General features: G+C 39.3%; 21 protein-coding genes, 1 long non-coding RNA gene and 1 other non-coding gene across 24 annotated transcripts; 10 read left to right on the top strand and 13 right to left on the bottom strand.

Moving 5' to 3' along the window:
* Positions 1-15182: 15182 nt before the first annotated feature.
* Positions 15183-15803, bottom strand: LOC134657266 (uncharacterized). Its single transcript, XM_063512844.1, has one exon. It carries the CDS (start codon positions 15801-15803, stop codon positions 15291-15293), a length of 513 nt encoding a protein of 170 aa, XP_063368914.1. The 3' UTR covers positions 15183-15290.
* A 62-nt stretch (positions 15804-15865) lies between these two features.
* On the bottom strand, positions 15866-17046 carry LOC134657254 (uncharacterized). Its single transcript, XM_063512831.1, has one exon. It carries the CDS (start codon positions 16835-16837, stop codon positions 15866-15868), a length of 972 nt encoding a protein of 323 aa, XP_063368901.1. The 5' UTR covers positions 16838-17046.
* Positions 17047-45257: 28211 nt separating this feature from the next.
* On the bottom strand, positions 45258-47617 carry LOC134656807 (protein dopey homolog PFC0245c-like). The gene is made up of 2 exons (XM_063512330.1): positions 47414-47617; positions 45258-47221 (listed from the first exon to the last, which is right to left on the bottom strand). Exon 2 carries the CDS (start codon positions 47215-47217, stop codon positions 45259-45261), a length of 1959 nt encoding a protein of 652 aa, XP_063368400.1. The 5' UTR covers positions 47218-47221; positions 47414-47617; the 3' UTR covers position 45258.
* Positions 47618-51344: 3727 nt separating this feature from the next.
* On the bottom strand, positions 51345-76291 carry LOC134657256 (alpha-tocopherol transfer protein-like). 2 transcript variants are annotated; one of them, XM_063512833.1, is made up of 6 exons: positions 75884-76291; positions 73877-74001; positions 66277-66373; positions 65514-65534; positions 55616-55757; positions 51345-51593 (listed from the first exon to the last, which is right to left on the bottom strand). In XM_063512833.1, the coding sequence occupies exons 1-6, from the start codon at positions 76174-76176 to the stop codon at positions 51345-51347; spliced, it is 927 nt and encodes a 308-aa protein (XP_063368903.1). In that variant the 5' UTR covers positions 76177-76291. The 2 variants fall into 2 exon arrangements, with proteins under 2 accessions (XP_063368903.1, XP_063368904.1); XM_063512834.1 differs by lacking the exon at positions 65514-65534.
* A 243-nt stretch (positions 76292-76534) lies between these two features.
* On the top strand, positions 76535-88829 carry LOC134657231 (protein I'm not dead yet-like). Its single transcript, XM_063512800.1, has 15 exons — positions 76535-76600; positions 77112-77240; positions 77817-77944; positions 79780-79894; positions 80617-80684; positions 80776-80840; positions 81315-81375; positions 83175-83297; positions 83696-83807; positions 84464-84555; positions 85269-85366; positions 86590-86688; positions 87244-87437; positions 87978-88115; positions 88715-88829. Exons 1-15 carry the CDS (start codon positions 76553-76555, stop codon positions 88802-88804), a joined length of 1560 nt encoding a protein of 519 aa, XP_063368870.1. The 5' UTR covers positions 76535-76552; the 3' UTR covers positions 88805-88829.
* Positions 88830-92278: 3449 nt separating this feature from the next.
* LOC134657272 (zinc finger CCHC domain-containing protein 24-like) lies at positions 92279-106685 on the bottom strand. Its single transcript, XM_063512852.1, has 4 exons — positions 106605-106685; positions 105341-105387; positions 104991-105090; positions 92279-92398 (listed from the first exon to the last, which is right to left on the bottom strand). The coding sequence occupies exons 1-4, from the start codon at positions 106623-106625 to the stop codon at positions 92279-92281; spliced, it is 288 nt and encodes a 95-aa protein (XP_063368922.1). The 5' UTR covers positions 106626-106685.
* Positions 99783-104176, bottom strand: LOC134656739 (eukaryotic translation initiation factor 3 subunit A-like). The gene is made up of 4 exons (XM_063512254.1): positions 104053-104176; positions 102422-102526; positions 101737-101866; positions 99783-100135 (listed from the first exon to the last, which is right to left on the bottom strand). Exons 1-4 carry the CDS (start codon positions 104146-104148, stop codon positions 99798-99800), a joined length of 669 nt encoding a protein of 222 aa, XP_063368324.1. The 5' UTR covers positions 104149-104176; the 3' UTR covers positions 99783-99797.
* Positions 106686-108987: 2302 nt separating the features above from the next.
* On the top strand, positions 108988-109853 carry LOC134656782 (uncharacterized). The gene is made up of 2 exons (XM_063512306.1): positions 108988-109090; positions 109622-109853. The coding sequence occupies exons 1-2, from the start codon at positions 109018-109020 to the stop codon at positions 109819-109821; spliced, it is 273 nt and encodes a 90-aa protein (XP_063368376.1). The 5' UTR covers positions 108988-109017; the 3' UTR covers positions 109822-109853.
* Positions 109854-123924: 14071 nt separating this feature from the next.
* Positions 123925-202831, bottom strand: LOC134657283 (protein I'm not dead yet). The gene is made up of 14 exons (XM_063512866.1): positions 202613-202831; positions 158986-159127; positions 142653-142800; positions 141482-141747; positions 140248-140448; positions 137734-137859; positions 136776-136901; positions 135196-135307; positions 134324-134415; positions 133470-133570; positions 131941-132033; positions 131243-131436; positions 125611-125748; positions 123925-124236 (listed from the first exon to the last, which is right to left on the bottom strand). Exons 2-14 carry the CDS (start codon positions 159048-159050, stop codon positions 123949-123951), a joined length of 1950 nt encoding a protein of 649 aa, XP_063368936.1. The 5' UTR covers positions 159051-159127; positions 202613-202831; the 3' UTR covers positions 123925-123948.
* LOC134657239 (uncharacterized) lies at positions 129264-130552 on the bottom strand. Its single transcript, XM_063512811.1, has one exon. The coding sequence runs from the start codon at positions 130520-130522 to the stop codon at positions 129275-129277; it is 1248 nt and encodes a 415-aa protein (XP_063368881.1). The 5' UTR covers positions 130523-130552; the 3' UTR covers positions 129264-129274.
* On the top strand, positions 161247-240256 carry LOC134657288 (GPI transamidase component PIG-S). Its single transcript, XM_063512871.1, has 11 exons — positions 161247-161400; positions 219063-219153; positions 221546-221685; positions 222125-222337; positions 225149-225340; positions 227667-227767; positions 230784-230958; positions 232923-233098; positions 234427-234568; positions 239126-239330; positions 240068-240256. Exons 1-11 carry the CDS (start codon positions 161370-161372, stop codon positions 240180-240182), a joined length of 1581 nt encoding a protein of 526 aa, XP_063368941.1. The 5' UTR covers positions 161247-161369; the 3' UTR covers positions 240183-240256.
* Positions 240257-242620: 2364 nt separating this feature from the next.
* LOC134656723 (uncharacterized) lies at positions 242621-244652 on the bottom strand. Its single transcript, XM_063512233.1, has 2 exons — positions 244184-244652; positions 242621-243370 (listed from the first exon to the last, which is right to left on the bottom strand). Exons 1-2 carry the CDS (start codon positions 244587-244589, stop codon positions 242730-242732), a joined length of 1047 nt encoding a protein of 348 aa, XP_063368303.1. The 5' UTR covers positions 244590-244652; the 3' UTR covers positions 242621-242729.
* A 500-nt stretch (positions 244653-245152) lies between these two features.
* On the top strand, positions 245153-313014 carry LOC134657101 (ataxin-2-like protein). Its single transcript, XM_063512654.1, has 21 exons — positions 245153-245710; positions 266884-267037; positions 278347-278527; positions 280012-280159; positions 280984-281079; positions 282239-282460; positions 283743-283842; positions 285086-285183; positions 285610-285754; positions 286497-286568; positions 287665-287751; positions 289222-289344; positions 291018-291223; positions 291261-291776; positions 291913-292107; positions 293043-293160; positions 295421-295507; positions 309913-310009; positions 310635-310774; positions 311906-312187; positions 312882-313014. Exons 1-21 carry the CDS (start codon positions 245673-245675, stop codon positions 313005-313007), a joined length of 3231 nt encoding a protein of 1076 aa, XP_063368724.1. The 5' UTR covers positions 245153-245672; the 3' UTR covers positions 313008-313014.
* Positions 294471-294715, top strand: LOC134656827 (uncharacterized). The gene is made up of 2 exons (XR_010097562.1): positions 294471-294527; positions 294562-294715. It is a non-coding gene; the product is annotated as an uncharacterized LOC134656827 (long non-coding RNA).
* Positions 298036-302785, bottom strand: LOC134656781 (uncharacterized). The gene is made up of 2 exons (XM_063512305.1): positions 302081-302785; positions 298036-301598 (listed from the first exon to the last, which is right to left on the bottom strand). The coding sequence occupies exons 1-2, from the start codon at positions 302101-302103 to the stop codon at positions 299183-299185; spliced, it is 2439 nt and encodes an 812-aa protein (XP_063368375.1). The 5' UTR covers positions 302104-302785; the 3' UTR covers positions 298036-299182.
* Positions 304331-304414, top strand: Trnal-cag (transfer RNA leucine (anticodon CAG)). Its single transcript has one exon. It is a non-coding gene; the product is annotated as a tRNA-Leu (tRNA).
* On the bottom strand, positions 306845-307906 carry LOC134656750 (retinol dehydrogenase 12-like). Its single transcript, XM_063512266.1, has one exon. The coding sequence runs from the start codon at positions 307788-307790 to the stop codon at positions 306855-306857; it is 936 nt and encodes a 311-aa protein (XP_063368336.1). The 5' UTR covers positions 307791-307906; the 3' UTR covers positions 306845-306854.
* Positions 313015-327437: 14423 nt separating the features above from the next.
* Positions 327438-342377, bottom strand: LOC134657284 (vacuolar protein sorting-associated protein 45). Its single transcript, XM_063512867.1, has 9 exons — positions 342179-342377; positions 341485-341683; positions 340262-340411; positions 339002-339261; positions 337187-337321; positions 333906-334046; positions 331226-331363; positions 329143-329400; positions 327438-327776 (listed from the first exon to the last, which is right to left on the bottom strand). The coding sequence occupies exons 1-9, from the start codon at positions 342269-342271 to the stop codon at positions 327438-327440; spliced, it is 1713 nt and encodes a 570-aa protein (XP_063368937.1). The 5' UTR covers positions 342272-342377.
* A 266-nt stretch (positions 342378-342643) lies between these two features.
* On the top strand, positions 342644-356786 carry LOC134656831 (malate dehydrogenase, mitochondrial). Its single transcript, XM_063512358.1, has 6 exons — positions 342644-342835; positions 342983-343193; positions 348603-348799; positions 353009-353248; positions 354331-354423; positions 356545-356786. Exons 1-6 carry the CDS (start codon positions 342758-342760, stop codon positions 356752-356754), a joined length of 1029 nt encoding a protein of 342 aa, XP_063368428.1. The 5' UTR covers positions 342644-342757; the 3' UTR covers positions 356755-356786.
* Positions 356787-363859: 7073 nt separating this feature from the next.
* Positions 363860-466235, bottom strand: LOC134657100 (uncharacterized). Its single transcript, XM_063512653.1, has 31 exons — positions 465929-466235; positions 433686-433847; positions 420672-420867; positions 416549-416668; positions 415356-415523; positions 414439-414606; positions 413676-413801; positions 412978-413185; positions 410766-410928; positions 409438-409586; positions 407142-407256; positions 399591-399750; positions 398096-398291; positions 383126-383345; positions 382456-382574; positions 381704-381989; positions 380844-380997; positions 379872-380060; positions 378890-379138; positions 377236-377622; positions 376640-376817; positions 375728-375836; positions 373675-373771; positions 371771-371853; positions 371250-371358; positions 370854-371134; positions 369187-369316; positions 368249-368409; positions 366665-366790; positions 365250-365545; positions 363860-363972 (listed from the first exon to the last, which is right to left on the bottom strand). Exons 1-31 carry the CDS (start codon positions 465973-465975, stop codon positions 363860-363862), a joined length of 5265 nt encoding a protein of 1754 aa, XP_063368723.1. The 5' UTR covers positions 465976-466235.
* Positions 466236-495982: 29747 nt separating this feature from the next.
* On the top strand, positions 495983-504408 carry LOC134657099 (uncharacterized). Its single transcript, XM_063512652.1, has 4 exons — positions 495983-496532; positions 501901-502054; positions 503683-503935; positions 504319-504408. Exons 1-4 carry the CDS (start codon positions 496352-496354, stop codon positions 504406-504408), a joined length of 678 nt encoding a protein of 225 aa, XP_063368722.1. The 5' UTR covers positions 495983-496351.
* Positions 504409-505432: 1024 nt separating this feature from the next.
* Positions 505433-507228, top strand: LOC134657202 (uncharacterized). The gene is made up of 2 exons (XM_063512756.1): positions 505433-505694; positions 506684-507228. The coding sequence occupies exons 1-2, from the start codon at positions 505514-505516 to the stop codon at positions 507226-507228; spliced, it is 726 nt and encodes a 241-aa protein (XP_063368826.1). The 5' UTR covers positions 505433-505513.
* A 5418-nt stretch (positions 507229-512646) lies between these two features.
* Positions 512647-514296, top strand: LOC134657098 (uncharacterized). Its single transcript, XM_063512651.1, has 2 exons — positions 512647-512819; positions 513423-514296. The coding sequence occupies exons 1-2, from the start codon at positions 512737-512739 to the stop codon at positions 514294-514296; spliced, it is 957 nt and encodes a 318-aa protein (XP_063368721.1). The 5' UTR covers positions 512647-512736.
* The last annotated feature ends 13811 nt before the right edge of the window (positions 514297-528107 follow it).

The following is a 528107-nucleotide window of genomic DNA, read 5'->3' as shown; positions in this document are numbered from 1 at the left end:
GTGATAATGGAGTGTTGTTCTTTATTCAATTTATTTGGGAAGGTTATGTTATAACCCTCTTGTTAACCCTTCAGTTTAGGGGGAAAGAAAGTGTTAACTAGTCTAAGTCATTTAGAGTAATGGAAGTGTACTCCGTTGCAAATAATGCCAAAAAGTTTGTTGATACCAGTGGTATTACGTTGTTTTGTATATTCATCATGTTATAATGCTAATTCAATATCACAAAATATATTATGTGTTCTCTGTCATACATGTTATCGTATATATACATGTTATCCTCATAATATGGTACCTATGTCTTGTATTTCCATGTTTTTCGCTGGACATGAATCAGGGGGTCGTGGCATGTATAATTTTCAATTATTTGAAACGGAGTATACTTCATAAATAGCCTTCTTCAAACGTAATTCAGCATACATGTTGCTGAAAGCGTCACTTTTAATTTTTTTTTTTTTAGAAAAAATGATCGATCCTTATTTATAGCTGGTCAACCAAATCTTGTCAGTAAAAAAAGGCGCGAAATTCAAATTTTATATGGCACGATATCCCTTCGCGCCTACATTTTTCAAATTTGCCGCCTTTTTCTACTGTCAAGATCTGGTTGACCAAGTATATGTTACAATTAAAAAGTAAATAAAAGTATAACTTTTCACCGTGTATTGTGAAAATAGGTTTAGGTTTGAAAATTCAAATCCATTTTTAATTTTTTTCCTGATATCGTACTGTTTATTGAAGCATTAATTATCAAAGTTGTAAATAAGTGTCAATTTGTTAGTTTTACAGTAATCTGTTCATTTGTGGACTGAAACTGTCATGTATATGAGTATATTATATATTTAAGGGTATTTGTCGAGTGATTGTATATCTGAAATACTCAGAAATGTAACACCAATATGTAGATCGAATACTGAAGTTAAGCTAGGTACCAAAGTTTTATATTTTCGGCCGATAGGTAATATATGAGTATATTGACTATGTTAGAAAGCCAATGCTTGATAGAGAGGGAAGTTACATAAAATAAAAATTCACCTATTTTATTTATTTTGTTTTATTCCGAAAAATTACGCCTTGATATGATGATGATTGACTTTAACAATTATACAATTCCCAAAGTTATATTAATATATCATAATAATGAGATAGAAAGATTAAGTTTGAATGATTAATAGAACTTACTTTTACATACTTATGTGAAGTTCTGTCATAATTATCACTTCGTATAATCATCCGAAGAGATTAGTAACTTTATATACAGGATGCTTCCTGTAACAGGAGCAATAAATTAAACTGTAGGCTGTACTCCTTAAACTGATCAACATTTGTTCAGCAACTTTTGAAAATAACTCATGTTTTGATTTTTATTACACTTTAAAGTTTATCTAAGACGCAATGCATTGCAAATTTTGTTGTTTAAATCGTGACAAGCAACGTCAAACACACTGATGTCAGCGATGTCAGCATACATTGAAGGCAATATTTATTTTGTATGAAAAAGAGGAAGTCTAAAGGATTCATAATTTTTAAAAGTTGCTGAGCAAATGTTGGTCAGTTTGAGGAATACAGCCTTTAGTTTAATTTATTGCTCCTGTTATAGGAAGCACCCTGTATGTTACGAATCTTGAGAATTAACACGACTATAATATATGTCATCGAAACATATTAACTACGCATAATTTAAAAATTTAAAAATCATTTTAATTTTAGACGTAAAGTACAAGACTAATTCGTCTTTCGATTTCGGTAGCTATAGATGGTCAAGCAAATCTTGTCAGTAGAAAAAGGCGCGAAATTCAAATTTTCTATGGGATGATATCTCTTCGCACCTACATTTTTCAAATTTGCCGCCTTTTTCTACTGACAAGATCTGCTTGACCATCTATATTACACAAACAAAGAAATAGACAAATAATGGTAAACAAACTTTTCATCTTTCTAAGGCTAAACAAAAGGAAGGAATAGAAAAATTAGCACGCCCTTGTTAAGCTTCGGTGCCGAAAACCCGACTATCAGATATTTTATGATTTCGTTCCCAGGCCGGACGACCCGATAGTCGGGATCGTGGTATAATATATAGCTTTATATGACGAATTTTTTGTGGCCTGGCGCGGATGTGTTGTTTGGCTGGGAGGCAATGAATGTGTTAATAGCATCGTTTGTAGACGTTTAGTTCTGCTCGATACAAAATTAATTCAACATTGAATGACAAAATAATGAACTGCCATGCCAGTAGGTTTTTGGTTACATAATAAATTACCCGTAACTAAGCTGTTTTTACCCGTGACCTTGAACTATTAGATTAGGCACGTCAATCAGCTAAATAATTTATTTGGCAACGAGCATTTGTTTAGGAACCTGTTATTTACCGTGGCTATGTGTAATCACAGAATAAATAATAGTACTAGGTACAGAAGACTCACTCTAACAAAACGCGTCTGTTACGAATTACGATCAGCACAGATATGGCCGCTAGGTGGCGACAGCGCCACGCCACCAAAATTGGTGTGGAATGGATGTACTTTTAGCTACCTGTAGCAAAGCGACGAAATCGCGGAGTGAGCCACACCTGGTATAATTTATTGTAGTATGAATAGGGGTTATTTTGTCTTTGGGTGGTCAATTTGATCTAGCTAATTTATATATTTATCTTTAATAAGTTTTTGGCAAAAAAATACCTTTTTAGTACAAGCTTTTATCGCTGAATCAACTTTTCTTTCCACAGGCAACTAAATACTCATCGAGATCATTCTAAAAACCCCAAACACAATTAGGTTGTGTTGTTTTGTACTGAGACTGATTGAAATAGTATAACATGTTCGTGCGTTTCCGTGAAAATACGATGGCAAACAATTACGCACTACCATACGCACTATTTACATATGGGGTCGATTCTATTTTAATATTTGATATACCTTTGAACTGGTTTTGATACGACTTTGACGATCGTCTTGGAGAGTTGCGCATCTCACGCACGTCTTTAACTTCATTTCGCATGCTCTAACCAGCGCATATTATCAAAATAAGATCAAAACTGTAATAAACTGTTAAATCTGAATCGGATTCTAGATATGTATACTTACATATGGCCTAGTGGGCCCACAGGAAATCAAATAGCCGGGCTAGAAGCAGGTAATACTGATAGTCCATTACCAGTGTATACAATACCATTATCATTCCAGGGTGCGGCGGCCAATTCAGCTTGCTATATGGAGAACCATACATATATATATTTATACAACATACACGTACCTACAGGTATATGGGACTCAGTAGTATAGCTAAAGGTAAATGGGTAGACTCTGTGCGGAAAGAGAAGAGTCGTGAAATGTAGGGGAGCCCATACATTCTACAACTCTTCTCTTTCCGCACAGAGTCTACCCATTTACCTTTAGCTATACTACTGAGTCCCATATACCTGTAGGTACGTGTATGTTGTATTAATATATATATGTATGGTACTCTTCTCTTTCCGCACAGACTCTAAAAGTAAAAGGATGGGTGATTTGTTTCAAGACATCTACAATTAAATTGATTCGATTGTGTTATGAAAATTAGTCATCCAATTATATTATAGATAATTTTCTTTACTAGTTAAAGGAATCGATAAAGTTATGGACGAATTCAAGTTTTTTTCTATACTTTATGTACCTACTAATTTAGTTAAAGAATGGGGAAATTGAAGGACGCTTAAAATAGTTATTTTCGATACAAGTGCGAAAAAGAGGAAATTTTTAAATTTTTAAATCAACACGAGTTGCGAATTACCTATTCACACGTGTATCGTACAACGTTTTACAGTACATATGGCACTTTAAAGTTTCGACATACGCACGAAAAGTGCTATTTTACGCACTAGTGCGGAAAAGTAGCCCCATATGTACTGTAAAATATATTACCATCCGTCTCAGTGAAACGATAGTAAAATAGAAGTAGTATAGGTACTTGTAAAGTAAAAAATAGGCTGTGACAGACGGACAGACAGACGCACGAGTGATCCTATAAGGGTTCAGTTTTTTTGCTTTTGAGGTACGGAACCCTAAATAGGGTAAAAAAACTTCATCATGCCAGTACTAAGAAACATTGTTTATTTCACAGAACATATAATATTGTCGTCAGCTATTTTAAACTTTCGCAGTCTTTTTTCATCAAATATATATTTTATTTGTACAAAACACAATAGGAATGTATTTATTTTATATTATTAAAAAGAAGAAGATTATTATAATATTAGAAAATGCACTTATTATTAAAATATTGTATTCCTCTTGTAGGGTTTATGATTTTAATTCTTATAATATAAAAAATAACGTCAACATAAATACAACTAAAATTTATAAACATAACGAGTTTACAATAATATTGCTTACAAAATAATATCTAAAGTATGATTATTATTTTTAATTGATTAACAAATAACAAAGTTACAATAAAACTAATACAATAGCTTATTCAGAATAGTGCCATCAAATAATTAAATAATTAACAGTAGTAAACGTTATAACAAAATGTTTACTTTTTATATTCAACAACAAGGAATTAATTTCATCATGGTTATTAAATTGTTCCAAAATTATACCATGCATTAATTTTGTACAGATAACGAGTGTAAGTAAAGAAAACTTTTGTGTTACGTTAAAATAAAAGTACTTAAATATAATAGGTTGGTTTAAAAAACCGTACAAAAAAACTTAGATTAGATTAGTTGTACTGCTTGTTAGCAATTGAGTAGGTAAGTGGACTATTTTTACGAGGTACACAAAGGAGTTAATTGAATTTTTGACGAAATATTTTTTATGTTTCTTAATTTTTAGGACGTAGTAATTTCTAGTATGTAACGTAAAAAAATTAATGAACACAATGTTCTTACACTTCAAAAGGGGCCAAAATTTCTAAAGCAAAATAAAGAAATATGTGATATGAAAAAATATACAGTGATTGTATGTATGTTAGTTTAAGTAGGTAATATAACAAACGTAATCTAGTTAATCTTTAACTTGCAAACATTTATATGACATTTATTCCCAGTTTCTAAAGTGAAATTCGTCCTTTTCCTTACATTTCCTATTTTTACAATGGCTCTAACATTTTATAAACAAAATAGCTGACTAAACATTGAACCGCTTATAAAATTAAAGTAATGTTTAAAAATAAAATCTAAATTGCTATTGTTATAAAAAGCTATCTATACAATAATATTACGAAGCTCATGTTTCATATATTTTATACATAAAATGGTTTATTTAGTATCTACGTCACAACAGCACATTTTTATATAACCTTTGGATGTACAAATATATAAAAAGTGCATAAAATGTTCCAAAACGTGTCTCAACAATCCATTGTTCCGCCTACTTATCTACTTTTATCAATACATTTTACACAAAAGTAGTCAAATAAACGATGAAAGTAATCAGCACCGCAGGACCTGAACTTTTCCCCTCTGGGGGCCTAGCTAAGTTGACAATCATTGATAGAAACGGCGATCGAAACTTAAATAAGGTCACACAGTCACTTGTTTTTTGGTAGCATTTATCATCCCGATACATTTTTTTCTTTTTGCGGTTGTCAATGTACGATTGTCATCTTGACTAGCCCCCCTGTGGTTTCCCTGGTTTTCGTTTGACGTAAGACAATCGTACGAGGAGGCATCTCCAGAGACAAACGTGCATGGTCTCCGTACAATCGTACTTCAGCCATATTCTGATTAGGTACTTAAAAAATATTTTCAAAATAACTACTTTCATGTAAAATGGTGTCCATACATTTATAGAAGTATTGACGGAGAACATTAACCTAAACTACTTTGACTGAGATAAAAAGGTACATACCTAAAACTTTAATTCGCCTATTACAATTTAAATTACTCTTTTGTGTTACGCAACTTAGTCATATTATAATTTTCGTTACAGAATTTGTTTGACGAATTAAAATCTTAAATATAACATTTTTAACCTCACCCAATTGGCGAATGTTCTACGTAAATTATTTACCAAAATGCAAGGACACTAAATTAATCAGCAAATTAATAAAAATGTCATCTACTTAAGCTCACTATTCGATTTTTCGAAGCATCACTTTCCTAAAGGAATTGTATAACCGTACCAAATTCTGGATATATACATAACAGCTTTATATAGGTATGTATACTACATCAAAAACGTTCAAAAATGTGTTTTTAATCATTTGGTAATCGGAGGTGCATTTAATGTAAGTATTTAAGTATAATAATAGTTTTTTTTAAGTTAAACAACCAGAATGACGGAATGCGTTTTCAATATGCTCGTAGTGTGCTGTTGGAAAGTTTTCCCAAATTTGCGAAATTTCCACATCGAATCTTCGGTATCTTCTCATAATTTTGTATGGGAAATGAGACTTACATCTGACTTCTGTTTTGTTTTATTCGTTTCCTCAAAGGTTAACTGGAAGAGATCCTATACAGGGATAAGTTCGCCTTTGTTGTATTTAATTTACTCTGTAACTATGTTTCTCGTGTTTCTGTTTCCATGTGCAATAAAGTATATACATACATACATACATTTCAAAAATTTCTATTCTGTTTATTTCTTGTAATTTTTTAGTGAAATTTTCCAAATTTCCGGAAACTTTCCGCAACATGCACATTCTGTAATCAGAATCAATACAATCAGCAGCAAAGGTATTTTCGGGCATCAAAATTATAACCCTTATTAACTTAGCAATAAAGGTGAATGTAGAATGTTTTACACCAATCATCTTAGCCTCATCTGCTGCCGTACCAATCTTATTTAATACCTATTATGTAATCGTGGAACCCTAAAGTAACATTACTAATTATTTACAAACAAGATACCTATATACCCTTGAGGCATTGTACCAAGGATGCTGGCGACATTTCCTCGCTGTATCGCAATGCTGATACGTTGTGCGAGGTAGCCGCCAGCTCTTCGGTCGCCAGTTACGTCAACCAGACGCTTCGCGATTTCTGCGAACAACTTATGCGCGCTGGGACCCCATGGACCTAGAGTTTCAACTCCAAATGGTACAAAATGGTACTCTTTACCGAGGCTCTTATATTTGTCGAGTTTTAAAATTACCAATTAAATATTTCCAACGATGATCTAACCACGTTTGGTATGAGATCGCCCTTGAGCGATGTTTACTCGTAGTTTCTATTTGTAATGCTTTATTTCATCTATCCTTAGTAGGCCCTGCATTTAAAACTATATTTAGTAAGGACATTCATTTAGCCACAAATTTCAGATTTTAATTGATCCTTTGTGTAACGAAAGTTACCCAAAGAAATTGGTGGAATTATTATTATTTTGTTTCTCCATTTTGGATATCGCGGGCCTATAAATCCCGATCATTTGATAGGCTTGCGTGGGGATATACATCCAACACGTAGAGGTCCTTTGGAGAGCTTAAATGTCATGTCATTACATAAAATAAAAAACAATTGTAGACAGTTTAACGATTAATTAAGGTCTGACGAACTCATGGGTCTGATTAAGGCTTGCCTTTAAGTGTGTGTAGGTGCGTATTTAATATTATGTAAAAAGGTCTAATCTAAGTTATCTAAGCCCGTTTCTACACTTGTAAGTTTTACTTACGTAAGTAGGGACAAAGCTATTTGTTAGAATGAGATAACGATATTCATCTCTCATTCTCTAGTATAGCTGTGTCCCTACTTACGTAAGTAAAACTTACAAGTGTAGAAACGGGCTAAGGTATAAAATCCCAAAAAAGTCGTTTGATCTTATGTTTTCTTTATATCTTTTGAGACGTTTCTAGTTTTTGTTAGTTTTGAATAATATTTATCTCCCTTTGAAAAAGGTTTTCTTAATTAAGAGCGCTCCCACAAGGAAAGTCGAAATAATGCAAAATTGATGATATTCCTCGATGACATTCAGTACTTTACGCTCATTATTAGAAATAATGAGTACTTGTTCCAGTAAAAGCGTCTTCTTATCTTTAGGAATTACTTTGTAAATATTAGAAAAAGGACTTATTAAATTAGTAATGATTTTTTTTCTGATGGTCGTTTCCGAAAAACCACGTCTAGTACTGAATTGTCAGCTCGTATTTGTAAATGTTGAGAAGTTTACTCTGGTAAAGCTGGCTATTTTGTATTACTAATACCCTGTACTTTAGGAATTACTTTTGACATTTTTCCTAAATACCTTTTAGAAAGAGAAAATCGAAGAAAAACAAACTCAATTTTCTCTCCGAAACAAGTGTCAATTCCTACGAAATTCTACTTAATATCGAAGTAATTTTCATACTCAAGCAATCTGCAGCGTTTGCTTATACTGTTGGTATACATTAGTGTTTATGAAATTCTACTATAATTTTTTGGCAATTTTTTGAAAACGACTCTAATATTACCGATGACGCGCGGTCGTGAGCTCAGTGCCGCGGCAGAGCTTGTAGAGGTAGGACGTGTGTCGGTCGGCTCCGCACGTTTACAACGGCGTCGACGAGGTTTATTATCGTTGTGTGCGGCAGGCGCCGTGTAAAATGCTATACTGTGTGCGTGACGCTGCGTGTAAACGGCGACTGAGAAACTTTGATCCTACTACTGTGTATTTGGTTTTATATAGTATAGTAATGCAACCGGACCGCATTAAAAATATTTGTAATGACCTGATATTTTATAGGTACTAAATGAAAAAAATGGCTGAATTCAAATGTTTTTGATGACATCTCAGAATATACATATATAGGTCCACATCCACAGTATAGGAGTCTGATGATGGAGCTGGAAGGTGGTCAACGGTACCAGTCAACCACGCAACTAAACCACTTCGTGTTTGGGCTCGTTTGATTCCTCTCAACGAGATCTTTGACACAAGATATAACTCAGGGTCTGATGATGGAGCTGGAAGGTGGTCAACGGTACCAGTCAACCACGCAACTAAACCACTTCGTGTTTGGGCTCGTTTGATTCCTTTCAACGAGATCTTTGACACAAGATAGAACTCAGGGTCTGATGATGGAGCTGGAAGGTGGTCAACGGTACCAGTCAACCACGCAACTAAACCACTTCGTGTTTGGGCTCGTTTGATTCGTCTCAACAAGATCTTTGACACAAGATAGTACTGAGGGTCTGATGATGGAGCTGGAAGGTGGTCACCGGTACCAGTCAACCACGCAACTAAACCACTTCATGTTTGGGCTCGTTTGATTACTCTCAACGAGATCTTTGACACAAGATAGGACTCAGGGTCTGATGATGGAGCTGGAAGGTGGTCACCGGTACCAGTCAACCACGCAACTAAACCACTTCGTGTTTGGGCTCGTTTGATTCCTCTCAACGAGATCTTTGACACAAGATAAAACTCAGGGTCTGATGATGGAGCTGGAAGGTGGTCAACGGTACCAGTCAACCACGCAACTAAACCACTACGTGTTTGGGCTCGTTTGATTCCTCTCAACGAGATCTTTGACACAAGATAGAACTCAGGGTCTGATTATGGAGCTGCAAGGTGGTCAACGGTACCAGTCAACCACGCAACTAAACCACTTCGTGTTTGGGCTCGTTTGATTACTCTCAACGAGATCTTTGACACAAGATAGAACTCAGGGTCTGATGATGGAGCTTGAAGTTGGTGACCGGTACCAGTCAACCATGTAACTAAACCACTTCGTGTTTGGGCTCGTTCGATTCGTCTCAGCAAGATCTTTGACACAAGATAGTAGTGAGGGTCTGATGATGGAGCTGGAAGGTGGTCACTTGTACCAGTCAACCATGCAACTAAGCCACTACGTGTTTGGGCTCGTTTGATTTGTCTCAACAAGATCTTTGACACAACATAGTACTCACAGGGTCTGATGATGCAGCTGGAAGGTGGTCATCCCAGACACGAAGTGGTTTAGTTGCATGGTTGACTGGTACCGGTGACCACCATTCAGCTCCATGGCATCAGACCCTCAGTACTATCTTGTGTCAAAGATCTTGTTGAGACGAATCAAACGAGCCCAAACACGAAGTGGTTTAGTTGCATGGTTGACTGGTACCGGTGACCACCTTCCAGCTCCATTATCAGACCCTGAGTACTATCTTGTATCAAAAATTTTGTTGAGACGAATCAAACGAGCTCAAACACGAAATGGTTTAGTTGCATGGTTGACTGGTACCGGTGACCACCTTCCAGCATCATCATCAGACCTTGAGTCCTATCTTGTGTCAAAGATCTTGTTGAAATGAATAAAACGAGCCCAAACACGAAGTGGTTTAGTTGCATGGTTTACTGGTATCGGTGACCACCTTCCAGCTCCATCATCAGACCCTGAGTATCACCTAGTGTCCAAGATCTTGTTGAGACGAATCAAACGAGCTCAAACACGAAGTGGTTTAGGGGTCATCCATTAATTACGTCACACGTTTAGGGGAAGGGAGGGGATCAAGAAAATGTGACATGTTGTGACATGGGGGAGGGGGGAGTCACAAACATTGTGATGTCACTTTAGCCTCATCAGTAACCGAAAATTAATTTATATTTTTTTATTCGTTGTACAGTTCAATAATGAGATTTTGGATGTAACTTTCGTTGTGTTATAAAATTACTAATATTTATATGTCGGAGCGAGACACCAGAACGACATATTGCAGTGTTACAGTTCATAGCTTTAAACGCCTGTATAAAGTCGATTAGCAATGTTTGGCTACGTATTATTTGCTTGTAACGAAATAATAAAGTTGCGTAGTGAATAACGCCACCATCTATTGGCGTATTGTTGAACTAAAATGACAGGTAGAAGGCTTTGGAACGTCAAGATGTGTATCTTGAGTGAACGTAGGCACGAGCAGGCAATTTTGTCGTTATGTTGGTAGACTGGTCAGGCAGGTTTACCAACTTGAATTGGAGGCGGGAGCGGTTGGCTCCGCCCCTGGAACTGGCTTCCTTCTTCTTGATCGGACCGCGCTAGAGATCGGACGTTAGCCAAGCTCGTGCCTAATTCGCTACGTTCCTGAAGGCTTATACCTGAAGGATTATTCTGAAAGCTTATAGATTCTCACGTTCTTTAACCGTTTAGCTAAGTGTTTTATTCCAAGTGTTATTTTGATTTCTTATGTGCCATTATAAGCTTACTTTTGTAAAATAAAGAAACTATGTGTTGTTTTGAAAAGATGTGTCCCGCCGAGTTTGTTGCCGGGTTAAATCTTCTCGGGTCAGAGGTGTAGGGTTGGAGCCGGTGTAGTTTGACTTAAATAAAGATATGAACGATTTCATGTGATCTTTTTATTTTTATTGAATCCGATTCCATCGTAAGATCGTTTAGTTATTTTGATTATTTAGTACTGAAATATAGTAGACACTAGTATGGTTAACGAATCCGAATGTTTATTTCATGCACCGGTAGCATACCTACTATTTTGGCTGTGAAGTAATACATCGAGGTACCATGCCCACCACCCGCTATCAATAGCCCCACACAATTAGCCCCCCTCTCCCTCTTCGACATATATATCAAAAATATTTTTTTATTAAAAAAATTATGCCGAGTTAATATTGTCGATTTCGTTGAAAACAAAATTGCCTAAAATGTGACGTCACACCAGGGGGGTGGGGTTTGCAAAATGTGACCAAGTGTAACAAGGACGGGAGGGGTAAAAAAACCTAGAAATTCGTGTGACGTAATTAATGGATGATCCCTTAGTTGCATGGTTGACTGGTACCGGTGCCCACCTTCCAGCTCCATCAGCAGACCCTGAGTCATATCTTGTGCCAAAGATCTTGTTGAAATGAATAAAACGAGCCCAAAGGTTTAGTTGCATGGTTTACTGGTACCGGTGACCACCTTCCAGCTCCATCATCAGACCCTGAGTATCACCTAGTGTCCAAGATCTTGTTGAGACGAATAAAACGAGCTCAAACACGAAGTGGTTTAGGTGCATGGTTGACTGGTACCGGTGCCCACCTTCCAGCTCCATCATCAGACCCTGAGTCATATCTTGTGTCAAAGATCTTGTTGAAATGAATTAAACGAGCCCAAACACGAAGTGGTTTAGTTGCATGGTTGACTGGTACCGGTGACTACCTTCCAGCTCCATCATCAGACCCTGAGTATCACCTAGTGCCAAAGATCTTCTTGAGACGAATCAAACGAGCCTAATCATGTTACTACATGGTTGATTGGTATCCGTGACCACCTTCATCATCATCATCAGGCTTCATCATCAGATGCTTAGTACCAGCTCGTTTCTAAACCCTCGTTGATACAAATTAAAGGTTTTATTATATAGCTAAAATAGTTTCACTATACAACCTATACCATATGCAATGGCGAAAAATGAAAATAAGCGAGTACCTAAGTAAGTACTTACGTATAATTTCTTTTTAGTAATAATGACCTACATAAGTATGTATATTTGCACTGGATTTAGTATTTTCGTACCAAATAACATTTTTAGGACTTTGATATTAAAGTACAGTTAGTGTTGTTATGGTTGATTTCAATATGCTTCACGATCGGATCAAGAATGTTTAATCCATCATTGTTAGTGCGACCGAGGGAAAATGCGGTGGAACGGATCGGCGTACTGAGCTCGCGGGGCCTGCCGCAGCGCGTAAAATACCTAAACTCGCTCATCCCCGAAAGGTAATAGCACTCTTAAGTACTTATATAGTTTTCTTACAGATTTTCTGTAACAATAGCTACCTACGCTACGAGTGCTACGCCGTAAGTCGTAGCAGGGTTTTTGCCGCTACGACAAACTCTTCCGTTTGCTAAAAGTATTGACGCAAATAAAAAAAGTGATTCGGGGTGATTCAAGTTAGTAAAAAATACGTAACATTCTCGTACATACTAAATTGAAATTAAATATCTTGACTTTAGAGAACGAGATTAAGAGAAAAAGATTTTTCTAACAGTACTGTAAATACAGTTGTTAGTGTTTTTTGTAGCGCTGATATTTCTTTAAAGTTTTCCTACTGCAATAATACGTAGTACACTGTTAATGTTTATTTTATTTTCTTTTTCACAAAATTTATTTTCTGTAACCTTTTTTTATGTCAGGGTACATGGTAAGTTCTAGAATATTCTACATTATGAAATCCTTAATTGAAACGATTTATGTAACAAAGGAATGTGAAACAAGCGAAAGAAGTATATTTGAAGTAATTTGCATTCTGCAATACCCCTAATAAACCAAAACAAACCTCGCAAATGAAGTGTTAACGTCGAACCCACTTCCCATCGCGTGTCAAGGGCAATATTTCACCTTCCACCCTTAATTATTAAACCGCTAAAGTGTCTTTCGCTAAACTGAAAATAAGCAGTAAAAAATAGACTTTTGCCAATTGATTTGTAACCTTATTGAACGAGGACACAGTAAGTTTTTGCGTGAATAGAAATATGATTTTATTTTATTATTGCTCGGCCTGCATTTACACAGCAATAACAGGTAAAAAGAGACCTTACTGTTTTATTCATATTAAGGTCTTTATTTGTCAATAATTTACAAAAAAAATAGGTAGGTACATGAGTGTCATGGGTAATGTGTATAACACAATGGAGTCCATGAAATAGTTGACAAATGAGTCTTTATACTAAGATCCTATCACTCAAGTCAAGGATAACCTTCGTTCACGTTTTCAAGCAGTTCTTTATTTCCAAATAACAAAACTTCCCATGCAAATGTTTTTTGTGTTGTCTCCGCCAGATTTTTACTAACGAAGTATTTGCGTGTCCACGTCCTTGATGTCATCGAGATTCATGTGTGGACATGTGACAGTTGCGTGTTGGCGACGTGACACGACACGACATGTCAAGTTTTTGCATTTTGCGCATTGCGTGCGCCACGCATGCACATGTCATTGCTGAATTTGCTGATGTTGATGTACTTACGTAAGTAGTTTAGCACATTTTTTGTTTTGTTTTTCAGCAAAAATGTCAAGGAGTGCTGTAATGTCATGTAAATAACTAAATTTACATTTTAGTTACGTTTTTAAATAGTGTGACAAAATGTTGAAATAGGTATGAATTAAATTTTGAGGCAGACTTGAATATTGCTGAGTACTTGTTGCTAGAATGAACGCAGTATAAATTCAAGTACATTATTACGAAGAATTTGCATTGTATATTCTATAAAATAATGAGGTTCTTAACTTCTTATTTTACCGTACTTCAATAGCTTATGGTCGCTCGCATAAAATAAGCTTTTTAGGGTTCCGTACCCAAAGAGTAAAAACGGGACCCTATTACTAAGACTCCGCTGTCCGTCCGTCCGTCCGTCCGTCCGTCTGTCACCAGGCTGTATCTCACGAACCGTGATAGCTAGACAGTTGAAATTTTCACAGATGATGTATTTCTGTTGCCGCTATAACAACAAATACTAAAAACAGAATAAAATAAAGATTTAAGTGGGGCTCCCATACAACAAACGTGATTTTTGACCGAAGTTAAGCAACGTCGGGCGAGGTCAGTACTTGGATGGGTGACCGTTTTTTGCTTGTTTTTTGTTGATGGTGCGGAACCCTTCGTGCGGGAGTCCGACTCGCACTTGGCCGGTTTTTTTTTTTCAAGTCGATGTTTTGCCGAAGGAAAATGTAGTGCATTAAGCATTCTTTGCAAGGTGAAAAACATTAAGTTTTAAGTAGTTAGGTTCGTTCTTACTTGTTTATGACGAATACTGCAGGTAAGTAATGTTACTTTAAGTTTCAACAGAAATTTCCCTTGTGCAATATTTTCTTAGAAAACAAACTTCGCGAAGCACTTCCGACTGCAAACTTTCGTCATACAGTTCACATAGTTTTATGTTTGCTTTCTAGGCTAAATATTAAAAATTCAGTCCATTATAAGCAAAATAAACATGTTTAAGAATGAATTTTAAAAGAATGCACGTAGTTAAGGAGTTAAAAGTCGTTAGTCGTCTTTAATTTACTTCAATTAGAGGGTCATTCTCTGAGAATATGTATGCGGTCGCGTCTAATTGCCACGACTCTTTTCATATATTTTGTATGGGTGGCGGCCATTAGAACGCCGACATATTTTTTTGGAATAGTCCTAAATCGTGTAACGATAGTTACCCGTATAAAGTATGACTTATTTTCGTTACATAATTGATTTTTTTATTTTTTTTACAGTCAAAGTGAATCGTAACTGTATACATTCTTATGAAAATCATCCTTGAACAACAATCCTAACGATTCCAAGCGGGATCACAATAAACCAACATAAATAATTAGGAACATTTAATACAAAATAAAAATCTTACAAAGTACCCTATCAACATTAGTAACCCCAATTGTTACAAAAGCGTTCTATCAGTCCGTGGCACCAATGTTCACTAATCTACGATCACTATGGTGCTATATCTCGTCAGAGTCCGACCTTATAGAGTCATAATTGGATGTTTTACTTTTTAGCATCCTTAGAAAGGAGCCAACGGCGAAAATTGTCCTCCTGTGCCTGTGGAAGATGCCCTGGTACAGCGCTTCTCTCAGCGCCTTCCGGTCATCTGACATCGACGGCTGACTGGTCAACGTTATGTCAGAATGCGCCACTATCGACTTCTGATGCCGGAGACTTCCGTGTTTCTTCTCTAAACTCTTCTGATTCGGTAAACTCATCGTCGACTCTAAAGAAGAGTTCTTCGTCTTTCGAAGATTTAGAATCTTCTTACCTGAAGACTGAGTCTCAGACGTCGAGCGCTGAGGCGCGAGTTTAGATCTGTGTAGGGGATTATTCGAACCTTCTGGATGCACCATGATTTCCACAGACTTCTGGCTGACGGCACTCGATCGCGTCAGCGTTTTTTGCGGGCCCGTCGACTCGGGCTTCGGCACGTCTTTGATCGGTTGCTCGGACTCTATCGCAATCATGATTAATAGAAACGCGCGGCGAGCGCGAGCGTCGGCAACGATTTAATCAAGCGGGGCTAAGGTCACATCGGCGGGCGCGTCTCATCAATGCAATCAATTGAGGGCACGGCCAGATGGATGACGACGTCCTTATTATTCGGCAGCTCGCTTCTACCACCGTCTGAACAACTGCTGAAGGTTATCGTCGGAACATTCGCATCGCTCAGCTTCACGCCGTTCAAGTTCTGTGCGAGACAGTCGACGGAGTCGCGATTCTCCTGTTGGTCATCGGGCGCGCTCATGCTCGGTGCGAGCCATTCCTCCTCGTCGTCGGTCCCGGGCCGGTCTACGTCCGGCGACGGATCGGTCTCGTGTGGTACTGGCGAGCAAGCTTCTCCAGTCACGCGAAGGTCGATAAGACCGGCCAAGTTAACATTGAAGTTTCCGCGCTTCCCACGCGGCTCCTCCTGGATTTCCTCTGTGATGAATTCGTCAGTCGCTGTTTCGATCTCCTTCTTTAAGGTGTGATCGTCCTCGTAGAACTCTTGCAAGTCGTTAAGGTTGTCTAAGTTCCCTAAGCTTTCGTTGTCGGCGGCGAGAGTCTGCCGGTAGTGGTCGATGAGCGGCTGGAGGGACTCCTCGTGCTGCCTGAAGAGGTAGTGGTAGGCCTGGCTCACGGCGCGGAGGGAGTAGGAGGAGCGCGGCCGGTGGGCTGAGGCAGGCGTCGGCGCGGCGACACTGCGCCACACGTGTCCGCGGCGCTCACACAATATTGCATTAGAATTAAGAATCCTTTCAAAGTCCGACACTTGTTCGGCTTCGCTGATCTGCACCAGCAGCTTGTTCTCCGTCTCTTTCCCGCCGGTCGTTTGACACAGCCTCTTCTCGCCGACCTGTTTAGGGGGATTAGAAGACTTAGTTTTGTTGTGACTATCGATTCTGTTTTGCGTGGAGGTTGAATGGGTGTCGGCGTATTTCATCGGTATAGAGAGGGTTTGGATTGAGATCGCGCACGGGATTTTTTCGATGGTTTTCCGTTTTTGTTGTTTGACCATGACTTTGGTTGGTTTTGGTTTCTTTTTGTCGACGGATGGGGGTCGATGTGTAAAGAATTGTTTGTCAGACCTGAGTCTAGTGTCCGCACTGCGAACGGTGCGTGCATAGTTGGACCTCGGGCGTTCAGCTAGGCTGACGCTCTGGGCTCGGAAGAGTACTTCAGGCCTGTCTTTAGCAGCCAGTTTGAGTTAGGTTAGGGCTGGTGAAAGCAAGCGCGCTCTCGGAGCGACTTCGGCGGACTGTTGTACCGTACTCGTATCGGTAAAAAGTTAATTTATCGTTGTGGCATGTTGAGACGCCACCGCGAGCCTAACATCGTATGGGTTGTGGAGTGGGGGTGTAGTTAAGCTCTTGTACAATACTGGGGGGTTACTCGATCGATTCCAGACCGCCTAAATAAAGATGCGCATAAAATTTGCTAAATGTCCTTGGTTGCACGTGAGGATGACAATGCTATGAATTTTTCAGCGAATATTAGACAGTACCGCCGGTACCTTGACATAAAACTTTACTTTTTATTGGTATAAGTTTTAGTTGATCACGCTATAAGTACATAAGTATAACATGAATTCATCGATCCAACTACTATGCTCGTGTTTATTTGCCCTTCAAAAGTTTTTGGTGAATTTTATCCTCAAAAAAGTTTTTTTAACATAATTAACTTTTTTTATCGAAGCTACCTACGATCCAATGCTGTCAGCTACCAAAATAATATTTGAAATTATGACAAACGACATTGAAACTCCAGAAACTCCGAAACTTATCATCATGGTAAGACATCATGGTAAGGCCCCAGTTCAAAGTAGGTACGGTTAGTACGGTTAAATATTACTGAATGCATTAAAAGCATTGACGTATAATATCTAAGGACGGGCTAATGGGGCACTAAAAATGGTAGGTACTAGGTCAGCGGTGTTACTCACGAATCCCAGCCAATCGTGCAGTCTAACGCGACTAGTTGCGACCAATAGCGCGCGTAATGCGAACTCGTCAACCAATCGCGCGCGTGATGCGAACTCATCAACCAATCGCGTTGTAGCGTTTCACACCGCTGTACTGGCCCCTGTCATGCCTCATTATTATTGCCCGTTATGCCAGTCCCTAGATATCTATGTCAATGATTAAAAGTAGGTGCGAAGTGCGAACTACGCAAACCGCTCATTTACGATTCCATTTCTCAAACTACAGCCCATTTCATGCTTTGTGAATACTGTAACTTCTCAAACGTCGTATCTCACCTAGTCAACACGCTCAAAATTTAACTTTATACTATAGGTATTAGAACTGAAATTCAAAGGTTTTGTGATGGGGGATACGAAGGTGTGACGCTTGGCTTGTTGTGCGTGTTCAAGCTCTGAACTTTAATTTTGTTGTTTATTTGATTTTAATTTGTTGTGTTGGTTCATGGTTGTAGTTCACAACTTTATGACCGACAAAAGTACATATTTACATGACACTAAATGTTATATATTAATAGGGTGGATTTTGAAATGACATAATAATCAAGTCACTTGCTTTGATTGATTTTATAAAACCCGAAATAAAGACAACACTACTTAATAGCGTTTCAGTGCACGCTAAAGTCTAATTAATCAATGTCTAGAATATTGAAACTTTCTCGAAAATAGATAATTCATTACATTGACTTTATAAAGCTTTTTATAAAGTTAGTGTCAATTAACTTACCTACTTAACTTTCTTTCGAAAGTTTACAGAAAATATCGCTCTCTAGTTGTCTGCTTATTTTGATCTGCGTACTATTATATTTTCTCTTTCTTATTAAGGTGTGTATTTTTATTGAATTTATGTTTTGTTAAGGTGATAACTAAATATACACTGATACTTTCGACTGTTTGTCTATAATGTAAACAAGTCAAGGCGACGCTGTTCACGGCATATTGCCAATCTTTTTACACCCTATGGGTCAACTACACGCAGAAGGCTTACAGGCTTTTCTAAAATAAATATTGAAAACCCGATTCTCACAGATCCTGGTGTTTTTGGGTTCTTTCAACTCAGAATTACTAGCATATTCAATCCTGATGATAAAAAAACTTGTCCCAAAAATTTGTATGAAAATTGTACATTCCACTACGTCACGTCCATACAAGTGAAAATTTTTCTCATAATAAAACGTGACGTAATGGAATGGACATTTTGGGACATCTTTTTTTAATGGAAGGGTGGAGAATGCTGTCGATTCTGAGTAGAATGAGCCCAAGAATGTCCAGATTTGAAAGAATCAGGTTTTCGGTATTTATTTTAGAAAACGCCCTACAACGCTCTACGCGTGCAATATAACAATGCCTACAGGGTTCTGATGGGGTTGCCTCGTTTCTGTAGCGCCTCGGGGATGTTTGCCGATGCCGGAATAGATGGATTCCATGCCATCATGCGAAAGAGGTGTGCTTCAACCCTGAGCAGGATACGGGACAGCCCCAATAGAACCCTGGGCATTGTATCAGAGGCGTGGGACGGCCCCCTAATGAGGGACTGGCTTTTTTTGCATGCGCCGGTTCCCTATATACCGGGTCATAGGTTAAGCTAATTTTGTTTTATTTTGTTATTTTATTTTTTAGATTTATATAATATTAACCCTAACTTTAAGTTTAGTACTAATGATACTAACCCCGATGGACTCATATCATATCCAAATCAAAACTTAAAAAATATAAACATTGGAATACTGCTCTAGATAGATGGACAACGGAAGCTTAAAATAGAGTCAAATTTTCACAATCTAAAAGTGACGAAGTTCTCCATTAGTGGACCCCGAATCACACACGCAAATACAAATTTTTAATAATTAAAAACAATTTTTTTTCCAGAGTTGTGTCTCAATTATTTCATTATTATTTCTAGGCCACCTTACATTTAAACAGTAGCTAAGCCTTAGATCCTTACAATTAGCCTTATACCTAATTGGATTACAATTACTTCGTAATCTGTAATAATCTACAGATTATTCACACTGAAATCCTTGTGGTGTCGTGCCTAATTAGGAAATATTGTAGCTACTAGCTAATAGTGAATGAAACTTGATATTGGAAAGCTTTAGGTAATCTGTGAGTACTTAAATTGATTTAGGTTACCTTTTCTAAGCTACATATGACTCAGGATCCTTGTATATGGTATACATCACTACATCTTATACAAATCAAAGTCCCCGCCGCGTCTGTCTGTCTGTATGTTGCCGATAAACTCAAAAACTACTGAACGGATTTTCATGTGGTTTTCAACTATCAATAGAGTGATTCTTGAGGATGGTTGGTGTATAATTTGTTAAGCCAGGGCGGGTCGCTAGTGTATATATGTCAAATGGTTGAAAAAACATCACGTATGATTAGGTGCCCAAAAAAAGAGTCAAACGATTGTAATGTTGTTTACTTTAAAATAATAACTCAGCTAAGGAGCTAGATTTGGCTAGATGTTGTTTTATCGCATTTGTGTAAAACTTATTTTAAAATTAATACAGACTCAGTGTTAAAAGAAACCAATGTTTTATTGCTAAACATTACAATAACAAAAACTAGTCACATTTTAATGACTAATCTTCGTTACACAACAATACATTGAATGAAATTATTGTGGTTAAAAACTTTCATTCATAATCTTTAAAATCATCTTAAATTACGATTATGTATGTGTAAAGCTTTTAAGTAGGTAGGTATATAACTTCTGACTTATAATAATATATTTATGATTTATTACCTTCCTATTTTCGTTAAACGAAAGTTACCGTAACATAAGTCACTCATAAGTATTATTTCATATCCATAACATTGAAGCTCGTTAGCATCAAATATTCATAGTTATAATTTCGTTCCACACACACACACACACATACAACACATAGCTACGTCGTATGTACATGTATGTTGAGTTATGATTGTTATGAAGCCGATAACTATTGATTGGCCCTAGTTTGAAATATTAATAGTGTCCGACCGAAGATTCGGTTTCGGTTTCGGTCAGTTTCGGCCATAAAATCATGTTTCGGCTGTAGTTTCGGTTTCGAGCAAAAAACGGCCGATCCTTTCGGCCGGGCCGAAACATACGATAGTACTTCGTACTATGAAACTAAACTATGTGACAAAGTTAGACCAAAAGTTGGGGAGCAAGTAGGACAACAATATTTATGTATACAGAAATGAATTGGTCATCAGAAAACACAATTCCCCTAATGATGGCGCCACTGGACGGTCGACGCAGTCTTAATATGTGTGTAAAAGCGGTTTAATGACATTTTTTCAACGATTTTAATAAATCTGCAAAAGTTTCGGTTTCAGTTTCGGCCGAAACTAGATCCAAAGCCGAACCTTCGGTTTCGTTTTCAGTTTCGGCAAAAAAAAACATGTTTCGGCCGGACGTAAGCCTCATTAATATTTAGAATATTAATGAGGTTCCTACGTTAACAAGATTGAATAATAATGAGGTAGACAACCATTGTGATTTTGAATAGTTCTTCCTCTTCTTCCTTGCGTAATCCCGGCATTTTGCCGCTCATGGGAGCCTGGGGTCCGCTTGACAACTAATCCCAAGAATTGACACAGGCACTAGTTATTACGAAAGCGACTGCCATCTGACCTTCCAACCCAGAGGGGAAACTAGGGCTTATTGGGATTGGGGTTGGGATTTTGAATAGTTAATTGCTTATGGATAGTATAAAAGCTGCTAATATAGACGGGATAGCAGTTGATGCTAAAAAGTACCTAAAAATGATGCCAAGTGGCAATTTTGGCATAAAAGTTGCTAATTTGGCTTATCAATTTGGTTTAGGTATCAATATACAAAACTAAACGTCCCGAGTTCTAATCTCAGATCTCAGTACAGTCAGTATCAATAGTTTCTAAGCTAAAATGATCTTGACGTGACTTTATTGTTAAGAGAATAAGAGCGAGTCAAGGTAATTTTTGAACACCTCGCCCGCTTAGCAACTATTGCTGAGGACTGTACCTAGTTACAATATTTTTCACAGATGATATACTGATGAACCTAAGAATTGAGAATTGAACATATTAAATCTACTTTGAGTGCGATAAACTTTATCGCGCGTTGTTGTCAGTAATTTGACAAGACAATCCAACGTTAGAGTCCTAGACAATATAGGAAAGCTAATTTGCTAAAGTCTAGACTGGAAATCTAATCTGGAACCTCTTCACTGGAAGTTAAGGAGCTAAGAGTTAAGTCAGGTCCAATTGTCTCTTAACAGTGCTACTATACAGGGTGACATTTTGCATTGCACTATTTTATGTTTGATTTAGATTGACATTGAGTTAACAAAATGACGCTCTAAGGCACCTAAAAAAAACATATCAAAGTAAAGCGATGGATTAAAAAAATAGAAAGTTCATTTAATTTAGTTTAATAGAGTGTAATCTCAACGAAGATTATGTATGTACATTACTTATGACTATTTTTGTTACCCAGAATGAATTAAATTGTTGGCGGATTTAGAGATTTTAGAATTAAGGTAATAAAACATATACATATTTATTTTTATTTAACCGTGTATATTTTCGTTTTTATTTCAACGTCACATTTTATGATATTTTTTTTATTAAATTTTCTGCCTGAATTTTCAATATAGGTAACAATAACTTTTATTAAGTAAATATGAATGATCTCAATAACTCACCTGGCAAAAAACAGCCGAGAAAAACATCTAAAATACGACAGAGCAACAGGGGACCTAACAGCCTCTTATTACACCACTAGTCATTTCATGCGACGGAGCCCTATTAGGGACTGAATACAATAGTTTCTTAAAGAAAACAGCATCGAAATTGAATGATAAATGGGGAAAGGCATATTCACAAATAATTTTCTGGTTGAAAGTTAAAGTACAAATTTATGAGCAGGAATCCTCTACTGAAAATTATACTGAAGAGTGAAGATCCCTCAAGAAATATCTCCTACTGTCTCCTCCATATATTTATATATTGTTAACGTTGAAATAAATCAAATATTTTGATCTCAATAACTTAAATTTTATAAATAACAAACTGCAGCTAATTTAGTTCGGAAAACTTACACAGACAGACATATCCCAAAAGAAGCCCAGACCATCAATAATAACTACACACGACAGTGTCAAGTCAATGAATACCGTTATTTATTCAATAGTAAATAATTAGCTACACGTCCGACAGACGAAGAAATGAATAAAAGATGGGTCTAAATATAGCTTGTTTGTCTACATCGATCTGGCGATTTACATTCATGGTTCATTGTAGCTAGATTTCTTTTTTAAATTTGTGAAGAAGGATATGTATTATTTTTGAAGTACCTACATTTATCGGGTTGTTCTGATATATACGAGTAGAAAGAAATACGGTAACCCATGGGTTAAATTTTTGACACACCAAGGCCAGGATTTTGGCTGTGCCGCTTCCTTTTCGTGGTAGTAAGTTTAGTGTAGAAAGCCCTGCACTAGCCTATGGATGCTTGCTACTCATAATATTAAATGGGTCATTCCAGGTGATTTCAACAAATCGAGTGTGCCGTATGATTTTTGATTTGAATAAAAAATATATAATTGAGGATATACTTCATGGTGGCAGAAGTGCTGAACCACCACCAGTTTTTTTTTTATCTTTTAATTTCCAAGTTTTGCCCATTCGAAGTTAACAGTGGGGTTAAATTCCTGCTTGTACAAAATCAGACCTAACTTTTTTTCTATAAAAGGTAACGAAATAATTATTACTTTTTTTGATTAGGTAAGAAATGTGGATATTATACTGTATGACAAAATTTATCTGAATTAACTACAAAAAAAATGGTGACCACCCGAAGTGTATACCTAATTGGTCAATTATTGCAATTTTAAATTGGTTCTTGTGCCAACCCTGGTGCATATCAAATATTACTTTTTTCTGAAATATAAAGTACTTGCCGTGTTCATCTTGTAAAATAAATATAATTGTGTTAGATCAATTACTTCTAATAGAAAAATATAAGTGAAAATTGAGAAATTCGAAAAATGCTCATGTTTGACTCTAAAAAAATCCACGTGGAAGATAAAATAAAAATTTGATTTTAGTCAGCAAATATAGCTGATATCTTCGTTAATTAGATTTAGAAAAAAAAGTATTGTTATTTTGCCTATTTTTTGAAATATAATTTTTTTAACATGCTACTTTTTACAACTATCGATACAAAATGTTTTATGTTATAAATTAATAAAAATGGGACGGTAATTGGTCATACGGATATTATTTACGTTTTTTATGTTCAAATAATTTTTTTGACATGGCAATAATTTCATTTGTAAATTTAATGAGGGTAGAAATTCGACAATGCACTGTTACTTGACAAGGATTGTGAATCACTTGCGAATGTTTCTTAATTTAGCCGTGTAGTGAATAACCGACGCCTCCTGACTTGTTAACAAGCTTTATTTGCATGTTACATGGCATATATTTAATATAATTATGAAAACTCACAACTCTAAAGCCCCGGGTATAGATAGTGTTCGATCTGTGGACTTAAAGCTCATAGCTGACAAAATCTCATCAGCGATAGCCCACTTAATAAATAGTAGCTTGGCCGCTGGCTTATTTCCTGACGAGCTTAAGGTAGGACTAGTTCGACCAATTTATAAGGGCGGTGCTATAAAGGAGTGTTCAAATTATAGGCCTATCACAATGCTTCCTACCATCGACAAAATAGTAGAGAAATATATTAGTGGTCAGATTCATACATTTTACCAAACCCATGATGTTCTCTCTAAAAATCAGTATGGTTTCCAGCCAAACAAAAGCACGTCCATGCTGCTGTCCAGGTTCACAGACGAGATTAACCAACACCTTAATGATAAAAAACATGTGCTTATTATATTTATTGACTACAGTAAGGCTTTTGATACTTTACGGCATGATACGTTAATTCAAAGGTTAGATGACACTGGTGTACGAGGTCAACTCTTAGAGTGGTGCATGAGTTACTTACGTAATAGGTCTTACCATGTAAAAATAGGAGACACTGTCAGTGACAAAGTTCTGGTGACAGAGGGCACAGCACAGGGGTCTGTGCTCGGCCCACTCCACTATTTGACATACGTTAATAACATGAACAACTGTGTCCAAAACTGTAGTGTCTATCAGTTTGCTGATGACACGTGTCTTGTAGCTGCAGACAAAGACATAGGGCTTGCTGAAAGGAACCTGCAAAACGACTTTAACCTGATTTGTATGTGGTCTCATGACGCAGGTCTCGTCTTAAATGCTGAAAAAACGAAGCTTCTACATGTGCATTCTAGCCAATCGAGAACGGTGCGCGCAATTCACATTGTAGGTCATGTTCACGACTGTCTGCACTCAAGAAAAATAGACTCAACGAATAGCTGCAAATGTCCACAGTTGGAACAAGTTCTAAAACAAAAATATCTAGGCCTTATAATTGACAACCGGTTTAATTGGGATGCTCATATTGACCTCGTTTGTGGTAAGTTAAGGGCAGTTATGGCAAAAATGTATATTTTACGTAATAGAGTCCCGTTTAAAATACGATTAGATATTTATAACGCGCTTGTTGAAAGCATTATTTCTTACGGTCTAAGTAGCTACGGTCGCACCTTTAAGTCTTATCTTGACAAAATATACAATTTACAGGTTAGGTTACTTAAGCTTGTTGTACCCCTCAATGTTAAAAATAATCGTGAATCTGACAAAGACCTCTTTAGAATGTGCAAAGTATTACCAGTACACACGAAATTTGAATACCAAATGCTGAAAGAACAATATTTTAGGATCGAAATACAGCATATAGTTGATCATCCAAAAACGACCAGGCGGGTTACAAATAGCGTGCTAAAGAAACCTCAATTTAAAAACTTCTATGGACGACGTACATCGCAATTTATACTACCAGATCTCATAAATAAACTCCCAACTGAATGGAAGGCAGAAATTTCACCTAACAATATTACAAACTACCTTAAAAGAGCATTATTGAATCAGCTGTAAGAAAATTAGTTGTAGAATTAGAATTAGTACTTTCGTACTGCATCCCCCCCCCCCCCCCCCACCCTTCGCTTCCTAAGAATTATAGCTTCCATATCAAATTTCATCAAAATCGGTTCAGTGGTTAGAGCGTGATGACTTGACAGACAGACCGACAGGCAGAGTCAACTTCGCACTTATAGGTATTTATATTATTGTATAAGTAATAATAGTAATTAATTTCAAATATTAAACTACAAAATTTGAAATCATTGGTAGGGTTATTAGTTAACTATAGGTACGTAATAAAATAATTAAATACTCAAACAAAATTGGAGCATCCTGTGCCCAGGCGAGTGCAGTCCGGTCCGGCCAGAGCGGCCGGTCGGCAGAACAATAGGATAAGGAAAAATGTTATTTATTTAGCGCTCAGTGCAGTGGTGTCGGTTGTTGTAATTTAAATGATAGATTAAGTTGAGCATGTTATGAATGTAAGTAGTTTCTTAAGTTAAAAGATATGATATTCTATTGTTGTATAAAATCTACCGCGGATGGAGTATCGAGACAAACCTTACTGGTTTACCGATACTTTTGTAATTAAGATTAGATATTGTGTTGTAATTACCTGAATAAATAATAATAATAATAATAATATATTTCAGAAAAAAGTAATATTTGATATGCACCAGGGTTGGCACAAGAACCAATTTAAAATTGCAATAATTGACCAATTAGGTATACACTTCGGGTGGTCACCATTTTTTTGTAGTTAATTCAGATAAATTTTGTCATACAGTATAATATCCACATTTCTTACCTAATCAAAAAAAGTTATAATTATTTCGTTACCTTTTATAGAAAAAAAGTTAGGTCTGATTTTGTACAAGCAAGAATTTGACCCCACTGCTAACTTCGAATGGGCAAAACTTGAAAATTAAAAGATAAAAAAAATAACTGGTGGTGGTTCAGCACTTCTGCCACCATGAAATATATCCTCAATTTTTTTTATGCAAATCAAAAATCATGCGGCGCACTTTTTAATTCAAATTTGTTGAAATCACATGGAATGACCCAAATGCGCGTTACGTTACCCGGCCTTTAGGGTATACGTCGGACAAGAGTTAACACACCGACACTATCAGGAAGGCAACGCAAAATGTCTAAAAACTAAAATTTGTGTAAGTATCTAAAAACAATTTTAAAGTATCTAAAAAAACCTAACGTGATTGTTTCATCGGATGATGTCATCGGAAAAATCAGCATCACGCAAGACCATTTCGCGGCACTTTCTATTTCATATTATTATGTTTTTCAGTTTTGTATATTTTATCTTGTGTTGTGCTTACGAATGAATTATTTTTATTCTATTCTATTTTAATCGCGGAAAATGGTGAGATATACAGCAAACAACATCTGCGCCTAGTGTCAGCAGTTCACCACGATACTGCAAAGAGAATAACAATAGAGAAGATTTAAAAACTAACCCCAAGGTTAAAATCACTCTGTAATAGTCACGTGAATTATTCGATACGAATAGTGTGAAATAAAATTGTCATTAAACATGTGTTGCATGTATTTTCAGCGTAGTAAAACACTGTTGTTTGGTAAGTGCTGCCATAAAATATACTTATTTGTAACAGGCAAAACACAGATCACCCATATATGTAGATTAGACGGGGCATTTATATCAAAGTATTTTTTTTGTACCTATGTTTAGTTAAGTATAGATGTCACTGATATAAAAATATTTCATGTATTTACTTTTTAATCCAGCTTTACGATTATAATAACTCTATTGTAGATCACTTAGATAACACTATCCTTTCAGCTCAGTCTCTAGAAATGTTCCTCCCTGTATATGCAAGAAATAACTCTATTTCAAAAACAACTATGTTAAAAAGTAACTCGTTTGTACTGTACGTGTGTTTTAATCGCTATAACGATTTAGATGAAATCTCGTAAGATCTTTCCGAATCTCGATTCCCCAGATACTAATATATGGAAATACTAATTACACGCATACGAAGTAGCGGTAAAAAAAAAAGCGGCCAAGTGCGAGTCGGACTCGCCCATGAAGGGTTCCGTATTTAGGGGATTTATGACGTATAAAAAAAAACTACTTACTAGATCTCGTTCAAACCAATTTTCGGTGGAAGTTTACATGGTAATTTACATCATATATTTTTTTTAGTTTTATCATTCTCTTATTTTAGAAGTTACAGGGGGGGGGACACACATTCACTTCACTCACCTCACTTTGGAAGTGTCTCTCGCGCAAACTATTCAGTTTAGAAAAAAATGATATTAGAAACCTCAATATCATTTTTGAAGACCTATCCATAGATACCCCACACGTATGGGTTTGATGAAAAAAAAATTTTTGAGTTTCAGTTCGAAGTATGGGGAACCCCAAAAATTTATTGTTTTTTTTCTATTTTTGTGTGAAAATCTTAATGCGGTTCATAGAATACATCTACTTACCAAGTTTCAACAGTATAGTTCTTATAGTTTCGGAGAAAAGTGGCTGTGACATACGGACGGACAGACAGACGGACAGACAGACAGACAGACAGACAGACAGACAGACATGACGAATCTATAAGGGTTCCGTTTTTTGCCATTTGGCTACGGAACCCTAAAAACAAAAACACAAATTTAACTACCGTACGAGTATGTCGGGTTAGAGCGGTGCACGGTGTATAACTATTATGAGAAACACTAATAAAAACGTTCGCATCTGCCGGATTCTGACCCGACTGGAAGGGTATTTATTTTTACTGAAGGATATATTTAGTTTCACCGAAGATCGCGATATTGCACATATTTATTGAGGGTATAAACTTGGTACCATCGCCCACACGGTTAAAATTAACTGTAGTGGACCTTATGGCTTTTGTAATAAGGTCCATCGATGTACAGTTAGGAGTGTTGCTGTTTGGTACAACTGCGCAAAATATCTGGACCCGAAATAGGATATTGCGAACTGACGACAGTTTGACCGCAAGGTCTCTGGATAGCAATATCCAGATTAAGATATCTTGCTTTAATACCAAATAATGTACATCTAACGTTAAAAAAAAACATGGAGTGGTAAGAGCAAAGGACGTTATATAGCAGGCTAGCGACCCGCCCTGGCTTCGCACGGGTTAACAAATTATACATAAACCTTCCTCTTGAATCACTCTATCTACTTAAAAGAGAGACTTAAAAGTTTTAAAGATCTAAGCATACATAGGGACAGACAGACAGCGGGAAGCGACTTTGTTTTATACTATGTAGTGATGTTGCGCTTGCGAGTTCAAATACCGCAGATAGGTAGTCCCGTTAAAGCCATTTTACTTTTTATTTTATTTCTGTAACATACCTTTCAGTTTAATATCATATTGTAAAAAATATCTGGGAGACCGAGCTTTGCTTGGAAATCATATAAAAACTCAATAACGCGCGTTTTCCCAGAGATAAGACCAAGCTAGATCGATTTTTCGCCCCCGAAAACCCTGATATAGCAAATTTCATCGAAATCGTTAAGAGCCGTTTCCCCGAAATACATAAATATACGAGAATTGCTTGTATTGTTTAACGGTATAAGAATATTGTATAAATATGTGGTTTGTTAGCTTCTCAGCTCTCGATCGATGATCTTGAACTATAACTGCGCGCGCGCTACAAAAATACACGAAATACCTACGCATCATAATATTTTGATAGCCTATTTACATTGCGTAGCGTGGTAAACATGTTTTGACTGCTTGACCTGTATCATTATCTTTATCGCAATTATTATAGCCAGTTGACAAACTTTCTAGATAATGTTTTAATAATGTTAAAAAATAAAAGAAACGGAAAGGTATACCTAAATCAAAACTAGCGACCCGCCCCGGTACGATTAACCTTAATAATGTATACACCTAAACCTTCCTCAAGAATCACTCTAGTGATAGGTGAACCGCATGAAAATCCGTTCAGTAGTTTTTCAGTTTATCGCGAGCATACATACACACAAACAGACAGATGCGGTGGGCGACTTTGTTTTGACATAGGTATCAAGGTACATGATTTTTATTTTACTGGATATTTTCCTTAAAATGACTACCTATTGGGTAACGTTACACGCGTCGGAAACATTTTATATTCTCAAAACAACAGTATGGATAATACATAATACCTACATATTTAAAACGTTCTCCATTATTCAGTGCGCATGTTTTAAACAAGCAACATATTTACATATATAAATATGTGAGAAGGTTAGCACCAAATTTAGCAAGGATACGAAGTTTATAAGAAAAACAAGGTTTATTGATCAACATTTTAACAAAATTTTGCATAGGTACCTACTTACCTATAATAGGTACCTATGTCGGTTAGCGTTTGGTAGGTACTTAGGTAGGTATTTAATAAAAGTGATTTATTATTTGTTCATGTATTTTTATGAATTTTATTTTTAACGTTCTCTCGAAATCTAAGCGAACTAAGTATTTATATTATGATTTAATTTTAAAGTAACTAAGAGTAGGTCCCGAACTACAAAAACCGGCCAAGTGCGAGTCGGACTCGCGCACGGAGGGTTCCGCACTATCAACAAAAAATAGAGCAAAACAAGCAAAAAACGGTCACCCATCCAAGTACTGAACTTCGGTAAAAAATCACGTTTGTTGTATGGGAGCCCCACTTAATTAAATCTTTATTTTATTCTGTTTTTAGTATTTGTTGTTATAGCGGCAACAGAAATACATCCTCTGTGAAAATTTCAATTGTCTAGCTATCACGGTTCGTAAGATACAGCCTGGTGACAGACGGACGGACGGACGGACGGACGGACGGACAGCGGAGTCTTAGTAATAGGGTCCCGTTTTTACCCTTTGGGTACGGAACCCTAAAAACGAAGGAAATACTTATAGGTAGGTACTTATAAATTCACAATAATTATGATTATGATTATTATGAATTATAATTAATATTTAGTAAAATAGAAGAGCGAAATTAATACTTTGTTCATTGTTAACGCGGTATTTTATATTTTTTTGCATGTACCGAAATAGGTAGTAAAATCTACCAAGAAATAAAATTACCAACTAGGGTATATTTTTAGGGTTCCGTACCCAAAGGGCAAAAACGGGGCCCTATTACTAAGACTCCTCTGTCCGTCTGTCTGTCTGTCACCAGGCTGTATCTCATGAACCGTGATAGCTAGACAGTTGAAATTTTCACAGATGATGTATTTCTGTTGCCGCTATAACAAATACTAAAAAGTACGGAACCCTCGGTGGGCGAGTCCGACTTTTTGTTATATTAATAAGCACTCTACAGTAATAAAACGGAAACATAAAGGTTTGCCCTTAGTATGCCGTTTGAATTGAATTAACAATTTCAGGGACAGAATACCTATTGACAAGCTGTCAATTACTGTCATTTAGATAAGGGCTACGGAAGCGGAGCGACGTAGCAATGTCATGACTTCATGAGGGCTGTTAAATAACCTGTCATCTGTCACACATTCATGTTTATATTAGGTAGAGTTAGACCAATATAAGTCTGCAACGATTTGGATAGCACACGCAGTGCAAGTGTTATAATATAGGTCATAATTTCATAGAAGTTTTAAGTTTAAAATAACACTTGCACTGCGTGTGCTATCGAAATCGTTGCAGACTTATCTTGGTCAAATTATACATATTTAAAAACATAGGATAAACATGTTTATTCACTCTCCGAGTCAAATGACATCCTCTATTAGTTAACATACAAAGTCATTAAATCAGAATTGTGTCTTAATGGGCCAAGATTTATACAAAATGCGTAGATTAATTTATTCGGACACGTGAATAGCACAATAAAACGGTATATCACCGTGCCTGGCACCGATTTGCCGGGTCAATCAATACCCCATTCTGTAAACAAAAACATTAATAAACCATTCAACCTCCGTAGCAAAACCATTTTGCGAAAAAAAAGAGCGCGCGTAAAACGCTCCGAAAAAAGAAAAACTGTCTATGAGTAATCGTTCCTTATTTAAATGAGCTGAAAATGGAAAAAGGTTATAAATGAACTGACCTACTTTACTCACCTTTTATATTTCGGCGTATTACCAATAACACTGGACAAAGGCACTGTTTTTACTAACAATTATTATAATATGTAAACCCACAACACGTTTTGACGGGGTGAAACGTAGTTCTGTACAAAATTAAGACACTGTTGCGTTATAAAATCAATAGACGACCATAGAACAACTCTGTTCGCGATTCCATTCAATACTGAGGTGCGAGCATGCGTAGCGCAGACTCGCAATCCGCGGGAAATCTGACAGATTGTTTTTTTAAAGATGACCGCGGATGACATCTTCAGACGTCAGATAAGACAAATAACATGTTTGTTGACTGTTACTTTTACTTTGTTTTAAAATTAATGAGCTGTGATAATGTCTTCAAGGTAAATAGGAATAAGGAGATATATATGATTGCCTTGTTGAAATTTGCAAACAATAAAAATAGCAAGCTTTCCTGAATATAAATAGTAGGTACCTATATATTAATATTTCAGTTTCCATACTCGGTATCGCCTAGCACCCATAGTAAACCCTATAGTATATTTACTTATTTATTCATTTGAGGATCATATGGGATCGGACGCCGGTATGTTTAATTAGTTTCGTGGGTGTCTTCTTTTAGGTCAAAGTAGGTTTTATTTATGTTATAGTTTTTTTAATATTTTAAATATGTCGCTGGACATCCTATAACAACATATGAATATAGCTGTAGATATCTACTATTTTACAAAATTATTACAAATGACGCCCCAAATTGCAGCCTAGCGCTCACCCCTTAAATATATTAAAGCTCTCCCCACTTCCATTCCGGGGAGGGAGGAACGGTAAATATAGGTACTTAAGTATAATAGTTACATAACTCTTTAATTTGTAACCTTGACCTGACCAGCTATCGTGGTCGCATTTTTATCACCTGTCATGCTATGCGTCACTTTCGCACTTACATATTTGTTAGAACGTGACAGCCATGGTGACAAATGATAAAGAGCCGGCCATTTTAGCCCTACTGATCAAAGGGCGACAAAATCTGGACATAATTCACAATAATTCTACGCTTTGTTGTTATTACTTAACCTACTCGTTGTTTGACCCCTGGACTTTTAAAGACGGTTCTAAATCAGGGCTCAAAATAAACTGGTCAATTGTTGTTGGCATTGGAAGCCATTTTCATTACGATTAGGAAAAGTATTACGAGTCACGAAGTTTGATTCAGGTTTAACCATTACGGTTTTGATCTTATTTTGATACCACGTTGGCGATCGCTCACTCTGATTGGTGCACGCAAAATGAAGTGAAAGTCGTGCGTGAGATGCGCGCCAATCACCAAGACGCACGTCAAGATCGTGTCAAAACCAGTTCAAAATCATAACAAATTATTGAATTAGAATCGGGTATCCGTGTTTTGTGTCATTCTCAGTAAAAAGAGTCCTTGCTGTGGTTGTTTCGTTGTACGGTGTCGCATTTATATTGGCTAACTGTAAAGTGGCGAGTTATGAAAACAATGGTGTATCCCCATCTGTCCCCGCCGGGCGCAAACGGGAAGGATCCTTCCCATCTGTTCCCACCGGGGACAGGTAGGTATGAATCATATATCATCATCTTACTGTATGTACCTACCTATAACACCTAGAATCTAGATTTTTTAATTTTTAACAAGCAGACACGTCGTCTGCGATCGATGCTATTAAGCTTCTATTAAGGGTGTCTCACCCAAGACAGTACTTTTTCCACTTTTAAATTTATTCTAAGCTAGAATCTAGATGTATCGTAATCATATGTTGTGAGACTTGTGAGTAGACAGAGTAGTCACGAGTCACGACACAAGCCTATAATGAATTAGGCCGATTTATGTAAGATTGTTCCATAATATTGATTTATTTAGTTCTGAAACTTTGTTGAATATCAACACCGACGTAACTTAACTAAACAGAGTGAGTTCCCCAACAACAGTCCATCTCGCCCATATTTGTTCGGAACACGGCGCTGATGGGAAAAGTTGCGGACAATATTAAAAGTTTGAGGAGCGGACCTCGTGACAAAGTTACTGCATGCAGATATCTTTGTCCTTCCTCGACGAAACATATTATACCTAAAATAAAAATATCTGGGAGACCGAGCTTTGCTCGGAAGACATACAAAAACTCGAAAACTCCCAGAGACCAAACCTAGCTAGATCGATTTTTCGCCCCCAAAAACCCCCATGTAGCAAGTTCCCGTTCCCGAGATCCCCGAAATATAAATAAATAAATATATAAATAAATAAATATGCAAGAATTGCTCGTTTAAAGGTATTAGATACATATTTATTTCTAAAAACACAGGCTTCTTAAATAACATTAAAGGGGCCCACTGATTAACAGTCCGCCGGACGGTATCGACCTGTCAGTTAGAACAAAGTTTTGACAGTTCCGAACAACTGACAGGCCGATACCGTCCGGCGGACTGTTAATCCGTGGGTCCCTTAACACTTATAACATTCAGTGCCGAAAACCCGACTATCGGGTATTTTATTATTTCGTTCCCAGGCCGGACGACCCGATAGTCTGGTGTAGTACCACGATCCCGACTATCGGGTAGTTCGGCCTGGGAACGAGACCATAAAATACCTGATAGTCGGGTTATCGGCACTGAATGTGTTAATTCTTATAATTGAAAATTTGTTAACCTTTTCGATGCCGTGTCAAACACCAAAGCTGTCACGCTGACGCCACATCACCGAAGTGTCAAAGCTGAAATTCAACTTTATGCATATGCACGTAGGTCTATGTTGCTCTGTGATCTGTGACCGATTAATCGGTCTTTGGCGTTGAACCTACGGTGCGGATATATCGGTCATTGGCGTCCAAAAGGTTAACCAGCCCTAGTAGCACGGTCGCATTTTTATCATTTATCACCATGCCTGTCACGTTCTAACAAGTATGTAAGTCCGAAAGTGACGGGCTTAGTGATAGTCGATAAAAATGGAACCGTGCTGAGTCTACTCCTAACAACCCCTACTTAGAACCCATCTTGCGTAACACCCTCCATTATTTACAGGCGAGCCCACTAACCTCTTTCCCCCGGCCATCAACCCTGACAACCGACCAAATACGATACTACCAACAGTAGGACAGATTAAACTTATGTTCCAGATCTTTTCATTTGGTCGGGTAACGCGGCAGACAGAGGATGGTGCCAACAGTATTGCTTCCTCTACTAGTTTTATGGTGTCGGTTATTTTCCTATCCTTTGCTAATGTTGGTACCTATAGGTTTATCTAGGAATTATTCAGGTCTAGAGGGGCAATGACACAAGTCGTGATTGATATTGATGTCAGACATCTTAGATGTTGAAGGCTTTATATATAAATACTTTTTTGAGCTATCATTATAATATACTTTTCACACCACCTATTTGGAAGAGAGCTTTTTCTTCCCTGCTAGGAGGCATCAAAGTGGCACTTTTCTGTTCTAGCACACTATTTTTTTGCACATTATATTTTTAGCTTAAATAATCTGTTTAAGCATCCGATTGTGTCAACACTAAGATTTTTATTTTCCTCATAGTTGATGTGAAAAGCAGTATGTGTCACACGGTATCAAAATTATTTCGTCTTGGCCGTTAACACTTGGATCCTTCATTACGCTCAGGATTCAATGTACGCCCTTGACGGAAATATATCATTTTGATCCCTTGTAACACAAACTATTATTTAAACAAAAGCAAGTAACTAAGTTATTTAGCAAGTATTAAGAAAGCATTAACAGATAATAAGTAGGAACCTAAGTACCTATTACCTATCTACCCAAAAAAGCTTTAGCTTGCTGAAAAATCAATTCCTACTAAACTGTTTTTCGTTCCATTTCTTTCTTTCTTAATTCCCTACTCAAGTACTCATACAATTTGGCCGGTCTTTTTGTACAGTCGTCATCAGAACACGCACTCTAACGCCTTGACAATATAGGCGTGTTCAGATATTTGCGAGCGCCTCGGCCGCTCCGATATATCTGATGGCCACTGTACCGACCTTAAAAAGCCCGATTGCCGCCCGAAAGCTCTATAGACATTCAGCCCGAAAAGCTGAAAGCTTTCGTAATGGCGGCTGTGACTACTGAATATTTCAGTCTACCTGAAATCTTTAGTAGGTACCTATATTGCGATATAGGTACCTATAAAAGCCTCGGTTTAATTTCTTTATAAGCCACAAGAATGTCTGTATATCCGAATAAATAAATTCAAAAATTGCAGATTAAAATAAATTATCTTAATATCAGAACAGAAAAGAGAAGTTTTTTATGATTTATGTATCTAATACCATCAATTTTATGCGTATCGAATTTTTTTTTGTATAAAATTAAGAGTTTTCCGAAAGACTCGTCTCTACAAAAGAAACTCTTGAAAATACACTCAAGTTTTTACTTAATTTTAATTGTCTAAAAACTGAGTCGAATCTTTAAGCAAAGGACTTGAATCTTACCCAACACTAGGTACCTATTTAAAACGCAACCATTATCCTTACAGGCATAATACCTAGACACATGACGCACACATATTCATGATATTGATTTATGTAGCGCTCGTATTGTATCAGAAAGCGACATACCTACTTACCTACTGTAACGTAACTGCGACCATAATAAGTCTCAAGAGATGGTATTTTGTACATACTTTGCATTGCATACACAGCAAAGAAAATATCGCGAGTTCAACTCTCTCCCAACACGGTTTTTGAAGTGAAAACTTCTTTAGCGGCGCTGGGCACTTTTTGAGGTGGGGAAAAAATGTTAAACTCGCGAGAGATGACGTGACCGTAAGACGGATACGTGACCTGATCGAAAAACTGTTACATGTAATGTCATTGAGTTTTTCTTTATTGATTTAAATGCCATGTAGTGAGTTTCGCTCTAGCTGGTATTAATATAACTCGAGTACTAACAGTGATGTCCTTAGGAGTTTCAAATAATGCGACGAAATAACGCTAGATGGCGTTAACCTCAATTATACATAGGTAGTGCATTTTGCACTAGTCATTGAGTTTTCACTTCTGCCGGCACTCCCTGAGTGCAACCCGTTGTTTTTTTTTCACATTACATTGGCGCAAATCCTAAGATTGTCTAGTTGTACTTTCAAAATTCCATACTTATGGGGGATGGGTTCAAATGCGTCCATGTTCGCTATTACGAGGGGCGTTCAAAATATTCTCGGTATTGATATCTTACGACCTCTTCTAAAATTTCTTTCGTTACTGGCCGCTAAGGTTTATTCATTGACATTAAAAAAAAGTATAATTCGAACCGAGATAGTCTTTTGTTTTTCTGCAATTGCTGAACAAACATGAACATCCTGTGCGAATTGACAATGTTAACTAAATTAGAACATCGATGCGTGATAAAATTCTTGACAAAACAGGGTAAAAATCAAAAAACCATAAAAGAGGAAATGGATTGTGTTTACCGTGAGTCTGCTCCTTCTTTATCTACCATTCAAAAGTGGTCAAGCGAGTTTAAACGCGGAAGGGAGAGTATTGAAGATGACCCTAGACCTGGCCGGCCTGTAGTAGCTACTTCACAAGAAAATATTGATAAAGTGGAAAAACTTATATTGGAAGATGGTCGAGTGAAGGTAAAATCTATAGCAAAAGTAACCAATCTCTCTATTGGTACCGTACATGATATTATACATGACCATCTTAATATGTCAAAAGTAAGTGCAAGATGGGTTCCGCGAATGCTGACTCGGCTTCAAAAAGACATGCGTGTAGCTTGTTGTTCCGATTTTATTGACCTGTGCGGTGAAAATCCTGATGAGGTGCTGCAAAGAATAGTTACTGGAGATGAAACCTGGGTTCATCATTATGACCCAGAGAGTAAACAAGAGTCCATGCAGTGGCACATTAAGGGTTCAGCTCATCCCAAGAAGTTGAAGGTCATCCCTTCAGCTGGCAAGGTCATGGCCACGATATTTTGGGATTGTGAAGGAGTATTACTAATCGATTATAAAGAAAAAGGTGTAAATATCACAGGACAGTACTACGCTAACATTCTACGTCAATTAAAGGATGTAATTAAAGAAAAGAGGCGAGGAAAGTTAACCAAAGGTATTCTGCTTCTGCATGACAACGCCCCCGTCCATACTGCTCATATTGCCAAGGCAGCTATTGTTGAACGTGGGTTTAAAACTGTTACTCACCCACCGTATAGTCCGGACTTAGCCCCCAGCGACTTCTTTTTGCTCCCCAATCTTTAAAAGGATCTGCGTGGAAATAAATTTTCTGACGATGAAGCATTGAAGGCGGCAGTAGAGGAGCATTTTTACACGAAAGATAAAAAATATTTTTACGAGGGATTAAAAAAAATAATTGATCGATCTTTTAAGTGTATGAACATAGGGGGGGAGTATATTGAAAAATAAAAATATCAAACTTTTCGTACTTGTTTGTTTTCATTCTCATACCGAGAATATTTTGAATACCCCTCGTACCATTTCCTAACATTTCAAATGACTTTGTAGCTAGCTTAACTACGTATTTAAACAATAATTAGTACATATCTGGTAAAAGCCTACGGGCCTCAATTAGCAAAGTAAACGAACAAACTTTGAACAGAATTGTAATCTGCTGAAAGCGAGACACAAAGTAAATAATATGCATTTACATACGTCTTTACTCTTATCTTTAACTCGCGTCAATGCCCGGGGAAAACAAGGATATATATGTACCTATGTATTATGCTAAACATTAAGGATAACACACGTTAGACCGGGCCGTGTCCGGGCCGGAGCTTCCGGCGCTTACTTTTCCACCTCGTTTCCCAGGACCTCTCAAATCCTTATAATTCCGACTCATATTTGAGCCACTGGGATATGAGAGGTTTAGGTATAGCTAGAAACATACATACCTACACCCAGACCCACACAATAACAAATATTTATCCTGTCTAAGATATTGTCAACATCTGTCTACTCTAACAAGTCTAAATGACACGCCAGAAATGAATTACCTAAAGTAAGTAAAACGTACTGTACGACATAAATCCGCAAGGAAAAACACTGAAAAAGTGTCATTTTTGATTGTATACATAGGAACATTTTGTTTCTTATGTTTCTTATAGATATCGATATTCCTTAAATGTCGGAATTATAAGTACCGTCAACCGGGGTGAATACCGATGGCTGGGGTGAATAGGGACAAAACTTAAAATGTGATTTACCTGGCAATTTCTTAAAATATACCCACACAAATTGTATCAGTCTATTTAAAATAATCGTAGGTTAGGTATGATACAATTCGTGTGGGTATATTTTAAGAGATTATAAGGTAAACGAGTTTGAATTTCAGTTTTCATCCTACTCACCCCATTTTACGGTACCTACTGTAAGGTAACGTGACTGTGTTTGTGTGTTTAGATTTTCATAATACCTACCCATAATATGCGTGTTTTTGTTGCAAACTAATGAGTAATTCCTAACTCAAACCCCTTTAATCAAACATGCTAACATTTGAACCCTAAACTTAGTCTATTTGAACAGTTCAGCTGAATTCTAATAGTACACAGCAGTTACTTAATTACTTCGAAGCATTTCGAAGGGAAAATAGCCAAAACAGTCCAGCCTATACCTACACTAGCGACCCGCCCCGGCACGGGTTAACAAATTATACAAAAACCTTCCTCTTGAATCACTCTATCCAATAAAAAAAACCGCATCCAAATCCGTTGCGTAGTTTTAAAGATCTAGCATACATACAGACAGCGGGAAGCGACCGTTTATATTATGTAGTGATATACAGGGTGTCCCATAAGTGACACTGGAGGTAGACCAGGCCAAGAGGACCCAAACCAACTTAACATGACCCCAGTAAAAGTGGCACGGTTTTCAAGTTATTGTCAAAATTAAGGTTTTTCATGAATTTTGCCCGTTTTTAACATTATTAGTGCCAGTATGCACTCGGAAAGGTCTCAAAGTTAGTTTTTTTTCTGTGTACGGTATCATGAATAGTTAATTAAGACAACTGAAGGTATTTTGTACTAAAGGATGACTCACGCTAGACCGGGCCAACCCCGGGCCGAGGCATCCGACATGTCATTTTCTGTGACAGCTGATCGGTGTTCACGTGGCGCTTTCCATAGAAAACGAAGCTCCGGCAGCTCCGGCCCGGCCCGGCCCGGTCTAGCGTGAGTCATCCTTAAGGCGTTTTAGTGTTCATGTAAGATGTTTTCGTTCGTTCAGTTTCCTGTTAATTGAAAAGGTTTTGACCTTTGATCTCGCACTGAACTCTAAATAAAAATATAGTAGCGGATAAAGCAACGTCCCAAAAGTATCATCCACTGTCTAATAATGTTACTTTTTACCTAATCCTGACAGCGTTTTCACACTGTCCGACCTGTATAACCTAACCTTACAAATAAATCCATATAAATGCTATTAATGTTTATCATTTTAATTATTACTTGAAAGTCAATTCTTCGGCCAACATGAGAAAACAACTCAAAATTTGCATTATTAAATTACTATGCCACTCTTGTAGATAAAATGCAATTTTCTATTTACATAGATATCCGTTTTTAAGGATTTATTAAACAGAGCCTTTACGAGCTGGTGTGGTCAGAAATATTTTTAGATCGACTGTACTATACATATATGTACCTATTTTAATAACAGAAAATGTCAGTGAACAATTGTGCAAGAGCTTACAAAACAAGTTTTAATCGCATCCAATAAAAAACCTATTCAAATAATAAAGAACTATGGGTAGCAGATGCAATCAAAATTGTAGATTCGTTCTTAGCCTTACGGAAAAAACACGCAGGCCAATTCGAACGTACATTGCCATCAGAATGATTTCCGAATCATGACTGTAATTTAACTATCGTAAATGTAATTCTAATGTCAGTGTAGGTATGTTTGAATACTTTTAATTGACCTCACAGTAGAAAAGATATACAGAAAAGACGTTTCATAAAATAAACCTAGTCCCTTCTCGATTGAAAATAAGTCAGAATCGTAATTATTTTTCTTCATTGAATCATTTCACACTTTAATAGTTAATTACTACGAAGCCGGGAAGTAGGGATTGCCAATCAAGAAGTTATAGACGGACGAGCGAGACGAGATCTATAATAACACGAGGCTTTTCTCAAAAAAATACGAGGAAAAGCCAATACTATTCACATGAAATTTAAATGATCCTGCGGGCGCAGCATGGGTCATTTTTTATCGCTTGTCACTAATGTCACTATGCCCGTCACTTTCGCACTTACAAAACTTGTTAGAACGTGACAGGCATGGTGACAAGCGATAAAAATGCGACCGTGCTACCGCCGCTGATCGGTTCGGATCGGTGACCCATCCTTGTCTATCATTAACTGGATCTAAATATCGACACAAACACTTAACTAGAATGTCTCCATTGGATATGTTCGCGGTATTCCTATATTGAAATGTCAGTCTAGAGTCAATGAGAATGTTTTTTTAATTAAAAACCCATACCGTTCAGCATTGTAACCAGAGAGCGTAGGTACGAGTACGAGTACGAGTAGGTACATATATATATTACGAATAAAATAAAATTATCATCAATAACGATTTTTCACCAACAATATACGAAATCCACACATTCATTGCCACCCAGCCAAACAAGACATACCTACGCGCCAGGCCACAAAAATTTCGTCACATAAAGATGTACCACGATCCCGACTATCGGGTCGTCCGGCCTGGGAACGAAATCATAAAATACCCGATAGTCGGGTTTTCGGCACTGAATGTGTTAATACCCTAGATATAAAAGTATGGGAACAATAATCGCGGCAGTCGCACAACAACACGATTGACGCCACGTGGGAAGACCAGATGCGTGCAACCACCACCACCACCACCACCACCACCGAATGTTACAGTATGATCAAACAATCAACATCTTCCTCGCGTTGGCTTTTTACCACGGCTCATGGGAGCCTGGGGTGCGATTGACAACGAATCCAAAGAATTGCCGTAGGGTAGGAACTAGATTTTACGAAAGCCACTGCCGTGTAACCTTTCCGAGCGGTTTCCAATAGAATTGCATAAAATCTCCGCTTTCCCTTTACGATTTTTACGTTATTATTTACGAAAACAGGACTTACCTAATTCCGAGAGGGGACGGGTCTTTCTTGGAGACGGAGGCTATGTCGTCCTCGAAACTTTGGAGGTAATTTAAAAACTTAACTATACGCGATAACGCCGATAACGTTACGTTTTCATCACTAAATAGGTACACTCATAAAACAAAGTCCACGCCACGTCTGTCTGACTGCATTTTCGCGATCAATTCAAATACGACTGAACGGATTTTCATGCGGTACCTACTCACTTATCAAGAGTAATTCTTAAGGAAGGTGTACAATTGGTTAAGGTTTTGTATAACCCGTGTGAAGCCGGAGCGGGTTGCTAGCGCTAGTACATAGTAATAATATGTGAAAATGAAAAAGGAAGGATCATTTCGTCAATTTCGAATACGGTGTTGCGTTGCTTCGGCTACTATACAGAGTCTGAGCGCTGCGGCCACGATTATCCAATAATTCTGCAGTCACATGCAATTGCAACCAAGGTTGCACGGGAGACTCTGAATAGACGCGACGCGGGTATATATAGGTAGTCTATGCACACATATAAGTACCACTTTATACAAAACACTTTCACTTCATACAAAAAGTGTTTAAGAACCACTCCACACTAGCGTCTTTTGAGCATCGGCGTCTAGTCAGAGCCAAAGAGAATTAAATCACTATGGTCAGCGCTATGGAAAATGGCGTCGCTGTTGCGCCAACGTTGCGTCGAGCAGCAGCCATATATAGAGTTGGCTAGACGCCGACGCCCAGGAGACGCTAGTGTGGGGTAGCCCTAAGGAATAAACTTTGACCCCTGTTTTTGCGTCGGGGGTTAAAAGTGGGCAGTGTACTTTTTGGCTCCTCTACACGATGGGTCAGCGCAGGCCACTCCAAGGGACGCAGCCATGCGGTAGAATGAGATAGCAATATCACTTGCTCCCTCTAACGCATATTTATGCGTTAGAGGGAGCAAGTGCGTCCCTTGGAGTGGCCGGCGCTGGCCCATCGAGGAGCCATTTCAGGTTGATCGTATAGTAACAATAACAAAAAAGTAAGCATCGTCAAAAAAGAGTTAAGAAAACGGATGATAAAAGAAAATGCTACATAAGAGTTTTCGAGTTGATAGGAACTTTCAGTATTGCCCACGTATTACAGGCACCACCGAACTGAAATAGACGTGATACCTATATGAAAGAAAAAGCGATCAAGGCCTTTCCCAGGACTGGGATCGAACCAGCGTCTTGTGCATTCGCGGTACATACCATAACCACTAGGCCACCCGGAGCACGGGTATCGGGCGGAGGCATTGTCAGTTTTTCTTTAGTACCTATACTGCAGGGGACGGCTCGAGATAACCTCGGCATTGAGAATAAAACAGCATAATAGTGTTACAATATTTATTTGGCAAATATACAGCTATTCAATAAATTTAATTAGGAATTAAGGATGACTCACGTTAGACCGAGCTGACCAGGCCGTGTCCCGTGACTCCCGTGTCGTTTCGCGTCAAAAAAATGTTCTTACACTTTTTCCTAATTAGAACACGATACCGAGTTTGCCCTAAAACGGATCCCCACTATTTTTGTTACATTATGTATTAGATAGAAACTTAAATACAAAGAAAACATCCATAACTCAGGAACAAAAACAAATATGTGATGAACACACAAACAAATGCTTTTACCAGGATTTGAGGGTTCAAGTCCGCTGGTGGCCTAGCGGTAAGAGCGTGCGACTTTCAATCCGGAGGACGCGGGTTCAAACCCCGGCTCGTACCAATGAGTTTTTCTGAACTTATGTACGAAATATTTGATGTTTACCAGTTGCTTTTCGGTGAAGTAAAACATCATGAGGAAACCGGACTAATCCCAATAAGGCCTAGTTTCCCCTCTGGGTTGGAAGGTCAGATGGCAGTCGCTTTCGTAAAAACTAGTGCCTACGTCAAATCATGGGATTAGTTGTCTTGCGGACCCCAGGCTCCCATGAGCCGTGGCAAAATGCCGGGATAACGCGAAGAAGAAGAGGGTTCAAATCCTGGTAAAGGCGTTTATTTGTGGGCCCGCCTGCTTCGTAAGTAAGGTCACTAGGCTCACTGGTCACATTAACTAGCCCAGGTGGCCGTTAAAATCTACCTACATATACAAAAATGTTTGAATACTGCTTTGGCTTGCTTTGTTTTGTTTTACAATAATATAATTTATCGAAAACTTAAAAACACATAAATTTAGAGAATACTCCAAAGTTTTTTAGTGCTACGATTATGACCTATAATATATAACTATCATTAAAAATAGGCTTTCGATTCCTACTAGTTCTATAACACTTTTAAGGGTGGGTACCATCCCACTAACCCGAAGTTAAGCGGTTAAATTGTTAACCCAGTGTCAAATTGTACTTGTTACCATGGTAACTCCAGGTTTAACCGGTTAACCCCCGGTTAGTGGAATGGTGCAAGTGCCAAGCTTATCAATAAATATTAACTTGATTATACGAGTATAACATATGTACCTCAGGGTACCGTGTTATTTCATAATAAAATTATAGGAAATACTTAATATAAATTATAAGTAGGGTAATTCGCCAGTAACAGGCCACCTGCTAGTAACTGGCCACGCTAAACTAAGAATGAACTCTATTCACCTATAAACAGAATTCATTTTAGTATAAGGCGGCTAGTTATTGAAGGCTGGCCAGTTATTGAAACCTTATACTAAAATGAATTCTGTTTATAGGCGAATAGAATTCATATTTAGTTTAGGGTGGCCAGTTATTGGTCGGAAGCCAGTTACTGGCGAATTTCCCTATTATAACTAGAAATAATTTAAACTTAAATACACACTTTGGAATTTACCATGCTTTGGCAAGTACTACATAATTATGATTTAAAGTACTTATGTAAAAATCCAATCGAATTGCTGTTGGTCAACTCTTTATTACTGATATTGATACTGATTACGTTTAAACAGTCTTTATTTTTCTTTGTCTCCGATTATTAGGATGGTAAGTTCCATTACCCTTAGAATATTCCCTTAATTATATATTAATACTTAAGAGCGAACGCTAGTTGGTGCGGGTGCACGGAGCGGGCGCACGCATGCGGCTGCTGTTGTAGTTAAAATCCGTCGCACGCAGTCGCGCCAGAGGTGACAGTCCATTCAACCGCAGCTGCACTACTGTTCATTTTACTATGGAAATGGAATGTTACCCTGAGTACGTGCGGAAAGAGAAGAGTCGTGGAATGTATGGGGCCCAATACATTCCACGAGTCTACTCTTTCCGCACAGACTTTAGCTTTGCTCATACCATTTTTGTAGACCCGCTCACCCGCCCCGTGAAACCGCGCCGGCTAGCGGACGCCCTAAATCTCACATATTTTGCTGTAAAAACTTCCTCTCGTTTATACAGTTTTCCAACTCATCATGATATTTATCAATCTTAGAATCGAACCCCGGACTTTGGATGTCACCATCAAAACTGTTCCCAGTAATAATCTTTTCCTGGTTCAGCGTTGAATCAAAACGGACCTTCTTACCTGGGGTATTAGTTCTATTATGCGATGTCTCTGCTTCGTAATTTCTTTCTCTAAGTGGCGTCACATTCATATTTAAGCGAGTATTTCTAAGAGTCTTTATAGTTTCATACGTATGTTCTACTCCATCAATTTCTTCAATCTCGATGTCATCTGAAATGTCTAGATTTAGCGCTGGATTCTCAAAACCTGAGTCTTTAACAGCTTTCCCTTTGGGTTTTCTAGGCACTTCATAAGGATTCAAAGTGATGTTTGGATCAGGTTTGTCTTTTTCGCCTTTAAAAGTCTTTTTTAAAGTTTTGAATAGTCTTGAAGACAATTTATTGCCAGCTTTTAAGATTTGATGTTTGATATCTTTCTTAGCTTCGCTTGATTCATTGGAGGTATTCCCTTGACTGATTTTATTTAAATTCATGATGTCTATGGCACTGAATTGTGAGACATCACAACCAAGTATTTTGCTTTGCTTATTTAAACTTTCATCCGTATTTTCATAGATAGGGCTCTCTGATCTATATCCATCTATGTTTTCATACTGATTTTCGACATTAGATTCATTTACAGTAGATATTGTACTGTTAGTATCATGTGCGAATAATCTCCTTGGCATTATTTCATTTGTCTGTATGTTATTTTGTAAAATATTAGCTTCAGCATTATATTCAGATTCAGCTCTGGTTTCATTGACATCTAAAAATGGATTATCTGTAGGTACAGCTACCTCATCAGCAATATTAGGATTCAGAAATGGGTTAGTGTTATTTTTATCAGGTATCTTTTTCTTTTTAGTTATTATTGTGATTGTTTTTATCTCCATAATGTTGCTTTCATTTAAATCGTCATCAAAGTAGATTGATTGATTTGAACCATTTGGAGAATCTAAAGCTAGTCTATCTATGAAGCTTAGACTGAGGTTACTAGGATTATTTACAAATATTTGATTTGTTATGTTCGTTTGTACATTAGTAATGTTACTGATGGATGAGAAATCTTGCATTTCACTATCAAGAGCATTCAATGGTTTATGTTCCATATCGGAAACACCAGAATCAAATACATCATTTTTTATTTCAGATAAGTCTAAAGTTTCATCGGTGTCTTGTAAATTTGGATGCACATTTAAAAATGATTCTTTGTTAAAAGTTGTTTCTAAAAATTGTGGCTTATTGACTGGTTCGTTGTTAGATGTGCCTTGTATGTAAGGAGCACTTGATGTATCATCTTGTTGAGGGATGTTCAACATTCCATTTGTAAACTCTCTCAAATTCTTTGATATATGTGACACCTCATCAGTATCTGTGACTTCTAAATTAGATGGAAAATTACTAAAATTACTTTGTAGATTAGTAACATTCATTAAAGTGTCATCATTAAGGTTACCATGCAATCTCTGCGGCACATTTAATGTTTCAAGCGTAAATGTCTTCTTTAAGTTCTGTGGATTTAAATCATTCATATTAGCATAAATAGGTTCTTCAACGGATCCTAATCTACAAACATCATAATTCCTTGTGTTTCTCTTAACATTTTGCAGTTCTCTAGCCAAAAATTCATTAACCGCTGCCTTGCTGATACCGAGATCCAGCGCAGTGTTCTCAAAAGTGGTGATGTCACAGCTTTTGGTTCTCTTGCGTTTCTTGGGGACAATTTCCATGGCCGTGTTGCACATGGGGTCTTCGTTGGCGAGGAGGTCCAGCGCTGGGTTGAGGTAAACGTTGTTGCTCGGAGTAGTGAGCTTGCGCTTCGCTTTGGTGTTGGGTATTACCTCAAACTGGTTATTGTTGACGGAGTCCATTTTGCTGAAACAGAAATGGATTTATGTAATGTTCTAGTCCATAGAAAGTAACTCTTGGCTCTCTGTCTATCCATAACCTCTTCACGCTTAAACCACTGAATCTATTTAGATGAAATTCGCTATGGAGATTGTTTATCTCGATTAATTTAACTATAAACTCGAACAACACAACGTAAATAATTTATCGAAATCTTACCTTCAAATACGAGTGCTTCCAGTATAATATCACGAAATCGTACACAATATCACTTATCAGTTAATCCACATTCGATTTGCATTCACAGATCATATTAAAACAATGCATTTCATTCATAATTTTCCGTTTGAAATATGTAAACAAAAAATCGGCAGATGTTCAATGGTGCGTGTATGGCGGTTACTTTTTTGACAGCTGCCTAGTTGCCAGTATACAATTAAATTTTCTACCAAATGCGACTGCAAGACGAATAGTTTCACTAGTTGTTCCTAGATGGTGCTTAAATCAAAAGTTCTAATAATTAGATGCACAGCAAAACAGCAAAATCAATAGATCGTCACAGAATTTTGTTTATTCTATTTATAGTTAAGTATGTGGAGTAATCGTTTTAAGGAAATATGTACAATAAAACCGCTAAAAACGCTCCATAAATTATATTTCTAATAAATCACGACATTGGTAACGATAACCAATGCAAATTATCACAAACTGGTCCAATCAATGGAACATTGAAGCACTACACTAAAAATATGTAATAAAATTAATTAAGTACATTAAACCACCACCTCCTGGACTTACTGAGAAACTAACAACATTTATAATCCATTTATTAAGGTACAAAACGAGAGAGACTAATAAAAAAAAACACTATTGAGTGGCTCCTTAGATAACTTTTTAAGTACACTCGTGATCAGGTACACCAAAGCGGCCAAGGTCCTCAATAATATCTGAACATGCACTCTTAACGCCTTAGTCATAATTATGAAAAAAAAATACGTTAAAATATAATTCATAGGAATAGGTAAGTTAAAAGGTTCAAATAATTTTATGACCTAGACACACTTGAAAGTCTTGAAACCCCTTCAAGAGTTTGTTAAATAAATGCTTATATTTAACATATCCGAAATACACAATCGGAAGTATTTTCAATATGTAACAAGTAAAGACAACAAGACTACAAAAACACATTTACATAAAATCATAAAACATCTCCTACACCCACAAAAAACGCAAATCGAATGGTTTCCCCACATTTATATAGAAATACTAGGTACATAATTAAGATCTGATTTAGATAATTTATTTCACAAGGGAAATTATTTACATCGAGTAAGGCTCATTCAAAAATACAGATTTATAATTTAGAATCAGTCTACATAGCTCAAGCCACTTGTACAGTTAACAGCAGAATAATCTAAGCGGGTGAGCTGTGCAGTACAACTTCTCAAAAACTCCCATAGTTTTTAAATCGCTGACATAACAGCTATAATGGGATAATTGGGACATATTTATGAGTATGATGAGTGCACCCATATTTTTACACTTGACTGTACAATTTTCCTACTAATATTATACTTATTTAAAATATATTTATCTCTTTATTGACAATTTATAAACGATTTGTACTCTGATGAAATATCAGTATACAGTGTGCATTTGATTTTGAATTACGAATGAATTTATTTTGACATTTGAATTAAGTAACCTCATTTTTAAAGTGATTATGGGCCGGTTGCACCAACCACATTTGACAGACTGATCAACGTCAGCCGGCGTGCCCGGGCGTATTACTATGAAACTTTCCATACATATATACAAATTTAGCGAACTCTTTATAAATAATAAATAAAATAACTGACGTTTACGAGGCATCATGATACACATACCCACTTATCAAGTTATCACCCGGGATGAAATAACTGTTTGTAGGTACATTTAGCCTAGACCTACCTGAGACCTGAGGTTACCTAATGAACTTATAGCGACAGGTACATAGTTATACATATATACTAAATTCAAGCTTGGTGCAAAAAGGTATAATATACCTACTTATCTATGGTCTGACCATAGTGAGCGAATACTAGGTATATTTTTTTTTTCAATTTTCTTTTATATACAAAACCTACCTAGGAATACAATTGACAATTGGAATTAAAACTTTGTACTACATGATATTTTTATACCAAGACGTTGGCAAACAAGCTTACGGCTTACGGCCTATGGTAAGTAAACACCGTAGTCTATGAACGGTCGCACCTCCAGACTTGCTAGCATGACTTGTGTTCTCGCGCGCGAGTCCATACTTGAAGTCGGTTAGACGCAAGTCATGCTAGCCGATCTGAGGTGTCACGAGCGCGTTGTCTTTCATTTTTAAGTTTATAAGGATTTTATGAACGGTATCTGTGTCATGAAAGCTCTAAAATTTGGCAATAATTAACAGTACTGTAACACAATCAAAACGTCATGGAAATAACTCAGCTGATCAAACATATTATCTAATAATATAACAAATATAACATCATACAGGATTCGGACTCTTGGGGACCCTGTACATCTCTAAGGATAATTTGATAAATTATGTTATTTCTTAGTTCTGACACTTAGAGACATTTACACCTCTAAATAAGTTTAGATTTTTTTTTCTCCATGTATCTGTTTTGTTTTTATTTTAATATTATTATTATAGTTTTTTTATGTAATTCGACATTAAGAAACCTTATACATCTCTAAGTAATTGTATTACGTTAGTTTGATTTGGTAGTTGCAGTTGTATTTAATAATTGTTGATGTATTTTTTTTTTGCTTGTATGTAAATTCAATGTTGACGTGTAAAAGTGCCCTTGTGGCCTATTTGCTGAATAAATGTTGAAGTTTGAAGTTTGAAGGGGCCGATTGCATAACAAACTACAACTAATATTACAAACGGAACTGCTTTTTTAATTAGTGAAATTAGAAAAGGAGTTCCGCTTGTAATATTAGTTGTAGTTTGTTATGCAATCGGCCCCAGGACCAACAGTGGAAGTGTCTAAATGCTTAGCCAGACTAAATTCTACATATTTTTGGCCAGCCTAAATCAAACACCTTTTGAGCATATAGCTAAGTAAACAAGACACTCATCGACGCTTTTCTAAGACTTCCTACAAACTGTAGAAATGTATTAATCTATATCTAACTTCTTAAAACTCTTATTCAGCGCCTTATCTCTCTTCTTATCCGGATACGCTCTAGCCCTTTGCTGTTCCTCAGCCGCATAGTAAGGTTCTAGAGCTTGGAGCTGCTGCATGCACTTCTTGTGGTGGGTCTGGTTTTTAGGGGTTAACCCATCAGTTTATAACAAATTGAACTAGTCACCGATGTACATATAAAGGATGAATTTGGACTGAAAATGAGTTTAAGATTCATTTTTCAACACACCTACACATTCTCACCAATTTTTGATCAATGATTGTCATATTAGAAAAAAGAAGATCAAAATACTGAAATGAACCTTTCACATTTCAATATTCTTAACTCGTTTTCTAGTTACAAAATGCTTAGCCAGACTAAATTAAACATATTTTTGGCCAGCCTAAATCAAACACCTTTTGAGCATATAGCTAAGTAAACAAGACACTCATCGACGCTTTTCTAAGACTTCCTACAAACTGTAGAAATGTATTAATCTATATCTAACTTCTTAAAACTCTTATTCAACGCCTTATCCCTCTTCTTATCCGGATACGCTCTAGCCCTTTGCTGTTCCTCAGCCGCATAGTAAGGTTCTAAAGCTTGGAGCTGCTGCATGCACTTCTTGTGGTGGGTCTGGTTTTTAGGGGTTAACCCATCAGTTTATAACAAATTGAACTAGTCACCAATGTACATATAAAGGATGAATTTGGACTGAAAACGAGTTTAAGATCTATTTTTCAACACACCTACATATTCACGCCAATTTTTGGTCAATGATTGTTATATTAGAAAAAAAGACGATCAATATATTGAAATGAACCCTTCACATTTCAGTGTTTAACTCGTTTTCTAGTGTCAAAATGCTTAGCCAGGCTAAATTATACATATTTTTGGCCAGCCTAAATCAAACACCTTATGAGCATATAGCTAAGTAAACAAGACACTCACCGACGCTTTTCTAAGACTTCCTAAAAAACTGTAGTTAATCTATATCTAACTTCTTAAAACTCTTGTTCAGCGCCTTATCCCTCTTCTTATCCGGATACGCTCTAGCCCTTTGCTGTTCCTCAGCCGCAAAGTAAGGTTCTAGAGCTTGGAGGTGCTGCATGCACTTCTTGTGGAGGGTCTGTGTGTCGGGGAGGGTTCCGCCGTAGTCGGGGGGGAGGGCGGACCGGGGGACCACTGTCTCGTAGAACTTCCCCAGGTCTTCGTTCTTGCTGTGAAACTTCAGCTGGAAAAAGGAAAAAAATGTGTTAAGATCGGTTTTCCTAGGATAGCGGTGCCGTCATATAGCGGCCGTCTCCTAAATAATATGGCTAAATATGGATGTCGTAGTATTTGTATGGAGACGGCCGCTATATGACGGCACCGCTATCGGAGGAAACCAAAGCTTTAGTGAGCAGTTCCTTTGAAGGTTACACCAGTGGCCCACTCCGCGATTTCGTCGCGTCGCTACAAGTACCTACAAGTGCATGCGGCCCACCAATTTTGGTGTATAGCCATAGTAGTTACCGTGCACCGCTACGCTACGGAACGGACGCCTGCTCGCGCTTGCGGTCATATTTGTCGTAAAAGACGCGTTTTGTTAGACAGTGAATCTTCTCCTAGTACTATTATTTGTTTGTCGTTTACCATAAAGACGAAATTTGCTTGTATCTTTATACGAATAACCTGTAGCGTACTTATGGCAAGCGACAATGTGGTACCTTTTAAATGAGAACGTCACACTTATTCCGTATCAATGAGTGCTTATTAATTATTCTTAATGTGCGGACTTCTGGCCGAAGAATGTGGTATTTCTGAGGTTCCGTGGGAATCTGCTGAATCCTACACCGCGACGCTACCGAAAATTATTATTTATAGCTTTTAAGATTTTTATTATTGTATGTTAGTTTGTAACGTATGTACACATACCTATATTAACTCATGTAGATACCTATAGGAATTTCTCACTCTCGATTTTGAGTATATATAATCATATAATATATCTCCTAAGTATCTATTTCATACTTATTCTAAATATACCTACATTTGAATAAAATAGCTCGCCGTCATAATATGTTGTTGATGAATAAACCATATTTTTATTATTTAATCAATTAGTATGTCTGCTGTTAACGGATGGTCGAATCAGCATCCTGTAGTAAGTCGTTAACGTTATATTGTTAATTATTTCCTAACCCTTTGACCGACAAAGACGTCAACTGATGACGCGCGCGCCTACCTATAGTTTTTTATTTAGCATTATAGAAAAAGACTACGGCCTACGCGATCTTGACTTGTCTAATATTAATTGAAAAACGCTTTTTAAAAATCAGTAAGTATTATTTATAAAAGCAAAAGAATGTAAATAATCGTATATAATTCATAATTGTTACATATTCGCCGTGACTTATTTTTCGAAAGAGTTTTTCAATAAAAAAAAACGGACTTCAAAAAGGATGAAATAAAATATTATCCTTTTTGAAGTCTATGCGTTACCAACTGATATGTTTGAGGTCGGTGCCAAGCCAAGTAGTAACAATACCAGTCAAGAACCTCCTCCGTTTTTTTCGTCGGTTAAAAAATGGGATTTATAGCCATAAAGCTGATTATTTTTGACTGGTATTGTTACTACTTGGCTTGGCACCGACTTCAAACATATCAGTTGGTAACGCATAGACTTCAAAAAGGATAATATTTTATTTCATCCTTTTTGAAGTCGGTTTTTTTTTTGTAAAAAGTTTTTATTTTTCAATTTTTAGTTTTAACGCATTGTTAAGAGCGCGACACATGATGAAAAATATCGGACTACTCTGTAAAAAGTTATGCGTGGTACGTTACAATCGGTGAGTGAAAAATCAATCATCCCCTATTTTCCTACCCTTAAGGTTGGATTTTTTTTTCCAAATTCATATGGGACCAACTTCGGGGTATACCCTTTCCAATAAAAAAAATATTATCTAAATCGAACTAGTTATGCGTGGTCATACATAAAATATATATATATATATATATATACGCGTCGACTTGAGAACCTCCTCCGTTTTTTTCGTCGGTTAATGCTAAAAAAACTAACTATACAGCCTACACCAGCCCAAAGGATGCAAAGGTGCTAAGCGAATAATATTGTTTTCCCCACACCAGCTCGGAAAGGCTTACTTTGCACTTCAAAAACCGATAGCAAAGTTGCATTTTATTCACATGTGAAAATTTCAACTGTCTAGCTATCACGGTTCGTGAGATACTAGCTGTCACAGCTAGCCTGGTGACAGACGGATGGACGGACGGACGGACAGCGGAGTCTTAGTAATAGGGTCCCGTTTTTACCCTTTGGGTACAGAACCCTAAAAACCAGCCGTGGCATGCTTTTCACATAAATCCTTATTGTCGTTTGCAAACAATGAACGATTGTTACGTTAAACAATGACCAAATACTGACTAATCAAGATATTATGGGGTACTTAAATTTAGAAGTGAAATATATTAATCAATAATAGTATTTTATGCAACCGTTGTTTAAGAGGGGTCAAAAAAGGCGAGTGGCGTGAGTAACAATTTGAGGCGAAGCCGAAAATTGTTAATAAAGACGCCACGAGTATTTTTTGACTCAGTTAAACAACGTTGCATACAATACTTTTTCTACGACCAAGCACTTACTTTGAAATAAAATTGTAAATTTAACAAATATTTTTAATTCAAGAAGTAGCAAAAATGGAGGGTACGGGCGGGAAAAGAATGAATGAATGAATGAAATTAAAAAAAGCGGCCAAGTGCGAGTCGGACTCGCCCATGAAGGGTTCCGTATTTAGGCGATTTATGACGTATAAAAAAAAAACTACTTACTAGATCTCGTTCAAACCAATTTTCGGTGGAAGTTTACATGGTAATGAACATCATATATTTTTTTTAGTTTTATCATTCTCTTATTTTAGAAGTTACGGGGGGGGGGACACACATTTTACCACTTTGGAAGTGTCTCTCGCGCAAACTATTCAGTTTAGAAAAAAATGATATTAGGAACCTCAATATCATTTTTGAAGACCTATCCATAGATACCCCACACTTATGGGTTTGATGAAAAAAAAAATTTTGAGTTTCAGTTCGAAGTATGGGGAACCCCAAAAATTTATTGTTTTTTTTCTATTTTTGTGTGAAAATCTTAATGCGGTTCACAGAATACATCTACTTACCAAGTATCAACAGTATAGTTCTTATAGTTTCGGAGAAAAGTGGCTGTGACATACGGACGGACAGACAGACGGACAGACAGACAGACATGACGAATCTATAAGGGTTCCGTTTTTTGCCATTTGGCTACGGAACCCTAAAAACATGTCTATGGTTCACTTATTGGTCAGAGATGACATTTAAAATAAGGTTGGCAACACTGTATTTCATTCAATATTTTTTAAGTGGTCATTACACGAAGTATCGTATAATCGCCAAAAAGATACTGCGTGTATGCACAAATTCTTTTTTGGGGCATAGACTAAAGACTTGTCTTGACAACTATAAGGTAGGGTTTTAAAGGTGTGTGCACGACCCTTTAAATGACAAATAAAAGTACGGGAGTAGAAAAAATAAATAAGGGCCACCCTATTAGCGTTTTTTGAGCGTCGGCCTCTAGTCAGCGCTATGGAAAATGGAGTCGTCGCGCAGTTGCGCCAACATTGCGTCGAGCAGCAGCCATAGAGTTGACTAGACGCCGCGAGATAATGTATAGTTGGTCAAACCAATTTGTTAGTCAGCAAGAACCAGTAAAACTATACTCATCCTTTTCTTTTGGGTGCTAGTACTAGTGTAAGACAAAAATAGTAAGTATGATTCTCTCTGTCTATGTTTGAAATGAGACAGTCCTTTGACAAACTATAATTGGCAGCTAATATCTGTTTATGTACTTATATAAATACGTGTATACGTATCACACATTTTTTTAATAGTCGTTAACATAATGTGACATTTGTTGTTAAAATAAGGTATGTCTATTTATAATTTACGTTGTTGTGCTGATTATAAATTGTTGTTGTTGTGTCAGTTTATCGTGGAAAATTTTAAATTGTTAACCCTTTAACCATTTGACATTCCTTTGTAGTCATCCAATTTCGAACCGTAATTCTTTTTGTGCAGAAGCGTTTTGGTTTTATGTTATGATCGGGGTTTAGCACGCGTATGCCCTTAATTCTACAGGTTTTCCTTCCTGGACTACTGAAAGTTTTCACTTACAAACAGGATCGCTTCCCAAGGGGGTTTAAAGATGGGACATCAACCTACCATGTCGTAGAACTTCTTCTCCATGAAGGGTCTGATGAGGATGAGCAGCTTGTCGACGATGGGCTCGGAGTTGAGCACGTGGATTCCCTTCATGCGGACCGGCCAGGCCTCCTGCACGAACTGGAAGAACTTGCGGAGGGACCTGGAAGTATACCATTCATATTAAGTAAGTTTTTTATTTGTAAACTAGCGACCCGCTCCAGCTTCGCACGGGTTAACAAATTATACATAAACCTTCCTCTTGAATCACTCTATCTATTAAAAAACCGGCCAAGTGCGAGTCGGACTCGAGCACGGAGGGTTCCGCACCATCAACAAAAAGCGGCCAAGTGCGAGTCGGACTCGCCCATGAAGGGTTCCGTATTTAGGCGATTTATGACGTATTAAAAAAAAACTACTTGCTAGATCTCGTTCAAACCAATTTTCGGTGGAAGTTTACATGGTAATGTACATCATATATTTTTTTTAGTTTTATCATTCTCTTATTTTAGAAGTTAGGGGGGGGGGGACACACATTTTACCACTTTGGAAGTGTCTCTCGCGCAAACTATTCAGTTTAGAAAAAAATGATATTAGAAACCTCAATATCATTTTTGAAGACCTATCCATAGATACCCCACACGTATGGGTTTGATGAAAAAAAAAATTTTTGAGTTTCAGTTCGAAGTATGGGGAACCCCAAAAATTTATTGTTTTTTTTTCTATTTTTGTGTGAAAATCTTAATGCGGTTCACAGAATACATCTACTTACCAAGTTTCAACAGTATAGTTCTTATAGTTTCGGAGAAAAGTGGCTGTGACATACGGACGGACAGACAGACGGACAGACGGACAGACAGACAGACATGACGAATCTATAAGGGTTCCGTTTTTTGCCATTTGGCTACGGAACCCTAAAAACAAGCAAAAAAAAAGGTCTCCCATACATTTGTTTTATACTATGTAGTGATATTGGTAAAATTACAGTGGTGGTCAATTTATATATGTAAGTACAGTTTCACTAATATAGTTTATAGTTTAATATGATACATCAGGTACAGGTAGAGCGCTGATAGTGGCCTAGCGGTGGCGTACGACTTTCAATCCGAAGGTCGCGGGTTAAACCCTGGCTCGTACCAATGAGTTTTTCGGGTGTACGTAATAATTTTTGATATTTGGTGAAGGAAAAACATCGTGAGGTTATTAATTCAGTAGCCCTTTGGACGTTGCTCTATCAATATGGTGATTAAATTAACTATACTTTACATACAACTAAGTATAGTTAATACAGAACGCACTTAAGGCATCGTTGTCGTTACTTAATAAGACTAAAGTTCTTCAAACGAACAAAGTCAAAAATCTGAAATATATTTAGGTACAGCCAGCATCAGAAGTAGCGGATTAGACAACGCGCCATAAGAAGATTTAACTAGGTACCTTAAATGTAACTAAAATTATAAATTATATTAATGTTATTAAACAGATTAAACACTCATCTTAGTTGTGACAGTTGTGACATAAAATTTAGTAACTTTGAATTTGCGCGTGCAAGAAGCATTTGATGTATTAACGTAAGGCCAAGGTCGTCGGGGTTATAAGTCGCCTTAATTATTGAATCTAGTTAGTAGTAAAGCTGTATTGTTTATTTCAACTAGCCTGCGTCACAAGTATAAATTATATGACGCTGATGATTCAGGTTTGATCAACTGTTTACGTAAATATATTAATCATATGGAAGACTGGGCGGTAATGACATAGGTTTTCATATCGGAAGTGCTGGGATTGAAACTCAGGGGGCAATGCAGGGGACCTAACCAAGATATAGGTACTCACCAGCTTGGGTATGTATGACATCGTTTGTAGAAAATGAAACAAAAAGCTAAGTATATGAAAGGGGTCTCTTGGTCTCTATTGTTTCCCAAATAGTTTCAAGCCATAATGTATTGTTTGTCCGCATTTTCGTTAGTCATAATTCATTTGGTACAGAAACGCGTCACTTTTCAGGATTGCCATAAAACAAACCTAACCTATCTATACGATAACCTAACGAAAATCCTGAAAAGTTAACGGTTTCAGTTTTATGACTAATGATGATATGACAAACAATACATTATGACTTAAAACTTTATGGGAAACAACGGGACCCCATATGAAAGTGATAGCGTGTCATTTCGGTTTCTGCAAACAAATATCTTGGCTAGGCCTCCAGATCATACCATTTGATGTAGGTATTTTCCGTATACGGTGTCTATATTATCGACATAAGCGGTCTCTTCCAGACAACCTTGGGGTAACAAGGAGTGAACAAAAAACGGAGTAGGTACCCACTTCTTTTGTTCGCGTTATATCAAGGAAAACCCACTTGTTGATAAGTTAACAAAAAAATGTCGTTTCAAATGCCTTTGTTATCGAACACATTAAAATGTAATCAGAATCGTTTGAAATCGTTATTGAATGGTGAAAATACGTAATAATGACGTTACGGTCGGTTTGTCTACACCGCGGTGTTTGCCACTAATGGTTATACGTTTCAATAAATTGGTTGGTTTCCTACAAACAAATTATAGGTACTTACAGGGAGATTTCGGTGTATTATTGTTTATATTATTTTCGCGGTTTTGGAGTTGGTGTCATGGAAATAAATAAATATTATAGGACATTATTACACAAATTGACTAAGCCCCACGGTAAGCTCAAGAAAGCTTGTGATGTGGGTACTCAGACAACGATATATATAATATACAAATACTTAAATACATAGAAAACAACCATGACTCAGGAACAAATATCTGTGCTCATCGCACAAATAAATGCCCTTACTGGGATTCGAACCCAGGACCGCGGCTTCACAGGCAGGGTCACTACCCACTAGGCCAGACCGGTCGTCAAAAGTCGGAAAAAGTGGTATCGTGTAATTCTGACGTATGATGACTGCTATATTTATTTATTGGCCACTACATAGTAATTGGCCACTGCATAGTAATTGGCCACTAGATATTAATTGGCCACTACATATTAATTGGTCACTACATATTAATTGACCACTGCATAGTAATTGGCCACGACATATAAATTGGTCACTACATAGTAATGGGGAATGGATGAAAATATTAAAAGTGCCTGATTATTTTTCTGGTGATAGGACTAACCATTTCTAGTTACAGAAAAAAGTTACAGATTTTTCGGTTGCGTCATACATTTTATAAAAATAAAAACATTTTGCTTCACCGCTCGTCCGGCCCATTACGGCTGTTAAGACATTTGTCAAAGTCTTAAAAAGTTAAGGCTACTTGAATCTGTGGTGGGCAATGACATTGACAGTTGATTGACAGCTTGTCACCTCGCAGAATTCATAACCGTTTGTGCTCTCATCTGGTGAACTGCTTTCTTTGATATATATGTGCGGCTTATCGACTCGTTTCTCCACCCGGACCTCTGATATTGCCTGCTTCAACGACGACCTTCGCTTGTGAACCCCGGACCTGATTTTGATAGCAACTTCGACGACCCTTGCAACTGAAACTGGACTATTGGTTTTGTGCCGTGTTTAGCACCATGAATACAAATACTTATCAACGGTACAAAGATCCTAAAACATGCTTTATACCAACTTGCTCCAAGACTGATCTGAAAAACCCGGATTTGAAGTTTTTTACTGTAAGAAAAGAGCTGAAAGAACGTTGTTGTCAAATGGTTGGCAGGAAGTGCCCAAACCGAGCACTGTTTTGCTGTGAGGACCACTTAAATGTAAGATGCCTTGTCTTGTTTACTATTCTGTAAAAAAAATAACCTCCATGTTAGATTTAATGAAATGCCATGTTTTTATTGTGTAATTATGGATTAAAATATTGAATGTAGGTAATCTGGTAACAAAATAGTTTAATGTGAATACGATTTATGTTTAAAAACCCTTTCTCATACCACTGAGTTTCTCAAAACTTTATATTAGAATAACAGATGTAGTTGTCAGTACTTACATGATCCTATGTAGGCCTAGTTTTCTCCAGTTAAAAAAAATTGTGCCTATGCCAATACTTAATATTATATTGCCCAGCAGACCCCAGGTTCCGTAAGTGAGCCACAGCAAATACCAGGGAACACTTGGAAAATGAAACTATACCTAAATGTTTACTATATTTTATTCATATTTTTACAGTTTGAAGAAGATTTAGAAAATTATGGACAATGGATCTCTGGTGCAAAGCCAAGATTGAAAATAAATGCCACACTCAAGAATTTCTCAAAAAAACCATTAACTGCAATCAATATGAATATGGAAGATCGGCCATCAACTTCAAGTGCTGCTGGCATGCAGGTCTCTCACAGTGTAAGTATTCATAATAGTGATGCCAAACAATGTATTAATATTCTATTAATATTCTTGGGTACAGTACCTGTACTGTAAAGTCCCGACTTTGGCGCCCTTCGTTGAAGTTTTCAAACATATTTTGGGCCAAGCTCGCGTCGTTTAAAACTTTTTTTTTCATTTACCATTTTGGCGCCCCTCTTGCCATCCGGCGCCTAAAGCGGCCGCTCCACTCGCTCTACCCTAGATCCGGGCCTGGCTACATGTGATAATTATAAATTTTATTAAATTTTTCTTAAATCACTTATTTTCAAGTTTAATGTAAGTCAATGTTGTGAAATAAGCACTTGACTTGAAAAGGTATACCTAAGTAAAAATTACTAGTGGCCATTGAGCATGAAGATGTGTTTACAGAACTCAGAAATGAATATTATGTCTAATATTTGTATACCAATGCACCTTCCATCGCCCACACTATTAACTGTCCATCGGTATACCTTATTACAAAAGGCATAAGGTCAGAATCAGAACGCATTTATTCGTTATATAATAGGTACATTGTATTGGTCTTATAGTTAAAGCATATTGCGAATGCTATGTTTTACCGCTAGCGCTAGGCATAAGAATTTGATTACCTATGTATAAAAAATAAATAAATAAATAAATATTATGGGACAATCTTACACAAATCGACCTAGTCCCACGGTAAGCTCATAAAGCTTGTGTTGTGGGTACTAGACGACGATATATATAATATATAGATACATATATTATAAGTACTTAAATACATAGAAAACATCCATAACTAAGGAACAAATATTTGTGATGAACACACAAATAAATTCCCTTACCGGGATTCGAACCCGGGACCTCCAGCTTCGTAGGCAGGGTCACTACCGACTAGGCTACGGAGGCCGTTAAACTAAATTAAACATTCACAAGTCTAAGGTATGCTACATTTGTATTTTTGTTTCAGGTTGACTCAGCTATACAGTGTGATAAAAGAATAGGAGTTTCAAACAAGTATGTTATGGCCCAGGCAAAGACTCAAACCAGAGCTACTCAATTCCGTGGGCGAAAAATAAAAGAAAGAGTAATACCATCACGAATGATGCAACTACCCAACACTGAGGAGAGCCCCAATCAATCACCATCCTTGTTCGGGACATCCAACTTTGACTCGTCTTCGAGTGCTCAACAAGAGCATATTGAAAAACGTGGCAGGGAGCACCTACTTAAAATTATTGCCAACAAACCTAAATTGTTTTTAGGTCTGCCAAAAAGCTTTTGGTGGATTATTAATTTCATTGCCCAGGAGTGTTCTTGTTTGGCATTTCATATAATTTTAACTTTCTTTAAATTAAAAAACAATGACTCGTTGGCTAGGATGAGTGAAGAGTTTCAAATGGCTAGGTCAACCATACGTTTAGTGTTTGAAAAGAATGTGGTAGTTTTGTCGACATATTTTCAAAATTGTATATATTTACCTCCACTGACAGAAATAAAAAAAAAATTACCATTAGCATTTAAAATTAGATATTCGAATGTACAGTGCATTATAGACTGTTTCGAGATTCAAATAGAAAAACCCAGTGATCCAGAGAAGCAAGCGCAGACTTGGTCGCAGTACAAATCATGCAACACAATTAAATATTTGATTGGCTGCACACCCGCTGGATACATATCATTCATCTCACAGGGTTATGGGGGACGTACATCTGACAAAGCCATCACGGAGTGGAGTGGCTTCGTTGATGTTCTTCCCCTAAATGCGGTAATCATGGCCGATCGAGGATTTAAGGAGATTGAATCCCTTCTAAGTACAAAAAATGGAAAACTCTTAAGACCTCCTAGTGTCTTTGCCAATCAAAAAATGTTAAAAAAAGATGTAATTAAAACTAAGGTGATTGCCAGTTTGAGGGTGCACGTTGAGCGTGTAATTAGGAGAATACGGGAATTCCATATGTTAAAACCTCACTCTGTGGTTAATAACAAACACATAAAATATTTGGACGACCTAGTCATTATAGCGTGCGGGTTAAGTAATCTTCAGAATCCGATAATAAAAGACGTTTGATATTAACTATTATGTTGTTTTATTTTATCACAAATCATAGGTAACCCGAGTGAAGTCCAGTGCTGTGGCCATATAGAGGGTAAGGCCAAATGACGACCGTCTGGCCTAGTGGGTAGTGCCCCTGCCTGTGAAGCCGATGGTCCGGAATTCGAACCTCGGTAAAGGCATTATTTGTGTGATGAACACAAATATTTGTTCCTGAGTCATGGGTGTTTTCTATGTATATAAGTATGTATGTATTTAGGCATAGTACAAGATTTGCATAGTTTGGGGCTAGGTTGATCTGTGTATGTCCGTGATGTCCCCTAATATTTAATATTTATTTATTTAAATGCCTCCAAAAAGCTTGGGGAGCTAGATAAGAAAACACTTAAACTTGCCAATTAAGAGGATTGCAATTCAGCTGGGACTTGTAACTAGATTGCAGTCCATCTGTTTCAGCCTCAAGTGGCCTAACATTGCATTTTTTAAGGGTTAGGCTGATATACTTTAATACTAATATACAATACACTATCAATAGGTGTTAAAATGAGTAATAATCAGGTCAAGATAAATATATTTATTTAAGATAAATACAAAGTTCATAATTAATTATGCTGTAGATGCACTTTTCAAAATTACAGGATACACATTCTCTTTCCAAAATTTCTCTGCATCTTTCATCAAATTATCGATATAATCTTTATCAAAGTTTACTATAATCTTCTCAATTATCCCGTTGCTCTCAAATTTTGGGTCCGCTACACAGAACAAACACTTATTTTTGCCAGCCGCTAGCATCTCTAATTGCACTTGGGCCATGAACTTATTAGCAATTTGCCCATTCTTTATATAGTTTTTTTTAGTTTTGTCAGAAATGGGACACTTAATTTCGACCACAAAGTCATCTCCAATGCCATCAGGCGATGCTCCAAAAATTCCATCTATTATCAAAAATCCACATTCTTCTATTTCTTTATTTATATCAGTTCTTAGTTTATTTAGTACTCGTTTTTCTAGGATTTTACCCCTTTTCATGGCTTTCGTTTCTGGTGCTTTGCTTCCTCCTAATATTTCTTCAACAAGACTGCCCTGGGGTGTCTTGCAATGAGCGACTTCATAAATCTTTGAACCTGTGATTCGGCCTTGTCGAATAGAATGCCACAGCTTCGAGTTCACTTGGCCTTCCGTTTCTTTCATGATTTTTTCTTTATTTTCTCGCATTACTTCTTTGCTAAATATTTTAAACTTATTGAAACTTGGAGTATTTTCCTTTTCAAAAAAATCTACCATCATGTCAAAAATGCAATATTTTGACATGATGGTAGTTGGTCTTTCAGGATCATATGCACTGAGCAGGCTTTTGCCACAACCATGTTTCATTGCTTCTTCTCTCAGTCTTTTTAGTACACGAGGGTCCTTTGGCCCCCTTTCGGCTACTTCTCCTTTCGCCAAATCTTTACACATTACCGGTCTTTCTAGAGCTCGTTTAAGGTTGGGTTTCGTCCAGTAGCATTGGACACTGGTAGGTGAAGGTTCATCACTTCGTTTTTGTAGCCAATGTAATACAACAACAGTATGTTTACACCCACCTAAGAAACAAAAAAATATATTTTAAACATATCTATAGTAAAACTTGTACTACTAATTCAGAACATTCACAAGCTCCGCTTTTCTTGAAATGACAGACTAATTTCCTTGTAGCACATATCTTTTAATATTTAATGGTAATATCTTATGAGGATAAGAGGTAATTATTACATTTTGCTTCTACAAAATCAATATGAACATTTTTATAGCAAAACTTACCAGCCCCCGCTGCACAGTCACATGAAGTATCTATGATTGATTCATTTGCCTCGTCTAGGTGGACCATCACAACATAGTATTTGCTTGTTACTCTTTGTTCAGGAACAACTTTCGCTCTTACATCACAAAGATTTCCAGTCCGTTTTATTTCGACATAGCCGATAGCAGTGTCAACATATGATTCTCTTGAAGACCTTAAACAAAAAAAATCATATAAACAAGTACTTACTTCTTTAATAATAAAATAGGTAAGAGTAAATGATACTTATTCAATTAAGGACCACGTGCAGACACTTTATGAAAAATGGCCATGGTCCCACGTGTTTATTTTTCGCTTGCCAGGTCAAGATCAAGATAACGCGCGGTAGTGTGAGATATGGTATGGGGTATGGGTAAGGTTCTAAGGTTAATACTTACGATAAAGCTTTGGCATCTCTTATTTCACCAGCATTATGTTTGTCGCTATTTTTCATAAACTCCATAAGCATATATGGGTCTACTTTTGGCAAATTTGATGAGTTTGCTCTAACAAAAGCAGCGGTATCCATGTTTGCCGAATTCAAATGCCAAGGGTCGTCGAAGTTGCTATCAAAATCAGGTCCGGGGTTCACAAGCGAAGGTCGTCGTTGAAGCAGGCAAGATCAGAGGTCCGGGTGGAGAAACGAGTCGATAAGTCGCACATATATCAAAGAAAGCAGTTCACCAGATGAGAGCACAAACGGTTATGAATTTTGCGAGAAGGTGACAACCTGCCAATCAACTGTCAATGTCATTGCCCCCCACAGATTCAAGTAGCCTTAACTTTTTAAGACTTTGACAAACGTGTTAACAGCCGTAAGGGGCCGGACGAGCGGTGAAGCAAAATGTTTTTATTTTTATAAAATGTATGACGCAACCGAAAAATCTGTAATTTTTTTCTGTAACTAGAAATGGTTAGTCCTATCACCAGAAAAATAATCAGGCACTTTTAATATTTTCATCCATTCCCCATTGGCCACTACATAGTAGTTGGCCACTTCATAGTAATTGGCCACCCTTAACAATAAGGCTCCATTTGGCTTCTTTCTCTCTGATTTGTTAGGAGTGGCTAATTACTATGTAGTGGCCAATAACTATAGCAGTCACCCTAGGTAAGGCAAGGTACTAAAATCAGCAGCTAAGATCATTCTTATTCCTTTTTTATGCAGTCAAAGAATTTATTTTCAGTACCTTTCGTGCCTTGTCACAGTGACAACCAATATAAAAGTCGCTACGGACCCCATACTATTGTCACTGTGACAAAGTACGTAATGGTACAGAAAATAAATTCCTTGACCACACCGTCAGTATTATTTATGCTATAGAAATTTCTAATAAGTACCTAACAATAGTAACAATATACTTAATATTAATGTGACCTTATACAATCACTAATAGTTATGAAAAGATAGTTGAAAAACTTGAAAATTACTTGACAGGTTAGTCAGCAGAAGGAGTAGTTCTCGTTGGTCAAACCAATTTGTAAGTAAATAAGAACAAAACAAAATATTTCCCATCCTTTTCTTTCGGGTGCTAGTACTAGTGTAAGACAAAGATAGTATGGTTTTCTCTGTCTATGTTTGAAATGAGACAGTCCTTTGACAAACTATAGTAGAGGAGAGTAGACTACAATGAAATTGGAGTAAGTAGAAATTTTAAGATGTATATGAAACCTATTTATATGCATACATAAAGATGACAATGACAACGATGATTTTTTGCTAATTTACCTTTGCTTATCCTTTTGAAAGCTAAAACATTTAAAGTATATATAATAGTGTTATTCTATAGTAAACCGTAGGATATATGAAAATGAAGTCCTTCAAAATAATTATTCTGCTGGAATTGTTATGTTAAGTATGTTTACTGTTATAGGTACTATAAGAACATACAAATAGACTCCAGGTACTAATTTCGTAGAGGCACATTTGCATACGAAGATTAACATCACAGCTTTAATTCACAAAAATCAACATTTAAATTAACGACTTTTATCTTCAGTTTTATCAAATTTTGCGTAAAATCCATGGAGCTGATTATTTTAGTACCTTGTTACCAAATAATCAAATCTGGGGACACGGCGATGCCAAGACGAACAATAAAATTCTTCACTTCTTTTTTTCCCAAACTGTAGCTACCTAACTAGCGACTGCAACCTATAGAGTGGCTGACCCTAACATCACCCAATAATATATTCCTCACACACACACACACACACACACAAAGCGTTTCGTTGTCGAAGCGATAGCGATTGTCAGCTTGGCTAGAGCTCCGAGTCAACAGGGCGAGAATTCGCACAGGACCGAGAAAAGTGGCGCTGTCTTGTGACGGAGGCCGTCTCATTTTGGGTCTCTGAGCCAAGGGAGTAGAGGTCAGCCGGTCAGTTAGAACAAAAACTTGACTGTTCCGAGCAACTGACAGGCTGATATCGTCTGGCGGACTGATAATCAGTGGGCCCCTTAAGTGAGTAAGTAAACCATAAAGTGTACTCACGAGAGACTGACGCGCGTGAGATGGCCGAGCCGGACTCCTCTCATGTCAAACAGGAATATGTAGCCGGGCGTGGGCCCCCGCTTACATAAACACGCATCTGTAAACAAAAATCAAGTTTAACAAGTTTTAACTTTTATCACTGACTGTACTATTCTTTCCGCATGCAACTAATACTAATACTCATCGATACAATTCTAACAACTCCAACTCCAAACACAATTAGGTTGCGTTGCGTTGTTTGATCACAGTCTGTGATCAAACAACGCAACTAGGTGATTCACAGAGTATCTAATGACCATTGACCACCTCCTGTCTCCCTCATCAGATCAGCTCGCTAGATGGTACCATAATATTGCATTGTCACGTTTGTCACCCGATTTGCATATGTAAGTATGCAACTTTTCAGCTTCATCCGAAACCTGGAAGTGGGTCCAATTTAATTAGCTAGTTTTGATTACAGACAGACAACGGGAAGGTGAAACCAAATTTCAAAAGCTTGTAAAAAAGGGCTTATAACAATCATAACGTGAACATTGTCATACGACCATAAGATGAGTCACCTTGATTTCATCGTAACTTTGATAAAACTTGTTTTACGCAATTTTTTGAATAAATTTCTTATTAAACTTGAACTTTATCATAGTGACGGCAAAATCTGGTTTTCCATGACGTGTTATTTATTCAATATTCATCACGTACGTTTGTGTGGAATTAATTTTGCAAAATTTGGGTAGGGCAAGGAAATAACCGATATAATATTTTTAAACATAAACAAAAAAAATATATAACGGTCAGTATAAGTGAATTGAATTGAGTGAGTGAATTGTACTCTGAAATAAATTATTTGATTTGATAAGTACCCATATTAAAAGTCATTTATACCTTGACTTTAAACATCTATAACTCCCTCGGGAACAACATAGGCCTTTATCCTTCAGTACACCTGCATGAAATAAGATCTATTCCAAGCATCAAGTCCATCGAAAAACAAAGATTTGTCTTAGAGAGCTGGCATCCAGGGCAAAAAAAAAATTAGACACAATTCTAGGGATTAAAAAAAGCGCTGGTGGCCTAGCGGTAAGAGCGTGCGACTTGCAATCCGGAGCTCACGGGTTCGAACCCCGGCTCGTACCAATGACTTTTTCGGAACTTATGTACGAAATACCATTTGATATTTACCAGTCGCTTTTCGTGAGGAAACCGGACTAATCCCAATACAGGCCTAGTTTACCCTCTGGGTTGGAAGGTCAGATGGCAGTCGCTTTCGTAAAAACTAGTGCCCACGCCAATTACTGGGATTAGTTACCAAGCGGACCCCAGGCTCCCATGAGCCGTGGCAAAATGCCGGGACAACGCGAGGAAGATGAATGAGACACAATTCTAGGGATTGACAGGGCAAGCTATGATGGCGCCATCTGGTAAATACTTCGACCGGCCAACCCCATTGTATCGATGTGTTTTAGTTGCCCGTTGAAAGTAAAACACAGGGTAAACGATAAAAGCTTGTATCAAAGATGACATTCTTGACAAGAAACTTATATGATTCTAGATATTAACGGGTTAAACTAAGTTTACTTAGGTACCTCAATTGCGTATTTACACTATTTACTGCAGCCTACCAAGCCGGCGGCCTTGAGCAGATCTGCCGCATTCACTAACACAACGTTTTGACACGTATGTCTGGAGGATAGGGGTCAAACTTGCTTAGATATTATTGGTGCAGCGAAGGGCTTATGTCGCAAGTGAGTACTGGTTCTTGGTTATTGAATGTTTAGGATTGTATTGGCTAAGGCGGTTATCACACTGGATGCGATTGGCACTTTGCGCGAGGCAACGCTATGCGCGTAGGTACTACCACATAATAAGTAATAGTACTACATAATAATACTATTACTTATTCTGTGGTACTACCGTACAGAAAGGACGCTTCCTACAAAACCGAAGTTTCACAGCGATCCAGTGTCGAATCATGATATCCCTTTCTAACTTATGGCACTACCCCTTTCGGCTATTTAGGGTTGTCAAAATTCAAGTCATTATCTAACCTGTGGTCGTGCACGCAAAGAGACGTCAAGTTGTGGCAAGTTGGCAACCCTAATGCTCGGAGCAATGCTGAGCCGAACAGAGCCGAGTTTGCCCGAACTCAGGAGTGTCTCCCCACCACTGGTCCTACTCGTATAGCGACATCCCGCGCACAAGGATTTCCTTTTCCAAAATGAACGAAAATAAGAAGCCGCCTTCTAAAAGCTTATATTACAAGTAATAATACAAGCATCAAAGAAAGATCGGGACGCGGGACTTCAAAGAGGGGTATGTAGCGAATTTGGGCACATAATTGTCAAAGGAGGGCTGAATACTGGCGCTGCCTTTTTATACGGGTAGGTAACATGGTAACAAGGTTGTAAAGCAGCTCATTTAATTATATAATTCATTTGCTAAAATTATTTAGTTACATACTTATACAAGACTATAGCTTCTGCGCGCGACTTTGCCTGCGTGGTGAAATAATAATGATGATGAGATCTCGGTATCCTATGTCCTTTTCTTGGCCTCAAACTACAATATCTCCAAAATTACTAAGACCCCGCTGTCCGTCTATCTGTCTGTCACCATGAGATACATCATAAACTGTAAAATTTTCACAGATGATGTATTTCTGTTGCCGCTATACAACAAATTACTGAAAAGTACGGAAACGGAACCCTCGGTGGGCGCGTCCGACTCGCACTTGTCAGGTTTTATTTTAATAATACCTTCCTAACCATACTGTTGTACGTGAATCACGTACACAAGGTCATCAAACTTGCAGGTCAAAAATGACATTCTAGGTCAATATTACCTATGCACATCAATATTAAATCTATCTCTTCGATGCACGTAGTTGTATTAGCAATAACCTGTTTACCCTCTGATATTATGTACCTATGCATAATGTATTTTTTAGCAATAATAGCAAAAGCCACTTGATAAGTATAAGTATGAACCAAAGGTCAGATAATCGTATTGTTTTTGTAAGTCCCCGTGTACTTGTACAAGTACAAATTAAATACGAGTATTGAACTCATCACTACATAGTATAAAAAAAACAAAGTCGCATCCCGCTGTCTGTCTTAGGGACAGGACAGGACAACTTTGTATGCTTAGATCTTAAAACTTCGCAACGGATTTTGATGTGGTTTTTTTTAATGGATAGAGTGATTCAAGAGGAAGGTTTGTGTATAATTTGTTAAACCGCGTGAAGTTGGGGCGGGTCGCTAGTATAAAAATAAAAGAAAGTTCCAAATTCAAAAGCGCCAAAATTGCCCTAGGTCTTACGAGGTTACCTAATAGTTTTGGCCACTTAGATGGTTGGCGTTGGCAGTCCTCAACTGTGCGTTTCTCCAGAAACTTCCTGCCTCGCACATCTGAACTGTGGGATGAACTGTCGCCTGCGGTATTTCCGGGCCGATACCATCTTTAAACCTTCAGGAACAGAGTGTACTCCTATTTTAAACGCCGACAACTCACTTACAACCCCTCTAGTGTTGCGGGTGGCCTCCTATATCACAAAAAAAAATAAGTTCTTATGTATGGCTAGGCAAAGTGATGGCAGGTGGCCCAGGTGGGCCAAAATGTTAACAGAACGGTAGCCGCTTTCAGACGAAAGGAGTGCCTGGCGTCCGTTGGCTCGTTGGGTGGACGATATTCGGAAGATTGCGGGTCACTTCTGGATGATGTTGGCTCAGGACCGGGATAAGTGGAGTACTCGAAGAGAGGCCTATGCTCAGCAGTGTGCGATAAAAGGCAGATATGATGATGATGATGATGATGCTGATTATGTAAAGTAGACGTTCGAGTGTTAATTACTGCCGCAGTATAAATATGTCCAATCGTCACGTCACGACGTCGCGTTTTTGTTACACACACAACAATGCAACGTTTCCCATTAGGTATAGAAAGCGTATTGCCACTATAGCTAGTCTTTGACAATTATGATCGTTATAGCTAAGCGAGGCCAGAGTCTATCGGCCCAATTCGAACAATGCTTACATGTCACAGCGATACGATACCGTCCTGTCAGTGTCAAAAGTGACATTTCTTCGAGCAAAAACGTCCCTTTTGACACTGACAGTCCGGTATCGTATCGCTGTGACATCTTATGAGCATTGTTCGAATTGGGCCGTGCGACTTCGTGAGAATATTGCATCACTTTGTATACCGTCTAGTTGCATTTGTTTAGTTTCCTTCAATTTGCAAACAAAGCAAAATCAACTCTATTGTACACCTCTACCTACAGTATATGTTCAAATTTCACTGGCAAATTTTGGATGTTTTTTGTTGTACGGCTGGCCAGGAGGTTAAATGACAATAACTAAACCTTATTTCAAAGACAGTAAGGTATATCTATGGTTAGTTAAGAGTGTTGCTGTTATTCTATCAATATTTGCTCAGGTGAACGTTATGAATGAGGTTGTGACCTTTTGATACAGTATATGTATACGTAGGGTTTACATACCTACTAGATATGAAACAAACTAAATTATTTTAATGAAAATGTTAGATATAGAGGACGCCATAAGATTAGCCCTTAAGAAATTGCATATACGGTGACTCCTATATTTATTGGTCACTACATATTAATTGGTCACTACATAGTAACTGGCCAGTAGTGGCCACTCTTAACAATAAGTCTTTAATTGGCTTGTTTCTCTCTGATTTGTTAGGAGTGGCCAATTACTATGTAGTGTCCAATAACTATATAGCAGTCACCCTACGAGGGAAAATTAGACCCATGCCTCTGTGACCCAGGTGGCCAGTTTTAGGCATCTGCCGCGTTCATAACGTGCGGACGCAAACGCCAATTTGGCTCGCTGATTTCAATTGCCGATTATGACCAATATTACCGATAAAATGGAAGCGCTGGTGGCCTAGCGGTAAGAGCGTGCGACTTTCAATCCGGAGGTCGCGGGTTCAAACCCCGGCTCGTACCAATGAGTTTTTCGGAACTTATGTACGAAATATCATTTGATATTTACCAGTTGCTTTTCGGTGAAGGAAAACATCGTGAGGAAACCGGACTAATCCCAATAAGGCCTAGTTTCCCCTCTGGGTTGGAAGGTCAGATGGCAGTCGCTTTCGTAAAAACTAGTGCCTACGTCAAATCATGGGATTAGTTGTCAAGCGGACCCCAGGCTCCCATGAGCCGTGGCAAAAATGCCGGGATAACGCGAGGAAGAAGAAGAAGAAGATTACCGATAAAATGGAGGTGCGGACGCATGAATACCAATTTGTGCCTCCAGTATTCGGCTTTGGGGGCACTTTTTAGGGTTCCGTAGCCAAATGGCAAAAAACGGAACCCTTATAGATTCGTCATGTCCGTCTGTCTGTCTGTCTGTCTGTCCGTCCGTATGTCACAGCCACTTTTCTCCGAAACTATAAGAACTATACTGTTGAAACTTGGTAAGTAGATGTATTCTGTGAACCGCATTAAGATTTTCACACAAAAATAGAAAAAAAAATTTTTTGGGGGTTCCCCATACTTAGAACTGAAACTCAATTTTTTTTTTCATCAAATCCATACGTGTGGGGTATCTATCTATGGATAGGTCTTCAAAAATGATATTGAGGTTTCTAATATCATTTTTTTCTAAACTGAATAGTTTGCGCGAGAGACACTTCCAAAGTGGTAAAATGTGTGTGTCCCCCTCCCCCCCCTGTAACTTCTAAAATAAGAGAATGATAAAACTAAAAAATATATATGATGTACATTACCATGTAAACTTCCACCGAAAATTGGTTTGAACGAGATCTAGTAAGTAGTTTTTTTTTAACACGTCATAAATCGCCCAAATACGGAACCCTTCATGGGCGAGTCCGACTCGCACTTGGCCGCTTTTTAATTTAGAACGCTCCAATATGAATATGAATATACAAATAACTGCCCTTACCGGGGATCTTAGAGGATATAACCAAACGGAGATGCCTTGTCTGTAATTTTCTGTAAGTACAAAACAGTCTGCTGATTTTTGTGGGGGAGGGACACGTCAAATTTATACCTACGTAACGTAAAAGTAGCCATGTCAGATAAACGTCAGTCTATACATTGTGAATGACGATTTGCCGCCTATTTTCGACAGAGGGGAACGCCTGTTAATGGCTACTCCGTTTGGTTATCACTACATAGTATAAAACAGTCGCTTCCCGCTGTCTGTCTGTCCCTATGAATGCTTAGATCTTTAAAACTACGCAACGGATTTTGATGCGGTTTAACAGATAGTGATTCAAGAGGAAGGTTTATGTATAATTTGTTAACCCGTGCGAAGCCGGGGCGGGTCGCTAGTATACTCTAAGCCGGGATGGAACTCAGAACAGAACCTCTGTCTTCGTAAATCACCAACTGTGCTAGGAGGCCGTTAAAATATTGATTTAGATTTAAATGAACGTGCTCGCGCTATTGACACCTAGACACGACGTATTGATTTTTCAAATAGTTGTACTATTAGTGGAAACATTCGAGTCGTTCTTATTTCTTTGTGTTATAATTTCTAGCAACCAAAACTATTAGACTAGTACATGACGAATACCAAATAAAATCTGAGTTTATGTATGTTGTAAATTGTAGGTTTATTATCTACTTGTAGCATATCCTACATCTTTGTACCTTATATTCAATTATAAACATAAATTATAATTGAATATAATCAATGTTTGCGTACAAGCTAGGAAAACCGGTACGATGTTTATGTATTATGGATTTCTATAGGTACTTTGTATCCAGTAACATGTAATAATGTACGACAAATAATCATAGTATTCTTCTTTTTAAAAAATGGCTCCCATGAATTTATGATGATTTCGTCAATGTCAAAAGTGCGTACAGCATGACGTTGTTCGGTAATTGCTTTTAGTAAAGTGATAGCTGGTATTTACAAATAGCTACGATGGATTGCCGGGCGTTTACTAAAGGCCAGAGCACACCGGCTGCGTGTGCGCAGACGTGCACGTGCGCATGCGCTAAAATGTTTACGCACACGTCACGCAAGCGGTGTGCCGTCTCTCAACTCTCTCATAAGGATCTGTATATATTACAACGCGCACGTGCACGTCTGCGCACACGCACCCGGTGTGCACAGACCTTAAAGAAAGCTTAAGACGAAAGTGGACCCGCGCGAAAACATCCGAGAGGTTGTAAATGCGTTGCCGACCTTTGAGATACGCTCTTTTCGTGCAGGTTTGAAAGTCGTATCGGTCCGAAAATACAGGCGGCGGTAGTGGCAGTACCATAGTTTAGCTGTGCGAGGCAGGTAGTATGAAGCTGATCGTAATTTTAGTAATTTCAGAAGGAACTTACCAACTGTCATGGAGAGGAGTTTGCAGCCAGGCACCCAGATTTTATTTATGTCTGGCTTCTTAATCTGAAGGTTATTGTGGAGCAAAAAGGCATGTTTACTTCGTTTTTCGGTCAGCGCGGGCGAGTAGCATGCGAGCGTTTGCTCAAAACCGGCGGCGACCCTGCTCGCATCGCCATTCTAACTTGTTCTGTGGCAGTACCATAGTTTAGCTGTGCAAGGCAGGAAGTATGAAGCTGATCGTAATTTTTGACATTTCATGAGGAACTTACCAACTGTCATGAAGAGGAGTTTGCAGCCAGGCTCCAGGTGGTACTTGGAGGGTTCGGTGTAGTGCAGGCGGTGGTAGATCACGTCGTAACCCTCCACGGACTTCTCGGGGAAAAACGAGAACTCTCTGCAAACAAAATTTTTCTTTGTCAAAAATTTCATTTTCGATGCCAGCTTTTATCGATGACTGTTATATGTTGCCTGGTAGCCTGGTCTCAAATCCAGAGGCTCAACATATTCACACATGCGACTTGTGCGGCAAGAAGTGCCGTGAAGCGATAGGCTTATATAGCCATAAGCGGAAATGCATTGGCCGTCTCAACCGCTCTTGACACAGCGTTGCAACAAACATCCGTCAGGGATGCAGTGGCCATTGATAATGACTAATACTCATATAGACACAATCATAACTAACTGTATGTATTTAGTACAGTACAGTAGTATAGAAACTGTATTTCAAAAATCATTTTCACGTCCGAAACTAGAGCAAAGGCCGGACATTAATGTACAATTCCCACCGACCGGCTGGAGTCGAACCGCGCCGGAGCGCATTTTCAATGTGCCTATACAATATGTAAGGCTGAAGCGATGGAGTCCGACCGGAGCCGTCCGCGCCCGCGAGCAGGCGAACGGCTTGCGGCCATAAGCCCCCTCCACACTCGTGCGCGATCGAGCCGCGAAAAGATCGGTTTTCCTAGGATAGCGGTGCCGTCATATAGCGGCCGTCTCCATACTAAATAATACGGCTAAATATGGATGTCGTAGTATTTGTATGGAGACGGCCGCTATATGACGGCACCGCTATCGGAGGAAACCAAAGCTAAAGCGCGAACGCGAGTGTGGAGGGGCTATACAAATGTAAAATACGCACCGATTCCGCCCGTTCGGTGGGAATCGTACTTTCGTATTACCGACTTAAATAAAAAAAATCCGTTCAAAGTCTACTTTTTCCATCTAAGATATTGTTAAGTGTACCTAGCTAGATTGTAGACAGATATCAAAACAATGAAATGATTATACAAGAAAAAGTTTGATGAATAAGATCTATAATAGCAATCGCCTTGATATCGACACGGCAGTTGCATGTCAAGCGATACTTAAATCAGATAAGATAAGGAACAATCACAAATAAACAACTATTTCTACAGTCAGATCAAAACACAATGTAAGATTTTTTTTAAAGGAAAAATTGAAAAAATCACATTTCTTTCCTTTTGTTACATCCTACCTATAAGCTTTGGAGATCTACTATAACTTGTGAAAATTAAATTTTAATAGAAGTCGAAAACCAGGGAGGCATGAGGCATGACATAGAATATCAAATGAAAAATATACCAAGTTTGTCAGTAGCAAAAGGCGCGAAATTCAAATTTTCTATGGGACGATAACCCTTCGCACCAATTTGCAGCTCTTTTCTACTGACGGAAATGGCTTGACAGACTATAGTTTGGCCAGGGACTGTCTCACTTCAAACATAGACAGTGAATCATACTGTCTTTGTCTTATGCTTAGTAAGTATAGTGTGTCAAAGGTCTGTTTGATTTCAAACATAGACAGAGAGAATCATACTATCTTTGTATTACACTAGTACTAGCACCCAAAAGAAAAGGATGAGTGTAGTTTTTTGTTCGTATTTACTGACAAGATTTGGTTGACCCAGTATATACTAGCACCCAAAAGGGACGAATATTATACTTTATACACAATCTTAAAAGTATGGCTATAAGAACGTTAACAAAAGGTAAGTACCTACACACATTTATGCTAAATTGATAGCATGTATTTTATGTGTATGTATTGATTTACACACCACACAGGCTGTTTGCCCACTAAGTACTATACATCGGCAAGGTTTAAAAAAACTTGACTGCATTAAAAATAAACAGAGCCAATGGTGCTGGGTAACATTACGGCGTCAAGTTTTTTCTAACAGCTATTTTCAGAGATAGCGTTTTCTGTTTTACAGGCATGATATTTCAAGACACATGAATTATTTATTAGCTACTTACAGGGCTTCCGTTGAAGGTTTCAGCTCGTCCGAAAAAACTACACGGTTATCAAACATATCCGGTGAATGTTTCTTGTGTGCGTAATATTTCTCTATACATATTTTAGCCTTTTCCAAATTACCGTAGCAGGCGTGGTAAAACAAGAGTAACTGCTGATCCGTAAGATCTTTCGGTACACATTTATTTATATCCAGAGAAAAAGTCCATTCGCGCAAATGATCGATATCTGCCTGAGAAAATTTGTCCATCAATGCGGTTGCCGCATCGTAGTCAAACTCCATTTTGAGCGACATGTTTTATGATTGAACACTGCACCGTTCGTAAATAATTACGATCGAATTATCAAACACAAAACAGACATCCAACCACGAAAACTGTAATTTGACAACTGATTAGTGATTGCGAATATTTCAATTCAAGGTTACGCTGTCTGACTGACGTACCATACGGCACATTGCCAGTTGAATAAATTTTCGACTATTTCTACTACGCTTAGTAGTAATTTGAAGCCACCTCGATTTTTATTGGCAAATAAAACATACGAGGAAACTGTATGAAAATGGATTTGAATACTTCGTAAGAATTAATTTATTTTATAAATATTATTATCTTTGTTTACGTGTTACGAATTAGGCTGTATTTTTGTTACAGAGAATCTAATCTTGTAATATGGACAAAGAAACATCGGATTATCTTATTCTGCAAGTTATATTGGAGGTCTATCATTATTGTAATCACGCCTATCCTTCTTTTTCCGATTGCTCTAATTGGAGAAAATCAAGTTGGTATAAGCAATTCATGTTTTATGAGTTCTAAAGATTAGACCATCATTAGACGCGCATACTAGCGACATCTTTTAAAGAATAGCGAAAACTAAACTTTACTTTCTAGTGCACATGGCGATTGGTGATAGGGCACCACAGGCAGAAAGATAACGAACGATATCCATGTATTTTTTATCAGAGACAAGTAAATAAATAGGACTAACAATCTCCATACAACGTCGCTTTGTTTCATCGTTGTTATAGATGGCGCTGTTTATTATATTGTCTTAAATAAGAATCGAAATCCCTTTACCAAAATCAAAGACCATATGTTCAGATTTTAAAATTATGATCCGTGTTTGACCACCACGTATAATTCTTAATAATAGATGGCGCTGTATGTGCAAAAAATCGATGCTATTTTTATTTTATCACTAGTTTTCGGTTCTTATCATGTTTTACAGGCGTACCCAAGTTTCTTCGTGTTTCTGGTGACAGGTGTGTACTGGATAGCGGATGTGTTGCCACCAGCGGCCATCTCCCTCGTCCCATTGGCGTGTTACGGCGTTATGGGCACGGGATACATCCAACAGGTTAGTCTTAAGGCGGTAACACACTATCGCACCGCACCGCGACATTGGTTCGTCGCACCTATAAGTGAGGGCGAGAAACAGATAACTCTTTCCCGCTCTCACTTATGGGTGCGATGCACCAATGTCGCGGTGCGGTGCGATAGTGCGTTACCACTTTTATTGTGCGAGTTGCTAACTCAAGTTTCTGAAAACAGACAAAACAAATTCGCCTCGCCACGCTACACGAATGACTGTTTAACCAAGGAGCTTTGTTACAGTTGTATAAATGGCGAAGCGAATAACAAGACGAATTGCATTTTAATGGCAAAAAATGTACCTGTTTATGTGTGTAATATTGTATTTATGTTTATGTATGTTTATATCTGTATATTGATTGTGTTCGTACAGATACCTAATTTTATCATCTATACCACGTGTTTTTGCACCGTCTACAACTTATCTGCTTTGCCTAAACCTAAACTAAAGGTTGACTGAAGCTGAAACTGAAGGAGAATGCCTTATGGAAATAAGTTCGCCTTTTGTAGTGTGTGTTTTCTTATGTGCAATAAAGATTAAATAAATAAATAATCTGTACAGATATACATATGCAACGAAGTCCTGGACTGCCTCGGCGTGATGATGCTGATGGCTGCAGTAGAAAATAGCCAAGTACACAAGAGGGCAGCACTGAGACTACTCATCACTATCGGGTGCTCACATTACAGGTGCCCACTACAACTACAGTCTTTATTGTTTACTTGTCTTTGTGGGCCGCTTAGCGCCACCCCCGCGTTTTAGCGTCGGCGTCTAGCCAACTCTATGGCTGCTGCTCGACGCAACGTTGGCGCAACTGCGCAGCGACGCCATTTTCCATAGGCGAACTTGACGTGGACGCTCTCACTGTCAAATATCTTGATAAGGAAATATATAAGATGAAAATAAAAACTAAATCACATTTATTTTTATTTTGAAAAATCAACTGAGCACAGAATATTTTATATTATTTACCTATATATCTACCTAAAGCTATACCTCTTTGGCTATACACATTAATATTTGCCACATTTTGGTAAAAGCGTATGAATGTTTTGTTTCATACGAAAAACACGAAAAACAAATCTCTTAACTCTATACCTCGTTTTGCAAGTCAAATCTGTTAGCAGAAAAAAGTGCCAAAATTGAGAAATGTAGGCGCGAAAGGGCGACCTCTAATCAAGTATTTCACGCCTTTATACGTAGTAGGTAACTATTTATTAATCTGTGACTCTTCTCTTTTTACACGACTGCCCCACTGACTTAATATAAAAGAAATAGACACACAAAGCGGAACAAAAACGTCAACAAATGTGGAGCAGAATGACATTTCGCACCATTTGCATTGATGATAAAAACGCTTACGTAAATTTTGAGTCAAGATAAATGTTTCGTACAGAAAAGAGTTTAATGTCGTAAGCATTAAGTGTCAAATTTGCAAACATAAGTACCAACACTGTTAAAAAATTTAGTCCGATGGCACTAAACGTAACGTGTTTACGTCAAACAAGTCAAACGAGAATAATGAACGAATGGAGTCACTTTGGTACACTTTAATAGGTATTACTGTACAGAAAAACCAATTGAAGTAATAAATAAAACAAATTTAATTTAATCGGGAGCTCAAATAAAATTAATTCGTGGTTCAAATTAAAAAAAAAAAATTAAGTAAGTACCTATACGTCTTTAAATACTAATTTCCTTGAAATAAATTCAACTTATTAAATAAAATAACTGTGTATTTTAGATCTATATTTACTCATCGCACGGGTGCACGGGGACATTTAGGTACTGATTGGATTTTTTTTATAAAGTCCATAGGTACTTTATAAAATCCTGTGGTTGTCACTGTGTTCAGACAGGTTTAGCATTTACAGTTAGTCGATATAAGCCCTTATTGGTGGATATGTCGGAAACAGGGAAATGGGCCGAACACACAAGTGCAGTTTTGCCTTGTTTAAAACTGCATCACCCCTATCTCTTGCTATAATTAAATAGCAGTCCACTTTGCACGTCGCATAGGTTTTCTTGGAAATCTTGAATATAAACATAATATTATTCCTTACGAATTCCATATAAAAATATAAAAAAATATTGACCTCACATCGACTCATTCGATTTTTGTTCCTTGACATCCCTTCTTTGGTACTAACAAATTAATTTATTCAAAACCATAAAATTACCACCAGATTACATAAATTATGTAGTGCTATCCAAAGAACTAACCGAAAGAAATACATTCCATCATTTTTCCTTGTTTTATCATTGTTATTTTTACATATTTTAACGGCACATTTCGTAATTGTTGACAACTTCACATTTGAGCGTTCCAAACAAGACTAAACGAAAAAGTAACGCGTGATCTGTTTTAACGTTACTTTTGTGGGGCCATTTTTTGCGGCTGATTGGGTATCCAGTTCTTTATTCTATATCAATGGACTGCCCAAACAAAAAGAATGTATTGTTTTCAGCGTTCATGTTTGCGTAGCGTTAGCGTTTGAATTGAATTCAATTTCTAACACAACAGGTTAAGCTTGGTGCTGTTCTTCAGTGCCATGTTCCTCTCAATGTGGGTGCCTAACACGGTGGCATGCGGCCTTCTGATGCCTTTGGTCAAGGCTTTACTGCAGGAACTTGAGAAGGTTTGCATAGATGGCGCCATTACAGCTTGCCCCTTTTTCTATGAGATTTGTCTTAAATGGCGGCTGGCATTCAGGGACTGACTGGACTATGATGGCGCCATCTGCTAAATATAGCCGGTCAACCAAATCTTGTCAGTAAAAAAAGGCGCGAAATTCAAATTTTCTATGGGACGATATCGCTTCGCGCCTACATTTTTCTTTACCGCCTTTTTCTACTGTCAAGATCTGGTTGACCAAGTATATTTCGACCGGCCAACCCCATTGAAAACATCTATAAGTACAAAAGAGAGACATGCATGAACTTAGTGGAGTTGGGGTTCTTCAAAAAAGGAGTGTACAGGTTTTTAAAGAGTCGGCAATGCGTATGTAACACCCCTGGAGTATCAATTAATCATCAATTACTCAATTAAATTTTGATGTCTAAGATAGTCATGTACCTATTTTAATTTAACATGTAAATGATATATCGATCAATGTTGTCTGCAAATCTGCAATAAATTATGTTTAAATATTTATTTTAATTAAATTACGCCGTAAGACCCTACAACTCTTATCTTATATTTTTAAGTTAAGATAGTAGTTAAGTTTAGTATGTATTATATAATGTCTTTTTACTGAAATAAACAGTTTAAAATTTTTTTTTTTCTTTTTAAGTCTTTTACATACAAACAGACAATTTCATTGTAATTCTGAATATCAGTGTATGTTATGTATTGTTTCAGATGGGAATAGTCGACATATATCAAACTATTGAAAATACTGAACAAAAATCTCATAAACATGAATTGAGGTGAAATTATTTTCAAAAACCACATGCATTAAAATACGTATAATTTTTGTATATGCAATCCAAACCTAATCCATTTCTCTATTTATTTCAGTCGACCCAAACCTACAGATTTCACTGTGTTTTACTTTTTGGGTATCGCATATTCTAGCTCGATAGGTAAGTAAAAAATTGGTAAAAACCATCTTAACAGTTCTCGTTTTTACCAACTACTTACAGGAAGGGCTGTGAGCATGTGTATGTATTTTTATGTACAATGTTCGTGAGCTTATGATTTAAAGTTACTTACATGAAACCGGACAAGTGCGAGTCGGACTCGCCCACTGAGGGTTCCGTACTTAAGTATTTCGTATGTTTTATTGTCATAATAAAGCACCATCTAATCTTAAATGTATAGGTATACCTTGTAGACGTTGATGTCGGTCAGTAAAAGCGACCGCATATATACAAATATCATAGGTACATACATTGAGGTTAGGTCCCCTAGTTTGAGGTAATTAAGTAATTACTTACCATTGCCGCAGAAAAAGACGGTAAAGTATATAAGATCGACTGTTGTTCCTACCCAAAAGTAAAATAATATTTTTATTTAAACATTATTTGTAATAAATACCTTTTTGTTTTGTTTCTTAGGCGGCATGGCGACGCTGAACGGCAGTCAAGTAAACCAAATATTCAATGAATATAGCGAATTGTAAGTTAAACGTTCAATACAATACAATCACCGTCAATTATATTAATTATTCTTAAGTTTTTACATGTTCGCCCAAAAAAAAGTGTTCTGTTTTTCCGTTTTGACACATAAATGAAAAAAAAAATCATATTATTATAATGACAGCGTTTGACAGCATGTAGGTTATATGTCATGACAGCGGGACTTAACCGCGCATAGACAATCAACATAATATAGAATAGATAAAAAGGGCTTCTACAGTCCTCGCAACAAATGGCATGCGATTTTACATAATGCGATGTGTTTGCTAGCAGATGGGTGAATGTGTGTCGTGAATGTCTGAAATACTGTGAGATGACGGATGAATAATAGTTTTTTATTTATTTTCTTTTCTATTGTTTGAAGTGTTCCGGACGTTTGTATTTTAGTTTTTATTTTATTTTGGGTAGTTCCATTTCATAACTTTGACGATAAACAGGAAATCCCACCTCACCCCGTAGTCCCTCGTAATTGGGTTGAGATGGGATTTCATACAAAGGTGATTTTGGAAGATTGTAGGATCGTTTTTAGGGTTCCGTAGCCAAATGGCAAAAAACGGAACCCTTATAGATTCGTCATGTCTGTCTGTCTGTCTGTCCGTCTGTCCGTCTGTCCGTCTGTCTGTCCGTCCGTATGTCACAGCCACTTTTCTCCGAAACTATAAGAACTATACTGTTGAAACTTGGTAAGTAGATGTATTCTGTGAACCGCATTAAGATTTTCACACAAAAATAGAAAAAAACAATAAATTTTTGGGGTTCCCCATACTTCGAACTGAAACTCAAAAATTTTTTTTTCATCAAACCCATACGTGTGGGGTATCTATGGATAGGTCTTCAAAAATGATATTGAGGTTCCTAATATCATTTTTTTCTAAACTGAATAGTTTGCGCGAGAGACACTTCCAAAGTGGTAAAATGTGTGTCCCCCCCCCTGTAACTTCTAAAATAAGAGAATGATAAAACTAAAAAAAATATATGATGTACATTACCATGTAAACTTCCACCGAAAATTGGTTTGAACGAGATCTAGTAAGTAGTTTTTTTTATACGTCATAAATCGCCTAAATACGGAACCCTTCATGGGCGAGTCCGACTCGCACTTGGCCGCTTTTTTTTATTATGAGTATTACTATAGCTCCATTTTAAATAGGAATACATTATTTTTGTAGCAGTAGCCTTAAAATCCCATCTCACACCCCTTTCATCCCTTCTATCCCCATTCATAACCCAACTCTCCCCGCGAACCCTACTCACCCCATTTTACGGTAGGTATATTATTTGCATGACTAAATTATAATTCAACAATTATGTAAGTACTATTTTTTGCTAGGGTCTGTGCGGAAAGAGAAGAGTCATAGAATGTATTGGATCCTATACATTTCACGACTCTTCCTTTTCCGCACATACTCTATTTGCATGTATAAATTTGTCAGCGCTTTGGTGCGAACTGCGTAAATATTGTAATAATAATAAATTATTGAATAACTCCTGGGCTACAGGCTAAAGAGCAACGTATTCAATCGACCCGCATGATCGCTCCCTCCCCCTTGTATCCCCTGGCGACACCCATAGGGCCCTCCACACTCGTGCGCGAATCGCGGCGCGAAGCCGCGAACGCGAGTGTGGAGTCGTGTTCGCAGTCTGGGAAAATCGACTCCACACTCGCGTTCGCGGCTTCGCGCCGCGATTCACGCACATAGTCTGGAGGGGACTCATGGTTTAGGTATCCCCTTGTTCCTCGATTAATCGCTTCGTGTTTACAACATGTTTATCTTGCAGACTGTTCCCTAAGCTGGGCAAGATCACATTTCCCCAGTTCATGCTGCTGACGCTGCCAGGAGTGCTGGTCACGGAGACGCTACTCTACATCTGGATGAACTCCTTCTTCTTGAACATTTTTAGGTTTTAATAACCTAAATTACTTTGTTTGACACATTTATTGCCACCCAGCCAAACAAGACATCCGGGCTACAAAAACTTCGTCGTATAAAAATGTACGTAGTACCACGATCCCGACTATCGGGCCGTCCGGCCTGAGAAAGAAATCATAAAATACCCGATAGTCGAGTTTTCGGCACTGAATGTGTTAAACAAGTTGCTACGGTACCAATTGTTTATTGTGAATATTGTGATATAGCTTGCTTGACCCAGGACTGTCTCATTTCAAACATAGACAGAGAAAATCATACTTGCTTTGTCTTACGCTGGTACTAGCACCCAAGAGAGAGGGATGAGTTTATTTTTCCTGGTTCTTACTGACCGACAAGTTGTGCTCTTATGTAGACCTGGTGAAATTACAGGTCTAGCGACGTGGCGATCCCGACTGGCCTGACGGAGGAAGAAGCCCGCTACATTAAGACTCTGCTGCGAAACCAGTACACCCAGCTGGGGGCGATCAAGTTCCAGGATGTTGTAAGTCTCTATACATGTTTCTAGGCAGAGTGATGGCAGGTGGACCATGATTTTAATGAATGGTAGCCGCTTTCGGATGAGAGGAGCGCATGGCGTCCGATGGCCCGTTAGGTGGACGACATTCAGAGGATTGCGGGTCACTTCTGGATGAGATTAGAGGATGACTCGCGTTGGAACGGCCCGGGAACCGAGGCATCAGACCACAGACAATCCAACCTCTAGACATAGCATAGTCGCGCTACCCCCTCTGCCACACATACGGTAGCGTTACTCCATCTTCGAGTCAATCCCGTGCCGTGATTGGTCCGTGTCTTTGAACCAGCTTTGAACGGACCAATCACGGCACAGGATTCGCTCACCTCGTCCCCCCGCACCCCCGTAGTTTTGGCAGCAAAAACAGCTTTGTTTCATGAAAGAATTGGCCTAAGCTCAGTCTAGAGGTTGGATTGTCAGTGCATCAGACACTTTGTTTCCTATTGCATCACTTGATCACCGGTCACCTGTCATAGAAAACGATCGGTCACGTGTCGGTTGTCGCGGCCCGGACCCGGGGCGTTCGAGCGTGAGTCATCCTTAGCTCAGGACCGTTTCGCAGAGCTCGCATTTCGCGTTTGCTCTAATGACCAATTTCATAAAATAATTCATGTTTATCACAGGTCGTAGCCACGGCTGTCCTGTTGACGGTAGCTCTGCAAATGTTTACAAGTTCCTTGCGTCTCGACAGCGGACCGCAGAGAGATGTTAACATGTAAACACTAATCTACTAATATTATAAATGTGATAGTGAACTGTCTGTCTGTCTGTTACCTTTTCATGCTTTTACCTCTGAAATCCCGGAGAAGGACAATTAGTTCATAATCTGGCAATTTATCTCTTAAGGGGGTGAAAAGAGGGGTAGAATTTGCTATGAAAGCGGTATTTTTAAAATGCTTAATCTACGCATATACGCGGGTAAAAGCTAGCATATTTTATAAACCTAGTACCTCTCTTCCTTTTCTTAAACCTATCACCAGCCAAAAAATGATCCGCCCAACCTCGAAGAACTATCTACATGCAATTAAATATTGGAGCGATATCAGAATAGAGAGCATTATTTACCTTCTCATGGGACTTTCTGCTATCTTTTTGCTGAAAGGGACATAGAAATAACATATACCTTTCTCTGTCCCTTACAGAAGAAAAAATAGCAAGCCTTGAGGGGGTTACTAAATCTTTATTGAGGCTTAATCTTTAACGTGCACCTGCCGAGATTGGCCTATCTGGAACCTGAGGGTCTACCGCGAACCACTTTCGACGTGTTGCCTATCTGTCGCGCTTGTGAATTCGTACGTAAGTGTGACAGGGAGGCAACACGTCGAACGTGATTTGCGGTAGGCCGTTTACATATATTCAGGTACTTCCTTTGCCGAAACGTTTATCTGTCTATGCTTAAAACAAAGATTGATATTGGGTTATTTCCAGGCACATCAGGGTATCAGCCCCAACTATCTTCTGTGTCTTGCTCCTGTTCATTATACCATCAGACTTAAAATTTGTGAAGTTCTTCAAGAAACGCAACAGTAAGTACAGACTTTGTGTCTTCACAAAGGTCTAAATAATTGTAAGGTACCCTCGATTTTGCCCCTCAAACGCCGGTTTTTAGGGTTCCGTAGCCAAATGGCAAAAAACGGAACCCTTATAGATTCGTCATGTCTGTCTGTCTGTCCGTCTGTCTGTCCGTCCGTATGTCACAGCCACTTTTCTCCGAAACTATAAGAACTATACTGTTGAAACTTGGTAAGTAGATGTATTCTGTGAACCGCATTAAGATTTTCACACAAAAATAGAAAAAAAACAATAAATTTTTGGGGTTCCCCATACTTCGAACTGAAACTCAAAAATTTTTTTTTCATCAAACCCATACGTGTGGGGTATCTATGGATAGGTCTTCAAAAATGATATTGAGGTTTCTAATATCATTTTTTTCTAAACTGAATAGTTTGCGCGAGAGACACTTCCAAAGTGGTAAAATGTGTGTCCCCCCCCCCTCTGTAACTTCTAAAATAAGAGAATGATAAAACTAAAAAAAATATATGATGTACATTACCATGTAAACTTCCACCGAAAATTGGTTTGAACGAGATCTAGTAAGTAGTTTTTTTTTATACGTCATAAATCGCCTAAATACGGAACCCTTCATGGGCGAGTCCGACTCGCACTTGGCCGCTTTTTATTTATCTCTAAAACGACATAGCTTGTATGCAGACAGCGTTAGAGTTAGACCAAGAAAAGTCTACAGAGATTTTGACAGCACACGCAGTGCCAGTGTTATTTATACCTACGTCATAATTTCATAGAAGTTTGACGTTTAAAAAACCTGCGTGTGCTGTCAAAATCTTTGCAGACTTTTCTTGGTCTAACTCTAAAATATTGTCCATAATGTCGATATTCAGAGAGAAAAATGGGGACCACGTTTGTATGGAGAAGCGATGAGGAAACCCCTTTCCGCTTAACCTTTTCCACGCCGTGTCAAACACAAAAGCTGTCACTCAGACGCCACATCATTGAAGTGTCAAAACTGAAGTTGTACTTTATGTATATGCACGTAGGTCGATGTTGCTCTGTGATCTGTGACCGATTAATCGGTCTTTGGCGTTGAACCTACGGTGCGGATATATCGGTCATTGGCGTCCAAAAGGTTAACACGAAAATCCACGAAACTCGTGCGTGAGTGGACTGCGGTATCTAAACTATCTAATGTAATAAATTCAATAGACCATACAAAATATGTCTCTTTTTCTAGACGGAATGCATCGCCGTTTACCGACTGCGCCAAGTAAGGCCTGCCTCAATTGGACAATCGTACGAGACAACATGATGTGGGGGGTTTTATTTACAGTAGGTAAGAATAAATTATATTCACATTTCAAACATGAGGGTTATACAATGTGAAATGATACTCGTATAAATTAATCTGTCAGATTATGCGATTTTGGTATTAAGAAAAGGTAATAGGGTAGATATTTGCTGAGAGGGTCGAACCCGGGTTTGAAGTTAAGCGACACAATTGAGACATCGCGACAAAAAGTCTACGAAAACAATGTTAAATTAGGCAGATTATGCTTCTATTCTAGATGTTTCTTATCATTAGGTAGGTACCTATACTTTGTTTATTTTTATAGGGCCGCTCTTTATAAGCCTTACTAGGCGTGGCTCACTCCGCGATTTCGTCGCGTCGCAACAAGTACCTACAAGTACATCCGTCCCACACCAATTTTGGTGGCTAGCCATCTTAGGCCGCGCGTGGCGCTTGCGCCACCTAGCGGTCTTATCTGTCGTAATCGTAACAGACGCGTTTTGTTAGACTTGTTAGAGAGTGAATCTCCTGTACCTAGTACTTATTTATTCTGTGGCCTTACCTACCTCTTGATGATAGTAATTTTCCCTCAAACTGTAGGCGGCAGCTGCATGTCATTCGAAGCCCTAAAGCGCTCCGGAATGACGGCAGAATTCGGCAAGTTTCTTCAGCTGATGCACAACTGGCCGAGCCCCGTGGTGGCACTAGCAGTCATCCTGTTCTGCAAGGTCCTCACGGAGTTTGGTAGTAACTCCTGTGTGGTATATGCAATGCTGCCAGAAATAGCAAGCTTGGTAAGTGCTGTGAGCTCCGTAAAAGACTGGCTTAGATCAGCGGTCTCCTAAATCCGGTCCAAGGACTGAATCCGACTGTCGTCCTATTATGTTTTGTATGCCTGAGAGCTAAACAGCTCAATGCGGAAGTTTATTTGTTGCTCATTTACACGATAATTGACAATTGGGATGAAACTTCCCACAAAAGTTTCTTGAAAAAGACTTTTTATCCCACAATTTAACCCATAATGAAAATTAGATGTTAGTAACATTTAGAGCGCGGCGCGCTCTTTCTTTCTTCCGTGGTAAGATAGTAGGCACAGGAGCGTAGACATATTGGAGCCAGACCAAGCTAACTTTGCAGTGATATTGATAGCACGAGAATCCTACGAGTATTATTTTAAACGTGAAACTTCTATGAAATGATGACGTATAAAAAAACTTGCACTGCGTATGCTACCAAAATCGTTGCAGACTAATCTTGGTCTAACACTAGTACGAAATTAGAACTAGTTGACGTCCTCAATATCCAGCATTCAAAATGTAGTAGCCATGTTGCAGAGCATCAGTTCCTACACGCACCCCCACTACTTGATGCTGGCTGCGACCCTGGCCAGCTCCATGGCGGCCCACCTGGCGCCGTCCACACCGTGCCTGGCCATGGTCAGCGAGTACGTCCACATTTCCACGTGGAGGATGGTACGCCTTTTCCCAGAAGTTCCTTTTTAGGGTTCCGTAGCCAAATGGCAAATGGAAAAAAAAACCCTTATAGATTCGTCATGTCTGTCTGTCTGTCCGTCCGTATGTCACAGTCACTTTTCTCCGAAACTATAAGAACTATACTATTGAAACTTGGTAAGTAGATGTATTCTGTGAACCGCATTAAGATTTTCACACAAAAATAGAAAAAAAAAACAATGAATTTTTGGAGTTCCCCATACTTAGAACTGAAACTCAAAATTTTTTTTTCATCAAACCCATACGTGTGGGGTATCTATGGATAGGTCCTTAAAAATGATATTGAGGTTTCTAATATCATTTTTTTCTAAACTGAATAGTTTGCGCGAGAGACACTTCCAAAGTGGTTAAATGTGTGCCCCCCCCCCTGTAACTTCTAAAATAAGAGAATGATAAAACTAAATAAATATACATATGATGTACATTACCATGCAAACTTCCACCGAAAATTGGTTTGAACGAGATCTAGTAAGTAGTTTTTTTTTAATACGTCATAAATCCCCTAAATACGGAACCCTTCATGGGCGAGTCCGACTCGCACTTGGCCGCTTTTTTTTCAGATGTCAGCCGGCGTGGGACCGTCGGTCATCGCTGTCATCGTCACCTGGTTCACCGTCACTCTCTGGTCGAAGGTCATCATACTGGAGTAGACTAAGCTTACTTTGCACCCAGGCAGGCGTGTCGCTACAAGTACATGCGGCCCACACCAATTTTGGTGTCTAGCCATAGTATAGGTAAACCAGAACTTTGGGAGTATTGTCAAGAGGGCGCTCGTTTTGAATTTTATATAGCAACAATTTGTATAGTGGGGACAATGGAAATTGGCAGATGATTTCTGTTTTATTCCGACAACTTTAATAAGTGCGAAGTTTGATGTTTGGATATTTCTTCGGTATTTACGCTTAAATGGCTGACTCGATTTAGATAAAATGAATACCGTGAATATAATCCAAATCTATTTTCTTTTTTTTAGGTTTGGTCGTTTAATTCCGCCCTTACGCCCTTCGCTAGCAATCCGTGATACCGATGCATGCTGTTCGCACCTGGCTGTTCTAAATCCGCACTTAAACACTGCACTTTAAGGTTCACTTTCCTATCACTAAGCACTGTTACTTTTACTACTACTATACTTCACTTCACTGTATCACTGTCACTTTATTTTTGGTTACTGACTTGACCATGGAAACTGTTTGACTCCATTGTTTTTAGAAAACATACCGTTAGCTAGTTTGCATTTTAAAAAGAGACATCTAGCGATCAATTCAGTAATTAATTTACAGTATGTACACTTATGCGGCAATTTTAAATCTCAACACATGCAATACACCTAATACACAAATCAAATTATTACAAGACATCAACCAAATCGTGACGTCCTGACTATAGTGACATTTGTCCATAAGTTTGAAACTTACCCGTCAATTCAGATGCTAATTTCGTTATGTTTTCTAATGGAAGAAATTTCTCTCCCGCACGTTTTTTTTCCAATAAATAACTATATACACTATTTACAACTTTTTTCTCTGTAAAATCTAAAACTTTCGGCATGATTATTGCAGTCTAATAATAATTCACACGAAACTAAACAAAGCAATGTTTACATTGTCAATATTGACAACTATCATAGAGGGTAGATGTTGTCTATTATTAAAATTGTTGCCATTGCTAGAAATTAGTACCAACAAATTTCCGTAACATGGCGCACCCTCAATAGATCCTGAGGGCCTACCGCGAACCACGTTCGACGTGTTGGCTCTCTGTCGCACTTGTAAATTCGTACGTAAGTGTGACAGGGAGGCAACACGTCGAACGTGGTTCGCGGTAGGCCCTCAGGTTCACCTTATAGTTGCCGCGCACCGCTACGGAACGGACGCCTACGCCTGCTCGCGCTTGCGCCACCTAGCGGCCATATCTGTCATAATAGACGCGTTTTGTTAGAGAGTGAACCTTCTGTATTTTCTGTACCTAGTACTATTTTTTATGCTGTGCCCAGGCTCCTTTTTCACTAACTTTAAAATTGGCATTTTCTCTAAGAACATTTCTGGGTCGCTAAGTAACGTTAAGTACCTACACTACCTACAAGGGAAGAATGGAATGAACCCGAAAATAAGAGAACATGGTAACATATTACTTATTGTTTATTTAGTTGGTAACAATTTTAACATACAAAACATGCAAAATGTATCATCACGTGATTTAAAAAGTACTGGCCTATTATTTATAGGCGTTATATTATCCTTTTAATAATTATATTATTTATATTTATGTAATAATAATAAAGTGTAGGTATTATGATCATATTAATATATTGTTAAATAAATGTAATAACAAATTATAACAATATCTTGAATCTTGTAAAAACAGTTAACAAATTAGTTTCTTATATTTTATAGGTAGTTAGGTAGGCAGCAGGTAAACACTATTAGAAGGTATCTAAAGTATCTAAATGGCACTATTAATTATTAATTGTAATTAATATGAAGCAAATTAACTGGTGCCTTCGACCATAGTTCTATAACGTTATAAAATATTTAAAAAGACTCCTTGCGCATAATAATTAAAGATAATAAAGTGAAATTGTAATTGTTTTACATCTACCTACATATAATTATGAGAGTCATGGCCATATTATAGCCATTAAACGTAATTGATACCTAATATTTTTACTTATAAAGTTTCATTTGATTTGGCCACTGTTTGTTCCTTTTTAGGATAGGAAGGTAGGTACAGTGGCCATCAGATATATCGGAGCGGCCAAGGTGTTCACAATATCTGAACACGCACTCTAACGCCCTGACAATAGAGGCGTGTTCAGATATTTGTGAGCGCCTTAGCCGCTCCGATATAGCTGATGGCGACTGCGAAAAAAGTGTTAAGAGCATCTGATTTTTAACAATTAGGTGCATGAAGTATCAATATTCATACTGAAACAAACATAATAACGACCAAATTCACTTCAAATTAAGATTTAACATTGTCATAGAGTCTGTGCGGAAAGAGAAGAGTCGTGGAATGTATGTGGCCCAATCCGCCCAATACATTCCACGACACTTCTATTTCGAAACAGACTCTAACAGTCTTAATTTCAAGAGAACTTGGTTAAAACTTGTCTTATTTTATTATTGATGGTATTTGTAAGGCCAAGCGCGCACCACTATTTTTTGTCGCGCGATTATTTTGTCGCAGAAATGCAACGTATGTGTTTATATGCCAGTGCGCGCATATGCGACAAAAAAATAGCAGCGATTTTAAAATTGTGATTTTGTCACATTTTTCCGCGATTGCTCGCGACGCGATTGTCGCAAAGTGAATTGCAGCATATGGAGTTGTATGGCCCCGCGCCCCGCGCGCACTGCAATAATAAAATCCCGGACCTCAGTCGGCATTTCGCTCTCCAAGCGTCAACATGTTGGAACCTACTTCTCCAAGATGAGACGCTAGATGTTGACCATTTAATGATGGAGATCACCTTTCTGGTATAAATACTCAAAGTCATACAGCGATCGCATATGGAAGACACGTTTCACGACAAGCGACTGGTCGATATCCATGTTGAGAATGAACAAATCGTCGACTTTTTCATCGTAGTGCGCGCAGTGAATTTTCTGCGACATAGGTATTACAGCGCGATTCTAAAATCGTGTCGCAAAAATTAAAATCGTGGTGCGCGCTTGGCCTAAAAGTTTACAAATACCTATTGATTTAGTTAGACTCTAGATATATGTATATCGTCTGGCAAACTAATTGTCATTAGAAAAAAAGCACGAAATCAAAATTACTATAGGAACTATTTAATGGTTTTATAACCATCGTCCTTATGATTTTCAAGTTTGCTGCCTTTTCTACTGACATATTGGTTTACCAGTCTATAATCATAGTTTAAAAGTCGTAACACACTACCGCACCGCGACCTTGGTGCGGTAGTGTGTTACAACTTTAACACATTCAGTGCCGAAAACCCGACTATCGGGTATTTTATGATTTCCTTCCCAGGCCGGACGACCCGATAGTCAGGATCGTGGTACTACAGCTTTATATGACGAAGTTTTGTGGCCTGGTGCGGATGTCTTGTTTGGCTGGGTGGTACCTAATGAATGTGTTAAGATCCGTAAGAATCGAGGCCCTTAAAAACGCCTATAGCCGCGGCAGCAGCGGCCTAGCGCCTTACACTTCTGGCAGTGTGACTGCAGATGTTCTTTCTCCATGTCCCCCTTGTCCAAGCCGTCGGGCTTTTGAAGGGGTCTCTGAAATACCAAATTATATATTAGAAGCAAGGGCGTAGCCAGCCAGTGAACTAGGGGGGACGGGGGGGATAAGGCCTGTGGGGGCAGAGGCCGCAAAGGGCCTTACATTATATGCTGGCCATACAATTTGAGCTCCAGGGGGGACAGAACTTTTTAGTGCCGATTACGTCAAAACACACGTAGCTAGGTGCTTTCGAATTAGTCTTTCCGTACACAATTAGTTATCACTTATCAACCTCGTTACTTAATTACGATATCGCCACTTGAAATGAGCTCAAAGTGATATTGTCATTAAGATTAACAATAAGTTAATTGACATTTTGTTGACGTTGTGATTGTTTGATATTATTATATACAATCCTTCTAATAAGGCCCACCATACAATATGTTCCTATTTTTAATTTGAGCCTTGTCATATAGTAAATTATTGAATTTAGTTTGTTTGAGAAAGCAATGAATAACAGAAATGCTACTTTATTTGGTTTAATATGAAATGTTTTAAAAATTTGTTGAAACGGAGTTTACATTGTAATGCACACGAGGATCTAGACACACGGTGTCCAGCCAAGTTCAAAGAAAAAGAAACTGGCGACGCAGCAACCGTGTACCGTGGCGTGCAGCAATGGTACGAACCATTTCGAGCTACTTTTGACCCCTTCACAACTTGAAACCTACTTAACCCACACACATGAAATTTGGCACATGTATTCAAGTCCCTTAGCTTGTACAAAATACAAAATTTCATAAACATAGCTCAAACAGTTATTGATAAATTACCGTTTAAAAACCGGCATTTTTGTGACTGACTGACATTTATAGATCAAAAACCCAATCCACTTCCAGATGACCTAGAAACTTATAGGTGTATATAGAGGGAAAAATCTGAAAACTGGAAATTATTGATATTTCGATGGCAAGACCAAAAACCTAACCCACTTCTAGATGACTTAGAAACTTGATATTTGGCACGACTAGGTATAGGTAGACTATTAGGTGCATAGAGGGAAAAATCTGAAAACTGGTAATTATTGATAATTCGATGGAAAAAAAATAATTAATACTTATAGACCAAAAACCTAATCCACTTCTAGATCACTTACAAACTTGATATTTGGCATGAAGGTAGACTATTAGGCGTATACAAAAGAAAAAATCTGAAAACTGAAACTTTTTGACAATTAACCGCGCGTTAGCGAGGGTCTCCTTTTCAGCTTATAGGCAAACTGCTTTCATGATGAATACTATAGTAATTTCTGTACAACAAGTAATGATATCCCAACAAAAACATAAATGTGAAATGAGAGCCAAGTTCAGTATTAAGAATATGTGTCGTTGTTGACTCGCCGACAAAAGAATTGAGATCTATATGGGTGCCAAGTTCTGTGCTGTGTAGAAAATCCTGAAATTATAAAGGATTTCTCTTGGCTAGTTTTTAAAAACAAACCAAATTTTTGAAAAAGTAACATAGATAAATATATATTACCTATATGCCTATAGGTACGTAAAAACTAGCCAAGACAAATCCTTTATAATTTCAGGATTTTCTACACAGCACAGAACTTGGCACCCATATAGATCTCAATTCTTTTGTCGGCGAGTCAACAACGACACATATTGTTAATACTGAACTTGGCTCTCATTTCACATTTATGTTTTTGTTGGGATAAGTAGTATCAATATATTTTATGATTATAATAGGTACGTACGTCTACTTTTATTATGGTTAGTGGTTACACACGCAGTGTACCTATCAAAACCTGCCTGTGGCAAAGTGACGTCATTTTTACGTCATCCGTACTATCCGTAATGTAACGTACGGCATTCTTTATAAGCGCACGCACTTGCGATTTAAGAATGCCGTACGTTACATTTTTTGCGGTAGCGGAACCGCTTTTTAAAAACCGCAGTGCGTGCTAAGCCTAAGACGAGGGCCTAACGGAGATGCCAATCGTTTGTGCCGTGGCGAACGAAACGCTTATCCCTCTGTCGCACTAATATGTAGTAACAGAGATACATTACCGTTTCGTTCGCTGCGCAAGCGATTGGTACCTCGGCCAGGCCCTCTGCTCCTTACAAACTCGGAGCTCGTTCATCTTTAGCCTCCTAAGTCTCGAGTTCCTTTTACAAGGACAAATTCAAATCAAATTTTGAACTATAATGGAATAGCAGCCCGGCCCGCCCGGCCCACACCAGCAAACATGCCGCAGGAAGAAGAGCCCCCGAAGGTATTTCCCACGAGTGACATCCAGACCTGGCTGAAAAAGATCGAACTGAACCTCCACGACGTATGCTCTACATCTGCAGAAGGTAAACTTAACACTGACCAGAAGATCAGAATTAACAACTTGTGTCGCAACGTGAGCCACTTAGCCTCACAAATGGCTATTGAATACCAATCCCTAAAAAGCCACGCAGTCCAAGCATATCAGTCTCGCCAAGCGCATCAGGAAAAAATGGACCTCGTACAACGCATCCAAGAACTAAAGGAGTCAATTGAGGAATCCAGCCGACAAGTTTCGGGACCTGCATCGTTTGCCGACGCCCTGAAGAAAAATGGAACGAGGTACGTTCAACCGTCTAACATTAGCTCAGTCGCAATCTATCCGGTTGACAAGTTGAAATCGAGTGAGGAGACAAAATCTCTCGTTCAAAAGATTATCCGGCCCGAAGAAATGAAGCTGCACGTGAGAGGGTTGCGCAAGATCAAAAACGGCGGTGTAGTGATAAGCACTGACTCAAAAGAAGACGTAATAAAACTCAAGCAATCGGCGCAGCTTATGACCTCTGGACTCACCGTTGACGAGCCACAAAAACGCAAGCCCAGAATTGTAGTCATTGGAGTTCCCGCGGACATGCAGGAACCTGAAGTCCTCAAGTGCATATTCCATCAAAACTTAGCCGATAAATTACAAGATTGGTCGCTCGAAAAATTTATGGCTTCCACTAAGCTCAGTCACAAATCCGGAAAAAAGGACGCCGAGACCTGTAATTATATAATTGAAGTTTCTGGAGCGATACGCAAGGCCTTAATTTCGAACGACAGAGTTTTTGTGAATTGGTCATCGTGCCCTGTTAGGGATTTCACCTTGGTGACGCGCTGTTTCAAATGTCAGCTTTACAATCATGCAGCGAAGACCTGCAAAATGGAGACTCACATCTGCGGCCACTGCGGCGAAGCGGGTCACTCATTTAAGGAATGCACAAAAAAGGACGAAGCACCAAAATGTGCAACATGCTCGTACTACAAGAAACCATGCAACCACCAAACAGGCGAAGCCGACTGCCCAGCTAGAAAAATGGCCGAAAAAAGGTATTTAAACTCTATAGATTATGAAGGCGCCTAGGAGCGCTAACTTTTCACATATTTCTATAGCACTTCATTCACTTTCATTAGTTTAACTCCCTATGAACAATAGCATATTTTCTGACCTAGATAGTTTCTCTGTATCAGAGTATAAAGCATGCGATGTGGAAACCTGCAAACATCATGTTCGCCGCTGATTAAATATAAACAAACTTGGAGATGATTTACGCAATATTGACTTTGGCCCCGTTTATAATTCTGCTGATGCAGAAAATAGTATGCTGTACCTGACCAAAAATGTCCAGCAAGCAATTTTACTTAACACCAATAAGACACGTCTTAATAGCAACGCCCTTCAAAAGATGACGTACGATGATACAGATAACCTACTAATAGTCGTAAAATGATTACCTACTGTACTCTGATATTTAATGGAACTTAAGAATCCACTTTTTGTTTAGGTAATAAGATTTATATTGTGTACCATACCTATAGTTTACTAGCTGTTGCCCGCGACTTCGTACGCGTGGATTTGTATATTGGTGGTTATAAATTCTACATTAGCTTAGAACATTATGCAGCAAAAGATAGCAGTAGGGACGGTTAATCATTTGTTAATGATTATACAACGCATGAGATTTGTCTTTCACAACCTGGCTACGAAGTTTCAAGCCCCTAACTGAATAAAATTGTTCTCGATAATCTCGATATAATCTCTCTCAACCCCCAGAAGATTTTCAAGTCCACTATTTAATAAAACCTACTACCTAACTACCTATTTACGAAGTTTGAAGTTCCTAGCTTTAAATAAAATTTGAACCCTCTACCAACTCTCAACCCCTGTTTAAACTTTTAGGGGATGAATTTTTAAAAACGCTGAAATTACTTTTCTTGTATTGTAATAATATGCCTTTATACAACGATTCAAGTCCCGCACTCCGATAAATATTTGGGTTCCATACAAATTTTCGACCCCCTTCACCACCTTGGGGGTAAATTATCAAAAACTCTGAAATTAGTTTTCTTTTCTCTTAATAAAATACCTTTTTACGAAGCTTCAAGTTCCTAGCTTTAAATAAAATTATAACCTATACAATCTTTCAACCCCTTTTTAACCCTGTTATGGGATGAATTTTTAAAAACGCTGAAATTACTTTTCTTGAGTTTTAATAAATATGGCTTTATACAAAGACTCAAGTCCCGCACTCTCAATAATATTTGATCTCCGTACAAACTTTCAACCCCTTTTTCACCACCTCGGGGGATGAATTTTTAAAAACGCTGAAATTTGTTTTCTTTTTTTTTAATTTAATACCTTTTTGCAAAGTTTCAAGGTCCTAGCTTAAAATAAAAGTTGCACCCCAAGACAAAGTTTCATACCCTTTTTAACCCCTAAGGGTTGAATTTTCTAAAACGTCGCAATTACTTTTTTTTGTAATCGGCTATTATGCCTTTCTAAGAAGTTTCAAAGCATTTGTAATGGATTCAAACTTTCAACCCCTTTTTAACCCTGTTAGGGGATGAATTTTCAAAAACGCTGAAATTACTTTCCTGTCTTATAATAATATACCCATATACAAAGTTTAAAGTCACACACTCACAAAAATATTTGATCTCCATTCAAACTTTCAACCCCTTTTTCACCACCTTGGGGGATGAATTATCGAAAACGCTGAAATTAGTTTTCTTATTTTTTTATATAACACATTTTTACAGAGTTTCAAATTCCTAGCTTAAAATAAATCTTTAACCCCATACAACCTTTCATCCCCTTTTTAACCCTTTTAAGGGATGAATTTTTAAAAACGCTGAAATTACTTTTCTTGAGTTTTAATAATATGGCTTTATACAAAGACTCAAGTCCCGCACTCTCAATAATATTTGATCTCCGTACAAACTTTCAACCCCTTTTTCACCACCTCGGGGGATGAATTTTTAAAAACGCTGAAATTTGTTTTCTTGTTTTTTAATTTAATACCTTTTTGCAAAGTTTCAAGGTCCTAGCTTAAAATCAAATTTGCACCCCAAGACAAAGTTTCATCCCCTTTTTTACCCCCTTAGGGGTTGAATTTCCTAAAACGTCGCAATTACTTTTTTTGTAATCGGCTATTATGCCTTTCTAAGAAGTTTCAAAGCATTTGTAATGGATTCAAACTTTCAACCCCTTTTTAACCCTGTTAGGGGATGAATTTTCAAAAACACTGAAATTACTTTTCCTGTCTTATAATAATATACCCATATACAAAGTTTAAAGTCACACACTCACAAAAATATTTGATCTCCATACAAACTTTCAACCCCTTTTTCACCACCTTGGGGGATGAATTTTCGAAAAGGCTGAAATTAGTTTTCTTATTTTTTAATACAATACATTTTTACAAAGTTTCAAATTCTTAGCTTAAAATAAATCTTGAACCCCATACAACCTTTCATCCCCTTTTTAACCCTTTTAAGGGGTGAATTTTTAAAAACGCTGAAATTACTTTTCTTGAGTTTTAATAATATGGCTTTATACAAAGACTCAAGTCCCGCACTCTCAATAATATTTGATCTCCGTACAAACTTTCAACCCCTTTTTCACCACCTCGGGGGATGAATTTTTAAAAACGCTGAAATTAGTTTTCTTGTTTTTTAATTTAATACCTTTTTGCAAAGTTTCAAGGTCCTAGCTTAAAATAAAATTTGCACCCCAAGACAAAGTTTCATCCCCTTTTTTACCCCCTTAGGGGTTAAATCTTCTAAAACTTCGCAATTACTTTTTTTTGTAATCGGCTATTATGCCTTTCTAAGAAGTTTCAAAGCATTTGTAATGGATTCAAACTTTCAACCCCTTTTTAACCCTGTTAGGGGATGAATTTTCAAAAACGCTGAAATTACTTTTCCTGTCTTATAATAATATACCCATATACAAAGTTTAAAGTCACACACTCACAAAAATATTTGATCTCCATACAAACTTTCAACCCCTTTTTCACCACTTTGGGGGATGAATTTTCGAAAACGCTGAAATTAGTTTTCTTGTTTTTTAATATAATACATTTTCACAAAGTTTCAAATTTCTATCTTAAACTAAAACTTGATCCCCATACAACCTTTCATCCCTTTTTTAACCCCCTTAGGGGTTGAATTTTTCAAAATCGCTTCTTATCTCTTGTACACTTTACAAATGCAACCTAGTGTGCAAATTTCAACTTTCTAGCTTTTGTAGTTTCGGCTCTGCGTTGATGAATCAGTCAGTCAGTCAGTCAGTCAGTCAGTCAGTCAGGACACTTGCATTTATATATATAGATTAAGATAATTAAGTGAATAAGTAATAAATAATTAATATTGTCCTTTGCTGCCTGAAACACAGGGAATCCTAGTTCAGGCATTTGTAAATCACTTGTCTTTATAAATTATTAGTCTTTAAGAGCAACCACTGTACTATACTTTTCTCAATAAATTATTTGTATTTGTATTTGTATTTGTATTACGTTGACAATCAACGTAACGTAACGCCGTCTAGGAAACCGCGCCATCTTGTTTACATAGACAACGTTCTAGTGACATCAGTCAACGCTATATAGCGGTCGTAATATGACGGCACCGTTTTCGGAGGAATCCAAAGCTTTATCGGGGCAACGAATCAGTTAGTTTCCATGAACGTGGCTGAACTTGAGGTCAAAATTGAACCGTCCCTGCAACTGTAAATGTAGAAAGCAATAACCTCCTGCCGGCGCTGCTCGGCGCGCTGCTGCGCTCGCTCCTGGCGGCGCTTGGTGCGCTCGGCGGCCAGCTTGTCCGCGAAGGCCTCGAGCCGCTGCCGGTGCTAGTACAGCCCCGGGTGTAGACACTCACCTCCTGCCGGCGCTGCTCGGCGCGCTGCTGCGCTCGCTCCTGGCGGCGCTTGGTGCGCTCGGCGGCCAGCTTGTCCGCGAAGGCCTCGAGCCGCTGCCGGTGCTAGTACAGCCCCGGGTGTAGACACTCACCTCCTGCCGGCGCTGCTCGGCGCGCTGCTGCGCTCGCTCCTGGCGGCGCTTGGTGCGCTCGGCGGCCAGCTTGTCCGCGAAGGCCTCGAGCCGCTGCCGGTGCTAGTACAGCCCCGGGTGTAGACACTCACCTCCTGCCGGCGCTGCTCGGCGCGCTGCTGCGCTCGCTCCTGGCGGCGCTTGGTGCGCTCGGCGGCCAGCTTGTCCGCGAAGGCCTCGAGCCGCTGCCGGTGCTAGTACAGCCCCGGGTGTAGACACTCACCTCCTGCCGGCGCTGCTCGGCGCGCTGCTGCGCTCGCTCCTGGCGGCGCTTGGTGCGCTCGGCGGCCAGCTTGTCCGCGAAGGCCTTGAGCCGCTGCTGGTGCGCGGCGCCGCGCTCGGCCGACAGCCGCGACACGAACTCGTCGCGGTGCGCGTGCATGCGCGACAGCCGCTCGGCGGTGGCCACGTCGCGGGTGCGCGCCTCTGCACATAGTACGGGGAGTCAGAGGCTAGCTAACGTGAGGCCCATATCACACACATAGATAGAAGATGTGAGATTCGAGGCTTTAAACTGCCTCAGTTTCCTGGACATATTTCTGACAATTGGTATTAGCAATTCCGATTACGTGAAAAATTCAAGGACCGAATACATACTTAAACATTATTTTCTTTTAACCAATAATCACAAACTTACTAAACTTGTGCAGGCTAAAATAACACAGAACGCCAAGAAACGTCCTGTCGCGTCTAGCCGACAATGATTTACCTCCGAGGCCTACCACTGCGTAACAATGGCAACATTAGCAGTGGGATTTATTTCGGAGGCTGCAATAAGTGAAAACCCAACCCATTGAGTGACCAATTACTTTTTCTCAAACATGCAATGAAATGTCGTCGCTCCGGACGTTATATCAGGCTTCGAAGTATCACGTTTAGGGCGGAGCAACTCCAGAGAACTGTAAAGGAATTTCATACGAAATTGAAGGCCTAGGCCGGGAAGTAATTTTTTTTTAAATTCTAATGTAAACATGGGGTCTGTGTCCATGAACAGACTAAACAGCCGAATTATATTTCTTTTTATATTTTTTGTGAATGAATGGTTATATCGGACCAAAATATCCGTGTTAACGCCTGTTATACACGAACGTACTGATATTAAGAATACGAATCTGTATGATTCAATGTGTCACCAGAGACCATAGACAATATTTAAAATCCTCTGCATTTATTTTATTTATAGAAATTGAGATTCTTATTATATGGCCCTAATAAGGTCTATTCGAACACTACACACGCGAAATACGGACGAATTCCGTAAAAAAAAAAAAACAATTATGGCGGGATTGGAAGGAAAATTAAAAAACTTTTGTTGTGCAGTTGGATTTTTATTATAAAGATTATAAATTTGTTTTTTTGAGTGGTGTATTTTTTTATTTCATTGCATGTTTGAGAAAAGCACTATACATGCCTAGCCGTGAAAAGGTCTTGCCGGCTTCGTATCACTATCCGGCCTCCCTACGGTCGGCCGGCTATACCTACTCACCCGGCAAGCCCTTCTTTCCCGGCGTCTGCAGTAATGTACTATTTTTAATACCAGGAAATTGTGTACCGGGTAATATTCAAAGCTGCGTATGGAGAAAAGATAACTGTCAGTGATATGTGTCAGATACGTCATGTGGTCCGTTTTTAAGTCAAAAACGTATGGAGAGTAGAGGTAAGGTGAACAATCCCTGGGAGAACTGTTGCTAAAGTGTCTAGCTGGCAGCTGTAAATAATAGTTCGAAATCTCTCCGATGGCGCCAGCGTAGCACAAGGACAAACTTGGACGTGATTGACGGAGTGAAGTGCGCTGTCAGTGATTTGATATTTTTTATCAAATATTTGTTCGCAATGTATTGTGAGCGAATCACCAACCACCACCACCTATTTAAGGTTTCTAGATGGTCACTTTTCAGACACAGATTGTTCTCCTTACCTCTACCCATAGAAAAACAATTTATTAAAACAGAGATTAAATAACAATATAAATAAATACCCTCCATACACAAACGGTTGTATAAGTAGTCTGACAAGTGTCAACTTACCGATAAGTTGTTGTATGCGTTCCTTCTCCTGCTGCTCCCAGAAGGCCTTATCCTGCACCTGCTTCTCTTCCAGACTCTTCTGCAGCAGAGGGATCTCCTCCAGACGCTTGGCGCGCTCGAAATAGTCCACCTATCACAATTAACATTAGTACATTACGAAATTACCATCATTATCTTCCTCTCAAAACCCTCAAAAAAGACATAACATCTGATATGGCTAAAACAGCTAAAATGAGAGAAAAAAAAATTCCTCGCGTTGTCCCGGCATTTTGCCACGGCTCATGGGAGCCTGGGGTCCGCTTGACAACTAATCCCGGGAAGTGGCGTGGGCACTAGTTTTTACGAAAGCGACTGCCATCTGACCAGTCGGGGGTTCTAGCAGAATTATCAGTGCTCCTTCACCCGAAAGAGTAAGCGTATTACTGAGCCAGAACCCTTTTGTTTTGCTGCAACGCACACAGCAAACCTACCTTTTATTGAAGCTTCTTGTTCTTTATTTTATTTTGATATTGTTATTGTTTCTATTTTTTTGTCAATATGTGTGTATTGCGGCAAGCGAATAAATGGTTTATCTATCTATCTACCATACGTGCGTACGAATGCTTAGTGCGTTTTCAACGTAAGTGTCACCTTTTTGAAAACATAAATGACGGTCAAAAGGCTAACCGAGTAGTAATGTGGTTACCTTTTTCTCTTGCGACTTGAGCCGGGCCTGCAGCTCTCGGCGCTCCTTCATCAGCTCTTCGGCCTCGCGCTGGGCGATCGCTTCCGCGTCCATTTTCTTCAGCACCTGAGTTTCAATATTGCGATGTTAATTATAAGTGATGGCATTATTAATTGTAGTTTTATGTAGTTTTTAATTTTTTGCTTATATTACTTGTTTACTTATATAATAAAACCTATAATTGGCTCTGTAATGCTATTTAAAATGTTAAACAAATATTTCATAGCTGTTGGAATTCCTTGTAAATAAATAAAAATGAAATAAATTATGCGTTTTCAGTGATGGGAGAAATTTATGTCCTAACATAATTAAAAAGAAAAAGCTTGGAGTTAAACCTTGAGAAGATCGCCGGCGTAAGAAATTGGGCAAGAGTAAATTTTTCTTCAAAACAAATATAATTTACATTATTATCGAGATATCGTCGGCCAAAGTCGCAAACCTCGGAACTCCTCCAGGGGAGTTACGAGGTTTGTGACTATAAGTATTGTTGTCCAAGGTAGCAATTACCAATTTCCTTGAAATGGAGTTACGAGGTTTGCGACTTAGGCCGACGATATGTGTTGTTTGGTTTCAATGTAGAATTATTACTATATTTCTTGGTGTAAATTCTATGTTCCCAACCAAGTCAACATTATATTGGAAATGTTATGTGAGATGTGGTTTCCTACTTGATTTAATGTTAACTTTACCTTTTGTTTACTTACTTAGTTGAAAGTAACAAGCAACGATTCATGACATTTGTGCAGGCGTAAATTAACACAGAGCGCTTATAGAGCGTCCTGTCGCGTTTAGCCGACAATATGCTGTGCCTCCGAGGCCTACCATTATGTAACAACGGTAACATTACTAATGGGATTTATTTAGGAGGCAATACTGTGTTATTTTATTATTGTGACAGCTGCCATGGAATAGGAATGATGACACATGTTGAATTTTATAACAAAATCTAATAAAATAGATAGCAAACGAGCAATTTATCACAATAATGTGGATATTAAAATAAAATATTGAAAAATTACAAAAATACAGGACCTGAAAGTTTCAAAATTTAAGTTTTTTTTAACTTCCAAAAACGTTAAAAGTAAGGGTACCATTCGATTCCTTACATTTCATCCAAAAAAATATTGTATAGCAACTATATACATAAACGCAATATTTCACCGACAAAAACGCAATTTTCTTGTTTTGTCCATACTACAAGATGGGCTCCCAGAGACCTTGACGTCACGTTCCCTTGCCGTTTTGTATAGGGCGTTTCGCGAGTGAAGTGCGACTGTCGGCCTTTGACTACAATTTCTTACTTTTGTGTTACTTTAATGCAATGGGTCCCATATAGACATTTGATCCTAAAAACAAACCCGATCGATTGATATACCATAAATGAAAATTATTCATGTAGCCTATTGAGATCTTTATGAAGCGTAGAGCGCCGGTTCTCGCGTTTTCCACGCTCGATTTCCTTTGGATGGCTATGTCTGGTATGTATTAAGTATATCTAGTGTGTGTGTGTGTGTGTGTGTGTGTGTGTGTGTGTGTGTGTGTGTGTGTGTGTGTGTGTGTGTGTGTGTGTGTGTGTGTGAGTGTGTGTGTACCTCCTCGTCCAGCTTGGACAGCACGCGCTTGCCGACGTCGCTCTGCGAGATGTGCGCGATCCTCTCGCGCAGATGTCGCTCGCGCACGGCGGCCATCTCTGACGCGTGGCGGCGCTTCTCGCGCTCCTCGGTGTGTGTGTGTGTGTGAGTGTGTGTGTACCTCCTCGTCCAGCTTGGACAGCACGCGCTTGCCGACGTCGCTCTGCGAGATGTGCGCGATCCTCTCGCGCAGATGTCGCTCGCGCACGGCGGCCATCTCTGAAGCGTGGCGGCGCTTCTCGCGCTCCTCGGTGTGTGTGTGTGTGTGAGTGTGTGTGTACCTCCTCGTCCAGCTTGGACAGCACGCGCTTGCCGACGTCGCTCTGCGAGATGTGCGCGATCCTCTCGCGCAGATGTCGCTCGCGCACGGCGGCCATCTCTGAAGCGTGGCGGCGCTTCTCGCGCTCCACGGTGTGTGTATAACAGTGTGTGTGTGTGTGTGTGTACCTCCTCGTCCAGCTTGGACAGCACGCGCTTGCCGACGTCGCTCTGCGAGATGTGCGCGATCCTCTCGCGCAGATGTCGCTCGCGCACGGCGGCCATCTCTGAAGCGTGGCGGCGCTTCTCGCGCTCCACGGTGTGTGTATAACAGTGTGTGTGTGTGTGTGTACCTCCTCGTCCAGCTTGGACAGCACGCGCTTGCCGACGTCGCTCTGCGAGATGTGCGCGATCCTCTCGCGCAGATGTCGCTCGCGCACGGCGGCCATCTCTGAAGCGTGGCGGCGCTTCTCGCGCTCCTCGGTGTGTGTATAACAGTGTGTGTGTGTGTGTGTGTGTGTGTGTGTGTGTGTGTGTGTGTGTACCTCCTCGTCCAGCTTGGACAGCACGCGCTTGCCGAAGGTTCCAAATTCAAAACTGCACATCTGACTCTGGGTCTTAGGAGGTTAGATACAATTTACCTGCTTATGAGGATACACGTTGATGCGGCACGAGGTGCACTCCTGGCCGTAGCCAGCCCAGGAGTTGGCAGACATCCAAGTCCTGCTACACTCAGGACACCTGAATGAATGAATTAATGAATAAATAAATGAATTAATGTTTATTTGCATCAAACAAGCGTACAGTCAGCAGCAGAAGTTGCTAAGCGGGCGAGGTGTTCATCAGAATCACCTTGACACGCTCTTATTCTCTTAGCAATAACGTCGCGTCAAGATCATTTTGAACACCTCGCCCGCTTAGCAACTTCTGCTGCTGACTGTACATATATAGTATAGCGTATAGATGTTACATTTATATTTTTAAAACAAACCTGTACTCGCCGAAGCATCGTCCGTTGCCCTTATATGGCGTCTTGTCCTGAAATAGATAAAATAAGTTTTTAAAACACAGCGAATATTTATTTAATCAAATAAATCTTATTGCACAAAAGAAAACACGTCGTACCTACATAAAGAGAACTTAATCACCATCTATTTCATTACTGGATTTACCCGAATACGGGTTATAAAACCTGACAGATTGACTTGAGTACAGTAGTAGATTGCATGGACAATCGAACCCTCATTTTTAGGGTCCGTACCCCAAAAGGAAAACCCTTATAGGATCACTCGTGCGTCTGGCTGTCGATGTCGGTCCGACCATTACCCCTTATCTCCGAAACTACTGGGTCTACAATTATGAAAAAAATACACAAAATAGCTCTTTCGAAAACCTATTAGAAATGTGCAGTCAAGCGTGAGTCGGACTTAATTACTTAGTTTTAGATCGAACCCCTACGGGTTTTTTAAAGATATTTCATTCACGTTTCACATAAAAAAATATATTATTAAAAATTGGGTAATGTACGGAACCCTTGAAACGCGAGTCCGACTCGCACTTGGCCGTGTTCGTGTCGTGTACGCTGTGCGCTCACAATAAGTAGGTATGTATAGTATAGCTACTAACAACATTGTCGTTATAAAAGAAACTCTGACAGTCAGTTAGCCAAAACATCCGTTATGCTTCTACGAATCGCTTTATAGTAACTACTTATTGTATAAATGTAACAAATACAAAGCTTATATACTTAATATCTCAGTGCGAATAAAACATTTAATTAGCCAAAAAAAAACTCTTAACATCAATCTTAAGGCTTGTCAAAGATATTCCAAGAGATAATCCCTACATGTTTTTGATGATCTACACGGCACTGCATATACAATTTAATAGTAGTTTGTGTTACGAGTACAAGGGATCAAAATGATATATTTCCGTCAAGGGCGTACATTGAACCCTGAATGAAGCGATGGATTCTACAATAGAATCCTGAGCGTACTGCTTTTCACATCAACTATGAGGAAAATAAAAAAATCTTAGTGTTGACACAATCTGATGCTTAAACAGATTATTTAAGCTAAAAAAAATAATGTGCAAAAAAATTAAAAAATAGTGTACTAGAACAGAAAAGTGTTACTTTGATCCCTCCTAGCAGGGAGGAAAAGTGCCACTTTGATCCCTCCTAGCAGGGAAGAAAAATCTCTTTTCCGAATAGGTGGTGTGAAAAATAACTTGCATAATCATATCAAAATATTTACCAAGTCTTTTTTAGGAGGCATAGCGACGTTGCACGGAAGGCAAATCAAATATTCAAAGAACACTGTGAAGTCTAAGTTTAAAATGTACTACACACTGGTATGGGCTTCAACGCAAAAATGACATGGCAAGGGGAATTAACCGCGCACAGACAATAAAAATATGATGGTTGTCTATGGCACTTAAGCCACGAACAGACGTCCGGATTTTCATGATTAAGGGGTTCACTCACCTTATGACAGATATCATGCGATTAGTGATACGGTCCGACAAGAAATTGTAGAAATTAATACGTGGCAACACTGTAGTCATGTCATAAATATCTAACCATGCTATTTTCACAATTTGACGCTCTGATATGTCTGATGGCGACTGTGCATGTAAAAATTGGACATTCGCGGAATGGACATAAGTGGAATTAGACCTATCCGAAACACTGGACGCTAGGGACCGTCCTTTGACGAACTATAGCTGGTCAAACAAATCCTGTCAGTAAAAAAAGGCGCGAAATTCAAATTTTCTATGGGACTATATTCCTTCGTGCCTACATTTTTCAAATTTGCCACCTTTTTCTACTGACAAGATCTGCTTGACCAGCTATATATACATATATGTTTTTGTTCACCCGTCATGGACTGGCGCATTATAGTACGGTAGTACTATTAGTTATTCTGTGATTATAGCAAGAGTGATAGAGAGGCAGATAACGAAATTTCGATTTTCACGGTTCGCAGTGAGCTCTCTAAGTGATCTTGGTCCGTCTCTTAACAAAACCGGAGAACTCCTCATTGTATAAACAAGGAAAAGCATTGTTTTAATGGTCGATGTCGTCATGGCGTGCCAAGTGTGAAGTTATTCCCCTTTTTTATGCAAATATTATTCAGATCGTGCGTGTTCACGTTGTATTTACAAGTACTTAACGTAACGTCGCGTAAATAACGTAAAAAAATCTGTTTTCGAGTAAACTCGAACACGGCTTAAGATTAGTCACAGACATGTCTGTCATCGCTGAGAAATTAGTTACTTAATGATTTTTTCCTCATTCTTTTGACACGTGCTTAATATAGGTATTTTTTTTTTCACTTATTGTCAAAAAATAATGCGTCTCGAACAAAAAGGCTTCAGTAGCCTTTCAACGCGCATTCCTGTTTATTTCTTCATAAGCCCCCTCCACACTCGTGCGTGACTCGCGGCGCGAAGCCGCGAACGCGAGTGTGGATTCGATTTCGCAGATCTACGAACTTGACTCTACACTCGCGTTCGCGGCTTCGCGCACGAGGTTGGCTGGAGGGCCCTATACAGAACCAAGAAAATATATTTTTATAAGTTTATTTATTTTTTCGTTAACACCTGAACAAACACCTGACCAAACATCCGATAACAATGGAGACAAACACGGCATATCACTAAACAAACTATAAGCCCCCTCCACACTCGTGCGCGGATCGCGTCGCAAAGCCGCGAATTACAGCCTTACAGGCCTGTCCAGACAAAGTCAATTTTTCGCCAATCTGATTAAATTGTCCGATCAAATCAGGACGTGCGGACGCACATTTAATCGGACAATGTAATCCATTTGGCGAAAAAATGTCTTCGTCTGAACAGGCCTTTATATAGCTATGTCCAAACGAGCTGGGCAAATCCACCGATTTGATCAGGTAAATAATTCGCGGCATCGCGCCGCGATTCACGCACAAGTAAAGTGTGGAGGAGGCTATGGTGCACGTCGCAATTTTAAATATTATTTTCTTAAGATTTATTTTTCTTCCTTAGTACCGACTAAACACCTGACCAAACATCGGATCACAATGGAGACGGACACGGAATATTAGGTACTAAACAAACCATAAAACTCGCATAATTTGAATGCGGAGAACATTCGCAGTCTACCTACCCAACAGACCGGTAGTCAAAACTATTCAATATCATCCAGGTAAATTACGTCAAATTGTTTATTTTAAATTAATTCATGTTAATTGTAAGATGTAATGTTTTTGAAAATATGTGTCCCGCCGTTTCTTGCCGGTCCCATATTGGGATACCCTCCTCCAATTGAAGAGGTGTAGGGTTATAATCGGTGTAATTTTTTTGACGTTCATAAGCGCATTCTAATATGCCTACTTGAAAATTAAACTATCTTTATCTTATTCAGAGTCTAGTTAATTAGTGGTTATGCTATACCTACTTGGTCAACCAGATCTTGTCAGTAGAAAAAGGCGCGAAATTCAAATTTTCTATGCCTTCTTTTATTATCCCTTCGCGGCTACATTTTTCAAATTCGCCGCCTTTTTCTACTGACAAGATTTGGTTGACCCATCTATAAGTATTATGTTGTAAACTGTACTTTTTTCCTCTAAGTTACAGTTTAATTATTTTTTTTAGTTACTGAACGGACGGTAGTCAAAACTATACAACATGAAATATATCTGTGTGTTGATGTGTTCTCTGGTGGCTGTAGCCTGCGTTGCTGGACAAGGGGTTCCGACTAGTAAGTTTTTAATTTAAATACATTATTATTATTGTATTATCTATATGTTCATAACACACGATATAAAACAAATGGGGTTGGCCGGTCGAAGTATTTAGCAGATGGCGCCATCATAGCTTGCCCTGTCATGTCAATCCCTAGATTTGTATTTTTTTTTTTCGTTTTTTAATGCCCTGGATGCCAGCCCTTTAAGCCAAATCTCATAGAAAAAGGGGCAAGCTATGATGGCGCCATCTATGCAAAACTTTGACAGCTGCTAAACCCATTAAAAACGAACTTACCAAAATTATATACCCTAACGTCCGAATGTATCAAATTATAGAGTCTACCTTGACACAGGGATCACCAATTAGTTTCCTAAGGGGTCCGATTTTAAAAAATAACCATCGCGGCCCGTTTCTACTTGAGTTTATTAAATAATCATAAAAATAAAATAGGTAGGCGGTCCGGATCTGGACCGAAGACCGCCATTTGGTGACCCCTGCTTGACAGCATACATTTACTAAGATTAAAATAAACACTTTTTTCCAGAGCCATGCTCGTCAGGCGAGCACTCAGTCCTCTACTGTCCACGCAAGGCCGAACCGGACTGCAGCAACCCTCAAGTGCACGACTTAGGTCGCCCGGCCGCGTGTGGCATCCCCGACTGCTTCTGCAATGTTCCTACTGTCAGAAACTTGGCCACTGGCAAGTGCGTGCTTCCTGCCGACTGTCCGAAGAATGTGACTTAGTACTCCCAGTAGTGCCTTTATGATGTGGAAATAAAGAAATTACCTAAATAGCGTGTTTTTTTTTCATATCCCTACTTTAAGCGATCAAAATACATACAAAACGAACAGTAGAGTTAGACCAAGACAAGTTTGCAATGATTTTAATAGCACACGCAGTGCAAGTGTTATTTTAAACTTCAAACTTTTATGAAATACCTATAGCAAATTTACTTTTTCCCGATCACCGGAACCAAATCTAATTGGAAATAATTAATTTATGCCGCAAAAATAGTAGACTCGCTCTATCAAACTCGCTGCAGAGTTAGCTTAGACTGTATCTATGTGATCAAATAGATCCTCTGTCCTTGTCCGAGGGTTATTTGATCGTCGACAATGACGACTTTGAATCTTATTATTAGTGTTTGTAAGTACTAAAATCAACCATTTTTCAGAGAGATGTCCTGCTGGCCATAGATTAGTATATGTTATTACAATACAATCTGGGAATTATTAAATTTATTATTATGACGTAGGTAGGTATATGCAAATGTGGAAAACGTTTACGACTGGTTATTCCTTTTTGCTTTGACTTCTAACATTCCCGTTTATAATTGCTTTTCTATTAGATAAGGATTAGCAAGTGTCACCTTATGTTGACCCCTAGTGCGTATTCGCATTATACACCTTACTCGTTGCTAGAACGGTTCGGGTCCGCGCCGAGGAGTTAGATTACTCTGGCGCAAAACTTAAATTGGCAAATTTCAGAAAATCTCGTATGCCCGAGCCTAAGACCGAGCTCGCTATGCTCGCCGAACCTCATTAAACTTCTACCTAACAAACCAACTGAACATGTATTCTTTCAAAAAATAAACTCGCTGAATCAGGTGGAGAACAGGGTATTTGACAGCATCAGGATCAGCCGTCATAGAAAATGACGTGTCGGACGCCTGGTCACAGTATTGATAGGTATACCTAACCAGTCCCAATCAGAAATATACATATAGGCTGAACTTGGCAGAACTGCGTTGTATACGCCACTCAGGTGTACGTAACACCAGTAACACCCTAGTTTGCTCTATTTGTCAAAGGCTGCGTGATTAAACGCGTCTATTCACAATTCAGCCGTTCCGACATATACATATAGGCTCTAGTCTGTTCCTGTCCGTGTATGACCCTCTTCCAGCAGGAATACGTGTTATCGGATCGCTGGTGCGACACGGTGGAGGTGGATCCGCGCGAACTTCGAGTCAACAATTGGTGAGAGGTCTCACCGAGAAAAGTGGCGCTGCCTTGTGTCGGAGGCCAAGTCTCATTTTGGGTCGCTGAGCCAACGGAGCGAGTGTTCATACACACTCGCTCGCTGTGAGTGTATGACTTACATAAAACATTCAGTATGACAATGGAAACAAACCCTGAAGCTCAATCTACTATAAAACTCGTACGGCTTGCATACAGTGATCATTCTGAACAGTGATCTTACTACGGAGTTCGGACAGGACAGACAGACAGTCAAACAAGATGAAATATATCTGTGTACTCTTGATTGCTCTTCTGGCGGTCTGCGTTAGCGGACGAGGTTTTGATCCTGCACATATCATAAAAAGTAAGAAAACTCATTTACATTTTTTTGTTTTGTTTTTATAGATGGTCAACCAAATCTTGTCAGTAGAAAAAGGCGGCAAATTTGAAAAATGTAGGCGCGAAGGGATACCGTCCCATAGAAAATTTGAATTTCGCGCCTTTTTTTACTGACAAGATTTGGTTGACTATCTTATAGTCAGTGGGTTTTAAAATACCATAGAGAAATACAAGTGCGAGTCGGACTCGCGCACGGAGGGTTCCGCACCATCAACAAAAAATAGAGCAAAACAAGCAAAAAAACGGTCACCCATCCAAGTACTGACCCCGCCCGACGTTGCTTAACTTCGGTCAAAAATCACGTTTGTTGTACGGGAGCCCCACTTAAATCTTTATTTTATTCTGTTTTTAGTACCTATTTGTTGTTATAGCGGCAACAGAAATACATCATCTGTGAAAATGTCAACTGTCTAGCTATCACGGTTCGTGAGATACAGCCTGGTGACAGACGGACGGACGGACGGACGGACGGACGGACGGACGGACGGACGGACGGACGGACGGACGGACAGCCGAGTCTTAGTAATAGGGTCCCGTTTTTACCCTTTGGGCACGGAACCCTAATAAGTAGGTAAAGAAAGAGTGGTAACTCCATACATTGGTTTTCTTACCAAAACGCGAGTTATTTCGTAGTCGCCATCTATTAACGTCAAGTAGCGGAATTATTAAGTACTGCTAGTTGACAATAAATGTCGCGACGAACGAAAACTCTAATGCTCAACAATTTTCAGCTAATATTATAACCGGATTAACCGGAACAGTATTTTCAACTGATTCTGCTACAATATTAGTTGTAAATTGTTTTAGCAGTACATTTTTCATCAGTACCTACCGACCCTTGTGATATCTGGTGGCAAAGTAGCGGTACCTACTAATAATTCCACTTCTTGACGTTAGATGTCGACTACAAAATAACTCGCGTTTTGGTAAGAAAACTGATATATGGAGTTACCACTCTTTCTTTATTTATATTTCTCTATCTATGGTTTTACACATACTACCTATAGGTAACTATAGGGGAAGTCCGGGCATAGTGAACACCTTTACCTTTGACTTGACATAACAGAAAAATTTAACGAGGAAGAAATAAAAAAAATATCAATAATAAGTCTTTATTTAATAATCTTTTAATTTAAAACAACACTAGCCTCCAATGTTTAATAGTTGCTGCAATTTTGAACAAAATGTAAAAAAAAGATATTTTATTCGCTTTGCCCAGGGTGCCGGGCAAAGTGAAACAGGCCCCCGGCAAAGCAAATATTACTCATAAAATCTTAGTGAACTTAATAATTAAGTGAAAATTAATCAACATAAGATCATTTCAATAATATTAATTAGAAAAAGCTGTTACAACTAACTTTTGATATATTTTCACTGATTTCATAAGCATAAGTCTACATGGCATTTCTGAAGACATTTTAACACAGCGAATCCACGTTCTGATAGCCATTTCCATGATGTTTGTTAGCCAGGTGCCAGTATCGATCTTTTTTTGATATTTATATACCATCTGTAACAAAATATTATCATAAAAAAAAATTACCTCTTAAATTCAAAGTTAACACCCTATCCGCTTTGCCCATTCAGTCAGTTAATTATAATAAGAATTAAAAAAAAAAACCGTTGGATTGTTTTCAAAGAAATGCGTTGTAAAAGGAAGATACTTTAATAAGCAGTAGAAGCATCTTGAATTAAAATTCGAGATAATTACTGTGACAAAATAACATACAATGTACTTACCTTTCAAAATCGAATATTTTGCACTAAAAACACATTTTGACTCGTCACCGACGACGCTCACAGCGACCGCTCCCTGTGACGCTTGCCGCTCATAGAGCGAAGGATCCTGAACATCATATAGGCGCGTGGTGCGACAAGAATAGTTTAGGACTGGGAGCCCGAATTCGCTTTGCCTGGGGTGTTCGCTTTACCCGGACTTCCCCTATCCTCCTAAGGCCCATTGAAACCACTTTCAATTCTAGTAGAGGAGATACCTATATATTTTGGGGTCAAAATAATTCCCACAAACAACTTCGAACAAAACTAAAGACAGTTTTACTTCTGGCAGTTGGCCAACCCCATTGATATAGTATAAAGAACTGGATACCCAATCAGCCGCCAAAAATGGCCCCACAAAAGTGATGTCAAAACAGATCATGCATTACTTTTTCGTTTAGTCTTGTTTGAAACGCTCAAATGTGAAGTTGTCAACAATTACGAAATGTGCCGTTAAAATATGTAAAAATAACAATGATTAAACAAGGAAAAAGGATGGAATGTATTTCTTTCGGTTAGTTCTTTGGATAGCATTACATAATTTATGTAATCTGGTGGTAATTTTATGGTTTTGAATAAATTAATTTGTTAGTACCAAAGAAGGGATGTTAAGGAACAAAAATCTAATGAGTCGATGTGAGGTCAATATTTTTTTATATTTTTATATGGAATTCATAAGAAATAATATTATGTTTAAATTCAAGATTTCCAAGAAAACCTATGCGACGTGCAAAGTGGACTGCTATTTAATTATAGCAAGAGATAGGGGTGATGCAGTTTTAAACAAAGCAAAACGGCACTTGTGTGTTCGGCCCATTTCCCTGTTTCCGACATATACACCACCAATAAGGGCTTATATCGACTAACTGTAAATGCTAAACCTGTCGGAACACAGTGACAACCACAGGATTTTTTTTATAAAGTATAGGTAGACTTTATAAAAAAAAATCCAATCAGTATCTAAATGTCCCCGTGCACCCGCGCTATGAGTAAATGTAGATCTTAAATACACAGTTATTTAATAAGTAGAATTTATTTCAAGGAAATTAGTATCCCACCAAAAACATTTTCATGTAAAATGTTGCCAAGACGAAACCATAAGGCTCGCACTGACAAAAAGTTATCAGATCTCTTGTAGAGCCAAGCTTCTAACTCTACAAGCCCTAACTTCACGAACTCTACACCTTAGTCAAAATATGTGGCTTGACCGTTTCGCTACTGTCACATGGACGTAAGGTGAAAAATGTATTCACTAGGTATTCATTATTTTTTATAATACAATAGTTCTTGGAGTAATGCTACTGTCACATGGACGTAAGGTGAAAAATGTATTCACTAGGTATTCATTATTTTTTATAATACAATAGTTCTTGGAGTAACGAAACGGCCAAGCCACATATTTTGACTAAGGTGTAGAGTTCGTGAAGTTAGGGCTTGTAGAGTTAGAAGCTTGGCTCTACAAGAGATCTGATAACTTTTTGTCAGTGCGAGCCTTATGGTTTCGTCTTAGCAACATTTTACATGAAAATGTTTTTGGTGGGATTTCACTTCTTTTTGTAAGTTACTTCCATCCCCTATTTAAAGGGTTGCGCGTGTGATTTAAGGACCTACTATTAAAAATCCTTAAATACGTACCTCGGGGCATCTTTTATACAATCTGCTTTTTACTGATGCCCCATACAAACTTCAACCCTCTTTTTCCCCTAACGCCCTTTTCCACCCCCTTTTCACCCTTACGGGGTGATTTTGGGGTTGAAAACTATTCTATGCCATTCCCTATTACAAAAACTATCTACATACCAAATTTCAACTAAATCGGTTCAGCGGTTATTGATTTCCCATACAAAATTCCCCCCCCTTTTCCCCCCCTTAGGGGCAAAAAATTTCAAGTTTTTGAATTTTTTTGTTGTTTGTGTACTAATACTATCTTACATACGAAATTTCAGCTTCCTAGGACTTCAGGAAGTACCCTAGAGGTTTTGATGATCAACAGTGAGTGAGTGAGTCAGTGACGAAATCGGGGTTTTTTAGATATGCATAAAATCTTAAGTATAAGAGCTATGCAATTGAAATTTTTTATGTTTAATAAGTCCACTATTGACACCATATCCCGAGAATTTTGTTTATCTGGTATAATCCAAACCCAAGTTATGAGGGTTCAAAAAAACGACGAAGCACTTCGAGAAAAGGTAGGTAGTGCCCTTACGCTTCGCTTTGCTCGTCTTGGCGGGGGCACTACCGTGCCCCCAGATTTAAAGACGTATACTTACGAATTAAAAATTTAATTTGTTTGAATTTGAACCACGAATTAATTTTATTTGAGCTCCCGATTAAATTAAATTTGTTTTATTTATTACTTCAATTGGTTTTCCTGTACAGTAATACATATTAAAGTGTACCAAAGTGACTCCATTCGTTCATTATTCTCGTTTGACGTAGTTTGACGTAAATACGTTACGTTTAGTGCCATCGGACTAAATTTTTTAACAGTGTTGGTACTTATGTTTGCAAATTTGACACTTAATGCTTACGACATTAAGCTCTTTTCTGTACGAAACATTTATCTTGACTCAAAATTTACGTAAGCGTTTTTATCATCAATGCAAATGGTGCGAAACGTCAGTGGGATCCACATTTCTTGACGTTTTTGTTCTGCTTTGTGTGTCTATTTCTTTTATATTAAGTCAGTGGCCAACCCCATTACCAGCCAGAGAGAATTCCTTGTTCGCGATAGCCGCAATAAACGCAACTATGAATCTTATACAGCAGTGTTTGTACAGTCACCACACGGGATTGTTATGCTATTTAGGGTTCTTGCTAAATTGGACATTCTGTAGCGTATAAAAGTATGGAACAACCTGAAATTTAGCTAGGACCCTAAATGGCGCAACAATCGCGGAGCGTGATGGTACCTACTAAAACCAACCATTTTTCAGAGGAATGTCCTCCAGGCGAGCGCTCCGTGTACCACTGCCCGCGCATGGAAGGGCCCGATTGCCAGACCCCCTACATGCACGACTTCAGAGACAGGGCGATACATCCTTGCTTAGTTGCTGACTGCTTCTGTGAGCCGCCTACGTTGAGAGACCGCAGCACCGGCCTGTGCGTGCAGTTTTATAAGTGCCCGAAGTACGAGAGGCAGTAGTTTGTCACAAGTTGTTTTATTATAAACTAGCGGGTTAACAAATTATACACAAACCTTCCTCAAGAATCACTATCGATAGGTGAAAAATCCGTTCAGTAGTTTTTGAGTTTATCGCGAACAATGCACACTCCAGCCACTCCACACGGAATGTATCCATGTTAGTTACAAATATGTGACGTTATCTATGAAAAGGGACCTTATTGTCGATGGCGCTTACGCCATTATTAACGATGCTCCGATATAAATACAATGCCGTGCGACGCTGATGCGGCGTAAGCGCCATCGACAATAAGGTCTCTTTTCATAGATAATGCCCCATATTATATCTAGAAATAAAGACACGTCAGCCATGTAGCCATGTAGTTTGTATTTTTATCCTCATAACCATGAACGAATTATAATTATATGGTCCTTGTCATAACATAGCATTATATTTGTAGAAGTATTTAGCAGTAAGATTCGTTTTAGGTGCCTCTATTAATAACATTGTTGAAACCACTAGACTAGATCAATAACATAAACACAACTAAAAATTTCAACCATTTATTTCTTAAATAACAACAATACACATCAGTTTTCTATTTACACAATAAGTTACGTCATGCTCCGTGGAAACCCCACTGTCTGTTTTGTGATTTATTGAAACGTAATGCTGATGTACACAATATGTACTGAATTAGAACATACTTTAAAAAAATTGTACCTCAATAGATCGAGAGTACAATAAACTCAATTTGGACTTGCTGTAGAGCATCTCCCCAGCAACCCCAAAATTTATTTAAAGAAAATTCACGTAAATACTTACTTTTTAGCAAATAAGACGCTGAAAAAAAATTGTACCGTGGTTTTTAATATTGAATCTGTTAGCCATGGCTAGTTAAATTACCTAATTGTCGCCAGGACGCAAGCGCCTCCAGCCGACTTCTCAAACGTACAAAACTTTGTATTTTTATATACAATGGGATACACACATTTTATTTATGTTATGAACTTGGTTTCTCGTGAGAGTTCCAATGTTTTCTTGTCAACCAGCAATAGTGCATTGATCATAAACGCACTTACTTATTTTAAGTTGAAATTTGGCACACATTTGTGACGCAAAGACTAATAACGTAACGTAAGTAAATAAATGTATTTTAAATATGGAAGCCATTTTTGGGGGGTAAATGAGAAAATAAAAAATAAAGTTTTTCAAACTATATCGTGTTATAAATCAAATAAAAGAGCTCATTGTAAGAATCTCAATTTTTTTTTTATAATTTTAGGATAGGTTTAGGACATAGTTTAGCAGTTATTCAAGAAAATAGGCAAAAAAATGACCATTGGGTTACCACAAAATAGTTCTTTACCTATAGATAACAGGAAAACCTATTAGGAATGTGCAGTCAAGCGTGAGTCGGACTTAATGTACCGAACCCTTGGAACGCGAGTCCGACTCGCACTTGGCCGGTTTTTGTTCCAGGGTTCCATACTGGGGTCTTATGAAACAAATGAATTCTCCACTAAGATACATACAGATTTTAAAATGTGGAACTCAAGCCCTTTCATAAATGATACCCCACTTGACCATAGAGAAAAAAATACATAGAGTGCTCACTCCATACATCAGTTTTAGTACCAAAAAGACTATTAGCATCTTGCATCGAGTAGCGGAACTATCAGTACTGCTATTTGACCATAGATGTCGCCACCGACCGGAAAGTCTTATGCCGTTGAGATAAGACTTTCCGGTCGGTGCTACATCTATTGTCAAGTAGCAGTACTGATAGTTCCGCTACTCGATGCTAGATGTAGACACTGAAATTAATAGTCTGAACTGATGTATGGAGTGAGCACTCTATGTATTTTTTTCTCTATGACTTGACCTAGTATCCAGTAACATTGCTGGTTGACAAGAAAACATTGGAACTCACCAGAAACCAAGTTCATAACATAGATAAAATGTGTGTATGTATAGTGTGTAAATATAAAAATACAAAGTTTTGTACGTTTGAGAAGTCGGCTGGAGGCGCTTGCGTCCTGGCGACAATTAGGTAATTTAACTAGCCATGGCTAACTGAATCAATGTTAAAAACCACAGTACAATTTTTTTTCAGCGTCTTATTTGCTAAAAAGTAAGTATTTACGTGAATTTTCTTTAAATAAATTTTGGGGTTGCTGGGGAGATGCTCTACAGCAAGTCCGAATTGAGTTTATTGTACTCTCGATCTATTGAGGTACAATTTTTTTAAAGTATGTACTAATTCAGTACATATTGTGTACATCAGCATTACGTTTCAATAAATCACAAAACAGACAGTGGGGTTTCCACGGAGCATGACGTAATAAGTTTTAATATTTGAAGCCGAGTTCCATAAAAAACTTACAAATGTGTCAGCACTTCAAATAATTTCAACTACATCTATCTACATCTGAGACAACAAATAATATATGATTACAATATATGCCTATATACAATAATACAAAATATATTTTTCCTCCAACAGTCTTCAAAATATAGACAAGATACATAGAGAAATGTAACTAAATTTTATTCCATGTCACCCGTCTTTATAAAAAAATAAAGGACTAGCCACACCGTAACAAAATCTTTGCCACACGGTTTACGCAGCAAAGTACATGCTAAAAATTAGAATTATTTAACACATTCATTGCCACCCGGCCAAACAAGACATCCGCGCCAGACCACAAAAATTTCTTCATATAAAGCTGTAGTACCACGATCCCGACTATCGGGTCGTCCGGCCTGGGAACGAAATCGTAAAATACCCGAGTCGGGATTTCGGCACTAAATGTGTTAAGCTAATTTAGAGTTTATTATTGTAAAAGAACTGCGTAAACGTTGCGGCAAATTTCTTTGTGGCTGTTAACAATCCTTCACATAGTATTTACTCCGTTTAAAGTTAGTGTTTTTTATTGTCACAATGAAAAGTATTTGTACAAAAACTAAACATATTTATTTATCGTCTCAATATAATATATCTACAGTAGTTTTGAGACTTCTCGCCTCCAAAAATATCTACACATTCACACGTCAGGCGCTCAACTAAAATAGTTAAAAAATAAATTCACTGTCAAATGAAAATGCATAATTTGTCATTGACTTGAATAGTTTGCCAAGGCATAGAGAAAAAAATACCAAGGTCAAAACGTTATCCGCTCCTTAACTCTTTACCAGGCTGACATTTCAAAAATGACAATCGAATGTCAGTCTTAGGTACTCATCGAAAATAGAGCACATATTTGAAGTGCCGTATGTGGGAAATATATATCCCTTAGCCTGGTAAAGGGTTAACTGGCAATGCATGAAACTTTTTACAAAATATGATCAGTTAGTGCAATGCTTTATAAAAATACTGTGCTAAATCTTTTGGCCTTGAAACTATTTATTATGGCAACTCGCAACACTGAAACTTATTGCACTTTTACTAAACAATTTAAATGTAATTATTACATTACCTACGTTTGTAAAAATTTCGTTCTAAAATGCAACTATTATTTCTGGCAGCTTCGGACATTTCTAATAATTGAGTTGACTGGCAAACTTTACAATATTAAAATATTACAAATAAAGATATAAGATGCAATTTATATTTACAATTCTGTGAAGAATTTCGTATGTGACAACCGTCAACTCAATTCTGTTTTGGGTAATAAATAGAGATTTGCTTAAGGCAATTCATATATAAAATGATTATAAACAGCTTTAGGTATCACAATTATGCTATCATAACATATCATATTCATTTAATGACTATTATTCGGGCTGATAAGTTTCTAAAAATAAATTTAAATTTTTGGTCACAATGTATTTTCGAAAATAGGTATATCTTGATTGTACAATGATTTGTCAAGAAATATATCTATATCGGATTTTTTAAATCGTACTTTAAGTATAAGTTTCTTTTTCTGTAACAAATTGACAAAAAAATCAAAAAATGCTCAGAAAAAACTCTCAATCTCTGACTCTGCACAGACTTTGCTACGAAAATGTGTGAAGATGTCACCATAAACGTTAGTTCTATGAAAATAGGACTTTTATAATGGTACCGCCACACTTCGTCACGTCAAAGTCGGTCGGTTCAAAAATGTAGACGGACTCTACACACAAGTACATTACATTTTTTATTGAAGTTTCACAATAATTAAACTATTTCAACATGATTGTGGCACCAAATAATTCGTCAATAAAATGAGTATGAATCAGTACACCACCCTACCACCAAACTCATTCAATCATAATTCGTTTAAATATATATAAATCAAAGACTTATTCATTGTGGAACAGTAGTCAAGTCTAAGGTTTACAGCGTGAGTAGATGGCGATTTACATGATTAATTTTAATTGTAAATTGACTAACTCTTTTGACAACCAGAGGACAGGTACCCCATAATGTACGGACCCGTAAAGCTACATCTATGGGTTAATCAACTTTTTCTTGTCACACGTTGCTATGGTTACGGTCTCCTGAGTCACTCTTAAAATTTTAGGTTTTTCCGAACATGGTACAACAGTTCTTCTAACAATCTATGCTACTATTGTCTCCTCGCTGATGGGACAGAATAACAACAAAAAATAGTTGATTGACCCCTATGCTAGCAGGCAATTTCGAAGATATCTTTAGACTTACCAACTCTTCTACAATAAATAACTCTTTGGTATACAATAAAACCTAAATACGCCTCAATATCGTCACCCTAGTTCACAGTCGTACTAATTACGGGGAAAATTTGGTCGTAATATAGACCTTATATATGCGCAATATAGTACTAATTACAACAACATTTTCGCCGTAACTAACTAAACGGAGTAGCCATTAACAAGCTTTCCCCTCTGTCGAAAATAGGCGGCCAACGGTCATACACAATGTATGGACTGACGTTTATCTGACATGGCTATTTTTACGTTACGCATACATTTGACGTTCCCCTCCCCCGCAAAAATCGGCAGACTGTTTTGTACAGAAAATTACAGACAAGGCGTCTCCGTTTGATTATATCCTCTAAGCGTAACTACGACAAAAACGACGTGACGATTCAGGTTCATAATGCCATGTCTTTCACTCTTGGTCGGTCTTAACAAGGGTAAAGGAGATAGCATAATGATCTCAGTCGCCAATTGGTATTCCGGCAAGTATAGTACGATTGTGAACTAGGGTGACCATTATCAACTACTTACTGGCGAATATTTGAACCATTGATTCATATTTCTTTAGATCTATTGATTGACATATAGAAAAAGCATTCGGAAATAGGATTTTATATTAAATCCATCACAGCGGGTCATAAAGGCATATAAAAAAATGATATACTGGGTGATTTAGACTATATTCAAATTTTACTATAGGTATGGACATAGAAAACATTAGCCGAGATATATAAAACAGCCGATTATTGTTCGTTTTGGATATGGTCCCATACAACTAGGGAACAAATCAAATTATTTTATGAAAATATTTTGATGTTTTTTTTTTAACCACGGCCGGCGATGATTTTGCGGCCACCGGTGGATTTGGTCACATTTTCTTGAGTGTATGATATCTATTTCAGATTATGGTCCCATAGTAAAATTATTCATGTACATAATCATCTCGGAAAGCGATGATAAACCAAGAGGAACATCCAGTATAATATAGAAAAAGTAATGACAGGTTATAAGATATGTATAAAATGCAATTAAAAGCAGTTAGAGCTGTTAATACTCTTATGCAAACTTTAAAACTGAAAAACAGAACGCACATACGCGTTTCTGGCAGTAACTTATTAAATTTGACCGCTGTGTCGGTGGGCGTGACATGAAAATGCTGTTTTAATATGACAAAATGGAAACAATTAGGAAAAAAGGATCCAACCACTATCTGTTAACCTTTTGAACGCCACTACCGTGCGGCGCGTCATCGTGAACCTTGTCGGAATGCATTAAGGTTGATATTGGGTTATAGCCGCGCACATCAGTTGACGTCTTTGCCCATTGGCGGGCAAAGGGTTAATACAATTTTAATTTCCTGTCAAAAACATAAGGATAACTTTTGATGACGACCGGTCTGGCCTAGTGGGTAGTGACCCTGCCTGTGAAGCCGATGGTCCCGGGTTCGAATCCACCCATAGTACAAGCTTTGCTTAGTTTGGGGCTAGGTTGATCTGTGTAAGATGTCCCCTAATATTTATTTAATTATAGAAAAAAAAAACGGTTTGACCCTTTTCGCTAACAACGTCCAAAAATCAATATATCATGCTGTATATGTATAGTATTTCACTTATGTTATGTAGCTTAGTTTGTCTTATCTGATTTAAAACATTTACTGGAAGATACCCCGAATAGGGATAAGTTTACCTCTGTACATGAATACAAAAATATATTTAAAAAAAAACCATTATAGGTAAATTGGTTTGAATAAAAATGAGTCCATTCCTTGTACAAAATGCTTGTTTAATGCATAGAACTTTTATGTGAAAAATATCTATTGAAGTGTTTCATGCAATTTAGCGATAAATTTAGTGTTTTTATTTTTATAGTTCTACAGTTCTTCTATTTCTTCATACAACATCTTTGCAAGTAGGATTTCTAATATTTTACATACTAATCGTGGCGGTTTTTCGTACAGAAACTATCTGTAGTTTCTGTTGTTTCAAACTGATTTGCTTAAAAGGTCTTTGGCTTAAAATTAAATCTCGGTAAGGTAGCTAGGCTAGGTTAGAAGTAAGGGGTTAGAAGAACATAGTTTATTTTGCTCGGGGCAAGACAAATGGTATGAGGATTCCATACAAGTGCTTGTCTTGCCTCTGTGATAGTTTTACCCCACCTTACCTTAATACCTAATTAAACGTGACTTTAAATTATCAATATAATTTTGATCAATTTATGAGAAACAATTTCGACTCAAATATGCCACATTCACATCGTGTATCGAAAAAAATATTTGTTAATTGAGTAACAATTAACAATGGATTTTGAATCTTATTATAACGCTCACATAGTTCATTTACACATACATGGGCATTTGAGACTTATTGTAGGGAGCTCTTGTGTTGCCCCCTAGTTTACTATCGCGAAATGTCAATGTCAAGTTTAAATTTCCGATTTAGGCCACAAGATGGCAGAGCTTACAACGCCCAAGATAATACGTGAGTTGTATATCCTCCTAAGTCCCGATGTCCTATTTTAGGACAGATTCAAATCGAATTTTGAACTATAATGGAATAAAATAAGATTCCATATTCAGAACTGCGAAAATGACTGGGACTTAAGAGGATAGGCAGTATTGTAAATGTCAAGTTTAACCTCCTAAGACCATGCGTATAAATTTTTGTACATATTCCAAAAAAAATAATTGAACTTTCATTGAGTAACTAAGTGCCACTTGCATTATACCACTAACCCGGGGTTAACCGGTTAAACCGTTAACCCAGTGTCAAATTGTACTGGTAACCATCGTAACGCCAGGTATAACCATTTAACCCCGTATTAGTGGGATGGTGCAAGTGGCCCTAAGGGTTACAAATTCAAAAACAAAACAAATGCTTCTGGGTCTCAGAAGTTTAAGTTTCCGATTCATACAAGACTAAACCTTCAGCAAATCCTTCTTAAACTATCTCTTAGCGACATACTCACAATTGATAAGACCCTTTAATGCCGAATTAGTCTGCGGCAAGCTACAGGCAAACCTGTTGGTGCCGTTCAGGATATCATTAGTGGTGGTATTATTACAGTTGAGCTGCAGGCCAGGGGTCTTGGGGGTGAGGGGTTGAGGGGTGTCGTCGAACAGGTGTAGGGCTGCGATGTCGTCTCGCTTGAAGATGAGCGTGTCCCCGTAGAGCGGGTAGGAGCCCCATACCACGAGTGTGGTGATGATTTTGGGGCCGATGCCGCCGATGGCCTGGAAAATTAATAATTATTATTTTACACAAAACGGACTTATAAAGTAAACCTAGGCATATGTTGTTAGTACTAGACGACTATATTTATATACATTTACAACGTGGGCCATTTTATTTAAAGTTAAATTGTCCCCTACACTTTTTTTTTCAAATTTGGGATTTTCATGTTATTTCTACTCAGAATCATGAGCTCTTTTGATCTTAATTGGAGAAAAAAAGTGTCCCAAAATTTCCATATATTTTTCGATCTTTCCATTCCGTGACCGCCATACAAAGTCTATGAAAAATGGTAAATAAAAACCTTAGGACATTTTTTTTCTCCTATCAGGATAGAAAAAGCTCGTGATTCTGAGTAGAAATAACATAGAAATTCATAAATTTTAAAAAAAAAGTGTAGTGGACAACTTTAAATAAAATGGCCCACGTACGTACATAGATAGCCTCCCAAGGCCCAGCCATACAAACGAAACATCCAAAATTTGCCACTGAAATTTGAGCCAAAATCGTGGGAAATAGAGTTGATTTTGCGTTGATTGAAAATTGAACGAAACAAAGCAAAAGCGACTCTGTTCCAATTGAACATGTTTAAATTACATCGGACTGAATAAAGTCTATTTTTTTATTCGGTAGACTGAAATGACAGTTCATAGTATGAAATGACATTTTATGTTCATACTATGAACTGTCATTTCAGTCTACCGAATAAAAAAATAGACTTTAGGTACTATAGGTATCTACTCGACACTAGGCCAAAGGTATGGTGCAAACTTTTCGAGCGATAGCGCCATAACTTTGGCCTACTGTCGAGTAGATGGCGTTAATTTTTGATATTTAAGAAATTAACACGTATCAGTGAAAAAATAAGGATCAAAGTCAAATGGCGTTCTAAAAGTTTTAATCTTCTGTCGAAAGATGGCAGTAAATATACTGCCGCTACATAGTTTACCATGACAGTAACTCTCCGTACACTCTATTCTCTTTGTACTTCGAAACCCTGACCTATTTTTAGGGTTCCGTACCCAAAGGGTAAAAAACGGGGCCCTATTACTAAGACTTCGCTGTCCGTCCGTCCGTCCGTCCGTCTGTCATCAGGCTGTATCTCATGAACCGCGATAGCTAGACAGTTGAAATTTTCACAAATGATGTATCTCTGTTGCCGCTATAACAACAAATACTAAAAATAAAATAAATATTTAAGGGGCCCCTCCCATACAACAAACACGATTCTTTTGCTCAATTTTTTGTTGATGGTGCGGAACCCTCCGTGCGCGAGTCCGACTCGCACTTGGACGGTTTTTTTTTAGTGACAACTACTTTGGTATGACATGACGCTTGGGTTAGCCAGGCTAGCTGTTTGGTTATCGGAAGCTTACCATCTTAGAAGTGGGTATGTGCGCGACACCGGCGACGATAGCGTTGGGTGGGGTCCCGACGGGCATGTGGAAAGCCATGGAGCACGCTAGAGTGGCCGGGATCATGAGGTAGCGCGGGTCCATCTTCAATGTGCGGGCCTGTCAAAACGAAAATTAGAACTCTGATGGACTTTATTACACAATTTATTCTAGGATACATATATATGTCGGGAATCGTGGGCGTATCATACTATCGCACGCACATCAGGACCTTCAATCGTGGATGGCGAGCCCTCGTCAATGAAATACGTTATTCAACTCACAGTCTTTACTGGACAAGGCTGTTTACAAATCATACCACACGTTACACTTCTTAACCAAAGCAAACCAGTGGATTAGACCCAGGAACCGCCACAGACGTCATCTTCTCCCGTTCATTCTCATCATGTTCTCATCTGAAGATTGATTGACAGCATGACTTCAATTGTTCTGGATTTCATTTGTTTTGACAGCGCACTCTGTGACGCCTTGTGGTGTACACATAACATCCTAGTTTGCTCTATTTGTCAAAGATTGCGTGATAAAACACGTCACAAAGGCGATAGATGGCACAATTCAGTCATTCTCCGACATATAAATTAAAAAAATTCACAGCAATCATGATTACAAATTTACAGAATGGTAAAAATAGATCAAACGTTGCGCTTTCAATTTTAAACTGAACATATCCTCATTTCTTATTATGACAGTTTTATTGGCAAAGGCGACTTATTGGCTCGACAATGGCGACTTATTGGCGACGCCATTACACCTTATTGGTGGCACAATGGTGACTTATTGGCGATATGATGTCAACCTGTCGACATTCGACAATACCATGGAATCTAATTATTAGGACTACAATTGCGACATATTGGCGAAAAAATTGAAAAAAATGGCAACTTAATGGATCCACAATGGCTAGTGCTCTTATTAGCTACATATCGGTGCCACAATAGCGATTTATTGGTGCAACAATGACAACTTATTACCGACACAATGGCGACTTATTAGCGCCACAATGGCGACTTATTGGCACCACAATGGCAACTTATTAGCGCCACAATGGCGACTTATTGGCGACGCGTTCGCGACTCACCATATTGGCCAGCACGGGCAGGATGAGGTTGGCGATGGCGACGTTGCTGGTGAACTCCGTGATGAACTGCGTGACCAGCACCACGACCAGCAGCACCACGTACGGCGGCAGGCCCTGCAGCCCGCTCAGGGAGCTCCCGATCATGGCCGACAGCCCGGTCGCTTTATATAATCGAGTTTTATTGAGGTCACGAAGGCGACTTACTAAAGTCACAATGGCGACTTATTAGCACCACAATGGCGACATATTGGCGCCAAAATGGCGACTTTGTGGCGAGGCAATGGCGACTTATCGAAGCTACAATGGTTACTTACATGCGCCACAATGGCGACTTATTAGCGCCACAATGGCGACTTATTGGTGACTCACCATATTGGCCAGCACGGGCAGGATGAGGTTGGCGATGGCCACGTTGCTGGTGAACTCCGTGATGAACTGCTTGACCAGCACCACGACCAGCAGCACCACGTACGGCGGCAGGCCCTGCAGCCCGCTCAGGGAGCTCCCGATCATGGCGGACAGCCCAGTCGCTTTATATAATCGAGTTTTATTGAGGTCACGAAGGCGACTTACTAAAGTCACAATGGCGACTTATTAGCACCACAATGGCGACTTATTGGCGCCAAAATGGCGACTTATCGAAGCTACAATGGTTACTTACATGCGCCACAATGGCGACTTATTAGCGCCACAATGGCGACTTATTGGTGACTCACCATATTGGCCAGCACGGGCAGTATGAGGTTGGCGATGGCCACGTTGCTGGTGAACTCCGTGATGAACTGCGTGACCAGCACAACGACCAGCAGCACCACGTACGGCGGCAGGCCCTGCAGCCCGCTCAGGGAGCTCCCGATCATGGCAGACAGCCCAGTCGCTTTATATAATCGAGTTTTATTGAGGTCACGAAGGCGACTTACTAAAGTCACAATGGCGACTTATTAGCACCACAATGGCGACTTATTGGCGCCAAAATGGCGACTTTCTGGCGAAGCAATGGCGACTTATCGAAGCTACAATGGTTACTTACATGCGCCACAATGGCGACTTATTAGCGCCACAATGGCGACTTATTGGTGACTCACCATATTGGCCAGCACGGGCAGGATGAGGTTGGCGATGGCCACGTTGCTGGTGAACTCCGTGATGAACTGCGTGACCAGCACCACGACCAGCAGCACCACGTACGGCGGCAGGCCCTGCAGCCCGCTCAGGGAGCTCCCGATCATGGCGGACAGCCCGGTCGCTTTATATAATCGAGTTTTATTGAGGTCACGAAGGCGACTTACTAAAGTCACAATGGCGACTTATTAGCACCACAATGGCGACTTATTAGCACCACAATGGCGACTTTTTGGCAAGGCAATGGCGACTTATCGAAGCTACGATGGCTACTTATTGGCGACTTACTGGCATTCCATTTGCGACTTCTTGGAGCTACAATGGCGACTTCTTGGAGCTACAATGGCTACTTATTGGCGCCACAATGGCGACTTATTGGCACCACAATGGCGAGTTATTAGCGCCACAATGGCGACTTATTGGCGACGCGTTCGCGACTCACCATATTGGCCAGCACGGGCAGGATGAGGTTGGCGATGGCCACGTTGCTGGTGAACTCCGTGATGAACTGCGTGACCAGCACCACGACCAGCAGCACCACGTACGGCGGCAGGCCCTGCAGCCCGCTCAGGGAGCTCCCGATCATGGCCGACAGCCCGGTCGCTTTATATAATCGAGTTTTATTGAGGTCACAAGGGCGACTTACTAATGTCACAATGGCGACTTATTAGCACCACAATGGCGACTTATTGGCATCACAACGGCGACTTTTTGGCAAGGCAATGGCGACTTATCGAAGCTACGATGGCTACTTATTGGCGACTTACTGGCATTCCATTTGCGACTTCTTGGAGCTACAATGGCGACTTCTTGGAGCTACAATACAAATACAAATACAAATACAAATAATTTATTGAGAAAAGTATAGTACAGTGGTTGCTCTTAAAGACTAATAATTTATAAAGACAAGTGATTTACAAATACCTGAACTAGGATTCCCTGTGTTTCAGGCAGCAAAGGACAATATTAATTATTTATTACTTATTCACTTAATTATAAACTATAGGTATGGTACACAATATAAGTCTTATTACCTAAACAAAAAGTGGATTCTTAAGTTCCATTAAATATCAGAGTACAGTAGGTAATCATTTTACGACTATTAGTTAGTTCTCTGTATCATCGTACGTCATCTTATTGGTGTTAAGTAAAATTGCTTGCTGGACATTTTTGGTCAGGTACAGCATACTATTTTCTGCATCAGCAGAATTATAAACGGGGCCAAAGTCAATATTGCGTAAATCATCTCCAAGTTTGTTTATATTTAAACAGCGGCGAACATGATGTTTGCAGGTTTCCACGTCGCATGCTTTAGACTCTGATACAGAGAAACTAACTAGGTCAGAAAATATGCTATTGTTCATAGGTAGTTAAACTAATGAAAGTGAATGAAGTGCTATAGAAGTATGTGAAAAGTTAGCGCTCCTAGGCGCCTTCATAATCTATAGAGTTTAAATACCTTTTTTCGGCCATTTTTCTAGCTGGGCAGTCGGCTTCGCCTGTTTGGTGGTTGCATGGTTTCTTGTAGTACGAGCATGTTGCACATTTTGGTGCTTCGTCCTTTTTTGTGCATTCCTTAAATGAGTGACCCGCTTCGCCGCAGTGGCCGCAGATGTGAGTCTCCATTTTGCAGGTCTTCGCTGCATGATTGTAAAGCTGACATTTGAAACAGCGCGTAACCAAGGTGAAATCCCTAACAGGGCACGATGACCAATTCACAAAAACTCTGTCGTTTGTAATTAAGGCCTTGCGTATCGCTCCAGAAACTTCAATTATATAATTACAGGTCTCGGCGTCCTTTTTTCCGGATTTGTGACTGAGCTTAGTGGAAGCCATAAATTTTTCGAGCGACCAATCTTGTAATTTATCGGCTAAGTTTTGATGGAATATGCACTTGAGGACTTCAGGTTCCTGCATGTCCGTGGGAACTCCAATGACTACAATTCTGGGCTTGCGTTTTTGTGGCTCGTCAACGGTGAGTCCAGAGGTCATAAGCTGCGCCGATTGCTTGAGTTTTATTACGTCTTCTTTTGAGTCAGTGCTTATCACTACACCGCCGTTTTTGATCTTGCGCAACCCTCTCACGTGCAACTTCATTTCTTCGGGCCGGATAATCTTTTGAACGAGAGATTTTGTCTCCTCACTCGATTTCAACTTGTCAACCGGATAGATTGCGACTGAGCTAATGTTAGACGGTTGAACGTACCTCGTTCCATTTTTCTTCAGGGCGTCGGCAAACGATACAGGTCCCGAAACTTGTCGGCTGGATTCCTCAATTGACTCCTTTAGTTCTTGGATGCGTTGTACGAGGTCCATTTTTTCCTGATGCGCTTGGCGAGACTGATATGCTTGGACTGCGTGGCTTTTTAGGGATTGGTATTCAATAGCCATTTGTGAGGCTAAGTGGCTCACGTTGCGACACAAGTTGTTAATTCTGATCTTCTGGTCAGTGTTAAGTTTACCTTCTGCAGATGTAGAGCATACGTCGTGGAGGTTCAGTTCGATCTTTTTCAGCCAGGTCTGGATGTCACTCGTAGGAAATACCTTCGGGGGCTCTTCTTCCTGCGGCATGTTTGCTGGTGCGGGCCCGGGCGGGCCGGGCTGCGGCGTGGGCGTTGAGGGCGGGCTGCGGCGTGTTAGTCCACTCCGATTAAATGGACTATTCTCCGACATTTTTCGCTTACACTTGTTTACTACACTTATACATTATACTGTAGCCGTAGGTCGGGGTAGATGACTAATGACCCAGATAATGCACGATTGGAAATGCAGACAATCACGAAATTATGCACGTGAATAATTAATTATTTTAATAAACACGTCCGATCTCATTGACGGCTCTTGAGAGAAAAAAAACAATGGCTACTTATTGGCGCCACAATGGCGACTTATTGGCACCACAATGGCGAGTTATTAGCGCCACAATGGCGACTTATTGGCGACGCGTTCGCGACTCACCATATTGGCCAGCACGGGCAGGATGAGGTTGGCGATGGCCACGTTGCTGGTGAACTCCGTGATGAACTGCGTGACCAGCACCACGACCAGCAGCACCACGTACGGCGGCAGGCCCTGCAGCCCGCTCAGGGAGCTCCCGATCATGGCCGACAGCCCGGTCGCTTTATATAATCGAGTTTTATTGAGGTCACAAAGGCGACTTACTAAAGTCACAATGGCGACTTATTAGCACCACAATGGCGACTTATTGGCATCACCACGGCGACTTTTTGGCAAGGCAATGGCGACTTATCGAAGCTACGATGGCTACTTATTGGCGACTTACTGGCATTCCATTTGCGACTTCTTGGAGCTACAATGACTACTTATTGGAACCACAATGGCGACTTATTAGCGCCACAATGGCGACTTATTGGCGACGCGTTCGCGACTCACCATATTGGCCAGCACGGGCAGTATGAGGTTGGCGATGGCCACGTTGCTGGTGAACTCCGTGATGAACTGCGTGACCAGCACCACGACCAGCAGCACCACGTACGGCGGCAGGCCCTGCAGCCCGCTCAGGGAGCTCCCGATCATGGCGGACAGCCCGGTCGCTTTGCTGCCTTCGGCGAGGGCGAAACCGCCACCTGGTGGGCAAAGACAGGTATTAAAACAGTGTTTTTCGACCGGCTGAGGATTCAAGAACCCGCTATAGGATAATAAAAGCTATGTTTCTTCTTGTTGCGGTGTCACCTAATATGTATATGTATAGAAGTATAGATAGACTAGTAGGTAACAATTTACCGTAGTTTTTGCGGTCCTAGCTAAATTGGTTGTTCCATACTTACACAATGGATGTCCAATTTAACTAGAACCCTAAATGGCGTAACAATCACGGAGCTGACTGTCCTACTTATTCATTTCGATGAAATTTAAATCATATTCAATTGGAACAGAGTCGCATTTATTTTGATTCGTTAAATTTTCAAACAAAACAAAAGCATGACTATTCCCTACTGCATAGGTTAAAATTTCAATGGCAAATTTTTCATTTGTATGTGTGGGCCTTAGGCGTCTATTTGTAATTTGTATAGGTCCAAAGTATAAACAGTTTTTTGAGTATGATTATGAGTTATGAGAGAGTATGTTACCCAGCAAGAAGAGAAGGCCCCACGGGATTTTCTCCTTAAGGATGTTCCAAGTCACCACGCCGGGGGAAGGCTTGGACTTGGCCAACTCCTCGTCTGCAAATAAAAGTTTAATAATAAATAAATATTGTACCTATTGGTACAACTACCTATTGGAGACAAAAAACCGGCCAAGTGCGAGTCGGACTCGCGCACAGAGGGTTCCGCACCATCAACAAAAAATAGAGCAAAACAAGCAAAAAAACGGTCACCCATCCAAGTACTGACCCCGCCCGACGTTGCTTAACTTCGGTCAAAAATCACGTTTGTTGTATGGGAGCCCCACTTAAATGTTTATTTTATTCTGTTTTTAGTATTTGTTGTTATAGCGGCAACAGAAATACATCATCTGTGAAAATTTCAACTGTCTAGCTATCACGGTTCGTGAGATACAGCCTGGTGACAGACGGACGGACGGACGGACGGACGGACGGACAGCGGAGTCTTAGTAATAGGGTCCCATTTTTACCCTTTGGGTACGGAACCCTAAAACGCGATTCGATGGCAAAGCGCAAGCGATCGTCACCTTGGCTAGGCCGCTTGGGCTGTAGTGTGGTGTGAGCTATTACCCTCACACGTGTATACCGCTTCACTATATAAACTGCTACTTATATTATTTTAGTCAACATAGATCTATACTCCGAACAAGTAATATAATTTCAACGTCCCACCTCACATGGCGACCCGGCCCACAGTAGCCGCGCGCGTCAGTTGACGACCCCTGCTTTAGTATATGACAGCTTACTATGGTGAATATCTGCCCGCCGTTACTATTTTACCGATACAGGATACCGGCCAACATTTTTTATTTTGTCCGTTTAAAATCTTTAAAGCCTTTAAATATCCGCATCCGCGACATCCCTGGACTGTGGTGTGAGCTACGCCCATAGACTAGGAATCCTCTAGACTGAGTTTAGAGCAATTATTTCATGAAACCGATGCTGTCAAAAATACGGGGGTGCGGGGGACGAGGTAAGCGAATCCCGTGCCGTGATTGGTCCGTTCAAAGACACGGACCAATCACGGCACGGGATTGACTCGAAGATGGAGTAAAACTACCGTATAAGTGGCAGAGGGGGTAGCGTTACTATGCTCAGTCTAGAGGATTCTTAGTCTATGGCTACGCCTTACTCTTTAGGGGTGAACTGAAAACCAGCGCTGTGACAGCTAGTCTGTAACACAGCAAATGCTGAGTCCATTCCTTTTGTCACACCATTGTTATAGACTTAAGAAACTATGTTATGTCTCCTAGCTACATGTATAATTGTTTGTTTTTCTCTTATCGTTTGTGTATTCTTGTATGTGTGTGGCAATAAACAATTTTTATTCTTTATTCTATTCTCACAGGTGTATACCGCTCCACTACATAAGATCTATACATATAGATCTATAATTTCAACGTCTCACCTCACATGGCGACCCGGCCCACAGTAGCCGCGCGCGTCATTACACGGTCAAAGGGTAAAACACGTAAGAATGGACACTTGACTTACAGGAAGCGGATGCGGAGAAAAACTTAAGGAAGTCCATGGACATGGGCAGGATGAACATGAGCACCACGATGAACATAGACGTCACACCGTCCTTCACTTTCCTGCAACAAACATTATACTATAGCTGGTCAACCAAATCTTGTCAGAAAAAAAAGGCGCGAAATTCAAATTTTCTATGGGACGATATCCCTTTGCGCCTACATTTTTCAAATTTGCCGCCTTTTTCTACTGTCAAGATCTGGTTGACCAAGTATATTAAGATTTTACAATCATTCACAGTACAGTCAGCAGCAGAAGTTGCTAAGCGGGCGAGGTGTTCAAAATTACCTTGACGCGCTCTTATTCTCTTAACTTAACAATAAAGTCGCGTCAAGATCATTTTTAACACCTCGCCCGCTTAGCAACTATTGCTGTTGACTTCGAAATTTGGCTTGGTATATTATAACTTGAAAGGAAAGTGAGACAGAATATGTCAATTTTATTTATGTAGCCTTATTTTACTTTTACATATTATTTATACCTTTACAATACATATGGTGCTAATTTACCGTCCTAGTGCGGTAACTAGCACTATACGTGCGTATGTCGAAAATTTAAAGGGCCATACGTACTGTAAAACTTTGTGCAATACACGTGCGAAAAGGTAATTCGGAAGTCATGTTAGTTTAAAACACTCCTTTCGGTCGTGTTTAAATGTATCGCTACTCGTTGCGAATTTCCTACTTTTCGCACTTGTATCGTAATGTACTTCAGGGACAAACTTACCGGGATTCGAACCCCGTTTACTCCTCCTAATTCTGAAAAGCAGTCTTGTATAGTGAAGTAGTACCTATTATAGTTAACATAGTACTTACATGGTGGTAACCAAGTCGGCCCAGCCTGGCATGAAGCCTGGCTTTCTGAAGATGTACATGAATACTGCAAGGATAAACAGGCCGCCAGACACCTGAAAACACATTAATATATCAAATTTTAGGGATCCGTACCTCAAAAGGAAGAAACGGGACCCTTATAGGATCACTCGTGCGTCTGTCCGAAACTATTGGGTTTAAAACTTTTGAAAAAATACACAAAATAGTTCTTTATCTATATAGATGACAGGAAAACCTATTAGAAATGTGCAGTCAAGCGTGAGTCGGACTTAATGTACGGAACCCTTGGAACGCGAGCCCGACGCGCACTTGGCCGGTTTTGTACTGAGACTGACTGAAATAGCATAACACGTTCGTGCTTTTCCGTGAAAATACGATGGTAAAGGATTATGCACTACATCTGTACTAAATAGCCAAGTACATAAACATGTAGTGGCCTATTTTATAAAGCTACAAGTTACAATTTACAAGCGGAAGTCTCGTTCTAACAAATAGGGTTAGAAAGAGACTGGTTAGAAAGAGACTTCCGCTTGTAAATTGTAACTTGTAGCTTTATAAAATAGGCCACAGGTGGCTGATTTGACTTAATCTGTATTTATAACTGTTTGTTTTCTGTTTATCATAAGAAATCACTAGTGATTGCCGTAATCTGCGGTTTTTAAACACATAAGTTCACATAACACGTTACTGGTCTGAATTAGCTATAGGTACATCGTTTGTCTTAATCTGTCATTTTGACTTATATATTTGTAAGGAATAGATAAAACATAATTTAACTAAATCAAGCTCGTAAAGTTTTATGAATAAGGGGATTAAGGGGTAAAGTGTATAAGTATGTAGAGTTATGTACATACCTTTTCATGGAAGGTGGCTGGTCCAAGGCTCTTGTATTTCTCGTTGATAACCTTCATGGTGGTTTTGGAGCCGGAGGCTAACTGCACTTTCTTGGCCGCTTCACTGTTCGGTCTGAAACATTATCATATATCTTAGTTTAATTTTAACTAGCGACCCGCCCCGGCTTCGCACGGGTTAACAAATTATACAAAAACCTTCCTCTTGAATCACTCTATCTATTAAAAAAAACCGCATCAAAATCCGTTGCGTAGTTTTAAATATCTAAGCATACAGACAGACAGACAGACCGCGCTGACGTTTTATACTATGTTTTATACTAAGCGACTTTGTTTTATACTACATATGTAGTGATTATTTTCGAGTTTTAGAGTCTCGAGTTGTACTCGCGAGTCTTAAGATTACACAACAAATTGATAGTCGCGTTTATGCTGCGTCTTACGTAAGCGAACGCGAAGCGAAGCGAAGCGAAGCGAAGCGAAGCGGCGCGACGCGGCGCGGCGTTCGCGTTCGCAACGAGATCGCCCACGTAGGACACTTCTATAGGTATCAAAGGATTGATTCACCTCGCGCCGCATCGCTTCGCTTCGCGTTCGCGTGTTGTTCGCCTATGTAGTACGCTGTGTTATACGATTTTCCCCCTAATGCGCCATTTTACCCGGCATCCTGCAATGTTTTATGATTTTTTTCACGCTTTCCCCTTAATATGCGTTTTTGACGTGTCCAGTCCGACCTCTACAGGTCGCATTTTTAAAATGGGAATCCATGAACGTGAGCACGTTCGACAGTGGATTTTTTGTCCATTCATTTTTGAAGTGAAAACTTCTTTAGCGGCGCTGTGCACTTTTTGTGATGGGGAAAAAATGTTAAACTCGTAACAGGTGTCACGTGACCGTAAGACGTAAGACGGACACGTGACCTGATCGAAAAACTGTTACTTCAATGTCATTGAGATTTTCTTTATTGATTTAAATGCCATTTAGTGAGTTTCCCTCTAACTAGTAATAATATAACTCGAGTACTAACAGTGATGTGCTTAGGGGTTTCAAGTAATGCGACGAAATAACGCTAGATGGCGTTAACCTCAATTATACATAGTGCTATTAGTGCTGCAGACATTTTGCAATAGTGATTGCGTTTTCACTTCTGCCGGCACTCACTGATTTTTAGGGTTCCGTACCCAAAGGGTAAAAACGGGACCCTATTACTAAGACTCCGCTGTCCGTCCGTCCGTCCGTCCGTCCGTCTGTCACCAGGCTGTATCTCACGAACCGTGATAGCTAGACAGTTGAAATTTTCACAGATGATGTATTTCTGTTGCCGCTATAACAACAAATACTAAAAACAGAATAAAATAAAGATTTAAGTGGGGCTCCCATACAACAAACGTGATTTTTGACCGAAGTTAAGCAACGTCGGGCGGGGTCAGTACTTGGATGGGTGACCGTTTTTTTGCTTGTTTTGTTCTATTTTTTGTTGATGGTGCGGAACCCTCCGTGCGCGAGTCCGACTCGCACTTGGCCGGTTTTTTTTTTTCAAGATGACGGAATCGTGGGAGTTGATGGGGGGGGGGGGTACTGACCTGAACATGCCCATGAAGGTGACCTGCAGGGAGACCCACACGAGCAGCTGCATCAGTATCATGGGCGGCGTACTGTACGCCATGAAGTAGAAGAAGTTCACGGCGTGGTGGATTTCAGGGAACTCACTGGAAAATAAACATACATTTTAATAAATTTCGGTTAAAAGATATTTTATTTTCTCAAAAAGAATAACAGTAATTCACTCACATGAGAAACGTGCACTTATAAATATAGACTTAAGTATAGACTATTATACTAGTGAGCGCAGTGATAAAATTGTGTTTAAACTTAACTCGCATATTAATAAAATTGCATGTGAACAGGTAGGAAAGAAATATTTAAAAAAAATGAATGGTATCAGTTGATCAGGTTTGTTTTGAGGATCAAATGTCTGTATGGGACCCATTGTCTTAAAGCAATACAAAAGTCACAAATGATGGTCAAAGTGTGGCACCCGCACTTTACTGACGAAACGCTTCATAGAAAATGGCAACACATCGTGACGTCACCATGTAACGTTAGAAGCCGTTTCGATATATGGAAAACAAGGAAATTGCGATTTTGTCGGTGAAATATTGCGTTTATGTACATTGTTGTTATACAATATTTTTTTTAATGAAATGTAAGGAATCGAATGGTACCATTATTTTTTTCCTATTTGGAAGTTAGTTTTTTTGAAGTGAAAACTTCTTTAGCGGCGCTGTGCAGTTTTTGTGATGGGGAAAAAATGTTAAACTCGCGACAGGTCACGTGACCATAAGATTCGTAAGACGGACACGTGACCTGATCGAAAAACTGTTACAATGTAATTGAGTTTTCACTTTTGCCGGCACTCCCGGAGTGCAACCCGTTTTTTTTTTAACTTTAAGGTCTTGTATTTTTTTATTATCCCCATATATTTTTTAAGTTCAACATGTGTCAACAAGGAGGTAGAATGTTCTCTGGACTATATCTCACCTGTCGAATATTCCCTTGAAGGCAGAGTTGGTGGCAGTTCCGACCAGAGTACCGCAGCCTCCCAGGGTAGAAGCGTACGCTATGCTCAGGTAGTAGCAGATTGTGATGTCGCTCGGAATTGGAGCCCTGGAGAAAAATATATCAGATCAGCTCTATGTCATCTCATCATAACATTAGGTAAATACATTTTGCGTGAGGTGTCAATGCCATGTTTCAGTTTTCGATTCAGGTCACAAGATGGCAGATCCTCCAAAACACATGGTAAACTAAAAAAGCGGCCAAGTGCGAGTAGGACTCGCCCATGAAGGGTTCCGTATTTAGGCGATTTATGACGTATAAAAAAAAACTACTTACTAGATCTCGTTCAAACCAATTTTCGGTGGAAGTTTACATGGTAATGTACATCATATATTTTTTTTAGTTTTATCATTCTCTTATTTTAGAAGTTACAGGGGGGGGGGGACACATTTTACCACTTTGGAAGTGTCTCTCGCGCAAACTATTCAGTTTAGAAAAAAATGATATTAGAAACCTCAATATCATTTTTGAAGACCTATCCATAGATACCCCACACGTATGGGTTTGATGAAAAAAAAAATTTTGAGTTTCAGTTCGAAGTATGGGGAACCCCAAAAATTTATTGTTTTTTTTCTATTTTTGTGTGAAAATCTTAATGCGGTTTACAGAATACATCTACTTACCAAGTTTCAACAGTATAGTTCTTATAGTTTCGGAGAAAAGTGGCTGTGACATACGGACGGACAGACAGACGGACAGACGGACAGACAGACAGACAGACAGACATGACGAATCTAAAAGGGTTCCGTTTTTTGCCATTTGGCTACGGAACCCTAAAAACCGGCCAAGTGCGTGTCGGACCCGAGTTCCAAGGGTTCCGTACATTAAGTCTGACTCACGCTTGACTGCACATTTCTAATAGGTTCTCCTGTCATCTATAGGAAAATAACTATTTTGTGTATTTTTTAAATTTTAGACTGAGTAGTTCCGGAGAAGGGGTTGGACAGATAGACCGACAGACGCACGAGTGATCCTATTATAAGGGTTCCGTACGCAAAGAGTAAAAAAGCGGCCAAGTGCGAGTCGGACTCGCCCATGAAGGGTTCCGTATTTAGGCGATTTATGACGTATAAAAAAAAACTACTTACTAGATCTCGTTCAAACCAATTTTCGGTGGAAGTTTACATGGTAATGTACATCATATATTTTTTTTAGTTTTATCATTCTCTTATTTTAGAAGTTACAGGGGGGGGGGACACACATTTTACCACTTTGGAAGTGTCTCTCGCGCAAACTATTCAGTTTAGAAAAAAATGATATTAGAAACCTCAATATCATTTTTGAAGACCTATCCATAGATACCCCACACGTATGGGTTTGATGAAAAATAAATTTTTGAGTTTCAGTTCGAAGTATGGGGAACCCCAAAAATTTATTGTTTTTTTTCTATTTTTGTGTGAAAATCTTAATGCGGTTTACAGAATACATCTACTTACCAAGTTTCAACAGTATAGTTCTTATAGTTTCGGAGAAAAGTGGCTGTGACATACGGACGGACAGACAGACGGACAGACGGACAGACGGACAGACAGACAGACAGACAGACAGACAGACATGACGAATCTATAAGGGTTCCGTTTTTTGCCATTTGGCTACGGAACCCTAAAAACGGGACCCTATTACTAAGACTTCGCTATCCGTCCTTCCGTCCGTCCGTCCGTCTGTCACCAGGCTGAATAAAAAATAAAATAAAATAAATATTTAAGGGGGATCCCATACAAAAAAACACGATTTTTTTGCTCTATTTTTTGTTGATGGTACGGAACCCTCCGTGCGCGAGTCCGACTCGCACTTGGCCGGTTTTTAGGGTTCCGTAGCCAAATGGCAAAAAACGGAACCCTTATAGATTCGTCATGTCTGTCTGTCTGTCTGTCTGTCTGTCCGTCTGTCCGTCCGTATGTCACAGCCACTTTTCTCCGAAACTATAAGGACTATAGTGTTGAAACTTGTTAAGTAGATGTATTCTGTGAACCGCATTAAGATTTTCACACAAAAATAGAAAAAAACAATAAATTTTGTGGGTTCCCCATACTTAGAACTGAAACTCAAAAATTTTTTTTTCATCAACCCCATACGTGTGGGGTATCTATGGATAGGTCTTCAAAAATGATATTGAGGTTCCTAATATCATTTTTTTTCTAAACTGAATAGTTTGCGCGAGAGACACTTCCAAAGTGGTAAAATGTGTCCCCCCCCCCCTGTAACTTCTAAAATAAGAGAATGATAAAACTAAAAAAAATATATGATGTACATTACCATGTAAACTTCCACCGAAAATTGGTTTGAACGAGATCTAGCAAGTAGTTTTTTTTAATACGTCATAAATCGCCTAAATACGGAACCCTTCATGGGCGAGTCCGACTCGCACTTGGCCGGTTTTTTCCTTTCGAGGTAAGGAACCCTAAAAAGACAAATAAAAGCTAGTATAAAACTCACTCTTCATCAGTCTTCTCGTCTTTCCCCTTAACCTCCTTTCCATTCTCCGGCCTCTTCCTATTGACATACACATCCCCCAGACCCTGGGACTCCAGGACCTCGAGTATGGCCTCCACGATGGGCACCATCATGGTGGTGGCGGCCGCGTTCGAGACCCACATCGAGATGAACATCGTCACGAACGTCAGCCCGAAGTTTAGTCTGAAATTAAATATGGCTGGCTCAAGAAAATTTTCAAAGGGGTCCTTAATTTGAAAAATAGCATTTATAATGTTCTGTAAAGAGCGATGATCTACATTTATTTGAATTAATATTCTTTACACTTCCCTAGTACCGTGCTTATAAACTATTGGTTTGTTTATTTTATTACAATAAGGAAAACAAAATGTATAGAATGCATCACAAATTAAATGTGTAACTGTCGAACAATATCTTCCCACATTATGAAGGTTCATCATAAATTGACCAGTGGAGGTATTACCCTGAATAAAATGTTCCAAGGTTTTACCTTCACACGCAATTCTCAAAATCGGACCGTTCATAGAGGCTGCAAATTGAGTGAAGCGTCCACACGTACACGTTAAACACGTACTACAACACTTGAAATGTGGCGTAGTTACACGTTAAACACTTGAATTGCGGGTGGTATAGTTTGTCGATTTCTAACAGGCCCCGAACGGCTTATCCTTTGTCTATTGTTAAGTGAAACCGCACGTGCTTCTACCTGCCTAAAAAAATGGTTGGGCCGTTTTTACCGGTTATTGAATTACCACTCTATGGAGATTGCAATAAGGTTCAAAATGAACTAATGGAAAAATATTCTTCTAGGCGTGTGGTCCATTTGACTCGCCGGCACTCAGGTACTACGGTTACTGAGTGCCGGCGAGTCGAACGCTACAGAACCAGTCTAAAATGTGTCATCGAGATGAGTAACAAAGGCGCGTTATCGGAGAGCGCACCTACACTGGTTTTTTGAGCGTTGGACTAGCCCGCGCTCAGGTGCCAATTAGAATAAATAAGACCCTTTTTTGCAGGTAAGTAGCACGTGCGGTTTTACTTAACAATAGACAAAGGATTCGCCGTCGGGGCCTGTTAGAAATCGATAAACTATATCAATGTACGTCTCAAATCCCAAACACACCGATAGTCATTTCTGTGTTTTTATGCAAATAAATGATTGAATATGAGTCGCTCGCCACTATATATTAAACAAACGCTAAAGCAGTCAACTCACCTTCTATGAGAGCATCCAACAACCTGCACAGTCCACAACGCAACTCTCCTCGGCAACTTGGAATGCTGTACCCCAGCAGCGATCATCAGACCGCCCATGAACATCATGTTAGTCTCCTTCATGTACGCTGCACAGGTCTTGTCCGAGTCCAGGATGCCCATGGTCGGGAACAGGACTATGGGCAGCATGGACGTGACAGGTAGCGGAAGGAGTTCTAGGACCCAGTAGGTCGCCATTATGAGGACGACGTACATGCATTTGAAGGCCTGAAATTACAGGTTTATTTACAGATGTTTTCATAATGGTAAAAATAACAAACACTTTACTGGAAACCGCATCAAAATCGGTTCAGCCTAACGCGAGATAATCGCGGACAAACATACGGGTCAAAATAGGAACCTCCTTTTTTAAGGCGGTTAAAAATGAGGGTGATGTTAAATTGCTCCTCAAGATGGCGATGCAAGGCGCCATGCATTTCACGTTAACAAGAATTTGAAAAATATAAAATACGGGATAGTATTGCGCCATCTGCTTGCAACTATGCAGTTGACATTCATAAGTGCATTGTACAGTCAGCAGCAATAGTTGCTAAGCGGGCGAGGTGTTCAAAATTATCTAGACGCACTCTTATTCTCTTAACAATAAAGTCGCGCCTAGATCATTTTGAACACCTCGCCCGCTTAGCAACTATTGCTGCTGACTGTACTATGCCTAAATTGCTACTATGCTAAACTGTGGAATGAACTGTCGCCTGCGGTATTTCCGGACCGATACGACCTTTAAACCTTCAACAAAAGAGCGTACTCCCATCTGAAAGGCCAGCAACGCGCTTACAACCCCTCCGGTGTTGCGGATGTCCATGGGAGGCGGTAATCGCTTACCATCAGGTGATCCGTCAGCTCGTTTGCCAGCTGTTAAATGTTGTTGTTGTTGAGTCCTAGGGCACCCAGGCGCTGCATAGGGCCTCCACAAGATCCTTCCACGCCTTCCTATACGGCTCGGCCACGCCTTTACGCGACTGGCGACGGCGGCAGCGACAACCATAGGTGGGAGCGAAAGGTCCGATCGCTGTGTCTCGCTCCAACCTATGGTTATCGCTGCCGCCGTCGCATGTCGCTCAACGTCGTGGCCGAGCCGATATAATAAAAAGAAGTCTTTCCCTTTCACTCACCGGCTCATGATTCCTAATGGGTATCGGCAACAGGAGAATAGGCGTCAGCACGATTAACAGAGACTTCCAATAGATGGACAGGAACAGCTGTATCCTCTGTGCCAACGTCGCGCTTGATCTAGGTCTGGAAAAGAAGTAGGTGGTCCCGCTGGAAAAGAAAACAATATTATAACACCTGCCGCATGCTGTTAACACTGAAAATGTGCTGGTGAGGTGAAATCTGAGATGGTGCTGTTCATTATCATCTTCCTCGCGTTATCCCGGCATTTGCCATGGCTGGGGTCCGCTTGACAACTAATCCCAAGAATTGACGTAGGCACTAGTTTTTACGAAAGCGACTGCCATCTGACCTTCCAACCCAGAGGGTAAACTAGGCCCTTATTGGGATTAGTCCGGTTTCCTCACGATGTTTTCCTTCAACGAAAAGCGACTGGTAAATATCAAATGATATTTCGTACATAAGTTCCGAAAAACTCATTGGTACGAGCCGGGGTTTGATTGAACCCGCGACCTCCGGATTGCAAGTCGCATGCTCTTACCGCTAGGCCACCAGCGCTTCGAAAGGGGTGTTCTCAGAAAACCGCGCAATCCAGTGGGGAGACACTCCGGGCAAACTCGACTCCATTCGGCTCAGCAATGCCTACCATTAAGGGGACGGTATATGACGTTTTCGATTTAGACCTCACTTTGTGCAATCAATTTGTTCAATGAATGATTAATAACTGCATTAAATTATACGCAAATCTGTTCACGAAGAAGCCGTGTACCGGCTCTTCACGCCATATTTTTTTTTATTTCCTGTAATTCTCTACAAATCGACACTAAAAGTGTCCAAAAATCAAAATATGGAGTTCCGTTTGAGCAAGACGCATTACAGTTTTGTCTTTGACAGTAATTGAGTTGTTGTGGGATTTTGAAGGCTAGATAACTAAACTACCAGATTATTATCTACTAATATTTTTACTCACAAATACAACACAGAAATTCAATCCCAAATGTAAACTTTCGTATAATTTCCATACATTGACGACATCACTCAAAACTCTTCTTCGAGTCAGATGGCCGTTGGCCTTGCATCGAAGCAGACGTGTACATCGTCATAGCTCGTTTTTGACATTAATAAAGACATTTCATCATATACGCATACGAAAATGTATACCAGTAGATAAATTGTATTTCATAAAATAGGGTAAATAAATATAATCACGTCGAGCTCCAGTCAAATTTTAAATGTGAGTTGTTGTTATTTACGGGTCGTAACGGTCGAAAACAGCAGTAAATTATCCTAAAACAATACGATTACAATCGAATTTAAGTAACTTGTTCCTTCAAAACCCGCTTAAAATGAAAAAAGTTTAAAGACTCGTTTTACTGATTGGGATTGATTTTCATTATGCTGGTATCAATTTTGCGTCATTATAAAAATGTATATGACTTCTGTACGTCAATGACTTTTGATGTCAATTAATTGTAATCTTGTATTTATGTTAGAGAATATTATATGTTCATTTAAATATTACTCATCTATTAATACGAAGCGTAATTCGTTTAATACCTAAAGACTTGCAGTGTCTACACCTACTTTGTTGACGTTCGTTCCGTCTATGTATGCGATTACGTAACGTGCTGTTCTGATAATCTTCAAGAATCAAGATAATTAATAACGGCAAGACCAGCATTTAGTACCAGCGAGTTTTGCGGATTTGGAGACCGAGATGAAGCTTACAGGCCAATATCGCTGCGGCCTGGCCTGCTTATTGTTATGTGTATAAATCGAATGTTATATTAATTTACTATAAAAAACAATGTTTTATTTCAATGACATTCTGTGCGTAGAGGTATGTATGTTTCGGTGATTATAAGAATTATGTCCACACAATAATCGTGCAAAGCAGAGACTGCATTATTTCTTTACGGTATAAGCGGTAAGGAAAAACTCATTGGTATCCTGGCTCGTACCAATGAGTTTTTCGGAACTTATGTACGAAATATCATTTGATATTTACCACTAGCTTTTCGGTGAAGGAGGAAACATCGTGAGGAAACCTGCATACTCGTAGTGCATACATTTGCGAAGAAATTCAAAGCTGTGTGTGAAGTCCCCAATCCGCATTGGGCTAGCGTTGAGATTATTGTCTATACAGGGTGGTCCAAACCGTGACGTCCAAAAATCGTGGGCTATCATAATGTACCCCATATGTATGTTAGCCGATTTTTCGTAGTTTTCAAGTTATGATTTTTTAAGCTTTTAACTTTTCCTATGTAGGTAATATTCTCCGACCGTCCTTAGTCTGGGACCGGTCTGAAAACCAGCGCCGGGCACCTAGGCCCGGCACACGCTGAGACTGGAACCCTTTGCCTAATACAAAGATCTTCTCACTTTTGTTTTGTATATGATAACAACTGTTTTATTTTATTATGTAAGTAATTCTAACTCTATTTTATGTTCATGTATGTGGCAATAAACAATTCTTATTCTTATTCTATTCTTATTCTTATTCCTATGAAATTCCGGGGTTCCCATACAGAGTGGCTGAAAAATAACTGCATTCCGTTGCCAGGGAGGTGTTGGGATTATACTGAGCAACTTTTATTATGGGACCAACCCCGAAATCGCGAAAAAAAATTGGCTTTTTATACATTTTGGCTAGTCCATTTTCTATGGAAGGGTAATTTTTTTTCGCGGTTTCGGGGTTGGCCCCATTGTAAAAGTTGCTCAGTATAATCCCAAAACCTCCCTGGCAACGGAAATGCAGTTATTTTTTAGCCACTCTGTATGGGAACCCCGGAATTTCATATGAAAAGTTAGAAGTAAAAAAAAATCATAACTCGGTAACTACGAAAAATCGGCTAACATACATGGGGTATATTCTGATAGCCCACGACGTGAGGAATCTAAAAAAAAATTTTTGGACGTCAAGGTTTGGACCACCCTGTATATAGGCTGAATTATTATTATTATTTATAGGCGGTACGGTACCGTTATTATTTATCAATACCGCTTCGTTTTGAAGGTACTATACCTGTTGAAATATAAAGTACGGTACCGGTATAAAATTGCAGCAGGTACAACAATTTTTTATAGGTGTACAGTCAGCTGCAGAGAAAAGGTACCACCCCTGCATACAATCTTCTATGCAGGGGTGACCTGCAGCTGACTGTACCTAAACCATCACTGACCGAGCGTAGGCGAAGGTCTCCGTTTCAGCTTGGGCAAAAATACTTTCGTTTGTTCGAATGTTCTCCTTTGCATATCACATTTCTCAAATATCTCGAGAAAATTTGTAAGCAGGTTCGGTAGTTGGATATAATTACTCGGTTTCTTTTTTTTTTATAAGTTCTAATAGGCAGAGATTGTCATAAAGGACTTAAGCGACAGTAGGGTCTGTGGTACTTAAGACCATTGTGATTATTCGTAGTGTCCGACCGAAGATTCGGTTTCGGTTTCGGCCATAAAATCATGTTTCGGCCGTAGTTTCGGTTTCGGCCAAAAAACGGCCGAATCTTTCGGCCTGGCCGAAACATACGAAATAGTACTTCGTATTATGAAACTAACTATGTGACAAAGACCAAAAGTTGGCGAGCAAGTAGGACAACAATATTTATATATACAGAAATTTGTGTTTCGGTCGGACACTAATTATTAGGTACTTACTGATTACGCTGCGCCGCGTGGAACGTGAGGTGCGTTGGGGTAAGTACATACAAATCATTCAAGAAAAAAATCCCTTTTAAGATCACTCGTGTGTCTGCCCCTAATAGACTAATTCAATTGAAATTTGGTACACATTTTTCACATATGACAAAGAGTCGGTGATCCAAAGATGGACTAGTAACGTAAATAAATAAACTTTTAACTTTGCGGCCATTTTTTTGTATCGTGTGATATATCAGATATTAAATTGTAAGATATTTACTAATAATAAGCATTGGTCACGTAAATTATTTTTAGTCTTTTTTTGCAAGTATGAATGATATAGAACATTATTTCAATTATTTTTAAAATTAAGCCTATCCAAAGGCGACTTGGAAGATGTGTCATGGGGATCTATATTCGTTGGGTGAAAAACAAGTTTTTTTGTCTAATTATCGTTTAAAACACAATCGATCGGCAATAACGCGGGCACATAAAACAAAAAACTTCTTTTTTCACTCATAAAACTCCTTAAACTTAATAAGAGCTAAACAAAAACAAGTGCGAGTCGGACTCGCATTCTAAGGGTTCCGTATATTAAGTCCGTCTCACGCTTGACTGCACATTTCTTATAGATTTTCCTGACATATATAGGTAAAGAACTACTTTGTGTATTTTTTTCAAAATTTTAGATCCAGTTGTTTCGGAGAAAGTGGGCGGAGAATGATCATTTTTTGCCTATTTTCATGAATAACTGCTGAACTATTAATCCTAAAATTATAAAAAAAGTTATGTTTGAGATTCTTACAATGAGCTCTTTTATTTGATATGTAACACTATATAGTTTAAAAAACATATTTTTTAATTTTTTCATTTACCCCCCCCAAAAATGGCTACCGTATTTCAAATTCTCTAAAATACATTTTATTTACGTTACACGTCCATCTTTGGGTCACAAATTTACATTTGTGTGCCAAATTTACATATGTGTGCCAAATTTCAACTGAATTGGTCCAGTAGTTTCGGAGAAAATAGACTGTGACAGACGGACGGACAGACAGACAGACGCACGAAGAATTATATGTATATGCACTTATCCCAACGCACCTCTCGTTCTACGCTGCGCGGGGTTCATTGCCGCTTCTACCGCCGTAAGTGTAAGTACAACTACATCATCAAGGCTACGATCGAAGATAATCAGTTCAGCACTGAAATAATAGCGGTGGAATGCCAGTATAATATTTAATTATTTATTTTAATTTTATAAATTTAATAGCAAAATAAATAGCGAATATAGGAAACTCGTACAAGTAAATCTGTAAAGATCTTAGGGGTACATCAGCCGACATATATTATTAAATTTTATTTTGTCGGCCTTAATTAAATTTCCACCCTGCCGAAACTTTATTTATTTAAATTTTTAATTGAATTGATTTTTCGCCTTATGAATAACCGTATAGAGTAGTAAATAACATTTTACATCTGACTTAATGACATCTGGGTTTATTCGGTTTAACTTTACAAAACGCGTATCTCGACAAAGCCATAATATGCAGAAAATAGTTAACAATCAAATGAATTAAATTAGAATTTAAATACGTCACGTGTGACATGAACAGACAAGGAGAGCAAGATTTAATGTATTGTTTCTCTTTCTTCTTTCAATGGAACGTTTTTACAGTTTCTGTTCCTCAAAAGAGGTCAGTGGTTAACACTAAACTCAAAACGCAATCTTAAAAAAACTTGATGGGTCAATGACCTGTCCCAGTAAAGTGAGGTAGTGTGCGTGAAGTGCGCTTGTGTGTGAAATGGGGTAAATTGACAGAATCTGAAAATTTACCCACCTCTACCGTCACCTTAAGTATTAGGGTAGGCACCATTTGACGTCCTTTTGCGTGCACGACCACAGATAACATAATGACTTGAATTTTGACAACCCTAAATAGCCGAAAGGGATAGTGCCATATATTAGAAAGGGATAGCATGATTCGTCCCTGAATCGGTGTCAAACTTCGGTTTAGTAGTGTCCTTTCTGTACGGTAGTAGTATAGTATTATATATATAGTATTGTATATTCTGTGATGCGGCGGCCGCCATCTTTGAAAACTTGCCGCCTCGCGGCTGCGCGCCGCACGGAAAAATGCGCGCGTTGCACGCGAAAATTTAAAATATTGATCTGTAGCCCGAGGGGGATTATTTAAGAGGCCTTATTCCTTAGAGCGTTCACCGATTCCACGAAATAACACTCGATAGATGGCGTTGGCGCTCGGTACGCGAGCGCCGGCAAAGTTAAGCGCGTTTCAACGCAGGCGAGAATAATATTGATACTTTTCAATTTAATTGCAAAGTAACATTATTTTTAGCGTTATATTGGCACTCTTTATTTTATTTTATAAGCATGGTAGTAGTCAATAGAGTGTATGTGTTGGGATAATATATAACCAGAGGCGAGTAAATAATAACAATATTTACCTCTGGCATGGAATTATTGTGACAATCACTCTTCTTATGAATAAGGTGTATTCGGGTATTTCCGAATGAACGAATAGTGGCGGATAATTCCGAAAGCTGACTCTTACTACAACGGAATATGAGTGATTTTACAATGATTTTCGGAATTACCCGAATAAACCTTACTACTAATATTCGTCATTGTAGTAGTGTTGTATTTTCAAACTTCTTTAGCGGCGCTGTGCACTTTTTGAGGTGGGGAAAAAATGTTAAACTCGCGACAGATCACGTGACCGTAAGACGGACACGTGACCTGATCAAAAAACTGTTACAATGTTATTGAGTTTTTCTTTATTGATTTAAATGCCATTTAGTGAGTTTCCCTCTAACCGGTATTAATATAACTCGAGTACCAACAGTGATGTGCTTAGGGGTTTCAAGTAATGCGACGAAATAACGCTAGATGGCATTAACATCAATTATACATAGTGCTGCAGACATTTTGCACTAGTCATTGAGTTTTCACTTCTGCCGGCACTCCCGGAGTGCAACCCGTTGTTTTTTTTTTACAAACCATGACAAACCATGAGTTTTGTTTACATTTTTGCTGCCCACAAATTGTCGTCTTTTTGTACTATTTCTGTTTTTAGGGGAAAGTCGGGGCCCGTCCATACTGCAAATAAACATGTTTCTTTATTTGTGATATGCAACTGGCCCTATCTGTTAAAACCAGTCATTGTTTTTATTTAAAACCATGATACCGTTGACTACATTCCACATTTTTTTTTGTTTGATGGCCTCGTCGGGGTCAATACCGAAATCCGATTATTTATATTATGCCATCTTCGCTCCACTCCATTAAGATACCCTGGACAGAGGGCCTACCGCGAACCACGTTCGACGTGTTACCTCCCTGTCACACTTACGTACGAATTTACAAGTGCGACAGAGAGGCAACACGTCGAACGTGGTTCGCGGTAGGCGCTCAGGCCTATGGAACTCTCCGCGCGAGCACGGATTTATACCTACGAATCTCTTCCCGTTCACGGTAGAAAATCAAGCTAGTTGGTCGCCGGCGCTCGAATATGCCAAAATGTATGCGAAATAAATGTCTTCTTCACGAACAAATAACACATGTTGTAGTGTGGAATTGTGGATGGATGCAGAAACAAAAAAAAACTAATAAAAAAATCCGTGTTTGCTCTACCGATTGATAGGAAAAGTAACTATTAGACGTTCTCAATATAAGTACTTATACCAATTTTTTTTACGACAGTCGCAAGCTACGTAGTACGCCGTTTTATAAACCGCGTAGTGTTTACGCGGTTTATAAAACGGCGTAAACACTACGGTTACTGTAGGGAGATATGACCTTTTAAAATATTTCGCAGTCACTCATCATAATAAATAATAAAATAAGGAAAAACCCTAACTTAAGACAAAAGATAAATAAAGAGAATAATAAAATAAATTTATAAGTAATTAATAATGATAAAAGGAATATTATAATTATTAATTACTTATTGCAACTTATCTTGCTCATAGTTATTTTACAATTAATAAAACTTATATTTGTACCTTAGGTAAGTAGGTAGGTATCTTTCATACAATCTATAGTTTAGGTAAGTAGGTAGGTACTTATTTGTAAAATAATTTCTAAGCGTCGGCAACCCTAGCTTTGTGCCGGTGCGCGCGGTGCGGGGAGCGGTGCGTTGAAGGTCATTCCATTGTATTTTTGTGTAGGTATTAAAACGGTAGGCATTTGAGTTTTCTTTGAGAGATAAGTATCTGTTCGTAAGAACTATAATATAGCCCTGTGCCCTAGACCTCATCTAGATCGATGGTACTCGTCAGGGCAAAGCTATTGAGCCCAAACACGATATAGTTATGATGAGTAGATAAGGAGTTCTGGTGACCAACTCCTGACTCCATTATGAGAACCTGGACCTCATCTAGATAGATGGTGCTCGTCAAGGCAAATCGAATGCGCCCAAACACGATGGAGTTATGATAAGTAGATTAGGAGTTCTGGTGACCAACTCCTGACTCCATCATGAGACCCTGGACCTCATCTAGATAGATGGTGCTCGTCAGGACAAATCTAATAATCCTAAATACGATGGAGTTATGATGAGTAGATTAGGAGTTCTGGTGACCGACTCCTGACTCCATCATGAGACCCTGGACCTCCTCAAGATATATAGTGCTCGTCAGGGCAAATCTAATGAGCCCAAACACGATGGAGTGATAATATGTAGATTAGGAGTTCTGGTGACCAATTCCTGACTCCATCATGAGAACCTGGACCTCATCTAGAACGAAGGTGCTCGTCGAGGCAAATCTATTGAGCCCAAACACGATGGAGTTATGATGAGTAGATTAGGAGTTCGGTGACCAACTCCTGACTCCATCATGAGAACCTGGACATTATCCAGGTCGTCCGGGTATAATAATAATGCAAAACCTAACCAGTATTCAAGTAACACTGAAAACCTATCACCTAGCGAGAGTCTGTTGTTGAAATTAAATATGGTGTAAAAAATGTACTTATTTGTATCAAGATTTTCTAGTCGCTGTATACAGCACTTCTCGGAACTCTCTGGCTGTTTACGAACGCACCATAGTCACCGAACGCCTGACGATCGAGCACAGGTCCGTCCCCTAAGCCGCCTCGGCGGAGAATGAGCGCGCGGCGTCGGTGCAGCGTGATTTATACGTGTTTTAAAATAATATAAATTTACGGCAAGGTAGGTCCTATAGTTATGATTATTTTTTTATGGGTTAACGTATAGTTATAGTTTGCTATAATATTATTTTTAGGGCAAAATAATAGTACAATTTGCGATAAAAAAATATAATGTAACCCTGTTTTCACCCAAAAAATGAAGAAAGTTCGGAAGGTTAAATATCCATTTTTTTTAATGAATCTTTGATTTTCAATAGTCTTAGCCGCTCGTAAAAGATATGGTGAAGTGAATTGTAATCATTTCTGTATCAAATGATTCTTGTTTACTGCAAAATTGAGAACCGAAACGACAGTTCTCACTGCAAATTTTGAAAAAGCCTCCCAAGAAAACTCATTTATTTTAGGTTTAAAAAGAGAAAATGTCAACTTGAACGGTCTTACTTGCTAGTTTAAGAAATGATTATTTAAGTACGTTATCAGTTTTTGAATGAATACTAATAGTTACGTCGTAATCTTGAATGAAAAAGGTAACAGATTGCAAAAAACGCTCGCTTGTAGGACTAAGGACTCTTAACATTTAATAAAAAAAGGTTTACTGTATAAACTCTCACTTCCCACTAATGCAATAGTGGTCACTTGGTCAGCAAAAGGAATCAAAACCCAAGTAGGTACCTATATGTATTAACGTATCTTTTTAGGGTTCCGTAGCCAATTAAATGGAACGGAACCCTTATGGATTCGTCATGTCTGTCTGTCTGTCCGTCTGTCCGTCCGTATGTCACAGCCACTTTTTTCCGAAACTATAAGAACTATACTGTTGAAACTTGGTAAGTAGATGTATTCTGTGAACCGCATTAAGATTTTCACACAAAAATAGAAAAAAAAACAATAAATTTTTGGGGTTCCCCATACTTCGAACTGAAACTCTAAAATTTTTTTTTTCATCAAACCCATTCGTGTGGGGTATCTATGGATAGGTCTTCAAAAATGATATTGAGGTTTGTAATATCATTTTTTTCTAAACTGAATAGTTTGCGCGAGAGACGCTTCCAAAGTGGTAAAATGTGTCCCCCCCCCCCCCCCATGTAACTTCTAAAATAAGAGAATGATAAAACTAAAAAAAATATATGATGTACATTACCATGCAAACTTCCACCGTAAATTGGTTTGAACGAGATCTATTAAGTAGTTTTTTTTTAATACGTCATAAATCCCCTAAATACGGAACCCTTCATGGGCGAGTCCGACTCGCCCTTGGCCGCTTTTTTTATGTATTCAATTTAAAGAAGGCTTAATAAGCTCACCTATGAAATTGCAGAGTAAAACTAATTCAAATTCCGATAAGAAACTTTCGAATTGCTCAACCTGCCGTGAAACTATATAACCTTATGTTCATGATTTTTTTGTGGCTAATTTAGACACTGAAGTACTAAAATATACAGGGTGGCCAAATAAGAGGTATACACTTTATTTTTGAATTTTTATTCTATAAAACATAAAAAATATTAAGTATTCCTTGTTAAATATAATATGTAGGGTAGATATGAGCGCCGCGCCGGCGCGCCGCCGCCGCCGACAAAATTTTCGCGCCGCCGCCGCCGACGCTGCGCTATCGGCGTGGCATCGGCGTGACCTTGGTAGTTACTACTACTTTCGGAATCAGATAATATATTTTTAATCGAGTTTAGATCATTAATGGCGCCACTTCGAATAGTTTATAGGCATTCAAAAGGTATTTTAGGCCCATATAATTAAAAAATATCGAAGGCAAATGCAAACTTATCTGTCTAGTAACCGCGCTACTAGTCTTGGGGAAACGAAATTATTTAATATCAATTTTAACATCAATATGCTTGTAATAAACATACTGATTTCCTTCCATTTTTATTGTGGAACGTTCCACATTACAATTTATAGATTGTATATAAACACTAGACATATGTCAATCACAATGAAAAAATTTACTGTGATCAACTCTGGCTAACGTGAGACTCGAACCCACATCTTTGGATTACCGATCCAATGCATAACTAATTTTGCCGGCTAATCATCCGTCATTTACCGCGAATTTATTAACCATTGCAAGCATGGTTACACGTCTTTAAAAGGTATTAAATGAGATATTAAGCGTTTCCACGTCCAAATGTCCGTCCGTTGGCTTCACACGGAAGGGCGTCGAAATCGGGCCTCAATTAAACTTGGCCACTGTTCAAATTTCAAGCTCTCTCTTTGCTCTCTTGGAGCTCAATCTTTGGCCTTGCATTAAGCCGCTATCTGAACCTGCAAGTTTTTGGCCCTGTTTGGAGCTCAACTTTCGGCCTGTTTTAAAACGCTTGAGCATTGGTCCTTATCCGATCTTAGCTCCATTTTAGCTCGGCCTTTGGCGTCGCACGAATGCGACCGCAGGAAAGCTCCAGATCTTTAATACTATGGCTGCAGTCTTTATCGGCCTGCGCCCTCGCTCTGCTCTCTTGCAGCTCGGCCTCGCACAGAAGCGCGCCGCAATCGGCGCTCCAGGCGTTCGGCCGTCAGCCAAGCTTACACTTGGCGTTCGATTCTTAGCTGTATGCTTACCTGCAGCTCATCCTCTGGCCTCGCATTGGGAGGCGTCGAAATCAAGTCTTCGGTGTTACATGGAGCTCGGCGTTGGGCCTCACTTTTTGACATAAATCGGTTTTGTTGAATCGATATTGCTTAATGACGGAGCTCGATTTTCTTTGGACTGTCGACAAGACGTTTCCCTGATACAGTCAATCGCTAAGATCTTTCGGCCAGAGCCTCGCCAAGATTAAGACCGCCTCCGCATCCACAGTTTATACGATATCAATTTTTTTCGTACCATTATTCAATAAATTATCCTTGAAAATAAAAAATGCATTTATTTCATAACTTTCTTACAGCAAAAACATGTTTTTTCGGTAAAATTTTGGTTTGAATTCTTTTTTCATTAATCGAAGGTGTTTCAAGGCCACGCCGCCGATTCGCCGCCGCCGCCGACCAATTTTGACCGGCGCGCCGCCGCCGGCTATATGCCTATCGGCGCTCATATCTAATGTAGGGTCAGCAATTACACATGGAAAATAATGTCAGACAAATGTCCACCTCTAGCAGCATGGCAGATGCGAACCCTTTTCATCGCGTTTTTCATCACTTTTTCACACATTTCTGGCGTTATCTCAGCGACATTGTTTCGAATATTTTGTTTTAATTGCTGAAGGTTCGTTGGCCTATTAGCATAGACACGTCCCTTTAGATAGCCCCACAGAAAAAAGTCAGGAGCTGTTAAATCAGGCGATCTTGGGGGCCAGTCAATGTCACCGTTTCTCGAAATTAATCGACCGGGAAACGTTATTTTTAATGTTTCTATTGTTTTTAATGATTAAAACACGTTGTTCCGTCGTAAAACGCTCCATAATAAATTTGCCGTATCTACACAAACTAATTTTCATGCAATAACTGTCATATTTACCGCCAAAATAAAATGGCGGCAAAAAAAGTTGTATACCTCTAAGTTGGCCACCCTGTAGTAAAAAAAACAGTTTAAGACACTAATAATCTTGAAATAAAATGCATTATTTATGCAATTATCAGGATGATAGTAGCTTTATAACTTAAAATAACAAAAGAGTATTTACGTAGGTACCTACTAAACTTTGGTGTTTTTAAAAAGGGCCGATCACCATATCACCAACAACCGAATTAACTTATAATTGTGATCAGTATAATAAAATTATACTGATCACATACGTAAATAAGCCGGTAATCTGACCTCTGCCATGGCAAAAACAAGAATGACTACCCATTTAGGGCCGAGACACAACAGTCGCGCGGTGCAGATGTTCAACAGAAATATAATAATAATAAGCCCGCAGGGCAGCTTGTGGCGAGCTATTGGGGAGTAACGACCCCACGAACCCGAGTGCTCCAGAGAGTCGGTCAGGGTCTCCGTCTCCGGCGTGTCTTCGTCGGTCGTAGTGGACCCCAAGGGGACCCGCAGGACTCTCGGCTCTGGCTTGCCTTAATTGGCCGTCCAGAGAGGAGTCGTTAGAGCTATATGCTCCAGGGGTGGAAGTGTTTAAGGGCACAACGCCGCGAGTAACTTCGGAGAAAGCGCAGCACACCTCTCGACACCCCTGAGCCGCTCACGCCGGTGTTGCCCCTGGTCGTCTTTACGACGACAGTTTCAGGGGCCCATCTAGTCGGCGGCAAGTCACCACCTGCCTCTATAACATGTGGTAGCATTGTTATGGCAGGTGTCCGGACCCTTTTACAATAGCCCAATCTTAAGCTCCAGCCAAACTTCATACATAGCCCTGAACTCTTTCCATTTTTGTTACAATAGCGCAATGCCTGCTGAGACCGGTTCACGGGTATCTATTGATGTACCCGTGAATGGGTTCCAGCAGGCGTTCTACATGACATCACACTTGTCTTAAAGGGCCTCTGCGCTGTTGGCTTCGGCCCCACGTACGCCTCCCAAAGCTCCGGGACCCCATGGTCCCGAGATATGGTAAGACATACAAATAATAATAATAATTTCAGCCTATATACGTCCCACTGCTGGGCACAGGCCTCCTCCCAAGAGTCCCAAGTTCTCAACAGAAATAGGAACTTTAAAATTGTAATACCTAATTGATTCTTTATTTAATCGTATAATTATTTAATTTATTCAGTGTAAATAGCAAAGAAATATTAGTAAATAAAAATTATAAGTAGTAAAAAACATCCCAAAACGCGTATGCAACGCGTCTAGTGCACCACATGCCTTACATATGCAGAAATTATTTAAGCAACCTGTGGCGCCGGGTTTGTATTCACAATTTACCTTCACATATTTTGATCGCTAATCCTCTATAATACACAGTCATTTAATACATTGTATGGTTTATTAATGTAACTTAATAATCGAACTATTTAATGACTAGTGGTTGCTCAAAATATATTTGGTAATCTTAGAAATGTAGGGCATTAAAATAAGAAACACGTCATAAATCTACAAAGCTATTGTTTTGAAGTGATATTTCTTGGTCATCAATATTATGTAGGTCTAAAATATAGTTTTAATCTAATAGACCAATAAATGCAGAGTAGTTTAATATATAATACTAATAGAAATATGTAAATTTGAATACTTGAGGCATTTTAAAACACGCAGCAACTTTTTACACATCGCACTTCCTGAACAACTTGCAAAGTAAAATAGATAAAATATACTGTGGTTATGTCTATATGGTTGAAACATTTTTTAAATATTGTCACGTTGGTAGTCTGTGTTTTAAAAATTGTGCAGCCCTTCACAGATAATAAATAAAAAATGTCAGGAGCGGTTTTTTGGGCACGAGTCAAAGGGGCTCGCGATGAGCTCGCGCGAGACGCGCGCTTGGTTTTACACTCGCGTTCGGCTGTCATTCGGTTACAAACCTTATACCGTGTTGTTTGTGTTTAAAATCGATTAGCTCGATGAGCTTAATAGCTGTGGCCAAGACACGAGACGAGCCATGAGCCGAGCCACGAAGCGAGAGTGTAATCATTAGCTCGACGAGCTTACGAGCTCGAGGCGAGACACGGACGAGCCGCGAGCCGAGCCACGAGCCGCGAATGTAAATCGCTCGAGTTGCCACGATCATTTTAGAGGTGCGCAATGTTGGAAACTAGTTGCCAGAATCATGTGAATTATTAAACGGTACACTTAATTTTAAAATAATGATAATTAAAAAAAAATATTACCAACAAAACATGAAATATATAGCAGGTCAAGCAAATCTTGTCAGTAAAAAAAGGCGCGAAATTCAGATTTTCTATGGGACGATATCCCTTCGCGCCTACATTTTTCAAATTTGCCGCCTTTTTCTACTGTCAAGATCTGGTTGACCAAATATATAAAGCTGGTCAAGCAAATCTTGTCAGTAAAAAAAGGCGCGAAATTCAAATTTTCTATGGGACGATATCGCTTCGCGCCTACATTTTTCAAATTTGCCGCCTTTTTCTACTGACAAGATCTGCTTGACCAAGTATAAATGTATTTATTTTTATTATGTACCAAAATCATGCAGTGCATTTTGTATGCGCCACTACAAAACTTTTTTTGTAATATATTATATGTACTGTACAAACCACCTCGGGTGTTCATAAAATCTGGCAAAGGTTAGAAGAAGAAATAATGTGTCCACTATCACTTTAAATATATTGAAAAAAATAACTGCATGCATGAAACAAAACATGCAAATATTATGCATGCTACGGTGGATGCAAGATAAAGAGACAATACTCAGCATCAGTTGTACCTTTAAATTCTTGCAAATATATTATTTATACAGGTCCGTTAGTAATTGGCAGGTTTACAATATTTTACACAACAAAAATGCTTTGCGGCCAACGGCCATAGGCAAAATAAGTATGTAATGGTATGGTACTACATTTTATGATTCTCTGACTAAATTATAAATACTAAACTAAATTATATTTAATTTAATTTGTATAACTGTAGTATTATATTTAATTTAAATTGTATAGCTTATAGTTGCGCTCTCTCGAAAGGGTTTCCACGGAAGACCAGCGTCGGGGACTTCAAAGGTTCCTTGACATGAAGCTGAGTGGAGACCATTTCAGGAACGCTTTATAACCAATCTATGTCAGTGTTTTTATTAGTTAAGTTTAAATTAAGCGTTTTTGAATAAAGATAAAAAAAAAAAAAAAAAAAAAAAAAAAAAAAAAAAAAAAAAAAACTAAATACTTATACTAACATAATTATAAACGCGTAGCCAGTTTGAAGTGAATGGGCTGGTCATATGGGACGAAAGACAGACTCGTGGAGTAAACGAATACTCAAGTGCGACCATGGGGGGAAGAACGTCCTCAAAGTAGACCCAATATGCGTTGGGACGATGACATCAAAAGGACTGCGGGGATGAGGTGGCTCCAGGTTGCACAGAACCGTGACGAATGGCGTAAAATGAAGGAGGCCTACACCCGAAGGGTAGAAAAGGGCTCAAGAGAGAGAAAGAGAGAGAGAAAGAACTAAATATTAAGCTGGCCCAATAAAATAGGAAAAAGTAAAAATATAGGCACTTGTGAATTTTATTTCCTATGCAATGCATATAAAAAAAATTAAAAGTACAGAACTGAATAATGAATATACCTACATTGGCTACATTTATGTATTCCTTGGTACTAACTTAAAGCCACTTACTACAGAATACTGCCCTTAATAGCTCAAAAAAAGTTAAAAGTTCCCTATAAAAATAAATCTCAAATTTAACTTAGATATAGGCATTGACATATATATCTCAGGACTGGCCTTACGTGCAAAAGTGGTACTAGTTCAGCGGTGTCACTCACGAATTCGAGCCAATCGTGTAGTATAACGCAACTAGTTGCGACCAATCGCGCGGGCGCGCGCGGGTAATGCGAACTCATCAACCAATCGCGTTGCAGCGTTTTCACACCGCTGTACTGGCCCCATTCATGTTCCATTCTTATTGCCCGTAAGGCTAGTCCTGAGATATATATGTCAATGGATATAGGTCATACAGGTAGGTAATTTTTAAGTGAGTTTAACTTACCGATTTTCATCATTGATGCCGTTTTCGACGTGGTTCGTGGTGTCTCCTGCGTTACCGTTGGACATTTTTGCGGCTTTAGTAATCCGATGGGAAGTATTAATTTAGAAAAACCGTAGATCTTCGGTTACATTCCCACAAACATCTGAAAAATAGAAAAATAGTGATAAAAAAGTATAGGACCACTTAAGTAGAAAAACCCTTAGTTAATTTTAATTACATTTAAACAAAATGTCCAAATTTGTGCGAACAAGCAATAACTTGTCGCAGAAATTCAAATAAAACGTATCTAATCACACACTTCATATTCATGCACGGCATGGTATATTTTTTATCTTTCAATTCTGTCATAACATAAATGACACAACCTCATCACAACCTCAACAAATTAAAAATAAGCTTGCGATGTTGGCAATACGCAATGCGTTTCGTGTAGAGTGAGGGTTCGTTGAATATGATAAAAACAGATACAGGGTTAATTTTTAGTCAGCTTACAAAAAAAAACCCTGAATTCAGTATCGTTAATAGAACCCATTTCAATAAAAAAACATGTACTTTTTATTTTTACGATTTATTATTTTTATCCCTAACAATTTTTACAATTTACGCACACCCTACACCAAACAGCTGGTCATGGACGGCGCACGACGCATGAGTGTGTGCGACGGGGGAGTGCGCGCGGCGGGGGAGCGCGCGCGCCGCCACACAAAAGCCACCGCGCGCGCCGCTCAGTCTCACGCCGCGCTCTCTGACGGACAGTCGTTTCATGTTCTCCTCGCTCGCCGCTGAGCTAAAGCGAAACGATGTACTCAAACCGCGAGTTTTATGAAATGGTGAGAGTGTACGCCAGAGCCGATAACAATCTGCGAGCGGCTCGTAGGTTGTACGAGGCAGAGATTCTGCCTGTGTTAAGAAATACCGGTTGTACATACCGGGGCGTAATTGAGGACCACATCGAGGAAAACGTGCCTCTGCGCTAACTACGCGAGTTTTATTTCATGCACGACGGCGCCCCTCCTTATTACAGCCGTATCGTGCGCGAGTACCTCGATGAGAGGTATGGAAACCGCTGGTTAGGGCGCGGTGGACCGGTGCCCTGGCCAGCTAGATCACCTGACCTAACTCCTTGTGACTTTTATTTGTGGGGTGAAGTGAAACGTAGAGTTTACGTCAAAGAAGCTCAGAATATCGATGATTTGAAAAACAAAATTATTTTAGCATTTGATCAAGTGAAAAATGAACAACGCGTGTTAAGGAACATTAGTGGAAATGTCCTAAAACGTGCTAGACTGTGCTTGCAGCAAAATGGACTGCATTTTTAACAATTATTAAAATACAATTAGTGTAAGTGAGTAAAGTGAGGAGAAATGGACTCCATTTGTAAGTAAATTAAACAATTATTGTAAATAGCTGATTCCAATTTTTAAATACGCCTAAGCACATGTCGTTTTTCACTTTATCGTCTTCTTATGATCTGAGAATTAATTTGTCTTAAAATGTTAAATGTTTGTTTTTTATTGACTATCGACATGGGTTTTGACGGTCCTAAGCCCGTGAAAGTATGAAGGAAGATTTGGAATCAATTTAAAACCGCCGGGCATCGACCCGTCCAAGACAGGGGGGGGGGGCCCTCCGCCTGCGCGGCGAAGAACAAAAGCGGCCATCTTTGAACTCTGCCCACACCGCAAAGCTCCCCGCCCGCCCACCACTCTTACCCCCTGCGCAAGCGCTGCCACTGGCCGCGAGCGGGTGCCCCGCTCACTCCTCGCCCCCGCCACGGCCGTCAGAAAGTAGGGTGACCAAGTCTTCTACTGTTTCTGTGGAATCATTTGGGTGCACTTTTCTTTTTTCTCATTTGAGAAGGGATAAAAATAAAACAAAACGTATATTTCATTTACCTTAGCGATCATTTATACGAAGTTTGTTAACTGACTAAAAAGTAACCCTGTATAAAATAAATGATATACGGCTTTTCTCGTGTGCAAAAACGAAACGCTACAAGTATTGCTGTTTATAAGGTTAGCTATGAATTGTGTTTGATTAACAAAACGTACATGATTTTGCGTTATATACGAATCAATTTACATCAATAAAAACTAAATTTTGATTGTAATGTGTGATACGACTGACTAAATCGTTTCTGTATTTACAAATTTTACGAAGTTAATTTTTAAGTTTAAACAGAAAGAGCAATAGCGATCCCCATTAGCACACACGCAGTAGTGCCACAACTTTACACACTAAAGTCAACGTCAAATGTCAAATCTAATTGCAATTCAGGAAAATTGAAAATGATAACAATATAGTTTCTTGTTATTTTTACGCTATTAACGGAGCTTTAAATACAGTGGAGTATATAAAATAGTGTTTAATTAAGTGTGAATGCTATGGGGAAACAAATGAAGTCCGACGCGGACGGTAAGTCACTTAACAAATTTTCATTTTGTTATCACTTTACCAGCTTTACCTCAATGCCGGTTTATCTATGTGTAGCAATTTCAGCAGATAGACTAACAGCTACACTTGACCGAGCGGTTATTTTACACGGATTGTCTTCTTTACAAAATTGTCTAGTCATATTTCTAGGTTATGTCCTTAAGTCCGGTACAAGCGCTACGGGCGATACTACGCTGTACAAACGTCCTTGAATAACAAATAAAAAAATCATTATCTACAATCATGCAGGTCTCTAAAAGGTGCAAAAACTAGATGCTATTATTAAACTCAAAGGTTAGTGCCACTGGACATAACAAATCTTAATTCTTAATCTACAGAGGTCATTCAACTTTTAAATTCTGTAATCTAAAGGTTCATTCTCCTTGTAATCTTCAAGCCGCCCAAAGAAATCACTTTTAAAGGTCTTAGACCTCTAAAAATAACATTTGCGGCTCTTTGAGATTGCTAAAACTCCCGTGTTCTTCTGTTATTGACTCTTCTTAAATGTTTACCGATGCTTGTTGTATATTATTACAACCTACTACATCAGTATGTATATTTGCATGAGGAAGCCGTCATGTAGCAGTGAGTTAACACAAGAATTATATATCTGAGATATACATATGTAACCAGTGAACATAATAATATATTTGTAATGACATCCTCAAACTAAAATGCCGCTACATCACACCACAGCACAGTGTTCGAGAGTAATAGGCTAACAACCTTTTGTGCAGATGGCAGTGTAGTTTTCATTACAAGAAGCATTGGAGGGGATGAGGTGATTTAGACTTCAACTTTCTTCTGTATTTAAGGTAGAATATTTTTGTTTAAAAATAATCTGCCAATGACAAACTGAAAGTAATTTATTTCTATCCCGAGCCTTGAAAATTATTGTCAATGTTCCATGTAATGTTCACAATTATTTTATTTTATTCTTTTACCCAATTAACAAGCAAAACATTTGAAATACCACCAGGCGTGTCTCACTCCGCGATTTCGTCGCTTTGCTACAGGTAGCTAAAAGTACATCCATTCGGCCCCAATTTTGGTGGCTAGCCATAAGCCGCGCGTGGCGCTGTCGCCACCTAGCGGCCATATCTGTGCTGATCGTAACAGACGCGTTTTGTTAGAGATTGAGTCTTCTGTACTTAGTACTATTATTTATTCTGTGATACCACTTTGAAAAACCTTCTTTTCATTAGAATGTCAGTAAAAAATATATGTAGGTATGTAGTATACAAATACATAATATAGCACAAATCTATTGAAACCAAAATCTGCTCAGAGAACTGAAACATGATAATTATAAATAAACGTTTAACAAGTAACATAGAACAATCAATAAGTAATCCCCAAGCTGAATAGTGGTCGCAGTGAGTGGGGATTAAAGACCCCCAACCTTCCACTTTATTACAACTAGAGATGCAATCATCTAATTCTAACCAAAAAAGATTAATAAACAGTCAAAAATTAAACGGAAAGGGAAGAAGAAATACAAAAATTGAACTGGAAGAGGCCCATTACCTCTTATGAGGGTTTTGTATTCACCTTTTTAGTAATTAAGATTTATCTTAGGTTAAATACAAAACCTAAAGTGTATAAGCAAACTTGATTGTTCAAGCCAGCATACATAATAAGGTAAATAAAAGAAATCTAGGTAGGTATTAATGACTACACCACACAAGCATAATTTCCATTTGTGATCCGTAAAAGGACTTAAGTTCCTAAAAACGTTTAAACGTTGTGTCATTTTATTGTTAAGACGGTATAGCAATCAGGACTGGTTACTTAGCATACAATAGAGTGGATGTGACGTAAAACAACATGTAAGAAGAGTTGTTCAGTGAAATGGGTATCATACTTAACCCTTTTAATGCCTATCGCGTGTGGCGCATCATTGTGAACCTTCCATCACCATCGGAAGGCACAAAAGTTGATGGCACAAGATATTGGATTGAGATCGCGTACGGCACTTGACGTCTTTGCCAGTCAATCGGGAAGGAAATTTTTGCTTCATCTGCGAGGTAGACTACCCTTCTCTTTCTAATCATATTTATCAGAAAAGAACCTAGTGTCGGATGTGCGGAGTGCGTGGTGACTGATGAGGGAATTCAAAACAACGACAGAATATCTCATTATAAAAATACTACGCGATCTTGACGTGTCTTTTTATTGAAAAACACTTGAAAAATAACACGGCAAATATGTGACAATTATTATTAATCATAAACGATCATTTACAACCTTTTGCTTTCATAAGTAATCGTTACTGATTCTTAAAAAGAATTTTTCAATACAAAGACATGTCAAGATTGTTTACCTTTTTTCTAATGCTAAAAGAAACGAACTATTATTGACATTGTTGTACGTGGTTAGTTCTACATGCTTCGTTGTGTAAGATATAATTCCACTGCCCACCAAAACTTTAGGCCTTCCTTGGCAACCAGACACCAGAAATACATAACATCAACCGAAGTCCAAGGTGACTCGAAGAGGAACATGTTACGTAATTCTGGAACGTATTTATAGGTATAGAGGAGGCGCGGCTTGACGTCACTGCTGAAAGTTTCAACGATTTACGTCAAACTGTTCTGTAAACAATTGTTTTGGGAGTTGGGATATGGGGTAGTAAATCAGTTGTGGATAGATTGCACGCAGTTAATCTTAAGTTAAAGCCCTTATTACACGACTGCCCAAAAAAAAGAGTGTATTGTTTATCATACTCTACAGGCCAGCACGGCTAGCACATGATTACCCGCGGGATAGCTCGCGCCGCGAGAGACGGCAGTCGCCCGTCACAAATTTCTATCTCTATCTGTCAATTCCTCGATTTTGGCAGCACGAGTTCGCACATCGAGAAAAGAGTTCCACGAGAGAGAGCCATCCCGCGCGCGACTTAGCCAATGTGGCCATTTATACATGGAACAAACTTTTCATTCGTGGCAACACTGAATCGGTAAAATAATAATCGGATAAGTAATGAATAGTCAGCCTTAGAAACGGAGCGTCCCTAGTCACGATAACTTTGTCTCTTTCTCGCAGTATGAAGAATAAGAAATAGCAAATATTATTTTTAAGTCGAAAATGTCAGTGTCAATACTGTCAATCAAAATTTGATTCGCTTTGTCGTTACAAGTTGGGATATATTATTATAATTATCTAAAGATTACCTACCTAATCATTAAAATACAACTCCTTACGAATAATTGGCGTTTTGTTAAAAGTTTTGGCTAACAAAATACCATCTTTACGAAGAAGTCAAGTTGTAAGTACGTACACAATTCAATCTTCATAAAGCTCTTTTCCGTTGTCTTTTGCAAAAAAATTACATTCCTTTTAAATCTTATTTACAGACTAAATGGTTGGACTGTAGCAAAGGGGGGGCTGGGACTTAGATTTTTTTTTTGACAAAGTGGTGTCATTATGACACTATTTTTAAATGATTGTAATGTGTATATCACGTCAAAATAAGCATCTTTTATTGGAAAAACTTTTCTCTAAAATAAAAAATGGCCGAGTTAGACGCCTCCAAAGATTAATATTTTTAAAGGGAGCTGGGACTTGTAAAGACTTGTAAAAGAAACGAACTATTATTGACATTGTTGTACGTGGTTAGTTCTACATGCTTCGTTGTGTAAGATATAATTCCACTGCCCACCAAAACTTTAGGCCTTCCTTGGCAACCAGACACCAGAAATACATAACATCAACCGAAGTCCAAGGTGACTCGAAGAGGAACATGTTACGTAATTCTGGAACGTATTTATAGGTATAGAGGAGGCGCGGCTTGACGTCACTGCTGAAAGTTTCAACGATTTACGTCAAACTGTTCTGTAAACAATTGTTTTGGGAGTTGGGATATGGGGTAGTAAATCAGTTGTGGATAGATTGCACGCAGTTAATCTTAAGTTAAAGCCCTTATTACACGACTGCCCAAAAAAAAGAGTGTATTGTTTATCATACTCTACAGGCCAGCACGGCTAGCACATGATTACCCGCGGGATAGCTCGCGCCGCGAGAGACGGCAGTCGCCCGTCACAAATTTCTATCTCTATCTGTCAATTCCTCGATTTTGGCAGCACGAGTTCGCACATCGAGAAAAGAGTTCCACGAGAGAGAGCCATCCCGCGCGCGACTTAGCCAATGTGGCCATTTATACATGGAACAAACTTTTCATTCGTGGCAACACTGAATCGGTAAAATAATAATCGGATAAGTAATGAATAGTCAGCCTTAGAAACGGAGCGTCCCTAGTCACGATAACTTTGTCTCTTTCTCGCAGTATGAAGAATAAGAAATAGCAAATATTATTTTTAAGTCGAAAATGTCAGTGTCAATACTGTCAATCAAAATTTGATTCGCTTTGTCGTTACGAGTTGGGATATATTATTATAATTATCTAAAGATTACCTACCTAATCATTAAAATACAACTCCTTACGAATAATTGGCGTTTTGTTAAAAGTTTTGGCTAACAAAATACCATCTTTACGAAGAAGTCAAGTTGTAAGTACGTACACAATTCAATCTTCATAAAGCTCTTTTCCGTTGTCTTTTGCAAAAAAATTACATTCCTTTTAAATCTTATTTACAGACTAAATGGTTGGACTGTAGCAAAGGGGGGGCTGGGACTTAGATTTTTTTTTTGACAAAGTGGTGTCATTATGACACTATTTTTAAATGATTGTAATGTGTATATCACGTCAAAATAAGCATCTTTTATTGGAAAAACTTTTCTCTAAAATAAAAAATGGCCGAGTTAGACGCCTCCAAAGATTAATATTTTTAAAGGGAGCTGGGACTTTTCATTGAGAGTGGTGTCATTATGACATATATTTTAAATGATTTTAATGTATAGAACACATCGAAATAAGCAACTTTTACTTGGAAAACTTTTTACTAAAACTGAAAATGGCGGAGATAGAGCTTAAGGCAGGCCAGGCTTTTAAGGCAGGTCGGAGTAGGTACGACGACGAGCGAAGCGAGGAGGAGTGTTAGGTAGAACTGCGACCATACAGCGCGCGAGCCGAGCGAGCGAAGCGAGCGTGCCGCGGCAGCGGCCGGCGAAGCGCCAGAACCGACGTTTTTATAATAATACAATTTTACAAGTCCCAGCTCCCTTTAAAAACATCAATCTTTGGTCGCGTCTAACTCGGCCATTTTTTATTTTAGAGAAAAGTTTTTCCAATAAAAGATGCTTATTTTGACGTGATCTACACATTACAATCATTTAAAAATAGTGTCATAATGATACCACTTTGTCAAAAAAAATTCTAAGTCCCAGCCCCCCCTTTCGTACAGTCTGACCCACAAGCCTGTCATCAAACACGGAGGTATTCTCTACACCTAAGCATGCTGCTGCTAACCGCAGCCCTCCTGCCATCACGGAGGACATAGAAGGGCTCAAGTTGGGAACCTACTCCGTGCAAGGACAGTCGAGTGTTGATAACACTTCTCAAATAATGTGACTTTTAAATAAATACTACCAAAAACTTTAAATGATTTTATTTACTTTGACCTTTTTGAGATAGGTACTCAGATTTAAGTACGATTCGTCGGAGTCGGAGCGCATTTCACATTTGTATGCCCAAAGCCGCTCGGATGGCTCCGGACGGATTCTATCGCTTCTGCCACACATTATGTAATAGGTACACTGAAAAAGCACTCCGGCGCGGCCCAACTCTAGCCGGTCGGTGGGAATCGTAACTTAAGGATTAGGCTAGTACCAACTCGTACACTACAAAGTAAGTATTACGGCTGTGGTCTTCTGTGAGGTGGAGGTTGAGTTGAGCTGCCAGATTCATTATTTGCATTCTTTGTGGAATGATGTTTCACAAAATTTCGTCTAAATCGGTTCGGCGGATTAAGCGTCAAGAGGTAGCATATAGTCAGCAGCAATAGTTGCTAAGCGGGCGAGGTGTTCAAAATTACCTTGACGCGCTCTTATTCTCTTAACAATAAAGTCGCGTCAAGATCATTTTGAACACCTCGCCCGCTTAGCAACTATTGCTGCTGACTGTACATAGGTACATATTTACTTTTGCATTTACTTATTATAAGTAAGGTTGATCGCAATATTCAGGTCGGGATTGTGTTGTTTATATCCCGCAATGAATGGAAACACCTAAGGAGCGACATAATATAGGTTGTCAACAATAATTGCATGTAAAAATACGCGTGTAAGTAAATATAACGGGTTAGCACTGATTGATAGCACGTAATTGTTTCGCGGATTAGCAATGTACTATTTTTGTATCAATTATTTATGTTTCTATTAATTATCCCCCAGTCAATTCGCCACCAAAGGTTTGCTTTGTTGATGAGGTCGTGGTCGTACAATCTTAGGCTTAGATTTTTTTCTGTCGGATTTTCGTTTAACTTAAGAGAACGAACAAGTCATTGTGAAAAAATATAATCATTTTGATATTAATGGCATGATCATGAAACTCAAGATTCAAATTATACTTAAACAAAAAAGTGTTGTAGTATGAAATAAATATAAAATATGGAAAATTATCTTTCTTTTAGAACAAAAGTCAACAAAACTTCGACCAAATGCGCTTGTCGCGACCCTCTAGCCTCGAAGACAATTTCTCTCATTTTGACGTTCAAACGCGGGACATTTTGTCTCCCATAGTACACTCGTGCTACGATTTTTGAGAGTATCCCGCGTGGAACTGTCAAACGACAAAATTATGTCGCTTTGACATTTGTCCGCGAGACAGCGGGTTGTCGCGCGGTTCTTATGCTACCGATTCGCGAGAGAGCTCTATGTCGCGGCATTTTCTCGCCTGTCGACTGTCGCGCCCATCATGTGCTAGCCGTGCTGATTTAGTTAAATGTTTTATCCCTTTCTTACAAATACATAAGTCAAAATGACAGATAAGGACAAACAAATGAATAAGGGGGTTAGCCCGAGTGCTTCTGAAAATGACAAAATCGAATCGAGAGACTAAGGGCTCATTTAGACGGCGCACGAACGCATACGATTTTACATAGTTACATTGCGGACCATTGAGGTTACATCCGACCGATCAAATGACGCAATGTAATGAAACTCGCATGCGAGTTCTCGCACCGTCTAAATGAGCCCTTAGGAGGTTTTATTGGAGAAAACTCTAGTCTCAAGAGTTAAAAGAACTTAGCCGCCGCCATGCAGTCGACGTTGCACTCTCGTTTTAAAACGACAATGCTGAAATAACATGAAACTTGACATCGTTGTTGCGCTTGTAAAATCCGCTTTGTGATCCTTAGAATAATATTCAATAAACTGGCCAAGTCGGACTCGCGTTCCAAGGGTTCCGTACATTAAGTCCGACTCACGCTTGATTGCACATTTGTAATAGGTTTTCCTGTCATCTATAGGTAAAGAACTATTTTGTGTATTTTTTTCAAAATTGTAGACCCAGCAGTTTTCGAGATTTCGGACAGACAGACAGACACACGAGTAATCCTTTTGAGGTACGGAACCCTAAAAACAAAACTTAATGGGGCCCACTGATTAACAGTCCGCCGGACGATATCGGCCTGTCAGTTAGAACAAAAAGTTGACAGTTCCGAACAACTGACAGGCTGATACCATCGCCGGACTGTTAATTAGTTGGCCCCTTTATGTAGAGGTTTCAACACTGGGTTAGTACACTTACACCAACAAACACATTCCATTTTTTAACAAGCTTTTATTAGGTCGACCTGCATGTAACTTTTTTTTTTGCAGCAGCAGCTGTATGTAGTTCTGATGACAATACAATAATATGGTACTGTCGAACTGATCTGATGATGGAGACAGGAGGTGGACATAGGAACTCTCGACCTGTATTGTATGTAACTAACGTGTAATGGAATCTAAGGTAACTAATTTAACCATCTTCCAAGGATCGTAGCGTCATGAAAATTGGCAGCTGTATGTAGTTCTGATGACAATACAATAATATGGTACTGTCGAACTGATCTGATGATGGAGACAGGAGGTGGACATAAGAACTCTCGACCTCTATTGTACGAGGGGCGTTCAATAAAAAGTGAGAATGAGTATGTTATATACAACTTTTATTAAATGTTATTTTATTTTTCGACATAGTCACCTTTTAGCATAATACACTTAGTATATCTTTTTTCTAAACTTAATATTCCATTTCTAAAAAAGGTTTTATCTTGAGTACTTAAAAAATCTTGTACTGCAGCGGCTACCGCGTCGTCGTCTTCAAATTTCTTGCCTCTTAGGTATTTCTTCAATCTCGGAAATAGGTAGAAATCACTAGGGGCGAGGTCTGGTGAATACGGAGGATGCTTAAGGATATCGAACCCAGCATCACGTATTGCAGCCATTGCAACGGCGGACTTGTGTGCCGGTGCATTGTCCTGATGGAACAACACAATTTTCGAGAGTTTACCTCGCCGTTTTTCACGGATCTCATTGCGCAATGTTGCTATTTGTTTGGCATATAAAGAGCCCGTAATAGTGGCTCCATGCTCGAAATACTCAATCACTACGACCCATTTACCATCCCAAAAAACAGAGCCCATGACCTTATCGGCAGATGGGCCCACCTTGAATTTCTTCGGAGTTGGAGATGATGGCCTTTTCCATGTCATAGACTGCAGTTTCGTTTCAGGGTCGTAATGATGGAGCCATGTTTCGTCCATTGTTATAAATCGCGCCAAAAAAAGTTCCCGGTCTTGCTGTATCAGGTCCAAAGCTTCTTGACAAATCTCGACTCTAGTTTGTTTTTGCGTGTCAGTAAGCATTCTGGGTACCCAACGCGCTGATACCTTTTTCATACCCAAGCGTTCATGTAAAATATTATGCACGCTCCCCGTTGAAATCTTTACATTTTCAGCAATAAAACGAACCGTGACACGACGATCCGCCAAAACTAAGTTTTCGACTTTTTTCACAATTTCTTCAGTTACTGCTGTAGTAGGGCGTCCGGAGCGGGGGTCATCCATGGTCGATGTTCTTCCACGTCTAAATTCGGCGCACCAACGTGTAACTGTCGAATACGGAGGAGCATTAGACCTTAAAGTGTCCCGTAAATCTAAATTGACTTGGTCCGTAGAAAAAATTTTCAAACACAAGTATTTAATAACGGCGCGCAGTTCAATTTTCTCCATTTTCGCTAACGTACTCAACAGCATCGCAAAGAAATCGCCGTATTTTTTTTTTAAACAAAAAATAGTTAGTTTTTTTTTCATGGCAATCAGCTTGGTAGATTAGCTTTACCGGCCAGTATTTACTTTCCTAATATTTAAAGAGTTTGCATCTCATTCTCATTATATATTGAACGCCCCTCGTATGTAACTAACATGTAATGGAATCTAAGGTAACTAATTTAACCATCTTCCAAGGATCGTAGCGTCATGAAAATTAGCGGCTGTATGTAGTTCTGATGACAATACAATAATATGGTACTGTCGAACTGATCTGATGATGGAGACAGGAGGTGGCCATAGGAACTCTGTGATGAAACAACGCAACCTAATTGTGTTAGGGGTTTTTAGAATTGTCTCGATGAGTATTAGTTGTCTGTCGTAAGAAAAGTACAGTCAGCGATAAAAGCTTGTACCAAAAATTTAATTTTTGCCAAAAACTTATAACCAAATATTATGCACTTTTCAGCGTAGATTTTCTTAATCTTTCTATTTTCATTCAAACTTTATAATACGCAAGTAAATGACATCGCATATATTACCTAAAACGGCGTACATTCACCGGAACCCTAGTTAATTGTCTGCACAATGGCGCACATACTGTACGAGTACAAAGTTTTGTTTAGACACCAGACAAGGGGCTTTATTTGTTATGTGGTTATAGTAAGTGGCGAACTTTGCCATGTTATATTTACACAGGTTCTTCAAATACCTACTGGCAAACGCACATACACAGAGAAAGCTACACTTACTCTGTTGTTACATCCTAGATTCTAAAATTACAGTGGGATTGTCCATTCCCTTTGATATCTGCCCAATCCGATAGTCATTTAAGTAAAAATAAGTTTTTGGAAAAAAAATATTTTTTGGTACAAGCTTTTATCGCTGACTGTACTTTTCTTTCCACAGGCAATTAATACTCATCGAGACAATTCTAAAAACCCCAAACACAATTGGGTTTCGTTGTTTTATCACAGAGGTATGGCCACCTCCTTTCTCGATCATCAGATCAGCTCGATGGATTACTTACACATGTATGCAAAGCTTTCAGCTTCATTGGAAGTCGGGAAGTGGGTCAAATTTAACTTGCAAGATTTGACCCGTACAAACATAGTTACATACATACATTTACATACTTACATAGGTACATTGCAAGTTAAATAAAAAAGCTTGTAAAACAGACACTGTTTGTAATCGAGCTGTCATTTTAGTAACTTGAATTTTGAAAACAGAGTTTACTATAAATCATGGAAAACGATCAATAGATATTAGAAGCAAGACAGAATTTTCTATTACTGAGCCAGTGAACTATAGTTTGTCAAAGGACTGTCTCATTTTAAACACAGACGGAGAGAATCATACTATCTTTGTCTTACACTAGTACTAATAGCACTCAAAAGAAAAGATACTGACAATTTGGTTTGACCAACTATACTGCACCCTTTGGTCATGTAGGCTTTCTGGCCAGTAGGTATCTATCATCAGGTCAATGGCCGAGGTAGAACAGTGTAATAAAAGTAAAGGTGTGTCACAATACTTTATGAAAAATATACCCCATTTGACAGCTCTTGTTCATGAAATGCAAGTAATTTTTCATGTATTCACTCGAACTGAAGTTCTGAACAATTGCAACCATTTAGCAGATTAACTGAGTATATAAAAAATCTTAACCATATCGGTATCGGCCAGCCAAGGTCACAGCTAACATAGTTTAACAAAAAAACCGGCCAAGTGCGAGTCGGACTCGCGCACGGAGGGTTCCGCACCATCAACAAAAAATAGAGCAAAACAAGCAAAAAAACGGTCACCCATCCAAGTACTGACCCCGCCCGACGTTGCTTAACTTCGGTCAAAAATAACGTTTGTTGTATGGGAGCCCCACTTAAATCTTAATTTTATTCTGTTTTTAGTATTTGTTGTTATAGCGGCAACAGAAATACATCATCTGTGAAGATTTCAACTGTCTAGCTATCACGGTTCGTGAGATACAGCCTGGTGACAGACGGACGGACGGACGGACAGCGGAGTCTTAGTAATAGGGTCCCGTTTTTACCCTTTAAGGTCATGCATTACGTGAAACTACATTGTGTTTATTTCTAATCTAGAAGACGAAGCAAAGAGGATAATCGTAAGTCATAGACTATCATTTACAATTGGAAAATTCTCGGACTCAATACATTTCTTACTAGTAGAGCTATTTTCGCGGTATAATAGCGGTTTTCTGACGGCAAATGTAAGTTTGTAAAGTTTAGTTACTCATTTAGCACGCTTAATTTGTTCCGTATTGTTATAAAACGCCGTGAAAATTCAGTTTGATCAAGTGATTATAGACCTTTTGTTAAGAGCAGAGTAGAGTTGTCGTTTTCGGTCATAGTTTTACGATTAGGTACTATGTTTATTTTACGGTATCGTGAATTGTGAATGACGAGGCAACGTAGTTTTTACAAGCTTTTATTGACCGAAGCGTAGCGAAGGTCTACGTTTTGACTCGGGCATTTTGCTTTTGTATGTCCGGATGTTCTCCTCTACAGTCACAATTCTCAACCGATTCTTGTGAAATTTTGTGACCAGATTCTATGAGTAAATAAAAAAAATTGTCGATCCCGTTTTTGGAAATTTTCAAAAATGGAGGAGTTGTGATACCTCGCGCTTAAACAAATAGTCGTATCGATATCATAAGAGTATTTTCTTTTTGAGACATATTTACATAGTAAATGGCAAAAAATGCAGAAAAATTGTATTGCTGGTTTAGGCGGTATTTACATATTTAGTTTGTACTCGAGAATGAGTAGCCGAATTTCGTCAGCTTAGCTAAGAACTATCATAGCGCATTTTGCAAACAATCGCTTTTTTTGTTTGCACACAGAAAGTCTGGGTTCGAACCCCAGTAAGACATAACTTTTTGTATTTTTTTTTTAATAAATTTGAATCCTTGTATTGTTTATTGATCAAACCGCTGTGTGGCGCTGTCATCGTGCACGGTCCCAATAAGCTATGCTCGCGAGGTCTACAGCTCACAGAGCCACTAGTTTACTTAGTTTCACCTGTCTCGTTGTCTGTCGTTGTCTGTCTGTCGTTCTGTAATCAAATCTTGCAAGTTAAATTTGATCCACTTCCCGGTTTCCGATTGAGCTGAAATTTTTGCATGCATGTATAAATCGGATGACAATGCAATATTATTATGACATAGAGCTGATCTGATGATGGAGACAGGAGGTGGCCATAAGAACTCTGAGATGAAACAACGCACCTAATTGTGTTAGGGGTTTTTAGAATTGTCTCGATGAGTATTAGTTGTCTGTCGTAAGAAAAGTACAGTCAGCGTTAAAAGCTTGTACCAAAAATGAATTTTTTGCCAAAAACTTATTAATCTTTTAACTGCCAGCAATTTTTGATCGAGCGTGCTCGTGTCGCCAACGGCAGTAATTGTACCACGCAGAGTAAGGTTGGCATAGTTACGGGAGTTATAAATGTGCTGTAAAAACCAAATCAGATCTTTGTCTTATTAATCACTAATCAGAGTCAGACTGTGACGAAATGAGCTGGATATGTAATTATGTAATGTCTTATATATCAGACTCTGGCGGTTAAAGGGTTAAAGAGTCTATTTACTTAAAAGTGATATTATGTTTACATACGCTAAAAGTTGTAAATTATAACAAACGTATTGCCTTACTAATCCGCGATATAGTAACGTGCTAGTCAAAGAGTAATAACTAGAGAACGCAGTCTCCATCTCGCAAGATCTCGATTAAATGTTTGAGATTAATAAAGCCCCATTTAGACAGTACAACTTGCATGCAATAGGTATGCGATACATCGCTACGAGTAACTACAGAGTATAATAATTTAGTCGATCGACCATATTCAGAGGGCCTACCGCGAACCACGTTCGACGTGTTGCCTCCCTGTCGCACTTGTAAATCCGTACGTAAGTGTGACAAGGAGGCAACACGTCGAACGTGGTTCGCGGTAGGCCCTCAGTTCTATCAACCAAATACTGCAAATGTAATGGCTCCTCTACACGATGGGCCAGCGCCGGCCACTCCAAGGGACTCAGCCATGCGGTAGAATGAGATATCAATATCACTTGCTCACTCTAACGCATAAATGCGTCCCTTGGAGTGGCCGGCGCTGGGCCATCGTGTAGAGGAGCCATAACGAAAATCGCATGCAAGTGCTTGAACCGTGTAAATGGGACTTCAATCTCCGGGGAAATTTTTGCTAACGAAGTTTTTCGCCGCGGTTGCAAATCTTTATCTGCTGTCGTGATCGATAAATTTATAAAATATGATAAACATGCAGCGAAACCTCAGTGTTAAGTATTAACTCACGCTTTCGCAGTTTGAGTTGGTTATACGACATAATATGGTGTTAAGTGTGTTTATATTTTGAATCAATAATGTTTGAGGGGCATCTGAGTCTAGACTGCCCAATTTACAATTTATGAAATATTGCATTCTTTTTTTGCATTTGGCTAAAGTCGGCTTTCGTGGGCAGGATAGCTATACTTGGTTAACCAGATCTTGACAGTAGAAAAAGGCGGCAAATTTGAAAAATGTAGGCACGAAGGGATATCGTCCCATAGAAAATTTGAATTTCGCGCCTTTTTTTACTGTCAAGATTTGGTTGACCAGCTATACATAACATTTTTTGTACTAGTTTAAGACAAAGTAAAAAAAATTGCAAGGATTAGTTATCTGTAAGTAATGTAAACCGGTTTTTAATTGTATGGAAAAACCGGTTAATAGCCGGTTATTAACCGAATTTTTATACAAATAAAAAACGAATCGTTTTACATTCCCTAGTTATCTGTCGACATGTTTCGGTGGTAGTGGTAGTAGCTCTGAAAAATAGTAGGTACCTATTTTATTTTTTATTTTTGTTATAATCAATTTCATTTACCTAATTAGATACTAGTTGTTTTATGTAATAGGTAAGTATCGAAAAACTAAATTAGACTAAAACCTCTCCCACATAGCTATACTTTGGAATCGTAGACTGTTTATTTTAGTACATTTTGTCAACTTGTGTACAGCGGCGGTAGCACGGTTGTATTTTTATCGCTTGTCGCCATGCCTGTCCCGTTCTAACAAGTATGCGAAAGTGACGGGCATAGTGACAGACGATAAAAATGTAACCATGCTGCGCCCGCAGATATTTTCGCACACACTGTTAAAAAAACAAAGCGCCATAAAACAAACGCCGTGTTTACTCGTCACTCACTTTTTTTCTTTTTTTTTCTAGTATACAAAAATAGTACTGTATGGGTGATGTTGGCCATCACCTTGGGTACAAGTAAGACATTTCTATTTCCAATAATGAATTATTTTGGCTTCCACGTTGGAGTTTAGCCAAACTAAATATTGTGGAAATGTGTATTTTTGTTTTTTTCTTATGCTGTGTCCTGTCATTTTTAGGGTTCCGTACCCAAAGGGTAAAAACGGGACCCTATTACTAAGACTCCGCTGTCCGTCCGTCCGTCCGTCCGTCCGTCTGTCACCAGGCTGTATCTCACGAACCGTGATAGCTAGACAGTTGAAATTTTCACAGATGATGTATTTCTGTTGCCGCTATAACAACAAATACTAAAAACAGAATAAAATAAAGATTTAAGTGGGGCTCCCATACAACAAACGTGATTTTTGACCGAAGTTAAGCAACGTCGGGCGGGGTCAGTACTTGGATGGGTGACCGTTTTTTTGCTTGTTTTGCTCTATTTTTTGTTGATGGTGCGGAACCCTCCGTGCGCGAGTCCGACTCGCACTTGGCCGGGTTTTTTTCCTAGACTATCTTATTCGAACACTAAAGTTCTATAATAAAACCTTGACTACAATAAAAATTTGGCCGTTTCATACATTTTGGCTGGTCCATTTTCTATGGGAGATTGCGAGGGTAATTTTTTTTTTCCGCGATTTCGGAGTTGGTCCCATAGTAAAAGTTGCTCAGTATAATCCCAAAACCTCCCTGGCAACGTGAATGCAGTTATTTTTTAGCCATCCTGTATAACGAAAAAGTAGCGTGCATGAACTGCCTGCTTATTGACGTTAGTGTCAAATTCAAGTTTTCGATTCAGCTTGCTATAATGTTTTATTGTTGCTAAGTTTTCTTTACACATTTGTACCCTTAAACTAATTTTTAAGCAGGTTATTCAGTACTGAAACTCCATATTTCCCGTCGAATACCTACTTATCATTGGAACTAGAACAAAGTAATGTTTATCATCCGATCCAAGCCGAGCCTCCGGGTCGGATAGGTCTTACAACGTCTATACACAAACACTTTCCTTAATACATGTACCTAAACACTATTATTTGCGTCACACGTTCCGAGCCAAGCCTCCGGTTTAGGGAGCCTAGCCAAAATGGCAATCGTTGATAGAAAATACCAACACAAAACTAACATCATAATCGAAACATAAATAATGTTACTTTACGTCACCTACGCTACGCTACGCGAGAAGAAAATCTCACTTCCTGGCCAAGGCAAGACGTAAAACTTTAGTTAGACAAACCACGGGCGGTAATTCGTAAAGCCCCAGATTGCATATTTATGGCTCTTACCTTCGGTTCGGGCCACAAACACCTGTGATCTGGAGCATTCACGAATTCTCCTCCCTAGGTATGTAATGTACTATTTCATCATAGCATCTGACATCCCGATACCTTTTTTCCCGTTTGACTTTTGTTGATGTACGATTAATGATTATCATCTTGGCTAGGGCTCGACCCCTTTTACATCCATTCATGCATTAGTTATTCATTCTTATTAATCTGCATATTTCCCGTCAAATACTTAATTCATTAACATTAGTACAAAGCAACGTTTATCCTCATCTGAGCCAAGCCTCCGGGTCAGTTAGGTCTAACAACGTCCACACACTATTTACGTCAGCACATAATTAACAACAAATAACAAGATATGGTCCACGTAACAAGGTTTACGTCCAGTCAACTATGTGTTTCCCGTTATCATGGGTTTCAATGTCATGTGTACGTCCGGAAATGTGCAATTAAATAGTCAGGAATGTTTAGGTCAATTTTGTTGGCTATAAATATATGTTTTCTATTTATCAGTTTACGTAATAAACAATTTATACTTACAATTTATACTCACTCGTATTTCTAGTTAGAAAGGGTTCAGTATTAATCAGTATAAAACTAGAAATGAGGTAAGAGGAAAATAGTTGATAGTTTCGTCTTGGGAAAACTATAAGGTATAAAATAAGAAAATAAATTTAATAATTTAGCAAACTATGAGAACCAGCATTATGTTATTATAGTTAGTAGTTTGTTAACCAAGGCATGAAAGGTACTCATGTCAGTCGAAGTAATTTGTAAATACATACATACAAGAAGTATTTTATTGCCTAATTTATCTTCTCTATCCTTTGTCATCAACTCATCATTTACATCTCTGCGTAAAGCTCCGATTCTGGTTTGAAAACTTCCGAGTTCATGTTTACCTTGGCTATGATTGGAATCCAAAAATAGATATCTGCGATCGTTAATTTTCTTCGCTCCCATATTTTCTGATGTCCGTCTACTGAAGCTTTTATTTATACTTGTTTATGTGCATACAATATTATGATCTCGTAAACGCTATTAGCCGGAGAGCTAGCCACGGAAATAGGTATGCAATTTATACAGCAACGAAATCCCTCTAGTTAGTGTGCCATACTATCATTCTTAATTAATTCGGGCGCCTGGCAGCTGTTCAGCGGTGGGTGCGGGAGTGGATGGACAACAAAGGGGTTGTAAAATCAATTGAAGGTGTGCAATTTATAGAGCTCTGTGTTTGGTGAGATATAATAGCTAATTATGTATTTAATTCAAATATAACAATGCCAGGCGTTTTATTTGGGGGAAAAGTAGTGCCAGGTGATGAAAATACACAATCACTTGTGCGCCTGCAGGAAGGTCACGAGCAAATTGGGAGAAAAACTAACTTTTTATCCCGCCAGGTGGCGCATTAGCGACTGTACCTCACTTTGACATAAGAACTGTCAAACCACATACATTTTTTGTAAGTTATTCTAAACTTGTACAATTTTCTCAAAAATGCCTCAATGTAGTGCGCCAAATTGTACAAACAGAGGAGCTCATTTATTTCCCAAGGACCCAACACGAAGAAAACGTTGGGAAACTGCTCTGCGTATTAAAAACTTTAGGGTAAGTGATTCAGCCCGCTTATGTGCAATGCATTTTAAGGAAGATGATTATTTTGGAAAAAGTAGATATACAGGTAAGTAAATTATTAATGAATAGGATAGAATATCTTTATTAGCACATAATGAAATGCAATTTAACTTAAATGCTAGTAAATTCGGCATAAATGTCTTGATTTCTAACATAAACTGTGTCGCTTAACTTCAAACTTAGGTAAATCCATTCTGCTGTAATGGTTATTTAAAAAATAATATAATAATCTGAAAGATAAACAACCTTAGAGCAGAATGAATTTACCTGAGTTTGAAATTAAGCAACACAACTGATATGAGGTGATGTGTCCTAGTTAATACATACCTGGCTCAGTATTAATACTATTTGTACTTTCTAAAGTTTATTTTTTAATTTTCAGACAATGAACCAGTTGCAAAGTTCTTAAAAAAAACTGCAGTACCAACCATATTCTGTTTTACTAAAATAAAACAAGTAACACCAGAAGCGCTTAAACGGCAGGAGCGTTATGAAAAAATAAGTCACAGAAAACTGTTTAAAGATGACAAACAGACAGAACCCGAAACGAGCACAGAAGCAAAAGAACTTGGAACAAGCACAGAAGCAATAGTGAGCCATATTAATCTAGGTGTAGGGCGAGAAGAAATATGTACTACCGAGGACATTAAAGTACCGGTTCAAAATACATACACAAGTCCGGAATATTTGTCAAAAAGCACTCAAGTAGATCATGAGCATGTATATGGTTCAATAAACAGGTACAAACTTGATGACAAATCTATACTTTTCTATACTGGCTTTGAAACATACAAGAAATTCCATTTTGTTTACTCCACACTGAGCCCGATGGCACCCAAGATTAGATACTTTGGCAGCAATGTAACTAGCTTATCTACTGAAGACCAATTTTTCCTCACTCTAATGAAACTACGGCAGAATAAATGTATATTTGAACTTAGCAGGTTTTTTAATATTAGTGAAACAACTGTGTCAAATATATTCATAACATGGATAAATTTTATTCATCAACTATGGAGTAGAATAAATATCTGGCCCAGTAAAGAATTGATCCAATACTACATGCCTCAACATTTTAAACAATATGATGAAAATGTTAGAGTTATATTAGATGGAACTGAAATAGCTGTTCAGAAACCAAAAAATCCAACTTCTCAGCAAGCTTCGTGGAGTAGTTATAAACATGCAAACACTCTTAAAGTGTTAGTAGGAGCAACACCAGGTGGATTGCTATCGTATTGTTCACAAGTATACGCTGGATCTATAAGTGACAGGCAGACAGTTGAACGAAGTGGTCTAGTGTCCAAGTGTGAAAGTGGTGACAGTGTACTAGCAGATAGAGGATTTACAGTACAAGACATGTTTGCAGACAAAAACATTACTGTAAAGATACCTACTTTTTTAAAAGGAAAATCACAGTTACCAGGTTTAACAATCATAAAAGATAGACAACTTGCAAGTAAACGTGTCCATATAGAAAGGATTATTGGATTGACAAAAACCTACAAAATATTAAAGTCTGAACTTGATCATAGTTATATTCCAATAGCAAGTAAAATATTTTTTATATGCTTTATGTGTTGCAACTTTCGAGAATGTATAATGAAGAAAAATAAATAAAATAACATTACTTTTTAATGTTTTTTTATTAACAACAAATAATCCTTATACAAATATTTGTTCATTATAGCTGGTTCGAGGTCATGAACATAAAAGTTTATTAATCCTGAGAGCATCTCATTAATATAGGAATCATCCCGCTCTATAAATAAAACTTTCAAGTCCTTAAAAGTATATACAATAAAATTGCAATACTTTCTTGCACTGCAATAAAGCTGCCCTTGGATTTGAGCATAGTAAGGGTGTCTTTTTTTCAGGCACAAATCACCATTTACCTTTTCAAGGTATGGTACTGACACCTCATTTATTGTGCAATATCGTGCAGCATACGGGCACTTTACCTCCAGCACAGTCTCTTCTCCTATCAAGCCATCTGGTGAGGCGGCAAGAAATGGATATTCTTGAGATATAAACAAACCACAGTTTTGCACGTCTAACCCATATACAGATTCATATTTTTGAATAGCGAGCGGTTCCTGTATTTTTCCATGTGTGACCGCTCTTGTGTGCACTGGCTTAGGCGAGAGAATTTTGTCTATTATAGCCTTTTTTCCTATATGGGTGCTATGGCTCACTGTGTAAAACATGCTGGCTGTAATCCTGCAGGACCGCATTTTATGCCAATCCGGCGAAGCATCTTGTCTTCTTGTTTTTTGTTCCACCTCTTTGATTTGGTCAGTACTAATGTTTTTAAGAAATAAATCTTTTAGTATTTTTTCCTGCATAGTATCCTCAGTATATGAGTGATCCCATTCAATCCCATGAGGATTTGCCGGTTCGTATGTTTGTAGTAGAGGCATAGATGTCTCCCCATAACCTATGACTAAATTTCTGACATAGTCCTCATAGTTTTGCATGATGTCCTCCTCTTTCAGGGGTTCGTAATTACAAGTTTTTATTCTCTTACTTGGCAAACTTTGTGCAGCAATGGGTGATTTCTGGAAAACCTTTGTAGGTTTCTTAAAGGTCATCAGTTGTTGAGTGCAAACTTGATGTAATAATATATACTGTTTGTTTACTATATCGTGCGCACCTAACAACAATACAGCAACATGCTTGCAGCTAGCTTCTGTACCGCTCCCTGCAGCACACTCACAGTGGCACTCCTCTATTGAACCTTCTTGAGTGACTTTCACATCAACAACATATGTCAGGCTCTTCATGCTGGCTTTGCATTGTCCACGTAAATAGGTGTACGCACCATCGGACGTGTAACGAGCCGTCACAAGATGACGAGATTCGTATAACAGTTGTCCTTTTGGGTGAGTATTGAATCTGTAAAAAAATAGTGCAGACATTAGACATTTTATATACATTGTCAACAAGTAATAATCATCGACAGTGTGATGTACAGTCAAGAAACTAAATTATTAAGATACCTTTGAAAATATTCTTGTATTTCATGCTTGCTGATGTTGGGTATAGGCGAATCGGCGTTAATATCTCTGAAAGTATCAGACGGCGGGCACACATATGACCGGTCCTCCTGAACGTCCAGATTAGCACCAAAGTTTTGGTTACGATCGTAAGCCTCCAATCTAAAATAAAGATAACACTTGAGCATGGAAATTTTAAATAAACACTAAAAATATGAGACATAACCTCAAATATAATAAGTGATTACCTTTGTATCAAAATAGCCTTTTTTCCAGCCACTGTCGCATTTCTCCTTCGAAGCTCAGCTTGAAGCTCACGCACAGTCATTAAAGCGTACATTTTAAGTAAATAATCGCAAGGATTAAGCAAAAAATCGACACCACACACTTGACACGAAACGTAAACAAGGTATACTCGCTTGCAGCGCCATCTGTCTCGAGCTTTTAGTGTGCCTCCCAATTTCACCTGACTCACAATAGCTTTACGCGTAGTGTCGTATATGTCTTCTACTTTTTGTACTCTGTCACAGAATAAATAACAGTACTACTCTGTTCAATTACGCCTAGGTAAGTTTTAGGAACCTAGGAACTAGTTGTTTACAACCACTTTGTTGCCCATCCACTCCCACACCCACCGCTAAACAGCTGCCAGGCGCCCGGATTAATTAATAATGATAGTATGGTATACTAACTAGAGGGATTTCCTTGCTCTATAAATTGCATACCTATGGCCGTGGCTAGCTCTTAGATCATATAAGGCAGTGGTTCCTAACCTGGGGGTAATTACTTCCGTGGGGGTAAAACTGGTATTTTACGGGGGTAAATAAGCTAACCTAATATAACAATACAACCAACGTTCACGTTTTATTTTTTATTACCATTGAGAGGAGGGGTAAAATCAGGTTCCCTAGTTAGTCATAGGGGTGACCGGACTGAAAAGGTTAGGAACCACTGATATAAGGGGTTTGCAAGTGAGAAAAAACCATAAATAAAAACTATATCATCGTATGGCCCCATACAAGTAAATATATTAAGTGAAATTGGAATCTATAGTGGAGAAAATACAATTGCATTTGTTTGGTTAAAAAGTGGATTATTGCACACTTGTATACAAGAAAAGAATACAGACAATACATCAATGCAAGAACTCATTAGTGTAACTGACAAGCATTATTGTCGCATTAGATACGGTTATCAGCAGCACAAGTAAAGTGTGTTTTAAATGATCTGCACTCACTCTAATTCGCTTAAAAAAAAGCAAATTTGTTATCATATTCAGACAATTTTGAACACCCCACTCTATTCTACATAGTTCTGTACAGCGAGCTACAAAAGCGCAAATTCACTTCTAAATTAATTTCCATTATTAATAATAGTATGCACTCTTGCAGCTGTGTGTACAATTGTACATATAGGTCTGAATTCATATGCCTATACTTGGAGCAATTGGTGGAAGTGGCTTTCTACTCATCCAATTGGTATCATTTACTCTCATCAATTAGCAATACGTTGAATTGACCTTATAGTTGCGACGTCAGGTTTTTTTTTCATTGTGTCATCAACTATGTACCACTGTTTTATTTGTTACTAGAGACCCGCACGGGTTAACAAATTATACATAAACCTTCGCCTTGAATCACTCTATCTATTACAAAAAACCGCATCAAAATCCGTTGCGTAGTTTTAAAGATCTAAGCATACATAGGGACAGACAGACATGAAGCGACTTTGTTTTATACTATGTAGTGATTTGTACTTGTTTTGTCGTTGCAACTTTCTATCATCTATCATTCCATGACAGAAACATTGGAAAAACATTATTCCAGTTGAATTTGAAATATTTCTTGAAGTGAACAGCAATTTATTCATGGATGCTTTGTCTACTCGAAATTAGGTCAAACGCTGATGCAACTAGGGTTGCCAGATGGTCGGGATTTGGCGGGATTCTCCCGATTTTTACCATGTGTTCCCGATTCCCGACAAAGTGAAAATTGTCCCGACAAACAGCTTCACATTATAAAACAATAATTTCAACTTGAAATCTCAAAGAATTTAAACTACTATTTTTTATAAAAACGTCTACCTATGGGCAGAGCAGCTGACGTAGTGCCAATAATTTAAAATATCGTTGTTTTTAATACAATTATTTTAATTTGAATGGTTTTTTTCCCGATAATAGCGCCTTTCGATCTGGCAACCCTAGATGCAACGCAATGCAATTCACGTATTTTATACGTCGTCGGTGGCGAGCTAATAGCCTGCTTAAAATATAAAAACAATTTTACTATAGCAACACTAAACTGCCATTGGCCAAGCTCCTGCCAAACGCCATTTTTGTAGCTAGGCTAGGATGTTCTGATGATAAGCGTAAGTGTTGTAGTGATCTCGTCCGTAAATGCTTGTTGATGTCATCCCTCCCTCCCTCCGTCTGGGTGTCATCAACCCTCTAAAGCACATGGTAACATTAGGTAACTTTACCTAGTTACTTAGAGCAGGCGTGCGAAACTCCTCACTTCGGGCAAACTCGGCTCCGTTCGGCTCAGCCACAGACAATAATTATGAGATAAAACTTGGCAGATTAATAACTAGCATTATTACCAATATAATAACTAGCATTATAAATATATTCATTGGATAATAGCACAGACAATCCAACCTCTAGACATAGCATAGTCGCGCTACCCCCTCTGCCACACATACGGTAGTGTTACTCCATCTTCGAGTCAATCCCGTTCAAAGACACGGACCAATCACGGCACGGGATTCGCTCACCTCGTCCCCCCGCACCCACGTATTTTTGGCAGCATCGGTTTCATGAAAGAATTGGCCTAAGCTCAGTCTAGAGGTTGGATTGTCAGTGCATGGGCTCAGCATTGCTCCGAGCAATTGTTAGGGTTATTTGCAGTTGCACAACTTGTCGTCCCTTTGCGTGAACGACCACAGATAAGATAATGACTTGCATTTTGACAACCCTAAATAGCCGAAAGGGATAGTGACATATATTAGAAAGGCACAGCATGATTCGATCCTGAACCGCTGTCAAACTTGGGTTTTGTAGGAAGTTTCCCTTCTGTACGGTAGTACTATTATTTATAAAATAAATATAAAAGTTAATTGCGGTGTGGATTTACCATAACCTCTACATTTATCCTATAATAAACTACCTACATTATTATGTTATGAAAACGTCGCCCTAATACAGCTAGATTGACGGCCATAGTTTCTTTTGTCCTTCTTTCAAAGCTCTGTCTATCTCTATATTATCGTCAATTAACATTGGCGCTTGCCTTAGTCCAAAAATAAACGCACTGAATCAAGGTTTCGCCTTCTCAGCGAGAAAAGCTCATATATACCTGTTTACAACACTTTCCAATTAGTTATTTTGAGAAGTATCGATATATTATGCCTAATTCTTTTCTGTCTGTTGCGTCATGTTTTGTTGTCTTTAGTCTGTCACGTAAAGAGCTAAATACATCCGAGCTAGAAATTTAACTGCGGTCTGGTTTAGTGTGATTATATAGAATTTTCTTCTATTTCCTAGGCTCGGAATTTCTATGAATTTTTTGTGTCATTTTCGGTTTTAATCCGTCAGGTACACCATACTTTTGTACAACAATTGGTATATGTGTTTTGCCAGTAGGTAATCCTTAATCAGAGTTAAAGTAAGTTTAAAAGTTTCCTTACAAATTACCTATTTTAATTGCTCTTTCGTCTTGAGTGTACTTTGGGTCAAGTATACTCCTCGCCATCATGTTGCCATCATCTTCTTCTTCTCTTCCTATTCATTTGATATCAGTCCTAATTTCAATCGCTATCAAAGACTATTAAGTCTTTTCACATCATAGATATTTCTCTATTTCTACATCTTGGTGCGATGCGCGTGCTCAGGACAGGATGTACGGATTTTTAATTTATTAATAACTTATTTATTTACGTAGCAAATACCAGTTTATATGTCAAGGGCAGTGAAATTAGACACAATTTACACATGACATTCACACTTCCGAATTTCCGAAAAGTTTATGTCACACAAACTGGGTTACGCTTTGCAGCTGTAAAAAAACTATTAATATACGAGTCAATGTCGTCTCCTTGACTGCCAATGACGGGTTTCACATAGGCCTAGTCAACCAGCATAAGCGTGGCCTCTGGTCACGTATAATTAGTAAGGAACTCCAAATCAACTTATACCGGATACGGGTCAGTTTAGTGAATACGTGGCCAGACAAATAAACATACGCTGAAACGCGGTACAACGAGATTTAAATAGCACCTCTTGAGTTTCCGTGTTATGCCAATAACGATAGGAATCTTGTATGGAATATTCATTGATTGCAAATATGTTAGGCCGCTTGAGTCAACATCAACAATAATAAATAAATCAATGTAGGTAATGTTCTATTATTGTCTATAGTTCGTAAGTTCACAACTTAAGTTGTGGTAGACTTATGATTAGTACAGATGTGAAGTCTAACCCCCTTACTTATTAAACTCTACAAGCCTCGGTACATTTTTGTTTTATCCCTTTCATACATATACATAAGTCAAAATGTCAGATTAAGACAAACGATTAGTGAGGCTTGTGCGTTTATGAATAACTAATAGCTTTGTTACTTTACACATCTAATGTCTAAGACGATCCATGAATATTTAATTGTACAACAATTATGGCCGTTTGTATTAGCAATGTGTAATGTGTTATTGTATTTTATCTCTGATCACAACAAGTGTTTGTTTATACCGTAAGTTAGTAGTAGTAAATGGAAATGGAAATTTTAGCACATTTTCATATAAACATGTGACGCATCAGAAAACGCCGCCAAAAATTTTAAGATTTTGATTGTTATATGTATTTTAGTCCGTACGATATGTCCATGGGCATTAGTTATCTGAAAATAATGATTTATTATATGTATCAAATTTTCCGGGACATTAAAGTTTTAAAGCATAACTAAACTATCGAAGTCCTAGTCCTTTTTAGGGTTCCGTACCCAAAGGGTAAAAACGGGACCCTATTACTAAGACTCCGCTGTCCGCGTCCGTCCGTCCGTCCGTCCGTCTGTCACCAGGCTATATCTCACGAACCGTGATAGCTAGACAGTTGAAATTTTCACAGATGATGTATTTCTGTTGCCGCTATAACAACAAATTTTTTTTGCTTGTTTTTTTACTTGTTTTGCTCTATTTTTTGTTGATGGTGCGGAACCCTCCGTGCGCGAGTCCGACTCGCACTTGGTCGGTTTTTTTACAATCCCAAACGGACTTATGATTAAGAAGTATTTTCTCTTAATGGCCTTTTTTACTCGTGGAACATTTAGCCCAGTCCTCCCCTGAAACGTTTTAGTTCGTTTCAGATAATTTAAAGTATTACGTAAGTTGTTTAAATAAAACAAGCTACGCTGAGTTCAACATACTTTTCTCAACTTTTTTATAGGTATTCCTCGTAAACTGACGTTGTAATCACATTAAAATTAAATACAACTTGTATGCTAATTGTTGGACTTTGGATTATGTTAAACTGCATTGGGTTTCATTGTGGGGCTTATAGCCTGTAGTATTTAACAAATGTGGATAGCCACATAATAATGCATTATTATAGAGGCCGGGAATTTAGGGATTTCCGGACGGTTTTGTTTAAAAAGAAAACATTTTTCCGACTTATTCAAGTTTCCTCAAGTTTGCTAGTCTTTTTGGTGATATACAGTTTCTAGTGCTACAGTATTGCACTTTTATGACAGATTTTTAATTGTCCGTTTCTCTCAATCTATCCTGCACCAAACCATCTATCAACGGTAAAGGGTTCGTTCAATTTTATTGTATGTAAAGTTTCATTAGTAAACCGCTGAGTGACGTTGATCATTCTGTCAAGTGTGGTTGGTGCATCTGGCCCTAAGGTTCCCTAAGTCTGTCGTTCCGTTCCAACCTGTAATGATACTAAAATGACCATGGTTTACTAAAATGATACCTACATATATGTAGTTTCCAAAGTCATACACTATTATAGCTATAACTGGGAATCTCAGCGTAGGGCTGAAAGTATAAGAAACGAGGACAACTGCTAAGAAACTAATCATCTTCCTCGCGTTGTCCCGGCATTTTGCCACGGCTCATGGGAGCCTGGGGTCCGCTTGGCAACTAATCCCAGTAATTGGCGTGGGCACTAGTTTTACGAAAGCGACTGCCATCTGACCTTCCAACCCAGAGGGTAAACTAGGCCCGTATTGGGATTAGTCCGGTTTCCTCACGATGTTTTCCTTCACCGAAAAGCGACTGGTAAATATCAAATGATATTTCGTACATAAGTTCCGAAAAACTCATTGGTACGAGCCGGGGTTCGAACCCGCGACCTCCGGATTGCAAGTCGCACGCTCTTACCGCTAGGCCACCAGAGCGCTTAGTAAACTGCTAAGAAACTAATATACCCATAAAACCCAAGAAGGGTCCATAAAACTAGAACCCCACCTATTATTGACGATTGGACCCCCCTCTCAGGGAGGTAGGGAGTCACTCAGCAATAAAAATGATGACTATCCTTAAAATATTCTCAAGGTTCAGTGTTCGTATTTTTATCAAGCAAATACTTCTACGGAAGCGATGATTTTTTCCATTTTTAGGGTTCCGTAGCCAAATGGAAAAAAACGGAACCCTTATAGATTCGTCATGTCTGTCTGTCTGTCTGTCCGTCCGTATGTCACAGCCACTTTTCTCCGAAACTATAAGAACTATACTGTTGAAACTTGGTAAGTAGATGTATTCTGTGAACCGCATTAAGATTTTCACACAAAAATAGAAAAAAAAACAATAAATTTTTGGGGTTCCCCATACTTCGAACTGAAACTCAAAAATTTTTTTTTCATCAAACCCATACGTGTGGGGTATCTATGGATAGGTCTTCAAAAATGATATTGAGGTTTCTAATATCATTTTTTTTCTAAACTGAATAGTTTGCGCGAGAGACACTTCCAAAGTGGTAAAATGTGTCCCCCCCCTGTAACTTCTAAAATAAGAGAATGATAAAACTAAAAAAAATATATGATGTACATTACCATGTAAACTTCCACCGAAAATTGGTTTCAACGAGATCTAGTAAGTAGTTTTTTTTTATACGTCATAAATCGCCTAAATACGGAACCCTTCATGGGCGAGTCCGACTCGCACTTGGCCGCTTTTTAACCCTCGAATGCAAAAAGAGGGGTGTTATATGTTTGACGCCAATGTCTGTCTGTCCGTGGCATCGTAGCTCTCCAACGGATGGATCGATTTCAATGCGTTTTTTTATGTCAAAGCGAGTTTCCTTGCGTTGGTTCTTAGCTGTTTGATAGAAATCGATCTATCAGTTTGAAGAGTATCAGCTCTTTTCCAAAATGACGTCAGGCATTTTTGTCATAAAATGATATTTTTGTCCATAATTATAGTGTAGGAGTTTTTTTAAATTCATTAGTTATTCCTTTAATATAAATATTTTGTATTCGCTTTGTCGAAGAATAGGTATGTAAACTTGAAGGCTGACGCAAAATGACGCGTGCTGTCGTCTTTTTGCCAGACCTTGAAAAGGTTTGCATTCTCTTAATGATAGTCCAAAGGTTCTAGATGTAGGTACAGCTGAGAAAACAAGCAACAACGGTTGCACTCCGGGAGTGCCGATAGAATTGAAAACTCATCTCACTATGTTACCGACGCCCGGTAACAGGATACATACGTTTAGCGGAGGTATTCTATTTATTTATTATATATTATTATCATTCTCAAATAAGATCACACTTTTTCATTGACATGTTTATTTACATACTGCCATGACAACGTCAAATTATTTGAACATAGGTAAAGAGTCTTGAAAAAGAGTCCGCGACATAAATGTCAAATAACATTGAGTTTTTCTTTATTGATTTAAATGCCATCTAAATTATGAGTGGCCATCCAAACCTTACGCCCCTTACGGTCACGTGATCGCCTTACGCTGTCTCGAGTTTATCATTTTTTCTCCACCTCAAAAAGTGCCCAGCGCCGCTAAAGAAGTTTTCACTTCAAAAATTATACTACAATCCTCCATTTATGTATAGCCTCTAGCCGCCCAGTGGCTTATAAAAAGGTATCCTGTTCCATTCCAATTTGAATCTTTGTTTTGACAAATCAAACATGCATTTGTCTTGGCAAGTTTTAACGTCTGGGCGGCCAATGGATAGTATTTTGAAATCTACTCACTTGTCGTTTATCAACAGCTTATTATTACTGCACTTACAGAAAGCGGAAATTATCAAACAAGGCCCGTATCATAATTGCATCGTCTACTTTGTCTAGCCTATCACACTTCCTTATCATTGTCACATAGCATAGTCCAGTAACATTTGCGGCCGGTCGGCCTTGCAGACATGCAGGCTTAGCACTTTTCTTCCGGCTTGCAGTAAAATTTATCGGTTATTTTCTGAAGTGGATGGCTTGATTGCGGGGAGTGTTTTTAGGGTTCCGTAGCCAAATGGCAAAAAACGGAACCCTTATAGATTCGTCATGTCTGTTTGTCTATCTGTCCGTCTGTCTGTATGTCTCAGCCACTTTTAAATGCACAGATTGTTTAATGTTTGGTTATCATAATTGTTTATCTGGTTAATCCTCCACAAACCAGGAAGATCAAGCTAGGTTGTTCGTACAATAGCATTGTATGTCAAGTCAAGGGGTCGAAGTCTAGGCCAGAGATTATCTCGTGAAGTCGTGAAACGGTTTTGAAAAGGGTTTAGTTAGAGACTTTAAACTCTTTAGAGTAACGTCACAATTTCCTACCATGCATATTGCCTACCATGCCATTATGCCAAATATTACCTAAGTTGAACAGTGATTCACTATGAAATAGCTGTTTTTGTCAAATTCTTAATAGGGGGAGAAATGCGAACGTATTAATTTTATAGTCAGCATCAAATAGCAATGCAACACCTTTAGAAACCTAAAGGTGTTGCAGTTTCACGATATATTAGGATCTAACCGTATATAGATAACAACAGAGACGAAATATACTAAGCATAAGTCCGTAAAGTTCCAAGAACTCACGGATGTCCTAAGATATTGTATTGTCCGCTCCCAGTGTTATCGTAATAAGATACTAATTACAAACAAGACTAACAAGCATTTATTGTAATTTGAGAAAAACAGTGATTAAATGATACCTTGACGTCTCACGAAGACTGGTGGGAGAATGAGGGCTTATTCCCATTTTCCCCACCCGTTACCCCCCAATTGGAACACATGGGATAAATAGGTACATCTGTTACCAATTTGGTCTACTGGAGACGTCCCAGGACGAAGTTATTTCCACTAGTAACTTAAAAAATTGTCAAGTCAAAATTCAGAATTCAAAGTCATTCGGAGTCAAAATTCATAAATTATTCGGACATCTCAAATAATCTGGAGGCAACGGGGAAGGAGTATAATTCCCTGTTAGTGTATGTTATTGTATAGTGAAAACAAAACAAAAATCCGAATTTCATGCTTCTCACAACAAATCCCAACAACAAGTTATATCAGCGCGCAAAGTTGTCGCGAATGTGTCACTATACTCACAATATTACCCCGCTTTATTGCCAATAGTGCCAGCAATATTCCTAGCACCCTATATTTGCCGTCAACGTGACGCCCCAGGGGTTGTACTAGATTTATATTCTTACTACATCCTTGCAAGAGTGAGGGAACGCGTCATTTTGTCTCTTAAAAAGGATTCCTCTGGAGCTGAATGTCGTCGTACAAACATTTGGTTAGTTAATTTTTAGAAGTGAGAACTTCTTTAGCGGCGCTGGGCACTTTTTGAGGTGGGGAAAAAATGATAAACTCGAGACAGCGTACGGCGATCACGTGACCGTAAGGGGCGTAAGGTGCGTAAGGTGGCCACTCATAATTTAGATGGCATTTAAATCAATAAAGAAAAACTCAATGTTATTTGACATTTATGTTGCGGACTCCTTTTCAAAACTCTATACAAATAATCAAATAATTTGACGTTGTCATGGCAGTATGTAAATAAACATGTCAATGAAAAAGTGTGATCTTATTTGAGAATGATAATAATATATAATAAATGAATAGAATACCTCCGCTAAACGTATGTATCGTGTTACCGGGCGTCGGTAACATAGTGAGGTGAGTTTTCACTTCTATCGGCACTCCCGGAGGGCAACCGTTGTTGCTTGTTTTTTTTTTAGTTTTCTTTTTAACAGAGAATATTTAGGAACATTCGGACACACAGATTTTAGTAACACAGGTCCTGACCTGGTTTTGAAGTCCCTGGACTTCAAAATAACTCTAGGTGATTTACCTGGTAAGTGTTCTTTGCCAATAAAATTTTATTATTTATTTTTATTATTTATCCGAGCAAAGTTGGAGGCCATGACTCATTTTGGGTCATCGCGCCAGCCAAGTAAGTAAGTAAGTATTATTTATTTTCTGTAAGGCGGAAATACTATGTACAGTTGACATAGATTTGAGCGAAATGAGATGACAATCCTCTGTTCTCTACAATCTTAATAGGACCTAGGTACCTAACCTAGTAGGTATAGGTTTTAGGCCTAGGTCCTAAAAATTAGACAATATTTATTAAATGATTGGGGTGCTATGCGATGCATGTGAGCGCCAGCCGCCGTAAGGTACCTTTTCTTGTGGAACGTCACAAATAACCTACATGCCTTCGTCCATAATAATAAAGTACCTAATGGCAGTAATGGCTCCTCTACACGATGGGCCAACGCCGGCCACTCCAAGGGACGCAGCCATGCGGTAGAATGAGATAGCAATATCACTTGCTCCCTCTAACGCATAAATGCGTCCCTTGGAGTGGCCGGCGTTGGCCCATCGTGTAGAGGAGCCATAATGTCGTACATTTTTGTAACAAAATGTCAATCATTTTTACCTATTTATTCTGCATACAACATAACATATTCAAACGCATTCTTGAAACATTACAATATTCCACTGCACTTTGCTTTGCACTTGCTCGAGCGGTTGTGCAATCGCGCACTAGGTCTTCGCAAATTGCAGCCGCTATGCAATTAAGTACGTGCATTCGCTGCACTAGGTAGAAAAACACCAAGCTATAAATTGCTAGGTCGAATAGCCTAGTTTCCTGTAGCAAATTTAAACAGTCTTACATTAGTTGTCATTTCAAACTGAAGAAAATACATTGGAAAAACAAGATCTAATTTTACCGCTTACAATTATTAAAAGTTAGCAAAAACCTATAAAAATTACGTGGATTCGATGTGACGTCACATGATTTTACATACTAACTCCATACCTAACAGTAACATACTCGTAACACTGATTTAATAAACTTTTAACTAAGTATCAAATCACAATATGATTTAAATTTGAGTTCAGTCAGGTGTGGCACACTCCGCGATTTCGTCGCTTTGCTACAGGTAGCTAAAAGTACATCCGTTCCACACCAATTTTGGTGGCTAGCCATAAGCCGCGCGTGGCGCTGTCGCCACATAGCGGCCATATCTGTGCTGATCGTAACAGACGCGTTTTGTTAGAGAGTGAGTCTTCTGTACCTGGTACTAAATTATTTATTCTGTGGTTCAGTATTGTTCTAGCTATATGTGTTAATTCAATTATTTGTGTTATTTCGAAAATACACATATTTTCTCCGTTTGTGTGTGTTTATTGATATCTTTAGAATATTTAGTAGGCTTGTATAATATTGAACAGAAATTACATACGATGTATTAGTTATATTGTTTAGTGTTTGTATTCTAGAAGAGATCTACGCATTTCTAATCAATTCCTATGTTTATGTGGTATGGTATGGACATGGACTATGATCGTTTGACCTTGCCAGCTACTCTAGCGGTGACGCGAAGGAATAATTGCAGAATGATTTATATATAATGATATCTTTCCCATTCATTTAGTACTTGAATGAACAGTGGCCTTATTATACATTAATTATTTACTGTGCTATCCTTCGATTAAACACGAAGGGTTTAGTTACTATAATTATTATGCCTTATTAGTCTTATTACTTACAGTCGCCATCAGACATATCGAAGCGGCCATGGTGTTCACAAATTTCTAAACTAAACTAAGCCTCTATTTTCAAGACGATGAAGGATATGTTAAAGTGCATGTTCCGATTTTGTGCTCCGATATATCTGATCTGACTGAACAAAAAATGCAGTCCATAAGCTTAAATAGAGAAGCCTGTCGCTAAATAGAAATTTTATTTTTTTAATTTCTTATTAAGGCACCTCACACGCATTAATAAGTGCAAGCAAAATGTCTATTTAACTCTGAACAATTCAACAAATCTCAAATTAACTATGAAATCAGAATCGCATATATCCAATGGTAGGTATAGCTTTACCTACCGGTCGTCTAAGAATTATTTGTAGATATCTAAATCTTAACTCACATTATTATATTTTAGTTTTCTCTCGGCCGAGGTTACACGGAACGAAAATAAAAACGAAACAAGATTCACGCATTCACATGCTTGTGGTCTTGAAAATTGTTATCTAACATCACTTCATTTAAACCTGCATTGAAAGTACTTATTGAAACTGTCACATCGTTAAAAAAACAATAATAATTTCTCGCATCACATGTAAAAACTTTATTAGAATCGGGACCACTACCAGTTTATCAAAAGCTAACTTGTCAAAAAGTGACATCCGCTTGTATTACAAGTTACAAGCTTTTGAGAAACGGGCCCCTGCTGTAGTTTTCCGGTTCAAGATACTTGATACTATTTTCTCAAATGAGAGGGCGCGTATTTGGGTGACTACTATTCCTCAACGGAACAGCAGCTGACGTTCATCAGGCTTTATTATAAGTCCATAGTCCATACTAAGCCACATACAGACACAAACTACTAAATTATGCTTTTTGAATTGTAATATTTGTAAAGATTTTGTATGTTTCTTCTTTAAGATTTTATAAAAGCTGTGTCATTATGACTACATATGTACTTATATGAAATTTTACCTAAAACCATAACCATGTTAAGCAAATAAAAAAAATATGATCGTTATATTTACTTATTTTAACACAGTTGTTTATATACTGAGTTTAATGTACAGTGCCTCGTGTCAACACGATTTATGTACTGGTTTATGTGTAGGCCATAAAATAAATATTAGCACTCCATATACATGACAATGTTACAGCTTTTTGTTACATTCATTTGTTGCATGTAATTAAAATTGATTACTATATGCTTCGTTATTTTATAGCCAACATATTGTTGAAGTTGTTGAATGTAATTGCTCTACTTTATTTTACATACTCGTACATACGTATCAAAAATTTTGTGATAGCTAGATAGTGATGGAGTATGCGCCAGTTTATTTCACTCTGATTATATTCCTAATGAGATCAATACATACTCGTAGGTATTCTTTTTGTGCAATGTTCCTCATAAACCACTTAATTATCCGTGTCATCGTTAAACTAAAGGAAAACGCAGTCACGTGCGATGCAGCGGGGAAAGTGCAGTGACTTGACTAAGTTGACAATTTGACATAGATAAGCCTGGAAAATGGCGGACGTTGCTAAAATGCGAACTTAGTGCTACAAGTCATAATGTTTACTGTATACTATCGACGTTATTACGACAACATTGTAAGCTACTCTTATTTTTACAAGCTTTTGTTTAGTTTTACCTATCCCGTTGTCTGTCTGTAATCAAATCTTGCAAGTTAAATTTGACCCATGTCCCGGCTTCCGATGAAGCTGAAAATTTGCATACCTATGTGACAATGCAATATTAAGAGTACAGTCTGAGATAAAAGCGTAACCAAAAATGACATGAATATAACATATATGTACATATACCTATTAAGAACAAACATAACTTATTTATTAAGAAGATCAAACTATAAAGAACGAAGGGTTTTTGTGAGCTTACCTTGTGAGTCCGTCTTCACATAGCTTATATCTCAACAAATGTATCACTCCGCCATATTGAAAAAAAAAATCAAAAACTAAAGCAACAAAAAATCCTTATAATTATCCAACCTGAGGGGCTACCGCGAAAACCGAAATTCGCAAATTGCGGGGATCTTTCTCATTTACTCCAATGAAGGCGTAATTAGAGTGACAGAGACAGATGCCCGAATTTGCGAAAGCATTTTTGCCCAATAATCGCAGATACTTCGCTCGCGCTTAGCACTCGCTCAGTCAATAAATCGATATGCAAGTTGAATGAATTCACAAAAGTCCGGAAAAAGCTTTTCTTGAATTAAATTAAAAACTGGGACAGCAACAATTTCGATATAAATACTCTTCTATATTTAACATACAGTTTAATTTGCATATCCATTAAACGAGGATTCAGGACTTCGCTCCCAATTTCTTTGTCCCTTTATTTAAGTGATTCAGGGCTTGGAACACCTCCAAGCTTTGTATGTTTACATCACAAAAGTAATACATTGAACACATTTGAATTTGATTTCTAAGGAGCGGTCATAAAGCTTGATTTAGAATGTGTTCTCCTTGTGCAAAGTTTATATCGTAAAAGGATATTAGTGCTTAATTGAAAACGATTGAATTTGAGTTCTAAAGAGGGATATTAATAAGGTTTAGTTTAGAATGTGTTGGTGTGAAGCTCTACATTTTCATTGAATAAGGGTACAGGTTGTGGTTTTCATTATCTTGGAGTACTCTTTGTTTATGATTTCATATATTTATGCATTCGTGAATCCATTTTGTTATTATCGCTTTAGAATTGTATCTACTGAGTACATACTTAATATGTAGTACTACGTACGTAGAGTTCTTACTCTGTCTTCACGAATCTTGTTGTCCCTCCCTTACTCATTAATCATTATACCTACTTTTATTTCTCACTTGTACAAATATACCTACCTACATATTGAGGAAAATAGGCTTTGTCATTAATAAATAGGTACAACACACCTTTGTTGTTATTATATTTTACATAATTGCGGTTATGTGATCATACTATACTCATATTACAAGTATTGTAACTCGATCAATCATTTTGATGACACATGCATGGTTCAAGTGTATAATTCTTGAATTTTTCTACCACCTAGGTAGACGCGCTCTTATTCTCTTATCAATAAAGTCGCGTCAAGATCATTTTGATCACTGTAGTTGGTATAAAATAAATTATAAATGTGATTCGTTTGCAATCAGTAAATATAATTTTCGGAATGAGGAGTTTTTCTCTTTGTCTTCCTCTAGCCCACGCTGAGTGCTCAGTCGCCGAAAAATATTTCAAATAGAAAATTTACTCGCAAAGATAAAACTCTCCCTCTGTCGTATCGCCGTTGACAGAGCGGTCGTGGTCAAATTGAGGCGTAGGAATCGATAGTAGAGGCGGACACAGCTCTTCGCACGATCTCCCGCCATCTCTCCCTGTTGGCAGACTGTCTGGCACAGTCAGATACGCTGTTTCCAACTGCGGATTTAAGATAAAACTAGCTCATCATAAAAACTCTTCGCTTATCGTCGGCGTCACTAAAGAACGTGCAAATAAAAAGTTCGATGCATTTAAGCATGACGCTAATTTCCATTGTTCCAAGTTTATTAAATAATTAAATATCAACAGTACAAAGGACGTCTTGATTGCCCTTAAGAAGTCTGCTCTCTACTTGCAGTCTGCTACTTTATCACATTAATTAGATAACTAATGCTGAATATCTGGTCGTAATCTCTACATCTTATAAAACAAAGTCTGTCTGTCTGAAATTCTGAATGTATTTTCATGCCGTTTTCACCTATCAATAGCGTGATTCTTGAGTCTTGAGGAGGGTTTAGGAGGAGGTATAATTTGTCAAGGTTTTGTGTGTTCGTGCGAAGACGGGGCGGGTCGCTAGTGAGAAAAACAAATAAGGATAACAGATGAATTGATTAACCTTCTGCCTTGGGCTGCATTAGAAGATTGTTTTCTTAACAAGTACAGTCACGCTCCGTGATTGTTACGCTATTTAGGGTTCTAGCTAAATTGGACATTCCATAGCGTAAGTGTGGAACGACCAGTAAATAACGGGACTTTTCTGACTACGCAATTCCCGTTTTCTAGATTGCTGTAATAGCGAATCTCTGGAAACTGGTATCTAATCTTCACAACCATGTATAATGCTCGTGTCATAACATTGCATCGCTTTTGTTCAAACATTGACCGACCAGTTCGTTTACTTTTGTCCTTTGTAATCTACTAGAATACTTGTTTGAATTGTGTATTTTTCGCATAATGGACATTTATCAAGTATGGTACTGAGAGCTGTTATTGCATAGTGACCACACAAAGTATTCTTGCCAAAAGTTATGTTAATATCACAGGGCGGACACGCCATAAATCAAAAATGATTTGCGTTTATATGTGTGCGCGGCACGTCTGTACACGCGTCATTGAGTTTCTGACGGAATCCTGACATGCTCTCAGTAGAGCGACTTACGCACACATTCATGTCGCGGCCTGTCGCGGGCGAGGTAATCCGAAGCGGGGCGGGGCGGTGCGTGTCCGTTCTGTATGATAATACTATTACTTATTCTGTGGTTAATATTGTTGATGTATAGAGCTCCTATGAAATATGTATACATTGTCAGATTGTTACTGCTTAAAGTCGGTCGTAACGTAAACGTGGTCGGAGTTGAGATACTTGTCAATTTTGCCATACAATTAGAGATGTCTCTCTGCAAGATTCAGGGAAGTATTTTGAAACGAAAAAAAAAGATTATAACAACAAGTTTTCCGTGACGTAGAGCAATGTATGTATTACTAATACAAGTTATTACCTTGTAACATGTTTTAACACTAAAAACCAATGTGTAAATTTGTGTTGTTAACGCCTTCAGTTTATCAACCTGAGTATTTCAATCCGAGCAAAGAAGACTGGTTTTGTCTGATTTAAATATACCTACAAGATGTATTTGTTATGATCATCCAGAAAATATCCATTCGCCGTTTCCTTTTCGGGGTTGGCCCCCTCCTAGCTCTCTATCGCCCAATCTAATGAAATTTAATATATAGTTTGTCAAAGGACTGTCTCATTTCAACATAGACAGAGAAAATCATACCTTACACTAGTACTAGCACCCAAACGAAAAGGATGAGTATAGTTTTCCTGGTTCTTACCGACTGACAAATTGGTTTGACCAACTATATTAAATTATGGCGGCCGGCAGGTACTCACTTCTTTGTGTTTGGCACCCATACAATTCTTAGATAGGAAGGGAGGAATATTTCGTAAAGTACTATTTTTCTGTGTTGGAACATAGTGTATTCAGCACATAAATAACTCAAAGGTTACATTAGTAACGTAAACAACACCAGGAAGCGACTACACAAGTGACAATTGACGTACGAAACTGAAAGTCATCGGCCGCGCGTTAATTGTATGGAAAACAGGGAGTTTAACAAACCAATCAAATACATCGAGAAGTCAATATTCATGCCATTTTTTGCCGTATTCCTTTGAGATAAAGTGCTATATCTATAGCTCGCAATGTTCTGGCGTTAGATTTTGCCTAACGTTATTTAACGTCCACTTTAGTATTAGTACTTTAGTAGACTTGAATTTGCTACTAGTTACTAGTATAATATTACGTGACATAATAGGAGCCTAGGCTTATTTGGACTGTTGTATCATAAAAGGAGTGCTATGTTGACGGGATACTAAATATACAGGGTCTGGTGTTTGTTACTAAGCAGATTGAAATCTTCGTGTCATTTAAATATTTTCCCAATGGTAAGAACTTTAAATTGCTAATCATAAAGTCTTTGTCATCGCACTTGCTCGAAAAAGATCTTATTTCATGCAGGTGTACTGAAGGACAAAGGCCTATATTGTTCCCGCGGGAGTTAAGGATTCTGAAAAAAGCTATATAGCTTTTTTTTATTATGTGAATAATTCATACGAACCAAGTAGGTTTAAATGAAAATACTGACGTTTATTAATTATTTTGTCCTGCGCCTGTCGTGAATATATAGACTCTCGTACAATATTTCACTTACCCCCCACGTTGCACAATGTACTATTTTAAGGTACGCTGTTCCAACTGTGTAATATCTGTTACGCTTTGACTTCAGCTCTTGCTCCAAGTTAAATCATAAATAGGATGCTGTTTACGGTTTAAATTTATACAATGCAACAATGATATTATATAACCATAGATAGGTTATACTCATACTTAAGGAGCACAAAAAATACTTCCATATTTATTTCTGTGCCTACGAAGAAATCTGTTATTTTTGATTAATTTTCTCATTCCATCCATCTTAGTCACACTCGTTGTTAAACATAAAGTCGTCTCTTTCTCTTTCGGTGTGCGGGAGCTCGTTAGCACGTGCACATTTCTCGCTTGTCCAGCCGCGTCTAAAGGCAACTTGTCCAATTTGTCACAAGTTAAGCGCTTCAATTTTGGAACGCCTATAACCTATCTTGAGTTATAAATCATTGCAATGCAAATGAAGTTAGGAACCAAACATCCTAAAGGTTCCTAAAGGATTTAGGAACATAGCTGAATATAATACAAATGTGAACAGGTTTATCTGAAATATTCAAAAGATATTTTTAGTCAATTTACCATAATTTTTGCATCCATTCATATTGTAGGTATGCGTTCTTCACGTCAGACTTGAATACTCATAGTTTGTTCTAATGATGTGACGTTTGAGTTTTGAGATAGTTGTGTACTTGTGTAAAATAGAAATCATTCTGACTTTTGACACTGCCTTCATTATACCATATTGAATATTTAACTGACAATTTGTAAACCTTATTGCAAAGATATCACTAGCCAAATAACACGGCCGGAGTTCAACAAGGGTGCGGGCCTACGGGGTGTTAGGGTCGGCAACGCGCATGTAACACCTGGAGTTGCAGGCGTCCATAGGCTTCGGAGACTGACTCCATGAGGCGGGCAGTATGCTTGTTTGCCACTGACGTAGTATAAAAAAATAGAGAACGACTGACCTGACATGTAGGTCGGTATTATCATGCCGCGATCAGAAAGGGATTAGAAATAACAGATTTCCATACACTTACGTCAAAATCAATATGGATTGACAGCTATCTCAATCCCTTTCTAATCGCGATTCAGTAATACTTGTCATCTAGTCATATAAGTATCTATAACACTGTTAGTGCATCCGACACATTTATTGGTCTATTGTCCATATGATAGGTCTCGTCAACCGCTATAATGTTACATAGCTTAATGGAAATGCATCCATCGATTACATAGATATAAAAACTTGTTAGGTGAAACGTTGCCGGCGTTTAAATGAGCAAGTTATCTCCTTTTCAATCTTCAGGCCACATTTGTGTGTGGATAGTTGCTTTTAGATGTGTAACTAAAGTAATAATAGTGGTTTAAATTAATGGTAATATAGAGCCCCTCTTAAGGGGCCCACAGATTACCAGTTCGCCGGACGATATTAGCCTGTCAGTAAAGAGGCCCACAGATTACCAGTTCACCTTTTGCGTTTAACTGATAGGCCGATATCGTCTGGCGGACTGGTAATCTCTGGGCTCCTTTAATCTCTCTACCGACGTTGAAGTGACAAAATGGAAGTCACTGCATATTTTTTGCAGAGTTAGCTCCGACTCTAAAGTCTGACCGAGAAAAGTCTGCAGCGTTTTTGATAGCCCACACGCAGTGCAAGTGTCATTTAAAAACGTCAAACTTCTATGAATTTATGACGTGTAAATAACACTTGGACTGCGCGGGCTATCAAAATCGCTGCAGACTATTCTTGGTCTAACTCTATCTTCGTTTCAATTCTTCGTCTTTAATCAATGTTCAGTAAAACACGTATTGTTTGCTAGTTTAATGGTGATTTTAGTCTAATCTGAGACTATGGCACGGCAGTTTAGCTAAGCTTTGCAAATAGCTCATATTCAAGGTTGTAACTTATCTTGCCTCCATTTCTTTGTCGTGATCTTGTCATAAATTGTTGGTTCTCCGGTTAAGTTATAAGACTGGTCGAGATATTGTTATATTGTGGATCAGAGATCAGAGAAAGAGAGATAGATCTCTGTTTACCTTTTTTATCATTAAAAAAAGTTAAGTTCTCCAGTTACGTCATATCGTATTTAGAGTTATTGGGCTTTAGACGAATTATCTTTGGTGATAATGTTCCACGATTAATTACAGATTTTTTAGGATACAAAACCTTAGTGTGCTGCTTAAAATAGAGGAAAAATATTTGGAGTCTTCGTCGAGTAAACTCTATCAACTTTGCGTTGAAATAAAATAACTTTTAAGAAACTGAACGGTTTGTTATTTATTGGCAACATAAAAATAATGCGTTTGTGATTGTATTCCTATGTAACTCATGTAAATCCAGATACGTCATATAAAAAAAAATATTTCTTTTGGCTTTTGTGTAAATATTAATTTTGAATTAGACAAGGGCTAAACAAATTAATCATAATTCACAAAACTTAACTTACTATGTTCCGATTCCGACGCACCGAAACTAGTTGTTATGGTGCTTATGGTGTGAGGTGTGAGTACACAAATGATTTGTTATGGTGTTTTTCCCTATAATTTACAACGTAATGTTTCAATGCTGTAAATCCACGTGTTTCAAGCCCTTGAAATGCTAGTGGCTAACTCGATGCATCCATAAAGGTTTTACGATTATGCATTCTTATAGGTTAGCTTAGGTATGTATAAATTATCATGTTCAAATGCTGTTACATTATTAATGTTTATAAAGCGGACACCTGTTTCAATTCAGTACAATTTCATAATAATGTGTGAAAATGTTTGATATTTTCGTTTATCTTTGTCAGATCACGGGAACTTGGTATCCGCAACTCCTAAAGTGTATTTATAAATTAAAATCGTTACGCGTATTTAATCGTGAGAATCAATTTTAAATTAAACTTACCGATATATTCGAATATTCCTTTGTTGGATTGAAGATCACAAAACACAGCACAGAATAAAAATAAAAGTTTCAAAATTCGAACACTGGATGGCGGGAGTTTTAGCACGCGCGTTCTGCGCGCGCCGCGGCCGTCGACTGACCGGCCAGTCGTTCCTCTAGTTCCCGCATAGGCGCGTTGTCTCTGGCCTTTTTTTATTTTTTATTTTTATTTAGTGAAGTGAACCCAACACGTGATGGCAACAGGTTTGTTATTATAATAGTGTGCATTCGGCGTGGGTATTATCGGTCATATGTGATATAAGTGTGGCGATGTGATGTACAACCATCAGTCATCACAAGTTACAGGTTAGGTTTAATAATTAACCTCATAATAATAATACTTGATCGTCAAATTTGTGATAAATTGAGAGTAAAGTCGCGGAAGGTTATGGGTTCAAAACCAGCGTCAGTTAATTTTTACTGACCTACATAGAGGACGATTTTGGTTACAAATTACAATAGGTCATTTGATTGCGACTCCACAAAAAAAATCTTAATTTGTATTTGTTTGTGGAATGTATTGGGCCCCATACATTCCACGACTCTTTTCTTTCCGCACAGACACTAGGCCGTGTTTTTTATTCACCTAACATATATAGTTTATATCATGTACTTGGTTGCGAACAAAGATCAGAGAAAGAGAGATAATCTCTCTGTTTACCTTTTTTATAAATCAATTAAATTAGTGATTTTACTTCGTACTTCGTATTCGCGTTAAATGGGTTAGTCACTTCGTTTTCAACATTAAAGAATATGAGCTGCAACAGGTATATTTGGACAAATACCTACCATATGGTATTTCCGAGCATCAATGCAACGAACCCAATGATAGCAATAACCTAATTTAGGCATCAAACAAAACGAGATGAACGTGTTTCGCGCGTGCCGCGGTCGTGTGCCCAGTTTAAGGAAGATTAGTTAAGGAAATGAATATACCTATTAAATACAAATATAGTTCTCAACATCGTTTAGCCTAATATATAATATAATAGCTGTCAGTTGGTACGTGTAACGTTATCTATAAGGCACATCATCATCACACACGAACTGATTATTTTCTAAGTTCAAAAAAGACAAGGTGCCATAGACAATATCTGAATGTATTATGTGACCAAACTGATTCGGGTTCTGAATTTCTGATAAATTTAGCTTTTGTTTGATTTGCTACCAACTAGTCTCCGTCCGCAACTTCGTCCGAGTCGAAATCATTAAAAACTGAAACCTATTTTCACCCGGTTAGGAGTTGAATATTAAGAAACCCTTTCTTAGTGGAACTCTACAGCATTTGTAGTGTTGAAGAACATATTGTTCCAAAATTAAATGTATACGGTACGTTTAACGAATATGGAGATAAATACGTTGTCCTTTCATCCATAGGGATCGACATTAGACCTATCTTATGGGGGTCCCGTTGTTTCTCATAAAGTTTTAAATCATAATGTATTGTTTGTCATATTATCATTAGTCATAAAACTGAAACCGTCAACTTTTCAGGATTGTCGTTAGGTTATCCTATAGATAGGTTAAGTTATGTTCGTTTTATGGCAATCCTGAAAAGTGACGCGTTTCTGAACCATAATGAATTATGACTAACGAAAAGGCGGGCAAACAATTTATGACTTAAAACTATTTGGGAAACAATAGAGACCCATCTTGATGACATACTCCAAAGTCGGAAGCTGTTATACATATATCTATATTATCTATATCGTAAGTACGTCTACTACATGCAATCTTTTAAAATAACAATCAGTTTGTAAGGTCTAGAAATCTAGAACTACAGGAACCTTTCTAGTGTTCAAGGTGTATCACATATGGCCTAGGTTATAAACACAGTTAATTGTCCTGGGTCAGTGTCAACCCTATTCAATAATTATAAGCTGCCGTAGTCTATTAAAGTACCCAGATTACCATTATAACGCACACTTCATATGTTTCGATCACCAATATTACCATTATTATAAATAACGCACACTTCATAATGTTTAGATCGCTCGAAACTAAGGTCTGGGGGAAATTATTTATATTAGGCAACAACTCTATTATTCTCTCTCTTTCGTCTATTAGGCAAATTCAGAGACGGTTGAACTGACTATTTTGTAGTATCGATCAAGTTCAATATTACCTATGCGGCCTATGCCCGAATTTTTTGAAAATTTTGGACCCACGGTTTATAGTTAGGGCGTCAGCCAAAGTCGAAAGGGCATTGAAAGTTGCGATATTGTTTCGAGAAGACTACGAGATGGGTATAATACCCCACTTTAAGTAATCTTCATATGGGTTTTAAGACTTTCAAGTATTTTTTCTCAAAAATGGACGGCAAAGTCGATGTTGCCGGTTAAAAAATAAGTCGCGAAGTGCGTAGTTTATAGTCATTCAAAAAATTAAAAAGTTAAAAACATTGCAGTCTCGATTTCGGGACTGCAATGTTGCATACAAATTCCATTATTTAACGAGTTCCAAACTTTTTAAAACTTTAAATGGTCATATCAAATGCAGGCTTAGGTCCATTAAATAGCCAAACAGATGATCAGCACTTATTATTATAATGTTGGTACCGCGACTATTTAGGTGTCTCAAATACGTTGGCGTATTTTCAGCAGAAAAATACACTTCTTTTTTTTTTAAGGCGGCAAGCAAATTTTTTTAATGGTTTTACTTCTTTCTCTGAAAATTAGAACGTTGCTTCTGTAAAATATTTCTATTTCTTGCACCATTTTTGAGAAAAGCACTATATATGACTCGGCTGGAAGGCTACTTGCTGGCTTCGGATTCAATTAAACGGACTCCAAAGGTCGTCCGTTTAAAACGAATCCTCAGCCTGCAAGTAGCTACTTCCGAACCTCCGACAATAATGTACTATTATGAGTCCTTTGAACTAAAGGAATGTTTTTTTAAGGTCTATAAAATGGTGGGTACCTATCTTCTTTTGACCCAAACGAAATCGTTTCAAAGATACAAACGTTGAAACAAGTTGCTACGTTACCAAACATTTATTCACATATGTACAGTTTCTTTTATAGGTTCTATGATAAACTAGCGTTACTCAGTTTTCTTATGTAACAGCGACATCTTTTAGGGAATTTGTACAACAAACTAAATATACTTCATATCGGCTCGAACATACTCCCGCCTAAATGACAGAACTGGCGCAAACCTGTGGTACTAAGTACTGCGGATCGCAAGGCGGCATGGGAGAGTAAGGTGCTACACGGGCGGTTCTACAAGGCCCTCACGGGACCCGATGTGGACCTGCTCGCGTCGGTGAACTGGTTACGATTCGGGGACCTCTTCGGAGAAACCGAGGGTTTTGCCTGTGCAATTGCGGACGAAGTAATGATGACGAACAACTATCGGAAATATATCCTGAAGGACGGTACGGTCGACATTTGTCGGGCATGCCGTCGTCCCGGAGAGTCACTCAGGCATATCATTTCCGGTTGTTCTCATCTTGCTAACGGCGAGTACTTGCACAGACATAATCTCGTAGCCAGGATTATACACCAGCAGCTTGCTCTTCTATACGGCCTTGTGGACCGCGAAGTACCGTACTACAAGTATTCACCTGCGCCAGTTCTCGAGAATGGTCGTGCCACGCTCTATTGGGATCGATCTGTCATCACTGACAGGACTATTGTAGCCAATAAGCCTGACATTGTGATAATAGATCGATCGCAACGCCGGGCCGTGCTCGTTGACATCACCATCCCCCATGATGAGAATCTCGTGAAAGCCGAGAAGGACAAGTCCAGCAAGTACCTAGACTTGGCTCACGAGATAACCGCCATGTGGGATGTTGATTCGACGATCATTGTCCCGATAGTCGTTTCAGTGAACGGTCTAATAGCGAAGAGTCTCGACCAACATCTTGAGAGACTCTCGCTAGGTGGTTGGATCAAGGGTCAGATGCAGAAGGCGGTGATCTTGGACACGGCGCGGATAGTCCGCCGGTTCCTCTCTCTGCAGCCCTGACCACCGGCAGCTTGGGCCTTGCCCCGCTGCTGGCGGCACCCTAGGTTAGGTTTTTTATAATATGTTTATAAGTATTTTGTATTGTTTTTGTAAGTGTTTTTGTATTTTATTTTTATATCCATATTATAAAATAACCTAACTTAAGACCAAAAATAAATAAACATTACTAAAATAAAAAATCTTCTCTTCGATAGCTCATGTGTATACTGTCTTCACTTCCACCTTTCTTTTAATCGATTTAGGACAACCCTCCATCAGTCCTTTTGGACTGCCAGGGCTTCCAGAGACAAATTCTCAAAATTGGAAGGTTTACTTCGGCACGGAGGCTATTCAAGGATTGTTTAGAGGCCATGAATCGGATGTTTGTTTGAATCTTCCTCTCTCTGTGTATCACGCTTTTGTTTCTCCTACACAAAACATTCTCAGTAGACCTCCAGCGGTTTGACGCTATCTCTCGATAATCGTCCTCTTCTTTTATGACTCCTTTCTCGTACAGTTTTTCTCCTGTCTCTCCTGTTATATGTATCTTTATCTCTATTTCTCTGAATTCTAACTTCTTTAGCATGTGGTTAATCTCATCTCTTAAGTACATGCTAATGAAAGTTCGATCTCTTTGCACGTCTTCGTGAATCTCTATTATTCTCTCTCGCTTATACTCGGGCTTGAAATCTCTGTTCGTCTCCGTATCTATTTTAGGTTTGTGCTTCGATTTTTCGCTCGTTTCTACATCTCGCTTGAATTCTTGCTTGTTTTTTATCTCGTAGCTTGATTCTATGCTCTTCAACTCCATGTTTTCTGACTCTTGAGATTGGTAAGATGTTCTTTTGTACTCTCTCCGCAGCAACGAGTGATGGCTTTTGTATATTATTTCTTGAAACTCTTTACTTAGTGAATGACTCTGCTCGCATAACTCAGATTTAGCTACTGGTATTGTGTGAAATGACTGTGACTTAACTGTGACTTGGGATTCTCTCTGGATTGTGTTTGTAGGCTCGAATAATTGGGTTGTCTCTAACATAGGTGGTAAATTAAAAATACTTAAGGTTTTTACATCTTCTTCCCATTGCTCTAGAATATCTGCCATGTCTGCTTTCAACTCAATGTACACTTCCTCGCACTCGAAATACATGTTTTGCTTAAAATACTGGAAAGCGTCTTGTTCCGCCAACTTCGCGTGCTTCACTATTATTCTATGATTTACTGAGAATCGGCTCCAATATTCTTCCAAAGACTCTATTCTGGTTTTGACATGCCCGATCGTAATCTTCTTGTTTAATAAATTTTTGAAATTTTCTCTAGCTTTTAGTATTCTACCGTACGTAAATTCTTGTTCCGTTATAAAATCTAGCAACGACATCTTGGTATTTTAGAAAACATGAAATCTCAACTTGAAATAGATATCTAAAACTCGAAATCTCTTCTCTCGGAACTTCTTGAACGAGAACTACGGTAGGTAACTCATTTGCACTTTAAGGATTAATTCACAAACATTATTTTACTCAGCTATTCATTCTTGTAAATTCTTGAAAACATTTTTCTTGACACTACGGAAAATTCATACGGAAAATTCAGATGGAAATTATTTTTGTTTTGTTTGACGTGTAAAAATTTTCACATGTTCTATTTCTAAAATTGTATTTTTCCAAGTCAATGAATTTCGATCTTGTAAATAACACTAATTTGAAGCGGCGAATTTTCTGCGTTTGCTCGTGGGTTTGAAAATATGCGTTATTTATTTAATCTTTCCGAAATCTTGAATTTTAATTTTGTAATTTTTTATGACAATTTTGATGGATGGCTTCTCGAAATACTTCTAAATGTTCTAACTCACTGACACTTTACTTGATTTTAGACTCTACTAACTATACTTAAAGATCACTTTTGAATGCACTGTCTATGTCACTTAAGTCACTTCTCTTCTCAACTCGAAGGACCACTTTGTTGAAACAAGTTGCTACGTTACCAAACATTTATTCACATATGTACAGTTTCTTTTATAGGTTCTATGATAAACTAGCGTTACTCAGTTTTCTTATGTAACAGCGACATCTTTTAGGGAATTTGTACAACAAACTAAATATACTTCATATCGGCTCGAACATATATATTGTTACTCTTTCGGAACCAACAATTTTTTGTTTATTATAATTTACTAGCGACACGCCCCGGCTTCACACGGGTTAACAAACTATACATAAACCTTCCTCTTGAATCACATCACTCTATCTATTAAAAAAAACCGCATCTAAATCCGTTGCGTAGTTTTAAAGATCTAAGCATACAGACAGACAGACAGAGAAGCGACTTTGTTTTATACTATGTAGTGATAATTATTTAGTTTTATTTGCAAACTTCATTTTATTATGAAACGTTATCACGAAAGTTATTAAATTCTTAGAGCAAGTACTTCAGTTATCAAAAAGCTATAAAAATCACGTGATAACGATTTCGTGGCAATTAAAACAAACTATAACTGGAATTATCTGACAGTTCTGACCTTGCAATGACAGTTGCAACAAGATTGATTGACCAGTGGAATATACCGCCATCAGATATATCGGAGCGGCCGAGGTGCTCAAAAACAACTAAACACGCACTTGATAATAGAAGCTTAAAGAGACCGATTGGAAATAAGTTATCGGTTATTAACAACAACAATAAAAAAAAGACCATTGGTAGGTCTTATGTTTTCGCAATTTCAATGGGGTTGGCAACTGTCAAAGGTTTGCATAGATGTTGCCATCAAGCCATTATAGCTTGCCCCTTTCTCTAGTTTTGTTATATGAGATTTGGCTTAAACCCTCGAACGCCCTTGTCAAAAATTTGCTTCTGAATTAATAACCTTTCAACTGTTAATTATACAGTCCAAATTGTCTGGGACGGATACGGGACAAGGCAGTTGAGGGGTTAAAGGACTGGCATCCAGGGCATAAAATTCCATTTAAAAAAACGAGTATTTGACACAATTCTAAGGATTGACAGGGATTGCTATTCTGGCGCCATATGCTAAATACTTCGACCGGCGAACCCCATTTCTAGATTACGGGGTAGAGTATAGTAGCGGGTTGCGAAAGTATTTTCGTACCAAGGAGTGCAGGAGGGTTCGTTGTTTTCCATCGAAGGGTAATAAAGGTTGAGAAACACTGGTCTTCAGATGTACAGTCGATGATAAAAGGTATTATTTATTGACCGTAGCGTTAGCGAAGGTCTGCGGTGTCCGTTTTGACTCGGGCATCTTGCTTTCGTGTATGTTCTCCTTTACAGGTCGCCATTCTTAAGGGGCCCACTGATGAACAGTCCGCCGGACGATATCGACCTGTCAGTTGTTCAGAACTGTCAACTCTTTGTTCTAACTGACAGGCCGATATCGTTCGGCGGACTGTTAATTAGTGGCCCCTTTAACCGATACTCGTGAAATTTTGTGACCAGATTCTATATATTTTTTTTATCACTAGTCTAGTTTTTGGAAGATTTTCAAAATGCTGAAATTGACATAAATGACTTAAGCGGCAATAGCTTCTATGGCGCTCAAGACTATTTCCACTTGTTCCAGTTCACTGCGATAACGATTCAACGAACTAAGTATTTTTCACTTTAAATTTTCTAAGCGAAGTCAACAGCTCTAGCAAATCTGAGGGTCGCCAAACTCGCCAATACTATTTTAAACCCCCTTTTTAAGGCGGCCAAGAGTTGGCCCCAAAACGGCAGTTTTTGTTAGGTGGGTCGGAGCTCGGTCAACTTTGGGAACCCTTTTTTTTGACGGAGTGGGAATGCGTATATACACAGTGTGTATATATCGCCGCTCCTTTCCCCTCTCCTGGCAAAAGAGGGTTAGAATTTGGCACTACTTACTAAACCCACTCCGGCGTTTCACCCTCTTGCCGTTCGTGAGGGCGCACTGGGATCGATGACATTCCATTCCACCACGGCCCTGGGCGTTTTTTTTTTGTTGTCCCAATCACTTTTTTTTCAAATTTGGGATTTTTTTTATGTTATTTCTACTCAGAATCACGAGCTCTTTCTATCCTAATAGGAGAAAAAAAGTGTCCTAAGGTTTTTAGGGTTCCGTAGCCAAATGGCAAAAAACGGAACCCTTATAGATTCGTCATGTCTGTCTGTCTGTCCGTCTGTCCGTCCGTATGTCACAGTCACTTTTCTCCGAAACTATAAGAACTATACTGTTGAAACTTGGTAAGTAGATGTATTCTGTGAACCGCATTAAGATTTTCACACAAAAATAGAAAAAAAAACAATAAATTTTTGGGGTTCCCCATTCTTGAACTGAAACTCAGATTTTTTTTTTCATCAAACCCATACGTGTGGGGTATCTATGGATAGGTCTTCAAAAATGATATTGAGGTTTCTAATATCATTTTTTTCTAAACTGAATAGTTTGCGCGAGAGACACTTCCAAAGTGGTAAAATGTGTGTGTGTGTCCCCCTGTAACTTCTAAAATAAGAGAATGATAAAACTAAAAAAAATATATGATTAGGATAGAAAGAGCTCGTGATTCTGAGTAGAAATAACATAAAAAATCCCAAATTTGAAAAAAAAAGTGTTTGGGACAACAAAAAAAAACGCCCCCCTGCACAAGTTTATTTAGTTTTCATTAACTCTTTTCTGCCAACTGTAGAACTGTACAATGAAGCTGGGAGTGACACTTGGTATGCGATAAGCGGCGGTCACGGCCAAGGCGCACGCGGACTTATTGCTAAAAGGGCGTATATCGCAGTGCAGTTGTAACCGGACTATAGAATTACGTAAAATTCTGACGCTCAATGTAATTAATTGTTATTTATATAAAGTAATAAAATATTACAATAAATTTAAACTTAAAATGCAGTAGTTTTACTCCACGATGTGCTTTCTGAGAGCATAAATGCCCGAGTGACTAAAATAGGTACTAAGATCAGAGGGGTTACCGTGAAAACCGGAAAAAATGCCCGCAAATATCAAATAAATAATGAAGGCACAGTATTTAAATATCTTAGTCAAGGCAACATAATTTATTGAAATAAAAAAAACATTCCCAAATGGAACTGGCTTTAAGAAACTGAAAGTGAAAGGAATTCCCATCTATAGGTAAAATATATGGCATTGGAAAAAGTTACCCGAATTTGCTGCATTACCTATGGTTTTGTTTGAAATTCCACTGTTTATTTTCATCGCCATTACGAAGATAAGCATAAATTAATAAAAAAAAACTTGCCAAGGACAACTGCGTCAGCGCAGAATTCAATGCCAAAGGCATCTACAATAAATCTGGACCTTATGTTAATAAGTTAAGAGCCGTTTTCCTTTGGCAGCGGTTGTTATCGTGTTACTTCCGCGTTTGCCTTTAAATGTTCTGCAATGTTGATTTGTTATTATAATTGAGAAACATTAATAATAGACAGTATCACGTATATGTATCGACAGTAGACCAAAGGTATGGCGCCATCGCTCGAAAAGTACCATACCTTTGGCCTAGTCTCCAGTAGATGGTGTTAATTTTTCACATTTAACAAATTGACACGTATCTGTGAAAGAATGAGGATCAAAGTCAAATGGGTTCTAACAGTTTTAATCTTCTGTCGAAAGATGGCAGTAAATTTACTGTGGCTGCATAATTAACTTTGACAATCCGCCTCTATTTCAAATTCTCTTTGGATTTAGTAATGAAAAACTGCTCGTGGCTGGTTTTATCAGCTTAGATAACACCATAATAAAGCTTAGCTTAAATTCTGTTGCAATTGTTTGACGTACTGAATTAAATAATCCAGCTCAAACAATGAGATTTTACCAACTTTATGGGCCTGCTGGCGAAGCGAAACAAATATTATTAACCGACATTCTTTTTATGGTTATTTTCCATATTTTAATAGGCTTTTTTATATTATAATGAACCGGCAATCCAAAAAATCCATTTAAGATAAAATAATATTATTCAAGATAGAAACTTACACTTAGAAACTTTAGTTCCTAGAAATTGCTTAGGATAAATAGGATTCTGTCATGTTCGATTTTAGTTAAAAGCTTTTATCGATCATCATACCATACTTTTCTGATGATCATCTATAGCAGCGGTCGGCAACCCGCGGCCCGCGGGCCGCATGCGGCCCGTGAACCTGTCACTTGCGGCCCGCGAGCCTCCCTGGCTATATTGTATGTAATATTGACAAACGACAATGTCTGATAAAATCATAAATATTAACAAAGTGCGGCCCGCGTCTACTTTGTTAACTACTAGGTGGCCCTTGGCTGCTAAAAGGTTGCCGACCGCTGATCTATAGTCATTTTTTGACCCGCGGGTCGTAGTCTGGCCTCCATTTAACTTTTGCGGACTGTATTGTACAAATTTAGCGTGTTGTAATCTTCTTAGACTAATAGACAAGAAATAGGTACCTATTTAAACCAGCTTCAACTTAAATAATAAACTAAATAATAAAGTTATGTGACACAATTACGTAGGGAATGACATCACACTATGCAAATTGGTATCGCACAAACTCGTGTACATAAGTGTGTGCTATGCCTAAAAATGGCATGGCATCGACATGTCACTTGTAGGGCTCATTTTAGACGACGCGCGAATTCGTATACGATTTTAGTTACATTGCGGGCAATTGAGGTTACATCAACCCAGCCGATCGATCAAATGACGCAATGTAATGAAACTCGCATGCGAGTTCTCTCACCGTCTAAATGAGCCCATACTCCATAGGTGATATAAAAAAATATCACATGTTTGTCGTGTGCAAATAGTAATCTAATTTCGCCATATGATATTAATGTAAATTTTAACATCGATGCTGATGATGGTATCCTGTTATCAGGGACATAGGTAGGGCTCTCAGAAGGGATTTCCAATGTTCGCGGTCCAGTGCGGCCTCTTCCAGCTCCGCCCAGCCGAGGCCGACTGGTGCAGCCTCCTTTTCCACTGTGCGCCTCCAGGTGGTACGTGGGCGACCTTTCCCCCTTATTCCGGGAAATTTCCAAGTCAGCCCTTGCTTGGATAGGTGGTAGATTGGCCGTCGTAAAATATATCCTATCCAGCGCCATTTCCGCAGAAGTATCTCATTAGCTAAAGGGTTTTGTCCGGTCCATTTTAACATTAATTTTGACATTAATGTTTTCCAAAAGGTTATTCAGCCAATTTGATATCCGCTTTTTTAGTTAACCCTACAAAAAAAATGAAATTTACAATTAACAATAGAACTAATGGAAATAGACCTCGCTTCGCCGCTATGATGTCTTTTCTTTTCAAAAGAGGTCATCATCGACAAGACAGCTCATCATCATCATAACTTAATGTACTTATTTCTCTGCTTCTCTCTTCAATCCTAGACGTTTAAAACATACGCCGTATCGTATTAGAAGATCTAAGACCATAAAATCTCTAGTAATAGTTCTTAATAAACACTATTCTTTGTAATAATTTCCATATTATAGCTATTTTGTTCCGGAGCTCATAATTATAACCATATTAATTTATAACGACACTCGTAAACATTGAAGGTTCAGACCTTATTTCCTTCACATGTAACCTATAATTTCCCTTATCACTTATCATAATGTCTGATCATAGTGTCATATAAAATGTTAAATATAACACTACTTCCATACATGAAAGGACTTAGACGGGTTGTTTTCAAATAAATTACGTCGTTATAAGTTAAATAAGTGGCACCTTGTTCAATGTAAGTGGATCGATCGTATCGTAACAAACACCCATTGTAATTATGAGTAATAAATGAATTATAAACATATAGGATGGATCATGTAAGGTTGTAAGGTATTGACAAAAAGAATAGATAGATATATAGAGGTTTATTGTCATCAAATTTTGTAGTCACGGTAAATGTACTGCCACACGATCAAAACTAAAAATGAAAATGTATAAAATACTGATAAATTATATTTATTATTATTACTTTTTGCGCCATATGACTGTGCCCAATGTGCTTTCACTGATATGTGTTAAAACTGTTAAATACGAGGGCTGTTTGATAAGTACCCGTTTATGAAAAAAATTATCAGTTGTTTTTGTTTATATGCATTTATTTTTCTTCATAGTCTCCTTTTAACTCTATACACTTGTTCCACCTATATTCAAGCTTCAATAAACCATCCAAAAAGTATGATTTCGGAAAGTCATTAAAATAGGCCTCTGTGGCGGCAATGACTTCGTCATTTGATCCAAATCGCTTACCACCGAGCCATTTTTTCAGGTTGGGAAACAAAAATAAATCGCATGGGGTCAAATCTGGAGAATACGGGGGGTGAGGCAATAGGGCGTAGCGTAATTGTGTTAATTTAGCCATCACAACTCTAGACGAATGAGCTGGTGCGTTGTCGTGATGAAACAGTAGTTTTTTATTTTTTAAATGGGGTCGTTTGTCCTTCAACACAGCGTCAAATTCATCTAATAAATTGGCATAGTACTGCCCTGTTATCGTTTTCCCCTTTTCTAAGAACTCAATATGTATAATACCCTGCGAATCCCAAAAAACGGTCGCCATGACCTTTCCAGCCGATGGAACGATTTTTGCTATCTTTCGCGCAGGTTCACCCGGTAAAATCCACTGCTTCGACTGCCCTTTCATTTCCGGAGGGTAGTGGTGACCCACGTTTCGTTTACGGTCACGAAACGACGCAGAAACTCCTTCGGGTTACGTTTGAACACGGCCAAACACTGCTCCGAAGTAGTCAGTCGGTTCCGTTTTTGCTCCTCCGTGAGTAAACGCGGCACCCACCTCGCCGATACTGTCTTCATACCCAATTTATCTTCTAATATGTTTTGTACCCGCTCGATTGGAACATTACAGCATCAACGATTTCTCAAAGTTCAATTCGGCGGTCGGCTAAAACGATATTTTCAATTTTCTTAACCATATCGTCTGTAGTCACCTCAATTGGGCGGCCTGGGCGATCCTCATCAAAGACGGTTGTTCTCCCCCGCTTAAACTCGTTAAACCAGTATCTGACGGTTGTCATAGAAGGAGCACATTCATGGTAAACCGCTTGCATTCTTACTTTTATTTCATCACATGTTTTTCCTTCCAAAAACAAGAATCTAATTACAGACCGATACTGCTCTTTCTCCATTTTCACAATTTTAAGTTCACGCTTTCACTAAATCGCTGTCAAATGAGAAAAATCAAAAGAATGCTGTTTTTTTTTAAATTTTCCCACCTCTGAAAAATGGCTTAAAACGATTGTATACATATTTTCGGCCCGTGATATTAATACATTTGGAAAACGGGTACTTATCAAACAGCCCTCGTATCCAACGGTATCCCACGCTATCTACCCGAGTATAGGCCGAAGGTGTGGCGCCATTCGAAAACAACTTTTTCTTGATTTCCGAGGCACGTTTTTTCCTTAGAATTTACTTATGTAATACGGAGTTATATCTTTGGTATTACATAAGTTGCTAAGCAGATTTCAGAGCATTTTGAGATACAAGATACCGGGATGACGCTAGGATGACGATGGTCGATGACACATGCATACAGATGTAGTGCATTGTTTTCCATCGTATGTTCTCGGACACGTTCGTATTTGCCAAACTACTCAAGCTACTTCAGTCAACCTCAGTACTTTTTGTCACAAGACTGACTGAAATAGCAAGACGTTCGTACGTTTCTGTGAAGATACGATGAAAAATAATTATGCACTATCTGTACCAGTACTTTATTAGCAGCTGCATATAATGATGGTATGTCATGATAGGGTCGGGAGTCAAGTGAGCCCACGAGTGTGAATTGAGACCAATTTACCCGTCTGTTTACGTACCAGAGACAAAGTTCAAGTATTTTTACTACGCAATAAATTGTAATATTAAAAAAAAACCCGGCTAAGTGGGAGTCGGACTCGCGCACGAATGGGTTCGTACCATTAAGCAAAAAACGGAACAAAAATCACGTTTGTTGTATGGGAGCCCCATTTGAAAATTTATTTTATTTTGTTTTTAGTATTTGTTGTTATAGCGGCAACAGAAATACAGTCAGCAGCAATAGTTGCTAAGCGGGCGAGGTGTTCAAAATGATCTTGACGCGACCTTATTGTTAAGAGACCGCTTAGCAACTTCTGTTGCTGACTGTACTACTGTACATCATCTGTGAAAATGTCAACTGTCTACCTATCACGGTCCATGAGATACAGCCTGGTGACAGACAGACGGACAGATGGAGTCTTAGTAATAGGGTCCCGTTTTTAGGGTTCCGTAGCCAAATGGCAAAAAACGGAACCCTTATAGATTCGTCATGTCTGTCTGTCTGTCCGTCTGTCTGTCCGTCCGTATGTCACAGCCACTTTTCTCCGAAACTATAAGAACTATACTGTTGAAACTTGGTAAGTAGATGTATTCTGTGAACCGCATTAAGATTTTCACACAAAAATAGAAAAAAAAAACAATAAATTTTTGGGGTTCCCCATACTTCGAACTGAAACTCAAAAAATTTTTTTTCATCAAACCCATACGTGTGGGGTATCTATGGATAGGTCTTCAAAAATGATATTGAGGTTTCTAATATCATTTTTTTCTAAACTGAATAGTTTGCGCGAGAGACACTTCCAAAGTGGTAAAATGTGTGTCCCCCCCCCTGTAACTTCTAAAATAAGAGAATGATAAAACAAAAAAAAATATATGATGTACATTACCATGTAAACTTCCACCGAAAATTGGTTTGAACGAGATCTAGTAAGTAGTTTTTTTTTAATACGTCATAAATCGCCTAAATACGGAACCCTTCATGGGCGAGTCCGACTCGCACTTGGCCGCTTTTTACCATTTGGGTACGGAACCCTAAAAAGCAAGATCCCGATTAATTGAGAACCTTTTAATATCAAATTCCCGACCCATATACATTGATATCAAAACAATATTAGTCTTTTGTCAAAATCTATAGTTCGTTTATTTTAGCATTAGAAAGAACTTGAAAGAAGGTAAGCGATTTAGAAAATGTCTTTAAATTGAAAAACACTTTTTAAAAATCAATAACTATTACTTATGAAAGCAGAATACTATAAAAGATCGTATTAGATTCATAATTGTTACATATTTACCGTAACTTATTTTTAAAATGTGTTTTTCAATTAAAAGACACATCAAGATTGTTTACCTTATTTCTAATGCTAAAAAAAACGAACTATAGTTCAGACCTGAATTTTCCTTACTATTGATACATAAAGTAGTTTGACATAAAAAGTGGACGCAATAGCACAAATTCAATATTTGGATATGGCTACATATTGCCGCGAATGTATCACATGCCGATGCCTACACAAAATAATCGGGCTCAGCACGATTCTATTTTTATCGACTATCACTATGCCCGTCACTTTCGCACTTACATACTTGTTAAAACGTGACAGGCATGGTGATAACTGATAAACGATAAAAATGCGACCGTGCTACTAGGGCATGGCTCGTAGTTTCGTCGAGTCAAAACTTCGCCGGGAAAGAAAAACTTATAAGTAGTTTGGGGTAATATATTTGATACCTCATACTTCGTCTTTTAGTATGACTTATCAAGTTATCACGTAGCCTTACATTGAAAGGTTGACAACATGATACACCGCTTAACAATGGACGAAGACGAAGGCAATCTGTAAACATTCATTGTATCAGTTAATCCAGTTTCTACTTGCTGTATGTAACTTTGAGTATAATAGTAGAATTCTTGCGTATTCTAGATTCACATCTTTGGAATTTGATATGAAAAACAAGTGAGGTGACATCACCTCTAAGTAATTTCAAATAAATTGACAGCGAATTTCCAGTACATCAACATCCCTATTAGCACCGAATTATTAGACCAACCTGCAAATTATAATTTATCAACTATTAGGCTTAATTGGCTTTTAACATGGTTTATTTAGGCATAAGAACAAAATAGTTCACTTAAGTACGGCTACGCTTGTATACGGGTTTTCCGCTTTTGCCTGAACATGAATGTTTCACCAGGGTCCCTTTATTTCCCATAAAGTTTTAAGTCATAATGTATTGTTTGTCATATTATCATTAGTCATAAAACTGAAACCGTTAACTTTTCAGGATTTTCGTCAGGTTATCCTATAGATGGGTTAGGTTAGGTTTGTTTTATGGCAATCCTGAAAATTGACGCGTTTCTAAACCAAATGAATTATGACTAACGAAAATGCGGGCAAACAATACATTATGACTTAAAACTGTTTCGGAGACAATAGAGACCCGTTTCTCGAAGGATAAGTGTAAGGCCTGAGTGGACGCTCGAGTTAGGCTTGCAGCGGGGCGGGGCGTGCGGCGTGCATGTTAAACAAATGCAAACGTATAGGAGCGGCCTTAGTGCACGCTACTCAAATTACTCCTGACCCCGACGCCACGCTGCACGCCCCGCCGAGCGCTCCGCTTCAAGCGTCCACTCCGGCCTTACATTAAGAGTTTTATTAAGATGAAAATGTATTGAATTTCAGAGTCGAGCCGGATGTGGGCGAGCGCGTCGTTCGTGGGCGTGCTCATCGTCATCGGCCTGCCGCTCTGGTGGAAGACCACGGAGGTGTACAGGTAAATGGGACAAATCAAATTATAGAGAGAGAAAGAGCACAATAGGGAGTATTACACACACACTACACACTAGAGTACACTGTAAGTACTTTTAATTTTATGTCACCATTTACATACCCACTGTATTCTGACAAATAGATAATTTGTATTAGTATTACCTACTGCAATGTTCTGCCGCCAAAGTGTCAATAGAGGTAACAGCAGGGTGTCATCTATTAGTGTAAGGCCTGAGTAGACGCTCGAAGCGGAGCGTTCGGCGGGGCGTGCAGCGTGGCGTCGGGGTCAGGAGTAATTTGAGCAGCGTGCACTAAGGCCGCTCCTATACGTTTTCATTTGTTTAACATGCACGCCGCACGCCCCGCCCCGCTGCACGCCCAACTCGAGCGTCCACTCAGGCCTTACACTTAGGCATTAGTATGTGGAGCATTAGTACGTCTACCTTGCTCTTAAAAAATTTTACTAAAGCTTCTGATGAAATCAAACGATTAAAACGGATTATATCACCCAGTCACCTGTTCACCACGGACGCTGTAAAGGGTTCGAAACGTGTAGTATAAATTCAATATACGCGATAATCCGTTTTAATAGTTTTATTTAATGAGTAACTATCGCGGTAACCGAAGACAATCTTAAAGCTTCTGAGTTGGTTGACTAGTAATGACTAGTTCCATGTCCAATTCAGATACCAGACGGTCAAACCCACTCGGGCATCGCGTGATATGACCTGATCAACACAACCAAAATATCTCCACACCTCGCTCCATACATCATCTATTTAAACTAGAGGTCTTGTTATTTGGTCGAGCTGTATTGAGATACGCCGATACCATGGCTGATAAGTTACATACGCAAAACCATGAAGTTATCGCCATGGTCGCATGGCTATCGCTGGTATGGGAAATGTTATGGTAATAATGATAAGTACGCAAATATTATATAAACGTGAGTTGATAATTCTGATAGGCATACGCTGAACTCGTATGTGTTGATATCTAAAGCACGCTGTTTCTAACAAGTGATATCAAATATTGATAAATGTTTTATTTTGTTTTTAACTGTAAATATTACATCGTTATGTACAGTCACCACACGGGATTGTTACGCTATTTAGGATCCTAGCTAAATTGGTTGTTCCATACTTACGCTATGGAATGTACAATTTAGCTAGAACCCTAAATGGCGTAACAATCACGGAAACGCTCGTACGGCTCGTAAATGAGCCAAAAACAATCTAACTGAAAAGTATGAACTATCAGAGAACCGTTTTAAAACTCGTCTGTCCGGCTGTGTTCTTAAACTTTTGCTCATAAACATCAGGCCGACAAACATAAGTACAAAATATTTTTCCCAAGTTGAAACAGAGACCCCTGCCGCTTCTTTTCGCCATCGCCCTACGCGACAACATTACCATCTTCACCACTTAGATGGTTGGCAGTCCTCAACTATGCGTTTCTCCAGAAACTTCCTGCCTCGCACAGCCAAACTGTGGAATGAAGTCGTCTGCGGTATTTCCGGACCGATACGACCTTCAAACCTTCAAGAAAAGAGCGTACCTACTTCCATCTTAAAGGCCGGCAACGCACTTAGAACCCCTCCATGTGTTGCGGGTGTCCATGGGCGGCGGTAATCGCATACCATCAGGTGATCCGCCTGCTCGTTTGCCTCCTATATCATTAAAAATAAAAGACTTTTCGATCTCTCAGTCAATCACTTTACCTCAGAAGCTTACCTAAATCCTGCGCAAATTCCTTATCCAAAGGGATCATACCATAAACAACCATAACGACAATACATAACCTCCAATTGCGTATAATTACTTAATTTAACATATCTATATTAAGATATCGCGTGCATATAAAATTGGTGTCATAGGTTATCACGAAATGAGTTTTATGTCCTTTCAATTGACACTATAGTTTGGTCATGGTACGACTAAGGTCGTGATAAGATACGTGACATTATTTGCACGTTTTTTGCGGGGACTGTATGGGCAGTGGAATAGCACACCTTAACCACATCGATGTGGTACAGTTAGCGTCAAATAAATATTAAATAAATAAATAAATATTATAGGACATTCTTACACAGATTGACTAAGTCCCACAGTAAGCTCACAAGAAGATCAAAATATGTTGCGAAGTTTTAAAGATCTAAGCATACATACAGACAGACAGCGGGAAGTGACTTTGTTTTATACTATGTAGTGATAGTGAAGTAGAGCAGACAAGATTGACAAAAGTAGGTAATATGTAATTATACATTTATAATACATTACAGTTAGATTAACAGTCCTCACACTATTAGGTCAAGGCTGTGTTGTGACAGTAATATCAAAACCAATTAAAAACGAATTATCAAACTTATTCATTGAACTCGTTTTTGATGTTTTCAGGGTATCGCTACCATACGACAAGATAGCATCTTTCGATTCGCTGTCTCACACCATCGCTACCGAGGTGACAGTGATGGCGAATGACGATGCCATCGCGTCGCAGATCGCGGGGCTCATTGAGAAGTCCTTTGAGGATTCGAGTAAGTTAAAATAGTACTAATCTTGACAATTATTTCAGTAATATTCGAAGATTTATGTTATGACCACTACATGTCGCTACAAGTACAAGCGGCCCACACCATTTTTGGTGTCTAGCCATAGTAGTTGCCGCGCACCGCTACGGAACGGACGCCTGCTTGCGCTTGCGCCACCTAGCGGTCATATCTGTCGTAATAGACGCGTTTTGTTAGAGAGTGAACCTTAATAGATAAAGATAACAGCTAGTTTATTCAAGTAGGCGCTTATGAACGTCAAATAAAGCTACACCGGGTTCCAACCATACATCTCTGCCTCGAGAAGATTTAAAACCCCCTCAATTGGAGGAAGGTATCCAAATATGGGACCGGCAACAAACTCGGCGGGACACACACCTAGTACTATTATTTATTCTGTAACATAGATGGTTTTATCTCTTTCCAGGCACGCTAAAAGTCAAAGTGACCAAGACCGTCCTTTCTGACTCCCTCCGCAACACGCTGGAATCCGTCGCCGACGAGCCAGAGGCGATAGAAGAGGTAGCGGCGAGCGTCAGCGTGTCGAAACCCAACACGCTATATGTGGTGCAGAGGACGCCACTGTTCCAAGACGTCTGGCTTAGTGGGGAGCGTGTGATGTTCTTCAGAGATTCTAAAGGTATGATAAATGATCCCCTCTCTTTTTAGCATTGAATGGAAGAGGTAGCGGCGAGCGTCAGCGTGTTGGAACCTAACACGCTCTATGTGGTACAGAGGACGCCACTGTTCCAAAATGTCTGGCTTAGTGGGGAGCGAGTTACGTTCTTCAGGGACTCCAAAGGTATTCCCGTCTTTTTCTAGCCTTTAAAGTGTCTCTTTCTGGTAACCAATGGAAGAGGTAGATTCCAAAGGTATGATATTTGATCCTGTCTCTTTCTGGCCTTTAAATCTCTCTTTTTAGCATTGGATAGAAGAGGTAGCGGCGAGCGTCAGCGTGTCTAAACCTAATACGGTATATGTGGTACAGAGGACGCACTGTTCCAAAACGTCTGGCTTAGTGGGGAGCGTGTGATGTTCTTCAGAGATTCTAAAGGTATGATAAATGATCCCCTCTCTTTTTAGCATTGAATGGAAGAGGTAGCGGCGAGCGTCAGCGTGTTGGAACCAAACACGCTCTATGTGGTACAGAGGTCGCCACTGTTCCAAAACGTCTGCCTTAATGGGGAGCGTGTGATGTTCTTCAGAGATTCTAAAGGTATTATAAATGATCACCTCTCTTTTTAGCATTGAATGGAAGAGGTAGCGGCGAGCGTCAGCGTGTTGGAACCAAACACGCTCTATGTGGTACAGAGGACGCCACTGTTCCAAAACGTCTGGCTTAGTGGGGAGCGTGTGATGTTCTTCAGAGATTCTAAAGGTATGATAAATGATCCCCTCTCTTTTTAGCATTGAATGGAAGAGGTAGCGGCGAGCGTCAGCGTGTTGGAACCTAACACGCTCTATGTGGTACAGAGGACGCCACTGTTCCAAAACGTCTGGCTTAGTGGGGAGCGCGTTATGTTCTTCAGAGATTCTAAAGGTATGATAAATGATCCCCTCTCTTTTTAGCATTGAATGGAAGAGGTAGCGGCGAGCGTCAGCGTGTTGGAACCAAACACGCTCTATGTGGTACAGAGGACGCCACTGTTCCAAAATGTCTGGCTTAGTGGGGAGCGAGTTATGTTCTTCAGGGACTCCAAAGGTATTCCCGTCTTTTTCTAGCCTTTAAAGTGTCTCTTTCTGGTAACCAATGGAAGAGGTAGCGGCGAGCGTCAGCGTGTCGAAACCCAACACGCTCTATGTGGTACAGAGGACGCAACTGTTTCAAAACGTCTAGCTTATAGGGGAGCGCGTTATGTTCTTCAGGGATTCTAAAGGTATTTCCGACTTTCTAGCCTTATAGTGTCTCTTTCTAGTTACCAATGGAAGAGGTAGCGGCGAGCGTCAGCGTGTCGAAACCTAACACGCTCTATGTGGTACTGAGGACGCCACTGTTCCAAAACGTCTGGCGTAGTGTGGAGCGTGTGATGTTCTTCAGAGATTCTAAAGGTATGATAAATGATCATGTCTCTTACTAGCCTTTAAAATCTCTTTTTAGCATTGAATAGAAGAGGTAGCGGCGAGCGTCAGCGTGTCCAAACCCAACACGCTATATGTGGTGCAGAGGACGCCACTGTTCCAAGACGTCTGGCTTAGTGGGGAGCGTGTGATGTTCTTCAGAGATTCCAAAGGTATGATATTTGATTCTGTCTCTTTCTGGCATTTAAATCTCTCTTTTTAGCATTGGATAGAAGAGGTAGCGGCGAGCATCAGCGTGTCTAAACCTAATACGGTATATGTGGTACAGAGGACGCCACTGTTTCAAAACGTCTGGCTTAGTGGGGAGCGTGTTATGATCTTCAGGGATTCTAAAGGTATGATAAATGATCCTGTCTCTTTCTAGCCTTTAAAATCTATCTTTTTAGCATTGAATATAAGAGGTAGCGCCTAGCGGCGAGCGTCAGCGTGTCGAAACCCAACACGCTATATGTGGCACAGAGGACGCCACTGTTCCAAAATGTCTGGCTTAGTGGGGAGCGCGTTATGTTCTTCAGGGATTCTAAAGGTATTTCCGTCCCTTTCTAGCCTTTAAAGTGTCTCTTTCTAGTAACCAATGGAAGAGGTAGCGTCGAGCGTCAGCGTGTTGGAACCCAACACGCTATATGTGGTACAGAGGACGCCACTGTTCCAAAATGTCTGGCTTAGTGGGGAGCGCGTTATGTTCTTCAGGGACTCCAAAGGTATTCCCGTCTTTTTCTAGCCTTTAAAGTGTCTCTTTCTGGTAACCAATAGAAGAGGTAGCGGCGAGCGTCAGCGTGTCGAAACCCAACACGCTCTATGTGGTGCAGAGGACGCCACTGTTCCAAAACTTCTGGCTTAGTGGGGAGCGAGTTATGTTCTTCAGGGACTCCAAAGGTATTCCCGTCTTTTTCTAGCCTTTAAAGTGTCTCTTTCTGGTAACCAATGGAAGAGGTAGCGGCGAGCGTCAGCGTGTCGAAACCTAACACGCTGTATGTGGTGCAGAGGACGCCACTGTTCCAAGACGTCTGGCTTAGTGGGGAGCGCGTTATGTTCTTCAGAGATTCTAAAGGTATGATAAATGATCATGTCTCTTACTAGCGTTTAAAATCTCTTTTTAGCATTGAATAGAAGAGGTAGCGGCGAGCGTCAGCGTGTCAAAACCCAACACGCTCTGTGTGGTACAGAGGACGCCACTGTTCCAAAATTTGGCTTAGTACCGAGCGCTTTTTGTTCTTCAGTGGAGTCCCTGAAGAATAAGAAGGAAGTTATTGCCTTCTCTTACTAGCCACACAACTTAAACATTGCCTCTTTCTAGCCACTTGTATTAGAGTAGAAAAAGTCACGAGCAAACAACATATAATCTATATGTAATACAGAGTTTTTGTTCCAGCGGGTCCAACCGTCGTACAAGCCCTCAAAAGCTGGGTATACCAGACCTCAGTCCTACAAGGAGCAGTGTCAGACTCGGACGAAGCGCGCCGCACTAGATTCCCGCCCGGTGGAGGCTACCACGTCACTCTGTCCGTGGCCGTGCCTTCGCCGAAGACCAAGCTTCGATTCCCGGCTAGAGACGCTATGGAAGGTAACACTAGTCTATAGAATTCAGCGGGTCCAACCGTCGTACAAGCCCTCAAAAGCTGGGTATACCAGACCTCAGTCCTACAAGGCGCAGTGTCAGACTCGGACGAAGCGCGCCGCACTAGATTCCCGCCCGGTGGAGGCTACCACGTCACTCTGTCCGTGGCCGTGCCTTCGCCGAAGCCCAAGCTTCGATTCCCGGCTAGGGACGCTATGGAAGGTAACACTAGTCTATAGTATTCAGCGAGGCCAACCGTCGTACAAGCCCTCAAAAGCTGGGTATACCAGACCTCAGTCCTACAAGGCGCTGTGTCAGACTCGGACGAAGCGCGCCGCACTAGATTCCCGCCCGGTGGAGGCTACCACGTCACTCTGTCCGTGGCCGTGCCTTCGCCGAAGACTAAGCTTCGATTCCCGGCTAGGGACGCTATGGAAGGTAGCACTAGACCAGTGGTTCCTAACCTTTTCACTCCGGTCACCCCTATGACTAACTAGGGAACCTGATTTTACCCCTCCTCCCAATGGTAATAAAAAATAAAACGTGTACGTTTGTTGTATTGTTATATTAGGTTAGCTTATTTACCCCCGTAAAATACCAGTTTTAGCCCCACGGGGGTAATTACCCCCAGGTTAGGATCCACTGCACTAGACCATAGTATTCAGCGGGCCGAAACGTCATCCAAGCCCTCAAAAGCTGGGTATACCTAGGGTTACCAGACGTCAGGAATGCGGCCGGAATACGAAAATGTCAGGCATTTTTGTAAATTAACAATATGTACCTAAAAAGATACATTACTTATCAAGCATACATAGATATCGCTTACGGCTAGACCACCCGTCGCAAGCCGATATGAACGACAGGAAAAAAATACGCAAATCAGGAATTTTGACAGGAAATTCCAAATTTGGATCTGGTAACCCTAGGTATACCAGACCTCAGTCCTACAAGGAGCTGTGTCAGACTCGGACGAAGCGCGACGCACTCATAAGTTTTAGACAAAATAATAAAAAGATTTCTTTCAGCAAATTGAGTGTTTTTAGTCATTCGTGTGACATGTTTAGGTCTCCTATCTTATAAGAAATATGCACTAACAGTGCTAAGCACGCCACACACCTTGTGCTGTACTCTCTTAGTGCTTGTAACCTCTGTCCACCTAGGGTCCTAGGCTTTCCGAAATATATTGCGTGAGTAGAGTACTAAAACCTAAAAACCTGACTAAAAACTGTAAAATTAGTTAATGTTTGCATGACTCTCGACGTATACGTTCAAAAATTTAACTACATATCTGAATGATTTCGGATAGTTCCCCTGTAGGGCTAAGATGGCCGGTTCTTTATCATTTGTCACCACGGCTGTCACGTTCTAACAAATATGTAAGTGCGAAAGTGCCGCATAGCATGACAGGTGATAAAAATGGGACCATGATAGCTAGTCTGGAGGATCCAATAAGTTATAACCAGGGATGTTACGGAGCCCCGTTTCCGTTAAGTCGGAACTTCCGTTTGGTATTACACATCCGTTTCTGTTCCGGTTCCGTTACTTTTGAAACGGAAGTTATATCGGATGTCAATGATTAGCGCGGCAGCGGGACATGAGCGGTATACATCAAAAACCAACAGGTTTATACCAGTCATTCGCTCATAGCCCCGCTTGCCACGTGCTGCAGTAATTAAATGTTCTGGTATATCCGTGTTTTTGAATTTAAAGTAGGGATGTTACAGAGCTCCGTTTCCGTTTCCGTTAAGTCGGAACTTCCGTTTGGTATTACACATCCGTTTCTGTTCCGGTTCCGTTACTTTTGAAACGGAAATTATATCGGATGTCAATGCTTAGCGCGGCAGCGGGACATGAGCGGTGTACTTACATCAAAAACAAACAGGTTTATACCAGTCATTCGCTCATAGCCCCGCTTGCCACGTGCTGCAGTAATTCGATGTTCTGGTTTATCCGTGTTTTCGAATTTAAAGTACCTATTCGTATGTGTTGTGTTGTGTAATGTATACCTACTGATAGTACTGACTCAGGCTCCGGTTCTGGTTCCGGTTCCGTTTTCGGTTCCGATTCCGTTTCTGGTTCCGATAAACTAAATTTAAAACATCTGGTTCCGCTTTCGGTTCCGATAAAACCACATCCGTTACATCCCTGATTTAAAGTACCTATTCGTATGTGTTGTGTTGTGTAATGTATACCTACTGATAGTACTGACTCAGGCTCCGGTTCTGGTTCCGGTTCCGCTTTCGGTTCCGATAAAACCACATCCGTTACATCCCTGGTTATAACATACCATATATTGTATTTATAGCTTGTTTATACAATGAATTGGTTGCAGATTACATCGGCACGTTCGTGGATGAGCTGAGCGAGCTACACAACTTCACGCTCAAGTCCCAGTGGCTGTATCTACTCGACTTCGATTTCCAGGCTAAAGAGGTAGGTTATTTAATCCATTCTTGGCTATGTACGAATTGTATGGTGAGTGGACTAATCGCGATGATCGTGCTTGAGGTTGATTTTACAGTACATATGGTGCTACTTTCCCGAACTAGTGCGTCAAAAGTTTAAAGTACATGTACTGTACTGTACATGTAGTATATGTACTGTAAAACGTTGTATGATACACGTGCGAATAGGAAATTCGCAACTCGTGTCGATTTATCGCCACCCGTTTCGAATTTCCTCTTTTCCGCACTTGTATCGTAAATAAATATTTTAATGTTGTCGGACTTTTCTCAACTGTCAAATGACGCCACTCACTATACTTCGTTTTTTTTAGCATTAGAAATAAGGTAAACAATCTTGATGTGTCTTTTAATTGAAAAACACATTTTAAAAATAAGTTACGGCAAATATGTAACAATTATGAATCTAATACGATCTTTTATATTCTTCTGCTTTCATAAGTAATAGTTACTGATTTTTAAAAAGCGTTTTTCAATTATAAGACATGTCAAGATCGCTTACCTTCTTTCAAGTTCTTTCTAATGCTAAAAAAAACGAACTATAGGCCACGCCACTATCCCGTCGCACGCACACAGGGCTAATAGAAAATTCATTAGACACTTACAAAGTTTTATAAGTATGTATTTTTCTCTTACGGTTCTCTTCTACTTGGTACCAAGTAATTCCAAAGTCATCTGCGATTTGTATTCCAGATACCAAAACTATAGTTCGAATGCTCAACCTAGGTCATAAATCTAGTATTAAACTGGATTGGGCATGAGTGGTGGGGATAACTGACATAACGGGATAGACTTATTTATCTTTCAGTATGAGTAGCAGCGAAAGCGCTATTATTGTTTGTCCTTGTCACAGTCTCACGTTTTTTTTATTCCCCACCGTAAATTAGAATGGTGATTGGTCGAATTTATTTGTTGCCCACCATAACAAATAAATTCGACCAATCATAGAGTCGCAATGTCGAATTTATATGTTTTGTCCCTCACGGAGGCACGCGTAGACCACTTCTATAGGATGCTACCTTCTATGACCTAGGTACTACACAATTTTCCCAATTGAATTGGGGTTTTAGTACCAAACCCGACAAATTGGGTAGTAGATTGTTAAATCGAACTTGCATTTCAGTATCCAGTACGTGCCTGTACATAAAAACAAAGAATAGTTTTGTTGCCATTCGGTTTTTATTAGGGTTCCGTAGCCAAATGGCAAAAAACGGAACCCTTATAGATTCGTCATGTCTGTCTGTCTGTCCGTCTGTCCGTGTATGTCACAGTCAGTTTTCTCCGAAACTATAAGAACTATACTGTTGAAACTTGGTAAGTAGATGTATTCTGTGAACCGCATTAAGATTTTCACACAAAAATAGAAAAAAAAACAATTAATTTTTGGGGTTCCCTATACTTAGAACTGAAACTCAAAATTTTTTTTTTATCAAACCTATACGTGTGGGGTATCTATGGATAGGTCTTCAAAAATGATATTGAGGTTTCTAATATTATTTTTTTCTAAACTGAATAGTTTGCGCGAGAGACACTTCCAAAGTGGTAAAATGTGCCCCCCCCCCCCCCCCCTTGTAACTTCTAAAATAACAGAATGATAAAACTAAAAAAAAAATATGATGTACATTACCGTGTAAACTTCCACCGAAAATTGGTTTGAACGAGATCTAGTAAGTAGTTTTTTTCTCTTCGGCCGTGTACGTAACCAACCTTTCGTAACTGGTAACGAAGGAAGAAAAAATTATCTTTGTACGATACTGGTTTCGAATAAAGATTATTTTTTCCTCGTACGTAATCAGTCACCATCTTTCGAAGGTGGTTCGTAACCAGTTACATAGTAAGAATTAATTTTCTTAATACGATCCTTCGCCTAGACTAAGCGAGCGATATAAACATGCATCAATACGTGCACATTATTGTTTACGTGTTAGTGTATACATAAATTTGTAACATTGGGCGTATACTCGGCACTGTCACTTTATTTGGACATATATTATAGTAACCAAATATGGCTACAAACTTAAATGGATACATAATTTTGTAACTTCCAGGCGTATACATATCTTTGTACTCGACTGTACAACCAGTACGTGTAAATTTTGAAACAGAACATGTACAAGACATTGTCAATATTATGAAATTATTTTGTTACATGATAAAAACTGTTTTTCATTATTATAAACTTGTTTATTAGTGTTAAATTTAGAAATAGAATAAATAAAAGAAATAATACATATTATTTTCTAGTTTAATTTTTAGGATACCTAAGTGAACCATTAAATATAAGTAAGGGCTCTCTAGTCCAACAACAAAACCAATGAAGTAAAATAAAATCTATTATAAACATTCTACTTTGCCATTTACAGGCATGTGTCGAAGAATAAAATATGAATATTTATACGTTGCGTAGCACATATTTACCCGGAACATTTTGGGCATATACTGGAAGGATAGGGTCACGAACGAGAGGGTGCTTGAGATTTCTCAGCTGCCCATCAGCCTCTTTGCGCTGCTAAAGCAAAAACGCTTATGCTGGACCATGTGCATCGAATGCAACCACAATGGAACCTTCTCGAGTTTGAAGAGGTTTCATATCAGTATGTTACCTACGCTCAATGATGATTAAAACATTTTGACTCAGTTACGTATGAGGAATAGATAGTCTTTTTTCGTAATTTCAAATAGAAAATTTCTTCTCTCGTAACTATGGTTACGTACGAAGAAAAAATAATCTTTATTCGAAACCAGTATCGTACAAAGATCATTTTTTCTTCCTTCGTTACCAGTTACGAAAGGTCGGTTACGTACACGGCCGAAGGGGTTTTTTTTTAATACGTCATAAATCGCCTAAATACGGAACCCTTCATGGGCGAGTCCGACTCGCACTTGGCCGCTTTTTAAGTGTATGCAAAAGCGTCCATTATAAATCTCAATGTTTATAAAAAAAGCTTTATAACCAGTTGTGATATTAATCCGTTTTAATTTCCCAGGTAAAAGACAAAAGCGAATTCGGCCGCCATTACGCCGTTCGCAAGGACCGTCTCCACCTCCTGCTCACCAGGCTCGAGGAGCGCGCCGCCACGCACGTCTCCGAGCTGCCCACCATCAACCTAGTGTTGTACGCTGTGCCCTGCGAGAGGGCGCCACTTGTCATATATGACGGTGGTAAGTGTTGCATCTCTATATACGTGCGAGCCGCCACGCACGTCTCCGAGCTGCCCACCATCAACCTGGTGTTGTACGCTGTGCCCTGCGAGAGGGCGCCACTCGTCATATATGACGGTGGTAAGTGTTGCATCTCTATATACGTGCGAGCCGCCACGCACGTCTCCGAGCTGCCCACCATCAACCTGGTGTTGTACGCTGTGCCCTGCGAGAGGGCGCCACTTGTCATATATGACGGTGGTAAGTGTTTCATCTCTATATACGTGCGAGCCGCCACGCACGTCTCCGAGCTGCCCACCATCAACCTGGTGTTGTACGCTGTGCCCTGCGAGAGGGCGCCACTTGTCATATATGACGGTGGTAAGTGTTTCATCTCTATATACGTGCGAGCCGCTACGCACGTCTCCGAGCTGCCCACCATCAACCTAGTGTTGTACGCTGTGCCCTGCGAGAGGGCGCCACTTGTCATATATGACGGTGGTAAGTGTTTCATCTCTATATACGTGCGAGCCGCTACGCACGTCTCCGAGCTGCCCACCATCAACCTAGTGTTGTACGCTGTGCCCTGCGAGAGGGCGCCACTTGTCATATATGACGGTGGTAAGTGTTTCATCTCTATATACGTGCGAGCCGCTACGCACGTCTCCGAGCTGCCCACCATCAACCTAGTGTTGTACGCTGTGCCCTGCGAGAGGGCGCCACTTGTCATATATGACGGTGGTAAGTGTTTCATCTCTATATACGTGCGAGCCGCCACGCACGTCTCCGAGCTGCCCACCATCAACCTGGTGTTGTACGCTGTGCCCTGCGAGAGGGCGCCACTTGTCATATATGACTGTGGTAAGTGTTTCATTTTTAGATATTAATATGTCAGCTCCCAGCGGCTCATATTTAATAATGGTTCTAAGTACATAACGTATAGCTCACTGAAAGGCTTTGCTCCTTGAGAATCAAATCAAACTCGGGTAAGTCCATTTGACCCTCTCAACAAATATGTATATACCAGGTATATACCCTATTACCTTTTCTTAACACCAAAATCGCATAATCTTACAGATATATTATTTACCCGAGTTTGAAGTTAAACGACTCAATTTCTGTTACACGTAGAAATATATGTGCACAATATCTCTCCCGCTCTTGAAACTTGAGGATACTGGAGCCAAATTTGTGATTGTGACTAATAAATATATAGATAGAATAGAATACTCTTTATTGGCACACCTCAGCAAAAGATACAGCTTAAAGAAAAACAATTACTAATGTGACTTGTATCGCCCAAAACTGGCTCTCACGTAGTATTGGAGCTAAATGTTGGTACAAATGTCACACTTGTATGTCAAATAACCTTTTCTCAAAAATGGACGGCAAAGTCGACGTTGCCGGTTAAAAAATAGGTCGCGAAGTGCGTAGTTTATGGTCATTCAAAAAATTAATAAAAAGTTAAAAATATTGCAGTCTCGATTTCGAGACTGCAATGTTGCATACAAATTCCATTATTTAACGAGTTCCAAACTTTTTAAAACTTTAAATGGCCATATCAAATGAAGGCATAGGTCCATTAAACAGCCAAACAGATGATCAGCACTTATTATTATAATGTTGGTACCGCGACTATTTAGGTGTCCCAAATACGTTGGCGTATTTTCAGCAGAAAAATACAGTTCTTTTTTTTTAAAGGCGGCAAGCAAATCTGTTTAATGGTTTTACTTTTTTCTGTGAAAATTAGCGTTTTAACGTTGATTCTGTAAAATATTTCTATTTCTTGCACCATTTTTGAGAAAAGCACTATATATCACTCGGCTGGAAGACTACTTGCTGGCTTCGGATTCAATTAAACGGACTCCCAAGGTCGTCCGTTTAAAACGAATCCTCAGCCTGCAATTAGCTACTTCCGAACCTCGACAATAATGTACTATAAGTTTCGAAAACAAACACTGAACTCAGTTGTTAACCAATTTCAGACACCCGCGTCCCCACCCCCGTCCAGGCCTTCATGTCGCCCAAGTGGGGGGGAGTGGTGCTCGCCAACCCCCGGCCCGAGGAATGTAGGGGGGAGGGGGAAGTGGAACCCAACGTGCAGCGCGTCATGGGCGCCTTTGTAGCTCAGCTGAGACCGCTGCTCGGGATACCGGATATGGTAAGTTCATATTTCCCTCAGATACAAGATGGACGACTCGCGGTCACCACACATATAGATGGTCAAGCAGATCTTGTCAGTGGAAAAAGGTGGCGAATTTGAAAAATGTAGGCGCGAAGGGATATCGTCCCATAGACAATTTGAATTTCGCGCCTTTTTTTACTGACAAGATTTTCTTGACCAGCTATAGAAGTTTTATCTGCAACTCATTTAGTACGGAAGCGCGACCGCTTCTTCAGTTTTAAGATACTAAATTGAGACCATAAATTGACCAATCAAACTGTCGTAGGACTCGTAGGTATATAAAAACATAGCTTAGGCTTAGAACGCACTGCGATTAATTTCTTGCCGTTTCTGAACCGCAAAAAGTGTAACGTACGGCATGCTTCATAAGCGCATGCATTTGCAAGACTGAAACCGCAAGAAATTAATCGCAGTGCGTTCTAAGGCTTACACATATTCCGCTTCTTCGAGCGTTTATATAGCGAAAATGGTGTAGGATTAATCCCCTCAATTCAATTGATTAGCTGGCCAGGGGCCTGTTTCTCAAAAGCTTGTAACTTGTAATACAAGTGGAAGTCCCTTTCTAACAAGAGCTGTCAAAAAGTGACATCCGCTTGTATTACAAGTTACAAGCTTTGAGAAACGGGACCATATCGCGTCTGAGGGAAGCGTGGAGTACGAACCATACAATAATCATCATCATAACTTAAAGGCTTTGCTCTTGTCAGTGGAGTAATCGCCCATCATTTCTTTCTTGTGCCAGTCTTTTAATTTCCTCATACGACGCATTATTATTTATTTGACGCATTATTATTAGAGATGCCCCGAATAGTGGTTTTGGCCGAATACCGAATATTCGGCCACTCTCTCGGCCGAATACCGAATATTCGGCGACCTAATATTCGGCATGAGATGCGAATATTGTGAGTCACAATTATTATGAAAACTGTTCGCCAACAAAGCACAACGTTTGCTAAGATATATTTTTTGTAAAACAGAACTAATGAATGTAGTTAGAGTCAATCAAAACCCATGATAAAAATAAAATATTTCAAAATCAACAAATGCTTAAAAAAGGGTCTTCCTATTTAACAACTTTCCAATAATACTTTTTAAATATTAAATATACCAATTTTTTGGTATTTATTATGTGTAATTTTTCTTTTTAGTTAGCGGCAACAGATATTCGGTATTCGGCCGAATAGTAGGCAACATTCGGCCGAATACCGAATATTCGGCAAAGTGGCCGAATACCGAATAGTTGCCCAATATTCGTGGCATCTCTAATTATTATAGATACAATAATACAGAATGCGTATTTTCAGGTATACATCCCGGATGCTCAACTGGACCCCCTTCGGTCAGTGACCCCGCGCCGTTGGGAGGTTGACGCGTTGCTGCGCTTGCGAGTCTTGGAGCAGATCACTTCCGCGGAGAATACCTTGCAGTCGTTAGCGCAGTTGTTAGGTGAGAATTAGACATGTGTCGTTCACGAGTGAACGGTTTAAATTAGAGATGCCACGAATATCTGTTGCTCCTACCTAAAAAGAAAAATTACACAAAAAAAAAATACAAAAAAATTGGTATATTTAATATTTAAAATGGAAAGTTGTTAAATAGGAAGACCCTTTTTAGGGTTCCGTAGCCAAATGGCACAAAACGGAACCCTTATAGATTCGTCATGTCTGTCTGTCTGTCTGTCTGTGTGTCTGTCTGTCTGTCTGTCCGTCTGTCTGTCCGTCCGTATGTCACAGCCACTTTTCTCCGAAACTATAAGAACTATACTGTTGAAACTTGGTAAGTAGATGTATTCTGTGAACCGCATTAAGATTTTCACACAAAAATAGAAAAAAAACGATAAATTTTTGGGGTTCCCCATACTTCGAACTGAAACTCAAAAATTTTTTTTTCATCAAACCCATACGTGTGGGGTATCTATGGATAGGTCTTCAAAAATGATATTGAGGTTTCTAATATCATTTTTTTCTAAACTGAATAGTTTACGCGACAGACACTTCCAAAGTGGTAAAATGTGTGTCACCCCCCCTGTAACTTCTAAAATAAGAGAATGATAAAACTAAAAAAAATATATGATGTACATTACCATGTAAACTTCCACCGAAAGTTGGTTTGAACGAGATCTAAAGTCCGTCAACCAAATCTTGTCAGTAGTAAAAGGCGGCAAATTTGAAAAATCGCGGGTTAGCAACACTGTTCAAATAATTCCAAAACGCGTGTCATCTGTGTTTTATCTGTGGAATGTGGATCGTGAATGACAGCCGTCACCTTATTTGTTTTCATTTGGTTTTCATTCTGAATCGTTTCTGTTTCAAGAGATATTTCTGCTGTCACCATTAAATACCAATACATTAAATAAGAATAAGCAAAGCTAAGGGGCCTACAATGTACAATCATGCTCGTTGATGGTAAACATTACTGAAACAAACAAACAAGTACTGGAAGAACTCTTTCGAACTTTTAAGATTGTGTTCAGTTTTTTTGTTTTAGGGTTAAAAGGCATAAATAAAATTAAAACGTATGCCTAAATCTATCCAACAAGACCATAAATTGTGTCCTGGAAACCGTCCATAGGCCCACATGTCTAATATTTTCAGCAATCGGTTGTGACTATTTACAAAGGTAAACCTTTTAAACAGTATTAAGAGCCTTGATTATATCGCCGTTCTTTCGCAATATCTACCTAATCCATACATGTTTGTTGCAGGATTAAATCTTGCCCAATATAAGGCGTTCGTAGTAGGTAGTATCTCTTCAGACAATACTTACCTATGGCGGTTTATGTACGTGTACAACGCAACCAAGTCGAAAAGTGACCCTTATCTTATTTACCTTTAAATTAAATAAACACCCAAATATCAGTTGTTTTATTTTTAATATGTATATTGTACAATATATACCAATCAAAAAAAATACACAGGTATGTCATATTCATCCAGAACAGTACACTAATTTACATTATCAAGTGGCATATTATATTGTAAATAACAAATATATGCACTATCTAATTATCTGCATTTTGATATGATTTTATTTTAGTAAACTTAGAAGACATAGATAGGGAACAAATAGAATATAAGCACTACGATAGAGAGTTGTTTTTGATATCTTCAAATTTGTTCATCATTTTGATTAACATTGTTTTAACATCGCTTTTAAATTGTCCGTCCATGTTTTAATTTTTTTCAATAAACCGCGAGTGACAATTTGAATTGACGTACGCAGGGCGCGCTCAGCGGAAAAAAAAAATCTTTTGGTTCGATGTACATTGCTGCTTTTCTTAGCGCAATACTGCTCTTTGAGTGTTGCCCTACTTCAGTTTGCTTTACATTGCTACTGACAAGATTTGGTTGACGGACTATAGTAAGTAGTTTTTTTTATACGTCTTAAATCGCCTAAATACGGAACCCTTCATGGGCGAGTCCGACTCGCACTTGGCCGCTTTTTTTTAACCATTTGTTGATTATGAAATATTTTATTTTTATCATGGGTCTGATTTGATTGACTCTAACTACATTCATTAGTTCGCTTTTACAAAAAATGTATCTTAGCAAACGTTGTGATTTGTTGGCGAACAGTTTTCATAATAATTGTGACATGTTCGCATTTCATGCCGAATATTCGGTATTCGGCCGAGAGAGTGACCGAATATTCGGTATTCGGCCAAAACCACTATTCGGGGCATCTCTAGTTTAAATGAACTATAAGTATCATTTGATTGAACTCACTCACTCTTCAACTCAATGCAGATTTAACTCGCTCATTCCGCTCAGTATAGTTTGTAGCTTTCTAATAGACCCCGAAGGCTAATCCTATTGTCTATTGTTAAGAAAAACCGCTCGTGCCACGTTCCACAACCACCTGCATAAAAAATCGGTACTTCGGTTACTGAGTGCCGGCGAGTCGAACGCTACAGAACCAGTCTAAAATGTGTCATCGAGATGCGTAACAAAGGCGCGTTATCGGAGAGCGCACCTACACTGGTTTTTTGAGCGTTGGACTAGCCCGCGCTCAGGTGCCAAATAGAATAATTAGGATCCTTTTTTGCAGGTAAATAGCACGTGCGGTTTTACTGAACAATAGACAATAGGATTAGCCTTCGGGGTCTATTAGAAAGCTACAAACTATAACTCATCTATCCGTGTTCCTTGCTCGCTCTTTCCCACTCATGTTTCGAATGAGCCGGCCGAGCGTCACGAGCGAGTGAGACTATGCGAATAGGTTTCGGAGCGGTTCGGAAGAATTCGGAGGGTGTCGGAAAAACGGTATAATTACATGGCAGGGATCGGATACCGGTATTTTTGTATGGGAACGGAAACGGTATTTTTTCGTTCCTTGCTAATTACCTCATTTCTAATTGGGCAATCTAATAATACGAAGTCGTAACCTAAAAACACAACTGAGTTCTACATTTCGAGTATAAAATAATTCGAAAAATATGGTTATTTCTAAGTTTTTGCAAAAAACCGGTTCCGATCCCTGTTACATGGACACCCTCCTCTCACTGCGTTCGAGTGCCAAACTACCTCGGCAGTAATGTGTGCCTTTAATCCTTTGGTTAACAATCTACTATTGTAGAAAAACTTCACACTCCTCGAAACAAGTAGATATTTATTTATTATATTTATTTATTGATTTATATTTTGGAGATCCAACAGCTATCTATACAGAATATCCCAAATTAATAAGAGACGGAAAGCCAATTACAGGATCACACATGTAGCTACAGATTATTACATTCATGTTTACTTAAATGAAAAGTGCCGACGCTCGGACACAGCAACACACAACATAAATAGTTATTTATACAACAAGAGATCAAAGTTTGATATTTCTTCGAGTGCTTATTTTGAGTCCCATGCAAGCGAAAGATTCTATACTAGATTCACGAGCGTAGCGAGTGAATCTAATTTAGAATCTTGAGCGTAGTAAGGGACTCAAAAGCGCACGAGATGTAAATAACTTTGATCTCGTGTAGTTCACAAAACTTTTCACCTCAACAGTGAGAACATATTAGAGAACCCGAAAAATGTATTCCTTCTTCATCACTTAGGTACCTCTATTCACTCATGGTTTCTTAAGATATACCAACAATTAAATTTTCACTTCAGCAGCTCGAACAAGGGTACTTTGCTAATTAAAAACAGTGAGCAAAATCGCATTTTGCTCATTTTGTCTCAGTGAGCAAAATATTTTGCTCACTGTTTTTAAGTAGCAAAGTACCCTTGTTTGAGCTGCTGAGGTGAAATTTTTTTTACAGTACCTATTAAGTACAATCCAAAAATGTTCAATCAAAACATTTTAGTGTCAAATAATGTTTAACCAAAGTTTGTTGGTTTATTTGTTTGTGTGGGTTTGTTTGTGTATATTTCCATGAATACCTGATGAAGAAGAGTAATAGTTATTTATTTATTTATTTATTTCAGCGGTGGTGGCCGAGTGGATATGACGCCCGACTTTCAATCCGGAGGTCGCGGGTTCAAATCCTGGCTCGTACCAATGAGTTTTTCGGAACTTATGTACGAAATATGTATGTGATATTTACCACTAGCTTTTCGGCGAAGGAAAACATCGTGAGGAAACCTGCATACATCTGCGAAGAAATTCAAAGGCGTATGTGAAGTCCCCAATCCGCATTGGGTTAGCGTGGGGACTATAGCCCGAGCCCTCTCGCGCATGAGAGGAGGCCTGTGCCCAGCAGTGGGACGTATAAAGGCTGAATAATCGATTTAACTAACAAGTTTAGTTAAAATAATATAGTAGTTAAAATGAAACAATAATGTAGTTCAATAACTTTAAGTTTGCTTGATTGCTTTGGATAATACGTTTTGTATTTTTTGTATTCTATTAAGTACTTCCCTTTGAGCATATCTGCTTTAATTTACTAGTGGAAACTGTTTTGGCTTGTGTTTTATTAATATTAATTCATATTGTGTAAGATTGAAAGCTGTTTGTTTCCCAATAAAAAAAAAAGAAAAAAAAATATTTTTTATTTATTTATTTCAGGTGAAATCTCCAACATCGTGATTAACGACGAAGTGGGCGCGTCCATCAACGCGGCCGTCGACGGCATCGGCCTCGCGCGCGAGCAGCTGGCCTCGGGGCGGCTGGTGGAGGCCTACAGCAGCTCCCGGGGGGCCCACAGAGCCGCCGAGACCGCCTTCATGGAGCCCAGTCTACTGGCGCTGCTGTACTTCCCTGATGATCAGAAGTGAGTCTATCACAATCACTACACCTTATATAACAGTCCCCCAGTCTGTCTGTATGTATGTATGTTCGCGATAAACTCGAAAACTGCTGAACGGATTTTTATGCGGTTTGCATCTATCAATACAGTGATTCTTAAGGAAGGTTTAGTTGTATAATTTGTTAAGGTTTTGTGTAACCCGTGCGAAGCCGGGCGGGTCGCTAGTCGTAGATAAAAAGTTTCTAGGTACTATATCGTTTTTTTTCTGATGTCCAAAAATGGGTATTTCTAAAACTTTACATAAATTCTCTAATTTCCTGTTGTTTCTGTAAAGCCTTTATCGATAGACAGAGACAACAGCAATTTTCAGTTTGTTCCTTAATCCGACTCGCACTTGACCGGTTTATTTATAAAAGCTAAATATAATCAGACGCAACGACTTTGTCAGTAGAAAAAGGCAGCAAATTAAAAAAAAACCGGCCAAGTGCAAGTCGACCGGTCAAGCGGCAACAGAAATTACATCATCTGTGAAAATTTCAACTGTCTAGCTATCACGGTTCGTGAGATACAGCCTGGTGACAGACGGACGGACGGACAGCGGAGTCTTAGTAATAGGGTCCCATTTTTACCCTTTTGGTACGGAACCCTAAAAATGTAGCCGCAAAGAGTTGAAGTCTTATAGGAAATTTGAATTTCGCGGCTTTTTCTACCAACAAGTTGGGTGTGTTTCAGTATAATGACGTCACTTTATTAATTTTCAGATACGCCATCTACATTCCTCTGTTCCTGCCCATAATGTTCCCGGTGGTGCTGTCTCTCAAGACCCTGCTGCTGTGGCTGAGAGGCAAGCCTCTTCATAAAGAGAAGGCCGATTAATGTTACCAAAGTATTATATGTAATAATATGTAAATTATTTAATGCATTTAGTGAATAAATGGGAGTTTGTAATAGCTTTGAGTATTCACTTTTCAACTAAGGTAAATAAGTGTCAAGTGTCTTGACAATAAATAAATATTAGGGGACATCTTACACAGATCAACCTAGCCCCAAACTAAGCAAAGCTTGTACTATCGGTGCTAGGTGACGATATACATTACATACTTATACATATAGATAAATACATACTTATACATAGGAAACACCCAGGACTCGGGAACAAATATTTGTGTTCATCACACAAATAAATGCCCTTACCGGGATTCGAACCCTGGACCACCGGATTTACAGGCACCACCATATAGGATGTAGATCTACATCATAATGCATTTAAGGGTTAAAATCGCGTCAACCGTAAGACACGTTTCCACATTCATATTATTTCTATCTATTTATGATAAACATATACTAACCTTTGCATAGTTCCATAAACTAAAACAGGGAAATCGAAACCACGTGTTGATTCACATTATAATATATTAATATGTAATACTGGGGTACCCGTCACCATCAAAATGTATTCTAACTTCGTGCAGTTACAAGTGTCCTGTGAATGCTTAATATACGAACAACTTATTTAAACAGCATACATTTAGAACAACGACTTAATTTTAGCAGTTTTTACTTAGAAGAACTTGAATTTGTTTTGAGGCTTCAAAGTATGTACAGTCAGCAGCAGAAGTTGCTAAGCGGGAGAGGTGTTCAAAATTACCTTGACACGCTCTTATTCTCTTAACCATAAAGTCGCGTCAAGGTCATTTTGAACGCCTCGCCCGCTTAGCAACTTTGCTGCTGACTGTACCTATAGTCGACGTCAAATATGCAGGGTGTTTGGTACATCGTTTGCCAAATTAAAATGGCAGATACGTTGTAAATTGGCTATCTTCTCATGCTTAGAAAAATTACGCACGTTTTTTTTCCAGCTGTAGAGCGTAGGCTAGTTTTTCGTAAATTTCAAATTGTTACGTGCGCAGTAGTGAGAAAAACCGTAAGCAATTTTTTTCTAGGCATATGTAAAAAGATAGCAAATGACTCGACATATCTGCCGTTTTAATTTGGCAAAAAATTTATCAAAAATCCTGTAAGTATTTACATTTTTCAATTCCTTCATAAAGTGGTTATGCACCTTCGCAACTTACTGTAGCTGACTTTAGGTGTCACTATAGCCTTCCGATGAACAGCTGCCAGACAAGCATGTACTTTAAAATGTTTTCAATCATTAACAAAAAGCGCAACCGCCAAAATTAGTGCTCCAGGGGCCCGTTTCTCAAAAGCTTGTAACTTGTAATACAAGTGAAAGTCCCTTTCTAACAAAAGCTATCAAAAAGTGACATCCGCTTGTATAACAAGTTACAAGCTTTTGAGAAACGGGCCCCAGATGTATGCTGCTAAGTTTATTTTAATACTTTCGATATATTATAATAATAGTGTTATGCTATAGTAGTAGGTAATTAACTATTCCATCATCGCCGGGTTATGCGATGAGGCTCAGGTTGGGAGAATGTTATTGCTGTATATTATATTAATTATATCTGATTATATCAATAGTACCACGTTTATTTCTCTTCCAAGCCAAGAGGCATAGGTCTCCCGTTGACGCCTTTCAATATTACGATATTCAATATTATGAAATAAATAAATATCATATCATATCATATCATATACAGAGATTTTTTTATGGGTCCATGAGGGCAACCAGCAAGGGCCGGTTTCCCAAAGCTTGTAACTTGTAATACAAGTGGAAGTCCCTCTCTAACAAAAGCTGTCAAAAAGTCACACCTGGGGCCCGTTTCTCAAAAGCTTGTAACTTGTAATACAATTGGAAGTCCGTTTCTAAGAAAAGCTGTCAAAAAGTGACATCCGCTTGTATTACAAGTTACAAGCTTTTGAGAAACGGGCCCTAGATGGTCTCTCCATTCAGGGATTTTTTTTTCCAAAATCACCCTACTAGACTTGGAGTCAAGTAAACGTGGTATTAAAGCTCGTTATTTAACAATAAATCTTATATCTATATGAATAAGTTACAAAATGGAGTGTGATGCGATGGTAGTGATGTTACATGTGTCGATATTCGATATGTATCAACAATTCAGTCTATATACGCTGCAATGACTTAATTTTATGTATATTATTCAAAAACGGTTATTATATTTAATACGTATTTTATGTAATCGTAAACTTTTAATGTAGATTTACCTATTGGAGTTTTACACATTTATTAGAATTACTTTAAAACCTTTTTTTATCCCAAATACTTCCCGATTCAACTGTCATTTTAATTTTAGTACAATAACAGACAGATTGATTCGTAAGATAGACCAGTTGAATGTCTGGAATATAAGAACAGAGTTAAAGTTTAGTGTAAAGTAGACTATGTATTTTTACCCATACCAATACTGACACAATCAAAAGCATACTTTCAGTCCAGCAATTCAAAAAAACGAATTCAAACAAACCGCTACTACAACACCGAAAGATTAAATTCGTTTACGACTCGACCCAGTCGGTCTCAGTGATCATCGCGACATTCTCCCCTTTGCCCGGCAAATATTCGAACTCCCACAGCGAATTCCCAAGGACCAGTGTCTCCCCCTCACTTAATTCGAAGTTCAGCGTGAAACAGTCATCCTCGCAAGGCGCCCTAGGCTTCAACTGCAGCCAAGACTTTCCCTTAAGTTGCGACATTATGATCAACCCAACATCAAGTTCCAAGTACTTGTACCTATGCGTGTCGTAGCTCTTAGAGAGGAGAAGCCAGTTAAAATGGGAAGGAGGGATGTGAGGAGAAAGGAAATAAGGCCTAGGAGCGAGGATGCGAAAAGATTTAACAGCCCTGATATCGCAGTTTTGGAAATGGACGAACCAGCTAGGGATGTTAGTGTTCGTGATTCTGGAGACTATCTCCTCTAAATCCATGGGTTGTCGGCCGATTCTGATGTTGGTCAAGACCCGGCAAGGAACGGAGTCTCGGAGACGTTCGTCTCCGCTGATGAGGTTGGTCAAGTTGAGTTCGGTTCGAGAGACGGACCAGTCGTAGTGGGCGTCTGTGACGATGACTGGGGCGCCGCGGAGCAGGTGGTGGTTGAACACCTCGTTGTAGTTGGTGTCGGATACGCGGACGATGGATCCTGGAAATTTTTAATGGTAAGTAATACTTGGTGGCTTAATTGTTGGTGGTAGATTCTGGAAGTCACAACGAAAGAAAGTCGGGAAATCGGGTTACAATTAATTATCATAAATATCGCGGTTTCTTTGTGTAAAAATATAAGCCAGTTAAAATGCGTCAGTTATCATATATTCCAGACACTATCCTACAAATGTATGGTACAGAAGTGGGATGAACTTTGCACCACAGAGATATAGCTGGTCAACCAAATCTTGTCAGTAAAAAAAGGCGCGAAATTCAAATTTTTTATGGGAAGCTATCCCTTCGCGCCTACATTTTTCAAATTTGCCGCCTTTTTCTACTGTCAAGATCTGGTTGACCGAGTTTATAAGTGTAAGACGGGACGCTGAAATGCTAGAAAAAAAATCGCTACTTTTTTCCCCGCCTCTTTGGAGTTTATTTAAAAATTGCCGCCATTAGTAACGATTATTGACGATTAATAAATAACATTTACTTTAATACTCTTATCATTTTTTTTCCAAGGCCGCGAACTTTTCAGTCGTCCCTCGTAGGATTAGTGGGTGGGTTTATACATGGATGGCATATGCATATCTCAGGCATTATACATATGGATCGTCATAAAAAAAATATTCTTTAAGTTTTTGTAATAATATAATTACAGCCACTACTGTTAACGTTGAACACTCAAGCGGAAACAATAGGCCCTTCCCCCGAAGAGGTAACACGGGAAGAGCTTACTAGGTCAGGTACTAGGCTAAATTAGGTCAAGTGCCTAAATTGTATCCACCCTATTTTAAGGCCTCAAGTTACTCACTGACAGCTTCGCAGGCGATGCAGTCCGCGGTAGACGCCAGGTTGTCCAGATTATGCGGCTGCGAGCGGTCCACCACACACTTGTTGTAGTACAATGGCGTCCAGTCCCAGAACGGCAGAATCTTGATCATCACGATCCGCGCCACGGCCGACGCGTGCCATTGAAAAGTTTCCGTCTGGCTTACGGTATACCCTATAGCCAATACCATCACCAGAAACATAAAAACCCTCGTCCATCTTCTGATAGACGCCTTCCGCACTGCGTTCGTCAGCGGCCGGCAAATTAAATCCATTTCCTCGTCAGTCATACCCGCTTCTTTGCAATACTCGTAAAAAGAACGCACTTCTGAGTTAATTAACTCGAATTTCTCGCGCTGGGACATTTTTGTCCCGTTTTTTAGACTCATTTTGAGCGTGACCTATAAATCCACCCACGACGATCAATATAAACTTGCGACGCGTTTATCGATGGATGGAAATTCGCGCGCGCGCGAACGTACCTAGCCTTTTTTTGCTATGTTGCAAACTTGATTTGTTGAAGTCAATGACATTGCAGGAATGGCAAATATTTCTCTAAAATATGGGAGTACGACTATGTGAGCTACTTTCCAAGACTGAACTTCGAGACAATACGACTGGAAAGGTAAGTACATTTCATAAAATTGATTAATGACGTAACATCACTGAAAAATACTGAAAAATTTAATTTGTCTGTTATATTTCCGTTCGGATACACGTATTCCGAATGAATGTATAAAACCACTTTATATGCTAGATGTTTATTTATTTAGTAAAACTTTATTAACTACATTATTTTAATGTTTTATTTTGCTACCTAAGACTGATTAATTATTATAAACACATTTTATGAAGGATTTCAAAATCAATTTGATGTCCAGTTGTTTATGGAGTTTTCCCCTTTCACATGGCAACACCAAAAGTCAAATACCTTTCGTCCGCCATATTGGATGTGCTATAAGTGGAAGTTACTCAAACGTTGACCTTATAATTTATTTCTTACTAGCGTGTGATAAATATTTATCTTTAAAAATATCTTAAATTTAAGATATATTTTAAGTGATTGATGCGTGGCAAAACGTAATCATAAGAGTGTGAATTTGGTTTTTTGCAATTCGTTTGATATACGTCACAGCGCCATGTTGTATTCCTGCGCTGATTGCAGGCACGAGAAATCTGCCAACCCGTTTATTTTTCGGGATTAGTTCCCGATAATAAATCGAACCGCGATTTTGTACTCAAATATATTTTAATTTATATTTGTTGGCAAATGTAAACCAACACTAGTGAATTCGATGAATCCTTGTTGTCTCCTTTCGAGCGCTAACTCTTAGTTTCAACTGCAGTTTTGTGCATCCGCGAAAGTTGAAAGGACTGTGTTGTAAAAGAAGTGATATCAATTAGCCAAAATTCCGGTCCCTACGCGCAGACGAGAAGGTGCCTACCCGCCGGGGCAGTCGGGCGAAGGAGATATGAACAACAAACGCAAAAATCGCCAAGGGCCGCCGAGGTAACTATAGTTTTACGTTCAGTTCTAACGAGTTGACATGTCTTTGTTGTTCGCTCGTGTCGCCGTTTTCACATTGCGAATTTGGTGTTTTGATCATGTCAGATTGACAGTTTTTGGGTTACGGAATACGTAGAGCTGGTGGTAAACACGGTGGCGAAGTGTTTTGTATCGTGGGGAGTCGGCGTGTCGTGAGGCGTGCCAGTCGGGCGGCCGCGCGCCGTGCCGCCCGAGTCGTGTCGGACGCCGCTAGTCTAGATGTTTGCCCTACTTTACCGTGTACTCTTGATTAATATAGATGCGTGCGATCAGCTGATCCCCGAGCCTGGGATAATAATTTCGCTAATTAATCACGTTTTATATGCAGAAAACGCGTAAGCGAATCTCGTGTTAAATTAAATACATTGTGCGTTCAAAGACCCATGTTAACTTAGTGGAAGTGTTGTGTCTGGATATTCTTGGAGTACTTCTTGAGGTGTACCTAGTAGGTATTATACCCCTTTCACTATTGTTTGGGCCCGCAAGAGCTAAATAATGATATTTGGCAAACTGCCAAAGATGTTAATTAGATCACTTTCTTATCTCTAGTTTGGGCTGGTCGTGGTCAGATTTAAACTTAGGAGTGTTTTAAAGGTTTATTTTTATTTTGTCCGAGGATGTGATTGACATGTCTGTTGGTCGAGATCTGTCTTAGGTAATTATTTTAGCTTTGGTTATTCTTTGTTTCTTTATTTGTATTCATACAGTACAATGGATCAGAAAAGCATTACACTTGTTATGATTATAGATTATAATGTATCTACAGTCTTTTAAGTTTCTATGCACTCCGAGCCAGGAATTAATTTGCTAACAATTTTTTTACAATTTTTTTTTGCTAAATTTGATTGTTAGGATTTGAAAAAAAAATTGGGGTAATTGTTTTTTATCCCCTTATATTATTAAGTCTTAAAAAGCTGCAAGTACTTCAAACAGTAAAAACTTTCTAATTAGTTTACCTACAAGAAATGAAAAACTAGCTTAAATCTAAAATCTTTAAATACGGAATACTTTTGTATGTTCAAGTGAAGTCTTTATGTTCTATGTGTCTTGAACAGAAAATGTACAACTATTATAGTAATTTCTGTATATATTTTTATCAGCATACCACCCAGTGGAGTTTTTTTATTAAATATTTAAGTACAATCGGGACACTTACTGTCAGGAAAATATCTAACTACAAACTTTGCTTTTTTAATATTAACCCGTGGAGCGCCCTATTAAGACACGTGTGATGGTAACTCCATACTATTCTTGGTTCTGGGCGCTCCATGGGTTAAACTAAAAAACTAATTTCACTGAAACATCTGGGTTTTTGTCATTTATATTACAACAGCCCTAGACTAAAACTTCCATCGGTCCACTGAAGCAGAGAGGACTGAGAGGAGAGGTGCAGGAATCAACCAATATGACGACCGGTCTGGCCTAGTGGGTTAGTGCCTGTGAAGCCGATGGTCCTGGGTCCGAAACCCGGTAAGGGCATTTATTTGTGTGTTGAGCACAGACATTTGTTCCTGAGTCATGGGTGTTTTCTATGAATATAAGTATGTATTTATCTATATAAGTATGTATATTTTCGTCTTATTTATTTAATAGTATTATTTACCTTCTCTGCTCCCATGGATTACAACCAATGCTATCGGTTGGTTCCCGCACATCTCATCTCCAGCTCAGTGAAAAGGCAGCATTATGCCTCTACTGTAAGTTTTTAGCAAGTCATTTTAATATTAACTTTTGCACAACACTTAACTAGATTCTCTTACATCATGTGTTGTATGCAAATTATTTAAATTAAAATTGACAAGTGCCAAACTTTGATTCACCAGTGGGTGTACTAGTACCGTTGTCACCAAACTATGCAGAAATTATTAAAGCTAGATTTTGACTTATGAATGACTCTAATACCTTTAAACGAGCAATTCTTGTATATTTATATGTCAGGACAAGTCCCATATTATGTTAGTGTCTTATATGTGTCCCATATTATGTTTGTGTGTGTCTTATTATTAACCCATGGAGCGCCCTAACAAGACACGTGTGCTAGTAACTAGTATAGGAGTTCCATACTGCGGTAATTCTGGGGCGCTCCACGGGTTAATAGTGAGACTGGCTTTTGGTTGCCACTTGCGGTGAATGACCTCAATAATTGCTTATTTACCGTCTTAAATTTTATAAATATGTTATCTACAGAGAAAAACGTGTTTTTTCTAGCAGTTTAAAAGTTATCGCAGGCTTAAAGGCGTATTGATATTAGTATTTTATGATTATTGATAAAAACTACCCCATCCCCTACTAATTAATAAAATAACTTAATGGTTGTAGGTTTTATTCAGCATTTGCAATGAAAAAGGCCATGCAAAGTTAACTTGGTCCAGCTCTAGCAGGTAATTTTTCGAAAGAAATGTTTATGTAATTTCTGCAAATCATTATTTTATAATAGTCGCTATTTAGGGTCACGACCCTGTTATCACGCCTCTAAATTCTCCGTAATCATTCATTTATCAGTTTAGGATGATAAGGCTTTCATATAATTAGTTAAACATTATTATAGTAGCTAGTTGACAATCCTGTTAGTACAAAATGTTAATTTAAGGTCATTAACCCATGCTAATTGGCTAAGTCCCGTTTATTTTTAAATAATCACTACACCTTATAAAACAAAGTCCCCCGCCGCGTCTGTCTGTGTGTTTATGTGTTTGTATGTTGGCGATAAACTCAAAAACTACTAGACGGATTCTCTTGCGGTTTTCACCTATCTGTAGAGTGATTCTTGAGGAAGGTTTGTGTATAATTTGTTAACCCGTAAGTGAAAGTAAGAAAACTTTGAAAAATACATTGTTGAATAAGTAAATACTTTTGATTGATAATAAGCGCTTCCAAAGCCCAAAAAACGTGTGTAACGACGGACATAGTATAGTTTCCATCACATAATTTTACAGTTTAACACCAGCAAACGGGCAGAATCCAGTATTTTATAATAATAACCATACATATTAGAAGAACAAATTAAATTATGTTCAGAAAATATTTTAATTTGTTGTTATTTCAAGTAGAACACTCTACTACACTACAGGCACCTGCCGCGATAGCAGAGGAAGCTGGTTCGATTCCAGCCTGGGGCACTGGAGGTATGGGTCACTTTTTCTTGGTAAATGACATTTATTTCAGTTTATAATAATAACATTAATAACCATGTCCCTATTCCCAAAGCAGACCTGTTTGCCATTATCAGTGACGATAAAATCGGACTGATAACGGCCCATCTATCATTTGGGACGTGAACTGTTTACTTTGGTTGCACAAGAGTTCACTTTGCTACGTTTTTTGTTAGTAACTTATAAACCGCGTTTTTTACATGCACTTGATGTAAAATTTATGACTGCTTATGAGTGTAGGTGTACAGTCGCCATCAGATATATCGGAGCGGCCGAGATGCTCAAAATATCTGAACACGCACTCCTTGACAATAGAGGCGTGTTCAGATATTTGTGGGCGCTTGGCCGCTCCGATATATCTGATGGCGACTGTTCTTAGTTTAGTGCAATGTGTTTACCAATACTTGGGACAGTGTCCGGATATTTTTTATATAATCAAATAAATGACTTGGATATTTTCACACAAAGACTTTATGTATAACTTTCAAATGTTGACTATTATTACTATGTAGAACTAGATCTAGAACCGGCACAGTAAACCAATATTTTGCGCCATGACTTGTTGTTATTTTGACAACAAACCTTGGAAGCTGAGCGTGAATCTCGCGACCGAAACGCGTAAGCGCCATGCATTTTCACGGCGCTTACGACGTTTTGGTCGCGTGATAATTTCAATGTTTGGTAATGGCTTCACTATAGTAGTGGTTCCTAACCTGGGGGTAATTACCCTCGTGGGGGTAAAACTGGTATTTTACTAAGCTAACCTAATTTAACAATACAACAAACGTACACGTTTTATATTTTATTACCATTGGGAGGAGGGGTAAAATCAGGTTCTCTAGTTAGTCATGGGGGTGACCGGACTGAAAAGGTTAGGAACCACTGCTATAGTAAAAATAAATCAATGCTTTCAAAGAAAAGTATGTATAATGTTGTGAATTAATGTCGTTGAACTAACATCCATTGTTATTGGTAGCGGTTCGAGTCAGACATTGATATTGCCAATAATAGGAGATGATTATTTTTGGACATGGAGGCAATGTCCTGAAATACAATGATTGATGTCTTTTTCTTTATTGTGTGGAATCTGAAAGCCTATGATATTACAAAACTATACTGCTATGTATGTACTTTATTTATTTAACCTTAATTGCACATTGCACAAAAGAAAAACCTTACATTTCAAAGGGCGGACTTAATGCCATAAGTCAACTTTAAAGCTAAGCAGAGAGATTGTGGGTACGTTGTATAGTTTGTACATTAAAGTGGTGGCAAACAAGCAAGTGTAAAATCTCGTCAGTTAAATATGTACAGTCTTAAGATGTCAGACCCAAGCCTCAAATTTACATAATGTTCTATGTGGCTCCCATCACAATATCACAACATTCACAACCGGTCCTCATTGTGTAATAATCTCTTGACTGAAAATTTACAGACTCACGTTGGTAAAAACTAGAGATGCCCCTCTCTCGGCCGAATACCGAATATTCGGCATGACATGCGAACATTTTGATTCACAATTATTATGAAAACTGATCGCTAACAAAGCTCAACGTTTAACGTTGAACGTTAGATGACGTTAGCTAAGATATATTTTTATTGAACATCATTAATGAATAGAGCCAAACAAAACAGACTCATGATAAAAATAAAATGTTTTTTAATCAACAAATGCTCAATAAAGGGTCTTCGTATTTAACAACTTTCCAAGAACACATTCTAAATATACCTACATGGGTTTTGGTTATTTTTATTGTGCAATTTTTCTTTTTAAGTGTGTGCAACAGATATTCGGTATTCGGCCGAATAGTAGGCAACATTCGGCCGAATACCGAATAGTTGCCGAATATTCGTGGCATCTCTAGTAAAAACTACAAGACACCCAACAAATCTCATAAGTTACAAAAAAAAAGTAGGTAACGTAGTACGTTAGCTACAGTACATAGTACTTAGTACTTTTGTAGGAAATATGCGATACCACCACATTAGTAGTAAATGTATGCACGTGCATGCATCGCCGCTATAACACGGTGATTTGCTGACCTTAGTTGACTCACTGTCTGTTGATGCCAATCTTACGTCTTTGTCCTACTAAATCGGACAAGTGCGAGTCGGACTCGCCCGCCGAGGGTTCCGTACTTTTAGTATGTGTTGTAGCTGCAACAAAAATACATCGTCTGTTATAATTTCAACTGTTTAGCTATAGTAGCTATCGCGATTCATGAGATACAGCCTGGAGACAGACAGACGGACAGTTGAGTTTTAGTAATACGGTCGCGTTTTTACCCTCTTGGTACGGAACCCTAAAAACCGGCCAAGTGCGAACCCGTCTACATACTCTAGCAGACTACCATCTTTTGTTTAGGGGGTAATTGCACAAAAGATCCCTATGGGTCGAAGTGTCTCCGCAAGGGCCCCCGAAAACAATAAGATAAGTTAAGATAAGACCATCTTTTGTTGCTTTTATTGACATTATTTAGGCACCTACAACGTTGACTTCAGTAATCAAAACTTGCAAATCGTTCAAAAGCTTAATTGACCGGAGCGTTGACACCGTTTTTAAATTCCTAAAGGCATTAATGCGCGTCGCCTCGGAATTCCGGGAACTCGTCACTGCGACCTTGACATTCCCCGCGAGTTGCGGACTGACGAGGAAGCGAAGCTCGAAGGAGAAAGGACATTCGCAATCTCGAATTAGTAATGGGATGGGACACATTAGCAAGTTAGTGTAGTGACTACTGAGTGATGCCCAGCCCTAGTAGCACGGTCGCATTTTTATCGTTTATCACCATGCCTGTCACGTTCTAACAAGTATGTAAGTGCGAAAGTGACGGGCATAGTGATAGTCGATAAAAATGGAACCGTGCTGAGCCCGCAGCTTGCTATTCCATATCCATGTCTATTATTCGATACAATATCGCACACCAAAAAATGCGTTTTCCCTTTTCTTTTCTAAATTTTAGCACTGCATAAACTCTTTTTATTAATGTATAATAGTATTTTATACAATCGTGATATAATGGAGAGCTTTTCAGTCGAGTACCGTGTTTAGGCAACGAAGCTTGCTGAGTTGCCTAAGTAAGGTACGAGATTGAAAAGCTTGATTATATCACTATTGTGTACAATACTTTTTCTACGAGTCAACAAAAAAAATACTTAAAACTAGTAGAAGAATCATATTAAATATTATAGTTGAGTTGGGGTCCCATAGTGAAAAAAGTATGCGATTTCACTTTGGTATACGAAGTCTTAATTCAAGCATTGGAGTCGACGAGTAGAAAAAGACTATAATGTCGACTATAACGTCTCGGAATTCCGGGAACTCGTCACTGCGACCTTGACATTCCCCGCGAGTTGGGAGCTTGACGAGGTAGCGAAGGAGAAAGGACATTCGGTGGTAATACCCATTTGGCAACTTGGGTGTTAAATTTAGCAAGTCTCGATGGCAACTAGGTAAATTTGCCAAATGGCAGCTCTTGACAAACGGTTGTGGAAAAACCCGGGAAACCACTGATATGTTCGGAATAACCCGTGATACTTCGGATATATGTTTATCTGTATGCACTTGACATTGCTATGACTACTTAATATTTCTTGGACTTCAGAGAAAAACTCGTTATTTGGAAATGCAATCGTACCTCCGAAAAGGTACCGACGGTCAATTTTATTAGTCGGATCTACCTAATTTGGCAAGACATTTGCCATGACAAACTGTGACAATGTCATCGTCAGGTAATTTCTATGAAAATATGATGTTTACAATGACACTCACTTTGTTCTATCCAAGTTGGTGTAAGGTTAGCTTATTAGACAGACTCTAATAGCGTTATTTATAAACGGCTGCTAACTTCTTAATCAGTTGACAATCATCAGCTGATTAACTTAGCAGACGTTTGTGAATAACACCGTAAAGGCTTCGTCACACAGGCGCGTTTTCCGGGCGGGGCTTGAAGAGCAGGGCGCGTCGCTTTTACATATAAAACGCTCACGCCCCGCCCGGAATACGCGCTTGTGTGACGGAACCTTATGAGTGTTGCTGTAGGCAGTTTGTCGTGTCCTAGGCGACGAATCGTGCGGCGGTTATATAGGCCCTGCCATAACAGTAGCCAAGTGATTTTATTGTGTACTCGTTAACTGTCGTTAACTTTATAGGCCATCATAGGTCTAGCTGTTACGTCATTTCGTTTATGATTAGGGAAAAACCGATTCTCAAAAAAAAAATGTGAAAGTAATTACAAATTTTTGTGGGAGATAACTCTAGGACGATGATGACCTTGATGGGTCCTTTTGCCTAAACGGGGACCGGTCGAAGTATTTTTTAAGTGTGTCAAATTATTGTTTTGTTTTTAATTTTATGGCCTGGACTGGATGCTATAGCCCTTTCAGACAAATCTCACGGAACAAAACTAGAGACAGGGAAAATTAATCTCGGGGCCATCTATGCAAGCCTTTGACAGTTGCCAACCATTACGTCCAAGGTTTGACCAGTGACGAGCAGACTTTTAACGGTTTTTTGCGGTTTTTTTTTCCGGTTTAGCTTTTTGTAATCGGACCCTGAAAGCTAAGATTATGATGGCTGAATGAGTCACGTCATTTTACTTTATTAGGTGAGCCTCCGCGTCCTCGAGCTAATATGATAGACGGACAAGCGGCTGCGGCTGTGACTCAGATCCCGCTTGAGTTGGGAAAACCTCGTATACCTCAATAAACAAAAACAATACAAAAAGAAAACAAAATCTCTACTAACTACTATCGTGTTTTCGTGTGGATCAAATGTTTTGTGTGCACGTAATTCAGGAAAAGAGATCTAATCCATAAAAATCTGTACAATTTGAACTCGCTGTCAAATAGAAAAGTCATTTTAAATGATGATTCCTTTCGTTTAACTACGCCCAATGGTCCAAAGGGTCCAAAATTCAAAAGTCAGGAATAAAAAAGCCAAAATGAAAGTATGGAATCGAACCGATGTCTTAATGTTTATTTGATTATGTGATTATATTCGAATAAGGTATGCTCATCTTTCACCGTTCGCAGCAAGATAGTCACTGCTTTGAAAAAAACTCGTATCTTATTCTGTCAGTCAAAATAAAAATGTACTCGTAGTAACTAGGTGTATATACTATACTAGCGACCCGCCCCGGCTTCGCACGGGTTAACAAATTACATACATACATAAACCTTCCTCATGAATCACTCTATCTATTAAAAAAAACGCATCAAAATCCGTTGCGTAGTTTTAAATATCTAAGCATACATAGGGACAGACAGCGAGAAGCAACTTTGTTTTATACTATGCAGTGATATGGGATGCATACAGAGTTACTGCGTTTCAACTTGTGAGTAGCAGTGTGAGATACGAGATTTTTTCAAAGTAGTGACGATATGAGAGCGTGCCCAAAAGATAAACAAACCAAATCACGTGACTCGGTCATTCATCCAATCAAAGTATCTAAAATTACATCATAGCTAATATATTTCCTTAATTAAAAAGGCTTGTTATCACATGAACTGTCGATCAAGTAACCTATTTACCTATTCTCAGGCCCGATAGATAAACGGTCCCGTTTCTAGTGGAGCATTCCCCGAACACTTATTACATGTAGAAATAGCTTAATCTATAATATAACTGTAGGTATGGCGAAATGTTGAAGTATGTGCCACTAGCGAACCGCCCCGGCTTCGCACGGGTTAACAAATATACATAAACCTTCCACTTGCATCACTCTATCTATTAAAAAGCGGCCAAGTGCGAGTCGGACTCGCCCATGAAGGGTTCCGTATTTAGGCGATTTAAGACGTATAAAAAAAAACTACTTACTAGATCTCGTTCAAACCAATTTTCGGTGGAAGTTTACATGGTAATGTACATCATATATATTTTTTAGTTTTATCATTCTCTTATTTTAGAAGTTACAGGGGGGGGGACACACATTTTACCACTTTGGAAGTGTCTCTCCCGCAAACTATTCAGTTTAGAAAAAAATGATATTAGAAACCTCAATATCATTTTTGAAGACCTATCCATAGATACCCCACACGTATGGGTTTGATGAAAAAAAAATTTTTGAGTTTCAGTTCGAAGTATGGGGAACCCCAAAAATTTATTGTTTTTTTTCTATTTTTGTGTGAAAATCTTAATGCGGTTCACAGAATACATCTACTTACCAAGTTTCAACAGTATAGTTCTTATAGTTTTGGAGAAAAGTGGCTGTGACATACGGACGGACAGACAGACGGACAGACAGACAGACAGACATGACGAATCTATAAGGGTTCCGTTTTTTGCCATTTGGCTACGGAACCCTAATAAAAAAAGCGCATCAAAATCCGTTGCGTAGTTTTAAAGATCTAAGCATACATAGGGACAGACAGCGGGAAGCGACTTTGTTTTTATACTATGTAGTATGTAGTGATTAGAGATGCCCCGAATAGTGGTTTTGGCCGAATACCGAATATTCGGCCCCTCTCTCGGCCGAATACCGAATATTCGGCATGACATGCGAACATTTTGAGTCACAATTATTATGAAAACTGATAGCTAACAAAGCTCAACGTTAGATGCTGTTAGCCAAGATATATTTTTGTTGAACAGCATTAATGAATAGAGTCAAACAAAACAGGCTCATGAAAAAATAAAATGGTTTTTATTATTAATCAACAAATGCTCAAAAAAAGGTCTTCGTATTGAACAACTTTCCAAGAACACATTCTAAATATACCAACATAGTTTTTGGTTATTTTTATTGTGCAATTGTTCTTTTTAGGTTGGTGCAACAGGTATTCGGTATTTGGCCGAATAGTAGGCAACATTCGGCCGAATACCGAATATTCGGCAAAGTGACCGAATAGGCCGAATACCGAATAGTTGCCGAATATTCGTGGCATCTCTAGTAGTGATACTTAGGGACTTCTGGTGTGCAAATGCACCGAAAATTGAGTCGCGTAACTTCAAACTCGGGTAAATCCATCTGTCACATTATGCTATTTTGGTAATAAGAAAAGGATGAAAATGAGGTAGATATTTGATGAGAGCGTCAAATGGATTTCCCCGAGTTTGAAGTTGAGCGACACAAGTGTCATTGTAATGGCCTCTCTAAACGTCACTGATAATCGCATGCGATTTGCAATACTTTGCGGCATTTGATCGATCGATTTAATTCACTGCTCCTACTGAGTCAGCACTTAACTAAAATCGAATGCCATATGATGTTTCATAGAGTTTTCTACAACTAAACCTCCTATAACCTCCTAAGGGCTCATTTATACGGTGCGAGAACTCGCATACGAGTTTCATTACATTGCGTCATTTTATCGGTCGGCTGAATTGATGCAACCTCAATGGTCCGCAGAGCCGCAATGTAACTAAAATCGTATGCGTTCGTGCGCCGTCCAAATGAGCGCTTAGTCTTAAGGTGACAATTGTTAAGTTGGTTAAAGAACCACCTAAAAAAATAACGGGTTGCACTCCAAGAGTGCCGGCAGAAGTGAAAACTCAATCACTACTGCAAAATGTCTGCAGCACTATGTATAATTGAGGTTAACGCCATCTAGCGTTATTTCGTCGCATTACTTGAAACCCCTAAGCACATTACTGTTAGTATTCGAGTTATATTGATTAATACCAGTTAGATCGAAACTCACTATAGTTCGTTTTTTTTAGCATTAGAAATAAGGTAAACAATCTTGATGTGTCTTTTAATTGAAAAACACATTTTAAAAATAAGTTACGGCAAATATGTAACAATTATGAATCTAATCAATTTTTATTCTTCTGCTTTCATAAGTAATAGTTTTTGATTTTTAAAAAGCGTTTTTCAATTAAAAGACATGTTAAGATCGCTTACCTTCTTGCAAGTTCTTTCTAATGCTAAAAAAAACGAACTATAGATGGCATTTAAACCAATAAAGAAAAACTCAATGACATTGTAACAGTTTTTCGATCAGGTCACGTGATCTGTCGCGAGTTTAACATTTTTTCCCCACCTCAAAAAGTGCACAGCGCCGCTAAAGAAATTTCACTTCAAAAAACTCTTGATTTTGAAACTAGATTATATTTTTTTAATCTTCATAAAAAAAATTAATGTAATGGAAACCAAAAGACTGGCACAAGAAAGAAATGATTGGCGATTACTCCACCGACAAGAGCAAAGCTCTTAAGTTATGATGATGATGATGGTGATAAAAATGTAGGTATTTATACGATGCGATGCTGTCAGTGTTTAATCTATCATTGGAGTTTAAGGGCCTACTGCAGCCGCGTCTGGCGCTTCGTAAACCACGCCCGCTAGTTCTTCCCTCCCCGCTAACACGCACACATGGAAACGCTTCGCGCCGCACGTGAAGTTTGTGTGACCTTTTAGCACCATCTAACGTTACAGAAGTTAACTACCATTATACGCGGTCGCTGCGGTCGGCCAGAAACTTAAATTCGGAAAAAATTGAAACAGATGGCGTTGTTACTTGTTCATAATAGCAAACAATAAAATAATTAATTAATAAACCTGAATATTTATTGTTGTTTTGGAAGATGTTAACAGCATAGAAGCAGCAGCGTATATAGCATATAAGTTAAGAGTATTGATAATAAGAAAATAGCACAAGAACAGAAAAGAGATTATTTTTGATAAAATATGATGAAAACAGATTTACTTGATTACGCTCACCTGACTTTGCGGTCACTAAATGCAAATTTCAACCTTATTGTTATGTAGTTACAATACCCCTGGGGTTGCAGGCGTCCATAGTCGTTATTATTATAAATGCTTTGGTTGAAATGCTTTTTAACCCTCGAATTTTTCATAGGTACAGTCACCTGCAATAATATGTTACTCTTCGACGGCCGCAAAAATATGTGACACGCTCTTATGGCTCTACAAATAAGATCTAACATGATCTACCGCAAAACGGCCTTCGGTGTGTAACATATTATTGCAGCTGACTGTACTCGTATTCATTGTTGTATAGGTAGGTATTAATATCTTTTATCCGATCGATTTGCATTTATTTGAAATAAATCACAGTGTTTAGTAATTATATGTTTTATTGAATAAGAGATTATTTAGGTATGTAAGGAATACAGGGTGCCTTTTTGAAACACTCATTTTTAGGGTTCCGTAGCCAAATGGCAAAAAACGGAACCCTTATAGATTCGTCATGTCTGTCTGTCTGTCCGTCTGTCCGTCCGTATGTCACAGCCACTTTTTTCCGAAACTATAAGAACTATACTGTTGAAACTTGGTAAGTAGATGTATTCTGTGAACCGCTTTAAGATTTTCATACAAAAATAGAAAAAAAAAATTTTTTTTGGGGGTTCCCCATACTTAGAACTGAAACTCAAAAAATTTTTTTTTCATTAAACCCATACGTGTGGGGTATCTATGGATAGGTCTTCAAAAATGATATTGAGGTTTCTAACATCATTTTTTTCTAAACTGAATAGTTTGCGCGAGAGACACTTCCAAACTGGTAAAATGTGTCCCCCCCCCCTGTAACTTCTAAAATAAGAGAATGATAAAACAAAAAAAAAATATATATGATGTACATTACCATGCAAACTTCCACCGAAAATTGGTTTGAACAAGATCTAGTAAGTAGTTTTTTTTTAATACATCATAAATCCCCTAAATACGGAACCCTTCATGGGCGAGTCCGACTCGCACTTGGCCGCTTTTTCTGGATAATTTTGAATTTCAATTGTCAGGGGTGCCTACATTATTTTTTAATACATTTTACAACGACAACAAACAAAAGTTCAAATTCGCCGTATTTTTATTACCCGGGTCGATCGCAACAAAATAGAAAATCATGTTTCTCAAATCTAAGCGTTATTGTAATTTATCTCAAATAACCAAAAAGTCAATCTGACTAGAACTTAAAAACAAACTGAATTATTTTAATATGTCGATTTTTCTTGGTGACCCAGGAGATTTTTTTTGTATCCCATACAAAAAGAGCGTATTCCAATCGCGTATCGGTTTTGGTTTTTACTTATAAGTGTGAAAAATATATTCTACCATATACGAAGGATGTGTGTTTTTTCATGTTTTATATGTCTTTTTGTACAATAAAATGTTTTACTGCTACTAATATATCATATTAACGATTAACTAAAAAGGTATTTACATCTAATTTAACTGGTAAATTATTAAAGTCCGCTAAAATTAATATATACCTATTCAAAAAAATATTTGTTAATATGTCCCAAAATCATTGCTCATTTTATAAGTCTCCTGACTTACCAAACATATCGCAACGAAGGCAAGGGTACAACGCGGCATCGTGAACTTAATAACGTAACGTTTCAGTTACTTTTTTAGTCGCCGACCATTTTATCCGGGGTACGAAAAGAGGTATTAGATCTATCTTGGGTCTAATATGTTATAAAAACATAGTTTTTTGAAAAATGTTCGTAGGTAGTACACAAAATTTACATTTTCTTTTAAATGTGATTTGGGTCATCGTTCTCCCTGGTGACTTTTCTGGTGATCCAAGAGACATCAATTTTATTATGACTCAGGAGACTTTTTTTCTATGCACTTTGATTTTTTTGATGCGCTAATTTTGTAATCTTAAATAACTTTAAACTGCTGATATACTTATATCACTTTGCTGATGAGTGGAAGTGGAATTGAAACTTAATTTATTGTTCTCTCCCTTGACATTTTGGCATACATTTGACATGCTGCAGTGCACTCCTAACGTTAATAAAGACATAATTTTTAGAAAAAGCTTTAGGAAAACTCACTCTTGAGCTTAAAACGATTAAGTCCTTATCATATTATATTAGATTATTAGTACAGACCCCAAATCAGTGAAAATGTCTCTTAGCCAACTAAATTTGTCTCTGGGAAAAGTACGATATCCCTAAAAATTGTACGTACATTTCGCATTTTTCTGAAGGAACGGAATTCATAAATTGGGTTATTATTATTTTTTCAGATTATTTGATTGCATTGACATATTACCAAGATAGATAGAACATTTAAGTTACCAGAAGAAAAGCATTTGTGTTCTTTTATACAGTGTGGAAAAAGTAGGTTCGATTCCCGGGCGCGACTAAGCGAATTTAAAAAAAAACAACGTGTTGCATTCCGGGAGTGCCGACAGAAGTGAAAACTCAATGACTAGTCCAAAATGTCTGCAGCACTATGTATAATTGACCCATCCTCCTTTCTATTGAAAACTTTTGGTTCCGAAATTGCTGGTCAGTGAGCTTGTTTAAAATTCGAAATTCAAATTTATAGCGTTAATTGTTTAAAATTCGAATAGAAATTGTAAAGTTACCTTGCAGACCTCGCATCTAAATATATTTGGTCATGATATTTTGAGTTTTATTCACCAGTACTAGAGTTCACTTTTATTAGCGATTTGATTTCATCAAGATGTAGCTTTATTGAATTATATTTGAGTGATATAAAGTTATAATACTGTGAGATCCTCGTATTTCAGCCCGTACAAGATTATAACCTTTTTCATGTAATGTCATTGAGTTTTTCTTTATTGATTTAAATGCCATCTAAACGATTGGCCATCTAAACCTTACGGTCACATGATCGCCTTACGCTGTCTCGAGTTTATCATTTTTTCCCCACCTCAAAAAGTGCCTAGCGCCGCTAAAGAAGTTTTCACTTCAAAAATCTTTGAATGCAGTTGTTTCTTTAAAAAAACAATAATGTTTCATATAAGTAAAATGAGCAAACGTAAGGTTTTAAGGCACTTTCCCTCCAGGGCCCATAATTTTTTTCCACCCGGTAGTAGACAACTATTTTTTTCGACTAAATGAAGTTTTATTAGATAAATCGTTGATCACATGGTTCGTTTCACACATCACATCAAATCGTTTGTCATCAGCATCACAATCAAAATTTGTCAAAAGTAATGAAATTTATGCCAAAAAAACATAAATAAAACATATAAATTCAACACATTTTTTTAATAAAAATCTTTCTCGATGATATAAAAAAGAACATCGACAAATTATGTTCAAAGAATTAATATCAAAACAGATGTCATAATTAGGATTGGCTACTTTAAGAAAGGGACAGAGAGATTTAATCCTCTCGCTTTGCACGTTTTTCTCATTCCTCCTTGTCAAGCCAAAATAAACTATAAAATGATAGTAACACAGTACATTGTAATATTCACTTTTTCCACGGTATCATGTCATTGTAAATTACTTATGTGAAATTGTAGTGGCGTGCGACTTTCAAACCGGAGGTCACGGGTTCGAACCCCGGCCCGTGCAAGTGAGTTTTTGTAAGTAGGGACCTTTTTTTAGTGGTACTTAAATATAATAACTTTTCGTATTATTGAAATAAAATATTTTATTCAAACAAACTTAATAATATAATAATTAAAACGAATAATATCAATTAGTTTTTAATATTTATTCAATTATTTTAAATGATTTGAGCATGAAACATACTAGATTTATTTTTATCATTACAATAGAAAAAAAGCAAAAAATATATTCTTATAGATATTTTATTTTCAAACAAAAATAAAGCAAAAAGTTACGGTTAGATTCTGATGGCTAAACACCAAACAGCTACCGATACATTTCAATATCTGTCGAAATTTCCTAACCCGTTGTAACTGACAAAGAGTATAGATTTCGACGTAGCATGACGTAGCCTAGCAAACACGCACACATGCGTAACGTATAGGCCTGTAAGAAGGCACCATCATAGGTTTACCTCCGATTTCGTTACTACTCAATGGAGTTACGACTCAACGTTTATTGGATATTAAAATTTTACGTAATTCGGAGCGCTGCGCGAAGTGACATAGGTCTTACCTCTTTGAGGCACGACGGCCACCTAACATTACTGGCATAAAGGATGCATTTATGACTTTGACGCATGACAGAAAGAGAAACCGAACTGCGTAAAATGGGCGTTTGCTGTTGAATTCGTAAAATCAAAAATCGATAATAAATCCATCGGTAAAGGATAATAAGTTAATATTTAGTTCTTTGAAAGTTAAGACGAGATGAAAACCTTTGCTGTAGGGTGGGTTGTGCTGGATATGGATGTGTTTTCTAGTTGCACGAAGCTAAAACCGAAAAATGAACACGTAAGTTTGGATTTATTTTCTATCGAGAAAATTTTAAGCATTCGTGTTTCGACTACTACGAAATCACTTATCATATAGTCAAGAAACATATATCCGAAAATCACTACTGTTTGTTTCCGGGGCTAGCCACTGCCACGTATCTAAGATCCTGTTATTTTTCGATGCACGGCCTTAATTACTAAGCGTAGCTATGATGGCCACACTACAACATTACGTTGTAATTACATGTTTTACGTACTTCACGGCTGTAATGCTTGTAATGATGGCTATTATACGGTATGGCCGTGACGTCATATTTTTAATTATTATTTTCGATTATATTCTATGTCGGCATTAACAATCAAGTGGCGGAAATGTTAATAAACTATTGTATTTATTACTAGCACTGACTTTTGCCCGCGTCTTCGTCTGCGTGGAATGATAATAATGCTGATTATTATTGATAAAAACTATCATATATCCTTCTCCCGGCCTCAAACTATCTCTACACTGAACTTTATCTAAATCTGTTTAGCAGTATAAGTGTGAAGAGGTAACAGACAGGCAGGCAGAGCTACTTTCCCATTTATAATATTACTAGATACTTTTTATGGGGCTAAAAAGCATATATTAAGGCTGATTTAGACGGCGCGCGAACTCGCATGCGATTTTAGTTACATTGCGGACTGTTGGTTACGTCCAATTCAACCGACCGATCAAAACCCGCAATGTAATGAAACTCGCATGCGAGTTCTCGCATCGTCTATGTGAGCCCTTAGGAAGGGTTTCCGCTTGTTTTAACACTTTTAACAAGCAAGCTTTTGGGATACGAGTCCGTAAGAATTCTCAGGATAGTCCATTGTTTTATATGTAAACACTATGTGTGGAAGACCCTAAATGTGTTGTCCGCGAGCTGCCTTATACAGTCCACTAGCAAACTGCCCCGGCTTCGCACGGGTTACACAAAACCTTATTAAAGTATAGACGTAAACCTTCGTCAAGAATCACTATATTGATAGGTGAAAACCGCGTGAAGATCTGTTCAGTAGTTTTTGAGTTTACCGCGAACATACATACAGACAAACGCGGCGGGGGACTTTGTTTTATAAGGTACTAGCGACAGTAGCGACCCGCCCCGGCCTCGCACGGGTTAACAAATTAATAATTATACACAAACCTTCTTCAAGAATCACTCTATTGATACGTGACAATCCGTTCAGCCGCTTTTGAGTTTATCGCGAACACACATACAGACAGACGCGTCGGGGAACTTTGTTTTATAAGGTGTAGTGATTTTGGGTACTTGCCGATAACTTAAGATGCCCAATATTACATTGTTGTAGCATTGGATACAACAGGATGTAATCACACGGGGTGCATGTGCATCTATTACTTCTGCAATCGCTTCATTATGTTTCTTGCTGAATGGAAATTAATTCATTTCAAACCGCGATGCCCATGTAGGCTAATGGTATCTTTGTATGTTTCTGACGTTTCTGTTCGAGTACCAGGTCATAATTACTGTTACAACGGGTTTAGGGGGAAAGTGGACAACCGCTTCTCCGTTACAAACGTAGTCCCCATTTTCCTCAAAATCACTACATAGTATAAAACAAAGCCGCTTCCCGCTGTCTGTCTGTCCTTATGTATGCTTAGATCTTTAAAACTACGCAACGGATTTTGATGAGGTTTAATAGATAGAGTGATTCAAGAGGAAGGTTTATGTATAATTTGTTAACCCGTGCGAAGCCGGGGCGGGTCGCTAGTCTATGATAAATAATAACATGGTCGCGATTTTTTCGTCCGTCATCGCCGTCGGCACTTTCTATTTCTACGAAGTGTGCAAGTGCTATAATTATACAGCTGCTATCTTCATATTCGACTAAGTGTTACGGCAAATAATGCCAATATCAAGGATCTGATACATTTTACAGTTTTACTTATTTATTTATTTGTTAGCCTGTTGTGTCCCACTGCTGGGCAAAGGCCTCCCTCTCTTTCTTCCACGCGTCTCGTTCTAGGGCAATATTAGGCCAATCTTCCCGAAAGACGTCAAGATCGTGCCGCCATCTCCTTCGAGGTCTGCCGTTACGCCGCACTATGTTCGGTGTCCACTCAGTAGTTTCCTTGGCCCACAAGTCGTTTGGCATACGGCAGATGTGTTCGGCCCAGTCCCATCTAAGCTTAGCGGCTGTCAGGGCTACGTCGGCTAGTTTTACTTACGTTTTGAAAACTTATTCTAGTAATTCGAGTTCCTACTTTTCTTCTTCTACCTAGCGCTATCCCGGCCTTACCAGGGTCCGCTTTCCGACTTGCTTTCCTCCGCTTTGCGCGATCCTGAGCGTCGTCTCGTGTGTGCCCATTTACGCTCATATGATTATAGAGCGGATTTGAAGTAGCGATCTTTATTTATTTAATATATATTGCACAAATGAAAATGCAAACGTACAAAAGGCGGACTTAATGCTAAAATGCATTCTCTACCAGTCAACCTTTATTATTTTTTCTACACACATTTATTTATTATCATCATATTTTTTGCCCAATATTTACAAAAGCTTCCAAAAAGGTTTTTACTTTTTGTTCCGATAAGTATATTTTTATGTAAAAAAAAGCGCTGATGGCCTAGCGGTAAGAGCGTGTGACTTGCAATTCGGAGGTCGCGGTTTCATACCCCGGCTCGTACCAATGAGTTTTTCGGAACTTATGTACGAAATATCATTTGATATTTACCAGTCGCTTTTCGGTGAAGGAAAACATCGTGAGGAAACCGGACTAATCCCAATAAGGCCTAGTTTACCCTCTGGGTTGGAAGGTCAGATGGCAGTCGCTTTCGTAAAAACTAGTGCCCACGCCAATTACTGGGATTAGTTGCCAAGCGGACCCCAGGCTCCCATGAGCCGTGGCAAAATGCCGGGACAAACGCGAGGATGATGATGAAGTTACATTATTTTTGTGTGTAGAAAAAATAATAAATTATACCAGTCGTATCCATATTAATATTGAGATCGCTACTTCAAATCCGCTCTCTAAGTCATATATGCTTTCACGACATCGAGCGATCGCTTTTTTGGTCTACCTTGGGGAATTCTAGTTCCCACTAATATTGTTATTTATGAGTGCTAGTTTGTGAGCATAAGAATACTTGAATACATCAGTATCCAAAGAAAAAAGTCGAGTTTACTAAATAGTTCGACACTTCAAGTGGCGATAAAAATAAGTTATTGCCTTCACACAAGAAAGTTTCTTGTTTAGTCTCAAGTATTTCCACTTTAACATTGGCCCTTAACCATAACGCTTAAATTAGCACCTTAAACACTAAAGAATAGGGTCTAAAGTCTATTATGTCAACTCGCTGAAAACCATTGTTTGGATTTTATATGAATATGTATACGTTTTGAGCGTATTAGGTCAAGGTATAAGCACAGCGAGGCGTATATGGGACCCCATTTGTGGGTAAATAATTGTAAATGAATTCTAGTTACAGCTAGATTGTTGGCTATGTGCACGACAGTGCGCGCACACTGGGGATTATGGGACATATTAATTTAAGCCTGTTGACATTTTGTCATCATCGCGTTTAGTTCCTGCACCATGTCCGTCTCACAGTAAGATGACATTTATATAAATCTTATCCCAGCGGTATAGGTACTTATCACTACATAGTATAAAACAAAGTCGCTTCCCGTTGTCTGTCTGTCCCTATGTATGCTTAGATCTTTAAAACTACGCAACGGATTTTGATGCGGTTTTTTTTTAATAGATTGAGTGATTCAATATGTATAATTTGTTAACCCGTGGGAAGCCAGGGCGGGTCGCTAGTTATAATATTAAATGGATTAGGTTTACAATATATTTTATACTATGTGCTTAGGCAGTTTTAGAGTTTTTGCTACATCTTCTCAGACATCTGGAAGACATACCTAAGCAGGGTGGATCTATTGTCTTTTTTTTGCTAGTAAGGTCAATGTGGTTAATTCCGTCATAGGGACTATTCCGTCTACTAGCGGTTTTCTTGATACACGAACAAAATTGATAATTTCATTGACAAATCAGCGATGCATTTAAGTATGTTTTATTGCAAATAAACTGATTGATTGATTGATTGCTTTTAGTTTCCTGCGATTGAAAATCAAAGAAATATACGCTCGTGGACGGGACTATGACGGAATTAGCCACATTGACCTTAGATACATTTTTTCTGTTTTGTGGTATTTAGCATTGTGTTAGTAAATGCCTGTGCAATATGTTTAACTACACGCGCCAAAAACCTTGACGTGATTTCCGCGATCATATTTATTTATATGAACAATTAGACAACCTGTGTAATTTAAGAGCTCGATAAATATTGTTGTCTCTATTTATTACAGTAGAACAGTGTCTTGAAGAACTTGAATATCATCTGTTGTGCATATAGTAGTTAAATTCGTCAATGCGGGGCGTTTAGAGAACATACCCATACTAACGTGAGCAAATTTTTACCTACCATCCGCTGATCGCCGACCGCCCGTAATAAGTATATGCCATAATGCCATTGCCAAACAGTATCGGTACAAGGTATAAACCCTTTAAGCCTATGCCTTTAAGTTTGCCTTTTAGGGTTTAGGGTTAAAACCCTTTGAACGCTTTATGTCATAAACACAAACATCACTCAAAAGCCAAGATCCCGGGCGCAAGCGAGCTAATGTATACCCTACTCGTAAGTGTGAAGGTTACTTTGACAGCGTCCGCCATAACACCTATAGTGGTCCTTGGCGCGATGGGCACATCTAGTAACGACACCTTTAGGTGTTCTTGGCGTTCAAAAGGTTAAGGGACGGGAGATGTAAAAGTGACCAGTTACGTCCAGCTCTCTACTTCAAACTTTTTGTACTTCTTGTGTTACCTGCCAATCTCACTATCCTGTTCCTGATGATAGAATTGTTGTCGCAGGTCGCCGCGAGGTCGCGTGGTGGCCGAGGGCGTGTACAACAACGCCCACTTCATGCACGCAGCCACCTCCCACGTCGGAGACATCGTACAGGTCCTCACACAGTCGGGCAGCCTCTGGGAGGGTGTGTTCAAGACATTCAGCGCGCAATTTGAGGTAAGACCCAGCTATTTCAGATGAAACACTTTCAATCACCCCTCGCATCATAATACAGGTCCTCACACAGTCGGGCAACCTCTGGCAGCGTGTGTTCAAGGTATTCAGCGCGCAGTTTGAGGTAAGACCCAGCTCTTGTCGATGAAACACTGTCAATCACCCCTCGCATCATAATACAGGTCCTCACACAGACGGGCAGCCTCTGGGAGGGTGTGTTCAAGACATTCAGCGCGCAGTTTGAGGTAAGACCCAGCTCTTGTCGATGAAACACTGTCAATCACCCCTCGCATCATAATACAGGTCCTCACACAGACGGGCAGCCTCTGGGAGGGTGTGTTCAAGACATTCAGCGCGCAATTTGAGGTAAGACCCAGCTATTTCAGATGAAACACTTTCAATCACCCCTCGCATCATAATACAGGTCCTCACACAGACGGGCAGCCTCTGGCAACGTGTGTTCAAGACATTCAGCGCGCAGTTTGAGATAAGACCCAGCTCTTGTCGATGAACCACTTTCAATCACCCGTTTAAGCCTATATCTGGGTTGCCTATGGGAGGGCGTGTTTAAGACTTTCAGCCGCAGTTTGACGTGACAGTACAGGTCCTCACAAAGAGCAGCTGCCAATAGGGAAGCATATTCAAAACCTTCAGCACCAGATACTAGACCTTTTTCATATGACAATAAGCTGATGACCATATTCATATAGGTTCAACATATAATGCGACACTAGCGTGGGAGGGTATAATATAACGAAGAGTTCATAGAGACAAAACCTGATTTTACCTACGGCTCAAACTACCGGGTCCAATCGTGAAGTAACATTTTATGCATCAACTACTGCCTTTCTTATACGTGGTCTAATTATGAATTGGATGCAACTGAAAGATAATAGATATCAAAACACTAAACAGTGTGGCACGATTTTATTACGTATTCACATTTTTGTGGCTTTCCATATGGAAATAAATTTAAAGAGGTTCTTTCACCTCAAAGGCAGAGCAGACGATTATAATGTTAAAATTTTGATTTTAACATAAACAGTCGTTTGCGACTGAAGAGTAATAATTGCATTTCATTTTTTCTGGTCAAAAAGATCACGGACGGGCGCATAAAACAGATAAGACCATATAACCGCGAAAATCGAACTTCGCAAATTGCGGGCATCTTTCTCTGTCACTAGCTCTAATTACGCCTTCATTGGAGTAAAAGAGAAATATCCCCGCAATATGCGAATTTCGGTTTTCCCGGTAGGGCCTCAGGGTCAAAACCAAAGGTCACAAACACCCTGCTGCAGCTTACGCGCGCTAAATATAGAAATGCACGGATACTATGGCGCATGGCAAATGCAGGACGTTGCGAATGGCCTGGACGACCTAGCCTAGACATCGATCGCGGCGCAGTTTGTAAACAAATGGCGTACAGTCACCTGCATTAACACATTCAGTGTCGACAACCCGACTATCGGGTATTTTATGATTTCGTTCCCAGGCCGGACGACCCGATAGTCGGGATCGTGGTACTACAGCTTTATATGACGAAATTTTTGTGGCCTGGCGCGTATGTCTTGTTTGGCTGGGTGGCAATGAATGTGTTAAGGTCAACTGAGGTAAATGCGTCTCTTGTGATAAATGCGTTATTTGAAGATATCTTCGAAACGCAACATATTATAACTATTATAGCCGTCTGCATTAAAAGTTCAGTGACCACACTTCAAACAGAGAGGGTTGCAATATTTCTGAAATGTTCCGGAAGAAATCTTTAAAAGACGCATTTACCTCAAGTGAGGCATTTACCTCGGTTGACCTTAATATGTTACTCTTCGAAGGCCGCAAAAATATGTGACACGCTGATATGGCTCTACAAATAAGATTTTGTCAGATATTTTTGCAGCTTTCGTTGTGTAACTTATTATTGCAGGTGACTGTATATCCTAGATCTTAATGACTTCTGTTGCAACTGCTTTTGTTTGTTATTTAGTATTTACACGTGTACGAACTTAAAATGATCGTGGGTGAAAAACGCAAGATGTGAGTTGTGGGATGTTTAGTTGATGTCCAACTAGCGACCCGCCCCGGCTTCGCACGGTTTAACAAATTATAAAAGAATTGCTCGTTTAAAGGTACATATAAGATATTGTAGGGTAAGGGGAATTAGGTATAGACATATAGAGGAAGTAAATTTATTTTTGTTCAAATTTCTAATAAAAAACCGGCCAAGTGCGAGTCGGACTCGCGCACGGAGGGTTCCGCACCATGAACAAAAAATAGAGCAAAACAAGCAAAAAAACGGTCACCCATCCAAGTACTGACCCCGCCCGACGTTGCTTAACTTCGGTCAAAAATCACGTTTGTTGTATGGGAGCCCCACTTAAATCTTTATTTTATTCTGTTTTTAGTATTTGTTGTTATAGCGGCAACAGAAATACATCATCTGTGAAAATTTCAACTGTCTAGCTATCACGGTTCGTGAGATACAGCCTGGTGACAGACGGACGGACAGCGGAGTCTTAGTAATAGGGTCCCGTTTTTACCCTTTGGGTACGGAACCCTAAAAAAAAGTCATTGGAGGGTCCGGGTTATTTTTAAAGCAGTCGATGAACGAGATGACAATTAGGGTAGAGCGGGTAGCAATGGACGTAGGTTTCTTCCGGTTCTATCGATCATACCGCGAAGAATACGGGAATGTAAAAATACACACTATTTTGGTGCGTGCCAAATCGACGTCTGCGAGTATTTAGCTACTTAGTATTGTCTTTTTGCTGTAGTATTTTAAACCACGCGTTTCGGATTGTCCGTCGGGAGTCAATGATCGAGATTGAAGATACATTCATTCTACTAAAGTAATGAATGACGCTACAAATGCTACAATGTCCCTATGAAAAAGGTTGCCAAGTGGCAAGTTTGGTGCTCGAGTCCATGTAACTCTCTGCACTGACTCGAATAAAAAAAACAACGGGTTGCACTCCGGGAGTGCCGGCAGAAGTGAAAACTCAATGACATTGTAACAGTTTTTCGATCAGGTCACGTGTCCGCCTTACGAATTTTCAATCTGTCGAATCTGTCGGTCACGTGACCTGTCGCGAGTTTAAACATTTTTTCCCCATCACAAAAAGTGCACAGCGCCGCTAAAGAAGTTTTCACTTCAAAAAGTGTGAGCGTCATTATTAACGTCATATTTTCATAGAAATTTGACATTAATGATGCCACACTGTCATTGCAAATGCCATGCAGAATTAGTTAGGTTCAACTAATGTAACAAACCATGGTTACCGTTGATAATAGTATGCCTCTATCCGTCATTTTGACATATGTTTGTTCGAAAGAGACAAAATTTAACAAAGAATTGTAAGTTGTTGCTAGTTTTATGAATAAGGGGATAAATGTTTAAGTACGTAGTAAATCTACAAAAGTTGCCAAATTTAGCACCCCCAGTTACGGTGTTGGCTAGTGGCTACACTATTGGTGTAGTGTTGGTGCACTTGGCTGCTGAAACGTGCGTTTCGGGTTATCTGTCGGGCCGCGAATTTAGGTCGAATCAATGATCGTACACAGCGTAACGTCTTTCTTCTTCCATGCTAATATGTATGCTAATGGCGCTCTATGTATGGAGGAATAGTTGCTAAATGGTGCTAAAGGGCTGCAACATTGCTAAATTTTCTAAGCAAAAAAGTTGCCAAGTGAAAAGTATTAATAATTATACGCGGTATACCCGTTTGTGAAATTAAATATATATATATATATTTTATAATAAACTGATCGGCGATTAGCTCTAGTCACACCTGATGGAAAGTGAAGACAGAGCCTAAGATGGAGTTCACCGGTTCAGTAATATCCTATTCACTCTTGCTTTAAAGAGACCGAGGTCATATTTCTCAGGGAATACAGATGACGGGAGCGCATTCCATTCTCTAGCCGTAATGTGTACAAAACGCGAGAGTTTAAAGTGTTATATTAATAATTATGTTTGTAAGTGGCAAGTTTTGGTGCTAAAGGGCTACAAAAATTGGCAGATGTGTGTGTCGCGCCGCAAATGTAGGTCGAATCAATGATCGCACGGCGTGGCGTCTTCCGCGCTCCATTGTACTTGATGGAGAATCCGGATGTTTCCGATTTCGTGTAACATTGTAAGAATTGTTTATGTTTGGGACGATACTTGCAGCTATATTCACTGTGTATCTGTCCCATGGGTGGTACATAGTGTTGTGTATAACGCTCATTACGAGTCTTAAAGACTTGAACCCTTAAGACTCTCAAGGCATAACGCCTCAAAGGCGGCAAAGACGATTTCTTACATCCATACGCGTAAAATAAATAAATACAATTCTCAAATGTAGTCGAGTCTTCAAGACTTACGAGTCTTGAGGGCTCGAGTCTTTAAGCCTAAAAATAAGCGATATTCACAACACTGGTGGTACATTAGTACTACACACAGTACATCTATGCCCTATGCCTTATTGAAAGGGATTTTTGGATTTATCCTCAACGGGAAAACTGTAAAAATTAAGTAGTCTATGATGATATTAGGACTTTTGTTTTAAGACATCCCACACACTCCGCGATTGTTGCGCCACTGAGTCCTAGGCTAAATTGGTTGTTCAATACTTACGCTATTACAATTTCCAATTTAGCAAGAATCCTAAATATGGCATAACAATCCCGTGTGGTGACTCTATAGTCTATAGTCCAAACCAAATAGATACCTATGTAGTATGTACAGTCACCTGCAATAATATGTTACTCTTCGAAGGTCGCAAAAATATGTGACACGCTTTTATGGCTCTACAAAATCGTGAAAATCGTGTCAGATATTTTTGCGGCCTTCGTTATGTAACATATTATTGCAGGTGACTGTACATAGTTTCAAACCAAACATACAAAAGTGGAAACAACTACTAAGTACTAGCTAAAATGATACCATTAAAAATAATACCACTTCCGCCAGCGTACCTCTTTATATCATTTTAAATGTGAAATATTATATACATTACATCCATACTTTTACATAAAATTAACCTTAATAACAATGAAATAGTGTACATATTTAGATGAAATGTAACGGGAAGCGAGTTAACTATCGACAGATAGTGCATAGCTTAAATATTTTAAGCTAGGGCGCTTACAAATGTTGAAAACACTATTGTGACGTTTGCCTCTAGTCTAGACAAAGGCTGAAATATAGTTTCCTGTAAGTAATGTGTTAGTAGAACTACTTTTATTATATAAAAAAACTAATCTAAATTATCGATTCAACAGCTAACCTTTTAATAAGAAAAAATAAAAATGCTGAATCTGTTTAATTATGTATGTTAATGTTGCCTGCTTGCTTGCTGCGTTTAGTTCAGCGTCATTGCCTAAAAAGTAATATGTACTTATTAGACATGTCATTAATTAACTAATCTCGATCAATATTTTGTACTAACAACTACAAAAAGAGAATTAATTTGTACATTAAATGGCCCGCCTGTGTAAATCTGCGACAACAGGAAATTTTACATGTATAGTGTGTAGTGTACGCAACGATAGCTGCTAGTGAAAGTGCCATATGGACTTATGGAGCAAGGTCGTTGGCGCAGAGAATATACATAAATAACTTAGATAATTTCTTCATATCTATACTCTGCGATAGCAAAGTTAGCGTCTGTGAATGTGTTAGCTAACCGTTACTAATTTTAACTTTATTACTTTTATTAGTTATTAATAACAATGACCCTAGAGTGCTTTCGCCATGATTTCGCGGCGAGAAAACGGTGATTACTTGAACACGGTGTATTTTTCAACGTCATTTTTTAATAGTTTTCGCTGCTTTTTAGGGTTCCGTACCCAAAGGGTAAAAACGGGACCCTATTACTAAGACTCCGCTGTCCGTCCGTCCGTCCGTCCGTCTGTCACCAGGCTGTATCTCACGAACCGTGATAGCTAGACAGTAGAAATTTTCACAGATGATGTATTTCTGTTGCCGCTATAACAACAAATACTAAAAACAGAATAAAATAAAGATTTAAGTGAGGCTCCCATACAACAAACGTGATTTTTGACCGAAGTTAAGCAACGTCGGGCGGGGTCAGTACTTGGATGGGTGACCGTTTTTTACTTGTTTTGCTCTATTTTTTGTTGATGGTGCGGAACCCTCCGTGCGCGAGTCCGACTCGCACTTGGCCGGTTTTTCTACTAGTTCTTGATTTATTTTATTACATAACTGAGATGCTACGAAAAATCACGTGACTATGTCCATATATTATTTAAGTTTCGATAAGCGTTTTCTATCTATGATTGTCATCTTGACTAAGCCTCCTGGTATTAAAATACTTTCATATACCTACAATACCTACACATACATACATTTACCGAGTGACACGGCTGTATTATTCTGTGGTAACAGGAAATCTGCTGCAGTGGGCGGTCTGTGCGATACGCTGTGGTATAGTTTGTAGCTTTCTAGTAGAGCCCGAAGGCTTATCCTATTGTCTATCGTTCAGTAAAACCGCACGTGCTACTTACCTGCAAAAAAGGGTCCTAATTATTCTATTTGGCATCTGAGCGCGGGCTAGTCTAACGCTCAAAAAACCAGTATAGGTGCGCTCTCCGATAACGCGCCTTTGTTACGCATCTCGATGACACATTTTAGACTGGTTCTGTAGCGTTCGACTCGCCGGCACTCGGTAACCGAAGTACCGATTTTTTATGCAGGTGGTTGTGGCACGTGGCACGAGCGGTTTTACTTAACAATAGACAATAGGATTAGCCTTCGGGCTCTATTAGAAAGCTACAAACTATAGTGAAAGTGCCACATAGTTGTACAAGGACGCTAGTAATATAACACTGGTGTTTCCCGCGGATTCTATCCAATTCCATGAACCTATGATATATAATTTATGCCCGTATAAAGTCGCTCGGCTGTACTATTCTGTGACAGCAGGAAATGTGCAGTGGCCGGCCTGTGCGATACGCTGTGGCAGTGAAAGTGCCACATTCCTGTATTTGCTGGGCAAGGACGTATTATATAACTGGTGTTCCCCGCGGATGCACTTCTACTGCATTCCATACAGTGCAACGGACTCGAGAGTTGCATAAACTATATTTCCGAGCTCATATAACCCGGCAACCTTCAAATCAATGGTGAACAGGCACCTTCTGGGCAGGCTCGCTCCATCGTAGGCCACGTCTTCGCCTCGGCTAGTCTGTGGCCAAGAGTAAGCCCATTTATAATAAAAAAAAACTTCAGAAGAACCGTCTTGTTATTACATTTTTGTATGAATACTGTTTTCAACTACTCAAATAATTAATTTCTCAATTTCGATTAATTATTGCAATGATATAAGAATCACAGCGTCAGCTAAGAATGTTGCTGTTAATACCTACTAGAAATAAAGCGGCCCACAGATTACCAGTTGCCGGACGATATCAGCCTGTCAGGTAACACATTCAGTGCCGAAACCCCGACTATCGGGTATTTTATGATTTCGTTCCCAGGCCGGACGACCCGATAGTCGGGATCGTGGTACTACAGCTTTATATGAAGAAATGTTTGTGTCCTGGCGCTGATGTCTTGTTTGGCTGGGTGGTAATGAATGTGTTGAACGCAAAAGGTGACAGTTCGGAACAATTGACAGGCTCTGTAAATCAGGTAAAAACGATATCTTATTATACCTACTAATATTATAAATGCGAATGTATAGTTTGTCAAAGAAGTGTCACATTTCAAACAGAGAGATAATCATACTATCTTTGTCTTACACTAGTACTAGTACACAAAAGAAAAGGATAAGTATAGTTTTTTAGCCAAGAAACAAGCAGAATGTAGGGGTAACAGAAAGACTGTCATTTCTTGTCAATTAATTTCCGTCTAAAATACCTACGAATGTTACCTAATAGTGTAACCAGTTATGTGACCTTTACTGAAAGTGTTCAGTCGAATATCTCGTTGAAAGGTCGGAGGTCACGCTGATACTGATACAGCGTGGTGTCAGTAACTTGACACACTAGACTTTACTCTCTAGGGAATTTCAATTTAGATATGCGTTTCATCAAATATCGTTGATGTCAACTGCTTCATTGCCGCTTCGTTGTTTAGTAACTCTACTGTATTTAGCTGGTAGCTGCGCGCAACTACGCTCCCTACAGGTGTTCACGGAAGACCGGCGTCAGGTACTACTCCAGTAGGACCCGGCATCATGCTGAGTGTTCACCTTTTTCAGTGTAGTTAACAGCGTACAAGTTAGTTATAAGTCTTTTCTTTCTTACTGTGTATGTATTGTATAACTGTACTTATACTGAAATAAGTGATATTCTATTCAATGAATTCGCTTCAATAGCATGCACACTGCTCCGGGGCGGGTCGCTAGTCCTGTATAAAAACAAAGATTAGCCTCTAGACTGCGAACAGTATTAACCCTTAAATGCATGATTTCTTTGGTATATTACCTAATAAATTGAAATAGATGGGTAATGTTGTAAAGATTGTGGGAAAAATAAAGAAAAAAATCGTAGTAATTAAAAAATAATACATGCATATTGAGCCACGGGCCATCCAAATATACGATGTAGATCTACAATTCTACATCATAAATCATAATGCATTTCATGTCAGTTAGAACAAAAAGTTGACAGCTCCGAACAACTGACAGGCCGATACCGTCCGGCGGACTGTTAATTAGTGGGCCCCTTTAGTCCCATAGCGGCTGTAAACATTTGGGCGTCCCACAATAATGACGGATACAATAGCAGACGTAAAACAATGCGCGCGCGCCGCCTCACCGCGCTTGTTTACTTTGCGCGCTAATAACAAATCATGGGCGCGATCAATCAAAGATTGCTCTACACTCGTTCAAAGTAACACTATGTATTACGAGGGGTATTCAAAATATTCTCGGTATGAGAATGAAAACAAACAAGTACGAAAAGTTTGATATTTTTATTTTTCAATATACTCCCCCCCTATGTTCATACACTTAAAAGATCGATCAATTATTTTTTTTAATCCTGCATAAAAATATTTTTTATCTTTGGTGTAAAAATGCTCCTCCACTGCCGCCTTCAATGCTTTATCATCGGAAAATTTATTTCCACGCAGATCCTTTTTAAGATTGGGGAACAAAAAGAAGTCGCTGGGGGCTAAGTCCGGACTATACGGTGGGTGAGTAACAGTTTCAAACCCACATTCAACAATAGCTGCCTTGGCAATATGAGCAGTATGGACGGAGGCGTTGTCATGCAGAAGCATAACACCTTTGGTTAACTTTCCTCGCCTCTTTTCTTTGATTACATCCTTTAATTGACGTAGAATGTTAGCGTAGTACTGTCCTGTGATATTTACACCTTTTTCTTTATAATCGATCAGTAATACTCCTTCACAATCCCAAAATATCGTGGCCATGACCTTGCCAGCTGAAGGGATGACCTTGAACTTCTTGGGATGAGCTGAACCCTTAATGTGCCACTGCATGGACTCTAGTTTACTCTCTGGGTCATAATGATGAACCCAGGTTTCATCTCCAGTAACTATTCTTTGCAGCACCTCATCAGGATTTTCACCGCACAGGTCAATAAAATCGGAACAACAAGCTACACGCATGTCTTTTTGAAGCCGAGTCAGCATTCGCGGAACCCATCTTGCACTTACTTTTGACATATTAAGATGGTCATGGATAATATCATGTACGGTACCAATAGAGAGATTGGTTACTTGTGCTATAGATTTTACCTTCACTCGACCATCTTCCAATATAAGTTTTTCCACTTTATCAATATTTTCTTGTGAAGTAGCTACTACAGGCCGGCCAGGTCTAGGGTCGTCTTCAACACTCTCCCTTCCACGTTTAAACTCGCTTGACCACTTTTGAATGGTAGATAAAGAAGGAGCAGACTCACGGTAAACACAATCCATTTCCTCTTTTATGGTTTTTTGATTTTTACCCTGTTTTGTCAAGAATTTTATCACGCATCGATGTTCTAATTTAGTTAACATTGTCAATTCCCACATGATGTTCATGTTTGTTCAGCAATTGCAGAAAAACAAAAGAACATCTCGGTTCGAATTATACTTTTCAATGAATAAACCTTAGCGGCCAGTAACGAAAGAAATTTTAGAAGAGGTTGTAAGATATCAATACCGAGAATATTTTGAACGCCCCTCGTAAATAAAGCAACACTATATTTCGTCTTTTTTTTAGGGTTCCGTAGCCAAATGGCAAAAAACGGAACCCTTATAGATTCGTCATGTCTGTCTGTCTGTCTGTCCGTCTGTCTGTCCGTCCGTATGTCACAGCCACTTTTCTCCGAAACTATAAGAACTATACTGTTGAAACTTGGTAAGTAGATGTATTCTGTGAACCGCATTAAGATTTTCACACAAAAATAGAAAAAAAAAACAATAAATTTTTGGGGTTCCCCATACTTTGAACTGAAACTCAAATTTTTTTTTTCATCAAACCCATACGTGTGGGGTATCTATGGATAGGTCTTCAAAAATGATATTGAGGTTTCTAATATCATTTTTTTCTAAACTGAATAGTTTGCGCGAGAGACACTTCCAAAGTGGTAAAATGTGTGTCCCCCCCCCCCCCCTGTAACTTCTAAAATAAGAGAATGATAAAACTAAAAAAAATATATGATGTACATTACCATGTAAACTTCCACCGAAAATTGGTTTGAACGAGATCTAGTAAGTAGTTTCTTTTTAATACGTCATAAATCGCCTAAATACGGAACCCTTCATGGGCGAGTCCGACTCGCACTTGGCCGCTTTTTTTAGTGTTAGTACAGACTACTCGGTCTTGACGTGTCTTTTAATTGAAAAACGCCTTTTAAAAATCATCCTACGAAAGCAAAAGAATGTAAATAATCATATATGATTCATAATTGTTACATATTTGCCGTGACTTATTTTTCAAAAGTGTTTTTCAATAAAAAGACCCGTCAAGATTGTTTACCTTTTTTCTAATTCTAAAAAAAGAATCTGAAAGACTTGTGGTTAGGGAGGTTCGCTTTTTATTACCAAAGGCGGTATGCATGTGTGTCGCCAAGGGAGGGGTGGGGGGGGGCAGCTACCCCTAAAGAGCAAAATTTCTAACTAAATGTATGCCCCTCCCCCTCACTTTGGTCATCGGCCATATGAACTGTGAATGTTCCTCCCAACAGTTAGCCGGAATGTTGAAGCCATTCATGTCGCGTTTACAGGAATCCTTGAAACGGAGTACAGGTCGACCAACCATATCTATCTCACGCGCATCAATATTGGCTGTGTGATTAACACGAGATTAAAAAAAAACACTCTTAACAGTCTTGGCTAACCTATATATATTGTATTGCAGGTTGTATTAGAAGTGGCTCACCGCGTCGACCAAGAGGGCGTGGTAGCGGTCGACTCGGTAGTCGAGAAGCTGATCTTCAAGCCCCAAGATGTGGTGTCCATCCGGGCCAAGGACTCGGACCTGGAGTACGCGACCACAGACGTGTTCCAGACTGATGGGGCCATCTCTAGCAAGTTTAATGGTGAGTCTTGAGCTGATAAAATCTCAGGATTTGGTGTCCATTCGCGCCAAGGACTCAAGGAGTATGCGACAACAGTGTTTTAGACTAATGGCGCCATATCAATAGTAGCCGAAAACTGAGGACTGGGGTCATATCTTTGTTCCTCTCTACCTACGACCACACGAGAGTGAATGAATCCCGGTCGTCAGTTTGGTTTGCGAAAGTATAGCAAGTTTAACCTTTTGGACGCCAATGACGCATATATCAGCACCGCAGGTCCAACGCCAAAGACGGATTAATATACCACATACCACAGAGCAACATAGACCTATATGTGCACATGCATAAAGGTCAACTTCAGTTTTGACACCTCGGTGACGTGGCGTCCGAGTGACAGCTTTTGTGTTTGACACGGTGCCGAAAAGGTTAATGGTGAGTGTATACTTACTGCCATCCCTAGGGCAAATTGAGTGGTTTTACAACAAGATCGTGTCTGATATTTTTGCGGCCTTCGTTGTGTAATAAATTATTGCAGATGACTGTACTTATTTATTTTAAATTGACTGGAAACCAGGGATGTTGCGGATGCAGATTTTTTGACATCCGCGGATGCGGATGCGGATGCGGATTTTTAAAGGCTCACATCCGCGGATGCGGATGCGGATGCGGATGCGGATGTCAAGATAGGTACATAAAAAACGTCAAATATTACATTTTAGTAATTTTTATTTCAAAAAACCGGCCAAGTGCGAGTCGGAGTCGCGTTCCAAGGGTTCCGTACAATAAGTCCCACTCACGCTTGACTGCTAATTTCTAATAGGTTTTTTTGGCTAATTACTAAATTACCTAGCAGTCTAGCACTTCCACCGATGCTAAGACGTTCCTGTACCGAACTGTTCCACATCCGCATCCGCATTAAATCCGCATCGATTTTTTGCGGATGCGGATGCGGATGCGGATGTTGAAAATAATGCGGAAGTTCCGCGGTTGCGGATGCGGATGCGGATGTTCGCAACATCCCTGCTGGAAACATCTAATGTTCTCTCTCTAAGGTCATGACTATAGTTAAAACCGGCCAAGTGCGAGTCGGACTCGCGCACGGAGGGTTCCGCACCATCAACAAAAAATAGAGCAAAACAAGCAAAAAAAACGGTCACCCATCCAAGTACTGACCCCCCCGACGTTGCTTAACTTCGGTCAAATATCACGTTTGTTGTATGGGAGCCCCACTTAAATCTTTATTTTATTCTGTTTTTAGTATTTGTTGTTATAGCGGCAACAGAAATACATCATCTGTGAAAATTTTAACTGTCTAGCTTACCGGTTCGTGAGAGCCTGGTGACAGACGGACGGACAGCGGAGTCTTAGTAATAGGGTCCCGTTTTTACCCTATGGGTACGGAACCCTAAAAATGACTAATCGTTGTTTTAAAAAAAACCTTCAAATTCAATCCTAACAGCGATCCCCTCAGACGGCTTTGACCCGATACTCAGTAATTCTGTCAGGCAACGGGCGCTCCGAGGAGCGGCAGCTGGAGCCCTGGGACTGCGACGGCGAGTCGGGGGACGCGCCCTCCGTCAACGGCTCGGCGCGGCTGGGCGAGCTCGAGCTCGACCACCGGGCCAACGGCTGGGACGCCAACGACATGTTTAGGTCAGTGCCAACTACAGGAAAGCCGCAAAAAACCTAAGACTTTTTATACCACAAATACTAAATAGAATAGATATACCAAAGAGAATAGATAGTATACAGGGTGTAATCTAAAACGTGATACAAGATAATCAAACCTGAATCTTTTCATGATTTTGAACAACTTTTACTATGGGGTCAACTTTGTAAATTAACAATAAAAAAAATCTTTGCCATACATTTTTGTCTACCTCTCCTTGACCATTTCTATGGAACAGCTCAATATTTTTTTAATACATATTACATAATTGACCCCATAGTAAAAGTTGTTCAAAATCATGAAAAGATTCAGGTTTGATTCTCTTGTATCACGTTTTAGATTACACCCTGTAGAGGGGTCCTATCATAGTAAATTTTGTAGTCACAGTAAATTTACTGCCATCTATCGACACACAACTAAAACTCAAAATGAATTTTGACTTGACATTTTGACCCATGTTCTTTCACTGATGTGTTGTTAATCATGTGTTAAAATTTTTAAATATCAAACAGTGTCGTCAACGCCATCTAGCCGAGCATAGGCCAAAGGTGTGTGCGCCATATATGAGAATGACTTTCTTGATTTCTGAGGCACGTTTTTTCCTTAGACTGTATTCATCTTATACGTAGGGTTAACTGGAAGAGATCCCTGAAAGGGATAAGTTCGCCTTTGTACTAATGATGTGTGTTCTTTCATGTTTTATGTTTCTTTTTGTACAATAAAGTATTTTACTACTACTACTACTACGTTAGTTACATATGTCTTTGCTACTACTAAATGGTACTAATTTTATACTTTTTCTGTTCAGAAAAAACGAGGAGGTGTACGGGGTGCACAGTACCTACGACCACTCGCTGGCCGGCTACACGCTGCCGCTACAGAGAAAAGACACACAAGACTACAGGTAAGTTATCTTTTAAACCACGTTACTAGACTAAATTGAACCTAACTCTAACTAGTTTAATTACGTAATTAATTTATGTGGAGGTGAAAGAAAAAAGTATATATTGATAAAGCTTTCGGCTCCACTTGCAATCCCGCTATTAGCTTTTAAAGCCTCCGTGAAGCCCCGTTGATCAGGAATTACAGGTTTATTTCAAAATGCGATGCATATGCAACTACGCCTTAGTGTAAGGCCTGAGTGGACGCTCGGAGCGGAGCGTTCGGCGGGGCGTGCAGCGTGGCGTCGGCCTCACAAGTAATTTGAGCAGCGTGCACTAAGGCCGCTCCTATACGTTTGCATTTGTTTAACATGCACGCCGCACGCCCCGCCCCGCTGCACGCCCAACTCGAGCGTCCACCCAGGCCTTACACTTACCGTTATCAAATCAATTTTGATCTTGTAATGTAAGAAGTAAAAAAAAAATCGATCGCAGTTTTCGTCCGAGCAAAAACTAGTCGATTGACACCTTATTCAGCAAAGTTTACTCATTAGTTATGATTATACGACGGAACTCACGGTACAAATCCGCTTACCCAAATGCAAAAATCAAAATCTTTTTTTTCTTGCCGCTGTCGAATCGTATACAATACGCACGCTCCTTAGATCCGTCCCGCCCTTGATGCGCGACGCTTGAGTCATAAGTGTGCTATATCACAGTACCTCCAATCTGAGACTCACACGTGTGCTGTCTGTACATTCACACTGGTCTTGGGATGGGGAACATTTGTTCTCACTTTGAACACCAACCGAAATTCATAATCATTTAAAAGAGATTTCAAGTTGCAAATTACTTGTACATTTTTCTGTAAGTACATATAAAATTCTTCATTCATGATTTCTTGTCAAAAGTATTTTTGACATGGCCCATGATTCAGTAGCAAGAAGTTTGGCGACGTCAATTGACGATCACCCAATTTAATTTCTGGGCCGTTTTGTAGTTTCTCACAGTAGCAATCGATACGAAACCCGCTAGGAATTCTATATCATTCTCACCGTGACAAGGTAACAAGTCGAATTGATTAATTAAGGCAAAAAAAAATCACAATTTTTCAATTAGTAGGCCTTTTCGAAGCTTCGTCGTTATTTTATCAGTATTAACTTAACTAATTTTATTTTACAGAGACGCAGAAGCCAAAGCGGAAGAGATAGCCGCTGAAATAGAAAGCGCAGCTACATACAAAGCTCGCATAGAATTAGAAAACGGAGACGAAGAGGAGAGATACGCGGCCGTTGTACGGCCAGCGGCCGCGGACGGCGGGAAATACGTTATACCTAACAAGAGGAAGGGAGTTCAGCAGGTATGTGGCACTATAGTCGACAGAGGCGGAGTATATGGCATAGTGTAGTATGTAGTAGTACGCCGTAGTACGGCCAGCGGGAAATACGTTATACCTAACAAGAGGAAGGGAGTTCAGCAGGTATGTGGCACTATAGTCGACAGAGGCGGAGTATATGGCATAGTGTAGTATGTAGTAGTACGCCGTAGTACGGCCAGCGGGAAATACGTTATACCTAACAAGAGGAAGGGAGTTCAGCAGGTATGTGGCACTATGGTTGACAGAGGCGGAGTATATGGCATAGTGTAGTACGTAGTAGTACGCTGTAGTACGGCCAGCGGGAGACACGTTGTACCTAACAAGAGGGAGTTCAGTAGATATGTGGCACTGTAGTTGACAGAGGCGGAGTATATGGCATAGTGTAATATGTAGTAGTACGCTGTAGTACGGCCAGCGGGAGACACGTTGTACCAAACAAGAGGAAGGGAGTTCAGCAGGTATGTGGCACTATAGTTGACAGAGGCGGAGTATATGGCATAGTGTAGTATGTAGTAGTATGCTGTAGTACGTCCAGCGGGAGACACGTTGTACCTAACAAGAGGGAGTTCAGTAGGTATGTGGCACTGTAGTTGACAGAGGCGGAGTATATGGCATAGTGTAGTATGTAGCAGTACGCCGTAGTACGATCAACGGCTGCAGACGGCGGCAAATACGTCATACCTAATAAGAGGAAGGGAGTTGCCCAGTTATGTGGCATTATAGTCAACAGAGGTGGAGTATATCGCATAGTGTAGTATGTAGTAGTACGTTGTAGTACGGCTAGCGGCCGCGGACGGCGGGAAATACGTTATACCTAACAAGAGGAAGGGAGTTCAGCAGGTATGTGGCACTATAGTCAACAGAGGCGGAGTATATGGCATAGTGTAGTATGTAGTAGTACGCTAGTACGCCGTAGTACGGTCAGCGGCCGCGGACGGCGGTAAATACGATATACCTAACAAGAGGAAGTGGGTTCAGCAGGTATGTGGCACTATAGTCGACAGAGGTGGAGTATATGGCATAGTGTAGTACGCCGTAGTACGACTATCGGCAAATACGTCATACCTCATAAGAGGAAGGGAGCCGACCAGTTATGTGGCATATAGTCAACAGCGTTAAAAGAGCACGGTAAATCGTTTTTTTTTTGTATCACATCGCCACTGTAGAGTCATATGAAGGGTCGACTGAATGTATACTTTTTGTTATCATCTTCCAGGCGGGTAAACTCACAGGCAAGCCGTCAGCGGCGACTAATAACGGAGGAAGCGCGGCGGTGAAGCCCGGCGGGGGCGGGGGCGGGGGCGGGGGGTACCACGCGGCGGCGGCGCCCGCGCACAAGGACAAGGAGGCCGCGCGCCCGCCGCGCCACCACCTCACGCCCGAGGAGCGGCGGCCCAGCGACGACCCGGTAACACACTGACAATCCAACCTCTAGACTGAGCTTAGGCCAATTCTTTCATGAAACCGATGCTGCCGAAAATACGGGGGTGCGGGGGGACGAGGTGAGCGAATTCCGTGCCGTGATTGGTCCGTTCAAAGACACGGACCAATCACGGCACGGGATTGACTCGAAGATGGAGTAACGCTACCGTATGTGTGGCAGAGGGGGTAGCGCGACTATGCTATGTCTAGAGGTTGGATTGTCTGTGCGGTAACATAACATACGGCATCCACACGCCTCACCTCACTAGACACCTGATTACAACGGTAGAGCCAGGGACAAGGCGAGCGGGAGCGAATACCACGCAGCACTCACGGACGAGGAACGACACTGCGACAACTTGCTTTTTTGGTCGGTCTTCACGTTGCTGCGGATCCAGACACTGGTGGTGGTGGTGAGCGGGGATCTATATCGCGACATAGAAAATAAAATACATAAAGTGCTCACTCTAGGTCTATTGGTAGAGTGGTGTTTTTGGTACCAAAACTGATGTATGGAGTGAGCACTCTATTCTTACTATTTTTTTCTATGATCTTGGCCTCGTACACCGCATGGTCCATATCAGTATGACAACCTTGCTAGGGGCCGGGCGTAAACTGAAGGGTGTTCTGTACAGAAGCGATTTGCTTACGATAGCGAGGGACGGTGAAGACACGCGGCGGCAGCGTCCAGTGTTAAACAGTAAACATCAAATCTAAGAGCCCACAGATATAAGCATACCCCGCAACGGAGCTAGCAAAACCGTAGCATATGACAGTTTTGTGTCAGGGTTGGCGATTATGATGAACCATTTTGCTTTAACTTTATTGTATGTAAGATTAATAAAATTGATCGAGAACCTTGTTGACACTCTTCCGATAGTTCCGATATAACCCGGTTTAATTTACTGTCAAATAATATAAATTAACAGGTCAATGTCAATATTAGATGCGCTTCAATGTATCTGTTATTTATAAAATTACGGTTTTTTGCATTTCTTTCAAATATTAACATGGAATTTTCATTGCTTGAAAATATTGGTGTGTTTGAAAACAAAGAAAAAATATTTTTTGTACTTTAGTTTATGCATAGTAGTGATAACCCTGACGTACAACTGCTACAGATTTGCTAGCTCGGTTGCGAGGTATGGATATAAGCAAGCTACCATATTTATAAATAGACTTATTTTCATTTTAAAATATCGTGAAATGATATCGTTTTTTTTTTTCAGCCTGCAGCCGTGGTGGGACCAACGACGGGCGGCAAGAGTTACGCCGCACAGGCGGGCGGTTACCACGCGCCGCCGCCCTTTCCACCACATCAACACCAGTGAGTATTGTGCCACTTACTATGTGTCACGTAGGTGGTGAAAATATTAGTGATAGCTACGTTTAGAGTAGGAAAAACAATACTTTCACGGGGTTGCATTATTTGATTATTTAAAAATAGTCAGTCAGTTTTTATGGAAGTTTCGATCACCATATTTTAAGGTTCTTTTACCCGTAGTACGGTACATTTGCTTCTGTAATTTGAAGAAAGTTTAGACCTTTACATTTTTTTAATCACTTAAAAATCACGCTGACAAGACGTAATTTGGCACGCAGATAGATTGTACTTTGGGAGAATATGTATTTATTAGCTTGGAGTTCAATCATCAAGGTGGGGAGGGCATGATTGCCTGTTTAAAATGTTACCCTAAATCCCAGGTGGAAGCTAGTATGGTATGATTAAGATTAATGTATAATTTTTTTGCAGGGCCGTATCCGGCGGCGGCGGCGGCGCCGGCGCAGCCCCGGCCGCCAAGCTCAACGGCGAGCCGCGCGCGCCGCACCCGCCGCACGCACCGCACCCGCCGCACGCACCGCACCCGAGGGCCACCTTCCCACCGCACCACCATCACGTGAGTATCTTGTAGTGTGGAGTATGTTCCCCTCCACTGTTCGTTACGTTACTATATAAGCATGTACCCATCTTAATTAGACAGTGTTATAATAAACCTCTCATGCTTTGGTTTCCTCCGAAAGCGGTGCCGTCATATAGCGGCCGTCTCCATACAAATACTACGACATCCATATTTAGCCGTATTATTTAGTATGGAGACGGCCGCTATATGACGGCACCGCTATCCTAGGAAAACCGATCTTTACCGACAATAACATGTGTTTCGCTTACACATCTCCCACATCACAATCTGTCAAATTTTAACAAGTATATGGTATAAAAAATTTGTCGTAAACTTCTCTGCCTTAAAACTTAAATCGAACCGGCATTCGTAGTGTTTAATCGTAATTTTTTAATTACAGATATATTTTTGCTCGGCAACCCTTAATCGTGGGGTTGGTGACTCAAAGATTTACCAAGATGGCGCCATCGTAGCTTGCCCCTTTTTCTATGAGATTTGGCTTAACTGGCATCCGGGACATTAAAAAAACAAAATTTTGGCACAATTCTAGGGATTGACAGGGCAAGCTTTGATGGCGCCATCTGCTAAATACTTCGACCGACCGACCCCGTTATATGACGCGTTATTATATTTTAATAATTAATATACTTGATGATTTTATTATGTATTTTGTAAATAAATGATTTATTAATTTTATATACTTAATTAGGTTTAAAATTATATCATTTATTATTCGCAGAACCCCGTACCACCGGCCGAGGGGCCCCGGCCACGGCACGTGCCCGAACCACGACGGCAGGACGAGGTGCAGGTAAGAATTTCATAAACTAATCGCGTAGACTCTGTGCGGAAAGATAAGAGTCGTGGAATGTATTGGCCCCCATACATTCCACAACTCTTCTCTTTCCGCACAGACTAATACCAATTTATTTGTTGAAATAGGGACAAGACTTATAACCGACAAAATAAGTGTCTGGAAAGGCATATCGGTTTATCTTTATCAATCTAAAACGCCGTTTAAATCCCGGATCGTACCAATAAGTTTTTCGAAACTTATGTACAAAATATCATTTGATATTTACCAGTCGCTTTTCGGTGAAAGAAAATATCGTGAGGAAACCGGACTAATCCCAATACCTAAGGCCTACCCTCTGGGTTGGAAGGTAAGGTGGCAACCGCTTTCGTAAAAATTAGGGCCTATGCCAATTCTTGGGATTAGTTGCCAAGCGGACCCCAGGCTCCCATGAGCTCCCAAAATGCCGGGACAACGCGACGAAGATTATGAATCTACAACGCCGCAAAATTTCATGTATTTAAAGATACGTAGGATATCGGGACGATATGTAAGTCTGTATAGTATAATTTGATTTTACTTATTATGTTAACTCTGACTTGAAAATTGGCTTTATAAAATGAAAGACTAATAACTATGACTCATTTAGGGGCATAGACTAGGAATTCTCTAGACGGAGTTTAGAGCAATTATTTCATGAAACCGGGCGGGGGACGAGGTGAGCGAGTCCCGTGCCGTGATTGGTCCGTTCAAAGACACGGTCGTCACACAAAGACGCTTTGACTCGAAGATGGAGTAAAACTACCGTATATTTGTGGCAGAGGGGGTAGCGCTACTATGCTCAGTCTAGAGCAGCGGTCGGCAACCTTTTAGCAGCCAAGGGCCACATAGTAGGTAACGAAGTTGACGCGAGCCGCACTTTATTAATATGTATGACTAGACTAGACATTATCGTTTGTCAATATTACATACAAACTAGCCAGGGAGGCTCGCGGGCCGCAAGTGAGACAGATTCACGGGCCGCGGGTTGCCGACCGCTGGTCTAGAGGATGTCTTGTCTGTGTTTAGGGGTTAATATCGTATTGACCGTTACGTAAACTGCGTGTTGTTTCAGGAGTTGCGCAAGTTTGGCGCGGAGTTCAAGCTGGTGACGTCACCCGCGCCGCCCGCCGCGCTGCCGCCAGTGCCCGGCCCGCAGCCGGTAACTACCCTATTTTATAACTGGATCCTTTTTAGGGTTCCGTACCTCAAAAGGAAAACACGGAAACCTTATAGAATCACTCGTGCGTCTGTCTGACCATCCCCCCCTTCCCCCCCTTTATCTCCGAAGCAGCTGGATTTTGAAAAAAATACACAATAATTCGTTTCTTATAGATGACAGGAAAACCTATTAGAAATGTGCAGTCAAGCCAAGCGTGAGTCGAACTTAATGTACGGAACCCTTGGAACGCGAGTCCGACTCGCACTTGGTCGGTTTTTATTTTCTCATAATAAACTGTATCCCCAAGTTTGATAGCCAAGCTAGATGCCACTAGATTTTTTTTAATAAACGGCGTCATGGTTTTTTGAGGTAAGGTACACATGTATACTAGTGCACATGCTAATGTCTAATAGTTGACACCCTGCTGTCACCTCTATTGACAATGACTTAAGTTTCAAGACGACATGTACCAGGACCGCGTCGAGCACCAGTACGTTTACCTTAACCGATGAAACGTCAAATTCAAGGCACGATTTTTTCCTCTGCATCTCTGACGCCCGAATGAATAATAGTACATTATTGTCGAGGCTCGGAAGTAGCTACTTGCTGGCTGAGGATTCGTTTTAAGCGGACGACTTAGGGACTCCGTTTAATTGAATCCGAAGCAAGCAAGTAGCCTTCTAGCCGAGTCATATTCTTTTCTCAAAAATGGTGCTAGAAATACAAATATTTTACAAAAGCAACGGTCTAATTTTCACAGAAAAAAGTAAAAACGTTAAAAAGATTTGCTATGCCGCCTTTAAAAAAAATAGAAGTGTATTTTTCTGCTGAAATACGCCAACCTATTTGAGACACCTAAATAGTATCGCGGTACCAACATTATAATAATAAGTACTGATCATCCGTTTGGCTGTTTAATCATAGAGAAAAAAATACATAGAGTGCTCACTCCATACATCAGTTTTAGTATCAAAAAGACTATTAGCATCTAGCATCGAGTAGCGGAACTATCAGTACTGCTACTTGACAATAGATGTAGCCACCGACCGGAAAGTCTTATGCTGTTGAGATAAGACTTTCCGGTCGGTGCTACATCTATTGTCAAGTAGCAGTACTGATAGTTCCGCTACTCGATGCTAGATGTAGACACTGAAATTAATAGTCTGAACTGATATATGGAGTGAGCACTCTATGTATTTTTTTCTCTATGGTTTAATGGACCTATGCCTTCATTTGATACGGCCATTTCAACTTTTAAAAAGCTTGGAACTCTACAAATAATGGAATTTGTATGGAACATTGCAGTCCCGAAATCGAGACTGCAATGTTCGTAACTTTTTAATTGTTTGACTGACCATAAACTACGCACTTTGCGACCTATTTTTTAACCGGCAACGTCGACTTTGCCGTCCATTTTTGAGAAAATGTATGTTGGTTTAGTTGAGTCACGGATATGTGTTGTATCCGCAGAGCGTGGCGGTGGCGCTGCCGGCGCCCACGCCCGAGGTGTCGGCCACCGCGGGCGCCGCCGCCGACCCGCACCCGCACAAGCGGCCCGCCCTGCCCAAGCACGAGGCCAACCCGCACCACAAGGTTATACCCTACTCACTCAATCAACGCCCGACCCCAACTAATCCCAATAAAGTCTAGTTTAACCTTTTGGACGCCAATGACCGATATATCCGCACCGTAGGTTCAACGAAAAAGACCGATTAATCGGTCACAAACCACAGAGCGACATCGATCTACGTGCATATATATACATAAAGTTCAACTTCAGTTTTGACATTTCAATGATGTGGCGTCCGAGTGATAGCTTTTGTGTTTGACACGGCGTGAAAAAAGTTAACCTCCGGTTTCGAAAATCAGATGGCAGTCGCTTTTAAAAACTAGTGCCTGCTCCAATTCTTGGAATTAGTTGCCAAGCGGACCCCAGGCTCCCATGAGCCGTGGCAAAATGCCGAAACAACACAAGGAAGAAGAATGAACGACCAATCTAAACTATTATATTATAGACATACAACTTTTACTACTGTATAAGTATGTGCTATCACTATCACATCATAGTTTCTTCATTCATATGAAATAGTTGTGATAAGTTAGTGACCGAAACTAATTTAAGTTAGACCTACGTGTAACCTGGAAAACATTCGTCTTTCTGCAGTCTTGGTCACGCATCTAACTCAAATGTTTAAAATCTACCTACTTATGGCTTTTTTGATCTCCCCAGCCAGCCTATTATGGATAGCTTTATCCATCTTTATCCACGTGATAAAATAACTGTCACTGTTTAACACCGTGGGAAAGAAAGTGACGGACACCGTTTTATCACGCTGTCACGTAGACAAGAACGACCATCATATCCGTACTGATCTATAGAAATGTTAGCGTCTTTCTAATGAGGTTTGCAACTGTCAAAGGTTTGCATAGATGGCACCATCATAGCTTGCCCCTTTCTCTAGTTTTGTTCTATGAATTTTAACCTTTGGTAACATGCTTAGAAGCAGATCTGATCCTATATATATTCAACTTAACATGTAATTATTGATATATAAATACATATGATATTTTTGACAGGAGCATAAGAAAAGATAAAGAGCTGGCATTTAGGCCATACAATTTAATTTAAAAAAAAAACAGGAATTCCACACAATTCTAAAGCTTTGGATTCCTCCGAAAACGGTGGCGTCATATGACGGCCGTCATATAGCGGCAGCAAAAGACGGCCGTCTTTACGGTGGCGACATGTGGAAAGTACCACGGCGTCATAACACACCGTCATCCACCAAGGTCAAAGCGGCAAATTTGAAAAATGTAGGCGCGATGGGATAACGTCCCATAGAAAATTTGAATTTCGCGCCTTTTCCTACTGACAAGATTTGCTCGATCATCTATAATTTACTTGCAGGATGAAATATCATCAGAAGAGGAAAATAATCGTAGTATGGAATCATTTATTCAAATCTCGTGTCATTCGTGTGATTCGTGTGTCTCGTGTCAGTTGACAATCAACGTAACGTAACGCCGTCTAGGAAACCGCGCCATCTTGTTTACATAGACAACGTTCTAGTGACGTCAGTCAACGCTATATAGCGGCCGTAATATGACGGCACCGTTTTCGGAGGAATCCAAAGCTTAAGGATCGATAGGGTAACCTATGCCGGCGTCAACTGCTAAATATTTCGACCGGCCAACCCCATTAGACCCTACTCGCCAGAAACCAACACTTGAGTATCTTTATTTGACTTATATTATGATCGTTCCAGCCCCCAGTAGCGCCCGTGGAGCCTCCCCCCTCCCCCGGCGCGCTGCCCCCGCCGGCCTCCCCGCCCGGCCTCGCGGCCGCCGCCGACCGAGTGGCCGTCAGCGCGGCCACGCTCAAGAAGTCCACGCTAAACCCCAACGCGAAGGAGTTCAACCCGGCCGCGAAGAGCTTCGCCTCGAGGAGCCCTACCACACCCAATCCCAGCAGGTCAGTAGTCTTTCAGCTCTCAGTAGCACCCGTGGAGCCTCCCCCCTCCCCCGGCGCGCTGCCCCCGCGGCCTCCCCGCCCGGCCTCGCGGCCGCCGCCGACCGAGTGGCCGTCAGCGCGGCCACGCTCAAGAAGTCCACGCTAAACCCCAACGCGAAGGAGTTCAACCCGGCCGCGAAGAGCTTCGCCTCGAGGAGCCCTACCACACCCAATCCCAGCAGGTCAGTAGTCTTTCAGCTCTCAGTAGCACCCGTGGAGCCTCCCCCCTCCCCCGGCGCGCTGCCCCCGCGGCCTCCCCGCCCGGCCTCGCGGCCGCCGCCGACCGAGTGGCCGTCAGCGCGGCCACGCTCAAGAAGTCCACGCTAAACCCCAACGCGAAGGAGTTCAACCCGGCCGCGAAGAGCTTCGCCTCGAGGAGCCCTACCACACCCAATCCCAGCAGGTCAGTAGTCTTTCAGCTCTCAGTAGCACCCGTGGAGCCTCCCCCCTCCCCCGGCGCGCTGCCCCCGCGGCCTCCCCGCCCGGCCTCGCCGCCGCCGCCGACCGAGTGGCCGTCAGCGCGGCCACGCTCAAGAAGTCCACGCTAAACCCCAACGCGAAGGAGTTCAACCCGGCCGCGAAGAGCTTCGCCTCGAGGAGCCCTACCACACCCAATCCCAGCAGGTCAGTAGTCTTTCAGCTCTCAGTAGCACCCGTGGAGCCTCCCCCCTCCCCCGGCGCGCTGCCCCCGCGGCCTCCCCGCCCGGCCTCGCCGCCGCCGCCGACCGAGTGGCCGTCAGCGCGGCCACGCTCAAGAAGTCCACGCTAAACCCCAACGCGAAGGAGTTCAACCCGGCCGCGAAGAGCTTCGCCTCGAGGAGCCCTACCACACCCAATCCCAGCAGGTCAGTAGTCTTTCAGCTCTCAGTAGCACCCGTGGAGCCTCCCCCCTCCCCCGGCGCGCTGCCCCCCGCGGCCTCCCCGCCCGGCCTCGCCGCCGCCGCCGACCGAGTGGCCGTCAGCGCGGCCACGCTCAAGAAGTCCACGCTAAACCCCAACGCGAAGGAGTTCAACCCGGCCGTGAAGAGCTTCGCCTCGAGGAGCCCTACCACACCCAACCCCAGCAGGTCAATAGTCTTTCAGCTCTCAGGAGCCCCCAGGGAACCTCCCCCGGACCCATGCTCCAAGTAGGCTCATTATTGAGATTTGAGATCATTTTTAGGGTTCCGTACCTTAAAAGGAAAAAAACGGAACCTTTATAGGATCACTCGTGCGTCTGTCTGTCCGTCCGTCTGTCACAGCCTATTTTCTCCGAAACTACTGGACCAATCAAGTTGAAATTTGCCACACATATGTAAGTTTGTGACCCAAAGACGGACATGTAACGTAAATAAATGAATTTTGAATATGGAGGCCACTTTGGGGGGGTAAATGAGATAATTAAAAAATAAAGTTTTTCAAACTATATCGTGTTACATATCAAATGAAAGAGCTCATTGTAAGAATCTCGAATATATTTTTTTATAATTTTAGGATGAATAGTTTAGCAGCAGTTATTCAAGAAAATGACCATTCCCCCTCTTTATCTCCGAAACTACTGGGTCTAAAATTTTGAAAAAAATACACAAAATAGTTATTGACCTATAGACAACAGGAAAACAGGAACTGTTAGAAATGTGCAGTCAAGCGTGAATCGGTCTTAATGTACGGAGCCCTTGGAACGCGAGTCCGACTCGCACTTGGCCGGTTTTTTGTCATATGCGCGCGTCCTCGGGAAAATAGTGCCTCAACTGTTTTTCTCGGTATGGCATGTGAATAATGTTGTATGTGTTGGTTGCAGGCCGCACACGCCGGGCACGCCGGTGGGGTCGCTGGGCGTGGGCGTGGGCGTGGGCGGCGTGGGCGTGGTCGGCGCCGGCGTGTCCTACGTGCCCGCGCCGCACCCGCCTCCGCACATGGTACGTATAACGTGGCCCCTTTTTTAGGGTTCCGTAGCCAAATGGCAAAAAACGGAACCCTTATAGATTCGTCATGTCTGTCTGTCTGTCCGTCTGTCCGTCCGTATGTCACAGTCACTTTTATCCGAAACTATAAGAACTATATTGTTGAAACTTGGTAAATAGATGTATTCTATGAACCGCATTAAGATTTTCACACAAAAATAGAAAAAAAAACAATAAATTTTTGAGGTTCCCCATACTTAGAACTGAAACTCGAAATTTTTTTTTCATCAATCCCATACGTGTGGGGTATCTATGGATAGGTCTTCAAAAATGATATTGAGGTTTCTAATATCATTTTTTTCTAAACTGAATAGTTTGCGCGAGAGACACTTCCAAAGTGGTAAAATGTGTCCCCCCCCCCCCCCCTGTAACTTCTAAAATAACAGAATGATAAAACTAAAAAAAATATACGATGTACATTACCATGTAAACTTCCACCGAAAATTGGTTTGAACGAGATCTAGTAAGTAGTTTTTTTTAATACGTCATAAATCGCCTAAATATGGAACCCTTCATGGGCGAGTCCGACTCGCACTTGGCCGCTTTTTTAAATAAATATTATAGGACATTATTACACAAATTGACTAAGCCCCACAGTAAGCTCAAGAAAGCTTGTGTTGTGGGTACTCAGCAACGATATATGTAATGTACAAATACGAGTACTTAAATACATAGAAAACAACCATGACTCAGGAACAAATATCTGTGCTCATCACACAAATAAATGCTCTTACTGGGATTCGAACCCAGGACCGCGGCTTCACAGGCAGGGTCACTACCCACTAGGCCAGACCGGTCGTCAAAATGGCCCCTGCCAGCCTATTATGGATAGCTTTATCCATCTTTATCCACGTGATAAAATAACTGTCACTATTTAACACCGTGGGAAAGAAAGTGACGGACACCGTTTTATCACGCTGTCACGTAGACAAGAACGACCATCATATCCGTACTGCACACTTATTTTCTCGGAAACTTTCGTATCGCTCCTTCAGTCAACCTCAGTACTTTTAAAACTGAGACTGACTGAAATATCAAAACACGTACGTACGTTTACGTCACCCTAGACCCGTAAGTGGGTTTTTCTTCCCGCAACGCGAGAAGAAAATCTCACTTCCTGACCAAGGCAAGACGTAAAACTTTAGACAAACCACGGGCGGTAATTCGTAACGCCCCAGATCGCACAAACACCTGCGATCTGGGGCATTCACGAATTCACCTCGCTAGGTATGTAATGTACCTACTATTCCTTGAAAATGCGATGGAATAGTACATTATTGCAGAGGCCGGGAAAGGGCAATTCGTGGATGAGTTTCGATTTTGTCGGACGACGCGAAGCGGAGTCCGACAAAGAAGACGAATCCACGAATTGCTATTCCTGCCGAGGCATATATAGTGCTTTTCTCCAAACATGCGAGGAAATAAGGTAAAATAATAATTATTTAAGCATCAAGCATCACTCAAATCGAACCTTCACATCAAAAATGTCAAAAACAATTTCCCTCTTTAATTATTTTATAAAATTTAAGGGTACAAACTTATTCTGCCAGTCAGTACCATTCAATATTCGTTCATTCAATATATTGTGCAATATAGTTGGTCAAACCAATTTGTCAGTCAGTAAAAACTATACCCATCCTTTACTTTTGGGTGCTAATACTAGTGTAAGACAAAGATAGTATGATTCTCTCTGTCTATGTTTGAAATGAGAAAGTCCTTTGACAAACTATATAAGCTTTATGAACACGGATGAGATCCTTAAAAAAATATAAAAATAATTTTTGATTTTATTAAGCAGTATTCGCACGATCATACACGAGCACAACGGTCTTGTAAGAACGAGACAAGTAAGGTGGTTTATCTTACTATCTCACTCTATCCTATAGCTTGAAATGATAGCTGACCGGGTCGTGTAGACGCGGCTCGCGGCTATAATAATTGGCTGTTTGCGTTTATTTTTAAAAAGTAAAAAACACTACAGTAATAAGTTATTACTGTAGTGTTTTTTTCATTCCCGTCCGCTAGAACAGGACAGCGATAGTTTTTTTTTTAATAGAGTTTGACAATAACGAAGAACTTCCCGTACTATTTTTGCTACAATAAGGTGAACATTTCCGAGCATATTGGAGAAAAATAATTATGCACTACATCTATACATCTTACTAGACGAACACAGGTTATTGGTTGAGAATTCTTCTAACAGATTGTTGTACAGGTTGCGGCTGTCCCCGCGTACGCGATGGTGGCGGCGGCCGCGGCGGCGGCGCAGCAACCGCCGGCGTACCTGCCGCACCCGCACCCGGTAAGTTAGCGTTACCTCACCTATTCACTATCGAAACACAGCAGTCTGACTCTAGTCTGCGCCAATAGGGATGTTGACAATTTTTTGGTACTGGTTTCATTTTGTTGATAGACACGTAATAATTACAGAAAAAAATATTAAAAAAATATATTCATTAATTTTGAATAAAAAAACATGTATAATAAGTTTCGTGTTTAAATTTCGCGCCTAAACGCTCCAAACTGTCACGTGACCTTGATGACGTAACGGCGTTTTAAACAAACTGCTGTCAGTCATTCTTTTAAATTCTTTATATGGCAACTGACAATTTTTTTTAAAGCGTTAACACACTACCGCATCGGACAGCGACCTTCTTTCTCGCTCTAACTTATAGCTGCGTCCTTAACGCACCACCTTACACACTATCGATTCGTGCGCCACACCGCACCAAGATCGCGTTTCAGTACGATAATCTGTAGGTTTTATAACTTGTCTTTGGTGATTCCACTGTGATTACGTCACGCGCTCCGATTCGCGTTTGCAGTCACGTGATACTGGGCATTATTTTAACTACTTTTGATTATTTTTAATTAATTTATTACGCATATTTACACTTGCAAAATATGATTTTCCGCGTTCTTATATTCCCTGCTATGGTAAAAACATAACATGTTATATATTCGCGATTCATGTCAACATCCCTATTGTATTAATTATCTCGTCATGAACGACTGTATGGGACTAATTACTTTAACCAACTTTTACTCAGATACCTACGAAATGGTATTTTCCAAATGTTTGGTCTACTTATTTAGTCATGATCCTATTCGATCAGGTAAATGTTTAAATCCTCGACAATGTTTACCTACTGTCCCGAGTGTCCTGTACACAAATTTTCTGAACATAATTGTTGTAGGAGTTCTTTTTATTTGTGACTATTTTTTTATTGACATAATACGTATATGTATACAGTGGTACTACTATACTAAATTAAGTTAAAAACAATCTAAAATTGAGGCATTGTACCAAGGATGCTGGCGGCGTTTCCTCGCTGTATCGCAGTGCTGATACTTTGTGCGAGGAAGTAACCACAATACTAAAAAAGCTTAGAAAAATAGCCATCGATTGACAGCGCAGAGAAAAAAATTGCCATATATAGCGTTTGTGCAACAACACTTGACTGACAGTCTTTGAACCTTATGTGTTTGCGATAAGGTTTACAATAGGTAAAGTAAGGAACACGTAGTAAAGATAGTGCGTGCGTGGACAGATGGAGATGAGCTGCGAGTGCCGGCAGTACGCGCCGCCGATCCTCGTGGTGGACAAGCGGGATCGCGCAGACGCGGTGAGGTGTGGGGACATGCGAGACACAATACGAGAACTAGCACTATCGATACATATAAAGTCTATTTTTTTATTCGGTAGACTGAAATGACAGCTAATTGTATGAACATGAAATGTCATTTCATACTATTAACTGTCATTTCAGTCTACCGAATAAAAAAATAGACTTTAAGTTAGCTGTATGGGCAGCAACTGAGCAGATTCCAGGAACACCACCCTTAACAACTCTTAGGCTCACTTGCACCATTTTATTTAAAGTTGTCCCCTACACTTTTTTTTTAATTTGTGAGTTTATTGTTATTTCTACTCAGAATCACGAGCTCTTTCTATCCTAATAGGAGAAAAAGAGTGTCCCAAGGTTTTTTTCCCATTATCTTGGGACACTTTTTTTCTCCTATTAGGATCAAAAAAGCTCATGATTCTGAGTAGAAATAACATAAAAATCCCAATTTTGAAAAAAAAAGTGTAGGGGACAACTTTAAATAAAATGGCCCACTTGCACCATTCCATTAATTCGGGGTTAACCGGAGTTACCATGGTTACCAGTACAATTTGACACTGGGTTAACGGTTTAACCGCTCAACCTCGGGTTAGTGGGATGGTGCAAGTGGCGCTTAGTGGTTAAGGGTGGTATTCCATCTGTCCAAGATCTTTGTCCAATGTCATTACATCTCACTCTCTCAAGCAAAATGTGAGACAAAATACGCATTGGACAAAGAAATTGTACAGGTGGAATACCACCCCAAGTTAGATAACGTCACCAACGCAGCAGCAGATGTCTTTCAGAGGGCTTCAATGTATAGATAGTGTTAGACCAAGAAAAGTCTGCAAAGATTTTGTCAGTATACGCAGTACAAGTGTTATTTTAACCGTCAAACTTCTATAATATTGTGACGTATTAAATAACACCTGTGCACTGCGTGTGCTATCAAAATCGTTGCAGAGTTTTCTTGGTCTAACTCTATGTGGGAGGACCATTCCTCCATTCACCGACGGAGCGGCAGCTGATTTTCACGAGGCATCTGCTTTTTCGAGTAATTGATTGGGAAGAACTTGGTAGTATACTGCCGTCCTCAAGCTAAAAGGCCGCAAAATGCAGCAGTGCCATTTTGAGAAATGAGCAAAAAACGCGCGAAAACATTTTTCTTGAAATTAGTAGGATATAAGCATATACATTAAACGTTATAATATAGTATTTAATTAGTACTATTTTTTAAGTCAATTTAATTTAGTAATAATTCTTAAAAAGTGCTCTAAATCATTAAATTTCCGTTCTTGGTTTGTACCTGTTTAACAAAATTACGCTAATTAAACGACTATAAGGCAGCTAAAGTATATTTAGCGGTCTTTTAACTTTGTAATTTTATCTAAAATTGAATACGTTGTACAAGTCATATGAAGTTAAAAAGTAGAACATAGCTAAAAGGTGACTAGTAGATCTAACCGCCTTTTAGGTATGAATAATAAGTCAACTCATCTAATACATCAAAGACTAAAAGGTGATTAAAAATGTTTAAACGCCTTTTAATTTAACAAAACCATTTGTAATTGTATCGTTTAAAAGATTTTGTGAATTCAGCTAGATAAAAAGGCAGCTATCTTCAGAACAAAATGTAATAACTGCTTTTTAGTTTACAATCATTTCAAATTACCATAAACAAATTTAAGAAGTTACTTTATTCAGAGCAGGAAGAAAATAAATAAAAGACATAAGATACTAAAAATCAAATGTAATCCAAGAAATTAGCGTTCAATCATTCTCAAAATAATATTTATTTGAAGTTCAAGTTAGTAATAAACTCTGCTAATCATAATATTACTGTGGGACAACGTAGGAGTAAGCACATCTTAATTTAATTCGCTTTGCGATCTTCTTACATGCTTAAAATCACAGTTACGTCAGTTTAATGTAATTCCTAATTAAAAACACCCCTCAGTCTTCAGTACGAGCAATTATTTTAATAGTAAAATGGCTTACCCATATTGTTTGTAATTGTACTATAACTACTATAACTTTTTAATACAGCTAAATATGTTTTAATCATCTTACAGAATTATCCATAATCGTTTTTAACGAAAAGGTAGATAGTCAGTCACAAATCTTACACAACTAATGACAATGATCACAATTACTTAAACAAGTAGATAACAAATTCGTATTTGTACTTATGGAGATCAATCAACTTTATTTCTACTTAAAAATTAAATATAACATATAAGTCAGTGATCAGTCTTACATGATTTTTAAGAATAGTGAGGTAGAGAATACTACAGGCGTAATACATGCCCGATAATTAAAGTAATTAGGTTCTTAACTCAAATAATATGTTCATTAAAACTAATAGCGACATACTACCGCGATTCTGGCAAATCGCGCCAAAATTTCAACTTATGTGTAGGTATTACTTGTGAGCATTTGTTTATAATTTCCTTTTTTCTACCAACGTCGGTACCTTTGGGATCGACTCGTTTGGGAAAAGTAATAGGGCTTGGATTCTTCAAGTATTTGTCATTTAGAAAGCGGAGTTGCTGGTAATCATTTTTGAATTCAGTTTTGTATGATAAATCATAGCACCCTCTAGTAAAACATGCTTGTGTAATATCACGAAGGTAAACACGTGGATTCGAATTTTGAATTCTACGCTCTGAAGTAAAGTTAGGCACGTTAATAAAATCTTCAATTACCATGGATTTCACTGTTACTTTTCCCTTGTTCGCTGATCCCACTGATTCCGTAAAATCAGCAAAGTCGTAAATTTTGCCTTTGTGTTTCATGGACAATTCGACTTGATGATGAAACTGGTCACAGCTCATGAAAGTGTGACCAGGTTCGAAGTAGTACAACGTTATGGATTCCGTGCCTATATAATCGCTATTAACCATATGAACTAGCATGGAATATAAAAGCCAGTTCTTGTTCTGTGCACTGCAGTTATCAAGCCATATATTTACATGTTTGGTGTCACGATATTGCAAAAAGAATGAAAAAAATGCACTCATTATGTCTTCTTGCTTTCTTCCAGCTATAGCGTCGTGCCAAAGAACAGCGTAAGGTTTAATACTAGATGTTATTTTTCCCAATGGTGCAAAGGTTTGATTATATGTAGCAAGACGTAAACAGAATATTATTTTCTTAAATGTGTCCAATCTTGGAAGCATTATAACCTTTTGCAAATCAGCACTAAAATATATATTATCCGGGTCTTGTTCAGTCTTGTGTTCTTCATACAATTTTCTAGCTGCAACATATTTGTCATGATGAATCGCAAATGATGTGCAGTCCTCGCAGTTATCTAGAATATTTTCCTCGATATTATGAGAACTTTCTTTTTTGTGTATTTGGTAGCTTTCGCAAACCTCACATTCTTCATTTCCTAAATTAGTAAAAGATATATTCATTTCTTTAACGACCTGCCTATATAATTCGTAAGAAACTGGATCTTGAGGATATTTTTTGCAAAAGTGGTCATGCATAAACGTGATAGTTACGTCGCTCGGCAAATATCTACGGTTAGGAGCATGCGCTCTTCGGTAATGTGGTTCTAAAGGATGGAACGATTCAACGTGTTGACGAAGTATTTCTCTATCGTAAGCTAATGTCTTAGTATGTTTTCCACGTGAATCGGTCAAATCGTCATCAGCTAAAGAGTTGTACAAAACCTTGTCATTCGTTTTATTAAATCCGAGTGTAGTCAAAAAAAATATTTTACAAACTGCCACTTTTGTATCATCATGTTTTCTTAGGAAAAACGTTCTCCTTGGGGCTCGAAGATTTGGTCCAGTCTTTTGCCTCTTAGGTACAACTACAGGCACATTATTTTGTATGAATAATCTTCTTTCTTTCCATGTTAAATTCCAGTAACTGTCGTTAACATCCTCTCTCTCTTCATCTGTCAATAAGGTAGTGCATTTTTTATGACATTTTGAATCGCACCCTGGCTTAACCAGATATTCCAATCGCTTGTCTTCTTTCTTGTCGGCGTTTCTTTCACTTAGACTTGTATCGTATTTTTTTCGCTTAGGTGCAGGTGAACTTTGACCATTTTCTCCAGATAAATCAATACTAATCTCTTCGCTATTGTTAATTGTGGGTATATAATTTAACTCCGTAGTATTCCTTCGTTTTAGAATTCTTTCACCGATTTTATTAGTTTGGGTATCGGGTATGATTTCTATGTTAATGGTATTTCTTCGCTTAATAATATTGGTTGTATTAAACATAGACATATGGGAGTGCTTATTCGGATGTTTATTCAAGACTGGGGCCGCAATTTTATTTTCAGAATCATCACTACTACTCGTTTCTGGAATATAATTTTTGTCGCGCACGGAATCATCGGATGAAAAATCATCATCTCTGTGTGACGATGAAGAACTTCGGCTGCTTATGCTTAGCTCTTCATCACACCTTAAATCAAGTTGTTTTTCAGTATTGGTCGCTGGGAACGCTTGTTGGAGAAGATCTACGGCATTCGACAAAAAGACAGAAGATTTAGATTGTGTGGTAGCGTACTCGTTAAAATTATTAAATATATCAGATGTGAGTGAATAATTCCTGCGATTGACTTCATTTACCATCTCTTGGACACAATGTTTAGGTAATCCTTTTTCCACAGGTTTTTCGTGTGATGACGTGGGTTCCACATAATGATCAGGCAACTGGATGTTATGACAATCGACCGAATGATGGATGTCTTCACTGTTTTGGTTTGATGGATTTCTACATCTGTCTAAAATGGTTTTCAACCGAGAGGTCTTCGGTTCATACCTGGAGCAATTAAACATATTTCTATAAGTTCTAGGTGCCTACCTTATCCTAAAAAAGTAGTTTTTTTGTCCCGCGTAGGTATGTGAAGTGTACTTAACTGTGAGAAGACGTCCATAAAAACGTTTTGGTCAAAAAAGTAAGATTATGTTTCCGATTATACTATTAATACAACTTATGCAACACACTACAGGCAGACAGACAATTTAAAGATTGTTTTATGAGTTCTCATGATTGTTTTGTCTCTCCATCACCAGGCAAGCTTCATAGTACATACAATGCTATTAAACATATCTTCACAAGATATACCTACACATCAAATTAGTTCCCAATTGAAAATGATGAAGTAAAATGTACATTGAGTAGAGTACTAAACTTGACTAAAGAAATAACGCGCCAAAACAGGTGTTAAACTATCTATAAGAAGGTCGTTAAACGGTAGGTACATAATACTTATCCCAAATGAATACGTAAAAATACTTTACCTCGTGAGTTTGCGCGGCTGCATACTGGAATTGGCGGGAAACTGCGCCCGGTCTTCACGTGCCACACCCTCACTCGACGGGAGCGCCCGCGCAACTGATTTCGTTGCTTCGAGCGAGGATCAAGTAACCGCCTTATTGATATGGAATACCTAGTTACCGCGATATATTTCTGGAACTGTCTACTATTTTGTTCTATCATTGCCAAATTAAAAAGCCGTGACGGCCTTAAACCGATGCATTTGCATGTATACCTTTTACGCCTATACTAACGACAAGGCGGCTAAGCGACTTTAACGGCTTTTTAATTGTGTATTTATAGCTTAGCTGCTATTTAGTTTGGGAGTAATCATCATTTGGCCGTAATATTTGTTACGCTAGGGAGCAGTTAAAGTACAGTAGCCACCTTTTAGTCGTGGAAGTTGCAATAACTGTTTTTAAGAGTTGTACTAAATACCCGATGTCAAATAGTAAGAAGCAGTTATTGGCCTTTAACAGCCTTTTAGTGAATTTTCTAATTAAAAACTGCCTTTTTGCTGGTAAAAGTGGCAAAATGGTGTATTTAGCCGCTCGCGGGACGGCCGTAACTTCGCGGTTTTTTCACATAGAGCTATGACACCTAGATAGGTAGATAGAGAATTGTTTACTGTATCGCGCTGTGATATTAACTCAAAAACGTCGTAAGAGCCTTTAACGGCCTTTTAGCTTGAGGACGGCAGTATAATTCTGTTACTGGCTTAAGGTCTAAGCGGGGGGAAAATGTGCTTGTCATATTAAAATGACACCTAACATGCTAATTCTCCTATTGGTCTCGTATATTGTCCCGAACAGCGTGCGTTTGAAGTGCACTTGTGTGCGTAACCGTGTGCAGTGGCTTATGACATAACACAAACGAGTGGACATACAATATACTCCACATTGTAATCAGATCTAGCGCGTGTCTTACTAACCAAGTTAGTTTTAATTTGAACAACTGTTTGAGGCCAGAAATAGTTATTTATGATACAAGTGCGACACTTTTTAGTATAAGTGCGCCGAGTTATCCCAGGTTTGATAATCAAGAACTTAGAGTCAGACCAAAACAAGTCTGCAACGATTTTCATAGCACACGCAGTGAAAGTGTTATTTTAACCTGTCGAATCCCACGATATGACGTCACCATAAGCGTTCTGGCTCATATAAGAGCCGTGGGAGCTGACAGACAGACAGAAAGTGTTATTTTAAACGTCAAACTTGTATGACGTATAAATAACACTTGCACTGCGTGTGCTATCCAAATCGTTGCAGACTTATATTGGTCTAACTCTAACTGAGGAAAAATAGATGTATTGGCAATAGTGAGTGTCGTAATTCCAAATCAATTCATTTCCTCACGATTTTTATAGGTTTTTGAGTCACATCAGCGGGTGTAAAACCACTACCTAACTCCAAGAAATGTTAAGTTTATATGAGACGGTGTCTGTTACTACCGTGACCGTTATAAATTCGGCTAAAACATATTTTTCACCTGTTTGGAGAGATTGTATTATAAAAATTCGTGCTGTCTTGTCACATTTCACGTGTGTTTTCTAGAGTCTACACTGGTGAATGCACCATAATAATATTTAACAAAAATAATGGAAAATCTACATACAAGATACATAGAAAGATACATTATTCATAAAAGCATACATATATAGTTAATCAGTTATGTTACATATTTATAATTTATTAGCAAAGAAAATTTGAAATAGAGGCGTATTTGCAACGTAAATTTTGTAGCCACAGTAAATTTACTGCCATCTTTCGACATGATTAAAACTTTTAGAACGCCATTTAACTTCGATCCTTATTCGAATTTAAACTGTTGTGAGACATACTAACATTGAATAATTTTACGGTTTAGACTCACTTGTTTTAAGTCACTCGCGCGACATGTTGCTCGATCCTTATTCTTTCACTGATATGTGTTAAATTTGTTAAATAAATATCAAAAAGTGGCGCCATTTTGATGAGTATAGGCCAAAGATATGGCGCCATCATATCAGTGAAAAAATAAGGATCAAAGTGCAATGGCGTTCTAAAAGTTTTAATCATGTGTCGAAAGATGGCAGTAGATTTACTTTGAGATTCCGCCTCTATACTAAATTCTCTTTGATATTATGTACTCGTATAATTTAATCTAACACGAAAATTATTCTCTCGTTTATCTACTGATCTATTTTAAGAGCGAGCCGTTAGCAAGCTGATGTTTATTTCGCTCAGTCAGGACAAGTCAGGATGGCCGAGCGGTCTAAGGCGCTGCGTTCAGGTCGCAGTCCACTTCTGTGGGCGTGGGTTCGAATCCCACTTCTGACATAACTTTTTGATTTTTTTGCGTACCAACAATATTGCGTCATTTTGATATATTTTGATTTAAATTGTTATCCTTGTTAAAAATAATCACAGTTGTAATGGTATTTTCAGTTTTAAATTTTTAAAATTATGTATTTAGAAAAAGTGTTTTTATTTTTAAAAAATCTACTCTGCAATAGTACTCTGCAAAAATTATGAATATAATATAATTTTACGTGTTTGCCTCATTTTTGGCTTTAATTTGATGTCACTAATCCGTTTGCCGTGTTTTTGCTAATATCTGTCGTTTGATAGTATTAAAAAGTAAGTTTTAACTAACATGTACTTTATTTACAATAAAAAGTGATTTGTAATAATCTTAACAAGGAGGTAGGAGTTTGTAAACTTTACATTCCGATATGTTATAATTTGTTATATTTGATGTGCTAGTGTTAACGGGTTGGTTATTTGTAGACACGCTATGTCTATGACACTGTATCATGCTAGGTCCATTAACATAGACAACATAGTCTACAGTTTTTTTTATATCGCGTTGCTTTTATTTTCTTTAACCTTTTTGATGCCAATGGCGGATATATCCGCACCGTCGGTCCAACGCCAAAGACGGATTAACTTTAGTCTGTAGCGGCAACATACTTGCCATCGTAAATAAAACAAAAACGCATCTCTACTATAAGAATTACGGTTACACATCGAATGCTAGGAAGGGATCCGTCACAGACCACGGAGCAACATAGACCTACGTATAGATGGAAGTTCAATTTCAGTTTTAAGACAGCTTTTGTGTTTCACAAGGCGTCGAAAAGGTTATTAGGTTAATATTTAAGGGGACATGGTGAGCGTCCCTGTTTTTTTGAAATTGTGTAATGTCTGACGTCATTTGATCTTCACAACCGGACCCGATTTATCACAATCTTGTCACAATCATACCAACACGTGAATTGATACGCTGTGATAAGACCCCACGCGTGTGCATGCAGAGCAAAGGTTGCTTTAGTTGTACCTACTGTACACTGTACAGTCAGCAGCAGAAGTTGCTAAGCGGGCGAGGTGCCCAAAATTATATTGACGCGACTTTATTGTTATAAGAGAATAAGAGCGTGTCAAGGTAATTTTGAACATCACGCCCGCTTAGCAACTTCTGCTGCTGACTGTACGATGTCTGACGGATCTTTAACAGATTCATTACGTTTATAAAACGAGATGTCATATAATAAAAAAATTGACCTACCCCTACAGTGGCTGAGGCCGGAATCGAACTGGCGTCTTCAGCTTACGTCTCTCTTCAGACCTCTTTGTCAGCACTAAAATGAAATATTAAATAAAATTTGAAAAATATTAAATACATTTGATGTCGAACAGTTATATTTATACCTGAAGTACAATAGGTTGATATATTATGAACGTATTTGTCTTAAGAGAAATCGGGTTTTTATTAATTTTTTTAAAGATAAATTAATATTATTTTATAAAAATAATTAGTTTAATAAATAGTACCTACATACAGACAATTATTACTTAAATCTATTACACTTGCAATCGCTATTGCAACTTTCACACGGTTAAATAATTTACTATTTGGAAAAGGAAAACCTTATACAGATACAAAATAGCATTACACAGTAATTTAACGAAACAATTCTTTCTACATACATTTAAGTTTAAAACTCACAACATGGAAAAGATCATCAGTAATTTTATAATCACTAAATATAAAACAAAGTCGCTTTCCGCTGTCTGTCTGTCTGTCTGTCTGTCTGTCTGTATGCTTAGATTTTTAAAACTACGCAACGGATTTTGATGCGGTTTTTTTTAAATAGATAGAGTGGTTCAAGAGGAAGGTTTTTGTATAATTTGTTAACCCGTGCGAAGCCGGGGCGGGTCGCTAGTATCTTTAACAAATGAGAGATGACATGACACGGACGCAAGTGAATGATGAGATGACCAGCGACAGAGAGGTATGGACATGCACCGCGACCCCAAGTTAATGGGACAGTCGCCATCAGATAAAGCGCAGCGGCCAAGGTGCTCAAAAATATGTGAACATGCACTTTAACGTCTTGATAGTAGGGGCTTTGTTCAGATATTTGTGAACACCTCGGCCGCTCCGATATATCTGACGGCGACTGGACAAGGGCAAGAGAATGATGATGATTCAGCCCGCTCTATAGCTCTTACATCTACTTGTCGTGACAATTCATTGATGAATCTCCATTTCTGATAATCAACAAAATAAAATAATAATAAGATTCACAAATGCAACTCTATCGTAGTTAGATCACTGATTTAAGTAATGCGTTTTGTGGTATGTGTTACAATCTAGCGTCAGAGCATCACTGCGTACATCTAGGGTTTTAGAGAAATCAAAATCCACACTGTGATGTTTTTGCCCCATTCTGTTGATCTTACTAGTCATTTTTCTATAGTTACATCAAACGCTAACTCAAATAGCTTCCTCCGGCTTCAGCTTGACTAGTTCCTCAGACATCCTCCACAGCCTCATGGCGTCCTCCTCATCCGTGGCCTTGAACGACATCTTACTCTCCTCACAGTCCATAAAGTACTTCCCCGACATAAAATCACAGTCCTCAGAAATCGCCAGAAAAATAGACGTCTGCGCACCTTCCCAGGGACTCTTGAAAAACGTGAACAGCACCATACTCCTTAACTTCTCCAAGAACTTTGCGTTCTTATAAAATGTTGTATTAACCTGCCCCGGGTTCAAACTGTTCACCGCTACATCGGTATCTTCCAATCTTCTAGCCAACTCATTGCTGAATAAAACGTTACATAACTTACTGTTAGCGTAAATCCTATAGGAGCTGTACCTTCCTTCTTCATTTATATCCTCTATTGTTCCGAATCTATGGAAGTAGGACGATACGTTGACGATCCTGCTAGGAGCACCCTTTTTCAGCCACGGCACGAGGAGAATCGTCAGCAAAAACGGCCCGAAATGATTCACCTGCATATCCCTCACTATACCGTCCCCAGTTTTCTTACCACCCATACCGCTAGCACCGGCGTTGTTAATCAACACATCCAATTTAGCTTCCCTCTGTTTAAACTCGTCCACGAACTTTCTTATAGAAGCTAGCGAGCTTAAATCCAAATATTCGTATCTAACTAAATTATTCTTCGCAACCTTCTTTATAGATGCTTCGGCACGCTTCCCTTTAACGTCGTCCCGACACGCTAAGATCACCTTGGCACCTCTCTTAGCTATCTCCATAGCCGTTTGGAACCCTATACCACTGTTCGCACCCGTTACTATCACCACTTTCCCCGTCATAACAGTGTCAGAGTAACATATCCCTGAAGTCAATCTATTATAAATCTTGAGGAACACGAAGAACGCACCAAGCCAGAAGTACCACATGTTGAACGACCGCCGGTCACAGAGTTTGTTGAGTGACTGTGGTGCTATCTGGGGGCAAAAGTCAGGCTTAATCGTGCTAGTGATACTTGGGTTTTGATGCGGCTTTACTTGGTATTTTAAGTATGTAATGTTATTGATTTATTCAATAGCACAGTACCGTTTTTGCACGAATGCATAAATAAGTAAATTCTTCATTGTCGCGAAAGGTTCATAAATCATCATATGGGTTTTAAAAGATCTATTATATGCTGCCATTATTATCGTTCAGTTTTAAGATATACACAATCAATCAATAATTTTAACAGAATATCATAATCACATGCATAATCTGAATTGCGGCGTGCATATGCAAATTCATACATTAAAACCGTTTATTGATATCACTATGTTGGTTAGTGTACCCGTTGCTACTTCTAGTGACCTAAATAATTTAAAAACCCTACATTTTCGTTTTGAAACTAAGTAGTTTTAGTTATTTTATCCCTCAAACGAATTCTTCTCAAGATTAATCAACAATTATCATAATTCCTTTCAAACAATATAACACACAAACATACTCACGGATGTAATGAATAATAATCTAATCATCGGGGAGTTAATAATCAGGTCACCAAGTACGTTATCTGTAGCGACGTTATTCGCGACCTTAAACTTATATCGAGAGTATACATTATTGTATAGCCCAATCAATTATATACCTTAGTACGTTGTTCTAAGACTCAATGTAGTACTCACGTGGGTCCGCGTGGTACCTTATCCTTATGCAATGTCAAAGTCCTATCCGATTTGATTTATCGATGGAAAAAGCATGTCTAATTAATGTAATTTATTAATTATCATTGATGCATTGTATGATTTAAATCTTTCAATTATGTATCTTGTATGAAACCAATTATCAACCGTGACGGATATTTACAGTAGGTATCTACTATAGAGTACTATAAACTGAATCAGGTTATCATACTTTATCGCACAAGTTCGATAATTATAATGAAAAAAGCACGTGGGTTTAATATCTAGGATCATGAGCCTAAAGGCGGTTTAATAAGTTCCACATTACCAGCATATATATTAAAAAATACCTACTATTACATGTCCAACGTATAGAAATATTTATACCTATCTTAGATGGTAGGATCCTAATGGATGTGGTATACGCGTGCGTCCGTGAGGGACAAAACATAGGCAATGCGACACTATGATTGGTCGAATTTATTTGTTGCCCACCATAATTAATCCATACTAATTTACGGTGGGGAATAAAAAAAAAGTGAGACTGTGACAAGGACAAACAATAATAGCGCTTTCGCTGCTACTCGTACTGAAAGATACATAAAGGCCCGTCTCCATATTGCGCGGCAAACTATCGAACATTGGCTCGCGAGGCAGCCGCGCGCAATGGATACCGGGCTGCCGCGCGAGCCAACTCGATCAGATCGCGTTGGCTCGCGAGCCAACCCGGTATCCATTGCGCGCGGCTGCCTCGCGAGCCAATGTTCGATAGTTTGCCGCGCAATATGGAGACAGGCCTTAAGACTATCCCGTTCGGTCATTTCCCCTCACCCCTCATGCCAGATCCAGTTAAAATATTACATTCATGATACTTATCATGATACGACGCTTTACCACTTAAGTGCGTATCACACTAATGACCAGCTGTGGTAGCATGGTCGTATTTTTATCGCTTGTCACGTAAGTGCGAAAGTGACGGGCATAGTGACAGGCGATAAAAATGGAACCATGCTACATGCGCTCAACACGTCTGCTAGCGATAGCAACATATATTATTATTATTTTTTACTGTTTTTGATTCCTATTAAAAATACAATTAAGCGTTTTTATTTTCATTTACATTCACTCGCTCATTTCATTCATTCACTTTTTCTGCAATCAGTACTTCATGTAGCTGTGTGTGTAATCATTCACCTCAACTCTCGTGGAACTGCCTATAACTGTGAAATTGATGAATGTAGGGTCAACATTCAGAAAATTAATACAGTTCATTGCATAAATCTGAAAACGAAAGGCGATAAAGTCGGCTGCAAAAATAGCTTGAACAAATCTCTCATAACAATCTGAAACCGACTCTGTTGCTCACGCTAAAGACACGTGTTACTTTCAGCTGGCGTACGGGGCTATGGGGGGCGGCGCGGCGGTGGCGGGCGGCGCGGGGCAGCACGGCCCGCTGCCCGCCCAGCAGCAGAGGAACTTCAGAAAAGGTGCGTACCATCATTGGCCATCCTGAACCTTACTCCAACGAGATAAGGCCCACGAAAGCTTAATTTCAAACTCGGATAAATCCTACTAACAGTGGTTTTGAGATTTTGGTAGGTAGGGTAATTCGCCAGTATCAGGCCACTGGCCAATACCTGGCCTCTCTAAACTAAAAATGAATTATATTCACCTATAAACAGAATTCATTTTAGTATATATGTCACCGTAAAATTGTAAACACTCGTCATATTATAATCTAGCTAGTTACATTATAAACTGACGGTAAGGAGATAATAATCTAACCTAACCTACGTTAGATTATAAACTAACGGGTTCACAATCTTACGGTGTCATATAATACGGTTTCAATAACTGGCCAGCCTTCAATAACTAGCCGCCTTATACTAAAATGAATTCTGTTTATAGGTGAATAGAATTCATTTTTAGTTTAGGGTGGCCAATTACTAACAGGTGGCCAGTTACTGGCGAATTACCCTATACAACTTTAATTACTTTAATGGCCATTTTATATCTCAAATACTAAAATATGGATTGCTCCAATTGTTTCTCCTGCCGATCTGTTCATTTCATACCGAAGGTGTCCCATTAACATAATAATTTCTCCCCCAGTGGGTGTGGGCAGCGGCGTAGGCGTGGCCACAGCGACCGGACAACCCCTGCTAACGCCGGCTCCCATGCAGCCTTTTGTGCCGGCCGTGTACCCGCCCCCGCACCACCAGCAGCAACCGGCCCTCCACTATCAACATGTGGTTAGTACCTACACTTTAGGGTTGCCAGATGGTCGGGATTCGGCGGGATTCTCCCGATTTTTAGCATGGGTTCCCGATTCCCGACAAAGTGAAAATTGTCCCGAAAAACAGCTTCACGTCATAAACAATAATTTCAAGTTCCGAACTGTCGTCGAGCGAGCAAGCGACCCGCGTCGAGCCCGTCAGCGCGCGCGCGGGGCGCGCGTGGCGAGAGTGGGCGGAGCAGCTGACTGAGTGCCAATAATGTAAAATATCGTTGTTTTTAATACAATTAATTTAGTTTGAATGGTTTTTTTTCCCGACTTAAGGCCCAAAATCCCGAAAAATTGATATTTTTTCCCGATAATAGCGCCTTTCGATCTGGCAACCCTACTACACTTGCTTTACGGTCGGTTGCACCACACTACCACCAATCGAATTTAAACTGTTGTGAGACATGCTAACATTGAATAATTTTACGGTTTAGACTCACTTGTTTTAAGTCACTTACTTGTTTTACTCACTTGTTTTGAGTGACTTAAACCGTAAAACCAACCGTAAACGTATTATTCAAACACTACCACCAGTTTGGCACTGACATAAACGCTATCGAGAACGTAACTTACTTTCTATGCATCTCGCTCGTACTCGCATATTGGTGCAAGCGAGATGTATGGAAAGTAAGGGTGGAATCACATCTGTCAGCATCGAGCCGCATTTTGTATATGAGAAATCGGTCGTTAGTATGAAGATGCGTACGCATCGGAAAGCTGGAAGCATGCGTACGAGTAATTTCTCATATACAAAATGCGGCTCGATGCTGACAGATGTGATTCCACCCTAAATTACTTTCTCGAAAGCGTTTATGTCAGTTTTGACACTGTCAGTGACTCATGGTACGGGCTCTGGCCGCGTAGCCAACGTGCCAATTGCTTACGCTCCGTAACGATCGAAACGCGACTGTCACTGTCGCACTAATATGGAAGAGCGGTAGAGAGACACAAAGCGTTTCGTTGTCGAAGCGATAGCGATTGTCAGCTTGTCGGGATCGTGGTACTACAGCTTTATATGAAGACATTTTTGTGGCCTGGCGCGCCCTGGCAATGAATGTGTTAATAGATCGTCAATACTAAGATACTGTGTTTGTTGCAGCCGAACTTCCAAGTGCGCATGTACCACGGCGGCGGCGTGTCGTCCATGCAGTCGATGCAGTCGATGCAGTCCATGGGGTCGATGAGCATGCCGGAGTACGCGCCCCCCGCCCCCTCCCCCGCGGCCGCCTCCCCCGCGCTCTACCCGCCGCCCTCGCCCGCGCACACGCCGCACCAGCACCAGCACACACACACACACACGCATCCCATGCAGCCGCATCCGCATCCCCATCCGCATCCACACCCGCATCCGCACCACCACTACCAGCAGCCGCCTTTCCAGGTCAGTATACGCTATATTGTTAAATTATAGTCTATTTTACAAAAGTTTAATTCGTGAGACATATTTTCAAACTGTTTATAGGGCAACGGTTTCACTCGCTTGAATTTTTAGTCGCTATTGGCGACATGTTTCGGACCCTTCGGGGGTCCTTCCTCAGGCTCGAGTGCTCGCGGCGACTGCAACTCGTGCACTGATCGCGCCGCCCGCCTCGTCGCTCGTCGCCCGCGTCGTTGAAAAGTTTAATTGTTATTTCGACAAATTATAAAGTTAATCCAATAGAATCCGTAAATATTAATTAAAATTTATTGTAATAGCAATTGGTCTAGTGAGTACAAAGTTCATTGTTTGCCAATGACTTGACAAACCAAATCCATTTAATCCTAATATGTGATTGTTTTCAATGATGATGATGAAAATTATAACTTAGTACCCTGATGTCCCGAAACGGGCTATTAAAATCGATTTTAATTGAAATCAGATTACCATTTAACAAGTTAGAAGTGAACTAATACAAAAAAAGGTGGGATTCGTTCTCGTTTGCAAAATTACATCCAATTGTAACTTATAAGTTGTATGCAGTTACTGATAAAACTGTTAAAATCCATCATAAATGGCCTCAAACTGGCATAGAATAACTTGAGAGTGGCAGCCACCTTTTACAAGTTGACCCTATTAACGCGTGATGGTCCCACAGGTGCTGTGCCCACTGATGGGCCCCGGGGGCGGGCAGCACCATCACCACCACCACGTGGCCTATCTCAACCACGCGCCGCCCACCGCCTCGCCGCCGCAGCCACATCCGCACCAGCTGCAGGTATAACATTAATTCATTGTGGTTTTGATTTTAGTTCATTGTGATTATGATTTGGATTTCTATTTTGTTGTCGTTTTTTTCTTGTTAAATTTGTACCTTACTTACGCAACTCAGCAAGCTTCGTGGTCTAAACACGGTATTCGACTGAAAAGCTCTCTTTTATATCACGATTGTATCTTATACCTTTAAACGAGCAATTCTTGTATGTACATATATATTTCGGGGATCTCGGAAACGGCAAATTTTCTATATGGGGGTTATCTCTGGGAAAACGCGCATCTTTAAGTTTGTATGTCTTCCAGATATTAAAATACTAATTTAGTCAGAATGTTGTGATCGGTCGGTCCATATAGATTGTGCTGTCTCGTAAGAAAATTGCCGGGTTTCGCCGCTCGCTGTGTAGAAATGTGTTCCGCCCGAGGAATAGCGTGCGTTTGTCTCGGCCCGAGCACGTCTTCACAAACAGGACTACTTTTTCGTTTTATGGGTTCACATAACTTTCGTTACACAGATTAGGGAGAGATTCTCCAATTACATATTCGTAGTTTTTAGGGTTCCGTACCCAAAGGGTAAAAACGGGACCCTATTACTAAGACTCCGCTGTCCGTCCGTCCGTCCGTCTGTCACGAACCGTGATAGCTAGACAGTTGAAATTTTCACAGATGATGTATTTCTGTTGCCGCTATAACAACAAATACTAAAAACAGAATAAAATAAAGATTTAAGTGGGGCTCCCATACAACAAACGTGATTTTTGACCGAAGTTAAGCAACGCCGGGCGGGGTCAGTACTTGGATGGGTGGCCGTTTTTTTGCTTGTTTTGCTCTATTTTTTGTTGATGGTGCGGAACCCTACGTGCGCGAGTCCGACTCGCACTTGGCCGGTTTTTTTCATGTCCCTATTGTGTGTACAGCTTACACACTCGTCGAGAGACCCCGATACAGGCCGAGAACGAGTGTGTATATGCCGCACCTTTCTCGTCTCGCGTTTCTCCGATTGGATCGGAGCGGGGCCGAGACTCGACGAGTGCGTACAGCCGACATGACAAGTTTGGTAAATAGATTTGTTTGTTTCAGCTGCTGCCGGGAGGTGGCGTGGGCGGTGGCGGCGCCAGCACGCCGGGCGTGCACGCGCACCCGTGAGCCCCGCGCCCGCCCCCCCACACCCGCCCCCGCCGCCCCGCAGCCCACACGCGCCCGCCGTGCTAGGCGCGCTCTACACGAGACTTGCCCAACCCGCACAACACCCCTCATCGACACACGAGAGTGCTGCTACAGTGCGCGTGTCCACTCTATACAGACATATAGTTTGTAGCTTTCTAGTAGACCCCGAGGGCTTATCCTATTGTCTATTGTTCAGTAAAACCGCACGTGCTACTTACCTGCAAAAAAGGGTTCTAATTATTCTATTTGGCACCTGAGCGCGGGCTAGTCCGACGCTCAAAAAACCAGTGTAGGTGCGCTCTCCGATAACGCGCCTTTGTTACGCATCTCGATGACACATTTTAGACTGGTTCTGTAGCGTTCGACTCGCCGGCACTCAGTAACCGAAGTACCGATTTTTTATGCAGGTGGTTGTGGCACGAGCGGTTTTTCTTAACAATGGACAGTAGGATTAGCCTTCGTGGTCTATTAGAAAGCTACAAACTATACTTAGGTTCCAAATAGTGTTTAGTGGCAAAGACGAGGCTTGAAGATTTTTAGATGCGGGAGAAAACGGTCAGTTTTCCTTTAGATTGTGTCTCGTGCGACAGTGGGGATACATAATTCCACGTGGATCAGCGAGATCGAGCCGTTCGGGAAGGTATTTTGGATTTTGCACGGTGACGGATGTGTTTAGTGGCAACGCGTTCGTTTCTATGAACTTAGAAGGTCGATCAAGCCTGTAAATGTGACGTTTTCAACCTAAAGGTACCGCATTATCGGTTGTCGATAAGGTTGATTTCTAATTTATGTAATATGGAAATAGCGCCTTATTGATAACCGACAATAAGTACCCTTTTGGTTGAAAATGACGCATATTTGCCTCGGAATATTTTATATCAGTTCTTTATATAATTATAGTATTGAGTTAAAGCTCGTGATGATATTTGTTATTTAAAGTGATAACTTTCTATTAAAAACAATATTGCTATTACAAATATTCTATTTTACTAACTAATCATGATTTTGTGTTGTGCTGAAATTAAAGCATTGTCGACAGCTTTCTACAAATAATATACAATCATTTTATAAACCTTTTGTCGTCATTTTAATTGAATTTCCAAAGCAAAATGTTGTTTATATTTTGAAATACTTCACGAGCTTTAATTTCCTTCTACTTGGCTCCGTAATTAAAATATTAGTCCATGATCAATGCTATTCTAATATTTTATTAACGGTATATAAAAAACTGTAATAATGAAACATGACTTTATGAACCTAAGGTCTGTATAGATAAATGTATAGTGTGGGTAAACTTTTCAAATACTTTTACTCTGCACCAAAAATTATGAATCGAATTATGTGTGATTATAATAATCAGTTGATTCATACAATTTATTCTAATTATTTTCCCATGAGCTTCGGTTTATGTACTTTAAAATAATTAAATTATAAGATTTGTACCATGTATACTGTCCAAAAGTTTGCCCATACATTAAAAATCTTTATATACACTGGCAGCTTGTATATAAAACAATTCAAAACTTAATTTGCCTTAATATTTGTTTTGCAAATGGCAATAGTCACTGCAATAATTAATATTTAAATTTAATATTAATTCGCAATTATTCACAACTGGCAACATTGACAGCAGGCATGAATGAAAACGGTGCGTTTGAAGCGAACGTCTTTTAGGGATGTTTTTTTTTTAATTGCCTGTCAGTGTTGCCATGCCAGTGTGCTAATTATCTAGTATAGACTTCGCTTAGCACGGCGGGAAAAATGTATCAATGTAACTCCTTCGTTTGTAAGTATACCTGGCTACAACGAACTATACCAGCCAGCTGTAAGATAGGTAGTTAATTTCCTCTGGCGGCCGCCGATCCGGCCGATGGGCGGCCGCCATTCCAAACTCGAATCGTCTGAGACGGTTTGGCGTTTAACAATATTTATTTAGTGCTATGTTAGTGTCCTTCGTATGTTATGTTGCGTGAATCGTGTCAATTATGGCGGCGGGCGGTCGCGGGCTGAAAACGTCAGTTTAAATGTCTGATCATCTGCATAACCACAGAATAAATAATAGTACTAGGTACAGAAGTTTCACTCTAACAAAACGCGTCTTTACGACAGATATGACCGCGAGGTGGCGCAAGCGGTGCGCGGCAACTACTATGGTTAGACACCGAAATTGGTGTCGGCCGCATGTACTTGTTGGTACTTGTAGCGACACGACGAAATCGCGGAGTGAGCCACGCCTGATATAACTTTGTATGGTCACATATCTCTACAGCTGACTGTACGGGGACTTATTATTTATGTGTTGTAATTAATATACATCGATGTCTTAACCGTGTCACGGTTATAAGAGCCTGGCTCTTTGATATTTCATTTGAGCTCATAATTACTGAAAATATCATTATGAAGGGCAGAATGAGTTGAAAAGTTCTTCATTTTGAATCACAAATGACATATAAGAAACATTAGAAACTTTACATGTAATAAGTTTTCGCCTAATTAGAGATTGGCGTTTTAAATGAGCCATGATTTATACTATAACTTGTGATTGAGACCAGGGGTTAAAGATCCAACTGAGAACAACAATTGGTCCTGGGACCTTTATATATCAATATTCATAACATAACTAAGTGTTATGTCACTACATCAAAAGATTCAATAAGAATATATTGATCTGTTATGGAGGTAAAACTAATCCAAATAAACACAGAAGTTTCTGCCACAAACGTCAGTATGACGTTTGAGAAAAGACATTTTTAAAATTACTATTGCTGTAATAGTAAACGGACTACTTTTAACGGAAATTTGCTCACATAGTGACCCGTTTTGAGTGTAGATTAGTAGGTGTGCGCAGCCGCGACCGTCGCTCCGCATGTGGACTTTGTTTTTGATACTTTTATAGTGCTGTTTGAGTGCGCGCGCGCAGTAGGCTGTAACTGTACATAAAGTAGGTGGCGTCGGACACTCGTAGGTGAAGTGACACTCGATACCTGCATACATATTTAAAATTGGTTTACCCTTGTTTTTTTTCGATGAAACAATTTTTTACATGTTTTTTTAAATAACAAAATACTTACTGTTAATTTTTTATAAATTAATAGTGTCGTGGTATGTTTCGATGAATATTATAACATAAATGTAGGATTCGATTATTATAGGAAACATTTTCTGAAAAACAAAGTTGTAAAAAAAGTTTGTTGGTGAAATTAAATTAATTAATTAAAAGTTTATTAAAATGCTGGCAGGCCAGATTCTAATTAGTCAAAACGTATCCGTGATTATTCATTTGCTTATTTTATGTCAGTTGCATGCAATAACTATGTCAAAACAATAATTTTGAATTACACATCCCGTTCACTTCGCCTACCAATGTCTAAATAGATGCGTTTCCATCAATATTTTATTATATACAAATAATATCTGCCTACATAACTAGAATATAACTTTCTCAAACTATTTCCAAATGTATCCCACATGTCCACGTGAATCTTTCAAAAGTGACGGTATTGTCAGAAACGCATCTACAGATGTAGTGCATAATTGTATTCCATCGTATTTTCTCGGAAACGTTAGTATTTGTCATGCTGATTCAATCGACCTCAGTACTTTTTGTACCGAGACTGACTGAAATAGCAACACACGCTCGTACGTTTCCGTGAAAATACGATTGGAAAATAATTATGCACCTACTGTACGCCAGTAAAATTCTCGATTCATATAATTTCTACTATTAGTGGATACAGATTCCATCTCGTTCAAGGAATTTAAGCGGTGGATTCGCGGTAGCATGACAATAAAACAAACACATAGATTTAGGTTAGCGACGGGCAATGCTGACAGCTTCGTGTAAATAAAAACAACGCGGTCAATAATATATATACAACTGTATTAATAATTAATTATCTATCAAGACGTTTATTTTAAATCTCTTGCTTGTTTTAGTTAATGTAAAAATAATCTCGGGTACTTAATTCATATTTGATTTAATAATGTACAGTCAAGTTTAATTTCCAACCCATTTAGTACCTTGTCACAGTGACAATCAATGTGAAACTCGCAAGGGACCTCATACTATTGTCACTGTGACAGGGTACTAAATGTGTAGGAAAGTAAATTCTTTGACCGTACCTATTTCTAGCGAAATTTAAGCCATTCCAGTCCTCACCAATCTACAGAGTTTTCATTTAAAAAAAACATATTCTACTAACAACTTACAAACTAATCCAGCTTTTATAAATGAGATGTCTAAAGTCAACTCTAATTTGAACCTTAAATCGGACTGCTACGGTTGAAATTCTACTGGAGCGTATGTGGTCGATGAATCGTACTAAGCCTGGAAAAGGGTTAAATACCCAAGCCTTGAAAGCAATAACTAGTTTTGTCAAAAAAAAGATATATTTTGCTCCTAAAGATCATTAATATTTTTTAACCCTTTACCAGGCTGACAGTTCAAAAATGACAATCGAATGTCAGTCTTACTAATCGAAAATAGAACACAAATAACACAATAATATATCGCTTAACCTGGTATGTATGTATGTAAACACTTTATTGTACATAAGACAGGTTAAGATACTCTTCCAGTCATCCTTTGAGCAATTGAGAGTAGACAAATAAAAACGACAGGTAAAGGGTTAATTATTATTACACTATTAAGAAAACTCTGAGTTAAAGCTGGCATGTACTGTTTTTAGTCAAACATTCTAATATTTCTTATATAAAAACCATAGAGAAATATAATAAGACAAGAGTGCTCACTCCATACATCATCCAAACTATTAATTTCAGTGTCTACATCTAGCATCGAGTAGCGGAACTATCAGTACTGCTACTTGACAATAGATGTAGCACCGACCGGAAAGTCTTATCTCAACAGCATAAGACGGTCCGGCCGCTACTCGATGCTAGATGCTAATAGTCTTTTTGGTACTAAAACACTGATGTATGGAGTGAGCAATCTATGTATTTTTTTCTCTATGATAAAAACCGAGCTTAAATTTCGTCACATTGCCCAATAGTAAAACCAACGACCTTCACTATTGTAATATATCTCGATTCTATATATTTACCGCGACCTAACAAGATAGTTATTTACAAATAAACCACGAATGAAGTCCACGTTATGTACATATGTATATAAAGAATATATTGAGGGGATCCCCTTCCTGCGATTGCGTTTTGCAATCTGGAGGCCTACCGCGGAAACCGAAATTCGCAAATTGCGGTGATCTTTCTCTTTTACTCTCATTAAGACGTAATTAGAGTGACAGAGAAAAATGCCCGCGATTCACGAACTTCGCTTTTAGCGGTTATAGCCCCGAGGGCCTAGCGGACCCGTCCCGGGCGGAGCTTATTACTGACTTAGTGAAAAGACGAAAGTAAAATCAATCACTATTTCATTTAAAACATTATTATCGCGAAATAATTAATTTGCATGAAAAAGTGGGAAATCTCATTGTCTTATTCTAATGTTATGTCATAATACTCTTGATCATGACTAACTTAAATACCTAAGGATATTAAGACATTTAGAAAAACGATAGCCCTCATTCTACTGGGTGACATTTTTTAGGTGATACAAGATGTATGAACGCCATTCTACTTATTTCTATGATCAACTTTTGCTATAGCAGCAACTATGAAATCACAAAAAAAACCTGGTCTTCATACACGGGGTGTGAAAAACATCGGAGGGGTGCTGACCTGCATCGAGCGTGGCCGTACATTTGCTGCAAAGTTTGGCTACGTCAGTCACCTGAGAGCGCACCAGCGACGCTCTCAGCGGTAGAAAGCAGTCGCTGTGCCCGAAAACGGCTAGATGATGATGATGATGAAAAAAACTTAAGTACATATGGAACACCTGATATCGGGGTTGCTTTTATAACAAAAGTTGTTCACAGAAATGAGCACAGTCGTGTATATGTACATATATTTCGTATCACCAGCCCTAGTAGCACGGTCGCATTTTTATCATTTGTCACCATGCCTGTCACGTTCGTTAGAACTTGTTAAAGTATGTAAGTGCGAAAGTGACGGGCATAGTGATAGTCGATAAAAATGGAACCATGCTGAGACCGCTGAAAAATTTCACCTCTATAGTTACAGTTAATATTTTGCAATTTTCTTGAGAATATGTCGGGAAGATTTTTTCTTTTCACTAAGTCGCGAGTGTAGGAAGGTAGCTCGAGATCACGGTACGGGTCATTTATTATTGTTTTTTTTTTCCACATTTTGTTTTGATTAAAAGTTTTATTATCGCGTGAGCTGTAAGTTTGTTGCTATGAGAGTAAGATATGAGAAATTCTATGTGCGTATGTTATTGTTAAGCGCCATATAAAATTATATAAACTATATATGTATATCATAATTTGCCGCGTGGACAGCGCGGATTTGTTTTTCTTTATGTCTAGTAATAGAACTTGGGAATAATTTGTAATGCCGTGTATTCCGTTCGATACGATTGTTCCTTTGTGTGTGTACAAGTACACTACACAGATTCCTTTGGCGTTTGCCGGGTCTAGACGTCTCTCTCGCACTCTCAAGTTGGAAAGAGACGATATTTCCACCCGAGTGAACCCTCGCGCGATGTCGTACTGCCAAGCGAGTACGCTACTGTTTGACATCGCGCACTCTCGATAGCATTTAGTTGATATATATCGATATATATGTAACGTCACGTCGAAATCGATGCATCCGTTTGGCCGATAATTTGATCATTGTGCCTTGTCACGGGTCACGGATCGGTTCGAGTGTACAGACAAAAGGCTAAGCGTACAGCGTTGTACGTGAATATCGCAGCTTTTGTAAATTTGGCAATTTAATGTTGCCGATGTAAATAGGCCGCCCGGATTGCGGGCGGCCGTTATTTATATACCTCTATATACACTTTATATATAGATGTATAGAATTGCCTTATTAATGTGTGTGTGCTCGATCGCGAGGCGGGGCCGCGGGTGGAGAGCGAGCGAGGGGCTTAATAAGTTAATACCCCATTTTTCTGTGAATACAGTGTACTAGAAACACTCGCTACGCTCCACCTCTGGTTCGGCCTTCGAATGCTTGTTACCAACGTGTAGGTGGTCTCGCGGCGTGCTGTCTGTCGTCAATTATTGAACTGTTAACATTTGTTTCTACAGTCAAAAATAATGTCAGAATGTGAAAAAAAAAATTTTTTATTAAAGCACCCTTGTGGTGAATTGGCATAAGGTGCGAGAAAGATCACATATTGATGTATATTTTTATCTGTAGAAAAGTTAACGCAGGCAAAACGCGTCTCCTTCTAATAACTTTTGCATGAAAGAGACGGCTGTTAGCCTTGCAAATAGCTAGAATGAGATGGAAGTAACCTGACTTTAGGGAAACTACTAGCATGCGATCGATTTATGATATTGTTAAATATATTTTTTCTTTTACGTCTCGGTATTGAATTGCTCAATATTTTGTCTAGATATTTAGATCTCGCTAATGACGTATTATATTTTCAAATTCATGAAACTACAATTTAATTGACAATTTTTTTTTTCTAGTTAATTAATAATCGTTAAATTTAAATTATGCCTAAAGTACTTTAGTACAGATGTAGTGCATAATTATTTCCATCGTATTTTCTCGGAAACATTCGTATTTGTCATGCTACTTCAGTCAACCTCAGTACTTTTTGTACCGAGACTGAGTGAAATAGCAAGACACGCTCGTACATTTTCGTGAAAATACGATGGAAAATAATTGTGCACTACATCTGTAGTATTTAAATACTAATATCGAGACTTATTTGCAAGTTTCTGTCATAATCGATTGTATACTAGCGTAGTTTTCAACTAGAACAATGTTAAGTCAATTTTAATAGACAGGTGGAAATCGGCCTGTTTCGAGAAAAGTCGTCGACATCTCTTCTAAATACCTAAAACTGGTATGGATGTGTTCCTCGTGATCTCTAGAATACGAAATGACCGGTTTTAGTTTATGGAGTGGGGGACGGGTCGAAAAAAAGGGGGGCAAAGATGGCGGCCGACCATTATTGATATTTGTTCACATCTTGAGTCCTATGGGACCGATCGGTTCGTGTGAGGTGTCGTTTGAAAGAGTATTAAACGTGCTATTATTGTTTCATAATAACCGTAGTCATAACTGTAGTCGTTTACAAAATATTTTAAAATATTTGATTTTATACCGTGCATGGATGGCATAAGTACTGATTAAATATGCGCCTAACTCAATAAATTACAACAATACCGCAATTATTTTATTACAAAATATACGAGACATTTCATTAGCTTACCAAAAACATAAGTTTTATTGGCGTATGATATTATATAACCAATTAATAACGAATTTTGTTCAGCATGGGTCACTACGCACCGTCACGTAAATGGCGGGCGACCGACGTAAACTTTTCATTATTTCTCGGGTTCTATTTTATTGATCAATTGCTGATAGGTACCATTTGAAAGGTTATTAAACGTACAATAAATGGTTTCTAATAGCCGTAGTCATAACTTTAGTAATATACAAAATATTTTAAAATATTTGATTTTTTTACCGTGCATGGATGGCATAAGTACTGATAAAATATGCGTCTAACTCAATAAATTATAACTTTACTCCAATAATATTCTTACAAAATGTACGTGAAATTTCATTAGCTTTCCAAAAATATAAGCTTTATTGGTGTATGATATTATATAACCAAGTAATTACGAATTTTGTTCAACATGGGTCACTAAGCGCCGTCACGTAAATGGCAGGAGATCGGTGTCAACTTTTCATTATTTCTCGGGTTTTATTTTATTGATCAGTTCGTGATAGATACCATTTGAAAGAATATTAAACGTACTATAATTGGTTTTCAATAACTGTAGTCATAACTTTAGTCATTTTCAAAATAATTGAAAACATGATTTTTTACCGTGCATGCACATAAGTACTGCTAAAACATGGTTCTAACTTAATAAATTATAACTTTATCGCAATTAATGTATTTACAAAATATACGAGACATTTCATTATCTTTCCAAAAACATAAGATTTATTGGTGTAAGATATTATATAACCAAGTAATAATGAATTTTGTTCAGCATGGGTCACTGCGCACCGTCATATAAATCCCAACAAACAATTAGGCGACACTTAGCACCTATTTTCTTACCTAAAGACAGCCTGGCTCTAGAATAGCTACATCTATAGTCTTAGTTTACAGTTTACAGGCTCTGGTGAGATAAAAGTGTTTAAAAGGTTCATCTAAAGATTTAAGATCTACAGTAGCTGTTTTGGGCGCTATATTGCATGTTAAGCTGCTAGTATTATAGCTTATAGCTCAAAGTGAATTGAACAACCTTAACATCTATATGAGTAATAATCTGCAATTTGCACTTAAGGTTCTAAACGTGTGATAAAGCCTTCTACTTATAGCTTTTTATATCGCAATCGCTACTTAACTCTCTTGTATGACTTACAGTCGAACAGAGAAGTTATGAGTCGCTATTATAGATCTAAGATCATGTAGTTACAGACGAGCGTTATTTAAATACCGTAGTACATCTTATAACTGTCAATAGAGTCATACTTACAAGCTAAAACTACAATGCCAAACGCCAATGAATCAATAGGTAAGCAAAAACTATAAATTAGACCGTAAAATAAAATAGTAAATAAATATAATATAGATAGTTTACTCAATATTGACCTTATCTTACTATTACTATACTTAAAACCGGACTTCACGGATAGTTATTATGTGGACATACGCTGCTACTCAAATAGTAGTCACTTATTTTGCATCCTGGAGCGTGCGGCGACAAATATCTCTTTAACGCCACAAGCCTCAGATCCCACTAAAAAGGTGATTTTAAATTTTAACTACGGAGTGGGTTTAAAAACGTTTTACGTGTAGACGCGTGAGTCAAATAACAACACAGATATTAAGTACTTCATATGCAGTGGTTTTGCAATCATGAAAGCTACGAACTTAACGATGTTATGAACCTAGAACTGGGCTTTTGTCCAAAGAGTCAAACTATACTTAAGTTTCCTGTGATAAAAAAACAAAACAAACCATCATTTATATCGATATTTTATCATTTTGGATACCTACATTATAAAATTTACTGTCAAACAATAATAGAATGCTGCTGGTCTACCAGGCGCTCGCCGCGCCGTGTGTTTGCTTGCTTGGCGAAATTGGTCCTGGCATACCTACATATATGTTTATAGTTGTACGGTAACTAAACAATATTTTTGGAAAGTTAATAAATAGTTTGCTCATTTTACTCTAAAAATTTCACGCTATATTTACTACATTATCTCTTTCTCAAATTATTTCATTCACTAAGCAAACCTCTAAGGTAAAAATTAAACATTTTCTTTAATATTTTTAAAATGGTTATTTTGGGCCTCAGATTTCAAACAATCGAGTATTCACAGAAAATTTAATATGCTTGCAAATGGTATCCACCATGTATCAGAAAAATAGAACCTGAAATATAATGAAAACTCAACGATGGCCGGGCTCCATTTACGTGACGGTGCACAGTACCCATGCTGAACAAAATTCATGATTACTTAGTTATACAACATTATAAAGCAATAAAACTTATATTTTTGGATAGCTCATAAAATTTCCCGTATATTTTGAAAATATTTATTGCGGTAATGTTATAATCTATTGAGTTAGAAGCATGTTTTACCAGTACTTATGTCCATGCACGGTAAAAATCATATATTTTCAATTATTTTGTAAATGACTACAGTTATGACTACGGTTATTAGAAACCAATTATTGTACATTTAACATTCTTTCTAATGGTATCCATCACCAATTGATCAGTAAAATAGAACCCGAGAAACAATGAACAGGTTGTGGTCGGTCGCCCGCCATTTACGTGACGGTGCGTAGTGACCCATGCTGAACAAAATTCATCATTACATGGTTATATAATACCATACACCAATAAACCTTATGTTTTTAGAAAGCTAATGAAATTTCTCGTATATTTTGTAATAACATTAATTGCGGTAAAGTTATAATTTATTGAGTTAGACGCATGTTTTGTCAGTACTTATGCCATCCATGCACGGTAAAAATCATATATTTTAAAATATTTTCTAAACGACTACAGTTATGACTACAGTTATTATGAAGCAATAATAGCACGTTTAATACTCTTTCAAACGACACCTGAAACGAACCGATCGGTCCCATAGGACTCAAGATGTGAACAAATATCAATGCTGGTCGGCCGCCCACATTCCCCCCCTTTTTATCGACACGTCCCCCTCTCCATAAACTAAAACCGGTCAATTCGTTTTCTAGAGACCACGAGGAACACATCCATACCAGTTTTAGGTATTTAGAAGAGATGTCTACGAAAATCGTGAAGGAGACGACTTGTGTTTAATTTAACGCCAGACTATAACATGTGTTATCTACAACAACCAATTTCAACAATAAATCAATGTTTTGCCAAACTACGTTGTAAAATTGAAACTATTTGAGGCAAAACTGTCATAAAATATGATAACTTGTATGGTATAGTCGGAATAAATTTTTAAAATATTTTGGACAGTTATAAATTGATTCTAATTTATACATATGAAGCTAAGGCTATCAGTTCAGTTAACCCCTTATAAGGCATAATTGTGTCAGAAATTAAGCAAAATTGAACCCTGTCACTTTGAAATAAAGTTCAAAATCAGATGGGAAATATCCCCACTGCCTTATAAAGGCTAAACGGTAGGTTTTAGCTTCATTTATATTAAAAGCTCAATTCATAACCGTCAAAAATCAAATCCTACGTTACTCCGACTATATTTCTAAATCCTGTCAAATAATTTCAAGTATAGTCTCACTAGCACGCCGCTCGCCCCCCTAGCGTGATACAGTTTATCGAGGATATATACTAAACAGTATCATGCTAGGGGTCGTGATTGTATAATTATGTATAAAGACTGAAAGGAGTGGAGAGCTAAGTATGTAAATTGGTTTTTATAAAACGCCTACTTGATTTGTAAGCTTAAAGCGAAGCTGGGACGCAGGCGTGAAGCACTCTGTGCCAAACTCGATGGCAGAATGTTTTTTTAAATAACTTGTAATTGTTATACCACGATCATCTGTGGCCGCAATTATTTTTCAATAAAAAAGTAAAAAAAACGTGTTTTGAACACAACAGTCACGTGTTTTATTTCATTTATTTGTAATGGTACAGTAGGTACTTAAGATTAAAGGAATAAATAAATTGCTTATATACTAAAGCTTAATAATAGACTTGGATAAAATGTTATTACTAGCAGTTACCACCAGAGAGTCATAGTTACCTATTTGTTTCACTCGGGGGCAAAGTTGATTAACTGCTCATACTAATATTGATACCCGAGCAAGCGAAAGATTCCGAAATTGGAATTTTGAGCGTTGTGAGGGTTTCAAACCACGAGGGTTAAACAAAATTTGCCCAAGAGTGAAAGACAAATGTTCACCACACCAACCCGAAGAAAATATTAACTGTTAGATATCAAATCAAATCTAAATGAAGGTTATTAAATATTTCTCATACAAAATCATCATTTAACACGTTCACTGTCCGTGCCCCGTATACGGGCCGTAAGGTTAACAAAGTCAACCACCAGACAAAACCGAAACCACCAGCACCAAAGCACCAGTACCAGCAGACAAAAGACAACTCAAAATTTTGCATTTGATTACTTTGCCTCACATGTGAATAAAATGCAACTTTGTTATCAGTTTTTGAAGAATCAAGAGAGCCTTTACCAGTTGTGGTGAAAAGTACTCAAAAATATCGGAACACTGGTCATCTTCCCGATGTATCTGATAGTTGTTAGTAGCTACTACTAGTGGTAACTACTCACTGGGAATAACATAAATAAACATATGCTTGTATTTTGCATGTCATGCTTCATTTTTGAGGCTGCAATATGTGACAAAAATAAACACCTGTCCACGCATAGAACAATTATCGAAGTCCTCAAGCTTTGGTAGTTCACAAATTCGACGTTTATTAGTGCTACAGATGAAATTAGAGATATTCATGGACTTACCTTTTCCACGCCGTGTCAAACAAAAGCTGTCACTCAGACGCCACATCATTGAAGTGTCAAAACTGAAGTTGAACTTTATGCAGGTAGGCCGATGTTGCTCTGTGTTCTGTGACCGATTAATCGGTCTTTGGCGTTGAACCTACGGTGCGGATATATCGATTGGCGTCCAAAAGGTTAAACAAATTCGGAATGCGTGGACACATACTCACAACCTGGCAAGCATTCGATTACTCTACACATTCCTAATATGCCTCGTATGTATCCTATGCACTCCCTGCATCGCGGCCTTTACCTCTTCGAAATACGACGCCGAATTATGAATAGTCGTCCCACCAAGCACTACCCTGACTCCAGGGTACGCTTGGTTGATCTGGTGAACGCACAGGGACTCCTCGTAAGTGGCGCCCCCTACGATGAAGACTATGATGTCCTGGGGCCGACGACCGTAGGCCTCGTCGCCGCCGAGGGTCGGGTAGAGGTTTTCGCGGAGTTTCCCCTTGATCAGGTCTTCGAGGGTGTCTTTGAGGAGGGGTGTGTGCTGGGTGTAGATGTTTTCGACGCCGCTGAGGCCCTGGTGACGAAAAAAGTATAAGTAATATTAATATGTAAAAAAAAAGTAAAATGTTGATGATATACTTAAAAAAGGTAAGTATGTTAATTAAAATACTAGAATTTTCCACTCAGCTACTCGAAGGTTACCTGGAAGAGATCCCTTATAGGGATAAGTCCCCTTTGTACTATCATTACTGTTATTATTTTTGTAAACCTGTGTTGTTTTACAATAAAGTGATTACTACTACTACTAAGTATCATTGGATATTCCGATAAATTATAATGTCGCTTTTCTGACGATGAGATGGCGTTTTCCAAGCGGTTCCCACATCACGCTTGCAAAGTAATGTAGTATTGACCGAGCGTTAGCTAAGATTTCCATTTCAGCTTTCGTGTGTCCGTATGTTCTCTACAGGTTGCATTGCTCAACCGATTCTCGTGAAATTTTGTGAGCAGGCTCAGAAATCAGATATATTTTTTTTACCATTTTTTTTTAATGTTCTAAATCAGCGGTCGGCGGCCAGTGAACCTGTCTCTTGCGGCCCGCGAGCCTCCCTGGCTATTTTTGTATGTAATATTGACAAACGACAATGTCTGATAAAGTCGTAAATATTAACAAAGTACGGCCCTTATGTGGCCCTCGGCTGCTAAAAGGTTGCCGACCGCTGTTCTAAATGGTGGAAGTTAGGATAAAGGATTTAAGTGCCAGTAGGGTCTATGGCACTTAAGACCATTGCGAGTTCGCTGTGAAAATGACTCAACAAAGTAGGCATCTTTTTTTCAAATTTTTTAAGTTTATCGCGAGTTCATAGAGCCACTAGTTCCTTAAGAGCCAACAGGAGTGGTCATTTCTCCATACAAACGTACTCGACTGTTTCCTCCGTGGGTTTTGAAGCTAGAGCAATGATTTTTTCAACACAGATTAATATTGTCAATATCTGTGTCGGACCGTTTTGCTTTTTTTGATATTTTTGTTTTTTAAGGCGCTAGAGCCCTTCAAAAATGGCCAAAATGGCCTAATTGACTATGCCGCAATGAGAGGCGTGCTCTTCAAAACTGACATCAATTAGTCAAAAAAGCAAAACGGTCCGACACAGATAATGTCATAATCATTTAGATTTCCAAATTTGGTTACGATTGGTTAAGTTTTGGAGGAAGAAACAGTCGTGTACGAAACCTCGATTTTTGATATTTTTACGCAGGATTTTTCGCCTTGTCCATAAGGACAAGGAAGGAGGAGGAAGGAGGAGGAGGTTTGGGTAGTGCGATAACGCACTAGTTTTAGGAGCCGCTTCCGTTAGCGAGACGGGTATATTTACCTAAAATATTTAAATCTTAGCTCCTGTTGGCTCTTAACAAGCTTTCTAGAATCATACATATCTCACCTTGAACAGCCTCTTAGTGATTTTGACAGCATCCTGCAACCCGAACAGGTCGCTCTGGCGCGCATGCGCGCCCCCGTGCTCCAGCACCAGCAGCGCGTTCCTAACGAGCGGCTCCGGGCAGCCCCGCGCCTTCAGGGCTTCCGCGAGGGCCCCGAGCGCGTTGGACGCGTGCTTCTCATAGCGTAGGGCGTATAGAGCTACTAGTTTAGCTGCGTCGTGGTGCCGGACCGAGTCGTTGGCTAGTAGGGCCTTTAGGCGCTGGGGGAAAAGGGTAGGTAATCATTACAATACTGTGTGGGATCAGTAGGCCTAGGCTAGGCCTACTGATATCATGTGCTAGGCCGCCTAGCACATGATTGGCGCGACAGTATCTCGCTGCGAGATAGGCTACCCGTCTTTTTCTATGTTAATTAAAGAGGGACGTGTATCAATCACGTGCTAGCCCGGCAGAAGTGTTATATACAGGGTGTCCAGTAATTAATGGATAACCTTCTAACCACCGACAGGGCACCTTAGGCTGGTCCAGAAAATGCACTTATAGGTCTAGTAAAAGTTTCGTGGTTTTCGAGATAATCGCACTTTTCTACATTTGAAGTATGGTGCTAGCTATTAAAAAAGACAGAAAAGTTCGATTATCTCGAAACTGCACCCTGTATATAACCAAGGACGATAAGATGAATAATAACGACTCCCGTTTTCACCCTTTGGGTACGGAACCCTAACGTCATAGCAAAGTTTGGGAACGTTATAGCAACTTATTGCATAGATATTATTTCCTCATTAGATAACGATTCGATTTATTGAAATACTTACTGGATATTGGGGATAACATTAGTCAACTGAAATGTCATTTTAGTATATATTGGATATAATAATAGAACTCTGTTTATGTTTTCCCCCGACCGACCGTCACTCAAAGCTATGCAAACTTATTAATCAATCAGTACCTGTAGATGTTTGGCGTGGTCGCTCTGGCAGGCCAGCTCCTGCTCCAGCTCGGACACGGCCAGCAGGGACCGCTTGGCCACCATCGACGACAGCTAGCCACCACCGGCACGTGCTCCACTGTGCCCCACATTGTGTCGTCACCTGTAGATGTTTGGCGTGGTCGCTCTGGCAGGCCAGCTCCTGCTCCAGCTCGGACACGGCCAGCAGGGACCGCTTGGCCACCATCGACGACAGCTAGCCACCACCGGCACGTGCTCCACTGTGCCCCACATTGTGTCGTCACCTGTAGATGTTTGGCGTGGTCGCTCTGGCAGGCCAGCTCCTGCTCCAGCTCGGACACGGCCAGCAGGGACCGCTTGGCCACCATCGACGACAGCTAGCCACCACCGGCACGTGCTCCACTGTGCCCCACATTGTGTCGTCACCTGTAGATGTTTGGCGTGGTCGCTCTGGCAGGCCAGCTCCTGCTCCAGCTCGGACACGGCCAGCAGGGACCGCTTGGCCACCATCGACGACAGCTAGCCACCACCGGCACGTGCTCCACTGTGCCCCACATTGTGTCGTCACCTGTAGATGTTTGGCGTGGTCGCTCTGGCAGGCCAGCTCCTGCTCCAGCTCGGACACGGCCAGCAGGGACCGCTTGGCCACCATCGACGACAGCTAGCCACCACCGGCACGTGCTCCACTGTGCCCCACATTGTGTCGTCACCTGTAGATGTTTGGCGTGGTCGCTCTGGCAGGCCAGCTCCTGCTCCAGCTCGGACACGGCCAGCAGGGACCGCTTGGCCACCATCGACGACAGCTAGCCACCACCGGCACGTGCTCCACTGTGCCCCACATTGTGTCGTCACCTGTAGATGTTTGGCGTGGTCGCTCTGGCAGGCCAGCTCCTGCTCCAGCTCGGACACGGCCAGCAGGGACCGCTTGGCCACCATCGACGACAGCTAGCCACCACCGGCACGTGCTCCACTGTGCCCCACATTGTGTCGTCACCTGTAGATGTTTGGCGTGGTCGCTCTGGCAGGCCAGCTCCTGCTCCAGCTCGGACACGGCCAGCAGGGACCGCTTGGCCACCATCGACGACAGCTAGCCACCACCGGCACGTGCTCCACTGTGCCCCACATTGTGTCGTCACCTGTAGATGTTTGGCGTGGTCGCTCTGGCAGGCCAGCTCCTGCTCCAGCTCGGACACGGCCAGCAGGGACCGCTTGGCCACCATCGACGACAGCTCGCCCACCACCGTCACGTGCTTCGTCACTGTGCCTGACATTTTCTGTAACAGGAAAGTTCTGTTACCTAGTCCTTTCTGTCTAGTTAGTCTAGTATAATTATCACTTTTTAGGGTTCCGTAGCCAAATGGAAAAGAACGGAACCCTTATGGATTCGTCATGTCTGTCTGTCTGTCCGTCCGTCCGTATGTCACAGCCACTTTTTTCCGAAACTATAAGACCTATACTGTTGAAACTTGCTAAGTCTAAGTAGATGTATTCTGTGAACCGCATTAAGATTTTCACACAAAAATAGAAAAAAAAAACAATTTTTTTGGGGGGTTCCTCATACTTAGACACCTGAAACTCAATTTTTTTTTTCATCAAACATATACGTGTGGGGTATATATGGATAGGTCTTCAAAAATGATATTGAAGTTTCTAGTATCATTTTTTTCTAAACTGAATAGTTTGCGCGAGAGACACTTCCAAAGTGGTAAAATGTGTGTCCCCCCCCCCCCCCTGTAACTTCTAAAATAAGAGAATGATAAAACTAAAAAAATATATGATATACATTACCATGCAAACTTCCACCGAAAATTGGTTTGAACGAGATCTAGTAAGTAATTTTTTTTTAATACGTCATAAATCCCCTAAATACCCTCGCCCTTCATGGGCGAGTCCGACTCGCACTTGGCCGCTTTTACTTTTTTGCTGGTCTTAGTATATATTAAGTAGTGTGTCCATTTTTTTTTGAAGTTTTTTGGCTATGACGCAGCCGGTAGACACAATGATAGTCGTAGAAAAAACTTGATACCCAACCCACATTCAATATCGACAATTACGCATCTACCCTCGCACCCTATCTAATCTATCTATCTATCTAAGACCCGTTATATGCAATAAGATTATGTCTTACTAGCGACCCGCCCCTGCTTCGCACGGGTTAACAAATTATACACCTAAACCTTCCTCAAGAATCACTCTATTTATAGGTGAAAACCCATTGATATAGAATAAAGAACTGGATACCCAATCAGCCGCCAAAAATGGCCCCACAAAAGTAACGTCAAAACAGATCACGCATTACTTTTTCGCTTAGTCTTGTTTGAAACGCTCAAATGTGAAGTTGTCAACAATTACGAAATGTGCCGTTAAAATATGTAAAAATAACAATGATAAAACAAGGAAAAAGGATGGAATGTATTTCTTTCGGTTAGTTCTTTGGATAGCATTACATAATTTATGTAATCTGGTGGTAATTTTATGGTTTTGAATAAATTAATTTGTTAGTACCAAAGAAGGGATGTCAAGGAACAAAAATCTAATGAGTCGATGTGAGGTCAATATTTTTTTATATTTTTATATGGAATTCGTAAGGAATAATATTATGTTTAAATTCAAGATTTCCAAGAAAACCTATGCGACGTGCAAAGTGGACTGCTATTTAATTATAGCAAGAGATAGGGGTGATGCAGTTTTAAACAAGGCAAAACGGCACTTGTGTGTTCGGCCCATTTCCCTGTTTCCGACATATACACCACCAATAAGGGCTTATATCGACTAACTATAAATGCTAAACCTGTCTGAACACAGTGACAACCACAGGATTTTTTTTTATAAAGTATAGGTAGACTTTATAAAAAAAATCCAATCAGTACCTAAATGTCCCCGTGCACCCGTGCTATGAGTAAATAGAAAGATAGCTCCCGATTAAATTAAATTTGTTTTATTTATTACTTCAATTGGTTTTCCTGTACAGTAATACATATTAAAGTGTACCAAAGTGACTCCATTCGTTCATTATTCTCGTTTGACGTTGTTTGACGTAAATACGTTACGTTTAGTGCCATCGGACTAAATTTTTTAACAGTGTTGGTACTTATGCTTGCAAATTTGACACTTAATGCTTACGACATTAAGCTCTTTTCTGTACGAAACATTTATCTTGACTCAAAATTGACGTAAGCGTTTTTATCATCAATGCAAATGGTGCGAAACGTCATTGGGATCCACATTTGTTGACGTTTTTGTTCTGCTTTGTGTGTCTATTTCTTTTATATTAAGTCAGTGTGAAAACCGCATGAAAATCCGTTCAGCAGTTTTTAAGTTTATCGCGGACAAACATACACATAGAGCGGCGGGGGACTTTGTTTTATAAGGTGTAGTGATAGTTATGTTACTTATGTTTAATATAATATGACGTTTTAACTAATAATTATTTAAGTTGTATGTTAATTTATTGTTTTTGTGTTTTGTTATGTCCCCTGTCTGAAATACAAGCATTTTAATTTAATTTAATTTGACCTGCCAGACATCCTTCCCAATGTAACCCGTTACCTGACGACCGGTCTGGCCTAGTGGGTAGTGACCCTGCCTGTGAAGCCGCGGTCCTGGGTTCGAATCCCAGTAAGGGCATTTACTTGTGTGATGAGCACAGATATTTGTTCCTGAGTCATGGTTGTTTTCTATGTATTTAAGTATTTGTATATTATATATATCGTTGCTGAGTACCCACAACACAAGCTTTCTTGAGCTTACCGTGGGGCTTAGTCAATTTGTGTAATAATGTCCTATAATATTTATTTATTTATTTATTTATTTTACCTTGAAGAGCGGGTAGGCCTCCACGAAGCTCTTCATGTCCGCGATGCTCTCGACCCTCTCGTGACTCTTGGCTTTCTTCTGGAACTCTTCCATCAGAGACTTCATCGTTTGCCCGATCTCACCGAAGTTGGAGTACAGGTTCTGAAAATATGTAAAAACCAGGGATGTTGCGGATGCCGATTTTTTGACATCCGCGGATGCGGATGCGGATGCGGATTTTTAAAGGCTCACATCCGTGGATGCGGATGCGGATGCGGATGTCAAGATAGGTACATAAAAAACCTCAACTATTACATTTTAGTAATTTTTATTTCAAAAAACCGGCCAAATGCGAGTCGGACTCGCGTTCCAAGGGTTCCGTACATTAAGTCCCACTTACGCTTGACTGCTCATTTCTAATAGGGTTTTTTGGCTAATGACTAAATTACCTAGCAGTCTAGCACTTACGCCGATGCTAAGACGTTCCTGTACCGACCTGTTCACATGCGGATGTTGAAAATAATGCGGAAGTTCCGCGGTTGCGGATGCGGATATTCGCAACATCCCTGGTAAAAACTGTACATTACATTTTAAGTAAGAAGGCTTGTCAAGCGCATGTTTTAAAAACGTACGGCGCCATATAAAACCTTGCGCTGACTACAGATTGGACAACTTTACGCGTATTATTGTTTTTAGGGTTCCGTACCCAAAGGGTAAAAACGGGACCCTATTACTAAGATTCCGCTGTCCGTCCGTCCGTCCGTCTGTCACCAGGCTGTATCTCACGAACCGCGATAGCTAGACAGTTGAAATTTTCACAGATGATGTATTTCTGTTGCCGCTATAACAACAAATACTAAAAACAGAATAAAATAAAGATTTCAGTGGGGCTCCCATACAACAAACGTGATTTTTGACCGAAGTTAAGCAACGTCGGGCGGGGTCAGTACTTGGATGGGTGACCGTTTTTTTGTTTGTTTTTTTTTTGCTTGTTTTGCTCTATTTTTTGTTGATGGTGCGGAACCCTCCGTGCGCGAGTCCAACTCGCACTTGGCCGGTTTTTTTCTTGTAAGTAACACATAGAAGTACATAGAAGTAGATAGTTGTAGTACATAGAAGGAAAGTTACTTACCTTGGCATAGATGGTTGGGACACTTATGACGTGGCGTGGAACTCCTGCTCCGCAGACAGCACTGGGCGACTTGCGCGCGTCGGGCAGTGTGCGAACCGTGCCTGTGACGTCACTTGTCGTAGAACTCGTGTCTGGAGTTGTCACGTACCTTGGCTTACGACTCGTCCGGGTTGTGACGTACCTTGGCGTAGAACTCATCCTGCTCGGCCGACAGCACCACCTCCCTGAAGTCCTTGTGCACGTCGGACAGGTGCGCGAGGCTCACGCGGTGGTTGTGACGTACCTTGGCATACGACTCGTCCGGGTTGTGACGTACCTTGGCATACGACTCGTCAGAGTTGTGACGTACCTTGGCATACGACTCGTCCGGGTTGTGACGTACCTTGGCGTAGAACTCGTCCTGCTTGGCCGACAGCACCACCTCCCTGAAGTCCTTGTGTACGTCGGGCAGGTGCGCGAGGCTCACGCGGTGGTTGTGACGTACCTTGGCATACGACTCGTCCGGGTTGTGACGTACCTTGGCGTAGAACTCGTCCTGCTCGGCCGACAGCACCACCTCCCTGAAGTCCTTGTGTACGTCGGGCAGGTGCGCGAGGCTCACGCGGTGGTTGTGACGTGCCTTGGCATACGAGTTGTCCGGGTTGTGACGTACCTTGGCATACGACTCGTCAGAGTTGTGACGTACCTTGGCATACGACTCGTCCGGGTTGTGACGTACCTTGGCATACGACTCGTCAGAGTTGTGACGTACCTTGGCATACGACTCGTCCGGGTTGTGACGTACCTTGGCATAGAACTCGTCCTGCTCGGCGGACAGCACCACCTCCCTGACGTCCTTGTGCACGTCGGGCAGGTGCGCGAGGCTCACGCGGTAGTTGTGACCTACCTTGGCGTTGTGACGTACCTTGCTATACGACTCGTCCGGGTTGTGACGTACCTTGGCGTAGAACTCGTCCTGCTCGGCCGACAGCACCACCTCCCTGAAGTCCTTGTGCACGTCGGGCAGGTGCGCGAGGCTCACGCGGTGGTTGTGACGTACCTTGGCTTACGACTCGTCCGGGTTGTGACGTACCTTGGCGTAGAACTCGTCCTGCTCGGCGGACAGCACCACCTCCCTGAAGTCCTTGTGCACGTCGGGCAGGTGCGCGAGGCTCACGCGGTGGTTGTGACGTACCTTGGCATACGACTCGTCCGGGTTGTGACGTACCTTGGCGTAGAACTCGTCCTGCTCGGCCGACAGCACCACCTCCCTGAAGTCCTTGTGCACGTCGGGCAGGTGCGCGAGGCTCACGCGGTGGTTGTGACGTACCTTGGCTTACGACTCGTCCGGGTTGTGACGTACCTTGGCGTAGAACTCGTCCTGCTCGGCGGACAGCACCACCTCCCTGAAGTCCTTGTGCACGTCGGGCAGGTGCGCGAGGCTCACGCGGTGGTTGTGACGTACCTTGGCATACGACTCGTCCGGGTTGTGACGTACCTTGGCGTAGAACTCGTCCTGCTCGGCGGACAGCACCACCTCCCTGACGTCCTTGTGCACGTCGGGCAGGTGCGCGAGGCTCACGCGGTGGTTGTGACCTACCTTGGCGTTGTGACGTACCTTGCTATACGACTCGTCCGGGTTGTGACGTACCTTGGCGTAGAACTCGTCCTGCTCGGCCGACAGCACCACCTCCCTGAAGTCCTTGTGCACGTCGGGCAGGTGCGCGAGGCTCACGCGGTGGTTGTGACGTACCTTGGCTTACGACTCGTCCGGGTTGTGACGTACCTTGGCGTAGAACTCGTCCTGCTCGGCGGACAGCACCACCTCCCTGAAGTCCTTGTGCACGTCGGGCAGGTGCGCGAGGCTCACGCGGTGGTTGTGACGTACCTTGGCATACGACTCGTCCGGGTTGTGACGTACCTTGGCGTAGAACTCGTCCTGCTCGGCGGACAGCACCACCTCCCTGAAGTCCTTGTGCACGTCGGGCAGGTGCGCGAGGCTCACGCGGTGGTTGTGACGTACCTTGGCATACGACTCGTCCGGGTTGTGACGTACCTTGGCGTAGAACTCGTCCTGCTCGGCGGACAGCACCACCTCCCTGAAGTCCTTGTGCACGTCGGGCAGGTGTGCGAGGCTCACGCGGTGGTTGTGACGTACCTTGGCATACGACTCGTCCGGGTTGTGACGTACCTTGGCGTAGAACTCGTCCTGCTCGGCGGACAGCACCACCTCCCTGAAGTCCTTGTGCACGTCGGGCAGGTGCGCGAGGCTCACGCGGTGGTTGTGCAGCGTCAGCAGCTCGTGCACCATCGCTTGGTACGTCCACTGCGAACAATGTTAGAATGAACCACCTTTTTACTGTCAGTACGTTCACCTATACAATTAAGATTGCAATTATCTACACTATTCAATATACTCTATGGTTTTCCTGTCTAGCGTGGCAGCGTCGATTCCCGGCCAACTCCGAAGGTTATCCGTCCAATTTGTTTTTATTCCCTCTGTCCCTTTTCCCTTCGACTTTTTCCTTTATTATCCTTAACAATATTATATTTGTCATGTCTGTATATATGTCCAAAGTAAGCGGTTTTTAGGGTTCCGTAGCCAAATGGCAAAAAACGGAACCCTTATAGATTCGTCATGTCTGTCTGTCTGTCCGTCTGTCTGTCCGTCCGTATGTCACAGCCACTTTTCTCCGAAACTATAAGAACTATACTGTTGAAACTTGGTAAGTAGATGTATTCTGTGAACCGCATTAAGATTTTTACACAAAAATAGAAAAAAAACAATAAATTTTTGGGGTTCCCCATACTTCGAACTGAAACTCAAAAATTTTTTTTCATCAAACCCATACGTGTGGGGTATCTATGGATAGGTCTTCAAAAATGATATTGAGGTTGTAATATCATTTTTTTCTCAACTTTCAACTTTGAACGAGATCTAGTAAGTAGTTTTTTTATTTATACGTCTTAAATCGCCTAAATACGGAACCCTTCATGGGCGAGTCCGACTCGCACTTGGCCGCTTTTTTTTCATTGTTGTTAGTACTAATTCATGTTTCTTTTTCATTCTTTTTAGTACTTCTTGATTGGTAACTTTAACTCCCAGTGCCTATGAGAGACCAGTTCATCTTAACGCATTAAGTGCCGAAAACCCGACTATCGGGTATTTTACGATTTCGTTCCCAGGCCGGACGACCCGATAGTCGGGATCGTGGTACTACACTTTTATATGAAGATTTTTTGTGGCCTGGCGCGGGGGGTCCCGTTGTTTCCCATAAAGTTTTAAGTCATAATGTATTGTTTATCATATTATCATTAGTCATAAAACTGAAACCATTAGGTATAACATTTCAGGACTTTCGTTAGGTTATTCAATAGATAGGTTAGGTTAGGTTTGTTTTATGGCAATCCTGAAAAGTGACGCGTTTCTGAACCAAATGAATTATGACTAACGAAAATGCGGGCAAACAATACATTATGGCTTAAAACTATTTGGGAAACAATAGACCCCTGGCGCGGATGTCTCGTTTGGCTGGGTGGCAAATTGGCAATGAATGTGTTACCATCTGCATCTGCGTGTGTGTGCATTGTACAGCAATAACGCATATTGTAAGTCCATTGACATATTTAATTGCCTACATGATGACATTAAAGATTTGCCTATTAGTTTATTTAAGCGTAAACTTAAGAACTGGCTCATTCAAGAATGTTTTTACTCTGTTGAAGAATATTTTGATTACTTTAGACATCAAACTTGACATTTTATGATATAATTTAATTGTAATTTTGACATTTTAGTAATACGCTAGATATAAGTGCAATAGATTGTTAGATTTAAGTACTCTAAGTACGTACCGTTGCATGCATCTTTTTATATTTAGGTAGTTTCTAGAATAGTTTTGCATGCCAGCTTCTGGTGGAATGTGTGTGACCACGACATATTTTTATAACATCTTTTTGTACCACATTTTAAAGCGAAATAAAGATATTTGCATTTGCATCTTACCTGGCTCAGCAGCGGTGTGACCGGATCGTCCCTCCTGTCAATAATGAGCAGGTGCGGCGTGGGCAGGTCGCCGTTGACAGGCACGTTGTAGTCCACTAGCGCGGCCTCGCGGCGCAGCAGGTCGCGCACGCGCTCCGCCAGGCGCGCGCAGGGCTCCGATCCCGCCTCGTAGCGGAGCGCGCAGCGGCGCTTCAGGGACAGCAGGACCGAGAGGAGGCCTTGAGCGCAGCGCTGGAGGTGCGTCTGGTTCCAGGACCGACCTGGGACAATGGATTTATTTATTTATTTAAACTTTATTGCACAAAATATATACAACAATGTACAAATGGCGGACTTAATGCCGAATGGCATTCTCTACCAGTCAACCATAGGGCCAAACAGAGATACCTTCAATTGGTGCAGAGAGAGAAAATATATTGAGTGGGTTAAAAAAAGCAAACAATACTTATAAATTACATAAATAAATAAAATATATATAAACTACCACATATTTATACAATACATACTATAAATATAATAATGATGGATATTATTCGAACTCTTGCTTTAGCAAATGCTTACGTAACATCCGCTTGAAAGAAAACTTACTAGTAGCTTGTCTAATATTTTTGGATTTATGTTTAAGATAGGTTTTTATTAGAATAGAATAGAATAGAATACTTTATTGCATATCACATTACAAACATGGATGGAATGGAACATAAAGGTATACATGTGACACCCTGCAAGACACAGCAATATAAGAGGGCTACAAGTAGGTGATTTGATTACAATTTGTACACATTTCATTAGAGTCATATTATACATACATTCACATATGATATTAGCTTTATTAAATAAAGAAAACAGGCCAAGTGCGAGTTGGACTCGCGTTCCAAGGGTTCCATACATTAAGTCCGAATCTCGCTGTATTTTTTCAAAATTTTAGACCTAGTAGTTTCGGAGATAAAGGAGGGGGGGGAATGGTCGGACAGGCAGACGCACAAGTGATCCTATAAGGCTTCCTTTTTTTTCTTTTACGTAACCTTAACAAGGACTTTATGGTATGTAAGTTTTACCCGACAGGGTTAAGTTAAGACAAATTATCTCACAAATTCCTCAAAACCACTTTCAGGGCATTTTCATACATCACATTTTTCTACATATGATAAATAGATATGTATAGAAAGTCTGTTTTTAAATCTTTTTTATTAGAAAGCGTCTACTTCTTTTACAAAAGTTGCAAGCCCACTTTAGGCTTCAACTAACACATGAACTTACCATGCAAGCACCCGACGATATTGAAGGAGAACAGATGGCGGTCAACAGCGAGGTAGTCGGCGAACACTTCATGCACCTCTCGCACTGCCTCCTGCTCGTCACACTCGGCCAATGTCTTGATGTCCGCTTTTGAGATCACATTGCTGAAATCTGGAAACAAATTTGACATGTTGATATTGACATGTTGGAGAAGGTTCAACGTAGTTTCACCAAAAAACCGAAAAAACTCAAAAACATGTCCTATGAAGAAAGACTACACTTCCTAAAGCTCACAACCTTGAAGGAGCGTAGAGAGCGTGGAGATCTGATCGAGACATATAAAATACTAACCCAACACTATGATCTCAAAGACTTCCATAAGATGCTAGAACGCAATAATAACAACCGTCTGAGAGGTCATCAGTATAAGCTGGTGTCTCGCAGGTCCTACAATAATCCTCATAGACACTTCTTTAGCAACAGAGTGGTCAAAGCTTGGAACAAACTCCCAGAACACGTAGTATCGGCCCAAAGTGTCAATGAGTTCAAGAACAAATTAGATAAGCACAACGCAAATTCTACTCAGCACGGAAAACTCTGTTGATGACTCTGGATACAGGCATTACCAGTTATTTCAACTGCCTGCCTGCTTTATAAATAATAAAATAATAATAATAATAAATTTAATTTTAATTTATTTATTGTCTTATAAATCATATAATGTACAATATGATCTGAAACTTAGGTATGTCCAGAGCAATTTTTAAACTATAACATAAATAAAAAAACATATACAGTGTAAACTCTATATAGCAGCACTCAAGGGACCGGACACTTTTTGACGTTATAGAGAGTTTTCGTTACATAGAGAGAAATTATATGAAAGTAAAGCAACTATAGCCTTGCTATATAGCCAACAATTGTCGACGTTATAGGGAGTGAATCGTTATATTGAGTGACATTATAAGGAGTTTACACTGTACATGCAAACAGACAGAGAGACTGAAATCCTATATCATTGTGTTATTTATAACTGGAGACTGTTCTAGCTGTTGTATTAACTTTATTTGATCTGTTTGTTTATTTCCCTTTGTAAATAAACATTCCTTTTTTTCCTTTGTATTGACAGTACTAGATTTCATTTAATATCATCTATATTCAGAAATATAAAAATTCCAAAAATGTACATCCCAATTCATGCAGTGTACACAGCAAAATACCAAAAGAATTGTTATATCACTTACATATAAAATAAACACCGTACTTCGGGTACCGCAGCTCTCTAGAAAGCAGTGCTATGTTTTCAGATGTAGGCCGCAGGAAGGCAATACACTTCATGTGCTTGAGGTTGTCCCACTTGGAGTGGCTGTCGATCCTCTCGAACAGGTACACCTCCTTCTGAAGGATCTCCGACTGGCTAAACACCATGCTCACTATACTTGTCTGCATAAAAAAAAATAACATGTCAATTGCAGCATCTGACTGCTTTTGTTTGAACCAAATGCAAGTGCTATCTCACAAGCAATCTTTTGCTAGCGATGAAGGGTTGATGTGACTAATTATAGCAAGTATGCTTATAAATTAACTCATAGCCACAGGAAAAGCGTTAACTAAGAATACAGCACTTCAAAAAAGAGAGTACATACATATTAAGTTTTTAAATGGTTGGCAGTGTGCATTTGACCACCTGAATTTGCACGTGTCCATAGATAATCATGGTAAAACACTGAATTAAGATAAAATGGTAAGATTTTAAAAATATTTTTGCAAATATCTACGAAATTAGTAAATTTCCAATAAGATTTGTATTGATACAGTTGGTTACCTCAGAGGTAAATTTTTTGTCAAATAATTACTTCCTTAGATTTGTTATTAATTGCAAAGCACTTTTTATAATGTGAATTAAACATGAAAATAAAATTATAAGCAAATATTTACAGTTTCTTTATCCATGAGAATAACTTTCATTCCTGGCCCACTTTCCTCTGTCATCTTCGTTATATACATCTTGACTGCTTGTATAACGTTCATTTTGATAGTATTTCTTGTATTGAGTGATGCAGAAAATATGTTTTCCTTTATTTTGAATTAAATCACAAACGAATGAGATTGAGAAATAATGTTTTGGTGACACCCCCAGCTGTCAATTTGATAATTGCGTTTAGTATCTTCACTGTTTCTGTCAGTATGGTCAGTGCAAACACGTTTAGTTACTAAACTAAATTGTTAATAATTTTATTTATTGTTTAATAATATTTACTTTATAATCAATTTTAAGAAAATACATAAAAGCGGAATACGAATAATATACATTATTTGAAACGTTTACATTTTTTACCGGTTTTCCATTACAATGATGATTTACGATATCACGACGTGACGTGCCACTGACGTTACGTCAGTTACGTCACGTCACTAGTTATCTTCGAAAGGTCGGCAGGGTCAGTGGAAGTGATCGGCGAATATTTTAATTTTTCAATAAAATTCTGACACTTCCCTTTTAATACTCACGCGAAGATGTTCTCCCGCGCCCTGAAGCCTGTTGGCACACTCGCCGTTCAAAATGGAGCCAAGAGCTTCTCCACATCTCCTCAGGTATATAACTTCTACGCTTTTCGTTAAGATTTTCTAATTTCCAATGTAATATTTATCCAAAGCGGTGTTATAAACTCATTATCTTTCCTTCCTCCTCCACCTACCTTCAAAAGTGACTGTATATTTGACAAAAATGTGATATTTCAGAGGAATTTCAAAGTTGTGGTGGCGGGTGCGGCTGGTGGCATTGGCCAGCCCCTGGCCCTGCTGATCAAACAGAACCCGCTGGTGACCCAGCTGGCGCTATACGACCTGGCTCCGGTTACGCCCGGCGTGGCTGTGGACCTATCCCACATGAACACAGTTGCCAAGGTCACTGGCCACAAGGGAGCTGAAGAGCTGCCTGCTGCCATCAAAGGTACATTTGAATTTAGTATTCAATTACCGTGGCCCTACCGAAATCTATGATTGATGTTAGCATGTTACATAACAACTTTTATAACCTATTATTTTTATTTTTGATACCAAATGACGATTCTCAATGGTTTTTAAGTACATATTGACCTTGTATACTCTTAAATAGCACAATGTCTTAAAATATTCCTATTTGAACAAATTTTATGCTTGAGTTGTCCTAAATGTAGTGACCTTGGCATTGTTGGTGGAAAATAACAGGTTATTTTTGTTATCTGTATTTTGTAACATGTTGGATGATAAATTTTATGTAATAATGTTTTCTGATTTCAAATAAAAACACTTTATTTGATACTGAAAACTATGATTTATTAACTACACTAATCTAACAATAACCTAAAACTGCAGTTTGTGATTAACATTTTCTGAGAGTTCTGAGATATGTTATATGGTCCCGTTGTTCCTTAGAATTTTGTTTTACTATGTTTTTTTGAACAAAAGTAATTTTTAAATAATTAAAAAAATCCTTTAAAAAATCTACCAAACTTGGCATTCATCTTTTGTATTACTTATTATTTGTCAATAACAGATATTATTGTATTGCATAACTAAGAATAAGAATAAGAATAATTTATTTATAATAAAATAGGTAGGCAATCACAAAGGTGTCCGGTAAGCACCAAACTAGGCTGAGCCTGTATCTTGGGGCTTACAAAAGAGTAGGTAACATACGGTAACTAAACCTAATTAAAATGATGTGTGAAAGAGGGTGATAAGGTGTAAGCTTTTAGGGTGTGTATATGTGTGTGTGTGTGTGTGTGTGTGTGTGTGTGTGTGTGTGTGTGAAAGGTGTAGGAGAGCGAGTAAGGACTAGATGATGACAGACCTAAACATAAGAACGTATTATATTTTCCGTATCATTGTAGGATAGGGTCACAAACCATTTTTTGAGTTTAGATTTAACATTTGATAAAGTACACGTTTTTAGATCGATAATTTTGCAAACAGAGTTATATATAAATGGGTGCATATGGGAAGCAAACCTCTTGGCGTGAGATGTATGGACAGCAGGTACCGGGACTCTATATATACGTCTGCTCAAAATGAGGTCTCTTACCGGTAAATTTGTAATACTTTTATGAACTCTACACACTGCGCTGAAATAAATAATTGTCTGACTCTGAGGATCCCCGTTTCATTATACAGCAAGTCGGTAGGAAATCTAAAAGGTTTTCTTAGCATGACTTTGATGACAGCACGTTGCGCACGCTCTAGTTCTAGGAGTGCCGTCTTACCTGCGCTGCCCCAGACTGCAATACAATATTTTAAAACAGATTGGCACAGGGCATGGTAGACAACGCGAAGGACACTTAGAGGTGAACAGTCCCGCAGCCGTTTCACTAAATAAATCAGTTTTCTCACTTTTTTGGATAGACTAGTCAAGTGTTGTTTAAAAGAAAGGTGTTCATCAACGATAAGGCCCAGATACTTGACGGTGTAGCATCTACTTATGGACCCACATGAGCAGTTTAAGTTATTTGTGTCGCAGGAATGTAACTTTAAGTGGTATGTGAGCGGAGCAGAGGAGACTGATGTCTTTGAGAATGGGATGTGATAGCTTTTGTTCATATTTAGAGTGAGAAGATTGTGATCCAACCATTTCGATACTAATGATAGTCCTGCCTCAGCTGACAAGTATGTTTCCTCCCAAGTATTACCACTAAAAAGAGCTACGGTGTCATCAGCATAGCAGATGAATTCTGAGTTTGGGATAGTGGTTTGAAGAAGGTCATTAATGTATGTAATAAAAAGCGAGGGACCGAGGATACTGCCCTGTGGGACGCCGAAGTAGATGTGAGATCTGCAGCTTGTTGAATCTCCGATCTTAACCGATTGCTGTCTATTTGTTAGGTAGCTGGAAAACCAGTCGTGTGCAGAGCCTCGAATTCCGAGAGCTTCTAGTTTCTTGAGAAGAATGGGAATTGAGACGGTGTCAAAGGCCTTCGCCAGGTCAAGGAATACCCCTATACAGCATTTACCGGCATCTAGATGACCAGAGATCATGTTTGTGAGAGTAAGCACGGCATCTTCAGTCGATTTGCCGCGTCTGAAACCAAACTGATGTTCTGACAACAGTGAGTGTTTCTCTAAATAGTTCACGAGACGAATATTTACAATTTTTTCTAAGATTTTAGAGAAAACGCATAAGAGAGAGATGGGTCTATAGTTAGTGGGCAGATCTTTTGGGCCGGATTTGTGAATCGGGGAGACAATAGCTAATTTCCAACAGTCAGGGAAGTATCCTTTTTCTAGACTAAGGTTGCAGAGACAGACAAAAGGCTCAAGGATTACCTCTTTTATTTCCTTGATTAGTAAAGGTTTAATGCCATCGTATCCAGGAGCTTTGTCAGACTTGAGTTGCCTAATAAGGATCTCTACCTCAAAAGTATCGGTTGGCTGCATGAAAAATGAGTGTGGGGTGGTATGTGAGGGAACAAACTTGTCAGCTAGAGTATGTTGAGATTCCGCGAGTTTGGAAAGTATCTGATCAGCTAAATTACTACCTACCGTAGTAAAGTGAGTGTTACAACTATCAAGGGATTCTTGAGCGGAGTTTCCAGATTTGGTTAGGTGGGCGGCATCGTTTATATTGTTTGAGAATTGGCATATAGTCTTAATTGTTTTCCATAGTTTCTTAGGTTTATCTTTATTTTCTTGTATTTGCTTGTTATGAAATTCAGTCTTTAAATTGTATAATAAGTTGTTACAGAAGTTTCTGTAGCGGGTGTATATTATATGTGTGATCGGATTGTTAGGAGAGGCTCTTGAGTCCCTATGGAGTTTATCTCTGTGTTTTAAGCACCTAATTACCCCAGGTGTTACCCAAGGCTTAATATTGAATTTGGCACGGCTAATTTTTATCTTTTTCGTGTTATTTTTAATTGCAGAGCATAGGATAGTGTTGAAGTAGTTAGCTGCAGTGTTAACATCGCTACTATTAGAGATAGGACTCCAGTCGACCTCCGACAGCTCTTTAGCAATTAATTTGTAATCTGTTTTTAGCACCCAGCGATTTCTGTTATGGGAATTTTGTGAAGGACACTTGAGACCAGCCATAACAATGTTATGATCTGTTACGGAGCATTTACAAACAATACCTATCGAATCAACCGCGGCCTTAATAAAAATATGGTCCAGACACGCATTGTCCCTCGTGGGCTTAGTAATCGCAGGTAAAAACCCGTGGGCCGACATAAGGTTCAGATAATCTGATAGGTTATGATGGGAGGGCGTAGCATTATCGGAGATGTCAATATTTAAATCGCCAGCTATGATGATTTGGCGTGAGTTTGTAACATTGAGAAAAGTGTCTAAGGAGTTCAAAAATAAGCTTGAATCAGAGAAGGAAGGAGAGCGGTAAATGCCTAAAACTGAAGTTTGACCCTCAATATTTAAAGCAAGACAGTTTGCGTCGTCGATAGGTGGTTCGGTGCAGGTTACCGATAGACGGTTGTTTACATACGCAACAACTCCGCCACTTTTATTTATTACCCTTGTCGTATGGAACATTTGGTAGTTAGGAAGTAAATCTATAACCGTAGAATCATTTAACCAACATTCGGTAAGAATGATAATGTCGAACTCAATATTTATTCTATTTAACGTCACAAAGAAGGAATCGAAGTTACGTTGGAGACTTCTTATGTTTAGGGCTGCCAATTTAAAACTATAATTAGGAGTGAGATACTGTTGACAGTTTTCGAGGACTTCGAGTGCGAGACAATCAATAGCCAGGTCGTTGTCCAGAACATTATCTAACTCAAGTAACGCCATCTATGGAAATTAAATAGAAACAAAAAACTAAAATAAGGAAATACCATTCAGACATCGCTCCTAAGTAGCTTACCTGGATTTTACTCGCCGCTCCTTGTTTTAGTGTGGTGTTAAATTTGTGAAGTGTGTATGAAGTGTATAAATATATAACATGATTAAGAGAAGAACATATGAAAAATAACATAAGAATTGAGTAATAGTAAATAAAATAGCGCAAAAATGTTGTAAGAAGGTTGAAGTCAGGGATATTCGGGCTGCATATTTTCTGCTTCAGACCAGGACACATCCTGAGACTTCTCAGCAGCAGAGCTCGTGTAGCAGTCCAAACAACGGTCAAGGTCAGCGACGCGACGAATCCGGATAGCAGCACTGCCTTCTTGCTTTCTAATAAATATTGAACCGTGTTTGGTCCAGCAGAATTTGTACCCGGATTGTCTAGAGCGGGTACGGGCGGCACGAAATAACAGCCGGTTAGACTTTGTAAGCCTTTCATTGAAGAAAAGCTTTTCTGGAGGACCAGCTACCTGGATGTCAGCGGACGTTATGTTGTGCCTAGATTTGCCAGCTTGTAGAAATGCGTTGCGTTTGGTACGTCGTAGCAGGCGAACTACCAGAGGCCGAGGTCTCGTATTGCCCGAATCGTGTGAGTCGTTGGGTTTACGGCGGAAACCAACTCTAGTCACGGAGTCTACGTCCTCTTCTTTCAGAGCTAATCCAATCTTCGCGGCAATACATAACGCTAGATGCACCGGGTTTTCTTGGGGTGATTCATTGACACCCATTATCTCGATTTCGTTTTGGGTAAAAATTTGCTCCTGGTTATTGAGTTGCTCTTCAAGCTCACAGACTCTCTGTTGAAGAAAGTGATTATCAAGTTTCTGCTCTTCCAGCAGTTTAATTTTAGTTTCAACCGTTGTTAGCCTGTTTTCGAACAGAGCTAGTTTATCCGTGCACTTTGCGACGGTCTCAGAGAGCTTGGTTAGCTGTGTGTTTAAGTCATTGCGCAATAGCTTTATTTCCGAAGTGAGCCGTGCGATAGCGTCGATGTCAATACTCTCAGTAATTGGCGGATTATGTGGCACTAGGGTGAAGCAATTAGAGTTGTAAGATACATTTTCTTTACCAGTGTCGGCAGTGCAAGATCGGGTGGAACTGACGGATGGAGTGTTGGATGAGGAAGAATTATTCGCCGGGCTCATCGGTTTCTTTTGTTTGTTCATAGTAGGTGATGGCTTGCCAGATTTTTCGTGGCAATAACGGCACTTCCAGCTACTTCGGTTTTCTATAGTCATTAGCGAGAAGCGCTTATAACCCACACCAATTACATCTAAACACTCCAGGCAGAATCGGAGATTACAGTTTGAGCACTCTAAGAACTTACGAGACGCTGTTTTCCCGCCACATTTACCACATAAGGGCACCATGTTATTTGTGTTTGGAGACGTAAAATTAAGAATAAATGGTAGAAATAAATAAAATATATCGGGAGAAAATAAATTGACGTTGACGTGACACTGACACTCAACACACTGAATCTTATGATCAATTAACAAAAACCTAAACTCAATACTCTTTCCAGGTGCCGACCTGGTCGTGATCCCCGCCGGTGTGCCCCGCAAGCCGGGCATGACCCGTGATGACCTCTTCAACACCAACGCCTCCATCGTGCGCGACCTGGCGCAGGTGGTGGCTGAACAGTCCCCCAAGGCCATCATGGCCATCATCACCAACCCCGTCAACTCCATGGTGCCTATTGCCTCCGAAGTACTGAAGAAGGTGAGTTTGTTGTTTGTTAAGCCCCTCTCACGTCTCCTGATAGCCTGGAAAGAGTAATAATGAGGGCAAAGTTGAAGGCTCGAGACCTCAGGCCCCTCCCTCTACTAGATGGTGTTCTCAAATTACGGCACCTATGCAATTAAAACTGCACGAGGCCATGCGCTTGGCGGGGAACAGAACCCTATGGAGGAACCTGGTCTTCAACAGAAGGACATGATGTCACGATCCAGGGACCGACTGAAGAAGAAGAATAGATATAAAATGCTATAATAGGGATGATGACACATGTTGAATTTTATAACAAAATCTAGTAAAATAGATAGCAAACGAGCAATTTATCACAATAATGTGGATATTAAAATAAAATATTGAAAAATTACAAAAATACAGGACCTGAAAGTTTCAAAATTTAAGTTTTTTTTTAACTTCCAAAAACGATAAAAGTAAGGGTACCATTCGATTCCTTACATTTCATGCAATAAAATATTGTATAGCAACTATATACATAAACGCAATATTTCACCGACAAAAACGCAATTTTCTTGTTTTGTCCATACTACAAGATGGGCGATGACGTCACGGCCCTTGTCCGTTTTGTATAGGGCGTTTCGCGAGTGAAGTGCGACTGTCGGCCTCTGACTACAATTTCTGACTTTTGTGTTACTTTAATGCAATGGGTCCCATATAGAGATTTGATCCTAAAAACAAACCCGATCGATTGATACCATAAAAAAAAATTAGTCATGTAGCCTATTGTACGCGATCTGGTCTAAGTAGTCACTGAGCAGTCTCCCAAGACCATCATGGCTATCATTACATTAATTACGGGATCCCGCATCTCCATGGTGCCTTTGAGGTACTGTAGGATGGTGGGTCTGTTGCTTGAAGACATTGAAAGCTATCAACTCAAACAAAACAAATGCTTTCCTCATGTGAAACCTGCACCATCTTAATTAAGAATATTTTATTTCTTAAATCGGTGTAAGCACAAGACAAGGTAAGGTCTGCTCCCAGTACTGAATTTGTAAGTTTAACATATGTGTAGGCACAGTTTGAGGTCTTTTAAGTGTTACAATACATTTTTCAATCAGTAAATAAGTTAAATAACTCATCAATGTTACTTCAGACATATTTATAGAAACTAGCTCCTTTATCAGTGGAGGTAGATAAAGCTGTCTTTGTTTTGTAATGAACTTGACTTCATTCCACAGTTATATTTTATTCTGTGTTGATATTTGATATTTACCAGTTGCTTTTTGGTGAAGGAAACATCGTGAGGAAACCGGACTAATCCCAATAAGGTCTAGTTTATCCTCTGTGTTGGAAGGTCAGATGGCAAAATGCTGGGATAACGCGAGGAAGATGATGATTTTATTCTGTGTTGCTAGAACGAGATAAACCAAACAAAAAGCTCATTATTCAGGCTCAATTCGAATAAATAATAACAATGATAATTAAGAAACAATGCTCTTTGATTACATCATGTGTATGGTAAATAACTGTATGTTATATACAGATAACAATAACGTCAATTCGGGTCATAGTGTTATTTGTTTCTCCATTAAATGCTGTGACTTATCTGTTTTGCCTAAAGGTTGACTGGTAGAGAATGCCTTATGGCATTAAGTTCGCCTTTTGTACAGTGTGTTTTCTTATGTGCAATAAAGATTAAATAAATAATCTGATAAGACAATGGAGAGGGCATACTAATTATAGGTATTGAATATTGTTTAAGTAAAATGAACACTTTTGAATGTAACAATATATAACATATACCTACATTATAATATTTTGACTACCCAAAAAACCTATTCAATAAAGAACTACAATAAAAGACAAAAACATAAAATTTTCGTAATTTAATACAATCTCAATGAACATTTTTAGTCCATTGATTGAATGGTAAACAATTATTGAGGCATTAAGTGCCAGTTGCACCATCCGTATGTACTTGACAGACTGATCAACGTCACCCGCGGCGGTTTACTATGAAACTTTCCATACAATAACAATACAATTTAGCGAACTCTTTAACGATGATTGGTGCAACCGACCCTAAGAGCGGTTTCTCACTACGTCCGATCCGAATCCGATCCAAATCCGTGAAAATATGGTCCGAAGTAGCCGTAGAACTATTTCTATGGTAATTTACGCACTAGATCCGTCTGATTTCTTTCCGAAATCGGATGACGGAGTGCGTAAATTACCATAGAAATAGTTCTCTTCGGACCATATTTTCACGGATTCGGATCGGACGTAGTGCGAAACCGCTCTAAGTCCACTATTCGTTTATTATGCGAAATAAAGTTTAAATAAAGAAATCAGACTGTGCTAGTATTTATTGTTAAGTTGTTGCTTGTCAATGTTATTAAATAACACATTCAGTGCCGAAAACCCGACTATCGGGTATTTTATGGTTTCGTTCCCAGGCCGGACGACCCGATAGTCGGGATCGTGGTACCAGTGGTACTACATTTTTATATGAAGAAATGTTTGTGGCCTAGCGCTGATGTCCATGGGCGTAGGCAGGTATAGGCAGGAGGCCCCCTGGAGCTCTAATTTCACATACAATGCATGCCCCTCTGTGGCCTCTGCCAAATGCCTCTGCTCAATGATATTGAGGTTTCTAATATCATTTTTTTCTAAACTGAATAGTTTGCGCGAGAGACACTTCCAAAGTGGTAAAATGTGTGTCCCCCCCCCTGTAACTTCTAAAATAACAGAATGATAAAACTAAAAAAAATATATGATGTACATTACCGTGTAAACTTCCACCGAAAATTGGTTTGAACGAGATCTAGTAAGTAGTTTTTTTTAATACGTCATAAATCGCCTAAATACGGAACCCTTCATGGGCGAGTCCGACTCGCACTTGGCCGCTTTTAATGCTAAGAAATGATTTGTGTTTACCCATTTCAACTCACGTATGTATCTTCTCTTATCACAAGTTAGATAAGTATCCACGCCGAGACCGCATGCAACTTTCCTCGCGCTATTCTGAGCTTATCACGCTGCAAACAGCATACTAATGAAATTGTACACATGCAATAATTATGTGATGTAATAAGTTTGTTTACTATAATCGCTCGTACGATAATACTTGTATTTGATATTTATCAATGGCATGATTTTATTACATTCTCCCACACTCCGGAGTTACCAATCCAGCTATACGGATTTTAGAGACCTCTTTCTCCACTTTCGTTACACTCTGTGTAATTTATTAGTGTTACATGAGGTCCCGATTTTAGAATAGCTTAAAACTTAGTGGACCTCTCTATCCCATTTATTCTCTGACCTAAAACTCGTGCTGCACTATACTGGGTATAAAGGTCCCCATCAAAATAGCAGCTGTATGGCGATAGGGACCTTTTGGCCAAGCCATAACGGGGGTCATTGCCTTTTCCGTAATACACTGAGTGTCTTAAATCGGTCATTTGTCAGTTTTGTAACCCTTGCAGACATATAGTGTGCACTCAATCATATCCAATAGCGGTCATCATAACGTTGCACTTAATGAGTTGTCAGCCGAGCCGATATGCTATTGTCTTGTTGACTGTTGCAGACTTTTGTGGACCATGAACACGAAATATGTTCCATTGTTTAATGTAATTAAGTTGTTAGACACATTATAACATCCTAATTTATCATCGTTATTGTATTTTAATATGGATTGAACACTTTCACAGTTATATTTTAAGGCTACTAAAATAATAAATAATTTTGATCCAATGTTCAAATTGCCCAATTAAGCTGATAGTTTTCTTTACCTACCCAACTTCTATAAAGCAATATGGATGCAATGTTATGGCACTATCAATCTGATCTGGTAATGGAGATCGAAGTTAGCCATAGAACGAAAAACCCTTCTAAAGTTTTGAGTTTGCCATAAATCGAATACTTACTTCTTGTATGAAACTGTTAATGTCAGTTTCCTACAAGAAGCAGGTGTACAGTTCATGCTCCCTATCGCGTTTGAGACAACCTTGTTGTGGCGTTAATCAGAACCTTAATTTTAATACAGATGTAGTGAGTGCATAATTATTTTCCATCTTATTTTCACGGAAACGTACGAAAGCGTCTTGCTATTTCAGTCAGTCTCGGTACAAAAAGTACTGAGGTTGACTGAAGTAGCATCACAAATACGAAAGTTTCCGAGAAAGTACTGCTTCCTATTGTGTTGAGTCATAAACTTATTTCTCCCCCCAGGCCGGGTGTTACGACCCTAACCGCGTGCTCGGCGTGACGACCCTCGACGTGGTCCGAGCCGCCGCCTTCATCGGCGAGATCAACGGCGTCGACCCCCAGTCCGTGCAGATCCCCGTCATCGGGGGACACTCCGGAGTCACCATCATCCCGGTCCTCAGCCAGAGCAAGCCAGCTGTGAAACTGACCGACCAGGGCAAGATTGAGGCCTTGACTAAGAGGATACAGGAGGCTGGTACTGAGGTAAGACCCATACAGTCATTGTTGGACACTCCAGAGTCACCATCATCCTGGTGCTCAGCCAGATCAAGCCAGCGGTGAAACTAACCGACCAAGCCAAGATTGAGGCCTTGACTAAGAGGATACAGGAGGCTGGTACTGAGGTAAGACCCATACAGTCATTGTTGGACACTCCGGAGTCACCATCATCCCGGTGCTCAGCCAGAGCAAGCCAGCTGTGAAACTGACCGACCAGGCCAAGATTGAGGCCTTGACCAAGAGGATACAAGAGGCTGGTACTGAGGTAAGATTTATACAGTCATCGAAGGCCAATAAAGATAGGAAATTTGTATGGTGTCGTAGTGCATATTGTACTATAAATTTTAAAATTAAAAAATCGATGAAGCGCTAAAGAAGGGTTATTCCCACTAGTTACCACCAAGTTGTTACCAGTGGTAACTACTGGGAATTTTTTTCCCACCTTTTACCACTGGTAACTACTGGGAAAAATAAAAATTCCCAGTAGTTACCACTAAACCGAGTTGGTGGTAACTACTGGGAATTTTTATTCCCAGTAGTTACCACCAAAATTTTGTTAGAGTTAAATACTAATAAAAACAGTATAAATAGTAAGAGTATAAATACAGAGTGATTTTGAATTACCTAATAAAATCACTTAAAAAATAATCTAAATGGATTATTAAATTTATTCTTACATATATTATAGTTTTTGTACTAGTACCGGTTAAACTGTTTAACTATATTTTTGGTCACTTTTAAGGCAGTTTACTAAACACTAATCGACTAACAATTATTTATTAAATCACTCGATATTTATACTATACTATTTATACTGTTTTTATTAGTATTTAACTTTAACAAAGTTTTGGTGGTAAATACTGGGAATAATTTTTCCCAGTAGTTACCAGTGGTAAAAGGTGGGAAAAAAATTCCCAGTAGTTACCACTGGTAACAACTTGGTGGTAACTAGTGGGAATAACCCCTAAAGAAAGTTTAAAGACAGCCTAAAAAATCGAATCGCCGATAGATTATTCATGTGTACAGCATTGATAAGATTGTGAATGACGCTTACGGTGTGGTTGCAGGTGGTGAAGGCGAAGGCTGGCGGCGGCTCCGCGACGCTCTCCATGGCGTACGCCGGCGCGCGCCTCGCCAACGCCGTACTGCGCGGTCTTAACGTAAGATAAGATAAGATAAAACATAGTTTATTCAAGTAGGCATAATTACAATGCGCTTATGAACGTCAAATAAAGCTAGTTAGACCGGCTCCAACCCTACACCTCTGCCCCGAGAAGATTTAAATCCCCCCTCAAGGTTACACATCGTCATCATCTTCCCGGCATTTTAGTCACGGCTCCTGGGAGCCTGGGGTCCGCTTGACAACTAATCCCAAGAATTGGCGTAGACACTAGTTTTTACGAAAGCGACTGCCATGTGACCTTCCAACCCAGAGGGCAAACTAGGCCTTAGGTTTAGTCCGGTTTCCTCACGATGTTTTCTTTCACCGAAAAGCGAATGGTAAATATCAAACGCAATTTCGTACATAAGTTCCGATAAACTCATTGGTACGAGCCGGGGTTTGAACCCGCGACCTCCGGATTGAAAGTCACACGCTAACTATTCTTTATCTGTGGAACTTTCCACAATTGTGTACAGTGTCTCATGTAAAAACATTATTTTTCTGGAGATAGTGTTCTTTCTTGTGACAAAGAAACTTGAAAAAGCTTAGAATCAAATTACAACACAGAAAATTCAAATACACCAAAAACATGCGTTTGTACTTTTTTTCGGATTTTTTTTAAATCTATTTATTTATTTAAAGTACTGTGGTCTGCCTGGCGGGCTAAACTTTGTCCCGACTATTTCCCATGAATAATTGTGGCAAGGGGGAGGGGGGTGTCTATAAGTGAAAACACAATCACTATTGCAAAATGTCTGCAGCACTATGTATAATAGGGATGTTGACAATGTTTTGGAACTGGTTTTATTTTGTAGATAGACACGTAATAATTACAGAAAAAAATATTAAAAAAATATATTCATTAATTTTGAATAAAAAAACATGTATAATAAGTTTCGTGTTTAAATTTCGCGCCTAAACGCTCCAAACTGTCACGTGACCTTGATGACGTAACGGCGTTTTAAACAAACTGCTGTCAGACATTTTTTAAATTCTTTATATGGCAACTGACAATTTTTTTTTAAAGCCTTAACACACTACCGCATCGGACAGCGACTTTTTTTCTCGCTCTAACTTATAGCTGCGTCCTTAACGCACCACCTTACACACTATCGATTCGTGCGCCGCACCGCACCAAGATCGCGTTTCGGTACGATAATCTGTAGACACTTAGGCAGGTTTTATACTTGTCTTTGGTAATTCCACTGTGATTACGTCACGCGCTTCGATTGGCGTTTGCAGTCACGTGATACTGGGCATTATTTTAAATACTTTTGATTATTTTTAATTAATTTATTACGCATATTTACACTTGCAAAATATGATTTTCCGCGTTCTAATATTCCCTGCTATGGTAAAAACATAACATGTTATATATTCGCGATTCATGTCAACATCCCTATTGAGGTTAACGCCATTTAGCGTTATTTCGTCGCATTACTTGAAACTCCTAAGCACATCACTGTTAGTACTCGAGTTATATTAATACCGGTCAGATCGAAACTCACTACATGGCATTTAAATCAATAAAGAAAAACTCCTGATATTGAAGTAACAGTTTTTCGATCAGGTCACGTGTCCGTCTTACGGTCACGTGACACCTGTTACGAGTTTAACATTTTTTCCCCATCACAAAAAGCGCCGCTAAAGAAGTTTTCGCTTCAAAAATCGAAATTTTGTGTAATGTTTGGAATTCCCTCCCTCTCGAGATAAGGCAAAGTCAGACCCAAACTCTGTTTAAAATCAAGTTGCGCAGACATCTTTTAGAAAAGTCTCTTAGTTAAGTCTCATAAAAATCTTAAAGCAGGTATATATTTATTTATATAATATTTGTATATATATATATATATATATATATGTGTATATTATGTATGTATAAGTAAGTATATTATAGCAATAATAATATGTATATTTGAAATAGTATGTTGTACAACATAAAAAATTATGTTTAATATTAAACTGTTCGTACTTTAAATTTTTCTTGCACCTATCACTGTTTGCTCTCTGTTCTCGAGGGTTAACTGGTAGAGGATGCCTTCAGGCGTTAAGTTCGCCTTTTGTACATTTTTTACTGTGCAATAAAGTTTAAATAAATGTAATGTAATTTTTTCTAATCCAGGGCGAGTCTAACGTAGTGGAGTGTGCGTACATTAAGTCTGAGCTGACGGAGGCGGCGTACTTCGCGAACCCGGTGGTGTTCGGCAAGGGCGGCGTGGCTAAGAACCTCGGCTACGGAACCCTAAACCAGTACGAGCAACAGCTGCTCAAGGAGGCCATCCCTGAGCTCAAGAAGAACATCGCCACCGGGGAGAAGTTCGTCAACAAGTAGATGGACAAAGTGTGGAAATGTCATTGTAACGTGGTTAACCCCTCGAACGCCAGTGTCAAAAATTTGCTACTGAATTAGTAACCTTTCAAATGTTAAACACACAACTTTGGGAACAAATCAAATTATTTTTATTGTGTTTTTAAGTAGTCACACTACTATATATAATTTATAAACTGAAATAGACATAATACAGTCTAAACTAAATTGTCTGGGACGGATACGGGACAAGGCAGTTGAGGAGTTAATAAGTTTTTGAACTCTAGCGGCCCCAAATAAAATAAATCATATACTGAAATAAATGTCATATAGTAAGAAAAAGTGACCGAGGCCTCCAGTGCCAAGTGTACTTCTAATAGTATAAAATAAATCGTGCAAACCTCTTAACTCATTTTGAAGGTGATAAGGGATTATCGACTTTAACTGACAACCACCTAAAGTTGTATCTCTTGACTCCTGTCCAAGGGGAAAAGACTTAATAAAATCCAGTGCGATGAAATGGCCTTTTAAAAGGCCTCTGGGCGACTAGAGGATAGCATAGCTGCCAAGCATAAACGCTGACAGTAATATTATTGGAAAAGGGTTAAATTTTCTTAACCTTTTTAACAAAATATGTCGAAGAATTTTAACCGGTTACAATGACATTTGTCATTAAATTAAGTAGAAGGCCAGGCGCGGAGAATCGATTTAAGTTTAAGTCTATTGTTAAAATATTTATTGTTTTAAATTATTATTATCAACTTTTTTTAATCATTTTTTATCCGGTATTGTTATTAATTGATATTTATACACCATAATACAGTATTGAATCATCTTTACATCCGGTCTGGCCCATTGGTAGCGTGGTAAATAGCTAAACCCCGTATATACACTTAGTATTTCATCTGCATTTCGAGCAAAGTTATTTCGATACTCTCAGACTTAAAATGGATGTTTTTAACTTTTTAGTGTCTCTTAGTATCGAAATATTCAACCAAGTATTGTGGTCGAGGTATTACGTAGCACATATTGCCAAACCAAAGTTACCATGTTTGCGAGAGGACGAATGTTTGTAAATATATTAAGTGTCCGGATGTGGTAATAAATGTTACTACACTTTATATAATGTTTTATTTACCTTAAATTTACAAAATATATTACAAAAGCACAAAACCGGGAGTTGTGGAGATCAAGGGGAGAGACCTTTGCCCAGCAGTGGAACACTATAACAGGCTAAGAAAAAAGCGTTGCAGGGCTGCCATCTTGTGACCTAAATCGAAAACTTAAACTTGACATTTACACTTCGCGCCAATAAACAGGGAGATCCTGTGCTGCCCCCTACAGTTCATGCTCGTTCCCTATAGCACAGCTTTGACGATGAATGGCAAAAATAGCCAGAAGTTACATTTTACAAGTCTACACCGGCAACACTGACATATTTATTTATTTATTTAGAAGTTTAATTCAGGCAACAAGGCCCATATTACAAATACCTTACAGACTAACATACATATATATTTTATAAACTTAAAACTAAACACTATTTAGGCGACAAAACGGCGTGGCTCCGTTGAATCGTCTGCTCCTGTGTCGGATTCGGCAGTTTGTTTGACAGCCTGCCTTGCCGACCAATCATGAATCTAGTATAACTGGATTGGGCATGAGTGGTGGGGATAACTGACAGAACGGGATAGTCTTATGTATCTTTCAGTAGGAGTAGCAGCGAAAGCGCTATTATTGTTTGTCCTTGTCACAGTCTCACATCTTGTTTTATTCCCCACCGTAAATTGACCACCGTGATTGGTCGAATTCATTTGTTGCCCACCATAACAAATAAATTTGGTCGAATTTATATGTTTTGTCCCTCACGGAGGCACGCGTAGACCACTTCTATAGATGCTACCTTCTATGCGACCAATAATGAGGGGTCTCTTACTAATGTTACCAGTAAATTGTCCACAAATCGCCATGCAAGTAGGTAAAACAGTTCCGTTTTACGGGCACAAATAGATTTGATAAAACGGCTGGATATGACTGAAGATTAAGCAAATATTCTTTTTAAAAAATAGACAAAATCATAAAACATTGTCACCATAAAACAAAGACTTATTTCATGTCTTCCGCGTTGAGTTCAAATAACAAGAAAATGTTTCGGTAGCCGTGTGGTATTAGCCATCAGTGAAAATAACAATAGCATATTTAAAACTTTCGCGTTTTGAACACATATTAACTCACATACATACACTTTTCGTCGGGTAGTTGCACAAATCTCTGTTTTGACATTTTGCTGGGACATCAGGCGGCCTAGCCAAGGTGACAATCGCTATCGAATCGCTTTGTGTATATCTATCACTTTTCCATATTAGTGCGACAGGGACAGTTGCGTTTCGATCGCTACGGAGCGTTAGCGATTGGTACTTTGGCTACGCGGCCTGTTAGCCGCGACCACGACCAGTGAAACCTGTGTCGAAACGTCGGTAAATAAAGTGTAATTAAATAAATTTCGCGATAGACCCGTCTATAAATGTGAGTTAATAACAATATCATTTCACTGGCTCGTCACAAGTCCACAGATCGCATCGTACACCCTCAAATGCGACTGTTTCTCGAAGAACTCGATGTATACCTCCAGCATCAGCAGCACCAGGTACGCCGAGAACACGGTAACTCCCGTCCAGGAGCGCGCCTTGGGATTGCTGTAGCTAAAGCGGGCGCTTCTTTCCATGGTCAAATCTCATATATCACTCAAGACAGTTTTTGACGACTGGTCTGGCTTAGTGGGTGACCCTGCCTGTGAAGCCGCCCGGGTTCGAATCCCGGTAAGGGCGTTTATTTGTGTGATGAGCACAGATATTTGTTCCTTAGTCTTGGGTGTTTTCTATGTATTTATGTAAGTATTTGCATATTATATATATCGTTGAGTACCCACATCACAAGCCTTCTTGAGCTTACTGTGGGACTTAGTCAATCTGTTTAAGAATGTGCTATAATATTTATTTATTTCTGTTCATTTTGTTAAGAACTTACTGGTGATGGGCAAACACAACTCTTCTGCTAGTCGTAGGTAGGTAAGTACTCTATACCACTGAAATCTTTCACTAATGCGAATCAAACGCGCCATTTGCTGAAGGGACACTAGATACGGTTTAAGGATCTTGGCATGGACATTTAACTGATTTAGAATTAATGTAATATTTTTCAGAATTTAGATTATAAACCATTTACTTATTAGCTGCTATTACGCTTCTCAGGCGTATATAAAACATAAAAGTTTTGTTGGTGTGATTTGTCAGCCAGCCAATATGTTTATTTATAAAACGAAGTGACAACGAAGAAATATTCATGGTTGAGCGAATGAACTTTGTTTTTAGATGGGGTAATACCAGTCTACAGAAAATTTATTGCCGTGAACATACATAATGTATACAAACATACCTATTCCGTTAGTTACATACCTACAGAGACTGCTAAAATCATTAGTTCATAACCCTTCCTTTAGTTTTGCCTAAACCAAAGAGTAAAGTAAGTATAATGCCTAAACCCTTTACCAGGCTGACAGTTCTAAAATGACAATCGAATTTCAGTCTTACTGATCGAAAATAGAACACATGTTTGAAGTGCCGTATGTGGGAATAGTTATTTAAGATACAAGTGCGGAAAAAGGAAATTCGAAACGAGTGGCGATAAATTAAAACAAGACCGAAGGGACTGTTTTAAATCGACACGAGGTGCGAATTACGTATTCGCACGTGTATCGTACAACGTGTATCGTTTTACAGTACATATGGCCGTTTAAACTTTCGACATACGCACGGAAAGTGCCATTTCCCGCACTAGTTCGGGAAAGTAGCACCATATGTACGGTAAATATATAACATCCTTTAGTTAGCCTAGTAAAGAGTCAATCGGGTAAAAACAGGGAACACAGCACTTCCAAGTCAAATAAAACCAAGCATCGATTTGCATCATATTTATTGATTGAGTCCTCCAAAACTTTGTTTTCGCTTTACTCGGACTTACAAGGATTATCTTTTCTTTCGGCTACTTAAATTACATTATTAATATTACAATTTATAAAGAAATCACAATGACAGGGCGCGCCGCGGCGCCCGCCCGGCTTCAACAGAACTTTAATATAATCAGTCGTTTTTACATAATATAAAACATTTACAACACGCCGGCCGTCACACGCGCCACCTCGCTTATATACAAATAAACCCTAGTATACAATAACATACAAAACAATAACACGCGACCTCTCATTAGGTCTTCCATTCATCCTCGACGTAAAAACTGATTTGATTCTGTCTGAAGCTAATATTAATTCATATAAAATTATAAAGCAAACTGTACACGAGTAAAGCTCAAATATTTACCCATTAATTGAAGTGTTTTAACTCTTACTGAAATAACAGGAATAGTAAAAAAATGTATATGTAATCGATTTATAAACTGCAAAAATAATAAAGTATAAATAATAAATGGTGGCGGCGTCCGACGGACACGGTCTGATTTATGCTGTAGTCGCGTCCCTGGCCCTCTAAGCGACAAACAGGGGCCTATTGCATAGTGAAATACAAGCTAATCTAATACTATTAGTGATTTTGTAAAACCACTAATAGTATTAGTTTGTATTTATGCAATAGGCCCCAGAAGTCGGTTATGAGAGCTCAACCCTCGCGGAGCTACTGCCAAAACTATCGTACATTCCTTTTGTTGCCAACGACATTGGACCCGCTCGCGTCGCGTTTAAAACCCAAAGTTAGATCAATGTACTAACTCCAGCTTAGATTTTGGCTAACGCAATGATTTATAACTCAAGATAGGTTATAGGCGTTCCAAAATTGAAGCGTTTACCTTGTGACAAATTGGACAAGTTGCCTTTAGTCGCGGCTGGACAAGCGAGAAATGTGCACGTGCTAACGAGCTCCCGCACACCGAAAGAGAAAGAGACGACCTTATGTTTAACAACGAATGTGACAAAGATGGATGGAATGAGAAAATTAATCAAAAATAACAAATTTCTTCGGAGGCACAGAAATAAATATGGAAGTATTTTTGTGCTCCTCAAGTATGAGTATAACCTATCTATGGTTATATATCATTGGGCTAACGCAAGCGAGTATCAAGTATGAGATCTGTCCAACAGAGTGGCGGTAGGTCCGCTCGGGCTCGGGATGCGCACGCGCAGCTGGGTTCACACACGTATGTAGCGCCGGCGCGGGCGGCGCGGGCCCCGCATGTGGCCGCGGGGGCCGGACCTAGCTAACGAAAACAAATCTCTATCGTACCTTACCTAAGTATAATTACAAATGCACAGAATGTATACATGATGACGTGTCTATACCGATTACCGTGTACTAATATTTATAAACGTATGTTGCGCCGGCGCCGCGCTATACGGGTGCTATGTACAGGGAGCGCCGCGGGCCGGCAGCGGCGAGGAATCTGCTACTAGACATTAGTCGGTACACGTTAGTCATTAGTCGCTAGTGGACGCCTAGCGACCGGAGCGACGGAAGACCTGGGTGCGGGCTCTGACCTCCTACACTGGGCTAACCAATATTAGACCTTAGCAATTCGCAATAAGATTTAATATTGATCAGTCGCCATGTCAACTATAGGCTATAATGACAAGTAAGGTTAACTTTAGTGAAAAGCATAGACAAGGAATGAATATGCACATCTGATTCTAGATGGTGCTATACAGCACTATACATTTTGTTGTAGCTAGATTTTTAAAACTTAGCAGTTTAAAATTTAACTATCCCATTATACCAACTGTATAACATCATTTAGGTCAGCTGTGCAACACACGCCTACATTTTGCACAACTTCGTTATTTTCCTTGTCTATGATAAAAATCAAGGAATATTAGCATTGTTTTGATACTTAAATATAAAATATACAATTTGAGCGGCGGTATAGGAGCGTCAGGTCCGCTGTATATATCTTGTGCCACAATAGAAGTGGCAGCGACGCCGGGGCACCTAACTTTACATTACACCAATTCGTACAACATAACCAACAAAAATTTAAAGCCCCTAGCGATGGACAAAATCAACATAATAAATATAATATACACTATAGAAGCGTCCACAGATTCCTCGTACACTTAAAGCTTGCCACAACTCGATATATATTCCCTGCTTTAATCGCCTAACACTTTAAAATTTACACTTGTCCGTTACACTCACTAAGTCTGTCACTTAACGTCCGTGACGCTCGAAGCGTATTCTATCTTACATTAAGCCAAGCCGGTTGGCGTAGTCAAAGTTTAAAATCTTCTCCTATGTTACTGAGGACGGCAGTTTGTTTAACGTCCAAGTCCTGTGCCCTTCAGTCCTTCCGTGTACTTTAGTCCTTAAGTTTAAAAATCTGAGTATTTAAGATTCTTCTGTAGGACTGTTAGTAAGCTTTACTTTGTGAAATTTATTCAGCTTCACATCGCTGATTTCATTGTTAAACTCGAGCTTAGTTCCGTTTCGCTCTAATTGGTGTGAGCTTCACTCGATTCGCTAAAAAAACGAGCAAAAATTTTAGAATAGAATAGATTTTCAGCAAGTTTCATGCCGTATTTTACATGAGCTTCCGTATCAATTTTTTGTTCACACGGCAGATGTTCCGTTCGCTTTTAACTTAAGTGTGTGTTCACTATTTTCTACATCTTCACTAGTTGACTCGAGTCTGTTGCGCTGTCATTTTTTGACTTCGATGTAAACTCCTTCCGATTTCATTGTGAACTTGACATGGCTTCCTCTCTAGATGTATTAGCGGCTTTTAGCCTCGACGTGAAGTCGCTCAGCAGACGCCGTAATAATGCAGGGGCTTTCGGCCTCGTCGCGGACTCGACGGTCACTTCCAACCCTGATGGTGAATTTCTCCATTGGGCCATTAGGTCGGCCATTGTTGTCGTCGAAAGCGTGTCTCGGGAGACTTTTGGCCTCCGGCCTCGGCGTGGTGGCTCAGCAGACGGCCGACGGTCACTTCCAACCCTGATGGTGAATTTCTCCATTTGGCCATTAGGTCGGCCATTTTTGTCGTCGAAAGCGTGTCTCGGGAGACTGTCGGCCTCCGGCCTCGGCGTGGTGTCTCAGCAGACGGCGCGGGTGTGGTGGCGCGGGTGACGTCAGTCCTCGTCGGAGAGCGGCTCGTAGCGCGCGGACATGAGCGGCGCGGGCTCCGGTGCGACCGGGGCCGCCGTGGTCGCCGCTATCGAGGTCACTGGCGCCACAGCACCACCTGGGAAACAATGACATATTAGTATCGACTGGTTTCAAACAAGCAACGACGGTTGCACTCCGGGAGTGCCGATAGAAGTGAAAACACTGAAAACTCACCTCACTATGTTACCGACGCCCGATAACACGATACATACGTTTAGCGGAGGTATTCTATTTATTTATTATATATTATTATCATTCTCAAATAAGATCACACTTTTTCATTGACATGTTTATTTACATACTGCCATGACAACGTCAAATTATTTGAACATAGGTATAAGTGTCAAATAACATTGAGTTTTTCTTTATTGATTTAAATTATGAGTAGCCACCTTACGAGGCTTACGGTCACGTGATCGCCTTACGCCCCTTATGGTCACGTAATCGCCTTACGCTGCTCGAGTTTATCATTTTTTCCCCACCTCAAAAAGTGCCCAGCGCCGCTAAAGAAGTTTTCACTTCAAAACATTGATAACAACTTAACTTTACAGACATTTTATTAAACATTTTTTTTTTCTAATAAAAATCATAAGAATTAAACATCTAAAGTTTGAGCTTGGCTATTTTATGTGCGTTGAAGTAATAAATTTGCATAACTTTCATAATGCGGTTAGTTACACACTCGATTAGTGTTAGCGAGGTTGAGGACTCTTCAGAGTTGCAGCCGAAGTGATTTTTCTAAGAAAATCTATAGAACAACTTCCCGTCACACATAGATAAAGCACTAGAAACCTTAGTCACAGACACGTTTAACGCCGAGTAAGCATAGGTACGCATAGACGGTAGCGGGGAACGCGGAACGTTAGAGCAGATTTACGCTTCATATAACTTTCACAAATTGAATATGTACTCAATCAGTGTTATCATGGTATAAGACTCTTCTAAAAGTTGCAGAAAAGTGCTGTCTCTAAATGGATTTACCTTCACTAGCAGAAAAAGAGCGCTAGAAACCGGTCTCGCCGTGGTGGCAGGAACGTTTAACGCCAAATAGGATACGCATAGGCGGTAGCGGGAACACTAGCGCCGGTTTACGCTCGTCGGCGTCACATTCTTTCACAATTTGATTGCACACACTCCATTGGTGTTAGCAAAGTTGATGAGTTGATTAAAGTTCTGTTTTTAAATAGATTTGTGGGAAAACTTACCGTCACTAGTAGAGGGAGCGGTGGAAACCGGTCCCGCCGTGGTGGCAGGCACGTTTAGCGCGGAGTAAGGGTACGCATAGGCGGTAGCGGGAACACTAGCGCCGGTTCACGCTCGTCGGCGTCACATTCTTTCACAATTTGATTGCACACACTCTATTGGTGTTAGCAAAGTTGATGAGTCGACTAAAGTTCTGTTTGTAGATAGATTTGTGGTATAACTTACCGTCACTAGTAGAAGGAGCGGTGGAAACCGGCCCCGCCGTGGTGGCAGGCACGTTTAGCGCGGAGTAAGGGTACGCATAGGCGGTAGCGGGGAACGCCAGCGCCGGTTTACGCTCGTCGGCGTCGCTGCGCATGACCTCCACTATGCGGTTGGTGACGTAGTCGAACGGCGTTAGCATGGTTGAGGAGTTGCAGCCGGAAAAGCGGCGCGTAGTGTTCGCTCTGGAATTAAAATGATGAAAGTGTTGTTTAAGTAATAATAATAAATGTGGGCTAATCATACACAGGCAACATTCATAAAACAGCAACACATATCTAGAGCAAAGATAATTTGAAATAGAGACGGATTGTCAAAGTAAATTATGAGGTCACAGTAAATTTACTGCCATTTTTCGATAGAAGATTAAGGGCCAGTTACACCAACCACATTTGACAAACTGATCAACATCACTCGGCAGAGAACTATGAAATTTCCCATACAATAAAATTTAGCGAACGCTTTAACGGTGACAAGCGGTTTGGTGCAACCGCCCCTAAAACTGTTAGAACGCCCTTTGGAATTTGACTTTGACACTTATTCATTCACTGATATGTGTTAATTTTTGAATATTGAATGCCATCTACCCGACTGTAGGCCAAAGGTATGGTGCAACCTTTTCGAGCGATGGTGCCATAACAGGCATAACAGCATACAGCCTGGTGATAGACAGACGGACAGTGGAGTCTTAGTCATAGGGTCCCTTTTTAGGGTTCCGTAGCCAAATGGCAAAAAACGGAACCCTTATAGATTCGTCATGTCTGTCTGTCTGTCTGTCCGTCTGTCTGTCCGTCCGTATGTCACAGCCACTTTTCTCCGAAACTATAAGAACTATACTGTTGAAACTTGGTAAGTAGATGTATTCTGTGAACCGCATTAAGATTTTCACACAAAAATAGAAAAAAAACAATAAATTTTTGGGGTTCCCCATACTTTGAACTGAAACTCAAAAATTTTTTTTTCATCAAACCCATACGTGTGGGGTATCTATGGATAGCTCTTCAAAAATGATATTGAGGTTTCTAATATCATTTTTTTCTAAACTGAATAGTTTGCGCGAGAGACACTTCCAAAGTGGTAAAATGTGTCCCCCCCCCCCTGTAACTTCTAAAATAAGAGAATGATAAAACTAAAAAAAATATATGATGTACATTACCATGTAAACTTCCACCGAAAATTGGTTTGAACGAGATCTAGTAAGTAGTTTTTTTTTAATACGTCATAAATCGCCTAAATACGGAACCCTTCATGGGCGAGTCCGACTCGCACTTGGCCGCTTTTTTACCCTTTGTGTGGTAGTGTACCTGTTGGGGTGGTGGTTGTCGGGCGGGCTGACGGGCTCGAGGTAGGGCGCGTGCTTGGGCGCGTCGCGCCGCTTCCACTCCTCCCCCGCGTACTCCGCCACGCCCGCGCCCACGTTGTATCTGCTGCTGCTAAACAAATACAACAAATAACCATTATTAATCAGCTTATCAGAGGGGCTACCGCGAAAACCGTTTTTCGCAAATTGCGGGGATCGTTCTCTTTTATTCCAATGAAGGTGTAATTAGAGTGACACAGATAAATGCCCGCAATTTGCGAATTTAGATTTTCGCGGTTATAGCAATGTGATGGCAATCCCATTGCTATAACCCCATACTTTTACATTTTTTAAGGGGGCCAAACTGACCCTTTCGGGCATCCGTTCCGTTCAACTCAGCTTTGCTCCGAGCAATTATTAGGATTGGCACGACTTAACGTCCCTTTGCGTATACGACCACGGATAAGATGACTTGAATTTTGACAACCCTAAATAGCCGAAAGGGATAGTGCCGTACATTCGAAAGGGACAGCACGATCCGTCCCTGAATCGCTGTCAAACTTCGGTTGTATAGGAAATTTATTTTCTGTACGGTAGTATTATTAATTATTTTGTGATTTGGCCATTATATAATAGAATACAATTCATTCGTAAACAGAAACAAACGAGGCAATACTCATAATATTAAAAAAAAAACACAAAATAAGATTTTAGTGCCACGAAATGGCCTCATCTCAGCATGTTGCTGGTGGTTTCCAGCGCTGCTCTTCCGAGGAGACCACCAAGTGAGAAGAATTATACAGGGTGCCCAGTAATTAATGGATAACCATCTAACCACCAACAGGGCACCTTAGGCTGGTCCAGAAAATGCACTTATAGGTCTAGTAAAAGTTTCGTGGTTTTCGAGATAATCTAACTTTTCTGTCTTTTTTAATAACTAGCACCATACTTCAAATTTAGAAAAGTGCGATTATCTCGAAAACCACGAAACTTTTACTAGACCTATAAGTGCATTTTCTGGACCAGCCTAAGGTGCCCTGTCGGTGGTTAGAAGGTCATCCATTAATTACTGGGCACCCTGTATAGATATACGATGCAATGAAGTTAAAAATGAAGTGAAGGTAAAGATGAAGTGTTTGACGACTGGTCTAGCCTAGTGGGTAGTGACCCTGCCTGTTAAGCCGCGGTCCTGGGTTCGAATCCTGGTAAGGGCATTTATTTGTGTGATTAACACAGATATTTGTTCCTGAGTCTTGGGTGTTTTCTATGTATTTATGTATTTGTATATTATATATATCGTTGTCTGAGTACCCACAACACAAGCCTTCTTGAGCTTACTGTGGGACTAAAGCCCTTGGTACACGGTCGCCGACAAGCCCCTCAGACCGCGTGGCCTTTGTCTGGACGGACCGTGTAGACAGTTGTTTCCAACAAAATTTGACCAAAACTGACCAAGGTCAGACCAAGGTCAGACGGTTAGAAGGCTTGTCGGCGACCGTGTAGCAAGGGCTTTAGTCAATCTGTGTAAGAAAGTCCTATAATATTTTTTTTTTTTTTTAAAGATGAAGGTAAAATATGTCAGGCTTACTTCTGATGGTGGTGCGGCTGCGTGGGGCTGCAGAAGTCCCTCGTGATGATGTTGGAGGCCAGGTCCCCCAGCTTGATGCTGGCCGTGTGCGCCGGGGGCTCCTCCCGGGCAGGGGACTGCCGCTCCTCGCGGAGCGTCGGCGAACACTCGCGGATTATCGTCTGCAAACACATGACATTATAAAAACCAAGATATTAAAAATCTTAAGCACATAACACTCGCTTTTGGAGTAACTCTGTCTGTTGTATTCTTCACATTTATTAATTAAATACCTATCTGGGAGACCGAGCTTTGCTCGGAAAACATATAAAAACTCTAAATTGCCCGTTTTCCCTAGCTAGATCGATTTTTCGCCCCCGAAAAGCCCCATATAGGTAATTTCATCGAAATAGAGCCGTTTCCGAGATCCCCGAAATATATACATACATAAATAAATATACAAGAATTGCTCGTCCCGTTATTAAGGTATAAGATTAACTTTAATAAAGCTTAAACCGCTCAATCCACATTTTAATAAAAAGATGCGTCAAGATTCTTTACCCTTTTTCTAATGCTAAAAAAACGAGATATAGATGGCAGACCCTATGTGAAATAAAGCCAGCGTGCCGCCTAGGCAGCACCTGCTCAGAAGCGTGAATTGTTTTCGCTTTCGATTAAGGTCACGAGATGGCAGACCCTCCAACACGCACGGTCTCTATAAAATCTGTTGAAGCTATAGCTGGTCAAGCAAATCTTGTCACTAAAAAAGGCGCGAAATTCAAATTTTCTATGAGACGATATCCCTTCTACAAAAAGGCGCGAAATTCAAATTTTCTATGGGACGATATCCCTACGCACCTACATTTTTCAAATTTGCCGCCTTTTTCTACTGACAAGATCTACTTGACCAAGTATATAGGTGATCGGACTGGTGCGACCAGCATGATGTATGTACTCACTGGCGGGAAGCGCTGGTCGGTGGCGGCCTGGCTGATCTGGTGCGTGATGATGGCGTCGATGAGCGAGGCGGCCGTCAGCGTGCCCTCCGTGCGCGCCGCGGGGGCCGCGGCCGGCGCCGCCGCCGGACGACTGCTGTATAATCACAATATTCATATTAAAACACTTTTTAACAAGCAGAAACATCTGCGAACGATGCTATTAAGCTTAGAGCATAGAGAAATATAATAAGACAAGAGTGCTCACTCCATACATCACTTAGACTATTAATTTCAGTGTCTACATCTAGCATCGAGTAGCGGAACTATTATGCTGTTGAGATAAGACTTTCCGGTCGGTGCTACATCTATTGTCAAGTAGCAGTACTGATAGTTCCGCTACTCGATGCTAGATGTTAATAGTCTTTTTCTCAAAAATGGACGGCAAAGTCGACGTTGCCGGTTAAAAAATAGGTCGCGAAGTGCGTAGTTTATGGTCATTCAAACAATTAAAAAGTTAAAAACATACAAATTCCATTATTTAACGAGTTCCAAACTTTTTAAAACTTTAAATGGCCTTATCAAATGAAGACATAGGTCCATTAAACAGCCAAACAGATGATCAGCACTTATTATTATAATGTACCGCGACTATTTAGGTGTCTCAAATACGTTGGCGTATTTTCAGCAGAAAAATACACTTCTTTTTTTTTTTAAAGGCGGCAAGCAAATCTGTTTAATGGTTTTACTTTTTTCTGTGAAAATTAGAACGTTGATTCTGTAAAATATTTCTATTTCTTGCACCATTTTTGAGAAAAGCATTATATATGACTCGGCTGGAAGGCTACTTGCTGGCTTCGGATTCAATTAAACGGACTCCCAAGGTCGTCCGTTTAAAACGAATCCTCAGCCTGCAATTAGCTACTTCCGAACCTCGACAATAATGTACTATTTGGTACTAAAACTGATATATGGAGTGAGCAATCTATGTATTTTTTTCTCTATGCTTAGAGTGAGGTTTAAAATTGAGAAATTACTGACTTGGGTTTAAGAAGTGTAACGCTCGTATGTTGCTGGCCAGCGAATATCTTTCCACCATATGCGTCTAGGTTACCCAGACCCATATGGTGGAAAGACATTCACTGGCTATGGATGAGGTCTTGGTGGCTCAGTTGGCAGAGCGCTGGAGTATCGATCCAGAGGCCGTGAGATCAAGTCTCACCCAAGGCAGTATTTCTTCAGTTTTAAATTTATTCTAATCTTAATATTATACTTATATTCTGGCAAACCATTTGTACTCTGAACAAAATACCACGAAAACGCGAACTCCTACTTTCTATTTCTGTAATAACATATTTGAAATTTATTTTTTATAACGAAACCTCATATCAGCTTATGACCGTTAAAAATTGTTCTACTCTCTTAGTGCTTTCAATTCTAGCCGATTATTTGCCTTCCTAAGCATAGAGTCACTATCAACTAGAAGCTGTTTTTTTAAAGAATATCGCTATACTTACGCTGGGCCAAGAATCCATAGAAACCTAAAATGTTTCTACCATGTTAAATAAATGTACTGAATACTGAATGTTAGTTAGCATTGGAGCTGGCGGGCTGTTGCGGTGGCTGCTGTTGTTGTTGTTGTGCCTGTTGTTGTTGTTGTCGCGGTTATAACACTAAAGGGGGTTACTTACGTCTCCTTCCAAGTCTCAAGGTGCGGCGAGGCAGGGTGCCGGTGGTGCGGTTGTTGCTGCTTGTACGGCTGCAGCAACCTTCGCTCGCCGTCCGCGTTGGAGCTGGCTGGCTGTTGTTGCTGTTGTTGTTGCGCCTGTTGCTGCTGCTGCTGCTGTTGTTGTTGTTGCGCCTGTTGCTGTTGTTGCTGTTGGTGTTGTTGCTGCTGGTGTTGCTGCTGCTGGTGTTGTTGTTGCTGCTGATGTTGTTGTTGCTGGTGTTGTTGCTGCTGTTGTTGTTGTTGCTGTTATAAATAATTGATTCGTCAGTTTTTAAAATAAGTCAACGAAGCAACGTTTATCCTGGTATCTCAAAACATTGTTATGTTGTTGTTATGATATGAGGATCAGTTTACTAACCTGCTGTATCATGTTCTGCCTCTCGCTCATCATCTGCTGCTGTTGCTGGTGTTGTTGCTCTATCGCCATATGTCTCTCTCGCTCGTGCATCGCTGCTATCGCGCGTTCCCTAAAAGTAAAACATATTTAAGGCCCCGTGGGTTCAGTCTTCTCTCACTCTCACTGACTGAGCATAAGAGTAGGTAAGCGACATGGATATTTTTAGATACATTATAGATTAATTATAGATACAATTTTTTAAGGTGCGATTGAGACCCATTCTCGTGTTTTTCTTTTTCTATCGAGTGAAAGTCAAGAAATCAGATCATTTTTACAGGATATCTTGAGTACTGTTAATCCAGTTTTGATGAAACTTGACGGGAACGTAATTCTTATAAATACATGAGGATGATCAGTCTGTATAGATATTTAGGAGGTATAAGATTATAGAAGTATCTATAGAGTGAGAACATATATCAGTATTTTATGAAAACATAATATATTCCTAGTCATACTGAAGACTAATAAAAATTTGAACTTACCTTTCTCGGCTCTGTAAGGCCAGCTGTCTGTCTCTCTCTAGCAGTTGCGCTTGCATCCCTCTCCTCTCGCGGTCCATCACCGACTGTGAACATAAAACAACATTAGACACAGTCAGCAGCAGTAGTTGCTGAGCGGGCGAGGTGTTCTAAATTACCTTGACGCGCTCTTATTTTTATTTCTGTAATATTTTTTAACCCCCGACGCAAGAGGACCCCTATATGTTTGTCTGTTTGTGGCTTCATAGCTCTCCAACGGATGGACCCATTTCGATGCGGTTTTTAGGGTTCCGTACCTCAAAAGGAAAACACGGAACCCTAATAGGATCACTCGTGCGTCTGTCTGTCGGTCCGTCTGTCACAGCCTATTTTCTCCGAAACTACTGGACCAATTAAGTTGAAATTTGGCACACATATGTAAGTTTGTGACCCAAAGATGGACGTGTAAAGTAAATAAATGAATTTTAAATATGGAGTCCATTTTTGGAGGGTAAATGGTAAAAATTAAAAAAGCGGCCAAGTGCGAGTCGGACTCGCCCATGAAGGGTTCCGTATTTAGGCGATTTATGACGTATAAAAAAAAACTACTTACTAGATCTCGTTCAAACCAATTTTCGGTGGAAGTTTACATGGTAATGTACATCATATATTTTTTTTAGTTTTATCATTCTCTTATTTTAGAAGTTACAGGGGGGGGACACACATTTTACCACTTTGGAAGTGTCTCTCGCGCAAACTATTCAGTTTAGAAAAAAATGATATTAGAAACCTCAATATCATTTTTGAAGACCTATCCATAGATACCCCACACGTATGGGTTTGATGAAAAAAAAATTTTTGAGTTTCAGTTCGAAGTATGGGGAACCCCAAAAATTTACTGTTTTTTTTCTATTTTTGTGTGAAAATCTTAATGCGGTTCACAGAATACATCTACTTACCAAGTTTCAACAGTATAGTTCTTATAGTTTCGGAGAAAAGTGGCTGTGACATACGGACGGACAGACGGACAGACGGACAGACAGACAGACATGACGAATCTATAAGGGTTCCGTTTTTTGCCATTTGGCTACGGAACCCTAAAAATAAAGGTTTTCAAACTATATCGTGTTATATATCAAATGAAAGAGCTCATTGTAAGGATCTCAATAGTATTTTTTTTATAATTTTAGGATTAATAGTTTAGCAGTTATTCAAGAAAATAGGCAAAAAATGACCACCCCCCCCCTATCTCCGAAACTACTGGGTCAACAATTTTGAAAAAAAAAATACACAAAATAGTTCTTTACCTATAGACGTCAGGAAAACCTATTAGAAATGTGCAGTCAAGCGTGAGTCGGACTTAATGTTCGGAACCCTTGGAACGCGAGTCCGACTCGCACTTGGCCGGTTTTTTTAGGTAAAAGCGAGTTTCCTTGCGGTGGTTCTTATTATGTATGATACAAATCGATGTAGCAGTTTGAAGAGTATCAGCTATAGCTGGTCAACCAAATCTTGTCAGTAAAAAAAGGCGCGAAATTCAAATTTTCTATGGGACGATATCCCTTTGCGCCTACATTTTTCAAATTTGCCGCCTTTTTGTACTGTCAAGATCTGGTTGACCAAGTATATATTCCAAAATTATGTAAAGCAGTTTTGCCTCAAAATTTATATTTTTGGTAGGGGTTTTTAAAATTTTTAATTTAATAGTTATTTATTATGAATGTGTCTGTTTGAGAATGTGTGACATTATGCGTGAAGAGCAGACGATACAACGGAGCCACGCCGTTCTGTCACCAAAACAGTGTTTAGTTTTTAAGTTTATCAAATTATATGTATGCTAGTCTATAAGGTATATGTAATATGGACCTTGTTGCCTGAATTAAACTTTAAAATAAAGTAGTAAGATCCTCCATTCAAGCACTAGTTACCTGGTACTGCATGTGCTGCGGGTGGTGCGGGTGCTGCGGGTGGTGGTACTTGTGCACGATGCCCATGTCGCGCTCGCGTTGCATCTTCTCATGTATCCTGCAAGTAGACCCTTCTTAGTACGTTGTTATACAATACAGGATGGGTATTTCTGACGACGAATAGTATACCTAAAGCCCCGTCTCCATATCGCGCGGCAAGCTATCGAACATTGGCTCGCGCGGCAGCCGCGCGCAATGGATACCGGGCTGCCGCGCGAGCGAGCGAGTTGGCTCGCGAGCCAACCCGGTATCGATTGCGCGCGGCTGCCGCGCGAGCCAATGTTCGATAGCTTGCCGCGCGATATGGAGACGGGGCTTAATACAAGTCAGCTCATTACTCCTTTTCGGTTTTTATCAATAAGGTATTTTTTTTTATGAATGGTATCAGGACCACGTTTGTTTTGAGGATAAAATGTCTGTATGGGACCCATTGTCTTAAAGCTTAAAGCAATACAAAAGTCACGAATGATGGTCAAAATCTGGCACCCGCACTTTACCGACGAAACCCTTTAGGATTTAGGAAATTGTTGTTTTTTATTCAAATATAAGTTTACATATAGTGCGAAAGTACTCGTAAGCACAGAATAAATAATAGTACTAAGTACAGAAGACTCACTCTCTAACAAAACGCGTCTGTTACGATCAGCACAGATATGGCCGCTAGGTGGCGACAGCGCCACGCGCGGCTTGCTTTCCCCAAAATTGGGGCCGAACGGATGTACTTTTAGCTACCTGTAGCAAAGCGACGAAATCGCGGAGTGAGACACGCCTGTCGTAAGTTATAAACCTTACGTTTACTGCACCTACTCACTTGAGTATTTGTTTTTAGGGTTCCGTAGCCAAATGGCAAAAAACGGAACACTTATAGATTCGTCATGTCTGTCTGTCTGTCTGTCCGTCTGTCTGTCCGTCCGTATGTCACAGCCACTTTTCTCCGAAACTATAAGAACTATACTGTTGAAATTTGGTAAGTAGATGTCTGTAAACCGCATTAAGATTTTCACACAAAAATAGAAAAAAAAACAATAAATTTTTGGGGTTCCCCATACTTCGAACTGAAACTCAAATTTTTTTTTTCATCAAACCTATACGTGTGGGGTATCTATGGATAGGTCTTCAAAAATGATATTGAGGTTTCTAATATCATTTTTTTCTAAACTGAATAGTTTGCGCGAGAGACACTTCCAAAGTGGTAAAATGTGTGTCCCCCCCCCCCCTGTAACTTCTAAAATAAGAGAATGATAAAACTAAAAAAAATATATGATGTACATTACAATGTAAACTTCCACCGAAAATTGGTTTGAACGAGATCTAGTAAGTAGTTTTTAGGGTTCCGTAGCCAAATGGTAAAAAACGGAACCCTTATAGATTCGTCATGTCTGTCTGTCTGTCTGTCCGTCTGTCCGTCTGTCTGTCCGTCCGTATGTCACAGCCACTTTTCTCCGAAACTATAAGAACTATACTGTTGAAACTTGGTAAGTAGATGTATTCTGTGAACCGCATTAAGATTTTCACACAAAAATAGAAAAAAAACAATAAATTTTTGGGGTTCCCCATACTTTGAACTGAAACTCAAATTTTTTTTTTTCATTAAACCCACACGTGTGGGGTATCTATGGATAGGTCTTCAAAAATGATATTGAGGTTTCTAATATCATTTTTTTCTAAACTGAATAGTTTGCGCGAGAGACACTTCCAAAGTGGTAAAATGTGTGTCCCCCCCCCCTGTAACTTCTAAAATAAGAGAAAGATAAAACTAAAAAAAATATATGATGTACATTACCATGTAAACTTCCACCGAAAATTGGTTTGAACGAGATCTAGTAAGTAGTTTTTTTTTATACGTCATAAATCGCCTAAATACGGAACCCTTCATGGGCGAGTCCGACTCGCACTTGGCCGCTTTTTTTTTATACGTCATAAATCGCCTAAATACGGAACCCTTCATGGGCGAGTCCGACTCGCACTTGGCCGCTTTTTTAAGTAGTGAACTCATCCAAATATGTGAACTGACCTCATGTCGTGCTTGGCGTCGGGCTTGGCGTCGGGCGCCTGGCCGCGCGGCACGGGCAGCGCCGACGCCGACACGGCCGCGTCAACCAACGACGTGAAAGCTTCGTGACCTACAACAACATATACAAAGAATAAAGATCATTTATTTCAGCAATAGGTTACAGGTATACCAGGGGTCTCCGCACTAGGCAATGCCTGTGTCGCGGGGAACCAAATTACATACACAAATACATACATACATACACACAAATACATACATACATACATATACAAATAAGTTAAACGTTCAAAATGTGGAAAAATCTGTAGAATTTCAGTACGAAATAATTTAATTGATAATGATAACTGACGTTTTTACAGCCTGAATAACTAACAAGTAACCGTGAAAAAAAATTATGATACACACTTTTATTGGCGACTGTATCTTTTCAACTTTGCATGTCTATCAAGTAATTCTCGAGACCTTTCGAACGAGCTTAAACTAAATGTGTTTATGTTTTTCCATCGAAGAGTTCCTTCGGCTACCTTTCGACTGCATCATCAGATCAGCTCCATGTTAGCATATTATTGCATTGTCATCGGAAATATTTCAGCTCAATCAGACACCCGGAAGTGGTTCAAATTTAAATTATACATTAACAGAGAAATATAGGTATATACGCACTGAAGCTAAATAAGTGTGTAAAAATTGGATATAAGAATGGTAAAAAGAAGAGCGACTTTAAATTCCTTTATTTGTTAATAAAAGGGGTGAATGTGATCATCGGAAGATCAGCGCTGGAAGCCGCCAGCAACATGCTGAGATGCATTTCGTGGCACTTCAATCTTATTTTATGTTTTCTTTTATATTATGTATTGTCTCGTTTGTGTGCTTACGAATAAATGTATTCTATTCTATTCTATATCAACTCACCAGGTGGTGGGGGCGGGTGCACGTGGTAAGAGTGTCTTATGACAGAAGGTTGAGAGTAGGGCGAGGCGGGTCGCTCGCGTTCCCTTCTCGCCCCGCCCGGCATCTGCTTCGATGTGATGAAGTCCGCCATGATGATCTGGCGCTGGTCCATGCCCGAGTAACGGCCGAAGGCTGGGTTCTGTATTATAAAAAATATTGTTTAAAAAAGATATTCATTAATTCTTCAATTCAGGCTTATTACAATTAAGGCACTAATTAATGTCAAACACTGCCAGAAATCAAATACAAAAAAAGAACAGAAATAAAATTTAATTTTGATAAAAAAACTGAAAATCGATGGAAATTAAAAATTCAGAACTAGTAACGTTTGATTAAATTCGTTTAAAATCAAATCTTGAAAACTGTTACCAAGTTTTTTCTCTAGCCAATAAAGTTTTATACTACAAATTCACAAATTTTATATGACAAACACCTTAGGTTTTGGATAACTGCTGGCCAATTTTTCCAGAAAATTGGTAACTTGTAAAAACAAGCGTTTCTTTCAAATAAAAGGACCTAAAAAGCACCAAGCAATTTTGAAAACACGACATACTAACCGGCGAGAAGGACTGTGGACTCTGCGGCCTCTGCGCATTCTGCGCTCCGGGATAATACGCGCCGCCTGGACTCTTCCTCTTATTATACATGTCGTGAAACCGCTGCTTGTCCGGCAAATGGTGTCCGTGCGTCCCGTGCACCGGCGTCCCGGCCGTGATGGACCCGGGTTTGGTGTCCGGCGGGGTCCGGCGCGGCTCGTAGCGGGACTCGAGCGGGGTCCCTAAAGTTATGGAGCCTTTGGGGTTCGGCGCGGGTTTCAGGGTCGGCCGCGGCGCGGCGGCGACGGGTTTCGGTTTGGAGTTGTACAGAGTTGGCGATTCGCGCTCTAGGGGGCGGTATTGTTGTTGAAAGTCCGAGTTGCGGTATTGCGGTTGTGATATTGATACCTGTGGAGAGATGAAATATGTATTAAAGGAAGCTGTATAATCACACTGTTGAATCTTTGTGGGTGATCGGGGTTTCAGATTTGTAGGTAGCCGATAGTTACAGGAGGATGCCGTAATCGGCAACGGCAACCCTACATATGACATATTTTGTGGAGATTTTTTTTTAATATAATATTGGCAACATAGGTTATCACATCTCAAAAAAATCTCTGATGTGAGATTTCATGTAAAGCTCTCATACATTATGAGCTGTGAGGACCCCACTATAGCTAATTACGAGCGTGAACTCTGACATGGCTGGCAAACTCGAACTTATTTTTATAAACTTTATCGCAGGTGGGGCAGTAAAGTGAAGTAAAGTTGGTATATACGATATAAAAGTTAATATGTTGAAAATGTTCTATTGGCCAAAAAAGCAAAACGGTCCAACACAGATAATCTCATAATCATTTAGATTTCCTAATTTCGTAAGGAAACAGTTGTGTTCCACGTTATTTGAATTGCTAAAATAACAAAGCTGTAAAGAGTGTAAAGGAACAATTAAACCCAACGGCTTTGAGTCCTTTCCTTTGCTTTGAGAATTTTCTTTTAATAAGATTTGGTGTAAAAAAATTGACGCCCAATTATTCAACACGAAATCTTATTAAAAGTCGAAATTCAGTTCAAAATAAAGGGATAAATATATTCCCTTTACCCATCTTTCTCTCACACTTAAATCCAACAACGGCACCGGTCGCTCCCTCAAGTTTCGCGGCTATGTGTCTATGTTCTACAGTAGACCCATACCCGCTTTGGGGGCGTCGGGGTGCGAGGGGAATGGGAAATTATCAGCAAATTCTTTGTATACAGATAATTTCCCATATAATCCGTATAATTTTTCCGTATAATCCTTCTGTAATATATTCAGGGGGGAGGCCTTTGCTCAGCAGAGGGACACAATAGGCTCACAATAATCCATAGGTCGCTGGTTCAGATCCGGTTCGAAGGACCATGTGCGGGTGCGGGTTCGCGATGAATGTTAAAAGTCGAGAGAAAGTAGAGAAAATGTTTATTAATGTTAAAATGTTAATAGTTATATGATTGTTAAAAAGTTATGTTATGAAACGTTATAGTGATCGAATGCACCCGGCCGCGATGGTTCCGAAAAGTACACTGAATTTAGGTTAATGCAAATTATTGGTTAACGCGTCTTTTGCTAACAGGGCGCGCGCGCCGCACGAGGCTTAAAACGTGTTAAAGGTGCTTTGCACCGAACAAATATACTAACCGTTTTCCCGGGCTGCGGGAACGCGTGGTCGTGCCTCGGCTTCTTGACGCTGAGGTCGAGCAGCGGCTCGGGGCGCTCCCTCTGGTCGCGGGGCTCGATGTGCAGCACGACCACGCCCTCGGGCGCGGCGGGCTGCAGCGCGGTGATGGTGGCGGGGCGCGGCGGCGAGCGCGGCGGCGCGCTCGAGTGCCCGCTCTTCACCACGCTCAGGGTTGCCAGGGACTCGCGCGGCGCGACGGAGGTTGGCACCTGAGGATGCATCAGGTATAGTTTGTAACTTTCTAGTAGACCCCGAAGGCTTATCCTATTGTCTATTGTTCAGTAAAACCGCACGTGCTACTTACCTGCAAAAAAGGGTCCTAATTATTCTATTTGGCACCTGAGCGCGGGCTAGTCCGACGCTCAAAAAACCAGTGTAGGTGCGCTCTCCGATAACGCGCCTCTGTTACGCATCTCGATGACACATTTTAGACTGGTTCTGTAGCGTTCGACTCGCCGGCACTCAGTAACCGAAGTACCGATTTTTTATGCAGGTGGTTGTGCCACGTGGCACGAGCGGTTTTTCTTAACAATAGACAATAGGATTAGCCTTCGGGGTCTATTAGAAAGCTACAAACTATAGGTACGGTTAGAAAACGGGTCTCTATTGTTTCCCACAAAATTTTAAGTCATAAATGTCATAATGTATTGTTTGTCCGCATTTTAGTTAGTCATCATTTGGTTTTTCTCAGAAACGCGTAACTTTTCAGGATTGCCATAAAACAAAGTTAACGATTTCAGAATTATGACTATTACATATTCTAATTTTACCAACCGCTGTCACCGCTACACAAAGGTTGTCTGGAAGAGAACGCTCTTAAGCGATAAGACCGACTGTTGTTACACTTGTTACCTCTACCCAATAGTTTTTATTTGATTATGTACATGTATTGTGTGAACTGTGTGAGGTGTGAAATAAAAAGTATTGTGTTTTTTTACTGACCTTGGGTTTAACGCTGGGCGGAACAGGCTGGTTGTTCTTCAGCAGGCTGATCTCGATCATGTTCAACACGACGTCTCTGACGGTGAGGGGCGGAGCGCCCGGCCCGTTGCGCAGCAGCGCGGGCGCCGGCGCGGGCGTCGCGGGCGCCGGCGCGGGCGCGGGCGCTGCCGGGGCGGCCGGAGGGACCTGCTGGAAGATACAACACTTCGTTAGCTATTGAACGTTGTCTTAGGGTCTCCCCAAACTTATCGACGCGGAATCGGCAATGCCAATAGAAATGAAACTTTATGTCCACGCAATAAGAGCGAAAAAGACGCCGACGCGTCGGCCGTCGACGGCCGAACGGAGCCGAACCGAACCTTACCTGTTTATGCTGTTTACTATCGGCTTTCGCCGAATCCGCGTCGATAAGTATGGGGAGACCCCATACCATATTCACTATTTAGACACTAAGTTGTATTTGAACTAGATTGAAAATTAATATTTTGAAAAAATGTGAGTATTAAAAAAGAGATTGATATAACACCTTGGTTAAATTTGGTTCGCTCTATTTAACCATACGACCGTGGAGCTCACTTGGCGTTTATTGACCACCTTAATTAATTCACAGCTTACATATGTATACCTATCAAATATTACGAAAATGTGAGTCCCTTTAGCTCAAAAGTTTTACATTTATTTACATTTTTAACGGTTTAAGTTTTTCGCCTTTGATCCTGTTTTTAATGATTCATACACCCAGGTGTTGTGATCAAAAATAGTAGGATCATACTTCGTTTGTGTTGTTTAGAACAGAATAAATCTTTCTCGAAAAAAAGATCACTGAAAGTTCTATCAGGATACTTATCATCATCGGCTTTGCCACGGCTCAAGAGAGCCTGGGATCCGCTTGACAACTAATCCCGAGAATTGACGTAGGCACTAGTTTATCAGGATATTCTTTTACACAGGAAAAAGGTAAAATGAGCCAACCTTAGCCAGCGGCGCGTCGTTCTCCTCGTCGGCCGTCTCTGTCGCGCTGGAGTCGTACTCGTCGCGCCGCGGCCGCGCCGGCGCCGGCTCGGGCGGCGGCGGCGGCCGGGGGCTCTCGGCGCTCGCCGTGTCCGTGTCGTCCGAGCTGAGCACGCTGCACAACGCAAATGTAGACGGTCAAACAAGGCAGTAGAGAAAATTGCAAAATTCAAATTTTATATGGGACGATAACCGCGCGCACATTTTTAAAATTTGCCACTCTTTTCTACTAACAGAAATGGCTTGACAGACTTCTTCTACCTAGCGTTATCCCGGCCTTTGCCAGGGTCCGCATTCCTACTTGCTTTCCTCCACTTTGCGCGATCCTGGGCGTCGTCTCGTGTGAGGTTGACAGTAGTCTGTCAACCTCACTATTTATTTTAAGGAACATTAGAATCTCGTTTCGGTAAGACACAGTGACCGATTGTAGAGTCATATGTAGAGCGAGATGATATCTTAGTTTTGGATTATGGATTAATTATAGTCGTAGGGAGGCCGTTATATAGCATGTAATGTGAGGAAAAGCAAGACAAGGGTATTAGTGAAAAAGCAGCTATATAGCCATATGTAGAGCAAGATTCTGATTAGTCTTAAATGCCTTATAGACGTAAGCAGTTGTATGTGTATCTGATTCTTTCACTGAAATATTTGTTCAAGACAATAAAGAAATCATCATCAGTGGACACATGATGAAACACCCATCACTTTTTAACGCCGCGTGATTGAAAATTACGAATACCTGTATGTTTATCACCCTGTGAAGTCCGACCATCATATCCGTACAGCTTATCTATATATAATAAATAGCAAGATAAACATACCTGTCATCCGTATCGCTGCCCTTCGGCGGCGGTCGCTCCGCCACCAAAGCGTCTAGCTGCAGTTTCTTCCGATACGTGAAGTAGAACGCCTTGAAGCTGGCCGGGGTCTTGCCGCTGCCGGCGGCCATCTTGTCCCAGGAGGTCCCGTGTTCCCGGAGCAGGGTCCTGAACCTGGAGGCCTCTTCCTCGGTCGGGTCCGGGGTCGGGAGCTCGCCGACCGTCTCGAGCCAGCGGGTGATTTTCTTGAAGCAGCCGAGACAGCATTTGCTGAGGTCGCTCGGGATGTCTGCAGGAGAATTGTTTTGTCAGAAAGAAAGATACTATATGTCAAGTATTTATGCTGTAATGTGTTAAATGAGGAGCTCAGGAAGTCAGATATTAAGCTGAATATAAAAAAAGCCAAGTGCGAGTCGGACTCGCGTTCCAAGGGTTCCGTATATTAAGTCCGACTCACGCTTGACTGCACATTTCTAATAGGTTTTCCTGTCGTCTATAGGTAAATAATTATTTTGTGTATTTTTTTCAAAATTTTAGACTTAGTCGTTTCGGAGATAAAGGTCGAACAGACAGACGCACGAGTGATCCTATAAGAGTTCCGTTTTTTCTTTTAGAGGTACGGAACCCTAAAAAGATGCTTTGTTGATTTAGACGCCTCTGGCTGGAAAATACATTTAAAATATGACATAGAGAGCGTATGAAAACAGACTGTTTCTTCGAAAGCCTGTTAAAAGGAGAAAGAAACATCAACTTACTCCACTCGTCCAGAAGAGGTTTCTTGACTTCAGGCGAGAGGTCGTGCCACTTGGGCGGCAGGTGCCGTAGTCGCTTCGCGCGCACCTTCGGCCCGTGGCACGACGGACACCAAGTGTACCTGACAACAATACAATCATGGTTTAGTTTAGATTGGATACAGATGTCTCTAAGGGTCGGTTTGCTTGAGACCTCAGCGATAGAGCCAGCACTCCTCAAGTTTAGCGCTGACTGTTAGTGCCAAGTTTTTCGTCGAGACCGGGGCGGTTGAACAACGCCACCAGAGCAGAGCTGAAGTGACCGCGAGGATTACTCTTCAGCATATGACATCTCAAAGAATGCCACAGACACTGACAGCATATTATCAGATACCAATGAACCCAATCAACCAAAAGCTTTACAGTATAGGCGCGGTTTTCAATATTTAGACGCCGCTGAAGCATGCAACCCTCAAATATCTGATAGCCTTGGATAGATCTCACAGTGTCAGCAGAGGCCAAAGTCTTCAAGAGTGCCCTAGAGGCCTGCAGCGGTCTCATGGCGGCGTTTTTATCACCAGTCATGTCCTGCGTCACTTTCGCACTTACATACTTGTTAGAATGTGACAGGCATGGTGACAAATGATAAAGAGCCGGCCATATTAGCCCTCTTGGAGATAGCTACACGGCTTACCTGCAGCGGACGCACCTCGTGTGACACGCGTCGCACACGCGACTGCCCGCCGCGTCTTCCCGCAGCCCGTAGAACAGCGCTCGGGAACGCGACACGGCGCGCGTCGCGCCGGCGGCGCCGCAAACCGCACACGCCGCTGGCGTCGGCGTTGGTGTCGGCGTCGGCGTCGGCGTGGACGCCGCCGCCGGCGTGGAGGGCGTGCTGATGCGCTCGATCACGGCTGGAGACAATAGAGAAACTACAATTAGGACAGTTTTAATAATAAAGACAGAAAGAGTTAGTGTTTTGATTAGTCTTCGTTACTGAGGCAAGGAATGGTGTTGCGCTGGTGGCCTAGCGGTAAGAGCGTGCGACTTGCAATCCGGAGGTCGCGGGTTCGAACCCCGGCTCGTACCAATGAGTTTTTCAGAACTTACGTACGAAATATCATTTGATATTTACCAGTCGCTTTTCGGTGAAGGAAAACATCGTGAGGAAACCGGACTAATCCCAATACGGGCCTAGTTTACCCTCTGGGTTGGAAGGTCAGATGGCAGTCGCTTTCGTAAAGACTAGTGCCCACGCCAATTACTGGGATTAGTTGCCAAGCGGACCCCAGGCTCCCATGAGCCGTGGCAAAATGCCGGGACAACGCGAGGAAGATGACTGAGGCAAGGAATGATTGGAGAATTATGTCTCTAAATAAGAGGAAATTCACGAGTTAAAATGTATGATATGACAATTTTAAATAAAAGAGAGCTTGACTTTAAATTTCCCTAATTTTAAGAAATATGAATGTGTTCTCGTATGTTTTATTGTACATAAAAAAGTTAATTAAATATTAAACAACCGGAAACTACAAATTCCTAGAGCTGAACTAATTAAAATGTTAAAACTACCAATCAGTTTGTACATAATAAAAATTGATTAAGGTAAATGTGGCGATGACCGCCTACAAGCTCTATCGTCGCTTCTAACTCTTACGTTTGTACAGTCGCCATCAGATATATCGGAGCGGCCAAGGTGTTCACAATATCTGAACACGCACTCTAACGCCCTGACAATAGAGGCGTGTTCAGATATTTGTGAGCGCCTTAGCCGCTCCGATATATATGATGGCGACTGTACACATACTCCGCTTACGGAAGGTCGGTAGAGCAAAAGGAGCGAAGCTCTTCCTTTCTGACTGTGTCTGAGCGAACTATACGTATACATAAAATATACGAGGCAACCAAAAATTTTATATACCCCACATTTACCTTAATTTTTAATTACTTACTAATGATCTGCTTTCAACAATATTACCGTTAATCCCCTGACATATTAAATATTGTTTTTACTTCATCAGATATATTAAATACTAGTTAAACCCCGTGCTCGGCCGATAATCGGGCCGGTATAAATAATGAGAGCTAAGCTCTGTTAATCTGCTTTGGCTTGCAAATTGCACAGAGCGGCGCGGCCTGGTTCTCAGTGAATACAATACTGAGCGATTCAAACTAACCACTGTAAATAGATACAACTTTGGGAACAAATCAAATTATTTAATTAAATATTTTGATTAGTGTTATTTTGAGTACACACATAGTGAGATCGTCAAGGTAGGTAGGTACGCTAGGTACACATTTTAAAATGGATTCACTAATACTGGTTGTATAAAGCGAAAGCTTGTTGCTCTGTAGGTGGTGCAATAGCAGGCGTGAATATTGCATACCCTGCCCGTCCGCCTGATTCTGATTTACGGATTAAGCCAGATTTGTTTGTACATTATCGGACGTACATTGTTACCTGCACTGCACAACTAACCTACAGAAACCCGAGCTTTTCTGCTAATTTTAGGGCTCATTTAGACGGTGCGAGAACTCGCATGCGAGTTTCATTACATTGCGTTATTTGATCGGTCGGCTGAAGTGTTGTAACCTCACTGGTCCGCAATGTAACTAAATTCGCATGCAAGTTCGTCTAAATTGAGCCCTTATTATGGGACCAACACAATGCTGAAGACAAGGAAAAAATACTCACAGACTTTTACGTACGTTTTGGCTAATTGTCGATGTATCCTATACGCTAGACAATGATATAAACGATACCTGTAAAGTACTAAGGATTGAAAGGAATTATGGGCATTTATTGGTTCGGACCTCCTATCTGCTTGTCAAAGGGTGAATTTCTTAATATTCACAATTATAATATAACAGATAAAAACCTATTCCTTCATTAGCCATGTGCCACAAACGAGTGGAATTCAAAATTATCATAGAATTTTGGGCTTCATGTTTGGCGATCGTTAATCAGCATATTTGCCGTTCGATTGGTACTTGGCCAAGGATTTAAACCCACCTTTACAATGAGACCCAACTTAAAAAAGTATGTAACATCAATTGTCAACAATACTTACTAGAATTTATCAACGTTATACAGTTCCGAATCGTAAATCCTAGTAAATTGACGGCCGACGCACTGTGAGTACTTCGACGTGCAATATTGTATTTCGGCTGTCGGATCCGGTTCAGATTTACGGATTAAACCAACAAACAATGTTACATTGGATAAATGTAAGTTACATCTTCGTAATCAAACATGGCGTCAATTTAATATTACTTATACATACTTACATGAAATTTCTACCACAACCTATATAAACCGGTTGTCATAAAATAAAAGTCGATCAAGTAATCTTTTCAACAAGAAGCCCCCTTTGGGAGCTACGTTAACAGATACACACACATACATATAAAATTATAATCGAAGGATTGGCGCCCGATATCAAAAATTCCTAATGACTTGGTTAAAAGTTAAGTTCCATACTGTTAAATTTTGACTCAAAATGTCAATGCTTTTAAACCTGTTTCTTCAATCAACAACGTTACACTTACAATCCGCTTTTCCCTACAAAACGCTTGCTAGCGTCTCTTCAAACCACGTTATTGACAAAGTTAACATTCGAACTATCCCAACACTGTAATTGGCGCTAAACTCGGTTTGTTGAAGTTGCAATATTAACTCGGCGATAATTAACTTTGCCGACAGCTCGTTTCATGCAGCGGCAGCGCGCGGGTTAGCTCGTGTAATTTATACAACAACTAGCGACCCGCCCCGACTTCGCACGGGTTAACAAATTATACACAAACCTTCCTCAAGAATCGCTCTATCGATAGCTGAATACCTAATGAAAATCCGTTCAGTAGTTTCTGAGTTTATCGCAAACATACAAAAATACAAACGGACAGACGCGGCGGGGGACTTTGTTTTATATGGTGTTGTTGTTGCGAAGGTATTGGTATTAGTGTAAGGTCATGTGGAGAAGACCGTTTATCAGGTAAAACCATCTACATGCTGTTTCGTCGCTTCTAACTCTTGCTTTTAGCCACTTACGGTCTATAAGTACCTAGAATAGAAGGCGCCAAGCTTTTCCTTTCCGACTGTGTCTACATCATACCTACGAGAAATCTTGCCCTAAGACTTTATATGCCAGTCTTCCCCACATTAACCTTATCTCTATAACCTCTAGCCACCCAGAGACCTATAAAAAGGTCTCCTGTTCCATTCCAATTTGAACTTTGTGTTGACAAAATAAAATTTCATTTTGCTTGGCAAGGTTTGACGTATGAGCGGCTAGAGGATAACCTACAATCGAAGGGATCAAATTTCTAAGTAACGGAAGGAACCTAATTTAAAAATTCTGCATAAAAATACGATAAATTTACTTAATAAAGAGCCTTTTCTCATTTGATGCATTTCGTCCGATTTTCCTTACAAAATTCTTGAAAACTTCTGTTAAAACCCCATTAGATATTGACAGTGAACATTCGGACGAACAATCGGCGCTTACCAGGTTTGTTCAGAGGGCCTACCGCGAACCACGTTCGACGTGTTTCCTCTCTGTCGCACTTGTAAATTCGTACGTAAGTGTGACAGGGAGGCAACACGTCGTACGTGGTTCGCGGTAGCCCCTCTGATGTTGCAATATTAACTCGGCGATAATTAACTTTGCCGACAGCTCGCTTTGTTATGCAGCAAGCGGGTTAGCTCTTGTAGTTGAGTTTGTTCGTTGTAAGTATCATTGTTATCGAATATCGAGCATCAGAGGTATATTATATGCTACTAGCGAGGCGGCCCGGCTTCGCACGGGTTAATAAATTATACACCTAAACTTTCCACAAGAATAACTCTATAGAAAGGTGTAAACCGCATGAAAATCCTTTCAGTAGTTTTTTAATTTATCGCGAACATACAGACAGACAGAAGCGTCGCTGGATTTTGTTTTATAAGGTGTAGTGATAGCTAAATACCGCTGGTGGTAGTAAGTTTATAAAGCAACATGTTTCACTAAAAAGCGGCCAAGTGCGAGTCGGACTCGCCCATGAAGAGTTCCGTATTTAGGCGATTTATGACGTATAAAAAAAAAACTACATACTAGATCTCGTTCAAACCAATTTTCGGTGGACGTTTACATGGTAATGTACATCATATATTTTTTTTAGTTTTATCATTATCTTATTTTAGAAGTTACAGGGGGGGGACACACATTTTACCACTTTGGAAGTGTCTCTCGCGCAAACTATTCAGTTTAGAAAGAAATGATATTAGAAACCTCAATATCATTTTTGAAGACCTATCCATAGATACCCCACACGTATAGGTTTGATGAAAAAAAAAATTTTGAGTTTCAGTTCGAAGTATGGGGAACCCCAAAATTTATTGTTTTTTTTTTCTATTTTTATGTGGAAATCTTAATGCGGTTCACAGAATACATCTACTTACTAAGTTTCAACAGTATAGTTCTTATAGTTTCGGAGAAAAGTGGCTGTGACATACGGACGGACAGACAGACGGACAGACAGACAGACATGACGAATCTATAAGGGTTCCGTTTTTTGCCATTTGGCTACGGAACCCTAAAAACCAGGGATTCTGGCACAGCGAGGGAGATGATTCCTATTTAATTTGGATAGAAGATTTATCTAATCTAGGCATAACTAACTACAATATTTGTTGACCTATTTGTTTCACACTATATCTCATTTATTCATTCGTATCGTCAAAACCTTGAAAGCCTCCAACCTTGCCACCTTGTCGTCTTTCAAGGACTACATATATGTACTCCTAAAACCGGAAAGTCAACGGATGGTCTAAAAGTTATGACGTTAGCCGCGAAAGCTGAAACGCCGGGTCGGATCCTCTTTAAAGTGTGATTCTATGGAACTTGCTAACTATTATGTAAACAAAAGTCACCAGTAAATTAATAATTCAGAGACAATTTAAATATGGCGGTTTGTCACCACAGAAAGTATGTGTTACAATATAGGGGAGGTGCGTTAGTTTTCGTCCAGCTCTAGTTTTCGTCCACTTGACGAAATTTGAATATATAATACGTACAAATTAGTTCACAAATTTGTACGTATTGCAATCCTTAATGTCTAAACAATATATCTGTCTACATAAAAATGATATTTCGCAAGTAGAAAATTAAAAATCAAATATATTATTTGCGAATCTGTCAAGTGGACGAAAACTAGAGCATGGACGGAAATAGCGCAATGACCCTATATGTGCACGTTTGCCGCCACTATTTGACGCCGCCTGTACCCGCAGTAAAACAGCTCAATTAGTGAATCCCAGTGATCTGTGTGCAAGTTGTAATTGCCCGCTCCGCAAACTCCCGTATTGATCTTACGAGCGAGTCTAGGTATTATGCGGTCTAGGTATTACGAGCGTTTATCAAAGTTGGGCTGGCGGTGCACGATAGTTTACTCGTTTAGCTTACTTTGTGAAACGCCCATGCGTATTTAAAAAATAAAGATAAGATAATTATAAAATTTATTTCATTTAAAAATCCAGAAATAAAACCATCATAATACGCTTAAATAGTTACTTAAATATTATAAAACAATCATGGTTTAGAAAAGTAAACATAAAATAAACGATCTTGTAAGCAAAAATTGTAACTGGCTCTAACGATAACGAACAATTTTGAAATTTTTGAACGACATAAAGCGAATATTTAAAATGTACGACAGGTAAATGGACAGATAATGGTACATTAACCAAGTGCAGTCGTGTTTGGCGCCATAAAACTTTGAAGGGATGCAATTTAAAACTGTGAAATGATTTGTCGATAAAATATATCGTACTATATATTTATAATATATTTTAAAATATCGCTTATATTAATGAATCAAATTTGATCATATTAATGTTAGTGTTAATTTAATTTTTATGTATATTAGTTTCTGCATAATGTCGATAATAATATAACATTTCTTATCCGAAATAAATATTGATTAAATATCGCTGATATTTTCATGTTACGCGACGTTTTTAAGTTGAGTGACACCTCTCTCTCTAAGGCGCGATACAAAGATAAATACCTACATATAATATAGGTAAATAAAAGTCCATGTAACAAGCAGATCGTCAAACGTTTAATCCCTAGATGTCTCTGTTTGCAAGTCGTTAAACTGTCGCGCTCGGCTGGCCGCAAACAGTGACACGCCGCGCCGGGACGGTGGGGAGTCAATTTTACAACGCAAACACTCAAGACCAATCATTTCATTGGGTTATGTTCAGGGCCGGATTAAGCATGTCGGGGCCCCTAGGCAGTGCAATGCTCGGGGCCCCCTTACAGTAAATTTTGCATACATAAGTTCAGTTGTTCAGTACAGGGAAGTAAGTTTGCGGTTTTAATTTCAACCTTCAGGTGTCGGTTGAGCCGATCCGAACATGCCGAACGATGTCTTTTCGCTCTTGCGTAGACATAAAGGTTTTTTATATTAGTTTTTGCCGATTCCTCCTTGCGTCCAGTGTGGGGAGAGCTCTTTTTTTCTCAATAAGTAGTTAAATATTTTGCGAGACTGAACAGCGATTGTCCGACCATACGAGCCACATGATTAAAATTAACCTAATAATAAATATTTTACATGTGTTTAAATGATTATTCATTAACCAGTCAAACTAGCATGTAAGTACAGGGTAAATCGGAAAAGCAATAAAAATCGCGAGCGCAGCGAGCGCGAAATTTTTTGTGAAAGCGTGTTAAAAGCCTAAAAATCCGAAGTTACCCAGTGAGGCGAGCTTTCATGCATGTCCATTGTATTGAAAAGCGAGACCGCAGGCCGAGCTTGGCGCAGCGAGGCCAAAGGCTAAGCTGAAGAAGAGATTTGGTAGACAAACCAAAAATTGAGGTAAAAAGTGAGGCTGAAGCAATCTCCACATTACTGAACAAGCCCAAAGCGTACTTATAACTAGCGAGGTGAGCTTTCATGCGAGGCAAAAGGCCAAGCTTCTGAAATCAATGTTTACATTTGTTAAAAAGCGACGCCGAAGGTCAAGCTGTAAGAAAGCAGCGCTCTGATACGAACCAATCGTCAAATGTTACTCAACAATAATATGTGTCATATAAGACTTACTCGGAGGGCCGAAGTTTCATTAATGAGGTTTAGGCCCTCGGGAGCCTGAAATTCGAGCTCGATTTACAGACTTTAAAAGCTATAAAATAACATATTGTGTGTCTGAGAAACTGATATTGGACATTAGGTATAAGTAGATACCATAATAAAATATTTATGAATTTTGGCCATATGAAACACATTTTTATTGGCGCGCGCGGGGCCACCGGGGCCCCCTAGCCGAGGCGGGGCCCCCTAGTCGAGGCGGGGCCCATAGGCAGTTGCCTACTCTGCCTTAGGGTTAATCCGGCCCTGGTTATGTTTATATATACTTTGTGTTAGGACTGTGAAATTATAGGTTATTAAAATAAGGTTTTTAAGGTAAAAAAGCTAGAGTCTGTGCTGTGCGGAAAGAGGAGAGACGCGGAATATAAGAGAACCAATACATTCCGTGACTCTTCTCTTTCCGCACAGACTCTATAAACAATTTTATTTTAGTTTTTTTTCTGCCGGTTAAGGATCGTCTACACCGCTGTTCAAAGACGTGGACGCAGCGTTTACGCAGTAAAATGCAAGACAAAAACGCAACGCATAAGACACGTGATTGCGTAAACGCTGCGGTAAATTCCGGTGCGATTGCCATATGTGACATCCCACGGGTAAAGGTACCTTATAGCGGTTGGCGCTTACGCTATTGTTAACGCCGCTCCAATATTATTGCGGCGCTATGCGACGTAAGCGCCAGCGGCCATAAGGTACCTTTTACCGTGGAACGTCACATATTGCCAATTTCCTGCATATGGCAATTTCATCAAAAGTCGTAGGTCATTTTTTGCTCCTTATGACCTCAGAAATGCGTGGCTATAATCTCCTTTCCCACCCTGTATTTAACGAGTATCATTTCATTGTGCGTTACACACCCACACCCACTATCTGAAAAATATCTACAATTTTGTCTATCGCTTCTCACATCAACTCTTCTTGCATTTTTTTAAATCAAATATGACGAATTACTCGTGGGAATTTGACTATTGTATTGGTACTTAAATAAAGAGATATAAAAAATGCGCAAAATATTTATTGACTCCTGTGGCCTATTTTATAAAGCTACAAGTTACAATTTACAAGCGGAAGTCTCGTTCTAACACATAGGGTTAGAAAGAGACTTCCGCTTGTAAATTGTAACTTGTAGCTTCATGAAATAGGCCACTGATAGTTTTAGTCTATTATTTGTGCCTAAATAAAAATTACAAATAGCCAATACACATTTTAGGGCAAACGAAACCCACCGCCACAACCCCAATTACCCCGTAAGCACTTGGACAAAGCGGTTAATTGTCCAAATGGATCATTTGCTATTCCGTGTACCGTCCGGGATTACGGGGACGGGATTACGTCCCGGATCAGCGATACATCGCCGCTTTTTGACGTTTTTTACGTAATGGTTATTAACGTTGTGCGTCTTTGTTTGATTAAAATTGTCTACGAGTTGCATTATTTAATAATCTTACTTTTAAAATGATTAACGGTCGGCGGATTAACATGAACAGTGATCGTAAAATAATTACGACTGCAAAATGTGTGCTGAATGCAAAGTTTGACAGTTCTCTATGGGATGACATTATTATTAACCCGTCGTATGCGGCTTGTCAGATTTGATAATTGAAAAAAGTGACCTTGGCATTTAAAACAATAGATTTAAATTCCCACGCACGGCACGCACGGATCCATGTCTAAAGCATACGAGGAGTTAAGCACACCTGATGCAATAGATACTTGATTAACAAGAATGATTTAATCATACGAATAGAGACAACTATAGTGACATTTTAGAAAGAAAGAAAAACTAAAAATACTAATAATTCAACTAATAACGACCACATAAAATCACACGCTCTTTATCATCACAAAATCATACACTATCCCTCAAAAATCTAAGACCATATGGTTTTTTTTAGAGTTCTTCAATAAAGTATCTAAGGACAGATTTCAACACTTTTAACGCGATTTAAATACAAAACGACGGCCAGAATACAAATTAAATCAGAGAGCATCTTGAATTGGATGTAAAATTATAAATGAATGTATTCGAACAAAAGATAAACTGTACCGAGCAAACACTTAATTCACTTAGAGCGTCCCGCGGGATGATGGCTCGGCTTATCACATCCACGACCGCGGCGTTTAGACATTTACAATTAGGGCCGATACAGACGGACTGCAATACGACTGCAAATTGTATGGGAACTGCACGCCAACTGTAACGTCGGCGTGCAGTTCCCATACAAGTTGCAGTCGGGTTACAGTCCGCCTGTACCAGCGGCCCGTTTCTCAAAAGCTTGTAACTTGTAATACAAGTGAAAGTCCCTTTCTAACAAAAGCTGTCAAAAAGTGACATCCGCTTGTATTACAAGTTACAAGCTTTTGAGAAACGAGCCCCAGACCTTACAGGTACTAGTAGTTATACCTACACTACCAATAGCTACCTGCTATATCATAGTAATCATAGTTAAGCTTAGAAATAAATTAAGAATAGAAAAATTCTCAGGTGTGACTCGTACTCACGACACTGGATCGCTAGCTCATGCTCTTCCAACTGAGCTACCGAGACCACACCCTAGGACAGCGAATATTATATCACAGTTTGCTAAAATTAGAGGAATATTATTCTATGGGTGGAATTCAAAGCTCTTAATTACTCTTAACATATTTACAGGCCAATGGAAAATACCTATTTTTTATCAGGTTACATAGGACATACATAGGCGATTGGATTAGCATTTAAATACGGGAAAAAAACCGGAAAAGTTTCATACTAAACCTCATTCTAAGTCTTCACATCACTACCACCCGTCTCTCAGGAACATGAAGAATAAAAACCTTGATTCAATTTGTAATAGAAGAAAAACATATAGTAAAATAAATACGGAGTCGGTCCGTGTGTAAAATATTCATGCTCTGTCGCGATTCTTTGCGCGGGACAACGTTTAAACAATCCGCGGAGAGGCCCTGGGGACTCTGGGGTATGCGGGGGATAGCCAAGATTATACCATTTATATCAGAAAGAAATAGTACTTCAGTCATTTAGAGGCAGTTTTCGCTATGCTGCGTCTAAATGCTGGAACAATTTGCCGCCACCAGTAGTTAACAGATTATACCATTTATATCCAAAAGAAATAGTACTTCTTGACTTCTGATTGAACGTCTTACTTGTCGATTGTCGTCTTAGCTGTTGTCTAACAAATGTTGGGAGTCCCGGTAAAGTTAATACTATTGCTAGCTTACAAGCCAGCTAGCTGGAAGAGATCCCTTAAGGGGATAAGTTCACCTTTGTACACATGAACTGTATTTTCTCTGTGTTTTGTACTTGTTTTGTGCAATAAAGTGTTTTACTACTACTGCTACTACAAGACGAAGTATTAGAAGCGCTTGATACCAAGTAAACGCTTTAACAATTTGTTAGTTAATTCAAGCATGCTTGAAGAGCAGCGACAGTAGCATGGTAGGATTTTTATCGCTTGCCACTATGTGACACTTTCACACTTACATACTTGTTAGAACGTGACAGGCATGGTGACCGGCGATAAAAAGGCGACCATGCTACGACCGCAGGTTGACAATAAAAAAGCTCGTTACACGAGTTATTTTTAATTGTCCTATCTACCTCTAAGATTGACGAAAACAAACCACTATTCAATTGATAAAAAAACGGAAATACCCCTCTAAGTAAATTTAAAGAATACACCAATAATAATTCATATCCAAAACATGTTTTCCTCTCAAACATCACCAGTTAAACAATCGCCCCTCGCCGCTCTGTAAGGTCCCCAGGGGCCGCATCTAAAGATTGCTCCCGTTTTAATCGGGATATTGACCAACAATCAACTTTTATTTGGCCGATTGTCCCCTGGGTGACGCTTTATTTGCATATTGGGGGTATGAATTAGCTAGCACATATTTTTGTATAATAAAAAATTTGGTCCGTATTCCGTAAGTATAAAATTGCATAGAAATGGGGTATGGTATTTCGATTTGCGATCCTTCACCCAACACATTCAAAATGATTAAAAATTAAATTTAAGGGGACAAATATGCGATACCTTAAAAAATGAATATGAAACCTATGTGCTTTTTAGCGGTAATCCCTACCTACATAAAAACCTCTTATCTTATCAATAAATCTTTAGAAAACAAAATCTAAATCTTTCAAAGAACAACACATAGGTATTTCGAAACTCAATAAAGGCAATCGAATAGATTATAAGACCTTGATTTAAGGGAATAATACATAAAATTAACAGAAAACCTGTAGATAGTGTAGAAATTATTTTCGTCGCAAAAATTTCAGCCTTTAGAGTTGTATTTTGGACAGTTTAACTTCCTTTCTGATTGTAATTATTACGGATAAGATTCACTACTATTGTTAGTGCCGTTTTTAGAACCCTTGGTGCCGTGACCAGGATACCAACCACACATCCCTAACCATCCCTATAAAAGACTCTGCTTACTAGGTCCCGCTCGCAGTCCGCTGTCGGCTGCGGCCGGAGCATGTTGTCGCTGTACCGCGCGTGGCTCGGGCCGAGCCCGTGCGTGGCGCGCCCCGCGCCGCCTCCCGGCGCCCACCGCCCCGTGCCGCGCCGCGCCCGAGCACCCTCTCCAGCCTCACCACCACCACCCTCGCCATCATCTACAACCTCGAGCGAGCTGGACGTCGAACGCATCGAACCAGAGACAGACAACAAGCCATCCAACACCGTCTTAGACATCGCTTCTTGCGACGGCCCCGTCCGATTCAGCCGCGTCCTAAACACAGCCTGGAGAGAATCCTCCCCTGACCGCAACTGGCCGTGCCGGCACCGTAAGACGCGAACGACCATCCAGTACTATCCGTGCAAGACGTGCGGCTCCAAGTTCCCGAGTTACTACTTCGTGCATAAGCACAGGAAGAGATGCCACGCCGAGGAGGTGGCAGCAGTTAATCTGGCCGGCGAACCGGAGCCGTCGACTTCTGGTGTTAATTAGGATTAATAGATTGAAGAACCCGACCGCACCACAAAATTAATTCAAAATTCTGATGTGTTTGTGTTTTTGATACTAGAGTTGGCGAAATAGTAGTATTATAAAGAAGGATTGCCAAAATCTTGTAAAAAGTGGTTACATGTGGACGCAAAAATGCTAAGTTATTATAATGTTCTGCATGAAAAACGATAGTTACACAAGAGTGTTGAGTAGTGTTGACAAATAAACAGACGAGAGGACCTACGATTTGTTTTGACAAGTTGCTAAAGTTTTCCAAGATTGATTCAAACAATAAAGTAGAAAAAAATCTGCATTTTTCAAAACGGAACACGAATTCTTTCAAAGAAAAGCGTCGACAAGGCCGCTTAACGTCGGACAATTAATGTTTAAGTTGTAAAGACTACATTTTCAAGATATCCAAGTGTTAGCTTTCTTTACAAATGTTTGAGTGCCAAAGAGTAATGTTTTAAGTGACAGTGGTCGGGTGATAGTTTAATTCTTAAGAGTAGCCAACTTTAAGGAAACATATCAGTATTCGCGTGATGAAACGAGCTTATTTTACGGGCCGTAGATTAAACTGATTTATTGTCACTGTTAAATATATGTTTAAATGACGTTGCGTTGTTTTATTTGCTTCGCTTTCGTTTTTAAATTAGAGTAAAATTATGATTTTAATGATTCGGGACTCTCCTGGCGATACTAGACATTTTCACATTTTAAATATGGAAAGACGGACGTGACGTAATACGGGTCACTCACGTATTTAAAGTCGAAAATGCTCGACATGTTTCACTCAGTACCGAGGAGCGTCATCAGGAGCTTTAATAATTCTGTGTCTCACGGAAGTTTTGTTATTAAAATTTTCACATTTTCCTTAGTAATTGTTACAGTAGTCACATTACTGTAGTTCACGTTATTAACGGTACATATCCCATGTTTCTGTTACATAATTGATTAAACAATTATCATACCTATTTTATTAATCGCTCAATGATCGCCGCTTTCAAAGGATTTTCATGAAATTACATTGATTATATGCCAATTCTCGAAAACTAATCATTTTAGCAAATAATTATGCAAATATTAGTAAACCATTTCTATTTTTATTTTATTTAAGCGAACACTGCTGACCTACACATACCTACACCTACAGTCAAGTGTAAAAATATGGGTGCATAGCATACAACTTACACAAAAAGATGTCCCATAGTTCTTAATTTAATATGTAAGAGCATGGGACATGACATATTTTTGAGTAAGATGTGGGCCCCCATATTCTAACACTTGACTGTACATTTATGTTAATTGTTTTACAAAGATTTACTTTCTCATTTTATAACACTAGTATACTTAGTCCGACAAGAAATTGTAGAAAATTATTGAGGGCGCCACTTTCCTTCGTAACTGTCACACTTTTGACGTAAAATGCTTAAACAGGCAGCAATTTATATGTAAATTGTTTGCTTCCATTTAATTTAATTTCTACTATTTTATTATACTAATTATTCATATTAATTATTTTCTCTGTAGTAGGAGGTTGGTTGATTAAAGTTAATCCCTCATATAAAGTTAATTACCATAACTAAATACTATTATAATAAAAGTAATCAAACGGCTGGATTCCCGCGTCGATGTCAAGTTTGCGCAAAAAGCGAGATAATTAGCGAGTATATTAATTAATCCAGCCGCGTTTCATTACGGCAAAGCAAACGAGCCGCTAATTTGTTGGTTTAATTCACAACAAGTTTGCTCACGGAATGTATAAAATTATGTAGAAACAGTCGCCTAAAGGTACTAGTTGGAACCGGGCGTCGTGTCGTGACCGCAAACGACACGTCGCGGCGACACGACTGGTTTCTATGTATTTTTCTGAAGCAACACGAAGCCAGCGACGTGTCGCGCGACCGTAGATCGGTATTGCCTCTAACTCGAAACCAACGGCAATAACCAATCTTATATTGAATCCGTAAAAAAATAAACAAACTCGTAGTTTAACCCTCTAAACAAATAAACGTGTTTGTAATACAGTGGGGGTCCAAAACCGCGAGTCGCAGTCAAATAGGCCACCCCCAGAATCTATCGGTTGGTAGGTAAACAAGATTTCAGTAAAAAATGATAGCGATTGAGTCCCTAGGCCATCGTACTTTAGGGCCACGAAAAGAAGGCTAAGATACTGCTACCGACAACCGAATTTAGTCGGTGAATTTTTGTTCGTAGCCAAGATGTAACATTTATTTAATGCATTTGAGTATCATTTTATTTACCATAAAATAGCCTAGGCACTAAGTAAATTTTTATCTGAGCACCTCATAATTATGCCGATGGCCAAAGCGTTCGCTAGCACGTCGGGGGTTTACACCTTAGTCATAAAAGTTAGCAACCTCTTACAAACCTCTGTTAAATTTTGTCTTTTTCTAACAAACAGAATGTCAAAATGACATATACAAACGATTGCCTATCAATGGTTTGTTAGATAGCCGTTGATGAATAATAACGCCGTTAGACACGTTAAAAGACGCCACGGATTGCAATACCCAAACGCTATTTTAGGAAAATGTCAATAAAAAATTACTTCGTTTCCTACCTGTCTCCGGCGTCACCGCCGGCTGTGTCGGCGTCGGCGTCGGCGGTTGCGCCGGCTGCGGCGTCGGCGGCGCGGCGGGCGGCGTCGGCGCGACCGTCGGCGGCGGCGTCGGCGCGGGCGTCACCGTCACGGTCGGTGAGGGGGAGGGCGAGGATGTCGTCGCTGTTGTTAACATTGTTGGGGGCGTTGAGGAGGTCTGTTGAGAAACATGTTACATGAGAATTAGGTCCTTATTTCGTGAATTTCTCAAAATTAGCGCTGCTAAAATTGGCACTTCTAAATTACAAATACAAATGCATTTATTTCATTACTTTTTTTCAGTTGTTCTTACTTATAATACAAGGGTTAGGTAGGTAATTAGTCCATATTAGGTATAAAGAGTAAGTAAATAGGTAAGTATTTATCTAAATTTGATTGTTTAAGTACTGAAAAAGGTGCGGGTACAGCTTGCTGCATTTAAACCCGCCCTTGGTTTAAATTTAGTTCAATTTAGTTTTAGTGCAATTTAGTTTTGACATTTATAAAACTTGGTTTTAAAAAGTAAATTTGAGGGGCGCTAGATCCTGGCCGGCAACAATTTTGACGTTAGCAGTTTAATAAGTAAGCTCTCAGTTTCAAGCTCAATCAATAATTTCATTCCATAGTAATTTTAGGTAATGACTGGTAAGGTTTATCAGCATTTTTTTTACACGACTATGGCCTAACTCTATCTTTCATGACTTTCTGTGACTGTCTCTGTTTTATCTCCTTAATAAATAAATAAATGAAAAGTTTGTGTTTCTACTAGGATAACTAAACTAACGTGCCAAACCCATCTGAGACTTTCACGTCACGTTTACTTGAGTCAAATGGCTTAAGCAGCCATAATTAAAAATATTTGCTATTAAAAATATACTACCTACAATATCACGTTTCACTACACAGTACAAAACAAAGTCGCTTCCCGCTGTCTGTCCCTATTATGTATGCTTAGATCTTTAAAACTACGCAACGAATTTTGATGCGATTTTTTTTATAGAGTGATTCAAGAGGAAGGTTTATGATAAGATTGTCGTAGACTTTTAGAATTTTGATACGGGAAATTCCGGGAGCTGGAGCCGATACTGCGAGGCGGTTCTAAAAGGAAATTTATACTCGCAGATGACTTACCCCGTTCGTCCGTAGTCCTTGTCCACTAAATCTTGGCGGTTTCTTGTTACGAGTATCAATATGCGGCGGGAGCGATATTTAGCGGGTTATAATTATATTTATATGCGGAAAGGCGGAATAATAAATTAAATCGTTTCTGTGTATATTTGCGGTAATTATTTTAAGAATGAAGTCTGTTGTCAGTATGTCAATATGTCAGCGTCATGTCTAGGTGGCCAGTCACCGTAGAGTTTTCATTTTAAAAAAGGTCGAAAGGGAATTTTGGCGCAGTAGCGCCACCAGTTTATGTCTAATTTGTTAACCCGTGCGAAGCTGGGGCGGGTCGCTAGTAGAAAATAAAACTCACTGTTTGCGTCTGCTCAGGCTGCGGGGGCGGCGTCGCTGAGGGCGGCGCGGGGCTGCCGGCGGGCACGGCGCCGCCCGCCGTCGCCGCGGCCGGCGCGGGGGGCGCCGACGACGCCGGCGGCGGCGACGGGGGTAAGGGCGGCGTGCGGGTGATCTCCGTACTGTTCAACATAAATAAGGTTAATGCAAATAAACTACTATTACTACTGACGTACAAGTCGCGCAGTATGCTGTCCCGCACTGCACACCTCGCTGGCTCCACAGAAAACCAGCGCCGTTGGCAACGCTAAGTCGTGCTAACTGCATTGCTGAGTGGAGGCCATTTCAGCCTCACATCTTTATCTGTGTTTTGACTGTTTTGTATACTTCTCGTTTCACATTTTTGTTATGTAATGTCAAATGTTTATTGTTCTGTTATTCTGTAATGTAATGATGTGTTGCCTGAATAAATATTTTTCTATTCTATTCTATTCAAATACTTTTTTATTTATTTATTTATTAAAGTACATCCACATCATACATATTATAACTTACGCTAAACTCATTTTAAAGGTAATAAATACTGATATGTGTGACGATTATGGGGTACCTAACAATACTTGTGTGACATGCACAAAATTGCACATACCCGACCCTTATAAAAACCTGTAAACCCTTATAAAGTCCTTTGTAAAACTCAGCTCGATAATTACCTAGTAATAGGTAAAGTAACAATTTCTAAGCCATATCATAAAAAAAGTCAAACCTAACCTAACCATAATATCGTACCTACAGTGATCATTGATCAATTCTAAAATGACATTTCATGAAATGATCAAATTCTATAGTCTAGCCACGACAACTAGGTAAAATTGTTGTATGTTGTTAAAGCGGCAACAGAAATACATCATCTGTGAAAATTTCAACTGTCTATCACGGTTCATGAGATACAGCCTGGTGACCGACAGACGGACAGTGGAGTCTTGGTAGTAGGGTCCCGTTTTTACCCTTTGGGTACGGAACCCAAACAACAACAGGCAAAGCCGCGCGCCGCGCTAGTCTGCCGTAATGAATGATTAAGAGGCGCTGCGCAAACGCGCCACGGCAAACATCATTAGCGGGATCCGCCACTCTTTTAATTACCCCTCCCCGGGTGGGGGAAATGGGGAATTTAGGCTCACTTCTAGTGGATTCACAGGACGATATGACAGACAGAAATATTTTAAATTAAACCTTCTCTAAGAAAACAACACATACTCGTATTTTTTCGTATAAAATATATTCCTTGAAAATTGGTTAAAAGATGCTTAGATGAAAAAAACTAAAATTGTATGTAATTTCTATTCAGAATGACGGATCGAGCTACTATTAGGTGAAATTTTCGCACTGTAATGAAAAATGCATTTAAAAATAATGGGACTCCTATTTTGGATTGAAAATCGGGGCATAAAATCTTCCAAAATATAAAAAAATATGTGAACAATCTTTTAAATAGCCCAAAAATCTGATTATACGGGAAAACCAGACTATTTATTTCTATGTATTTTGCCCATTTTTAATGTTAAACCGTTCGTTAAACACTTCACTACCTAATAATAAGGATAAAGATTGAATCCTCGCAATATAATATGCTGAACAGGCACCACCAATCAACGCGGAGTATTTGAACATCATTAAAATCTGACCAATTAACAACGTAATCACGGGGGTGAAGCCAATCAAATTAATCCCGAGAATTAGGGTTCCGTGGTATGGGAGGTAGAACCATTTGTTATATTTCATATAATGTTTGTTTTTGGACAAATAGCTCTAAATGCCCCAGCGAATCAAAATCGGCGTGTCACGATTTACGATGGTAATGTTTGCAAAATTCTTAGCGAGTATGATCTATTTGCAGCAAAAGTATGTCTTGTCTGAAAGTGGTCAATTAGGTATATGATTCGAGAATTGGGCGGTGTGTTACCTTTTAGCAAGTTTCGATATTAGACATGTTCCCGTCGCCACGACCACGACTACTTGTAAGAATGAATAGCGATTAAGGATTCTAAGATCCGTTCGTTTTTCAGTTTGATATTCAATTAAAGTTAGCTAATCTTGGTTTCAATTTGATTCTAGGCTCGAGTGAGGAGTAAAACTATCACTATATATGGTAGAAAAATCAGTAAAACTACGTAAAATACCAAGCAATATCAAAACAGGCATAAAAACGGCCAGAAACCCGCACCGCAACGATTCTTGTTTAGATTTTACAGCAAACACGGCGCCATCTTTCTAATTGCATTAATTAAAGCGATCGACCGACAAGCAAACAGACTTTTTTGCCGATTCCAAACTTGGATTGACTGCGACGCATTTCTGTTTGAACAGTTTTTGAAGTCTGAATTTGTAGGTTTGGATCCTGGTGCGCGGGCAAAAAATGTAACGTACCTACCCGCTGTATTTTTCGAATGCTGTCATATTTTTAGAATAGTATACTTGTAGTTTGATAAATGTTAAAAATATGGGGATATGTTTTTTTTTCGTTTAGTTAGCGCAATAAAAGTTAAAACCAACCGAGACTGAAAAGAGAACTTAAAGCTTATGTTTATAGTGAGACTTTACCAAAGTTGGGTAAAGTCTCACTATAAACATAAGCTTTAAGTTTTCTTTAAGTTTCACTTTTAACGAATGTAGCAAATTTATAGTGTAATTTTCATCGTGAAATAAAGAAATCTAATCTAATCTAATCACGCAAAAAAGTTGAGCGTCATGAGTTAAAATTTCGCACACTGGTAGTTTATAACAATTATAACCTAGGTCAACAGTTATGATTTAGACATTTTAGCCCATTAGATACCTAGAAGGGTAAAACGAGAGACGTAAGATTTCTACGCCTTCGAGTCACGGCCAAAAGCTATGATTACATTTGTATAATATGTATTAAGAAGATAATTTAACAAGTTTATCATGTACAGTCAGCAGCAGAAGTTGCTAAGCGGGCGAGATGTACAAAATGATCTTGACGCGACTTTATTGTTAAGAGAACAAGAGCGTGTCAAGGTAATTTTGAACACCTCGCCCGCTTAGCAACTTCTGCTGCTGACTGTACATAGACAGGAAAAGAAGAAGCTTGTTAACGCGATATACACATCTTTGACGATCTCATGAAAAAGCATCTTTGACATGAGATCGTCAAAGATGTGTATATCGCGTGTTGACAATTACTTCTCTGATTACTTATATTTGCCCGCCCGGGGGAACGTGTTTGATTCCTGATATTAATAAATAAAAAACAAACTTGATTTGTCTTGGGACTTGAGTGGATACGGAAAATAAAATGGAGATTTTGCGAAAAAACTAATGTAAAAGAGCGTGTAGTTTAGAGTAGATAATTTGTTAAATGCCCATCAATATTTACTGTGGTGTATAAAGTACCTACTTATTTTACTCCTAATTATATAATTTTACTAGCCGTGACGTGAATAAATATGTAGTTCTAAACCTGATAAAGTTTTTAATATCAAATCTATAAATTAACTATACTGATAATTATGTACTTTTCATTACTATCTTCACAATCTCATGAATGAAAGACCAACTTATAAACTAATTCATAAGTTTCATAACCAACATTCAACAACCAGCTGAATTAATATCGCAATTAAATGAACTCTTTTAAAATTCAAGCGAACTCAATAAAAAGTATAAAAAACCCGCAAAAGGCGGTCGGGGAGCGCAAAAAATCCATTCTTCTAAAATAAAAGATGGAAACGATTAATATGGGAGATGAAAAAGCTAGTTATGGCGAAGCTCATAACGCGAGTGAAGGCAAATATGAAGAGGCGGGCTTGCTAGTGGGATGATTGCTTTACGTGTTTTGAATGAGGGACTAGGGGGATATTGTTTTTGACGAGGTAACTTGAGGGGCAATTTTTAAGACACCGTTGTAATTTTTTACTTGTTTAGGAAGATATCAATTTTACGTTGTTATTGAAAGGAAATTGGTTAGCTTGCGGACTAAAAAATCACTATATAGTATAAAACATAAAACAAAGTCGCTTCCCGCTGTCTGCTGTCCCTATGTATGCTTAGGTCTTAAAAACTACGCAATGGATTTTGATGCGGTTTTTTTTTAATAGATAGAGTGATATAAGAGGTAGGTTTAAGTATGTATAATTTGTTAACCCGTGCGAAGCCGGAGCGGGTCGCTAGTAAAAGTATAAGGAGCTAAGGAGCTAAAAAAAATTTCATGATATCGTATCCTGAAGATTGAAAAGCTGCGTTTTGACATGTCAAAGCGCAGCTTTTTACACCGTGCCGTGGAAACAATGAGGTAGGTACTCGTAAATTGTTGGTTACAGTTCACAGTTGTTTTGCCAAAAAATCCTAAGGCTTAGAAATTTGTGCAGTGTGCACAGGATCTTAAGATGAAAAGTTTATGATTTGTCTAAGCTTACCTGTAGTAAACTTAATTAGACGTAAGTAAATGTCTTAGTCAACGTTTTATTACTACTTTTTGATACAGGAAAAATTATGTATCTGAAAGTTGATATCTTATAATAAACTACAACAATAGGTACATCTTATGATCCACTTTGTCCGCGGCCTCGCGGTCTCCGAGGGCTGTGAATAATTCATTTCTCGCTGTTGACTCGTCGTAATTAAAAAGCTGCGGGTTTCGCGGCAGTATGGTTTTATTAGTTGCCAGTATTTGTGGTGGTGATTGGATGGATTGTTTCCTTTTTAGGGTTCCGTAGCCAAATGGCAAAAAACGGAACCCTTATAGATTCGTCATGTCTGTCTGTCTGTCTGTCTGTCTGTCTGTCCGTCTGTCTGTCCGTCTGTCTGTCCGTCCGTATGTCACAGCCACTTTTCTCCGAAACTATAAGAACTATACTGTTGAAACTTGGTAAGTAGATGTATTCTGTGAACCGCATTAAGATTTTCACACAAAAATAGAAAAAAAACAATAAATTTTTGGGGTTCCCCATACTTCGAACTGAAACTCAAAATTTTTTTTTTCATCAAACCCATACGTGTGGGGTATCTATGGATAGGTCTTCAAAAATGATATTGAGAATTCTAATATCATTTTTTTCTAAACTGAATAGTTTGCTCGAGAGACACTTCCAAAGTGGTAAAATGTGTGTCCCCCCCCCCCCCCCCGTAACTTCTAAAATAACAGAATGATAAAACTAAAAAAAATATATGATGTACATTACCATGTAAACTTCCACCGAAAATTGGTTTGAACGAGATCTAGTAAGTAGTTTTTTTTTTATACGTCATAAATCGCCTAAATACGGAACCCTTCATGGGCGAGTCCGACTCGCACTTGGCCGCTTTTATCAATTTATTTCATTGTTTGCGGGTTTGTGAGTGGTTGAGGGGTTAATTTTTATTGGGCCTACGAGGGAAGGGTTGTTTTTCAAGTGTATCTAAACATATTTAGATACATTTCTTTGTCAGGGACTTTAAAAAAGTCCTAAACAATTTTTAACGCATGGATATGTTATAAGATTCGCTTTAGGTGTCCAAGTCACACAAATTTTGTAGGATACCGGAATAGGTATCAGCCGACAAAAGAAAAAAAAACCAGGAGGTGAATTCGTGAATACTCCAGATCGCAGGTGTTTGTGGCCCGAACCGAAGGTGAGGGCCATAATTATGCGATCTGAGGGGCTACCGCGAAAACCGAATTTCGCAAATTGCGGGCATTTTTCTCTGTCACTCTAATTACGCCTTCATTGGAGTAAAAGAGAAAGATTCCCGCAATTTGCGAAATTCGGTTTTCGCGGGGCTTTACGAATTACCGCCCGTGGTTTGTCTAAAGTTTTACGTGTTGCCTTGGCCAGGAAGTGAGATTTTCTCCTCGCGTAGCGCGCTGTGACGTAAAATTAGTAACATTCGTTATGTTCATATTTCTTTATTACACATCAATTTTATCCTACGCTAATACGTCCATTCTTAACGCTTAAAATGACTGGGATAGGTATGTACATATGTTTTAACGCCTTCAGTCAGTTGCGACAAGCTTTACCGCAGTTTATTGCTTTGATAAGTTAATAACAACACGTAACAGATCTCTGGTAGATCTTATGTCCTTGCAATACAGTTTACGAAAGGTCAATTCAATATTCAGACGCAGCTTACAAACCTAAACTACGTCTTTGGTCCTAGTAGCGACCTCTACCGCCTTTCAAACGTCTTCAAACCTGCCCACGCGCTCCGTATGCCATCTATCGGCCTCTATTACATTTAAGTTACTGATGGTGTATTCGAAACTCAATCCATCCATGTCCATCGTAAAAGTAGACTGATTCGTAAGAGTAGCGCCATCTAGTAGTACATACAAGAGCCTGTGGTTATAGAGTGCTGTTTCAGTTTTGAAATTTCATTTTAGTGATGGTTCAAGTACCAATCGCCACCAACAGATGGCATCAATGTAGATACTTAAGAATCTAAAAGTGAGCGTTAGAGAACACAAATTCATTCTAATTTAGGTCACAAGGTGACAGTCCCTTCAATGCGCACCGCAAGATAAAATCTTGCCGCCGCGTTAGACCCGATCTTGACACACCGCCTTGCAGGGAGCATGCATGAACTGAAGGGGGCAGCACAGGAGCCCTCTGTACATTGGCGAGAAGCAGGGGTCGGACAAAAAGTGCGGATGACGTCAAACCACTTATAGGATGATTTCAAATAGTATTTTTGATTTTCATAAACAATTATCACTTATCATTTATCAACCTCTTTATTAAACGATATCGCCACTTGAAATGAGTAAGTACGTTTTTGACTGACACATTGTCAATCAGATGAACAATAAATTGACTTCGTTATTGTTTAGCTATTGTATCTTCACGATTATATTTAGCTAAAATGTATATTTACTATTAATGTATAAGAAAACGCTCTAAAATGTCATCTGTACTCGAATATTGTGGCAATTTTCCGTTTTTGGAGGTACGTGACAAACACGTATACTGCTCTTGCTGTAATCAAGATAGATATACCAACGAAGAAATTTATTTTATTCACTACATCACCCTACCACCTGTATTATTAATTCCATGGATTTATTTACGATTATTTTGTTACTTCATTAATACTACTTTATTACTACATGTCACACGGAAGTTTAAATACAAACTCAAACATCATCCTGTGTGCAAGATTACGTCATTTTTACGTCATCGGCACTTTTTGTCCGACCCCTGGCGAGAAGCATTGTCAAATTTCCATTTTTAGATTTAAGCCACTAGATGGCATACCCTACTGTGCGAAATAGAGCTCACGTGAAGAATAGGGAGCACCTGCTTAGAAGCGTGAATTGCTTTCGCTTTCGATTCAGGTCACGAGATGGCAGACCCTCCAACACGCACTGTCTCTATTTAATAGAGATATATAGATAGAGTCTATTGTTACCCCATAGTTCATCCCACATACCTGCGGCATTAGCATGGCCGCCTCTGTATCGTCTGTCACCATTATCTGTCACTGTCACGTTCTAACAAGTGAGTGCGAAAGTGACGCATGACGCGACAAGTGATATACTATTGAAAAGTTTCTGATAATTATAGAAGTAACTTACGGGGCGGGCTGCAGTGGCGCTGCGGCGGGTTGCGCGGGTATTAGACTCGCGTCCTGCCCTAACGCCTGTTGCTCTTCTATACTCGGCTCCTTGTCCACTGGTCGCGCTACCGTGCCTGTTAAAGCAACACATGTATTAGAGACAAACAAATTAAATATCAGATGTTACGTAGCTAACTTAGCTTCTAAAAGTTTGCAGTGTGGTCATAAGACATAGCTTAAAATAAAAAAAGCCTAATATTTACAGTCTTTCTGATAAGGTTTTACTCTAAAATTGCAATATGATTGTCAAATAGGAAACCTCTCGTCGATTAATGCTTCTAGTTCCCCATCACACATTTCTCACAGACTAAAATGGAAGGGTAAATCAATTCGTCGGCTATTATTTTCAAAATAATGTCAGTGTCAAGTAAAATTAACTTGTCCTAGCACAAATACATAAGTTTATGGGAAAAAAGTCATTTTTGGTACGAATTTTATCGCTGACTGTACTTTTCTTTCCACAGGCAACTAATACTCATCGAAACAATTCTAAAACTCCAAACACAGTTAGGTTTCGTTGTTTTATCACAGAGTTCCTAGTGTCTCCATCATCAGATCAGTTCGATGGTACCATAATGTTGCATTGTCACCCGACTTACACACGTATTCATCTTCGTCGGAAACTGGGAAGTGAGTCAAATTTAAGGCTTCGGCACACAGGCGCGTTTTCCGGGCGGGGCGTGAGCGCGGCGTGAGCGTTTTGTATGTAAAAGCGGCGCGCCCCGCTCACGCCGCGCCCGGAAAACGCGCCTTTGTGACGAAGCCTTTAACTTGCATGATTTGACCCTTATCTTTACAAACATACCTACATACATAGGTAGATTGCACGTTAAATAAAAGCTTGTAAATACATAGGTAGATTACAAGTTAATAAAAAACAACGGGTTGCACTCCGGGAGTGCCGGCAGAAGTGAAAACTAAATGACATTGTAACAGTTTTTCGATCAGGTCACGTGTCCGTCTTACGAATGTTCAATCTGTCGAATCCTTGGAGGATATAATCAAACGGAGACGCCATGTCTGTAATTTTCTGTACAAAACAGTCTGCCGATTTTTGCGGGGGAGGGGAACGTCAAATGTATGCTTTCTTATTCTTCTTTCCCCTAGACCGGTAGTCCCATTTACTTGGGGTCGGCCCTCCTCGTCCGCATCCTCCACTGAGCACGATTCCGTGCGGCGTTGGTGTCGATTTGAGCTTCTTTGAGGTCTCTCTCGACCGTCGTCAGCCAGGTGGAGGGTGGTCTTCCACTGCCGCGTGGCTGAGTTACAGGCAGGTTCAAGGCCAGCTTTACTGGGTGGTCTTCTTCGCGTCTTTGGACGTGGCCGTACCATCTAAGGCGTTTTTCTTTGGCTTTATCGATTATTGGTGCGACTCCGAAACTTCCCCTAATGTACTCATTCCGGATCTTATCTAAGAGTGTGACACCAGCTGACCATCGTAGCATACGCATTTCGGTAGTGTGTAGCTTGTTAAGATGGCATTTGTTTGCAGCCCAGCACTCCGATCCGTACAAAACCGCGGGTCTTATTGCTGTTTTGTACAGTATTCCTTTGGTCTTGAGTGGCATTTTCTTATCGCACATGACTCCTGTGAGCTGTCTCCATTTCATCCAGCCCGTAGTGATCCGGTGAGTTACATCGCTATCAATTTTGCCGTTGTTGGACACTATCGAACCTAAATATTTAAATTCCGACACTCTGGGTATTGGCGTGTCTCCTATCGTGATGTTGATAGTTTTAGGATCTGTTAAACCGTCAAAGATACAGGATATATATTCGGTTTTCTTCCTACTTATCTTCATACCGTTGGCTTCGAGCGCTTCTACCCAGGTGTTTAAGTCTTGTTGTAGGTGGTCGACGTTGTCCGAGATTAAAACCACATCATCTGCATAGAGTAAGTTCCACGGTAGTGGCTTTTGACAGTGTTTCGTCAAGTAGTCCATAGTAGTGTTAAAGAGTATTGGGCTCAGTGTAGAACCTTGATGAACTCCTACTTCTATTTCAAATCTGTCGCCTTTACCTGCTGGGCTAGCAACCCATGTCAGATAAACGTCAGTCCATACATTGTGTATGACCGTTGGCCGCCTATTTTCGACAGAGGGGAAAGCCTGTTAATGGCTACTCCGTTTAGTTGTATCCTCCAAGGTCGAATCTGTCGGTCACGTGACCAGTTTTTCCCCACCTCAAAAAGTGCACAGCGCCGCTAAAGAAGTTTTCACTTCAAGAAGCTTGTATAATAAAGGGAGATGTATTACCTTGTGACCTCTGTAGCCTCGTGACGACTCCGGCGGGCAGCTCGGGCTCGGGCGCGGGCCGCGGCGGGTTGCCGCGCGCCGTGCGCCGCTGCCGCGGCTTCCGGAGCAGCTGCTTGTAGTTCTCACGCTTTTTCGACAGGTAGTAAAATCTGAGGACACACAATACTTCATTATTCAATCTGCGAATTGATCTGTTTTGTTAGAAAGGGACTTCCAATTGTATTACAAGTTACAAACTTTTGAGAAACGGGCCCCAGGGGCCCATTTCTCGAACGATAATAGACTAATATTATTAGTCCACGAACTGTCAAATCGTATGAGTTGCCATGACAACACACTAATAATATTAGACTAATATCATTCGAGAATAGGGCCCTGGGCTCTTTACTATTCTTTACCTCCCATGATTAGCCATTTCAACCTCATTTAAAAGCGGCAGTGTTAACTACCTATAGGGATCGAACGTATGCAGAGAGCAGCACAGGAGATCCCTGTTTATTGGCGCAACGTGGTAATGTCAAGTTTAAGTTTCCGATTTCGACCACAAAATGGCAGACCCTTCAACGCAGGAGTGAAAAATTTAGGACACAGTACCTCCTTATTGACGGCATGTGTCAGAGTCAAGTTTAAATCAATTTATGCCACAAGGTCGCAAACTTTCAAAACATGCAGATCCTTTACAGGATAAGGATTGAGAAGTTACAGTGCCAATCATTGAGTAGTATCCTATACCTCTTTAGTACCCGCTTCCTTAGGTTCCTAAATAGAATCTGCTTGTCCTGATAACTTGATGTTGGGTCTGGTATAACATAAGCGTCACCTTTGTTACAGAGTAGTATTCTCACTGACACAGTCCCCGACGCTCTTTCTAGGTAGGAACGAGGCTATCTGGACAAAGTTCTTGGGGTGCTGGAGGTACTTCTCCTTGAACAGGTCTTGAACTAGGTAAAGTCTGTCTGTCTCACCTGACACAGTCTCCGACGCTCTTTCTAGGCAGGAACGAGGCTATCTGGACGAAGTTCTTGGGGTGCTGGAGGTACTTCTCCTTGAACAGGTCTTGAACTAGGTAAAGTCTGTCTGTCTCACCTGACACAGTCCCCGACGCTCTTTCTAGGCAGGAACGAGGCTATCTGGACGAAGTTCTTGGGGTGCTGGAGGTACTTCTCCTTGAACAGGTCTTGAACTAGGTAAAGTCTGTCTGTCTCACCTGACACAGTCCCCGACGCTCTTTCTAGGCAGGAACGAGGCTATCTGGACGAAGTTCTTGGGGTGCTGGAGGTACTTCTCCTTGAACAGGTCTTGAACTAGGTAAAGTCTGTCTGTCTCACCTGACACAGTCCCCGACGCTCTTTCTAGGCAGGAACGAGGCTATCTGGACGAAGTTCTTGGGGTGCTGGAGGTATTTCTCCTTGAACAGGTCCCGCTCTGGCGTCGTCCAAACGTTTTTATGCTCGAGTTCCTTGTGTTCCGCCTCCATGTCCATACACCGTCCTGGAAAAGAAAATAATGTATTATATTTGATTTACGTATCCCCGAAATAGGAATCGACAGTCTTATGTTACTAAGGGACTCTTGCGACATCCCACTCACCCGGGGTTAAGCGGTTAAACCTGGAGTTACCATGGTTACCAGTACAATTTGACACTGGGTTAAGGGTTTGTTTAACCGACCGGGAGATCCTCTCGTTCCTAGCAAAGTACTATTTAATAGTATTTTATACAATCGTGATATAATGGAGAGCTTTTCAGTCGATTACCGTGTTTAGGCAACGAAGCTTGCTGAGTTGCCTAAGTAAGGTACGAGATTGAAAAGCTTCATTATATCACTATTCAATTCGATTCATTTATTCCATTAAGATAAAGTCTGTGCGTTGAATAACATCAATCTCATTATTGTTCGTAAATTCTTAAAAATAATGTTAGTGCTTAAAAGCTAAATTAGACTTTACAATTAAAATAATTTTCTTAAGTACAGGACAACACACATGATCAGCAATTATCTTTCGGATGCTGTTCAGTCTGTCCCTTGTTCAGCTCAGCAGAAACTCTGCTTTTTTGCGCAAATTTGCTGCAAATCCATCGGTGCGTGACTCCGCGAACTTGGTGGATGCGCTGCAGGATTTATACAATAATATTGTACTCGTATACAATACTTTTTTTACGAGTCAATTAAAATAATACTTTTTCTACCATAAAACCTAAATTCAGTAAATATAAATATAATACAATAGACATCAACGCGCTTCTATCATTCAATAGCGCGTTGATGTCTTTTGTACTTGATCGTGGCGACACGTGATTGGCCGAATTCCTTACAGTTGATTAAAGCGTATCGATAGGAGACATTATTGGTAGTTGATTAGGGAGCCTATAGTGAAAAGTATGAGATTACAGTGTGGTATACGAAGTTTTAATTCAATCATTAAAGTCGACGAGTAGAAAAAGTACTTATTTACGTATTTCGAGTCAAAAAAGGCCGTGAATCTTACATCGTTTTTAGGGTTCCGTACCAAAAAGGTACAAAAGGAAGCCTTATGGTGTTTAAACATACTGGGACTTGCTATTATTGTGGAATTTGGTGATGAGGGAGCTATTTTGCAGTCGACAAGTAGTGGATTTATCAGTACCGCTACTTGACACCAGATGTCTCGAGTGTCGTGAACACGATTGACGGAAAATTTGTATCTTTACTTACGATTAGTGTCTTTATAGACAGGCGCGGGATCCCTGGGGTCCCTCAGCAGCGGCGGCACGACGGTTAGCGACCTCATCTTCTTGACCTCCTGGAGTCTGTCGGCGATCTCTTCCAGTTCCGCCTCGGACTTCACCCGCGCCCCGAGCCGGTTGAAGCCATGTCCTTCGCTACTTAAGAGCATACACTATACTGGTCAGTCACTACTATAATGGTCTGTGACCACTATGAATGTGAGTGACCACCATGGGAGTGAGTAATAACCACACGCGTGAGTGACCGCCGTTGAAGTGGCCATCATACACGTGAGTGACCACTATTAGCATGAGTGACTAAACCAATGAGTGGCCACTAGACACGTGGGTGACCACTAAACAAATAAGTGAACACTATATGGTCCTTAAATATAAATAAGGCAGACTTACGATTTGTGTCTTTATAGACAGGGGCGGGATCCCTGGGGTCCCTCAGCAGCAGGGACACCACGGTCAGCGACCTCATCTTCTTGACCTCTTGGAGTCCGTCGGCGATCTCTTCCAGTTCCGCCTCGGACTTCACCCGCGCCCCGAGCCGGTTGAAGCCGTGTCCTTCGCTACTTAAGAGCATACACTATATTGGTCAGTCACTACTATAATGGTCTGTGACCACTATCAATGTGAGTGACCGCCATAGAAGTGAGTGATCACCATACGCGTGAGTGACCGCCGTGGGAGTGAGACTAAAGCAACGAGTGGCCACTAGACACGTGAGTGGCCACTAGACACGTTACTGGCCACTGGATACGTGAGTGACCACTAAACACGTAAGTGAACACTATATGGTCCTTTAATATAAATAAGGCAGACTTACGGTTTGTGTCTTTATAGACGGGGGCGGGATCCCTGGGGTCCCTCAGCAGCGGGGGCACGACGGTCAGGGACCTCATCTTCTTGACCTCGTGCTCCTGCTCGTGGAGTCCGTCGGCGATCTCTTCCAGTTCCGCCTCGGACTTCACCCGCGCCCCGAGCCGGTTGAAGCGCTCGCGCTCCTCACGCTGCTTCCGGAGCTCCGGGAACACCTGGGGATTTATTTTATTTATTTAAACTTTATTGCGCAAAATAAGAGTATATACAACAATGTACAAATGGCGGACTTAATGCCAAATGGCATTCTCTACCAACCTGCAATTGGTGGGAATTTATCAATAAGATTTTTGGTACAAGCTTTTATTGCTAGAGTCATTTAACTACTTGAGACGATTCTAAAAACCCAAACTCAACGGTTGCGTTGTTTTATACCTAGTTCTTATGGCCACCTTCTATCTGCATCATCAGATCAGCTCGATGCCACTGCACATGCACTAACACATTCGCTAGCGCTTGCGTAACAACTTACTTTCTATACATCTCCCTCGTATTGGCATATTAGTGCGAGCGAGATGTATAAGTTACACAGACGGTAGCGAAAATGTCAGTGGTAAGACTGGTAAGGCTCGTTATAACTCGTGGTAAAACTACGTGGTTTTGTTTAACTTCGCGTTTTAGTATTCTTTTGTCTGTAGTAGTTACCTTCTCGAAGAACTCTCTATTTCTCGCATCCTTCGCTTTCCTCTTCTGCCCTTGCTCTATCCTCTCTACTCTTCTCGCCCACTCTACCGCCCGCTTGCTGTACTCCTCCGCTAACGCGTCTTCTCTCTGAAACAACAACAAATATGTGAATGAGTGACCACCAGAGTGAGTGACCACCAAGGTGGGTGACCGGTATAGGCGTGAGTGACCACCAGAGAGTGGCCACAATAGCGCGTGGCCACTGGAGACGTGCGTGACCACTAGATACCACATACTTGTGTGACCACTATACACGTACAGTGGGCCAAGAAAGTGGTCTACCAGTTTTGACAAAAGTTTCTGCGAGATCTAACGATCGCTAAGGTTGACAATGACGTACAGTTGACGTACGTGTGTCGACCTTGTTGTCTCATGACGTTCCAACGAACCTCAATCGTAGGGTGGTAGACCACTTTCTTGGCCCACTGTACCTTCTCAGCCTCGAGTCGTAGCCGCCGAACATGTTCGACGAGCCGTTTCTCGAAGCCGTGATGCTTGCAGATGTTCTCGTGGTACACCTCCGTGTCTTGGGGCTGGTTGTACATGGGATAAACTGGCAGGCCCAGGTGTGCTAGGGCTGCGAGAGACGTGAGTGACCACTAGAGCCCACACAAACCACAAGAGAAAGTGACCGCTATAGACCTGAGTGGCCACAATAGTGCGTGGCCACTGGAGACGTGCGTGACCACTAGAGACCACACACGTGAGTGACCGCTATACATACCTTCTCAGCTTCGAGTCGTAACCGCCGAACATGTTCGACGAGCCGTTTCTTGAAGCCGCGATGTTTGCGGATGTTCTCGTGGTAGACCTCCGTGTCTTGGGGCTGGTTGTACAGGGGATATAACACTGGTGGGCCGAGATGCGCTAGGACTGCGTGGGCTGACGCCGCCTAAAAGGTAAAAAAAAAAAAGAATTCATGGTTTTACATTTAAACAAGTTTTATTGTTTGTTATTGAAATAATAAATCTCTAATATTTTGGGCAAAGAGAATTCGAAATAGAGCTGGATTGTCAAAGTAAATTATGTTGTCACAGTAAATTTACTGCCATCTTTCGACAGAAGATTAAAACTGTTAGAACTGCATTTGACTTGGATCCTTAAAGGCCTGTGCACACCGGCTTGCGTGTGCGTGAAGTGCACGTGCGCGTGCGCTAAATTGTTGGAGCCGCACACGCACACGTCACGCAAGCCGGTGTGCCGTCTCCCATAAGGATCTGTACACTACAACGCTGCACGCGCACGTGCACGTCACGCATACGCAGCCGGTGTGCACAGGCCTTTCGGCTTCGTCAACAGGCGCGTCGGTGTGACGGAACCTTTATTCTTTCACTGAATTGTTTACGCCAAAGTTTACGCCATCTACTCGACACTAGGCCAAAGGTATGGTGCAATGTTTTCGAGCGATGACGCCATACCTTTAGCCTACTCTGATGGCGATTGGCGATGATTAATGGCTCCTCTACACGATGGGCCAGCGCCGGCCACTCCAAGTGACGCAGTCATGCGGTAGAATGAGATAGCAATATCACTTGCTCCCTCTAACGCATAAATGCGTCCCTTGGAGTGGCCGGCGCTGGCCCATCGTGTAGAGGGGCCATAACAAATCTGATAGCGACTGGACCAGTACCCAAGACCAACCTTTTTCCGGTTCTCCGCGTATATGTTCTGCGCGAGGCTCCGGTGCCGCGGTGGCGCCTCCTCCGGCTCGGCCGCGGCCGCGGGCTTGGTGGCCGTCTGCTCCAGCTCCTCCTGCTTCTTCTTGAGCTTCGCCAGCATCGCTTCCGACAGCGCCATCTCTCGGTCCACCTGGAATTAGGGAAATACACGTTCGTTACTACAAGAACTGGTATAACAGAAAAGTACTGAACATAGACTAGGAATCCTCTAGAGTGTCTAGACGGAATTTAGAGCAATTATTTCATGAAACCGATGCTACCAAAAATACTGGGGTGCGGGGGACGAGGCGAGCGAATCCCGTGCCGTGACTGGTCCGTTCAAAGACACGGAAGTCACACAAAGACACTTTGACTCGAAGATGGAGTAAAACTACCGTATATTTGTGGCAGAGGGGGTAGCGTTACTATGCTCAGTCTGGAGGATGTCTTGTCTGTGGTACTGAACATTGAATACATGTTTCACCATACATAGCGAAACGGCCAAGCCACATATTTAGACTACTGTGTAGAGTTTGTGAAATTAGGGCTTGTAGAGTTAGAAGCTTGGCTCTACATGCTATCTGATAACTTTTTGACAGTGCGAGCCATATGGTCTCATCTTGGCAACATTTTACATGAAAAAGTTCCTCGTATATGATTTAGATCAATAACAAGAATACATTCAATAATCAGGCTAGGCCATGCATCTCCTGGCCTACCTTCATCCTTGGTGATGCGGAAGCTCTGCTCCCCCATGTGTCTCTGAGGGTTGAGAGACACTCCACCGGTAGCTGTCCAGCGGGTCCTGGAGACACGTACCTTTGAGATCTGCTGTATGAGCTCATCCTTGGTGGTGCGGAAGCTCTGCTCCCCACGTGGCTCGCAGGGTTGGGAGACACTCAACCGGTAGCTGTCCAACGGGTCCTGGAGACACGTACCTTTGAGATCTGCTGTATGAGCTCATCCTTGGTGGTGCGGAAGCTCTGCTCCCCACGTGGCTCGCAGGGTTGGGAGACACTCAACCGGTAGCTGTCCAACGGGTCCTGGAGACACGTACCTTTGAGATCTGCTGTATGAGCTCATCCTTGGTGGTGCGGAAGCTCTGCTCCCCACGTGGCTCGCAGGGTTGGGAGACACTCAACCGGTAGCTGTCCAGCGAGTCCTGGCGACACGTACCTTTGAGATCTGCTGTATGAGCTCATCCTTGGTGGTGCGGAAGCTCTGGTCCTCCACCGTGGGCTCGGAGGGGGGGTTGGGAGACAGCACCTCCACCGCCCCATAGCTATTCACCGGCTCCTGAAAAACAAAACATGTAAATCAGTAAGGAATCCTTTTGCGAATGTATGGAATCGGAATACACTTGTTTAAATTGTCACACGGTATTATTCTTAGGGTTCCGAAGTTAACTATTCTTATTGTTTAGACAAATATACGCACAGACACACATGCATGTCTCCCGTTAGAGAGATCGATGCCTATGTAAGCCAGTTCAGTTGCAAATAAACCATCGCTGTGATCATACGCAAATTTCTTTAATTTTTGAGAGTATTCAATACAGAACCTTATAGCTATCGAAACACTTATAGTTTTGGAATGTCTGGCTGTCTGTGACTTAACCAGTAAGTACCTACTAAAAATCTGTAACTTGTAAAGCCAATACAAAACATCGAGACAAATGCAATTTCATTTTGCTTTGAAAACATATTAAAATACAATGGAATGTAAGGCATTTATTTCCTTTTTTTTTAGCCTTTGGACTCTAAAGTGTCATTCAATAGAACTTGCTAACTATGTAAACAAAAGTTACTAGTAAATTGACATTCAGTGTCAGTTTTAGTATGGGGATTTGTTTACATAGTTAGCAAGTTCTATTGAATGACACTTTAGGGGTTAAGTATACATTACCATAGAGAAAAAAATACATAGAGTGCTCACTCCATACATCAGTTTTAGTACCAAAAAAGACTATTAGCATCCAGCGTCGAGTAGCGGAACTATCAGTACTGCTACTTGACAATAGATGTAGCAGTACTGATAGTTCCGCTACTCGATGCTAGATGTACACACTGAAATTAATAGTCTGAACTGATGTATGGAGTGAGCACTCTTGTCTTACTATATTTCTCTATGACATTACACACCTTAATATATTAAAATCAACCACGCTGACAAATTGTGTGATAAAATAAATTCTTGAATAAACATTTTAGTCTAGCTAGAGAGTCGTTAGATGTTTATTAGATAATCCTTCTAACTATAGCGAGGTAGTTTTTCAACATTCAATCATTAAATAATAAATGTCAGACATTACAAAGCCTCTTCTAATTACAGTCCTAAAAAAATAACACACGCAATACTCAATCAAAGCAATTGAGAACTCACGACAAATCACTTGAGTTCTTTTCAACACAATTAAAATGTTTTGGTACAGTCGGCCTTCGGCGTTGTTTACCGACCGTAATGACATAACCAAATTAACATGTGCAGGACGCTTTTCGAGACATGCGTCGCTTAATGACATAATCCGTCGGTCTCTTGCCACCATCAATGTGCCTGCTCTTCTTGAGCCGACTGGCATTTTTAGAGACGATGGCAAGAGGCCCGATGGGGTGTCCTTGGTTCCTTGGAGCTTGGGACGGATGTTAGTGTGGGATGCTACCTGCGTAGACACACTGGCACCGTCCCACCTCCAACGGACTAATGTAAAAGCGGGCGGGGCGGCGGAAAGCGCCGAAATTTTAAAACGTAACAAATATAAGAGCCTCGGTAGAGAGTACCATTTTGTACCATTTGGAGTTGAAACTCTAGGTCCATGGGGTCCCAGCGCGCATAAGTTGTTCGCAGAAATCGCGAAGCGTCTGGTTGACGTAACTGGTGACCGAAGAGCTGGCGGCTACCTCGCACAACGTATCAGTATTGCGATACAGCGAGGAAATGTCGCCAGCATCCTTGGTACAATGCCTCAAGGGCCTATTTTAGATTTAAGCTAGTTTTTAATTTCTTTTAGTAATACACTGTATATATCTTGTTTGTAAATAAATGATTATAATTTACATGTTCATTGACATCGTGACATTGACATTATTAAAGTACTAAAACCATAGGTGGTAGGATCCTAATAGATGGGGTATATTACGCGTGCGGCCGTGAGGGACAAAACATAGGCAATGCGACACTATGATTGGTCGAATTTATTTGTTGTCCACCATAATACATACTAATTTATGGTGTGGAATAATAAAAAATGTGAGACTGTGACAAGGACAAACAATAACAGCGCTTTCGCTGCTCCTACTGAAAGATAAAAACTTTAAAAAATTTAAAAACCCCCTACGCTAAAACGCCCCTATGCCAAAAAAACAATTTTATACCAAAAATGCCTTACATCATTTTGGAAAAAAACTGATACTCTTCAAACTGCGGGATCGATTTTAAAACATTAGCTAAGAAAATGCGCTTTCACGTATAAAAACCGCATCGAAATCGGTCCATCCGTTGGAGTGCTACTATGCCACAGACGGACAGACATTGGCGTCAAAGATATAACCCCTCTTTTTGCGTATAGGGGGTGAAAATTAAGATAATAGTCTCTCGTTTGAAAAAAACCATCCGGCTGTCAAAACTTTCAACAAGTCATGGTCAGTATGACTTATCACATCACTTTGTTTCTAGTGTTTTTGTTGTGTCCGTTCAGGGTCGGTTAAAACAGAGGTCAGAACACGGTCATGGTCGTGCCCTTGGTTAAACTACTCTGCAGGGAGCTGAGCCAACATGCCACCAATAGTTATCGCTCCGTAGCGTAGCGAAGTCATCTCTCTCTATCGCTCCTCCATATTAGTGCGACAGTGACAGTTGCGTTTCGTTCGCTATGGAGCGTAAACGATTGGCACGTTGGCTACGCATTCTACGCAACCTGTGCACGTACTGTGTTGCCTGCATTCGCCAAATTACGTACAATTGTTATTCGTGAGGTCGTCGATTGTTTTAAATTGGGTTTTATAAGAAGCTAGTGTTCATTGGTCAAATTGTACTATGTACTTTGTTTAGACACAAGCGAGCAAATGCAACTCAAGAGGAGTGATGAAAATAGATTAATTTGTACGGAAATTCAATACAAAATGTTGTACAGCGTGCAGCAAAGTTACTTGTAAACATTATAATGAATTCATTCCTAAAGTAGCCATACAATTAAACCTTTTGGACGCCAATCACCGATATATACGCACCGCAGGTCCAACGCCAAAGACGTATTAATCAGTCACAGACCACAGAGCAGCATAGACCTAGCTGCATATGCATAAAGTGCAATTTCAGTTTTGACACTTCGATGACGTGGCGTCTGAGAGACAGCTTTTGTGTTTGACACGGCGTCGAAAAGGTTAACGGCTGGGTTTACAGTCAAGGAATTTAATTTAATTACCATTTCGTACCTTGTCACAGTAACAACTCACAACAGTATGAGGTCCTAGCGACTTTCATATGATTGTCACTGTGACAAGGTAGAATAGAATAGAATATGTACGAAATGGTACGGAAGATAAATTTTTGGACTGTGCTTGTTTTTGACAGCAGGAAAGTTTTATACCTGGGATAACAGCATCAAATTAAAATGTGACAATATTCAAAACTTTAGAAACACTGATATATCTCCGCGCGTAAGCCGTTTTCATTGCTTTTGAGTGTATTTGTAATCTTCTGACTTCTGTTTTTTGCTTCCTGCAACCTTGACCAGGTTACGATTACGACGTAATCTCTTATCAGTAGACCGGAATGTCGTAACGTTCTATCAGTTTCGTCACAAAATTGTAACTAACGAGATACAATTTTACAGTTTCGTGACGAAGCTTTTTTTAGGTACAGTCGAAGATTTTAATTCATGACCCACTTCGTACCTACCTTGTGACTATCATTGATATGAAAATCGCTAGAGACCTCATACATTGCGCTCGACTAAATATATGAACGGCCTTGATTTGCCGCTAGTACGCGGCCTACGCGCTGGCTGTCTCGCTCCAACCTATGGTGTAGCCTTAGCCGAAGCCACAGTGTCGTGGCCAGGCCCCTATTTCACCACGGTGACAGGTGCGAAAATTGTCGACATCACTGTTACTGACGTCACAGGCCTCCACACACAAACAGGCCACAGGCAAACAGGAATACGGCCCGCCCGATGGTAAGCGGTAACCGTAGCCCGTGGATGCCTGTGACGTCAGCAACAGTGACATTTGTCGAATTGTCGCACCTGTCGCCGTGGTGAAATAGGGGCCAGGCCGTCAGGAATGACCACTCGATGACTCACCCTAGTATCGACCCTGAGCGGCTGGTGGCGCTCGGCGGTGAGACGGATCTTCTTGAAGGGCGGCGGGTCCGCGGGTGGGGGGTGGTGCGCGGGCGGCGCGGGCGGCGGGAGGTACGCGGTGCCCAGCAGCGACATGCGGGTGCCCGTGCGGTACTCGCCGACAGCGCCGCCGCCGCGGTAGTTGCTGTCCCTGGAACTGTTGAAGGTATTGTTAAGATTGAATCGAATAGGAGAGAAGAAATGTATTCAAAAAACGTACACTACGCTTCGGTCAATAAGACACATAACATAACTCAGGAGCAAATATTTTGTAACGAATCAACACACAAATACACGGCTTTAAGGCTTCGTCACACAGGCGCGTTTTCCGGGCGGGGCGTGAGCGGAGCGTGAGCGTTTTATATGTACACAAGCGGCGCGACCCGCTCACGCCCCGCCCGGAAAACGCGCCTGTATGACAAAGCCTTCACCGAGATTGGAATCCAGAACCTATCCTGCTTCGCAGGGTCGCTTCACTACCTACTAGGCTAGGAGGTCATTAAAGGTCATCATTTTAGGCAATACGTTGAATAAGTATGGTCCTAAACCCAGCAGCAACGATCGCTTATATCATATCATATGTTATTGTACGGCCTCAGTGCGAGCGTCTGACGTAGCGGGCAGCGTCAAAATAAATCTGAACAGCGTGCACTAAGACCGCATCACCGCACACACGACGCCCCGCTTGAGCGTCCGTTCTATACTTGGTCTTCGGTTGACGTCGTACGTTGCGTCAAGCGTCACATTGTGTGGGAAGACAGTCACATATAGGTACTAACATTACAACCGGTGTGTGCATCTGCGTGTCTACGCAACGAGCTGAAACCGTGCTAGAGGTACACATTATCGTTATCATTATATGCGAAATGTGTAATCGTCTTCGGGACTTGTCCGGAGGCATGTCCGAGCGTGACAAACATGAACAAGGACAGCTTTTATGCTAGAGTAGCTACAACTTTAAAAGGAACGCTGCTTTGCAGTTGCACTTACAGTTGAGGCGGCTCGACAAAGTCAGTCTCATTAATTAATTACCTCATTCAAGCTGCGGAAAAATAATGGCAGTAAATGGCAAAAACAATAAAAATGTTAATAACTTAATCGTCGGAACTTCTAAGAAAACGCAGTCATTATTATTTCAGTCATTACGAGGGCTGTTTGATAAGTACCCGTTTATGAAAAAAATAATCAGTTGTTTTTGTTTATATGCATTTATTTTTCTTCATAGTCTCCTTTTAACTCTATACACTTGTTCCACCTATATTGAAGCTTCAATAAACCATCCAAAAAGTATGATTTCGGAAAGTCATTAAAATAGGCCTCTGTGGCGGCAATGACTTCGTCATTTGATCCAAATCGCTTACCACCGAGCCATTTTTTCAGGTTGGGAAACAAAAATAAATCGCATGGGGTCAAATCTGGAGAATACGGGGGGTGAGGCAATAGGGCATAGCGTAATTGTGTTAATTTAGCCATCACAACTCTAGACGAATGAGCTGGTGCGTTGTCGTGATGAAACAGTACTTTTTTATTTTTTAAATGGGGTCGTTTGTCCTTCAACACAGCGTCAAATTCATCCAATAAATTGGCATAGTACTGCCCTGTTATCGTTTTCCCCTTTTCTAAGAACTCAATATGTATAATACCCTGCGAATCCCAAAAAACGATCGCCATGACCTTTCCAGCCGATGGAACGATTTTTGCTATCTTTCGCGCAGGTTCACCCGGTAAAATCCACTGCTTCGACTGCCCTTTTATTTCCGGGGTGTAGTGGTGACCCACGTTTCGTCCACGGTCACGAAACGACGCAGAAACTCCTTCGGGTTACGTTTGAACACGGCCAAACACTGCTCCGAAGTAGTCAGTCGGTTCCGTTTTTGCTCCTCCGTGAGTAAACGCGGCACCCACCTCGCCGATACTGTCTTCATACCCAATTTTTCTTCTAATATGTTTTGTACCCGCTTGATTGGAACATTTACAGCATCAACGATTTCTCGAAGTTCAATTCGGCGGTCGGCTAAAACGATATTTTCAATTTTCTTAACCATATCGTCTGTAGTCACCTCAATTGGGCGGCCTGGGCGATCCTCATCAAAGACGGTTGTTCTCCCCCGCTTAAACTCGTTAAACCAGTATCTGACGGTTGTCATAGAAGGAGCACATTCATGGTAAACCGCTTGCATTCTTACGTTTATTTCATCACATGTTTTTCCTTCCAAAAACAAGAATCTAATTACAGACCGATACTGCTCTTTCTCCATTTTCACAATTTTAAGTTCACGCTTTCACTGAATCGCTGTCAAATGAGAAAAAAACAAAAGAATGCTGTTTTTTTTAAAATTTTCCCACCTCTGAAAAATGGCTTAAAACGATTGTATACATATTTTCGGCCCGTGATATTATAGTAGTTTATGCAACAGTGATATAATAAGGGTTCTTAAAATTCAAGGGTCGAAGTTACAAAACGAGACGTAGTCGAGTTTTGTAAAAAAAGACCCGAGAATTTTAAGAACCAATTATGAGCTGTTGCATACATTACTTTTTCTATGACAGCTGCAGCAAAAAAAAAAAAAAGTTATTATTAAAAAAAAAGAGTTATTATTAAAAAAAAAGAGTTATTATTTAAAAAAAATTGAGTTATTATTTAAAAAAAAAGAGTTATTATTGTAAATGAAAACATACCTCTTTCAATCAAGATGATCGGAACTTGTATCTTTAAAAAAAATAAAGCAGTTGTATTATACTCATAAGATGACTGCTAGCAGTCATCTTATGAGCCTATAGACAAATCATTCAAATGACATTGCTTTAGATATCACTGTCAGTCATTTAATTGACACATTTAAGTGCTGGAGTAGAAAAATACATTTGGAAAACGGGTACTTATCAAACAGCCCTCGTAAATCATTCTAGATTCAGATTGCCTCGTCGTTATTGTGGTGTTAATAATTTGTTTGTTGGCAATAATTTATTCATTGAATCGTCAGTTCCTATTATGTGGGTAGAGTTAAATTGAATTGGCACTCGGCAGGTTGGCGTTATCATTTGTATTTAAAATTGATAGTGCCCGAGTTTATTTTGCTAAATATTATTACATCAGTTCTCTTTTAGGGTGAAATGTAAAATCGTCACAAAACTGACGAATTGTATCAAGTTTCGTCACAGTTTCGTAACTAAAGTGATAGAATTGTAACAAAAATTATACATATTTGTCTAAATCTATCTTAAACTTGGAGCGTAGGTAAAGGATACAGGTACAGTCGCCATCAGATATATCGGAGCAACCAAGGTTCTCACAAATATCTGAACACGCCTCTATTGCCAAGGAGTTAAAGTGCGTGTTCAGATATTGTTGAGCACCTCGGCCGCTCCGATATAATCATATATCTGAAGGCGACTGTACAGACAGTATATAAAATATCGACACGGACAAAGCGCCTAAAGCAGGTGTAAAATTGTACACCACTTTAATACTTTATTGCCCTGACATTCTGCTAGTTTTTGGCGCTTTATTACTGTAGATCTGCATATCACCTAAAACGTAAGTACAAATAGGTATGTATACGCTTTAAATTGTATGAAGATACGTCATCGGAAAGAAATTACAATCTACAAAGTCCCCCGCCGCGTCTGTCTGTTAGTGTGTTTGTATGTTCGCGATAAACTTAAAAACTACTAAACGGATTTTAATGCGGTTTTCACCTATCAATAGAGTGATTCTTGAGGAAGGTTTAGGTGTATAATTTGTTAACCCGTGCGAAGACGGGCGGGTCGCTAGTTCTCTATAAAAATAAATTGTTTTCTAAATAATTCTTCTGGTTTTCAGTCTGCCAAATTGGGAATCTTTCCCCCTCTCTTTTTGTGAAAATGTTTAACCTCAACTTTGAGAAATTGGCTGTTCATTAGGAACACATACAAAAGAAAGTCATAATCACTACATAGTATAAAACAAAGTCGCTTCCCGCTGTCTGTCCGTCTGTCTGTATGCTTAGATCTTTAAAACTACGCAACGGATTTAGATGCGGTTTTTTTTAATAGATAGAGTGATTCAAGAGGGAGGTTAATGTATAATTTGTTAACCCGTGCAAAGCCGGGGCGGGTCGCTATAAAATTATAAAGCACACTAACTTTTCGATTCCCTCCATTTATATTATTCGGTTTTGATTTACTTCCATTCTCGTAGCAGCAACAGTAGCGATATTCGGAATACGTATAACTTGTGTAATATAGTCGCGACGCATATTTTATTATTTTCCATCGCACAACAACACGAAGCCACGCAGATGTCAACGTTTTTGTTTAACTTTTTATTGTGTTTATGGCATCCATGGCATCCGGTTGTGTCAATTGTCTATGGTGGACCATAGACTGGTTAACGAATAAGGTTACGTCACAACCGATTAACCGATCGTGTTTAAAATAATTTTCGTGGAAAGTTTTTATTGGTAATTAAGATACATTTTCTAATTAAATGGGACCATCTCGGAGGACTATTAATTAGGGTTTTGCTTAAAGAACTCTCATCCATTCTATAATGGTTTAAAAGTATATATTTATAAGAACCTACCTATAACATTAGTTATACAGTTATAGAGTCTGCGGAAAGAGAAGAGTCGTGGAATATATCGGGCCCAATACATTCCACGGCTTTTCTCTTTCCGAACAGACTATAATCTATATTATATAGCTTTATCCGAATCTAGCTGTTTGGTTTTAATAGTATAAGCAACTGTTATCTCATTTCACCGTGAAGCTCCCGAATATTGTCCAAAGGGCAGAGTTTGCTCAACACATGTATACAATGAACTTTACACAGATAAAATAAAAAAGAGAGGAAGCTAAATTAAAACGCGGAACGAATGAACGATCCGCGTAACTCACGCTGCTGCGTCTGACGTTTGATAGATGGCGCTAGTGAAAGGAGCAGAAAAGGGTAAAGGCCAAGGCCACTGCTACTAACTACCAACAGTACCAACCGCGCGGAACGCCGAACGCCTTTTGTTGTACGCTAGTTTTTTTTATAATGTAATTTTTTTGTTATATCTAAAACTTTGAATCACGGGCTCTTTCATTTCATCTTATAGGAGAAAAAAAAAGTTATCAAAATCATTATTTCCATTCCGTTACAATTTAAATCGGCTTTGTATGACGGTAACGGAATAGATGGGTCGCTCATTTTTTATTTAATATTAGAATCGAAGGAGCTCGTAATTCTGAGTAAAATATAGTTTGTAAACTAGAAACGCAATTTACAATAGATACCTAAGGCTTATCTACGTCACCAGGTATGAAATTTAACAATGAACATTCATTGTTAGACGTAATGTAAGTATTGTAAATAAAATCTACAATGACTGATAAGCGCGGAACGCATTCAATCGAATAGATAACTAGATAAGAAATTGTATTTACATTATCCTTATTTATCGGTAAATGGCACTTAAGATAATAATGAGCGTCGCAAAATGCAGTTAAGGAACGTTGAAGATATAAACTTATTTTATAAAAATACGCTGAACCAGGCGTGTCTCACTCCGCGATTTCGTCGCTTTGCTACAGGTAGCCAAAAGTACATCCGTTCGGCCCCAATTTTGGGGAAAGCCATAAGCCTCGCGTGGCGCTGTTGTCACCTAGCGGCCATATGGCATCACAGATATCTGTGCTGATCGTAACAGACGCGTTTTGTCAGAGAGTGAGTCTTTTAGTACTATTATTTATTCTGTGGCTGAACTATTTCTTGAGGTAAATAAACCTTTATTGAACGTAGGGGTTATTAAGAACAGTTTGAATGGAACCCTATTGGGTTGGGGCTATCTATATCTGTCTCTCTCTGTCTGTCGGTATGTCCGATAGTTCTCTGGGGGTCAATAGTGTCAATATTGAAAAAAAAAAACATTTATGTACTATGAGGTCAACCCTGAACCCGAAATAAACGCCAAAAAAAATCTGGTGTCTCATACATTTTGGCGAATCATATGTTAATGTTTTCTACGGAACAGCAAATTTTTTTTCGCGATTTCATGGTTGGCTCCATAGCAAAAGTTATTCAGTTCAGTATGACCTACATAGGTAGATATGTATTAAATTCACCCCTCAGACTCAGAAATAACAAAATCATCCTGTATATCCCCAATGTAAATGTTATTTTAGTTATGAAACACCGTATATTATGCAAAGTTGCGCTCAATAAACTGATGCTCAATATATTTTAATTAAATTATCCGCACTAGGCAATAAAGAGATAGTAAAGCCAGTAATGTGTATCACGTGCGCGCGTACTCGCAATTTATTTGTAACTTCGTACGAGAAAATACAATTTTACAATATGTGCCAAGTTTACGTTTTATTTTTACATTCTTACGTGTAACGGAAATACCCCGAGCGCCATTCGAGATATCTTTGACGTAAATTGCAACCGGTATTGCGACTCTTTGCACATTTTGCTTTTATATAAAAATGACAAATATAGTCTGCCTTCGCGAATGTACAAAAATACGTATAATATACTAGCGACCCGCCCCGGCTTCGCACGGGTTAAAAAATTATACATAAACCTTTCTCTTGAATCACTCTATCTATTAAAAAAGCGGCCAAGTGCGAGTCGGACTCGCCCATGAAGGGTTCCGTATTTAGGCGATTTATGACGTATAAAAAAAAACTACTTACTAGATCTCGTTCAAACCAATTTTCGGTGGAAGTTTGCATGGTAATGTACATCATATATTGTACCCCCGGACACACATTTTACCACTTTGGAAGTGTCTCTCGCGCAAACTATTTAAGTTTAGAAAAAAATGATATTAGAAACCTCAATATCATTTTTGAAGACCTATCCATAGATACCCCACACGTATGGGTTTGATGAAAAAAAAAATTTTGAGTTTCAGTTCGAAGTATGGGGAACCCCAAAAATTTATTGTTTTTTTCTATTTTTGTGTGAAAATCTTAATGCGGTTCACAGAATACATCTACTTACCAAGTTTTAACAGTATAATTCTTATAGTTTCGGAGAAAAGTGGCTGTGACATACGGACGGACAGACAGACATGACGAATCTATAAGGGTTCCGTTTTTTGCCATTTGGCTACGGAACCCTAAAAAACCGCATCAAAATCCGTTGCGTAGTTTTAAAGATCTAAGCATACATAGAGACTTTGTTTCATACTATGTAGGGATACTAGTGATTGTATCATCGTTGCTACTTGCTACTAATAGGTACATATCGTCGCGTGGCGTGGGCCTATTTGTAACCCTGGGATTATTACAATAAAAATCATGGGAATCATAACTAGGTACGCCCATTCATAAGTATGTTGCTATAGTCATCGTTGAAATAAATTCTTCAAAAAACCCTTTTTTCGCTAACTTTAATATTAAAATTCAAAGCAAATTTTCCAAACATCCAAAAATCTTGTGCACAGCGTTTTTGTCTAAAGTCCTAACAAAAGGCATGCCTTACTAAATTAAAAATACAGAAAAACACGTGTATATTCCGATGGCGCCACAAAACACATCATCCCACGTTGCCGTCACTAAAAATAAGCAATCTCATATTTTCTTGGCATAGGTTCAGCCCTTCAAAAAAAGCCCTATCGTTGGGAATGTTGAAATAAATTAAGATTACCAACGCGGAAATGTCTATGTCGATCGTCTAGTTGTCTCTGGTTTGGCGCCAGCTCTCTATGTTGGTATGCCTGCGTAATTTATGGAATGAGACCGTTACGTTGGCGCCAAAACTTGTTTTGTTGTCAATGTTGTCATAGGAATAATGTGTTGACATTTGAGTGTGGGTGTGTGGAATAATAGTGGACTTTCGTGTCCATTAGGGACTATGGGAATGGGAAATTACGCTTCGAACGCACATGCATTGTATATGGGCCATTCGATATGTTAGATTGCAATTTTTAGGGTTCCGTACCTCAAAAGGAAAAAACGGAACCCTAATAGGATCACTCCTGTCTGTCCGTCCGTCTGTCACAGCCTATTTTCTCCGAAACTACTGGACCAATTAATTTGAAATTTAGCACACATATATAAGTTAGTGACCCAAAGATGGACGTGTAACGTAAATAAATTAATTTTAAATATGGAGGCCATTTTTGGGGGGTAAATGTAAAATTAAAAAATTAAGTTTTTCAAACTATATCATGTTACATATCAAATGAAAGAGTTTATTGTAAGAATCTCAAATATATATTTTTTTATAATTTTAGGATAAATAGTTTAGCATTTATTTAAGAAAATTGGCAAAAAATGACCATCAGTTCAGTTCCATATTATTCCCACGATTTCAACCCCACATATCCAAAGTCTCAAGTTCGATAATAAGTAAATAAATAATAGTATTTTATGCAACCGTTGTTTAAGAGAGGTCAAAAAAGCGGCCAAGTGCGAGTCGGACTCGCCCATGAAGGGTTCCGTATTTAGGCGATTTATGACGTATAAAAAAAAAACTACTTACTAGATCTCGTTCAAACCAATTTTCGGTGGAAGTTTACATGGTAATGTACATCATATATTTTTTTTAGTTTTATCATTCTCTTATTTTAGAAGTTACAGGGGGGGGGGGACACACATTTTACCACTTTGGAAGTGTCTCTCGCGCAAACTATTCAGTTTAGAAAAAAATGATATTAGAAACCTCAATATCATTTTTGAAGACCTATCCATAGATACCCCACACGTATGGGTTTGATGAAAAAAAAAATTTTGAGTTTCAGTTCGAAGTATGGGGAACCCCAAAAATTTATTGTTTTTTTTCTATTTTTGTGTGAAAATCTTAATGCGGTTCACAGAATACATCTACTTACCAAGTTTCAACAGTATAGTTCTTATAGTTTCGGAGAAAAGTGGCTGTGACATACGGACGGACAGACAGACGGACAGACGGACAGACGGACAGACGGACAGACAGACAGACAGACATGACGAATCTATAAGGGTTCCGTTTTTTGCCATTTGGCTACGGAACCCTAAAAAGGCGAGTGGCGTGAGTAACAATTTGAAGCGAAGCCGAAAATTGATAATAAAGACGCCACGAGTATTTTTTGACTCAGTTAAACAACGTTGCATACAATACTTTTTCTACGACCAAGGACTTACTTTGAAATAAAATTGTAAATTTAACAAATATTTTTAATTCAAGAAGTAGCAAAAATAGAGGGTACGGGCGGGAAAAGAATGAATGAATGAATGAAATTAAAAAAAAAAAAAACATGTCTATGGTTCACTTATTTGTCAGAGGTGACATTTAAAATAAGGTTGGCAACACTGTATTTCATTCAATATTTTTTAAGTGGTCATTACACGAAGTATCGTAAAATCGCCAAAAAGATACTGCGTGTATGCACAAATTCTTTTTTGGGGAATAGATAGATTAAAGACTTGTCTTGACAACTATAAGGTAGGGGTTTAAAGGTGTGTGCACGCACGACCCTTTAAATGACAAATAAAAGTACGGGAGTAGAAAAAATGAATAAATATTATGGGACAATTTTACACAAAAGCTCAATACGGGACCTTCCGAGTCCTGCTTCGTTCAGTCAAGTGTAAAAATAGGTGCCCTATTGATATTCCGAGAAAAATTACGCCGATTTTTGTTTCGCCGACAACGATTCGCCGACGGGTTGTTTGGCAGAGTAACGATTGGCCGAATCTCATTACGCATAATAGTCGTTTGCGAGAGAAGTCAATAAGCAGAACATTGATACGCATATTTACTATTCGTAGAATAATCATTTAGTAACTGTCATAATTACCCGAGAAACCATTGGTCGAAACACAATAGGTCGAATGTTCATTTGGCATATTATTGACTAGCAGAACTTAGAATATTCTTACCCCCGGAGTTACACACAATGTTTTTCATCACACTTCCGAAAAAAGAACTAAATTTTAATCGAAATAGTTATAAACTAAGGTGAGAGGTCAAATATTTTGATGAAGTGTACCTGATGATGATGATTGTTTTGATGATAATGATGATGATTTACTTTAAGTAATATGTTCTGTGATTACTCCGGCACCCATGGTCCGATTTGAGTAAGTTACCTTCGTGGTATTCCCATAATAATTTTGGTTCTGATCTGATGTTGGAATCCATTAGGAATTGACGGATCTCCTAAATTTTTAAAGGCATGTATATTATGATTTCGGTATTTTCTAAAGTAACTCAAGCATTTCCTCCCGAAATCTAGCAATTTGTTGTAGTGCAATTGTAGCCTTACGACGAGTCTGACACTACATATTCGCTATTTCTTCGTAACTTACTTTATATACATATATGTATACCTACTTAACGCATTTAATTAAAAAATGATGATATTTTATATCATCCTTTTGTTGCGAAAATAAAAAATTATATGTATACGTTACGTTATTCGACTAAACATTGCTTAAACGAAACAGTTACTCTGCCAAATGGAAATCGTCCGATAACAGTTCAGCTAATTTACACACAAGCGAACTGAACTGTATGTGAACCAAGAGTTTACGTAACGTTAGTCGACCAAAAGTTACATTTACAAATAAATGACTCTCCGAAACGATGTTCGGCGAATCGTTGTCGGCGAATCGATAATCTGCTAAAAGTTTCTCGGAGAATCATTAGGTACCCGTAAAAATATGGGTGCCCACATCTTACTCAAAAATATGTCCCATAGCTCATATGTCGGTGAATAGAACTATGGCACTTATTTTTGAGTAAGTTGTAAAACTTGTAGAGTATGTGCGGAAAGAGAAGAGTCGTAGAATGTATTAGATCCCATACATTTCACGACTCTATGCACCCATATTTTTTTACACTTGACTGTACTCTACAAGCAGGGGATATAACAGTTTCAAATTACGATTTGCTATTCTATACTCTCCATAGGTACCAATTACTGTCAGATAAGCGGATTCTAATTAGTGCAACCTAATCACAGTAATCACCATACATTACAACTGAAGCTTAACGTCAAACGATAAGAACTATTTTCCCATATAAACATACTGATCAAGCCAATTTACAAAAGGACTTTTGATAAGATAAGATAAGATAAGATAATCTTTATTGGTACAATACAGGTACACGTCAGTTACAATTTTGTACAATATTCATACAAATTCCACATACATCATAATTTTGTGACGTGAATTTTATATGAAGTTTTGTCACTTTGTTAAGATAACTGTGGAGCAGAAACAATGAGGCATGGGAATTCTTATTGCAAGATAACATTTTTATGCTCAATAGCATACCTAAAGAGTTAATTTAATATGACTCTTATTTTTATTCTCAAGTTTCTCAACCATAACTCTATTAGGTCACGGTTCAATTTCAATTGAATTTTTTTGACAAATAGGTCTTTTTCGATGTCAGTTCGTTTAACTATTATGTGAACATTGCTAAATACGATGCGTGGGTGGGATTTCACCCGATGTGCTTGGTAATCGTATATATGTCGCAGTCGGATTGTATAATCCGCCGTGTTACATTACGGCTAGCCGTTTTACAAAACAGGGGCGTTTTGAAATGCGGCGGTTCGACGATTAGCCGGATTGAATGCGGCTGAATGAAAATCCGCCGGAATGTATTCGGCGCCATACGTTCTTCAACACGGCTAGCCGTAATGTAATACAGCGAGTCATTAGCCGCCGCTTTGACAGTTTTTAGTTCCCATGTTTAACACTCGTGGCGCTGCCTGACATAACAACAAACTATGAAAAACGCTGGGGTGTCCATCAAATCTGGAGTTCGTCGGACTGTTTCTTTTCAAAAAACATTTCTTTCGCAACTTAACTAGACGGAGCCCCGCTGCTCCTATTTCTGAGCGGTTTGCCCTTCGGGCATCTAAAGCTACCTAACGAACCTAACCTAACTACCTATTGATTTAGTGAGACGTCCGTGAAAACATTACTTTGGGGAAAAAAGCGTAGGTAGGTAAGTAGGTTAGGTTCTTTAGGTAGCTTCAGATGCCCGAAGGGCAATGCGGGGCTCCGTCTACTTATTTAAGTTGTGAAGGAAATGTTTTGGAAAAGAAACACATGTAGTGCGGTGGGACCATGGTAAAAATAAATTAAATTGCAAACATTGTCAAACTCCGGTTACGTAGGCGACCGAAAGAACTGGTCACTCTACAATCTAAATAGTAGATACGATGCGGCTAAACGTTGGCCGCCTTATTGAAGAACGTATCGCAATGATAATCCGGCTAATCGTCGAACCGCCGCATTTCAAAACGCCCCTGTTTTGTAAAACGGCTAGCCGTAATGTAATACGTCGGATTATACGATCTGACTACGACATATATATAGCAATTTATCATGTCTCACGTGTTTTTAGTTTGATAGAAATTTCCTGGTATAAAAATAGTTGTGATACATCTGATATTCACGTAACCAGATCGTGTAAAAGGCCACCAGCGATGGACTGACCGGATCAAATTTGCTCCCAACTAGCCCTTGAAAAAGTTTGCAAATACGACTGGCCCGGGTGGAAAAATTCCTTAGGCGACCACAGATTCTCAGTATACCTTTGTAGTCATGGTAGTGAGGTAGGTCATGGTGGCCTATTGCCCTTTGTGTCGAAAAGCTACGGCAGTGTGAAGAGTATGAGCAAAGATACCTGAAGGAGACCGACCTATACTATATCCGCTGCCGCAGCGCGGTGTAGGTAGCCGCGGCTACCCGCCAATGATCTAGCTATAGCTGCTCCCCGGCGCGTGGCTACACCGCCGCGGCTATACCCGCCTGTGATCTTCTAGAATCTAGTTAATCAGCGGGGTCTTCTGAGTCTCCTTTCGGGGGGTTTGAGGGGGCCATTTCAGGGCGGGGCCCTTTTTGGCTGCAACTGTCGCGTGCCGTAACGACGCCACGGTATGTTGTTGCCAACAACAACAGACCGTGTTGTTGTTGTTGACAGACCGTGCCGTCTGTTGAGTGCTGTTGATGTTGATGTAGGTAATTGCCCAACGGACTGTAAACATGGTGTAGTACCTGAAGGAGAGCGCAGCCGAGCCATATCCGGGCTGGTGGAGCCGCAGCGCGGGGTACTGCGGGGGGTAGGGCGCCGCGGGGGCGCGGGGCTGCACCACCGCCCCCGCGGCCGGCTTCCCGCCGAACGCCAGCGCGCCGTGCCCGTGATCAGATTGCCCGGGCCTGAAACAAGAGAGCATCTGGGTTAAGCTGGAAACGAATTATCGGACGCGGCTGACGGACGCGGCTCACAGCCGCGACTTATAGGTATCTAGATAATGAATATACACTGAACTGTGCAAACTATCGGAGGTAAGCCGTGGACGTAACCTTGAGCCTTCGGACATCCGACAGAAATCTGGCGCGCTGGATGTTCCTGACTGTGCACACTTTTATGTCGCGCGCGTCAGCCGCGTCCGTCAGCCGCGTCCGTCAGCCGCGTCCGTCAGCCGCGTCCGATAATTTGTTTCCAGCTTTAATGGTGGAACAGAAACACCAACAAGCTGGAGTAATAAATTACAGCAGGGTTTCTCAAACTTATGTTCCTACTATAACCTATTTAAGTATTCAACCATAATTATGGTAGGTACATGTACCATTTTTCAAGCTCCCGTACCATGTAAAAATTGTAAAATTTGAGGGTGTAGGATAATTTCACGCATTACATTTTTGGACGTTTGTGTCGGTGTAATACCATATTTTTTTTGCAAATTTGTAACAATTGTAACATAAATTTGATGTTGGCATCGAACATCAGCAAGAGGTTGTAATTCTCTCTAAAATTAGGTAGTGTGGAAATAAGCAATGATTTGACACGACGACACGACACAGGTATCGTATGATATGATCAACCAAAATTTGTAAGTGCCAATTTTATTTATCGTATGGCATTTATTTTACACTGTTCATTCATGCATAGTTACATAGTTTATAATCTAAATCTACATTTTTCCAAGTAAGTAATGGCTGCTCTCGTTATGGTCTTAAAGTCTTCCACTGGGCCATCGTACTTTGTTAGTGGGCACTCCAAAACGATATGCCGAACGGTTTGCTTAGGGCATCCGCATTCATAAGTGCCGCCAATGTCACCTCGAGTCGTCTGTAAGTATACTCAATCTAGTAATTAATCTTAATCAATGACAAAACTCGTATACATCGTAATTAGTAATTTCTCCAATCAGAGCTTCACTATCGTTAACATATTAAAGCTAACACATGAATCATAGCAAACAATGGTACTAATAGGCAAAACGCCATAAAGATTAGGATGACTAATGTTGACGGTTGACGCATAGTAAACAGAGTAGTAACCTCATAAACGTGAATTTCAAAGTCACAAAGTGAACTTTGAGAATCCTTTGATTTATAAATGCGTTTACGGTCTTGAATTTTTACGTCGACATGTTTTTTTTTCGCACTTGTAAAAGTAGAGGTTCGCGCCGCGACCAATGATATTATATAACCATAGATAGGTTATACTGATACTTGAGGAGCACAAAAAATACTTCCATATTTATTTCTGTGCCTACGAAGAAATCAGTTATTTTTGATTAATTTTCTCATTCCATTCATCTTTGTCACACTCGTTGTTAAACATAAGGTCGACCCTTGCTCTTTCGGTGTGCGGGAGCTCGTTAGCACGAATAGCACGTGCACATTCCTCGCTTGTCCAGCCGCGACTAAAGGAAACTTGTCCAATTTGTCACAAGTTAAGCGCTTGAATTTTGGAACGCCTATAACCTATCTTGAGTTATAAATCATTGGCCGCGACTTAGACAAGCGACCGAGACAGAAGACCGCGACCGGAGACCGCGACCATCACTTGACCATAGGCAACATATAAGCGACAGTTCGCGGCGAGACAGAGACGCTCTGTCTCCTGTCTCGCTCGCGAACTGCCGCATTAACATATAGTCTACATTTATTTTAAAGGCTTGGCCAGACACAGAGCGCGACGCAGCGCCGCGTGATGCCGACGCGATGACTGTTCAAACAGGGCGCGCGCGGACCGCGCTCTCAACACGCCCTCATCGCGCGCGCGAACGCGGCGCGGCCGCGCGGGAACGCGGCGCGGCCGCGCGCCACCGCTCGCTGCCTAACGGATATCGGATCTAACGGATCGGAATCCGACTGATGTGACCCAGCGCGACGCGGCGGCCCGCCGCGTCCCGCCGCGTCCGCGCGGCGCGGGGCGTGATACCGGCGGGACGCAGTCTGTTTGACGTCGGTAACCTGTTAGCATGTGCCGCGGTCGCCAAGCTGCAAGTCTGGCCAAGCCTTAAGTATGAGTTAAGATTATGCAGTATGCTACTTTCTTGTGGAAATTATAACAAACGGACTTTAAAGCCTAATAATTTTCGTACTTTAATTATCGTTTTCGGCATCAATGACCCTTTATTTCGGCATGTTGAAACTCCTTCAATTGTTATAAATGTTATAATGAAAGTCTAAGAAAAATTAACTTTGGTAACTTCTATTTGTCTATAGAAAAAAAGCGGCCAAGTGCGAGTCGGACTCGCCCATGAAGGGTTCCGTATTTAGGCGATTTATGACGTATAAAAAAAAACTACTTACTAGATCTCGTACAAACCAATTTTCGGTGGAAGTTTACATGGTAATGTACATCATATATTTTTTTTAGTTTTATCATTCTCTTATTTTAGAAGTTACAGGGGGGGGACACACATTTTACCACTTTGGAAGTGTCTCTCGCGCAAACTATTCAGTTTAGAAAAAATGATATTAGAAACCTCAATATCATTTTTGAAGACCTATCCATAGATACCCCACACGTATGGGTTTGATGAAAAAAAAAATTTTGAGTTTCAGTTCGAAGTATGGGGAACCCCAAAAATTTATTGTTTTTTTTTCTATTTTTGTGTGAAAATCTTAATGCGGTTCACAGAATTACATCTTCTTACCAAATTTCAACAGTATAGTTCTTATAGTTTCGGAGAAAAGTGGCTGTGACATACGGACGGACAGACAGACGGACAGACAGACAGACAGACAGACAGACATGACGAATCTATAAGGGTTCCGTTTTTTGCCATTTGGCTACGGAACCCTAAACACCCGGTTACCGAACGTTTTTGACCCATTAGCGTTTCTGAGATTAAGTAGTTAGAAAGTCTATGAGGAAAACCGCTAAATTCCCGAAATCATGCGTCTGCGCACGTAGGTGGCTAACCTAACCTAAACCACCTCCTACACATAATAAGGCTTATTAGGTATATTTTATTGGGGCTGCTGTCACTACACTCACTACCGTCCAAGCGAAAGTAGGTATGACATAACCCCTAACATCATCATATCAGCCTTTTATCGCCCACTGCTGAGCATAGGCCTCTCTTCGAGTACGCCACTTATCCCGGTCCTGAGCCAATCTCCTTATAAAGTACAAGTAGTACAACAACGTGACACGAAATCATCAAACAGTGACCTAAGAAAGCTTGTCCTTGAGCTAATAATATCGAAACCAACAGTAAACTAAAACAATCACCTTCAACTCAATATGAACTCTAACCCGTCGCATTAAAACGTAAAATCAATAAACAAGAAATGAGAGGAACTGTCTGAGACTACAGGAGCTTGTTACACAAGTGAAATTCAACTCTATTTTGATTCGTTAAGGTTCAAAGTCGGTGAACTAAGAAATACAGGAATAAAAGAGTATTTATATGGAGCTAACTTTAAGCGAAAATATACCTTCATAAGGTTTATTAAAGTGGCTTTTAGAATGGGTGGTAATGAAATAAAGTTTGGAATTGCGTTAAGCTAGCGGGGCTTTGATTAAATTTCTATCTCGGCAGTGGTTTCCTTACTTATGCAGGTACCGTAATATCACGTAGTAGACATTATTATTAACAGACTATAAAGCAAGGTTATTCTATTATTAAAGTTATAAAACCGTATGTTATAAGTTATAATAGTATTTTATGCAATCGTTGTTTAAGAGAGGTCAAAAAAGCGGCCAAGTGCGAGTCGGACTCGCCCATGAAGGGTTCCGTATTTAGGGGATTTATGACGTATTAAAAAAAAAGCGACCAAGTGCGAGTCGGACTCGCCCATGAAGGGTTCCGTATTCAGGGGATTTATGACGTATAAAAAAAAACAACTTACTAGATATCGTTCAAACCAATTTTCGGTGGAAGTTTACATCGTAATGTACATCATATATTTTTTTTAGTTTTATCATTCTCTTATTTTAGAAGTTACAGGGGGGGGACACATTTTACCACTTTGGAAGTGTCTCTCGCGCAAACTATTCAGTTTAGAAAAAAATGATATTAGAAACCTCAATATCATTTTTGAAGACCTATCCATAGATACCCCACACGTATGGGTTTGATGAAAAAAAAATTTTTGAGTTTCAGTTCGAAGTATGGGGAACCCCAAAAATGTTCACAGTTTCAACAGTAGGTTCACAGAATACATCTACTTAGCAAGTTTCAACAGTATAGTTCTTATAGTTTCGGAAAAAAGTGGCTGTGACATACGGACGGACAGACAGACGGACAGACGGACAGACGGACGGACAGACAGACAGACATGACAAATCTATAAGGGTTCCGTTTTTTGCTATTTGGCTACGGAACCCTAAAAACTACTTACTAGATCTCGTTCAAACCAATTTTCGGTGGAAGTTTGCATGGTAATGTACGTTACATCATATATTTTTTTTACTTTTATCATTCTCTTATTTTAGAAGTTACAGGGGGGGGGACACACATTTTACCACTTTGGAAGCGTGTCTCGCGCAAACTATTCAGTTTAGAAAAAAATGATATTAGAAACCTCAACATCATTTTTGAAGACCTATCCATAGATACCCCACACGTATGGGTTTGGTGAAAAATTTTTTTTTGAGTTTCAGTTGTAAGTATAGGGAACCCCCAAAATTTATTGTTTTTTTTCTATTTTCGTATGAAAATCTTAATGCGGTTCACAGAATACATCTACTTACCAAGTTTCAACAGTATAGTTCTTATAGTTTCGGAAAAAAGTGGCTGTGACATACGGACGGACAGACGGACAAACAGACAGACATGAGGAATCCATAAGGGTTCCGTTTTTTGCCATTTGGCTACGGAACCCTAAAAAGCGAGTGGCGTGAGTGTACATTATACCTAAGTGCCTAACTTATAACTAAAGTCTACAATAATACAACGTTTCTCACTTCCGCACGACTCTAAAGGATGTAAAAGCACTTTCTTTCACAATAACATAAAACGAAAACATCCTCCGAATGCGTAAAATGGAATTTCCTGCTGACACCTTACCCCATTAATATTCAATACATTCAATGTTACCCCTCGATACATTTTGACAGGATTCACGTGTCATTAAATTTGTACGTCGAATAATGACATGGACAGAATATCGGTAAGCGTTTAAAAATTGTATGTAAATGTATACAGTGTGTAAATTCAATACGGGCGAATATTTAAACTTTTAAACGGTGGTTAGGATAGGACCTAAAGGTTCCGTCACACAGGTGCGTTTTCCGGGCGGGGCGTGACCGTTTTATATGTAAAAGCGGCGCGCCCCGAAAAAGCCTTAAGAAGTACATTGAGAGAGATTTTGCTTAGAAATACAATGAAAATTTTAACCATACAACTTAATTCGGCCCGCAATGTAACACACCACACAACACAAGTTACGGGATACGAGCTTTTTAAAGTAACTGTCAAGTGTCAACGCTTGTTGCAACTAGCTGAAATGGAGACCATCGCTTTTGCTCGGTCAAAGAAAGCTCCTTAGAAGTAAGACTCAGATCAAATTAATATTTGAACCGTTTTTACAAAATGGCAGTCATTATAAACTTCAAACTCTTCAAAGCAACAAGTCAAACAGCGAAGTATTAACATTTCTAAAAAACTTTAGACCAGTCAAAAGAAACATTCCCAACAAAGTTTGAAATAAGTTACACAAAATTCACAAAACAACTCCGCCATATTTAAAACAAGAAACGAAGAAGAATGTTTGTTACAATGTGCCCTCGAGAATACCTGAGATGAATAACATTGTACATTTTTACGGGTTTAAACTTTACTTTTCTTGCAAAGAAAGGATTTAAACTTTTATTTTGCACGCCTTACCTGGGTCGTTCTGAAATGTCTGCGGTCAGCCTCAACTCCGTCTAATTTATCATGTAGTATGATTTGACGGAGTTTAGATTAGACGCAGGCACAAATCTAGAGAATGACCCACTTAAAGGCTTCGTCACACAGGCGCGTTTTCCGGCCGGGGCGTGGGCGGGCCGCGCCGCTTTCACATAATAAAACGCTCACGCCCCGCCCGGAAAACGCGCCTATGTGACGGAACATTAAGCCTTTTGAAAAGAAGAGCCAAAAGTGTACATTTTTGGGTGGCTTGAAGAGCCTTACTAAGAGACCTAAGTCAATAAAAAAGCGGCCAAGTGCGAGTCGGACTCGCCCATGAAGGGTTCCGTATTTAGGCGATTTATGACGTATAAAAAAAAAACTACTTACTAGATCTCGTTCAAACCAATTTTCGGTGGAAGTTTACATGGTAATGTACATCATATATTTTTTTTAGTTTTATCATTCTCTTATTTTAGAAGTTACAGGGGGGGGGGGACACATTTTACCACTTTGGAAGTGTCTCTCGCGCAAACTATTCAGTTTAGAAAAAAATGATATTAGAAACCTCAATATCATTTTTGAAGACCTATCCATAGATACCCCACACGTATGGGTTTGTGAAAAAAAAATTTTTGAGTTTCAGTTCGAAGTATGGGGAACCCCAAAAATTTATTGTTTTTTTTCTATTTTTGTGTGAAAATCTTAATGCGGTTCACAGAATACATCTACTTACCAAGTTTCAACAGTATAGTTCTTATAGTTTCGGAGAAAAGTGGCTGTAACATACGGACGGACAGACAGACGGACAGACAGACAGACATGACGAATCTATAAGGGTTCCGTTTTTTGCCATATGGCTACGGAACCCTAAAAAACATATGCTGCTGCTAGCCACGGTTTCTCAAGCCCTGTAAGTGCCGTCACCATGAGTTTTACGATACGCGGCATAAACGCTAGCGACTGCGTCAATTCAATTCAAACTCAATCCATCTCGCTTTCACCAATGTTAGTACGAGAAATATGCATTGAGTTAGTTTACGCAGTCGCTAGCGAATATATCAGTGCCAAAGTTGTCATAAGGATTCTGCTCCACATTATAATAAACTCCTTAGAAGGTCTTTAGAAGGACCCCCGACGGGCCCGAAACATTTCGCCAATAGCGACTAAAAATTCAAGTGAGTCAAACCGTAAACCGTTGTCGTCTAAACAGTTTAAGGTTAATAAACTCTTTTTTGGAAGTATCCTTATATTACTCGTTATACTTTATTTTTGGAAATCCACCCCCTGGGAGGAAACGAAACAGACCAAATCCCACGCAAACAAAATCCCACTATCCCAGGCATAATTACTGAATCATAATACTCATAATAGGTAACACGAAACGCAAGATGACTCAACAGAAGCACGGTTGTCATGTCAGTTATTTCTATCCCACGTTAACATGTAAAACGTGGGTTGTAAAACCAACGGACACGATAACATGTCAGGATTATTTTGATCCCAACATTTGACAACGTGCCGTGCCCGCACTGGGTTTATCCGCCAAACATGTGTCACGTTATACATCGTCCAGACACAATTTGATTATAATTATGTATTGGCAATTGTTGTGTTTGTGCGGTGCGCATGGGAAATAAATATCATGGAAATTGGCTGAGATCTTTGCATTAGGTCGATTGTTACCAATCAAATTAGGTTGTTGTGAATCCTTCAATTCTTGCGGTGGCAGCATGGTTCCATTTTTATCGCCTGTCACTTTCGCACTTACTTGTTAAAACATGACAGGGATGACAGGTGATAAAAAATTAAAAATGCGACCGCGCTACGGCCACTGAACATTAAAAAAAAAAAAAAAGAAAAAAAATATCGAAATGAAGGATGCTACGAAAAAAATACATTTTACTTTTCGATTGGTGTTTTCTAACAACGATGGTCATCTTGGCCAATGATTTATAAGTCAAGATAGGTTATAGGCATTCCAAAATTGAAGCGCGTAACTTGTGGCAAATTGGACAAGTTGCCTTTAGTCGCGGCTGGACAAGCGAGAAATGTGCACGCGCTAACGAGCTCCGGCACACCGAAAGAGATGACCTTATGTTTAACAACGAGTGTGACAAAACAAAGATGGACGGAATGAGAAAATTAATCAAAAATAACAGATTTCTTCGTAGGCACAGAAATAAATATGGAAGTATTTTTTGTGCTCCTCAAGTATAAGGATAACCTATCTATAGTTATATAATATCATTGATCTTGGCTAGCCACAGCCCCCCTAACATCTCCCATCATCATCCATCGACAAAATAAGGCTCTTAGTTACTCTTAGTAGATAAATACAGCATGTCTGGTCAATTAACCAGTATTACCTCATCTGTTCCCAATTAATCTCGAGACACGTTTCAAGGACGAACCTTGTTTTTGCCTTTTAAATCTCCTCACGTGTAACCTTTAGGTCAGACATGTATAAAATTATATCGTGTGACTGTGAACATTGGGATTTGCGCATTCAAAATTGAATGTAGCGGTGTCTCTATTGTTTCCCAAAAAGTTTTAAGTCACAATGTATCGTTTGCCCGCATATTCGTTAGTCATAATTCATTCGGTTCAGAAACGCGTCACTTTTCAGGATTGCCATAAAACTAACCTAACCTTAACCTATCTATAGGATAACCTAACTAAAATCCTGAAAAGTTAACGGTTTCAGTTTTATGACTAATGATAATATGACACACAATACATCATGACTTGAAACTTTATGGGAAACAAAGGGGGGGCCTTTTTAGGATTCGCCATGTCTGTCTGTCTGTCTGTCTGTCTGTCTGTCTGTCTGTCTGTCTGTCCGCGTATGTCACAGCCACTTTTTTCCGAAACTATAAGAACTATACTGTTGAAACTTGGTAAGTAGATGTATTCTGTGAACCGCATTAAGATTTTCACACACAAATAGAAAAAGCGGCCAAGTGCGAGTCGGACTCGCCCATGAAGGGTTCCGTATTTAGGCGATTTTCTAATGAATAGTTTGCGCGAGAGACACTTCCAAAGTGGTAATTGTGTCCCCCCCCCCGTAACTTCTAAAATAAGAGAATGATAAAACTAAAAAAAATATATGATGTACATTACCATGCAAACTTCCACCGAAAATTGGTTTGAACGAGATCTAGTAAGTAGTTTTTTTTTAATACGTCATAAATCCCCTAAATACGGAACCCTTCACGGGCGAGTCCGACTCGCACTTGAAAACTAAATTTGATTTGGGATTGTTAGAATTAGTTGCCTGTTCAAAGAAAAGTACAGTCGGTGATAAAAGCTTGTATTGTAGGTGTCAAAAATTAAAATTGTGACAATACCGGGGAGAGCACCCTGTATGATCATGATCATGTTGTCTTGTAGACATCATGTTAATGTTAAATCACTACATAGTATAAAACAAAGTCGCTTCTCTGTCTGTCTGTATGCTTAGATCTTTAAAAGTACTTACGCAACGGATTTAGATGCGGATTTTAGGGTTCCGTAGCCAAATGGCAAAAAACGGAACCCTTATAGATTCGTCATGTCTGTCTGTCTGTCTGTCTGTCCGTCTGTCCGTCTGTCTGTCCGTCCGTATGTCACAGCCACTTTTCTCCGAAACTATAAGAACTATACTGTTGAAACTTGGTAAGTAGATGTATTCTGTGAACCGCATTAAGATTTTCACACAAAAATAGAAAAAAACAATAAATTTTTGGGGTTCCCCATACTTCGAACTGAAACTCAAAAAATTTTTTTTCATCAAACCCATACGTGTGGGGTATCTATGGATAGTATGGATAGGTCTTCAAAAATGATATTGAGGTTTCTAATATCATTTTTTTCTAAACTGAATAGTTTGCGCGAGAGACACTTCCAAAGTGGTAAAATGTGTGTCCCCCCCCTGTAACTTCTAAAATAAGAGAATGATAAAACTAAAAAAAATATATGATGTACATTACCATGCAAACTTCCACCGAAAATTGGTTTGAACGAGATCTAGTAAGTAGTTTTTTTTTAATACGTCATAAATCGCCTAAATACGGAACCCTTCATGGGCGAGTCCGACTCGCACTTGGCCGCTTTTTTTTAATAGATAGAGTGATTCAAGAGGAAGGTTTATGTATAGTTTGTTAACCCGTGCGAAGCCGGCGGGTCGCTAGTGAACAATATAAGGGAGCCACTCTGTTTGTAATTGCAGGGAAACCTTTGTATCGACTCGTGTAAACTTCAAATGACATTGACCTTTGCGATAATCAACGATAACAGACAGGGGAATAACGTGACATATCAACTACATGAACCTTATCTCTTTGACCCACACTCGAAATTGATTCATAACCTTGGTCAAGCAAATCTTGTTAGTACAAAAAGGCGTCAAATTTGAAAAGCGGCCAAGTGCGAGTCGGACTCGCCCATGAAGGGTTCCGTATTTAGGCGATTTAAGACGTATAAAAAAAAAACTACTTACTAGATCTCGTTCAAACCAATTTTCGGTGGAAGTTTACATGGTAATGTACATCATATATTTTTTTTAGTTTTATCATTCTCTTATTTTAGAAGTTACAGGGGGGGGACACACATTTTACCACTTTGGAAGTGTCTCTCGCGCAAACTATTCAGTTTAGAAAAAAATGATATTAAAAACCTCAATATCATTTTTGAAGACCTATCCATAGATACCCCACACGTATGGGTTTGATGAAAAAAAAATTTTCGAGTTTCAGTTCGAAGTATGGGGAACCCCAAAAATGTATTGTTTTTTTTTTCTATTTTTGTGTGAAAATCTTAATGCGGTTCACAGAATACATCTACTTACCAAGTTTCAACAGTATAGTTCTTATAGTTTCGGAGAAAAGTGGCTGTGACATACGGACGGACAGACAGACGGACAGACGGACAGACAGACAGACAGACAGACAGACATGACGAATCTATAAGGGTTCCGTTTTTTGCCATTTGGCTACGGAACCCTAAAAATCGCGGGCTAGCAACACTACGTTTGAATTGTTCGAAAATCGCGTGTCGTTTATATCTTATCTGTGGAGCTGTTTTGTTTACATTTCATCGTTGTTCGATGTACATTGCTGCTTTTTGTTCGTTTCCTAGGGGTACCATACTTTAGTTTGCTTTACATTGCTACTGACATATCCAGCTTGACAGACTTATATTTGACCCACACTCGAAATGTATTCATATTTTGCTTCTGTTGCGTGAGAATTTCTAGAACGGGGGTTTTTCAGTCCGCTTCATTCGGCACAGAATCTAAAATACACCACATACAATGAGAAGACCGTTAATAAGCTCTTTTTGACTTCATTTCATGTTATTTCTTTCCAGAACCATGCATTTTGCCGAAGAAAAAGGCGGCAAATCGGAAACTTGTTTGCGCAAAATGATCGCCCATACAAGAAATTCGCGCTTTTTTTTACTGGCAAATGATTTGCCAAACTAAAACGTATATTTATTAGCATGACGCGCCCATTATACTATTCTTAAATCGGCCCGAATTCATGCGAAATGTCCAAATTCCGTTGGCATCCGCGCAGGAAATTCGGGCGCCATTTTAGGTACCTAACGGTGAATGTGAAACGTTTTTATTCGCGAACCGTTATCACGTTAAAAATGGGACTGAAACTGAATGACATTGACAAGAAAAAAACTAGCACCACACTGCATCCACACTGTAAACTTTAACATTTTGTACAGTTAACTTAATAATTTTTTGAATGGAAATTGATGCAAAAAAAGTCATTGTCGGAAATAAAGGTAAAACAATTCGCGAACCCTTTACAAATATTTAGTCTGCATGTGTATGTGTAGCGTCTACAAGATTACATACTTTAGATGTGGGGTAGGTGCATTATATACTTACGCGATAAATCAAAACACATATTGTTAAAGCGTGGACCAATATATTAAACAACCTTTATATCTGATATAGTAGGATTTTAAAGTTGATTTATTCAATTTCGTGACTCAAATTAATGAAAGACAAAAACGTCTATAACCAGTAGGTATCTAAAAACGGCGGCGCTATTATTTTATTAGACTTTGCGCAACACAAAAGAAATGTCTAAACAAGATAAATTTATAAACAGGGAGCAAGGAACTCTCGCTTTAATATTTTATTTTTCTATAATCTACATTGTACACGTTTCGTAACTATTTAAATTGGTCACAAACCAAGTACCTACTTATTAAAGTTGCTAGGTTGCTACACAGATGGCAGACTTCAATTCTCAATTAATGCATGTCAGAGCAACTGTCAGCCAGTATTCATGACCTCATAAAGCGTAAAAAACCGAGAAAGTATGTCGTATGCAGTTACCAGGTCATACTGCATCAAAACAGCCTAGATACCCCACGCGTTACAAAATTTCTCAGAATTGCACTTGCACTGTACCGTTCAAAAATAAATACAACCACTTTCCCGAGCTTATCTCACTCAATTACCGAGTAAAAACAACCCTAATCCAATCTAATAGCGATCTTAATTCATGCGTATAAGGTATTAATTCAAATGCGCTTGGAACAACATCCGCCATTTTGATTTCGGTGAGCGATGCGTCACGGCAGGCGGCGCGGGTCATCGTGCTAACCGCGCTATGTATAGCGCTTGGGATGTCTACCGCGCGGCGTTGCCAGCCGGCTCGAAGGTCACTCGATATGTCGAAAGTTACGTTTTGCGACAATGAGTTATACAATGTTCTTTACTATGCGATTAAAGAATAAGAGTTAGAAGGTTTTATAGACATGGATATGTTGTTTTGAAGGTTTTCGTTTACTTCTATAAAGTTACAAAGGTAATGGAAATATAACGTATATTTTTTATTTTACTTATTACCAAACTAGGTTGTCAGGAGTCAGGACAGATGTAGTCGGTAATTTACCGTTATTTTCTGCAGTTTAATAAGAATGCGTAATAATGTTAGTTGATTTTTACAATGTTTTCGACTAAAGTTTCTAAATTTTTTAACTAAATTTCGTAAAGGGTAGATTTACAATTTGGTGCCGTGACCAGGATGTCTAAAAAAAGCTTAAATAAATGTTTATATACATGTTTAAGCGGATATGACCACATTCTTACTTACTTATTTATATTTTAGTTTATTCTAAGTTTTCATTTATCCTTCTAGTGATCGTGTAAAGTAAATGTAAATAAACGGAAACAGTACGGTCGAAAGTATTAATTTATGACCCATTTCGTACCTTCATACCTTGTCACAGTGACAATCGACATAAAAGTCGCTAGAGACCTCATATAGTCTGGCGTTAAATTAAACACAAGTCGTCTCCTTCACGATTTTCGTAGACATCTCTTCTAAATACCTAAAACTGGTATGGATGTGTTCCTCGTGGTCTCTAGAATACGAATTGACCGGTTTTAGTTTATGGAGAGGGGGACGTGTCGATAAAAAGGGGGGGAATGTGGGCGGCCGACCAGCATTGATATTTGTTCACATCTTGAGTCCTATGGGACCGATCGGTTCGTTTCAGGTGTCGTTTGAAAGAGTATTAAACGTGCTATTATTGCTTCATAATAACTGTAGTCATAACTGTAGTCGTTTAGAAAATATTTTAAAATATATGATTTTTTACCGTGCATGGATGGCATAAGTACTGACAAAACATGCGTCTAACTCAATAAATTATAACTTTACCGCAATTAATGTTATTACAAAATATACGAGAAATTTCATTAGCTTTCTAAAAACATAAGGTTTGTTGGTGTATGGTATTATATAACCATGTAATGATGAATTTTGTTCAGCATGGGTCACTACGCACCGTCACGTAAATGGCGGGCGACCGACCACAACTGTTCATTGTTTCTCGGGTTCTATTTTACTGATCAATTGGTGATGGATACCATTAGAAAGAATGTTAAATGTACAATAATTGGTTTCTAATAACCGTAGTCATAACTGTAGTCATTTACAAAATAATTGAAAATATATGATTTTTACCGTGCATGGACATAAGTACTGGTAAAACATGCTTCTAACTCAATAGATTATAACATTACCGCAATAAATATTTTCAAAATATACGGGAAATTTTATGAGCTATCCAAAAATATAAGTTTTATTGCTTTATAATGTTGTATAACTAAGTAATCATGAATTTTGTTCAGCATGGGTACTGTGCACCGTCACGTAAATGGAGCCCGGCCATCGTTGAGTTTTCATTATATTTCAGGTTCTATTTTTCTGATACATGGTGGATACCATTTGCAAGCATATTAAATTTTCTGTGAATACTCGATTGTTTGAAATCTGAGGCCCAAAATAACCATTTTAAAAATATTAAAGAAAATGTTTAATTTTTACCTTAGAGGTTTGCTTAGTGACTGAAATAATTTGAGAAAGAGATAATGTAGTAAATATAGCGTGAAATTTTTAGAGTAAAATCAGCAAACTATTTATTAACTTTCCAAAAATATTGTTTAGTTACCGTACAACTATAAACATATATGTAGGTATGCCAGGACCAATTTCGCCAAGCAAGCAAACACACGGCGCGGCGAGCGCCTGGTAGACCAGCAGCATTCTATTTATTGTTTGACAGTACATTTTATAATGTAGGTATCCAAAATGATAAAATATCGATATAAATGATGGTTTGTTTGTTTTGTTTTTTTATCACAGGAAACTTAAGTATAGTTTGACTCTTTTGACAAAAGCCCAGTTCTAGGTTCATAACATCGTTAAGTTCGTAGCTTTCATGATTGCAAAACCACTGCATATGAAGTACTTAATATCTGTGTTGTTATTTGACTCACGCGTCTACACGTAAAACGTTTTCAAACCCACTCCGTAGTTAATAATTTAAAATCACCTTTTTAATGAGATCTGAGGCTTGTGGCGTTAAAGAGATATTTGTCGCCGCACGCTCCAGGATGCAAAATAAGTGACTACTATTTGAGTAGCAGCGTATGTCCACATAATAACTATCCGTGAAGTCCGGTTTTAAGTATAGTAATAGTAAGATAAGGTCAATATTGAGTAAACTATCTATATTATATTTATTTACTATTTTATTTTACGGTCTAATTTATAGTTTTTGCTTACCTATTGATTCATTGGCGTTTGGCATTGTAGTTTTAGCTTGTAAGTATGACTCTATTGACAGTTATAAGATGTACTACGGTATTTAAATAACGCTCGTCTGTAACTACATGATCTTAGATCTATAATAGCGACTCATAACTTCTCTGTTCGACTGTAAGTCATACAAGAGAGTTAAGTAGCGATTGCGATATAAAAAGCTATAAGTAGAAGGCTTTATCACACGTTTAGAACCTTAAGTGCAAATTGCAGATTATTACTCATATAGATGTTAAGGTTGTTCAATTCACTTTGAGCTATAAGCTATAATACTAGCAGCTTAACATGCAATATAGCGCCCAAAACAGCTACTGTAGATCTTAAATCTTTAGATGAACCTTTTAAACACTTTTATCTCACCAGAGCCTGTAAACTGTAAACTAAGACTATAGATGTAGCTATTCTAGAGCCAGGCTGTCTTTAGGTAAGAAAATAGGTGCTAAGTGTCGCCTAATTGTTTGTTGGGATTTATATGACGGTGCGCAGTGACCCATGCTGAACAAAATTCATTATTACTTGGTTATATAATATCTTACACCAATAAATCTTATGTTTTTGGAAAGATAATGAAATGTCTCGTATATTTTGTAAATACATTAATTGCGATAAAGTTATAATTTATTAAGTTAGAACCATGTTTTAGCAGTACTTATGTGCATGCACGGTAAAAAATCATGTTTTCAATTATTTTGAAAATGACTAAAGTTATGACTACAGTTATTGAAAACCAATTATAGTACGTTTAATATTCTTTCAAATGGTATCTATCACGAACTGATCAATAAAATAAAACCCGAGAAATAATGAAAAGTTGACACCGATCTCCTGCCATTTACGTGACGGCGCTTAGTGACCCATGTTGAACAAAATTCGTAATTACTTGGTTATATAATATCATACACCAATAAAACTTATATTTTTGGAAAGCTAATGAAATTTCACGTACATTTTGTAAGAATATTATTGGAGTAAAGTTATAATTTATTGAGTTAGACGCATATTTTATCAGTACTTATGCCATCCATGCACGGTAAAAAAATCAAATATTTTAAAATATTTTGTAAATTACTAAAGTTATGACTACGGCTATTAGAAACCATTTATTGTACGTTTAATAACCTTTCAAATGGTACCTATCAGCAATTGATCAATAAAATAGAACCCGAGAAATAATGAAAAGTTTACGTCGGTCGCCCGCCATTTACGTGACGGTGCGTAGTGACCCATGCTGAACAAAATTCGTTATTAATTGGTTATATAATATCATACGCCAATAAAACTTATGTTTTTGGTAAGCTAATGAAATGTCTCGTATATTTTGTAATAAAATAATTGCGGTATTGTTGTAATTTATTGAGTTAGGCGCATATTTAATCAGTACTTATGCCATCCATGCACGGTATAAAATCAAATATTTTAAAATATTTTGTAAACGACTACAGTTATGACTACGGTTATTATGAAACAATAATAGCACGTTTAATACTCTTTCAAACGACACCTCACACGAACCGATCGGTCCCATAGGACTCAAGATGTGAACAAATATCAATAATGGTCGGCCGCCATCTTTGCCCCCCTTTTTTTCGACCCGTCCCCCACTCCATAAACTAAAACCGGTCATTTCGTATTCTAGAGATCACGAGGAACACATCCATACCAGTTTTAGGTATTTAGAAGAGATGTCGACGACTTTTCTCGAAACAGGCCGATTTCCACCTGTCTAATACTATTGTCACTGTGACAAGATACAAAATGGGTCATAAATTAAAACTTTCGACTGTACATAACATATGTATAATTACTTACAATAAATTACGCATAACGTTGTAAGTTAATGGCGCAGTTACTATATTAATATTTCTCAGAACAGAACATGCATCCTTATCGACATGTGAACAAGATAATGTGCTATTAGCTTCAAGACTATGGGTCAATGTTTGTGAATTCTGATAAAAATAATAATGTCGCATAACGAACACAACATACGCTTGCGATAGCGCTACGTACCTTTGACCAGACACGGACACGACCGAGTTATAAGTAAAATGAAAAGATATGGAAGCACAAATATATATGAACTAGATAACTATAATATTATTAGACTCCGTCTAAGCTAAACAGAGTGAAGATGTGCCAATATACACGTCTTATTTTGATAGAAATTTGACATGAATGATGACGTCTCTACACTTTGTCATTGCTAATGTTATGCAAAGTTAGCTTCGTCCAACTGTATGAATTTTTTGACCACGAAAATTGCAGGAATACCAGGAATTATAAAAATAGGGCCCGAAAAGATTAAAGCCCGCACTTTGCTTTCATTGACGTTTTTTTCTACTGACAGGTGACAGCCACTTCTTTAGTTAACTAAGTATACTTATTGTTTTCCACCGGCGCATTTCAAATTTCGGCGCACTTCCACCACGCTGATTCAGAGGAAACTCGTTATTACCTGAAACAAACATATAAATTGTTAAAACGCTGACAAGTGTTTCTTAACAAATAAAATAAACGTCGTATTTTACACTAAATATCACAACGGCCGGAATAGGAATTGACAGCCTTGTGATACTAAATGACCTCGCGTCACTCATCCGGACAGCAATTCCGTATTTCCCGGCCTTTATAGTAAATGTAGTAAAATAAAAATTGGCAGCAATGTGGATAATGTCTATTTATTCTACGGTACTACAGATTTCTCAGTATTTGGTCTTACTTGCAACAAAATATACTACTGTGGCTCTAGTTAGTGAAAAGAGGTAAGACTCTCGCAACTCAGATGAAAAAGAGTGTAAGTTACATATTATGCCACCCTTTTTCATCTAAGGTGCGCGAGACTTATACGCATTTTCACCAAAGCTACATTTTGAATTCCTTAGAAGTAGAACTCATGTGCGCAGTACCCGATGTCAGAATCAATCATGTTCAACACTATTGTTAACTTACACAGGAATCAACTGTATCAATTCAATATCAACGTCACTCAAACATTGTTGTATGTTCCACGTGTATTGCACGAACGGCGTAGTATTGCATCACACAAATCATACGTGAGTCAGACTGTTTTGCTTAATTTGTTGATAACGTGGTTAATTGAGTTGGAAAAACAACGTTTGTGGTCTGGCGGCCTAGATTCAGCGTGTATCCTGCTACCTATTTATACGAAGTTTATACGATATTTCGTGTCGGCTGTCATCTGTAACGAAAAAAAAAATAGTGGACCCTAATAAGACAAATATGTAACTGTGCCCAAACAGTTAATAGGTAACTTTTAAAGTAAATCATACTTACTATATACATATATTCGTCCGTAACGATGTGTGTGAATACTGTGAATAATCAAAAGTTCGTATGTTCATCGTCTTGGATGTAACGTAGCATTTAACTACGACACTTAACGTTTTTAGGATTCCGTATTCAAAAGGATTACAACAGAACTGAGAATACTGCAATAATTGAAAATCTAAAAAAGCGAGAGCCAGATAACGACAGACAGATAACGATATTTCAATTTTCGTTGGCCCGTGGTTAGATTGTATTTTCTAACAACAATGAACGGAACATACTCGTACAGTATTGTCAATAGAGTTTGATTTATTGAATTGTATATAAGTACGTAAACCTGTGTCTTGGTAAATGGGGGTAGAAAACATGGAACTTTAGCCTTTTTATCAGTAATATGAGTGACAAATAATTCCATCCAAACAAATATCGTATAATATTACCTATTGCACTACACATGACTGACTACTAAATTAAATCATAGAAAGGTTAAGCAATCGGTATATATGCCCCTTCATGTAAAACTTTTGGACACAAAACAATCAAAACAATTCTTATTTTCTGACAATGAATATGACAAAGAAGAACGTTGCGACTTAGCGACATGTGCCTTAGTTTTTGAACATTCAAACTTGGCCCCATTATTCGCATTTGAACTAACAAGAGGACAGGGTTGTTATCAGAATGGCCGGGTGTAAGTTTTGACTTAATTTTTTTTTCATCTGCGGAGTAGGTTTAGTATGGTGTACCTATTCTAATATTTATAATAGCATTTTATTAGATTGAATTTGACTAATATACATATTAACATATATCAAAGAGTCAAATACTGTCTGTTTGTAGAGTCTGTGAGGAAAGAGAAGATTCGTGGAATGTACTGGGCCCCATACATTACACGACTCTTCTCTTTCCTCACAGACTACTAATATTAATTATGTTTTTTTTTTCAGTTACATACATAGTACGGCACCTTCCAACCAAAACTTGAAAAACCATAGTTCAAGTTAAACAAAGCCTTAAGGAAATAATAATAACACCCGTTAGTCACATGTTTAGTTGTTTACACCATTTACTAATGTTACGAGTAGGTATTGTTCTGGCAGTACAGCGAAGTCATTAGCTATCGATTGGGGGTCAGTGAACTTTGCACGCGAGGTGTTTGTTAAAACGTGGTAGGTACATATCAAGATTAGTATCACGTTAGCTTTATGTATTATCAGCAAACTACGAAGGTTCTAATTTCGCTATGTAAATTTGTGATCCATAAGACGCTCACTATATACACCATGTATTACATTATCTATCTAATTTATCTATCTAATACCTTTAAACGAGCAATTCTTGCATATTTATTTATTTATATATCTTATATCTATATATATAAATGCAAGTGTCCTGACTGACTGACTGACTGATTCATCAACGCAGAGCCGAAACTACAAAAGATAGAAAGTTGAAATTTGCACACTAGGTTGCATTTATAAAGTGTACAAGAGATAAGAAGCGATTTTGAAAAATTCAACCCCTAAGGGGGTTTAAAAGGGGATGAAAGGTTGTATTTAAACTAGGAATTTGAAACTTTGTAAAAATGTATTATATCAAAAAACAAGAAAACTAATTTCAGCGTTTTTGAAAATTCATCCCCCAAGGTGGTAAAAAAGGGGTTGAAAGTTTGTATGGAGATCAAATATTTTTGTGAGTGTGGGACATGAAACTTTGTATATGGGGATATTATTATAAAACAGGAAAAGTAATTTCAGCGTTTTTGAAAATTCATCCCTTAACAGGGTTAAAAAGGGGTTGAAAGTTTGAATCCATTACAAATGCTTTGAAACTTCTTAGAAAGGCATAATAGCCGATTATAAAAAAAGTAATTGCAACGTTTTTGGAAATTCTACCCCTAAGGGGGTTAAAAAGGGGATGAAAGTTCGTCTTGGGGTGCAAATTTTATTTAAATCTAGGAACTTGAAACTTTACAAAAAGGTATTAAATTAAAATACAAGAAAACTAATTTCAGCGTTTTTGAAAATTCATCCCCTAAGGTGGTAAAAAAGGGGTTGAAATTTTGTATGGATATCAAACATTTTTTCGAGCGCGGGACTTGAATCTTTGTATTTGGGTATAGTATTAGAAGACAGGAAAAGTAATTTCAGCGTTTTGTAAAATTCCTCCCCTAACAGGGTTAAAAAGGGGTTGAATGTTCGTATAGGGTTCAAATTTTATTTTAAGCTAGGAACTTGAAATTTTGTAAAAATATATTAAATTAAAATACAAGAAAACAAATTTCAGCGTTTTTGAAAATTCATCCCCTAAGGTGGTGAAAAAGGGGTTGAAAGTTTGTATGGATATCAAATACTTTTATGAGCGCGGGACTTGAATCTTTGGATTTGGGGATATTATTAGAAGACAGGAAAAGTAATTTCAGCGTTTTGTAAAATTCATCCCCTAACAGGGTTAAAAAGGGGTTGAAAGTTTGTATGGGGTTCAAATTTTATTTTAAGCTAGGAACTTAAAATTTCGTAAAAAGGTATTATTTTAAAACAACAATAAACTAAATTCAGCGTTTTTGAAAATTCATATCTCAAGGTGGTGAAAAAGGGGTTGAAAGTTTGTACGGAATCCTAACATTTTTGTGAGTGCGGGGCTAGACGTGTGCGCCGCGCCGGCGCGCCGCCGCCGCCGGGTTTTTTTGCCGCGCCGCCGCCGCCGATAAATGATCGGCGTGAAATCGGCGTGACCTTGAGTGTTGTTAATCAGCTATTCTAACTTGGCATTTGTATTACGATAATACACAACGAAGCGGCAATGAAGCAGTTGACATCAAATGATAGTATGACTAGCATGGTCTGGAAAATGTAACATTTATGGACTTAATATTATAAATACGAAAGTGTGTCTGGCTGACTATATATATAAATACAATACATAAAATAAATAAATAGTCTAAACAGTTACAGTACCTAAAATTCGAAATGACTCTATTTTTTGCTTATCTTTGCTTTTTGAAATGACTCTGACACTACTTTTTGCTTGGACAGAAGATAACTTTTTAGTTTAACTTTAAAAGACTGTAAAGAAGTTAGTTGCTTAAAAGGTGGTGGCAGGTAGTTCCAGCATTTTGTGGCGGTATACGTAAAACTGCCACGAAATGCTGCAGTTTTGTGTTTTGGACACATGAGTAGAGTGGATAATCTTTGGCGCTGCAAAAACCGGAGCTTCTCATGCAGGTATCGAGGTGCTTGAGACTTCACAATACCGATCAGTAGGCAAGCAAAGTGAAGTGAAGGATGGATGGCAAACGTGCTCGGAGTGGAGCATGTGTGAGATAGTCGATGGCTGGTGGCAGTCTGCAGTCTGCACCGCGCAGTCCACACGGTTTATGACCGCGACCGCACGAAATGGAGACAAATTACAAGTGGTCGCAATCCTCAGCAATGATAAAACGAGAAAGATGAAGATACGTCTCAGTGAGACTGGTGCTAGTACGACAAGAAAACCATTAAAGGGAAGCCATAGCAGTCCATTATGTCTAGCAAATTTCAAGGATATTTAAAGATAAGCCATGGAAAGCATGAGAAAACAGAGTCACAGAGCGATACAGATCGGATCGAAAGTCATTGGGACCAGTGGTGGCAGCATGGTTCCATTTTTATCGCCTGTCATTATGCCTGTCACTTTCGTACTTACATACTTGTTAGAACGTGATAGGCATGGTGACAGGTGATAAAAATGCGACCGTGCTACGAGCGCTGGTAACCCCTTAAAGTAAGTTATTATATCCTATATTCATTTACAAACGCGACCCTATTTTACTCACAACCTATTCAAAACTATACGTAGATTACGTAGTTCACTTACCACCATTCAGGATTAATCAAATTTTCAAGAAAAAACAACAAATTAATGATATTTCTGTAGAAACTTGAAAGTCAAGGTCACGCCGTTTTCACGCCGAAAACACGCCGCCGCCGGCGATTTTTTGGAAAACGCCGCCGCCGATCGTTTTTTAATCGGCGCACACGTCTATGCGGGGCTTGAATTTTTGTACAGAGGCATATTATTAAAATACAAGAAAACTAAGTTCAGCGTTTTTGAAAATTCATCCCCTAAGGTGGTGAAAAAGGGGTTGAAAGTTTGTATGGATATCAAACATTTTTTCGAGCGCGGGACTTGAATCTTTGTATTTGAGGATATTATTAGAAGACAGGAAAAGTAATTTCAGCGTTTTGTAAAATTCATCCCCTAACAGGGTTAAAAAGGGGTTGAAAGTTCGTATAGGGTTCAAATTTTATATTTAGCTAGGAACTTGAAACTTTGTAAAAAGATATTAAATTAAAATACAAGAAAACTAATATCAGCGTTTTTGAAAATTCATCCCTCAAGGTGGTGAAAACGGGTAAAAAGTTTGTATGGAGATCAAATATTTTTGTGAGTGCGGGGCTTGAATCTTTGTAAAATGGCATATTATTAAAATACGAGAAAAGTAAATTTAGCGTTTTTAAAATTCATCTCTTAAAGGGTCGAAAGGGAGTTGAAAGTTTGTAAAGGGTTCAAATTTTGTTTAAAGCTACAAACTTGAAACTTCGTAAAAAGGTATTTCATCAAATGAGAAGAAAACTAATTTCAGAGTTTTTGATAATTCACCCCCATGGTGGTGAAAAAGGGGTTGGAGATTTGTATGGAGGTCAAATATTTATTTGAGTGCGGGACTTGAATCGTTGTATAGGTATATTAGTATTAGTATACAAGAAAAGTAATTTCAGCGTTTTTAAAAATTCATCCTCCATCCAGTTGAAAAGGGGTTTAAAGTTTGTATAGGGTTATTTAAAGCTAGGAACTTTAAACTTCGTAAATAGGTAGTTAAGTAGTAGGTTCTATTAAATAGAGGACATGAAAATCTTCTAAGGGGGTTGAGAGGTATTATATCGAGAAAATTTTTATTCAGTTAGGGGCTTGAAACTTCGTAGGTTGTGAAAGACAAGTCTCATGCGTTGTATAATATTAATAATTAACAAATGATTAACCGTCCTACTGCGATCTTTTGCTGCATAATGTTCTAAGCTAATGTAGAATATATAACCACCAATATACAAATCCACGCGTACGAAGTCGCGGGCAACAGCTAGTGTATATATAAATATATATTTCGGTGATCTCGGAAACTGCTCTAACGATTTCGATGAAATTTGGTATAGGTATGGGGGTTTTCGGGGACGAAAAATCGATCTATCTAGGTCTCTGGGAAAACGCTCATTTTTGAGTTTTTATATGTTTTCCGAGCAAAGCTCGGTCTCCCAGATATTCTATTATAATAAGACTACATGCGATACGACTGATACGAGTAATCTTCAGGAGTGTTTAAATTGAAAAACAGTTTTGAAAAATAAGTGACAGCAAACATTAAATTAATTTTATACGTATAGAACATAAATATGTTGGTCCATCAACGTACTAATATAAATCACTTTTTAAGAATTATGTAAGTGTGCTATTACATGACATATGATAGATGATAAAAATGCACCACCAACGGCTAGCATGGTCGCATTTTTATCGCCTGTCACCATGCCTGTCACGTTCTAACAAGTATGACAGTGCGAAAGTGACGGGCACAGTGATAAACGATAAAAATGAAACCATGCTGCCACCGCATCATATCCGAACGGACAAAAATAGAATAGTTCATGTCGAAATCAATTGTCTTCGACGCTCGACCTAAGCAAACAGGAGCGCGTAAAAACGCGTTGCCAAGTGTGGGTGCGCGTCAAGGTCGCTGCGTGTGGGCACACGTGGCCAGCGGTGGGCTGCGTGGGGTCCCCACTTTTATATGGGAAGCTTTACGAGACGGTATGTATTTGTATATTGTAACTTTTCTCATGCCTAAAGGTTCCGTCACACAGGCGCGTTTTCCCGGCGGGGCGTGAGCGGGGCGCGCCACTTTTACTTATAAAACGCTCACGCCCAGCTCACGCCCCGCCGGAAAACGCGCCTGTGTGACGGGACCGTTAGCTTGGAAAGGACACGTATATTATGGATAGGTAGTCAGCAAAGAATACATCTAAAAAGACTATTGATATTCAATAGAGGGTGTTCTTATATTTACGACCCCTTTCATAGCCCCTAGTTATTACCTACATCTGAATTTTCTATAGCAGTAACATCTAACAAGTTTTATTACGTCGTTTGTTCAGAAACTTATATTTTATTCCCTTCAGGCTTTTGAGAAAAGAAATAATTACTCGAACTTTAGCAAAAACATCCAAAATGACGTAGTCCCTACGCAAACATCTAAAACATGAAACGGCCTTGGGGTAGAATTATAACTTTTATTTTCAACTCCTTCGTCAGTCGACTTTCAACTTTATACAGAGGAGATAGAGTCGAATTTAGACTGGCTGTGGATATGTATAGATGGTATATAAATAAATCTATGTAACGTCGGAAGCTTAAAGATTAAGGAGCACAGAGATACATTGTTTATCCATAGCGAGTTTTAGCAGCTATAGACGTATTTACAAAAGCAGTAGGTACTTGCAGCCGATTCTGTTTACGAATTTGTACAGTCAGCATCAATTAGCTGATTAAACAACGCACCATAAGTATCTACACTATCTACGCTCGATCCATGAGATCCGGATCATTCTTTGCCAGCACCACATCTAGAATGTATCTACACCACACCGACACCACGGTGTGTGTAGCACCACATCGAGAAAAGAACATTGAACTATTATTACTAAAGGGGCCCACTGATTACCAGAGTCCGCCAGACGATATCGGCCTGTCAGTTGTTCGGAACTGTCAACTTCTTGTTCTAACTGTTAGTCCGATATCGTCCGGCGGACTGTTAATGAGTGGGCCCCTTAACGTACATACCTATAGAACCGGCACACAGAACCAGTATTTTGCGCCATGAGTTGCTGTCGTTTTGACAACAAACCTTGGAAGTGGAGCGTGAATCCCGCGACCTAAACGCGTAAGCGCCATGAATTTTTCGGCGCTTACGACGTTTTGGTCGCGTGGTACAGGTTGCCATTGCGACAATTTCATTGTTTAGTATGGCTTCTCTATAGTAATAATAACTCAATGGAAAAGAAGGGTCCGCATTAGTAATAAATGTATTATATACTTAAGACTTCGCCACACAGGCGCGTTTTCCGGGCGGGGCGTGAGCGGGGCGGGCCGCTTTTACATATAAAACGCTCACGCCCCGCCCGGAAAACGCGCCTGTGACGGAACCTTTACCTATAAATTGTACAAGATACCAATAGCTTATTTACAAATTAGAAGGCAAACAACACCAAACAATACTTCTAATTTTCACCGCCAAAGACATACGTAAATACAAATACCTACGTAGATTACTAATTGTAAACACCGGAGCAAAGTCCCAGTTCGTCGACACGCCCTAGATAATGTGTACGTATTTTTACTCGGCGCTCGGAAACAATGTGTCGTATCTTATCTGTTGAGGCTTTTACACACCTGTGACGTGACCTTATATTATCATTTGAATCTGTACAGTCGCCATCAGATATATCGGAGCGGACAAAAGGTGCTCACAAATATCTGAGCACGCTTCTATTGTCAACGCGTTAGAGTGCGTATTCAGATATTTTTGAGCACCTCCGCCGGTCCGATATATCTGCCGGTCTAGCATGAGTTGCGTTCTCGCGTGCGACTCCATACATCTAGCGCGACTTCAAGTATGGACTCGCGCGCGAGAACGCAACTCATGCTAGACCGCCTGATGGCGACTGTACAAAGTCTCATATTTATACCCCTGTGTGTGTTCCCAGTCTGAGTGTTCGAAATCTAAATGATCTGGAAAACATATGACTATTGCGTTATACATATATAGGGTTGCCATACGTCAAGATTTCCCGTTTCCCCCGGCCCTGACATGTCAGGATTTTTGGTACCTCATCAGGATTGCGGGGGACTTGACTGTCAGTTCTTTTTTTGAATGCTCAACTGACGTGACGTTGTGGGACACTATGGGCTCCCATTAATTATAATGAAGTTCAGAAACAAATGAAAAGTCGACAAATTCACTGTCTTGGGTGGGACTTGAACCCACGACCACTGGATCGCTGGATTGTTTAGTTTTCCACTCTTAATTTGTTTCTATAAGCTTAATAAGCTTAAAAAGCATCGTTCGCAGACGTTTCTGCTTGATACAACATTAATAATGATATTTAACAGTTTATTTATATTAGCCTAGCGTGGTACGGGCATGTATGTAATGCGAAGGGATGAAAGTCATGTGACGAGAAAGGTATTAACGAATGAATGTGGAGGGAATTATTAAGAGAGGAAAAACCGAGGAAAAGGTGGATGGATTATGTGAGAGATGATATGAAACGAACGCAAGTGAATGATGAGATGACGGGTGACAGAGAGGTATGGAAGAGAAAGACATGCTTCGCAGACCCCAAGTGAATGGGACAAGGGCAAGAGAATGATGATTTAACAGTTTATTTATCATTTTATAAACATCGTCTAAAACCTTGAACAAAGAAGGAAATACGCATAACGACCAGACCAGTGTAATGACAGTTACGGAGAACGTGACTAGTTTTAAGGAAACCGCTATTTAATGAGGCAGAGGAATTCTATAAAAACATAATTACGTAAACAAACTAATGGGTCAATTATGTTATTGATGTTATTGAACAGGATTGATATTGATTATAGGTAAATAAAAACTGATTATGAATATTTTAGGGAATAAACGACCTGGGGGCGTAGCCAAGTACACAATCATTGATAGAAAACTCGAATCGACACTAAAATGTAGGTATTGAAATAAACGAGTGACACTCAATCACTCAACTAGGTAATCATTAGAAGCTAGAGTTAGACCAAGATAAGTCTGCAACGATTTTGATAGCACACGCAACGCAGTGCAAGTGTTATTTTAAACATCAAACTTCTATGAAATTTTGACGTATAAGCAATGATATTATATAACCATAGATATGTTATACTCATACTTGAGGAACACAAAAAATACTTCCATATTTATTTCTGTGCCTACGAAGAAATCTGTTATTTTTGATTAATTTTCTCATTCCATCCATCTTTATCACACTCGTTGTTAAACATAAGGTCGTCTCTTTCTCTTTCGGTGTGCGGGAGCTCGTTAACACGTGCACATTTATCGCTTGTCCAGGCGCGTCTAAAGGCAACTTGTCCAATTTGTCACAAGTTAAGCGCTTCAATTTTGGAACGCCTATAACCTATCTTGAGTTATAAATCATTGCGTATAAGTAACATTTGTGCTTATGCCATCAAAATCATTGCAGACTTATCTTGGTCGAACTGTAGCTAAAGTTGGAGTTGAGCAGAGGAAAGGGAAGGGTTGGAGAAATGATTCTCCAGAAATGTCAGGATTTTCAGGATGATACTATGTATTTCATTTTCTCATATGGTAACCCCACTTGTATTCGACAACTGAAGAATTTTAAACAAACTATAGTGTGTTAAGCCATTTCAGTCAGTAGCAAAAAGCGTCAAGTTTGAAAAATGGAGGCGCGAAGGTTAATCGTTCCATAGAAATTTGAATTTCGCGCCTTTTCCTACCGACAAAGTTGTTTCACCGGCTCGATACTCACTAAAGTCTAGCATTCTCTTTCGCCTCTTTAAAGTCGTTTAGATTATTTTCCACCACTGTTATTGGCCTAAAACCGGTTTATGAGTTTTAAGGCAGACACGATTTCGTCCCACACAGAAATTGGGTACCTAATATGCATGTTCCGTTCTATTTTGCTAACTCGGAGTATTAATGTTTCTAAATGATAGTTGAAATGTTGCTAAAATGTATAGTCTGTGTGCGGAAAGAGAAGAGTCGGTAGAATGTATTGGATTGGATCCCATATATTTCACGACTCTTCTCTTTCCGCCCGCACAGACACTAGAAAAAACCGGCCAAGTGCGACTCGGACTCGCGCACGGAGGGTTCCGCACCATTAACAAAAAATAGAGCAAAACAAGCAAAAAAACGGTCACCCATCCAAGTACTGACCCCGACCGACGTTGCTTAACTTCGGTCAAAAATCACGTTTGTTGTATGGGACCCCCACTTAAATCTTTATTTTATTCTGTTTTTAGTATTTGTTGTTATAGCGGCAACAGAAATACATCATCTGCGAAAATTTCAACTGTCTAGCTATCACGGTTCGTGAGATACAGCCTGGTGATAGACGGACGGACGGACGGACGGACGGACGGCGGAGTCTTAGTAATAGGGTCCCGTTTTTACCCTTTGGGTACGGAACCCTAAAAAACGGGGACTAAATGGCTTGAGATTCCCGCCGCCGAAGTTGTTCAAATGCAGTTGATAAGAAATGTTTTAAATTGCGAAACTTGATATATGTGGCTCATTTTAGAGCATTTCCCGGAAAGTTATCAAAACAGACACTTAATTTAAGTTTCTCAAAGTCTTCAGAAATTTCCGATAGAATTTCAAACTTTTTGGAACTTTGTATACTTATTTGTAGTTGCCGTCAGAGACTAAAGTTAGTCCTACTAAGTTAAATGTTTTTGCAGCGTGACTCCGCAAATGTTCAATGTTCTGCCGCCAGAGTGCAGCACTAGCACCCATCGTAAACCATGGAGTAACTTATACATAATACCTATTGTGCCTTAAACTGTTTTTGACAAGTTATCACAGACAATAAAATATGACTTTGGACGTTCGACATTCCAAAGGTTCCGTCATACAGGCGCGTTTTCCGGGCGGGGCGTGAGCGTTTTATATGTAAAAGCGGCGCGCCCCGCTCACGCCCCGCCCGGAAAACGCGCGTGTGTGACGGAACCTTTAGAACGTCGAACGTTTATCTTGCCAAGGTCTCAGTTTCACTAATCTTAGCCAATATTTCATTGATATTTATTTCATTCGTCCTTGCTGACGGTCAAGAGCGATTCGATCAGGCATCGCGTTTCCGTCCCGTCTGACCTTCAATGTTTATTTTGCTAACCTGAGGGGCTACCGCGAAAACAGAATTTCGCAAATTACGGGGATCTTTCTCTTTTACTCCAATGAAGGCGTAATTAGAGTGACAGAGAAAAATATATTTTTATATAATTTCTTCTCAGACGTTTCTTAACTATCCTCTTCGTTAGTTTTTTATATTTTCTGATTATTATAAGAGCAATGAATATGTGTCGTTCCTCGGGTAAAGGTATCTTATGGTAGTTGGCGCTTACGCTAATATTATAGTGTGCCAAAGGTCTGTTTGATTTCAAACATAGACAGAGAGAATCATACTATCTTTGTCTTACATTAGTACTAGCACCCAAAAGAAAAGGATGAGTATAGTTTTTTGTTCCTATTTACTGACAAGATTTGGTTGACCCAGTATAACAACGCTTCAATATTAATGGCTCCCTCTACACGATGGGCCAGCGCCGGCCACTCCAAGGGACGCAGCCATGCGGTAGAATGAGATAGCAATATCACTTGCTCCCTCTAACGCATAAATGCGTCCCTTGGAGTGGCCGGCGCTGGGCCATCGTGTAGAGGAGCCATAATACCCAAAGAGAATAGATACCATAGAGGGGTCCTGTCATAGTAAATTTTGTAGTCACAGTAAATTTACTGCCATCTATCGACACACGATTAAAACTCAAAATGAAAATGTATCAAACTATCAAAAAATTTAGGTAGGTACATATATGGAGAAATGATTTTGTTATTTTGATATCATTTGGGCCCATTTTCTTTCATTGATACCTCTGTTAAAATTGGTAAATATCAAACAGTGTCGTCAACGCCATCTAGCCGAGCATAGGCCAAAGGTGTGTGCGCCATCTATCCGAGAATGACTTTTTCTTGATTTCCGAGGCACGTTTTTTCCTTAAACCTTATTCATCTTAAAGTACGGAGTTACATGTGTCTTTCCGGTGCTACGCGAAGTCACATATGTATTTATAAAATACCTACATTCATAGCTATGTGTCTTCGATCAACACGGGCTTCCGACAGGTCGGGTGTAGTATTGTGTAAGTATACGTCTGTAAGTGCATCTAATGCTATAATTAAATGTCAGATCAACATTGTCTTGAAAGGTTAATAGCACAGCTGTGTCTGTCTGTCTACATGTAGGTAATTTGTAGGTAATGGCATTTCATTTGTATATTAGGTAGGGTAGGTAGGTTAGTTTTCGTCCAGCTCTAGTTTTCGTCCATTTGACGAAATTTTAATATAAACCTACATTGCTGTACAAATTTGGACTTATTGCAATTCTTAATATCTAAACAATCAATCTATGAATGATATTTCGCAAGTAGCAAGTTAAATATCAAATACGTTATTTGCTAATCTGTCAAGTGGACGAAAACTAGAGCATGGACGAAAACTAACGCAATGACGCTATATGGAGTAGCTGTTCCTTAAGATATTAGACATTTTTGGATACCTAGGTAAAAGGCCTATACCTACAACCCAAGTAAGCAAAGTTATACGTATCTGGGACCTAGCCAAGATGACAAAAAGCGGCCAAGTGCGAGTCGGACTCGCCCATGAAGGGTTCCGTATTTAGGCGATTTATGACGTATTAAAAAAAACTACTTACTAGATCTCGTTCAAACCAATTTTCGGTGGAAGTTTACATGGTAATGTACATCATATATTTTTTTTAGTTTTATCATTCTCTTATTTTAGAAGTTACAGGGGGGGGGACACACATTTTACCACTTTGGAAGTGTCTCTCGCGCAAACTATTCAGTTTAAATAAAAATGATATTAGAAACCTCAATATCATTTTTGAAGACCTATCCATAGATACCCCACACGTATGGGTTTGATGAAAAAAAAATTTTTGAGTTTCAGTTTGAAGTATGGGGAACCCCAAAAATTTATTGTTTTTTTTCTATTTTTGTGTGAAAATCTTAATGCGGTTCACAGAATACATCTACTTACCAAGTTTCAACAGTATAGTTCTTATAGTTTCGGAGAAAAGTGGCTGTGACATACGGACGGACAGACAGACGGACAGACAGACAGACATGACGAATCTATAAGGGTTCCGTTTTTTGCCATTTGGCTACGGAACCCTAAAAATTGCTTAGCTTAGACCTTCAGAGTCAATTGACACACTGTCATTGCAAATGCTATTCAGAGTTAGAGGTCCGAGTCCCACTCTCACTCTCTCACTCATCACTGCACTAATTTTCTATACAAAAACAAACCGGGAAATCTCTATTCTCGCCATACAAGTTCAGTACCGGGTGTACCGTCAGCCCTTTACCTACGATGCCATGATTTTGATCACGGATTTCCTGCTCAGATTTGACACGCCATAATAATGTTCCTACTCAAGTAGTACGAGTAATAGGTAAGGTAGGTACACGTCTCGGGTAGGTATCGTAGATAAGAGATAATGGATATCCTGCTACATGTAAACATGTAGGAACTACGCTAAGATAGTAATGTGTATCATGTTGATGTACCAAAAATATTACCTAACCTAAAGAAGACTATGAGTGAAATACGGAATTAAGTAGCTATACCAAGTAGCCATGTGTAAAAGTAAAATGTAGGTAGATATGTCAATGTCAATGTAAGAAATTCCTTAATAATTATAGGGAATTTGGCACGTATTGGAGTAGGACAACCAGTAGGTAGCTACTTAGAGCTAGTAAAACCAGAGCATAGAGTAGTGTAGTTGGGTCATATGATATTGACACATGGCCGACCAGATAACGGAAATGTCACCTGCCGGCTACCGGCCACGTTGTGCCAAATACCTACCTTGAGAACTCGACCAAGACCTCCCCCGAAGGCGATGACCACACCATATCAACACACAACACTGCACCTCCTACACATCACTGGGTATCCCAAGCACGAACGATAACACCACCACACCAAACAAAAAAAAAACGGGGGTCCTAAGAAGGTCGAATCTGATATTTTTTCACTGTAAAGCTCGCAACGTCGCGCTGTCGCCGGACGGACGCGCGTTCGGCCCGCGCAGCGCTCATTGGCCGAATGTGCCGGCGGCCATCATGGCACGGCGCGAGGTCGCCCAATGACGCCGCGTCCCGCACGCCCCGCCCATATCCTAGCGGCCTGTTGAATGAACTCACCGGCAGTCGCGGCCGGGCTGTCGAGCGTGCCGCACGTATGAAAACAACTTGGGATGTGAACGGACAGTGATCGGTTAGCACGACCAGTCCGTTTGCATACAGAGATACTATAAACTAGTGTTACGAAGGTAATGTACAAAGGAGTTTACATAATTTAAATAGGCAGTGACAATCACTATGAACAACATAAATTAGTGCAACTCTACTACCGAATAACAAAATCACGAAAGTAATACGTTACTTAATGAAAGGAAATTATAGCACATTAATAATGACTTCACTGTTAATTAATATATGCGTTTAGTTTAGTGGTGATTTACGTGATGAAAACAAGCAGTAAATCCATTTGATTGTTTAGATACCGGTAGACATCTTGGTTTAGTCTCGTCTCGTGTTACCTGAAAAAAAAAGTCAAATCAGTCTCGTAACGACTAGTTTGCGTGTTGAATAACCATTACTGTCTAGATAAGTGCATCAACTCAGATAATGTCTATTTATAGAAATTAGGACTAATTTAATTCGACTCCAGTGGTCAAACTACTACATAATGAGGTTTACTATAATTTATCGATGTTTTCAAACAAGTTTTCAATATTGTTCGAGCGTATTTGTGTGTTTTCCTTGAGTTGGAAGATGAATTATGTCATGAACATCACGAATTACTTGATGGAACGTTGTGAACATGAATAATAAATAGTAATATATAGATGCATTATAAGACAAATTCTAGCGAGTTTTAGCCAAGATTCTTACAATAAAGGATGACTCACGCTAGAATGGTCCGGGTCCGGGACGAAGTAGTAAGTATCATTATCAAGTGCAGAAATTCTAACCAAAAAGCTAAGGACGTTACGTAAATAGGAAAATACATAAATATTTAACCCAGCTCCAGTAGGTACTTAGTAAAACTAAACTACCCGCAAACAGAACGGCCGGCCAAATTGAAAGCTAGCCAAGTATGTAGTTAAGGGCTGAAAGGGAACCATTTAGGACCTAAAACTATTCGTTGGGCGATATTACAAGGGGAAATTTATAAGTCCTATTAAGCCGTTAGGGCTTCGTCACACAGGCGCGTTTTGCGGGCGACGCGCCGATTTTACATATAAAACGCTCACGCTCCGCCCGGAAAACGCGCCTGTGTGACGAAGCCTTTAAGCCTAGGTACTTAGTTTAGTACAAAACCTGAATGTTGTAGTACTTGTAGTACGCTAGAACGGAAAACGCTAACAGGCAATTGGCTCGAATAGTAAAAGGAAATTCCTGAAGACATTTTAGGCATAATACTTATAGTTGGTCAAACCAAATTGTCAGTAAATAAATAGGTAATAACAAAAAAAAAACTATATTCATCCTTTTATTTTGGTTGCTAGTACTAGTGTAAAACAAAGATAGTATGATTCTCTCTGTCTTATGTTTGAAATGAGACACTCCTTTGATAAACTATACCTACGGTAATTTCAAAACGTTATGAAACTTATGAATTATGATGCGTTATCTACAGGGGCGGGAAGGGGTTTTTGGGACAAAGAAGACGTCACGTAACAATGTTTTATCTTTAATTAAATTAAATACAAGGAATTTAAAAGTTGGCAACCTTTTTCGTTTATGTTTTTAGAGCTCCCAAGGAATTTAAATATTCTAAGTTGGCAACCCTTTTCGTTTATGTTTTTAGAGATCCTTACAAAACTTTGTTGACGGAGCTCTTATTTCTGTAGTTCTCCGAGCATATAGTCGGTCCAATATCAAAAACCGGACAATTAAGTGCGAGTCGGACTCACCCACCGAGGGTCCCGTACTTTTTAGTATTTGTTTTTATAGCGGCAACAGAAATACATCTGTGAAAATTTCAACTATCACGGTTCAGGAGATACAGCCTGGTGACAGACGGACAGTGGAGTCTTAGTAATAGCTGGTAATAGGGTCCCATTTCTACCTTTTAGGTAAGTAACTCTAATAAAATAGGTACCAGAACAGCAAAAAGTAAGATAAATCACCGTGAATGTTTTCAGAACACGTGATTTGCTTACACGCGCCTAAAATACTAATAAAAACCTAAAACTGAACAGCTGATTTGTCTAAGGTCTTTCGAGTCACGGGGGGACGAGAAATGTCGATAATGGTAACCCCTGTAGGGGGTTAGGTACAGGCGAGATTCGGCAGGGAACACGTAGGTAAAATTACATTTAGGTAGGTAGGTATGTTGGGTCGGAGATTGGGGATACTGTTACTACACGACTATCAATAGTATCAATTACGTGGTATGGTTTGCTATGATTTAAGGGTAGAGAAAAAGATAGGATATTATTTTATTGACAGACAAGGACAAGTATATCTATTGGGATTAAGGCTTCGTCATACAGGCGCGTTTTCTGGGCGGGGCATTAGCGGGGCGCGCCGCTTTTACATATAAAACGTTCACGCCAGTCACGCCCCGCTCGGAAAACGCGCCTGTGTGACGGAACCTTTAGATAGAAGTAAAGGCTTCGTCACACACGCGCGTTTTCCGGGCGCGGCGTGAGCGGGGCACGCCGCTTTTACATACAAAACGCTCACGCCGCGCTCACGCCCCGCCCGGAAAACGCGCCTGTGTGCCGAAGCCTTAAGAAGTTATAATCTACTTACTTATTTATTCCCTAGTCTGTCAGCAGAAATAATGAATTTGTATATGCATTTTACTTCATATACCTACCTAGGTACCTATATTTCTTATTTAAAACTTCGTCTTGTAAAAAATACAATCGTTTGTTTTTTTGGCTTGTAAGTAGGTATGTAAATATTGTAAAATTCGTGTTGAAGTGTAAAAGTGCCCCTGTGGCCTATTTGCTGAATAAATGTTGAAGTTTGAAGGTTGTTAGTAGTGTTAGTAGGGACCGTTTTGATAACTGGGTAAGTTTAACTGTTACAATATTTTACTTTATACTTAATTTCATAAATTAATTAGGTCAAGCATACACCATAAATCACGTAAAGCACACATTTGTCATATAGTTGGATATTGTTTAAAAAACGAACAGGAATATCTACACCAAGTGCAAAACATCTAAAAAGCGGCCAAGTGCGAGTCGGACTCGCCCATGAAGGGTTCCGTATTTAGGCGATTTATGACGTATAAAAAAAACTACTTACTAGATCTCGTTCAAACCAATTTTCGGTGGAAGTTTACATGGTAATGTACATCATATATTTTTTTTAGTTTTATCATTCTCTTATTTTAGAAGTTACAGGGGGGGGGACACACATTTTACCACTTTGGAAGTGTCTCTCGCGCAAACTATTCAGTTTAGAAAAAAATGATATTAGAAACCTCAATATCATTTTTGAAGACCTATCCATAGATACCCCACACGTATGGGTTTGATGAAAAAAAAATTTTTGAGTTTCAGTTCGAAGTACGGGGAACCCCAAAATTTATTGTTTTTTTTCTATTTTTGTGTGAAAATCTTAATGCGGTTTACAGAATACATCTACTTACCAAGTTTTAACAGTATAGTTCTTATAGTTTCGGAGAAAAGTGGCTGTGACATACGGACGGACAGACAGACATGACGAATCTATAAGGGTTCCGTTTTTTGCCATTTGGCTACGGAACCCTAAAAATGGCGCCGAGTCAGACGCGGATCGGATGTTATTGCTGTTTTTATACGCGTTACAGGACTTATAGGTACATGTGTGTATAGTATAGTCCCTGCAGTTACAGTCAGCAGCAATAGTTGCTAAGCGGGCGAGGTGTTCAAAATGATCTTGACGCGTCTTTATTGTTAAGAGAATAAGAGCGCGTCCAGGCACAGATTATATAATAGTTCTTACGAACAGATACTTATCTCTCAAAGAAAACGCAAATACCTACCGTTTTGATACCTACACAAAAATACAATGGAGTGACCTTCAACGCGCCGCTTCCCGCACCGCGCGCGCCGGCACAACGCTAGGGTTGCCGACGCTTAGAAACGATTTTACAAATAAGTAGGTAGGTACCTACTTAAACTATATATTCTATAGAAGATACCTACCTAAAATATAAGTTTTAATTGTCCAACTTGCATTAGAACTTGCCATATAAAATCATAGCGTACAATAACTATACATGAGTAAGATAAGTTGCAATTAGTTATTATAATATTCCGGTTATGCGTTTTATTCCGACAAGTGACTGCGAAACATTTTAAAAGGTCATATCTCCCTGCAGTAACCGCAGTGTTTACGCCGTTTTATAAACTACATACTTAAATTGAGAATGTCTATCTATACTATATTTTTCCTATCTATCGGAAGAGCAAAAACGGTTTTTTTAATTAATTTTGTTGTTTCTGCATTCATCGACACTACAAGCTGTGTTATTTGTTCGTGAAGAAGACATTTCTTTCGCATACAATTTGGCATATTCGAGTGCGCGGCGACGCGACGTGCGCGCGTGAGCGCGTGTGGCAACCAACTGTACGGTTACCATCAGTTTATCACTGACATAAACGCCGTCGAGAACGTAATTTACTTTCTATACATCCCGTTTGCACGAATATGCGAGTGCGAGCGAGATGTATAGAAAGTAAATTACGTTCTCGACGGCGTTTATGTCAGTGACAAACTGATGGTAACCGTACTGGCTTGCTTTTCTACCGTGAACGGGAACAGATTCGTAGGTATAAAACCGAGCTCGCGCGGAGAGTTCCATAGGCCTGGTCCAGGTAATTTTGAACACATCGCCCGCTTAGCAATTATTGCTGCTGACTGTACTACATTCTATTTAGTATTTACAAGGGTGTCTGGGCTAACAAAAGCATGGTGTAACTTAATTGCTTTCAAAATGTAATTAGTGTTAACGTTCTTTAGTGAAGAACTTGAAGTTTGGGAACGAACGGCTCGCGAATTTCAAAAATCGAATTTCGTGTTGGCATCTAGATACGTAGTACGTAGTGTCGCTATCTCTATAATTTCAATAAATAATGCAAGAGCGATAGAGATGGGGATACCGATCGCTATAAATGAAGAAAATGTTTACTCGCATTAGGTACAGTCAGCTGCAGAGAAAGGTGACCCCCCTGCAAACAAATTTCTATGCAGGGGGGGTCACCTCTCTTCCTACCTACGTGTTACATGACAGCATAACGCTTGAACAAGCTACTTAATGATCTCATGAGACTCAGGGACAAGTAGGTAGATAGTTTAGGTAGGTACCTATCGAGACAGAAAATAGCCAAGATGAAAATCGTTGATAGAAAACGCCAATAGATAGCAATAGATACATACATACCATACAGTATTTACTTAAATAATGTATGGAAATAGACACGTGACTTTTCGAAGCATCTGACGTTCCGATACATTTTTTCTTATCATTTGACGTTTGTAGATGTATAATCGTCATATTGGCTAGGCCCCCTGTGTAGGTACGCAGAACGTTGCTTCGCTGCTTTTTACATGAGAACACCGTCCGCCATCTTGTTTTTAGTTTTCTCATTCAACTCCCTTAAACTTCAGATCCAAGGCCATTTCGAAGTCTCAAACGAGACAAATGGATAAGGCAGTCATTGTCTTTAGTTTAGTCACGAAAAACAAATTAGTGTTGGGACTCTTTTTGATTTTGGTTACAAATGAAACGTATAAGCTGGTCAACCAAATCTTGTCAGTAAAAAAAGGCACGAAATTCAAATTTTCTATGGGACGATATTCCTTTCGCGCTCAAAAATATCTGAACACGCGCTCTGTCTCTAACAAGTCTAACGCCTTGAAAATAGAGGAGTGTTTAGATATTTGTGAGCACCTTGACCGCTCCGATATAGCTGATGGCAAAAAGTCCTTAGAAATAGGGTCAAAAACAAACGAATATCATTTTTATTTTTTTTTCTTTTCAACATAATTTCCTTCTTGTTCTATACATTTATTATACCGTTTTTCAAGTTCTTTTAATCCATCATAAAAAAACGATTTTTCTTGAGCCTCAAAAAACTCCTCTACGGCACCCATGACCATCCCATGACCGCGTTGTTGTCGTCAAATTTAGTTCCGCGAATGTGCTCCTTTAGTTTCGGAAACAAGTGGAAATCACTAGGAGCTAAGTCTGGCGAGTAGGGCGGATGATCAAAGATCTCAAAACCAGCTTGGCGGATTGCAGTGAGAGCCATTTGTGATCGATGAGCCGGAGCATTATCATGGTGAAAAAGCACTCCCGCACTCAATATTCCTCGACGATTTTCTTTGACTGCTTGACGCACTTTTGGTATCAAATCGGTGTAATAGGCACCTGTAATGGTTTTTCCTTTAGGCAGATAATCAATAAAAAGGATTCCTTCTGTATCCCAGAAAACTGAGGCCATAACTTTACCTGCTGTCGGAAATACTCTAAATTTCTTTATTGGAGGGGAGGATGGCCGTTTCCAGGACATGCTTTGCTTTTTTGTTTCAGGGTCAAAATGGTGAACCCATGTTTCGTCCATTGTTACGAAACGACGATAAAAAGTGTCCGGATCATGCAAGATTTTCTTTAGATTCCGCTTCGAAACTTCTAAACGCAAGTCTTTGTTAGCCTGCGTTAACATTCGCGGAACCCATCTTGCTGACACTTTTTTAAAACCCAAAACATCGGTTAGTATTGAATGTACGGTACCAAACGAAATCTTTAGAGTCTCTGCTATGTATTTAATTGTTAGTCGCCGGTCGTCCAAAACCATTTTCTCAATTTTTTCAACGGTTTTTGCGTTCAAATATCAAATATCAACATTTATTCAGCAAATAGGCCACAAGGGCACTTTTACACGTCAATATGGAATTTACATACAGCAAAAAAAAAAACACATCAATAATTATAAAATACAACTAAGCCGTAAATATCAAATCAAACTAACATAGAGATGTATAAAGCCTCTAAATGTCTAATTACAAAAAACGCAATAACAATAGTATTGAAAAAAAAAAACACAAAGATACAAAAACTATAATCTAAAATTATTTAGAGATGTAAATGTCTCTAAGTGTCATCATAACTAAAAGATTAAAATATATAGTAGTTAATCAAATTATCCTTAGAGATGTATAGGGTCTCCAAGAGTCAAAATCCTGTATACCTAATTAAAACATTCATTAAATTAAAGAAAATGATAGTAAAAATAAAATAGCATACGAGAACCGAATGAGGTGTGTCCATGTAATTATACTCAAAAATAAAGTTACTAAATATAATAGCTCGTGTTAGCTTAAATAGACCAGTCTCCACAAACAGCACCCGTTCACGAGTATGACGCGTATCTCAGCCATCGCCTCTCTCAACCTTCATTCGGGAAAGTGGCGACCCGATCAACAACGCCACCGTAAGCAAAGACTTTTAAGCGAGCATGACATATTCAAGCTGCCGGGCCATATTAATATTTAAATTGTAATAACGTATAGCTGTGAGACACAACATTTTGTTCTTGTATGTTACATGAAAAACGGTATATCTTCACATAATTACTAAGCAAAATGCCCTATATTGACTAAGAGATGTATAGGTCTCTCAAGTGTCAGAATCATTAAAAATAAAATTAAAACTTAGAGATGTATAAGGTCTCCAAGTGTCAAAAACTAAAATTAAATTAAGCAATATAAACAATATACCTAATTAATCGAGAACATGATGGTCTCACGTGTCAATTCTACTGGAGACTAGCATGATTAATTCACAATGAAAAGAAAAAAAAAGAAAAGAAAAACAATACATATTAACTCTTATTATACTATCGAAATCAAGCTGCCGGCTTAAAGGCATCTCTATCATCTATAAAATCATTTACAGTGTAGTACGCCTTACTCAACAAGGAGCGCTTAATGTGTGACTTAAATTTGTTAAGTGGTAAATTCGCTATATCAGTGGGAACTTTGTTATAAAAACGTGTACAGTTCCCGACGAAAGACGTACTAACCTTACGGAGGCGGTGGGCGGGCACAGAAAGTTTATGTTTGTTTCTAGTGTTATAGTTATGGATATCACTGTTAAGCTTGAATTCGTGGACGTTTTTCCGAACATACATAATATTCTCAAGTATGTATTGAGATGCAAGGGTAAGAATGTTCACTTCTTTGAATTTCTCTCTCAGGGATGCTCGAGCGCCCAGTCCATAGATAGAACGTACAGCTCGTTTTTGCAGCACAAATATTGTCTGAATGTCTGCCGCTTTTCCCCACAACAGGATTCCATACGACATAACACTGTGGAAGTAGCTAAAGTATACCAGCCTGGCCGTCTCTACGTTTGTCAGCTGTCTGATTCGCCTCACTGCATAGGCAGCAGAACTAAGTTTGCCGGCTAGAGTGGCTATATGTGCATGCCACTGCAGTTTTGCGTCTAAAGTGACTCCAAGGAAAACCGTTCGATCTTCGAATTCCAGCGTATTACCTTTTATTTTAATATTGCTGTTGTTTACCTGCTTGACGTTCGGCAGCGTAAATTTGATGCACTTGGTTTTCTTGGCATTCAAAAGTAAGTTATTTGCCGTAAACCAGTCTACTATGGTGGAAAGTGCATCGTTAATGTTATCGAAGCTGTTTTCCTTCCTGTCTACTTTAAATATAAGAGACGTGTCATCTGCAAATAACACTATATCATGTCTATCTTGCACTAGTTTTGGTAGATCATTAATGTATACCAAAAACAGAAAGGGACCAAGAATGGAACCTTGAGGCACTCCAAGAGCTACTGGGGACCCCGCCGATTGAGCTCCATTGATAACTACTCGCTGAGTTCTATCCGAAAGGTACGAAGAAACAAGATCAAGGGCAGTAGCTTTTATCCCATAGCGGCATAATTTTCTTCTTAAATTCTCGTGATCAACGCAATCAAATGCCTTTGATAGATCACAGAAAATTCCAACAGCATCTTGAGCTTTTTCCCAAGCGTCAAAGATGTGTTTTAGAAGTACCGCACCGGCGTCAGTAGTTGACCGACCTCGGGTAAAACCAAATTGATTATTGTCAAGCAATTTATTTCTGTTAAAATGAGACAAAAGTTGATTAAGAATAAGTTTCTCGAAAACTTTGCTTAACGCCGGTAGTATAGAAATTGGTCTAAAGTTGGTGGGGTCTGTTCTCGTTCCAGATTTAAACAGTGGGATAATTTTGCTGTGTTTCATAATATCTGGAAAAATTCCAGTATCAATGCATCTGTTGAAAATCCCGGCTAAATATGGTGCGATCGATTCTACAATAGAATGTAATACTTTTACTGATAATCCCCAGAGATCTTCCGTTTTCTTTAAGTTTAATGATCTGAAAGTTTTAAGAACTATATTCGGAGTGACATAAGAAAATGTGAACATTTCTGTACATTCCGCTACGGTTGTCTTCAGAATTTCTTCAGCGACCTCTGGCGATGAATTAAGTGACTTTGTTGTTTCTACCGGTATATTCGAGAAAAACTGCTCGAAATGATCTGCCACTTCACGGTCGGAACTTACTAAAGTGTCAGCGATTCGTAGGTTGTAATGCGGATCCTTCATTTTACGTTTTCCAGTTTCGTTGTTGATTACTTGCCATACAGTTTTAACTTTATCGCTGGAATTTAGAATCTTTTTGGACAAATAATCAGCTTTAGCGGCGACACACATCATCTTAAAAGATTTTGAAAAATTCTTTACGTACTCTAGAAATTCCGGCCTTTTATCTGTTGTTCTCAAATCATATAAATCATAGAGTTGGCGTCTCTTCTCGTGAATATCCGGCGTAGCCCAGTCGCTAAATTTAGTCTTGATCTTGCCCTGCAACTTCTTTGGAATGAAACAGGCATCAAATTCCTTTTTAATACAGTTAAACAACTCTGAGCTCAAACAGTCAGGGTTATCCTGGGTACATGAAAGATAACATAATCTTCTCTTGATATTTCGATTGAATAACTCCAAACGCCTTTCGGAAATCGGTCTGCACATAGTGTCTTGTGGAATTTCCTCAATTTTCCCGCTGAACGAGGCTTTTACTCCACAGTGGTCAGAACTTAGGGTATTTATAACAGATTTACAAATCGCATCCTGGTTACTGAAGATGTTATCTATACATGTAGCACTGGTTGCCGTGATTCTAGTAGGTTCACAAAATAAATTGACTAAATTGAAGGACTTAAAAGTATTTAGTAACCTTCCACATAATGGCGATTTTTCTAGCAAATTAATGTTAAAATCACCACATACAATTATAATTTTCTGACTTCTAAAAACAGCACTAAGCACTTCATCTATGACCGATTCGAATAAGTTATAGTCTGCCGATGGGGGTCTGTACACGCATATGATTATAAATTGTTCCAACTCAACGCAGGAAAGTTCTATATGGCGTTCCACAGACATGTCAACAATGTCTCTACGCTCCTTACTTTTTAAATTATGTTTAACCATTATCAATTAACTGAGGTAGATGGCCGGCCGGAGCGGGGGTCGTCTTCGCAGCTAGATCTGCCTCTTTTAAACTCTGCAAACCCAGAAAGCGACGGTGGAATAGGGTACAGCACTAGTGCCTACGGTTCGCTGAATATCCAAAAAAATTTCCTTGGTAGTAATTTTTTTCATACACAAGTACTTTATCACGGCACGTAACTCATTTTTTTCCATAATGGGACGTTTTAGTCAACTTATTTCGCAAAATATTGATTTACCATGTAACGACGGGAACAATTCGAATGAAACCAACTGTCAAATATTACGTTATAATGACAGTTCAAAATAAAAAAAAAACTTCATTTAAAAACTTTTTATAAACAGCCAGTTCTAAGGACTTTTTGATTCACCCTCGTAGTAGCATAAACTAAACATAGACGAACGTTTATATACACGTTTAGGTACTTATCCAACCGCGTGCCTATGTCACGCGACGCAACAATCTTTTCCTGTGTCTGGTTTATAGGGTTCCGTAGCCAAATGGCAAAAAACGGAACCCTTATGGATTCGTCATGTCTGTCTGTCTGTCTGTCCGTCCGTCCGTCCGTATGTCACAGCCACTTTTCTCCGAAACTATAAGAACTATACTGTTGAAACTTGGTAAGTAGATGTATTCTGTGAACCGCATTAAGATTTTCACACAAAATAGGAAAAAAGCGGCCAAGTGCGAGTCGGACTCGCCCATGAAGGGTTCCGTATTTAGGCGATTTATGACGTATAAAAAAAAACTACTTACTAGATCTCGTTCAAACCTATTTTCGGTGGAAGTTTACATGGTAATGTACATCATATATTTTTTTTAGTTTTATCATTCTCTTATTTTAGAAGTTACAGGGGGGGGGGACACACATTTTACCGCTTTGGAAGTGTCTCTCGCGCAAACTATTCAGTTTAGAAAAAAATGATATTAGAAACCTCAATATCATTTTTGAAGACCTATCCATAGATACCCCACACTGATGACTGACTGATGGGTTTGATGAAAAAAAATTTTTTGAGTTTCAGTTTGAAGTATGGGGAACCCCAAAAATTTATTGTTTTTTTTTCTATTTTTGTATGAAAATCTTAATGCGGTTCACAGAATACATCTACTTACCAAGTTTCAACAGTATAGTTCTTATAGTTTCGGAGAAAAGTGGCTGTGACATACGGACGGACAGACAGACGGACAGACGGACAGACAGACAGACAGACAGACATGACGAATCTATAAGGGTTCCGTTTTTTGCCATTTGGCTACGGATCCCTAAAAAAACAATAAATTTTGGGGGTTCCCCATACATAGAACTGAAACTCGATTTTTTTTTTTCATCAAAACCAACCCATACGTGCGGGGTATCTATGGATAGGTCTTCAAAAATGATATTGAGGTTTCTAATATCATTTTTTTCTAAACTGAATAGTTTGCGCGAGAGACACTTCCAAAGTGGAAAAATGTGTCCCCCCCCCCCTGTAACTTCTAAAATAAGAGAATGATAAAACTAAAAAAAATATATGATGTACATGCAAACTTCCACCGAAAATTGGTTTGAACGAGATCTAGTAAGTAGTTTTTTTTTAATACGTCATAAATCCCCGAAATACGGAACCTTTCATGGGCGAGTCCGACTAGCACTTGGCCGCTTTTTATTAATTAAAATTTTAATGAAATAACTGTTTACATTTAAGGCTTCGCGGCACACAGGCGCGTTTTCCGGGCGGGGCGTGAGCATTTTGTATGTAAAAGCGGCGCGCCCCGCTCACTCCGCGCCCAGAAAACGCGCCTGTGTGACGAAGGCTTTAGCACAGGAAAAGTAGCATATACTGGCGGCAAAATATGTACATCCATGAAACTTTGTTTATGACCTTTATCTTGGCACTATAGAATTGAGGATCTGGCGAGTCCTATCAAAATTTAGGCGTCCTAACCCCTTTTCGGGGGGTATGTGCAGGGCGTTCATTTAACAATCACATTTCACAAACTAGGCAAATGAGGGTCATTTTCGTGTATTTTCACATTCGATCAAATCAAATAAACCTCCATAAATATACAAAACACACCAAGTCCGTTTACCATTTTAATCGGTAGGTTATGTAAGTATTGTATTACTGATTACAGTGATTACATATTTACACTTGCCTATAAATAGTACAGTCACCTGCAATAATATTTTACTCAACTCAACATAGGCCGCAAAAATAGGTAGGTATCTGACACGATCTTATTTGTAGAGCCATAAAAGCGTGTCAGATACTTTTGCGGCCTTCGAAGAGTAACATATTATTGCAGGTGACTGTACCTGCCTACTCACGATACCACAGACAGAGACAGAAGTTTAATTTTTTTTACATTTCATTGCCTGAGTCTCAGTTAACACAGCCGCTCAAATTTGCTCAACCTGATATCAAGTCACAGCAGAACAATTGGCATCCCACAATCCACAATAAACAAACCGAGTGATAAAAGATAAACTTTGATCAGATAAAATTATACGCGCGCGACGTTGCCGCTCCGTGCGGCCGCAGTAGAGGTTAATCAGTAAGTCAGTACTTTGACTTGCACGGCGAGATAAGTAGAAAGTAGTCGTCATAGTCCGTATAAAAACAGTGTGTCGGTTGTAACTACATACGTGCAAAGATCTTGATGTATTTGTGTATCAATTAAAAAGTAAAAATAAAATAGGTATTTTTGAGTCGTTTTGCGGAGCTTTGTCTTTGTAATAAAATAATAATAATCGATAAAGTCAAGGATAGTTGTTTTTCTGCACTTAGTATAAACGTAGTAATTTACGTTATACACGTAGACACGGACTATGTGAATGAAGGTAGGTACATTTGTATAAAAGGTACCTAATTCCCTTAATTTAATAGATAAAAATCATAAAATCTTATCAATGCGCCTGCATAATTTAAAAGAATACAACAACGGCGTTACTTTGTAATTTCATTGATTTTATCTCACGAACACGAATATTACACGATAGAGGATACTGACTGTATGCCGATTGTGGCGACGTTGCCAGACCGGGCGATCGCACTGGCAGGTTAAATTTCAGGTTCATAGTATTCAGTTTGTTGTCTATTTTACAAGTCAATTAAATAGAAGTGAAACAAGGGTTCTCAAACTTTTTTTCGTCAGCACCTCCTATGTTATATTGGAGTCGTTTTCGACCCCCAATTACTTTTATTTTAAGTGATTACATCAGATGATCAGACCAGGGATGTTGCGAACATCCGCATCCGCATCCGCAACCGCGGAACTTCCGCATTATTTTCAACATCCGCATCCGCATAAAATAGATGCGGAGCTTATGCGGATGCGGATGTCGAACAATTCGGTACAGGAACGTCTTAGCGGCGGCGTAAGTGCTAGGTAATTTCGTCATTACCTATAACGAAATCGTCTAGATCCAGAAAAGTCGACCAAGTTACTGTTTATTAAATATAACGCACCTATATTCTTGCTCAAATACTAAACGTTTCGTTTTTTTTTAAATAAAAAAAATACTAAAAATGTAATATTTGACGTTTTTTAAGTACCTAATCTTGACACGGATGTGAACCTTTAAATATCCGCATCCGCATCCGCGGATGTCAAAAAATCTGCATCCGCAACATCCCCGGATCAGACATTAAAGAAAAAATTACAATCTAAAATTATAAACTATAGTTAAAAATAAACTAACTTAATAAGCAATATTTGTCCTACCAAGCGATTGAACGTAAGTTGTTGAATATATGTACTTGAATAGAGAGTTGATAATCTTTATGATATTTCCGAGCAACCGAAATACACGAATTGCACAACGAACAGAAATACAAAACATTTTTATAACTGTACAAAACTAGTTCTCCAAGCAATTAAGCAGAGTTCTTACGGCGGTATGCTGCTAATTTGCATCAGTTGACACGCTTGGAAAGAGTGCTCTGGTGTTTCTAAAGGGTTACTTGTACATAGTGTGCAGCAAAACCATTCCAATTTGCATGTGGACAATTTTATTATAGTGTTTAGTGCATGACGAAGTGTGCAACGTCACAGTAAGTACTGTGGAAGTAATTTAACGTTTAAGAATGTCCTACTTTGATTATTTTTCTTCGTGGGAGGAGGCAAATATAAAGTGGGGAACAGTAATAGAACTATAATGCCCTATGGGTACTAGTCTAAGATACATATTTGCCTCTGCAGTCTCTGCACTCTCTGCTTAGCATGCGTAACCAATAACCATACATAGTTTGCATTTAAACAATACTTGATATACCTGGTCAACTTTAAAAACACTAATCACTCGTCGATTGCAGATGAATTATCTTACTTTTTACGTTTTAGTCCTAGTAGTAGTCTTCCATCTCCTACTTTCTTATGTCTATGGTACATACGTCTATTCGTTTTTGAAGTTAGATTTTTGGCATCTCTCCAATATTTACGCATCGCTGTTGGCATACAACCACGGGTCTTGTACAGAACCCCTTCAATGAGCACGCCGTCATATTTACATAAGCATTGGCTCCGTTTAGGCTGCGTATTCAATGCTATGTTTAAGTGATAAGTGATAATATATACTACTAGCGACCCGCCCCGGCTTCGCACGGGTTAACAAATAACAAGTAAACCTTCCTCTTGAATCACTCTATCTATTTAAAAAAAGCGGCCAAGTGCGAGTCGGACTCGCCCATGAAGGGTTCCGTATTTAGGCGATTTATGACGTATAAAAAAAACCTACTTACTAGATCTCGTTCAAACCAATTTTCGGTGGAAGTTTACATGGTAATGTACATCATATATTTTTTTTAGTTTTATCATTCTCTTATTTTAGAAGTTACACACATTTTACCACTTTGGAAGTGTCTCTCGCGCAAACTATTCAGTTTAGAAAAAAATGATATTAGAAACCTCAATATCATTTTTGAAGACCTATCCCAAGATACCCCACACGTATGGGTTTGATGAAAAAAAATTTTTTGAGTTTCAGTTCGAAGTATGGGGAACCCCAAAAATTTATTGTTTTTTTTCTATTTTTGTGTGAAAATCTTAATGCGGTTCACAGAATACATCTACTTACCAAGTTTGAAGAGTATAGTTCTTATAGTTTCGGAGAAAAGTGGCTGTGACATACGGACGGACAGACAGACGGACAGACAGACGGACAGACAGACAGACATGACGAATCTATAAGGGTTCCTTTTTTGCCATTTGGCTACGGAACCCTAAAAACCGTATCAAAATCCGTTGCGTAGTTTTAAAGATCTAAGCATACCTACTTAGGGACAGAAAGACAGCGGGAAGCGACTTTGTTTTATACTATACTATGTAGTGATGTATACACTATACATAACCTAGCCACATAACCAGTTACATGTAGCGGTGAAAATAAAAAGCCATCGCGATTCTTGGTATATTTTTTATTGGTTCGAGAATGTATGAGACCAACTGAGATCAATCGATTGCAACAAAGTTGGGTTATATTGCAGTTTTAAGAACCAAGCCGACCAATATTATTGTCTCTGGGTATTTCCTTAGTTTATGTCATAAAATATCTGGGCCAGAATAATAACATTGTTGAGAGGAGAGTTATGAGAAAGAGGACACCGTTAAAACTATTACAGTGTATGTACTAGGTAGGTAGTAAAGGTTTGATTGGTACTATTGGTAGCCATCAAAATAGCGCATTCATCGCAAATCGGAACTAGATTATGTTTACGTTGATTACCGATAATGGCGATAATCTATATTTCTATAAGTTAAGTGCTTGACCAATCAAACGGACCGATGACGTTGATAACCCATTAACTGTGAGTCTGTGAATAACCGAGCCCCATAAAACCAGTCTAAAATAGAATCCAGTCGTCTAAAAATTCCAATCCATTTGCCTCGTATCTCGTATCCGATACGTTGGCGCGCAAACTGTAAACAAGACGTAGAAAGTAAAAAAAGAGTTTCCTACATCTGCCATATTGGTCACACAATACTCCCAACGCTTATCGAAGCAGACTGTTCGAATGTTTACATAAACCAATATAATACGCTCTCCGTTTATGTCTAGCTAGTGAAGATCTCAAGGTCATATTTAGATTGGTTCTCCTATGCGCTTAACGATGGGAATTCACGACAAGTCTTGACAGCCAGTGATGGCCTTGGACGCTTCCTGGATCGCCAACAATTATTTTGCGGCTCTAAACTATCTTTCTTTCAATTCTGAACCTTATTTCGTTAGCGTAAAGTTGCAGGTCGTGGAATAAATTTTGACAGGCGCATGGGAAATATTGTCTATGGTTTGCACTTTTTTTTCTGGAGCGGGCAAGGACAGGTGAATGAAGTGAAACATTGCAACAGCCCGGATGTGTGGATGGACGACTTTTGTGGGAGGGTGATTGACAGTGAAGGGATCTTATGTCAACGTGTTTAGAACTAGTATTGAATAATTGTCTGCTTATCCGGAGTAGGGTTACATACAAGACTTGAAAGGCGAGTCGCGTTGCAAATTATGTCTGGTGCATTTATTTCTTGGTGATGTTATATACTAAGAATTCCTATCTCTTGCTGTGGGTTTCAAAACACGATTTAATCGTTATAGGGTCAATATGCCCGAGATCGACTATCACTACTACAACTCGGATGGCTACTGGATTTTGGAAATTCATTTGAGACCTCTGTTGAATTCAGTAATGTCTTTTTGGTCACGATTTCCAACAGCCTTAATATTAAGATTCGGTAACTTTTAAAATGTACATTTTGATTTTAGTACCTACAGTAAAAATAACAGCGAAATTAAAATTCAACTGCAGAAGACTAAATAATACCGTATAAGTACCGTTTCCCGTGCAAAGTATGCAGGTATTGTTGTTAATGGCGCAGTCTCACAATCTTACTTACGCATTACGAACACAGCGTCGGAGTCATAGGAAACTGCAATTACCTGAAACAAAAACATGATTGTTAAATCTCTGACCACTTCAATTTAACCAGTTTTTTAGGGTTCCGTAGCCAAATGGCAAAAAACGGAACCCTTATAGATTCGTCATGTCTGTCTGTCTGTCTGTCTGTCCGTCTGTCCGTCTGTCTGTCCGTCCGTATGTCACAGCCACTTTTCTCCGAAACTATAAGAACTATACTCTTCAAACTTGGTAAGTAGATGTATTCTGTGAACCGCATTAAGATTTTCACACAAAAATAGAAAAAAAACAATAAATTTTTGGGGTTACCCATACTTCGAACTGAAACTCAAAAAAATTTTTTTCATCAATCCCATACGTGTGGGGTATCTATGGATAGGTCTTCAAAAATGATATTGAGGTTTCTAATATCATTTTTTAGGGTTCCGTAGCCAAATGGCAAAAAACGGAACCCTTATAGATTCGTCATGTCTGTCTGTCTGTCCGTCTGTCCGTCTGTCCGTCTGTCTGTCCGTCCGTATGTCACAGCCACTTTTCTCCGAAACTATAAGAACTATACTGTTGAAACTTGGTAAGTAGATGTATTCTGTGAACCGCATTAAGATTTTCACACAAAAATAGAAAAAAAAACAATAAATTTTTGGGGTTCCCCATACTTCGAACTGAAACTCAAAAATTTTTTTTTCATCAAACCCATACGTGTGGGGTATCTATGGATAGGTCTTCAAAAATGATATTGAGGTTTCTAATATCATTTTTTTCTAAACTGAATAGTTTGCGCGAGAGACACTTCCAAAGTGGTAAAATGTGTGTCCCCCCCCCTGTAACTTCTAAAATAAGAGAATGATAAAACTAAAAAAAATATATGATGTACATTACCATGTAAACTTCCACCGAAAATTGGTTTGAACGAGATCTAGTAAGTAGTTTTTTTAATACGTCATAAATCGCCTAAATACGGAACCCTTCATGGGCGAGTCCGACTCGCACTTGGCCGCTTTTTCTAAACTGAATAGTTTGCGCGAGAGACACTTCCAAAGTGGTAAAATGTGTGTCCCCCCCCCCTGTAACTTCTAAAATAAGAGAGTGATAAAACTAAAAAATATATATGATGTACATTACCATGTAAACTTCCACCGAAAATTGGTTTGAACGAGATCTAGTAAGTAGTTTTTTTTTATACGTCATAAATCGCCTAAATGCGGAACCCTTCATGGGCGAGTCCGACTCGCACTTGGCCGCTTTTTTTACACGATGATTGTAGCAAACAAGACGACCCGATGGCAAGTGGATATCAAAGTCTGCAATTTTACTGGTTTAACAAGCGCGTTTCTTTGACGGAAATAAAAGAAATCACCTTGTTGAACTGTTGACTTGATACTAACAGGTTTACGAACAAATGCAAGCACAAGCACCATGCAGCTAAAAGGCCTACCCAGTGCATCCACGGGAGCTCTTAGAATGTTACTCGTCGCCAGGAACACGATACTACAACTTATACATATTTACACAGTAATTAGCAGCAGACCTGGGGCCCGTTTCTCAAAAGCTTGTAACTTGTACTACATGTGGAAGTCCCTTTCTAACACAAGCTGTCAAAAAGTGACATCCGCTTGTATTACAAGCTACAAGCTTTTGAGAAACGGGCCCCATAAGTCAATCCGAATACCATACCATTGTATAACAGGTATATTTTCAATACAAAAAACTCCAAAAATCTAGGAAACTCAATTATAAATTCTTCACCATATATGCTTAAAACAGAGGTACTTATATGCACTGAAACAAGCTACATACAAGCTCTTTTTAATGCTCTTACCTACAACCTAATCTCTTTAATCTCGTTAAAACTTTTTAAACGTTACGCGTACAAATTGAGTTATTAACATTTTTCGCGATGTTGAGAGCAAATTCCGCAAAAACTCGAACACCAAAAAGCGGGGGCATCTAAAATGGAACCATAAATTCAAGCGTTGTTTAATAGGATTTTTCATTTTATGTGCTCAGGCTCATAGTACGCGAAACTAATGAAATATGCATGCTGTAACCTGTAAAAAAACTACATTGTTTGTCTATGTACAGTTTTCCCCAAAAATCTGGGAGTTTAGAGCTTTAACCTCCTAAGCCATATATCATCATAAAATGTAAGGCCACCAAAAGCCAGGGGGCGCAGATAACTGTACCACGCAATAACGCGCACCTAGAGGGCCGAGGCCAGAAAAAAGTTTGGTGACCTTTGGTTTAAGTAGCGTGAGGTAAAATATCAAATTTACTTTGGAACAAAAAACAGTACATCGTTATTTTCTAACGCAGTTGTATGAAACGCTACATCAGTCACGTAACATGTGCCTATGCCAGTTAGATATTATTGTAGATGACTGTGCCAGTTTGAGGAAAGATTTTTCGGGAGCTAAAAATATTTCGGTGGTATTACCTGAATGAATTTGTGTTCTAAAATACAGAATACATCAAATACATGTTTAACATGTACTAACCTATTTCAAAAAGTACGTTGAAGCGACTGAAGCGATTCGAGCATACCGGAATTAACATAAATATACTAAAATGTTTCGTTTGCGATGAATTTACGTGTATATTTCGTTTACTATAAGGTCATGTACCTTGTGCTCGCTATCATTTTAATTAACAACAACATTTTAAACTCTTATACATAATAGTAATAACATCATACAATAAAATTATGTTCTTATTTTAATTGTTTGGATTTATTTTGACTAGATTAGATAACAACATGAGTGTTAGAAATGCTTTATTTTTAAACTGCTTCTTTTAAGTAAAATGCGAAAAACCTTCATTTTATTTTTATGCGACAAAGAACTTTCTCTCAGCGGACTTGAATCGAACGAGAAATCTTTTACAGATTTTGTAAAACGAGGTCGACTTTGTAAAAATTGCCTTCGGTTTCGGAAAATCCTTGGGCGATGTGGTGTTTTTATCAAAAGGCATTCAGTCCCTCCAATTTGGATCTGACCGGAACCCCTTGATTGCTCCATTTCCTTACCAGCCGTTTATTCCTAAATCCTACCGAGTTGCTCAAACTATATGCCCGTCTAAGTTAACTTTGCAGTCTTTGCACCGATTTGGAGAGAACAGTATGGAGTTTCATTATAAACGTCATATTTTCATAGAAATTTGACATTAATTATGACAGCTAGCTTGGTTCGACTCTAGAACGTATTAGGTATGTCAAACGCAATAACAAATCACGAAGTAAACATTAGATCTCTGTTTTGATAATCCCAATTAGGGGTGACTCACGCTGGACCGGGCCGGGGCCGGGCAGGAGCTTCCAGCGCTTCGTTTTCTATGGAAAGCACTACGAGATCAGCCGTCATAGAAAATGACATGTCGGACGCCTCGGCCCGGCTTAGCGTGAGTCATCCTTTAAGGTTATCTGTAAGCAAGACCAATTCTGTCATATTAGGAATACCAATGAAAACCGACACGTCCTAAATCCACACTCGAAAAGTTTAATCGAAATTTAAAGGTGTGTATCCAACGGCAGCTATTTTTAAATATGGATCACGTTCGTGTATAATGTTAGCTGTCATATTAAAATGTGTGCCGTAAATAACGAACATAATATCCGGCTCGGAAGGACCAGAACGAACGAATCGTAATATTCGTATTTTGTTGATTTATGGATGTATGTACATTGTAGAATGTAGACTATTTCAATGTTAGCAGTATGTAGATTCATATTATATAATGTACATATGTAATTATAATATGTGCTACATGTGAGTTTAGTTCGTCAACACGTGAAACATCAATGTTGTAGGCATTTCACGTAATAATAATAATATGTATGTAGGTCTACCTACACACATGTCATGGCATGGCGTCGCGTCAAAAAACAACTGCCAATGCCAGACCAGAGATTGGGCATTGACACTTCGAAAGTAATTTGAAAAAATTAAGATTATATGTAATGACGTAAATGTCTATGCCTAGCGGATGGTTACCGAGAATACCGAGTGTGCCAATATATTTTAGCACATTGCGCCACAGCAATTCTGCTATTCAGGAATTTCATTTATTTATAAAAATGCTTACTAAATGTATAAAGAAAAATACGGTTTCTCAATGATCTGAAAAACTAGTGTCTCTGACTGTCTATTGATCAACCCAGATTTAATATGTGACCTATACGAATTCATGTATGTACATACGTTTACACTGTTTAAAGATGAAGTTTGTCCAGAATATCCATATCACCAACTAATATGTATAGCTGCTTATACTGTACCAACAAGTTTGTATCGTATCGCGTTCTTAATATGGGTAAACTTCATTTGACAACCCTACATGGGTGACAAGTTGACAAGCTATATTGTTTACTATCTACGTAGGTATGTTTACGACATATCTTTCAACGTCCCGACCTTCCAATTAATCACAAAAATGTGACATTGCGTATGCCAGCTAATTTGAATGAATGTATTTACGGTTTAGTCGCGCGGCGTGGCAACGTCGCGGCGCGGCGCCCGCAGCGGCGAGCTGGCAACGCGATGCGGCTACGGCTCCGGCGACTTGGCAACGTCGCGCTGATTCAGCACTTCGCAGTATATTTTATTTATGGAGTAACTTTTCATTTTCAAGGCAACGTAATCGTTATCGGTTTTCGTGAATGAACAATTTGAAGTAAGAATTGATTTCTCTGCACGCGTTCAATAAGTTCTGTTCCAGAACTTTGTATGTAATGGGTGCACGTAAAATGTTCAAGTTTTCTCAATAATGTTTGTAGGCAGGAAATAACGAACAAGTGAATAACGCTCTAGCCTGAGAGTTGACTGGCATTAATTTCACCCTTTGTACAAAAAGTAACATTAGGTACACAACTTTATTGTTCAAAGATCTGAACAAGAAACGCTAAAACAACGAGACTCCTACTACCTAATTGTCTTTAAAAAACTGAAAGTGCTGAAATAAAAAAAACATTATGGCTCAAGATTTTTAAATTAATGTTATTAGGTACATTGATAACAGCCAACGGATATTTTACTTCTAGTAACAGTAGTAACTAACGACTCTTATTGCTAACCAGAAATCATTTTTTTTTTGTTTCTTTAGATTCTATCCGACTGAATACAATAAGCGTGACTGGTTTAGTAGCAGTTTAACGTTCTGTACCTTATTTGACATTGAAAATTTACGCTTTTCCTAGAAATACGTACGTGTAATAACCCTATTATTTACGATTCTTGTAAGTACATACATATCATGCGAGATTCCTACTTACATATTTAAAACTGATAGCTTGTTACGTTGATGTAAAAGGGCTGCTAAAAATATCTAAACGTAAATTATAACTTACGTATTTATTATGTCTAGTGACAGTGTATCTGTATAATACACAATAATTTATTACAAATAGGAAATGATATTGCGAAACTGGGAAATTTGCCACAAATACATTTAGGAAGTTAGTGATGCCTATTTGAATTATGCATTAATGGGAAAATCTCACAGATAAGATAACATTTCATTTTTATGTGAAAAATTGCCGTGTTTCTTTCCAAGATTTTATAGCTCGCTTCCTCCAACAAAAACGTTAAGCAAATCGTTCTACATTCTTCCGCTATATATTCACGCATTGTTTTCTTGTAGGAAAAAACACTGATCAGTAATCGTGTTGCACGATCGTATTAGTAAACAGTCTTTGTTCGGTTGGTAAATCAGAGTTGTTTACTAAATATACGGGTCGAGGCAGGGACGTATTTTAAGTCAGGGTAGGCCGAGTGTTAAAACTTGCCGATTGCCAAAAGTTTGGGAAACATTTTCATGTTCGTTTTCTGTTACGCATATCTATGAAAATATGACGCTTATAATGACATTCCCTAATTTTGTCTCTATACCGTCTCCGTTTCATGGCTGTAAAATTGTACCAATGTTGGTAATAACATTAATACCTACTTATATTATAAGACCGGCAGAAACACGCTCGGTTTATTCGGCCACTGTATTTACATAAAACCAGCCTTTTTACACCCATTAATTTCACCAATGCCGACTACTACACATTAACTAACCATCTGAACCTTACACATAAATTAATTTAATAGCGTGGCTGATACAGTAATATCCTACATTAGACAATTCCGTAGGTCTGTCGGCACGTCTGGCGGACAAAGCAGAGGGACTACCACGAAAACCGAAATTCGCAAATTGCGGGGATCTTTCTCTTTTACTCCAATGAAGGCGTAATTAGAGTGACAGAGAAAAATGCCCGCAATTTGCGAACTTCGATTGTCAGGGTTATAGCCCAGGCGGTCTAGCATGAGTTGCGTTCTCGCGCGCGACTCCATACATCTGGCGCGACTTCAAGTTTGGACTCGCGCGCGAGAACGCAAGTTGTGCTAGACCGCCAGATATCATTACTGTCGCCGGGCACCGTGAAATGAGGCATTGGACTGGAATCAAGGTCTCCGGCAAATTGTTCGACTTAATTTGCGGTTCTTGTTGAGATAATTATTTCTTTTCTAATATATTTTAGGGTCACCTAGCGTCTCCCGAGCGTGCGTCTTGTCAACTGTGTGGCTGCTGCTTGACGCAACTCACGCAACGTTTGCGCAAGTATACACCGACGCCATTTTGCATAGCGCTGACTAAGAAAAATATATGCCGATGCTCAAAAGACGCTAGTCTGGGGATTCTGGGGTGACCTTGGTGACCCACTCAGTGTTATTCCTGAATTCTGATACGCCGTAAAATAAGTCAGTTTAATTAATGCATTCTAATCAAAAACATTACGGCAGCTGTTCCATTGCCATATCTTCCGTACATTTTTTGCGCATTATTTTTTTAAGACCACGTCGGCGGTAAACAAGCATACGGCCCGCCTTATAGTAAGCAGTCACCGTAGCCCATGGACGCCTGCAACTCCAGAGGTGATACTTGCGCGTTGCCGACCCTTAAGAATCCTTTTCAAAATACAAATAGTGTTGATTGATTGACATAATAGTTTATTGGCCAACAGAATTGTCATTTTAGTACCTATCTGTGATATGAAACACAAGTTACTCTATCTGGCGCAAAAATCTCTTTCAATTAATAAAACTTTTACACTAAATCGTATTACAACTACTACTTTTTCAAAAGTTTGCTAATGAAATCCTAGAAGTTTTCTCTCTAAAAAGGACAGTACTTTGAGCATTAATCTCTTTAATTAAGCTCATTAGGCCTTTCCTTAACGATTTAAATTCTTTGGAACATTACCGTTGATAAGGCCTAGTCATATTAAACATGAGATATGAATTTGTACCATCAGCTTAATCTGTCAGCTCCCAGCGGCTCATATTTGAGCCAGAACGCTTATGGGTGACGTCATATCGTGGGAAACGACAGCGACATTAGTAAATCAAATACCATTAAAATGTATAACTTGTTAATTGTATTATCTTAAGAAAGGCAATAACGAAATGAGTAATTAACGTTAATTTAAGAAACACTTTTTGTAACGTAGTTTCTTTTAGTGACGCACAATAATTACTCGTGATATTACTTTTAATTGTTTTAATACCCAAGTCAGGCGATAATCAGTATACAAATAAAATAAAGACATAGACATAACAGTTCAGTTTAAAAATGTTAAAGCCAGTGGTCTCTTTCAAGAACGAACATAGGTTTCGTTAAGTTTTGACACTTATCTTAAGAATGCTGACGTTATCTATGGTTCGTTAAATCTAACCGCTATATTCCTCTCGCGGCTACAGTTCATTCAGATTATGACAGTTCATTTTTATATAGTGTAGCTAACAAAACTCACCTAAAACTCACCTAGAAATGTACAGTCGCCATCAAATATATCAGAGCGGCCAAGGTGGAAACATTACACACACACAAATATCCGAACTTGCCTCTATTGTAAAGGCGTTAGAGTGCGTGTAACATTTAAGTAAAAACATCGATTCATTAGGGTTCCGTAGCCAAATGGCAAAAAACGGAACCCTTATAGATTCGTCATGTCTGTCTGTCTGTCCGTCTGTCCGTCCGTATGTCACAGCCACTTTTCTCCGAAACTATAAGAACTATACTGTTGAAACTTGGTAAGTAGATGTATTCTGTGAACCGCATTAAGATTTTCACACAAAAATAGAAAAAAAACAATAAATTTTTGGGGTTCCCCATACTTCGAACTGAAACTCAAAAATTTTTTTTCATCAAACCCATATGTGTGGGGTATCTATGGATAGGTCTTCAAAAATGATATTGAGGTTTCTAATATCATTTTTTTCTAAACTGAATAGTTTGCGCGAGAGACACTTCCAAAGTGGTAAAATGTGTGTCCCCCCCCCCTGTAACTTCTAAAATAAGAGAATGATAATACTAAAAAAAATATATGATGTACATTACCATGTAAACTTCCACCGAAAATTGGTTTGAACGAGATCTAGTAAGTAGTTTTTTTTTTATACGTCATAAATCGCCTAAATACGGAACCCTTCATGGGCGAGTCCGACTCGCACTTGGCCGCTTTTTTTTTAAGTAAACCCAACCAAAAGACACTTGAACGAACTGTCATAGTAACTATCATTCGACGCGAGAGTTATAGGAAAGGACATTCGTTTTTCAAACTGACACAACAGCCATCTATGGTGATTTATAGTACCTTTCCCACATAATGGCCGTGCCTCTGCACCGTGAAGATGCAATCTGCAGATCTACAATGCACCGGACGTGCATTGTACGCATGCGTATTATATGCAAATGTTTTTAGTCAGGGTTCATATCGCGGACGTTTGCTGTTTATTTTAAAAGGTGCTATAATGGTCGGATGTGAGGAACACCAATGGAGTGAAGAGTAGAATGTAACGTTTTTATTTGAAATGGTGTTTGTAAGGTAATAACGTTAAAAGCAGATTTTGGCGTTATGGCGAAAGTTATCACGATTATCACGAAACTATCCACATTTGTACATGGATTTTATAAATCAATTGCCTAAAATCTACAAGACTAGTGTCAAACACAAAACTATGTTCACGTGTTTCCTGTAGACATACCAAAAAGTTAAATATAAATATAAATTTAGTTGTATTGTGTAGGTACTGTAATGTAAATGTATGTACTTACATAGTTGTAGGTAACAGTAACAAATGTAACAATCCTATAATAACTAGCAATTGTTTCATGTTTTAACAGTAAAAAAACGTTATTACCCGGTAAATACCTGTTATTATTTTAATAAAAAAAACAAATAAGTAAGTAGTTACTGCAAAAATTACCACGAGAATTGCGGAGGTAGAGATCAGCGAACGATTTTTATAATTGGAATCCGAAATTTAAAAAGAAAACGTGCAATTCGAACACATTAAAAAATCGCGTTCGCGCCTGCTGCCGGTTGGAAGTGGGTCGACGCGGCAACGTCGCATAGCGGTACCGGCGCGGAGCGGCAACAGCGCGCTGCCAGCTCGATACCTACATTATTGATGTGGTTAGAAGTCTGGCAACGTCGCGTTCGGGTATTTTTGATTGCTAACATATTAATGCCGGTGTATTTGTAGATCAGACGGCGAATGCTTTCTTTATTTTGACAATTATTAGTTGTTTATAGGTAGGGATTGCAAATATTCGAAACTTTCAGGTATTCGAATATTCGACTTTTTCTGACGACATATTCGAATATTCGAATAATTATTCGAATATTATAAAAAATAAGAAAAGGAACGAGAAATCGGTTTAATATCGTTTTAAACAAAAGCTTTTTTCACATATTGCTAAAACTAATGATATTTTGCAGAAATCCACTCAGTTGACTAGATTTTATCATCCTACTATGCCTAGATGGGTATCTTAAATGTGGGCACATTTAAGTATAAAAACAAGTAAAACGCCAAAATTTGACGTAAGTATTCAATATTTCTAGATAAAACTTTTATTATAAATGCGTCGTTGCGTGAAATAATATAACTTTAACCATCCAAACGCCTTGGTATGTCAGATTTTTTTTTGTAGGTAATTATTTTCCGATTTAAATTAACTTGTAGTCACTCAGAGGCCTGTAAAAAACCCTTTAATTCCATTGTATTTTGGATCTTTATTTACTTTGTTTTGGCAAATGGTCGGCTAATTATATAATATTGGAATATTTAAGGGAAAAAGTTAGTTGACTACAGGGTGGATTATTCGTCAGCTAAAGGTGCATAGTTAGATTACCTAGTTGGGCAGGTTTGGTATGATCAAATTTGAGAATTGCGATAAGTGGCAAGGTTTAGACTTCAAAAATTCGTTCAACGCGCTTGTACTGAATAAACAGAATGACCCTTTAACTTAAAACTTACGCACCGTCAAAATAACATACTTTTTGATTTCGTTTTCTTTCAAATTGAGTTAGGTTTCACTGTATTCACGAAGTCTATCGAGAGGCATACAGTAAAAATATTATTTTCTTCGTATTTGGGTACCTACCATTCACTGTAAATACCCGGAAAACACACAGAAACTGTAACTACAGCGGATGAAATAGAATATTCGAAACCTGAGCGGCCGAATATTCGAATATCAAAACAAGTCGAATATTCGACAAATTCGAATATTCGAATTGCAAGCCCTATTTATAGGGCAGATAATGTAGGTATGTGAAGTCATAATCAGTCATAAAACAAAGTAGGCATCTCGACGCTGTGATTAAGATGTTTAGTTTGTAGACTGTATGTGATTTGCCAAGCAAGACGTAATGTAACAGTGAATGGTATTGTGGTTGTTCTTGCTTGCCTTAAATAAATTACATCTGGTCTGGTCTGGTCATTATCATAAGAAATTTCTCGTTACACAGGTACCTACCTATTAACTTGGAATCTGATAGTTGTTCGTGGAAGGAATAACAACCTACTGTAAATCAAAATAAAAGAAGGTAGGTACATACCTACCTATCTAACTACTTAATTAAATAAAGTCGAAATCATAAGTAGGTACCTATGTTATGAATAGTTTGCCTGTTATGTAGGTATACACTGAACCATAAAGATGATATAGGATAGGTAGGTAAGAAAACATATTCTTGAATCAAAACACTTAAGTATATATTTATTTTCCGTATACCTACTTACGGTACGTAGTATAAAATTCCAATGCCCTTTGAATTGAATGTCCTTTATAATGGACACTTGATTTTTTACACTTTTTGAAGCTCCAGGAATTTAGGTACATACTTAGGTAGATGTAACTTAATATATTTTTTTATGATCAATCGAGGATCCACTACTTAGACATTTTCTATTATGCAACTCTTCCTCTAATGACTTAAAAAGGTGGTTTATAGTATCGTACATAACATAATCTAATGCATAGGCCTTGAACGCTTCATGCGATAGCACAGATTATATAATAGATCTATAGTCCCTAGGTAATTTGCTATGCAGAATGCATGTGCCTGACCTACGACACCAAAATTATGTAGTTTGACAATGCAACGTCATCTAGTTATAGTTTAATCATAGCCCAAAGGCAGCGTTGTAAATATAAAGTCATCGTTATCTGATGATAACGGTTTTTGACAGACATGATATGATGATTCATATCATGTCTGTCAAAAACCTCCTGTCCTCTCCAAATGATTGAAATATTATTAGGTCCGTTAATTAATCTTTAGACCTAGTTTTAAGCTATTCTTGCGACACGCTTCGTAGAGCTTAGGTCTATATTTCCAAGCCCAAATGATTATAGTTCACGAGATAAAACGCGAATCGTAAAATGAAATGGACTTTTCTAACTACAACACCGCCTTTGCGTTTCTAAGTAATAAACTTTAAATAAACTCGTAACAAACAAATCTAAGCGTTTGGAAAGATAGCAACACTGAAAAGGCGTTCGGAATTTGTAATTCGAACCGGACGCCATTACTGGTACTGGTCCGTGGAAACGGAAAATAACTGCTCGCGTTACTTGAGAACGTTTAGGAACTATAAAATAAAATAGGAAAGGGAAGATTCGGCTAGCTCGTTTGGTGTAAATGTAAAGTAATAAATAGTTATTTGTACTTAATAACAAAAAATAACAAACCTGACATTGAAAATCCATGTTTCGTTATCTGCCTCTATCTGTCAAATAACGAAGCAATTTTCGTTATCTATGTTGCGAAACTTGCGAATAACGAAGTTTCGAATATCGACGTTCGAGATAGGCCTTAAAGAATACAGAGTGTATTCAATCTCTACTGGCCCTGGCCAAAAATAGGCAATTATATATGTAATATAACCAAAGTAATTGTTATAAGTACCTATTTGTTACAAACTAAAATTAAACAAAAAATCTATAAGCTCAACTACACTGCAACACTATGGGATATAGTGGTATTTTGGGCTTAATTTTTACACCACAACTTTCGCTTTTAAGCTCAAAATTTTAGTAGTCATGCACTGTCGCATAGTAACTTTATTATCAGTATTGACGTTCCCTAGAATGAAGGTCACAAGAAAAAAAACAAAAACTGGAAACAACTAAAAGCACCGACTAGACGCACCGAAATCAATTCGACTCCGCTCCGCTGCGATTATCGTGGCCATGCGCAGAGCGCAGTCGCGCGTCAGTCGCACGCCCGGCCGCGGACGCGATTGTCGCGTCACAAAAACGCACAATAAAAACACGCTGATTGTCGTTGAAATCCCACGTTTTAGAAAAAAGTGATGGATTTGTTTTGAACCTTAATTCTAGGTAGTGAGGATTCATTTTGCTTTCAAGGTCAAAATAACCTAACTTTTATGTCAAAGTTAATCAATAGGCGTTCGTTTCCATACTCAATAGGATGTTCTAGGAGCGATTAAATGTAAATTTATATAATAAACTTGTTAATAAGGACTATAAAGATGTATGAGTTCGAACATTTGAATCCGACTCGACTGATTGAAGAGGTGAAGGCTAGGCCGGCTTTGTACAAGTCGGATCAACCGGCAGACAGGGAAGAGAAGTTAGCGCTGTGGAAGCAAGTGGGGGCTGCCCTGTTTCAAGATTGGGAAACTTACAGCAAAGCGATGGCTTATGATAGAGGTGTGTGTACTGTGTGTGAACATTTAGAACAACCGCAAGCGGAATATTTCTTACAATTTGCATATCTATCTAATACCTTTAAACGAGCAATTCTTGTTTATTTATTTATTTATATATACAAGGTGTCCCAAGAAGTAGTGATATACTGAAGCTGGGAGGTAGAGAACCTAGAGGGCTATCTGAATCACCCCCATGTATGTTTCGCGATTTTTCTATTTTCGGAGTTATGATCAGCGTTGCCAGATGGTCACAAAAGTCACATTTTTCGTGACTTTTCACCTGCTCGTGTGACATGCGCGTGACTTTTGATTTTGAGGCAATTTTTGTGACTTTTTAAGATAGTCGATTTTTGGACAAGTTTATTTTTGCAATTCGTATTATTTAGGAACTCTCCCAAGTTTACTAAGCTCTTTAAATTTGACACTTGCACTGACCGTTGACGTTACATCAACAATCATGTTTATTATCATAGTCATGGCAAAATGAGACTTGTTACCTTGACGTGACGGTGTTATATAGTTTGATAGTAGTAGGTTTTTTTTAGTGTAATGATTCATTTCTTTTAGTCTGTATCTATACTACTCATTGTACTGCATAGTAATTTTGAGATTTTTGAGCGCTCTAAAACCATTAATTTTATCCGGGGGTAAATTATTTACGCATATACTTTTTTATTTTCTTTTGATTAAAGATTCGCAAACAGGGGAATCGACTCCACACTCGCGTTCGCGCTTCCACACCGCGACAGTGTAAACTTTGAAAACTTTTTTCGCACTGACTGACTGTGACTCGTATCATCTTAGTAGTTTGTGGACTGATGTGACTGGGTTATGGTTGGTAGATTAAGGCGTGCCCAGACGAAGACAATCCCCCCCCCCCCCTCCACTCTCCAAACTATCCGATCAAACGGACGCGTGGACGCAAATAGTGTTGAGTCGCTCACTCGTGAGGCACCTCATTTGTACCACTCATTTTGTTAATTTGTCGCAGTACTTCGTACCGCAAAAATGTCTTACTTCACTCCTCTATTCATTTTACTTGATTCTAAAATTATCTTTCTCCTAAAAGTTCTATTCTTAACCTCCAGAATTGCACTCCAATTAAATGTTACTATTTATTTATTTATAAAGGAAGTGATGAATACATAAATATGTATATACATTAAATATTTTTGTCGCCGTTGGAATTAATGGAATAGTCGACGTTGAAAATATGCTAGTACCTCACCTCATTTGAAGTAAGACATTGTAACACCTCATTTTAGAAAATGAGGTACTCATACAAACTCATTTTAAATTGATGTCCTACCCATCACTAGACGCAAACACCAATTTGGCCAGTTTCATGTATTTTAATTTTATGGTGATATTTTCTTGACTGCACATTTCTTATAGGTTTTTCTGTCATCTATAGGTAAATAACTATTAGTCCCAATAGTTTCGGAGATAAGGGGGGCGGGGAATGGTAATTTTTTGCCTATTTTCTTGAATAACTGCTAAACTATTTATCCTAAAATTATATAAAATAAATATTTGAGATTCTTACAATGAGCTCTTTCATTTGATATGTAACACGATATAGTTTGAAAAACTTTATTTTTTAATTTTCTCATTTACCCCAAAAGTGGTCTCCATATTTATTTACGTTACACGTCCATTTTTGGGTCACAAATTTACATGTGTGCCAAATTTCAACTTAATTGGTCCAGTAGTTTCGGAGAAAATAGGCTATGACAGACGGACGGACAGACAGACAGACGCACGAGTGATCGTATTAGGGTTCCGTGTTTTCCTTTTGAGGTACGGAACCCTAAAAATGCCCCTAACCGCGAAAACTAGCGTCACAAATTGGTATTCTTGCGTCCGCACCCCATTGTATCGGTAGTATCGGTCATAATCGGCGAGCCAAATTGGCGTTTGCGTCCGCACGTCCCGACCCAATCGGACAATTCAATCAGACCGGCGAAAAATTGTCCTCGTCTGGACAGGCCTATACTATAGTCTGTCAAGCCATTTCATTAGGAAGTAGAAAAAAGCGTCAAATTTAAAAAATGTAGGCGCGACGGGTCTATATCTTCCCATAGAAAATTTTAATTTCGCGCCCTCTTCTACTGACAAAGTTATTTGACTGACTTTATAATAACTTATTATCGTAATTTTTTTTTTCGTTTTCAACAAGAAAAAATTCAAGAAAAAAAAGGAACTTACAATTCATGAAATCGATCACAAATAGCATTAAATATAAAGAAAAATCATATTAGGTTAGTAGATTTTTTGTGAAAAATATTATTTTTTGATTTTTTTCTAACTAAATCGATTTACCAAATCATACTATAAAAATGTGACTTAAGCAGCAAAAACGTGACTTTTAGGGAAACGAAACGTAACTTATGACTCCAGAGCCCTGGCAACACTGGTTATGATTTTTTTTAATTTTTTACCTATCGCCGAGTACGATGAGATTTTTATTTATGGTGACGTGAATTATTGCGGTAGATGCTTGATTTTTTTTGTGTGCTAAGCTGATAGATAGGCCAATTCAGTATGGTAACATTTACTATCGTAAGATCTTTGAATGGAATTAAAAAAAAATTTAATGCCAAGAAAGATAAAATTACCCAGTATGTTTTATTTTTTTAAGCGCCCTTGAAGTTGTGAACATACTGGGTAATTTTATCTTTCTTGGCATAAAATTTTTTTTTAATTCCATTCAAAGATCTTACGATAGGTAATGTTACCATACTGAATTGGCCTATCTATCAGCTTAGCACACAAAAAAAATCAAGCATCTACCGCAATAATTCACGTCACCATAAATAAAAATCTCATCGTACTCGGCGATAGGTGAAAAATAAAAAAAAAATCATAACTCCGAAAATACGAAAAATCGCGTAACATACATGGGGATGATTCAGATAGCGCTCTAGGTCCTCTACCTCCCAGCTTCAGTATATCACTACTTCTTGGGACACCTTGTATATATATTTCGGGGATCTCGGAAACGGCTCTAACGATTTCGATGAAATTTGCTATATGGCGGTTTTTGGGGGCGAAAAATCGATCTAGCTAGGTCTTATCTCTGGGAAAACGCGTATTTTCGAGTTTTTTTATGTTTTCCGAGCGAAGCTCGGTCACCCAGATACATATTAGGTATAATGCCAGTTCAAATACATAGGTACAGTACAGTTAGGTTAGTAGCAAAAGTTGCTAAGCGTTCCAGGTGTTCGAAATGATCTTGACGCGACTTTATTATTAAGAGAATAAGAGCATGTGAAGGTAATTTTGAACACCTCGCCCGCTTAGCAACTTCTGCTGCTGACTGTACATACCTGCCTAATTCGAGAGTCAAAATACCTGTTCCTCTAGGTTACAAATAATTAGAAGGTATTTCTTAGCCAGGTAAGCAATTAGGAGACTTGAGAAGAAAAAGCAGTCAAATGAAAATAAAAGCCTATTGAAATAGACATAACCTTCACAAAGTTCAATGTCCGTTATAAAGGACAGCCCGTAAAAGTAATTTACGGAATGGGCACAAGGATTCCGTAAAACCATTAGGCAGTCACTGAGCAAGAAATAACTAATGGTTTTTGCCTTACAGGTAATTTCGTTATAAACGTCGGTACGTATGTTTTAGGAGACTCATTCAACTGTGTAACTAACATTATTATATATTGCAGGTTTAAAATTAGTTTTCTAATATACAGTCAGTATCAATAGTAGTGGATGAGACTACACGTCAAAAGTATGTCTGATTCTCGAATAGCTTTACAGAAAGGAATTCAAATACAAAATACAAATATTTATTGAAATTTTTTTTATTGTACAGTTGCTCTTAAAGACTAAGAATTGTTATTAGGGAAAAACTGTTAAGTGTTTACAAATGCCTAACCTAAAAAAAAATCTAGTAAAATTACTATATACATAGCTTGCAAGATACATTCTTTCTATTTTTTTCTCATGTAGCGGGGTCAAACTTCTTAAAACTAAATTTTTGTCTGCCAATGGTCGCAAAGCTACTATTGAACGTGAACGTTTGTAAAACAGATCCTTATGGCGCTTTTTCTATCCGCTAGCGTTGTTGACTGTAATATACGGTGGTTATGCATTAGTGGGGCAGGACGATGAAAGTGACAAAGAGCACGTGCGGCGGTGACCCGGTTTTTGTTTATCGCAAGTATAGGAATGATTGTGATTGATAACGGTGACGCATACTCGCGGCCGATAACAGCTGTAGAATTGGAACTTTGCTCATTTCGTGTGGTTATGTTCTACTCTCGTTTTTCACATAAACATTATGATTATTTCCGATATTGTTTATTATAATAGAACTAATTATTAGAAAGACTTGTTGTTTCTGGTCTAAAACGATAATCGAACAGCCGGAACAAAGTGTTGGCGGAATGGCGGATGCAACTAACTGCCTACTAAAATAATTGAAGTGTCTGTTGTATGTCTAGATAAAATTAAAATCTGTAGGTAAAATAAAGAGAAACTTTTGATAACTTTAAATATGTATAGTATGCAATACATCACATGCTATGCGATCTCTTCGGTACAGCATTTTGCATAACAATTTCTTGTTTTTGCTATACACTATAATTTTAACCTGTCGTTATAAATATAAAAGATAAGATACCTCCTAAGATAGCCCTTTTATCATTTTGATTGCCGCTGACCAGACGAGTCATAATGAAATGCTAAAGTATTCCTGCGATTACAATACGGGCCGACGGAAACTCAATATAAAACCTGTTTCAGAACCGGCCCCGGGCTGTTAAACAACCCCTAACGATATTAAAAAGAATACATTCAGGTTAATTTCTTGCCTTCATTAAGGAAAACATATAGAAATCAGCATGAAGTAAAATTTATGGTTAAAAACATTCGTGTAGGCGTAAATTAATGTGTAATTATTTGGTTAATCATGCGATAGAAAAACTGCATTAATATGGCCGTTTGAAGAATGGTAGGGTAACAGCAAAAAACTAGAACTGGATATAAGAAGGAGCGGCAAGACGCCTTGTATTATTCATGCCAACATTGTGACTGTAATTGTCCTATATGTAGTACTAGCTTTTGCCCGCGACTTCGTCTGCGTGGAGTTAGTCATTTGGGTAGCTTATTCTTTTTATCTTCTTTTTATCGATTCCTCATACAATCTTCCACCCCCCCTTTTCACCCGCTTTAAGGATGATATCTGGGAAAAAAACTATCCTATGTCCTTCCCCGGGACTCAAAATATTTCTATACCAAATTTCAACTATGTATATCGGTTCAGCGGTTTGAGCGTGAAGAGACAGACAGACAGACACACTTTCGCATTTATAATAATAGTATGGACTAGATCTATTGCTATTTATTTATTGCAGTGTTGCAGCTTCAGAAGAAATGGCGGTCGCTGCGCGACGCGTACAACCGCGAGCTGCGGGCTCGGAAGACAGGTGTGCGGATTAACGCGAGAGTGTACATGCACTTCAAACGAATGAGCTTTCTCGGGGGATTCGAGGGAGAGCTCAGCGACGAGTAAGTTTTAGACACAAGTGTACAATGTACAGTCAAGTGTAAAATATGGGTGTAGAACTGCAGTGTGCTGTACAACTTACTCAAAAATATATCCCGTAGTTGTTAATTCGCTGACATAAGAGCTATTGGACATATTTTTGAGTATGATTTGTGCACCGATATTTTTACACTTGACTACACACATGCATGACCTCAACCTTCGGGTTATATTATAGTACAGTAACAGTGTGAAATGTTACGTAAATTTTCATTCCGTCAGTCTAGTCAAATGTACTATAAAAAATACTGCTTAGAACTTTAAGAACAATAAAAAGCGGCCAAGTGCGAGTCGGACTCGCCCATGAAGGGTTCCGTATTTAGGGGATTTTGACGTATTAAAAAAAAACTACTTCCTAGATTTCGTTCAAACCAATTTTTGGTGGAAGTTTGCATGGTAATGTAGTACATCATATATTTTTTTTAGTTTTATCATTCTCTTATTTTAGAAGTTACAGGGGGGGGGGGACACATTTTACCACTTTGGAAGCGTCTCTCACGCAAACTATTCAGTTTAGAAAAAATGATATTAGAAACCTCAATATCATTTTTTAGGGTTCCGTAGCCAAATGGCAAAAAACGGAACCCTTATAGATTCGTCATGTCTGTCTGTCTGTCCGTCTGTCCGTCTGTCCGTCTGTCTGTCCGTCCGTATGTCACAGCCACTTTTCTCCGAAACTATAAGAACTATACTCTTCAAACTTGGTAAGTAGATGTATTCTGTGAACCGCATTAAGATTTTCACACAAAAATAGAAAAAAAACAATAAATTTTTGGGGTTCCCCATACTTCGAACTGAAACTCAAAAAAATTTTTTTCATCAAACCCATACGTATGGGGTATCTATGGATAGGTCTTCAAAAATGATATTGAGGTTTCTAATATCATTTTTTTCTAAACTGAATAGTTTGCGCGAGAGACACTTCCAAAGTGGTAAAATGTGTGTCCCCCCCCCTGTAACTTTTAAAATAAGAGAATGATAAAACTAAAAAAAATATATGATGTACATTACCATGTAAATTTCCACCGAAAATTGGTTTGAATGAGATCTAGTAAGTAGTTTTTTTTTTATACGTCATAAATCGCCTAAATACGGAACCCTTCATGGGCGAGTCCGACTCGCACTTGGCCGCTTTTTTTTGAAGACCTATCCATAGATACCCCACACGTATGGGTTTGATGAAAAAATTTTTTTTGAGTTTCAGTTGTAAGTATGGGGTACCCCCAAAATTTATTGTTTTTTTTTCTATTTTTGTATAAGAATCTTAATGCGGTTCACAGAATACATCTACTTACCAAGTTTCAACAGTATAGTTCTTCTTCTCGGAAAAAAGTGGCTGTGACATACGGACGGACAGACAGACGGACAGACAGACAGACAGACATGACGAATCCATAAGGGTTCCGTTTTTTGCCATTTGGCTACGGAACCCTAAAAAGGAGTTTGACATATCAGAAAGTAACATCCAAATGAAATACCGACTACGACGGTATCATATCATACCGTCGTACTTTGTGGTGTTAACGAAGAATTTTCACAAATGTCCGTTTCAATGGACATAGGATTTTTTTTAATTACCTTCTTTTTACAGAGACGAGATCGAAGAAGACGAGCCAGTACCAGTCAAAGTCAAGAAGCCCCGCGCCAAGAAACGTAAAGTCAAAGAATCCTCGTCAGACGAAGGGCCCGCTGAAGAGTTTGAGATGTCGCTACCCGTCTTCTCTCCGTTGGAGACAGGGGAGGACAGCGATAAACTGTTCCTGCTATCGTTCTTGCCGGAGATGCGGCAGTTGCCACCGAAGATTAAGATGTGGGCTAGAGCGCGGATCGCGAGGATTATGCAGGTTAGAAACGCTACAGTTTAATGTTCAATTTAGGCAATACTGTAATGTTGTTGCTGTGAGTTTTGACTGACCTGTCTCGGCCGTGTATTAGTGAGACGTACGTGAGGCGAACTCTCAGACAATCGAGCCAGTTCAATTTTCAATCTCGTGATCCGTGCTTTAGGTATATTCGGAGAACGCGATCCGCCTGAGCGATTTACTTGCCAGCGCTTCAACGATTGACTTGACTGAAGGCACATCTTCAATTTACAAATTTTACAATGTTCACATACTTTCCACTTTAGCGTGCTAGTATTTTTATAATTGTGCCAATGAATAAATATATAAATAATTTAATGGAATATGTAGTTACTTTAGTATTCATAAGAAATGTTCTTTCACAGGAAGCCGTTTCAAGCCAGTACAGCGGGCCAGGTGTCAGCACAGAAACAGAATCATATATAAAGTTGATTCGAAGCGAGAGCGACGAGTAGTCATTAGTTACCAATCATATTACTTAATTAGTTTCTATTAATATAAGATGACAGTGTTAAGACAGAAAATTAAATGATATTATGTTTACAGCCTAATGTTTATTTTAATTGAATTCTCTTAATTTTTTTATTATATTTACAAAAACACGTTCAATGTCAATGCCAACTAAGAGAACAGAAAATGTCCGTTATAACAGACATAACTTTTAATAGTGATAACAAGCTGTAAATTAAAATGATTTTAAATCACCGAAGAAATAACGGATATTTATTAAAATCCTTTCAGAAAATATTACTAAAGTACAAGGTTTAGGTAGAGATTTATTCTGAAAATTCTCACTTCCCGTTCTTGGCAAGCTCGGAGCGAACTTCGGTAAAAGTAATGCCGTGGAATTTTTACTTGGCGCCGTCTCCAAGTTGCGCAATTCAATGCACGCTATGAATCATTTTTAGAATTTGGGCCGTACCTATAAAAATACGTTTCTTGGGGAAGTATGTCTATAGTTCTAAACTGTAAGATGTACCTACTACCTACCTATATATAAATGTAAACTTTAAACGTGAAACAGGCATAATATAGGTATAATTTATAAAACCTGAGAAATGAGATGCGTTTTTCTCTAAAGTATACATTGCAAAATACGGTAGAAGTTGGGGAAAAGTCGATATTTACTCGCACTGAAAGATTCTAGAATATTTAAGCTAGGTTTTAGACTATAATACCTATAGGTAATTAAGTATAGTGTTATATGTAGCTATTACCGTAATACATTTCTTCAATTAATTAGAATTACCGTACTAAAGAGATGAACAGTCAATTGTAAAACAGAAACATGTTATCTAGAGTCTATGCTTCAAGTACCTATAATTATTATACGAGTATAAAAATGTGTGCCACACGCCACTGCATTTACAATTCCGTCACAATAGTTCTCCAACTATTCATACGGACAACCAACAAAGTGCAGTACAAACACGAACTTATCAATTTCATTCAAAACCCTATTTTTGCGACGTTGCCAGCTCGCCGGCTCAGTCCGCCGCGGCCGCGCAGCGGGCCAGTCGCGAGACGCGCGCGGTACGCAGCCCACGCAGCGCAACCGCTATGTCGTACTGCCTCGACGTCGAGTCGTTCATAAACGAAGTGAAGAAATACCCAGAGATATGGGACTTGACGCACGAAGACAACCGCCATAAGTCCCGTAAGAATCGAGCGTGGAGCGAAGTCGCTCGATTGTTTATTGAAGAGTTCGATGAGATGCCGGAGATAGACAAAAATGATGTTTGTGAGTGTCATTTTATTTGTTAAGATGTCACGAGTTCACTATACAACCTTAGTTTAAAAAAATCTTAGCATGACCGTTTTTAAAGAAATAAAAAGTAGGATTGAAAACGTTGTTTACAAGTTATAGTTGACGATTTTGCGTTTTACAGACTGTTATTTTATACTAGAGTAGGTAGGTACGCTTGAATTTTATGTCCGCGGTCACACTTTATGCGCACATTGTCCTACAAGAAGGACAAGTAGTAATATGAATTCAAACTATTTCGTGATTAATTTGTACTCAGGTACAACAATGCGATTGTTGTTATAGGTCACGATTAATTCAAATGTACTTACCTATCTACTTTTAGGTAGGAATCACGTTACGTGTAGTGCAGTTATTTTTAGACTTAATCTACTGACGGCTTAAACAAATTCCATTAAACTGTACCTGTGTATTTTGCCATATTTACCCTTCTATTGATTTCTGTGACAGTATCAGCTGCGTTAGTCTGATTGTACAAAGGATGTTGTATTTAGACAGGGACGTGGTTGGTTCGTACACAGAACGACTTGTAGCGCCTACGCGCGTAAACACTTAAACCGGTTTATACCTTGCGTTCTGATTGCTTCTGCAACTTACGAAATCTTTTAAAGTATGAGACATAGCCAGCTTGCAGGAAAACAATAATAAATGTAAAGACTAATGAGCAGAGCTCGGCGGGGGTGAGCTATTTACCTTATAATTTGACATGTCTCACGTCAAATTATAAGGTAAATAGCTCACCCCCGCCGAGCTCTGCTAATGAGATATATTAAGTTTTAAATATCAGTCAGACAACTTAAGATTTTAATAAGTACCTCTTGGCTATAACTGTTACAACGTTGTTGGGAATAACAGGCCTACAGAACTTCAAACACTTATCCTAAGCTAAATAAGAAGAACATAATCACCAAATTCCAAGAACCACATCCGCTCGAACCGGCCACTAAACATTTTATTGCTTTCAGACAGAAAACTACACGGCAAATGGCGCAACATACGAGACTCCTTCGTAAGGGACATGAAAAAACCCGACGGGAAGAAACCCTACATGTACGCTAAACATCTATCGTTTCTGAACGCAGTTTACAAAGGTTCGGGGAGTGAAGCGGAGGAGAACGACTCGAATTCAAATCAGTTGTGGGAAAGCGAAGCTGACGATGACCGCAAAACGAAAAACAAAAGACGACGCTTCCAAGTTTTGAACGATTGCAACTGGAGCGACGCAGAAGACGAACCACCTTCAACCATAGACAATTTAAAAAGGAAACGGGTCGTAAACGTCAAAAGTGAGCCTACTTTAGAATTCGTGGATACGCCGCCTTCGATGACGCCGTTCGCAGAGACCTCGTTTTCTGTGCCTGTGGAGGACGAGGATAGATCGTTTTTCGAGTCGCTAATACCAGCAGTTAGGGGATTCGATCTGGATCAAAAATTAGAGTTCCGAGGTCAAGTTATTACTTTAATTAAAAACATAAGAACAACTGCACAAACTAAGCAGTCGAGTAGCTAGTGTTGTAATGAGCTGCCATTTAGATAGGATTACTGATTGATACATTTACTATCACTATAGTTTTTGTAATAATGTAAATATTTATAGCTTTATGTCTCATTCCAATATTTCAAATAAAGATAATTAAGTTCCTTAAAATATTCGTTTTCTTTTGTGCTACGATTTGAGAAATCTTATAGATACCTAACGAAACACCTAAACCATTTTGTTATTCTTCTAAACTATTCGTATACAATCTAACTAATTTAAACAAGACTATTAATGAAAACAAAAACCAATGTCCCGAATTTGCAGAAATCTTTTATGAACAAGTAACTTGATTATGATTAACATATAGGTTATTATAATTTGGGGTGGTGTGATGGATAAAATTTAGTCTTGTTTGTAGTACTTAGGTATAATTTTTAGTGTATCTGTATCTATGAATTAGCTCATTACAAAGCTAAGAGAAACAGATACTAAAATAAATTATCCAGGATTAGCAATTAGAACTATTCTAAGGTTCTTCTAAATATCAGAATAGGATCAAACGTAACTAGTCCCCATCTGTCGTTATGCCAAAGAGAAAGACAAACGACGATCATCAGCTGGTTAACTTAGCAGACGTTTATACGTTTATAAATAACGCCGTAAGTATGTATACCAATAGTGCTTGGGCAATTTTTGCACAATTGCACTCCACAGTGACAGTTTACATGTCATGCTCCTACATGACGTGATGACGATGACAAACTCCTACAGGAAACATCCATCAAGATCACATAAATCCAATCCATTCTACCGTTTCACCCACTATGTGTCATATCATATACCTGATATAAGTACCTATGTTAGTTGTTTACCGGCGTCTAAATGCAACATGATTCAGAGTTCATACCACATCGTAATCTACGTCATAGATAAAACTGGAACCATACTTAAAATGAGTATGTGTACAGTCGCCATCAGATATATCGGAGCGGTCAAGGCGCTCACAAATATCTGAACACGCCTCTATTGTGCATTAGAGTGCGTGTTCAGATATTGTGAACAGCTTGGCCGCTCCGATATATCTGATGGAGAGTGTACCTAAGTATCTTGCAATTCTTACAAAACTATAGACTACGTGTGACTGACGTATGAATAACTTATTATATGTAACGTATTATATATACATGTAGTAATAAGTTATAGTACGTAAGAATACTATGAAGAATTCTTATAATGAGTCAGTTCAGGGTATAAGGTGTAGCAACAAACGCGCTTCCACATCCGCGATTGAGTCATCCTCGTCCATCGCAAAAAACTACGCACAAAAAATCGAATTCTTGATCGACTGATGCGCGTTTCAGAGAAATTGACAAGTTTCATCAACAAAATTGACGCTGTCTAAGAGACCAAGTTTATTTTTATAGGTACTAAGACTAAGTAGAATTATTAGTGTCACTCATAATATTTTTCACATCGCCAAGTTCTCACTGTCAGTAAATATGAATATAAGTAGAGGATGGTAAGTGTATTCAACGCTTTCGACTTCAGTAAGTACTTTCACTTTTTCAAACGTCTAACTTTTATTGTATGATTTGTATGCCTATTCCGCGTCAAAATCAAAACAAAAACGACGCTAGCCTCTGAAAGGCATCCTAGAACATTCACTACATTGACACTTGTCATAATCTTTCTAAATAGTCCGTGGCAGCCCGTGCGAGCTGGCAACGCCGCGCGAAAGTGGCGATCGATAGAACGGCTCGCGGCATCGTGGTGTACGAGGAGCTATTTCTCTATATATTCCTCGAATCGCCCAGGAACGATGACCTTGGACCAGGTAATTAATAAACATTGTCGGTGTGTTAATAATTATTAAAAGGGTGAAAGGGTTGATCATACATAACAAAGTTTAGAGATTAGACGCAAATGTCTTCAAAATTATTTATAACATTTAGCTTTACCAATTTACCATAAATATCTAATAAGTGCCACCGCCACGCTGATATTGTCAATAAAACAAATGCCTACCCGTTTTGGCATTTTGAAATGAATTAGCTAAATTTAATGGCTTAACAGAATTCAAGTTTCGTGCAGTAGCCGCACCTTAAAATGCATATCCAGGTATAATTTTTTTTATAGGTACCGTTTTAAAATATGCATCTACGTTTTTGCGTTATAGTGATAGCTGATAACTGCGCAAAACACATCGTGGGGGTAACCCACGGGTAACCCATACTGTAGAGTATGGGTTTCCACAAAAAAAGGGAGTGTATAGGTTTTTAAGTCGGCAACACGCATGTAACACACCTGGAGTTGCAGGCGTCCATAGGCTACGGTGACCAAGCCACCGATGTGGTATAAAAAATCGTGATTCGTGCATCACCATAAATTTACTTGAGTGGAACGGGACATCTATTTGGCAAAGGATGAAAAACAAGTCTGTTTGTAGAATAAACGAGGACGAAAATTAGAGTGGCGGCCATAAAAGACAATGTGCACAGAAAAGGCAGTAAAGGCCGATAGCGGCGTTATCTAAGAGATATCTTGGGAAAATATCAAGCTATCTGCAGATAACGGTACAAAAGGGGATGGAATGGGGGCTGAAGATAAACCCAACTCTGTACATTTATTTAGCTATACCTTTATAAGTAGGTGCCTAAATCATATAAGCCTAGGGCTTAAAGACTGATAGCAGCCTGGAAAAAGTTTGAAACTAAATGGAAACGCCAAGTCGTTAAAGCAACCTAATTAGTACATAATAGCAAAAAGTGTTCGTTATAAAGGACATTCAATGCAGAGTATACAATTGTGTCCGTTATAAAGGACATCGGAAATTTTGAATCTACGCACGTACCTATTTAAGTATATAATACGAGTATACGGAAAATAAATAGTAAATAACACTTATACGTTTCGATTAAGGAATATTTTTTGTAGTTATGTTGCTTTTTTTAGCTTTGTAGCCTTGGAGATTTTAGATTTTTATGTATAGATAGGTACTTATTACCATGGGCGTACCCAGAATTACCCAGAACTTGTTAAGGGGTGGAGCAGAAGTAAATAAACTTATAAATTTTGGTCCATATTTTAAAAATTCTTAACTTCGGGTCAGACAGCAGGGTGAGGCAACTGCCCCACCTTGCCCCACCGTGCGTACGCCCATGCTTATTACGGTCGAACACCCTAAAACTAAAAAAAACGGGTTTAAATTAACTAACCAACTAAACAGACTCAAAAACAATGCGCCAACACTGATTAATGAACAGAACAGACAATGGTTAAAAAACGGTGACGCAACTGCCAACAAAATAATAATACGCACGGAGCGGCAACGTCGCGCCGATCGATCCAGACGTGCTGCTGTGATAACATGAGTGATAAGTTTGATAACGCCTGTGTATACGTATAACTAGCTGCGTTTTGCGATGTAGTAGTAGGTATTTATAGGTGTATTTATGTGAATGAGTTACTATTGTACCTATTTGTCAAAGTCATGTGTTCAAATGAGTATTTTATAAGGTCAGTATCAGTACGGGTACGGGTAAGTGTGGCTGGTCTGACGATTTAGAAGTTAGAAATGTTAGAATTACTTTATGTGGTGTGATTTATTTTGGATTTTAAAAGTATATTTATACATTTTTAGGGTTCCGTAGCCAAATGGCAAAAAACGGAACCCTTATAGATTCGTCATGTCTGTCTGTCTGTCTGTCCGTCTGTCCGTCCGTATGTCACAGTCACTTTTCTCCGAAACTATAAGAACTATACTGTTGAAACTTGGTAAATAGATGTATTCTGTGGACCGCATTAAGATTTTCACACAAAAATAGAAAAAAAAAACAAAAAAAATTTGGCGTTCCCCATACTTAGAACTGAAACTCAAAAATTTTTTTTTCATCAAACCCATACGTCTGGGGCATAGACTAGGATGGTCTGGGGTATCTATGGATAGGTCTTCAAAAATGATATTGAGGTTTCTAATATCATTTTTTTTTTAACTGAATAGTTTGCGCGAGAGACACTTCCGAAGTGGTAAAATGTGTGCCTCCCCCCCTGTAACTTCTAAAATAACAGAATGATAAAACTAAAAAAAATATATGATGTACACTTTGTAACTGCGTTCATAACTTATTTTCGCCATTTTGTCCCTTACGCCCTTTGAGCCTACGGTAATCGTGTAGTGTTTTGAACGCAACGCGCATGTTACACTACTGTAGTTGCAGGCGTCCATAGGCAAAGATGACCACTATCAGGCGGGGCGCAAGTGAAAGTGTTTAGAAGGAATGTAAAAGCCAAAATAGTTCGGTACTATCATCTGAAAAGAAATTTCGAAATACGGTACGGTTCCAGACAATAATTGTTGATCCATCTAAGGTCCAAGCTAATTTGGTTTTCAATACTAACGGTATGAAATGTCCAATGTGAAGTAAACCCTAAGGCCCACTTGCACCATTCCACTAACCCGTGGTTAACTGCTTAAACCTGGAGTTACCATGAGTACCAGTACAATTTGACACTGGATTAACGGTTTAACCGCTTAACCCCCGGTTAAGTGGGCCTAAAGGGCTCAACAATTAAAGTCGGTGACTGTACACTAGGTCTAGGTACCCTACCTGTATTAAAATGTCGACTAAGATGGGATGGCTAGAGACTAAAGGTTAACATTCGGTAGCCTGTACGTTTGTTTACCACGGACGTGGTATTAAAAAAGAAACATGGTCGATCGTGCAACTACAAAAAATATCGTACAAAATTCACATTAATGTCTAACGCCATAAGGTTCAAATTTAAACACAGCACTTCACTATCCTGTGTAGACTGTGTAGTGCGGCTGAGATAATTTGATCTTTGAAAAGTCGAAAAAATTGTTTACAAAAAAATACCTAAGTCCTAGGTGACTACGGATCTTTAAGTTTATTAACGTTTTAGATTTAAACATTGTTGTAGATTGTACTTCGTAAGTACCTTATCTACCTACTACATTCTGAATAAACTCGTATCATAAATAGTTGATTTATTAATTTTATTATGTAAAAATATAATTGAGACGGCAAGGAGCCTGGTAGGTAAATAAAAAATAAAAATAAACTCTAATTGATTTAAAATATAAGGATTAATAGCATTTTATTCTGGACCCGAGATCAAGGAGTAAGTTAGATTAATTCGAATGACCAAATAATTATTAAATCAGTATTTTCAATGTTTTTGTAACATTCCCTCTCTCAAAATTAAATTACAATCTATTGTAAGGTTGAAGCACCGTTCAAGTATCAAGTTGTATAGAGCGTCCTACGTCTACCAGCACTACGGCCTGGCCGTTTAGATACATGCGGTGCGTTTCAATTTGAACGTTATTACGTTGGTATAAAGACGACATTCTTGTGGATTTGGGTTGGGTGTTACTACTCTTTTATCACACGACGATTCCGATTGGTTGAAACGTTGCGAGTGAAACTGGCGGCCATTCCGCGCTGGGCTACCTCCGCGAGCGGATGTATTATAAGTTCGCGTGAAATAAAATATTAGAAAAATTTACATAAAATAATGAAACGTTGCTGCGCGTACGGCTGCAAAGCAAAAGGCGGTCCCGGAACCAAATTCTTCAATTTCCCGGCGTGCAAGCAACGGTAAGATTCACCTTAGCCCCTATCATGAGTCACTGACAGTGTCAAAACTGACGTAAACGCCATCGAGAACGTAATTTACTTTCCCTACATCTCGCTCGCACTAATATGCGAGTACAAGCGAGATGCATAGAAAGTAAATTACGTTCTCGATGGCGTTTATGTCGGTGCCAAAGTGGTGGTAGCCACACTTAGTGTGCCCATGTATAGGTTAGGTACAGTCAAAGAATTAAAATTCAGACCCATTTCGTACCGAGACAATCAATATGAATGTCGAGCTGACAAGGTACAAAATGGGTCAGAAATTAAATGGCTCCTCTACACGATGGGCCAACGCCGGCCACTCCAAGGGACGCAGCCATGCGGTAGAATGAGATAGCAATATCACTTGCTCCCTCTAACGCATAAATGCGTCCCTTGGAGTGGCCGGCGTTGGCCCATCGTGTAGAGGAGCCAAAATTCGTTGACTGTACTTTAATTACACAAAAAAGGCACTTTGATTGGTAAACGGCCTATAAGTACCTACATCTCTAATTGTGTAAATTGAGATAATATGAATGAAATTGAATGAATGGAAAAATAAAACTGTTTTTTTTTCTTCTATAGAGCGAGAGATTGGTTACGAGCTCTAAATCGGCCAGACATCCTCGCCGACCTCAATGAAGACAGACGCAACCTGCTAGACTTCTACTACGTCTGCGAAGCACACATCAACAGGCGCAACAAGGACACAGGTATCCCGGTCCTTCACGTTGTAAACAAAGGGACATGTACGGACCAAAACACTAACACTGAAGAGAAAAGCACTTCAACGGACGATCTGGTTGAGATTAAACCTAGCAAAGGGACATCGACAACCGATCTGATGATGCGGAATCTAAGCAGAACATCTATAGACATCATTGACATACAGCCTACAGCTTACTACGTCCCTACACAACATAATGTTGCTTCTAAACCCTTAAAAAAACCTGCACCGATTGTTTCAACGAATACGCCTAGAACTGGATACATAGCTAAAGCAGGCGACATTTTCAAAACGGCAAAGCCCGTTGAAAGTGCTGAAACCCCTCAAGCTCCTACACTAAGGAGTTTTAGAAAGAATATATCCACATTACCTACGATAGCTGTTCAAAAACTGCAAACGGATAAACCTGTAGCAACAGATCAACTTCCAAATATACAATCATGTGAAAGAGTCATTGAAATTAACAAGACAGAAATAAAAACTGAAGAGAATGCATTAGTACTAGACGATATTGTGACGGCTTTATCAGAACGTCAAAGAAATGGGGAGCATTCAGATTCAGATTCACTTATGGATGGACGTAAAATAACGTTTAAAGTTAAAATGAGTTTGCCATATTTCTGTGTGGAAGAAGCAACAACATCAGCTACCAGCATTAAACGTGAACTTGATGATGATGACATAGATGAAATGGACAATAACGTAAAAGAAAAGAGAACTAAACCAGAATAGTTTCAAGAGAATCTAAATGCAAACAAAACTATTGTTTTGTATTTACTGATTGTGATATTTCTTTAGATATAGGTAGTTGCTATATTTCGCAAATCTGAATAAGAAAATAAAGGTTGTTATTAGGAAACGATTGTGCCACAAGTCAAAATAATTACTAATTAATTTTATAATAAATAATTTTGAGTCGTTTATAACTTTGTATTACTTTGCAATATTTTGCATGATGCTTGGGTAAGTATATTATATTTCCTGCAAGTCCTGCAACGGGCAAAAAATGCTCGGAAGGTGCAGAAAGTAGGTATACTCTTGTCCAGCATTTTCCGTTAGTAGAAAAGAGCTGCAAATTTAAAAAAAATAGGCGCGAAAGACCTCGAAAGTTGATTGACCGGCTATATTTTTTAATAAACGTTTAAAAAAATATCATTCGTTCAGTTCATCTTTTCACATCCCTATGTTCCAACCATTTTTAGGGTTCCGTACCCAAAGGGTAAAAACGGGACCCTATTACTAAGACTCCGCTGTCCGTCCGTCCGTCGTCCGTCTGTCACCAGGCTGTATCTCACGAACCGTGATAGCTAGACAGTTGAAATTTTCACAGATGATGTATTTCTGTTGCCGCTATAACAACAAATACTAAAAACAGAATAAAATAAAGATTTAAGTGGGGCTCCCATACAACAAACGTGATCTTTGACCGAAGTTAAGCAACGTCGGGCGGGGTCAGTACTTGGATGGGTGACCGTTTTTTTGCTCTATTTTTTGTTGATGGTGCGGAACCCTCCGTGCGCGAGTCCGACTCGCACTTGACCGGTTTTTAATCTGTACTTTCCCTTGGAGGATATAATCAAACGGAGACGCCATGTCTGTAATTTTCTGTACAAAACAATCTGCCGATTTTTGCGGGGGAGGGGAACGTCAAATGTATGCGTAACGTAAAAATAGCCATGTCAGATAAACGTCAGTCCATACATTGTGTATTTTCGACAGAGGGGAAAGCCTGTTAATGGCTACTCCGTTTAGTTGTATCCTCCAAGGTACTTTCCACAACTTCCCACCAATTATGACCACAGAGTAAAAACCTGTCTTCAAGTTCGGCTAATTAACCACAGAACCAAAATTAAGGTACTGGTTTAAAATTTAAATTAATTGGTGTGTTACCGTTAAAATGTTCTACACACGACTTAAATGAATTCGCATTAAAACTTCACGCTAGATCGACTAGCTAGATTGAACGCAGTTCCTATTTAGGTACTTATTAATAAAACAGTGCTAGTTAAAATCGATATTGGTAAAACCTTGACCTTGTTCTGAAGCCAAATGATTTTTTGAGCCTTTTTTTACACTAACCACCCAGAAGTGAGGAAACAGAAAATATACCTAAATAGGTAGATAGGTAAATTCGTAATTATACATTTTTCATAAGGGCGTCTGTCCCGTCTACCTGGGATTTTTTCAATATTATTCTATTTATATAAGGTATTATTAAAGTCAATTAAATGCTATTTTAAAATTAAATATGTAAAGCTGGGCAAGCAGATCTTGTCAGTAGAAAAAAGCGGCAAATTTGAAAAATGTAGGCGCGAAGGAATACCGTCCCATAGAAAATTTGAATTTCGCGCCATTTTTTACTGACAAAATTTGCTTGACCATCTATATATCCATTAATAGTGGTTTGTCTAGCGCCGATAACATAATTCGTAAACGCCTATTTTAAGAAAGCCCTTACGAACAAGGACGCCTTAACCCTTAAGTAGGTTAAAAATGAGACGTAATTTTATTTAAGTCAATAAATTTGCATCTCCATTTGTCGCTCAACATCAGCAGAGACGAAAATACGTAAATTCATTCCCATCTATCACTTCCACGGTTCCACGATACCCGCTCGGGAACTTGCCGATTCGCATTGCCAAACAAGTTCGAAATTCGAATATTTACTCAAAGCGTGCACGGAGCGGCAACGCGGCACGTTCCACGCGGCCCGGCAACGTCGCGGCGTAGGAACAAGATATACATTAAATATTTTTGTCGCCGTTGGAATTAATGGAATAGTCGACGCTGAAAATATGCTAGTACCTCACCTCATTTGATGTAAGACATTGTAACACCTCATTTTAGAAAATGAGGTACTCATATAAACTCATTTTAAATTGATGTCCTACCCATCACTACAAACAAGACATCAGCGCCAGGCCACAAAAATTTCGTCATATAAAGCTGTAGTAGCACGATCCCGACTATCGGGCCGTCCCGCCTAGGAACGAAGTCATAAAATACCCGATAGTCGGGTTTTCGGCATTGAATGTGTTAAGTGATAAAATCATATAGGTAACATCACTAGTGTCTGTCCACGACTCGCATAGAATGATGATTTCTGAAATAACTAACTAAACTATCTTACTCTTATCTTAGCGTCTGGTTGACGTAACAGCATTGCGATACAGCGAGGAAATGTCGCCAGCATCCTTGGTACAATGCCTATTTTAGATTTAAGCTAGTTTTTAATTTATTTTAGTAATACCACTGTTATATCTTGTTTGTAAATAAATGATTATATCTCTTACTCTTATAGAGATAGTTTTAAGTCCTTCCCCAGGACTCAAAACTATCTCCATACTAAATATCATAATAATCGGTTAAGGCTTCGTCACACAGGCGCGTTTTCCAGGCGGGGCGTGAGCGTTTTATATGTAAAAGCGGCGCGCCCCGCTCACGCCCCGCCCGGAAAACGCGCCTGTGTGACGAAGCCTTTAGGCGGTTATAACTCTAACTTAGTTTATAAGAGGGGCGAGGCGAGGATATTATTATCTTTTTCTACTCCAGCACTTAAATGTGTCAATTAAATGACTGACAGTGATATCTAAAGCAATGTCATTTGAATGATTTGTCTATAGGCTCATAAGATGACTGCTAGCAGTCATCTTATGAGTATAATACAACTGCTTTATTTTTTTTAAAGATACAAGTTCCGATCATCTTGATTGAAAGAGGTATGTTTTCATTTACAATAATAACTCTTTTTTTTTTAAATAATAACTCAATTTTTTTAAAATAATAACTCTTTTTTTTTAATAATATCTTTTTTTTTAATAATAACTCTTTTTTTTTAATAATAACTTTTTTTTAATAATAACTCTTTTTTTTAATAATAACTCTTTTTTTTAATGATAACTTTTTTTTTTTTTTTTTTTTTTTTTTTTTTTTTTTTTTTTTTTTTTTTTTTTTTGCAGCTGTCATAGAAAAAGTAATGTATGCAACAGCTCATAATTGGTTCTTAAAATTCTCGGGTCTTTTTTTACAAAACTCGACTACGTCTCGTTTTGTAACTTCGACCCTTGAATTTTAAGAACCCTTATTATATCACTGTTGCATAAACTACTATTTCAATACTCCCTTCGGTCGTGTTTTAATTTATCGCCACTCGTTTCGAATTTCCTCTTTTTCGCACTTGTATTGAAAATAACTATTTTACGATAATGAAAACGACATCGACATTATACTCACATTTGGATTTTAAAATTGGCGTAAAATAAAAATGTCGTATACATGGATGTAGTTAGGAAAATACAGACATTCCAGACTCAAAAATTTGTCAGAAAGTTCATATTTTAGAATGGGTTATTTTCTTATAAAATTAGAGTAGGACCAAGATAAATCATGACATTTGCAATGATAAATTTACACAAAAAGAGTACAAATGGCGGACTTGAGGCATTCTCTACCAGTCAACCATTGGGCTTTTACGTTATTGACGTTTAATAATGACACTATCTCACTTTGTTCTCTTCAAATCGGTGTATAGTTAAGGTGATCATAGATGTGCAGGCATTAAATAAAAAAAAAGCGGCCAAGTGCGAGTCGGACTCGCCCATGAAGGGTTCCGTATTTAGGCGATTTATGACGTATAAAAAAAAACTACTTACTAGATCTCGTTCAAACCAATTTTCGGTGGAAGTTTACATGGTAATGTACATCATATATTTTTTTTAGTTTTATCATTCTCTTATTTTAGAAGTTACAGGGGGGGGGACACACATTTTACCACTTTGGAAGTGTCTCTCGCGCAAACTATCCAGTTTAGAAAAAAATGATATTAGAAACCTCAATATCATTTTTGAAGACCTATCCATAGATACCCCACACGTATGGGTTTGATGAAAAAAAATTTTTTGAGTTTCAGTTCGAAGTATGGGGAACCCCAAAAATGTATTGTTTGTTTTCTATTTTTGTGTGAAAATCTTAATGCGGTTCACAGAATACATCTACTTACCAAGTTTCAACAGTATAGTTCTTATAGTTTCGGAGAAAAGTGGCTGTGACATACGGACGGACAGACAGACGGACAGACGGACAGACAGACAGACAGACATGACGAATCTATAAGGGTTCCGTTTTTTGCCATTTGGCTACGGAACCCTAAAAACAGTTTCGAGCCATTTGCCTTAGGACTTAGGTATTGTCACTTCGCGAAGCGCTTGGTAACCATTGTTAACAAGCTTATTTTAACTTTGCGGTCACATAGGCTAACTGGGAGGTAAAAACTAGTGAATATAGACGGTCTAGCTAGTCTAGACTAGACAGTAGGGGTCACCGCTATTCCTAGGCACAGCCTCAATAGCCTCATATTGATTTTGTGTTAAAATATCCACTCCATTGGGCGAACTATATAGAGGGAAACTATTTTTGTAAATATCGGTTAAGTATTTTTGTAATAGGGTTTAAATATTTAAGTAAACGTTATCTTCACTGCAATTCGTGTTCGAAGGTGAGACTTTGCTGAGTTTCATAAGTAACTCGTTTTGTTTGGCGAATAAAGTTGCGGTTGCGACCGTTGCTACTAAAGGGGCCCACTGGTTAATAAAGGCTTCGTCACACAGGCGCGTTTTCCGGGCGGGGCGTGAGCGGGGCGCGCCGCTATTACATATAAAACGCTCACGCCCCGCCCGGAAAACGCGCCTGTGTGTGTGTGACGGAACCTAAAGCCGCGATGTGGTAAATAAATTGCAAGACTTGTAAGGTAGAGTTATCTTTGAAGCTGTTGTCCGAAACTCCGAATGAGATACACATTACACAGCCTCAAAGTACACAGCATAAAAAACATTGAATAGAATATTGTGTGTATATTTGGCAGGTAAGGTTAGCGTACGTTATCTATTTAAAAAGTATGATTGTGTTTTGTTTTCAGTCAGATCTTGTTCTTCTGTCCAAAGAGAATATAACCACTATGTTCTTCTGTCTTCTTTATTTGCCATCCCCTAACTGACGTCGGAGATAGATCTTTACTTAGAAAACATAAAAAAAAACAACGGGTTGCACTCAGGGAGTGCAGGCAGAAGTGAAAACTCAATCACTATTGCAAAATGTCTGTAGCGCTATGTATAATTGAGGTTAACGCCATCTAGCGTTATTTCGTCGCATTACTTGAAACCCATAAGCACATCACTGTTAGTACTCGAGTTATATTAATACCAGTTATGAGCGAAACTCACTAGATGGCATTTAAATCAATAAAGAAAAACTCAATGACATTGAAGTAACAGTTTTTCGATCAGGTCACGTGTCCGTCTTACGTCTTACGGTCACGTGACACCTGTTACGAGTTTAACATTTTTTTCCCATCACAAAAAGTGCACAGTGCACAGCGCCGCTTAAGAAGTTTTCACTTCAAAAAATAGAAAGCGTCATCAAAATACGAAAATGTTACGGAAATACGCAAACCTCCTTTAAGAGCGTTTAATAAGTATATATTAATGAGTTTTTGTACAATAACATTGAATTGGACGCGAGTTTCTGTTCGCCTTGGCAGAGTCATGGCCGACCGATGTTGTAACGAAACGCAATCAGCGATCGGTTATTCGTTCCATCTAGATCGTATACCTATAGTACCAATACCAACCTACATATATAATTTCTCTGGTTTTTATTTTACTTGCCCTTAGTACCTAGTTAGTATGCAATGTTTATAATAATAATGACATTAAAGCTCTCCACGTGTTGAATCTATATCTCCACGCAAGCCTATCAAAGACCGGGATTTATAGGCCCGTGAAATCCAAAATGGAGTTACAAATAATAAAAAAATCTTTATTTCAGACTTTGTTGTCCATAGAGACTTTGTTGTTTGTTATGTTTAAGTCGTTGAATTTGTACGTCGTCGTTTCAAATAGTTTCAACAGTCGCTGAACGTTGAAATAAAATATTACATCAAAAACTCATTGTGTGTATTTGGCTAGAATTGTCTTTAATAAATAATAATTTAGAATTGACGAAAACCATTCCACCATGTTGCGTGACGCGTGACACAAACGTGAAACTTTGCGCTTTTGACAACGTGACACTTTCAAATGCCGGCGAACCGGTTTTGCCTATATATTTTTAACGTAGCCTGTGGTCGTGTTTGCCGCTCCCGTATTGGCTTACATAGGCACGAAAAACGTTGTCGCCCTACCTGACACTGTTTCAATAGTCTGTAATAGACTTTAAGGCCAATGATGATGATTGCTTTTTCTAGTTATGCTAAAACGTAGTATGCAAAGTTCTTGCTCCTACAGCGCCAAGTACGCTTACTGTTGGTGTACAATTATAACTGGACATGTATGTACACACAGTTCATTTATAATTTTATTATACCTGCAGAAATATTTGACACCCCCGGCATAGAAGTTTTAAGGCTTCGTCACACAGGCGCGTTTTCCGGGCGGGGCGTGACCGGGGCGCGCCGTTTTTACATATAAAACGCTCATGCCCCGCCCGGAAAACGCGCCTGTGTGACGAAGCCTTTACTGTACAGTCACCAGCATAAATAAATGACTATGGGCAGCCGTGCAAAAATATCTGATGCTCTATTGGAGGCATAAGTATATGACGACACTACCTCGGTAAAAATATGTGATCCTTTGTGACCAGCAAAAATATCGTTAGTCCGTATCGGCATAAATATCGGATCGGGTCGCTTAAAAATATTTGATTACTCATAAAATTCAAAATTATGTGATTACTCTCATCTGGAATAAATATCTCTCCACTGTAAAAGCAAATACATCGGATGGACGACAGACCGCCTATTTATCTGACACGTTGGAAAATCACAAATATGTTATCGACCTTTAAAAACGAACCATACATGTTTGGTATAGAGCCGTAAATTGTATAAAGTGATTTGACAATTCACGAAAAAAGTGCCGACTTGTCATTGTATATGTCTGTCTCACATTATATTCTATCATCGATTTGACGGAATAAACTGGATATAATTTTGAATTGTAACGTATTGCAATCATGAATCTAGTATATAACTGGATCTGGCATGAGGGGTGGGGGAAATGACAAAACGGGATAGTCTTATGTATCTTTCAGTAGGAGCAGCAGCGAAAGCGCTATTATTTGTTTGTCCTTGTCAGTCTCACAGGTTGACCTCTTCATCATTCTTTTTTATGTAAGAAGGAGGTTTATTACACATTGTCTATTAAAAGTCTACCTGAATTATGTCACAATTTAAAATTGCAAATGAAATATGTGAGACAGACATATGCAATGACAAGTCTGCACTCTTTTCGTGAATTGTCAAATCACTTCAAACAATGTAAGGCTCTATGCTATCCAGGTATGGTTCGTTTTTGCCGATTGATGACATATTTCATAATTTCGTGTCAGATATATAGGCGGTCCGTCTGCCATCTGATGTATTTGCATATGATTTGCATTCACATTGGAGAGATATTTATGCCAGATGAGAGTAATCACATAATTTTGATTTTTATGAGTAATCAAATATTTTTAAGCGATCCGATCCGATATTTATGTGGATACAGAGTAACGATGTTTTTGCCGGCCACAAAGCATCACATATTTTTACCGAGGTAGTGTCGTCATATACTTATGCCTACAATGGAGCATCAGATATTTTTGCACGGCTGCCCACAGTCATATATTTTTGCTGGTGACTGTACCTATGCTGTTAAAGTGCCATCCTGTAAACTAAGATTTAAATTTGCTAGCTTGGACCAATTAAGTATGTTGGCGTGTGCGTTTTAGATATGACCAGTTCCGACCGCTTGGAAAAAGTTACTCAGCAACTTACCCTACTCTGATCAGATTATTAGTAAATTTCATCGCAAATATTATTATATTGTTCGTACCTACGTCCTCGAATGACCCGAAAACTTAACGCGTAGAGATAAGGGTTCAGTGACCCTAATTAGTAGTTCATTATCAGATTTAGACTGTTTCGTCCCTGTTAGCTCGTCTCAAGGCTGTGAGATCATTGACATAACACTATAAACAGGATGTGGGGATCTTGTTGACTCAAACACTTGGGGTCTGGACCCTGAACTGTCATTTTGCTTGTCACTTAAGGCTTCGTCACACAGGCGCGTTTTCCGGGCGGGGCGTGAGCGTTTTATATGTAAAAGCGGCGCGCCCCGCTCACGACCCGCCCGGAAAACGCGCCTGTGTGACGGAACCTTTACACTGTAATAAGCGATCGCAACGTATCTTTATTATACAGAGAGTAACTATTTGTAAGGGCGTAAGACCCAAAAACTTATAAAACTCCTATGGCGATTTTTCTTTATGCTGATGGTGTCTGAGGGGCTACCGCGATAACCGCATTTCGCAAATTGCGGACATTTTTCTTTGTCACTCTAATTACGCCTTCATTGGAGTAAAAGAGAAAGATCCCCGCAATTTGCGAAATTCGGTTTTCGCGGTAGCTCCTCTGTACGGATATGATGGTCGTTCTTGTCTACTTGACAGCGTGATAAAACGGTGTCCGTCACTTTCTTTCCCACGGTGTTAAACAGTGACAGTTATTTTATCACGTGGATAAAGATGGATAAAGCTATCCATAATAGGCTGGCTGTGTCTAGGAGGATGGTGGGAGAAGTATGTCAAAATGCAAAATTTTACGATAAACCAATGTGTCCCATAGCCGCCAAGCGGGCGCCAATATTCTGCACACATTCAAGTTTTACATTTCGAAGCTAAGAGCAGAAAATCTTGCTTATTTTCCTTACATCATTCTAGTCGTGGTTAAGACAATATAATAAAGAATAAAGACTTCACTCTTCACTCGCAAATAAAAGTCACACCCACGCCGCGCCATGACAAATATAAAATTGTCATGTCACTCACTGTCACGTCGTAATGAATGTAATTGCACTTCATTACGAATGCATACAGACATCGTTGTATGCTACATTGTTGACGACTAGAAGCCGGTTGTACTTATGCAGTCGCCATCAGATATATCTAAGCAGCCAAGGCGCTCACAAATATCTGAGTACGACTGTATTGTCAAGGCGTTAGAATACGCGTTCAGATATTTTTTCGGCAACTCGCTCTGATATATGGCGACTGTACGAAACTTTGCTTGCATGAACAATTTGGCAGTTCTCTTATGAAATGACGTCTGCTGACGCCATTTTTAACGCTAATCAACTCGTCGATTTATATGTATAGGAGAAAGGAGTTGTTTACAAATGAAAAATGAAACTCGTGTCGTATTCACAAAGGGGTCATCCATTAATTACGTCACACGAATTTCTAGGTTTTTTGACCCCTCCCCCCCTCCTTGTTACACTTGGTCACATTTGGCAAACCCCTCCCCCCTAGTGTGACGTCACATTTTTTCTACGAAATCGCCTAATCGAATTAAGTAAGTATTATTAATATTTTATCAAAATATTTTTGACGATATAAATATTAGTAATTTTATAACCCAAAACTGCTTAGGAAAGAAAATTAAACGAATAAAAACGATCATCGTTTTATATATGTACAGCGAATAAAGTTTTTGAACCCCAAACTACAAATGTTTTTCGCTTTCTACAGACGCCATAATTTGTTTATAGAAATATTACAAATATATTTAAATTTACAAATTCCAAATACTTTTCACACAAAATTTATCCAAAACTCTGGTATAATTCGCAATGTCAAGCTAATTAATTCCAAGCGACGAGCCCGGGGCCAAAAAAATACAGAAACCTTCCTTTCCATCTAAATATAATATTAAATTTGCGAATGTAATCCGACCTAGTAACTATATGCCTCGAGCTAGTCGAGCTATGTACAGTCACCTGCAATAATATTACGAGATGATTACGAGTATTACTCTTCGAAGGCCGCAAAAATGTATGACATACCTACTCTTATGGCTCTACTCTGCAAGTGAGATCGTGTCAGATATTTTTGCGGCTTTCGTTGTGTAACATACTATTGCAGGTGACTGTACAGTCGACGTCAAAGATACGTTTACATTTTTCAACTTATTAGTCTTATTACAAAGGAGTGCAAAAACAGTGCATGCAACAGTGTAAAAATATCTTTGACGTCGACTGTACACAGAATACGACGAAATCATGTCACTCGTTATGGAAAAAATTGCTCGTTAAAATAATAAAGCTTGTTAACTGTTGGATATACTGAGTTTTATTTTGGTACAATGAGATTCAGACGAAACGAAGTAAAGGTGTAGCCAAGGTGGCAATCATTTTGCACAAAATGTCTATGGAAAAGGAAAATTAAGATATCGGGACGAATAATACCAACAAAAAGTATCGAGATTATTTCCATACATTATTAAAGTTTCGATATGTTTTCTGTTAAACGTTTCTCACTTGATAAGACCCCAAGGTCAGATAAGGTAGGAGGACCATTATTTATATTAGTTTATTTTCTAGCCTCCTAAGGCCCAACGAAAAATTGAGTATGTAATCAGTACGGCCCCTAGTCCTACCAGTAGGACTATTGTTTTATATACTTATTCAGACACAAGTACTTAGAAGACTTTTTTTAAATATTATTGTACTTTGTTTTTTTACGAACTTGTTAAATGGCTCACATACAAAACAAAACAGTCCTTTAGAAGTTCGTACACGCCAATTTCGATTAGCGCGAAATTTTAAAACAAAATGATGGGTTTTCTATTAAGCCCTACTGGTAGGACCGTGGTACGCTATGACTACACAATTGTTGAAGGAGCTGGGTCTGAATAACAAAGTTAATAAGTACTATGGGTAGGACCTTGGGCCTTAGGAGGCTAGGCTACGAGTTACTATAAATTCTACATGTGTTCTTATGCCCCGGTATTGCTCTCAACCTAATTCCTCTTCACTACACCTAATAAAACAAAGTCCCCAGCCGCGTCTGTCTGTTTCTGTGTATGTATGTTCGGGATAAACTTAAAAACGACTGAACGGATTTTCATGCGGTTTTCACCTATCAATAGTACTTACTTTTTAGTAGTATACTTTTTAGTATAGTAGTAATAGTAGTTACTTTTTGAGGAAGGTTTAGAGCCCGTACCATGAGTCATTGGCAGTGTCAATGCTGACATAAACGCTTTCGAGAACGTAATTTACTTTCTATACATCTCGCTTGCCCTAATATGCGAGTACGAGCGAGATGCATAGAAAGTAAATTACGTTCTCGATGGCGTTTATGTCAGTATGAAACTGGTGGTAGTGGTATAGATGTATAATTTGTTTAAGTTTGTGGAACCCGTGCGAAGCCGGGTCGGGTCGCTAATCATTTCATAAAATGGTCTTCGGGATTCTTGGATTCTGGATGGTTTCGGGATCCTCGTGGATAGGGATTCTGAAAAGGTTGGAACAAGTTAAAGGGGAGGGTAAAGGGAAGGATTAGGTAAGGTAGCGATTATCTAATTTCGGATGATTTAATTTTTATGATCGTTGCTGAGAATTGTCGAGTGATAATGAATAATGATACCAGATTTTCCTATCCATTTCATAAAAGATCTAGATTGAAAACCACTTGCACCAAAATTAATTTAACACTTCTATGGATAAGATAGAACGAGATTTAGCAGACTGACACTGGCTTAACTACAACACGTCCAGCTGCCATAGATAGAATAGAAGCACGCAGCTGACGCTACCTGCTAGAGTACTGCGCCTATTCATCTTACCTGTGCATCGGCTATCACTCAATGCTTGGGCGCGACTAAACGAGTTGTTACAATCGTCACAACTATAGTTGGTCAAACCAATTTGTCAGTAAATAGGAAGATAGTATGATTCACTCTGAATATGTTTGAATTGAGACAGTCCTTTGACACACTATAGCGCTTGTATAACGTATCTAATCTATGGTTTTACCTGTGCATCGGCTGTGTCCTCTGTGTATACTGCGCCATGACCCGGACGCTGGCATGGCTAGTAGCGCATGCCGGGGCAGGCTGACGCTAGCTGCTGGTTTGCGACACTCCGCACATAACGCACTATCACTGCACACACACTGCACCTGCGGGCAAAAACACTGGTCACACGTGTGCAGTAAAAAAACCGTTGCGAGTCGGACTCGCGTTCCAAAGGGTTCCGTATACTAAGTCAGACTCACAAAGGGGGTAATTGCACAAAAGATCCCTATGGGTCGAAGTGTATCCGCAAGGGCCCCCGAAAACAATAAGATAAGATAAGATAAGTCAGATTCACGCTTGACTGCACATTTCTAATAGGTTTTCCTGTCATCTGTAGGTAAAGAACTATTTTGTAGTGATATTTTGTGTATGTGTATTTTGTGTATAAGTTTTTGGTTAAACAAATGCTTTCTTTTCTATGAAAAGCACCACGTGATCACCGATCAGCCGTCATAGAAAATGACGTTTCGGACGCCTCGTCCCGGGCCCGCCCCGGTCTAGCGTGAGTCATCCTTAACCCAGAGGTACTTTAATTCCTATTTTGAAAGGTCCCTCGAAAAAAAAATAGCCTAACCCGAATACAGAACCTCCTCCTTCTATGAAATTGAAGTCGGTTAAAAAGTACTATGCCATCGCCATACAAGCAGTCTTACAACCTCCATTACTAATTCCTCGCCGCATTCTTATATAACGGTACAAAACCACAGCGGAAAAACCCAGAAATATGAACCGCTAATAGTTTCCTCAAACGTAGTTTATGTATATTTATGCACGCATAAGTAGTATCAATGTAAATGCATGATTTGAGACAATAAACACTAATTAATGAGGTAATCAATAATCATTAGAATACAATATGTCTATTAATATCCTAGGGAAGGTGCAGGTGAGTTCAAACACTTAAAACAGTATTGATATGATGGTAACACTTGTATAGTCTAACTATCGTCTTATGTTCATTGCCACCCAGCCAAACAAGTAGTGTTGAGTCGCTCACTCGTGAGGCACCTCATTTGTACCACTCATTTTGTTAATTTGTCGCAGTACTTCGTACCGCAAAAATGTCTTACTTCACTCCTCTATTCATTTTACTTGATTCTAAAATTATCTTTCTCCTAAAAGTTCTATTCTTAACCTCCAGAATTGCACTCCAAATCAAATGTTACTATTTATTTATTAATAAAGGAAGTGATGAATACATAAATATGTATATACATTAAATATTTTTGTCGCCGTTGGAATTAATGGAATAGTCGACGCTGAAAATATGCTAGTACCTCACCTCATTTGATGTAAGACATTGTAACACCTCATTTTAGAAAATGAGGTACTCATATAAACTCATTTTAAATTGATGTCCTACCCATCACTACAAACAAGACATCAGCGCCAGGCCACAAAAATTTCGTCATATAAAGCTGTAGTAGCACGATCCCGACTATCGGGCCGTCCCGCCTAGGAACGAAGTCATAAAATACCCGATAGTCGGGTTTTCGGCATTGAATGTGTTAAGTGATAAAATCATATAGGTAACATCACTAGTGTCTGTCCACGACTCGCATAGAATGATGATTTCTGAAATAACTAACTAAACTATCTTACTCTTATCTTAGCGTCTGGTTGACGTAACAGCATTGCGATACAGCGAGGAAAT

Source organism: Cydia amplana, chromosome 19, assembly GCF_948474715.1.
Source record: "Cydia amplana chromosome 19, ilCydAmpl1.1, whole genome shotgun sequence".
NCBI classification, from domain to species: Eukaryota; Metazoa; Arthropoda; class Insecta; order Lepidoptera; family Tortricidae; genus Cydia; species Cydia amplana.
Note: the sequence above shows the minus strand (reverse complement) of the source record. Positions and strands in the feature narration are given on the sequence as shown.

What these genes read in the sequence shown, in the direction of transcription:
- LOC134657266 (XM_063512844.1), bottom strand. Translation starts at nt 15,803, where the DNA reads ATGATTGCGATAGAGTCCGAGCAACCGATCAAAGACGTGCCGAAGCCC.
- LOC134657254 (XM_063512831.1), bottom strand. Translation starts at nt 16,837, where the DNA reads ATGGTCAAACAACAAAAACGGAAAACCATCGAAAAAATCCCGTGCGCG.
- LOC134656807 (XM_063512330.1), bottom strand. Translation starts at nt 47,217, where the DNA reads ATGGACTCCGTCAACAATAACCAGTTTGAGGTAATACCCAACACCAAA.
- LOC134657256 (XM_063512833.1), bottom strand. Translation starts at nt 76,176, where the DNA reads ATGTCGCTCAAAATGGAGTTTGACTACGATGCGGCAACCGCATTGATG. An exon ending in AAACCTTCAACGGAAGCCCT is followed by an intron (nt 74,002 to 75,883) that starts GTAAGTAGCTAA and finishes TTTTGTTTGCAG; the next exon opens with AGAGTTCTCGTTTTTCCCCG. An exon ending in ACTCCTCTTCATGACAGTTG is followed by an intron (nt 66,374 to 73,876) that starts GTAAGTTCCTCA and finishes TTTTGTTTACAG; the next exon opens with ATGCGTGTTTATGTAAGCGG.
- LOC134657231 (XM_063512800.1), top strand. Translation starts at nt 76,553, where the DNA reads ATGGACAAAGAAACATCGGATTATCTTATTCTGCAAGTTATATTGGAG. An exon ending in GCACGGGATACATCCAACAG is followed by an intron (nt 77,241 to 77,816) that starts GTTAGTCTTAAG and finishes TAATCTGTACAG; the next exon opens with ATATACATATGCAACGAAGT. An exon ending in GGGGGTTTTATTTACAGTAG is followed by an intron (nt 86,689 to 87,243) that starts GTAAGAATAAAT and finishes CTCAAACTGTAG; the next exon opens with GCGGCAGCTGCATGTCATTC.
- LOC134656739 (XM_063512254.1), bottom strand. Translation starts at nt 104,148, where the DNA reads ATGGCCGCCGTGCGCGAGCGACATCTGCGCGAGAGGATCGCGCACATC. An exon ending in TGTCCAAGCTGGACGAGGAG is followed by an intron (nt 102,527 to 104,052) that starts GTACACACACAC and finishes ATTGAAACTCAG; the next exon opens with GTGCTGAAGAAAATGGACGC. An exon ending in TCAAGTCGCAAGAGAAAAAG is followed by an intron (nt 101,867 to 102,421) that starts GTAACCACATTA and finishes TAATTGTGATAG; the next exon opens with GTGGACTATTTCGAGCGCGC.
- LOC134657272 (XM_063512852.1), bottom strand. Translation starts at nt 106,625, where the DNA reads ATGCCTCCTAAAAAAGACTTG. An exon ending in TGCCTCCTAAAAAAGACTTG is followed by an intron (nt 105,388 to 106,604) that starts GTAAATATTTTG and finishes TATCTATTTCAG; the next exon opens with GACAAGACGCCATATAAGGG. An exon ending in ACGTGTATCCTCATAAGCAG is followed by an intron (nt 92,399 to 104,990) that starts GTAAATTGTATC and finishes TTGGTATTTCAG; the next exon opens with AGACCCCTTCAAAAGCCCGA.
- LOC134656782 (XM_063512306.1), top strand. Translation starts at nt 109,018, where the DNA reads ATGAAATATATCTGTGTGTTGATGTGTTCTCTGGTGGCTGTAGCCTGC. An exon ending in TGGACAAGGGGTTCCGACTA is followed by an intron (nt 109,091 to 109,621) that starts GTAAGTTTTTAA and finishes ACTTTTTTCCAG; the next exon opens with AGCCATGCTCGTCAGGCGAG.
- LOC134657239 (XM_063512811.1), bottom strand. Translation starts at nt 130,522, where the DNA reads ATGTCGGAGAATAGTCCATTTAATCGGAGTGGACTAACACGCCGCAGC.
- LOC134657283 (XM_063512866.1), bottom strand. Translation starts at nt 159,050, where the DNA reads ATGTCCAACGGTAACGCAGGAGACACCACGAACCACGTCGAAAACGGC. An exon ending in GGCATCAATGATGAAAATCG is followed by an intron (nt 142,801 to 158,985) that starts GTAAGTTAAACT and finishes TTTCTTTTCCAG; the next exon opens with CGGGACCACCTACTTCTTTT. An exon ending in GCCGACTTGGTTACCACCAT is followed by an intron (nt 133,571 to 134,323) that starts GTAAGTACTATG and finishes TGTTTGTTGCAG; the next exon opens with GAAAGTGAAGGACGGTGTGA.
- LOC134657288 (XM_063512871.1), top strand. Translation starts at nt 161,370, where the DNA reads ATGGGGAAACAAATGAAGTCCGACGCGGACG. An exon ending in AATGAAGTCCGACGCGGACG is followed by an intron (nt 161,401 to 219,062) that starts GTAAGTCACTTA and finishes ATTGAATTTCAG; the next exon opens with AGTCGAGCCGGATGTGGGCG. An exon ending in TCGATTTCCAGGCTAAAGAG is followed by an intron (nt 227,768 to 230,783) that starts GTAGGTTATTTA and finishes TTAATTTCCCAG; the next exon opens with GTAAAAGACAAAAGCGAATT.
- LOC134656723 (XM_063512233.1), bottom strand. Translation starts at nt 244,589, where the DNA reads ATGAGTCTAAAAAACGGGACAAAAATGTCCCAGCGCGAGAAATTCGAG. An exon ending in CATCGCCTGCGAAGCTGTCA is followed by an intron (nt 243,371 to 244,183) that starts GTGAGTAACTTG and finishes AAAAATTTCCAG; the next exon opens with GATCCATCGTCCGCGTATCC.
- LOC134657101 (XM_063512654.1), top strand. Translation starts at nt 245,673, where the DNA reads ATGAACAACAAACGCAAAAATCGCCAAGGGCCGCCGAG. An exon ending in ACCACACCCAATCCCAGCAG is followed by an intron (nt 291,224 to 291,260) that starts GTCAGTAGTCTT and finishes GCACCCGTGGAG; the next exon opens with CCTCCCCCCTCCCCCGGCGC. An exon ending in CGCACCCGCCTCCGCACATG is followed by an intron (nt 293,161 to 295,420) that starts GTACGTATAACG and finishes ATTGTTGTACAG; the next exon opens with GTTGCGGCTGTCCCCGCGTA.
- LOC134656781 (XM_063512305.1), bottom strand. Translation starts at nt 302,103, where the DNA reads ATGCAGCCGCGCAAACTCACGAG. An exon ending in CAGCCGCGCAAACTCACGAG is followed by an intron (nt 301,599 to 302,080) that starts GTAAAGTATTTT and finishes TAATTGCTCCAG; the next exon opens with GTATGAACCGAAGACCTCTC.
- LOC134656750 (XM_063512266.1), bottom strand. Translation starts at nt 307,790, where the DNA reads ATGTGGTACTTCTGGCTTGGTGCGTTCTTCGTGTTCCTCAAGATTTAT.
- LOC134657284 (XM_063512867.1), bottom strand. Translation starts at nt 342,271, where the DNA reads ATGAACGTTATACAAGCAGTCAAGATGTATATAACGAAGATGACAGAG. An exon ending in TATCGTCGGGTGCTTGCATG is followed by an intron (nt 339,262 to 340,261) that starts GTAAGTTCATGT and finishes CCATTGTCCCAG; the next exon opens with GTCGGTCCTGGAACCAGACG. An exon ending in AGGACGAGTTCTACGCCAAG is followed by an intron (nt 334,047 to 337,186) that starts GTACGTCACAAC and finishes ACATATTTTCAG; the next exon opens with AACCTGTACTCCAACTTCGG.
- LOC134656831 (XM_063512358.1), top strand. Translation starts at nt 342,758, where the DNA reads ATGTTCTCCCGCGCCCTGAAGCCTGTTGGCACACTCGCCGTTCAAAAT. An exon ending in GCTGCCTGCTGCCATCAAAG is followed by an intron (nt 343,194 to 348,602) that starts GTACATTTGAAT and finishes TACTCTTTCCAG; the next exon opens with GTGCCGACCTGGTCGTGATC. An exon ending in CCGTACTGCGCGGTCTTAAC is followed by an intron (nt 354,424 to 356,544) that starts GTAAGATAAGAT and finishes TTTCTAATCCAG; the next exon opens with GGCGAGTCTAACGTAGTGGA.
- LOC134657100 (XM_063512653.1), bottom strand. Translation starts at nt 465,975, where the DNA reads ATGGTGTGGTCATCGCCTTCGGGGGAGGTCTTGGTCGAGTTCTCAAG. An exon ending in GGCAGAACATGATACAGCAG is followed by an intron (nt 371,135 to 371,249) that starts GTTAGTAAACTG and finishes TATTTATAACAG; the next exon opens with CAACAACAACAACAGCAGCA. An exon ending in CAGCCGCACCACCATCAGAA is followed by an intron (nt 366,791 to 368,248) that starts GTAAGCCTGACA and finishes TTTGTTTAGCAG; the next exon opens with CAGCAGATACAACGTGGGCG.
- LOC134657099 (XM_063512652.1), top strand. Translation starts at nt 496,352, where the DNA reads ATGTATGAGTTCGAACATTTGAATCCGACTCGACTGATTGAAGAGGTG. An exon ending in AGCGATGGCTTATGATAGAG is followed by an intron (nt 496,533 to 501,900) that starts GTGTGTGTACTG and finishes TATTTATTGCAG; the next exon opens with TGTTGCAGCTTCAGAAGAAA. An exon ending in GGATCGCGAGGATTATGCAG is followed by an intron (nt 503,936 to 504,318) that starts GTTAGAAACGCT and finishes GTTCTTTCACAG; the next exon opens with GAAGCCGTTTCAAGCCAGTA.
- LOC134657202 (XM_063512756.1), top strand. Translation starts at nt 505,514, where the DNA reads ATGTCGTACTGCCTCGACGTCGAGTCGTTCATAAACGAAGTGAAGAAA. An exon ending in GATAGACAAAAATGATGTTT is followed by an intron (nt 505,695 to 506,683) that starts GTGAGTGTCATT and finishes TATTGCTTTCAG; the next exon opens with ACAGAAAACTACACGGCAAA.
- LOC134657098 (XM_063512651.1), top strand. Translation starts at nt 512,737, where the DNA reads ATGAAACGTTGCTGCGCGTACGGCTGCAAAGCAAAAGGCGGTCCCGGA. An exon ending in TTCCCGGCGTGCAAGCAACG is followed by an intron (nt 512,820 to 513,422) that starts GTAAGATTCACC and finishes TTTCTTCTATAG; the next exon opens with AGCGAGAGATTGGTTACGAG.